This window comes from Muscardinus avellanarius, assembly GCF_963383645.1.
Source record: "Muscardinus avellanarius genome assembly, chromosome: 3".
In the NCBI taxonomy this organism is placed as follows: Eukaryota; Metazoa; Chordata; class Mammalia; order Rodentia; family Gliridae; genus Muscardinus; species Muscardinus avellanarius.
This window is the reverse complement of record NC_137788.1, coordinates 37,646,472-38,205,681: the sequence shown is the minus strand read 5'-3', so window position 1 is coordinate 38,205,681 and position 559,210 is coordinate 37,646,472. Positions and strand designations below refer to the sequence as shown.

Genomic DNA, 559,210 nt, shown 5'->3' with positions numbered 1-559,210 from the left:
TTAGGTCGAGGCCGGCCTCAGCAATTTAGCGAAACCCTTAGCAACTTTGTGAGATTCTGTTTCTTTTGTGTGTTTGAGTGTGTGGTAATGGTTAGGATTACACCCAGGGGCATTCTACCTCCAAGTGATCCCTACCTGATCCCTATTTTATTCTTTTTTTTTTTTTTTTTTTTTTTTGTGGTGGTGGTACTGGGGGTGGAACCCAGGGGCTTTCTACCTCCGTCTACACTCCCAGACCTATTTTATGCTTTATTTGGAAACAGGGTCTCACTAAGTTGCTGAGAGCCTCACTAAGTAGCCGAGGCTGGCTTCGAACCTATGCAATCCTCCTGTCTCAGCCTCCCAAGTGCTGGGATTACAAGTGCGCACGCCCGGCCCCTATTTTATTCTTTATTTTGAAACAAGGCCTCACTAAATTGTAAAGGGTCTCCCAAATTGCTGAGGCTGGCCGTGAACCTGCAATCTTCCCGTCTCAGCCTCCCAAGTACTGGACTTACAAGCGTGTACCACCACGCTCTGCGAAACCCTGTTTCAAACAAAAATAAAATAGAGCTGGGGTGTAGATTGGAGATAGAATGCCGCTAGTTCCAATCCCCAGTACAAAAAAAAAAAAAAGTGTTTTGCCGGAGCAGAGCATGGTGGCATATGCCTCTAATTCCAGTATTTAGGAGGCTAAGACCAAATAATTGCAGGTTGGAAGCCAACCTCAGCAATTTATTGAGACCGTTTCCAAATAAAACAAAATACATCTGGAGTGTGGCTCAGAGGTAGAGTGCCGCTGGGTTCAATCCCTACTACCCCTTCCCCAGAGTGTTTTGTCGGACGTGGCGGCACACTCCTGTAATCCCAGTACTTGGGAGGCTGAGCTAGGAGGACCACAGGTTTGAGACAAGTCTCAGCAACCTAGCAATAACCTGTTTGTTTCTTTCTCCCCCACCCCCTTTGGTACTAGAGATTGAACCCAGGGACATTCTACCTCTGAGCCATGCCTCCAGGCCCTCCCCCCCTTTATGGTACCGGGGATGGAACTCTGGGGCATTCCACCTCCAAGCTATATCTCCAGCCCTATTTTTAATTCTTTATTTTGATACAGGGTCTAACTAAATTGCAGAGAGCCTCAGGATAGCTGAGGCTGGCTGCAAATTTTTGATCTTCCTGTCTCAGCCTCCCAAGTACTTGGGATTACAAGTCTGTGCCAGCCCAGCTCCCAGCCCTTTTTATTTTTTGCTTTGGAACAGGGTCTTGCTGGGTTACTGAGAGTCTCACTATGTTGTTGAGGTTGTCCTCGAACCTGCAATCCTCCTGTCTTGTGGAACCACCAGGCAGGGCTCATAATGAAGGGTTTCAAAGACATACTTACTGTGTGTCTACCATTTGGTAGGCATAGTGCTAGACTGGGAATAGTAGCAATGAAAAGACTCAGAGTTTCTCTCCTGGGTCTAATGTTTCTGGTATGAACAGGGGACAAAAAGCAGTAACAAGTGTTCAATAAATCTTGCAAGAAGAGGCTATTGGTTTGGACTGAGCCCTTGCACTGGGCCCAGTTGGCTAAACAAAAATTGAGTCATTCACACTCTTTCCAGAAATCAGGAGAGTGAGGAATAATAGCCAAATCCTCAAAGGAGCGAGGTATAGCTGGCACCATGCGGGAGTTTCCTCTGCTTGGACCTTTACCAGGAAAGTAATCCTGAAACAGTGCACTTTTTGTTCAGTTTCTGATGTTCTCAGCCTTCTCTGTCTGGCTCCTCTGTTCAACTCATAGAACACCCATTCTATTTAGGATCAAGGAGGGAGGTGTTCCCTGATTCTAGAGTTGCAAATAAAAGCCAATTCAACACCCTCCCCCCAAAATTGGGTCTTGCTATGTTAAATAGGCTGGTCCCTAACCCCTGGGCTGAAGGGCTCTTCTCACTTCAGCCTCCCAAGTAGCTGGAATCATAGGTGCATGCCGCTTTGCCCAGCTCAATTAAAATCTTTAAGTTAAGCCGGGTGTGGTGGCACACGCTTGTAATCCCAGTATTTGAGAGGCTGAGACAGGAGGATCGTGCAGGTTTGAAGCCAGCCTCAGCTACTTAGTGAGGCTCTCAGCAACTTAGTGAGACCCTGTTTCCAAATAAAATATAAAAAAATAAGTCTGGGAGTGTAACTCGGAGGTATAAATCCCCTGGGTTCCGTCCTCAGTACCACACACACACACACACACACACACACACACACACACACACACACAAATTAAGTTAAAAACGTCATGATTTTGTCTTTTTTTTTTTGGCAGTATTGAGGAATGATCACAGGCCTCAGTTTGGGAAACTGAGGCAGGAGTATCACAGATGTAAGGCCAACTCAGCAAGACTATGTTTCAAAGTAAAAAGGGTTGGGGATATAACTCAGTGTTGGGAGTCCCTCTGGGTTCAGTCCCTATAGGAGAAAAAAAAAAAATGTATCCTTGCTGGACTTGGTGGCTCAAGCTTGTAACAGAAGGAAGGCAGCCTCATCTAATTAGTGCAGCCCTCTGTAACTTAGTGAGACCCTGTTTCAAAATAAAAAATAGGGATGAGGGTATAGCTCGGAAGTAGAATGCCCCAGGTTCAAACCCCAGTACTGCCAAAAAAAAAAAAAAGAAAAAGAAAAAAAGAAAGAAAAATGGGACTGGGTTTGAAGCTTGGAGGTAGAATTCCCCTGAGTTCAAACCCTACTACTACAAAAAAAGAATAAATGCCGGACATAGTGGCGCACGCTTGTAATCCCAGCGTTTGGGAGGCTGAGACAGGAGGATCGTATAGGGTTGAAACCAGCCTCAGCTACTTAGTGAGGCTCTCAGCAACTTAGTAAGACCCTGTTTCCAAATAAAATATAAAGAATAGGTCTGGGAGTATAACCCAGAGGTAGAAAAAGCCCCTGGGTTCCAACCCCAGTACCACAAAATAAAATAAATAAAATAGAGACTAAAAATTGGAATGAAAGTGTAGCTCGGAGGTATAATGCCCCTGGATTCCATCTCCAGTATCGAAAAAAAAAAACATATAAAAAATAGGCCTGGGGGTGTAGCTTAGAGGTGGGCTCAATCCCTAGCACTGGAAAAATAAAAAGATGCTTTTTGGGAGGTGGAGCGCATGGTCCATGTGATGTGCTGGATATGAAGGCGGAGGGTAATCGATGGCTTCTGGTTTCTGGCCACAGAGGGGATTACAGACTATTTCCTTAGATGAGGGAGTGGGGTTGTGGAGAGAATAAATTGGGGGTAAGTCAGGGGTTTTATTTTGTTCAAATGAGCCTGTGATGTCTAAAGACATCTGAATGAAGGTCTCAAGTGAATAATTGGATTTATAAACTAGGAACTCAGGGAGGGCCAAGGCCAGAGACTGAGGTTTGTAATTCAGCATTGTGCTGGTGGTGTAGATCAGAGGTAGAATGGCCCTGGATTCAACCTCAGTACACACACACACACACACACACACACACACACACACACACACACACTTAGGGGAATCCAGGCAGGGTGATGCACATGCCTGTAATCTCAGTTCTTGAGAGGCTGAGACAAGAGGATCAAAGATTCAAGGACAGTCTCAGCAACTTAGTGAGGCCCTCTGTAACTTAGTGAGACCCTATTCCAAAATAAAAGTATAAGCATGGTGGCGCACACTTGTAATCTCAGCATCTGGGAGGCTGAGACAGGAGGATAGTGGTTGGTGGTCAGCTTCAGCTATTTTGTGAGGCCCTTTGCAACTCAGTGAGACCGTTTCAAAAAAATAAAAGAATTGAGCCGGGCGTGGTGGCGCATGCTTGTAATCCCAGCACTTGGGAGGCTGAGACAGGAGGATCGCGCAGGTTCAAAACTAGCCTCAGCTACTTAGTGAGGCTCTCAGCAATTTAGTGCGACCCTGTTTCCAAATAAAGTATAAAATAGGTCTGGGAGTATAGCCCGGAGGTAAAAAGGCCTCTGGGTTCGACCCCCAGTACCACACACAAAAAATAAAAAAAATAAAAAAAAGAATAAAAACTAGGCCTGAGGGGTATAGATTGGAGGAAAAAATCCCCTGGGTTCAATCCCCAGTACCACACACACACACACACACAAAAAAAAAAAAAAAAAAAAAAAAAAAAAAAAATTAAAAAAACCCAAAAGAGCCAGGCATGGTGGGGCACACTTGTAATCCCAGCATTCAAGAGGCTGAGACTGGAGGATTGCAGTTCGTGGACAGCCTTAGCTAATTAGTGAGGCTCTTTGGAACTCAGCCCCTGTTTCAAAATAAAGAATAAGCCAAGTGTGGTGGCGCATGCTTGTAATCCCAGAGCTTGGGAGGCTGAGACAGGATTACACAGGTTCAAAGCCAGCCTCAGATACTTAGTGAGGCTCTCAGCAACTTAGTGAGACCCTGTTTCCAAATAAAATATAAAAAAATAGGTCTGGAGTATAGCCTGGAGGTAGAAAAGTCCTTGGGTTTCACCCCTAGTACCACACACACACACACACACACACACACACACACACACAATAAATAAATAAAATAAAGAATAAAAAATAGGGCTGGGGGTGTAGCTTGGAGGTAGAATACCCCTTGGTTCCATCCCCAGCACCACACACAAAACAAAATTTATAGAGGTTTATTTAGGAAAGTGGGAATACAGTATAACAGTACAAGAGACAGCCATAATAAAGGGTCCGGGCACAGTGGCACACACCTGTAATCCTAGTACTTTGGAGGGTAAGTCAGGAGGATCACAGATTTGAGGACAGTCTCAGCAAGTAATGTTTGTAAATATCATATGTTGGTAAATATTGGGATAAGGAGTGTACAGCTCGACAGCAGGAAGAGATTTATTTGGGGATATATCTAGAAGAGTCAGGGGCCCCTGACTTACAGATGAGGGCCTTTTTATGGGGCATTAGGAGGGAGAGATAGTTACACAGTCCTGGCTTTTCCCCAGTGGTGGTCTCAACGGGAGGGACAGGTAGGCGTATGGGCTGGGGCAGGGGATGGTCAGTGCTGTTATCTGGCCACTGCCGGGGTTCTTTGTTCTCCACCTCCTCCAGCCAGGCCTCACAGCCAGACCTCACAGTGCCCACAAGTAGTGAGACTCATCACACTAGCAGCATCCTGTTTCGAAGTAAAACTAAAATAGGGCTAGAGGTGTAGCTTGGAGGTAGAATGCACCTGGGTACCAAAATCCCTAGTACTATAATAAATATGTTCCAGAGAAAGGCTCAAAGATGGTTCATTTCCAGAAATGGGAAATGGCCTAGGATACATGCTTATGTAATAAAAGAATAAACGTAAGTGTGAGCTGGGTGTGCTGGCACACACCTGTGATCCAAGTACTTGAGAAGCTGAGATGGGAGGATCACAGGTTCGAGGCCAACCTCAGCAATTTAGTGAGGTCCTCATAAACTCAGAGAGATCCTGTTTCAAAGTAAAAAATAAGATAGGGCTGGGGCTGTAGCCCAGAAGTAGAATGCATTTGGGTTCTATCACCAGTCTCTCTCTCTCTCTTTCTCACACGTGTACACTCACATGTGCGCGCACGCACACACACAAGAACAGGGAGGGAGAGAGAGAGAAAAAAAAGGGAAGATGTGCTACTAGGGACCCAACCTAGGGAAATTTTACTACTGAGCTACACTCCTACCCCTATTTTATTTCTTAATAGGGTCTTCCTAAATTACCACGGTGCTGGCTTCTTGTCTCAGCCTACCAAGTACCAGGATTATAGGCATGCCCCACTGTGCCCAGCTCTGAATTTGTAATAGTTGAAATCCATACATGGATTGAATAGCAAAATGGTTACAGCCAAATTAAATGGTAAGCAATGAGATCAGGATGAGGATTCATCCAGAAGGCATCAGGAAGTGATAAAGAAAACAAGGAAGATTGAAAACAAACGATCCAGTTGTTTGTGACACACAGTTGATGGCTAACCCAGCAGCCATTCCCAACCCCCCTTCCTTATGTAATCATCTCCACTTTAGACATGGATAAAGCATTATACTTGCTTTCCCAGAATCCTATGCAATTAGAACTGCCACATGACACCAGTTTGGCCAATGAGATGTAAGCAGAAGTATCCTAGGGGTTTGCAGACAGAAGTTATTGTGTTGTATGTGTGGTACTTGGAGATTGAACTCTCCCACTGAACTACACTCCTAGCCCATTTATTTATATTTTTTATTCTTTATTTTGAAACAGGGTCTCACTAAGTTACGGAGTGGCTCACTAAATAGCTGAGGCTGTCGGTGAACCGCATCCTCCTGTCTCAGCCTCCCAAATGCTGGGATTACTGCCGGGCGTGGTGGCGCATGCTTGTAATCCCCGTGCTTGGGAGGTGGAGACAGGAGGATCGCGCTGGTTCGGAGCCAGCCTCGCTGGCTTAAGAGACCCTGTTTCCAAATAAAAAAATATAAAATAGATCTGGGAGGGTAGCCCAGGCATATAAGGGCTTCCAGGAACCCCAGTACCACCCAAACAAACAAACAAACAAATGCTGGGATTACAAGCATGTGCCACCATGCCCGGCTCAGGGGTCTTTTCTTATAGGGGACTTTGTGAAGAGTGGGCTAGAGGAGGTATGTGAGGATGATCTCAGTCCAGAGTCCTGAGGAGGTTCCTGGCGGTCTGGCCAACCATAGACTTCTCAGACTGATTAGGGTTTTCATTAGTTGATTGGCAGATAAGCTGGAGAGTGTCCTAAATTATAGGTTTCTCAAAATATCACACCTATCTTGTTATCAATGCACAGGGCAATTACAGTCTCTTTTAGTTAACTCTAGAATCCATAGATTCCCAGGAATTTGGGAGACTCAGGCCTGAAAAGATAACTGGTTCTTTTATTTTTTCTTTTGCAGTACTGGGGATGGAACCTAGGGGCATTATATCTCTGAACTACACCCCCAGCCCTATTTTTTATTCATTTATTTTGAAACAGGGTCTCACTGAGTTGCAAAGGGCCTCATTAAGTAGTAGCTGAGGCTGTCCTTGAACCACGATCCTCCTGTCTCAGCCTCCCAGATGCTGGAATTACAAGCGTGCGCCACCACACCTGGCTCAGGTTCTTATATTAAAGTTATATTTTACTTTTCCGTCCTCTCTGTCACCTTTCTACCTACTTATTTCTTCTATCCTATATCACTACTTCCGAGCTACACCACAGGACTGATTTTATTTTTTATTTGGAAACAGAGTCTCACTAAGTTGTGGAGGACCTCACTAAGTTGCTGAGGCTGGCCACAGACCTGTAACCCTATTGTCTCAGCCTCTCAAGTACTGGGATTACAGACATGTGCCACTGCGCCCAGCTAGCCGTGTGTGTGTGTGTGTGTGTGTGTGTGTGTGTGTGTGAGAGAGAGAGAGAGAGAGAGAGAGAGAGAGAGAGAGAAAGAAACAGCACTCTGTATGCAATCCCCAGTGCTGTTCTACCACTCAACTCCATCTCCAGACTTTTTTATTTTTTGTAATTCTAAAACAGGGTGTACCTACATTGTAGAGGCTAGCCTCAAACTTGCAGTCCTCTTGCCAAAGTCATATATGTGCATGCCATTGTGGCCCAGCTGGTGCTGTTGCCTTAAAACACTAATCTGAAGCCGGGCATGTTGACGCACACTTGTAATCCCAGCATTTGGGAGGCTGAGACCAGAGGATCGCGGTTCACAGACAGCCTCAGCTACTTAGTGAGGCCCTTTGCAACTCAGTGAGACCCATTTTCAAAATAAAGAATAAAAAATAGCTCAGGGGGTGTAGCTCAGAGGTCAAATGCCCTGGGTTCCATCCCCAGACCCGCAAAACAAACAAACAAACAAACAAACAAAACCCACTAATCTGGCCGGCATGGTGGCCCACACTTGTAATGCCAGTACTTGGGAGGCCGAGACAGAAGGATCTGGGTTTCAGGCCCTGTTTCAAAATTAGAGAATAAAAAATAGGACTGGGGTTGTAGCTTGGAGGTAGAATGCCCCTGTGTTCCATCCCCAGTACCTCAAAACAAAACAACAACAACAAAACCACTAATATGAAAAAAATCAAGCAATCAAACAAAAAAAACAAAAAAACACAGCTAATCTGATCCTTTTAACTTTAGAATGCCTTCATGGTAAATTTGCTTTTGAGGTAAATCTGAGTTTTTATCTTGGCTTGGAAGACTCATCAGGATTGGACCCTGGCTGGACAGGACGGCTCACACCTATCATCCCAGGTACTCAGAAGGTGAGGCAGGAGGACCCCAAACTCAAAGCCAGCCCGGGGAATTTACTGAAACCCTCTCTCAAAACACAAAATCCCAAACCAAACAAACAAAAATCTCCTGAGAAGATGCGCTTGCCCCTCCATGGCTGGGCTCACCACTTAGCTGCCTCTGCCTAGAACCCCCTTCCTTCTTTGGACCCTTAGTGCTCAACCTAGTAGCCTGCTGCTTCTAGTGCTCATCACCACACCTGACTCCTACAGCAGCACAGCTGGTGCTCTGGAAATTTTTGTTAAATGGATATATGAAGACAATAATTTTCAAATCATTTTTGCGCTGGGTGTGGCGGCCACGCTTGTAATCCCAGTACTTGGGAGGCTGAGACAAGAGGATTGAAGGTTCACAGCTGGCCTCAGCTACTTAGGGAGACCCTATTTCAAACTAAAGAATAAAAAATAGGGCTGGGAGCGCCAGGCGTGGTGGCACACGCTTGTAATCCCTGCGCTTGGGAGGCAGAGACAGGAGGATCGCGCTGGTTCGAAGCCAGCCGCGCTGGCTTAAGAGACCCTGTTTCCAAATTTTAAAAAAAGTATAAAATAGGTCTGGGACAAATAGCCCGGAGGTAGAAGGGCTTTCAGGAACCCCAGTGCATGCTTGTAATCTCAGCACTCGGGAGGCTGAGAAAGAAGGATCATGGTTCTGATCACAGCCTCAGTTATCTAGTGAGGTCCTTTGCAGGTCAGTGAGACCCTGTTTCAAAATAAAGATTAAAAAATAGGGCTGGAAGTGTAGCTTGGAGTTAGAATGTCCTTGGGTTCCATCCCCAGTACTGCCAAAAAAATAAATAAATAAAAATGGGGCTGGAGGTATAGCTCAGAGGTAGTATGTCCCTGGGTTCAATCCCCAGTACTGCAAAAACAAACAAAAATACAATCAAAACAAACAAACAAAAAACACTTTCTTTTTTTGGGGGGGTCTGGGACTGAAACCCAGGGACATTCGACCTCCGAGCCACACCCCCTGCCCTATTTTCATTATTTTGAAACCAGGTCTCACTAAGTTGCGGAGGGCCTCCCTAAGTAGCTGTCTGTGAACCGCGACCCTCCGGTTTCAGCCTCCGCAATGCTGGGATTACAAGCATGCTCCACCACGCCCTGCTAAAACCACTTTTTTTTTTTTTTTTTTTTTTTTGTGCGTGCGATGATGGGGATCAATCCAGGGCCTTGTGTATGCCAGGCAAACACTCTACTCCTGAGCTACAACTGTAGCCTTTTAAAAATTTTCTTCCATTTCCTTTTTTTTTTGGGGGGGGGCAGCAATTTTCTACCTCTGGGCTACACCCCCAGCCCTTTTCATTTTAAAATAGGGTTTCCCTAAATTGCTGAGGCTAGCCTTGAACTTGAAATCCTCCAGTTTCAGCTAACCCACATACTGGGATTACAGGAGTGCACTACCCGCACCTGACTTCTCCTTAATGCAAAAGAAATTTTACCTTAAGATTCAATTATAAAAGTCAGGCTTTCCGGTTGGACCAGCTTTGACGCTCGCGTACATCTGGCTTCCGCTCTGCCCCCTGGCGGCGGCCGCCTGCCTAGCGGGAAAGCGAACCCACTAAACCGAGAGCCGAAGGTTGGCGGCCCGGCCTCATTTACATACCCACAATGCACCGCACGCAAGACGCTTTCTACTTTAAAACTGGTAAACTTTTCTTTTTTTTCTATTCCTCCCTCTTAAAAATGAGAATCCTTTCACAGAATTGTCTGAGATAAAAGGAGAAATCATCCATTACCTTGGGTAACTGGTTACCATGGCTGATTTAGTATTTACAGTTACTGGAGCACTGTCGCGGCTGACACCCCACGTACTCTGGTTTCTCTTCAGATCGTACAAATCTTTCGCCTTTTACTAAAGATTTCCGTGGAGAGGAACAATTCTGAGTCTTAACCCAATTTTTTGAGGCCTTGCTTCTGCAAGGCTAATACTGTTTTGTCTAAAATCAGAACATTATCTGTTATGTTCATCTGCTGTTTCCAGCTGAGCGCCTCTCTGATGCGAGTGATAACGGCAGAGGCGACTGTTAGTCTCTGCCTCAGAGGGAGCCCAGACACCAAAGCTGAGCTCTGGCTCTCTGCTACACTCCGGTTCATTAAAATAAGAAGCCAGGTGTGGTGGTGCACGCCTGTGATCCCGGTATTCGGGATGGAGGATCGCGATCTGCAGACAGCCCTCAGTTAACTTATTGAGATCCTGTTTCAAAATAAAGAATAAAAAAACAGGGCAGGGAGTATAGCTTGGAGGTCAAATGCCCCTGGGTTCCATCCCCAGACCCACAAAATATTAAGTAAAAAATAAAAAAATAAAAAGCAAGCTACAACCCCCAAAAGGCTGAAACAAAAACCAAAAAGTTGAAATATAATTGGCTGCTTTAAATTTATTTATTTATTATTTATTTATTTATTTTGTGGTACTGGGGATGGAACTCAGGGGCATTCTACCTCTGAGCTACACCCTCAGCCCAATTTTTTTATTTTGGAAACAGGTTGAAGCTGTCCTTGAACCTGTGATCTTATTTCAGCAGTCCAGGTACTAGGATAACAGGCCCAGTTCAATTGGTTTTACACACACACACACACACACACACACACACACACACACACACACACACACACAGTGATGGGGATGGAACCTAGAGATCTCTTGCATGCTAGGCAAGTTCCCTACCTGTATTGTAGTAGGACACTTTTTCTCCATGTTTGTGTGTGTGGGAGGGGGCTTTTTTTTTGTGTGTGTGTGTGGTACTGGGGATGGAACCTAGGGACTTTCTACCTCCGGGGTACACTCCCAGAGCTATTTTATATTTTACCTGGAAACAGGGTCTCACAAAGTTGCTGAGAGCCTCACTAAGTAGCTGAGGCTGGCTTTAAACCTTCACAATCTTTCTATCTCAGGTCTCCCAAGTACAGGGATTACAGGCCTGCACCACCACACCTGGCTTTGTGTGTGTTTGTGTGTGTGTGTGTGTGTGTGTGTGTGTGTGTGTGTGTGGTATGGGTGGGGTGGAACCCAGGGGCTTTCTACCTCCGAGCTGCACCCCCAGCCCTATTTCTTATTCTTTTTTTTTTTTTTTTTTTTTTTTTTTGTGTGTGTAGGTTTGGAGATGGAACCCAGGTGCATTTGACCTCCGAGCTATACCCTCTGCCCTATTTTTTCTTCTTTATTTTGAAACAGGGTCTCACTGAGTTGCGGAGGGCCTAAGTAGCTGGGGCTGTCTGCAAACCGCGATCTTCTGATCTCAGCCTCCCAAATGCTGGGATTACAAGAATGTGTCACCATGCCCGGCTAACAAAACATTTTTTATTTTATTTTATTTTATTTTTTGGTGGAACTGGGGGTGGAACCCAGGGGCCTTCTACCTCCGGGCTATACTCCCAGACCTTTTTTATATTTTATTTGGAAACAGGGTCTCACTAAGTTGCTGAGAGCCTCACTAAGTAGCTGAGGCTGGCTTTGAACCTGCAGGATCCTCCTGTCTCCGCCTCCCAAGTATGGGGATTACAAGTGTGTGCCATCACACCCGGCTAACAAAACATTTTTTTAAAGTAAGAAATTGTGTGGTGGCCCATGCCTGTAATCCTGGTACTTGGGAAGTTGAGACAGTAGGACTGCTGGTTTAAGGACAGCCTTAGCAGCATGGCTGAGGTTCAATTCCCAGTAAACACACACACACACACACACTCTCTCTCTCTCTCTCTCTCTCTCTCGTAAAAAAGGGCTGGGCATATAGCTTAGTGATAGAATGCCCTTGAGTTCAATTCAAGTACAAAATAAAGAAGGAAGGAAAGAAAATAAAGGAAAGAAAAAGGAAATCCACTAGCCGGGCAAGGTGGCACGCGCTTGTAATCCCAGTACTTGGGAGGCTGAGACAGGAGGACTGCAGGTTTGAAATCAGCCTCAGCAATTTATGAGGCTCTCAGTAACTTAGCAAAGACCCAAAGAAATAAAAAAAACAGCTCTGGGGTGTAGTTCAGAGATAGAAGGCCTCTGGGTCCCATCCCCAGTACAAAGAGAGAGAGAGAGAGAGAGAGAGAGAAAAAAGAAATTTGCTCAGTCTTATGGAAAACCTAATTATTTTTTCCTTTTTCTCCAGGTCCAAATAGAGGCAAGTGGGAGTGCCTTAGACCAACAATATCAGGGTTGGTGGTGCCCTCTTGTGGCAGCCTGCAGAATCACAGCCATCTAAAGATTTTCTCTCACTTGGAGAGCCTTAATACTTCAGTCATTTGATGCATGCCAAGCATTGTCCTAATGTTTGGGATATATAAGTAAAACAAAAACACATATCCCTGCCCTAGTGGAGCTTAGGGCAAGGTGGAAAGATATAGAATAAGGAAAGATTAAGAAAATCTTACCCAGGTCTGGTGGCACAGGCCTGTAATCCCAGTACTTGGGAGGCTGAGACAGGAGAATTGTAGGTTTGTGGCCAGCCTCAGCAACTTAGAGAAGTCTTCCACATCACAGGTTCAAGGCCATCCTCTGCAACTTAGTGAGACTCTCAGCAATGTAATGAAACCCTGTTTCAAAAAAGGTAAGCCGGGCGTGGTGGCGCACACTTGTAATCCCCGTGCTTGGGAGGCTGAGACAGGAGGATCACACAGGTTCGAAGCCAGCCGCAGCTACTTAGTGAGGCTCTCAGCAACTTAGTGAGACCCTGTTTCCAAATAAAATAAAATAAAAAGGTCTGGGAGTGTAGCCTGGAAGTAGAAAGCCTCTGGGTTCCACCCCCAGTACCAGCGAAAAAAAATAAAAAATAATAAGTAAAATCTGGATGTGGTGGTGCACGCTTGTAATCCCAGCATTTGGGAGGCTGAGACAGGAGGATCGCAGTTTGAGGAGGGCCTCAGCTACTTAGGGAGGCCTTTTGCAACTCAGTGAGACCCTGTTTCAAAAGAAAAAATAAGCCAGGCATGGTGGGGCTCGCTCGTAATCCCCGCGCTTGGGAGGCTGAGACAGGAAGATCACACAGGTTCGAAGCCAGCCTCAGCTACTTAGTGAGGCTCTCAGCAACTCAACAACAAACGAACAAACAAACAGGCCTGGGGGTATAGCTCAGAGGCAGAATGCTCCTGAGTTCAATTCCTAGTACCACACACATATACACAAAAGAAAAAACAAGGGTTGTGGATGTAGCTTGGAGGTAGAATGCCCCTGGGATCAATTCCCAGTACCACATACACACACATATACACACAGACACACACACGCACATACTCTAAAAGCAGGGCCCAGCAATCCTACAGTAAGATGCACTGCCAGTGCTCGAGGACCAGCTTCTATTAGAGTATATAATTAGGTGGGATATACATAAACCAAAGAAGCTGGACTTCCCTTGCGATTGAGAATACTGAGAGGATCACGTGTCTCCTAATGGGGTCCAGTTTGGCATGTAGACTTCAGCTTACATCATCTCTGGCAGTCTGGTGGTCAATCTGATGACCAGGGGTCACGGTGCCATCGAATATTAGCTCCCCATTGGGCATGGTGGCACACACCTGTGATCTCCCTGTACTTGGGAGGCTGAGACAGGAGGATCACAGGTTCGAGGATAGTCTCAGCAAGTAGTGAGACTCTCATCAACCTAGCGAGCCCTTGTTTCCAAATAAAGTAGGGCTGGGGATATAGCTTGAAGGTAGAATGCTCCTGGGTTCAAACCCCAGGAACAAGGGGAAAGAAAAAGGGTTGAAGGTAGGTGAGGGAGAGCCATGTGGGTAGCTATCGGGTGAGGTCCTTGGCAGAGCAAGCGGCCATACAAAGGCCTGACGGCAAGCGCTTGTCAGACCCAGCCAGGGAGTGAAGGAGGGACAAGTTCAGAGAGGTACTGGGGGACCAGACCACCGTGGCCAAGTGGGCCATAGAAAGGGCTTTAGTTTTACTCACAGTGAAATGGAGCGCAGGGCAAGGCTTTGAGCAGAGTGACTGCAGATCTGAAGTTTCTTTTTGTGTGTGTGTGTGGGTCTGGGGATGGAAGCCAGGAGCAATTAACCTCCGAGCTACACCCCCTGCCCTATTTCTTATTCTTTATTTTGAAACCGGGTTTCACTGAGTTGCAGAGGGCCTCACTAAGTAACTAAGGCTGTCCGCGAACCGCGATCCTCCAGGTCTCAGCCTCCCGAATGCTGGGATTACCAGTGTGCGCCACCACGCCCGGCTCAGATCTGAAGTTTCAAAGGACCACTCTGGCTGCTGTACTGAGAAGAGAAAGGGTAGAGAAAGTAACAGAAGACTGGCCAGGGTCTCTGAGCCCAGGCACTAGCAGTGCAGGCGACGAGATGCAGCTGGGTTCCGGAGACACTTGCAACGTAGACTCAGCAGACGGCACAGACACTGACGTGATGGAGAGGAAGGGGCGGCCACTCTTCTGAGAGTTGCGAGCTGCTGAGCTGGGGGAGGTAGCCCAGGATCAGGCATCCAATCTTAGCCAGGGTGAGGTGGAAGGAGTGGCTGGAAGTAGAAGTGTGTGAGTCACAGGCACTCGGTGGGATTTAAGCTCTGATTGGATGAGATCACCAGGGTGCAGGATGGGGAAGGGGCTGAACGTCAGAGCCTGGCCTCATCCCAGCTTCAAGGAGAGGCTGAGTTGAGGAGGAGGAATCAGCCAAAGACAGTAAGAAAACCACAGAGGAGCTGGACGTGGTGGCACAAGTTTGTAATCCCAGTATTCGGGAGGCTGAGACCAGAGGATCACCATTTGCAGAGAGCCTCAGCTACTTAGGCCCTTCGCAACTTAGTGGGACCCTGTTTCAAAATAAAGAATAAGGCTGGGTATGGTGGCGCATGCTTGTAATCCCAGTACTTGGGGGAACTGCAGGAGGATTGCAGAGGTTCAAAGCCAGCCTCAGCTTAGTGAGACCCTGTTTCCAAATAAAATAGAAAATAGGTCTGGGAGTATAGCCCAAAGGTAGAAAGCTTCTGGGTTCTATCCCCAGCACCACACACACACAAAGAATATAAAATAGGGCAGGGGGTGTGGCTCAGAGGTCAAATGCCCCTGGGTTTCATCTCCAGACCCAAAAAACAAAAAAACAGAGAGGTAGGAGAAAAGCCAGGTGGAGATGACGTCCTGGAGGAAAGTGGGCACCACAGTGGGCCAAGGTGTCCTCACTGTTGAGGCTATGCCCTTCAACTTTTTTTTCTTTTTTTTTTTTTTGTGGTACTGGGGTGGAACCCAGGGGCTTTTCTACCTCCAGGCTATACTCCCAGACCTATTTTTTATACTTTATTGGGAAACAGGGTCTCACTAAGTTGCTGAGAGCCTCACTAAGTAGCTGAGGCTGGCTTCGAACCCGTGCAATCCTCCTGTCTCAGCCTTCCAAGCGCGGGGATTACAAGCATGCGCCACCACGCCCAACTTGCCCTTCAACTTTTGAGGGTGTTGGTGACCCTTCTCTCCACATCTGGTGCGTGTGTGTGTGTGTGTGTGTGTGTAGCTGGAGATTGAATCCAGAGCCTTTTGCCTGATAGGCATGCAGTCTACCACTGAGCTATACTCTTAGCCTTTTTATTTTGAAATAGGGTCTTGCTAGGTTGCTGAGAATCTCACTAACTGGCTGAGGCTGATCTTGACGCTGCAATCTTCCTGTCTCAGCCTCCAGAGTACTGAGATTACAGGTGTGTGCCACCACACCCGGCTCCAGCCCTTTTTAATGATTTTTATATTATTTTATTTTTTGGCAATACTGGAAATTAAACCCAGGGACATTCTACCTCCAATCTATGCCCTCAACCCTATTTTTTGTTTTTGTTTTTGCGATACTGGGGATAGAACCCAGGGGCATTCTACCTCTGAGCAACAACCCTAACCCTAATTTTTGAAACAGGGTCTCACTGAGTTGCAAAGGGCCTCACTAAGTAGCTGAGGCTGTCCGTGAATCATAATCCTCCGGTCTCTGCCTCCTGAATGCTGGGGTTACAAGTGTGCGCCACCACACCCGGCTTTTATTCTTTATTTTGAAACAAGGTCTCACTAAGTTGTGGAGGGCCTCACTCAATAGCTGAGGCTGGCCTCGAACCTGCGATCCTCCTGTCTTGGCCTACTAAGTACTGGGATTACAAGCGTGCACCACCATGCTCCACTTATGAATTTTATATTTGCGACAAAGTCTCCTCAGTTGCCCAGGCTGGCCTTGCACTTGCAAACCTGCTGCCTTGGCCTTCGCCTGGGCCAATGCACCCAGCCGGGATCTGCTTCTTAACTTCATCTCCTCCCAGCTCCACGCAAGCACAGAACAGGAAGACAGTAAGACTTTATTGGACTCTTCTGGTCAGCCCCCCCCCCCACACCCCTGCAGCACATCTGACCCGGCCTCCACACGGCCCGGCCGTGGGTTTGACCTGATCCCTGCGGCCAGGCTTCTCCGCGCAGGCCTCCTGCTTTGCCCAGATCTGTCACTCCATCGGGTCGGCATCCGCGTTCAGGAAGTGCGTGCTGTAGGCCATCTGACTAACTTCATCGGGGTTAAAGATGAAGCTCGTGTTCCTGCTGGTGCTGTTGGGCAGGTACAGAGCTGCGGGGGCAGGGGCGGTGTGAGCGGGCGGGGCGGGCTGCAGCCCGGTGCCCTGGTCCCCGCTCACCTTTGGTGACGTTGACCTCGTTGGCCGCCAGGATGTCCGCCTGGATGCTATCTATTTTCATGTACAAGTCCTCACCGTGTTTCTGCGGAGAGGACCGAGGTCCGGGCTGGGGTTTCAGGGCGGTGTGTCTCGGGCTAGGGCAAAGGGGAGCTGCAGGCGGAGTGGAGCCTGACGCGGTGGAGGACCCCACCCAGGACCTGGCGCCCGCCCGGGGGACCCCTCTGCTCCGGGCCGGGCGCACTCACCAGGAAGAGCTGGTAGAGCTCCTCCCCCATGGACTTGCGCACGTGCTCCTCCACCACCGGGAAGATCTGCACGAAGAACTGCGGCCGGGGCGCGGCGGTGACGCGTGTGCGGGGACCGCCGCCCCCCGCGCCCGCCGGCCGCTCACCTCCAGCGTGCAGCTGGCCAGCCGCTGGCTGTTGCTGTGGTCCGTGTTGCCCATGGCGGCCATCAGGCTGTGCACCACGCGCATGTGCAGCATCTCCTCCGCCGTGCTCAGGTCGCGGCGCGCCAGCACCCTGGGCGCGGGAACCAGGCTGCGGCACGCTGGGCCGTGCCGGGGGTCCTCGGGTGCCCAGGGGCGCCCCGGCCCGCCGCAGCCCCCACGCCCCTGCCCGCTTACCCTATGGCCTTGGCGGCCGCCGCCTGCTGCAGGAACACTGGCAGGTGGGCGGTGAGCTGGAGAACCCTGCAGTCTGCGGGAGCGAGCGGCAGTGAGGCCGGCGGCCGCCTCCCCCAGCCCGGCCGCCCCGCGCCGGCTCCTACCGGTGAGGATCTTGGGCTGCAGTTTGGAGGTCTCCTTGACCGACGGTATCAGCAGTGCCACGAGGCCCTTGAGCAGCTGCTTGCGCACGTCGTAGTTGGCCAGGTCCTTTATCAGCTCGATGGCTGGGGAAGGAAGAGGCGCTGGAGGGTACACCCGAACTAGTGGCTCCCTCCACTTGGCTCACGTCGGCCCGTCCTGTGCCTCTTCCTGCTCAGCGGCTGGAGGGCGAAGCCTCAGTCAGCCCCCTTGGAGCTGACCCTTAAAGAGGGGGAGGAGGCCAGGCGTGGTGGCGCACACTGGTGGCGCACACTGGTAATCCCGGTACGTGGGAGGCTGAGACAGGAAGATGCCAGCCTCAGCTCCATAGCTTAGTGAGACCCTGTTTCACAATAAAGAAAAAACCGGGCGTGGTGGCGCATGCTTGTAATCCCAGCCTTTGTAAGGCTGAAAGGATCCCGGTTCAAGGACAGCCTCAGCCTCAGCTACTTAGTGAGGCCCTTTGCAACTCAGTGAGTCCCTGTTTCAAAATAAAGAATAAAAAATAGGGCTAGGGGTGTAGCTCAGAGGTAGAATGCCCCTGGGTTCCATCCCTAGTACCACCACCAAAAAAATAAATAATAATACTAAATAAAAAATAGAGCTGGGGATGTAGCTCGCCCCTGGGCTCCATTCCCAGCACCCCCCAATAATAACATACACACACACACACACACACACACACACAGCTGGGAGGTGGCAGAAGCCAAAGAAGGGCAAGATATGGTTCAGAAGGAGGAGATGACTAGAATCTATCAAGGGGGCATTTCCTGCCATTCATTCATCCCAGCATGCCCCGGGCCTGCACTTGGATGCCCGTGGCGTGGGACGTTGGGAATACCAGGGTGAGTCCATTCACTCAACCAGTAGAGACAGGCAGGCGGTGATAATGTGGTGACTGCAGCAAAAGGGGTCAGTGGAGGGGACAGGACCTTTGGAAAGCCGGGGAAGGCTGGGCATTTTGGGGAGGAACAGAGAGGATCCAACTGGGCAGTTAGGAGGCGGGTGGGATGGCAGGCCATGGTCCACCAGGCGCTGGCTAGTGGAGGGAGGACTTGGACACGTGCTCGCCCAGCTCAGGGTCAGGTGCAGCGCCTCTCTCTCCATTTGTTGCTAGAGGAGAAGGAGTTCAGGGTTCTTGTTCCCTGCTTAGTTCATTTGCATCCTAAAATGCAGTGTAGTCACAGGAGAATTATAACCAGAGTCTGCGTGGTGATAATTAGCTTATTTCCTTGTCAGGGGATTTACTCAATAAGAATATGTTTGGGACAATTATCCACAATGGAAGAAAGGTTTGGGGCAGGTGCAAAGGCACCACAGGCCTGGGGACCAGCCAATACCTGGAAGACAGGGACAACAAAGACACACTCTTGTTCCTATTAAAAACGTTTCCTTGTGCTAGGCGTGGTGGTGCACGCCTTTAACATCAGTTCTTAGGAGAGTGAGGCAGGAGGCTCACAGGTTTGAGGACAGCCTCAGCAAGTACTGAGACTCTCAGCAACCTAGCAAGACCATGTTTCAAAATAGAAATAAAAAGGGCTGGGGCTGGGTATGGTGGCGCACGCTTGTAACCCCGGTACTTGGGATTTTTATGGCTGTCCGCAAACTGCGATCCTCCTGTCTCAGCCTCCGGATCTGGTACTATAGGCATGTGCCACCATGCCTGGCTCACCTTTGTCCTCCCTTTTTTTGAGGAACTGGGAATTGAAGCCAGAACATTTTACCTCTGAGCTACACCCCTACCTCCATTTTAAAAATTTTTATTTGGAAAGAGAGTCTCACTAGGTTGATGAGAGTCTCACCATTTGCTAAGGCTGTTCTCGAACCTGAACCTGTGATACTCTTGTTTTAGCCTCCCAACCACTGACATTACAAGTGTGCACCACTGTGCCTGACCTGTTTTCTCTACCTTTCTTTTCTTTCTTCCTAACTTTCTTTTTTGGTACTAGTGGCTGAACCCAGGGGCATTCTACCTTCAAACTAAATTCCAGCTCCGTTTTATTTTTTATTTTGAAACAGGGTCTCCCTAGGTTGCTAAGAGTTTCATTAACTTGCTGAGGTTGTCCTTGAACCCGTGATACCCCTGTTTCAGCCTCCCAAGTACTGGGATTATAGGTGTGCACCACCATACCCAGCTCTGTGTGTGTGTGTGTGTGTGTGTGTGTGTGTGTGTGGTACCGTGGCTTGAACTCAGGGGTGTTCTACCTCCAAAGTACACTCCCAACCCTATTTTATTTTTTATTTTGAAACAGGATCTAGGCCGGGCATGGTGGCGCACGCTTGTAATCCCCGCGCTTGGGAGGCTGAGACAGGAGGATCGCACAGGTTCAAAGCCAGCCTCAGCTTCTGAGGCTCTCAGCAACTTAGTGAGACCCTGTTTCCAACTAAAAAATATAAAATAGGTCTGGGGGGATAGCCCGGAAGTAGAAAGCCCCTGAATTCCACTCCTAGTACCACAAAAAAAAAAAAAAAAAAAAAAAAGAAAGAAAGAAAGAAAGAAACAGGATCTTACAGGATCTTACTAAATTGTGAAGGGCTTCAGTAAGTAACTGAGGCTGATGGTGAACCTGCAGTCCTCCTGTCTTAGCCTCCCAAGTACTAGGATTACAAGCATGTGCCAGTATGTCTGGCTTATTTTATTTATTTATTTTATTTTTTATTTATTATTTTTTATTTTTGTGGTAATGGGGATGGAACCCAAGGGCATTCTACCTCCAAGCTACACCCCTAACTATATTATTTATTCTTTATTTTGAAACAGGGTCTCACTGTGTTGCAAAGGGCCTCACTAAGTAGCTGAGGCTGGCCACGATCCTCCTGTCTCAGCCTTCCAAATACTGGGATTACAAGCGTGTGCCACCATGCCCGGCTCTTATTTTATTTTGAAACAGGGTCTTGCTATCTTGCTGAGGCTGGCCTTGAACCTGTGATCCTCTTGTCTCAGCCTCTGAAGTACTGGGATTACAGGCATGCACCACAAACTACAGTTACTCTTTGCTTCCAGAACCTTGAAAACTGGATTCCTACTTTTTATGCAGCACTTCCAGACAAGATTGCCACCTTCTGGTGACTTGTGAGAATTGCGCTTCCATAGAGGTTTGGGTTCTTTTCTAGTAAGACACCAGTAAGAGATGTGGCAAATTGCATGGTTCTAGGGAGGAGATCAGAATCAAGCATCTTCCTGACCGATTATATCCTATCTCTGATTCTTGTGCATCTGATCTACCTTTCGCCATATCCTGTTCAAAGACCATTGTTAAAACATTAAACACTTTTTTTTTTTAGTGGTACTGGGGGGTGGAACCCAGGAGCTTTTCTACCTCTGGGCTATACTCCCAGACCAATTTTATACTTTATTTGGAAACAGGGTCTCACTAAGTTGCTGAGAGCCTCACTAAGTAGCTGAGGCTGGCTTCACACCTGTGCGATCCTCCTGTCTCAGCCTCCCAAGCGCGGGGATTACAAGTGTGTGCCACCACGCCCGGCTAAACACATTTTTAAAACCAGGCATAGTAGCCTGGGCCTGTAATCCCGGGTTCTCTGGAGGCTGAGGTAGAGGATTGCTTGGGTCGGAGTTCAAGACCATCCTGGGAAACATAACAAGACCCTGTCTCAAAAACAAAACAAGTAGCTGGGCATGTTGCACGTACTTGTAATCCCAGAATTTGGGAGGTTGAGACAGGAGGATTGGGGTTCGCGGACAGACTCAGCTACTTAGCGAGGCCCTTTGCAACTCAGTGAGACCCTGTTTCAAAAATAAAAAGACTAAAAAATAGGGCTGGGGTGTAGGTCAGAGGTACAATCCCACATACCGAAAAAAAAAAAAAACCCAGGCAATAGCCTGGCGCATGCCAGGTGGCACATGATTGTAATCCTTGTACTTGAAAGGCTGAGATAGGAGGATTGCAGGTTTGCAGCCAAATTCAGCAGCATCTTTTTTTTTTTTTTTTCTTTAGGTACTGGAGATGGAACTCAGGGGCATTCTACCTCTGAGCTATACCACCAGCCCTATTTTTTTATTTTTTATTTTTTGGTGGTCCTGGGGGTGGAACCCAGGGGCTTTCTACCTCTGGGCCACACTTTCAGACATATATATATATATTTTTTTTTTGCAGGTCTGAGGATGGAACCCAGAGGCATTTGACCTCCGAGCTACACCCTGTGGCAGACTGGAAAAATACTAAGCCCACCTCCTGGAGGCCTACATGACCTTTCGAGAAGCGATATCGATCAACTATAACTGGAAGGAGCCTGCAGCTGTAACCATAGGAATTTTTACAACACTGTTACCTCCTCCCCTTCTCACTTACTTCCTTCTTCTACTCTCCATATAAACTACCGCTTATCACTGAAATAAACAGACCTTGATAGGAATTATCTACTTGGTCTCGTCTCTCTTTCTCGCCCATTTTTATTTGCAGATCGGGGTCCTCCTCGCCCCCCGAATTACTTGTCCCGCGGGACGGGACACGTGGCGCCCAACGTGGACTCGAGGAACGGACCCCCATCGAACGACCCCTCATCAGATGAACGCAGCTGCGCCCCATTCTCGTGGAAGACCGCCTCATCGCTCGTGGGACCGATATCTTCCTGGTAAGTCTTTTCGGTCGTTCCATTTATCAAAATGGGCCATACTTCGTCTAAAGAAGCAGTCTCTATCAGAGACTTAAAGTGTTCTCTCAGAGAAAGAGGGATAAGAGTTAAGAAAAAGGATACCATGCCACATGAGCATTAGAAAAAAAAATGTTGAATGTTGTTAACAGTTTTTATACAGAGATAAGTCATTTTGGATGATGACTTAAAATTTTATGAAAAATGTTCAGCACTTAAACATGCTTAGTGTGAAATTTAAATGTTTTTATGTTTTGCCTGCTTTGTGGATGCAAAATATTTCTGAGTGGTAGTTTTCTGACAGGTAGACCATGTCTTCTTATCTTGTTTCAAAATAAATATTTCTGATTTTGTAAAATGAAATATAAAATATGTCTCAGATCTTAAATTTTCATGCAAGTTTTTACTGTTAGAATGGTTAAGATGTATATAGGAGAAAATGTTAAAGTCTCTCCTATACCCACCTTTTTGTTGTTTCCTTGACTAGTAATAGTAGTAGATACTTCTTTTAAAAATGTTCTCTTAAGTTCCTAATTCTTGGAGATTATAAAATAATCTGACAAGTATATTTAGATTTTTTTAAAGAACTTGAATTCGAGAATCACTATGGGTAAACAATGGAAGTTTAAAAATGCTTCATAGAACATCCAGGATTTACACTAGAAGATTCTCATGACAGCTACTGTAGAGGGGAGTGAAACATTTTACTGCAGAGAACAGTTTGAGAATAAAACTATAAAAAACTATATTTTTGTTATATTTTCTAATAGAGAGTATTGTTATGTTCTCCTAACCTCTATTGACTACTTTGTAAGTGATACCCATTTAAAACATGGAAAATTTAAATGAGAATTTTACAAAGTAAATAATGATTGACCTATTTTCGTCTTATTATGTAAATCCTCATTTCCTCTCCTTTGCTCTGTGTTCCACTTCGGTTTGGTTATATGGCTATTAAGTTGAATTTGGTCTGAATTGTCTAAGTTTTACATTTAATTATACCTATCTCAATACATAAGGATAAAAAAAAAAGTGTTAGAGTTTTTAAAATATGGTTTCCTGGATAATTAAGCTCCAAGGCAGGTAGGTAATTTAGTCCAGTTGTTAGCCAGGGTGGGAAGTCTTTTCAGGCCAGCCCTGAGCCATCTGTTTACTCAGCCTGCAGAGGTGTTTAAAATGACCTTCCATTCTACGTTCTTAGCCACACTAGGAAATTCAGCTCCTCTGATAACAAAGTGTTTTTTTTTCTTTTGCTGGTTGCACTAAAGTTATTGCTCAAAGATATTTTATCTCAATTAGTCTTAGCTAAAATGGTTACTTCAGAAAAGTTGTCCAACTAGACTCCTGTGAGAAGTGATTAAATAAAGTTATTTTCTTTGACAAAAATCAATCTTTTAAGACACTAGGGATGCTTTTATGATGTCGTGAATTTCTGTGGTAATTTACAACAGTTTTAAGGTATGTGGTCAAATAGGATATACCTTGTCTTTAATATTACTCCTTTTGCAAAATTAAGGTTTTAAGGTGCTAATGATATCTATCTAATGTCTTAATTTTCCATATAATTTATAGTTCATTTATTAAAAATGCTAAATGCAATGCTTTAAAATGCTATTAACTTCATGAGGTTTAAAGTAACACTTAAGTCTTTTAAATGGTTCTTTTGATTACTGGTATGTGAACAACATTAAATGTATGCTCTTTTTGGGTTTGCTTATATGTAACAACAAAAGGCAGATTTAGAGAGACTATAGATGTATTTATTTATATGTTGGTAAATACAGAGAAAGGAGGTTTTGTGAGACCAAGAAAGCATGTTGTGAGGTTTGTCCTAAGGTTGTCCCTAAGGAAAACAAAGGACCATATAAAAAGTTAGAGGGTTAAAGCAAGGTATAAAGCATGGATGGAATTTGTTTGGTTGTAAGTTTTATCCCAAGATTGTCTAAAAGTAAGAAACAGGATAAAACAAGAAGGTTAAAGCACGTTGCAGAAGGTGTGTGATAAGTTGCAAAACAGTGTTTGTGATATGTTTTGGGTATGTGATGAAGATGGATTATTAAAAGGAAATACTAAAGTTCACCAGCAGGGATATACTATGGATATAAAGGCTAGAGGATTACTTTTTGCCATAAAATTGGGAGCCTCAGTTCATGGAAACTTTTCCTTTAAAACTTGTGTGTTTAGAGTTAAGTAAATTTAATGCATGAAGCTGAGGTGACTAACAAGTTTAAGAACTGTTTAGAAATGCTGTTGCTTCAGGTTCTTAAATCACTCAGCACTCCAACTTCTAATCAAAATTTGGAGACTTACCAGAGTTTGTCTGAATTCACACTACGAAAAAGCTTTAGATCCTTTCCATCTAATTGTGCAAAAATTTATCATTTACAAGGTTAATAATAACCAGATCCAAATCTCCACAGTTCTTACTATCCACATGTAGACAATTCCCTTGTGTGTAAGGTTCACTCTAGAATTTTTTGGGAAGTCACTCTATTTTATTACTTTTAGTCATGTGAAGATTAAAGTTATTTTGTAATAATTTGGTGTGCTGATGAAAAGCTTGGCTTCACCTTTAAGTAAGGAGCTTAGCATTTATAAAATTATAGTTTATTAATTAATGACTCCGAATTGCCTTCCCTACTAGATTTGGTTTTTCTCCCCTCCCTTTGATTAGGGACTGAGGTTGAGTGGGTGAGTGTATATGTGATTTGGCCATGTGCATTATGATATTTTGTTGTTTTATTGTTATATTATTTAAATTTGTTTATTTTCATTTTAGTAGATGGAATTTGTATTTTGAGCTCTCAAAATAGTTACTACCACCCTAACATTAGTGGCTTATATTGTTCCTTTTGGACCCAAATCATTATGTATAACTCTGAAAAACCTTCCCTTGAAAAGGCACAAGAAGCTCATGCCCTTCACCATCTTAATGCTAATACTCTACATCTAAAATTCGCCATCACTAGAGAACAAACACTGCAAGGGATGTTTAACATTTTTACCTGAACCACATTTAGGCATCAACCCTCGGGGACTAATACCTGGGGAATATTGGCAAATGGATGTTACACATTATCCGCCCTTTGGAAAATTAAAATACATACATGTATCCATAGATACTTTTAAGTGGCTTTCTTTGTGCCACCTTACAAACAGGAGAAGCAACAAAACATATAATTAATCATGTTCTTTCCTGCCTAGCTTATATTCCTCTCCCAAAAACTATTAAGACAGATAACAGACCCGGATATACTAGTCAAAAATTCAAACAATTTTGTGCCCAAATGAACATTAAACATATAACAGGTATTCCTTATAACCCACAAGGACAAGGCATTGTCGAACGTGCTCATCAAACCTTAAAAAATATGATTTATAAACTCCGCACCGGACATCAATCCATTTATATTTTCAATACAAATCCTAAACTATTATTAAATCATGCACTTTTTGTATTAAATTTTTTAACAGTAGACCAAAATAATAAATCGGCAGCAGATCGCTTTTAGCATCCTACCACTTCACAAACTTATGCACAAGCCTTATGGAAGGACCCTCTGTCACACAATTGGCAGGGACCCGATCCTGTGCTAATCTGGGGCAAAGGATATGCATGCATATATGACTCCAAAAATCAAAATGCCCGATGGCTCCCGGAAAGATTAATAAAACCATATAATTCGTCCAGAGACAACCATCCCTGAGAATTTCTGCATTTCCTCTCTTGAAAACGATGCCTCCTGCACAATGGCTAATAATTGTTATTCAGGTATGTATACCTCCTATTTTAGCAACATCTCCCCACCAAATATTTAATTATACATGGACTATTATCAATGAGGCAGGAGATATTGTTCTTGCCTCCTCCAGCATTGGTCCTTCTCCCTCTTGGAATCCATTAGAAGTGGACTTATGTAAACTAGTCCTCGGAGGCCATCCCGACTGGGGAACACCCAACACCTTTCTACCCTTATCATCTGCCCCCGAATTACAGGATAGTACCACCAATCTTGGGTGTAGTAATGCCTGAAGGAGAGCCACCCTTGCTGTTCTCTGTGATGGAATATATATATATATGTCCTGGACCCACCCACAGAGATCGTACTCTAAATCATAAATGCGGTTTCCAGGAAGCTTATTTTTGTGCCTCCTGGGGATGTGAGACTACTGGAGATACATACTGGAATCCTAGCTCCTCCTGGGACCTCATAACCGTTAAAAGAAAATATCCCCCTAAAAAAGTTTATTCTGCTGATGAACAGCCCTTAATCTCTCAATGTCCCTCAACAAGCTCCCGTCATGGCTGGTGTAACCCCTTGCTCATTTCATTTACATCAAAAGGCAAAAATTTTAATTGGGCTTCCCCCTGGGGAGCAGAATGGGGCCTTTGATTATATAAGGACAATAAAGACTTTGGCCTCACTTTTAAAATAAAACTTATTAAAGAAATTCCTCGTACACGACCTATCGCCATAGGACCTAATACTGCCTTACATCCATACCCTGATAAACCTAATAAAAATAAAAAGATGCCTCTTTTATCTACCATATCTCCTGAGGTCACTCCTATTTTCCAGCCAACCCTGCCCCAAGGATCCCCATCTTCTGCTCTTTTAATTATAGAAATGGTTAATGCCTCCATTCGAACTCTACATCAGTCCAATCTCTCCCAATTTACTACATGCTGGGTCTGCTATTCCTCCCAGCCACCCTTTTATGAAGGATTTGCACTTTTCGGAACCCCTAATAAAACCTCCAATGCTGATGATCTCAGATGGGCCCCTAGACAGCAAGGTATCACATTAAACAGGGTGACTGTTATAGGCACGTGCCTCCTAGGACCCAATATGCTCCCTCCAAAAGAATTAGTACCTATATGTAATGATACTATAATTGTAGAGACCAATTATACTTATTATACTACTCCTACAGGAACCTTTTTAGCCTGTACCAGTGGATTGACCACATATATTGTTTCTGCTACCTTCTTAGCCCATAAAGAATATTGTATCATAATACAATTGCTCCACAAACTTACTATACATCAACCTGAGGATCTCTTAGGATTCTGGGAAAAAGGCACCCTGTTACCCAGACATAAAAGAGAACCCCTTACCGCTATAACCTTAGCAGTGGTTCTCGGCCTAGGGGCTGCCGGAGCAGGAACAGGCATTGCCTCACTCACTACCTCTCAACAACAATACGCTCAACTCAGCCTAGCTATCGATAAAGACATCCAAGAATTACAAAAAGGGCTAGAAAATTTTAAAGATTCCCTCGTCTCTTCATCTTGAAGTAGTGCTACAAAATAGACAAGGCTTAGATTTACTTTTTTTACAAGAAGGCGGACTTTGCGCTGCTCTTAAAGAAGAATGCTGTTTCTATGCAGATAAAACAGGTTTAGTTCAAGATAGCATCGAAAAGGTTAAAGAAAGCCTAGAAAAAAGAAAAAGAGAACGCGAAAAACAAGAATCTTGGTACCAAAACTGGTTTTCTTCCTCTCATTGGCTTTCTACCTTGCTGCCCAGTCTTCTAGGTCCCCTCATGAGTATTTTTTTACTTTTATCATTTGGACCCTGGGCCTTCAATCGTCTAACACGCTTTGTCAAGTCACAGGTCGATTCCGCCTTCAAAAACACCGTCTCCGTGCATTATCACCAAATAGCCACCAAAGAAGAGGATCATACCTCGATCCCGGTCACGACTCACGGCCTACAATTTTCAAAACTTACCTCTGCCAGATCGCCCTTCTGGTCACGATGGGCTCACAATATAAAAACTGGAGGCCATAAGCTGTAAAGTTGCCAATGACGGGATTTTTGTGGTACCAAGGATCAGAGGCATGTCGCTAGGTGCTACAGAGTTACCCAATGACGGGAATAGAATGAGGCCGAGATCCAGAGTCCCACCGTTTATGGTGCTGGAATCGGGGGCACCTCATTTAGCCTAAGACAGGGGCTCTGTCACTAGTCGACACTGACCTTGGAGGCATACCACATAGCCTAAGACAGGCGCTTTACCGACCTCCCTTTCCCACCTTTCATTAATGAAAAAACTAAGGGGGAAATGTGGCAGACTGGAAAAATACTAAGCCCACCTCCTGGAGGCCTATGTGACCTTTCGAGAAGCGATATCGATCAACTATAACTGGAAGGAGCCTGCAGCTGTAACCATAGGAATTTTTACAACACTGTTACCTCCTCCCCTTCTCACTTACTTCCTTCTTCTACTCTCCATATAAACTACCGCTTATCACTGAAATAAACAGACCTTGATAGGAATTATCTACTTGGTCTCGTCTCTCTTTCTCGCCCATTTTTATTTGCAGATTGGGGTCCTCCTCGCCCCCCGAATTACTTGTCCCGCGGGACGGGACAACACCCCCTGCCCAATTTTTTTTTCTCTTTATTTTGAAACAGGGTTTCACTGAGTTGCACAGGGCCTCACTAAGTAGCTGAGGCTGTCTGCGAACTGTGATCCTCCGGTCTCAGCCTCCCAAATGCTGGGAATACAAGCGTGCACCACCATGCCCAGCTCCTTTTTATATTTTATTTGGAAACAGAGTCTCACTAAGTTGCTGAGAGCCTCACTAAGTAGCTGAGGCTGGCTTCGAACCTGTGTCTCAGCCTCTCAAGCGCGGGGATTACAAGTGTGCACCACCACGCCGGCTTTATTCTTTATTTTGAGACAGTGTCTCACTGAGACCCTATTTCAAAATAAAAGAAAGCTGAGGATCCAGGGTGGTGGTACACACCTGTAATCCCAGTATTTGGAAAGCTGAGACCAGAGGATTTCAGGTTTGAGGACAGCCTCAGGGAGTAGGAAGGCCCACAGCAATCTAGAAAGACCCTGTTTCAAAAAAAAAAAAAATAGAGCTGGGGGTGTAGCTCACAGGTATAATGCCCCTGGGTTCACCACCAGTACCAATAAATAAATATTACCAACTAAATAAATAAGTAGAAGGCAACAAAGTAATCAAAATTATGCACTGTGGTGACATGTTTTGTTGTCAAGAGTCACTATGATGCTTCTGCCCTGTTCCTTGCTCTTCTGGGCAAAGTTCACTCAATCCAACCAACCTGTGTGTTGGCACTCTGAGTCAACACTGTCTCCATTGTGGGAGACAGTACCGGGGAAGGGCTGTGAAATCAGAAACAAATGCCCCCTTGCCCAGGGGTTTTATACTTAAAAGATTCTCTTGGACCTGGGTATGGTGGCTGCCTATAATTCTAGCACTTGGGAGACTGACACAGGAGGATGGTAGGTTCAAAGCCAGCTTCAGCAATTTAGTGAGACCCTCTTTCAAAATAAAAAATAAGGGGTCGGATGTGGTGGTGCACCCTTGTAATTCCAGTACTTGGGAGGCTCAGATGGTAGGGTCACAGGTTGAAAGCCAGCCTGAGCTACTCAGTGAGGCCCTCTGCAACTTAATGAGACCCTGTTTCAAAATAGAGGATAAAAAATAGGTTTGGGAGCTGGGCGTAATGGTGTATGCTTGTAATCCCAGCATTCAGGAGGCTGAGACAGGAGGATCGCGTAGGTTTGAAGCCAGCCTCAGCTACTTAGTGAGGTTCTCAGCAACTTAGTGAGACCCTGTTTCCAAATAAAATATAAAATAGGTCTGGGAGTATAACCCGGAGGTAGAAAGCCTCTGGGTTCCACCCCCAGTACCACAAAAAAAAAAAAAAAAAAAAAAAAATAGGGCTGGGAATGGCTGGGAATGTAGCTCAGAGGTAGAATGCCCCTGAGTTCTGTCCCCAGTACCAAAAAAAAAAAAAAAAAAAAAAAAGGTTGGGGTGTAGCTCAGAGGTAGAATGCCCCTGGGTTCAATACTTAGTACTCCAATAAATAAATAAATAAATAAATAAATAAATAAATAAATAAGGCTGAGAGATAGGTCAGTGGTAGAACACTCCTGGGTTTAATTCCTAGTACCACCAAAACAAAACAAAACAAAACAAAATTAATAAAATACCCCCCTAAAATAAAAACAAAAATCTGGTAAAAATGAAGGTGTCCTGTTCTGCTGGCCCTGGAGGGACAGGGTGTTGTGGTGGTGAGATGTGCATGGAGGTCAGACTGCCTGGGCTGGACCCGCAATTTTCCCATTTCCCATTTCAAGTCTCTGGCTAGGTTGTTTAATTGCTCTGTGCCTCAGTTTACTCGTTTGTAAACTGGGGATGAAACAGCACCTACTCTACAGAGCGCAGGGGATGATTAGGGAGCTGGGCAGGGTGCCTGGCACGCGGCTGCTCTCCGTCTCTCGTGGCACTCACAGCGATGACTGCTGTTACTGCTGGTGTGAGCTGTAGGAGACGGGGCTGGCTGTACACTCAGTGCCCAGCCTGTGCCAACTCTTACTGGATAAATAAATGAATAAGCAAGCTGGGCGTAAACGAGCTGGGCGTGGTAGTGCTCTTCTGTAATCCTAGTAGTGGGAGGCTGAGACAAGAGGATTTTAGGTTCAAGGACAGCCTCGGCAACATAGTAAGACTCAGCAACCTAGGGAGACCCTGTTGTAAAAAATAAAAAAGAAAGAAAGAAAGAAAAAGAAAGGAAGGAAGAAAGAAAGAAAGAGCTGGGGTTGTAGCTCAGAGGTAGAATGCCCCTGGATTAAATCCCTAGTAATACACACACACACACACACACACACACACACACACACACGAGAAACTGAAATCTTTTTTTTTTTTGGTGGCACTGGAGGTGGAACCCAGAGGCCTTCTACCTCAGGGCTATACTCCCAGACCTATTTTATATTTTATTTGGAAACAGGGTCTCACTAAGTAGCTGAGGCTGGCTTTGAACCTGTGTGATCCTCCTGTCTCAGCCTCCCAAGCGCGGGAATTACAAGCGTGCGCCACCACGCCCGGCTTGAAATCATTTAAAAGTCAACCAACAGAAAACATTATCAAGTTATCAAGAAAGTGAAAAGATGGAGCCCGGACGGACGTGACTCGTGGGAGTGCCTGCCTAGCGTGAGAGCCTGGGTTCAATCCCCAGTGAGGGGTGGGGGTGAGAAGCCATCCTACAGCGAGGGAGGAACCCTATATCTAATAAGGGCCTAGAATCCAGAATATACAAAGAACTCTTACGATTCAACAACAACATAACAAGTTTTTAAAATGGATGAAAGCACTTGAATAGACATTTCTCTGAAGAAGACACATATAAGAGAAGAAAGCAAGCACGTGAAAAGCAATTCCACTGTCTTATTCATTAGGGGAAATGCAGTCCACACCCACTAGGATGGCTGCTATAATTTAAAACTCCCAGCCCAGCGTGGTGGCACAGCCTTGTGATACCAGTACTTGGGAGGCAGAGACTGGAGGATCACAGGTTCTCGGCCAGCCTCAGCCTTTGCCTCAGCAACTTTGTGAGGCCCCGTCTCAAAAAAAAAAAAAAAAAAAAAACAATAAGCTGGTAATGGTGGCACAATGCTTGTAATCCCAGCATACAGGAGGCTGAGACAGGAGGATCATGGTTCATAGACAGCCTCAGCTACTTAGTAAGGAGACCCTGCAACTCAGTGAGACCTTGTTTCAAAATAAAGAATAAAAAATAGGGCTGGGGTTGTAGCTCGGAGGTAGAATGCCCCTGGGTTTGGTCTCCAGTAACACACACACACACACACACACACACACACACACACACACACACACATATAAATAAAAATAAAAATCCTTAAATTGGGTATAGTGTACGTACATACCTATAGTCCCAGCACTTGGGAAACTGAGACAGGAGGATTACAGATTTGAGGCCAGCCTTAGCAATTTAGTGAAATCCTGAGTCAAAATGAAAAAATAAAACTAAGCCGGGCGTGGTGGCGCATGCTTGTAATTTCCGTGCTTGGGAGGTGGAGACCCGAGGATCGTGCTGGTTCGGAGCCAGCCGTGCTGGCTTAAGAGACCCTGTTTCCAAATAAAAAAAAAATATAAAATAGGTCTGGGAGTGTAGCCCGGAGGTAGAAGGGCTTCCAGGAACCCCAGTACCTCCAAAGAAAAAAAAAAGAAAAAAAAAAGAATACAGGTGAGCTCAGAGATAAAAGGCTACTAAGTTCAATCTCTGTTACCCTCAATTCCCCAAAATGGCTATTTTATGTTATGTTAATCTACTTCATTTTTTTTTGTGTGTGTGTGGTACTGGGGATTGAATTTAGGGGCTTTCTACCTTTGAGGCACGCCCCCAGTCCTATTTTTATTTTGAAACAGGGTCTTGCTAGCCTTGAACCTGTGATCCTCCTGTCTCATCCTCCCAAGTAGTGGGGTTACAGGTGTGTGCCACATGCCTGGTGAATCTGTGACTGATTTATAAATAAATTACCCTTCTTTGAGTTTATCACCTAAACAACTGCCAAAACCAAGAACCTAAGGAAAACCAGCAATGAGATTCCTGCCCACTGCCGGAGTCTCTTCAGGTCTTTAGAGGGTGAAGAGATGCCACACATTCAGACATGTCCTGTTTGGTGTTCTAGGGCCAACGCCCCCTTGCTAGTGCAGTAGCGTGTTCAGCCACTGTCGCCTGGGCCTGACAAGCGTGCTTTTCAACTTCACTACAAGAAACCTGATCTTTTTATTAGCAAGCCAAGTGAATTCCAGGCTCTAGGTCAACCAGGTTATTTCATTTTGCAAATAACCATTTTCCAAACGCACAAACAGTTCAGTTTTGTTGTTGTTGTTGTTGTTGTTTGGGGGGAAGTACTGGGAATTGAACCCAGGGCATTCTACCCCTAAGATACACCCCTAGCCTTATTTTTTCTTCTTTTTTTTTTTTTTTTTTTTGGTGGTGGTACTGGGGTTCCTGGAAACCCTTCTACCTCCGGGCAACACTCCCAGACCCATTTTTATATTTTTATTTGGAAATAGGGTCTCTTAAGCCAGCGAGGCTGGCTTCGAACCTGCGTGATCCTCCTGTCTCAGCCTCCCAAGCGCGAGGATTACAAGCGTGCGCCACCATGCCCGGCTTTTTTTTTTTTTTTTTTTAGTGATATTGGGGATGGAACCCTTCTACCACTGGGCTACACTCCCAGCCCTATTTTATATTTTATTTGGAAACGGTCTCTTAAGCCAGCAAGGCTGGCTTCAAACCTGCGTGATCCTCCTGTCTCCAAGTGCAGGGCGTGCGCCACCACGCCCGGCCTATTTTTTTGTTTTTGTGTGTGTGGTATTGGGGAGCTAACCCAGGGGTATTCTACCTCCCCTGAGCTACATCCCCAGACCTATATTTCACTTGGAAACAGGGTCTCTTAGTTGTAGAGGGCCGCACTGAGTTACTGAGGCTGGTCACGAACCTGCGATCCTCTTGCCTCAGTCTCAGCTTCCCGAGTACTGGCTTACAAACGTGGCCCATCACACCTGGCAACAATTCAGTTTTACCATAAACTTATTTCTTATACATACTTTCAGAAATTTTAAATTTTTAAATTTTATTTATTTTTTTGATGGTACTGGGGATGGAACCCTTCTACCTCCGGGCTACACTCCCAGACCTATTTTATATTTTATTTGGAAACAGGGTCTCTGAAGCCAGCAAGGCTGGCTTCAAACCTGCGCGATCCTCCTGTCTTCGCCTCCCAAGTGCAGGGATTACAAGTGTGTTCCTTGAAACAGGGTTTCACTAAGTTATGGAGGGCCCCACTAAGTAGCTGAGGCTGGCTGCAAACCTGCGATCCTCCTGTCTCAGCTTCCCAAATACTGGGATTACAAGCATGAGCCACCATCCCATGCCCAGCCATTTCATCTTTAGAGCAGCATTTTATTTTTTTAATTTTTATTTTTTTTTGGTGGTACTGGGGGTGGAACCCAGAGGCTTTCTACCTCCAGGCTATACTCCCAGACCATTTTTATATTTTATTTGGAAACAGGGTCTCACTAAGTTGCTGAAAGCCTCACTAAGTAGCTGAGGCTGGCTTCGAACCCGTGCGATCCTCCTGTCTCAGCCTCCCAAGCTCAGGGATTACAAGCGTGCACCACCATGCCTGGCTAGAGCAGTGGCCATTTGTCCCTGCCTAAGCACTCTGTAGTGGCAGGGAAGGGGACAGGGAGCAGGAACCTGGTGAGGGCACTTGCTGGAGTCACCATACTGCACGGTCTAGAGGCGATAGGGAGAGGGCCAGGCAGGGAGAGGGAGATGCGGGGCCAAGAAGCCCCTACATCTCAGAAGGTCTGGTTTTCCTGGGCTCTTTCAGGTCTCATACATTTTTTTTTTTTTTTTTTTTTTTGTGGTACTGGGGATGGAACCCAGGGGGTTCTACCTTTGAGCTATACCCCCAGCCCTATTTTTGATTCTTTATTTTGAAACAGGGTCTCACTGAGTTACAAAGGGCCTCACTAAGTAGCTGAGGCTGTCCGCCAACCACGATCCTCCTGTCTCAGCCTCCCAAGCGTGCGCCACCACGCTCAGCCCTAGGTCTCATTAATACAACAGACATAAACTACTCTAAACTTTACTAATATTTAAAGGAGACATATCTTCAGTAAGTTGGAAATTTGGTAAATTGGCCACTCAGCAAATTGACTATTTGGCCAATTGATTTTTGGCAAGCATGTATTTGGCAAATTAATTGACAGTAAATTAGTCTGCTTCTAATTAAATCATGGTGACTTTGTTGTTCCTAAGATAATAATTTATTTGTAAAAGATACTAATATGTTTTCATACGTACTTCCAATTCCCAATAGTATTCATTAATTTCTTCTTCCAAAAACGTTCTCTGGCTTTTGCGTTTCTCCTCTCTAGGGAGGGAGACAGTGAACAGCCGCCGCTGTGGCCAGGCTGCTGGCTCTGGCGAGGTCCCTGCCTGCCAGCACTTCCTGGAATGGAGATGCTCCTGGGGAGCAAATTGCCGTTCTTCACTTCAAAGCAATTATAAGTGGAGATGGGTTCTGAGTAAGACCGTTCTGGAGCCCGCCCCACTTAATTTCGATTTTGATTCATTCATATTAAATGGGATAAGCTGGGCATGGCGGTGCACGCTTGTAATCCCAGCATTTGGGAGGCTGAGACAGGAGGATCATGGTTTGCAGACAGCCTCAGCTGCTTAGGCTGTTTGCAACTCAGTGAGACCCTGTTTCAAAATAAAGAATAAAAAACAGGGCTGGGGGTGTAGCTCAGAGGCAGAATGCCCCTGGGTTCCATCCCCAGTACCGTCAAAAAAAAAAAAAAAGGTTGCCCTCTGCTGTGCCCTTTTGGAACCCAGCCACCAAACTGTGAGTAGCCAAGGCTTTGTAGAGAGGTCCAGTACAAGTGCCATAGGTGACAGTTCCAGCTGAGTCCTCCTTCCAAGCCCCAAATGATTCCAGACCCCTTGCACTGCTCAAGGCCAGGGCTTGACTCTGATGCATAATTCAAGAGGATGGAGACAAACTCAGAATCAATCAATCGATCAATATGTATGTATTAGAGGTACGGAGGTTTATGTAGGAAAGCAGAGGCGTATTCAAAGGATAATACGGACCATCTCCAGTGTACTAGAAGTAGCCTAATTCTATCTCTCTCTCTTTTTTTTTTTTTTTGAGGGTCTGGGGATGGAACCCAGGGGCATTCGACCTCTGAGCTACACCCCCTGCCCTGTTTTTTATTATTTATTTTGAAACAGGGTCTCGCTAAGTCGCGAAAGGCCTCACTAAATAGCTGAGGCTGTCCGTGACCGTGATCCCCCAGTCTCAGTCTCCCAAATACTGGGATTATAAGTGCGCACCACCACGCCCAGCTAATGCTATATTTTATAACATAAAAACTGAGCTAGATGTAGTGGTGCGTATTTGTAATTCTAGTACTTGGGAGTCTGAGACAGAAGAATCTCGTGTTTGAGGCTAGGATCAACAACTCAGTGAGACCCTGTTTCCAAATAAAAAATAAAAAGGGCTGGCAGTGGGTATAAATCAGAGGTAGAATGTCCCTGGGTTCAATCCCTAGTATAAATAAATATATATATGCATATATACACATATATATGCATACATATACATATATATGCATATATATGCATATACATGCACATGTACGCATACATATATATGCATACATATACATATACATATACACATACATATACATATACATATATCCCTCTCATGATGAAGACTACCTCCTAACATCAAGTGGAGACTGGACCAGTAGGAAAAGCAGGTACAACTCTTCTGGATCCTGATCACCAGGAGCTTCACTCCAGACCCAGCCCCATCTTGCCAGCTGAGGCTCCAGACACTGACCTACAGAATGTGTGAATGTCATAGGGTAGTGGTAGTTGTATTGCACCAAATTTGGGGTGTCCTGTTACAAGCAATAGGTAACTCTAAGTTTCAGCCTCTGCTCTAGAAGTCTTACCCTCTCTTGCCTTCCTCTAAGAACTTAAGAACTCTCAAAAGAAATAAAGGGTCACAAAGACATATGCCTGCCCTGGGCATGTGGGACTGTGGTTGGACAACTGGGCTGAAAAAACAGGTTGGGGGATATGACACAATGGAGAGAAGCCAAAGTGGGTGATGGGGGAAAGGGCCGCTTTGGAGATGGGCAGGGAAAGCCTCTCTCAGGGGTGATATCTGACCTTACACTTTCTGGGCTGCAGGTTCAAGGCCAGCCTCAGCAATTTAGCAAGACTCTCAACAACCTAGCAAGATGTTGTTTAAAAAAAAAAAAAAAGCTGGGCATGGTGGTGCACGCTTGTAATCTCAGCACTTGTGAAGCTGAGACAGGAGGACTGTGGTTTGTGGCCAGTCTCAGCTACTTAGTGAGGCCCTTTGCAACTCAGCAAGACCCTGTTTCAAAATAAAGAATAAAAATAAGGCCGGGCGTGGTGGCGCACGTTTGTAATCCCCGCGCTTGGGAGGCTGAGACAGGAGGATCGCGCGGGTTCGAAGCCAGCCTCGCTGGCTTAAGTGACCCTATTTCCAAATAAAAATATAAAAATAGGTCTGGGAGTGTAGACTGGAGGTAGAAGGGTTTCCAGGAACCCCAGTACCACGAAGAAAACAAAGAGAGAGAGAGAGAGAGAGAGCATAAAAATAAGGCTGGGGAGCCAGGCGTGGTGGCGCATGTTTGTAATCCCAGCATTCGGGAGGTTGAGACCAAAGGATCGCGGTTCGCGGACAACCTCAGCTACTCAGTAGTAAAGCCCTCTGCAACTTAGTGAGACCCTGTTTCAAAAGAATAAAAAATAGGCCAGGGGGTGTAGCTCAGAGGTCAAATGCCTCTGGGTTCCATCCCCAGACCCAGAAAAAAAAATAAGGCTGGGGGTGTATCTCAGAGGTAGAATGCTCCGGGGTTCTATCCCCAGCATTGCAAAATAATAATAATTAATACTAAAATAAAATAAATGAAAAGGAATCCGGGTGTGTTGGCACATGCTTATAATCCCAGTATTTGGGAGGCTGAGACAGGAGGATTGGAGTTTTGCAGCCAGCCTCAGCTACAGTTGCTGAGAGCCTCTCTAAGTTGCCAAGGCTGTCCTTGAACCCACCATCCTCCTGTCTCAGCCTCCCAACTGCTGGGATTACAAGCATGTGCTACCACACCTGGTTTATTCTTACATTTTTTTACCTGAGCAATTGGGTTGTTGGGTACTTTTGTTAGTGAGATAGAGGAAAACAAGAGAAAGAACAGGTTTGGGGATGCAAATGAGTTTTGCTGTGGCCATCCATTTGAGAGCTATTAGACATTCACATGGAGTCTTCAGAAGAGATCGGGGCCAGAGCTGTAAATTTATCTATCTCTATACTTATATCTGTGTATGGTATTTAAAGTCACAGAACTAGCCAAATCACTCAGGGAACAATGTAGATAGAAAGGGTAGATAAAGAGCTGGCATGAAAGCTGGGCATGGTGGCGCATGCTTGTAATCCCAGTGCTTGGGAGGCTGAGACAGGAGGATCACAGGTTTATGACCAGCCTCCGCAATTTAGTGAGACCCTTTCAAACTAAAAAATAAAACAGAGTTGTGGATGTAGCTCAGAGATAGAATTCCCCTGGGTTCAATCTGAAGTATCACACGCAGAAAGAAAGAAAGAAAAAGAAAGCAAGCAAGCAAGCAAGCAAGCAAGCAAGCATGGTGATGTATATCTGTAATCCTAGCTACTCCAGAGGCTGAGGCAGGAGGATCACAGATTAGAGGCTAGCCTGGGAAATAGAGTGAGACCCTGTTTCAAAAGGGTCTCAATAAATCACCCAGGCTGGCCTTGAGCCTACAATTCTCCTGAGCCTCCCAGTACTGGGATCACAGGTGCGCCACAGTGCCCAGCCAGCCTTACCCTTGGAGGCCAGTCATCCCACCTCTATCCACAGAGTCTCTCTGCTCTTATCCAGACTTCTCTTGGTCACAAACTTCTTTTTTTTGGATGGAACCCAGGGGCTACACTCCCTGCCTTATTTATTTATTTATTTAGGTACTGGGGGTGGAACCCAGAGGCTTTCTACCTCCGGGCTATACCCCCAGACCTATTTTATATTTTATTTGGAAACAGGGTCTCACTAAGTTGTTGAGAGCCTCACTAAGTAGCTGAGGCTGGCTTCGAACCTGTGCGGTCCTCCTGTCTCAGCCTCCCAAGCGCGGGGATTACAAGCATGCGCCACCACGCCCGGCTTATTCTTTATTTTGAAACCGGGTCTCACTGAGTTGCGGGGGGGCCTCACTAAGTAGCTGAGGCTGTCTGTGAACCGGGACCCTCAGGTCTCAGCCTCCTGAATGCTGGGATTACAAGCGCTCACCACCACGCCCGGCTCCACAAACTTCTCTACTCTGTGGCCATCATCCTGGGCCCCCAGGATTTGCAATTTGGTACTCTCAGTCTCCGAGAAACTTCTCAGACTTCTCTGGCCACCCACTGTTAGGACCCGGGTTTAGACCTCTCAGAGCCCCTCCCCTGCCGTGGGAGGAGTTTCCTATAAGCCGGCTCTCCCTTCCACTCTGCAAGATCAAGCGGAACAGTTCCCCCTAGTGGACAATCACTGCATAGACATTCTCTGTATTACACTATATTGAAATCACTGGTTTAAAAAAAAAACAAGATTAGTTCATTCCATCAGCAACTGTTATGGGTCTGGAAGCACATGAGGTTTTTTTTTTTTTTTTTTTTTTTTTTTTTTTTTGGTGGTACTGGGAGTGGAACACAGAGGCTTTCTACCTCCGGGCTATACTCCCAGACCTTTTTTATATTTTATTTGGAAACAGGGTCTCACTAAGTTGCTGAGAGCCTCACTAAGTAGCTGAGGCTGGCTTCGAACCCGTGCGATCCTCCTGTCTCAGCCTCCCAAGCGCGGGGATTACAAGCGTGCGCCACCACGCCCGGCTAAATGAGGTTATTTTGAGACACACAGCTTCACTGTTATCACACGAGGCTGACGTCAACCAAGCGCAGGGAGGGCCGCGCGCCACGCGTGGGCTTCGAGCGAGTGCGGACGGGCTGGAGGAGCTGGGCGCGGTCGTCTGGAGGTGCAGCGGCATGATGTAAGCTAAGCCGCTGCTTCTAAAAAGTGTGCAACGCGCCGGGCGTGGGGGCGCACGCTTGTAACCCCAGTACTTGGGAGGCTGGGATAAGTGGATCGCGGGTTCAAAGCCAGCCTTGGCAACCTAGCGACGCTCTCAACAACCTGGAGAGATCCTGCTTCCAGATGAGAAATAAAGTCGGGCTGGGACTGTAGCTTGGAGGTAGAATGCCTCTGGGTTCAATCTCCAGTATAAATAAATAAAAAATAATTTGTGCAACAAACTTTTACTGAGTACCCACTGTGTCCCAGACCCCGAGTTGGCAAAGCGACGGCTCAGTCCTCTTCCCTGCCCTGGGGTGGCTCGGTCGGGGGAGAAAAGCCTTCAGGCAGGTGTGCAGCATGGGTGTGCAGCGTCGCCGCTCACTCCACATGGCTAAAGACCCAGCACGCGCCTGGGGCCGCGCGGGGGCCCACGGGCTAAAGCCAGGGCAGCTGCAGGAATCCCACGTGTGCGCGGATAACAGCTCCTACGAGGGGGGCGCGACGGGCGGGTCAGCGTGCCAGGTGACGCGCGCGGGAAGGGCTGACCTGTGGGTGGGGCTCGGGGCGGGTCCAGGCCGCCGCGCAGAGGGCGAGTGGGCGTGGCCTGCCCCCGGGGCGGGCGCGAAGGCTTCGACAATCTAGACGGGGTGGGGGGTGTTGAAGCTTCCTAACAGGACTCACTGCCAGGTTACCCTCGTGCTCCAGTGCCAACAGCTGGGTCTGACCTTTACCTAGGTCCCTCTGCCATCCGCCATTCCACCTCCTCACTGGGGTATCTCCCCAGCTCCAGTGCTCTGCTCTAACAGGGAGTGAGGAGTGTGTGTGTGTGTGTGTGTGTGTGTGTGTGTGTGTGTGTGACTGGGGAGGGAGTCAGGAGATTGTGTGTGTGTGTGTGTGTGTGTGAGACTGGGGAGGGAGTCAGGAGATTGTGTGTGTGTGTGTGTGTGTGTGTGTGTGTGTGACTGGGGATTAAGCCCAGAGGCATTCTACCTCTGGGCTATACCCCCAGCCCTATTTTTATTTTTATTTAGAAACAGGTCTCACTAGGTTAATGCAATCTCACTACTTGCTGAGGCTGTCCTCAAACCTGTGATCCTCCTCTCTCAGCCTCCCAAGTACTGGAATTACAAGTGTATGCCACCATACCCGGCTAGTCAGTAGGTTGTTGTTGTTGTTTTCAGTACTGGGGATGGGACCCAGGGACATTCTACCTCCAAGCTACACCCCCAGCTCTATTTCCCATTCTTTATTTTGAAACATGATCTCACTGAGTTGCAAAGGGCCTAAGTAGCTGAGGCTGACCTTGAACCGGGATCCTCCTTTCTCAGTCTTCCAAATGTTGGGATTACAAGCATGCGCCACCACACCCAGCTTTATTTTTAATTAATTAATTAATTTATTTATTTTGGTGGTACTGGGGTTCCTGGAAGCCCTTCTACCTCCGGGCTACACTCCCAGACCTATTTTTACATTTTTTTATTTAGAAACAGGGTCTCCTAAGCCAGCGCGCGCAGCTGGCTTCAAACCTGCGCGATCCTCCTGTCTCTGCCTCCCAAGCGCGGGGATGACAAGCGTGTGCCACCACGCCCGGCTATTTTTAATTTTGAAATGGAGTCTCACTAAGTTGCAGAGGGCCTCACTCAGTAGCTGCGGCTGTCCACAAACTGCGATCCTTCTGTCTCAGCCTCCCAAGTACTGGGATTACAAGCGTGCACCGCCTGGCTGACGCAGGCGATTCTAAAAACTGTCAGGCATCATGTGGCTGATTCAAAGCACGGAGTGTGAGCCGGGCATGTGGTGCACGCTTGTAATCCCCGCGCTTGGGAGGGGAGACAGGAGGATCGCGCAGGTTCGAAGCCAGCCTCTCTGCCTTAAGAGACCCTGTTTCCAAATAAAAAAATAAAAAAAATAGGTCTGGGAGTGTAACCTGGAGGTAGAAGGGCTTCTAGGAACCCCAGTACCACCAAACACAAAAACAAAACAACAACAACAAAAGCACTTTTGTTGGGAGTGTGACTGTCATTTTCTGGGGAGCCTGCTGATTGGTATTGAACCAGCGTCTGCCATCTGTCAATCTGTCAAGGCTACCCAAGATGCTAAGCGACATGGCTCTTTGTGATTAAGGTTTTTGTTTTGTTTTGTTTTTGGCAATACTAGGGACTGAACCCAGGGACACTTTCCCACTGAGCTGCATTCCTAGCTCTTTTTAGTGTGTGTGTGTTGGGGGGGCACTGGGGAATTTACTCTGGGGTATTCTACCTCTGAGCTAGATCCCCCAGTCCTTTTTATTTTTTTATTTTGAAACAAGATGTCACCAAGTTGCTGAGGACCTCACTAAGTTGTTGAGACTGGCTTTGAATCTGTGATCCTCCTGCTCAGCCTCCCAAGTGCTGGGATTATGGGTGTGCGCCACCACGCCAGGTGCTTTCTATTTTTTGAGACAGGGTCTTGCTCAGGTGTCTGGGCTGGCCTCAAATTGCTTCCTGAGTAGCTGGGATTACAGGTGTGCAACCACACCTGGCTGGGACTTTCCGGAGTTGGCGGGCCTCGCTCTCACTGTCACCTCCGCCACCCGCAGGAGGATCCTACCTTCATACTGGACTTCCAGGTGCATGGTGCCCAGCAGCTTCAGGATGCAGTCCACGATGCTGGGGTGTGTGGCTCCGATGATGGACTGACAGGACAGACAACAAGACAAGGTGGTTCTTTTCTTTTCTTTTCTTTGCAGTACTGGGGATGGAACCTGAATCAAGGAACATTCTATCTCTGAGCTACACCCCAGCCCTATTTTTTATTCTTTATTTTGAAACAGGGTCTCACTGAGTTGCAGAGGGCCTCACTAAGTAGCTGAGGCTGTGCTCAAACCATGATCCTCCTGTCTCAGCCTCCCGAATGCTGGGATTACAAGCGTGCGCCACCACACCCGGCTTAAGGTAGTTGTTCTTTAGAGCTTGTACACCTGGGGGAAATGAAATGCCCACTTCCAAACAGCCAGTGCCAGGTGGGTGGCGGAGATGGAGGAGTGTGGTAGTGTGGCTGCGTATAACTGAGAACCTGCCTGCGGCGCCACTGGGCTCCCTAGCTCAGGCATTAGGCCTGGCCACCAGGGGAGGTACAGGGATAAGGTGCCTGGCCTTGGCTGGGGGAGGAGCACGCAGGGCAGGGAGGGGGACACACCCAAGATCCTGAAATCTTCTCTTCCCCAGGAACCTCGCCCACCAGTCCTCCCCTCTCTCCTGCCTCATCAAACGTTTCCCACGCTGCCTCTGTCAGGGACCGTGGAGACCAAGAGACGGCGCGGGCCAGCTCCCAGGGCAGCCCTGCATGTGGAGGCACTGAGTGGAGCCGGGAACTACTGATGCTAATCAGATGGCATCTTCCTCTCGCTCCTCCCGCCCAGATGTCCCTGCTCTTCTGCCTCTGCCTGGGGATCTTATTTCCATCCCTTTTAGTTATCACTTCTCTGCTTGTGAAATTCAAACTGATGTCTCCATCTTGGGCCTTTCTCTGGAGCTTCAGACTGTTATTTTTCACTGCCCAGTGGGCATCCCTCCTGGCCGTTCTGGACAGTGATTCCTCAATTGAGCTATGGATCAGAATCACTGGGGGAGTTTAAAGGGAACAGCATTACAAAGGGTCACCCGAGAGCTGTCAGATTCGACGGGAGAAAGGCTCCGGATTCAGTGTTCTTTAAAAAAGCGACCCAGTTCTGTCTTCTGCCACCAGCCGGACCCGCTCCTCGGATGGGCATTTGGGAATTGCACAGGCGCATCAAGGTTACTGGGTTAGAACCTGACTCTCCCCAAGCCAAACTGATTTCTCCGCTATACTCCAGCTCTGCCCTGCTGTCCAAGCCCAAAGCTGAGTGTCTATTGAATTCCTTTTCTTTTCCTGCCCTTAGTCTCACTCCCTGTACCTCAGAAATGCCTATCCAACCGGGTTGCCTCTATTCCCACCGCCACCGTCGGGCCTCTCTTTCATGGCCCCGCCGGCCCGTCTCCAGCCTGTCCTGCGGAGCGGTTTTGAGAGCTTTTGATGGTACATGTCAAAACCTCAGTCTCCTCCTCACCGGGCCCAATGTCTTCCCGTGGTCACGGTGCCCCAAACCTGACCTCACTCGCATCCCAGGGCACTGAGAGAGGGGCAGAAGCTAACAGGAAGAGCCTTTCCAAGCAGCAGAGACCTGGCCTCTTCTCTTAGATGCTGGCTACAAATGTGCCATGATGCTCTCCTTATCAAATTGACGCCTTTAATCTTTCCTGCAGTCCTTTCATCAGCCTTGTTGCTTGTCTCAACCATTTTGAAGTCTGCCAACATCTTTCTGATCCTTAAGTAAATAGGACAAATCACTCTGCTGGGAGACATGAACTCTGCCCGCCTTGGCTTCTGGAAGTGACACTGACTGAACAGCCGACATGCCGGGAGGCTGAGTCCTGTTGCTTTTGCGGGGGTTTGCGGGGAGAGCGCAGCTGCCAGGTAATTGTATCAGAACCGCAGGAGCTCGCAGCCTTGGCTCACCTGGGCAGTCCTGAGCGTCTGCAGGGACAGCTGCTGAGCCTTCGGGGACGCACAGGGCAGCAGAGCTATCAGACCTTTATACACTTGATTCTGGTACTTGGGATTACCATGGACCAACGAGTCCAACAGGACCTGCACTTCCTCCTGGGTCTCTTCTGACTCAGACTTTGCCAAAAATTCTGCTATGGATCGAACACCTGGGCAAAGAAGTGAAAATGTGATATTGGAATCCACTCGAGATTACATAATAAGGATAGAATTTAGGTCTTTTTATATAAGCCGGGTCAGTTGAAGAAAAGGTGAGGCTTGGTTTTTATGTTGCATCGTGTCTTGTTACCCTCTCGCTGTGTGGGGCCGAGGATTTGCTGCAGCACAGGCATGTAAAAAGCTGCGCTTTGTTCTTGTTTTGTTTTGATTTTGAGATGGGGGTCTCACTATGTTGTCCAGCTTAGTCTTGAACTCATGGGCTCAAGGGAACCTCCGGCCTTAGTCTCCCAAGTGCTGAAACTACAGGTGTGTGCCACCATGCCTGGATAAAATCTGTGTTTTAAAATTTAGCCGGGCGTGGTGGCGTACGCTTGTAATCCCAGCGCTTGGGAGGCTGAGACAGGAGGATTGCACTGGTTGAAAGCAACTTAGTGAGACCCTGTTTCCAAATAAAATATAAAATAGGTCTGGGAGTATAGCCCAGAGGTAGAAAAGCCCCTGGGTTCCACCCCCAGTACCACACACACACAAAAAAATTAAAATGGCACATGCCTGTAATCCCATTACTTGGGAGAACTCGACAGGAGGATTACAGGTTTGAGGCCAACCTCAGCAACTTTGTGAGATCCCTATTTATAGAGGAAAATAACAAAGTATGGCTAGAGGTATAGCTCAGGTAGAACGCTCCTGGGTTCAATCCCTAGTAACACACACATACACACACACAGAGACACATACACACACACACACACTTTTTTTTTTTTTTGGTGGTACTGGGGTTCCTGGAAGCCCTTCTTCCTCCGGGCTACACTCCCAGTCCTATTTTATATTTTTGAAACAGGGTCTCTTACGCCAGCACGGCTGGCTTCGAACCTGCGCGATCCTCCTGTCTCCGCCTCCCAAGCGCGGGGATTACAAGCGTGCGCCACCACGCCCGGCCACACACACACTTTTTTAATGGTTCTACAAAGTGTACAAATAAAACACTTATGTATGGTACTAGAAATGGTACCTCTGAGCTGCACTCCCAGCCCTGTTTGAAACAGCACCTTGCTGAATTGCTGAACATCTCACCAAGCTGCTGATGTTGGCATCAAACCCATGGTCCTCTTGTCTCAGCCTCCCAAGTACTGGGATCATGGGAGTTTGCTACCATACCTGGCTAAAACGCACAGCTTTACCGCTGGATGGTAATATTGTAGAGTGTCCAGTAATTTACAATTTTTTTTTGTAGTATTAGGGATGAAACCCAGGGGTATTATACCTCCGAGCTACACTCCCAGCCCAATTTTTTATTCTTTTTGTTTTTTGCGGTACTGAGGATGGAACCCAGGGGCATTTTATCTCTGGGCTACATTCTCAGACCTATTTTATACTTTATTTGGAAGCAGGGTCTCACTAAGTTGCTGAGAGCCTCACTAAGTAGCTGAGGCTGGCTTCGAACCTGTGTGATCCTCCTGTCTCAGCCTCCCAAGCGCTGGGATTACAAGTGTGTGCCACCACGCCCGGCCCAAATGTTTTGAAAAATATTACTTTATTTAATCCCAGAATGTGTTCATCCTATTGTATGGATAAAGACACAGCTCAGCAAGGCCATGGAGGAGAACAAAAGCAGGGCCATGGTCAAAGTGCAGAGTGGGGGAGCTTTGAAAGGAATGGGCGGCTGGTGTCTCCTCACAAGCCTCTTGCAGAGCACTGGATAGATTACTGACATTTCTGGATTGTTTCCTTTCTCACCAAACTGCAAGCTCTCTGAACACAAAAGACTGCATCTGAGTCATCTTTATATCCCTAGCACCTTTGCATATACCTAGCACATAGTAGCTATTGAAGAGTCTTATTTTAATTTTATTTCTGGAGTTACTCATAACTCCATTTCAACAGGATTTTAGACAACAGTTAACAAACCTTTGTTGAATGGATGTGTGAAAGTTTTTTTTTTTTTTTTTTTTTTTTTTACTTTTTTTGTGGTACTGGGAATTGAATCCAGGGGCATTCTACCTCCAAGCTATACCCCTAGCTCTATTTTTCATTCTTTATTTTTGAAACAGGGTCTAAGTTGCAGAGTTCCTCTCTAAGGAGTTGAGGCTGGCTGTAAACAGCTGACCCTCCTGTCTCAACCTCCCAAATATTAGGATTACAAATGTGCACCACCATGCCTAGTTGAAAGATTACATGCATATGTATTTTATTTTTTCACTGAGGTACATCCAGAGCCCTTTTGTATTTTTATGGTGCTGGGATTGAATTCAGAGGCCTTCTACTTCTTTTTTCCCTCCATCCCCCAAAGCCTTCTACTTCTGACCTATATCCCCGATCCTATTTATTATTTATTGTAAACAGAGTCTCATGCTGGGAATGGTGGCGCACACTTGTCATCCCAGTACTTGGGAGGCTGAGACAGGAGGATCGCGACTCACAGGCAGCCTCAGCTACTTAGACCCTTTGCAACTCAGTGAAACCCTGTTTCAAAATAAAAAATAAAATAGGGCTGGGGGTATAATTCAGATGTAGAATGCCCCTGAATTCAATCTCCAGCACCAAAACATAAAAATAAATAAATAAATGAACTAAGAAACAGGGTCTTGCTAAGTTGCTGATAGCCTTGCTAAAATTTATGAGGCCAGCTTTGAACCTGTCATCTTCCTGTTTCAGCCTTCCAAGTACTAGGATCACAGGTGTGCGCCACCATGCCTAGCTCATTTTTTATTTTGAGACAGGGTCTTGCTAAATTGTCCAGGCTGTCCTCAACCTTGTCATCCTCCTGCCTCAGCTTCCTGAGTGACTGGAATTACGGGCGTATACCACTGTGCCTGGCTAAATTAAGCAGTATTTCTAAAACCACTATTGAAAATTTTCAACAAATGATGAATCAAGAAAGTCACAGATCCTTTCTTCCAGAAGCTGCTTGAGTCCGCTGTCTGTGGTGCTTCCGTGGCCCTGGGCCATGATGGATCGCGTGGTGCCGCCCCGTTCCACCCCGGCCGGGGAGACCTGGGAGTCACCCGCGGTACCCACCGTAGCTTTCACAAATGAGCTCCTTGTACTTCCTGCCGGCGCTGGCAATGACCTGAAGCAGCTTGATGGACTCTTTCTTGTCCTCTTCCTTGATCTTCTCCAGCCCAAGTATTTCCAAGAGCGTCAGGACACCTCCAACCTCAAGGAATTCTCTCAGGTACCGATTACTGTCCAGGGGACAGAGGAGCCACAGTGAGACACTTGTCAAGCTCCTTGCACTGATCTTTCTAAGGGATCCCAAGGTACTTTCTCCATCTACTTTGCCTCCTATTCATCAAATGTCCAAAGGTAAAGGGGCACAACAGCCTGGAAATTCTTCCTTCTGGCAGGCAGAAAATGCTGGAATTAAATACAATGTACATTTCTTGTTTCTGGCTTTCCAGCCTGTCCACCTTTTTTTTTTTTTTTTTTTTTTTTTACAGTACTAAGGATTGAACCCATGGGCATTCTACCACCTAGATATACCTCCAACCCTGTTTTTAATTTTTTATTCTTTATTTTGAAACAGGGTCTCACTAAGTTGGGGAGGGCCTAAGTAGCTGAGGTTGTCCTTGAGCCTGTGATCCTCCTGTTTCAGCCTCCCAACTACTGCGATTGCAAGTGTGTGCCACCATGCCTGGCTTCCTGCTCCTTCTTGTAATGGCACCTAAATTGTCCCTGGGGAAACGGTGCCTCCTCCTCTCATGAGCCATGTGGGTTTGGTGGGGTAAACAGGTGAGGGGGCATGTCATCCTTCTGACTGTAGGCGCTAGTTCAGGACCAGGCAGGTGGTCTAAGTTGGTCCAATAAGGCTCAAAGCCAGGGTGTTCTTGGGACCCCATGGGAAAGATGTGCTCTCTTGTTAGTGTAGTTGAGATATAGAGATGCGTGCCTGGAGCTCCTGAGGACCCCAGCACATAGAGGTCTCTGAATACAGAGGAGAACAACTTGAGAAATGGAGGAAAAGAGAAAGAAAGAGACCAAGTATCGTGACACTGTTTGAACCCCTGGGTCTATTCAGGCCTGCAATAGGAATTTTCACCCTCTGAACTTTCAGTGAGCCAATACATAACCCCCACTTTTTTTGGTACTGGGTATTGAACCCAGGGGCATTACACCTCTGAGCTACACCCTGGCCTGACTTTATTTCTTCTTTGGAAACAAAGTACTCACTTGGTTTCTGAGAAGTTCCTAAATTGCTGAGGCTGGCTCTGAACCTGTGATCCTCCAGTCTCAGCCTCCCAAGTACTGAGGTCACAAGCATGCACCACCATGCCTGGCTCTAGTACATCCCCCTTTCCAGAGTCCAGTGTGAGATGGTTTTCTGTAATCCCCAACCACAAGGGAGCGGACGAGTAAAGGCCAACAGGACACTTGCGATGAGGGAGTGAGTGGGGCCATGGCAGGGGCAATGCCACCTCTGGGCCCATCCCACGGGCTCTGGATGCCTACTGATACCTAGAGTCATGGTCCCATGTGTCGTGAGTGCCAAGGGCACCATGAGCCTGATACATGACCAAGACTCCATGACCTCTGCAGAGTGGAACTCACCTGTTCACTGCCGACAAGAAGATGCCAATGGACTGCAGCAGCTTTTCCAAAGCTACCCCAGTCATGTAGCTGTATGACAAGTTAAAGAATGCATTTTGGGGTGCTCTCTCACACAGCACCCGGATCCTGTGTCTGACCCCTGGTACCACCTCAGGCCCAGGGTGACTGAGCAGCTGAACTGCATCCGCTAGCTGAAGGGGACGGGCAACACATGGCGTGTGTGGGGGACTAGGAGTGCTGGGTTGTTCCTTGTCCAGAAAGTTCCTCCAGGGTAATTCAGCCAACATGGCGCTGACAGGCTCCCGAGGGAGCGAGAAGACTGGCAGGAATCAGAGGTGCTTGAGAAAGCTGAGGGTCAGTTTCTCAAGCTCCTCTAAGCCGTGACCTTTGTATCCTTGAGTCCCAGCCTAGTTTCTTATTTAGGGCCCCATTCCTAGAATTCTCTAGAAACAATCAGCATCGCCATTAATTTTCAGTTTTTGCGCTTGCTCCAAGTTTTACATTGGCGGTTGCTATCCTTATGAAGGACTGCATGACATTCTAATAAGAATAACAGGAGATGGAGGAAAAATTAAACTCTGATTTAAAACAACCTCCGTATTTAATGTTATTTTTTAATGTGAGCCTTTGCAAAAAGCCTCTTTGTAATAAAGCACCCCGTGCACGCATCAGCCTGAATACAAGGTATGAAATCAAGCCGCAACAGAAAGGGAACCAGTCAACAATTACTAGGCTCATAACACATCACAGGCTCTTAGAACACTTAAGAAATTAGCTGGAATTATTGCAGCTCATGGAGGATGACTGAGCGCTTCCAACACTGATAAAGGCTAATGTAATGGGTTGGAGGTAATGGTGCTTTGTTGGGGGGAGGGTGGGGGCAGGAGGCAAATTATCTCTGCTGCACCCTGGTTCCCAGGATGCCAATAGAAGTGGAGACAGATTGGCTCATTAGGAAAGGCTCTTTGCTGCAAAAACTGTTCGCTCTGGAGCCAGGCTCCCCTGCCTGTTGCCGCCGTAGCTGGGCCAGGCCATCAGCCCGCATGGTAACTCTTTACTCCTGCCTAGTCCCCTCCCCATTCCCTCATCCCCTGTCCCCTTCCTCTCAGTGCATTCTCCCCCTTTTCTTCAGGGACCAGCTAGGATGACCAGCTTTTGTAATCTCCTTTCCTTCCAGGCTGGTCTTGTTTTTACAGTCTCTCACTATGCATATTTCTGCTCTATTGTTTCCATCAATTAGATTTGAAGGTTGCTACAGTATCAGTAGGAGCCAGCAAGTACCAGCATTTACTGTGTGCCAGCCACGGAGCTAGCAGCTTTGCTTGCACTGTAAATATGCATAATCCTCACTGTAGCCCTCTAGTGGGCACTGTTAGTATTTTCACTCACTCTGCTAGTAACTCCCTCTGCTAGGTAACCAAAGGCAACTGATGGAACTGGATTTGCACCTGGGGCCTGACTCAGAGCCTGAGCTCTTCCTGCCAGGCCTTTCTGCCTGCAGGCAAATGCAGGAGCAGGCCCACTCATGTGGCTGCTGTCCCTGTGCTGCGTTGCGGGTGGGGCTGCGGGGCCCCACTGGCCACTGGGGGTAGACTTTGATGTACAGTGAATGGCATATGGGCTTTGGGACAGATGGACCGTTTCAAGCCTTATCTCTGCCATTTACCAGTAAACCACTCAACCTTTTCAAGGTTGATTTTTAAATCTATAAAGCAACCACCTATTAAGCTGAGTGTTAGGCTCAAATGAGATAATATTTGTATAGTACAGAGTTCAGTGCCTACAGCATAAAAAGACTCAATGGACAGTAACTAATGAGTAGGGCACGGGGGTGCAGACCTGTGAACCCAGTATGTGGGAGGCTGAGATGGGAGGATCTCAGGCCTGAGACCAGGCTCAGCAAATTGATGAGAGTCTCAGCAACCTAGTGAGACCCTGTTTCAAAACGACAACAACAAAAAGGTGTAGCTTGGAGGTAGAATGCCCCCCGTGTTCAATCCCCAGTAACACACACACACACACACACACACACACACACACACACACACACACAGTAACTAATGATATTATCATTGCAACATATAAATCCTTAGTTGTAACTGATCTACTCTGGAAGTTCAAGATTAACAAAGTTTAGGATCATGTGGTAGTAAGTTTTGCAAAAGATAATGATGCTATATTGATTTGTTTTCTCCAAAATGTGATATAACTGGAGAGCTTGGGAGGCGGAGACAGGAGGATCGCGCAGATTCGAAGCCAGCCGCGCGCGCTGGCTTAGGAGACCCTGTTTCCAATAAAAATGTAAAAAATAGGTCTGGGAGTGTAGCCCGGAGGTAGGAGGGCTTCCAGGAACCCCAGTACCACCAAACAAACAAACAAACAAACAAACAAACAAAAAAAACTGATGAAAAAAAGTGGGTAATGAGGCAAAGGGGAAAGCTACAAGAGAGAAAAAAATAGGGTCCCTAAGGAGATGGGAAAGGACTCAAGTATAGAATATGATTTAGCCCTAAACAGAAGGAGTAGCTACTTTAACTCCAATGGGAGAAATAAAGGATGAGAGAAAAAAGAATAAGGACACACTTAATAGGTTGGGAAGACAAAAAGACGACAGGTTCTTGACTTGTGGCATACTTTTATCTTCAACTGCTTTGTTCTTAAATATTAGAATCAGGAGAGAATCTCCACCCCACCCCCACCCCTCTCTCTCGTGGTGCTGGGGATTGAACCCAGGGCCATTCCACCTCTAACTACACTTGAAATTGCCATCCTTCTGTCTCAGCTTCCTAAGTACTGGGATTACAGGCATGCACCACCACTTCTGGCTTCTTTTCCTCTTTTGAAGACTGTATATATATGTATATATATATTTTGGTGGTACTGGGGTTCCTGGAAGCCCTTCTACCTCCGGGCTACACTCCCAGACCTATTTTTACATTTTATATTTGGAAACAGGGTCTCCTAAGCCAGTGCGCGCGGCTGGCTTCGAACCTGCGCGATCCTCCTGTCTCTGCCTCCCAAGCGCGGGGATTTCAAGCGTGCGCCACCACGCCCGGCTTTTTTTTTTTTTTTTTAAAGCTTTTCCCTCTTCAGCAAAGGATACGTGATTCTAAGCCAGGTGGTCAGACGTATAAGAAACAAGCTGGCTCCCTGGGAAAACTCCTGCTCCAGTTCAGGGCCAGTCTTGCCTTGGTTGGTTTCAATGAAATTGCTGAGGATGTGACTCCTTGCACCTTTGCCAGCATTGTCCCACACTTGTAAAAAACTTAAGAGCCTGCTAATTGCTGCCTGCTCCTTTATAGAAGTCATGATCAATCAATCAGTCCTGAGGTTGGCTACAAAGAGAGGGAAAACAGACAGGTTATAGGATGTTTAGAACCATGCATAAGCCGGGCCTGGTGGCGCACGCTTGTAATCCCAGCATTTGGGAGGCTGAGACAGAGGATCGCGGTTCGACGACAGCCTCAGCTACTACTTAGTGAGGCCCTTTGCAACTCAGTGAGACCCAGTTTAAAATAAAGAATAAGCCGGGCGTGGTGGCGCACGCTTGTAATCCCCGCGCTTGGGAGGCTGAGACAGGAAGATCGCGCAGGTTCAAAGCCAGCCTCAGCTACTTAGTGAGGCTCTCAGCAACTTAGTGAGACCCTGTTTCCAAATAAAATATAAAATAGGTCTGGGAGTATAGCCCGGAGGTAGAAGGTCCCTGGGTTCCACCCCCAGTACCAACAAAAAATAAAATAAAATAAAATAAAGAATAAAAGATAGGGCTGGAGGTATAGCTCGGAGGTAGAATATCCCTGGGTTCCATCCCCAGTATTAAAAAAAAAACCATGCATAAGCTGGGCGTGGTGGTGCACGCTTGTAATCCTGGCATGTGGGAGGCTGAGACAGAAGAATCGCAGGTTTGTGGCCAACCTCACCTACTTAGTGAGGCCCTCTACAACTTAGTGAAACCCTGTTTCAAAAAAAAAAAAAAAAAGCCATGCAGACCCAGTGCTATAGTCACAAGGGACATCCACTCTAGGCTGCCACCAGCTACTTAGACAGGGAGACTCTAGCTGGGTTGTAATGGAATTATGAATATCAAGATAGTAAACATTTGGTCTCTTATATATTTTATAGTCTCACATCATAATGTAGATCATATTGACAATGCATATATTCACACAGTACTTGGTATCCTCTCCCCTTCCCTATGTCCCTCCCTCCCCATCCTGAGTGTCTAGGTTGACAATGTTATATTCACCTGTATCTACATAGGCGCATGTAGCTTATGTATATATAGTCGTGTGTAGCTTTCCCATGGATGAACCTCAGCCTTCTTCCTCCCCTCCCCTTCTTTCCTGGCTTTGCTGAGGAGCTAAAGCCTTCCCTGATGATGCCAGCACCTGAAAGACCACAGGAGGCCGCTGAGAATCAGGTGCTTGCAGAAAACCTGGGCCCCTCTACTGGCTGACACTGCATAAGGTCAGAGATTTGGGGTCTTTAGAGACCTCTCTCTTAGGTCAATCAGCTAAGGTAAAGTTCTCCTTAACCCTGTACTTGGGCTTTCATACTAACTCTTCAAAAGAACTTTTTTGTATCTGTTCTTAAATATTAGAGAAATACCCCTCAATATTTTCCTCTTTCTCTCCTTCGTTCTGTCTTTTTTTTCAGTACTGGGGATTGAACAACCCAGGGGCATTCTGCCTCTGAGCTATACCCCTAGCCCTATTTTTCTTAATTTTGAAACCAAGTTTTACTAAGTTGAGGAGAGTTTTGCTAAGTTCCTGAGGCTAGATGCAAACCTGTGATCCTCCTGTCTCAACCTCCCAAATACTGGGAGTACAAGCATGTGCCAGCATGCTCTGCTATTGAAACAGGGTCTCACTGGGTTACACACACTATCACTAAGTAGCTGAGGCTGTCCACATCTGTCTCAGCCTCCCAAATGCTGGAATTACTATAAGTGTGTGCCACCACGCCCAGCTCTAAAATTTTATTTTTTAAACATAATTTTTTCTTTTTGGAGTACTGGAAATTGAACCCAGGGGCACTCTACCATTGAACCAAACATTCAGCCAGATTTTATTTTTTATTTTGAAACAGCATCTTGCTAAGTTGATGAGGCTGGCTTTTATCGTGTGATCCTTTTTTCTCAGCCGCCCAAATACTAGGATTACAGGCATGTGCCACCATGCCCAACTTCAAAACAACTGTGTGTGTGTGTGTGTGTGTGTGTGTGTGTGTGTGTGTGTGTGTGTGTGTGTTACTGGGGATTGAACCAAGAGACATCCTACCACTGAGTTATAGCCCAGCCCTTTTTATTTTTAATTATTATTATTTTTTTTGGTGGTTCTGGGGGTGGAACCCAGAGGCTTTCTACCTCCGGGCTATACTCCCAGACCCATTTATATTTTATTTTGGAAACAGGGTCTCACTAAAAGCTGCCGAGAGCCTCACTAAGTAGCTGAGGCTGGTTTCGAACCTGCGCGATCCTCCTGTCTCAGCCTCCCAAGCGCGGGGATTACAAGCCTGCGCGACCACACCCGGCCTGCCCTATTGTTTTTTATTCTTTATTTTGAAACAGGGTCTCACTAAGTTGCAGAGGGCCTCACTAAGTAGCTGAGGCTGTCTGCGAACCGCGATCCTCCGGTCTCACCCTCCCGAATGCTGGGATTACAAGCGTGCGCCACCACGCCCGGCTCTATTTTTTATTTTGAGACAAGGTTTTGCTAACTTGCTGAAGCTGGCCTCAGATCTGCAATCCCAGTCCTTCACCTCTTGAGTACTGGGATTAGGCATGTGCCACTGTGTCTGTCTTCAAAACAACTTTAAAGATAAAGTTAGTGGGAAGAAGTTCCCATCCCATAGTGGATTAATGGGCTGTGGTTTGTAGGAGTCTGTGTCCTTGGGAGAGTGTTTTCAGTGGGGGAGGGAAGGTTTAAAATAAACCCGTTTTCCAAAAATAGTTGTGATTGAAAGTGTTATTATCCATAACAAATGTTAGTGCTGATGGGAGAGAGGCATGTGTGGTTCTTTTGTCTAACAGACAAGTGAAAGTCATATTTCACATTATCATGGGGTTTTCTGTGATTTACAGAATATTTGTGAAACATTACTTGCAGGGGCCATGATTGATATGGAGAGAACAGCTTGTGTGCAGGGGAGATGTGTATTTCACAAAGACTGTTCAACATGAAATTTACAGTCCCATAAAGTGCTTCTACATCTTCGCCAGAGATCTAGTTAAAAGGACTTTACAGTCTGAAACATCCTAAAATTGATTCTAAATTAACGTTTCCTCACATGTATTTGAGATATTGATGGGGCCCAGCTATCAGAATTTTATTAGGAAGCAATAATCTGAGGCATGCTGAGACAGACAGACGTACGCACCCACCTCTGCTGCTCCCAGAGGACGCTGGACGTGTGCCTCCAGGTAGGGCGCCCAAGGCGCGGTGCTGAGGAGGATGGCCACCAGAGCCCGTCAGCCTTAAGAGCCGGTGGACAACAGTGGACCGACCTAAACACAAACACGACCACAGTCCCTCAGGGATGATGCCACTGATGACTGAGTGCCATTACATCCCTGAGTCTGAGGATAACTTTCAGAGACTATGGCCACCTTTGACAGCCTGACTGGCTTCAAGACAATGGGGAGGATGGCTATTCGAAACCCCAGACAGGAGGGGCTGAGACACCGGCATTGGCTCACCAGGATGGACCGTTCTATGATCAAAACTCAAGTGCTAGTAGAGATGCACCTAGCAGCTGGGTGTGGTGGTGCACACTCGTCATCCCAGTATTTGGGAGGCTAAGACAGGAGGATGGCAGGGTCAAGGCCAGCTTCAGCAATTTATCAAGACCCTGTTTCTTTTGTTCTTTTTGGTACTGGGTATCGAACCTAGGGTTATTTTACCTTTGAGTTATACCTCCAATCCTATTTTATTTTCCTTTTGAAATAGGGTCTCACTAAATTGCTGAGGCTGGCTGTGAATCTGTGATTCTCTTGTCTTGGCCTTCCAAGTATTGAGATTACGGTGTGTGTCACCATGCCTAGACAGACCGTGTTTCAAAATTAAAAAATAAAATAGGACTGAGGGTATAGCTCAGAGGTAGAATGCTTAGTTAAACATACTTTCTGTTGTTTAAGCTACCAGTTTATAGTACTTTGTTATGGCAGCTCTAGCAAATACACTACCATTACTTGATTTATCAATTGTAGACAATATTTACTTGTCTACCATTCTGGAGGCTGAGGAATTAGTTCTCTTGTACTGCCCAATCCTCATTTTCACTCTTCCACCCTCACAATATAGTTTCTTAGAATTTAAGTTAAATCAATAGCATTTACATTATTGACTAAGTAAATTCTTCATTCAAGTAAAAAACACATTATTATTATTATTATTATTATTATTATTATTATTATTATTATTATTATTATTAGTGGTTTGGTGGTACTGGGGTTCCTGGAAACCCTTCTACCCCCGGCCACACTCCCAGACCTATTCTTATATTTTTATTTGGAAACAAGGTCTCTTAAGCCAGCGCGGCTGGCTTCGAACCTGTGCAATCCTCCTGTCTCCACCTCTCAAGCATGGGGATTACAAGCCTGTGCCACCACACCCGGCTACATTATTTTTTTTTACAACTTGGTTTTACCTAGAGTTAAATTTTATTTATTTATTTATTTATTTATTTATTTATTTATTTATTTATTGCAGTACTGGGCATGGAACCCAGGGACATTCTACCTCTGAGCTATAACCCCACCCCTAGTTTTTATTCTTTATTTTGAAACAGGGTCTCACTGAGTTGCTGAGGCTGGCCGTGAACTTGCAATTCCCCTGTCTTAGGCTTCTAAGTATTGGATTTACAAGCATGTGCCACCATGCCCGGCTCTCCATTTTTTAAAAAAGTTTATTTATTTTTACTTTTATTTTTTGTGGTGCTGGGAATTGAACCCAGAGGCATTCTATCTCTGAGCTACACCCTCACAGCCCGATTTTTTTTTTTTTTCCATTACCAGGGATGGAACCCAGGGGCATTATACCTCCAAGGTAAATCCCCAGCCCTATATTTTATTCTTTATTATTATTATTATTAATTTTTATTTTGTGGGTCTGGTTTGGAACCCAGGACCATTCGGCCTCTGAACTACATCCCTGTCTTTTTTTTTTTTTGGTGGTACTGGGGTTCCTGGAAGCCCTTCTACCTCCGGGCTATACTCCCAGACCTATTTTTTACATTTTTATTTGGAAACAGGGTCTCCTAAGCCAGTGCGCGTGGCTGGCTTCGAACCTGCGCGATTCTCCTGTCTCTGCCTCCCAAGCACGGGGGATTGCAAGCGTGCACCACCACGCCCGGCTCCCTGTCCTATTTTTTAATCTTTATTTTGAAACAGGGTCTCACTAAGTTGTGAAGGGCCTCACTAAGTAGCTGAAGCTGTCTGCAAACCGCAATCCTCCTTTCTCAGCCTCCTAAATGCTGGGATCACAAGCGTGCACCACCACACCCGGCTTTTATTTTTGATTTTGGAACAGGGTCTCACTAAGTTGCAGAGGGTCTCACTAAATAGCTGAGGCTGGCCTTGAACCTGCAATACTCCTGTCTCAGCCTCCCAAGTACTGAAAGTTTATTTTTGTATATAATATTGGTGATTGAGTCTAGAGCTGCTCTACCACTGAGGTACACCTTCTACTCCTTTTAAAATTGTTTATGTTGAAACAGGATCTAAGTTGCCGAGGCTGGCATTGAACCTGTAATCCCTCTGTCTCAGCCTCCAAGTACTGGGATTACAGAAATGTGTCACCACACCCAGCTTCCCCTTCATTCTTTTTTTTTTTTTTTGCGGATCTGGGGATGGAACCCAGAGGCATTTGACATCTGAGCTATACCCCCTGCCCAATTTTTTTATTCTTTATTTTGAAACGGTCTCACTGAGTTGTGGAGGGCCTCACTAAGTAGCTGAGGCTGTCTGCGAACTGTGATCCTCCTGTCTCAGCCTCTCAAGCGCGGGGATTACAAGTGTGCGCCACCACACCCGGCTCCCCCTTCATTCTTAATGTTACTATATCAACACTGAATTCTACCCCTCTATCTTCAATCTTCCTAGGTTACCTGTCCCTCAAGCTTCTGCACCTCCTCCCTTCTTCACCTCCAAATTTCTCCATTAGCTCTCTGTGGTTTACAGGATAAAGTCAAAGTTAAATATGGCATTTCAGGTCCCTCACGACTCAGCCTCAACCTCACCTCACCTCCAGTCACTTCCACATCACAACAGACCTTGACTTCTCAACATTCCAGGCCCTTCCGGGGACCTGTGCATCTCAGGGCTCTCTGTCATGGAGAATGGCCAGCTTCCCTGCGACAACAGGGGCCCTCAGCTCTGTGGTCCGATCTACAGCGCCTCTTCCTTAACGTGCGTGCGGCTTAACCTTCCTTCCCGCCAGAGTGTGGGTGCTGTAAGGGCAGTGGCTGCTCTTTCCTCTCTTTGTGTCTCCAGGGCCTGGCAGAAAATGGATGTTCAATAAATGCGGGCTGGTTGAACGAGTGGAGAAGCCAGCCAACTCCCATGGAGATGGCTCTATCTGAATGTCCATGATATGTAGGTCCATAAAACCAGCGACTCCCCAAAGCTTCCGTGTGCAGAGTGGCGGGATCTCCACCCAAGGCCGGAGCCAAGTCTATGAGGCATTTTACAGCTATGACAGAAAGAGCGGTGTCAGCAGCAGTGTCATCTTTGGACACTAAGGACGGGGATTCGGCGCCACGAACGGTCAGTTAAATTGTAATTGGAGTGAACTGTTCTTCTGCAAACCATAATGTTCTCTGGCTGCAGCCAAATGGCATTCAAGAAGGGAAGACAAAAATTTTTCTGAAACGTCAAGAAAATTATTTCCAATTTGGTGCTCACAACCAGAGACTCTAATGATCAGTGGAAATGAGAAGCAAACAAATTAGCACTAATGGAAAATGGCTTTTGGAAAAGAGGATTTAATTCATAGTCAACTGATTATGGCACACAGCACGCAGTAAAGTAGGCCTCACCAGCTTGACCATGAGAACTGGAACACACATGGAGTGCCAGAGGAAAATGCACGGATGCCATCCTGCTCACTGGAACTTCTCTGCAAGTGGCAGCCAATTAAAACAGTCGTTATTTTACCTTGGAGAGGAAATGGTGTGAAAAATCAGAGCGCATGAAATTAAAATCCAGATTAGGAACCTTGGTCCAAATTGGTTTGTTTGTGGCCTTCTAACCTTGGCAGGGTCTTCTGCAAGGACGACCAAACTACCCAGTCCTCAGCCCAGAGTAGACTCTCTGTTTTTAATTTCCTCTCCATCTTCAGAGGTGACTAATAAATCAGGACTCATCCATAAGTCACTTCTGTAGCAGCCAAAAGGTCTTCCTCATGCAAGGAAACGAACAGCACAAATCTCAACTCCCTACCCCACGTTAAGCCAAAGGTCCTCAGCAACAGGTGAGGGAAGGTATTAAAAATGAAGAGGCTGCGGGCGTGGTGGTGCATGCTGTAATCCCTGCGCTTGGGAGGCTGAGACAGGAGGATCGCGCAGGTTCAAAGCCAGCCTCAGCTACTTAGTGAGGCTCTCAGCAATTTAGTGAGACCCTGTTTCCAAATAAAGTATAAATTAGGTCTGGGAGGCCGGGCGTGGTGGCGCACGCTTGTAATCCCCGTGCTTGGGAGGCAGAGACAGGAGGATTACGCAGGTTCGAAGCCAGCTGTGCGCGCTGGCTTAGGAGATCCTGTTTCCAAATAAAATATATAAAAATAGGTCTGGGAGTGTAGCCCGGAGGTAGAAGGGCTTCCAGGAACCCCAGTACCACCAAAAAAAAAAAAAAATAATAATAATAATAATAAAAAAATAAAAAATAAAAAAATAAATAAAAAAATAAATTAGGTCTGGGAGTATAGCCCAGAGGTAGAAAAGCCCCCCAGTACCACCAAAAATAAATAAGTAAATAAATAAATAAATAAAAACAAATAAATACATAAAATAAAGGCCAAGCCTGCTATGGTGGTGCACTTCTATAATCCCAGTACTTGGGAGGCTGAGACAGGAGGATTGCAAATTCGTGGCCAGCCTCACCTACTTAGGCCCTCCGCAACTTAATGAGACCCTGTTTCAACATAAAGAAAATAAATAAATAAAGCCGGGCGTGGTTGTGCACCCTTGTAATCCCAGCATTTGGGAGGCTGAGACAGGAGGATCACAGTTCGTGGCCAGCCTCAGCTACTTAGTGAGGCCCTTTGCAACTCAGTGAGACCCTGTTTCAAAATAAAGAATAAAAATAGGGCTGGAGGTGTAGTGTGGAGGTAGAATGCCCCTGGGTTCCATCCCCAGTACCGCACACACACACACACACACACACAGGCTGGGGGTGTAGCTCAGAGGTAGTATGCTCCTGGATTCAATCTCTAGTGCTGCAAAAGCAACAACAACAAAAAAGAAACAACAGGTTTTGTTTGTTTCTTTTTTTTCTCTACAGATTCCACCTACCCCCATCTTTCCCCCACATCTGCCCTTTCCCTCCATCCCTCCCTACTGACGTCTTTTTCCTTATTTCCTTCCTGCAAAGCCTTCTACCTTCAGCCTCTCCCTAGTCTTACCCTCAGACTCTACCTCCCTCCCTCCCAGGCCCACTTCCACCCCAAGTCCACCACCCAGCCCTACCTCCATGCTCTCCCCACAGAGGGCACCCCCGGGCGGCCCTGGCCCACCTCTCCTCATCCCTGCTGCGCCATGTCTTATCTTTGCTCGCTGCCACCCTCCCTTCCCACCTCTTACTCCATCCTTGAAGGTCCTGCGATGAGTTAGGTCTCCTTCAGCCTCTGCACAGTCACTGTGCCTGTTTTAACTTGTGCATGAGGCTGGCTTGACACTGGGCTTTACCTCTGCACTCCCCTTCCTGCTGGAGGCTGCTTTTACTCTTACACCCCAAGGATCTCATGTTGGGACGGAGACTAGACTCTTCATCAAAGCCCAGCCAATCCCTTATTCCCTCTTTCCCTCCTTCTGCATTCTACCTCTGAGTTACATCCACAGCCTGTGTGTGTGTGTGTGTGTGTGTGTGTGTGTGCGTGTGTGTGTATGTGTGTGTGTGTTACTGGAGATGGCACCCAGGGACTTACTACCTCCAGACTTATTTTGTATTTTATTTGGAAACGGTCTCAGTAAGTTGCTGAGAACATCACTAAGTAGCTGAGGCTGGCTTTTTTTTTTTTTTTTTGTGGTACTGGGGTTCCTAGAAGCCCTTTTACCTCTGGGCTACGCTCCCAGACCTATTTTTATACTTTTTAATTTGGAAACAGGGTCTCTTAAGCCAGTGCAGCTGGCTTCGAACCTGCGCGATCCTCCTGTCTCAGCCTCCCAAGCACAGGGATTACAAGCGTGCGCCACCACGCCCGGTAGCCCTTTTTATTTTGAAACAGGGTTTTGCTAAGTTGCTGAGGCTGGCCTTCAACTTGAGATCCTCCTGCCTTAATTTTCCCAAGAATCGAGATTACAGTCATGTGCCACTGTGTCTGGCTTTAACCTCTTTCTTGTAAAAACTCTTGCTATGAGCCAGGCGTGGTGATTTACACTTGTATTACCAGTATTTGAGAGGCTGAGACAAGAGGATCACAGGTTCAAAGACAGCCTCAGCAAGTAGTGAGACTCTCATCAAACTAGTGAGACACTGTTTCAAAATAAAGACAAAAAATAGGGCTGGCATGTAGCTCAGAGATATAATGCCTCTGAGTTCAATTCCCAGTCCCCCCCCCAAAAAAAAAAAACCTCACAAAAAACAAACAAAAAAGCTTTGCCATTTCAAGGGTCAGGACTTTCAGCTGCACTGACCTTTGCTCCTCTGTATGTTGTCATCTAGAGACTCCAAAATTACCTGCTTTATTCCTCAGATGCTTCACTACCTAGCTCACAGCATCCCACCCTGAGTCCGCCATCATTTGGGGGACTGAAAAGCCAGGCCAGCATCCCGTTTTCTGTACTCCACTTTGGCTGTTCACTCCTATGGCACACAGTGGACACTGTCATCAACTGGAACCACTCAAACTTTATTACTGCCTTCGGTCCCACCGAAGTATTGCCAAGATATGGATTCTCTGGTTTATTTGGGACCTCCACTCTGTGGCGCGCTCTCTCCTATCTAGGTGCTAAGGCCTATCATTTCAACTATCATTTCTCTGGGATCTTCAACCTCTTTGTCTTTGGTCCTATTGCATCTATCTGATAAAACTCAAATCTGAATCAATTCAACTAACCTATCACGAGACGGCTGAATGTTGTTTGGGGAAAATACATTTAGCACAACTCTGAAGACTGGTGTTACCACAAATATACCATCGCCCACCTCAGAGGGGCCGTTGTCACTGTCCAGAAATCTCTGTGCTTCCCTAGTCGCCTTGCTCCCGTGCTCTACCACTGCGATTCCAATTTTTTTTTTTTAAGCGGGTCTGGGGATGGAACCCCGGGGTATTCGACCTCCAGGCTACATCCCCTGCCCTATTTTTTATTCTTTATTTTGAAATCGGGTCTCACTGAGTTGCAGAGGGCCTTACTAAGTAGCTGAGGCTGTCTGCGAACGGCGATCCTCTGGTCTCTGCCTCCCAAATGCTGGGATTACAAGCGTGCGCCACCACGCCCGGCTCTGCGATTCCAATCTTTCTCCTTTCTCTGCTCTTTTTCTTTTTTTGAGATCAGTCCGGGAAAATATAGTGAGACTGTCTCAAAGTAAAAAAAATTTTTTTTTTTTTTGGTGGTACTGGGGTTCCTGGAAGCCCTTCTACCTCCGGGCTACACTCCCAGACCTATTTTTACATTTTTATTTGGAAACAGGGTCTCCTAAGCCAGCGCACGCGGCCTGCTTCGAACCTGCGCGATCCTCCTGTCTCTGCCTCCCAAGCGCGGGGATTACAAGCGTGCGCCACCACGCCCGGCGTTCAAAGTAAAATTTAAAACGGTGGAGGGGATAAAAGAAGTTAGGGTAAGCCAGGCATGGTGGCGTACGCTTGTAATCCCAGCATTCGGGAGGCTGAGACAGGAGGATCGCGGTTCGTGGACAGCCTCAGCTACTTAGGCCTTCCGCAATTCAGCGAGACCTGGTTTCAAAATAAAGAATAAAAACTAGGGCAGAGGGTGTAGCTCGGAGGTCGAATGCCCCTGGGTTCCATCCCCAGACCCGCAAAAAAAAAAAAAAAAAAAAAAAGGCAAAAGTTTGATTAAAAAAAGTTAAGCCGGACGCCGGGCGTGGTGGCACACGCTTGTAATCCTCGCGCTTGGGAGGCGGAGACAGGAGGATCGCGCAGGTTCGAAGCCAGCCCTGCTGGCATAAGAGACCCTGTTTCCAAAAATAAAAATAGGTCTGGGAGTGTAGCCCGGAGGAAGAAGGGCTTCCAGGAACCCCAGTACCACCAAAAAAAAAAAAAAAAAAAAAAAAAAAGTTAAGCCGGGCGTGGTGGCTCACGGTTCAGAGCAGGATCGCAGTTCACGGCCAATCTCAGCTACTTAGTGAGGTCCTTTGCAACTCAGTAAGACCCTGTTTCAAAATAAAAAATAAAAAACAGGGTTGGAGCCGGGCGTGGTGGCGCACGCTTGTAATCCCCGCGCTTGGGAGGCTGAGACAGAAGGATCACAGAGGTTCGAAGCCAGCCTCAGCTACTGAGTGAGGCTCTCAGCAATTTAGTGAGACCCTGTTTCCAAATAAAATATAAAAAAAGTCTGGGAGTATAGCGCGGAGGTAGAAAGCCTCTGGGTTCCACCCCCGGTACCACCACCACCACCAAAAAAAAAAAGAGTCCAAGAAGCCTACTTGCCTACTTAGCCCACTCTCTTGAACACATAAGTGTTCAGTATTTGCTAAATGCGTGAATAAGTGCAAGAAAGTTGTACCCTCTGGCCCCTTGAAGTCCCCTACATATTGGGTATCTTCTAAAGTCATCAGCTGAAGACCACCTCCCACCCACCCACCCACACTGCCAGCCACAGTTGCCTCGACCCCACTGGGTGGAGGACGGGTCGGCTCACGCCGCCTCGGCGGTTGTGTACGGTTTTCTACCTCCAGCCCTCGGAGCTGCGGCTGGTAGAGGTGGCCAGACGAGGCAACTCCAAGGGCACTGTCTTCTGCCGGGCAGGATGAGACGCGGATCTGAGGAGAGACCTCGCGTTTCCAGAATACAGTAACTCTCCTCAGCCTCTTTCCAACGCTGCAGGTGGGGGAATCTTCCTGACTGGCGTCCCGACCGACCAATACCTGGTCCAGTTTAAGAGACTCAGCCAATGGCTGCAGGCCTGAGGTGGGGGCGGGGCAAGGTTGCTAGGGCTCTGCTAGAGAGGTGCGGTGAGAGGCTCTGCGGGTGACTCGGGTTGCTAGGGAGGGAGGTCACAGAGCGCGGCTCAGGGATTGGGCAGAGCGGGGAGGTGGGGAGTGGCCGGTGCCAGGGGGCGCCCGGGAGAGGCGCGGGCGCTTCGGCTGGAGTTCCGGCGGTAGGCCCGTGCCGACGGCCGGCACCTTCACCATGGCCTCGGCCGAGCTGGACTACACCATCGAGATCCCGGATCAGCCCTGCTGGAGCCAGAGTATGGAACGAGGGTCGGGTCCAGTCCTGGGGAGGTGACCTAACAAGTCGGAGGGTCGCGAGCGCAGCAGAAGCCCCGCCCTTGCGTCCCCGCCCTCGCGGCCCGCCCCCTTGATGGGTCCGGCGTGCCCAGGATTTGAGGGGTGCAGAGAGCCCCGCCCTTTTCTGGGCCCCGCCCCAGGGCTCTTCTGCTTCCGAGCCCCGCCCCTTTCTGTGTCAGCTGCCAGGTGGGGCCCCTCTTTCTGCTTTTGCAACCCTGAGTTCTCAGGCCCATGCCCTTTTTTCTTTCTTCCCTAGCTGGACACTACCTAGCGTTGAGAACCTCTTGATCCTTTTGTTTGGGATCGGCCTTCCCACGTCTGTGGTTAGAGTTCTAGGGTTCCCAAAGGAATGGGGTCCTCTCAGCGGACCTCTGGTCCTGGAAGAAGCCCCAGGACCCAGAACCTCTGGCCCTCCCTCTCCACTTTTCTTGGCAAGGGTTCACAGAACAGTCTTGGCTGTCAGGTAGAGCTCGGCTGAAATCCCGACGCTTCTGGATGACCTTTGGTTGCACAACTGAGATTGTGTAAAGGGCCCAGGATAGGGCCTGACACCGAGGGAGTTTAGTGGCTGGCGGTTAGGATAGCATCGTTTCTCCCCTTACAGTTTATCATTGAAGGAACGTGTGCCGGAGTAGCCTTTAAAACAGGCTTGGTCCTTGGCAGTGTAAGTTGCCGGACCCAGAGAATCGAAAGTTGTCCCAGTTTGGAATTAGATTAGCGGAGTCTTGAGAGCAGGTCAGCCTGAGCCCAGCATGCCTCTGGCCTGCAGTCCTCCAGCATTGCCTTCACCCTCCGGGCTCACTGCCCGCAGCTCAGCCTCTCATACTGCCACAACATCCCCATGCAAAGGTTTGATCTTATCACACTTTCCATAAAACCCTTCAGTGGCTCCTTATTGCCCTCAGGATAAATCAAGTCCAGGTTCCCCAGCATGGCAGTCGAAGGCCTTCATAATTTAGCAGCCCCTGTTCACCTCTGTGATCACTGTGTCCTTCCACAGCTCAGTGTAAATTTTATGCTCTGGCAATACCAGTTGGCTTGTGATTCTCTGCACTTCTGCTCTTTGTCTGCAATGCCTTCCCCCTCTGCTGCCTCCTTGTTTTCCCAGCTCATCGTGTAATGCTTCGTTTGCTCAGATGTTGCCTCCTTCAGGAGAGGCAGGAGATGCAGGACGGACTCCTTCCCAGACCCCCTTCCATAGACTCTTTTTTGTTTTGTTTTCTGCTAATTTTTAATTATTTGTGCATGCCTCCCATCGCATCTCTTCCTTAGTTGTAGTCTAGGTCGATAGGGGGCTCCTAGGTTTTCAAAGAACACATGGCTCTGACCAGCTGTTTTTCCCTAGGGCTGGATTTGTTGGCCTAGGGCTCTTGGGCTTTTATGGGTGTAAATAATACTTTTGAAAAGTTAAGTCAGAGCTGGGCGTGGTGGCGCACACTTGTAATCCCATTACTTGGGAGGCTGAGACAGGAAGATTGCAGGTTCAAAGCCAGCCTCAGCTACTAGTGAGGCCCTCCGCAACTTAGTGAGACTCTGTATCAAAATAAAGAATAAAGCCGGGGGTGGTAGTGCACGCTTGTAATCCCAGCTCTTGGGAGGCAGAGACAGGAGGATCGCGCAGGTTCGAAGCCAGCCGCGCTGGCCTAAGAGACCCTGTTTCAAAAATATAAAATAGGTCTGAGAGTGTAGCCTGGAGGTAGAAGGGCTTCCAGGAACCCCAGTACCACCAAAATAAATAAATAAATAAATAAATAAAAATAAAGAATAAAAATATATATATATAGGGTTGGAGCCAGGCATGGTGGTGCATGCTTGTAATCCCAGCATTTGGGAGGCTGAGACAAGAGGATCTGGGTTTGAGGACAATCTCAGCTACTATTTAGTGAGGGCCTTTGCAATTCAGTGAGACCCTTGTTTAAAAATAAGACTAAAGCTAGGGCTGGGGGTATAGCTCAGAGGTACAGGGCAGTGATTGGACACTTCATCCCCAGTACCATAAATACATAAGCAAGCTGGGTTTGGTGGCTCACATTTGTAATCTCAATTTGGGAGGCTAAGAGAGGATTACAGATTTGAAGCCAGCCTCAGCAGCTTAGTGAGACCCTGTTTCCAAGTAAAATATAAAATAGGAGTCAGGTGTGATGGTGCACGCTTGTAATTCCAGCATTCGGGAGGCTGAGACCATAGGTGCAGTTCGCGGATAGCCTCAGCTACTTAGTGAGGCCCTCCACAATTCAGTGAGACCATGTTTCAAAATAAAGAATAAAAAAATAGGGCAGGGGGTGTTGCTTGGAGGTCGAATGCCCCTGGGTCCCATCCCCAGACCCACAAAAATAAATAAATAAATAAATAAATAAAATATAGAGCTGGGGGTATAGCTCAGAGGTACAATGACCCTGGGTACACACACACACATACACACACACACACACACACACACACACAGAAAAAAGAAAAGAAATTAAGTCATCTGGATGTAGTGACACTACTGTAATCCCAGTACTTGAGAGGTAGAGATAGGAAGATTGCAGGTTGGCAACCAGCCTCAGCAACTTAGCAAGACCCTCCACAATTTAGTGAGATCCTGTTTCAAAACAAAAAATAAAATGGAACCAGGTGTGGTTGTGCACGCCTATAGTCTCAGTACTTGGGAGGCTGAGACAGGAGGGTCACAGGTTTGCGGCCAGTGTCAGCACGTGAAGCCCTCTACAACTTAGGGAGACCATGTTTCAAAAATAAAATAGGGCTGGGGGTGTAACTTAGAAGTAGAATTTCCTTGGGTTCAAATCCCAGAACCACCCAAAAAAAAAAAAAAAAAAGAAAATTTAAGTCAGTTAATACTATTACCCTTAGACCCTTAGAGAGCCTCCAGCTGCAAAGAGCTGGAGCTGCTTTCTGCATGGCCAGGAGAGCGGAATGTATCTCTCTGCCCAGGTGGGCAGCCTGGCAGTCTTGGTTCTCATTTCTGTTCTACCTGTTACTAGCTCCGGGGCTTAGCAAGCTTCCTGAGCCCAGTGGGGACGAGAATGCCGACTTCCCAGGAATGTGAGGGCTGCGGGGCAGTGACTGCACGTGTGGCCTGTGTGCAGCAGGTGCCGGGCGGTGCCTGCCCTCCTCTGGGCTTCCCTTGCTGCTCCAGGAGGCTGGGGCTCAGAACTGAGAGCTTCTTGGGATGATTGAGGGTATTCTGCTTACAGGCCCTTCCTCCCAAAGGTCCTGGCCCGCCAGAGGCACCTGGGGTTGTTAGAAAGCTCTTCCCTTTTTGGAACCACAATAGGCCTTCCTGTCACTTCCGCTCTCGGTTCAGCATTTGCTGTGTCCTGACTTTGGGTGAGTCGTCGGCACCTCAGGAGTGATTTGCGTCCTGGGGCCAGTCGAGTAAATGTGGCTTGCGGGAGGGAATGAGGGTTTATAAACAGCGGGTTTCAAAATGATGCCGTAAACTAGGTATGGTGGTGCACATTTGTAATCCCAGGACTTGGGAGCTGAGACCGGAGGATTGCAGGTTCCAGACCAGCCTCAGCAACTTAGTGACACCTTGTTTAAAAATAAAAATACAAGCCAGGCTGGTGGTGAACCCTAGTAATCCCAGTATTTGGGGGGCTGAGACCGGAGGATTGCGGTTTGCGGGCAGCCTCAGCTACTTAGTGAGCCCTCCGCAACTTAGTGAGACCCTGTTTCAAAATAAAGAAAAAAATAGGGCTGGGGGTGTAGCTTGGAGATAGAATGCCCTTACGTTCTATTCCCCAGACCTGCAAAAACACAAACAAACAAAAAACAAAACAAAAAACAAAAGGCTGGGGAATGATGTGGGAACTGCAGGGCTAAGGATTGCTGTGGTGGGTTTGACACAGAGCGACTAATTTTTCTCCCTCTCTTCAAGAGGCAGCTTCAGGCCTTTCTGGGATCTCTCATTTCTGAGGGAAAGATCCTTCAGGGGCTTAGTTTCTCCCTCTACCGGCTGTGCCACGTGACCAGCTTTAGTTCATCATGTCCTCTGTCTCTCAGAGCTGAGTGCAGGCCCCAGAGCTGAGCTGGGGTCTCAGATGTCTCAGGGGAGGTAAGGACAAGGAGCCCCCGAATTCATTGTTCCCCTAGCAGAACTTTCCCCTCCAGGCTGACAAGGCTGCACTGGCCTGCGGTCTTTGGGGGCCCCAGAGATTAGCTCTCTTTTGCAGATACTGTTTAGTAGTGGAGAAGTGTGTAGGACCATAATATTTGGTTTCTGTAATTGTTTTCACCCCAATTTTCAAGATCAGAACCACAGAACCAGCACTGCTAAGTTGACAGGTGAGCAGCTGAGGCTGGGGTCAAGGACTATAAGCCGGCTTCTTAACCTCAGGAAGCTTCCACTGGCAGCCGGGAACCGGGGCTGTGGGGGCTGTGGGGGCTGTGGTGGGGATGGGGCTTGAAGGAGGAAGTGCACAGATGAGGGCTGGGGGGCACTCCGAGTGGAGGGGCTGGGGGAGCCCGCAGGGCAGGGCGGGAGGCTGCAATGGGCTTGGGCAGTGGAGAGCAAGTGGAAATCCTCAAGAGCTGTCTCCAGGCAGGCCTCAAAGACCCTGAGGAAGCTGTGGTGGAGCACACTTATAATCCCAGTACTTGGGAGGCTGAGACGGGGGAATCACAGGTTCGAGGCCAGCCTCTGCAACTTAGTGAGCCCTGGCTTCAGAATAAAAAATAGGCCAGGTGTGGTGGTGCATGCCTGTAATCCTGGTACTTGAGAGGCCCAGACAGGAGGATCACAGGTGTGAAGCAGGACCTCAGCAATTTAGTGAAGCATTCGGCAGCTTAGTGAGATCCTGTTTCAAAATTAAAGAAAAATAAGCTGGTCCTGGTGGCGCACACTTGTAATCTCAGCGCTTGGGAGGCTGAGACAGGAGGACAGGTTCTAAAACACAGGTTGGAAGCCAGCCTCAGCTACTTAGTGAGGCTCTCAACAACTGAGAGCCTGTTTCCAAATAAAGTATAAAATAGGTCTGGGATAAAAAGCCCCTGGGTTCTACCCCCAGTACTACAAAAAAAAATTTTTAATAAATAAAATAGGGGTGGGTGTGTAGCTCAGAGATAGAATGCCTGTGGCTTCAACCTCCAGTAACCCTTCCATACATAAGGAAAAGACTCAGTGTGATCCTCTTGTCTGTGGGGACCCCAAAGGCTGTAGCCCTGCTGTTGCTTCTGCCATCTTTGCCTTTTCCTTATTCAAGAGAAGTTTCATTTATTTGTGAATCCTCGGTCTTTTCTTTCACCCGCTGATAAAAACCCTTTGCAGGTGCCTGCTCTGTGCAGGTGCCGTGAGGCCCTGCTCTTGCTGTCCAGACCTGTGTGTCCTTGCCTCCTTTCCTCTGGGCATCTGTTGCCTACACCATTGACTGTGCCCACGCACTGTCCATGCTGGCCCGCCTTTCACTGCTTTATTAATCCTTATGACCACCTTGTGCAGTAGGGCCTCGGTCCCATCTCACAGATGAGGAACAGATGCGTGGGGGAGGTGAAGTATCTTACCCAGATAACTCCAGATTTCAGCTCGAGAGCTGCGCCCCAAAGCTTGCACATGCAGAGATTTCAGATGCCTTTAGGAAGGACTGCCAGAATACAGTGCCATTTCCAGGAAACAGCGGGGGGGCATGCACAAAGAATGGGGTGTCCATTCAGGTATTTTTATTACAGCCCCAAATTGGAAACAACATTGTGTCCAATAATGGGAGATTGGTCACCATAAATTATGAAACATTCTGCTGCTGTTCTACAGCCACTAAAAATAATGGTGTAGAAATATATAAACTGACAGGGAGAGATGTTCACAATATATTGCTAAACAGAAGAAAGCAGATTACAAACAGTATGATTCCACTTTTATTAGGTATTCATTTTCTACTTTTTCTACATGAGCATGCATTACTCGTGAAGTAATAATCATTTCGATTTATTGAACTCTTTCTTTGCGCCAGGTTCCTTGCTAAGATATTATCTTATTGAATTTTCTGTATTATTATCCCCATTTTACAGATATGGAAATGAAAATTTAGAGAACTTGATCAAGGTCTGGCTTATAGTTATGTGTCAGAGCCAGAGATTGGAAGCCAGATACAGCTTTGTACAGTAGGTACTGGTAGATGCTACGCTATTTACATATGCTGTTATTTCAAAAAGTAAATTTCAAATAAGGTAATTAAGATTAAACATAGGAGCAGTAAGACTGGAAAGTATTTCTGGGGAGTAGAGAAAATTGAGGATCCTTTTAGCCTTTGCAATTTTAAAAACAAAACAGGTTCTGTGTATTTTGATTTTGGCTTACAAATAAAAAAGGGTCTATTGTAGCACAGACCCTTCTGCCCTGTCATCCCTCTCCTTTGTCTTCCCGGTACGCCCTTGGGGTATGCACAGTCTAATTTACACCACAGTTTTATGACTTGAACTGTTGTACAATATATGTACTTGTAATTCTTGTATTTTAGTGTCAGTGTTATTTGTTGAGGGATTGTAGATGACAGGCAGCCTGGAGAGTCAGTTGTTCTGTGGTGCGCTCAGCAGTGCCAAGGTGGGGCCAGGCCTGGTGGTGCCCACACGCCTGTGATCCCGTGACTTGGGAGCTTGAGGCAGGAGGATCACAGGTTTGAGACCATGGTGAGACCCTGTCTCAAAAATAGGGATAGAATGCCTCGGGTTCAGTTAATTCCTAGTACTGAAAGAAGAAAGGAAAGAAAGAAGGCAGGCAGGCAGGCAGGCAGGCAGGGCTTTTGGGAATCCTGGATCTCTTTGACTTGGACTGCTCTGATTGGTCCACCTACCCTTTTGTTGCTTTGAAATAATATTTTAACTCTCATTGCAAAAGTGATACATGTTGATTTTAAATCTGTGTGTATGTGTGTGGGTGGGAGGAGTACTGGGGATCAACCTGGGGCTCTACCATTGAACTATATTCCCAGCCCCATTACTGATTTTAGAAAGTGGGTACTGGAGCTAGGTGCATGCTTGTAATCCCATTATTTGGGAGGCTGAGATAGGAGCATCGCAGTTTCGTGGCCAGCATTAGGAACTTAGTGAGGACCTCTGCAACTTAGTGAGACCCTGTTTCAAAATAAAAAAGAAAATAGGGCTGGGGATGTCCCTCAGAGGTAGAGTATTCCTGGGTTCAATCTCCAGCACCACACACACTTATACACACACACGTACATACACACAAAGAAAAAGAGGAAGAAAGAAGAAGAAAATGGATGTTGGACACATACCTGTAATCCACCACGCCTGGCTTTTTTATCACTTTTTAAAATGGTGCCCATTTAAGAAGCACAAAGGCTTTTTATTTTGTTGAAATTCCAATTTTTCTGTGTTGTTTGCTTTTCCTTGTGCTTTTGGTGTCACATTCGAGAACTATTGCCTAATTCAGGGTCACAAAGATTTACTCTGAGCCTTTTTCCTATGGGGCTTATAGTTTTAGCTCTTTCATTTATGTCTCTGACCTGCTGCATGTATCCCTGAATATTGCGGTATGACTCAACATTTTTCTGTCTTAGAAGTGGAATCATCCAGTCAAAAGTCACATGCTTTTGAGACTTTTGATACATGTTCCAAAATGTTGTGGCTCTCATTTCTCCCTGCCATTTCCCTCCTGCTTCTTACCGTCTCCCCACCGCTCTGGTTCAGGCCTCACCAGCCCTTGCCCTGCTCACTACAGTGGTCTGTAGTGAGACAGGAGGATCGCACAGGTTCGAAGCCAGCCTCAGCTACTTAGTGAAGCTCTCAGCAACTTAGTGAGACCCTGTTTCCAAATAAAGTATAAAATAGGTCTGGGAGTATAGCCCGGAGGTAGAAAAGCCCCTGGGTTTCACCCCCAGTACCACCAAAAAAAAAAAAAAAAAAAATAGGGCTGGGCATAGAACTTGGACATAGAATGCACCTGGGTTCAATCCCCAGTATTGAAAAACAAAACAAAACCAGGAGGTTGGATTTTGTCGCTCTGGGGCCAGATGGAGTAGTGGGGTACATGCTGATTTTTAGAGTCAGATCATCTGGGCATGGATTCCAGCCTCAGGACTCAGTAATTATGAAACACTGAACATGTAACTTACTATCTGTCTCTTTTTTTTTTTTTTTTTTTGCGGGTCTGGAGATGGAACCCAGGGGCATTCTACCTCCAAGCTATACACCCAGTCCTGTTTTTTATTCTTTATTTTGAAACAGGGTCTCACCGAGTTGCAAAGGGCCTAAGTAGCTGAGGCTGGCTGAGAACCTGGATCCTCCTGTCTTCGGCTCCCAAATGATAGGATTATAAGTGTGCGCTGGCATCTGTCTCGGTTTTTATCTGTAAAACAAGAACAGCAGTTGTTGTGAAGATTAAATAAATTGATTCTTAAAGTGGTTAGAGCAGTGCCTGGTGCATAGTGTGTTCTGTGCCGGCTCTTTTTGTTGAGAGGTTTGTAATGGTTTAGGCACAAAAATGTCCTTGGCTGCCTGTGCAGGTTCGTGGCAAGTATTGGAATAGAGTGGGCAACTGAGAGGGGACATAGTCTTCAGTGGCCAGCGGGCGGGCGGTGGACAGGGACAGGGAGCCAGGAGCAGGAGCTGGACAGTGTGATAGCAGATAGCTGGTGGACCGAGCGAGAGCAGCTGGCCTGGGCTGGCCTGGTGACCACGCTTGTAATCCCAGCACTTGGGAGGCTGAGACTGGAGGATCGCGGTTCGCGGACAGCCTCAGCTACTTAGTGAGGCCTTCTGCAACTTAGTGAGACCCTGTTTCAAAATAAAGAGAATAAAAAAAAATAGGGCAGTGGGTGTAGCTTGGAGGTTGAATGCCCCTGGGTTTTATCTCCAGACCTGCAAAAAAAAAAAAAAAAAAAGAAGAGGGGCAGGGAGGGAGGAGCAGGGGTTTGTACGAGAGGGTGGGGGAGTCATGGTCTGGATGTGACGATAAATAACAATAGCCATAATAATTACTTTTATTACTCTGGGAAGGGCAGCTGGGAACAAGAAGAATGTCGGCTCTTTCTCTTTGGATCCATCCTTTCCCTTCCAACCACATGTTCGTTTTTTCAGCCCATAACTGCTGAGTCCGAGCATGGGCCAGCCATGGTGCTGCCACTGGAGATGTGACACGGAACAGAATAGATGCAGTTTCCTGCCTTCATGGAACCTGCTGGGGGGGGGGGGAGAGGGAGAGAGACATTAAGCAAACAGCTGTATCAGTCATTAATCAATATAGATGGATCATGCCACTTTCCCTGTTTCAGAATCTTTATTTGTTCTCTGCCACTCTGGAATGAAACACTGACTCCTAAGCAGAACCAAGCTGGGCCCTGCTCCTGGCACTCTCCTGCCCTGCTGCTCCCTCCCCCAGGCCTCCAGCCCCCCAGAATCTCTAGCTTCTCTCAAACAGACTGTAACATCTCCCCAGCCCCCTGCCCTCTTCATGGACCTTTAAGCACATCAGGGAAAACTTGAGCTCCCGGGGAAGGCAGAAAGTCTGTGGTGCCAGTATCCAGATGAGCATCCGGCAGAGACTCATTCCACCCAAGGGTACCCCAAGCCCTGAGCTGAGGCAGAGCGGGAGCACGGCAGAAGGGCAGTTCTGAGGCCCAGGAGAACCCGCTCCACCCTTCCAGTCGGGAGTGCCCATCTGCCCACGAGGCTGGCCTGGTTGCCCTGTCGCCACCAGTGGATTGACCTGAAGCTGCCTTCTCTGTATTTAAGTCCCAAGACCCTTTGCTGGTATCTAGTGTGGGACACTGAGGCAGGGTTGGGGAAGGCTGTTCTCAAACAGCTGCAGAGGTAAGGGAGCCGCCCGGGGCAGGGTATCGGCAACCCAGTGACCTGACGTCAGAGTCAGCAGATCCAGTGGTAGCTGTTGATTGCTACAAAGGGGGCCTGAGCTTAACGGCGGACACGGTAGGGCCGGCCCCACTGAGGCCCACGTGCAGGTGAGGAGCTGCCCTGCAGAAGCAGGCACACCAGCTTGAGAAAGGCAGCAGGAATATATAGAGTAAGTCTAGTCAGATCAGGGCCAAGGCTGGCACTGGCCAAGGATATGAAGGCTTGGCACAGGGCACGAGGGACCAAGACACTGGCCGTTTCTGCTCCAGGCTGAGTCGCCACCGGCCCGGGATCCCTGTGGTGCGGGCAGTTAATCTCCGAAGGCCAGAGTCACGGCTACTGGAGAGCAGGGACATTGAACTTCTCAATCACATTAATTTCCACAGGAAATTGTTGTCTTCCTTTTGTTCAAAGGTTAGTGATTTATATTTACCATCCTCTTAACTAGCCTTGAAATTTACTGTCGTCAGGTCACCACTGGCATCCATAAATTTCAGGGTGGCAGCTGAGCATAGCCAAGTGGCTTGGTCCTTGGAAGGGTACACACCAGCCCTTTCGGGAGGGCAGATATCGAGCCACAGCCCCCGTGCAGATATCTTCCTGAGGGGGCGGCATTCACTTCACAGGGGAAACGAGAACGAGGTCTGCTAGACAGGGCGCAGGGAGGCCTCTTCAAAAGCAGCCTGGGCTGGGCAGTGCACCCCTACAGTCCTAGTATTTGGGAGGCAGGTTCAAGAACAGCCTTAGCAAGTAGGGAGACTCTCGGCCACCTAGTGAGACTTTGTTTCCAAAACAAAAAATAAGCTGGGTGTGATGGTGCACGCTTGTAATCCCAGCACTTGGGAGGCTGAGACAGGAGAATCACACAAGTTCAAAGCCAGCCTCAGCTACTTAGTGAGGCTCTCAGCAACTTAGTGAGACCCTATTTCCTCATAAAACATAGAATAGGTCTGGGAGTGTAGCCCAAAGGTGGAAGGCCCCTGGGTTCTATCCCTAGCCCCCCCCCCCCGCAAAAAAATAAATAAAAATAAAAAGGTCTTGGAGTGTAGCCCAGAGGTGGAAGGCCCCTGGGTTCTATCCCTAGTCCCCCCCCAAAAAAAATAAATAAAAATAAAAAGGTCTGGGAGTGTAGCCCAGAGGTGGAAGGCCCCTGGGTTCTATCCCCAGTCCCCCTGCCCCGCAAAAAAATAAATAAAAATAAAAAAGGCTGGGGATGGAGCTTGGAGGCAGAATGTGCCTGAGTTCACTCTCCAGTACCACAACTCAAAACAGAGCAGTCATGGAGCCCTGAGGCTCTGCCTCAGCGCTCCGCGGATCTGCTGCTCAAGGACCCTAGTCATGGACCCGCTGTGGCAGTGGCCGGAGAGCTGCTGGAGGAGCTTCGGGGGGAGTGGGAGCCAGATTCCCGTTTCTGTACTTCCTGACTGTGCTTGGAAGCTGGCCTGATGCTTAGGCCTGGCCCCTGTTGACTTCCTGCCTGCAGCCACAGGGGTGTTGCTCTGGATCCTACCTCTGGTGTTGACGGTCCACATCTGTGTTTCAGAGAACAGCCCCAGCCAAAGTGGGAAGGAGGCAGGGACGCGACAGCCGGTGGTGATTCTCTTGGGCTGGGGTGGCTGCCTGGACAAGAACCTTGCCAAGTACAGCGCCATCTACCATAAAAGGGTGAGTACTGCAGGCACGTGGACACCCTGAGCGCTGGGCCACGGCCGGTGGCCACCTGTGGGGAATGGAGAGCCTCTGGCCCGCAGCCAAGGCTGACTGCTGACCATCACCCATGTGGCGGGAGTGACAGCCTGTGAAGAAGGCAGTGGGGACGGAGACTTTGACTTTGCTGCCAGTGGTGTCTTAGTCTGGTTTCTTCAGTCCCCTGCTCTGCATTCTCTTCCTCCCTCCCTGGATGCCATGGTGTGGCCTCAGTGTGCTCCCTGGTTTTGGGGTCTCTCAGGCCCAAGCCCTGTTGGCTGATGATGCCCCTCTAGGCGGTAGGAGCTGGGGCTGCAGGTTCTGGGCTTCCGGGCCTTTCTACTTTCTGGAGAAAGTTCTGTCTTTCTCCAGGAAAGGTTCTGTCTCAGACCTGACCATGGAACCTTTCACCAGCTCAGAGTCACAGGGCCTCGGAGGAGAAGAGTCAGATAGAGAGATGGCAAGTGGAGAGGCCCCAGCGGGCGCTGCTTATCTTTTGGAACCCCCTTTTAGGTCTTTGGGTTCCCGCTCTGCGTTGCCTTCCGTAGGCTGGATCTTCCCAAAGTAACCTTTGGCAGGGAACTGCCTGTACAGATGGCCCCGGCTGCCAGCCGGGGAGGGAGTCCTGGGAGGCCAGCTCTTCCTCAGCCTCCCTCGTGACCCACATCTGCACCCTGCCTGAGGGCTGTGGAGGCCCTGGCGTGGGAGAGGGATGGGGTAGAAGTGTAGTTTTGAGTTTGAAGCTTCCCCTCGGCCAACAAGCCTGGCTCTGTGGTATTGCCTCACTCCGCAGATAATCTCAGCTCCTAGATTTCAGCACCCTTTGGCTCGGCTTGTCGGCCCGCTTCTGCATTACACTAAGATCCACACGGGCAGGCAGAGGTGCAGGGCTGGCTGAGTGTGCCTAGCACGGAGAATGGAAGCACATTCTCCAGCCGTGAGGCCTGGCGAGGGAGGGGCCTCGAGATTTAAACAGGCGTGACGTTGGACTTGCCACTCAGAAAGTCCCTTGCTGCGCAGTGATTGGGCTAGGGATTGCAGGTGCTGGGAATGGAAGCCAGATGCACACTTGGAGGGTCACCGTGACCCAGGGCTTCAGGCTGGCGTGGGGGTGGGTGGGTGATAGGTCGCAGAGCTTGTCAGGAGGTAGAATGGCAGGTTAGTGAGAGAGCAGGCGTGGGCGCAGGGATGAGGAGGAGGGTCCTGGGCAGAGGAGTGTGTTTGAGACAGGAACACTAGAAGAGAAGCCATCTCTGGGGAATGTGGAGGGAAAGAGGGGCCAGGACAGCCCCGGGAAACCCAGACTACAAGGGGTGGAAGAGAGTTCAGCCAGGAAGGGAAAGTAGGCCGAGAAAACCCAGGAGGGTGAAAACACCCACAAAAAGAGAGCCTTTGGGAAGCAGGCTGCTTCAGGAGAGGGAAGGAAGATGTTCCTGGTGGAAGGGGAGGGAGGAAGTGGATGGGTGAGTTTCCGGGACAGGCAGAGGGGCTGAAGTTGCAGGGCTGGAGGAGGGGCAGCAAGGATGGGCTGCCCGTGCCCTGGTGGGAGGATAGAGGAACACTGAAAAAATGTGTTCCAATTCTAAATGCCAGTACTTCATTATTTGGAAGAAGCTAAAACCCGCATATTCTGTCACCTTGGGATGACCTCTGCTCACACTGGGTGCGCCCTTCCACCCTTCAGGTTGCTCTGTGCCTGTCTGCTCTTTGCCTGTGGGGACTGTTCTGTGGCCTGCTTTCTCCAGGCCATGCTCTCTGCCTTCTCATGTTGAAAAGTTTTTTTTTTTTTTATCACTTCTATTTCCCTGTTCATGTTCAGATGTCTGAATTGTCCCAAAGTGTCCTTTATAGCTGATTTGCCCAAACCAAGACCCAATCCAGAATCACATATCATATCTAGTTATTTTGTTCTTTAAGCTTCTATAGCTAGAATGGCCCCTTTCCTCATGATTAAGAATGTGTCTAGAGCCAGCCATGGTGGCACATTATCCCAGTACTTGGGAGGCTGAGACAGGAGGATTATAGGTTCAAGGACAGTCTCAGCAAGTAGTGAGACTCTCATCTACCTAGTGAGACATTGTTTCACTTGCATGCCTGTTAGAAAAGGTGGCTATTGAAAGGTAGCCTGTTAGAAAAGGGCACATTGTCTCTAGAACAGGTTAGCGAGAGAGGATTAAGACCCAGAAGGGGTAGCTGTGGCCACCTTTTCTAACAGGCATGCAAGGGGACCTGTCTGGAGGTCTGGTGACGCACTTGGCCCTGACAGTCAGGGGTATGGAAAGCCTAAAGGGAGTTTTGGCCTAAATTTCAGAATTTGAAGAACAATAGTATTGAGTACGTTTGGGATTTCAGGGTAAGCGTGAGGAACCAGACAAATTTGGGGGTTAGGCTCCTGAATCCAGGTAGTATGGACTCTGCTTTCAGGGTTCTGCAGAGAGGGTGACAGGTGACCAGAGGTGGACGTGAGGTGGACCTGGCTCGCCAGCGGCCTCTGGTGGTCAAGGCTGGGCCTGCAGGTTCTGTCTCAGGTGTTTGCTCATGGAGGTTCTTTTATCTGGGAGGTAGGGACAGTGCAGAGCAGAGTCGCTGCAGTAAGGTGTAGCCAAGCAGTGAGGCCTTAAATGTGCAAGGGCCAGGGTTAAGGGAAGGAAAGAGAGGGAATTGGATCAAAGAGACATTTTTTGGTCAGCTCAGATGTCTTAAAAACAGACTTCTGGCTGCAGCTCTCAAATACCATCCCAGGGGCATAGCCAACACAAAGAAGTGAGTCCCCAGAGGGGCCTTAAGCGTGCCTTCAGAGTGGTAGGTGAGCCAGGCATGGCAGTGTCTGCCTGGAACTCCAGTACTTGGGAGGCTGAGACACTACTTAGTGAGGCTCTCCATAACTCAGTGAGACCTTGTTTCAAAATAAAGGACTGGGTGTGTAGCTTGGAGGTAGAATGCCCCTGGGTTCAATCCCCAGTTCTGGAAAAATAAATAAATAAATAAATAAAATAAATAGAATAGGGTTGGGTGTGTAGCTCAGAGGTCAGATACCCTTGGGTTCAGTCCCCAGTACCACAAAAAAGAAAAAAAGAATGGTAGGTGCCCATGAGTAGTGAGCTGGCACCCAGGCTGAGGCAGGGAATTGGTGGGCTCCGTAGGCCCTGTGGAAGTGGGGTTGCTGGACCCGTCCACCTTAGCTAACGTCCACCATCCCCACCGCATCCGTGGGCATGACCAGGCCTCTCTCCTCTCTCCAGGGCTGCATCGTGATCCGATACACAGCCCCGTGGCACATGGTCTTCTTCTCAGAGTCCCTGGGCATCCCTTCCCTTCGCGCGTTGGCCCAGAAGCTGCTGGAGCTCCTCTTTGATTATGAGATCGAGAGGGAGCCCCTGCTGTTCCACGTCTTCAGCAACGCTGGCGTCATGCTGTACCGCTATGTGCTGGAGCTCCTGCAGACCCACCGGCGCTTCTGCCACCTGCGGGTGGTGGGGGCCGTCTTTGACAGTGGTCCTGGAGATAGCAACTTGGTGGGGGCCCTGCGGGCCCTGTCAACTGTGCTGAAGCACTGGCCTGCCCTGCTGCGCCTGCTGCTCTTGGTGGCCTTCGCCCTGGTGGTAGTTCTGGCCCACTACCTGCTCGCTCCCCTCACCGCCCTCTTCCATACTCACTTCTACGACCAGCTGCAGGATGCGGGCTCCCGCTGGCCTGAGCTCTACCTCTACTCCAGGGCCGATGATGTGGTGCTGGCCAGGGACGTGGAGCGCATGGTCGAGGCCCGCCTGGCCCAGCGGGTCCCTGTGCGCTCTGTGGACTTTGTGTCCTCTGCACATGTCAGCCACCTCCGCGACTACCCAACTTACTACACAAGCCTCTGTGTCGACTTCATGCACAGCTGTGTCCAGTGCTGAGGGCCGGCTCCAGCAATAAATACCTGACACCTCCCCACAACCCACATCTGTCCTGGGGAACACTGGTGTTCAGCTTATCCTAGAATCCCAGAGAGGGAGGGCCTGCAGGTTCCAGTGGGAGCCTTGCAGTTGATTGGAGGAGTGTAGCAGTCTGCAGATTCCTGTGGCATTAAGCTATAAAGGGTTAATAAAGCAGGGGAGAGGGGTTGAGGATGAGCCTCAGAGTTAGCTGTTTTAAAAAACTGTGGTAAGCCGGGTATGGTGGCGCATGCTTGTCATCCCAGTTCTTGGCGGGCTGAGGCAGGATTGCAGGTTCGCGGCCAGCGTCAGCTTAGTGAGGCCCTCTACAACTTAGTGAGGCCTGTTTCAAAATAAAGAGTAAAAATAGGGCTGGGGGTGTAGCTCAGAGGTAGAATGTTTCTGGGCTCAATCAAAATGGACAGTTAATTAGGCTGGGCGTGGGGTGCACTCTTATAATCCCAGCATTTGGGAGGCTGAGACAGGAGGATCAGTTTGTGGACAGCCTCAGCTACTTAGTGAGGCCCTTTGCAACTCAGTGAGACCCTGTTTAAAAAAAAAAAAAGCTGGGGGGTATAGCTTGGAGGTAGAATGCCCCTGGGTTCCATCCCCAGTTCCCCCCAAAAAAAGACATTTAATAAAACCTATTGTTAATTATAGATGCAGTGTTATGTAGGAGAACTTTAGAACTTAATCATCTTGCATAAATGAAACTAAACTCATCAGAGTCGGGTTGAGTTTTTGAACAGAAGGTGAGCTTTACAGGGAGGCACCAGAGGGCAGGGGCCAGCCGGAAGGCGCTGTGATCTGGTCTGGAAGGGTACAGGCTGTGTCCTTGTGACGCCCACCCACCTGTTCACTCACAGAGGCTTCGGTGACCCCACAGCCCGCAGGCTGAGGGAGCTGCAGGTGAGTGAGGACGAGCTGTCCCGGGCCTGCCCAGTGCCACCACACTGCAGAAAGCCAGTGGATGTGGGAAGTGCCGAGCTGTGCATATAAGGGGCAGATGGGGGGGCAGTGAGGCGGCTGTGCTGTAACGGGAACTGTGAGGCACCCCAAAGACCAGAACCAGGGTAAGGGGATTCTGGGTGAAATAGCAAACGCCTTCGTCTCTTTGAAGGGAGAGCCACTTGATACTCTCCAGTCAGAGCGGGGCTTCAGCCTTATTGTTCTGTACCATCCATCATTCTGTGAAGCACCGCTGTACAATGCTGGCCCATAGTAGGTATTCAGTAAATATTTGTTGCTTGAGTGAACTTATTGTAGTGATCAATAAGTTGGGGGGCAGGGAATGGGCTTTGAAATTTTGGTAGGCAGCAGAGGAGATGGCTAGAGAGCTCTGGGTGGGAGCTGACCTCTGGTATTCTTAGGCATGAGCTCTGTCTGCAGGGCCTCTGCTCTCTGGGGGGTCCCCATTACTGTGGCGGATTCCTTAGCTGCATGGCTGCATTCCCAGCCATGGCCAACAGGTGGCAGTGCTGCCTGTCCGTGAGGCCACAAGGCCGGAGCGCGGCTGGCCTCAGTGGAATTCTGGGTTAATGTGCCTCTTGGTGAGCACATGGCCCCAGGGTGGGGAAACCAGCCAAGGCAGGGAGAGGGTAGAAGAGACAAAAGGAGTCGGCCGCTGAACTGAGTGCTTAGTGCCCTCTTCACATTCACTGCAGCACCTCCTATGGGCCACCTCCAAACCTGTTTCTCTCCCGGCCGCTCAGCCACTACTGGGCTGCTCTACCTCACGAAGGCCACGTCCATTCCTGTGATCTCAGGCTCCGGGATCTGTGTTCAGAATTTTGGTGTGGCCAAACTGGACGTGGGGCTGCGAAAGGCCTTTGCTGGGCTCCAACCAAAGGCGGCTTGTCTTCTGTGCTTCCTCTTGGTACATAGGGAGGCAGGGCTGCCAATTAGGCCTGATTCTCTGTGGGCATCCCCAGGAGGTGGGAGAGATTTGGGAGGAGATAGGCCTGGCTCTGAGAACATGTCACTGAGCTTGAAACTCTGGTCCTTGAATTTTAGTGGAAAATATTTTTCTCAAGACATTTCCACTTTGTCAGGGAGTGACGTGCAGCCCTGAGTACCTGCCTGGGGGGCATCCAGGACGCTGACCTACCTCACTGACAGTTCCCCAACTTGAGGGTCCACCTTGGATAGCAGGGGTTTGTGTACAATTGAGGATCTAGGCAGTGGCTGTTGGGTACTAGAAAGAATAAAAGCCCAGAAGGCTGAGATGGTGACACCATTGTGATCCCTGGCACATTTCAGGGGACTACAACGGGGCTTATGTTTTTTACCCAAGCCTTTAGATGCTCCTGCCCGAGGTTGGGGGATTAGAGTTTGCGTCCCCTCTGTACCCCCAAGCTCTGACCTCTTCTGTGATTAATGAGCTGACGATTCTGCATCGATAAGGAATTAACCTGGAGCCCCTACCCGTCAATAGTCAGGAGCCCAGATCCCGAGTCCCACCCCCACCTCTTCTGAAATGTTCTAGCCCCTGCTCTAGCAGACCAACCCTGTATGACTTCATACATCTTATCTAAGTACTTTCCCCAATAGTGCTACCCAGAATTAACCCCACAACTGCTTCAGTCCACCCTGCCTGTCCTCAGCTCCACCTTCCCCTACAGACACACAGGCAGCAGCTGTTTATATTGGTTTAATCCATGTCAAATGTAGTTTACAAAGGGAAAGGACAAGTACCTTTGTATAGAATATACAGACACAGCATCACACCACAGGGCCCATAGGAGGGGCAGGGAGACAACTTCCCCTGGGAACAGGACCTCTACTCCCAGGAGTTCTTGGTAGAAAGCTGGGAAGCCAGGAGCGCCCTCAGCCAGCCTGACCTCAGCCTCAGCCTCAGCCTCAGCTCAGTCCTATTTCCTGCCCCACCCTCAACTCCTTATAAAGAGCCCCATGAGCTAAGACTAAGGAGAGGATCATGTCCCTCGGGGCATGTGCCCCATGTCTGGGAGAAGAAATATACACCACTGAACACCGAGCACATGGGAGAGGGAGGGACGCCACAGGAAAGGGAGAAGCAGGCACCCCAAGAGGTGGCTGGGCCGAGCCCCCAGACAGCCCTGAAGGAGGCACTGCTTCTTCCAAAGGTTCTTAAAAAAAAAGAAGAAAATCATACAACCAAAGGGGAGGGAGTGGAGGGCGAAGGAGTTGTCCCATTTATACACAACATTGTAAACATACACGGTCTATATTACATGTGCTTCAGTCTGGTGTTTGCATGTCTGTCTGTCTGGGAGCTGGATCTCAGGAGCCTTCCCCGACTACTCCCCACCCCCACCTCCCTGCCCGACCCTGAGAACAGAGGCTGGAACAGGGATGGTCTCAAGCTTGGTGGTAGCCAGTAGGCAGGGCCTGGGCCTCAGCCTCCACTCAGGCTCCAGAGTCCTTGTATGTGTATGTGTGTGTACATGTGTGTGCATGTATGTACATAGGGAACCTGTGTGCAAATATGTACAAGGGGCGGGGTCACTGTCACAGGCTGGGGCATGTAGGGCTGCTGGAGGCCAGCTGCCGAGGCACCAGCTCACAAGTAGATCCTGCGCAGGTCTCCAGGCGCTGTGATGGTGTTGCACTGAGGGCAGAGCTTCTTGGCACCCTGCAGGGAGAATGGCGGGGCTTTGCTTAGACACGGCACGCTGCATGTTCGTGCATGTGAGCACCTGGGCCTGCAGCCATGTCTGTCTGCACTAGCGTGTGCTGGGATCTTACTGTGTCAGCCAGGCTGGGGGTGCATGGGCGGCCTCTGTGCAGGCAGGCACGCTCCTGTGTTGGGGGGACGCCAGGATCAAACCGCCTGGCCAGCCCCGCAGCGGGAGCCCTGGTAATGAGAACAAGGCTGGGTCCAGCTGTGGCTGCCGCGGCCCTAACAAGATTACACGCGGCCTTTGATCAGGACACAGAGCCCACGTCCGGGCCTTTTATTGCTGTCTCCGGGCGACATTTTAATGGCTGCTCCTGAGCGAAGAACAGGGGCAGGAGCAGAAGGAGCTTAGTAATGGGAGGGGGAGGGCTGAGGCCCTGGTCCTGCTTACCCACCACCAGCCTCCTAGCGACCTGGGCCTCACCAGTGTGGGCAGCCAGCCTTTTGGGGGTGGGGGAGGGGAGTGCACTGGGATCTACTAAGCCTGGGGGGCCCCAGGGGGTGGGGGATGCCGTGAACTTGGAGGGGTTCATATCCCGGCTCTGGCTGCTCTGTGCCTCTCCTCTTCCTTCCCCCCAAGCCCCAAGCAGGCAAAAGCATAGGTGTGGACATCTGGGCAGTGCCCCAACAGCCACTGGCCTCCCAGTTTCCATGCCCCTCACCAGGGTCCGCAGCCAGCATTCTTCACAGTGCACGTGCCAACACTGAATCGACGTTAGGGGCATCGAGTACGAGTCCTGGGAGGAGGAGGCAGAGAAAGGGTCACTGAGGCAGTGCACCCGCCGGAGAGCCCAGACCAAAGTGCAGAGATCTCTCCAACCACTAAGGGGAAGTGACGCCTGACCAAAAGCACCCTAGGTTCCCCCTCACTCACCATGCAGATAAGACATTTGTATCGGTCTCCCCGAGACAGCTGCCGTTCAAGCTCCCTGACCCGAGCCTTCAGGGCCTCAAACGTGGTCACAGCGGAATCTTCGGTGATTCTATAAAGAAGATGCACAGCTGGGTAGCGGGCTGGCATCACCAATCTAACCTCCGGCCCACACCTCTCTCAGCTCCACAATCGCACACATAAATGTCTGCCAGACATCCAGCCTGCTCCTTTCCCAAGCCCTCCCAGAGCCACGCTTCTCACTGCTCCTCCGCCTCATGACTTTCTAAACCAGCTATCTGGGAACCATCCTCAGCCACTCCTCCTCAGGCACTGCTGATCTGTGATCACTCCTAATCTCTGGAATCTATTTCTTTCCATCCTCACCATGACTAGCGTGGGCCTCATTTCCTCTGTGGATCACTCCACTAACCTGAACAGCCTCTGCTCCAGCCCCTCATCTCTGCCCCATCCTCCTAGCACCTAGAGCTTAAATTCTCAAAGCAAAGCTGTTCATTTTCACTTCTAACATTCCATTGTTTCTCTCAGAGTAAAGCTCTACTGAACCCCTACTTGGTGGGGCCCTGCCAGCCCTACCCCTCCACACACGTAATGCCCCACCCACACAGAGCGCCTGCACACAAGCCGCCCTTTCCCATTCTCTCGGCCCCTCTCAAACCCCTCACTCACTAGCTGTCTTACCACCCAGGCTCCTTCCAGAAACCTTTTCCAGCCCTCTCAGACAGCACCATTGGGGGCTCACAGGGCAGCCTGTACTGAACTCCACCCCAGGAGGCCAACTGCAGAAGTCTTTGTCTCCTCTGCTAGACTGGGTTCCCTGCGGGCAGACAGCTCACTCGCCCAATATTTACTATGGATGTAAGCCCCACTTCAGGCCTGCGCGCGCAAGTAAACATTTGCTGAGTGAAGAACCAATCAACCCCCAGGGAGAGGGTGAGAGAGATGGGGTGGGAGGGGTTTCACGTCACCTAGGTCTCTTTGCCACAGGCCTGGCCCCTCTCAAGGGCTCCCTGTTATTTCTTCCTAGGCTCATCCAATGCCCTGGGAACCCTTGGCCTGCTGACCCTATACCACAAAGTCCCTTCAACCTTCCAAGACCAGTAGTACTGCTGAACAGGGGAAAGCTCAGGCGAGCCGGGCGCGGCGGCGCACACTTATAATCCCAGCACTTGGGAGGCTGAGACAGGAGGATCTCGCAGGTTGGAAGTCAGCCTCAGCTACTTAGTGAGGTCTTCCTCAACCTAGTGAGACCCTGTTTCAAAGTAAAGAATAAAAACAAAAGCCAGGCATGGTACTACATGCTTGTAATCCCAGCATTTGGGAGACTGAGACAGGAGGCCTGTGGTTCGTGGCCAGCCTCAGCTACTTAGTGAGACCGTTTCAAAAAAAAAGAAAAACAGGGCTGAGGTGCAGCTCAGAGGTAGGATGCCCCTGGGTTCAATCCCCAGTTCTGCAAAAAAAAAAAAAAAAAAAAAAATCAGACTACCTCAAGGATTCATCTAACCTCTTCTAAAGCAAATGGATGGATGCTCAAAGGGCAAAAAATGCCTCTGAAAGACAATGGTACTGGAATGAAATAGATCCGTAAAATTATGCAAAGTTGCCACTGCATCTTTCTGTTCATTCCTGTAAAGAACGTAGACTTCTAGGGGATGAGTCATTTTTTTCTGAGAAGGGGGTGGTAAGTCAAGTAAGTCTGGGAACCTTTACTTTAGATCAGTAGCACTGTCTTCCAGAAGGTACTTTCAGTGCTACTACAGATGGAGTAATGGTGTTAATACAAACAAAATAGCTAAAACCTATAAAGCACTTAATAAAGCCAGGGACACACACACACACGTAACATCCATACATATATATGGACGAACTCAGTGGCATTCTATCTCTGAGCTACACCCCAGCCTGATTTGATTTTTGAAACAGGGTCTCACTAAATTGCAGAGGGCCTGCTGAGGTTGCTGAGGCTGGCTGTGAACCTGCGATCCTCCTGTCTCAGCCTCTCAAATACTGTGATTACAAGCACACAAGGGTGCACCACCACGCCTGGCTGATTTTATTCTCTCATGTTGAAACAGAGCCTATGTTGCAGGCGGCCTCACTAAGCTGCTGAGGCTGGCCACGAACTCGCAATCCTCCCGTCTCCGCTTCCCAAGCACTGAGATTACAAGTATGTGCTACCACACTTGGCTTAGTATCTTACTCGCACCACACAAAAATCCTGTGAGAAGACTGAGGTTCCCATTTTGTGTGTATATATATATATATATATATATATGAAGAATCCAGCTAGGTAGGTGTGGTGGTGTACGCCTATAATCCCAGTACGTGGGAGGCTGAGACAGGAGGATTGCAGGTTTGAGACCAGCCTCAGCAATTTATCAAGACTCTTAGCAACCTAGCAAGATCCTTCCTTCCTTCCTTTTTTTTTTGTACTGAGAATTGAACCCAGGGGCATTCTACCTCCAAGCTACACCCCCAGCCCTATTTTGTATTCTTTGAAACATGGTCTCACTGATTTGCAAAGGGCCTCACTAAGTAGCTGAGGCTAGCCTCGAACCTGCGATCCTCCTGTCTGAGCCTCCCAAGTACTGGATTACAAGCCACCATGCCTGGCGACAAGATCCTCCTGTTTCTAAAACAAAAAATAAAACGGGCTGTGGGTGTAGCTCAGACACAGAATACCTTTGGATTCAATCCCAGTAAACACACACACACACACACACACACACACACACACACCCACCCACCCACCCCTGATTTTATCTATGAAAAAACTAAAGCAGGGAAGCCGGGAGTGGTGGCACATGCTTGTAATCTCAGCATTTGGGAGGTTGGCACGAAGGACTGCGGTTCAAGGCCAGCCTCAGCTACTTAGTTGAGGCCTTTTGCAACTCAGTGAGACCCTGTTTCAAAATAAAGAATCAAAAATAGGGATAGGGGTGTAGTAGAATGCGTTGGGTTCCATCTCCAGTACAGCAAAAAGACAAAAAAACCAACCAAACAAACAGCCAACAACAACAATAACAACAACAACAATAAAAAACCAAAAAACCCAACAAACTAAAGCAGGGAAAAATTAAGTAGCTTATCCAAGGTTCACAGATTTGGGAGATGGGATTTCAGTGTGGGAGACTGATTACATGATAAACTTTTAACTGCTTTTTTTTTTTGGTACTGGGGGTTGAACCCAGGGGCTTTCTACCTCCGGGCTATACCCCCAGACCTATTTTTATATTTTATTTGGAAACAGGGTCTCACTAAGTTGCTGAGAGCCTCACTAAGCTGCTGAGGCTGGCTTTGAACCTGTGTTCCTCCTGTCTCAGCCTCCCAAGTACTGGGATTACAAGCGTGAGCCACCACGTCCGTCCAGCAATAAACTTTTTTTGTGTGTGTGTGGTACTGGGAATAGAACTCAGGGGCATTCTACCTCTGAGCTACACTCCCAACTTGATTTTTTATTCTTTATTTTGAAACCAGGTCTCACTGAGTTGCAAAGGACCTTACTAAGTACTGAGGCTGGCCGCGAACCATGATCCTCCGGTCTCAGCCTCCCAAAATGCTGGGGTTACAAGCCACCACGACCAGCTCCCTATTTAATTTTTAATTTTTTTTTGGTGGTTTTTTTTTTTTTTTTTTTTGGTGGTACTGGGTTCCTAGAAACCCTTCTACCTCTGGCTACACTCCCAGACCTATTTTATAATATTTAAATTTGGAAACAGGGTCTCTTAAGCCAGTGCGGCTGGCTTCGAACCTGCGCGATCCTCCTGTCTCCGCCTCCCAAGCGCGGCGATTACAAGCGTGCGCCGCCGCGCCCAGCTTACTTTTTATTTGGAAATAGAGTCGAGGTAAGTTGCTGAGAGTATCACTAAGTTGCTGAGGCTGTCCTTGAACCTGCAATCCTTTTGTATCAGCCTCCCAAATACTAGGATTACAAGCCTGTGCCACCACGCCCGGGTTGGCAATAAACCTTTCACTGTGATGAACCATTACTCTAAACTGGCTATCAGGAGACAGGTCTTCAGGCCAGGGAAACAGGAGAAACAAAGTCTCAAGGGCCCAGTCTGGCTGGAAGGGTTAGGGTGCTAAGTAAGAAAAGACACTTGTCTGGCAGGATATCCAAAGTCACATTCAGGAACTGAAGTTTACCTCTTGGGCGATGGGAAACTGTTGAGGATGTCAGAAGAGGGTGTGACAAAACAGCTAAGGCTTAAAAGGTACATTCAATCAAGATGCAAAGACTGGCCTGTGGCAGGCCTGGAGGCCACAGCGAACCGCAGTGAGGTGTGGTGTGAGCATGGGGCGTATCCTAGGGGCTGCTCTGCCAGCGTAGGGAGGACGCTCGGTGAAGCTCAAGCACTTACAGGTGGCGGTTACTGTTAGATGCCAGTGCTCCTGGGGATGAGAGGAGTGTGGTAGTAACTTTTAATGGGCAACAACAAGCTTCAATCTCTGACCTTTTGCTTTTAGGGTATTAGAGGCAATACATAATGTAACTCCTAGGATAGGAGTGGAAGCACGCACCTGAACTCTCAATATGTGGGAGGCTGAAACAGGAGAATTGCAGGTTCAAGGCCAGTCTCGGCAACCTAGAGAGATCCTGTTTCAAAACAAACAATATTTGGGAGGCTGAGATATATCATGGTTTATGTACAGCCTCGGCTACTTAGTGAAAACTTCATTGTTTCAAAATAAAGAATAAAAAATAGGGCTGGGGGTGTATCTCAGAGATAGAATGCCCCTGGGTTCCATCCCCAGTACCACAAAAATAAATTAAAAAATGAAAGGGCTGGGAGTAGTACAGAGGTAGAATGCCCCTGGGTTCAACCCCCGGTACTGGGGGTGGGGGAGAATGTAATTCCTGAATGGTCTGCATTCCTGCACTGTGGATGCTCTAGGTCATGGATTCCCGAAGTAGGTGATACTGCCCCCACTCAGGGGGGTTTGGAGGGAGAGGGGACTGGATCAAAACAGATACATAAAAGGCCACAAATTTAGCTGAGAGCAGCAGCACATACTTATAATCCCAGAACTTGGGAGGCTGAGACAGGAGGAGCCCAGATTTGTGGCCAGCCTCAGCTACTTAGTAAGGCCCTCTGCAACTTGGTGAGACCGTGTTTAAAAAGAAATTTAAAAAATATCGGGCTGGGGGTTTAACTTAGCAGTAGAATGCCTCTGGGTTCAACCCCCAGCACCACAAAAACAAAAACAAAAACAAAACACAATTTTGTCACTGCATTTTTATTTTCATGAAGAAGGTAGATTTCTGGGGGCAGTGAGCCAGATAAGCTGGGGACCTCTGCGTGAGGTCAGACTCCTGGAGTCGGCAACACGCCTCTGGGGTGAGGGCCTGCTGGAACGACCCAGGGGCGCCACAGTGCCTCGGGTGCAAGTGGGGCTCAAAAGCATGCCAAGGAGGAGGCCCAATTTTATTTTTCCTAAAAAGGGGCAGTAAGCCATTAAGTCTGGGAATCTATGCTCTAGGTCCACCACCCCGCAGTCCCATGGTTCTTTAGGGCCTCTCCAAGAATGTTGGCAAGGTTCTGCCTCCAGTGTCTCCTAGCCCTGGCTGAGAACTGGAGCTCCCAGGCAGTCTCTGGCTCTGGGTGCCACTCTCTCCCTCTCATAAGCACCCACAGCTGATGCCTTCCCTGGCATTTTGCCCAATGCCATATGTACCATCCCCATCTGGCCTGCTGGTAAATTCCTGACAAGGATGGGTAGTTGTGTTCTCTTCCTCTTCAAGGACCATGCTGGGAATTCCAAAACATGGGGAAAGGAAGGCTGGATCCCTCTCTAAGAGACCCAAAGCCGCATCAAGGGCCAAGACAGAGCTCCACAGCCCACCTCCCCCGGACTTGCTCAGCACACACCTGGCCTCGAATCTTTGCTCTGGCCAAATACCCAATCCTCCAGCCCCTGACCCAGCTTGCTTGTGAGCTATTCCTGAGCCCCTCCAGGGCATGGGGTGGCCAGATTCCTGGAGGAAGCCAAGGCATCCTGCCCTGCCTTTCTCCTTCCCTGGGGTATGAAATAAATCAGAGCAGGAATCTATATTCTGTGGATGAGAAAGACAGAAGTCATGGGAATGGGAAGGCCTCCATCTTGGCCAGTCCAGACCCAACAGTGATTTCTGCAGGAGTGAGCCAGTTCCCACTCATCCCAGAGTGCCCTGCCTACGGAGCTGGCTCACACAGGTGGGACTTCCCCTAGCCTCGAGTGGGGAGTACCTCCATGGATGGCCACTGGCTCTGGCCCCCGCCTCCCCCTTGGGCGCTATCCCTGATTAATGATCTTGTCTTTCTGATTTATGAGCAGCCCCTCCAGATGAGGGTGGGTGCCCCTTATGGCCCCGCCCGCCCTGCTCAGCTGGAGTAGGAGAGAATTATTAAATAAACATCCATACGTCATTCCTCCCCCCCCCAAAGCTGGTTGCACCGAACCCGTACGGCCCGCTCCGGCGCTGACACGGAGCAGCTGCGGTGATTCATGGGCAGCCGGGCCCTGCGCCGCGGCCCATACATCATGCCAGCAGCACTCGCGGCCCCGGCCGAGATAAACTGATCAACCACAACGGGCTGGAATGAATTTATGACAACACAAAATGGAGGGAAACAAATGGGAGGTGACCCTGGGCCACCGACCCAGCCCCGCACTGGCCTGCAATCCACTCTCCTGGCAGGAGGCAAGATGGAACACTGGCCCTAGAATCAAGAGGCTGCCTTTTAACCCCAGGCAACCTGGCCTCTGGCTGGAGGGGGTGGGTGTAGGGAGATAAGCAAGCCCAGGACTGGCCTTGCCTGGGTCTCTGGAAAGGCAGTGAGATGCCCCGCTGATGTCAAGTGCTTGTGGCAACTAGGGATCCAGCTCGGGGCTACCTCCCAGCCCTAGGTAAAGTCCTAATGGATCCCCTTTTGCCCTACTGGAGAACTCTGGCCAAAAATTCCTACCACAAGTGATGAGACCCGATGCTCCTGCCTAAAACCCACTGTGAGTGCCACCCGGGACAAGAAAAATGAAACCAATTTAGCTCCCGATTAAGAAACAGAAACTGGAGATGAATCAAGTGCGCCGGCTGGGCTGGGCGGCCATACATCACATTCCCTGGGCGGAGGCCGCTGCAGCGGGCGGGCAGGCAGGCAGGCAGGCGGACTGCTCCTCCCTCCGCCAAGGCTCCCGGGGCTGTGGCCCAGCGATCAATTCACAGAGTCACGCTTAGCACCAGCTGGGCTCCACTGCGGGCTGCGCGCCCGGGCAGCAGGACTGAGCTGCACAGGAGGGCCAGAGCCCTGGCAGCAGGCTCCCGCCAGCAAAGGGCCCTCTGGCCAACCACACTCACTTCTCGATGTCGCTGTTCTTGCAGGTCTTCTGCATGGCCTCCTGCTTGCTGCTTTCCCCGTTGCTGGTGGACGGCATCTCTGCGGGGACAGAGGAGCAACTCACACTCTGGACAGACTGGGCAGTACAGATTAGGGCCTGAGCCGGCCACCACCATCTAGGAATGCCCTCTGCTCCCCATGACACCAACCAGGGTCAGGACTTACCGTCACTGGCCCATTTAGAGAACTCAGGTGTGATGCGGGTGCTGGGAGGACCCCCACTAGAGGAGAAAAAGGAGAACACACAGTGAGGCCTGAAAGCAGGCAGGGCAGCCCTGAGGGTGGGTGCGGGAGAACCCGGCCTGCAGGGCTTCCTATCCCTCCAGCCCACCACCCAGCTTGTGCCCACACTTGCTTTAGGACTGCGCCCCGGAGTGCCTCTCTCTCCTTCGCCTCACCAGGCTCCTCGCCTGTGCAGGGGATGACATCGGCCTCCGTGTATCTGGCATGCTGGTCAAGGACAATGGATCCTAGTTTGCCATTTGCCAGAGGCTGAACTCTTGGGAGGGTTTCCCCTGGCCAAAGCTCTGGGCCCAGGGGTGGTGTCAGGGAGCACAGAGGTGCCAGCTACTTTTCTCATTCCCACTGGCCGGCCAGCCCCGCCAGCCCCTCCTGGCCCATGCCATGGTGCCCCAAGGATACTGTGGCTTCCCATACTCCAGAGTGTCATCCCCATCGACATCCAAGTCAGCATCACTGTCCGGGTTCTCTTTGCCGCTGCACATGACGAAGCCAGAGCCTGTGGGAAGCATGGTGTGAGGAGGGACAGGGGCCGACAAGGACAGGCCAAGGGCGCTCCTTATGCTGCTGCTAGTGAGGGCTCGGCTTTGGGGCCAGACACGGCTTACACAGACAGTTGGGTCTGGGACGTAACAAACCAGATACTTAGGCGTCCTGACTGACATTTCAGTCCCCTCACCCTCTTGGCTACTGCGTGCTGCTCCAGGTGGTCTCTTCTCACAGACTGGCCCGTTTATCATAAACTACACAGGGCCTGTTGTCTGTCTGTCTGTCTTCCAGGACCAGGAAGAACAGAAAGAGGGCAGCAAAATTAAAGTTCAATAGGTCACCCCCAACCAGGGCCTGGGCCTCACTCTATTCAACTGTCCAGCCTGAAAAGTCCATCAGAGAGAACAGGCTGGCTTGAGCCAATCAGAGCCATAGAGCGGGACCCCCAGCCAAGATCCTGATTTTGGCCGCCAGGTCCTTGCTAGCAAAAACTCTAGGCAGCTGTTCAAATATTTGGTGTCTGAAGCGCCTGACATTAATTATTCATCTCTACCTCACGCAGCCCAGATTCCTGGACAAGTGTAGTTATAAAGGGATTAGGAAGGGACAGACGAGGGAGGATAGGCATGTACACCTGCCTCTCAAAGCCATCGTGAAGGCAACCAGGCTGGGCTGGGGCGGGCTAAGGGCCAGGCAGGCAGCTGACCCTGTGAGGTGCATTTGGCAAAGTCCCAGGCAGACCCTCGGTTAATGGGGAGGGATGAGCGGCTTGGCTACACCAGGCCCGGTCACCTGCCAGGTGGTGTGTCGTGCAGGGACAGGGACCACAGGGCATACCTCACTGGCCAGCACAACAGCCCTGCCACACTAGAGAAGCGAGGAAGCGGCGCAGGGCTCTGCCCATGGTCTCAAAGATGCTTTCTTGTTTGTTTTCTACCTTTGGGTCCTTATTCTCTCACTGAGGTTACAGTCTTGTAGTGGCTCTTCAGACCTCTTATCACACAGTTCTGACCCTCTGTTTCCCTGCTCCAAAACCATGTACAGCTCCCACTGCGGATACAACTCTACCCAGGCACTGAGCCAGAGCTGAGCTCTACATGCATCTACTTCTTGACACTGGCTCTCCTATCACTCCAGAAGCCCTGCTCACCGTACCCCAGACACACTTAGACCTTTGTTTACGCTATTCTTTATTTGGAATGTTCGCCATCTTTCACACGCTGAAAAGTACTTTCTTTGGGATCCTCCTCATCCCTTCCTTCCCTCTGGTCTCATAGATTTGACCCATCCCGAAGGTAAGCAGCACCAGGAAAAGAAAGGCTGGGCCCCGCCCTCCCGACAGTCCTCGTTTCTCTAGGGCTGGAGGCACTGACACACTTGAGCAGCAGACAGGTCAGCAGTGGGGCCATTAAGCCAAGAAAACACCAAGTTACAGCTCTGTCTCCTGTTCACGGCCAGGTGTCCTGACAAGCAATTCCCGCCTAGTGGGTGAGTGGCACCTCTATAAACCCTCTGACAGTTTAGGAGACAAACTCCGCCATCAATCAGAATGTAGCTATCAAGTTCACTTACAGCCTGCACCCCGAGCTCTGCCAACCCCCTCTCCCAAGTACTCGAAGCTCTGCAGCCTGTCTTGCGTCCTCTGCTCAGCCTGGCCCAGCCCTGCTCTGCCGGGAGAAAGCACCACTACTGAGACCAGTGGCTCCCTTTGCAAAGAAGAGAAAAGCGGGCAGCCAAAGCTACCAGGAAAAGCCCCAACAGGTTTTATTACTTATTTTTTTGTGGTACTGGGGATTGAGCCCAGGGGCATTCTACTTCTTGGCTACATTTCCAACTGTATTTTTATTTTGAAACAGACTCTCGCTAGGTTGATGAGAGTCTTACTACTTGTTGAGGCTGTCCTTGAACCTGGGATCCTCCTGTCTCAGCCTCCCAAGTACTGGGATTACAGGTGTGTGCCACCACACCCAGTTAGGTCCCAACATGTAAAGTGGTCTTGTGGCCTGAAATCCTTTTGCTGCCTGCCCTGCACAGACCAGGACTCATACTCCAGGGGAACAGAGCTACTGTGGTCTCTCCAATCCTATATGCTTTATGCTCCAGGCCTTTGTACCTCCTAGTCTGTTCAGCTAGAACCTCCTCTCCTCTGGTCTAAAAAATAAATGCAAGGTGGGTATGGTGGCTCATGGTTGTAATCCCAGGATTTGGGAGGCTGAGACAGGAAGATTGCGGTTCGAGGACAGCCTCAGCTACTTAGTGAGGCCCTTTGCAACTCAGTGAGACCCTGTTTCAAAATAAAAAATAAAAAGTAGAGCTGGGGGTGAAGCTCGGAGGTAGAATGCCCTTGGCTCCAACTCCAGTACCACAAAAAAATTAAATTAAAAAAATAAAAAAATAAATGCATGCTCAGCCGGGGATGGTAGTACACGCTTGTAATCCCAGCATTTGGGAGGCTGAGACAGGAGGATCATTTGGCAGGTCTATTCATGACAGGAACCATGCTCTCTATCACTAACTCATAGTGCCTACACAGAATAATCTATAAATCATCCTTGCTGGCTGGGTATGATAGACCACACCTGTAATCACAGTATTTGGGAGGCTGAGACAGGAGGATTGCCATGTTTGAGGCTAGCCGCAGCAATTTAGCAAGACCCTATTTCAAAATAAAAAGGGTTGGGGTTATAGTTTGGAGATAGAATGCCCCTAGGTTCAATTCCCAGTACCAACACCCCACCCCCACCCCCACCAAAATAAAAACCTTGCTGAAGGAATGATGACCTCTCATCTCCAACATTCTTTTAACCTTGATGGAGCTTATTCTCTACCTGGCTTGGTGTGGAGAACACAGTTTCAAGATCTGGCCTTCTGGCCAGATCTGGTGGGTATGAGTGATGTTTATACATAGGAGTCCCTTCCTTGGTGTCTACCCAAAGTCCTGTACAACTCTGGGATCACATTTATTACCATATATATTGTCACTGCCCATTACCAGATAAAAAACTACAAGGCTGTCAAGCCTGCCTCACTGCTGTTATCACAGCAGCATCCAGCAAAGACGGCCAAGCCCACAGCAGGTGCCACTCAACCTACTCCAGTGGTATTGGCTACACATTGCCAATACTGCTTTACGAGGTCCTGGCAGCCCTGTGCCAGAAAGAAGGCTGGGCCTGGAGAAAACTCAGAACTCAGCCTTCCCTATCAGACCCAGCTCCCAGCTGGGCAGCAACCTTCAGTTCCTCTGACCAGAGGAAGAGGGAGAGCATGACACAACTTATTCACTAAGGAAGAGGCCTCTCTGCCTCTGGTCTGAGCAGTCTGCTCTGACCCTGACCCCACTCCCCAGCCGAGACAGATGTTGGGAACCTCTCCCTACCCCCACAGGTGCTCAGAACAGGCTGCCATCGCCAATTTTACTCTGGTGCTGCCCCAGCCTGCTCCAACCTCCTTCCCAGCACATTAAACTTTATTTTCTTAATGAAATGTCACTTGCTGACTTCTGGCAGAATCATAATAAAAAGAAACGGCCATAAAGCCGTTTTATGCAGACAGCGCCTCTGCCAGCTTGCCCCCCCTCCTGCTTCTAGAGGGAGGCTCCATAGTCGTTTTATGTTCTCAGCTGCTAGAAGATCCCAAGCCAGTACTCAGAGGCAAGATGGCACGGACAGCTCCTTTCCAAGTCTTTGGCTCCTTTTCTATGTAGCTCTGGGAATAACAAGCAAGCTGCTACTCCTGCTGTTGCTGTCCAGGGAAAGAACTCCGTCCCTGGGACCTCCAAGAAGACCCAGGCATCACTCATCACCAGGGAGGCTCCCTTGCTACAGTTGTGCCCCCCACCCCAAGCAGCAGCAAAAAGGGCTAGACCCCCGCTCACAGGGCAATGAAGCCTCATGGCCAATCATGCCCAGCACATGGGAGCCAGAGCTGCCCAGTCCTGGGCAGGTTGGCAGTGCAAAAAGATCCCTTTCCTCTGGTGAATAACTGGCAAGAAAAGGAGAGGGTTAAGTGCAGAAATTACATATAAGTCTAAATTTTATGAAAACGACCCTTCTCCCATAAACTCATTTCTTCCTGGGTCATTGAGAAAGGGGGAAAAAAAATCAGTGTTAATTTAATCAATTGATCAAATGATCGATTGAGAAACTGGAGATGCCCGTTTACTGGGGGCAGTAACGTCCTGGAACCTGAAACCACAAAAAAGGAGCCATCGATTTCCTCACCTGCTACTCCCAACCAAACCCGAGCCCAGGGAGAAAGGGAAGTCTTGAGGTCCCCCAGAGCTTGGTGCTCACCAGCAGGGAGGGCAGGGCAGCTGCTTCCGGGGAGTTTTACACTGGAATTAGTTACAGATGCAGTTACGGTGTCTTGTGTAAACGCCATCGATTGGGGAGCTGACAGTCTGGGGAGCTGCGATGCGGGACAATCAATCGGCCTGCAGTGTCACCTGCCACCTCGCTGAACAGTTGACAATGCAATTATCCAGTGTGGAGGCAGGGAGTTGGCGTGTGTCAAACGCACTTAGCCACTTTCCGGGCCTCCTCGATAACGCGTTTCACTGCCTCACGTCAGGAGCGACGCTCAGAGACAGACGCCGCTTAAAACCATTGATACTTGCTACTCCTGCCTGCATTCCCTCCGTCCCATTTTGACAACTGTGTTCCAAAAGGCCATTAAGGCCTATTCATCGCCACAGGGGATGGAAGGTGCCTTGCTCCTTTCACCTCTCCTCACCCTCACAACAGGCGACAGTCGTAACTCAGGGTGGTGGGAAGTTAGAAGGCAACCAACCGCACCCTCTCCATTTCAAGCCTACCTCAGCGGTGTGCCACTGATGGACCAGGCAGCAGAGCTGCACTCAACATTTTTAGCCTCTGGGGCTCCCATATTTTGAGGACCAAACTGCTAAAGGAAGCAGCGGCTCAGATGAGGCCCATGTGCCTGTGCTTTTGGACTCCCAAAAACCTCTCAACCCCTTGCCCTGTAATCTGGTGCTGAAGTTTTATCAACAGACTGCTGGTTGAAAGCACTGTACCAAAGCTGCTGTGCTGATTTCCTCTTCAGGACTTCTTATTCCAGACTACTTGAAGCCAGGCTAAATCTAAGACAGCAACTCAAGATGCAGTCCTTAGGTAAGGATCTGGCAGGGCAGAAACCATGCACAGCCAAATGTCTTAGCTGTCTCCTCTACCTACTCCACCTGTTTGATTCAATAGGCCTTCCCTCCTGGGTTCTTGTGGTGCATTTACCTAGGGTTCAAAGATAGCTACAGATACCTTCCACTTCCTGTGCAGCCTCCTGGGAAATTCCTCCATATCACCATTCTTGTGTCCACATCACTACTACCTTACTTGAATCTAATTATTCCCATGTAATTCCCCCAGCCTGACTCTTCCAGACGTGACAAGCTGTGGATTTTCCAAATCCAGCGGGGTAACCCGACACTGGCAACCTGTGCAGGGGAGGGCCCGGAGCCCACCAGCATAGGTCTCTCCTCCAGGACCTATGAGTGGATGGAGGTAGGAAACGAAAGGCGAGATGTGCCATGACTCATTCATCACAAATCTCTTATGACTATGGGTACAGTGAGATTTGTCAAGGGATATATAATTAGCTTCTTCCCTGCGGCCTGCTTCTCTGGCTGAGAAGGACCCTACTCTGCCCAAAGTATCCCAGAAGAGCATCTTTTTCTCCTGCTGATCTTTTTTCAAGGGAACTGCTAATGTCTTATAGGTAAAGTACTGGGCTGCCTCCTTCTATGTGTAAATAGCACTAGCAGGTTAGAAAACGTCAGGTTCCTAAAGGAAAATGAGCAGCTTAGGCAAATAGCCTAAGATCTCTCCTAGAACTGTGAAGGTCAGATGTTTCCTCCAGGCCAAACATTTCTTTCAAATTACTCTTTTGATGCTAGTGTGGTGGTGCACGCTTGTAATCCCAGCATTCAGGAGGCTGAGACAGGATTGTGGGTTCGTAGACAGCCTCAGCTACTTAGTGAGACCCTTTGCAACTCAGTGAGATCCTGTTTCAAAATAAAGAATAAGAGAAAAAAAAAAAGAATAAAAATAGGGCTGGGGTGTCACTTGGATGTAGAATGCCCCTGGGTTTCATCCCCAGTACCCCCCCAAAAAAAATTACTCTCTTAAAATCTTTACCAGCCGGGCATGGTGGCGCACGCTTGTAATCCCAGCATTTTGGGAGGCTGAGACCAGAGGATCATGGTTCGCCGACAGCCTCAGCTACTACTTAGTGAGGCCCTCTGCAACTTAGTGAGACCTTGTTTCAAAATAAAGAATAAAAAATAGGGCAGGGGGTGTAGCTCGGAGGTCAAATGCCCCTGGGTTCCATCCCCAGACCCGCAAAAAAAAAAAAAAAAAAAAAACCCAAAAAACTTTTACCTATTTTCTTAGGGTCTTGCTCTCCTGTCTGGTCATCCTGGTCATCCATTTTGTCCTAAAATACTAATTCCAAGCACTCTTGGGCCCCCAAATACCTTGGCCTTCTCCTCCATAACCTTCAGGTTCCTATCCTGAAGACCTGCTCCCTCTCCTTGTCCAACTGTTTCCACTCAAACTCTCGCTTGTCCACTGCCTCCCACCCAGGTAACTGATCTCATCCATCAGTCCGGCTCCAGTGGGCCTGGTGGGAAGCTCTGCTAAGGATGATGACGAGGCCTTAGTCTGGGAGGAGGGACGGGATGATCGGATACAGGAACTTATCTGCAATTCTTCAATTCTTTCATATCTAACAAGGACAGCAATCTCTGTTCTGTCAGCGCACACAGTGCAGCTTAAATGGGCCTCGCTGTTCGCCTGCTCATCCTGCCTCTGCCTCCGTCTCTGAAGTCGCTGGGCAGCTTCTTCAGCTGGCGTTATCACTCCCTCTAACCGGTCTTGGCAGGCAATCTAATTCCTCCTGAAAAGGTCACCGCCATTTTAACTGCCTTTCAATCACATTAAGCACGCGCTGCCCGGCTTGCGGCCTGGCCCGCCCGGCGGGCGATCAATGCGCTGCACTGACACCAGCCCGCCTGGCGGGGCCACACCCAGCCCCCCAAGAATCGGGGCCTATTGGTCCTGGCCAGGGAGGGTAGGCTGACAGATGGCTAGCTTTTGCAGACAGGGTTTCAAGGGGCAGAGGCAGTCAGGATCAGCCAGGACCTCCCTTTGATAGCCCCCCCTACTGAGGAGGCTCAGCCTCCTCCGCTCCGCTGTGCCCCGCTCTCTGCCTCATGGCCCCCGCTGATCTTGCTGTAAAACAGCCTTTCAAGTCAGCCTGTCTTTTGACTGCACTAAGCTGTTTAAGAGGCGGCAGCAGCTTCTATCAGGAAAGCTGGAGCAATTCTCTGCAGATAAAGGCACCTCGCCCCGTTCCCTCTAAAGTCTCACTCTCATTCTCGCTCTCCAAATCACTCAAAGAAAAGCCCCCTTTGAACTCTCCTCAGGAATTCTTGAAAGAAACAACCTCACAGTGTAAACACTTAGGGAAAACTGACACCCGCCCAGGGCCTGGGAGCCCCTCACAGAGCTCTGCAGGCGTGATCAGTCCCAGTGCAGGCCAGACTTCCCGGAATCAGCAGGCCGGTGCAGCCCCCCCCCCCCCCCCAGCCTGACACCCAGGAGCCGTCAGGTCAAGTTCTGTGCCAAGAAACCGGGTTAAGAAGCTGCCACAGCAACGGAAAATAGGAAGAGTTGCAGCTGCCCAAAGAGCTAACTTAGGGCAGCATTCTGGAACAGACCCTGCACAGACCACCACCACACACCTGTGTGCACAATTTCTGGGATCCTGGGCTCTGCCATTTATTTCTCCAGGCTCTTAGACACAGTAGGGCTGCAGCTCAGAACCAGAGTGCAATGGCAACCAACACTGTCCAGCTCAGACGCAGGGAAATGGCTCGGTCTAAACCTCCTGGTTTATGCTTGGCTTGCTTTCAGACACGTGGGGAATATGAGAGAAGCCCAGAGGCATGATGTCCCATCTGGGCTCTTGGCCACTTCACACAGCCAGTCTGCACTGGGTGGCACTGCACTCCTTACCACAAGCCCAGGTAGCATGGTCCCAAAGAGGCGAGCCCCTCTTCCCAGCCGCTGCGGGATTCCCCAGGGACCATACATCGCGGCACTCTGAGGATGCTGCCCAGAGAACAGAAAGCAGACGGGAAGCAGCCTGGCTCCTTTAATGATCACAAGCTGCAGTGCCAGCTGTGCTCATGCACAGAATGAGGAAAGAGCTCGAGTCCAGGAGGCAGACAGCTCCCCCTTTCCCCTGCCCAGGCCAGGGGAGTCTGACAGGAGGACACTGACCTTGGGCACCCAACCATTTCTGCTGTCTGGCCTGATGGCAGTAGAAGAAAGCCATGTTCCTCCAAGCAGCTAGAAGGGCACTAGAGATGGGCAGGCCCCTGTAGACTACAGCATTGAGAGCCCATGGGAAGCAGGGAGCAGCTGGGCCCAGGCCCCTCTTGCTTCAGGGCAGAGGGCACCCAGAGAGAAGGGATGGGATCAGAGCTAAAATTAGATTCACCAATGAAGCTCATGGGAGGTCAAATTTTGCTATAACTCACTCTCTCCTCTGTAACTGATTTTCCTGACATAGGGCTGAGGAGGAGGAGGAAAATCCAATGTGTTTGCCTGGAAGCCCTCAGGGCCCCTAGTGCTGGAGGTGTACAGCAGGTTGCTGGATTCTCATTTATCAGCCTTAAGAGGGATGGAGTGATAAATGCATAACCGTCCCTTTAATATTTTATGCAGGTGCTAACGCGGCTTGGCTGTCACCTTCAATGCATCACCCGAGGCTGAGAGCCCCCCTCGTCACTTCTAGCTTGCAGCCTCACAATTCCATTTCCCCACCCAAATACATCCATTTTAATATGCACATCACAGGCAGGCAGCACGGTCACAAAGGAGCCCCACCAGCAGCAGCCCCACGTGGCAGAATGGATGACCAGCCACCAGCCCTGGCCTCGTGGCTCCTGACAGATGGATACCTAGGGGAGGCCTGGCCACCAAAGTGCCGCTGCCTAGGGGTCGGCTGTTTGTACCTCGGAAGCCACCTTCCAGGAGAGTGGTAGCCCGTATCCGCTTCTGCCCACACCACTCATACTCCTCAAAGCGGTTGCTGTTCTCATGCTCGATGTCCACGGTATCATCCTCAGCCATGCAGGAGCCTTCCCTCTGTGAAGAGCAGAGCAGGATCATGCAGGGCCAGGCTATCCTACCTGCTCCCCAGAGCCTGCGAGGAGGTGCAGCCCAGCCCTGCTGTAGTAGGCCAGCTGGCCCCCAGCTCCAGAGCTCCTTGGAAGAAAAAACAACCTAGAGGTCCAAGCTGGGCCTCTCCCCAGTGATTTTGCACAGGAGCCCAAAGGGGGAAAGAGTGAAAGCAAAGGAAGACAGCAAAGAACAGAGGGGAAGAAGCTGCAGACCACATGGAGACCCCGAGAGCCCACAGACTTGAGGGCAGCCAGCAGCTAGTATCAGGGGAGGGGAGGAAGGTGGGTGGCGACGGCCCCTCTACCTTAGAAAGGCACCGCTCCACATGCCTACTCATCTCCTGCTCCGATCCTGCCAGGGGGCGGTTGCACAGGGGACATACCTGCCCTTCATCTTGCTTCCTCCGTTTCATTTTCCCAATCCGAGCTGCACAGAGAAATCGAAAACAAAGCACAGAATAAGCAGACAGTCACTGTAGCTCAGAGTCCGAGTGGAGCTGACATATCCTGACCTGCTGCCAGCCACGAGCCCTTTTGTTCAGTGCCTGATCTGGCCCTCATCTTGCAATGTCTCCTGCTCCTCTGGGGACAGGGCCTTGCCAAGAACATCTGGGGAGGAGATCGTGCTGGGCCAGGGAGGTGTCTGCTCTTTAGCTACAGGTGGCTCAAGCTCAACCCACACCTTTCTATCTTCGGTCCTCAACGAGACTAATAGGCGAAGACACCCCCATGGGGCTAGGTAGTTCCTCTGAAAAGTGAGACCATCGGCTCTTTGGTGTGAGGAAATCTAACTCTAGGAGGACATTTCTTGGTTAGAACCCATGGTCCTTCCAGGGGCCTGATTTGGTGTACTGTTCAATCATCAGTTAGAACCCTATTTGTTCTGGGCCCAAGAAATATGGCCCCTAGAGTCCTACCTAAGCTCCTCCCAGGAGTTATTTCTCTGATGTCCACTGGTCCCATTTTACAGGAAAGGAGACTGAGGCCCAGTCAATAAAGGTATAAAGGATCTGGGTGAGACCCTGGGTGGCCAACTCAGAGGGCCTAGGGTACTTGAAAGGGCAGGCCTTGTTGTGCCTACCCAAACCTGTTCTATCATTTCTAATCAGTGAAGAGGGGCTGGCAGGCCCCAGAGGCAGAGGGCTGCCTGCCATGCTGTCCCGCAGGGGGCTCAGTTCCAAAGTGCACACTGCAAGCCCACAGCACTGCTAATTAATGCTGAGAGATGCAATCATTTCTAATTAGCTCACTAATCCCTCTCTGCAGCCCTCCTGTCACTGAAGCAGGAAGGGGTCAGAACAAGAGACTGTTCCCTCCAGCCCCTCCCAGGATCCAACAGCAGGATCAGAGCCGGCCACTCTTAGACCAGACTGATGGGCGAGGGAGAAGGAAGCCTACCAAGGAGGGAAAGATTCTCCACTGTAGAGCCAGGAAGAACTTTCTTAGGGGCGCTGGCCCCAGTGGAAAGCTCATGAATGCAGCAAGGGAGGGAACACGGTTGAGAGTTGATGTTACAAACTGGGATTTCTGTATGTCAGCTCCAAGCCAGGTACGTTACACAGTGAGGTTCATTTACATCTCTATTCTGAAGTTAAGTTGCATTCCTCCATTTTAACAGACGAAAAAACCCATAGTTTAAAGAGATCAAGGTTCTTGTCCAGGTAGCTATCAAGTGGCAAAGGCAAGACAGGAAACCAGCTTGAGTGCACTGCTTAGAATGCTTTCAGTCCCAACAGTACCTTCAACTGAGCAGCATCAACCAGGCTGTCTCCTTGAGTGTGCTAGGGCTCCAACTGCTGCCAGCTGAGGTCTGAGGCAGGGAGTTTATCCAACTCCAGAACAGAGTGGCCCTTGACAAGCTCAAACCAAAGGAAAACCACTTTTCCACCAGAACTGAGCATGGATCTGTGGCCTAGCCCATCTCTTCGAATACCTGTGTTTCCACTACAGTGATGTGACCATGTTCTGGGCCCCTTTTACTTTGTGGACAAAGATCCACATGGCTTTGGTGACTGACCTAACCACTGAAATCTCCTGCCCAGGTAACCTGGACATTCTGGAGCCAGGGCTGAGAATGAAGAAGGCATGCAAGACATCAGAAAGATATTGAGCAAGGTTCCCTGAGAATTCTAGAAGCCCAGTGTGAAGTAGTGTGCCAACATAAAAAGTCCTCACCAGCCAGGCGTGGTGAGATGCACACCTATAATCCCACTGCCTGGGAAGCGGAGACAGGAGGGTCATAGGTTCGAAGCCAGCCTCAGCAACTTAGCAAAACCTTGTTTCCAAATAAAAAATAAAATACGACTGGGGGTGCAGCTCAGAGGTAGAATGCGTCTGGGTTCAATCCCCAGCAACAAACATAGATACACATGTCCTCACCTACTCTGCCAAAAGTCTGAGGAAGTGCTCCCTGGGTAAGAAGGGACAGACGTTAACACTGTCCAATGACTGAATACAGAAATCAACCTCAGAACCACCAACAGCAGCATGCTACTGGACGCTCGCTCTCCTTGCCCAGGTCACCTAGGCCAGCGAATGTCCCTTCAGAAGGCCACCCTGGTGGACTGGACTGCCTTTGGGAATTCTCAGGTAAGCAGAGCGGGTTTAGTGTTTTCCTTGCCATTCATCACCTAAGTCCTGAATGGAGCTTACCACAGCGTGGCAGGGAGTTTTGTTCTCTACCTGAAGCTACCTCTGAGTTGGAAGAGCAGGTAGCATGGCATTTCAGAAGCACAGACTGTGGAGGCAAGAAAACTTCAGTTCAATCGTGGCTCGGCTACATCCCAGCTGTGTGGTTTTAAACAAATCACTCTTCCCTCTCAGAGCCTCAGTTTCCTTATTTATAAAACGTGTTTAACATTCTCCTCCCAAAAGTGTTGTGAGAACGGTGCTTAACAAGGCGCCAGCCCATAATGAATGCTATCCCTTTTCCAGGCTGAGCCTGGCAATAGCAACCAAGTGGCAAGAGCTGGGGATGGGATCTCGCAGGTCCAGGACTTCACTCACTCACATGCTGGCCCAGGGACCCTAAATGGCTTACAGCCAACCCCCACATACACCACACCCCATAAACGCTTACAGCCAACCCCCACATACACCACACCCCGGTCAGCACAAAAAGCGAGGATGGTTCAATTGTGTTCAGCAAACAGGAATGCTCCAGAGGTTTGAATCCAAAAAGGGGGCTGCCAGGTAGTGCATACATGGCCTGCTTTCAGAGAAGGCCTCTAAGAGCTGTCGAGCCCACGCTGATCACTTTTGTGAAATGTGGGCCGACTGATAACTCAAAGAGCCCCGGGATGAGTTAGTTCCTGTTGCCGTGGGAACTCCAGATCTCACTGCATTGTCAACTCTCAGCAGAGCGGCTGCATTCACACTACTGGGCACTGATTAAAAACTGGAAGAAAAACATTCTCAGCGCCCTGCCGGCTTGTATAGTGAGGTCCCAGCAGTTTGCAAATTCAAAGCTGAGCTCCCGAGTGGAATTGTGTAGCTTGTTCCTCATTCTCCGGCACTTATTGCCCCCCAGGGTTCTTCGTGGCCTTTTCAGAGAGGCTTGGGCAAGAGCTGGGGATCCATAACCTCCATTAGACAGACGGGGAAACTGAGGGCAGTAGCGTTGGTTTGCACATACTAAAGTGCTGTCTGTGCGAAGAAGCCAGTGGGCCCCAAAGTCAAAGAGACCCGGGCAAGCCTGGAGCTGCGGGCAGTGAGGGGGGAGGCGGCCGGAGGTGGGGCGGAGGGAGGGGCCGAGCAGGACTCACCATTCAGTCGGGTCTGCCGGTTGGCTCGCACTCGCAGGAAGGTCTGGGAGAAAATCCCCGGCAGATGCAAAAAAAGAGAAGAGAGCGTCAGGCGCGCCAGGGAGCCCTGGCCCCGGACCCAGCACCCGACCCCAGACCAGTCCTGCCCCGCCCCAAACAGCCCGTAAACAAACCTACTTCCTCCCTCCCGCCGGCCCCCCTGCTCCGCCGGCCGCTCCGGGCCCTCGGCATAGCCGCCGGGGCTGCTCTAACGGGACCCCGTGGCCGCCGCCCGGTGCCGCCCCAGCCTCGGCCTCCGGCGCTCCGGGCCCCGCGGCCGCCCGGCCGGCGAGGGCGGCGATGCGGGCGGATTCCCCCCGGCTGCCCGGCGGCGGCGGCACCTCAGCTCCCAGCAGCGGCGGCGGCCATGTTGGCCCTGATCACGTGACCCGCCGCCGTAGTGCGCTGGGGTGAAAGTTCACGGGGGTGTGTGGCCGCACTGGGACCAGGAAACCGCGCCCGCACTCGGGTGGCAGCCACCCGGGCGGCCGCCAGTCCCCGCCAGAGCCTTAGACCCACCTCCCCCAGCTCAGCGGCGGCGGGATTCCCCACGCCCCAGCATCGTGGGCTCCTTGCGCCCCACAGCCCCGGCCCCGCGCGGCTGTCCTAGGGCCGCGGATCCTGAGGGGTACTTGGCTGGGGAGGAGGCGTCGGGACTCCCGATCGCCCGTGGGCCATCTCACCACCAATTCCCAAAGTTACTTCTTGGCCCCAGACCTTCGCTGTCCTGTTCCTAGAGGATTCCCAACATTTCACCGCTGATGAACGTCCCCCCAGGCGCAGTATGCCCTTAGGCCCAACATTAAGCTCTCCCAAACTGGAGTCGTCCCCCTGGGTCCCAGATGATAGGGGACGCCACCATCTACTCAGGTGTGCCCACTGTCAACTTGAGAGTTGCCTTTCACCCTACCTGCACCTTTCTCCTTCACACTCAGTTCCCTACATTTCGGGAGTCTACCTTTAAAGATCTCTTGAATTTTCTCATCTTCACCTCTTGTGTTATCTCCTGTTCATCCTTTCTGGCCCGATCGAAAAAAGCTTTCCTTACCATAAGAGCACTGCTATTGCTGTGTCCTCATTATAGGTTGTACAAACTTCCTTTGGTGGGCTGACCACTCCAGGGTTAGGGCCATGTGTGAATCATGTGGGTGAACCCAGAGCCCAGCATGGTGCTTGGCATAGGCAAGCCATCCCTGAATTTCTTCAATGGCTGTGCCTACTCTGGCTGTCACTCTCTGGTTCATAATCTTAGGAGCTTTCTCAATTTGCAGCTGTCTCCCATCTCCTCTTTTGGTCTGCAGTTTCTCTCCCTACAATGCATCCTCCACACTTCACTCAGTGTGATCTCTCTTTTGTACAAAATTAACCCTCTTTCTCCTTCTTTAAATTCTTCAGCGGCTTTCCACCTAGAAGATCTGCAACATGACACAGGCCTGCCCTACCCTGCTCTGCCTGTTTCTCTAGACACTTCTTCCACATCTACTCCCTTCCTTTGCCCTCCTGACATTGAGCTTTCCAGAGCCATTTGCAGGTCCTTGATCACTCCAAGCTCTGGACCCTGGGTCAGATACCTCCGTGCGTCCCAAAAGCCCTTAATTGGTTAACTGTTGTTCCTCCTTCAGGATCTGGCAAAGCTTTGTTTTTCCCCTCCAGTCTGGGGAAACTGCATCCTTGGTTGTCCCAGTTCTTTGGCTTCCCCTCTGATCACATATACTTTAATTGTCTGTTTACATACCTGTCCCTTCATATTGTCTCTCTATCCAGTCACCCAGCACAGGGTGTATCATAAAGGAAGCTGGGTGCCATGGTGTACACCTATAATCCCAGTACTTGGGAAGCTGAGACAGGAGGATCACAGATTGAAGGCCAGACAGCAATTTAGCCAGAGCCTCAGCAATTTAGTGAGATACTGTTTTAAAACAACAACAACAAAATAAATAAATAAAGGTTGGGCATGGTGGCACACACACACTTGTAATCCCAGTACTTGGGAGGCTGAGACAGGAGGATCTTGCAGGTTGGAAGCCAGCCTTAGCTACTTAGGCTCTCAGCAACTTAGTGAGACACTGTTTCCAAATAAAAATATAAAATATGGCCGGGTGTGGTGGCACACACTTGTAATCCCAGCATTTGGGAGGCTGAGACTGGAGGATTGCGGTTCGCGGACAGCCTCAATTACTACTTAGTGAGGAGGCCCTCTGCAACTTAGTGAGACCCTGTTTCAAAATAAAGAATAGGAAATAGGGCAGGGGCTGTAGCTCAGAGGTCGAATACCCCTGGGTTCCATCCCCAGACACACACACACACACACACACACACACACACACACACAAAAAAAAAAAAATATATATATATATATATATATAGATAGTCTGGGAGTGTAGCCTGGAGGTAGAGGGGTATAGCTCTGCGGTAGACTACACCTTGGTTCAATCTCCAGTACCATAAATAAATAAATCTGAGCCAAAATAAACCTTTTGTCTTTCTCTCTTTTATTTTTTATTTTTTGGAGAGGGGTTTACTGGAGATTGAACCCAGGGATGCTATACCACTGAGCTTCATCCCCAGTCTCCCCCTCCCCCCTTTTAAAGTTTTGAAATAGCGCCTTTTTTTTTTTTTTTTTTTTTTTGCAGTACTGGGGATGGAACCCAGGGACATTCTACCTCGAGCTACACCCCCAGCCCTATTTTTATTCTTCATTTTGAAACAGGGTCTCACTGAGCTGCAGAGGGCCTCACTAGGTAGCTGAGGCTGTTTGGGAACCCTGATCCTTCCGTCTCAGCCTCCCAAAAGCGTGAACCACCATGCCCAGCCTGAGACAGTCTTTCTAAATTTCTCAGGCTGGCCTGGAACTTTCAGTCCTCTTGCCCACCCCCTCCCCTAAGCAACTGGGATCACACATGTGTGCCACCATGCCTGACCAACATTTTCTCTTTCTAAATTAATAACTTCAGGCATTTGTTACAGTAATGGAAAGCCAACACAAAAACAATCTAAGACTTAGGGCCAAACTCAGCCTCAAGTTTTGAGTTCTCATTATATTTTCTTAAAAAAAGACACAAACTGGGCGTGGTGGCGCACACTTGTAATCCCAGGACTTGGGAGGCTGAGACAGGAGGATCGCACAGGTTCAAAGCCAGCCTCGGCTACTTAGTGAGGCTCTCAGCAACTTAGTGAGACCCTGTTTCAAAATAAAATATAGGTTGGAGTTGGAGTGTAGCCCGAAGGTAGAGGCCCCTGGGTTCCATCTCCAGGACCACACACAAAAAAAAAAAAGAGGAAAAAAAGAAAAAGAAAAAAGAAAAGTCATTTACACTCTCTAGGACTATTTCCTTAGTAATAAGTTGGAGGCAATGATTTATGTAGTTACCATGAGGGTAAAGCAAGGTAATTGTTTAGACATTTAGGTACTTAGCAGAGACCAATGGGAATCTAAACTAGAAACCAGTACCCCTAGCTTTTAGGCCTAATTTGGTGATTTTAAATGATTTTCAAATCAAACATAACTGAGCAATTACTACTTGCCAGGCATTGTGTAGAGCAGGGAATAGCCAGCTAGTTCCTAGGATACATCCAGCTTCATCTCCCAACTCCCCTTTCAACAGCACACCCAGAGAGTGCTTAGCATTCAGTAAGCATTCTACTTTGCAACAAACATGAACAACTAACAGGTCTTCAAATACATCACTTTGCATTATACCTCTGTCTCCTTCATACACAATAATGGCTTTATTTTGAATACCCTTCCTTCCTTGTTCATCAAGTGAACTCCTACTCCTTCTCTGAAACCCTATTCAATTCAGCCATTACCTCCTCTATGAAGCTTGTTTTGATTTTCCCTTCCTTTCACTATGCTATCTAAGAAGCACATTTATATTCTCCCATAGCACCTAAAACAGGTCATAATTATCTATTTGCAAATCTAACCCCTGAAGGCAAGGACACAGGCTGAGCATGGGTGGTACTGGATAAACTTAAAGAAAGGATGAGAGAAGGTCTTTGCCTTGGAGGAACTCCAAGTCAGGTTCATTGTGATAGATTAAATGTGGCCACAATTTTTTGCAGCTTCTTCTCTTGAGAGCTGCATTTCCTCATCCCTTGATTAAGGGCTAGCCTTGTGGCTTGCTTTTCATTTGTAGCTTTGCCCAGCAGAAAGTGGTGGAAGGGATGTGTGCATTCCAGATTCTAGCTGCAAGCCTTCATCCTTTGCCCTCTTAGAGGGGGCACTTCCAAGGAGAGGCCACATAAGAGGCCACATGAGAGAGGCCAGGGCAACCCCCTCCCAGACACGTGTAAGGCCCTTTTGGACTTGCCAGCCCAGCCAGCCTTAGCTGAATGAGTGCATAAGTGAGGGAATGTCCAGTCAACCCACAGAAATCAGAAGAAATAATAATCAATTTTAGCCCAACACGTTTTACATCAGTAGATGACTGAGAGCCAAGCATGGTGGTGCATGCCTGTAACTCCAGTCCTAGGGAGGCTGAGACAGGAATATGGTAGATTCGTGGTCAGCCCCAGTAACTTAGCGAGGCCCTCTGCAACTTAAACCATATTTGCAAAAAGAAAAAGATATATAGAGAGATGGCTGGGGGCAGCTCAGAGGCAGAATGACTCCTAGGTTCAATCCCCAGTACCCCACACACAAGAGTAAGATAAATGAGACATACCTAAACAGTTGATCACACTACTGGGTGGCAGGGGCGATAATAGACCCCCCCCACACACACACATCATAGGAAAAGATAGCTAATCCAGAAAGGCTTCTTGGAGGGGATGGCATTCGGGTAGGATGTTGAAAGATAAATAGAATTGGGAGGCTGAGACAGGAGGTTCGTGGTTCGAAGACAGCTTCAGCTACTTAGTGAAGCCCTTTGCAACTCAGTGAGACCCCGTTTCAAAATAAAGAATAAAAAATAGGACTGGGGGTATAGCTTGGAGGTAGAATTGCCTCTGGGTTCCATCCCCAGTACTGTGAAAAGAAAAAAAAAAAGCAGCTTGTATAAAGATAACATAACGAAGCAAGAAAGGAAGCGAGTAGCATTAATTAATCCAGTGAGCGCAGGCCACGGGATTGATGGAGGGCAGCATCAGGAATGAGAGCTGGAAATCCAGGTTGACTACATCCCCGAAGGCCTTTTGCCATGCAAAGAGTTTGAACTTTATCTTATAGGAAGTCACCTGATTTGTCCTTTGAGAGGCATACTTAGAGTTTAGAATAGGGTTCTGGGTCCTAACCTTAGAGGCACCTAGACAGGTTCTAGAGATTTTCTCACCTCCCGAAGTCAGTTGCGTGTACAGTGCTGCACAGGAATGTGTGTGCACACCTGTGGTGCATGTGTATGGTCATATGTATATTTTTTCAGGCAACAGGCTCTCCTCATATTCTGTAGAGAATTAAAAAAACACCAGCATTTTGGAGGCAGAGATGGGGGTCAGGGAGTTCAGGCGTAACTCCAGATGGTTAAGCTTTTCCTGGCTCAGCGGATGGGGCAGGGTTGCGGCAGTGTGTGAAGGAGGGAGGCCTCTGAGGCAGGGCTCTGACTGTCCTTTGGAGTAGAATTCTTCAGGACAGGGCTTTGTCTCTGTCTCAGAGCAGAATTCCTGTGCGTTAGGTCTTTCTTTCCACCTCAAATCAGGGTTGTCTGGATTAGAAAAACTTCTTCCAAGGCCCAAGTGGGCTGCCATTGTCAAAACGGGATTTCTGAGGGCAGGGATCCTTCCACAGCACTGGTACTTTGGGCTGTTCAGTCTGAGTCTTTTACAAAGGCATTTATTGGAGGAGGTACCGTGGGGGTCGGGGTCTCTCCAGCTGGGAAGAAAGGGCACCCAGGAGGACAGCGTGCTCTGGGTCCAACTGAGGCCTCGTGTGTGCCAGCCGGGACCCTGGCTCTGGACCCCAACTCTCCCCCACTGTCAGATGAGGGCTGCCGTTTAGACAAGTGTTCCTCAGAGTAGGGTCTTGCTTTCTTCCTCTGACGGGGTTCCCAAAAGTGGGGCTTTACCTCTCCTCAGACTGAAGCCTGTGAGGGAAGTTCTTTTTCCTTCTTACCACAAAGAAAGGTCATCTATAGCTAAGCAGTTGCACTTAGGCTCCCTTCTAGCTCTGATCTTTTAGGTCTGTGAGATTACAGGCACCTGTAGGCAGTGTCTACCTGTTTCTCTGCCTGAGTCTGATTGGCAGGATTGAATGGCTATTTGCTCAAAGGATCCTGATTTTTTGTTGCTGTGTGTGTGTGTGTGTGTGTGTGTGTGTGTGTGTGTGTGTGTGTGTTGCTGCAATTGGAACCCAGGGGCTTTTCTACTCCTAGACCTATTTTATAATTTATTTGAAACAGGGTCTCACTAAGTTGCTGAGAGCCTCACTAAGTAGCTGAGTGATCCTCCTGTCTCAGCCTCTCAAGCGCTGGAATTACAAGCATGTGCCACCATACTCGGCGCTTGTTGCTTTTTTTAGTACTGAGAATTGAACCCAGGGGCATTCTACCTTTGAGCTATACCCCCAGCCATTTTTATTTTGAAATATGATCTTGTTAAGTTGCTGAGGCTGGCCTTGAACTTGCAATCCCCCTGTCTCAGCCCTCAGAGTTCTGGGATTATAGGTGGGTATCATCACATCTGGCTAAAGGATCTTGCTTTGAAGTCTAAAAATTTCAGTGATTCCGTACTATATCTCTGGGTCCCTCATGAAACAAAACCCCGTAGGCTATTTCTTATTGCATAGGATGCTTCAAAGGTGCTCTGAGCCCAGCAGAGCTCAGGGCAACTTGGCTTCTTTCCCTAAAGCCATCTATCTTATTTTCTGTGGCACTACGGATTTAACCAAGGGGCATTCTACCTCTGACTTATACCATCATCCCTTTTTATTTTTTATTTTAAGGCAGGGTCTGGCTAGGTTGCTGAGAGTCTCACTGAATTCCTGAGGCTGGTCTGGAACCTATGATCCTTTTTCCTCAGCCGCCTAGTACTAGGATTATAAGCCTATGCCTCTACGCCCAACCTAAATCCATCTTATCTTTAGGGCCCTTTCCCTGACACCTGAGCTTTCTGAGCTCACTTAGGAGCACTAGACATGGAGAAAAACAAATTCGGTTCAAGTCTTCCCCCTGGAGTCCGGAGGAGCCAGCACCACCCACCGGCTTGAGGCTCTCAAGATGAGCTTACCCTGAAAGCCACCTGTACGCCCTCTCACCTGGTATCTGTCTGAGTGGTGCAGGTCATCAGTGGCAGATGAGTGTGGTGATGCTGTAGGAGATTCTCCTTCTCTCTTGATGGAGGCAGACAACAGGAGGGACTGGAAGAAGAAAAAAGACATGTGGCCTCAGGCCAGTGAAATCTGCAGTCAGGCCCTGGAATTCCCAGCTCTCTGGTGCTTTGAGGAGTGAGGCAGAGAAGGGGAAGAGGGACAGGGGGCTACTCTCTAGAGTCTCAAGGCTTGGGCTCAGAGGCATGTGGGTTGTGGGAGAGGATGGTTGAATTTAGGGCTTGGTATAGACCTCCTGAAAGGGTCCAAACTGATTCCACCTCTGTTTTACCCACTCTCTGCCCCAGGGGAGTGAGACTCCCGGCCTAAACCCATTGGGCTGAACTAGACATGCTTTGTTTTCTTGTAGAAAGCAGACACAATGGAACCCTCATGAAGGGTTAGGAGCAAAGCCACATACCCACCACCCTGCCTGCCCCTAATACAGGATGATGGTAGCCCCGCTATGGAGACAGTAAATTAAATAGTATGTATGAGTTTCCCGTGTGCAGCTAGGGATGTACGCTGGGCCCATTTATCCTCACGCTGTGGTGGTGACCCCAACAAAAGCCCCAGTAAAACTAATCCCCCCATGTCAATCCTGCATGGCCTCTTCTACATACGCCTGCAGTTTAGATTAATAAACTGTCTGCTTTAAATTGTTTGCGAGCACCACAATTCTAAATACTGCATGGCACGCTCGGCCTGAGAGCCAGCTCTTGCCAAGGCCTGTTCAGCTGCAAATGGGGACCCAGAGGCCAGAAAGCAATCCACACGTCCTCCCCCACCTTCTCCAGCCTGCACGGCTCTGAGCCGGAAGCACACAATTCCCTAGGAGTTCTCCCCAGCCTAGAAAACCATGCCAAATCGCCAGTGACAGCCCAAAGAAAGCAATTTGGGAAAGATGGAGCAGCCATTTATCCTTCATCTCCGGCTGAGCCTTAGGATGTGACCCGCATGCGGTGGCCATGCTGCACATCCTCAGGCGAGGGCCCTGGGAAGGGAAGGGGCAGCTGCTGGTCTGGCAGGGCTCCCTGACTCGCCCACAGCCCAGGAGCTGGAGGAGAGAGGAGGCTGCAAAGGGCCTGCAGTGGGATTCCCTGCAATTGGGAGCTCCTTTTTCACCCACTCAAGCCCAGCAGGAGGCCTGGCGGGTGACCAAGCCCCAGCCGAGAAAGGAAGTGCTGTCAGGCAATGTCCATCGCCTCCTCTGGTCCCAGGGAAGATGCTGAGGAGGGGGATCAATGTGGGGCCCGCTGATGATGAGAAAGCCCATGCTTATGTTCATACTCATATTCTCTCTCTCTCTCTCGCTCTCTCGCTCTCTCGCTCTCTCATTCTCTCTAGGTTAGAAGCCCTGAGAGGCCTTAGCATTACACCTGGGGCAAGCAGAATAAAAAAAGGTCACTGGCGCTTTTTAAACATGGACCAAAAAGCAGTAAAATGTGTTTTGAAAAAAAAATCCCGGCATTAAATCATGACTTTTTGCCTGGCTCTTCGCCTCATTAAAAGTGGCCTTTTGGAAGGTAAAATTATCATTGTAAGCGATAAGATCTTTAAGAAAATAATTCACGGCTTCTTCACCCTTTAATATGATAGCCGCCACCGGCTAATTTTTTTCTTAATGGCAACGAGGCCATCAATCTTGTCTAAGGCCCCCTCGCCCTCTCCTCCTCCTCCCATCCCTCCTCCTTCCCATCCTCTCAGTCTCTCCCTTCAACCTTCTACCTCCTGCCTCTTCCCCCTGATCTGCTTCCCTAAAGCTGAGGTCAAGGCCAAGGGTAGGCAGGAACTGTTCAGCTGTGCAGGGCGAGCATATCTGTTAGTGGATGAGCAAGTGTCCCCTGTCTCTGCATCTGGGGATCACCGCCTGTATCTGTGGCCGTGGGAATGTGGCCGTAAGACTTCCTGTGTGTGCCTTCTGACCCGGCTGTATATACCAGCCGGTGTGTGCGAGGGGAGCTAGGTATGGATGCAGATTGTGACGTCAGGGTTGTTCTTAGAATACAGGCCTCGGTGTACAAGTTCTCAACCCTGCCAAACATGCTCAGGTGTCAGGTGTCACTGGCTGTAGTGGAGGTGTCAGGTGTCACTGGCTGTAGTGGCTGACCTGAGAGCTTGGTCTTGACCTTCCTTAACTACATCACTAAAGGCCGGCCAAGCTCTGCCCATGCAGCTACCTCTTTGAGTTCACAGCTGCCTGGCTTCCCCTCACCTTTTCTTTTTAGGGCTGAGAGGCTTTTGCCTTCTTGGCCAAGGCCTACACTGGTCCAAGGCTTGGCTAGGTTCTCCATTCTTCCTCCTTCCTTTTTTTTTTTTTTTTTTGGTGGTACTTGGGGTGGAACCCAAGAGTATTCTACTTCTGAGCTACACCCCCAGCCCAATTTTATTCTTTGTTTGAAACAGGGGCTCACTGAGTTGCAGAGGACCTCACTAAGTTGTGAGGCTGGCTGCGAACCTGCGATCCTCCCGAGCACTGGGATTATAGGTGTGCACCCCCTTAAAGACCTGAAGAGTAGTTGGGACAACTCCATGGAGGTGATCTCTGTCACTTTAGCTCCTTTCCCCAGAACTGCCCTCTCAGAGGCCACCAGTGACTTTGTATGTTTTTTGTTTTTGTTTTTGTTTTTTGGTACGGAGATTGAATCCAGGGGCATTCTACCTCTGACCTACACCCCCAGTCCTATTTATTTTTTCTTCTTTATTTTGAAACAGGGCCTCACTAAGTTGCAGAGGGTCTCACTAAGTAGCTGAGGCTGGCCATGAACCTTCGACCCTCCTGTCTCAGCCTCCCAAGTACTGGGATTACAAATCTGCATGACCACGTCTAGCCCCTATTTTATTTTATTTTATTTTATTTTATTTTATTGTGGTACTGGGGATGGAACCCAGGGGCATTCTACCTCCGAGCTACACCCCCAGCCCTATTTTTTATTCTTTATTTTGAAACAGGGTCTCACTGAGTTGCAGAAGACCTCACTAAATAGTTGAGGCTGTCCTGTCTCAGCCTCCCAAATGCTGGGATTACAAACATGTGCCACACGCCTGGCTTGAAATTCTCTTTTTTGTCATTTGCTCTCATCTCCATTTGCACTGACTTTACCCATTTTGCAAATTTCAACACCCATTCCTCACTCCCCCTAACGTGCTGGAGGGGGACTGCTGTGATAACTATATAAAAAGGGGGCACAGCCTTCTGCAGAGGAGTGGGGCAGGAGACTTAGCAAGTGAGGGTTTAGTCGGGCTCTCCAGGTCTCCATTCTTTCAAAACCATCACCTTTGGGGAAGCACATTGTATAAGCCTTCTCTGGCCTTGCTTTGAGCCAGACACTTGTCCTTCATGGTCCCTTTCTCCATTTGATGCTTCCAAGGTTCTCTCCCATGGCATCTGTTAAGAGGGATAGGCTATCTCCCTAGGGAGACCCAGCATCTTCTCTGGTTCCTCGTTGTATGTGTATGCATGCACATGCGCATGTACACACACACACACACACACACACACACACACACACACACTCACACATACCCTGTGGTCTGGCTTCTAAGGCCTTGCACTATCTTGACCTGCAATTCTACATTTTTCTTCACCTGCTGCAGCTCACCTTCCTCCTTTGAGCCTTCCAGCCCGAGTGCCTGGGTTGTCCACACCCCCAGGCCACCCTTGACTCCGATCTCTCTCCTAGCTGGAAGAGGAGGAAGGCAGATGAGCATTCCCTCACACACAGACCACATGCATGCAGACACACACAGAGACACACACACTCAAACACCCAGAGCAAGTTGACGATCAAGCCCTGGAGACAGTTGAGTGTCTAGAAAGAGTTCCTTTCTCTTAGAAGGAACCAGATCTGGGTAGGCCTAGGTTAGGATGGGCAGGAGGAAAAACATAATTGATCACATACCTTGGGGGTGCCTGGAGCCATGGCATCCTTCAGAAGGGAATTCTTGCTGCCAAGAAAGAAGAGAACAGGGTGACCATTCTAGCTGCTGCCCAGGGTATGTGAGGGTAGAGTAGCAAGAAGACCCCAAGAGAGAAGGCATAACTAGCCTTGCCTGGCCAGCTCAGCCAAGCTCTGTTCAACCCAGTGGCCTAGTCTGGCTCAGGCTCTACTGGGGCCAAGGGTTGTACTGGCCACTGGTAGTGGAGCACAGAAACTAGGCCTGGGAGACTCCCCCAGTGGAACTGGGAAAAGGGACTTTACCTGACTCCTGGGATCAGCCCTGAAGGATTCTGCCCTTCCCGGAGCTCCCTTCTCTCCACCCTTCTGTCCCCAGCCTGCTCTTAGCTCCTATGGGATTGGGGTGATGGAGCTGACATGGCTCTTGTCAATTCTCCCTCCAACACGCTGCAAACTGTGTTAGGCCAGGAATGATCTCCCCCTGATTCAATTTGTCAGCCCCAGGCCCTCCGGCATCGGGCGCGGCAGGCGGGCGGGAGCTGGGCCCTGAAATATGGTGGGCAGCTCAGAGCAGGCGGGGGCTGGGGTGGGAGGTGATGGATGGGCTGTGGGGGAGGCGAGGACTGTGTTTAATAACAAAATTGGTATGCAAGGCCACATCCTGCGCTAAGCATGAGTGAGCCAGAGCCACAAAGTATTACAAATCCCCGCTAAACAGATGCTGACAATGGAACAAGACGTATCAAATCAGATCCACTTCAGAAACATTAATATCCCTGTTCCTGTCCCTCCCTGCCTGCTGCCCCCACTACGCTCCTTACATCTGTGCTCACATTTGCGCAAGTAGACATACACACAAATGCACTCACGCGGCAGTGCAGGCTGAGCTGTGCATGGAGGTTTACACAGGCCATTTTCATAGGGTCCCCACACATACATGGTATACATGCAGAGTATATCCTTGGATACATCCAGAAGGCACAAAAGACAGGCACACATCCTAGCAGAATATGTGAAACACATATGGACTTCCCAAGTCCATATACATAGGAAACACTCACAGATGTTCTTAGGTTCTCACAGGGTCAGACATAGACGCACTCAATGTGCAAGCAAAGAATAGCAGATTTGGATAAAGAAGTGGCCCTCAGTGATGTTTGCCGACCCAGGGGGCATTTGGTAATGTCTGGATATGTATTGCAGCGCTGAGAATCAAATCTGAAGTCTCTTACATGCTTGGCAAGTGCTCTACCACTGAGTTACATCCTTTGCCCCTGGAGATTTTATATATATTTTATTTATTTATTTTCCAGGTCTGGGGATGGAACCCAGGGGCATTCAACCTCTGAGCTACACCCCCTACCCTATTTTTTATTCTTTATTTTGAAACAGGGTCTCACTAAGTTGCGGAGGGCCTCACTAAATAGCTGAGGCTGTCTGCAAACCACAATCCTCTGGTCTCAGACTCCTAAATGCTGAGATTACAAGCGTGTGCCACCATGCCCGGCTGGGGGTATTTTTTGATTGTTGAAACTCAGGTGGGGAGAGGGGGTGGTACTAGCATCTAGTGGGTAAAGGATGTTAAACATCCTGGACAGATCCTCACAATACAGAATTATCTGACCCAAAATGTCAATAGTGCTGAGGTTGGAAAGCCCTGGTCTAAAGGCAGACACACACGTATCCACAGACTATAATTCTGCCAAGAGGCAGGCAGCTAACATGCAGTCACACCTAGAGACCCAGACATGCATACAGATGCACCTAGCCACGGGTCATCTTCCCAGAGACAAATGCACAACAGGCACGGGGACTAGATGAGATCTGCTCAGGTCCACAGGTCTACCTAAGTCCATGCATCGATACAGACACCTAGACACAAGGGTTACACACCCTGACGCACATGCACCACAGATGGAGACCCCATGGACACACACTCACACAGATACACACGGAGCACAGCAGAGGCCACCAGGCTCAGCAGTAGGTTGGAGCCACGGTCTGAATGTAAGAACAAAGCTATCAACCAGTTCAATCACACAGTGGGGACATTGCAGGCTAAGAAAGACAGACAGAAAAAGTTCCATTTGGTTATATTTTGTTCATAAATGGCCCATACCTGGTCCTGACCTAGGCACTGGGGAGACAGAGGGGAAACTGAGCTACTCTGAGGAGCAATTAGTAGGTGAGTGCAGGGCTTCTATCATTCCTTCACTCCCGCATTCATTCAGTAAACAAGCGCTGACACCACCATTCTGCCTAGGAAGTGAGACATCTGCTGTTGATACAAGCTCGCCACGCCCTGCCCCCCACTGGACAGGACTAGTACCTAGTTGGATCAGGTAAGGACAACAGAAAAAGAAGGAAGGAATAATTACTGTACATTCACCGTATATGACAGACACAGGCCTTGTATATTTTACCTCACAGAATCTTAGCAAAAAGTTACAAAGTAGCATAACAGGTTAAATAACATCTTTATGGTTGCCAAGTCCATGGCCAGTTTGGGATTTGGGATTTGACTGAACCCAGAGTGCTGGGTTTTATTTATTTCCTCTTTGGGATGGAGGAGGGGGTCCCCCTGTGCTCTTAGGCCCATCTAGTTCCTGGGCTCAAGCCATCCTCCTGCCTCCACCTCCCGTGTGCTGGCACTTCAGGTGTGCTGCCCTGCCTGGCTCAAAGCGCTGGCTTTTAATTGCCCACTCTGCCTTTGTGAAGATTTGCAGGGCGCGGGCTCGAGGGCAGAATTCTGAGTTCTGCCTCTTCTCAGCTTGCTGTGTGACTTAGTGGAGGCCCTCACCGACCCCGGATTTGCTGCAGCCAAATGGAATGGGGCCGTTCAGGGTCAGGGTGTCCATCCTCTCGCTTGGCTAAGCCCATCTTCTGAATCTTTTCCTAGCAATGTTCTTTCTGTTCTTTGCACGGGGCTGGTAGAGCCTCAGACTCCTTCCCTTGCTCGGAACAAGGGCCCCTTCTGCCAACCCCATCACCTCCAAGTCTGCTTGTTCCCCCAGGCCCTGAGGAGCCTGCTTTGGAGAAGAGAGGTCTCAGCCCGGAGCTGTTGGCCGCCTGGCTCCCGCCCAGCCCATCGGCTCTGCCTTCCGTCCCTCCTTGTTTCCACAGCCCGCCCTCAACGATTTCCTCCCTTGCTCAGTCACTCGCTGCCTAGTGATCCATGGGTTTTAAATTATAACTGGGACCCAGGAAACGCGTTCCTAAGTACAATATTCATGGGCTGGGCTGACACTTTTAATTAAGGTGATTTACACTGAATTATCCTTGGAAATAAAGAAATGGTGCACTGCCCGGGAATAAACCATCATCGCCTTTGTAAGTTACACTTCGTTTTAATCTATTTGGGGAATTGTTTATCTAGTTCATTACCCAACCAAACACCGAGGCCGGCCTTAAATAAGGCTTAAGTGGGGGTGAGGGCACTGCCATCTCCACACCCCGCCTCTCCTGCAGGCACCAAGCCTCCCTTTGGCTTCTCTCGGCCCTTCAGAGCACTGCTCAGGGAGCTGGCCTCCCTGCCCAGATCTCCTGCAGGAGATCTCTGAGCTCAGCCCCAGGCCAGGCTCCACTCTGCTTCACGCAGACTCTCCAGCTCTTAGGCGGTTTCTTCTCTCTGGTGGAAACTAAGAGCCAGCCCCTGCCACCTGCCCTTGCATCTGTGACCCCGCCTGTCCCTCAGGGCACATCCAGCTCCTACCCCATCACACAGAGCTCTGCCTTTTGCCACCTCCTGCCTTCGGACACTTACTTCTGAGTGTACTTTCTGGTAAGTTTCCTGGCTGAGTCCTCCGGCTTCTTCTGCCCCAGGTCTCTCACTGCCTCCTCTGTCCCCATGGCTACTGCCATTGTCCTAGGGGCAGCTTCATCAATTCTTCTCCCTACCTTGCCCAGCCTCCCCCTCTGCCACCAGCCAGCACTCCCCAGAGCCACTCCCCTGCAGCACACCTTGCTCTGAGGGAGCTTCATTCTGGATCTCCATCATTCTCCTCCCACAATCTCCAGGACCCCTCCAGCATGGAAGGCCGTCTAGGATCTATCCTCCACTCAACTCTGCCCTCTTTGTTCTAATCGGCCAAGTCCTGGGGTGTAAGGGTGCCGTGCATGAGAGACGGGGCAGGGATGGGATGAGGTGAAGGAGGGCGTGGGGGGCACAGTCTCTGATCACAAATGTAAATATGCTTTGCTGACAGGAACTCGCCTGCCCCTCCTGTCAGGACCGAGCCCTTGTACCTGTGCCAGTGCACATCGGTGGGAAGTGTGTGAGCCCCCCTGTCTGTGGGAATAGGGGCGTGTGTCTATCTGTGCATCTGTGAAAACTAAGCCTCCATCCAGCTTAGGATCCGGCAAGTCTCCGCTTCTCTCAGTGAGGCCTGGGTATGTCCAGAAGAGTAGCTGGTTGCCAGGGGGCCTTCTCTGTGCTCTTGGGCAGAGGTGTAAGCGAAGCAGAAGGCACAAGAGGCCAGCCTCCAGCTCCTCCACCAGAACCTGAGGATGCAGGTAGCTTCTGTGCCCCCGGCAGGGCCTCCTGGCCACTTGCAGGCTCAGGGCAAAGGAGGACGGCAGAGCAAGGGGGAGGGGGCGCAGGAGAGCAGAGGGGAGGGCCCGGCACAGGGAAATGGGAGGCGGGCAGAGGAGAGGGAGTGTGGGGCACAGGAAGGAGAAGGTTGGGATGTAGGCATTGGACTCGGCCCTCCTGTGGGACTCAGTTTCCCTTTCTGTGAAACGGTCGCCTAAGGCACCTGTGTGTTCCGGGTGCTGCGGCGGGGGCGGGGAGGCACACGGACCTCAGCGGCCCGGGTGGTGCCGGCCCTTTTCCCAGCCCAGAGCTGGCAGGGCTGGGCAGGGGCAGGCAAGGCTGGGGCCTCCCTGCTCCCCGCCGCCTAGCCGTCAGCCCGGAGGGAGCTGACACGCTCCTAGGGAATTTATCACGCACCCAATTACAATGTTAATTGGCAAGTTCCTGAAATCAATTAATTCGCAAATTTTTTCCAATTAAAAATCCAGATAAATCACGAGGGCGCGGCGGGCCGGTCCAGCTGCAGTCCAGCGCTGCCAGGGGGAGGGGGCGCGGGCGCGGCTGCCCTTGAACGCCTTTGCCGGCCGGTCGGACTGTCAGCGCGCCGGGCGCGGCGGGGCCGAGACAGATAAAACCATCGACCCGTCGCCGCCAGCGCTTCGGCTTTATCGATCCGACGGGAATTTCACTTGCTGTGCAGATCCCGCTGTCCGGCTGTCAGACACCCGCTGGGGGGCGGGGGCGTGCCGGGGGCGCGGGGCGTGAGCGCGGGCGTGGGCAGGGCTGGGGGTACCCGCGAGAAGGGACTGTGCGGGGCCAGGGTGGGTGGGCCGGGAGGCTGAGGGCAGTGGGGATGCGGGAAGAGCAGGTCTCCAGACCCGAGTGGGGCAGGGCCTTCGGGAAGCTCTGGAGTCTCCCATCTCTGCCTCTGTTTCCTGTTTCTGCGGCTACGTCCTCCACTGGGAGGAAATTGCACAGAGCTCCCAGACCTCTGTCCAGGAGGCTTGGCGGTCAACTGCAGGATGTTTCTTTTACTTTCTAATGCCTCTGAGATGGTGTGCTTAAGGCGCTAGGGAAGTTTTCATGTTAAGAGAGAGTGCTGAGCCCTGTATACTGGTTTGTGCCTGTAATCCCAGCACTTGGGCGGCTAAAACAGCCTCAGCAGTTCAGTGAGACCCTCAGTAACTTTAGTGAGACCTCTTTCCAAAAATAAAAATTAAAAAGACTGGGAGGTAGAACGACATGGATTCAATCCCCAGTCCTGAAGGGGGAAATAAAAAGGCATGTGCGCTGGAGTCAGATTACTTGAGATTGAATATTATTATTATTTTTTGGTGGTACTGGGGGTGGAACCCAGGGGCTTTCTATCTCTGGCTATTTTAGATTTTATTTGGAAACAGGGTCTCACAGAGTTGCTGAGAGCCTCACTAAGTAGCTGAGGCTGGCTTCGAACCTGTGCGATACTCCTGTCTCAGCCTCCCAAGCAGGGGAATTACAAGTATGCGCCACCACACCCAGCAGTTTGAATATTATTGTGTGTGTGTGTGTGTGTGTGTGTGTGTGTGTGTGTGTGCACGCGTGCGCTCACGTGGTACTGGGGATGGAACCCAGGGGCATTCTAACTCCAAGACATACCACCAGCCCTATTTTTCATTCTTTATTTTGGAACAGGGTCTCACTGAATTGCAAAGGGCCTCACTAAGTGGCTGAGGCTGGCCATGAACCCAGATCCTCCTGTCTCAGCCTTCCAAATGCTGGGATTGCAAGCGTGCGCTCACCTCCAGCCCTTTTATTTTTTTGTTTTGAAACAGGGCCTCACTAAGTTGCTGAAGCTGGCTTCAAAACTGCAGTCTTCCTGTCTCAGTCTCTCAAGTACTGGGATGACAAGTGTGTGCCATCACACAGGCTGGCATCTTCGTTTGTGTAAGTACACTCTATGATGCCTGCATGACAAGATCACCCAGGGACATATTTCTTAGATGTTCTCCATCACTGAGTAACAGGTAACAGATGACTGTACCACTTATCTGAGAGGGTTGTTGTAAAGATTAAACAAATTAATGCAATGTAAACTACTTGGCACATAGTGAGTGTTCAACAAGACCTATTATTATTGTTAGTATAGTCTTCTGTAGGGGTTTTAAAGTATACCCAGAAATCCATCCATCCTTTCTTCTTTCTTTCTTTTTTTCTTTCTTTCTTTTCCTTCTTTCGTGTGTGATACTAGAGATTGAACTCAGGGACATTATTTCTTGTTTTGAAACAAGATCTACTAGGTTGCCTGGAGAGTCACTACATTGCTGAGGCTGTCCTCAAATCTGCAGTCCTGATGTCTCAGCTGCCCAAGCACTGGGATTACAGGTGAGCCAACAATGCTGGGCTCGATACTTCTTTCAAGAGGCAGAGCTTATAGAGCTTAATTCCCCTCCCTTGAGGGATGGGACTTGGTGACCTGCTTCTATCGAATAGAACAGGCTATAAAGGAAGCACTGGTGTAAGTCCTTCTAGGCTGGGAAAAGGCATCCTGGCGTCCTCCTCAGTCTCTCTCTTGGGTCACATGCTATGGACAATCTACTGCCACCGAGGGAAACCCAAGCAGCTCTTGGAGACATCCACATGAGGCCTCCTGCCAACAACCATGTGAGCAAGCCATCTTGGAAACAGATCCTGCACTCCCCTCAGTTCTTGATTGACACCTTGACTGCAGCCTCCTGGGAGACTCTGAGCCAGTCGCTGCAACCACCTACAGCTCTGCCGGGCTGTTTTGGAATTGATGACCCACAGAAACTGAGATAATAAATGTTTGTTGTTTTAAGCCACTAGGTTTGGGGGTAATTTGTAGCACAGCAATAGATGACTAGTCCTTCTTCCCAGAGCTGGCAGGGTGGCATACACCTGTAATCTGAGCTACTCGGGAGGCTGAGGCAAGAGGATCACAAGTTTGTAGGCCAGCTGAGGCAATTTTTTTTTGTACAAAAGATTGAACTCGGGCATTCTACCTCTGAGCTATGCTTCTAGCCCTTTTTAATTTTTATTTTGAAACAGGTTATTGCTAGGTTTCTGAAAGTCTCCTTATATTCCTGAGGTTACCTTGAATTGTGATGCTTCTGTCTCAGCCTGCTAAGTACTGGAATTACAGGTATGCACCACCATGCCTGGCTCCCTTTTATTTTTAACATAGTCTCACTAAGTTGCTGAGGATTTTTCTAAATTGTTGAGGCTAGCTGGGCGTGGTGGCACATGCTTGTAATCCCAGTACTTGGGAGGCTGAGACAGGAGGATCAGAGTTTCGAGGACAGCCTCAGCAAATTGTGAGACTTTCATCAACCTAGTGAGATTTTTGTTTCAAAATAAAATATTAAAATAAAACAGGCTGGGCGTGGTGGCACATGCTTGTAATCCCAGCGCTTGGGAGGCTGAGACAGGAGGATTGCACAGGTTCAAAGCCAGCCCCAGCTACTTAGTGAGGCTCTCAGCAACTGAGTGAGACCCTGCTTCCAAATAAAACATAAAATAGGTCTGGGAGTATAGCCTGGAGGTAGAAAAGCCCCTGGGTTCCACCCCCAGTAACACACACACACACACACACACACACACACACACACACACACAGAGAAAATTGCTGAGGATGGCCTTGAACCTGTGATCCTTCTCTCTCAGCCTCCTAAGTTCTGGGATTGATTACAGGTGTGCCCCCTTCTGCCTGGTTTAGCCCAGGCAACTTAACAACATCCTATCTCAAAATAAAAAATAAGAAGGGCTGAGGAGGTAGCTCAGTGGTAGCCCACCTCTGGGCTCAGTCCCAGCACTGCAGGAAGCCTCTGCTCTGTGCTGGGTTTGATGCCCATGACACCCCACAGCGCTAACTCTTCCCGTAGATCAGCGTCTTTACCTTGAGTTTGTATTGCCTGACTGCACTCTCCTGCTCTGAGCTTCCCAGGACAGCAATGGGGTGGGGGTGGGGCTAATTGAGAGGGTAGAAAGAAAGAGAGCCCTGAACTGAGCAAGGGTGGGTCAGGAGCAATGGGCAGGCTGGCCCTGTGGCCTGTGGTTCAGAGGACGGCTGCGGCCACATCTCCCTCCCACACTGCGCTCTTCTATAATGTGACCTCGCCGCTCCTGCTGTCACATTGGGGTTCTCCTCCCCTTGAATCTGGGTGGGGTAATGCTGCCTTGATCAATATGAGTACCGTGGAAGTGACAGTCTGTGGTGTCAGGTTGGAGAAGGGGATCCAGGTCCACCTCGTTGGCTGGAACCCTTGCTTTTGGAGCCCTGAACTGCTGTGTGTGCAGCCCAGCCACCTCAAGGCTATCAAGCTACGAGGAAGCCCCGGCTGCATGGAAAAGTCATGTGTAGATACTCTGGTCCCTGGCGCATCTCAGGTCCCAGCTGATAGCCAGCATCAACTACCAGACACGTGAATGAAGGAACTTCAGGGTGATCCAGGTTTCCATCCTGTGTCTTCCCAGCTGAGGCCCCAGATACCTGGAGCAGACACTCCCCTCTGTGCCTGTCTGAATTCCTGGCCCCACAGATTACACAGCATAGTGGAATGTTGGCTTTACACTGCTAGGTTTTGAGGTAATTTGTTACAACTCTCCTGTGCTCCGCATAACCTGGCTCCTCTCTAAGGAAGTGCAGCCCAGTTTCCCAGGCAGAAACAGGGGAGGGAGGGCTGGGGGTAAGTGGAGTAGAAATAAGATTGTCACTTTTCAGCCCTTGAGATTCATGGGGAAGGTTCTGCTCACTCTGCTGGATGGCAGGACCAGGGTGGACCTTTGCTGGGACTGCCAGTCCTCATACCAGCCTCTTTTCTCCTGCCCACATGGAAGTGCTGGGTCCGTGGCAGTGGCTAATCCCCCATCCAGCTCCCCTCACATGCTCTTTGAGGCTGGGGCCTGAGAGGTCACTCCTCCCACCCTCAAACATAAAGCAAGAGAAAGGCAGCACCATTCAGCTGGAGGATCTGTGAAGTTGAAAGCTGAAAGCGGAGAGGCTGGGGTGTGACCAGGTGCAGCTCCTGAGACCTGGGGGCTGGGAGTTCAGGTGCCGTTTAGCCGGTGGGTTTCCTGTGGGTGGCTTACCTGGTAGGCAGTTGGGCCAGCTGCTCCAGCTCCTGCTCCATATGTTCCTGCAACTCGCTGGGCCTCAGCAGGACCTGGCAGATTGGGCAGATCGGGGCCTGGCTGTCAAACAGCGCTGCTGCTTTCTTCTTACCTGGCAAGGGAAGGAGAATAGACAGCCATGAGCTGGGCTGATCCCTGAAGGGAAGCCCAGTGCCCAGGCCTCTGGTGTCTGGGGTTCTTCTTGACCTAGAGGAAGGCTGAGCCTGAGGATTTTGGAGCCCATGAGCATCACTCCTTTTTGTAGCTCCAGAGGCTGTGGCAGCCTTAGCCAGCTGCCCCTCTTGGGACACAACCAGTGCTCTGTGTAATCAAACCATGATCACGCCATTTTACATGTGTTTAATCATATCATCACCCAGAATGTGGAATGCCTCCCTGACTCTCCTGTCTCACAGCTTTCGCCTTCTCCAGATCCAGAGAAGAAAGACAAAAGAGGGGGAAAAAAGGGATTAATTCCTGCAGTCATTCAACAAACATCCCTTCATGCTTATTCTGAACTAGGCCTAGTGGAGATCAGTGGGTCCTAGAATGGAGTCAGACCTAGTCTCTGCGCTTGAAGACCTTGTAGTCAAGTGGGAAAGACCAAGGGGAGGGGCGGCGTCCAGGGTAGCACTCCTCCTTTCCTCCCTTCTTCCCAGGGCTCTGTCCTCAGCTCTGCTCTCTGCATTCTGCATGCCAGGTGATCTCGTCCACTCCTTGGCCATAACTCCCACCATGACCTGTTGACTGCACACACTGCATCTCTACTCAGATCCCTTCAGACCCTTCCATCCGAACGTCTGATGACATTGATGCCTGAATGTCCCATAAGCATCTAAAACTTAGCAATTCAAACTGAATTCTTCAATTTCTTCTTCACCTGCCTAGTGACCCAAGCCAGTACTGGCTTCACCATACCCCTTCCTGGCCTGTTTTTTTTTTTTTTTTTTTTTTTTGTGGTTCTGGGGATTGAACCCAGAGGCATTCTACCTCAGAGCTATACCCCCAGCCTGATTTTATTTCTTATTTGGAAACAGTCTCACTAGGTTGACAGAAGTCTTACTACTTGCTGACGCTGTCCTCAAACTTGTGACCCTCCTGTCTAAGCCTCCCAAATCCTGGGATTACAGGAGTGTGGCACCACACCCGGCTCCTTCCTGGCTTTTCTACCTCTCCCACATTTGACTACCAAGTTCTGTCCATTCTACTTCTTCAGTATTTCTGGGGCCTATGTTCTCCCTACTCAGGCGTCACCAACTCTCTCTTGGATACTTCATTGGCCTCTTTTTTTTTTTTTTTTTTTTTGGCAAGGCTGGGGATGGCACCCAGGGACATTCAACCTCCAAGCCACACCCCCGTCCTGTTTTTTTATTCTTTCTTTTGAAACAGGGTCTCACTAAGTTGCAGAGGGCCTAAGTAGCTGAGGCTGTCCGCGAACCGTGATCCTCCTGTCTCAGCCTCCCAAATGCTGGGATTACAAGCGTGCACCACCACACCCGGCTCTTCATTGGCCTCTTGAGAGTCTCACTGATTGTGACTTCTCTCCCTCCAAAACACCCTTGGAATTATGTATCCCCAGTACATGAGCACACGGGGGCTGCTGGGAGTCTGCACTCAACTCCCACTCTGTCTCTAATGCTAATTGATCCTGGAGGAAGAGCCTGCGGGTTGCCTGGTGCATCCCTCTTAGGATGCCTAAAACCCAGCCTCTGCTTACAGGTGGGAGGGTTGAGGAGACCTTGGTCTAGAACTATCTCTAGCTGTTCATGGATGCTCTGGCTGAGGAAAGGACTTCTTTAGCTTCAGCCCAGATCTTCCTTGCTTCTTGCCACTGGTGTTTGTAGAGGGTTGAAATCAGCTTCTGGGTAAAACCCACACTGGTGGTGACTAAGATGGCAACCTAAGTGGGGTTGCCAGATTAAATACAGGATGCCCAGTGACATTCAATTTCATAGAAATAACTACTAATTTTTAGTATGTCCCAAAATATTGCATGGGATATACTTATACTAAAAGTAATTCCTATTTTTCTAAAATCAAATTTACCCAGATGCCCTGCATATATATATATATATGTTTTTTTTTTTTTTGGTGGTACTGGGGGTAAAACCCAGGGACTTTTCTACCTCTGGGCTATACTCCAGCCTATTTTTCATATTTATTTAGAAACAGGGTCTCACTAAGTTGCTAAGAGCCTCACTAAGTAGCTAAGGCTGGCTTCGAACCTGTGCAATCCTTCTGTCTCAGCCTCCCAAGCGCTGGGATTACAAGTGTGTGCCACCATGACCAGCTTAATGCCCTGCATTTTTATTTACTAAATCTAGCACCCATCTACCTGAGGAAGCTCCTAGTTGAGGCTAGGCACAAGCACCCTCCTCCTTTTTTTTTTTTTTTTTTTTTTTGTGGTACTGGGGATGGAACCCAGGGCATTCTACTTCCAAGCTACAACCCTAGCCCTTTTTTTTATTCTTTATTTTTAAACAGGGTCTCACTAAGTTGCAAAGGGCCTCACTAAGTAGCTGAGGCTGGCCATGAACCCGGATCCTCCTGTCTCAGCCTCCCGAATGCTGGGATCACAACTGTGCACCACCACACCCGGCTGACCCTCCTCCTTTAACACAGATCAAGAAGGACTGTAGTTCTCTGGGATGCCAAGATTGAACCATGTGCTGGCTCAGAGGAAGGAACATTTCATTTTGGGGGTGTGTTTTGGGGAATAGAATAGAAAAAAAAACTATATTAGTCAGGCGTGGTAATGCACGTTTGTAATCTCAGCATTTGGGAGGCTGAGACTGGAGGATCTCAGTTTGCAGACAGCCTTAGCTACTTAGTGAGGCCCTCCACAACCTAGTGAAACCCTGTTTCAAAATAAAGAATTAAAAAAATAGAGCCGGGCGTGTTGGCGCACGCTTGTAATCCCTGCACTTGGGAGCCTGAGACAGGAGGATCGCGCAGGTTCAAAGCCAGCCTCAACTACTTAGTGAGGCTCTCAGCAACTTAGTGAGACCCTGTTTCCAAATAAAATATAAAATGGGTCTGGGAGTATAGCCCAGAGGTAGAAAGCCTCTGGGTTCTACCCCCAGTACCACAAATAAATAAATAAATAAATAAATAATTAAAATAAAAAAAATAGGGCTGGGGTGTAGCCTGGAGGTTGAATGCTCCTGGGTTCCATCCCCAGACACAGACACACACACACAAAATAACCCAACAACTATATTTATATATGTTTTGGTGGTACCAGGAATTGAACCCAGGGGCAGTCTACCTCTGAACTACACCCCCAGCCCTATTTTATTTTAATTTTGAAACAGGGTCTTGCTAGGTTGATGAGAGTCTCACTACTTTTCTGAGATTTTCCTCAAACCTGTGATCCTCCTATCTCAGCCTCCCAAAGACTGGGATTACAAGTGTGTGCCACCACACCTGGCTTCAAAAAAGCAACACTTAAGTTGCAGCTTAAAAGTATACCAGGCAGGGAATGGGAGCAAATGAATGATCTGATGGGTCCGTTGTCAGTTCCTTTGTGGACAGGGATCATTTTTTTCCCATCCATATTTGTACAGATAGTTTACAGAAGACTTGACGTAGTCTAGATGCTCAATGATGGAACAAAAGAGAGGAAGAGAGGAAAGGAAGAAGTTGGAAAGAATAAAGGTAAAGGAAACGTAACAGACTGTCTTGGAAGCGGACGGTCTTCAGAGACTAGACATCCTGCTGGAGGCTCACTGCTTGCCAGGGTGGGTAGGTGTGGCTCCTGGGGGGCAGCGGGGTCTTTGGGGAGGGAAGAGGTGCTGCTGTCATGCCTTGGTGGGCATGCCTCGGTGTGTTCAGGGGACAGCTGGGAGGCAGCTCTGAGTAGAAGTGGGTATGGCCTTCATCTGAGCGGTGAGAAATGAGGGTTCCAATCTCAGCTCTGCCCCTCAATTAATTCAGCCAGAGAATCATGGGGGTGAGTGAGACCCTAGGTATTCTCCAGGTCATTATCTTATCCTACAGGTGGGGAAACTGAGGCTCAGGACTGCAGAAGGACCCTTGAACTTGACTCTTGATCTCATGACTTAATTTTTGCATTCAGCAAACATTTATAAAACAGTCATTCTGTGTCAGCTATTAGGGAAACGGGCTCAGAGGTAAGTCAAACACATGTTTGGCGTCTAGGAGATGGAAAGTTGGTGGGAGCACCTCAGAGCTCTGACTCTCACTAACTGTAAGTCAGAGCTCTGAGGGAGGCAGGAGCTAGCGAGGTACTATGGACGGGCAGGAGGTTTGGTAGGACCCAGCAGGAAGGTGATGCTCAGTGGAGGTGTGAGGGAAGGTGTTGGGACAGATCGCTGAAGCAGGGTGTGGGTTCTGAAGGGAGAAATGGTGTGGGAGGAGGCTGGAGAAAGGAGAATCCAGGATTTGGGTCTCAGCCGAGGTGGGAACATCAGCAGTGTAGTTCATTCTGGGCCTGGGAGCCCAAGCCTGGCTCTTAGGTCTCCCTGGAACCTGGCTCCCTCTCTCCAGACTAGGGGGACAGCCATCAACATCCCCACAAAGCCATTCCCACTCCATTCACTTTGCTGCTGTGGGGATGTTCTGTTTCTCTGAGTTTGGCCTCAGTTCTCCTATTGGGACAACAGGCCCTCCTCTTCCAACCTCAGGAATAGCAGTGCCAAGGATCAGCAGAGGAATGCTACAGCCTCTGCGCTCCATCCCACCCCCATTTTCTTGGGGTTAGAGTGGCAGGTGTCCGTATGGCCATGGGTCCCTGCTTCCCCTCCCCCGCTGTGTTCCCTATAATTTTATATTGAGACCTGTGGTCATGACGTGGATTTTACTGCACTAACGACATGGCCTGCCCAGGTTTAATGACAAAATCCATACTCTGGCCCTGGGCCTGCTCCTCGTTTGCATAATTCCCAGAATACAGCTCCCTGAAGCTTTTGACCTGGGCCATTACAGTGGCCATAAAATGGGCCATAAAACTGCTGGGGATGGCCAAGAGGAGGGGGCTGTGGTCTTGCTGGGGTGGGAACGAAGCCCTCAACCCCCTACTCTTCCTAGGCCCGGGAAGAGGCATCCTCTGGCCCTTTCTTTCCACAGTTCTCCTGGTCTGGGAGGTCAACTCAGGCTGGCAAGCCCCCCTGAAATCCATAGTTCAGTCCCATCAGATGCAGGACTCCCTTCTCCAACCCCACCCCACAGCATCACAGGTAGACAGCAGGAGCCAGAGCCCACCAGAGTCAGGCTGTCAGAAAGCAGCCTCTCCTTGAGCCATTCCTCAGCCTGCCCTTGACAGTCCCCCCAACAGCTGGGCAAGCTGTGGCCACAGGTGGGCCTAGTTTGAATCCCATCCCTCTTGGAGATCTGGCTCCCTGGGGAGATCGGGAACCAGGCTGAGCAGCAGAGTGGGGATGGGGACAGGGACTGGGCCCGCTGTCAGTGCTAAAGATGATGAATGGGGGAGGTGAGGCGGGAGGCCCAGTGTTATCGGCAGTGGATGGCGGGCGCGGGCGCTCACCGCTCCTGCTAATCCCCGGGCGCTGCCTCAGCCCTTGCACTGATAACGAGGAAATGGGACTGACAACAATTTTTAGCTGAGAGATTCTTCACCAAAATGCCAGGCGGCCGGAGGTCTGACAGCGCCTGATTGAGTATGTGAGTGCGTGGGGGGAACGCCTGCAGCCCCCTCCCTCCCATGCAAAGATGGATCGCTCATTCCGCCTCCCGTCCACATTCATTACCGCCTCCCTCCCCACTGTCCCCTGCTGCTGCGGGGCCTGCCACCTCCACTTCTCTGCCTGCCTAGGTATCTCCAAAGCAGGAGGAGGGCAGGGAGGGTAGAGGAGGGGCCCACCCTATCCTCCGCTGAACCCAGGGCAACTACTTTTAGAGCGGGGCTGAGAGTTGGGACTGCCAGGTTGTAGTCAAGGCTCCCTAGTAGTGTGACCTCTAGGACGCAGGCCCTTAGCTACCTTCCTCTCCAGGATGTGGCAAGGCTTCTCAGGAAGGAGCTGCCTGCAGGCTCTAGAGACAGGTCAGCTGATTGAGTAGGGAGCAGAGGTCAATCAAGCCAAGGTAGCCCTCTTCCCAGTCTAGGCTCCAGCTCCTTCAGCCCACCATCCTGGAAACAAGGCCTCAGGTGCCTGGGGGCCTGGATCAGCCCTCTGCTGCCCTCCTCTGTTGGGAATTGCTGACCACTGGGAACCAGCAACTCAGGGCCCACACAGGCTGCTCCTCTGCCATCTTCCATAGTGAGGCCTGGTGAGACTGGACATATGAGGGGCGAGGGTCTCATTCAAAGGGAAAGCCTCCCCCCGACAGTACTAACCCATGTCCAGCCCACCATGGATTGCCTCTCAGGCTTGGCCTTTTGCTTTGTCCCAGTTCTGTTTGCTGGGGGTTTATTCTTGTCTCTCTACTTGTCCAAGCATGAATTCCCATCTCTCCTATCTCTGCTTTGCAGATCAAGGGCATGACTTGACTGCCTGGTGTCTTACTAGGGATGATGGCCTTAAAATGAGCGTGGGCGTGACTCTAGTGACAGATGGCAATGCAGGCTGGGCCTTGAAGACTGCGTACACATGTGTGTCCTGCTCCTGCCCTCCCTACTCTATCCCTAATAGAACGGCTTTCACTGGCCAATGACCAGGACACAGAAGAGAAACTCAACAGAGAATTCAACAGAGACGCAAGCAAAATTCAACAGAGTTGCCTCTTATAGCTGTGGGACCTCGGACAAGTCACAATTCTTAGCTTCATTTCTCCATGTGTGAAGTAAGAAGATAGCAATATTTAAATCCCAGGACTTCTGTGAAGATTCAGTTAAATTGGATCTGTGTGCAAGTGAGGAGTTACTGTTATTGTTTCTACTGAGACACTAGCACAGGTTGGATGTCTACGGATACCTACTCTGGGACTGCTGCAGTACAGATGCCAAGGAAATGATGAAGACAGTCACGGCCTTCAGAGAATACGGGACCTAACTATGGACAGAGACATTAACCGACTGTCCCAGAGCGGTCTTGAAAAAGGGAAATACATGGAATGGGAGAACATGTCATCTGGGTTGGCAGGTGGCAGAAGTGACATTTAAGCAGAGGCCTGACTGATGAGTGAAAACCAGTCAAGCAATGACCAGGGAAAGTTCTAGATAGAAAAAAGCATGTCCAGCTGGGCATGGTGGTGCATGCTTGTAATCCCAGCATCTGGGAGGCGGAGACTGGGAGGATCGTGGTTTGCAGTTCACTGACAGCCTTAGCTACTTAGGCCCTTCGCAACTCAGTGAAACCCTGTTTTAAAAATAATAAAAAGACTAAAAAATAGGGCTGGGGGTGTAGCTTGGAGGTAGAATGCCCCTGGTTTCATCCCTGGTACCACACATTACACACAAAAAATATCCAGTGTGGCTGGAACAGAGAGAGTAATGGCCGAGTGCTGAAGTATGATGGTCACAAGGCCACATCTTGGAGGACTTTTTATTATTATTATTAATGATTTTGGTGAGTATCAGTTTTAAACTTTTAAAACTTATTATAAGTTTTAAACATAATAATAATTACATTGTTATTAATGATTTTAGTGATTATCAGTTTTAAACTTACAACAAGAAGCCTTGGAAGAGTTTTAAGTAGGGAAATGACATTTTCAGGTGTGTGTGTGTGTGATATACATTTTTTTTTTTTTGCACTGGGGATAAAACCCAGGGAGAGTTTTACCTCTGAGCTATACCTTCATTTTATTTTTCACTTTGAAACAGGGTCTCACTAAGTTGCTGATGCTAACCTCAAACCTGTGATCTCCACAAATACTGGGATTACAGGCATGTGCCAAAATGCCCAGCTGTAAGATTCATATTTTTTTAATTTTTTTTTGATGGTACTGGGGTTCCTGGAAGCACTTCTACCTCCAGGCTATACTCCCAGACCTATTATATATATATATATATATATATATATATATATATATATATATATTTTTTTTTTTTTGGAAACAGGGTCCCTTAAGCCAGCGTGCTGGCTTCGAACCTGCACAATCCTCCTGTCTCTACCTCCCAAGTGCGGGGATTACAAGCGTGTGCCACCACGCCCGGCCCATATTTTATTTTAATTAATTAATTAATTAATTAATCTTTTTGCTGTACTGGGGATGGAACCCAAGGGCTTTCTACATGCGGGCTATACTCCCAGAACAATTTTATATATTTTATTTGGAAACAGAGTCTCACTACGTTGCTGAGAGCCTCACAAAGTAGCTGAGGCTGGCTTCGAACCTGGACAGTCCTCTTGTCCCAGTCTCCCAAGTACTGGGATTATAAGCATGTACTAGCATGCCCGCCTCCAGCCCTCTTTTTTATTATATATTTAGAAACAGGGTCTCACTAAGTTGCAGAGGGTGTTACTAAGTAGCTGAGGCTGAACATGGACCTGCAATCTTCCTGTGTCAGTCTTCCAAGTACTGGGATTACGGGCATGTGCTACCATGTCCAGCCAGATTCATATTTTAAAAAGATCATTCTTAAGCTGGACATGGTGGTGCGCAAGTTTATAATACTAGTATTTGGGAGGCTGAGATTGGAGGATTGCAGGTTTGTGACCAGCCTTAGCAACTCATGAGGCCCTCTACTACTTAGTGAGACCCTGTTTCAAAATAAAGAATAACAAATAGGGCTAGGGTGTAGCTCAGAGGTAGAATGCCCCTGGGTTCAATTCAATTCCCAGTAAAACACACACACACACACACACACACACACACACACACACTAATTGTACCTAGGGGCATTCTGCCTCCAAGCTATACCACCAGCCCTATTTTTTATTCTTTATTTTGAAACAGGGTCTCAAGTAGTGGAGGGCCTCACACGTTGCTTAGGCTGGCCACAAACCTAACCTGCAATCCTCCTCTCTCAGCTTCCTAAGTATTGGGATTACAGGAATGTGCCACCACGCCCAGCTTAAAAAGATTATTCTGTGTGTGTGTGTGTGTGTGTGTGTGTGTGTGTGTGTGTATGTATGTGTATGTGTGTGTATGTCTAGGGAGTACTGGAAGTGGAACCCAGAGAGATTCTACCTCTCGGCTACACCCCAGCCCTATTTTATTTTTGGGGGTAAACAGCGTCTCACTAGGTTGATGAGAATCAACCTGTGATTCTCCTGTCTCAGCCTCCCAAGTACTAGAATTACAAGCATGTGTCACCACACCCCACTTGAAAAGATCATTCTAATTGCAAAATGGTCCAAGGGGGCAAGAGCAAACACAGGAAGGCTGAGTAGATTACTAACTCAGATGAGAAACGACGGTGACATCGCTCTAGTGCATGAGTGATGGAGATGAACATGGATTCCACGTGGGGTTAAAGGACTGAAAGGAGCTAAGGATGACTATGAGATTTCTGCTTTGGACAACTGTGTGGCAGACCATTTACTAACGTACAGAACAGAAAGAGGAGTGGCAGATTTGGTAAAGAAGAAATTGAGTCCAGTTTTGAGTCTACTTAGTTTGAGGAAACATTGGGATATCCATGTGCTGAGTAGGTACACTGTGTAAGCCAGAATTATAGACCTGGGAGACACTCACATCAGATGGGGACTGAAGTTCACCACTGTATCCTCCGGGCCTAGAACAAAGTTTGACTTTTGGTAAATACTCAAGAAATTTGTATTCAATGAATAAGTGAACAGAGTAGGTGAGATCACTTTTCCAAGAGAATATGCTAAGAAGAGTCTGGAATAGAACCCCGACTCCTCTAAGAGGTGAAGGAGGGCTAAGTCATCGAGGACTCAGAAGGAGCAGTCGAAGGGTAGGATGAAGACAGGGGAGTGCGCAGTCACTAAAACCATGAAAGGGAGAGTTTCCAGGAGCCAAGGCACGGCATCGATAGAGTCCAATGCTGCCGAGCAGTCGAGAACTTCAGGCGTGGAAAGCGTCCCGTCCGCTCATCCCAGCCACAGTCCAACCATCTCCTCTCCACCTCATCCACCCACGTCCAGCCACACCCTCACTGTCATCCCTTCTCCCCTCGTTCCCTTCCTTCTCCTCTCTCCAGAAAACCATGATTGGCGCCTCTGCTGAGTGTGGGACAGGAAGAGTTAACGTGTTGACAGACGGCATTTTTTACCTTCAGTCAATATGAACAAGGCCCCAAGACTATGATTCCAAACATCTGGATCTCATCAATATGTGATCTGTCATCGTATATTGGCATTCCCCAGTCCCCGCGCCAGAGCAATGCGGCTGGTTTTATTAATACGTCAAATACATTATCCGTGTAATACACTTGTCTGGCTGGGGCCTCCCGCTGGGGCGGGGCGGCGGATTTGAATGTATGATGAATCAGTTTGCATTACATGTTCGTAAGTCATCATTTGTCAGGATTAATAGGCATCCCTGGTCGAGGAGGTGGGGGTAGGGCAGGCAGGAGGGAGATGTGTATTTAGCTGTAGCCCATGCTTATCTGCTGGTGCCCAGGGATGCACTAAAAACAGCTGTGCACCCCTTTGCCCAGACCCCAGGGTAGTGGCTAGCACTCAAGGGACAGAGGTGACATTTTCAGCAGTCCCAGGATCATTTGAAATCAAATAGGCATATTTGTCTATGCTTCGGGCTTGCCAGACAACCAAAAGGGATATGGCAGGGGCTGTTTGCACAAGCTGGCTAACTCTTACTCATCCTTTGGGACTCAACTTAGAATCCCTTCTTCCAGACGCCTTCCCTTGGCTCACCAGACTGTACTAGACGCCTCCTCTGTGTGTTTGTTTGTTTTTGTACTGGGGATTGAACCCAGGGGCATTCTACCTCTTTGCCACACCACCCAGTCCTATTTTCTCTTTTATTTTTTGTGCAGCTGGGGATTGAACCAAGGGGCATTCTACCTCCTAGCAATATCCCCAACCCTAATTTATTTTTCTTTTGAAACAGGGCCTCAGTAAGTTGCTGAGAGCCTTGCTAAGTTGCCGAGGCTGCCCTTGAACCTTTGATCCTCCTGTCTCAGCCTCCCAAGTACTGGGGTTACAGGTGTGCATCCCCACGCCTGGCTCTGCTCTGTTCTTACCGCCTCTGTGCTGCGGTGTCTTTCATAGCGTTTCTTGCCTATTATGTGTCTATCACCTTCTTTAGACTGTAAATTTCTTGAGGGCAAAAATTAACTTGTTCACTGCTATAGCCTTAGCATCTAGCCACGGGCATAGCCTAATGGAAGAGAACAGTAATAATAGTAGAAATCAGTAAATATTCCTTGAATTAATGACTAAATGATTATTGACCTTCCTAAGTCACCAAAGATGCAGACTTTGCCCTGGAGCCTGGGCTTTCTCTGACTCTGTGCCCCCACCCTGACTGGTCTAACCTGGTCATCTATCCTTCTACCTATGCTGTTCTTTATCTGCTCTCTCCTTTTCCTAAGAAACCCCTGCCCAGGGCATCAGGTTCCTTACATATGCCTTCCATATTCAGATTGGCACTGCCCATTCCAATGGTCTCCTGCCAGCTCCAAGTACAAGAGCCTGGCTGGGGTTCTGACCCCTGTTGTGAAGGATGCTATTTCTTGTCTTTTGCAGTAGAGGGGCCCAAATTGAAACAGACAGGGCTCCTGGTTGGTCAGTGGCAAACATGTGCAGGACAGCCAGGTGGAGGTCAGTCCATGGACAGGTTTATGCTCAGATTTAGGCTCAAGCTGGAGCCTAAGGCTCAGGAGGAGCAAGACACAATTAAGCTCACCAAGACATGGTCGTGGAACCTAAAGTCTTGGCCCCATGAGCCTTTGCGGCAACCAAGCTCACCAGCCAAATTGCTCGGAGGCTGGTTGGGCTTCAGGGGCCACAGCTATTTCACCTCTGACCTTGGGGGGAGTGGGAGTACTGGGGATTGAACCCAGGGTCATTCTACTTCCGAGCTACACCCCCAGCCCTTTAAAAATTTTTGAAACAGAGTCTCACTAAGTTGTGGAGGGCCTCACTAAGTTGCTGAGGCTACGAAGCTGTGTTCCTCCTGTCTCAGCCTCTCAAGTACTAGTATTACAAATGCACCACCCCGCCTGGCTTGACCTTGGCAATTCTATACATAACTGCATTCTCTTTTTTCTGGTGGAGCTACATTGGCTTCTCTCCTCCCAGAGCTAATAACTTCCAGACAGCTCCTGGGCCTGGGCTGGACCAGCATTGGGTGGAGCAGGTGGGGCCTCCCAGCATTCCCTGGGCTTAGGCTTTACAAACTGCAGTAAAGGGCCCCATTGGGGAAACGGTCCACACAAGGACATGCACATTCATCATCCCAAGTGTCTGGACACAAGGGTGGGCATTTTCCACCTTTGTATACACACACCTGAGTGTCTATGCCTGTATTCAAGCGCAGCCTGAGTGTACCTGTATACTCTCCACCATGCCCGTCCCTTCTCCCAGTGCCTTCTTTGCCAAAATGCTAAAACTGTACTGTTTAAAGTAAAGTAACTTCAAGTGTGCTTTACCCCCTGCTGGCTCTGACTATGGGCTTATAAAAATGAAGTGGGAACCTCTACAGCTGTGGGCAATAAATCCTGAACAGCCTAGGAGGGCAGCATTACCTGCTTTCTGGCGGATGGGTGGAGCTCGGCCCTGATGACAAGGGCCTGCAGGCCGGCTGGGCCAGCTGTCTTGGCCTCAGGCGCCTCCCACAGCCCAGCACGGTCAAAGAGCCTGAGCCCCCAGGAGGGAACAAGAAGGAGCGCAGCAGAGGGAGGAAGAGGAAGAGAAGGGCTGGGTGGGGAGCGTGAGCAAGACAGCCACGTGCTGCTAAGGCTGAGGGGAGCCCTCGCATCTGGAGATCAATTAGCATCAATTACTGACTTCATTTAATTGTCGTCCAAGATGAATTTGTCATTTTTAGCTGGGAATTAATGGGAGACCTTCACCTCTCCCTGGCAGCAGCGGCGGAGCCAACAACGGTCACCCCAGCCTCCTAGGAGCCCTGTACCCTGCTTGAGACAGGGGCAGGCAGCAAGCGGGGTTTCTGCTCCACGGGCAAGCTCTGGCCTGGCCCGCTGGAGCCTGGGGCCAAGGTGGCCGCTGTGGGTCCTAGGCAAAAGTCCTTTGCTGCCTCTGGCTTCAGCCAGAAATTAATTTGCTGGGCTGAGCATGTTTACCTTTTCCCAGCAAAGGCGAGACGGTAAACAGCGGCCGGCGGCTGAAATTGAATTGATAACTGCATCAACGTGCCAGATAACGCCTAAAATAATACGCCGATAAGGAAATTCGATTTGATTTGCTGCTGCGCATCAGATTGGCCCCATCTGTAGCTGCCTGTAATCATTTTCAATTGCGTTGGGAAACCTTATTTGTCCTTAAATATTTCTGTCATTTTTCATTGCTGGCGACAGATCCTTGGGCAGGTGGCAGGGGTGCGCTGCCTCTGTGGGCGCAGGGCGGCGGCCCAAGGAGGGTGGTGCGGACTCTGAGGAAAGGAGGCCGGGAGCAGGCAGCCGGGCGGTGACAGCTGTTCCTCCAATCAATCACGCTGTCGACAGGGAGGGACGACTGGCTGGCAGAAATTGAGTTTGCCTCACAGGGGACGATTGAGCAAATTAATAGCCCATTAGCCAAGCAGTGACCTGAGAAATGAAGGTGCAGGGGTTCCTGCTCGCTCAGGCCGGCTGGGGTGGGGCAGGGCAGGGGCAGGGTCCCTGTGCAGGAGGGCTGGGTGAAGGCTGGGATGGGGAACACGTGGGTGGGGTGGGGTGAGCAGGGCGGAGGAGGTGTAGGAGGAGGGACAGGAAGTTGGGGGAGGCTAGAGATGTGCAGGGTCCCAAGGCTGATGCTGTGGCCTGAGGGTTGGAGGTGGCTTTGGGTGTCTCTCTAGCATCTTCCCTTGAGCACCACGGCCTCCTCTGCAACCTTAGGATGCTCCCTTTACTTCCTGTCTTCCTGACCCAGGCCCTGGCTCCTCCCTGGAGACAGGGATTCTTTGCGTCCTCTCCCTGGTGGTCGTTATCCCCACCTCGGTGCTCTTCCTACCAGGAGTGGGGCCAGTGTCTCGGGATCTCTTCTCCACCCTCCAGCCTCCTGGAGGCCAGGTACCACCCTCCATCCCAGCCTACCTCTCAGCTTCCCTGTTCACCCAGGACTTTAACTCTCACGTCTCACCCCCAAGCCTGTCGCTGGCCTGACCGCCTGGGCTCCTATTATTTTGTCCCGTACTCCACTTCCTCCCGGAGGACCTTGCCAACCACCCAACTTGCTCTGTCGTAGAACTCCCCCTTCCCCAAGGCACTTCTCCACCCATCCGGCCAATCACTCCCAAAGCCACCGCTAACTCCTGGGCACTAGCCGGGACCCCACAGCGCATGATTTCAATGCCTTCTTGCCACACACTCGACCTCTTTTCTTCCTCTTTTCTCCATGGAATACTTTCTCCTTTTTGTCTCAGACACACAAGCGGCTGAGTGCAGCTGGGGAAAATCCCCAAACCACGCAGATCTGTGCCAATAAAAATTTCACGGGTTCCAATCTCAGCACTACTAAGCAATCCTTTTACACGCTCACGGTCGGCTCTGACTCCTTTTTCCCAGAGAGACAATTCCATGATATTTTACCATCTTGCGTCACCTCCCCTTCTTCTGTTAACTCTCTCTTCCTAGGTGGCCTGGCTTCCTACTTCACTCAGAAACTGGGAGTCCTAGCAGGGTGTGGTGGTTTGTAATCCCAGCATTCCGGAGGCTGAGAATGGAGGATCAAGGTTCGCAGACAGCCTCAGCTACTTAGTGAAGCTCTCTGCAACTTAGTGAGATCTTGTTTCAAAATAAAGAATAAAAAATAGTGCAAGGGGTGTAGCTCAGAGGTAGAATGCTCCTGAGTTCCGTCCCCAGTACCACCACCAAAAAATAAAAAATACAAAAAATAAAAAATAAAAAAGGGAGGAGTTCTGCTGGGCTTGGTGGCACATGCATGTAATCCCAGTACTTGGGAGGCTGAGACACAGGAGGACTGTAGGTGTGAGGACAGCCTCAGCAACTAGTGAGCCTCTCATCAACCTAGCGAGACCCTGTTTCAAAATAAAAATAAAATAGAGCTGGATGTGTAGCTTGGAGGTAGACTGTCCCTGGGTTCAATCTCTAGTGCCACAAAAAGAAAGAAAGAAAGAAAGAAAGAAAGAAAGAAAGAAAGAAAGAAAGAAAGAGAAACTGGAAATGGGAGTCCTTAGGCAGGAATTCTTTCAACTCTTGTCATCTCCCCTTTCTTCCCCTCTTCCCCTCATCCAGCTTCAGTAGGAGAGGCATTGCCTGTGTGTGTGGTACTGGGGGTTGAACCCAGGGGTATTGTACCTCTGAACCACACATCCCCAGTCCTATGTATGTATGTATGTATGTATTTATTTATTTTTGTAGTACTGGAGATGGAGCCCAGGGGCATTCTACCTCTACAACCCCAGCCTTATTTTTTTTCTTCCTTCCTTCCTTTCTTTCTTCCTTCCTTCCTCTCTACCTCTTCTCTTTCTTTCTTTCTTTCTTTCTTTCTTTCTTTCTTTCTTTCTTTCTTTCTTTCTTTTTTTTTTGTGGTACTGGGGATGGAATCCAGGGGCTTTTCTACCTCCAGGCTATATTCCCAGACCTATTTTATTCTTTGTTTGGAAACAAGGTATCACTAAGTTGCTGAGAGCCTCACTAAGTAGCTGAGGCTGGCTTCAAACTTGTGCGATCCTCATGTCTCAGCCTCCCAAGCGTGAGGATTACAAGCGTGTGCCACCACGCCCAGCAGGTATTCTTTATTTTGAAACAGGGTCTCACTGAGTTGCGGAGGGCCTGAGTAATAGCAGACTCCTGAATGCTGGGATTACAAGCATGCGCCACCACGCCCGGCTTTGTCTTCCTGTTTTAGCTTAATCGCTCCTGGGGTTTAGTACCACTCTTGCACCTGTTCCGTGGGGAAACTGTTGGTTCTCCTTCTCTACTGCATCCTCCCCTTTTCTTCTTCTTGCTTTCCTCCATGAGCCCATAAACTCTGCGTCTCTCCCTATCAGTGCTAGATCAACAAGCTTTCGATCCCTTTCTGTGACAATTGTTCTTTTCTCCTTCCCTTCTTACCTAAGATGCTCCAAAGACTCTCGCTTGTTGTCCACACTCATATGTCTGTATGTGTATATATGTATATATATTGCATTGCAATTATACATATATATATTTTTTGCGGTACGAGGGATTTAACCCAGCAGGATTTTACTTCCGAGTTACACCCCCAGCCCAATTTTTTATTCTTTATTTTGAAACAGGGTCTCACTAAGGAGTTGAGGCTGGCCTCACGTGAACCTGCAAGCCTCCTGTCTCAGCCTCCCAAGCACTGGGATTGCAAGTGTGCACCACCATGCCTGGCTGCAGTTATGGATCTTAGTGAGGCTCAAATTCAGACATGCGCATAGTCTACATTCTTTTTATCTCCTAACCCCTCCTTAGCTGGCTGAAGACTGATTTACAACCCCACCATTTTATGGAAACTGCTCTCAATTAGGTCCTTGACCTAAATATAATGGATACTCCTTTAATCAATTCATCTATTAATCTGATAAGCATTTGTTGAATGTCTCCCATGTGTGTTAAGCACCATACCAGGCTCCAGGCATACAAAGAGATCACTTCCTAATGGCGCTTACAGTCTAGTGATGGAATAAATGCAAATAATCATAAAATAGCACTTGTGCCAAAGACGGGTGAACAGTGCTAAGGAGCCCATAATATGGAGATTTGCCTCCTTGCGAAAATCTAGATGGGCTTTACTGAGGAAGAGGCACAGGTAAGATGTGACGGACAGGTAGGAGTTGAAGAGGCGATGAAGCAGGAAAGTCATAATACTGATCATTCTGTATGCTAACTCTCTGCATGTGCTGGGGACTAAACTCAGGGGCTTTCTTTCCAAGCTACACCCAGCCCTCCTGTGTGTGTATGTATGTGTGTGTGTGTGTGTGTGTGTGTGTGTGTGTGTGTATATATTTTTTTTTTTTTTTTGAAAGAGTCTTGAACCAGGTGTTGTGGCACACGCTTGCAATCCCAGTACTTGGGAAGCTGAGATAGGAGGATCACAGGTTCACAGGTTCGCAGCCAACCTTAGCTACTTAGTGAGGTCTTCCACAATTTAGGGAGATCCTGTTTCAAAAGAAAAAGGGCTGGAGGTGTAGCTTAGAGGTAGAATGTCCAAGGGCTGGAGGTGTAGCTTAGAGGTAGAATGTCCCTAGGTCCAATCTCCTGTATCACAAAAAATAAAAACAAACAACAACACAAAAACCCAAAGCCAAACCAAAACATAAAACGAAAAAACAGAGACATAGAGAAGTTCTGCAATTCCCCCAGGGCTGGGTGGTGTATGGATGTATGGATGTGTTGGGATTTATTTTTGGTGCTAGGGACTGAGCCCAGGGGCATTTTACTTCCAAGCTATACCCCCCAGCCCTTTTCATATTTTACTTTGAAAAAATTGCTGAGGGTCTTGCTAAATCTCTGAGGCTACAATCCTCCTGTCTCAGCCTCCCAAGTACTGGGGTTACGGCACTCACCACCGTGCTGGCTTCTGCTCTGGTTTGGTTCACTCAGTTCTAACCTCTGCTGCTGCGCCACATGTGACTTCGTGGAGTAAACTTCCAGGGGAGTTCTGTCACTACCCACGGCCTTCCCTAAATCAACAATTTTGACTTTCACTCTTTCCCCGGGCTCTATGTCCAGCAAAGAAACATCTGAGCTGTGTTTTCCTCCTAAGTACCCATCCGAATCATCTTCTCCATCACCCTACATCAAGCATTGTCACCTCCAGTCTTCACTGTTAAGTCTCCCAATGCATCTCTCTCCCCTCTAATCTATTCCCATCTTTACAGAGAGAAGGAGCTTCCTAAAAGGCCAATCAGGTTCTATCATCCAGCTACTTGAGGCCCTTCCTGGGCCCCAAAGGCCACAGTGTAAATTCTGAAATCCTTATCATACAAGCTTCTCTCCAGCCCCATATCCCCTGAGGTGATATTGTGTGCCATGGCTGGAAAAGACCCAGCTCTTCCCCTGTTATTCTCACTGCCAGTAATGCCCAGGGCATCTGTCTTCCCATGGGTAATTGTAACTCATACTTATTCTTTTTTTTTTTTTTTTTTTTTTTTTGTGGGTCTGGGGATGGAACCCAGGGGCATTTGACCACCGAGCCACATCCCCTGCCCTATTTTTATTCTTTATTTTGAAACAGGGTCTCATTAAGTTGCAGAGGGCCTCACTAAGTAGCTGAGGCTGTCTGTGAACCACGATCCTCTGCTTTCAGCCTCCCGAATGCTGGGATTACAAGCGTGTGCCACCACGCCTGGCGTAACTCATATTTATTTGTGTGTGTGTGTGTGTGTGTGTGTGTGTGTGTGTGTGTGTGTGTGTTACCAGAGATTCAACTGGGGAATTCTACCTTTGAGTTACACCCCCAGTTCTTTTATTTTTTGTTTTGAAACAGGGTCTTGCTAGGTGGCTGAGAGTTTCACTACATTGCTGAGGCTGTGCTCAAACCTGTGATCCTGACTCAGCCTCCCAAGTACTGATATTCCAAGTGTGTACCACCATGCCCAGCTCATATTTATTCTTTTTTTTTTTTCAATACTAGGAATGGAACCCAAGGGTATTCTACCTGCCCTATTTTTTATTCTTTATTTTAAAACAAGGTCTCACTAAGTAGCTGAGGCTGTCTGTGAACTGCAATCCTCCTGTCTCAGCCTCCCAAGTCCTGGGATTACAAGCATGCGCCACCACGCCTGGCTCATATTTATTCTGTAAGATCGCCCTCTGACAGCGCTTCCTCTTTGAAGCCTTCCCTGGTAAGCTCCTCTTTTCCATGCCAGGTCTACAGTTACAGTGCCTGTCCTCTTTCCCTCCCTGCTCTGAGCCCCTGAGGGCCGAGGTTACCTGATACATCCTGCTGCCCTTGAGACAAGCATGGAGTGTGGAGCAGGTGTTAATAACTGTTGAGTGACTCAGTGACCGTTAACGGGAGAGGCCTCAAAGGGCCTGTGGAGAACCTTCAGGGAGAGGCAGGGGTGGGAGAGGCAGGGGTCAGGTGAAGGAAGGCAGTGGAGATAATCGCGAAAACCCCTTTTGCTTAAATGAAGACTTAATCGTGGTCAGTGAGAGTGGGCCGTCCCAAGGATTTCAAAAGGTACAAGCCCTCCAAAGACAGACGCTCTCCAAGAGCTCCCCCAAACACCAAGTGTTCATGACCTGGTGGGAAATGCATGGCCAGTGGCCATTTGAATGTAGTCAGATCGTAAACTCCATACCTAAAGACAAACAGACGTAGGGTAGGCGCCAGCACAGGCAGAGGCTGCTGTGCCCCCGAGGGCCCTGGCGGCCTCCGTCACAGAGCCCTCTGTGGGCCCAGCCCACCGCCTCACCCGGAACCCCTGGGTTGCATGTGCACGCTCTCTCAGCAATTTCCCTACCCAAGAAAGCTCTAAGGGTTTCAATTACCGGCGCGTGGGATTTAGTGCCCTGGGCTTCTCTGACTGGAGGAGATTTATTTGAAGGTTTAGTGTCGTGGAGAATTCACGTCTTCACTCCCAGGAGCCCAGCTTCCGTCCTGAGCCCCTAAATCAGGAACCAAGATGGGCTATTGTCACTTACCGCATTAGCCTCGTTAGCGGACCAGGAGGGGTGATTAATAGCAATGCACACACAGCCATCCTGCTGCTGCCTGCTGCTCCTGACCTGGGAGGGGGCGGGGCGCGCCTAGCGGCTCCAGCGGAGGGCTCTGGGCTTAGCCCTTCCCCACCGCACCCCTCCCAGTGCCAGGCAGCGAAGTCCACACGGCCCTTTGCCATCTGGGGACAGTTTAAAGGTCATCAAGCCCAGCCAGAGAGTGTGCAGCTGGAGGCCTCTGGGACAGGACTCCTGGTGGGGGAGGAAAAACATCAGGGGTACATGAGGAGGCAGGTTTGGGTTTAAGGTCCAGAGTGCACGTCTGTGTGCAAGAGAGATGTGTGTGTGTGGAAGATGCTACTACTTGGGAGGCTGACAGGAGGACCGCAGGCTGGAGGCCAGCCTCAGCAACTTACTGAGATCTTGCTTCAAAATAAAGAATACCTGCCGGGCGTGGTGGCGCACGCTTGTAATCCCCGCGCTTGGGAGGCTGAGACAGGAGGATCACACAGGTTCAAAGCCAGCCTCAGCTACTTAGTGAGGCTCCCAGCAACTTAGTGAGACCCTGTTTCCAAATAAAGTATAAAAATAGGTCTGGGAGTATAGCTCGGAGGTAGAAAAGCTTCTGAGTTCCACCCCCAGTAACACACACGCGCGCGCACACACACACACACACACACACACACACAGAATAAAAATGGCTGGGGGTACCTCAGAGGTAGGATGCCCCTGTTTTCCATCACACAAAAAAGTAAATAAAGAGAAGGAGAGAGAGGGAGGGAGAGGTGTGTGTGCTGTAGGACGGAGCTTGCACTGGAGCTGGCAGGTGTATTTCCTTCTTTTCCTCTCTCTGAGCCTTTTCTGTGGGCCAGTGACATTCTAAGAACTGAAGACACAGCGCTGAGGGGGACCCGCAAGAGCACTGAACACGGCAGGCGTGCTCGTGAGGGACAGGCGCAGGCAGGTCAGGGTGTGACAAAGAGAAGTGTGCCTCAGAGGGAGGTGTGAGCGCGGGGGTGGGGGCTGTGAGTGTGCGGAGAGCAGAGGAAGGCTGTGTAAGGAGCCACTTGAAAGCTGTCTGTGTGAACCAGCGCGTGCCTGAGAGAGAGAGGGAGTGTGAGCTGGGACAAGAGGAAGGGGCGCGTGACAGATGTGTTGTGTGTGAAGGGCGTAGGCGTGTGGGGGAAGGGCACACCACCAGAGAGGTGTAAGTAGCCATGGTGTGGGTGGGTGTGGGTGAGAAGGGGGAGAGGGAGGGAGAGAGAGAGAGAATGAGAATGAGGATGAATGTCAGAAAGGGTGCGTGTTTCCTTTTTTCCCATCTCTTCAAATTCCCCCCTTCCTACCCCCTTTCCCCACAGGTTTTTGAAGTCAGGCCAGGGTGGGTTCGAATTTCTGTTCTGGCTACTTCGTTCATTTATTTGTCCATTCATCCAACAAACTGCTACTGAGCATCCAGTAGCTTTTACCCTCCTGCACTTCATTTTCTTACCTATAGGAAGATAGCGATTGTATTGCCTAACAGGCCTGTGGTGCTACCCTGTGGTGTCATTTATGCAGTGTCCTCCGATGCGCAGGCTTCAGCCAGGCACACCCTAGCATTCAGGTGTCGGTCTAGAAACGGTGGCTGAATAGCTGGGATTTGCCTGTCAATCCCCGTTTCCCTTTCTCTTATTTTCTCTTTCCCACCGCCCTCTCTCAATCGCCACTGAGCCATAGTATTAATTATTAGAACCAATTGACTGTTTAGACTCTGATGTTTTAACTAATCACCACTAATGGCAGTGCTGGGGGGCAATCACATTCATTTAGTTCTCAGGTAAACCCCTCTCTCACAGCTGAGAGCAGACTGGAGGGAGGGTGTCCAGCAGGAGTGGGATTTGGGAATGAGGGGGGATTGCTGCTGCCCAGAATGGAGCCCCTTTCTCCTTCCAGGTATCCCCGGCCAGCCAGCTCCCTCTGGGTTGGGTCGGCTTCTTTCTCTATATTTTTATTTCTCTTTGCTTCAGCCTCCTCTTTTGACTTAGGATTCTGTCAAGAATGTCTCTAGCTACCACCATTCTGGACTAAAAATATCCCCTTCCCTGAGTCCCTTCTAAAAGTCCACTTCCAGGAAGAGGCATTTACAGGTTCAATACCCACCCCCGGGGGGCATCAGTCTGACGCAGACTGGAACGGGCAGCTGCACCGCTCCATCTGGCTGAGGATTTGTGTTGAGAGTAGACAAACACGTGCCCATTGTGGCGGAGTCCGGAGAGAGGGCCAGGGCTGGGCTGTGAACCTGCATCGTATGCCTGAGAAACACCTGCTTACTCATCCTGTGTTTTTCCCATAGAGAGAGATCCTGTGTAAACACAGCTCTGCTCTGCACTGATCCGGGGTCACTCCAGTGTATAAGGGAGTGCCAGCTTCAGTTCAGGGTGCAGGCTACAAAGGGCTGGACCACAGGGACCAGGCGACCTGGAGGGGGCGGCCTCGGTGCCCATGGCCAGTAGGTGTCGCTGTGGCTCCAGCACTGGGAGGGGGAGTCAGGTAGGGGCCCCTGAGCAGGCCAAGGTACTGGGTGGCCCTTGACCTCCTGCCCCTACCTCAGGCCTTCCTCTTAGGAAGGCCTACCTTAGGGCTTCTCAAACTATAAGTGTACACACAAGGCTTGGGTGTCACATTTAGATGTAGATTCTGAGTCAGCAGCTCTGGAGTGGGTCCCAAGACCATATTTCTTTCAAGCTCCTAGGTGACACCCATGCTGCTGGTCTGTGGCCGTGCTTTGTATAGGAAGGTCCTAACTAAGCAGCTCCCAGTGTGTATGTGTGTGGGGGGCACTGACGCTACACTTTTCCAAAGCCAATCCTTGCTTTCACTCCTAGTTCTTGCAATAAAGTTCAAAATCAGAGGCCAAAGCCGTGAGAAATACCTGCTTTTTTGAAGACAGTCTTTGTTAGACCAGCATAAAGTTTCTAGAGAAGCTCTGAACCCAAACCTAGCCCCAGTCCTCTGAGTCAGCCCAGCCCTAGGCCAAGTCCTCAAAGGAAACCTGAACCTCAATCCAATCCTCGTTCCCCAGATGAGGCCTGGTTGCCAATGGGCCATCCATTGCCTTAGTCCTGTCCCAAGGCCAAATGCCCCCCTACCCTCTGTACTTTCCTCAGATGCCAGCCTTGGCTGGGATGTTGGAGCTGCAGGTTTTGGGGCCATGTGCCTAGCTCAAGCTCTTCTTGAGCTTAGCTCAGGAGAGCAGCCATTGCTGCAGGCAGAGGAAGACAGCAACCTGGCAGCCTGGTGGAAAACAGGGGAAAGGAGAGCCCTGGCGCAGACTCAGCCCAGGCTGTTCTCTGGCTACTAAGGGACCGGGAGGCAGGGAGGATGCCCACCAGCTCAGCCCTGGCTGCAGGTGCACAGGGAAGGTGTGTCTGTGGGGCACCAAGGCCTATACAGGGCTGTTCTTTCCAAACCACATTTTCTCTGAGGGACTTCTTTCTTCCATTCCTATTCACTGTCTAGCCCTTCTGGGCAGCAAAGAAGTAGATTTCTGTGGGGCCAATAGACTATATGAGCAGGGCTGTGAGAATTTATCTCTTTTAAATCTGAGAGTCAGCCGGGCATGGTGGCGCATGCTTGTAATCCCCGCGCTTGGGAGGCTGAGACAGGAGGATCGCACGGGTTCGAAGCCAGCCTCAGCTATTTAGTGAGGCTCTCAGCAATCTAGTGAGACCCTGTTTCCAAATAAAATACTAAAAAAAGGTCTGGGAGTATAGCCCGGAGGTAGAAAGCCTCTGGGTTCCACCCCCAGTACCACCAAAAAATAAAAAATAAAATAAAATAAAATAAATCTGAGAGTCAACCGGGCGTGGTGGAACACTCTTGTAATCCCAGCATTCTTGTAATCCCAGCATTCGGGAGGCTGAGACCAGAGGATCGCTGTTCGTGGACAGCCTCAGCTACTTAGTGAGGCCCTCTGCCATTAAGTAAGACCTGGTTTCAAAATAAAGAATAAAAAAAAAAAAATAGGGCAGGGGGTATAGCTCAGAAGTAGAATGCTCCTGGGTTCTATCCCCAGACCTGCAGGAAAAAAAAAATCTTAGAGTCTATGATTTTTTTTTTTTTTGGTGTGTGTGTGTGTGGTACTGAGGATAGAACCCAGAAGCATTCTACCTTAGAATTACACCACCAGCCCCATTTTCTTTCTTATTTGGAAACAATGTCTCACTAGATTGATGAGAGTCTCACTACTTCAAACCTGCGATTCTCCTGTCTCAGCCTCCCAAGTACTGGGATTACGGACGTGTGCCACTGGGCCCAGCAAGTGTGTGATTTTTTTTTTTTTTTTTTTTTTTAGGTAGGAATGCAATTTTAGCAATTATTTTTTTCATGCTGGGGATGGAACCCAGGGCCTCATGAGCAGGTACTCTACCACTGAGCTCTGCCCCCAGCCCAGGAATGCAATTTTAAATGGAAGTAATTTGGCCTTGCCCTGGAGGGGGCTACGCACTGTGACCACTCCTCAGGTGTGGGGTGAAGGAGTCAGGGAAGAGCCACCTCTCACACTAGGAGGTGCCACGTAATTAAAATATCTCTGCAGGTACCCAATTGCTGCTGCCTTTCAATAGCACCCCCCACTGCCATTTATAAACCCTTCCATTTGAGAACGCTAACTACCCCTGCATTCATAAAGCACCTCTGCAAACACCAGATAAATGTCTCTACACTTTTACAAACCACTTTCTCATTAACCATTGGGGTGGGGGGACAGCAACCTTTGAGCTGGGGCATAGTGGTATATACCTGTATCGCCAGTATTTGGGAGGCTGAGACAGGAGGATCACAGGTTCAAGACCAGCCTCAGCAACTTAGTAAGACCCCGTTTCAAAATAAAAAAAATCAAAGGGTTGGAGGTATAGTGGGGAAGTTGAATGCTCCTGGGTTCAATTCTTAGTATCCCCAATTCTTTTGGATACCTTAGAAAAGTTATGTAATTTCTTTTTACATCTGTAAAATATAAAGAATAAAAAGGACCTGTTTTACAAGATATATATATATATATATATATATATATATATTCATTTGAAAAGAATCTGGCACATTTCTAAGCCCTTCATGTTAGGTATATAACCAAGCATCTACTAATATTATTATTAATAATATACTGGGCTATGTATCTCTTTAGATAGGGAAAGTTTCTTTTTTTTCTTTTTAGCTAAATTGCTAAGGTTGGCCTTGAACCTGTGATCTTCTTGTCTCAACATCCCAAGTACAGGGATTACAGGTGTGTCTCTGACTGGGAAAGTTTCTTACGATAGGGAAGGGTTAAAAATCACAACTTGAAGCCCCTGAAGCTGAGTGGAGGCACATGCTTGTAATCCCAGTACATGGGAGGCTGAGACAGGAGTTTTGCAGGTTCCAGACAGCCTCAGCTACTCAGTGAGGCCCTTCACAATGTAGTGAGACCTTGTTTCAAAATAAAGAATAAAAAAATAGGGTTGGGGGTGTAGCTCAGAGGTGGTAATGCCCCTGGGTTCCATCCCCAGTACTGGAAAAAAAAAAAAAAACAGCAGCAGGATTAACTCTCTCCCCAGACTACGGGAGCGAACAGGGAATGAAGCCTCTCCTTCTACTTGGATCCAAGGCAAGTGATGGTCCCTGTGAGCTGGCCCCCACTGGGGGAGGGAGGCTCTACCCCCAGATCCCTTCTGGGGCTACAGGGTTTCAGTGACCTAGAGAGAGAGCAGGCGAGACGGTGCAGCTCTGCACCCAGCCCCCCAGCAAAGACATTCTCCTCTTCCCTCCAGCATGTTTTCTTGAATCTCTCTATATCATTCCCACTGGTCCCTCTCCCTGTGCCTGTACTTGTGCCTCAGTTGCATGCAGAACCGCAGGGCCAGGGCTGGGCTGGAACAGGGGGCAGGAGCCTGGGAGGGTGGATCATGGGTTTTGGAGTCAGATCTCTCTTTCCTCTTGCCTCTCCCCTCTCCCCTCCCTCCCTCACTCTCTCCTTCCCTCCCCCCCCCCTCTCTCCCAGGTACTAGGATTACAGGTGTGTATCACCACAGATTTTTTTTTTTTTTGATACTGGGGATGGAACCCTTCTGCCTCCAGGCTACACTCCCAGACTTATTTTATATTTTATTTGGAAACAGGGTTTCTTAAGCCAGCACGGCTGGCTTTGAACCTGTGCGATCCTCCTGTCTCCGCCTCCCAAGAGCGGGGATTACAAGCGTGAGCCACCACGCCGGGCACCACAGATCTCTTGAACCCCACTGTAATGTTCTAGGTAGAAGTCTAGGGTGGGATGGTGAGTGCAGTCGTCCATCCCAGCCTTTTCTTTTGGAGACTGAGGACAGCACTGGCCTTGCTGTCACCTCCAAGAGTGAATGATGAGCTGAGTGTCACCTGAAGCACAGGGGCTACACACACAGCCTGTCTTCGCAGGGAACAGGGCTGACAACCTGGGAGCCCTGGCAGCTCTGCCACAGACTCTCAAGTTTCTCCCCCCTCACAGGCCTGGCCCTTCCCCAGCATAGCGGTCAGTGGTCAACAGGACAACACAGGCCTGTGTCATGGGAAGGCAGCTGCAAGGGGGTTGGGCTGGAGGTTGTGTGAGAAAAGGGCCTGAGACGGAGGGGCAGCTGGGGGGCCCAGCCAGGCACAGCCTGTTACCAGCTGCGCAATGGGCCTCTCGGCCACTGCAGTGCCCAGAGCTGAAAGGCCCCAGCCACTCACAGAGCAAGGCCCAGGGGAAGGAACCATGGCTCCTGCTGGGTCTGCTCCAGGGAAGTCCTGCCTGCCAGCCTCTCTCTCTCTGTCTGTTGGTCCATCTGTCCTCTCCTTCCTCTTCTCTCTCTCTCTCTCTCTCTCTCTCTCTCTCTCTTTTCCTTCTTTCTCTCCTTTTTTTCTGTGGTACTAGGGATTGAACCCAGAGGCAGTCTACCTTTGAGCTACACCTCCAGCCCAATTTTATTTCTTATTTGGAAACAAGGTCTTGCTAGGCTGATGAGAGTCTCACAACTTGCTGAGGCTGTCCTTGAACCTGCAATCCTCATGTCTCAAGTGCTGGCATTAAAGGCATGTACTCCGTCATTTTTATCACGATCTACTCCATGTTTGAGAGGCAGTCCTCTGGGAAAGGGGCATGTGTGTGCGTGCGTGCGTGCGTGCGTGCGTGTGTGTGTGTGTGTGTGTGTGTGTGTGAGGGCCAGGCTCAGAAGTTCACAGGCTGGGCCCTAAGATACCATTGTGAGGCTGCTGAGAAAAGGCTAAGGAGGAGAAGGCGGTCTGGGCTCAGGGCAGAGGGCTTCCTGGAGGAGGCAGTGGCAGAAGTAAGGACAGCAAGAAAAGGAAGAGCAGAGATACAACCAAGACCACGGCTGAGAGGCGGCCCCGTGAGGCTGGAGTCCCTGCGCTGAGGGCCACGAGGCCTCCCCTGGGCCTTGGGTCTGCAGGCATTTCTGAGCTGGGCAGACATATGGACCACGTTGTTGGGTCCTCTCAATATTTAGACAGGCGATGGAGTCTTGTGACTAGAATAGTCCTTTGCAGAAGACATGCCCTGGCCATCTCTCTGGCGACACTCCAGCAAGCCCATCACAGGCCCAGTGCAGACCCAGCGCGGAGCAGCTCAGCACTTACTGGGGGAAGGTAACTAGAGTCGTCATCTCACTTTACCCAGGAGGAAGTCAAATGAGATGCCCTAAGTCCCACCACCAGCATATCTGTGGCTTGGACTAGAAAGGGACTGGGTCCCTCATCGGGGCCCTCGGGGGCGTTCCGTGTGGGTGGCTGCTGAGCTGGCCAGCCCTGGCGCTAACTGCGTCTCACCCTGCACACCACTGCTCTGGTCCCACCGAAATCCTTTGGTGTCTCAAATGGGCCATTTTCTCCCACTGTTGGGCTTTTCAATACGCTGATCCCTTGGCCTGAACAACTATCTCAGGGCTCAGCTTCCAGGCTTACCTTTCTAGAAGCCATCTATCTGAGACTTTCAGCTAGACCATGTGCCCTCGGGCCCTGGAGCCTTACCTAGTGGTAATTACATGTTTACTCACTATTTGTTCTACAGGGCCTGGCACAGCAAGTGATGTCAAGAGAATGAAGGACAAGCTGGGTGTGATGGCACATGCCTGTAACCCCAGCACTTAGGAGGCTGAGACTGGAGGATGCAGTTCAAGGACGGCCTCAGCAATGTAGCAAGAATCTCACCAACTTAGGGAGAGCCTATTTCATAACAAAACAAAACAAAACAGGCTAGGAGTGTAGCTCAGAGGTAGAATGCTTTGGGTTCAATCCTTGGTCACACACACACACACACACACACACACACACACACACACACACACACACACAAGCAGAGACTCAAGTTAAAGTTCATTGCAAGACCTGGCCTAAATCCAGAAGTATTCAGGGCACTGTGCGGAAGGCTGTCCTGAGGATTGGAGATGCTGAGCTTCATGGAGAGGTGAAGATGGACAAAGAAAGGAATTCTGCCCCTACACAGACTCTGCTACACAAAAGGGCCTCCTATGGTGAATGCCCGGTTCTCTAAGGATTGCACCTGGGCCAGCACTCCCACTGCCCCAGGGCCACTCATATCAGCCTCAGTGTGCTCTGCCTACTCTGTCCATCCCTGGTAGCACCTCTGTCCTCATATTGGGCCTTGGGCTCATGATCTTCACCCATTTCTCCTACAGTGTGTGTATGTATGTATGTATGTATGTATGTATGTATGTATGTATGTATGTAAAACCTATGGGCATTCTGCCCCTGAGCTACACCCCGAGTACTTTTTTATTTTGTTTGGAAACAGGGTCTTAATAAGTTGTTGAGAGTCTTGCTATGTTGCTAAGGCTGTCCTTGAACCTGTGGTACAGCTGTTTCAGCCTCTCAATTATTGGGATCCTAAAGCATTTTTGTGCATTAATTTGCACCAGGACCTGTAGCCTGTACATCTCCTATGGAGCCTTAACTTAAACCAACCAATGGTATTGACCCTTTTTCCTTGCCTTGTGCCCTCCAGCTCAGGGGTGCTGAGGACAGTATCCTGTTCTTGGAATTATCTTATTCCCAATGAAATGTTCCTTAGGTAGTTCCCAGCCTGGATTAACTTTTTTTTTTTTTTTTTTTTGATATTGGGATATTGGGGATTGAATCCAGAGGAATTCTACCTCCAAGATATATCCCAGCCTTTTTTATTTTATTTATTTTGAAACAGGGTCTTGCTAGTTTGCTGAGGGCCTCACTAAGTTGCTGAGGCTGACTAAGAAACTTCGATCCTCCTGTCTCATCCTCTGGGAGTACTGAGATTAACAGGCATGCACCACCACGCTGGGCTTAAATTTATTTATTTATTTATTTTTGTGGGGTGGTACTGGGGATAGAACCCAGGGGTTATTCTACCTCCAAGCTACACCCCAGCCCTATTTTTTATTCTTTATTTTGAAACAGAGTCTCACTGAGTTGCAAAGGTTCTCACTAAGTAGCTGGGCTATCTGAGGACCATGATCCTCCTGTCTCAGCCTCCCAAATGCTGGGATTACAAGTGTGTGCCACCACACCTGGATTTTAAGGCTTTTTTTTTTTGTATGTAAAATGAAGACAGAGATTCCTATAACTTTGGGCTCTTGGTGACATGTGAGGTTGACTGATGTTACTCCATCTTTAGGAGGTGAATATTGTTATCCCAGTTTTACAGAAGACCACATTGGAGCTCAGAGAAGCTTGATAACTAAAGCCACACAGCAGGGAAGCAGAGGGCTGGGATTCAGATGAATACTCCCTCTGGCACACCACTCCACAGCTCCTGGGGGAAGTGAAGTTCTGAGAAGCCATGTCTGGGAGACCCACAAAGGCTGTCCTCTGACTAACTGGGCTTACAGCTCAATTTAGATCACATAGCAGAGCAGGGCAAGTCAGGAAGAAGAGAGGGGGAGGCATAATCCAAAGCCAGAGCAATTTAGGGAGAAGACCCCCCCCTTGTCCCAGGAAGTAGGTTCTGGGGGAGGAGCCAGGCCTCAGGAACACAGGAGGCAGTGCATGGTGGTTGTGGTGGCACATGCCTGCAGTCCCAGAATTTAGGGGGCTGAGTCAGGAGGATTACAGGCTGGAGACCAGCCTTAGCAACTTTAGCGAGATCCTGTTTTCAAAGGCAAATATAAAATAGGGCTGAGGGTGAAGTTTGGAGGTAGAATGCACTGGGTTCAATCCCTAGCACTGTAAATAAATAAATAAATAAATAAATAATAAATAAATAAATAAATAAGTGCATGGTGGCAGGGGAGGCCTGAGGCCTTGGACACTGGTGGCAGCAAGGAGTCCACCCCAGCTGGGTAGCCCTGCCCTGATCTCCCAGGTAGAGAAGGGGATTGGCCACCTGCAGGGCTGGGGCCCTGCTCATAGGGAGCCCTGGCTCCAGCCACCTCTGCCCCCTGGCCCAGCAGCAGGCCCAGCTGGCTCACCTTCTCAATCAATACTCTGCTCTTAATGGGCCCAGCCACCAGCACCAACCAGGGGCATTAAATGTTAATTATATCTATTTGGATTTGAAAAATTTTATTACTAGAGTTAATTATGGCTAGAGTCATAAAAAGGTTTCAGAGTGAAAGGGCTGCCTTATTGGGGCCACTTTCTCCAGGACAGATTAGAAAGGCAAGGAGAAATAAAAGCATCGGGCTCAGAGGGCGGCTGTTCCACGTCCACCAGCCTGTGGGCTCTGGACTCAGAACCCACATCCTCCAAGAGAAAGGCCGACCATGTGGGTGCCCAGCGTACAGACACGCTTGTCCTGGGCAGACGGGCCACAGCTTCCAGAGGCTGGGATCGCAGACTCTGGTCAGGCTCCTCTCCAAGTGTTCTGAGTACTGGGGCCTCCTCCCTCCCAGCACCCTGGGCCCTGCCTGATTGCTTCCTGCCAGCCCCACTTATGATTCATGGGCCTGACCTTGGGCTATAAAGTGTTCACTCTAGCGGGCACAGAGGTAGGATTTACAGCCCCGGGGTCAGCTGTAGGCAATGACACACACAATAGCTGACTCACAGGGTGCCCCATTCCCAGCCCACACCATAACTCTGTTGCACACACAGGTAGACACACATGTCAAAGGAGATACTAATGCATGTTCAAGCCCACGAGCTGTCCCGCCTGTGCATCCAGTCAGGACAGTTCCATTTGTGGAGCTAGTGCTGTGTGTAAGGTGCTTTACAAGTGCCTGTCTAATCCTCAGTGCTGATCTGTGCGGTCAGCTGACGCCAGGGTAACTTATTTTACAGAAGAGGAAGTGGGCAGTTTAAGTTATTTGCACACAAGCACCACCCTTCAGGAGGACCCTAGAGTGCTGGCTCAGAAACGCCAACCCAAAGTCCTACTGCCCTATGGTTGAGAGGCCATGCCACCCTCCTTCCTCTTCTCTAGCAGGGGAGCCCAGGGTGAGGGAATGTTCTAAAGCAGACCTGCCCCCTCTCTCAGGTAATAGAGAAAAGGAGGAATAAGAGCCGGGTGTGGTGGGCCTTGCCTGTAATCCCAGTACTTGGGAGGCTTGAGACAGGAGGATCACAGGTTCAAGGACAGCCTCAGCAAGTAGCCGAATAGCGAGGAGACTGTCATCAACCTAGGAAGACAGAAAATAAAATAGGGCTGGGGTGTAACTCAGAGGTAGAATATCTCTGTGTTCAATCCCCAGCATCACACAAAAAAGGGGGGGACATCTTTAAACAGATGAAATTGGAATCTCAAATTGCATGAAATTTTAAAAATCAGAAGGAACTAGAATTGGGGGGAATTTGCCCATATGGTTAAAGGAAAGTTAAGGAATCACTTCCCATCCAAGAAAAGACACCAAATGTAGTTGGGAGAGGCTGGGAGGGGGATGTAGACTCCCACCTTCTAAATCAAGCTACTTTTTTTTGCAGTACTGGGGATGGTACCTGGGGGCATTCTACCTTCGCGCTATACCCCCAGCCCTATTTTTTTTTTCCTTCCTTCCTCCCTTCCTCCCTCCCTCCCTCCCTGGTGATACTGGGGTTCCTGGAAACCTTTCTACCTTTGGGCTACACTCCCAGTCCTATTTTTATATTTTTATTTGGAAACAGGGTCTCTTAAGCCAGCGAGGCTGGCTTTGAACCTGAGATCCTCCTGTCTCTGCCTCCCAAGCCTGGGGATTACGAGTGTGCGCCACCGCCCGGCTTATTCTTTATTTTGAAACAGGGTCTCACTGAGTTGCAAAGGGCCTCACTAAGTAGCTGAGGCCGTCTGTGAAGTGTGATCCTCCCGTCTCAGCCTCCCAAATGCTGGGATTACAAGCGTGTGCCACCTACGCCCAGCTCAAGCTACTTTTTATATGCTTATTGTCATTTTTGTCTGTCACTGAGCATACCAGGTAAAGGGATTCAGCTGGCCCTCTCTGCAGCTCAGGCACCATCTGCCTCTCCTTGGTGCCCTCCATTCTCAGTTTTCAGCATCTCTGCTTTCTTTCTTTCTTTCTTTCTTTCTTTCTTTCTTTCTTTCTTTCCTTCCTTCCTTCCTTCCTTCCTTCTTTCTTTCTTTTTGTAGTACTGGGGATAGAACTCAGTGACATTTTACCTCCGAGCTACACCTCCATCCCTATTTTTAATTCTTTATTTTGAAACAGGGTCTCACTGAGTTGCAAAGGGCCTAAGTAGTAGCCGAGGCTGTCTGCGAACCATGATCCTTCTGTCTCAGCCTCCCAAATGCTAGGATTACAAGCATGCGCCACCATGCTGGGCTTCCATCTTTGCCTTTTCTACAAAGCTGGTACCCACTGTTCTCCAGAGCCAGCTCATCCTCCCCAGCAGGGACCTCGCCTTCATTCCACAATCACCCCTTGAGCCCTCCACCACTGGCCACACCCACTTCCCTTGACCTTGCTACTTCCAGACACACACACACACACACACACACACACACACACACACACACACCCGCTCTGGTCAGGTCTTCAGATCGCTCCCTGGAACCAGAGCCTGGCCTGTCGTCCCATCTCCTTCTCACCCTCTGGATGCAGCTCTCACCACTGCTGGTATCACCCCAAAGGTGTTGTCCTCAGCAGCTTGGGGAACCGTGGAAGCCACGGCCTCCCGCTCCCCTGTGCAGCCTCATCCCTTATCTGTCCTCACCGCCCTTGGCTCCTCAGCTGTCCTCACGTGGGGACCCTGTCTCCACGTCCCAGTTGCTGACTCAAGGCTCGCTCCTATGCCCTCTGCTCCCAGAGAATTTATTTTCTTGCCTCCTCCAACTTCAACTTTCCATAATTCTCTCCTGAGTCCTAAGCCTGCCCCTAACTGGGCGTCTCTCCTGAACCCCCATCCTGATTTGTCGGCTTCCCAAAGGATGTAACCATTTAGATGCTCTACCATCCCCTCAAATGAAACATGCTGAAGCCGGAAACAGTGATCTCTTCTTCAACATGCCTTCCTTTCTGCCACCTCATTTCAGCCCATTAGACAATGATTATTCTGCGTGCCTGGCTGCCCCCAACACAGGGCCCTGATTAAATTAATATGTTGCACAACCATTTCCCAAGTAACCATAATTTCTTTTTTTGTAGTACTGGGGATAGAACCCAGGGGCATTATACCTCTGAGCTACACCCTCAGCCCTACTTTTTTTTTTTTTTTTTTTTGGTGGTACTGGGGATGGAACCTTTCTACCTCTGGGCTACACTCCCAGACCTATTTTATATTTTATTTGTTAACAGGGTCTCTTAAGCCAGCATGGCTGGCTTCAAATCAGTGCGATCCTCCTATCTCCACCTCCCAAGCACGGGGCTTACAAGCGTGTGCCACCACGCCCGGCCTCAGTCCTACTTTTTTATTCTTTATTTCGAATCAGGATCTCACTAAGTAGCTGAGGCTATCTGTGAACCGCGATCCTCCCGTCTCAGCCTCCCAAATGCTAGGATTACAGGCATGTGCCACCATGCCCTGCTATTTTTTCTTTATTTTCTCTTTTTACCTTCCTCTCTTTCTTTCTTTCTTTCTTTCTTTCTTTCTTTCTTTTTTTCTTTCTTTCTTTCTTTCTTTCTTTCTTTCTTTCTTTCTTTCTTTCTTTCTTTCTCTCTTTTCCTGGGGATGGAACCCAAGGACATTCTACATCCCAGCTACACCCCTAGCCCTATGTGTTATTTTTTATTTTGAAACAGGGTCTCACTGAGTTATAAAGAGCCTCACTAAGTAGCTGAGGCTGTCCATAAACTGCGATCCTCCCGTCTCAGCCTCCTGAATACTGGGATTACAGGAGTGTAACCCCACGCCTGGCCATAATTTCTTTTCATTTATTTATTAAATGTATTGGTACAATGAGTAACTACCATTTCTAAAGCCCAAAGAACCCAGGGCAGTGGGGGTGGGGTGGGAGGCAGGAGAGTAGGGAGCTAGCAGGCCCCTGGAGAGTGAAAGCTTGGGAGCAAGCTGGTTTGAGTCTCCAGCTGGGCTCCGCTGCTTGTCAGCCACATGATATGAGGCAAGTTATTGTAAATGTCGCCAGAGCACTTGCTAGGCGCCACACCATGACCTAAAGGGCTGACCTGGACGATTCATTTCACCCTCACTGCAGTCTTCACAACAGTACAATGATTATCTATTTTAGAGCTCAGAAAAAGCAGAGAGGGCCAGGAGCTTGCCCAAGCACACGCAACTTAAGGAGCCAAGGTGTGCACCCAGGTGGGCAGGTGTAGTTGTGCTGACCTCCCACTCAGGTGTCAGAGTTGGTCTGTTTTGCTTAATATGGTATTGCTGGCATCCAGGCACCCACAAGATCAGACAGGACTAAAAGGCACTCCTGGATTTGACAGTCTGCAGCAGTTACTGTCCCTGGCTGTAGCAGGGGCAAGGGAGGGGCTGGGACTCTGATAAAGCTGTGCTGGCTTAAGGAGTGAAGGGAAGGGAGGGGTGTGGGCAGGTGTCAATTGTGGAGGTTCATCTCAGAACCCAAAGAGAGAGGGCTGTGGCTGCCTGGGGAGCTCAGGATCTAGATAAGGATTATATGTGTGAGGGGGCTGGGGCTCCAGGAGAGAGGATGGAGAAATGGATCCCAAGCCCAGGAGAGGGGATAATTCCTGCCCTCTATTGGAGAGAGGGGTGGCTTACGCAGACAGTGGCAACCTTCCTAGGGGAGCCCTGAGCTGGAGAAAGAGCCCAGGGGTTGGGGGAGCCAGGACACAGGGCCACGCCCATCTCTAGACCGACTTTGCCAGGAGGGCCAGTGCCAGGATGCCCAGTGCCAGCTGCAGAGACCAGACGTGGTGACTGTATTGCAAATGTTTCTTCTAACCTGGGCAGGGTGGTGCAGGCCTGTAATCCCACTACTTTGGAGGCTGAAGACTGTAGGACTGCAGATCTGAGGCCAGACTGCACAATTTAGTGCGAACTGGTTTCAAAATAATAAATATAAACTGGTCGTGGTGGCACACACTTATAGTCCCAGTACCTGAGAGGCTGAGACAGGAGAATCTCACAGGTTCAAAGCCAGCCTTAGCAATTTAGTGAGGCTTTCAGCAACCTAGTGAGACCCTGTCTTCAAATAAGAAATAAAATTGGAGCCAGGCATGGTGGCACATGCTTGTAATCCCAGCATTTGGGAGGCTGAGACAGGAGGATCTCAGTTCACGAATAGCCTCAGCTACTTAGTGAGGCCCTTTGCAACTCAGTGAGATCCTGTTTTAAAATAAAGAACAAAAAATAGGGTTGGGGGTATAGCTCAGAGGTAGAATGCCCCTGGGTTCCATCCCCAGTACAGAAAAAAAAATTGGGCTGGGGGGGTCTAACTTGGTGATAGAATGCCTCTGGATACAACCCCTAGTATAAAATAAATAAATAAATAAATAAGTAAATAAGTAAATAAGGCTGAGGGGTGTAGGTCAGAGGTGGAATAACCCTGAGTCCAAACCTCAGCACCAAAAGAAGAAGAAGAAAAAAAGCTACTTCTGGCAGCTGAGGGGTGTAGGTCAGAGGTGGAATAACCCTGAGTCCAAACCTCAGCACCAAAAGAAGAAGAAGAAAAAAGCTACTTCTGGCAGGGGAGCGATTCTCAGACTACATATATCTGAGCGTGAGCCCTAGTCTGCCTATACCAGCAGCTACTAAGGGCCAGCGGGCTGGGATTTCCCCAGCATCCTGACAAGGCTTCAGGGGAGCCAACTCCTATTTCTAGAGCAGGAGCCAGCTAGGCTTTCCTTGAGTGAAGCAATAAAAGGGGAAAATCAACATCCCGATGATCTTGTTTATGGTGCTAAGTAAGCTGTACAGCTTAATCCCTACAAGGCTAATGAATTTACGACTTGCTTTGGAATTTGACAAGGGCTGTAAACGAGGAATGAACCACTCTGAGCTCCTTCCCTGGCTGCTGCTGGAGTTGGACCAGCCTGGCTTGGCTGGAAATGGAGGGGAGAGGATTTAAGTGATGGGTTCATGGCCAATTGTCTGGGTTCTGAACCAAGTGGGCTAAAGGAGGGACAGTCCCAGAGCCAAAGAACACTTCTTGTAGCCTTCTGGCCAGGTCAGAGTGAGTAGCTTGGACTGGTCAAACTGGAGCTCTTGACTCTAGGACCTTCAGGATTTTTGTGTCTTGGGCCAGCGACTGAACCCCTCTGAGCCTCCGCTGTCTCACTGGCCATGGACAGTGACATGTCTACCTCCTGGAGCAGCGGTGAGCAGGCTGCGAGATAACGCACGAAGAGAAATTAGCATCAGGTTTTGTATATAGTAAGTCCTCAATAAATGTTAGTGATGGTAATTATCATTTCATTTGGTCTTAAATCATAATTTGCTGTTGGCTTGTCTATGTCCCCTGCCATTTATCCATCCACTCAAAAATTCAATAAATCTTTACTGAGAAATTAGATTGTGTGCCAGGCCCTGTGAAGAGATACAATTTTGAGTGAGGCACACACCTGAAAATGCATTCCAAATAGAGGGAGATGAGTCCTGGGAAGGAGGGATGAATGAGTTAACCAGAAAGCACAAAGAAAAGGGGCTAAGCTACCTCTCGTCTAGAGGGTGTGTGTGTGTGTGTGTGTGTGTGTGTGTGTGCGCGCGCGCGCACGCACGCGTGTGTGCACCCAGGCACTCACCCATGTGCTACAGAGTTTGATTCCAGGGGCTTTCTATCTATACCACCAGCCCTTTTTATTTTGAAACAGGGTCTCACTAGCTGGGTGTGGTGGTGCATGCTTGTAATCCCAGTACTTGGGAGTGAGACAGGAGGATTGCAGGTTCAAAGCCAGCCTCAGCTACTTAGTGAGGTTATTATCAACTTAGTAAGACCTTATTTTCAAATAATAAAATAATAGCCGGGCGTGGTGGCGCACACTTTTAATCCCCGCGCTTGGGAGGCTGAGACAGTAGGATTGCGCAGGTTCGAAGCCAGCCTCAGCTACTTAGTGAGGCTCTCAGCAACTTAGTGAGACCCTGTTTCCAAATAAAATATAAAATGGGTCTGGGAGTATAGCCTGGAGGTAGAAAGCCTCTGGGTTCTACCCCCAGTGCCACACACACACACACAAATAAATAAATAAAAAATAAAAGGGCTGGGGATGTAGCTCGGAAGTAGAATATCCCTGTGTCCAATCCCCAGTATCACATGTACACACACACATACCAAAAAAAAAAAAAAAAAAAAAAAAAAGAAAGAAAAAAAGTAAAGAATCAGCTTCCCAAGTACAGGGATTATAGGTGTGTGCCACCATGTCTTGTAAGCCAGTTTTGAGCAATGCCCTGTCCTGATAGGGCACTCTCAAGTCACACAAGACTTTATGCACATTTGTCCTGGCAATGACCGTGTTTTCTAAATAAAAATCAGGTCAGGTGTGGTGATGCATGCCTGTAATCCCAGTACTTGGGAGGCTGGGACAGAAGGATCGAAGGTTGCCCCAGCAAGAGTGTGACTCTCATCGACCTAGTGAGGCCTTGTTTCAAAATAAAAATAAAATAGGGCTGGGGGTATAGCTTAGAGGTAAAATGTCCCCAGGTTCAATTCCCAGTACTACATTAAAAAAAAAAAAAAAAAGCTGGGTGTGGTGGCACACACTTGTAATCCCTGTACTTGGGAGGCTGAAACAGGAGGATCACGCAGATTGGAAGCCAGCCTCAGCTACTTAGCGATGCTCTCAGTAACTTAGTGGACCCTGCTTCCAAATAAAATATAAAATAGGTCTGGGAGTGTAGCCCGGAGGTAGAAGGCCCCTGGGTTTCACCCCCAGTACCACACACACATACACACACAAATCAGGACCCAGCATGACCACCTATGGTATGGCAACAGGTAAAAACATTTGGAACTGACATAGTTTAGAAAATTTGGGATGTTCTGAGTTCCATACAGAGAGAGGGCAGGGCTGTCTAATACTGTGGTCTGAACAGTTATGAAAATGAAACTCAGATTGTCAGTGGGAGAACTGAGGTTTCATCTCTTTTGTTCATCAGTCACTTGTGAGGCCCATGCCTCTTTCTTGGGGCATGCTGTGCCTGGGACAGAGCCTCCCCAAGGTAAGGGCCTCGACAGATGTTTCTTAAATGGATCTTTGTAAAAATGTATATATCTGCTCCCAGGAGCAAGACTCTAAAGAGACATCAATACTCATCATTTTCTCCTCCGTCCCTCCTCTCCTCTCTTTCTCTTTCTTTCTTTGGTACCAAGGATTGAACCCAGGGGCATTCTGCCTCCAAGCTAGACCTCCAGCCCTTTTTATCTTGAAACAGGGTCTCACTAAGTTGCCGAGAGCCTCATCATGTTGCTGAGGCTGGCCTCAAATCTTCAATCCTCCTGTCTCTGCGTCTCAAATAATGATATTACAGGCATGTACCACCATGTCCAGCTCTTATCTCACTTGGCTTCCGGCACATCACACTCTCAGTTTTCTTCTTGCCTCTCTGAATATCTGTTCTCCCTGATGGAGGCCCCTCCCTTTCCCACTGAGAAAAGAGACAAGTTAGAGGGAGGAAGTGTGTGGATGGATCAGCACCAAGCACCAGCGTGCGAGCCAGGAGCCCTCTGCACATGGAGGCTGCTTGCTTCTGAGACTTCCCCAGAAGGTGCGTCTCCTCCCTGTCCCCCCATGGAGCCCACCAGCTTTCAGGCCCCCAGCCCTAGTCTTTCCAGTGTCTTCTCTCTCACTCTGACTGCCCCCATTCTTGTACTCTGAAACCAGGGTTCCTTTGTGACCTATGATGACTCCCATCCAACAAGCTGAGAGTTGGAGGATCTGGAGAAGCAGCATCTGCTCAGCTGGTGAGGAGGGAGCTCCCCAAGGCAAGTGCTGGGTGGCTCCCCAAGGTCAGTGCTGGGTGGCTCCCCAAGGCAAGTGCTGGGTGTTCCACGCAGACGCCAGGGCCCGCGCAGGCCAGCACGGGGAGTTGAGGAGGCAGGGCCACTGCGCTGGATGACCCATCCCTTGGCCACACGGCCAGCGGCATTGACAGGTAATCCTGTTCCAGGGGCCTGGCTAGTGGGCACAGCTACTTCACACCTAGAGGTGAAATCCAAGGGCACAAGAAATGTAAGAATGAAGCAAGACGACAGGCCTGGGGCCCAGCTTTGCCAAAGACGGAGTAGAATAGCAGGAGAGCCCTTTTCTTGTTGGGTCCTCAGGGGCCGGCCCTACGGCAGCAGCACCCCAGGCCTGTGTTCCTGGGTCCTTGACTTCCCTGCAAAATCTGCCCAGGCCCTTCTGTGCTCTCTCCAAAATCCCACATCTTCCTCCCTCTGCCCAGAGGGAAGTTCCTAGGAGAAGCACCAGGTGCTGGTGCAGTTTTTCCCCTTCCCGTGCACCCCAAGCTCCAGGCCTCAAAGCTGGTCGCCAGGCAGGGGGCGGGCAGGGCCTTCACTTTCTCTGAGGCCACCCCTCCCTACTCCGCAGGCGTATGTGAGAGAGAGCTTGGCCCAAGCCGCCTCCCTGGCCAGCCCTGGGGAGGCCCCTTGCTCTCCAGGGAGGGTCCCTGTGGGCTCCACCTGTCCAGCTTGCCCCACTGTAGGGGACAGGCAGCTGGGACCCGTCCTGCAGGCGTAGAGGCTGAAACAGGCTAATGAATCCTGATGGGAGAAGTGACCTTTTCCAAATGCCACATGTCATTGGATTTTATATCACACAAGGACAATGTGCCATGGGTATTAAAATCGTTTTTCCAATAGTTATATATGTGTGTGAGTGTGGCGCACTCCAAATGATGAGAGGAAAATCCTAATGAAGATGTCATCAAATGAACCTTTGCACCTCAGCACAGACAGGCCTTCCTTCAGGACGTTCCCTTCCTCAGCCTGTCCCTACATCTCAGCTTGCCTTTCTCCCACGAGGTTCCCCAGGCCCAGAGCTGATCCCCACTCTATGTCCTGTCCCAGCAAAGTCTGCCAAACATCAACAGAAAAGTAGACCCGAAAAAGCCGGTCACCCCCAAATGGAGGTCCTGTTAGACACAGGCCCTAGACATGCTGATCTGTCTCCTGGCTCTTCTGGGGAAGCCGGAGGACACTTGGGAAGGAAGGACACAACCAGAGAGAGCAGGCCACTGGCAGGTGCAGTACTCAGAGGGTCCCCAGCTCTGAAGGCTGGGAGAGGCTGGCTTTGGAGCCCTCAACCCCAAGCTACCCTGCTGAAAGTCTGGAAAGGTCTCTTGGTCCAGTCTTGCTCCTCAGGAGGCCAGCCTAACCCCTCCATGGTCAGGAGACTCCAGACAGCCCCAGGTAGTGCTGCTGCTCTGGAGAGCTCGGGATGTGGAGAAAGTTCACACACAGCTGCTCGCAGCCTGCGGCCCCTGGAAGGCCCACCAGGGACCTGTGTTTAGCTGCCTGGGCTGACAGGAAAGGCGCGATCTCCGCCCCACACAACACACAGCCTTTGGGGAACCGGAGAACAAGAATGTTCCCCAGCGTCTTTTCTCTATGTTGACTATTTCTAGTTCATTCAGTGATTCCCAGGGTGACCTGATTTCAAGTATCCTGACCCACAGGCAGCCGGTTCTGGTCCACTGAGAACATCATACTGGTTTTCCACTGTCATGTTAGGAAAAGGGGGAAATGCACTCCCAGCCTCAATGTTTAATAGCAATGCGGAAAATGTAAATAATTTACTTTACTTCACTTTTTTTTTTTTTTGCAGGTCTGGGGATGGAACCCAGAGGCATTTAACCTCCGAGCTGCACCCCCTGCCCAATTTTTTATTCTTTATTTTGAAACAGGGTCTCACTGAATTGCGGAGGGCCTAAGTAGCTGAGGCTGTCTGCGAACCGTGATCCTCCTGTCTCAGCCTCCCGAATGCTGGGATTACAAGCGTGCGCCGCCACACCCGGCTTTACTTCACTTCTTTATTTTGGTAGTAGGATTGAACACAGGGGTATTGCACCTCAAGCTATGTTTTCAGCCCCTTTTAATTTTATCTTGAAAAATGGTTTCACTAAGTTCTCAAGGGTCTTGCTAAATTGCTGAGTCTGGCCTCCAGCCTGTGATCTTCTTGTCTCAGTCTCCCAACTACTGAAATTACAAGCACGTGCCACCACACTCAGATAACTTCACCTTTTTGAGATCTATTTTCTATGTCCTAATGCTATATGAAAGGACAACTTTGTCCTGGGGACAAGTTCTTTAGGATGTGGTCCAAGGCCAGGCCAGGACCTCCGTGGAGCCCTCCTGAAGTAGAGGAGGCCTGCAGATATCATGGCATTAATAAAGGGGCAGATGGAGTAAACGAAGCCCACAAAGAGCCTGTGTCCCTGGCAAGTGACTGGAGCTACTGAAGTTCAAGGAAATGGCTTTAAGTGTGTACACCGTTTGTCCCCATTCTCACCTGACAAGTAAGCCCATGTGAGAGAGGGTTTGTCTCCATGATGGAGCCACTCCCTCCTGAGGCCTCGTGGCACCAGCACTGAGGGATCTGAGCTCAGACCCCATCCACCAAGTCTAGGAAGGGAATAAGATCGATCTGGCAGTTCTTACTCAAACTTGCCAGTGGTCCAGGTCTGAATCTGTCCTACAGTGCAATAACTGTGTGATCTTATTCAAGTTCATTATGCCCTTGCACCTTTTTGTGTGTGTGTGTGGTACTGGGGATGGAACCCAAGGGCATCCTACCTCTGAGCTATACCCCAGCCCTATTTTTTAGTCTTTATTTTGAAACGGTCTCACTAAGTTGTGGAGGGCTTCACTAAGTAGCTGAGGCTGTCTGCGAACCTCGATCCTCCTGTCTCAGCCTCCCAAATGCTGAGATTACAAGTATGTACCACCACGCCTGGCTTGTTTCTTCTTTTATTTTAAATATGCAGATGATAAGCCAGGCATGGTGGTTCATACCTGTGATCCCAGTACTTGGGAGGCTGAGATAGGAGGATTGCGGGTTTAAGGCCAGCCTTGGCAATTTTGGAAGGCCCTCAGTAAGTTAGCGAGATTCTGTTTCAAAATAAAAAATAAAAGGGGTTAGGGGTGTATCTTGGAGGTCCAATGGCTCTGGGTTCAATCCCTAGTACCCTTGTACAAAAAGAAATATGCAGATAATTTACCTACCTCCCTATTATGCAGATTATATGGTGTGTGTGTGTGTGTGCGTGTGTGTGTGTGTGTGTGTGTGTGTGAGTGAGAGAGAGAGAGAGAGAGAGAGAGAGAGAGAGACAGAGAGAGAGAGAGAGACAGAGACAGAGACAGAGACTGACTGACTGAGGATTAAACCTAGGGGTATTCTACCTCTGAGCTACACTGTCAGCCCTATTTTTTTATTTTTATTTTTGCAGTACTGGGGATGGAACCCAGGGACATTCAACCTCTGAGCTATACCCCAGGTCCTATTTTTTTTTTTTTAGTCTCTATCTATCTATCTATACACACACACACACACACATATACACACACACACATATATACATATATATGTGTGTGTGTGTGTGCGTGTGTATATAATTTGTGATACTGGGGTTCCTCGAAGCCCTTCTACCTCCGGGCTACACTCCCAGACCTATTTTATATTTTGTATTTTTATTTGGAAACAGGGCCTCTTAAGCCAGTGCAGCTGGCTTTGAACCTGCGCTATCCTCCTGTGTCCGCCTCCCAAGCGCGGGCCTTACAAGTGTGCACCACCTTGCCCAGCTAGTCTTTACATTTTTTGAAACAGGGTCTCACTGAGTTGCAGATGGCCTCGCTAAGTAGCTGAGGCCGTCTGCAAATTGTGATCCTCAGGTCTCCGCCTCCCAAATGTGGGGATTACCAGCTTGTACCACCACGCCGAGCTGTCAGCCCTATTTTATTTTTATTTGGAAACAAGGTCTTGTTAGGTTAATAAGAGTCTCATTATTTGCTGAGGCTGTCCTCAAATTTGCAATCCTCCTGTCTCAGTCTCCCAAATACTGGGATTACAAGCGTGTACCACCACACCCGGCTCATTTACATGATTTTATATACATAAAACACTTAGATCAAAGGATGCTGGGCACACAGTAGCCACTCAATAAATATTAGTTATTATTATTACACCACTCGAAGGACAGTTGTGAAGGTCATGGATGTTAAGTAACAGGAATGTGTCATTCTTGGCAAATCATCAAGGTCCCTGTTTTATGGGAGCGATTAGAGTTGTTGGTCAGTGCCTATTTTTCCAAGATGGAACAGTCCTAGAGATGACTGATCACAGTCTGAGCAGAGCAGAGCAGAGCAGAGCAGAACTTATCCCCTCCATCGTCTCAATATTCAAATGACAGCAGTTGAATGAGGATAACTACACTGCTTGAGGGCTTCCTCTGAATTTACCATCAAATAGCCCCCAGACCTTTGTGTCGCTTCCTTCTGCAGGTACTTAGATTTGAGTATTTCTACCAGGTGCATGCATCTGGTTGGAAGATTCTACCCATTGTTTGAGCCAATTGAGATTTTTTTTTTTTTCAGTACTAGGGATGGAACCCGGGGGCATGCTACCTCTGAGCTATACCCTCAACCCTGTTTTTTTTTTTGTTTTTTAATTCTTTATTCTTGAAACAGGATCTCACTGAGTTGTAAAGGGCCCCACTAAGTAGATGAGGCTGTCAGCAAACTGAGATCCTTCTGTCTCAGCCAAATCCCTCCCAAATGTTGGGATTACAACCATGTGCCACCACACCCGGCTGAGATAATTTTAATATTGTGATTCTACCGTTTTTCTTGCTAGAACTGTATCTTCATTAGGTTTCATCAGCAAGGTTCTCAGTTGTTCTGAGTCAGCATGGAGAATACACATTCTCTGCCTGGCCACCAGCTGTCTTAGGTCTTCTTTGTTCAACTGGCCAATACATTCTTATCCTTTCAGGCCTAATTCCAATGTCAGTCTTCTGAGGACTGCTGTATTGATAGTTGTTTTTGTTTGTTTGTTTGTATTAGGAATTGAACCCAGGGGCATTCTATCTCTGAGCTACAGCACTTTTTATTTTTTATTTTGAAATAGGATCTCTTTAAGTTGTCCAGGCTGGCCTCAAACATATGATCCTCCTGTCTCAGCCTCCCAAGTACTGGGATTATAGGCGTCTACCACCCTGCCCAGCTAAGATTTAGTTTTTTTCCCCCCTCTGAGTTATATATAAGAGCAGCCCTATTTTTTATTCTTTATTTTGAAACAGGGTCTCACTGAGTTGCAAAGGGCCTAAGTAGCTGAGGCTAGCCTTTTGCAACTTAGTAAGACAGACCATGTTTCAAAATAAAGAATAAGGCCAGGCGTGGTGGTGCACGTTTATAATCCCTGCGCTTGGAAGGCGGAGACAGGAGGATCACGCAGGTTCAAAGCCAGCCGCGCTGGTTTAAGAGACCCTGTTTCCAAATAAAAAATATAAAAAGTAGGTGTCTGGGAGTGTAGCCCGGAGGTAGAAGGGTTTCCAGGAATGCCAGTATCAACAAGAAAAAAAAAAGAATAAAAAATAGTGCTGGGGGTGTAGCTCAGAGGTAGAATGCCCCTGGGTTTCATCCTCAGTACCACAAAAAGGGTTGGAAATGTAGCTCAGTGGTAGGATGTTCAGGGGTTCAATCCCCAGTTAAAAATATGTGTGTGTGTGTGTGTGTGTGTGTGTATGTACTCCATAGTTAGATTGCCAAGATCTGTGTCCTAACTCAGCCATTTACTTAGTGTGTGGCCTGGGAAGTTACTAGCTTCTCTGTGCCTCTAGCACAGTAAGTATAATAGAGTGTAGAGAAGTGCACTTATATGTGCTGTGGTGATGATGAAATGAATTAACAAACGTAAAGTGCTTAGAAGAGATAGATACCTGAGACAGGAGGATCGCGGTTCGCAGCCAGCTTCAGCTACTTAATGAGGCCCCTTGCAACTCAGTGAGACGCTGGACGCTGTTTCAAAATAAAGTAAGTAGCTGAGGCTGTCCACGAACCCGGATCCTCCTGTCTCAGCCTCCCAAATGCTGGGATTACAAGCATGCGCCATCATGCTCGGCTATTCTCTTTCTTTCTTTCCTTTCTTTCTTTCTTTCTTTCTTTCTTTCTTTCTTTCTTTCTTTCTCTCTTTCTTTCTTTCTTTCTTCTTTTGTAGTATTGGAGATGGAACCCAAGGCCCTTCTACCTCTGGGATACAATCGCAGACTTTTTTTTATATTTTACTTGGCAACAGGGTCTCACTAAATTGCTGAGGCTGGCTTTGAACCTGTGTGATTTTCCTGTCAGCCTCCCAAGTACTGGGATTATAAGGGTGTGCCACCACGTCCGGCTTTATTTTTTATTTTGAAAAAGGGTCTCACTAATTTGCTGAGAGTCTGGCTAAGTTGCTGAGGCTGACCACAAATCTGCCATCCTCCTGTCTCAGCCTCCCAAATACTGGGATTACAGGCATGTACCACTGCTCCTGGTAAACAAACAAACAAACAAACAAACAAACAACAAAAAATAACTTTCAGTAGCTTCCCACAAAGCTTAGAATACATCCAAACTTCTAGCCCTAGGCTCTGAGTGTGGGCACTGTGAGATCTGACTGTGAGGTCTGGCCATGAGATCATGCCGGAGGAGGACCAAGAACAAAGGGACAAAGAAGAGAAACGCCCCTGACCATCGCCCTGCCCGGGACGGCCTGGCCACTAGCACACAGACCACGGCTTATACAACTCCTGTGCTCCGCCCGCCCTGTCCTATAAAAGCCCCTCGCTGGAAGGAGCTGGGCTTTCTGACTCTAGCAGGCTCTCTCCCCAGTCCGATGCCTCCTCCCAGATTTTATTCTTAAATAAAGCCTGCTTTTGCAGTCCAGCCATGTTTTCTTTGCCCCCAGAGGCCCCAACACTCAGGCCTTGTCTCCTTGCTCTTTCGTGTCGCTCTGATTTCATACTACTATCCCCCTTACTACATTCTAAAATCTCTGGCCCCACCCCGCCCCATTAGAGATGCACTCTAACACTGAGCTACTTCCCCAGCCCTTTTTATTTTTTGAGATAGGATCTTGTTAAGTTGTGAAGGCTGGCCAGATTTGTGTGTGGAAGAGGGGGGGAGTACTGAGGAATTGATCCAGGGGTGCTGTACCACTAAGCTACACCCCCAGTTCTATTTATTTGTTTAAATTTTGAGAAAGGGGCTTGCTGAGGCTGGCCTCAAACCTGCAATTCTCCTGTCTCAGCCTCCCAAAAACTGGGGTTACAGGCATTCGCCATCCCACCAGGTTAGGCCCTTCTCTGTATGTCTGAGCCCATTTGTCTATGAGTTCTCCACTCACACATATTGTGGGGAGTGCTTTCCTGATTGCCCAGTGCAGATTGCCCACAGACCTTGCTATCTTTTTCTTCTTCTTCTACAACCACCACCACCATCACTACCACTTCTCCTTCTTCTCTTTCCCCCTTCCTCTTCCCCTTCTCCTTGAGGTACTGTGGAGGGAACCCAGGGGCTTTCTATCTTTGGGCTACACTCCCAGACCTTATTTGGAAACAGGGTCTCACTAAGTTGCTGAGAACCTAAGTAGCTGAGGCTGGCTTCGAACCTGCGCCATCCTCCTGTCTCAGCCTCCCAAGTGCGGGGATTACAAGTGTGCGCCACCATGCCTTGCTATCTTCTCATGCTGTTGATTCCCTTTCGGTTCCTGCCACTTGATTAGAGCATCATTGTTCACCTCCTGTCCTGTTGTCTTTCGGCTCTTGGTTGTTCCCCAATGTGTGTATCTACATCAGTCTCTACTTAATTTCCTTCCATCATCTTAGGGGACTCTGGGGCCCATGAGATGACTCTGGGGCCCATTCAGTTCCCTCTTGGCCATTTGATCTGTGCCATGTCCTCACAGAAGCACGGAGATGTCTGATGCCTCACCCTCCCATCAGCTCCTGGGAGGAGCCCTAACCCCACTGTCAGCAGTTCCCACCTTGACCCCATCCTGAAGTGAGCCTGGAGCAGAGGTGACCTGAGCAGCCAGGAGATGTGGTGGGGAAGGAAGATTGTGGAGACTTCGGCCCCTCTGGTTTAACCAAGCCAATCAGCCCAGCCCAATCCAGCCCACGGTCAGCACAGCAACTATCCGGCTGAAATAACAAATCAGAGACTAAAAAATTGGCCTGCCCCTTTGTTTACTCAGCTTTCTCCCCCACCCCCTTTTTTGCTTTGGACAATGCCCTGCTGGGCTGGGGCTGTCCTGCTGGGTTGTTGCTGGGGCTCCCCTGCCAAGATGGAGCCCAGCTGCTCAGCTGTTTACAAGGCAAATCCGGTTTACACTGGGGCCCATCCTGTCCTGGCTGGGCTTGGGAGCTCCAGGCAGAGCCCAGACAGCCCCTCCTGGCCCAGGGTTCCCCAATCTTAGACTGGGGGTCAATGGAACTCATGTGTTTCCAGAGGCCAGGGAAGGCACCTGTCTCAAGATGAAGTGAAAACAGTGCAGGACTTGCTGCCAAACCTCTGTCCTTAAGAGCCTCAGAGAAGGGAGGACTGCTGGAATCCCATGGCTCCCATCTCTTCTCTGCTCTTTCAAGTGGAGAATGTATCACAACAAAGATGGCAGCCCCCCACCCCCATTCTTCCTGGTAGCTAGGGTCTGGGAACTAATGTCTGCTTATCTAGCACCCCCTTCAAAACCACTGTGTGAAGATCAAAGGAAACTGTGTGTGCAAAGGCTTGAAAAGCAGCTGTTACTGGACGAAGCCATCTCTGCTAGCGCCAGAGTGTGGCGGCTGATCACCACAGATGAGGATTGAGTGGGCAGAGACCGTGTCCTGGTCACCTTGGTGGCCCCGGGACCCGTCCTGGAGCATGGCACACGGGACACAACTGTTTCACTTGTTAAACAAACGTTTCTCAAGAAGCTCAACCGACTAGTAGAAAGCAGGTAATAAAAACACAAAGCAGTGACCCCCCAGGGGCTGCCACAGGGGCCACAGCACAGGGGAGGCACCTCACCGGCCCCGGGGTCAGGGGAGGCTTCTTGGAGGCAGCTGACATCTGAGGTACAGCAAAAAGATGTGCTTGTTCAGTGAAGAGTGGACTTGTAGGATCCCTAGTGGCCCCGCAGGGGCAGGCTGCTCTGGGTACTCTCTCTTGTTCCTTAGTCTCCCATAGTGCTGAAGGGCCAGGCCTTTGGCTCTTGACCACGAGGGCCAGTGAACTTCCTAGTCTGGTTTCCTAAGCAAATTTATTAAGGAATCAGTAAAACCTGGGAGCCCGCCCTTCCTTCCCTCCTCCCTCCCTTCCTTCCTTCCTTCCTTCCTTCCTTCCTTCCTTCCTTCCTGTACTAGAGATTGAACTCCAGGGCATTCTACCTCTGAGCTACACCCTCAGCCCTTTTTAGTTTTTTTTTTTTTCTCTCACTATTTTTGAAACAGGGTCTCACTAGGTTGCCGAGGCCAGCCTTGAACCTGCAATCCTCCTGTCTTAGCCTTCTAAGTATTAGGATGACAGGCATGTGCCACTGTGCCTGGCCTAGTCGTTGGAGCCTTTTTTCCTATGCTTCTCAGTGTGTAAACTGCAGTGTGGAGGGGTGTGAGATGGAATACCCATAGGCTGCAGGAAGTGCATCGCAATGGCAAGCAATTTCAAGCTTGATATGTGTGTGTATTTGTGTGTGTGTGTGTGTGTGTGTGTGTGTGGTATGAGGGATGGAACCCATGGGTATTCTATGTCTGATCTACACCCAGCCCCATTTTATTTTTTATTTGGAAACAGAGTCTTACTAAGTTACTGATAGCCTAAGTTGCTGAGGCTGGCTTTGAACCTGTGATTCTCCTGTCTCAGCCTCCCAAGTACTGGGATTACAAGCATGTGTCATCATACTTGGTTTATTTTTTTATTTTTTTGATGGTACTGGGGATGGAACCCAGGGGCTTCCTACCTCTGGGCTACACTCCCAGACCTATTTTATATTTTATTTGGAAACAGAGTCTCTTAAACCAGCTGAGGCTGGCTTTGAACCTGCGTGATCCTCCTGTCTCAGCCTCCCAAGCATGGGGATTACAAGCGTGCGCCACCATGCCCAGCTTATCATACTTGGTTTTTAAATATGATCTGAAGGACAAGTGGGAGTCAGCCAAGTGAAGCGGGGTGGCAGAAAATTTTACATGGGGGTTGGGGGCAGGCAAAGGCCTGGAGCAGGAAGAGCATGGCCCTGCTGGGAAACACAAGTATTATCATCTGACGCGAGTAGAGAGCAGCTCAGAGGGCATGCCGAGGGAGGGCCCTGGAGAGGTGAGGGTTGGACAATGAAGAGCCCAAGGAGCCCGATTCTTTGTTCTGAATGGGATATATCCCCATGGAATCCACTGGCATCTCTGTTGATTCTAAATTTTTCCTCTACCTTGGAGCTCTCTTGGGAATATCAAAACCTTACATCCTGCATCGGTGGATGTAAACCTCCATTCCTGCTATCTACACTGAGCTCTCCTGCTCCTGCAGGCTTGCTCCTGATTCTGGCTCCACTGTGCCAGAATCTGCAATCCTCTGCTGGCTCCCCTTCAGCTTTCTTCTATGGGTTCTGGTCTCTTCTCTCCCCTGGCCAGGAGTCCTCAGAAACCTATAGCTCAGGAACACCCCCTTGGTTGTCCTGAGCCCCAGGCCTCCCTTCCCGGGTGTGGCATTCCCTGTGCAGCCCTAAGCAGACCATGCGGCTCTCCTCCTTCCAAGCCAGAAAGATGGAGCCTGGATCCACTGGAGATGCAGTTCAAATGCCCAACATGCAACTTGGGGTTCTAGTGAAGGGTAAATGGGATAAGGCATGGAAAGCAGTTGGAACATTGCCCAGGGCATTCAGTTAATAAGAGTCATTATTACACATTGTAATCATTATATAATTTATATCACATCATCTTGTAATTATATTATAAGCTCCCATGCTGTGTTCTAGTGCCTGTCTTTCTCTTCAGTGCCTGTTCTTACATGCTTCCTTCCTTGAGGCCAAGAAACTCTCCTTTTTGCATGTGTGGTACTGGGGATTGAACCCAGGGTCTTGTGCATGCAGGTAAGTACTCCACCACTGAACTACACCCTCCTCCCCCACCTACCCAACAACTCCTCTTTCAAGCCTTCACATCCTTATCCATTTCATCAGACATGACTTCCACCTGCAGGGCCCTTCCTTTCACTGCTTAACTCCCCAACCTCCTTCTCTATGGGCATCTCTCCCCAAGCAGAGTAACGGGACAAGATTCTGCAGAGAAACATGTTTCTTAAGACAGCACCATGCTCAGCATTGTAGAGGAGGGGAGGTAAGAATGACCCGAATTCTCAGGCACAGTAGCTGATGGCAGCAAGTCACAGACGCTAAGAGGGCTGAGAAGCGGTGGGGCCAGAGGAGGTCTGCCTGGGAGAGTGGCCAGTCTTGCTGCTGCAGAGGCCACAGGTCAGGAGGAGGTAGGAGGACCAGCATCCAGGATGTTAAAAATCAGAGAGAGATTCAGCTTCACACTTAGCTCACAAACTTTATTGCACCCCTACTTTGTGCTGATGATTTAGCTGCTATAAAAGGGGCTCGTTGTTTAGCTAGATGAGTAAGCAGGAATTATCGTACAATATTAATAAATATTATAATAGCAGTGGCAGAGTGCCACTGAGGCCTGGCTTTCAAAATCAGCCCTTCCTTAACGGACTTCAGGGTGCAATCACATGCAGTCAGTGTTCCCGAGCACCTGCTCGGCACCAGGCACGGTGCTGGGTCCAAGGACACAAGGAAGGAGATGATTTCTGCCACCTAGTGGGAGGAGACAGCTCTCTTATAAATGCCACAAAGGCAGTCAAATGTCACATGTCCCCTGACTACTTCCTCGTCCATTTAATGTGATAGGAGTCATTACCATCTAATTCCTCAAGCTAGAAGCCTGGATATTATCTGTGACGCAAAGATTTATGTTTTAGACAAACCATAAAACACCCTGTAGAGGATGGATTAGAGGGAAAGGAGACTGGAGGCAGGGAGACCAGCTGGAGGCCAAGGCAGTAATTGGCGAGACATGATGACAGTGGCCCGGAGAGGGGTGGATGGATCTGACAGCTGTATAGTGTGGAATTAGCAGAATTTAGAGATCGACCAGATGTGGGGATGAGAAAGAAAGAGGAGTCAAAAATAATCCCAGGCTTCTGGATCAGGCACCTAGGATTGCTGTGCCATTTAATGAAATAGGAACTAAAGAGGGAGACAAATGATGCCCATTCCATTTTGGATATATTGCATTTTAGGCGTCTTCATGCGATGATATACAGTGGATGGTTGCAAAGTGATTGGACGCTCAGGAGACTGATTTGGATTAAGTTAAGGTTTAGAAGCTATTGCATAGTGGAGGAGCATTTACACAGGAGAGGATGCAACGTGTACAGAAAAGGGCTGAGTCATTAATTAAACCACTCACTGAGCCCTTACTATGTTCTAAGTTCTATTCCAGGTGCTGGAAATATCAGTGGATGTGGAACTTACCTTCTCCTTCTGAAGGCAGACAGTCAACAGGTAAAAGGACAGGAGTGTGTGGTGCAGGGACAAGGGCAACGAAGGGAGGGAAGTCCTCCTGATGAGGCAGCGCTCCTGCAGGCGGCCCAGGGAAGGGAGGGGGAGTCGCGGGAATGAGGCGAGAGTGTCTCAGGCAGAGGAAGCGTGCTCCAAGGCCCTGCATCTCCAAGGCGCAGCAAGGTGGATGTGGCTGCAGTGGAGGGTGCGCAGGGGAAGGTGGCAGGAGGTGGGGTAAGCAGGGCTAGGAACCTTGCGACCAGACCGTGGAGCCCTGTAGGCCAAGATAAGGACACTGGGTTTTATTCTATGTGGAAAGGTGTGGAAAAGTTTGGATCAGAGGAGTCATAGAGCTTTCTCTCTCTCTCTTTGGTACTGGGGATTGATTCGGAGGCATTCTGTCTCTGAGCTACACCCCCACCCTTTCTATTATTTTTATTTATTTATTTATTTGTTTGTTTATTTATTTGGTGGTACTGGGGTTGCTGGAAACCTTTCTACCTCTGGGCTACACTCCCAGACCTATTTTTTTATACTTTTTATTTGGAAACAGGGTCTCTTAAGCCAGCACGGCTGGCTTCGAACCTTCGTGATCCTCCTGTCTCTGCCTCCCAAGCACGGGGATTACAAGCGTGCGCCACCACGCCCGGCCTATTTTTATTTTGAAACAGGGTTTTGCAAGGTTGCTGAGAGTCCTGCTATGTTGCCCAGGCTGGTCTTGAACTTGCAATCCTCCTGGCTTAGCCTTCCAAGTACTGGGATTACAGGCCAGCGCCACCAGCCCAGCTCTGCTTTATGTTTTAAAGGATTATTTTTATTTTATTTATTTTTTGTGGTACTGGGGATAGAACCCAGAGGCATTCTACCTCTGAGCTACATCCCCAGTCCTACTTTTTATTCTTCATTTGGAAACAGGGCCTCACTGAGTTGCAAAGGGCCTCACTAAGTAGTAGCTGAGGCTGTCCTCGAATAGCAGTCCTCCTGTCTCAGCCTCCCAAATGCTGGAATTACAAGTGTGCGCCACCACGCCCGGCCTTAAAGGATTATTTTGAAGAACAGATGGTATGAAGGCAAGAAAGGAAGCAGGAAGCCATGGTGACAGTACAGGGAGCGATGCTGCTGGCCTGTGTGTGCATGCAAGTGGCGAGGGTGGTGAGAAGTCTGAATGCCTCCCACGGGCTGACGTGTGGGTCAGCAAGGTAAACAGAGGTGCCTGGACTCAGAGTTAGAAAGGAGGCGAGGTTAGCTTAGTCTCTGTTCTACATAATTATGTGGTTTCAGGTACACTGTCTGACCACTCTGTCCACTTCTATTCATCCAGCTAATTGTCCTGGAATGGCCACTGTGCACAGGCCCTATTCTAGTGAGATGCTGGACATTTAGGGTAGAATGAGATTTAAAGAGAGCAATAGCAGGACAGGGAAAAATAAGCTTTTTTTTTGTGGCACTGGGGATCGGGGTATTCTACCTTTGAGCTATACCCCCAGCCCTATTTTATTTTGAAATAGGATCTTGCTAAGTTGCTGAGGCTGGCCTCAAACCCATAGTCCTCCTGTCTCAGCCTTCCAAGTCCTGAGATTACAAGTGTGCGCCGCTGCACCAGGCTAAAATAAGCATTTTTAAGAAGTGATAAATGTTATGGAAAAAAACCAAGCAAGGTACTGTCATAGAAAGTGATAAGTAGTTAATGCTAGACGGATGCGTAAGAAAAGCTCCCGTGAAGGTGACATTTGAGATGAGTCAGGATGGGGACCTGCGCCCTCACTAGGTCCACTGCGATGCTGGGTATCCGATGAGACAACGGATGGAAAAGCGCTCTGACTAAGGCAGTGACAAATGACTGTCCTAACTTTGCTCCACTCTCCTCCCTGTTACCCAAAATGTGGTCCATCATTTCCATTAGGATGCGGGAAAAAAAATAGTAACTCTTTCCTTTGTGCTAGGAAGGCCCTCAGGGACACCACCTTCTCCAGTGCCCATCTCCAGGGACCTCCACAGGATTTTCCCAAGGATCCAGGTCTTCATGGAGCACTTGGTATCTAGAGCCACCGCCAAGGTAATTTCATAAACCATCGTGGGTCTGCTGCCCCTGCTAGCTACGTACCCGCTGGGCGCCCAGGAAAATGCAGACAGAAGTAGTTAAGGGAGTACCAAAGTAGAGTCTAGAAGGGAAAGCCCTTTGGCTTCTTTCTCCTCATCTGCTCCTGGTCCCCCTTCTCCCTTTCTCTCAGAAGCTCCACACACCTTCCCAGCCTCAGCAGCTGCTTCCTTGTAGGCAGTGCAAAGATCCGGGGCCCCTGGGCTAGTCCAGGCTGCCCCAGGCCTAAATCAGCGGGTTTTGCCCACAGCCCCACCCGACAGGCGGTGCTTCTGGCAGCAAAGTCATGGCCCTGATTCCTCTGTCTCCACGTTTAAGAACATCTCTAACTGCTCCTTGGATAGCTCAATTAGTAAAGTGAATATATTATATAAAGTCTAAAAGATTAAACTATCATCGTCAGCCCATAATTTCATGAAGAAGTCAGGGGACCGTATCCCTCTTATTAACTCTATAACAAATGTGATGAAAATGTTCAAATAGAATGTTAATGCAATGTTACGTGTAATTTTCCCAGGCGATTTTCTGCTGAAATATTTCTTTATTAATAGTAATTGAGGGTATAAATTATGAATGAGGCGATTTTCTCCTTTCAGTAGGAAAGACGTACTAATGGCAATAATTCTTTATAATAATTTTTGGGGATCGTGGGGCAGGGAGACAGGCTAGTCTAAAAACAGACAAAAGCCCCTTTCCGGAGTCTCCCAAGGGGAGACGATGCCTTTACCATAACTAGCCTCCCTTAGCTCTGCACCTCACACTACCCACAAATGAAGTCTTTGTTCTTTACCAATTTTCTAGCAGCCTCAAGGTCTGTTTAGAGGACTGAAAGGAAGTTTTTGCCTCTAGTTCATGGACCAAGTTCTCAAGCCAAACTTTTCTGCCCAGAATGTGAACTGCTAACAAGACCAAAGCTAGGCCCCTCTGCTGAGCTTCCAGACCCCGTCAGACCCTAAGGGTCTTTTAGCATCCTAAAATATTCAAGTAGGATGGGTCTTAGAAATCTCACCTGGCTCTCACCTCATTCCATAAATAAAAGGGTGGGGGGAAGGGCAGAGAGCAAATGAGTTGTTCTGCTCATACAGCATGACCATGGGTGAGCTGGGACTTGGCCCTGGTCTTTCTCATGCCTTCAGGTTGGACTGTCTCCAGGTGTCTCTGCGCCAGGCCGCTGCACCATTCTCACTGGACCCCACTTGGAAATCCTCTTCATCTGTCAAATGTGGCTCAAATGCCCTGGCACTTACGAGTGGTGGGCACCTGGCCTTGGGTGCTTTCTGTCTAGACTTGTCATAGGTGCATTAGGAGGGCCAGAGCTGCAGAGGAACACCTTCTGAATTCTGCATAGCGGGCACTAGTGCATTTCTTCAGAGTCTCTCTTCACGTAGGGATACCCCGGTGGGCATCTGCCCACCCACTGATTCAACAGACATTAAACATCTACCATTTGCCAGGTACCGTGCTAGGCCCGGGGATTTACACAGATAAGTTCATACAACAAGGATGAAGATCAACTCCCTGCTCCCGAGACCACAGATGGGAACAATAAGAACAAGTGCATAAATACATATATGAAAGCATACATGTAAACGTGGTGTACATGTATTAAACGTGCCGAGTTCATGGCGCGTATTGTTACCGTTATTGGAACACCGAGGAACCGCCAGGAGGCCAGTGTGGCTGGAGCGGAGGGAGGGTGAGACAGAGAGAGGAGAGCAGAGAGGGCGAGGAGGCGCCAAGCAAGGCCTCCCCGCTGCCTGCAGGTCTCAGCGGGGCGTGACATGGTGTCACTTACTTGCTTGGAAGGGACTCTGATGGCTTGGTGGTGGGATGTGGAGGCTGCGGGCGAAGCGCCATTCCAGTGACATGATGCCAGTTCTCTGTGGTGTGGTTCACTGAGTCAGGGACACTGAAGGGGGACACATTTGGAGGCCGATGACACAGCTCAGATGTGGACGAGTGGAACCTGTGGAGTCCAAGGTGGTGCACCTGGGGGCACGGGTGGAGCCTGGGGGTGAGGGTGGGGCTGGACGCCCCATACTCGTTTTGGGCAGCCACCTCTGGGTTCCTCTGTGCCTCACACTCTAGTGAGTGTGTCTCCCATTCATGAGCCCGTTTCTCCTGACTGAAGTGAGCTCTGCGGGGGTGGGAACTGGACCTGGTCACTCTCCCAACCACCTGCACAAAGTAGGTCATGTGGTGGATGATGGCAGCCGACTAGTAATGAATGAACGGTATGGGGTGGGGAGCAACTGCTTCCGCTCCGTGAGGCCCTCCCTGGGTTTCGGTGGCTGCCTCAGAATCTCTCAGGATGGCTTCTAAGCAAAAGCTATTTCCCTAAAATCGCCCCACCCAGAAGAATATCCTGGAAGAGAGTCAAGAATTTGCAGATGGCCTCAGCAACCTCCAGGGTGGTGGGCATCCCAGTGGTTAACAGGGTTCTGTCACTGCTCAGTTCCTTCCCCAGAGCAGCAGGAAAGGTCTGTGTCAGTTCCAAGACTCTGGCTGGGGGCAGTATGGCTAAGTCTTGTCCCTGCCCCAGGACCCCACAGCCAAGAATGTCACTCACAGCCTGGAATGCCACCCACACCCTTCCCTGTACCTTCTTGCTAGGTCCCAATCCCCAAGAGCTGGTTAGAAAGGGGGTCGCTGTAAAATAAATATCTTGTTCTGCTCAAAATAATACCTTTTCAGAGCCGGGCATGGTGGTGCATTATTGTAATCCCTGTGCTTGGGAGGCTGAGACGGGAGGATCACACAGGTTCGAAGTCAGCCTCAGCTACTTAGTAAGGCTCTCAGCAACTTAGTGAGACCCTGTTTCCAAAATAAAAAAGGTTGCCGGGCGTGGTGGTGCACGCTTGTAATCCCCGCGCTTGGGAGGCAGAGACAGGAGGATCGCGTAGGTTCGAAGCCAGCCGCACAGGCTGGTTTAGGAGACCCTGTTTCCAAATAAAAATGTAAAAATAGGTCTGGGAGTGTAGCCCGGAGGTAGAAGGGCTTCCAGGAACCCCAGTACCACCAAATAATAATAATAATAATAATAATAATAATAATAATAATAATAATAATGGTATAGCCTGTTAAGTAAAACATACCACCTTCTGTACCTGGATAAGAACACTGAGCCCCCCTTTTCATCCATCCCAAGGACCCAGATCTCAGGAGAGAAGGCTGACAAGTGTTTTATGGACATATTTCAGGGATAATTTCCATCTGCCCTTCATGGTCTCTGGCTTTTTCTTCTCTTTAGACACAAGAACTTTAGTGAGGATATTCTAGAAGTCTTTAACAGGAGCAAGGGCTTGGTCTATGCAACTAGGCTGGGTGGCTCTGCTTTTCACCCTCTAAAAACAAAGGGGATGGAGATAGGAAGCAGGCCATGTTAGCGATGATCTCTGAGTGGCCACAGTGACCTCTTGACCAGAGAGGTCACTGGGGTGACCTCCAAGGGCATCTCTGTGTCTTCCCAAGCAAGGCCTAGCCTCCAGAGGTCTTTTCTCTCTCTCTCAGGGGAATCTATCCATTAGCAGCTGCCCTCTGAGTTAGGGTAACGTATGGGCTCTGGCATTGGACCCTGGATTCTAACAGCTGGCCCTGAGACTTCTCCAGCTTCTGTTTCAGATCCACACTGTTTGTGTCTAGAGAAAACCCATTCCAGTCTCAGACTCCGGTCCTCTTCTCAATAGTAGGTCATTTGTAGAAAAGGAACGCTAAAGGCTGGCCTGAGGCAGCCCAGATGGGGAGCGAGAGATGGACTCTGACGGCCAGGATAGAGATCCCCAAAGCCAGAGCCTCACTTCTGGTTCTTTCCATGCTCCAGATGCAGGGGACAGGCAGGCTTAGCCAGAGAGGGGCTGAGGACTTCGCTCCCCACTCCCCTCACACGTAGTCTGGGCTCCCCTGGGCGCACACCTCCCGCCTTGGCCTCTTCCTTATTGAGCCAACAGCTCGATCCTGATCTCTTGAACTGGAAGGTCGCTCCAGAGGGCCCTCCTCTGAAAGCCAATGCTAATCTGGTTAGGGGCCAGGCCTGGCTCTGCACGCCCTCTGTAGGACCAAGTGCAAGTGAAAAAATGCCAATTACCAGATGACAAAAAGGGTCCCTGCCCCTGGGGAAGGGCAAGCCAGGGGGAGGGACGGGAGGGGCAGAGTAACTGAACACCTTGCCGGAAATAGCTCCTATCAGTCCACTTAGGGAGCCATCAGCCACGGCAGATTTATGGGCAGCGTGCGCCCCTCTGATAGATCGGACTATTTAAAGGCAGCCTGAGCCTCCATTTATATCAATGTGGAGCAGAGAGGGAGGGTGAGCGGCCTCGAGGTGGGGAGTGGGGAGCAGCACCAGGGCCCAGCCCCAGGTAGACCTTGAGACTAGTAGACAGGCTTCAGAGAAGAGGTGAGGCTGCTGGCCAGGAGGATGGGGCCTCAGACCAAGGTCCATAGGCACCCAGGGAGAGCAGGGCACGGGGAACTTCACAGACCTCCTGGCAGCATCTTCACCCCAGCCCCAGCCCAGCCTCTCTGCAAGCCCCTCCAGCGGAAGCAGGCAGCTCAGGCTAATACCAAAGTGGGCTCCTCATTGGATTTCTAGCCAGGGCCCCCACCTCCCCAGCTGCGGGGCATGCTTGCCCTCCACGCAACCTCCCCCTTGCCTGGGCTGAGGGAGAAAGCAGGGGTAATCGTGTTAGGCTGGGGGCATTAGCCGCTGAGGAATGGGCCTGCTCCTCCTGCCTGTGTGTCCCCAGCCTGCACTTCCTGGGGGCAGATTAAGTGACTCCCATGGCTCTTTCTCGGGCTCCGCTGGGCCTTCCTCCCTAACTCCATTACTCCTGGGCTGAGGTGCTTGCCCGACCCATGGTGGTCCCTCTGATAATTCACCTCTCAGGAAACTCTGCCTTTCTGACCTCTCCCTGCCTCTGTCCCCGCTCCCTCCCTTCTACCCTGCCTTCTTCTCCGGGCTTCTAGATCTAGACCCACTTCTGGCCTTATTCTCTTGGTTCCATGACAAACTGCTATAATTTACCAACCACATTCCCAGGTACGGAGCTGGCGTCTGTCAGTCTGTGGGTTGCTGGGTGGTAAATCCAGTCACCCATCTGTTCCTTCTTGGAATGCTGACTGAACACTTTCTATAGGCCGGGCTCCGTGCTAGGTGCTGGGGACACAGAGTTAACTCACAGAAGTCCTCATTCTGGAGGAACTTATAATGCAAGGGGCAGATAAGCAAGGGAGCGACAGGGCCAAGCTGTCCCTTATGAGGCTCACCACAGCCAGGTACAGTGTGCAAAACAGACCAGTGGGGTGGGGGGTGAGAACAGAGGCAGGAACACAGAAGAGTTATTCTCCATCTCAGCTGCACAAGAGGAAGCTTTAAAATGCAGACGCACAGGCCACAGGGAGGTCAAATAAGCCAGAATACCTAGGCGGAGACCCAGTCATCAGGTGCTTTGGAAAGCCCTGCCCGACTTGGAGAGTCCACGGATTAGCCAAGGCCGAAACCCCTAGTGAGAAGCCTACTCTAACAGTCCAGGAAGAGATGAGTGGGCTGCACAAGGGTGGGACATATCTGTTCTCTAGCTATTTTTCATAGTTAACACCCTGGTCCCTCATTCATCCCCCTACTCCCCAAACTCTTAGCAGATGACCTCAATTATAACCTCATGGAAGAAACTGAGGCCAGTGGGTAGCAAGTCCTCAAGGCAGGTGTCGGTGCTGAATCCGCAGGGCTCCGCTGAGCTCCATTGGAAGAGTTTCTAATAAATGCTGAACTGGACTGAATCTACCGGATGTGAGACTTCAACCCAGCGAAGAGATTTGAAGATAAAGCGTTGGGTGCTATCAGCCCTGGGGACACTAAGGGGCTCACGGAAGAAAAGAAGCCCTATATCCAGGCTGGAGGGGGCAATCAGAGAAGGTGGGGGTGGAGGGGGAAAGGAACTAAGCAGTTAGCTTCACTTGACGCTGCCCCTCACCGGCCCCTCACCCGCAGTTGTCTCATTTGAGCTGCATAACGACCTTTGGAAGCTACTGTACTTTTCAGAGGGAGAAACAGGTCCGGAGAAAGTAACTTGCCGAAGGTGTCATTAGAGGACTCAAATCTGGGCTAGGATTTGAAACCGTGTCTGTCCAATCCTAACGTATCTTTGTATTATGTCATCCTACAAGAACAACAGTGTCTCAGAGACTGCCAAGAATGAGAGAGGAAGCCAGGTTGGGTTACTGGCCTATAATCCCAGTATTTGGGAGGTAGAGGCAGGAGGATTACAGGTTCAAGGCCAACTTCAACAACTTAGTGAGAAATTGTTTTAAAACTAAAAGGGCTGGGCCTATAGCTTGGAGGCAGAAGGCCCCTGGGTTCAATCCTTAGTACCAAGGAAAAAAGAAAAACAAGGGAGGACTTGGTGGTGTTGACCTCTTCCCATACCCTGGCCCCACTGCCCTGGACAGTCTTGAAACAGACGTCATCAGGACGAGGGAGCTCTGCACTAGCCTGACCTTAGCCCTGAGGACCCTGAACTTTGCCAGGAAAGAAGGGGCTGCCTTCCCTCTGCCCCAGCTCATAAAAATTCCTTCTTATTCAGTAAAATTCAAGTCACCGTCTCCTTCTTGGGGAAATACTCCCCAGCTTCTCTCAGGCCTCAGGAAGTGCTTCCCTCTCTGTTCCCACGGTAGCGCTTCATTTGTGCCTGCTAGCGCTTTGATCATCATGGTGTGTTTTGGTTACTTGGCAGGTGTCTGTTGTTTCAGCTCTCCAAGGGCAGGGAGCAAGTATGAATCTTCCATGGGTCCCCAGTGTTCCTCTGTGACGGCTTGGGTAAATACAGACTGAGCAAATGAACCAGGAAAGCAGCTCAGGACAAGGATGCTAGGGGATGAGTCGGGAGGTGGAAGAGAAGACAGGAGAAATTAGGCCTCTTTGGCTTTCTAATGGCTCAAGCAGTGAGGAGGCTCCAGGCGTCCCAGGGACAATTTCCAAGGAGCCCTTGGGGGCGTATGCGGGTCCTGTCTGCCTTTTTGGCTTCTCTGAGCTGTGTTCCAGGCTCCCTCCCACACTTAACCCCTGCGGTCTGGGACCTGCCGAGGCGAGATGAGCAGTGGCAGCAACATCATGGCCAGGAGAGACTGAGGCGCCCCTATATCTTTGCTCAGGAAATAGCCTCATAAAAGTGACAGGGAGACGCACCTATGGATGCTTGTTAAAGTTTTATTACTAATCACCTCCAAAGTCAGCAAGGCGGAGGGAGGGGGCTGGAAAATGGAGTCGTCAAAGCCGGGAGCAAGTGTCAGCAGCCTCAGCATGAGTGGCAGGGACCACCAGGGGGTTTAAGCAGCCGCCAGTCCCTGTGGGCCCCTGGCTTCCCACACTGCTCTGGGTCCACCAGAGAAGGCATTCCTCAGTCCTCCCCACCTGTGAGACGGGAGCTTCTTGTTTATTTCCTGTGTCTATCAGATCCCCAGGGTGACGTTCGCACCTCAGATTGTTGTGTTAGTCTGCTTTCTGTTGCTATACCAAAACGCCTGTGGCTGGGAGCTGAATTTTAAGAAGGGGCTTATTTGGGTCAGAATTCTGGTAACTGGAAGGGTTGAACAGCATGGGGTTGGCTCCCTGGCTGTCAACATGGTGGAGAAACTCAGAGGAAGATCACCATGAGCAGGAGGGGCCAAGTGCATGGGTGGGGCTACTTGATAACAACTCCCACTTGTGAGAATTTCAGCATTAATTCCTTAATACTCTCCAGTGATCTAATTCCTTTCCACAGGGCCTCTTAAAGGTGCCGCCACCTCTTTTTGTGTGGGGGTGATGCTGGAGATTGAATCCAGGAGCATTCTACCTCCAAGTTATATCTCACCCTCAGCCCTGTTTTACTTTTTATTTATTTACTTTTTTTTGCGGGTCTGGGGATGGAACCCAGGGGCATTCGACTTCCGAGCTACACCCCTTGCCCTATTTTTTATTCTTTATTTTGAAACAGGGTCTCACTAAGTTGCAGAGGGCCTCACTAAGTAGTTGAGGCTGTTCGCGAGCCGCGATCCCCTGGTCTCAGCCTCCTGAATGCTGGGATTACATGTGTGTGTCACCATACCCGGCTTTACTTTTTAATTTTGAAAAATAATTGAAACAGGGTCTCACTAAATTGCTGATGGTCTCACTACGTTTGCCAAGGCCGGGACTGACCTTGTGATCCTCCTTGTCTCAGCCTCCCAAGTACTGGAATTATAGGAATGCACCACCATGCCTGGATTATTGTCACCCATCTTAATATTGCTACCTCGGGGACCAAACTTCCAGCATGTGAAATTTAGGGGTTCAGCAGCCAGACGCGGCCCTCAAGTGAGTCTTGCATTTAGTTACCCCCTCTAGGTAATTCCTCTTCCACACTTCAGTGACCTCCCACTGCTTTCAGAGTTGGTCTAACTCCTTGACATGGCATGGAAATTCCTTCAGGCTTTGGGCCCTGGCTAGCTCTTTAACACACATTTCTACCATTCTCTTTCCAAGGCTGAACTATTTAAATTTGCCCTCAAATCTATGTCTCTTTGCCTAGAAATTCCTTCTCCCTGAATGTTCAGTCCTCACTGTCCTTTTTAAAATATGCACAAAAACGTGTGTGTGTGTGTGTGTGTGTGTGTGTGTGTGTTGTTACTGGGGATTGAGTCCAGGGACATTCTACCTCTGAGCTACACCCCAGACCTATTTTATTTTGAAACAGTCTTGCTAAGTTACTGCTCCCGGGCCTCGAACCTGTGATCCTTCTGTCCTGGCCTCCCAAGCACTTAGGATCGCGGATGTGCGCCATTGCGCCTGCTGCACTCCAATATCTTTGGGAAGGCTTCCCTGCCTCTTGGGCTAGGTTAGCTCAGTGCATGTCATACTGTTTTACAATCACCTATTTGCATGTACTTGTATCTCATTGACTGTAACCTCCTATAGAGCAGTGGCACGTGCTTGGAAGGCTGAGACAGGAGGACCACAAGTTTAAGGCCAGCCTCAGCAACTTAGCAAGATCTGTTTCAAATAAAAAAATAAAAAAGGGCTGGGGGTGTAGTTCAGAGTGCCTTCGGCTCGGGTTCAATCCTCAGTACCACAAAAAAAAAAAAAAAAAAAAAAGAGCAAGCCCACTCTGAAGCTCTGGGGCCACATGGACGGATGGACACTGAGGAGGACAGAGGCAGGGAGGCAGGGGGTGCTGGAAGAACCATGCTTGGCAAGCCTCAGCTCCCAGCCCAGGAGAAACCCTTCCTGGAGGGAGCTTGGGGCTCTTGGAGCTGTAGGCATGGGTCGGGGCTCTGCCAGATGGAAGACTCCCTGGGAGTGTCGCGGGTGGCTTGGCTGTACTAGGAGTACACAGGGCACCCTTTTGCCTTTATAGTGGCAAATGAACTGGATCACAGTCCTTCAGAAGTTGTGTTCCTAAAGCCAAGAGAGCTACGCCAATGCTGAGAGGTGGACCTTCTCTACAGCGGGCCAGGATGTCCCGACCCCGAAGGCCAAAGCCCCTCCACCAACGGCCCCACGAAGCCAGCAGCTTCCACTAGTGCAGGCGGTCCCCTTCCTCCTGCTCTCTCTTCCAGGAGTCAGAACCATGGCCCCTCTCCCCAGTAGGCTCTGCCCACCTGCTCCAGTGCCCTCCTTTCTCCCGGGCTTGCCTGAAACCTCCCCTGAGATACCCCTGCCTCGCCCGCTTGAGCTCGCGGGTCCTGTGGTGCAGCCGGCCCTCCCTCCCTCCTGCTCATCTCTATATATCTGTCTAATGAACATTTCAATAAGCCGAGCACAGCTCTTTCCACTTAATAAGCAGAGTGCTGACTTCATTGCGGGTTTGCTCTTCACTTATCTGTTCAGGGCCTTAAATCATTCCAGGAAAAAGCTTAGCAAAGGGAAACCTGGTACCCGGGCTATTGGCTGCTCCTGTCGCACCTGCCCTGCTGGGGATGAGGGGAATCACTGCTTCCACAAAACAGCATGGAAGTGCGAACAAAACTCCTGGGATAGTCAGGCGCAGTGGCACTCACCTGTAATCCCTCTACTGGGGAGGCCAAGGCAGGAGAATTGCAAGTTCAAGGCCAGCATGGACAGCTTAGAGAGACCTTGTTTCAAAATAGAAGAGCTGGGCTTGTAGCTCAGTGGTAGACACATGCCTAGCACAAGGTCCTGGGCTTGATTCCCAGCACCAAAAAACAAAATGAAGCGAAACTCCTGGGATAGCCAAGAGACTGGAAGCTGAGGACAGAGACTGGGGGGTGTTGGCACCATCACCACTGAAGAAGTTCTAGAGGCAAGGCAGACGTGGCAGGGGAGGGCTGGCTGGGGTGTCGTGCACCAAGCTGGGGAGTAGGGGAGGCTTGGAAAGCAAGTAAAGCCCCACAAGGAAGACATTCTAAGAAAGACAGGGTTAATGAGTGTATGTCGGGCACTGGGGACAAAACAGCGAACAAAAGGGTCACAGTCTCTCCCTGGACTTTCTTTCCAGCAGGAAGGGAAAACATTTACACAAACAGCTGCCTAGCTCACAGCTGCAAGGGACAAGGGTAGGTGTTATGGGAATAGGTAGCAGGAACTAGAGAAGGCTTCTCTTAGGAAATGAGGTTTAAGCTAAGGTATGAAAAGGTTAGGCTGACAGGTGACAGGTAACCAGGGAGAGACCAGAATGGTCCAATAACTGGCTGCTTTCACCAGGGTTACTGCACATTGTGTCAACTGTTATATGTTGAGATGATTTAATGTAGTGGCAAAGGACACCGGCTTTGGAGTAAGACACATGTGAAACTGAATTCTAACTTTGTGAATTTACAAGATTTGATGTAATGTTATTTGTGTGATAGTGGGGAGGTATTTACTCTGTGCCTTCATACTTTATCTGGAAGATGGGGTTAAAACACTCATCCAGCAGGATTGTTGTATAAAATTCTTTTTTTTTTTTTTTTGGTGGTACTGGGGATGGAAACCAGGGGCATTCTACCTCCGAGTGACACCCCCAGTCCTATTTTTTATTCTTTATTTTGAAACAAGGTCTCACTGAGTTGCAAAGGGCCTCACTAAGTTGCTAAGGCTGTCCTCAAACCGTGATCCTCCTGTCTCAGCCTCCCAAATGCTGGGATTACAAGCATGCGCCACCACATCTGGCTATAAAATTCTTTATATTGATACTCACTATAAAGAACATGTATCAAGTACTTGGCATATAGGACACATTTAATAAGCAGTAGATGTTATCAGTACTGGTGCTAACATTTGTGTCTAGTTTCTCCCCTAACCTCAAAGGCTTAGACAAAGTCATATACATTTTGTGTCCAGTTAAATGGGGAGAAATGGCAGAGACTGCTATTTCACATGGTGCAGAAAAGAGCCCAGGCACCCAGCCCAAGCATGGCCCTTGGTGTACAGACATCTCTATGGCAGGGGCTGGGCGGGCGAGGCTGTTCTCCAGCTTCCTGCTGGAGCTAGTTGGCAGGAAAATTTCAGGGCAAAAGGGTACAGACTCAATTAAATGTGGACGAGTGCAAGGTAATGCCTTTTGTGATAAACACATCAACCCCCTTCCCAGCGCTCAACTCTGCATGGTCAGCCGTGGTTCTGGCAAAGGACCTGAAATCCTTCTTCATTTAGACAGTTCCCTAAGGCTGTTGGCCAAGAGGCTAAGAGGACTGTGAATAAGATATCAAAGAAAAAGAAGCACATATTTCTCGAGATGTCCAGCTAGACAGTCCTCCCTGCAGGGCTCAGCTGTGTCGTAGTGCTCTGGCCTGGAGAAGGTCCAGGGTGTGTGAAACCCCCTTAGCAAGAGAGACTTAATGACTCACTCTCGAGCCTGGAAAAGGGAAGGCTGCTGGGGGGTAGAAGAAATCCCAAATGGTAACAGAGACTCATTCACAAAATCCCGAAACTGTAGGCAAAGTGGATTTGCTTGGAAACTTGAGCACCTTTGGGATGAATAAAGGTGCTTGCTATTTTATACAGTGGCCAGTGAAGTTAAGAAATTCATTATCCCAAGCAGAAAACATGAATGAATTGCAATGTATTTGAAGAAATCTGTGAAAGACACACTCATCTATATCCCTGAATTGGGGTTTGTTCAGTGACTGAATAAATGAATATGGATGATCCTGGTTTTCAAGGTATTTCAATTCAATCCAATAAATATTCATGGAGTGCCTACTGTGTGCACAGCATTGTGCAGGATGTAAAGCTGAACAGTTTCTTTCTAGAAGCTTACACTTTTATGAGGGGATTAGAAAGGACACTGTCAATACAGGGGCGATGCAGAGAGTGCTGTCAGAAAAATGCAGGTGACTACGGCAGCGGTTTTGTGAGGTTTGAAAAAGGGGATGCTTAAAACCAGCCTTGAAGAACAACTTGGTTTTTAACAGGTAGAAAAGGAAATAAAGGCATCCCAGAAAGAGAATGCTAAGTCCCAAGATTTTTTTTTTTTAGGGGAGTAGAAGAAAATAAAGAACATGTTCATTTTCAGGTAAAAGTAATAGTACAATGAAGAGAAGAGAAAGATAGAGAGAGAGAGAAAGAAAGAAAGAAAGAAAGAAAGAAAGAAAGAAAGAAAGAAAGAAAGAGAGAGCAAGCATGCAAACGCACCTGGGTGTGGTGGCACAACACTGTAATGTCAGTACTTGGAAGGCTACGGCACTATGATAGCAGATTAGAGGCCAGCCTTGGTAACTTATCAAGACCCTCAGCAACTTAGCAAGACACTGTTTTAAAAACAAAAACCAAAATAAAATAAAATAAAGTTGGGTGTGATGGCACACACATGTAATCCTAGTACTTGGGAAGCTGAGACAGGAGGATTACAGGTTCAAGGCCAGTCTCAGTAACTGAGCAGGACCTTGAGCAACTTAATAAGGACTTGTTTAAAAACAAAATAGGGCTGTGAGTCTATCTTAGAGGTAAAATGCCCTGGTGTTTAGCCCTCAGTACCAAAGTGGTAGTAGTAGTGGTAGTGGTAGTAGAAGTGGTGATGGTGATGATGGAAGGGCTGGCGTGGAGCTCAGGGGTAAAATGCCCCTGGTTCCAATCTCCAGTACCTAAAGAAGTAAATAACTGAAACAGCAGAGTGGCAGATGAGTGGTAGGTGAGGAATACAATCTACCCTATAGTGCAAGACCCTTATGATCCCATGACACTCAGCTCCTGAGAGGGAAAGGGGAGAGAGCTTCTACTAGATCTCAAATTTAAGACTCAAGATAATTGGTAGATTTATGAGCTAGGCTTAAAGGAGCTCCTTCAGCTCAGCCCCTGGAGAGATACAGAATGAGGCCTTAAGATGTTCCCCCACTAGCATGTGATTTCTTGGCCATTTCTGGCCTCCTGGGGTTCTCAGTGGTCAAGGCCATTCAGCTCCATCATGTAATCTCCTTGGATACCCACTTGGAGAGATGTGTCACTTGAGCTGGGCCTTGGAAGATGATCAGGAGTTCAACAGGTAGACGAAGGGACCCTGGACATTCCAAGCAGGGGGAAGCTATGTGCAAAGTGTTAATCACAAGTAGGCACTTTCCAAGGAAAAAATTCAGGATAGTTAGAATCCATGGGACGTCACGAGGAGCCATAGGAGCTGGGACTGGGGAGGTTAGCGGGGTTGGGTTATAAAGGACTTTGAATACTATACTAAGGAGTCTGGACTAGATCTACAGGCAAAAAGGAGCCACTGAGAGGAGTTAAGGAAGGGGTGAGACATGACTGGCTTTGCCATTTAGAAGTATCATTCTCAAACAATGTGGAGGAGGAATTAATAAATTAGAGTTCTTAGCAGAGAAATTAGCTAGGATGTTATTATAGAAATCTAAAAGAAAGGAGGTGGGCGGGTTTGATCTAGAACAAAGGAAGGAGTGGGGATAAAGAGGAAGAGACCAAAAGAGAGGAAAAGTGTGTAGGGAAGGTGAGCTGGTCGGGTCATGGCCACCTGCCCCCTTGCTGTGTGATTGCAGCTGGGACCTCGACTGGCTTCCTATCGACTGCATGCAAGGAACTGCTCTGTTGCAGGACACTGGGTCCCTCGCCCAGAGCTTTGCCTGGGAAAAAGGTGGATCTTCCTGCTTCTCCATTCTCTTTTTGGCTGATTTTAAGCCCCAGAACAATGGGGACTCCTTAGCCAGCCCTCTCCTGTCCTTGGGTCTGACATTGGAGCTGTTTCCTCTATACCTACCCAAGAAGCTATTGACAGATTCTCAGCTTTTTGGGACAGAGAGCTTTGTTGAATCTGAATAGGTCAGAAAGTACAATCTTGGAATACCTGCCAGGATTCTTTCTCTGTCTCCGTTTAGGGCCTGGCACTGAGCTAGAGGAGTGAGGGTGGATGAGGACACGCCCACATGGTCAGAGCTGCTCCATTTCTTGCCCAAGTCCCTCCTCCATGCTCATTGCCAGCTCCTCAAGTCCTGGGCTTTGCTTGGAGGCTCTTTTTTTTGGTCCTGGGTGAAGCCCAAGTGGACCAGGAAGAGTCCTGGCCCTCCTCATCTCCATCTTTCCTCCATTCTCAGGGGCAGGGGCTGGCTGGTGTCTCTCTTTGCCCTTCTGGATCCACACATCCCCCTGTTCCCTTGGGCTCCATGCTTCAGAGGCTGACTCCTATGGCCCACCTCACCCAGCTCCCTTGTGTGCCAAAGGAAGCCATTGCGCCCCTGGTGCTGGGGATATGCCATCCCAGCAGAGACAGCAGGTGACAGAAACAGCAAGCATGCGGGTGCATGGTGCCAGAATCCTTGCTTTCAGGATTCCTCTTGGGTTGACACATGGAGGACATGAGAGAGTAGGACGAGAGAAGAAGCCGGGGTAAATATTACCCTGGCACCTTCTTTGCCAGCCATGGATCACAAGGTCAAAGGTCACAGCTCCTGCTGCAGCCACGGTCATAGCCACTGTTCTTCTTGGGATCTAGTACATGCTCCTTGAGCTCCAGAGGTGCCGACAGCTTCTCTGCTGTTGCTAGCCCTGGGGTGCTTCATCTTCTCTTTATAAATAGTTTTGCAAAGTGAGCACCATCTCTATAATCCCAGTACTTGGGAGGCTGAAAACAGGAGGATCTTTCAAACCTGAAACAGGTTTGAGACCACCCTCAGCAATTTAGAGAGACCCGCAGCAACTTGGCAAGACCCTGTTCAAAATAAAAAATAAAAAGGGTTGGGAACTTAGCTCTGAGGCAAAATGCCCCTGAATTCAACTCCTAGTATCTCTCAAAACAGATTATTCAGGCTGGGCGTGGTGGCGCACGCTTGTAATCCCTGTGCTTGTGAGGCTGAGACAGGAGGATCTCATGGGTTCGAAGCCAGCCTCAGCTACTTAGTGAGGCTCTCAGTTTCCAAATAAAATAGAAAATAGGTCTGGGAGTATAGTCTGGAGGTAGAAAGCCTCTGGGTTCCACCCCCAGAAGCACAAAATAAATAAATAAATAAACAAACAAACAAACAGATTATTCATTTAACTTTTCTTGGTTTCCCCGTTTGTGGGTCTCTATTTCCTCCTAGAATTCTGAATAATATAGCAAGCAACCTCATAGAGGTGACACTCACAGGCACATATTTGTTCTAGAAAGTCCTCTGTGGTCCTGTCCTACTTTGTCTACCATGGGTCTCCTAGTATTGTGTTAATAAGTGCCTCTTACTGCTGGCTTGATGTGCAGAGTGTAGAGAAACTGAACAGAAATCTAATCCCATGCCTTGGGTCTAAGCAGCTTCTAAAAGCCCCACTTAGCTGCACAGGGAGTACAGTGACTAAGAAGTTATCTCATTTTTAGCAAGAGAGAAACTGAGATTCAGAGAATGACAGGACCAGGTAGCTGGATGTCTTGGAATATTCATTCATTCACTCTTAGAGTCTGCAAATATTTGTGAAACGCTTACCATGTTCAAGATCCTATGCTAATGGATACAACAAACAGTCAACAGATATAATCCTGGTCTCATTAAACACATGATTTTGTTGGAGAATCAGTTGATTAAGCAAGCACTTATAATTAAATAACCTTATTAGAAGGGTAATTATGGGGTGATGTGGAAATATAGAAAAGTAGTACCAGTCCTAACACTGGGAGGTGGGCAGACAGGGCTTCCCAGAGGAAGTGAGTCTATGCTAAGATCTGAAGATCTTGGAGTTGGTAGGAATGGAGGGTGAGGGGGAAAGATGGGGAGGAGGAGGAGGAGGAAACCGCAAAGGCGAGCAGTTGGAAACTGGCACGGGGCAGGGGGATGGAAGGCCTGGCGTTTAAGGGGGAGTGGTGAGAGATTGGGCTGGAAAAGCATGAGAGGCCACATCATAGATGGCCTCTGAGTCTGTATTCAGGAGTTTAGACTTTGTTCTGGGAGCAAAGGGCTGGCATTGGTGGTTTTTAAGTTGGGAAGGGATCTGGTCAAATGTGCGTTCAAGTATCTAGCGGTAGGGTGGAGAATGGGTTGGGGAGGCAGAGTGCTGGGAGAGGTTTTGGAGGCTGCACTGGGACAGGGCAGAGAGGCCTGATGGGTTATGGCCCGGTGAGTGGAGAGACTGGGGATAATGAAGGAGACAAAGGAGTCATTCCCACTTAGGTGACCAGGGAGATGAGGAACAAAGGAAGAAGAGGAGGAGCAGGTCTGGCAGGAAGCTGAAGATGAGGAGTTTATTTTCGTTCATGAGGACGTGATGAGGCTGACATGTCTGAGCTGAAATGAAGCCAGGTACAAGACCTGCAGTCTCCACGTTTACAAGTTCTGAGCCTACAACCAAGCTCTTTTCTCTAAGCACCCTAAATACTGGGGTGAGGTTTATCACCCCCTGAACCAACCACGCAGCCTCCATACTTCATGTGTCAGTTGCCTGCTGTCTCTGCCTGGATGGCATCTCCCCGGCACCAGAGAAGCAATGACTTCCACAGGCAGCCACCAGACTAGCCCCGGCTCCGAGCCTGGCCCTCAGAGCAGGTGAGGTTAGGATGGAGAACGTGTTAGGAGGCGACAAGACCCAAGGCTTGGCCTGTGCACGTGTCAGCATGCTAAGCAGAGAAGGAACATGGCAAAACTGTCATCTTAGGGTATGTAACGTGATGCCACATGCAAGGTGAAGTGGAGGTAGGAAGGCCGATGGGGAGGCTGCCGCAACAACGCAGAAGGTTTATTTTCTAATTAAATTAGTAAAGATTTAAAAATTGATAATGTAGATGATGCTTTAAAAAAGGAATATAATCATTCACTGCTGATGAGATTGTGAGTTGGTATAATGATAGAAGGCTGTCTATTAATTACTATGTATCAACAAGTTTTTTTGTTTGGTTTTGTTTGGTTTTGGGGGTACTGGGGATTGAACCCAGGGACCATTCTACCTCTGAGCTACACCTCCAACCCTTTTTATTTTATATTTTTATTTTGAAACAGGGTCTTGCCAAGTTGCTGGGGCTGACCTTGAACCTGTGATCTTCCTATCTCAGCCTCCTAAGTACTGGGATTATGGGTGAGTGTCACAGTGTCTGCCTAAATCAATAGTTTTCTACAAAATGTTTATACCTTTTGGCCCAATAATTTCTTTTCATGACTCTAACCTAAGGAAATGATGAAAAAATTTAAAAAAGCATGTTCAAAAATATCCACCGGTATGTTATTAATAGTAGCAAAAAAAAAGGAGAAAGAGAAAAAGAAACCATCTAAACATTCATCAAAGAGAGAATGGTTAGAATAGTTAAACATATTAAAGTACACATAATGAAATACTTTAACATCATTAGCAAAAGGATTTTGAAAAGCATATATAATGGAATTAGATTATTCTCACAATAAAATGATACATGGAAAAAACATGACAAAAATGGAATGTAGTGTATTGGAGTAGATTCTGGTATAGAAAAAGGACAGTGGGAAAAGCTGGGCGAATCTAAATACAATCTGTAGTTTGGTGAATCGTAGTTTAGTAAAATAATAATTCTGCATCAATATTGACTTCTTAGCTTTAATTAATGTACCATGGTGATATGAGATGTTCACAGTAGGGGAAACTGGGTGAGGAATATGTAGAAACTCTCTGTATGGTCTTCATGATTTTTTTATAAATCTACTGCTAATATTTATTTTCTTTTTTTTCTTTGGTACTGGGGGTTGAACCCAAGAGCATTCTAGCTCTGAGCCAATTTTTAAAGTTTTATTTATTTATTTATTTATTTATTTATTTATTTATTTTTGTGGCACTAGGGATTGAACACAGGGTGTTCATTCTATCTCTGAACCAGAGCTCTATTTTTTATTCTTTATTTTGAAACAGGGTCTCACTGAGTTGCAAAGGGACTCACTACTTAGTAGCTGAGGCTGTCCATGAACCATGATCCTCCTTTCTCAGCCTCCTAAATGCTGGGATTACAAGCGTGTGCCACCATACCTGGCTCCCGATTTTATTTCTTATTTGGAAAAAGAGTCTTGCTAAGTTGCTGAAGCTGGCTTTGAACCTGTGATCCTCCTGTCTCAGCCTCACAAGTACTAGGATTACAAGCATACACCACCACGACCAGCTTCATTTTTGAAACACGGATCTGCACATCTGTGCCAAGAGTCTCCCTAAGTGGCTGAGACTGGTCTCAAGCCTGTGATCTTCCTGTCTCAACCTCTCAAGTGCTGGAATTATAAGCAGGAACACCATGGCCAGCCTGTAGCTAATATGTCTTGACCCTTTCTACACATCAACCATTATACTAAGTACCTTCCTTACCATATCTCCTTGAATCCTCACTACTGCCCCATGAAGTAGACATCATGACAGCCCACTTCCCAGATGAGGAGACAAGCTCAGAGTCACATAGATTTTGAGTAGGAGAACTAGAATTCAAATTCGGGTCCCTAGACCCAATAGCTTCTCAGATCTGTGGGTGATTGTGGAAAGGGGAAAGGGTAAGGGAAAGGATGGATAGGACTTGCTGTCTGAGAAGATATGGGTGACAACGATAAGCATCGAAGATGACAGTAAGTTTGGCTGCTACTTCCAGAAACACAGAGGAGAGGAGAGGAGAGGAGAGGAGAGGAGAGGAGAGGAGAGGAGAGGAGAGGAGAGGAGAGGAGAGCACTTCTGACAGGGGTAGCAGTGGGGCTTGGGGCAGGGGAAACAGACCACAATTTTTTTTAGTTTCTGCTCTGCTGTGATGGAGGTACTGGGAATATCCAAATGTCATGAGCACTTGAGCCACAGGTCTGGGCTCAGGAGGGAGAGGCCTGCTGCAGAGTCCACAGAGCTCTGGGGATCATAGCTCGGGTAAAATGAGGAGAGCACACACATAGTGGGGAGGGAGGACACAGGGGACAGAGATGAGATGAACGGAGGTCCAGCCCGACCTCAGAGAAGCATGGTAGGAGCAGCTCAGGCCCCAGGACGCTATTCTGAGTTGTCACTGGAGCCACCTGTAGGCTGCAGTCTAAAGGGTAGAACAAGCCTGTCACTCAGCTCCTGGCTGGGCTATACTTTGGTACACCTCCTGGGGCCAGGCTGCTAAGCTGGGACAAGGTAAGGCATGAATCCTCAGCAGGTCCTGGGCTGCGGGATTTTGCTCTCTGGAAAGATCCTTACTCCTCAGGATGGGTGGAAAGCATCCTTTTTGCATCTCTTCAGACCATCTTGCTCTCCTGGGTTCCCCATTTCTTACTCCTCCCATTAAGTCCATCAGTGATGAGAAACCCTCTGAGTTTCCCATGAACCCAGGGGAGGAGCTTGCCCTGTCATCTGACCCAGAACTCTGCAAAACCATGGTTGCCTGCATGGCACTCAGGAACCTTCCAGCTGATGTGCATCCTACACTGGCACATGGTGGGCTCCTCAAAGGGATGTCTCCATCGCCCCAATACCTCTGCCCTCCTCCTGCCTCATTTAGCTGCAGTAAGAAGGCAAACATGGGTCCCCTGGGCTCTGCTGGGGAGCAGCCTCTGCCCACTTCCCCATGACTCTTCACCCCCAACCCCCAACCCCAGCCTCCTGCCTTCCCAAGGGGACTGTGGGGGACACCTAGCAGGGGTCAAGGGGGCTCAGGCCTGTGCCTGTGTTCTCTTCTTGGCCTATTCACTCTTTCTACCTCTCTGGGCAATTGAGCTATAAGGCTCCAGGCCCTCCCAGACTTGTACTCTGCAGGGGACCAACTCCAAACTTAGCTTGGTTCCAGGTCCTTGTAGAACTGTAGGCTGGGGACAGGATGCCTGTGGTGGAGCAGAGCCCCGGCTGCTTCTGTTTTTGGAGGTTGGACAGCTGGTGCCCAGGCGTAGGATAAATAAACCAATGAAATCTGAGAAAACAACACCCGCCACTTCCCTTCAGAGAGACTGCCCCTCCCTGCTCAGGGTAAGAGAGGTCTGTCTGCCAGCTAGGAGGCTGGCGTGGGGACGCTCCCCGTCCCTGGCTGCACACCCCACCTTCAGGCGCCCTGCAGCTTGGCATGTTTGCCCAACGTGGGGAACACATGCGTTCTGTGGAGCATCGTTGTTTTTCCTTTGAGGCCCTTCGGTCACACTGGAGTCCCCCGTTAAGAGACCAAGGGAGGAAGGGGAAGACAGGGTTGCGATATGGGGGAGCAGAACTGGGAGGGAAGAGACATCAGACTGGTTCAGAGAAGGAATTCTAGGACTATAGAAACTCATGGCTGGTACAAACCTCACATCCTCGGAAACACTCAGACTAGTCAAGATGGAACCATGTGCCGCAAGATAGTCACTACCACTCTCAGAATCCACTCTTTCCCCCACACTTTTTTTTTGCACTGGGGATTGAACCCAGGTACATTCTACACTGGCACTGCAGGCCTAGCCCTTTTTATTTTGAAACTGTCTCACGAGGTTAGAGTCTCACTAACTTGCTGAGGCTTGTCTTGAACCTGGAATCCTTCTGTCTCAGCCTCTGAAGACTGGGATTACAGGTGTGTGCCACCGCACCTGGCCACTTTTTAATTTTGAAATGGTCTTGTTAAGTTGCTGAGACTGGCCACAAATCTGCGATCTTTCTGTCTCTGAGATTACAAGTGTGCACCACGATGCTGGCAGAATCCATCACCATTTTTTTCTTTCCTTCTTCTTCTTATTTCTCTCTTTTTTTTTTTTTTTTTTTGTGGTCCTGGGGATTGAACCCAGGGGTATTCTATCTCTGGGATACACCCACAACCCTATTTAATTTTTTTAGTTTGAAACAGGGTCTTGCTAAGTTGCTGAGGGCCTAAGTTGCCATTTTAAAATTTTGAAACAGGATCTCGCTAAGTTGCTGAGGCTGGCCACAAATCTGCAATCTTTCTGTTTCAACTTCCCAAATACTGGGATTACAAGTGTGTACCACAATGCTGGCAGAATCCATCACCTTTTTCTTTTCTCTTCCTCCTCCTCCTCCTCCTCCTCCTCCTCTTCCTCCTTCTCCTCCTTCCTTTTTTTTGTGGTCCTGGGAATTGAACCCAGGGTTATTCTACCTCTGAGTTACCCCCCCCCCAGCCTTATTATTTTTTTTAGTTTGAAACAGGGTCTTGCTAAGTTGCTGAGGGCCTCACTAAATTGCTGAGGCTGACCTTGAACCTGCAATCCTCCTGTCTCAGCCTCCCAAACTCTGGGATTACCACCAAGTCCAGCTAGAAACCATTCCTTTTAAGAGGCCCAGAAAAGGTGGAGAAAGAAAACCATCCACTGTGCACGCTGTGCCTCATTCACTTAAATGTGACCTTCACCCAGCAACTTTCCAGAGAGCCTCCTACATGCAAGGCATTGTGCTAGGTGCCAGAGGTAGCAAAACCCGTAAGATACTGTATGGTTGGGAAAAATGCCCATCACAATGCCACATCCCGTCTGTTCTGACAGTGGCATAGACAAAGTGTGGGAGTGGCTTAGTGGAATGAAAAGGGGAGAATGGGGGGGAGACTTCCTAGAGGGCGGGGCTTCTGAGCTCATCTTAAAGCATGATGGGGAGAGGGTCAGATGGAGGCTGGATGCAGGGTCAGGGTGGAATGCTGGAGGGGCGGAGGGCAGTTTAGGTAAAGGGTGTGGATATAAATGCTAAGAGCCCTCATGAGCTTGGGTATCATGGCGGAAGCAGGGAAGAGCCACTGGAGGGCTTGGGCAGGTATCAGTGTGGTATTTTCACAAGATCATGGTAGTAGCAGGGGGATGAGTGAACAGTAAGAGACAGACCGGGTTAGACAATATAAACGAGATACACTGTATTGAGGACCCAAACTAAGTCAGAAATGGGCTAAGGAAGCTAAGGGATCTATAGGGTTTAGTGACGAGCAGGGCACTGGGGATGTGAGGCAAGAGGGTGCCTGGGCCTCTGGCTTAGGTGCCCAGGAGGATGGTGGTGCTGGCCATGCTAGCAAGGAAGTAGAGAAATAGAACAAGCCGTGTGTCCAGTGTGTGTGCGGGGTACTAATGGCTGCGCTGAGAGCTACTCGGTATGCAGTGGGTGTGAGTCCAGGGCACCTATACCAAAGACCACTTCAAGATTTCTTGACTGAGTAATTGTGAGAATGATAATGTCATCAACAGAAACAAGGCCCACCGAGGTGCATGCCATGAGGGTGGAGGCCAGAGGCCGGATCCAATTTTGAGATGTCTGTGGGACACAGCACTGAGGACGTTCAGAGGCAGGTGGAAAAAATGGGAGCAGAGCGGCGAGGGGTCAGATTTGGAGCTTTATATGCAGGAGTCCTCTAAGTAAAGATGATCGCTGGGCGCGGGAACAGATGAGCTCATCAGATTAAAGTGCACATGGAGGGAGGAGGGTCAAAGACAGAATACTGGGGAACACCTCCCTTTATTTAGGGTGGGTGGAGGGCGCTGAGTAAACACGAAGGATCTGTCTGCAAGGAGAACCAGAAGTGTGGTAGTGTGGTGGTGCAGGAGATACAGAGAAAGAGAGAGAATAAGAGAGGCGGGGAGGGAGGGAGGGGAGAGCAGAGAAGGATTTCAGGAAGGTGTGCCAGGCAGAGATGCTAAGGCCAGGACTAACACGGTTTTGGGGTTTTGGATTGGTGGCCTTCGAGAGGACAGATTCAATAAAGAATAAGGGAAAGGCAGAAATGAGCTGGTGGTGGGAAGTAGAAGTGGTTAAAGAGAAATAAACTTCTGAGCAAAGAGACAGGGAAGGTGGCAGACACCCAAGGAACGAGGAGGGTTTAAAGAATGTGCTTTATTACTGAGGAAACTTGGTCGGCTTGCATTCTTCCACATTTCCACTCTGGCCTCTCGTGCCCATAGGTTGCAGGGCCTCGTGTGCCAGCGATCTCGTGGATGGTTCCTTCTCAACCTGTGACACTCATGAATGCTTCGGTTCCGTCCTCATTTCTTTCGACCTTGTTTCCTTCTCTTCCCTTACTTATTGTGCACCTGCTGCGTGCACTCAGGCCTTAGGGCAGGCGAGAGAGGACTGCATTCAGGAGCCTGGAGCCAGGACCGTGGCAATGCAGCCACTGGAACAGAAGCAGGTGGGCTCGAGAGGACGGTGGATTTGGGAGATCTGTTTGAAATGGTGTCCCTCGGTGCTCTCAGACTCATTGCCAGGGGAAGGGAAAATGAAGGCAGAGGCTGGCTCAGAAGTACCAGCTTTGGGGTGTGAGGAAAGAGCCAGGCGTGATTCCCGCGGCCCCTATCGCCTGCCCAGAGCCAGGGCTTGGTGCATCATTGACTGTGAAGCGAGCACTCCATCTCGGGGTAACCTGATCCTGTAACGCAGGACTCCTCTGATGTGGGCTGCTTGCCTTTTACAGCATTAGGGGAGCAACATTTCATGGAAAATTCAATAAATCCCCCTGTACAGCCAGACGTCTGTAAACAATGGCTTCCAAATTCAATCAGGCTGGGGACCCGCAGCAGCATTTATGAGCTCTAACGTGGAATATTATATAGGGGAGTGAGTGGCAGGGGGCTGGGGGAAGGGACTTCCTGGAAAAAGAAAGCTCCTGTGTGGCTCCTGCTCTCTGAGCCCTGGGTGGAGGTGATTCTCCAGGTAGGAGGCCTGGCCACTGGAATTCTCACACCGGCCTGCGGGCCACTAGGCCAAGGCCCTGGGCTTGGGGAGGAGGACAGGGATTTGGCCCTTTGCCACTGGCTGAGAGGAGGCCGAGAGTGAGCTCCCCAGTTCCTCCTGCAGCCCACCTGGAGTGCCTGTCTCACCACCGATGAGTTTTCACGGTGTGCTTAGTATTGCCTTCATCGCAGGCAGAGTTATGATGCCTTTGAAGCCTCCTTTCTCTAAACCTCCCACCCCTTTGGTTCTGTGATCCAGCGAGGACCTTCAGGACTAGTCCCTGCCTCTCTCTTAGGGTCAAGTTGCCCCTCACTTCCTACAGAAGAATTTGCCATGAGACGGGGCTCACAACGGAAGTGTTCTGATGGAGAGGTGGTAGCACAGAGCTCTCATCCATCTTTGGCACACAATCCCTGCCCCACCCCACTTCTCTTCTCCTTTTGCCTCCTTTCTTTTGTTTTTTGTTTTCCTTTCTTCTTCTCTTAAAATTTTCTTTTTGGCCCTGTAACTGAACCCACAGGCATTCTACCTCCAAGCTACACTTCAGCCATTTTAGTTTTGAAACAGGTTCTAGACAAGTTGCTGAAGGTCTCACTAAGTTCCTGAGGCCGGCCTCAAACCTGTAATTCTCATGTCTCAGCCTCCCAAGTACTGGGATTACAGGTGTGTACCACCAATCTGGGCCTCCTCTGTCCTTTAAACACCTTTGTGTTCCAGCCACTCCTCAGCCTTTGTCTCCTCCTCCACTGTTACACCCTCTGCCAGGCGTGCTCCAGAAAACTGGTATGGGGGATTGTGGGCAGAGGAAAGAACAAAGGCTCTGGACTCAAACCTGGTTCCTGTAATTTCCCAGCTATGGAACTTGGGTAGGTCTCTTTCTCCTCTGAGCCTCAGAGTCTTTACCTGCACAGAAGGAGTAATATTAACTGCCTTGCAGAGTGCCTGAGAAGTCGAAACTAGTATCTATACAGTGCCTGATAGTTCCGGCATGGACAAAGCATGAAATACATGGTACACACTCATAATTCCAGTAGTTGGGAGGCTGAAAGAGGAGGATTTCAGGCTTAAGGCCAGCCTTAACAACTTAGCAAGACTCTCTTTCAAAATTAAAAAATAAAAAAAAGAAAGAGTTGGCTGGGGATGTGGCTTGGAGGTTCAATACTAGAACAAAAAGTAAAGAAAGAACGGCTTGTGGTTTCTTTCTCCACATCCTCCTCTCAAACCTTCCTCCAGTGGGGCCTCCAGGAATCGTCAGAAGCTGCCTTCCCTCTGGCCCTGCTCCACCAGCTCTTTTCTCTCATCCTGCCCACCTCCCAGGCCCCCTCTGTGATCACCTCTCTAGTGCAGTCCTTATTTGAGTCCAACAGTAGGCCATGGCCACACTGAGCAGAGCGTGCATGAGGCAGAGCCACGCTGAGGAACCCACTGCCTTCTTGGAGAACCAGTGTAAGTTCCACCAGGGCAGGGGCTTTCGCCTGCTTTGTTTAAGGCTTATTCTCAGGGCCCAGGGCTGGGTTGATATTTGGTACAAGTTCAGTAGTGTTTCTTAGACCAATTAATTAATAAAGCTTTTTCTCTCTATCTTCCTGTGGTTTTTCTGTTTCCAAAGAGAAAATGGACAGTTGTGTTTAAGAATACTTAACAAACATTCCTAAAAATCAGGAATCCTTTCCTCTCTCTAAACAATCTTGGAATACTGACCGGGTACGGTCAGGATCTGCTAGCAAGGAGGAAGGAAAGAGGTGGTTCCTGAAGGTGAAGCTTCCTGAGGGCTGTGGGCTAGTCCATGCCCAGCCCTGGGAGATGGCGGTGACCTCTGTGGAGGTGTGCTGGCTGGCTCTCCTTCCTCCCCCAGGGACAGTGCCGTAAGGGCCTCAGCCAATCTTAAAAACAGGGCAACAAGGAGGAGGAAGAGGCTGACTGCCTGCCCCACCTCCCGGAAGCACTAAGGGGCACCCACGAAGGTGGGTGTAGCTGGGTGTGGTGGCACATGCCTGGAATTCCAGTACTTGGGAAGCTGAGACAAGAGGACTGCAGGAAGAACAGTCTTAGCAACTTGATAAGACCCTGTTTCAAAATAAAAAATAAAAATAAAAAGAGTTGGGGGTATAGCTCAGAGGTAGAATGCCCCTGGATCCAATTCCCCAGTACCCAAAATAAACAAATAAAGAAGCTGTCAGGTGCCATACTCTACTCTCACCTACATTAACTTGTTTAAACCTCACAGTGGCCTAGACAGAAGGTACTAGTCTCATCCCCATCTCACCTAAAGGAAACTGAGCCTCAGAGAGGTTAAAGAGCATGCCACAAAGCACAAGCCAAGTAGAAGAGAAGCAGAACACTAGTTTAGGCCTATTGACCCCAGAGCACCAGCTATTGGCTGCCAGTCTTCTGCCTCAGAAGTGACTGGCCAGGGATTGTGGCGCACACCTGTTGTCTCAGAGGCTGAGACAGGAGGATCACAGGTTTTGAGGGCAGCCTCAGCAACCTAGACTCTCAGTAACTTAGCTCTACTCTGTCTCAATAAAAAATAAGAATAAAAAAAGGGCTGGGGATGCAGCTCAGAGGTAGAATGCCCCTGAGTTCAATCCCCAGTACCACCCCACCTCCCTGGCAAAACACACACACACACACACACACACACACACACACACACACACACACACATGGAAAAAAAAAGCAGCAGCAGAGGCAATGGCGAGCGGGTCTCTGCCTAACAGGTGCCAGGCCTGGCATGGATCAAGCCTTCTTCTGTCCCTTCTCCCACTCCAATCCAACGCACAGCTGCTGGGCACTCTCCCCAGGGTCAGGGGAGAGCTGCTGCTCCCACACCTGGCTACAGAGACAGGGGGAGGCACTGTTGTTGTAGGGGGCCAGGGCCTTGGTCCTGGCTCAGGCTTGAGCCCAGGCCGTCGCCCACCTGGAGGGAGGGGCCTTGAGGATGGAACCAGTGTCCACCTTTTGGTTTTCCATTTGGCAGAAGCAGGGAGGAGCCCAAGGTGACAGATCCCAGGGCATCTTTCCCCAGCCAGGTCCCCAGCTGCGGGGGCCTGGGATTTACTCCTGAGGCAGCCACACAGAAGGCTTGTTCTGCTTTTTTTTTAAGGGCCAAAATATGGTGCCACATTCCCTGGCCACCCCAGTCATGTACTCCTGCCCACACATACATGGTGTACCGTGGGCTTCTGTGACTGGCTGGGTCTGTGCTCTGGCTCCCTTTCTGTCTCTCTGACTCCCCCCTCCCTCTCTCTCTCTCTCTCTCATTCTCCCTGCTAGCTGCTGTAAGGATCAGTCCCCAAAGAAAAATGCCCAATTTGTCATGTCATGTCCAGCTGTTAACCTCCCGTCGGTAAGCCATGGGGAAGACTTACTTTCTCCTATTTATTTATTTGCCACTTGGACAATAGAAGGCCCCAGGCCTGCTGAGTTCTCCATAATAAAGCCACCAACGATCTCCCCCATCACCCCTCCCCTCCCCCCACCCCCATGTCAACAACACTAGCCAACCTGCAGGTGTCACTGGGCATTAACCCCGGGCTTAACTCTGGCTCTGCTGAACCGGAGGGAAGGGGGAGGGGGCCCGCCAGCGAAGGTGGGGGGTCTGATGGGGAGGTCTCCGCACAAAGGGGAAGGCCTGGGGATGGGCAGGCTCATAACCATCCCTCCGGAAAGCTCACTGTGCTGAGGCTGGGGGAGGGAGGGAAGGATCAACCAAATAATGCCGCTCCTTCTTCCCAGCCTCCCCACCGGTCTCCAGGCAGAGCCTCAGCCAGCCGGTGGCAGGCGCCCCGATCACCGCACCTAGCAACCCTGCCGAGAGACCAGCCCTCCAGGAATGAGGCCCAGCTCTGGCCCCTAGCTGGCCTGGGAGGGGTGGCCCCGGCTCTCCAGGCCTACTGGGGCACCCCCACCTCCCTCCAGTGCTCCTTTGCATCCCCCTGCAGGCTTTTTTGCCCCCAACCAATTTGCCAAAGAACTCAGGGGTTCCAGAGGCCCCTCTGGTCGGGATCCCCTTCCTCTTGTGGTTAGATGCCCAGAAGGGAGGGAGGACAGGCTGTTTCTTCCTCAGCAGCTCTTCCTTCTGTTCAGATATCAGAGTGAGTTACTGGTCACACTGAGGTGCAACCTGTAAGGCCTCTCACGGGGGACCTCGCCCCTTGTTGTCAATAACACCCTTTTTTTCTGGGGCCCTAGCTTTCCTTGGGGACAAGCCAGGAGAGGAAGGCACAGATCAGGGTGAACTGGGACTGAGCCATCTACTGCACTAGTTCCTTACTTCCTGGTGACCACCCCACCCCTGGTCCCACAGGACAACCTGCAGGGCGCTTTCCAAGGCTGGTCACTCAAGGTTCAGTTTGGGACCCTCCACACCCGTGCTCAGGAAGGCCACAACCTTAGACTAGTGGTACCTTGTCACAAGTGAAAAGCCTGTCAGCTCCCCTCTGCTGAGATTTCTTGTGCATCTTTGTTAACTGTCTGGCTGAGAGTAGGAGCCCATTGTGGAATCAGAATGGAACCACTTAGGGAAAAAATGGCAGTCACCGTAAAACTGAGGGTCCACAGGGGCCTGCTCCGGTGCCCACTCTGTTCCTGGCCAGTGCTGGCATCATGTGTGTGAGAAGCAGGTGGAGAGACTGGAGAGTCGAGAGAACCACGGTATGGGGACAGAGGTCTGCAAGCGTGGAGGCCAGGAGGGACCTGGACTGACCACTGTTTGCTGGGCCAACCCCAGGCTCCCCAGTAGCGCAGGTCCTGAATGCCCCAGTGAGGAAAGCAAAGGTCAGGCTCCGCCTGGGGGACTTCAAAAGCTAACATTTTTCTCAAGGGAAATCTCTCAAGATTTAACTATAAAAATTACCTATGCTCAGGGGATGCATGGTCAGAGGGGCACTAGCAGTTGCCATGTTCCCAAGCAAGATGAGCAGAATACAAACACACCTGACCAACCTGGAGATGCCCAGATCACTGTTCAGTGTGGAAGACATTTGGGCCCACCTAGAGCCTTCCAGGGACCTGGGCTGCCTCAAGATGCAGCACCTCCAGCGGGGGCGTGGCAGGGACTTCCTCAGAAGATGGGGCTATGAAACAGGTTTCTGAGGAACCTTCCAATTAGTGCTTAAGAACTTATGATTCTATCCCCGAACTTGGGAGGCTGAAATAGGAGGATCTCAGGTTTGAGGCCAGCTTCGGCAACTTAGTGAGGTCCTCAGCAACTTAATGAAAACCTGTTTCCAAATAAAAAATAAAACAGGACTAGAAGTTTAGCTTAGAGGTAGGATGCGCCTGAGTTCAATTCCCCAAATCATTATATGTTAATGTAAACATTAAAAGGGCTGGCAGTGAAGGTCAGTGGTAGAATGCTTCTGGGTTCCAGTCCAGTACCCAAAGAGAAGTTCTGACCCTAGAAGCATCATGATCCAAGCCCGGGGATGATGCAGAGACAGGAGGTCGTGCATGTGGGTCCGATCTCAGTCGGTTACTAGCTGTGCTACTTTGGATAAGTAACTCTCATTTCTGAGATTCAGTTTTCTCTTTCATAAAATGAGCATAAGGACACCTAACTCTAAGTCGTCAGGAAGATTAAGTGAAATAATCTAAGAGAAGCACCTAGAGTAATGCCTGGCATATTGCAGACAGCGTGATAAATGCCAATTGCCATCGCCTCTCCTTGCCTGAAAAGTGCTGGGTTCAGCCTCCACCTCAATAAGGAAACCAATTTGTGGTACCCGCCGGCTCCACGCAAGGGAGATAGGCAGGTGCCATTCACGGCGCCTGACTTGCCTCTCCAAGACTTTGGTCTTCCGCCTCCCCTCCTTCTGCACTCTCCTCAGTTCTGGACAGAGAAGCCGAGTGCTGGCTTGTGTGGGAGGCATTCACACATTTCTTGTCTGGCCTGAATAGCAGGCATTAAAATGCATTTTGGTTCACCCAGGACAATAAAGAAAAAAAAGGAAGCTTTAAGTCACTAATAAAAATCAAATGTAGGCAGTTTGCAGGAGTGATCAGCTCAGAGCTTTGCTGTTCTCTTGTTAAGGGTCTGGGGCCATAAATAACTTCCCCATAAGAAGGCAGAGGCGAGGGGGAGTGAGTGAGAGGGAACGCAACCACACAAAATTTTTCATTTTTCTCCATAAATCATTTCAGCGTGCGATAATATTTGTTTTTTCTAATGAGTCTCTTGTGATCCATTCCAGGAGCTAACATCAGGGCCTGTCAGGGGGTGATGTGTGGTACAGTTCAACGCTTTACAAAAACTGCCTGCTACACAGATTTTCCCCCCTCTTCCTTATGCTAAGTATTCATGAAGCCCATTATTCTGTGCTCAGGCTTTACAGATTCTTCCTTTCTGATCTCCTTTGGGCAGCAGCCTTCCTGTTCTCTGTCGGCCTGTGCTGCGGGGCTTTGCTGCAGCCTGGGAAGGGAGGTGGGCCGTGGGAGAGGCAGGCTGCTCAGAGGTATCCTTGAGAGACCTGCAGGTCCAGGCTTTGAGCTTGGCTGGTAGGAGGAGCAGTGTTCAAAGTTCAACTGAAGCTGGTGTAGGAGAATGTCTTCTCTATGCTGCTCATGGCCAATGGATGGACCCTATCACAGTGGGCAAGACCGCCTGCCAAGCATTAGAGACAGGTGTCCAGAGGTCAGATTAGTAAGACAAACGTGCACACCATGTTCAGGAGTTGGGAGTTTATCCTACAGGCAAAAGGAATAGTCAAGAGTTTTACAAAGAATCAGATTGGCAATTTGGACAGACTTTTCTGCATGCTCCTTATAGTGAACAGACTGGGGAGGGGAGGTTTGAGGAATCAAGGAGGGAGATGGGAATCAGAAAAATTTGTAAGAGTGTTGCAGTGATACAGGTAACCAATGATGCAGAAAGGAGAGATTTGGGGGAGAGTTTGGTAAAGTCTTACTCACCCCCTAAGGTTAATTTTAGTGCAGTCTACATCATCTCTTTCTCTCCAGGTCAGCTCACTCATTCCTCTGGGCTCCAATAACATCTTTTCCAAACCTCTCCTCCCTTGGGCTCTTGTCACATCACACTGTGACTTTCAGTCTGGGCTCCTTGACGGTGGGAACGCTGCTCCATGAATCCCTGTATCTTTCTATCACTGTGGTGAATGGCACTTAGAATTGCTCAGTGCTCCTTATTTTGAATAAACAAAGAGGCAAATGGATTAATATAAAGAGAAGACAGAACTACCAGTGGAAGGGCAGGAACAAGAACAGGAGCCACCTAAGGAGACTGAGCGGGAATGCTCAGAGTTGAGAAAGACCAAGTCCTGGGCTCATGGCGAGTCACGGGAGCAGAGCTCTTAAAGAAGGCGATGATTTCCAGTGTCAAATGCAGAAACAAAATTAAATAAGACAAAGGCAGAAAAGTGTCCATGGGGTTTGGCAGTTTTAAAGTCGTTACCGATGTCTGTGAGAGCGGTTTAATTGGAGTAATGGAGGCCAACGGCCAGATTCCTTGGATAAGGTGTGAGGAGTCCTTCACAAAATGCAGCTAAGAAGCAAATGAGAAAATGGGGGTAGCCGGGCATGGTGGCACACAACTGAAATCCCAGTACTTTGGAGGCTGACATAGGAGGATCACAGATTTGAGGACAGCCTCAGCTACTTAATGAGGTCCTCATCAACTTAATGAGACTGTTTCAAAATAAAATAGAGCTGAAGGTATAGCTCAGAGGTAGAACCCTCTGACTGAGCCCTTGTGTTCAATCCCTAGTACCATACATACAGACACACACGCAAAAAGAAAGAAAATGGGGGTAACTCAAAGGTCAAGAGATGATTAAAAAAAAAAAAAACATTTATTTCCCAGGCGTGGTGGCACACGCTTGTAATCCCAGCATTTGGGAGGCTGAGACAGGAGGACCGCAGTTTGTGGACATCTTCAGCTACTTAGGGAGGCCCTTTGCAACTGAGTGAGACCGTTTCAAAATAAAAAATAAAAAATAGGGCTGAGGGTGTAGCTCAGAGGTAGAATGCCCCTGGGTTCCATCCCCAGTGCTGAAAAAAAAAAAAAAAAACATTTATAGGGTAAATCAGACATAAAAAGAGAAGGTGGGAAAGAAGATATAGGAGAGAGAACTTAGGTAGATCCTGACCAGATAAGCATACCTAAAAGAATATCTATCGGTGTTTGCAAAATAGGTCTCCAGTGACTTATGACAGGTTTTTATCCTTTGCCCTGATCAGCAATTTTTATTTATAACCTAAACCATAAACAACAGGACTAATAATTTTTTTAATATACTGGGGATAGAACCCAGGGGCATTCTACCTGTAAACTACCCTCCCAGTTCGATTTTATTCTTTTTTATTTATTTTTATTTATTTATTTATTTATTTATTGCAGTACTGGGGATGAAACCCAGGGGTATTCTACCTCTGAGCTATACCCCCAGCCTTATTTTTTTATTCTTTCTTTCTTTCTTTCTTTCTTCCTTTTTTTGTGGTACTGGGGTTCCTGGAAGCCCTTCTACCTCCAGCTACACTCCCATTGGCTGCACTCCCAGACCTATTTTATACTTTTTTTTTATGTGGAAATAGGGTCTCTTAAACCAGTGCGGCTGGCTTCGAACCTGTGCGATCCTCCTCTCTCTGCCTCCCAAGTGCGGGGATTACAAGCCTGCGCCACCACGCCCGGCTTTATTCTTTATTTTGAAAAACAGGGTCTCACTGAGTTGCAAAGGGCCTCACTAAGTAGCTGAGGCTGTCCTCGAACCACGATCTTCCTGTCTCAGGCTCCCAAATGCTGGGATTACAAACGTGCGCCACCATGCCTAGCTATATTTTAAAATTTGAAACAGGGTCTAAGTTGCAGAGGACCTCACTTATTTGCTCTTACTGTCCTAGAAACTGTGATCCTCCTGTCTCAAGGGCTAACAAATTTACAGTGAGATAAGACTGGGGACAGCCAACGAGTGAAGTACAGAGTCAAGATTCAAAAATTCCTTCCACAAGTTGAACACAAGTGACATTTAACAAAAAGAAACAAGTGTTCTACATGTTGGCTAGAAAATACAAATTCTAGCCAGGTGTGGTGGCGCACGCTTGTAATCCCAGCATTCGGGAGGCTAAGACCTGGAGGACTGCGGATTGCGGTTCACAGACAGCCTCAGCTACTTAGTGAGGCCCTCTGCAACTCAGTGAGACTGGTTTCAAAATAAATAAAGAATAAAAAATAGGGCAGGGGCTGTAGCTCAGAGGTCAAATGCCCCTGGGTTCCATCCCCAGACCTGCAAAAAAAAAAAAAAAAAAAAAAAAAGAAAGAAAGAAAACACAAGTTCTGCGCTGGGTATATTGGTGCATGCTTGTAATCCCAGCATTCTGGAGGTGGAGACTGGAGGATCAAGGTTTGTGGACAGCCTCAGCTACTTAGTGAGACTCAAAGGGCAAAACTAGAATCCCAGGGTGAGAATTAAAGAAAGGTAAAATTTGCTCAATATGAGGTAAGAAGTCTATGGATCCCCTCTATGTATGAATTTAGGGCTCCTGAGACGGAATATAAAATGTTGTGTATGTGTGAATATGTATGTTGGTTTGCTGAAGGGGGCTTAGGACTTTCAACACATTCTTAAAGTGGTAGGGGGCACACACACATTAAGAACCACAGAAAAAGGGAGCATTTTCTTTCAGTCATGACAACTGAAATGGAACTCTGGCTTCTAGGAGCAGGCTTTCACCATTGGGTACGTTCATATAGCAGGAGGAAGACCTAGTGAACTCCTATTAAGTTGGAGGTGTCTGATACAGGAAAGGATAAGAAGGTGTGTGTGTGTGTGTGTAGGGGTAGAAGGGAGAGAGATAAAGGGGAAGGCAAGACAGAGGTAGCGAGATAAACACTGTCATGGGCCGTTTCCATCATGTACTCACAAGAGCATAATAAAGCCCTTGTAATATACTAGAACTTGTGTGGTCCCGGGGCCTAATTTGCATACTAATTACTGAGTGCAAATGGGACCGAGGGGTAGGGAGGGAGGGTGGGGGAGGCATGCAGGGAGCGAGGGGCCTGGACTGTTTGCTCTGCCATTTCATATCATGCTAACAAGCTAATCCGGCGTGCAGTTAGCTCCTGATATATAACTGCTCATTAGTATTATAATAAAGTACATGAAACAACCATAAAACGTTATATACTGCACAAGTGTTGTTTTCTTGCCAATTATCTGCAGGCGGATTTATCACCACAGTTGTTTCGAATTCCCCTTGGTGAGGTTTGGGCGGAATAAAGAAAGGTGTTGGTGGCGGCTGCAGCAGAGGGGGGCCTTTTCGAGGGGCAGACCATGTGTTTTCTTAAGTAGCACTTACTGATGCGCCATTTCATGAGAGTGAGTCGGCGAGATCCGAGATCCAGCGAGCCCCATCTCCATGGCTCCGCTTGGGAGAAAAGCAGCAGGGTGAGAGCCCAGGAAGGCTGAGGCCCACAGCTCCAGGGCTGGAGACACAAGGCCTCTGGGACAGCCCAGAAACCCCAGAACAGTGGCCTGCGTCCACCCCTCAGGCTGCGTAGTGAGGTCTTGTAAAGGAGCATCGCTCAAAGCAACGCCTCACCTGCAAGACCTCATCCCCAAAGTGCTTTGGGGTCAGCTCTAGTGAAGGCAGCCTGGCTTCAGGAAGACGTCTGGAGACCAGTGGTCTTGCAAAGACTGGCATTCCGCCTCTGTGCTTAGGGTTTTCCTTCTTCTTCTTCTCTTTCTTATTTTTAGGTATTGACAGTTGAACTCAGCTTGGAGGCATTCTACCTCCAAGCTCACTTTTTTATTTTGAAACAGGGTCTCACTAAGTTGCTGAGGGCCTTGCGATCTTCCTGTCTCAGCCTCCTGTGCTGAAATTGCAGGTGCACTTCTTGGCTCCCAGCCCCTCTGGGTTTGTTTAGAACTCATCTTCACTCGCAGTGCTCTGGAAAAGCTACCAGTGAGGGATGCCCTGATTTGCAAGGTCAGTATATTGGGCTCAGGTGATACCTCTTAAGGTCACCCAGCTCCACCATCACCAGGAAACACAGGACAGGCCCTGGGATGGGAAACTGAGAAGCCTCCCTCTTGGTTTTGTATGTTAGATTATGAGAGCACCCTCAGTAATAGAGCAGGAAGAAGCCTGGAGGCTCTGGCCTGCTCCTTTTCCTTCCTCACTCTAAAAGGGAGAGAGAATTTGTGTGGGGGGTAGGAGGGAAGTGGGGATATCAGGGACTGAACCCAGGGGTTTTCTCTCTCTGAGCTACACCCCCAGCACTATTATATTTTTTATTTGGAAACAGGGTCTCACTAAGTTGCTGAGGCTGCCTGTGATTCTTCTAGCTCAGCCTCCCAGGTACTGGGAGTACAGGTGTGCACCACCACACCCAGACTGAAGAGGATTTGCAGAGCGCTCACTGTGGTCTCCTAGGAAGGTCTCATGGAGTCTCACCAGCTCCCCATGGCTACACTGCCAGGTCACAGGATCGAAAAAGTCAATTCTTAAAAGGAAGCTCTCTGACCCGAAGCCTCAGCTAGGTCCGTGTGACCTCTCACACGGTAAGAGCATCAACTTGAACAGTCACCCAATAGCTGCGTCAGGACTGGAGCGAGTTCCTTCTGCTCTGTGCTGTGTTGGTGCGTCAAGGACGGGTGCGGGTACCAGGAAGTGGAGGTTAATTTTTAAAGGCTGGGGATGCATCTTAAACAGCTATCGTCCTGTTAGCTAGTGACCCAGAGTGGACCTGCTAATTCACAAATTAACTGAAACTTTGAACCCATCTGTCCTGGATTCTGGGCTCCTTCCAAATAACCCTAATAGCAAACAATCCCAGTAGGATTTCCTCCATATTTCCCAGAAGGTGCCTCTTAAGAGAGCGTGTATCAGAAGTCCCTCCTCACGCAGAAGGAAAGGTGACCATGCTGTTCCTCTAGGCTCCTGGCTTCCCATGGGAAGCGCTACTCCTGACAGGAGAGGCAGTAACCAGCTCCTGGCCTCATACAATCTGGAGGACCCAATAGCTCCTCTTTCTCCCCTTTGAATAATATTTCTACTCAAAGAGCTTAAAATATTTAAAATTGCTGGGTGCAATGGTACACGTCTATAATCCTAGTATGTGAGAGGCTGAGACAGGAGGATCTCAGGTTCAAGGGCAGCCTCAGCAATATTAAGGGCTGGGGTTGTAGCTCAGACCTAGAGTGCCCCTGGGTCCAATCCCCTGCACTGGAAAAAAAAAAAAATTATGACATTTCTGTTCCAGAAGTGTTCTTTGTTATCTTAATTCTCTACATCTTGTAACTCTCTGTCTGTAGCAGACTACAAATGGTGAGGAGTGACTACTTGACTGTTTCCTGATGCTGGGAGTGTGCTTTGATCTACCACAGACTTTGGGCTGATACTGCATTTCTCCATATAGATAATTCTAAGCTTGAGGGTTGGGTTGTCATGATGGCACCAGGATGACAACGCTGGCATTAATGATAAAAGAATGACCGACATGTGGCGAGTGCCAACCTGACGGACAGATAGTCAGCTGACAGCGATCACGTTTCTAAAGCAGGCTAGGTCCTAAAGCTCTGGCAGAGCCCAACAGTGGACAGAGGACCTTTGGGGCCTAGAGCAGTCATCTGAACTGATGATAGTGGGGTGCGAGCTCTTCAGCAGATCTTGGCGGATCTTCCTGGACCTGGCGCCCACCTCCCTCTTCAGTCCTCGCTCCTGGGTCCAGGCCCCAGTGCTGGTCCCTGCAGTGCCGCGTGGAGTCTAGTTCCTCCTAACAAGGGGTGCTTTCTCATCTCCCTCGGCCTGGGCTCATTCTCATCCCTCCGCCTGGAACCCCATCTGCTGTTCCCACTGTCTGCTCCTCTTCACCTGCTTTGCCATGATCTCCCATGGAGGCCTCTTCAGCCATCCACCCCAGGGGACCCTTTATGTGCTCAAAGCATCCTGTACTCACCTCTGTCTCAGCATCGGTCAGTAGCTTTGAGTCTTTTCAGGGCAGGGGCCTTATCCTTTGCAGTCTTAGCTGCTCAGGAGCCTGGCCTAGAGTAAGGCTGAATCCATGTCTTTACTTATTGCCTAGATTGGGGAACCCATGTGAACTGAGGCTGTGTGTGTGTGTGTGTGTACATGTGCATGCAATGCTGGGGGGGATTGAACCCAGGGGCTTTCTACTTCTGAGCTATAATACCCTCAGCTTTCTTTCTCTCTCTCTTTCTTTCTTTCTTTCTTTCTTTCTTTCTTTCTTTCTTTCTTTCTCCTTCCCTCCCTCCCTCCTTCCTTCCCTTCTTTATTATAGTACTGGGGATTGAACTCAGGAGCATCCTACCTCTGAGCTACACTTCCAGCCAAGTCTCACTAAGTTGCAGAGGGCCTCACTAAGTGGTTGAAGCTGGCTGTGAACCTGCAATCCTCCATCTCAGCCTCCTGAGTACTGGGATTACAAGCGTGTGCCACCATGCCCAGCTTATTCTTTATTTTGAAACAAGGTCTTACTAAATCGCTGAGGGTCTCACTAAGTTGCTGAGGCTGATCTTGAACCTGCAATCCTCCTGTCTCAGTCTCCCAGGTACTCAGATGACTGAAGCCTTTTAAAAGCTTGTGGTGACTAACTGGGAGAGTGAATGCCATGCTCCTAACACTGCTCCGTCATAGAGGCAGCACTCAAGTCTCAAGATTCTATTCCTTCTCCCCTCTGAAAGGCACATTGTTATAATTAAAGAAGAAAAGAAAAAGCTGGGCCTTTGAAGTCAGAAAACAACCTGCCTCTTATAAGCTATTCAACTTTGGGAAAATTGCTTACCTTTCTTAGCTTCAGCTTCCCTACCTGTAAAATAAAAATTATAATGCCCACCTGTGGTTTTAACAAGGAATAAAATATGCGATAAAAGATATCAATATGCACATGTATCTGGTGTCTGCCTCCAGCACATAGTAGGGACTCAGTAAATATTAGTAGAAGACGATAACAGTGAATGTACAGGTCTGAATTTGGATATCAAAACCCAACAGCCTAAGGACAAGAAGAGAGACTGCCTGGGCAGCGGGGTCAGGGTTTAGTTGGCCAGCGCTGTGCCAGCAGCTCAGGCCTGTTCAGTGGCCTTCCTGAGGCAGGGCAGGCTGGCCTGCTCCACCCTGGGTAGGCACCTCGGGTAGATTAGATCTAGGCTCCACCCTCTGAGAATCCAAAATAAGAATGTGTGGGAAGGCCTATTGTAAGGCAAGAACGTTCACGCATGTAAAGCACTGTTAAAAATCAGCAGCAGCCTCGTAATAACCGAGCTAAAGGTCATCTGTACTGACATCAGAGGAAGTGTCAGTACTGCCGCAGAGGGAGACTCGGTACCATAGAGAGAGAGGGAAATCATCACTTATAAAGATGGGGCTTACAAAGGGCCCATAAAGGCAGAGGGTATTGATTCCTTTATGGCTCTCATGAGAAAAACCAAGGACAGTTGGTAAAATTAAAGGCAATTTAAGCTGGGTGTAGTGGAACACACTTGTAATCCCAGTACTTGGGAGGCTGAGGCAGGAGGATCGCAGGTTTGCGGAAAGCCTCAGCTGCCTGGTGAGGCCCTCAGTAAATTAGTGAGACGCTGTTTCAAAATAAAAGAATAAAACATAGGGCTAGGGGTGTAGCTCGGAGGTAGAATGCCCCAGGTTCAATCCCCAGTACTGGTGGGGGGGCTAATTCAGACTCACTATAAGATTTTGACTGATTTTATGAATTTAATGATTTTATGTATTTTCTGATGATCAAAGGGTGGCCAAACAGGGACTGTTTTGAAGAGTAGTGAGCTCCCCCTCATAAGAGATCTTCAACCAAGACTAGATGATAATTGACCATAATGGGGGAAATTCAAGCGTGGAGGGCAAGATCCTCGGGGCATCCTGTTTTTCGGTGTTGGGGATTGAACCCAGGGACTCACACATGCTAGGCAGGCACACTACCACTGAGCTCCACCCTCAGACCCTGGGTAGTTTTTAGAGCTCTTCTGGTGCTGAAACGCCGCGGCCACGGCAGCTTTCTCCCTCCTGTTCTCTGTCATCATGCAGGAAGGGAAGAGTCAGAAATCCTCGATTTAATCACTCATCTGATATTCATCAGGCATCTGCTGCATGCCAGGCGTTGTGCTGCGTGCGGAGAAGATGAGCGCGAGAGAGAAGACTTTGGCCCGAGTTGTTGACCCACAGGATGGGGTCTGTCCAAGTGCTCAGACCACACCAGAGGGAAGAGCCAAGAGCAAGTCTCACCAGGGGGTGACCCTGAGGCTGGGCGTTGAAGAAATCAGAGGGGGGCACGTGCCAAGCCCTGGCGTCCGCAGAGCTGAGGGCGCTCCGCAGAGGAGGGGTGCCTGGGGAGCAAGCCTGAGGGATCCCTGCCCAGTGCAATTAGTTGGGGACCTCGAGACTCCCTCGAGGATTCCAGGAGCATGAGAGGAACTGAAGGAGGACGCAGTTACCTCTGTGTTTTCAAAAGGTCACTGGTGGGGGCGCTAAGAAAGGACTGAAGTGAGGGGCCAGGGAACTTGGAAACGCGGCACTGGAGGGCGACTGCGGCCGCAGGATCAGAATTTATTTCTCTAAATACTTCCTGATTTAAAAGTAATCTAGAGCCGGGCGTGGTGGCGCACGCTTGTAATCCCCGCGCTTGGGAGGCGGAGACGGGAGGGTCGCGCTGGTTCCGATCCAGCCTTGCTGGTTTAAGAGACCCTGTTTCCACATAAAAAAAAAATATATAAAATAGGTCTGGGAGTGTAGCCCGGAGGTAGAAGGGCTTCCAGGAACCCCAGTACCACCAAAAAAAAAAAAAAAAAAAAAAAAGTAATCTATACGCATGGTAGATAATTTAGAAAATCAAGAGAACTCTGAAGAAAATCCCAGCACCTACTATTAATATATTTGTATAATTTCTTTTGTTTCTTTCTTTCCTCTCTCCCTCCCTTCCTTCTTTCCTTCTTTTTTTTTTTTTTTTTGGTGGTACTGGGGACTGAATCTAGGGGCATTCTACCTTTCTACCTCCAAATTACATCCCCCATTCTTTTTATTTTTTGTTTTGAAACAGGGTCTCACTAAGTTGCTGAGTCTGTCCTCAAACCTACAATCCTCCTGTCTCAGCCTCCCAAGTACTGGAATTACAGGCATGTGCCATCATGCAGGGCCCTTTTTTTCATATGAGTATTTTTTTATTTTTTTGGGTACTGGTGATTGAATTGAGGGATGCTCTACCACTGAACTATATCCTCAACCTGTTTTTATTTTGAAACAGGGTCTCTCCAAGTTACTCAGGTTGAGCTCAAACTTGCAATTCTCCTGCCTCAGATTCCAGAGTCACTGATTATAGGCAGTGTCCACTGCACTCTGCTTGTGCGTAGTTTTTTCTTAACATTACTTTAGGATCTCTGCTAAAATATTCTTTAAAAGCATGATCTTTGGTGGTTACACAGTATAATTTATTTAGCTGTTTCTTTGTTGTTGAACATTTTGGCTGTTTTCAGATATTCCCCGCTATAAATAATGCTTTAGTGATTACTCTTCCACATAAATCTTGGACCACTTTTCCACTTTCTTGAGAACAGATTCTAAGAAGGAAATTAGTAAAATAAAGGACCTGTTAAACCTTTAGCTACATATTACAAAATTGCTGTTGAAAAGTTACACTAACATATGCTTTTACCAACAGTGTATAAGAATGCCTTCTAAGGAGGATCACAAGTTTGAGGCAAGCCTCAGCAACTTAGCAAAATAAAAAATGAAAAGGGCAGGGAGGTGGAGCTTGGAAATAGAATGCCCATGGGTTTCAATTGCCTGCAAATAAAAAGAGAAAAGAAGTAAAAGATTCCCAACTCTACACTGATTAACACTGAATTTGACAATTTTAAAAGTTGCCCATTGGAGTCTGGCATGGTGGCACATGCCTGTAATCACAGCACTTGGGAGATTGCGATAGAAGGATGGCAGGGTTGAAGCCAGTCTCAGCAACTTAGCAAGTTTTTCAACAACTTAAAAAAATCTTGTGTCCAAATAAAAAAGAAAATAGATCTGGAGGTTAGGTTGTAGGTAGACTGTCCCTGGCTTAAACCCCAGCACCACAAAACAAAACAAAATACCCCAAAGTTGCCAATTGGTATAAACAAAAACATTATCTCATTTATTTTATATTAACTATATTTAAAGAATTTCAAATTCCTTTTATGAACTGCTTGATCATACCTTTATCCATTTTATTTTATTTTATTCTATTCTATTCTATTCTAATTTTTGGTGGTACTAGGGGTGGAGTCCAGAGGCTTCCTACCTCCGGGCTATACTCCCAGACCCATTTTATATTTTATTTGGAAACAGGGTCTCACTAAGTTGCTGAGAGCCTCACTAAGTAGCTGAGACTGGCTTCGAACCTGTGTGATCCTCCTGTCTCAGCCTCCCAAGTGCGGGGATTACAAGCGTGCGCCACCACACCCGGCTCCTTTATCCATTTTATATTGCTACTAGTGCTCTTAATTGACTTATAAGTGCTCTTTACATATTAAGGATGAAAATATTCTGCTGTTTCCTGCAAATCTTTGTTTCTCAGGTGTCATTTGCCTTTTGTTTTTGCTTGTGGTGAGTTTCTATTGTGGTTGCATAGTAATTTAAAACTTTTGAGCCAGGCGTGGTGGCGCACGCTTGTAATCCCAGCGCTTGGGAGGCTGAGACAGGAGGATCACACAGGTTCGAAGCCAGCCTCAGCTACTGAGTGAGGCTTTCAGCAACTTAGTGAGACCCTGTTTCCAAATAAAATATAAAATATGTTTGGGAGTATAGCCTGGAGGTAGAAGAGTCTCTGGGTTCTACCCGTAGTACCACACAAAAAATAAAAAGTTAAAAAATTAAACTTTTTGTGACTTCTTCCATTGTGTTTTATGCTAAGAAAATCATTCTCTAATGAGATACATATCCATATCTAATACAGATATAGCTATGGCTTTATCCTTTGAATTTAACTTTTTAATTCATGTGGAATTCATTTTGATATACATATACAATAAGGTACTTTCTTTTTCCCTATCTCTCCAGATTTTTTTTTTTTTTTTTTGTGGGCATGGGGATGGAACCCAGGGCCATTTGACCTCTGAGTTACACCCCTGCCCTATTTTTTATTCTTTATTTTGAAACAGGGTCTCACTAAGTAGCTGAGGTTGTCCGCGAACCATGATCCTCTGGTCTCAACCTTCCGAATGCTGGGATTACAAGTGTGCGCCACTACGCCTGGCTTATCTCTCCATATTTACCTTTTTTTTTTTTTTTCAGTACTTGGGATGGAACCCAGGGACGTTCTACCTCCGAGCTACATCCCCAACACTCTTTTCTTTTCTTTCTTTTTTCTTTTTTGGTGGTATTGGGGGTGGAACCCAGGGGCTTTTCTACCTCTGGGCTATACTCCCAGATCTATTTTATACTTTATTTGCAAACAGGGTCTCACTAAGTTGCTGAGAGCCTCAATAAATAGTTGAGGCTGGCTTTGAACCTGTGCGATACGATCTTCTTGTCTCAGCCTCCCAAGCACCGGGATCACAAGCATGTGCCACCATGCCCAGCTTCCCCAGCCCTATTTTTTATTCTTTATTTTGAAACAGGGTCTCACTGCGTTGCAAAGGACCTCTTTAAGTAGCCAAGGCTGTCTGTGAACCACGATCCTCCCATCTCAGTCTCCTGCATGCTGGGATTACAAACTGTGCCACTGTGCCCAGCATTGACTTGATTTGAATTTTAGGTGAAAGAGGAGAGATATAGGGAAGGAGAGAGGGAACAATATAGGCTGAACACGTTTCTGCTTCCTGTCTGGTTGGATGGTGCATAGGGATCACTTATATCTCAGGCTTGGAAAAATACAGTGATGTCAGTTTTGCATATATTGAGTGTGAGGTGCCCTGCAGTGGCTCAGGGGGAGATGGAACATGTGAGCTGGGACATGGGCATGAAGCTCAGGAGACAGATCGGGGTTCGAGCGGTAGATGTGGTAGTCATCAGTCTCTAGACAGCACATGGACCACAGGCATGGACGAGCTCACCCCACGCAGGTGCAGAGATGTGAAGCCTGGCTTTCCAGGAAGCAGCAATACTGAAGGGAAGCCAGGCAGGGGAACGGAACGAGGAGACGACGACTCAAAAAGCTGAGTGGTAGAAGCTAAGGAAAAGAGCATCTGAAGAAGGCAAGGGTGACCATAATGTCACTGTAGTGAGACAGACACAGTCCATGACTGGGGAGGTGGAGGCAATCAGAGTGAGATGGCTTTAGGACAAGTTCATCAGAGCCTAGTGTGACGGTGCACACCTGTAAGCCCAGTATGTGGGAGGCTGAGTCAGGAGGACCACAGGTCTGAGGCTAACCTGAGAGATTTAGTGAGACTCTCAGCAACTTGGTGAAACCCTGCTTCAAAATAAAAAATAAAATGGAGCTGGGAGTATAACTCTGAGGTAGGATGCTTCTGGGTTCAATTCTAAGTACAAAAACAGAGGAAGATGGGGGTAATAATGGGCTCATGGGTTAGGATTAAAAGGAGGTGTGGAGAGGAGATCTGAGGATATTGAAGGCAAAGGGAAAGACTTTGATGGATACAGGGAAATTTAAAATTCAAGAGAGATGGTAGCATGGGTCTGAAGGAGTGATGGGTGTAGGTGGAAGGATTGGGCCGTCCCAGTCATAAATCAGTGAAATGTTGGGGAGGAGGGTAAAGAGTTGAGTCTACTGGCTTCTGTTTACTCCGAAATGCAGGAAATAAATTTGTCCATGGAGAATGTGGTAAACAGAGGCAGGAAAGAATTTTTTTTTTTTTTAAGAGAGGGAAAGGTTTAAAACGGCTCTTATAGGAAATGATTAGAGAGTAGATTATGGACCAAGGAAACGGGGAGCCATCCAGGCCTAGTGAATGGCTACCCGGCAGAGGGTGATGGGATTTTCCCAGTCAAGCCAGTGTAGAGGAGAAAGCAAAGGCTTACATGAGGTCTGGGGGCTGAGCAAGGCGAATAGGGAGGACAGAAAGGGGAAAGGGGAAGGAGATTTAGAGACAGATCAAAGGGTTAAGGCTGGGCAGGGGGGAGTAAAGCCCAGAGGCGAGGATGGGCTTGTTCAATCAGAACCGGTCCAGGAATGGGAGGTCTATGCGAGGTCAGAGACAGATTCGTGGGAGTGAGGAGGTAGAATGAATGTAAGGGTAGAAGATTCTGGTTAGAAAGTGGGTCTCCCCGGTCACGATGTCTAAGCTGAAGGTGAACCCGGAGATGGTCTGCCCGAGGGGGCAGAGCTGTGTCCCGTGCACCTTTGCCGTGGAGGGAAGGATCCCAGGACTCAGACAGTCCCTGTGGGCGCTGAAGCTCCCAGGTTGAAGGCAGGAATAGGACGGAACAGAGAGATAGATACTGACTGCTCAGTACTTGCGGGGCAGAGAGATGGCGTCAGCAGATGACCTGACAAGAAGGTAGAGAAGATCACATCGCCTCCAACAAGCGGGGCCACGTGCATGAGGGTGAAAGAGAGAGGTGTCCACAAAGGCCCCTTTCCACGCCACTAGGGGCATAAACAGGAACGGGGCACAGTCAGGCTTGCCAAAGCATGATGGCATTTTTGAGGCGCCGTTCATTTTTTTTCCCTTTCATTCGTTTGTTGGTTGGTTCAATCAACCGTTCATTCAAAAAGGATTTGATGAGAGGTGTCTGCACCGGAGCTGATTTCCAGAGGAATGCACCACAGCCGGCAGCCTCTCCCCCTTTTTGCCAAAGGTGGCCCCACTCCCTCTCAGCAAGCCCCCCACACCAAAGTCCTGGCACCAAAGCCAGGCAGGCCCTGACACAGGCTCACGAGCAGTGGGGGATCTTCTTGTTACAGCTTTTTCCCCAGAGATAAATAGGCCACAGTAAAAAAGATTGCTACATCCTTTCAATAAAGATTTTTTTTTTCTTTTCCAGACAGCTTGAGAAATGTTTTAAAAGCTTCTCACATTTCCAGTGAAACCCACAGAGAAGAATTTTGCTTGTTATCAGCCCTGGAAGCCTCTGATAGACGGGTGACATTTTTTTTCTTTTTCTTTCTCTTTTTCTCTTTTCCTTTTTTTCAGCAGCTGAAGAGAGAGTCACAGTGTGTTTTATAACTGGCTCTCTGCATTTCAAAAGCTCAACGAGGGCTCTCTGCTAACCCCGATAAGCCTTGGGCTCTTAGCGTCTTAAATACCTCTGACAAGCTATACATTACAGCGCTAATAATTTGCCAAATTTGCGCCCATAATATGATATCTGTAAAACGTCAAGGGCAGTAATGCGATTAGCGGTCTCAAATGAAATATCGAACATTCAGCGTTTAGGTCCTGAATAGGGGGAGAAAGGAAAGGAAATCAATTTCAAAAGCAGGAGGGGAAAAGGCGATAAGCGTGTAATAAAAATAGAGAGAGACAGAGGAGAGACGGAGGAAGAGACCCAGAGCAAGACATGGGAAGAGATACACCCAGCCCAAGCTTGTGTTTTCGGCAGGTAAGAGCCGTCCAAAAACTTCGACAAATCAGTTGGAACACGAAGCTGTGAAAGAACATTTGGCCACCACAGTGGGCTGGAGCCAAGGAAGGGGCGGCCCAGCCCAGGGACCGACCTTTCACTCTGCCCCCAACAGCCTGCTTCCATAAAACACAGGAAGTTGAATTACAAGGAGACTGAGGGTGGGCTCTCACCCTGCCCCCACCCACCCGAGGTGGGAGAGTCGTAATGGACTAATTATCTGGCCAGCAGAGGCGGAGGTGGCGGTTCGCAGGAGAGAGGGCCGAGCTGTCACATACCAGGCTCTAGACTAAATAACAACATCTCACACCTGCAGCTTTATGAGCCTTTGCCGAGAGCAGGGAGCGCAGGGAGTGCGAGCCTCCCCGCCCCTCGGGCTGCTCCCCATGCACTTTTGGGGCCCTCCCCGCAGCCAGGCTGCTGCTGGGGTACCAGCTGAGGGAGGGGTCTTGCCCTGGCCGAGGCCACAGCCCACTGCTCAGTATGGACAGCCTGCAGGTAGGTCTACAGCCCTGCTCCTTCCCCAGGCTATTCCCCAGGGCGGAGGGGACAGTGCCAATAAAATACCCCCTGCTGGCTGCACTGGTGACAGGTTTGTCTGCACCTGCAGTTGCCGCTCTCAGACTCATTCAGCGACTGTCTAGGATGGGGCTGCACCAGACTGTGAAGGCAGAAATGTCTAATGGGACCTCTCGGGCCTTGAGGGACATGGCGGGGGCAGGAGCTGTCACCACCCCTCAGTGCATATGGCTGCATTCTCATTTCTCGTGTCTCCCCAGTGCCAGGCTTCACGGGGCAAGGTGGTTCTTTGAAGACCAAGTACACCTGCCCTTTCTGCACTGCTTGGTCTTGGAAGTGACCCTTAAACCCTGAACCTCCTTTTGCAAAGAGATGAGACAGAACTGCCTGAGAAGAAGAAAGAGAACTGGTGGACGTGGGACCCAGAGCCTTGGCAAGGTGGCAGCGGTCAAGAAGCACAGGACCATGCCCCTTCCCCCCCCCCCCGCTCTAAAGGCCATCTTCCTCCAGTCCCATGCGCTACCCCCCACAGCTGCAAGCCGCTCACCTAAGCAAAGAGGGGTGAGAGGTGGTGAGCGGCCTTGGGCAGACTGAAAGCAAGCAGGCTGCCTGGGCCTGTGCTCGGCCCTTCCCCAGAGTGGCCTGGAATGGCCATTACAGGGCCACTTCTTGCGGCACCACGAGCCATTAAAGCGGGAGCGCTCAGGGAGCCATCAGCCCGGCACAGATGACTTCCCCAGATGTGGCAGTGGGCAGGATGTGGAAGCCCCCAGCCCCAACTGGACAGACAAAACATTCCCGCACTAACCATCCTCGGAAACCCCACAGCCCAGAGCCCCTCTTACAGATGCTTTCTAGACCATTTAGCAGGAGGCAGTGTTTATTTTTGAACATATGTTCCTCCCCATCTCTGGCCTTCCTGCTCCCTTCCTGGCCCTTCTGTACCCAAGGCCGCCCTCTCCATGGGCTGCTGCAGTTGTTACTGCCAAGTCCCAAGGCCAGCGTGGCCAGCATGCTTTGTTTTGGCTTTGCTGAGTGCTCAAGTGTGTGCATGTTGGCGTGCATGCACACACATACACACTCCCACTTGCTCAAACCTCCAGGAGTGGAGCACGTGTACCACACATGTGCCAACAGTCCAGTCTCACTTAGTTTGGGCACTAATTCTATACTAAGCTATAGGTTCTCTACTACTTTCCAAAATGGGTATATTTCCTAGGCATCTCATTCCTGCTGGGGAGATGAGATAGGCACAAAAGGTCCCTGCCCAGGAAGAATTAATTTTTCTTTCTTTCTTTCTCTTTCTTTCTTTCTTTCTTTCATTCATTCTTTCTTTCTTTCTTTCTTAGCACTAGGGATGGTACTCAGGGGCATTCTACCCCCGAACTACACCCCCAGCCCTATTTTTTTATTCTTTTTCTTAAAAACAGGGTCTCACATTGGGCGTGATGGCGCACACTTGTAATCCCCGTGCTTGGGAGGCTGAGACAGGAGGATCGCACAGGTTTGAAGCCAGCCTCAGCTACTTAGTGAGGCTCTCAGCAACTTAGTGAGACCTTGTTTCCAAATAAAATATAAAAAAGGTGTGCGAGTATAGCCCGGAGGTAGAAAGCCGCTGGGTTCCACCCCCAGTACCACCACAAACAAACAAACAAACAAACAAACAAATAAATAAATAACAGGGTCTCACTGAGTTGTAAAGCGCCTAAGTACCTGAGGCTGTCTGTGAACCGCAGTCCTCCCGTTTCAGCCTCCCAAATGCTGAGTTTACAAGCATGTGTCACCAGGCTCAGTTCTGCATATTATTTCATTTAACTTTCAGAACTCTGAATATTATTGTTTCTGTTTTATGGATTGAAACAGAGGCTCTGAGAAGTTAAGCAATTTGTCCAGTTTAGGAGGAAGTGGTAGAGCTGAAATTCAAACTCACGTCTATCTGACTCAAAAATCCCATGACCTTTCCATTGTGTGATGGAGTTTCCCACATGGAAGTGTTTGCATTTGCCACACTCCTTTCTAAAGTGTGACACCTGTGAAAGAAGGGGGACAGCATCCTAGTATTAGTCTGGCCAGGTTGAGTAGAGACAAGATTTCTCTTCCTGTATCCTGAGGTTGCAGCCATTTTACTGTGTTCATTCACACATAGCCAACAGTTAGGGGAACCCTCAGATTTTCTCAGAAGCTACGTCTCCCCCTTGCTGTTGCCAGGAATAGAGGTCTTTTGTGTTTGCTCCCTCTACCTGGAATGCTCACTCCCTCATTTATTCACTTGCTGATTCACTCACTTATTCATTTTTCTTCCATTTAGTAGACATTGAGAGACAACCACGTGCCAGGTACTTACTAGGCACTGGGAATCGGCTGATAGGCTGACAGGTTTCTTCCCTGTGCAAGCAGTAGTAGGGGTGCTGAGCACTCATCGAGTTAATGGCAGAAATAAATGTGAATGTGCAACAGAGGTAAGTCCTGCAAAAGCAATCCATGTTGCTATAGGAGGAGGCGCAGCTCCTCAGGAAGGTCAGGGATGGCTTACTGAAAAGAAAGTAAAAATGGATCTAAGAATCGCTGAAAACACTTCTCTGACCCCAACCCTCATCCAAGGGCTTTGCCTAGAAAACTCCAGGGGCTCTCAGGCCAGCTTATGGATCACTCCCTCTTCCCTGATGGTCCAGCCATTATACTCTCTAGTTTTCTCTAAAACATTTCCCTTCCATTTGGTTACTTGTTCAAAGTCTGGCAACCCAGTAAATTGCCAACTCCACAGGGCAAAGTATGTCTCTCCCTAGTTTCCTGCTTTATGTACAGTGTCAGGACAGATGTTTGCTGAAATGATCATCTTTTACTGGTACAGCTGAGGGTTTGAATCCAAGTGCAGCAATTTGCAGTTATTAAATTTCAGTTTAAGCTGGGCGTGGTGCACGCTTGTAATCCCCATGCTTGGGAGGTGGAGACAGGAGGATCGCGCAGTTTCAAAGCCAGCCGCGCTGGCTTAAGAGACCCCGTTTCCAAATAAAAAAGTATAAAAAAATATAGGTCTGGGAGTGTAGCCCGGAAGTAGAAGGGTCTCCAGGAACCCCAGTACCACACACACACAAAAAAAAATTCAGTTTATTAGTATTCTAATAAGTTGAGTGCCTACAGTTTACCATGACCCATATCTGATGTTGGATATACCAAAAAACTTGTGCATTCTCAGACTTTGAGGATTATATAGTCTAGTTTGGGAGAGAGATGAAAAAACAAACCAACAGTAATCTAAGGCAGTTGTTATGTCCAGAGTGATATGGCAACCAGAAAATGGAACTGGTAAATCTGCCTGCACGAAGAGGAGTAGGGAAGAAGGAAGGCTTGAATGTAAAGTTTTACTGCAAGATGAGCAAGTGCAGGGAGGACTTAATGTGTTGGCTCAAAGACACATGCGATCCACATGCAATCATGGCCAGGAGTTCAGGTGACCCAGGAAGGTCAGAACTGATTTCTTTGTAACAATTTCCTGCAAACACAAACACACACATGAGTTGGGCTTTGGTATTTCCTTACTATCCTACTTTTCAATCCAAAGAATGCCTACTTGATGAAAAATATGGTAGCCTTGCTGGGTGCGGTGGCATACACCTGTAATCCTAGGACTTGTGAGGCTGAAATGGGAAGATTGCAAGTTCAAGGCCAGCCTCAGCAATTTAGCAAGACTCTCAGCAATGTAGTGAGACCCTGCTTCAAAATTAAAAGTAAGTTGGGCATAGTGGCGCACACTCGCAATCCCAGTACTTGGGAGGCTGAGACAAGGGATTGTAGGTTCAAAGCCAGCCTCAGCAACTTAGTGAGACCCTCTGCAACTTAGTAAGAACCTGTTTCAAAATAAAGAATAAAAATAGGGCCAGGTGTGATGGCGCATGCTTGTAATCCCAGCATTTGGGAGGCTGAGAAAGGAGATTGCCATTCACAGACAGCTTCGGCTATTTAGTGAGGCCATTTGCAACTCAGTGAGACCCTATTTCAAAATAAAGAATAAAAAATAGGGCTCGAGGCATAGCTTGGAGGTAGAATGCCCCTGGGTTCCATCCCTAGTACCACATTAAAAAAAAAAAAATAGGCTGGGTGTGGTGGCACAGGCTTGTAATCCCAGTGCTTGGGAAGCTGAGACAGGAGGATTGCACAGGTTTGAAGCCAGCCTCGGCTACTTAGTGAGGCTGTCAGCAACTTAGTGAGACCCTGTTTTTAAATAAAGTATGAAATAGTTCTGGGAGTAGAAAAAGCCCCTGGGTTCTACCCCCAGTAACACATACACACACACAAATAGGGCTAGGAGTATAGCTCATAGGTAAAATGCCTTGGGGCTCAATCCCTAGTACCATGAAATAAAAATAAAAAATAAAAAGATATAGCTTGGAGGTAAAATACCCCTGGGTTCAATCATATATATATATATATATATATATATATATATATATATATACATACATATATATATACACACACACACATATGTGTATATATATATGTATATGTTAATATATTCATTATACATGCATGTACATATACTAATATATATATACTAATATGTGTAAATATAGGAATATGTATATATAAATACTAATATTTACTTATTTATTTTTTGTTGGTACTGGGAGTGGAACCCAGGTGGTTTCTAACTCCAGGATATACTCCCAGACCTATTTCATATTTTTATTTGGAAGCAGGGTCTCACTGAATTGCTGAGTCCTGACTTAGTACTTGAGGCTGGCTTTGAACCTGTGCGATCCTCTGTCTCAGCCTCCCAAGTGTGGGGATTACAAGCGTGCGCCACCAGGCCCGGCTACACATACTAATATATATATGTACCAATATATAAGGTAGCCTCTGGTTATGTCTACACTCACCCATTTTGACTCTAGCCATGAGTCATGTTTAGTGTGGGTCTGATCATGTCACCCCCACTTTGTGTGCTTAACAGTTGCCCCTAGAAGTCTTACTCTATTCTGGCAAACGCAGCTCTTAGGACTTTGGGCCACAGTTAGGATTCCAAGTCCTCCTCTCTCTTTGGTCCCCATCCCTGGCACCCGTGAGCCGTGGTGACTACTAACACTTGCGCATGGCTTTCACTCTCTCCATCCTTTCTGAATAGAGACAGAGGGGAGGGGTGTCCAGAGGCTGCTGCCTCTTGCTACTCTCCCTGGGGCACCCTGCTTCCAACGCTGGCATTTCCACCAGCCCGAACTATTTATAGTTATGTGAACACTCTTCTTCCTTTTTCTGCTAGGTGTTTGCACGCACTCCTGCCTCGGCCTGGAACATCCTTTTTCTGGCTTGCTGTCAGGCTAGCACCCACTTGCTTCGTTCCGCAGGATGCCTTGGATCGGATCAAGGTGTCGCTTTCTCCAGGATGCCTGCTGCCTCCACTGCTCAAGTCCCAGCGCTGGCGAATGGCAGGAACCACTCGGCACTTTGGTATCTGTTTTCTTACCCATTTCCCTCTCTTGCCTTTGTCTGATTTGTTTTCATATGCTCGGCGCCTAGCATAGTGCTTGACATAGACTATGCTTCAAATAGCTATTTGTTGATTAAATTAATGACTGAATAAATAAATAACTGAATGAACAAGCTTTTCATTGTTTATAAAACACAGCGGGCTTATTGATGGTTGCGCCTCTCTCTGCCTGTCATTCCAAGACTAAATCTTTCTTCATATCTCCCCGCCCTTCTTTCTCCATGCAGCCAGCGAAGCTGCTCTTCCTTTCCCGGGCCACCGCAGTAACTCCTGCCTCTGCCTGGCGGCTCGTGTTAGAACCCGAGCACTTCTCCTGGTTCATCTGTGCCCTCATTCATTACTGATTGGGCACCTACCCTGTGCCAGGCACTTGACTAAACAATGGGACACGGTCCCTCGCTTCAAAGAGTTCTCTTTCTAATCAGGATTAAGTTCCCAAAGGCTCTCTTTCCCTTCTCTGAAGCAAACTCCAGGCATGTCACAGGCTGCCTGATGGCCACGTTAGATTTTACCCACTGGAAGACACTGTGGAAGAGGAAACTAGTGGACTTTGACAGTGGGAAGAGGTGGGTTTACATCCAAACTCTTCTTTCCTGAATGCAGTTCAGTTGATACTCATTTTTAAACAGCAACAAAAAATAATATACTAAAATATAGCCAGGCGTGGTGGTACACACCTATCATCCCAGTACTTGGGAAGCTGAGACTGGAGGATCGCAGGTTCTTGGCCAGCCTCAGCAACTTGGTGAGGCTGTCTGCAATTTAAACCCTGTTTCCAAATAAAAAATAAAATAGGCTGGAGATGTATCTCAGAAGTAGAAGGCCTCTGGGTTTAATCCCTAGTACCACAAAACCAAAAAACTAAAATATAGCATATGAGTACCTACTCCATGCTCAGTAGGGAACAAGGGACAGTAGCCGTCCTGCGGCATCCTCAGGGAACTGGCACCAGGACCTCCGGAAGACACTGAGAACCGCAGACGCTCAAGTCCCTTATACAAAACAGCATAATATTTGCATATAACCAATGTACAGCCTTTAAATCATCTCTAGATTACTCATAATACATTGTAAATGCTATGTAAATAGTTGTTATATACTGTATTTTTAGGGAATGATGACAAGGAAAAAGTTCACTGGTTCAGAATAGATCCAGAGAGAGAGAAAGGAAGAGAGGGAGGGAGGGAAGAGAGAGAGAGAGAGAGAGAGAGAGAGAGAGAGAGAGAGTGTGTGTGTGTGTGTGTGTGTGTGTGTGTGTGTGTGTATTACTAAATGTGTTACTGAGGGTTGAATCCAGGGGGCATTTTACCACTGAGCTATATATACCCTGAGTCCCTTTAATTTTTATGTGTGTAGTCCTGGGGATTGAACCCAGGGGTACTCACCTCTGAGCTATACTTCCAGCTTTATGTTATGTTATGTTATTTTATTTTTTTGGGTCTGGGGATGGAACCCAGGGGCATTCGACCTCTGAGATAGAGCCCCTGCCCTATTTTTTATTCTTTATTTTGAAACTGGGTCTGAGTTACACAGGGACTCACTAAGTAGCTGAGGCTGTCCGTGAACCCCGATCCTCCTGTCTCAGTCTCCGGAATGCTGGGATTACAAGAATGTGCCACCACACCCAGCTCTTATTTTATTTTATATTTATTTATTTATTTATTATTTTTGGTGGTACTGGGGTTCCTGGAAGCCCTTCTACCTCTGGGCCACACTCCCAGACCTATTTTATACTTTTTAATTTGGAAACAGGGTCTCTTAAGCCAGCAAGGCTGGCTTCGAACCTGCGTGATCCTCCTGTCTCCGCCTCCCAAGCACGGGGATTACAAGCGTGCGCCACCACGCCCGGCTCTATTTTATTTTTATTTTGAAACAAGGTCTCACACGTTGATGAGGTGTCTTACTACTTGCTGAGGCTATCCTCAAACCTAAAATCCTCCTGTCTCAGTCTTCCATGTACTGGAATTATAAGTGTGTGCCACGACGGCTGACTTTACCATTTATACTTTAAAGATAAAATATAAGAAGTAGAAAAACAGGTAAAATATTTTTTAGACTAGGAAGATTCCTTCAAGAAAGTAGCATTTAAGCTAAGATCTGAAGGATGAGAAGATACCAGCCATATTGGGAGGTGGGGAGTGGGAACTGGCAGGATGCACAGATGCACAGATGCACAGGTGAGGGGAGGGCCAGGGTAAATAGGAGGCAGAGCTCTGCTGGATTAAGGATTATGGGCTTGACTCCAGAGGTTATATATCATTAATTAATTAATTAATCTACTTATTTTTGTAATAGTAGGAATTGATCCCAGGGGTGTTCTACCCTAGTCTTTTTTTTTTTTTTTTTTTTTTTTTGTGGTACTGGGGATGGAACCCAGAGGCATTCTACCTCTGAGCTACACTCCAGCCCTATTTTTTATTCTTTATTTGGAAACCGGGTCTCACTGAGTTGTAAAGGACCTCACTAAGTAGATGAGGTTGTTCACGAACTGCGATTCTCTGGTCTCAGCCTCCCAAATGCTGGGATTACAAGCGTGCGCCACCACGCCTGGCTACCCTAGTCTTTTTAAAAATTTGAAACAAGGTCTCATTAAGTTGGTGAGGGCCTTGCTAAATTGCTGAGACTGGCCTCAAACCTGTGATCCTCCTGTCCCAGCCTTCCAAGTGCTGGGTGTGTGCCACCATGTCCTGCTGAGGTCATATATCTTTTTTGTTTGTTTGTTTGAAACAGAGTCTCACTAAGTTGCTGAAGCTGGTCTCAAACCTGCAATCTTCCTGTTTCAGCCACCCAAGTCTAAGATTACAGGCGTGCACCACCAGGCTGGATTGAGATCACACATCTTTAAAAGATTTCTGGGCAGAAGAAAGAAATAAAATAGAAGACCATTCCAGCGCCAATGGGTGACAGGCGATGATGGCCCCGGTGGGGCGGTGCTGGAGAGGCTGGGCAGAAGCTAGCGCACCTGAGATTTGTTGGAGGGGCCGAGGAGGAAGGCAAGGTCAGAGAGGGGGCCCCCGCTTTCCAGCCTGAGCAAGTGGAGGGAAGCAGAGAAGCCACAAGCTTGTTGGAAAGTCTTAGTAGCATCTTGAGCTGGTTAGTGTGTGTTGGAGACTCGAGTGGGGATGGTAAGTTGGCATTGGTGGCTTCAAAGAGAGTTCTGGGGTAGAGTTAGAATGGGAATGGGGCACAGGAAAGGAGGACAAGGTGAAGTTAGGGGGAAGGAATCTGCTCATCTCTCTCAACCACGTTTTCTTAATTCACGAAGTGGGACCAATAGCATTCAATAAGATCATGTAAAACCATGTAGCACATAATAGGCACACGGTGAGTACTGGCTCCCTTTCCCTTCTCTTCTTCATTCCCATCTTCTCATAGAAACTCCTTAAGTTCTTTCTTCTTACTATCCTGACACAGTGCATATAGTCATCCCAAATGAGGAGGGTGATTTTTCTTAGAAGCTACTATTAAGGAATGAAGGGCCTGGATCAGTTGACTTAAAATTCATGCATCCAACAATCATGCAGTGCCCTCTGCTTGGAACACACTCCCTTTGTTCTTTTGCGGTTTAGCAAACTTCTCCCTACAGATTCATTTCAAGCTCTACCACCTCTGTGCAGCTTTCGCTGGGGTCTCCGGCCGGCTGAGGTGCCTGCTGCTCTCAGAAGGCATCTAAGTGCGCTCGCACCTCACATCTGTGGTGGCGCTCACCATAGCATACTGAAGTGATCTCGGCTGGCCCGCCTCCTCCGTAGACTATGAATTCCTTTAATGACGGAACTATTTTTAAACCTCTGTATTTCCAGCACTTAACTTAGACTAAACAGTCTATTTAAAAACATGTCGTACCACCTGAAAGGCTCTGAGATTCCTTTATTTAATTTTATATTTTGGGTACTGGGGATTGAACCCAGGAGCATTCTACCACTGAGCTACATCCCCTAGCCCTTTTTATCTGGAACCTGAGTCTCACTACGGTGCTCAGGTTCTCACTGAGTTGCTGAAACTGGCCTCAAATGATTCTCCTATCTCAGCCTCCCAAATACTGGGATTACAGGAATGTGACACTGCACCTAACTGTAATTTCTAATTTTAATATTTCTACACAGGGGTAATATATGAGGGCAAGGTTACCATGAGTATGTCAAAGGAGGGCAATTCTGTAAGCTGCAGTTATTTTTCTAGTCTCCTGAAGCATACAGAGCTGGGAGAACCCTGAGATTGCTTATCTCTTGGATGAAATGTCAGCCGTTGCCTTTTCTTTATGCACGTTCCCGATTCAGCATATAAAATAACAAATGTCTCAAACTAAGCAGGAGGTCTGAAGGGCTTTGAACAGCATGACACCTGGAATTAGAGGAGGTATTCCATACATGTTGGCACCAATAAGTGGTTCCTAAACCCCAAATGCCTTAGTTTTTCTTTGACGATCTGGCCATACATGACTACTTCTTCCTCTTCATTCCTAGAGGTGGCAATCCTATAAACCACTTACAAGTCTGCTGTCACTTTACCTAACACGGTACTTAGCACAGGAGTCATGCCCGTGTTACGCAAGAACCGCCCGCTGACTGTATCCAGCTCACCACTGGTTGGTTGATCTTAGCAACCTCCAAGTTCTGAGAGCATCATTTCCATCTGACTGTAGACATGTGAGCCTCTCCCACCCCAGACTTCTCCATTCCATGTCCTGTATTCCCCTGGTGGTCTTAGCACTGCCTGGTTTGGCTAGGCTGAGGATTTTCTTCAACACTGAGGCAAAATGGAAAAGATATAGACTATCTTGATCCCTGTTGCTAGTTTCTATATAGCCACATCTGACACCAACCTCTTGGACTTTCCTTTCAGAATTTAATTCTACCTCCACAGAAATGCCCTAGCAGGGTGCTTGCTAGGTCTTTCCTCTCGGTGCTCGTTCCTCATGGCTGATACCCGAGGACTGATTCTTCCCTAGTCCATTTACTAGCCCTCCATTTCTTTCTTTTCTTTTCTTCTTTTTTTTTTTTTTTGTGGTACTGAGGGTGGAACCCAGGGGCATTCTACCTCTGAGCTACACCCCCATTCCTATTTTTTATTCTTTATTTTGAAATGGGGTCTCATTGAGTTGCAAAGGGCCTCACTAATTAGCTGAGGCTCTCTGAGAACCGTGATTCTCCTGTCTCAGCCTCCTGAGTGCTGGGATTACAAGCGTGCGCCACCGTGCCTGGCTTCTATTTCTTGACTTTAAGCTATATCTCTCTTGCCAGATGGCCAGTCTCTGCAACTGGAGGTTACTGGAGAGGTGGTGCATGCATGTTGAAGGGTAGGCTTCAGAACCTCCAACGCCGCCCCGCGGTCTGAGCTTCTGTGACTCTGCTGCTTTCCTGTGCTCACTGGGAGAAGACATTCAATCTAATTTCATTCATCATGTTTGTCAAAGGGGATGTCTCTTTTAAAAATCTGAACAGGGTGCAGTGGCACGCATCTGGAACCCTACTACTTGGGAGGCTGAGGCAAGAGGATGGCAAATTCGAGGCCAGCATGGGCAACTTAGAGACCCTATTTCAAAGTGAAATAAAAGGGCTGGAGCTCTGTGGTAGAGTGCCCATAGGTTTGATCCTCAGTACTTCCAATAGATAGTAAATAAGTAAATCTGAAAAGGAGCTTGCTGGTTGGATAGTTCCCAGCTAAGTCCACACACGATGCCTAAATCCCAGGTAGAGAAGTAACTAACTGCAGTACCTCTGGCGGGTCCCGGATAGGACTGGTTTCTCCACTGGAAATGGCCATTGCTATTAAAGAGGACACTGGGATGCCGGGCGCGGTGGCGCACGCTTGTAATCCCTGCGCTTGGGAGGCAGAGACAGGAGGATCGTACCGGTTTGAAGCCAGCTGAGTGTCCTGGCTTAGGAGACCCTGTTTCCAAAATAAAATTAAAAAAAATGTAAAAATAGGTCTGGGAGTGTAGCCCGAAGGTAGAAGGGCTTCCAGGAACCCCAGTACCACCAAAAAAAAAAAAAAAAAAAAAAAAAAGAGGACACTGGGATGGACTCTAGAGCTCCTAGTACGGATCATGGGGAAGGTCTTCACCACTCAACCGGGGGAAACACCCACATATGCCACCCCTGAAGCGTTCCCATCAGCCATGTTCCAGTAAGTAGTGAAATAGTAATTATCTGGCCAGGTGGCACACACATATAATCCCAGCTCCATGAAGGCTGAGGCAGGAGGATTGCAAGTTCAAGGCCAGCCTGGGTAACTTTGTGAAACCTTGCCTTGCCTCAATACAATACAATACAATTCAATACAATACATAGGGCTGGGGATAGAGCTCTTGCCTAGCATGCACAAGGCTCTGTGTTCATGTTCCAGTATAACACACACACACACACACACACCAGAATCAATTATACTCTAGTACTTCAGACAAAAGTCTGATTAATCAGCATTTTATCCTCAGGAAGGCATGGTCTTCTAAGGCAGCTGCTGGCCCGACATGACTCCTTATTTTAGGCCACTCATCCAACAGACATGGAAAGCTGCCGTGTGCGAGGCCCTGGGTGAGGGGCTGTGATGATAGCATCGAGAGAGATGAACAGGGTCCTGCACCCAGAGGGCTCGGAGACCAGGGTGAGAGTCAGAGCGCTACAAGGATAAATACAAGACACCATGCAGCACACTGCGCCCCAACACGCTCTGCAGGGTGAAGCCATGAAGGGTGGCCTAATAAACGACACCAAGGTTCTTCCTCTCCTACTTATAGGCTCTACTTCCTAAAGAGAAACTTTCAAAGTTAACCAATGCCTCTATTCGAGGAAGGAAGAAAGCAGAGGGCCTTGACGGTACAGGTGTAGATACACATATACCTGGACAGACAGACTACTGGGGGATGTATGAATGCACATCTACACAAACACACAAGCACATGCGTGCCTGCATTCTTGCATGCACACGCGCTCTCACACACACACATGCACACGTATATGTGCGCGCGTACACGTGTACACACACACACACACACACGCACACACACACACACGCACACACACACAGAGCTGAGGATGACCCATGAAACATGCCCTAGGGGGAAGAAGAGGAAGAAAAAAAATGAAATCCAAACAGTCTTTTTCACCCCGAAAACATATAATTTTGTGTAAATTTTTACTTTAAACATCTCTCTTCTCCTGCGCTGTGATATGGGTCCTGTCAAAGCCAGGGCCAATTACTGCCATTAGGTTCCATCATGTCACCGCATCCCCCGTCTGGAAGGCCCTCGCCTCCCAGGCCTATAATCTGCACTCACTTTCACTCCATCACTTTCAGAAGGAACAAAATTGTTTTGTGTGTTTTTTTTAAAAGGGCCTTTATTTGGCCCCTGTCAACTCTGAAAAGAAGAGAGAGAAAGAGAGAGGGGGAGAGAGAAAAGAGGAGAAAGAAAGATTGTTTAAGTGTTTAACTGTGAGATTGCCAACAGGAAGTACCAGCGAGGCAGGCTTGTGACTCTGGATGCCAAACTGTGGGCCCTGCCTCTTGCTCCCCACTGAGGTCGGGGAGTTCTTTGCCCCTAGAAGAGTTCTTCTTGCAGATTCGGATCTCATAGACTTGGAAGAATCTGTCTGAAGACATCATCAAAGAACAGCCTGGCTACGAATTGCCCACCGAGGTACCAAGAATGTCTGTCACAGGCCAAAAAATGGGGTAACCTTTCTGGAGTCCAACCCACCTAAGGGACCAGCTGCGGTAGGGACAATGGGCCAGAGAGGACCCTCTGGAACACTGAAGATGCTGTCTGCAGAAGACCACCTGAAAGCTGACTTGTGGGGGCAGAGCCTGGGCCGTTCCCACCCCTTGGGCTCTCCTCCAGGTCACCTGGCTGCCTATAAGTGGCCTCCCACTGCTGAGGCTGAGGCTTCTGGGACAGCCGCTCACCTGAGACAGCCGCTCCTCTCTGCCGCCACAGTCACACCTTTGTGAAATCTGTAGACACTTATCACACCCCTGGCTCGGCCAAGCAGGCCCAGCATGCCTCTCCACTCCCGCCCCTCCATCATCACTTAGCCAAGCTAAACAGATTTAGCTCCTTTAATCTTTCCTCATTAGCTGGCAATCTGGAAAGGAAACAAATGCTCACCCCATACAGGTTCAAGCTGTTGCTTTAACCTTGTAAAAGTGTGTAGGGTGCTGGGGCTGTGGAGCCAGAGAGGATTGTTACCACGAGAAGCCCCTCCCCTCTGGCGAGCCCCCTTAGGGCCCTTTCCCTTATTTTCTGAAATCACCCCAGGGTGTCACCTCCTTTCTAGAACTCCCTGGGGGCTAAATTTTGTGCAAGCGGCCTCTGCAGCGAGGCAGCTCCAGGGCCTTTCTATGGCTCTTGTTGAGAAGCAGGGGGATTTTGCCCCCAGATGTGTTCATTTGTTCTAGCCTGCCCCCTGCCCTGTAATTGGGCACTTACGTCTGTGACTTCATTGGGTTTCCTATATCATTCCTCAGCCACACCTATCCATCAGCTTCTTCAGTTACATGTCGTTTTCTCCTCTTCCAAAAGGAGCCCTCGTTAATGCTCATCAACAGGGCATCCCTGTCCCTGGATGGCTTCCCAGCCATTGATTTTTCCTTTCAGTGTAGCTTTCATTTACATACCTACCACCAGGGAAACCCTGAACCTGTTTTAACAACAGCCACTTGTGGCACGCCCGTTACAACACATCTGTTTCTCTGTTTCCAATTTGATCACTTAGTGTTATTCTGTTTGGTGTGGTTTGGCCTTAGGCATACTTACACACACACACACACACACACACACACACACACACACACACACACACACACACACAGCTCACAATTTTATTTCCCTCCTCCCAGAGATGAGAGACCTACCCCATTATCCTCCCCCATTGCGTCTAGAACCAAACTGAATGAAGACAGGTAGGACGGTTGTAGCATTTTTTAGGAGACAAGGGTCACATCCGTTTTCACTCCCCCAGGCTCCTGATGGCTCCTTTTACTTTCTATGATTTTCCAGACATAATTCTAAGTGGCTCAATCAGCGCCCTGCTTCAAGTGTTCCCAGAACAGTAGCCTTAACACCTCATGATGGATGTTGTCCTGGCTTGCTGATTTGTGAAACCTTCACGTTTTCTGAGGATTCTCCTACCTGCTTTCTTTCTATCAGAAATGATTTTTGCACAGTCTGCATTTACTTCCTAATTAACCAAATTCCTTTTTGTCATTTTTCTTCTTAAAGACTGATCTAAAAAATGAGCGCAGGGTCTCTGCCCTGTAGGAGGTAAGATGGATCTCCCACGGTTCTTCATTTATTAGAGCTATCTGTGCTCACTGGTCTTCCCCATCTTTCCCTCCACCTCATCCTCAGTCTACAGCTGAACACATCTCTTCCCTTTAACCCTTCACTAGGTAAAAATTTCCCTCCATTTCCTTCGGCTTTTCTTGTCCACAGTCCCCAGGATCTGTCCTTCCCTAGGAAGCTGGGGTGTTGTCCCTGAAGCCATTCTGGCAGTCAAAGCCTCTTCCTTTCCCTTGCTCTGTAGCTCTCAGCACTCTTCTTTTATCTGTCTTCACGGGTTCAAAATAGCCTGGCATCTTTGTAATACAAGGACAAAGCTGAAGTTGACTGCCTGCTTCCTGGCATTTCTCCAGGGACCCCAACCCTAACCCCTCCCAGCCCTACCCTGAAAGTGTTCTCTGTATTGTTCAGATCTACTGACTTTCATTTTGAGGTCTTCAAGAAATTTCCTAGAGTGGGGTGTGGTGGCGCACACTTGTAATCCCAGCGCTTGGGAGGCTGAGACAGGAGGATCGCACAGGTTCAAAGCCAGCCTCAGCTACTGAGTGACGCTCTCAGCAACTTAGTGAGACCCTGTTTCCAAATAAAGTATAAAATAGGTCTGGGAGTATAACCTGGAGGTAGAAAAGTCCCTGGGTTCCACCCCCCAGTACCACAAAAAAAAAGAAAAAAAAAAGACAGTCCTCACCTTTACCTTTTGAAATCTGGGTTTTCGGGTTTTTTTTTGTTTTTTTTTTTAGGCACTGGAGATTGAATTTAAGGGTGCACTACCGCTGAGCTGTACCCAGCCTTTTTTATTTTTTTATTTTGAGACAGTGTTTCACTATTTGCCCAGGCTGGCCTCCAACCTGATCCTCCTTCCTCAGCCTCCTGAGTAGATGGAGCACACCCAGTCATGTGTCTCCTTTCCCCTTCTTCCCTTGTGTTCATTCATTTGGCAGGTGTTAAGTCCATAAGTGACTCCCACAAGCTCTCCCACACCCATAAGGGACTGGGTAGCAAGATACCTGTTCTCACAGTGCTTAAGCCCGGTAGAGGAAAACCCTTAACTAAATACTCTCCCGACTCTGTGCAGAACTACAAATCATGCTGTTACATCAAGGAAGTACGGAGTACTCTGAGAAGTACAACCAGAGAACAAAATTAATGTTGAGAGGACAGAAAGGCTTCTCTAAGCAGCACAATTCACTGAGACAGAGGTTGAGGATGAATCAGATAAAATGTATGCTAAAGTCCTGAAAGGGAAAGACTGGGCATTTGAGGTATAGAGGGGGAGAAGTTTGACTGAGCACAGCCTGGGGAGGGAGAGCCTCAAGCTGGGACTAGAGCAGTGTGTTTTTGTGAGCTGAAAAGGAGACAGGAGCGGGCTTGGAAAGGGAGAAACTCTACTGTGTCCCCAGAGCAGCTGAGGAACGGCTTCCTCCCCTGTCTGTTTCTCTCTCCTTCCCTTCCTTTGTTTTGTGTGTGTGTGTGTGGGTTACTGGGGATTGAACCAGGGGCATTCTACCTCGGAGTCCTTAGATCCTTGCTAAGGATCTTGCTAAGTTGCTAAGGCTGGCTGGTCTAGAACCTGAGGTATTCCTGCCTCAAGAGTCCCAAGTACTAGGCTTACAGGCATATGCCACGGTGCCCTGCTATTTTTATGACACTATTGAATTTATTTCCTCTTTTGCTTTAGTGAGTTCCAGTGGCCTTCCTGATCTTTTCACCCATTGAGTGAGACAGTTTGTACTTACCTAAAGTAAAGACACTATTTCTTTAAAGAACCCCGGTCTGGGGTAGAGGCAAGCTTAAGCAAGAGTAGGGAGAACTTTAGGTTTTCTGGGTAGGGATGGGCAATTGGAAACATGCCTCCTATGTGAGGCTGATGTGCCACCCAGGGGATGCACCATTTTGCAGAATCAGTCTCTCTGGAGTCTTAGTTTCCTAGTTATAAGAGGTTATTAATTTTCTCTATCCACATAGATTGAAAGAAGGCAGCAGTCAGTCCTTCTAAAACAATAGAGTGTTCTTCAGGTGAGAAGTCTTCCACCACTGGGGACCCAGGAGGAAGTGAGAGCCCTGAAGTTGCTATGTGGAGTGAAGAGGAAATCCGAAGAGCAGGAGGAGGCCTGCTCCCAGGCCCAGGGAAGATGGGAAGTTATGGCAGACAGCACTAGGGACAAACTGGCCTCCTCTCTGTGATTCCTGGCAGTGTTCTATTTTATTCATGTTGCCAATAGAACAGGGTTAAAAGGCCTTTAGAACCTGCCTAGGCCAAGCATCACCCAAGGCAGAGTCCCTCTCCCAAGTATTCTTCCGTGTGTGTGTGTGTGTGTGTGTGTGTGTGTGTGCGCGCGCGTGTGTGTGTGTGTGTGTTGAACTCAGTGCCATTCTGCCTCTGAACTACACCCCAACCCTTTTCATTTTGAAACAGGGCCTCTTTAAGTTACTGAGGCTGGCCTGGAATCTACGATCCTCCTGTCTCAGCCTCCCAAATCCTGGGATTACAGGTGTGTGCTACCATGCCCGGCTGTGTTCTTTCATCTTTAGGGGCACCCAGTTCAAGAGGGAGACTAAAAAGCAGAGTTTCTTGAAAAAAAGAAGAGAAGATACTTAGAGAAAAAGGGGTATCCATTAAAGGCAGGGTTAAAGGTTCTTAGCACTCATCTCAGGGCCTTTGCTCACCTGCGACCCCTGAAACTCTCTCTTGTGTAAACACCCTGGGGATTTCCCTGCACAGACCCAATGGCTCCCCATATGGGACATGGGCCAAAAACTAGGACTTCCAGGAATATTCTCCAGAGAGAGGGTCCCTGCTTAGCTGGAGGGAACAATTCCATGGGTCCCCATCCCCGCCCAGCCCTGCCTCAGGAAAAAAAGGTCATTCCCTCCTCCTCCTCTCCAAGGCAGCTTTTCAAAGGTTAAATTCAACCAGCCCACCCCACCCCCTCACGCCCACCCCAAACCAGAGAGGAAAAGTTAATTGAAAATGCTGTTTAATTTTTCAGCTCCAGTGGATCCTACCCCAGCACAGATGGCTCCCCCAGGACTGTCTGTCCCCAGCCCATCTCTACCGCGCCATCGCCCCTCCACCCCCCAGCGTGGGGGCCGAGGCACCGTCAGCAGTGGCTCAAAGGGAGAGAAAAAGAAGGGGGAGTGGGTGGGGGGCACCTCCACACAAAAGAGCATTCTGAGCCCTCGGTTCCCTGGCCCGGAGAACAATGCTCCAGACTCGATCCTTTCATAAAGAGAGTCTCTGGTGTCAGGAGACGGCCGCCCAGCGCCCAAGCCGCCCACACCGGCCACTTCACTGCCCACCGCCAACTGCTGCGCTGGCGGCCTCGGTCCGCGCCCCCCTCTGCGGCCAGCTGGAAGTGAGCGCAGTACCAGCCCCCGCCCACCCCAGCCTGCCCACTACTTGTTGCCCCTAAAGGCTGTGACAGGGCCCCAGAGAGGCCAGCCAGCTGAGATGAAAGGCTGGGACTCTAACTGGATTACCCCGACCAGCCCCAGGACTAAAGAGGCCAAGAAGCCCTAATTAAAGCCATCCCCCTTCCCCCGCGCCCCACCTCAATCACCCAGCGCTCCTCCTTTCATCCCGGGTTCTCCACTTTGTTCAAATTTCCGCTATTGATGAGTTACCAGACTCTGGAGAGGTGGGGTGAGGGGTACCAATCCCCTCAGCTCCTCCAGCTTTGAGCCACTAGTGGTCAACTGTCTTGGACTTTGTTGTCCCCTATGTTGTGACCAAGAGGGAGAGACCCTGAGCAGGAAGGGAAGGAAAGAGGAGGTGTTGGCTCCCTCTGGGCTGGGGCACAGCCTTCAACTCTCCCCAGAAGGGAAGGTGGCAGAGGCCGAAGTGCCTCTTTTCCCCAACTATCATCCACCCCACTTCCTCTCCTCCTTACCCAGAAATAGCCGCTTGCGACTCTACCAGCCACCAGCTGCATTTGCTTCTGCAGTTTGTATTCCCCCACGATGTCATAAGAATCACGCCAGGCAGGTATTTTTGCCTTCGTTTTGCAGATGAAGCAGAGGCAGGAAGTGTCCAAGGAACTTCCAAGGTTTGCAAGTTTCCTACACTGGGCAAGTGAGGGAGAAGAAAGACAAGAACCCAGGGTTCCCAATCCTCCCTTGCCTGGACCAAACTCCTGGGACTGCAGAGGAGCCCGGCCACAGAGCCCCTGCGCTGCGCCCCTGGCTGGCCCCACGCCTCCTTTTGTTGCTGTTTTGGTGCTGGAGATTGAAGTCTGGGGCGCTCTAGCTCTGGTCTTCGCCTCTAGCCCTCTTTTGTGTTTTAATATTGAAACAAAATTTAGCTGGGTGTGGTAGTGCACACTTAAAATCCCAGCATTCGGGAGGCCGAGACAGGAGGATCACAAGTTGGCGACCAGTCTCAGCTACTTAGTGAGGCCCTTTGCAACTCAGTGAGACCCTGTTTCAAAATAAAGAATAAAAAATAGGGCTGGGGGTGTAGCTCGGAGGTAGAATGCCCCTGGATTCAATCCCCAGTACCCCCCTCCCGCCACAAAAAAAAAAAAAAAAAAAAAAAGAATCTCGCTAAGTTGCTGAGGCAACCAACCTGAGATCCTCCTGTTTTAGCCTTCCATGGACTGGCAATTCTTGACCTGCTCTCTATGACTGGGGTGGGTTTCACTTTCCTTGGATTGTCTGGCCTGCAGGATATTGCTGGGAGCTGAGAGTGACTCCCAGAGGCAAGCAGTTGAGGGCCCCAGCACCCTACTGTGTCCTACCCTGTGGCTTTGATGACAGCCTTCCTCAACAGACAGGGCATGCCCGGGTGTGGCACATGGCAGGCAGTGCCTGCGGTCCCTTGCCTTGGTGTGATGGCACAGAGAAGAGGAAGCTCCAGTGACCCCTGGAGACCACGGCCTTCTCCCAAGGTCAGGGAGGAGCCGCAAACCCAGCCCTCTCTGGCCACAAAGAGGCTGGAAAGGAACATGAGGCTATGGCCTAGCTCATGCTGGCAGTAAGAAACTAGCCTCCAGTAAGAAGCTAAAGGGACAATAACCCCTGGGCTGGGATGCCTGGGTCCATGAGGAGGAAGGCTTTTTGGTGTGATTATTCTTTTGTTTTGTCTTGTTTGCTGTCCAGAGGAGAAGAAAGGAATAGGGTCACCCCGCTCTCCTAATTTTCAAAGTGAGGGGGTGAGGGGATACCTTGGTGAGGTGTCCAGGGTAGGGGAGAAGGATCCTGCCAACCAGAGTGGGGCGGAGACGGGCAGGGCCTGGGGGGAGGGGAGTGGAGAGGATTGGAGGGAGGTCAAGGGAGAAACGAAGAAAGAGGAAAAAAGAAAAACCCAGCAGTGCGCCATGTCGCATTGTTCATGCTCAGCCCTTCAATTTGCTCCCTGCATTCTCCTGCCGTGGGGAGAATGTTACGCTGGCTTAAAGGACAAATCAGACACAAAATAAAGACCAACACTCAGCAGTAAAGCAATTATCGCAACATTTTATGCCAGGACTGTTCCTTTTGAAGGCAGCCTGGTGCTACCCGCATGTACCTTAACCCGTTCCTAATAACCATAAAGTTACCATTATTTACGGTACAAGACATTAAATAAATAATGCAAACTCAGGCAAGCGGAGCCGTCGGCAGAGCCAGGCAAGAAGGCTTCCCAGTTGTGGGCGGCCGCAGGGGTTAACACTGGATGGAAGGGACACTCATAGCGACCTGTCCAGAGGCCTCGCTCCGCCCTCGCCCTCCCCAGAACCAGAGGTGGACGGTCGGCTGGCCAGGAGAAACCAGGTAAGGCCTGACCACCCTGACCCAGGGAGAATCCCCCAGGACCAGCAGCCATGAACTTAGCCAAAGGCCTGCTTCCTTGGTGTTGGCTGCGAGGGAGCCAGGTCCTAGAGGAGCCATCCTGAGACGGTGTGGCAAGGAAAAGCGACCTGTGATCTGAAGTCCGTCAGATTTAGGTGCAAATCAAAGTTCTGTGGACATGCGCACTGACACGCTCCCAACTCCAGCTCCCTTATAGATATACTGGGGGAAATAACAGTGTGTAGGGGGGCTAGGAGGGTGATACGGGGTGAATGAGGTGGATTGTGCAAGGCAGCCAGGACAGTGCTGGGCACTTCATACTAAGTTTTCTTTCCTTCTGGAAGGAATTCTTACTTTTCTGTTTGTTTGTTTTGCAGTACTGGGAATAGAACCCAGGAGCAGCTCTATTTTTTATTCTTTCTCTCCCTTCCTTCTCTTTCTTCTTTCTTTCTTTCTTTCTTTCTTTCTTTCTTCTTTCTTCCTTTCTTTCTTTCTACTGGGGGTGGAACCCAGGGGGCTTTTCTACCTCCAGGCTATACTCCCAGGCCTATTTTTTAATATTTTATTTGGAAACAGGGTCTGGGATTACAAAGCATGCTCCACCATGCCAGCTTTATTCTTTATTTTGAAACAGGGTTTCACTAAGTCATAGAGGGCCTTACTATGTAGCTGAGGCTGGCCTCAAACCTGTGATCCTCCTGTCTCAGCCTCCCAAGTATTGGGTTTATAGGCATGTACTACCACAACTGGCTTCATAGCCTTTCTTTTATAGTTCAAAACTGTGATTTGGTTACATCAATCTGAAACATCCTGGAAGACACACCTGAAGTTTCTGGCTGGACGTGAAGGGAAAACTGGGAGGGATAGAGAGGCCAGAGACAAAAATACAAAGGAAGGACAGATGCCAGCTCCTTGAGACAGAAATGGCCACATGGCCTTGGCAAAGGGATTTTTCTAGAAAGAAACTGTCAGTCTATCTCAAGAAAGATTCTAATGCCAATCAGACACAGGTGCCAGGGGTTTCTTGAGTCTTGTCCCTGAGGTATCAGATACCATCTGAAAAATCAAATATGGAAAAGGAGACTTGGCCCTCTCCTTCTTTGTCTTTCCAATTCTAATAAACCATTCATGGTACACATCCACCCAGAAATTCCAGAGACTCAAGTCATGTGATGTGTTATTACAAGCCTGGGTTCCCGAAGGGAATCTCAAAGGGACCAGCCATGTCAGATGATCACCGCCTTCCCAGCAGCCTCCTCACCTGCCAGGCCTTATCCTCTGAATGTGAGCACAGGAGGCCATGGGGATCTGAAGACTCTAGGACCCTGGACAATATGGTCCTAAAGCTTCTGTGTGTCAACCATTTGTGTCCACATTCTCAGGCAGGTTAGCTCAAGAACCAACCAAAAACTTTGGTGCTGGACTAGATTGGCCCCTACTCAGAACAATTACTACTACTACTACTACTACTATTATTATTATTATTATTATTATTATTATTATTATTATTTCAGTGCTGGGAATTAAACCCAGGGGCATTCTATCACCAAGCTAGCTACAACCCCAGTCCTGTATTATTTATTTGGAAACAGGGTCTAAGTTGCTGAGAACCTCGCTATGTTGCTAAGGCTGGCCTCAAACCAGAGATCCTCCTGTCTCAATCTCCCTCGTACTGAAATTATAGGCATGTTCCACCATGTCTGGTTTAGAACAAATTATTTTTGAGGAGCACCAGAATCATCTTTCCAAGAGAACCAACCCTGGTTCAGTAGCCTGGGTGGGGCCTGACTGAGGGTCAGGGTCTGCATCTCTAAGCTCCCAGAGGATGCTGATGCTATTGGTCCAGGGACCAGGCTTGGAGAACACTGGCCTTGGAATCTTCCTCTGAAAGATGAACAGAAAGGCCTGGGGTAGCTCCCTCTCTCTTGGTAGACTGGTGATGGTGGTAGTAGTGGTGATGGGGTTTAGGATTTTTTTTTTTTTTTTTTTTTGGCTATAGACCAAGTGGAAAATAAAAGCAGCAACATATTTCTATGCAGTAGTGAATGAAGGCAGCATAGGATGGACATCTTCCAGCACACGAATTCACGTACATGTGAAAATGTACACACACCTCTTTGGAGTCCAAGCCTCTTTCTTGCTTGGTGGGACAAGTTTTTACCTCTGAAAGCGACTTGGTAAACACTTCAAATGCACCAAAAATTAAAAACAAAAATGTGAATGTCATCTTAAAAGATGATTTGCACATTTTTTCTGTAGCATTCTCTTATCAAATAAAGTTAGGTATGATGTATGTAATGATGTATTTTATGGCCTGATGATATTATCATTATCTCATTAGATTATAATCTTTTGTGTTGTTTTTCTGGTTTAGAATGAGCTCCTTGAAGGCGTGGACAGTTTTTGTTCCTTTATCTCCTGGGCCTGGCCCAGTGTGTAATATGAGGAATGACTAACAAGTGTTTAATGAATGCATATTTGTTCCCTGAAGATAAGGCCTAACACTACACAGATGTTTATTAAATATAAGAGTAATCTCATTCTTGCTGGACACATTGGCATATGCCTATAATCCTAGTACTTGGGAGGCTGAGATAGGAGGTTTGCAGGTTTGAGGCCAACTTCAATAATTTAGTGAGACTCTCACCAATTTAGGGAGACCCTGTTTCAAAATAAACAAAAATGTTCTAAGAGTGTAGCTCAGAGGCAGAATGCCCCCTGGACTTAATCCTTAGTATGAAGGAAGAAAAAGCAGAAGAAGCAGAAGGAGAAGGAGAAAAAGGAGGAGGAGGAGGAGGAAGAGAGGAAGAAGAGGAGGATCATTCTCATATTATTTCTCTCTGATCCATTTCCTATCAAGTATTTCCAAGCTGGAGTTCAGACATTGGCCCCAATGTTCTCTATAGCAGGTCCAAAGCTCATGAAGCTAAGAACACATAGTGGTTCCACTTCAAGAACCAAAATCCTCAGTGGACTCCTTTTACCACACTACAGCCTCAGCCAGAGGCCACATAAAATGTGTGTGTGCATGTACATGTGTGCATGCGTGTGCATATACATGTGTGCGTGCGTGTGCATGTGTGTTTGTGACATTGAGGAAAGGGCTAGATCAGGGGCCTTGCATGGCTGGGAGGTGAGTGGGCCTGGGCTGCAGGCCAGGGCCCCGCAGCTGGACTGGGAACCGCGGAGCTCTAGCCTATTGTAGGTCGCAGCCCCTTCTGCATCCTTTCTTTTCTCCCAGCTTCAAGAAAGGATCAAGTTGCGGGTTCCAAAGTCTATAATAGCTCCACGCTCTTCTGCTTTTCCTCTGGAGGAGGCAGGGCACACGGGCAGCCTGAGCAAGAGCAGGAAAACAGCTGATCCTGAACCTGAGGGTCCCAGGTTCCCTGCAGCTCAAGCCAGCACTGGTCACAAGTCCGTCCTGGCAGATGCTCTGCCTTGTGATAGGGTGGAGAAGAAAGGAGGGGAGCGAGGGAGGGGACTTCAATCTTCCTTGGCTTAAAAAAGTCAAAGGCTCTGTAAACCATGGGAAGAAAGAAAGAAACCACTCCCCTTCCCGACAGGTTCCCTGCTCCCTCCCTCCCTCCCTCCCTCCTTCCCTCCCAGGGACTCAGCTTCTCTGGCCTGCCCTCCTCAATCTGGCCGGTCCAGGGAGATGGGAGCCCGCTTCTCCTCTGCTCTCCCACCCCCAGCCTCTCTGCCAGCCTGGGTGTCCCACAGCTGACCGCCTGCAAATGGGACTCTATCTTCAGAACCACCCCCTCCCCCTTAACTTTAGCATTAACCTTTTTTCTTTCTTTCAACAAAAGCCAAACTCTTTCAAAGCCAACCTGATTGAAATTCAAAAACTTTCCAGGGCCTCTGCATCACTCTCTACTCCTCCCCATATTGACAGCGTCTCACCCCCCCACTCTCCGGCCCCCCACCCTCTAGCAATGTATAAAATAGCAGGACAAAGGCCTCTCCCCACCCCCTTCCCGCAAGCACAAGACTCTGCCTTTGTATCATTGTATCACTTCAGGCTGGTGCAAAAGGAGGCTGGCTCTGCGCTGCCCATTGTCTCGGAGCCCCCACCCCTGCCTTGTGCAGCCAGTGCCCTGTCCTGCTTACTGGGCCCAACCAACAGAAGTTGGGGGCCTCTGCGCCCATCTTCTGACAAGAGACTTGAGAAGAGTCAAGTCAGTCTACCTGAAGGGTTCCTGGCCTCAAGGCTCCCTGGCCCCATATAGTGGACTCAAGGGTGGACAGGGGATGGGCGACCCCAGCCTGCTCCCTATCTTCCTGGACACCAGATGGAGCTCCTCCCTCCCTCCCTCTGCGGTGAGACCAATTAGAAAGGCCTGGCAGGCTCTGGGGAGGGGCCCAGGTGGTGGCCAGGAAGCTATTAGAAAATAGAGAAAGGAGGCCTGGGGTGCCTTCCCTGTACAGGGCTCCAGCCACCAGGGAAAGAAGACCACAAATGCTTTCGATTAATGAATTAATTCAACAAGTATTTATTGAGCATCAATCATATGCTCATTTGGGAAATAGTGATGAATAAAATAAAGTCCTCCTCAGAGAGCTTATATTCTAGTGTGTGAAATGGGCAATCAACAAACCAATATAGAACACTTAAGGCAAAAGTCTATGTTGAAGCCAGGCGTGGTGGCGCATGCTCGGGAGGCTGAGACAGGAGGATCGCAGATTCAAAGCTACCCTCAGGAACTTAGTGAGACCCTGTTTCAAAATCAAAAAGAAAAAGCAGTGGTAGTGTAGCTTGGAGATAGAATGCCCCTGGATTTAATCCTCCCGAAGTCTATATATTAAAAAAAAAAAAATAGAGCAAGCAAGAAAAAGGGCCAGAGAAAGCCAGCGGGTCTCCTGTTAGATGGGAGTGCGGGAGGGAGTGTGTCATGGAAGGCCTCCCAGATAGTGGGGATTTAGACAGAGATGGAGAGTGAGGGTCTGGGTGACAGAATTGTGCCAGAGAAGAGCCCGTGCAAAGGCTCAAAGTTGTTAGAAAGCTGAAAGGCTGAAGGCAGACCAGAGGGGAGGGTGGCCCATGACCCGATGGTCCTGTAGGTCTCTTGCGCCTTTCTAAGAGGTTTGGGTCAGCTCCAAAAGAGGGCAAGGCAGAGGAGCCAGAGTTGGTTTACTTACTGAAGAGCCCAGGGTCAGAGTAGAAGTGGGAAGACCTCACACAACTTGCAACTCTTTAGGCAAGAGAGAAGGGGGACTTGGCGCAGGTAATAGGTCAGCCTGTAGCACGCTGATGGTCAAAGCAGTGGGCTTGGCTAACAGGGTTGGATGGTGCCAACCCTGTCAAGGATGAATGCTTGTTTGGGGCTGTTTCAAAGGGAAGGTTGAAGCCGCTGATTAGTGACATGACAGAGATAAAGGAGATGCCTGTTTGGGCCTATGTGGTTAGAAGAAGCAGGAGTTTGGTTTGGGACTTAGAAATAGGAGCTGCCAACTCTGGAGGTGTCCTGCAAGCCACTGGGTAGGTGAGCCGGAAGTTCAGGGAGGACCCTGGGCTGGAGATACACATTTTGGAATGAGATCCCCTGGGGAGGGAGTAAATGGTGGATCAAGTCCAAGAGCACATCCAAGTTTAGAGGTCAGGGAGAGGAGGAGGACCCAGCAAAGGGAGCAAGCAGTGAGATGTGAGGATAACCAAGGGAGCAGTGTCTCAGACCCCGGAGGAGCCTTTCTAGGAGGGAATGACAGGTGGAGTGTGATCCGAAGGAGGATCTGGCCATGGGGAAGTCCCCAGCGGCCAGATGAGGGAGTCTGACTGGGGAGAGTTCAGTGTGAAAGGGAGGAGAGGAGGGCGACAGGGCGGAACAGGGAGGGGAGGAGGTGGCTGTGGGAAGTGGGACTGTGTGAGGACTCTTGAAAAGATGGTGAACATTTTTGCGTATTTGTGTGCCAAAAGGAATGAGCCATAGAAAGAGGAAATCTGATGATGAAGGAGAGGCAGGGACATCGCTGAGACAGCGGCTGTCCTGAAGGACGCAAGAGGGAATGGAACCCCTAGTGAGAAGTCACCCACAGTAATGGCAGAAAATGCTGACCTCGAATGAGCTGGCACATGGCATGGTTGGAGTGGGGAGAAGTTTTCTTTCTTTCTTTCTTTCTTTCCTTCCTTCCTTCTTTCCTTCTTTCTTTTTCTTTGTATCTTTCTTTTTTTCTTTTTTGTGGTAATAGGGATGGAACCCAGGGGCATTCTACCTCCAAGTTACAGCCCTAGCCCTATTTTTTATTCTTTATTTTGAAAGAATCTCACTAAGTACCAGAGGCTGGCCTTGAACCTGTGATCCTTCTGTCTTAGCCTCCCAAATACTGGGATTACAAGCAGGCACCACCACACCCAGCCAAGAAGTTATCTTTTAATTGCTTCTATTCACTCATTTATTTATTTATTTTTATTTATATACTTTTTTTTTTTGCGGTACTGGGGATGGAATCCAGGGGGTTTCTACCTCTGAGATACACTCCTAGCCCTATTTCTTAATCTTTTATTTTTTGAAACAGAATCTCACTGAGTTGTGAAGGGCCTCGCTAAGTAGCTGAGGCTGTCCACGAACCGTGATCCTCTGGCCTCTACCTCTGGAATGCTGGGACTATTCAATCATTTAAATGAGACACAGAAAGTAAACTTAATAGGGGCTAGACTTTTGCTAGGAGCATGTAACAAAAGAAAGAGGTGCAAGGGGAGTAGCTGGGGACAAACTGAGGTACAAAAATAACAGAGGGCCCTGGAGTCTAAGCTGGGTTGAGAGAGAAATGAGAGCATGATGGGGTGCGGAATGGTGAAGAGCAGGTTGGTCCAGGAGAGGGGGCTCTCTTTGGGTTTGGAATTGGGGCATGGCATAGGGTGAATCAGAAGCTGGAAGGCAGGATGCTTCAGATGGATTTCACAGAGGCGTACAACCATTGGTAATGATAAGGTTTGGGGATGAACGTCAGAGTCCCTGACCTAGGAAGGACAAATTTGTTAGAGAGAGGAAGTCAAGGAGCTAAGAGAGCAGGATATTGGAAATGGCCATCTCAGCTTGGTCCTTGGACCAGCAGCATCAGTAACACTTGAGAACTTGGTGGAAAAGCAGTGCTTGGGGACACTCCAGACATACAGAATCAGAAACGCTGGAAATGGGGCCCAGAAAGCGGAGTTTCAACAAGCCTTCTTAATCTTTTTATTTAGCACTGGGATTGAACCCAGGAGTGCTCTACCACTGATCTATATCCCCAGCCCTCTTTACGTTTTGAGACCGTCCTGCTAAGTTACTCAGGCTGGCCTCTAACCTGTGATCCTCCTGCCTCAGGCTCCTGAACAGTACTGGGGTGAACACCACCAGGCACAACCTGCCTAAGCCCTCTCGAGTGACTTGATGATGTTGAAGTTTGACAATCATGGGCATGGGGGACTCTGAGGGCATGCTGGAATTGAGGAGGAGTGAGAGATGGATCAAGTCAGAGCACCGCTTCTCCATCATGACCACACATTAGAATCAGAAGAACTTCAAAATCCCCTTGCTGAATCTAGGCTCTAGAATCAATTAAAATTGTGATCTGGAGCAGGGCACAGTGGCATACGTGTGTAATCCCAGAATTCAGGAGGCTGAGACAGGAGAACCGCGGTTTGCAGACAGCCTCAGCTACTTAGTGAGGTCCTTCACAACTCAGTGGGACCCTGTTTCAAAAATAAAGAGACTGCCGGGTGTGGTGGCGCATGCTTGTAATCCCCGCACTTAGGAGGCTGAGACAGGAGGATTGTACAGGTGCAAAGCCAGCCTCAGCTACTTAGTGAGGCTCTCAGCAACTTAGTGAAACCCTGTTTCCAAATAAAATATAAAAATAAGCCTGGGAGTATAGCCTGGAAGTAGAAAGCTCCTTGGTTCCACCCCCAGTACCACCAAAAAATAAATAAACAAATAAAAATAAGCCAGGCATGGTAGCTCATGCTTGTAATCCCAGCACTTGGGAGGCTGAGACAGGAAGCTCGCACAGGTTCGAAGCCAGCCTCAGCTACTTAGTGAGGCTCTCAGCAACTTGGTGAGACCCTGTTTTCAAATAAAGTATAAAATAGATCTGGAAGTATAGCCCAGAGGGAGGTACAACACCCCTAAGTTCTATTCCCCATACTGCAAAAAAAAAAAAAAATTGTGATCTGGCGGGGAGGGGACCTTAAGGATGTCAATATTTTTAAAAGTTTGTCCAGCAAGTCCAATATGCTGGCATGGCTGAGAATTACCATGGGGTATACAGAGCCCTGCAGAATGGCGGTACAAATGATGAGGGCTTCCTGCGGTCAAGCAGCTTCTGTGTTCTCAAGAATCAAGCAAACAGAGCACAAAGAGATTGGCTCCAGTAGACTGGGGCAGAATTTGGATACGACTATGTGTGTATATGTTATATATACATGTGTGTATGTGTGCGTGTGTATGCATACATGTATGTATTTAGTATTGAGGTTTGAACCCAGGGACATTCTACCTCTGAGCCACACCCCCCAGCCCTTTTATTTTCATTTTGAAGCAGAGTCTCATTAAGTTGCCGAAAGTCTCACAAAGTTGCTGAATCTGGCCTCCAGCCTGTGGTCCTGGATTTGACCATATTTTCAGGAGCATATGGACCTCTGAGGTTTCTACTTCACACATATCAATGGGGCTTCTCTTCTGGGAACCCAGAAAAATGCAACTTCGGAAGAACAGATCTGTACACTGGTTGTGGTGGCGCACACTTGTAATCCCAGTGGTTGGGAGGCTGAGACAGGAGGCTTGCAGGCTCTCAGCCAGCCTCAGCTACTTAGTGAGGCCCTCTGACCCTTAGTGAGATCTTCTTTCAAAATAAAGAATAAAAAATAGGGCTGGGGTGTAGCTCAGAGGTAGAATGTCCCTGGGGTTCCATTCCCAGTAGTGCAAAAAAACAAAAAAAGAAGAGATCTGTAAATGAAAGAAATAGGGATGTTTGCCACACATGAACTATATCCCATAGTAAATGTTGGTGTGTGTCTGGCAAGCCTGGGTCTAGGGAAGCGGCCACTGTGAGAACCACGTTAGGGCCGGGCGGCTGCAGACCCCTGCCCTCGGCCAGCACACTCCTTATTGTACAGGGCAGCACAAGCAGTTCTCCATGCATCACATCTCAGACTGTGGGGCCAGTCCAGAGTTCAGATAAGAAAGGACATGATTAATTTTGGAGAACTGTTTATTCTAAGAATTTAGGAGGCAACTTCTTTTTTTTTTTTTTTTTGGTGGTAGTGGGGTTCCTGGAAGCCCTTCTACCTCCAGGCTACACTCCCAGACACCTATTTTTTCTATTTTTATTTGGGCGCCACCACACCTAGCTTAGGAGGCAACTTCTAGCAGAAATAAGAGGGGCCTGAGAAAGGGAGGTATGGTTGCAGTATGGTAGGGGCTTTAAAAATGCAGATAGTAAGCCGGGCGTGGTGGCGCACGCTTGTAATCCCCGCGCTTGGGAGGCAGAGACAGGAGGATCGCGCAGGTTCGAAGCCAGCTGCGCGCTGGCTTAGGAGACCCTGTTTCCAAATAAAAATGTAAAGATAGGTCTGGGAGTGTAGCCCGGAGGTAGAAGGGCTTCCAGGAACCCCAGTACCACCAAAAAAAAAAAAAAAAAAAAATTGCCGGGCGTGGTGGTGCACGCTTGTAATCCCCGCACTTGGGAGGCAGAGACAGGAGGATCGCGCAGGTTCGAAGCCAGCTGCGCACTGGCTTAGGAGACCCTGTTTCCAAATAAAAATGTAAAGATAGGTCTGGGAGTGTAGCCCGGAGGTAGAAGGGCTTCCAGGAACCCCAGTACCACACACAAAAAAAAATCAGATAGTAAATCAACCTAGGAATGAGGGGAGCTGCTGAACTTGGGGAAATAGAGTGATTATCACGTGCTAAGGAAAGGGAGCATATGATCATAAACTCATTAGGTCTGGCTTTTATGCGGGAAGACTTGATTGGAGAAGATAATCTCATACAATAAAGCAACACTAGGGCCAATATCAAGGATTACCACATGGTAGTGGTGGGAACATAAGGGCTTGTCACACACAGGTGAGATAATGAGACCTGGCATTCACTCAAGGCTCTGAGCGGTCACTCATGCAGGCCAGGCAACTTCATACAGGGGGGCTTGGTCTTTAAGCATAGGGTAGAATACTTATGTGTGTGTGTGTGTAGGGAAATTAACATATACATATATGATAATTAATTTAAGCCAAGGACTAACAAAACCCTTAGGAAGGGATCTGGGCCATGGGAAAGCATCATTGCAATGGGGAAGGCAGATGTTTCAAATGTTTATCAGCATTGCTCTTGTGTGTGGTGCTGGGGGTTGAACCCAGGGCCTTGTGCCTGCCAGGCAAGAGCTCCACCTCCGAGCCACGCCTGCAGCCCAACAGCACTGGGTCAGTGGAACCCTCGGAGATGCTTTGGAGATTCTGAGCTCCAAGTTCTAGGTTTACTCAAAAATCACCTCAGTGGACCCCTTCCTCTGATTCCAGGGAAGAGGGCAAAACTGGTCAGAGGAGAAGTTGTCCCAGAGGTCCTGTCTCACTGTCAGGCCACAGAGGAGAAATCACTGGCCTGCACTCTTCACTTTTGAGGCACTAGCCATACCGAGGAGGCAGGCCACGCTGTCTTTCTGTCCGCCAGGAGGTGCAGAAGAACCCCAGGAAAATGGAGGTGCCTCTTGCAGATCTCATGCTGTAACTGTCTAGCCCAGCAGTTCCCTGCTCTCTGGGGTGGGCTGCAAAATTATTCAGCATCCCCAAGTGAGCATGCTTGATTAAGTTTTAATTTTAGCAACTTGCTAGGTGAACAGGGTTGGGGGGGGGGCTGTGTCACTGGTGGAGGGAGCGGAAGCAGTAGAGTAAGAGCTGTGCTCTGGACCATCACCCACACCACACAAACCTATTACCCAGCAGCAGCACGCTGCAGTGGAAAGCCATGCTCTTGTGGAGGTAGCAAAGGGTTTGGGTAAAAAGGAGCGATGTGGCAGGTCCCCTCAGCACTCCAGGCACATTCCCTGCCACCGCGCTCTGCAGGGGGACTGGGAGGGAGTCCCACTTCACTACCTCAAGTCTTCCCTTTTCCCCGTTTGTCATCCTGCGGGTTTCTAACCAAAGTTATTCAGAGCAGGTTTTTGCATTTTATTCACCTGTTCATTTGTTCATTCTCAAGCCTATATATATATATCTCTTCCAGAGATATCTCAGTTACTCCTATAGCTTAAGTTATCACATCAATATTAGTGACTCTAATCTCTACCACCAGCCCAGACCCCTCTTCTGATTTTCATCCTGGTAGAATTGTCTGTGTCCCAACTTCCACACCAGGATTTCCCCCGGGTACCTAAAAGTCCATATGTCAACAACTGAACTCATTCTCTCTCCCCTTCACATTAATTTGTCCTTCCGTGTCAGCGGATGGTCACTGTTCACCCTGTCTCCTGGGCTCTCCCTGAGCTACTCCTTATTCTCCACTTTGCAGCCACATGGCTCCTTCTAAAATACAAACCCCATCATGTTTCTACCTCTTTTCAAGTGGTTTCCCACTGTCATTAGGATTCAGCTCAAGCGTCTTAGCCCTTGCCTTCCTCTCTGCCACCACTTCTTGCACTGTCCCACCCATCCACCCATCCATCTATCCACTCATCCATCCATCCATCCATCCATCCATCCATCCATCCACCCATCCATCCATCCACTCATCTCATGATGAGTGGTAGAGATTAGAGTCACTAATATTGATGTGATAACTTAAGCTACAGGAGTAACTGAGATATCTCTGGAAGAGATCCATCCATCCATCCATCCATCCATCCATCCATCCATCCATCCATCCATCATCTGCACAGTAAACACAATGGGTGCTTACTACACAGTGGACACTATCTAAAGGCTGGACCCAGCAGTGGACAAAATGGGTCTCTGCAGTCCTGGAGCCCTAGGTATCCTGATCTACTTTCCATCCCTCTCACCTCTGGGCCAGGATATAGTTTATTCTGCTCAGAAAGCTCATTAGCCCCCCTCTACCAAATCTCCCCCTACCCTTGCCTAGCTAACTCCTACTCAGTGTTCATCTCCCTCACTCTCTAAACCAGGGAAGGTTCCCTTAGCTACTTACCACACACTTCAAAGCAACATGTAAGCTCATCAGAAAACTCATCAAAAACGACTTTGAAAGTAGTCGGTATTCCATTAGACTGTACAGCTTCTGGTTCTGTTTTGTTTTGGCGGTGCTGTGGATTGAACCCAGAGTCTTGCAGATGCTAGGCAAGTGTTTACTACTATGCCACACCCCAACTTCTTGCACTGTCCCATCTATCCACTTTTGAAGGCAGTCTTTGACATCATTCTGTTATATAGTGCTTAGCGCTACTAAGTTATATTATTGCTATTTATTTATTTATTTATTTATTTATTTATTTTTGCAGTACTGGGGATGGAACCCAGGGGCATTCTATCTTGGAGATACACCCCCAGCCCTATTTTGTATTCTTTATTTTGAAACAGGGTCTGAGTTGCAAAGAGCCTCACTAAGTAGCTGAGGCTGTCCATGAACCTGGATGCTCCTGTCTCAGCCTCCCAAATGCTAGGATTACAAGCATTTGCCACCATGCCCGGCTCTATTTAATTTTTTTTCTTTTTCTTTCTTTCTTTTTTTTTTTTTTTTAGTGTTGGGGATTGAACCCAAGGACTTTCTACTTCTGAGCTACACCCACAGACCTATTTTATTTTTAACTTTGAAACAGGGTCTCACTAAGTTTCTGAGGCTGGCTGTGAACCTCCCAAGTATTAGGATTACAGGTATGCACCACCATACCTGGCTTGTTATTTGTTATTTTTATTTTTTCCATGTTGAGGAGTGAGCCCGGGCCTCATGGATGCTCGGCAAGTGCTCTACCACTGAGCTTCATCTCATCCCTCATTAGATATTTAATTACCACCTGATCTGTGCCAAGCACTGTTACAGTCTGAAAATATTTATCTTGCCATCCAAGCTTATTCTCTGTTTCTCTTCATATTTCCTGCTTCTGTTAATGGCGTTATCCATTACTCCCAGGCACCTAACTTAGGAATTTCATCAAGAATTGATTTCTTCTTCTCATTTGTACATAAATAAAAATTTTAGCAAACTCCAGTAGATTCTCTAGCTCTGTAATCTTTCTTTATCCCCTTTTCTCCATCCTTGCTAATACTGTTCCAATTCAAGTCCTCACGATTTCTTTTCTTTTTCTTTTTGGTACTGAGGATGGAACCCAGGGGAATTCTATCTCCAAACTAAATCCCCAGCCCCCCCCCCCCTTTAGGGTTTTTTTTTTTTTTTGGTGGTATTGGGGATAGAACCTTTCTACCTCCAGGCTACACTCCCAGACCTATTTTACATTTTATTTGGAAACAGGGTCTCTTAAGCCAGCGAGTCTGGCTTCGAACCTGTGCAATCCTCCTGTCTTCACCTCCCAAGCGTGGGGATTACAAGTGTATGCCACCACGCCTGGCTCCCCCCTTTTTAATTTTGAACTGCGAAAGGCCTCAAGTTGCTGAGGTTGGCCACAAACCTGTGATCCTACTGTCCCGGCCTCCCAAGTACTGAGATTACAAGCATGGGTCACCACACTCGGCCTTCTTTTCTTTCCCTTTTTTTTTTTTCCTCTCTTTCTTTCTTTCTTTCTTTCTTTCTTTCTTTCTTTCTTTCTTTCTTCCTTTCTTTCTTTCATCTGTCTACCAGGGGTTGAACCTGGAAGTATTTTACCTCTGAGCTACATACTCCAGCCCTATTTTACTTTTATTTTGAAACAGGATCTCACTAGGTTGATGAAAGTTTCACTACTTGCTGAGGCTATCCTTAAACCTGTATGATCCTCTTGTCTCAGCCTCCCAAGTACTGGGATTACAGGTGTGTGCCACCATACCTAGCTTCTTTTCTTATTTTGTGGTATTAGGTATTGAACCCAGGGAATTCTACCTCTGAGCTATACTTCCAGCCTTATTTTATTATTATTATTATTATTGTTATTATTATTATTACTATTACTATTATTATTATTTTATTTATTTTTTTCGGTACTGGGGATGGAACCCAAGGGCATTCTACTGCCAAGCTACATCCCAACCCTATTTTTTTTGTGTGTGTGTGGTGGTACTGGGGTTCTTGGAAGCCCTTCTACCTCCGGGCTACACTCCCAGACCTATTTTTATACTTTGTATTTGGAAACAGGGTCTCTTAAGCCAGTGCGGCTGGCTTCGAACCGCGCGATCTTCCTGTCTCTGCCTCCCAAGCACGGGGATTACAAGCGTGTGCCACCAGGTCCAGCCTCCCAACCTTATTTTTTATTCTTTATTTTGAAACAAGATCTCATTGAGTTGCAAAGAACCTAAGTAGTAGCTGAGGCTGTCCTCGAACCACCATCCTCCCATCTCAGCCTTCCAAATGCTGGGATTACAAGTGTGTACCACCACACTTGTAATCTGGTGTACAAGTGTGTAATCAGTGTACAAGTGTGTACCACCACACTTGTACACTGGTTTTTATTATTTTATTTTATTTACTTATTTATTTATTTATTTTGCGGGTTTGGGGAAGAAACACGGGGATATTTGACCTCCGAGCTACACCCCCTGCCCTAGTTTTTATTCTTTAATTTGAAACAGGGTCTCACTATGTTGCAGAGGGCCTCACTAAGTAGCTGAGGCTGTCTGCAAACTGTGATCCTCCGGTCTCAGCCTCCCGAATGCTGGGATTACAAGCGTGTGCCACCACGCCCGGCTTTATTATTTTATTTTTGAAACAAGGTCTCATTAAATTGTGGAGGGCCTTACAAGTTGCTGAGGCTGGCTGTGAACCGGTGATCCTTTTGTCTTAACTTCCCAAGTACTGGGATTATAAGCAGGCACCACCATGCTCGACATAAATATTTCTTTTAAAAATGAAAAGAAGCTGAGAGAGGCTGAGACAGGAGGATTGCAGGTTCAAGACCTGCTTTAGTAAGCAAAGGAGGACTCTTAGCCATTCTCCCCCACTTCTTTCCCCCAGCCCTAGGCACCTACTTACTAATCTTTCTATCTCTATACATTTGCCTATTTTGGAATTTCTTGTCAATGGAATCACATAATACATGACCTTTGCTGGCTTGTATCTTTTAATTAGAATGACATATTCAAGGTTCACCCATGTTATTACATGTATCAGTAGTGTGTGTGTGTGAATACGCAGAGGCATTCTACCTCTGAGCTATATCTCCAGCCCTATTTTATCATTTTACCTTGAAATAGGTCTGGATATGTTGCTGAGGCTGTCCTCAAGCCTGTGATCCTCCCAAGTAGTGGAATTCTGGGCACCACCATGCCCAGCCTGTTCTATTCTGTTTTGGATAAAATATCTCACCGTATGGGCAAATCACATTTTGTTCATCAACCCATCCATCAACTGATGCATATTTGGATTGTTCCCACTTTTTGGCTTCTATCAATAATGCTGATATGGACATTGTGAAATTCTTTTTGTGGACATATGTGTTTGGAGGTACGCTTATCTGCAGTTCTGCTCTCTTCAGTTTCAGCTACTACGCTGACCGGCGCTGTCATGGGCCCGCGCTCCTCCTCCTCACGCCCTGTGTGTCCCGGCGTGCACGGCACTCACCTCGCCATATGGCGTCATGCAGGTGCTGTGCTGTCCCACATCATCACACGAAGAAAGGCAAGCACAGTACAAGAAGATATTGAGAGAGACCACGTTCACTTAAAATTTATTCTAATATGATTTATAATTGTCCTATTTCATCGTTGTTTTTAATCTCTTGCTGTGCCTAACTTATAAGTTAAACTTTATCATAAGTAGGTATGTATAGAAAAAACAGTACATATTAGGCCTGGTACTATCCACAGTTTCAGGCATCTTCGAGGGGTCTCGGAATGTATCCCCTGCCAATTCAGGAAGACCCCTCTGCCTAGGAGTAGAATTGCTGGGCCACGTGGTTGTGTTCACGGTAAGTAGCTGCACCATTTTACATTCCCACCAGCAGGGTGCTTGGTTTCAACTCCCTCACCTCCTTACCAATACTTTGTATTATCTGACTTTCTGATCATATCCATCCCAGAGGACGTAAAGTAGAATCTCACTGGATTTGATTTGCATTTGCCCGATGAGCTCAGGATGTTGGGCATCTCTTCATGTGCTTACTGAACGTTCACACAGTTTCTTTAGGAAAAAAAATCTCTTCGGATCCCTTGCCCATTTTAAAGTTGGGCCATTCTTTTTGTTACTGAGTTTTCTTCTTTCTTTACAATCTGACGCTCTTTATTTCATTTTCTTACTTGTATGAACCTCCACCATAATGCTGAATAGAAGTGGTGAGAGTGGACATCCTTGTCTTTTTCCTGAATCTGAGAAAGTCCAGTCTCTTCACCACTATGAAAGTCCCCTTTCCAGCCAGGTGTGGTGGTACATGTCTAAAAGCCCAGTACTTGGGAGGCTGAGACAGAAGTGTCACAGGTTTAAGGCCAACCTAGGGAATCTAAAAAGACTGTCTCAAAATGGAAAAAAAGAAAAAAAAAAAAAAAGGAAAAAAGGAGTACCCTTTTTTTCTTATTTTTTTGTGTTTTTATCATGAAGTACTACTGAATTTTGTCCAAAAAAATTTTAGCATGTATTGAGATAACCATATAGCTTTTTTCCCCTCTATTCCTTTTTTTTTGTGGTACTAGGGATGGAACCCAGGGACATTCTACCTCAGAACTACACCCCGAGCGCTATTTTTTTAAAATTCTTTATTTTGAAACGGGGTCCCACTGAGTTGCAAAGGGCCTCACTAAGTAGTAGCTGAGGCTGTCTATGAACTGAGATCCTCCCAAATGCTGGGATTACAAGCGTGCACCACCACTCCTGAGATACACCATCAGCCCTATCTTATTTTTTATTTTTAAATAGGATTTTGCTAAGTGACTGAGGGGCTTGCTAAATTACTGATGCTGTCCTCAAACCTGCAATCTTTCTGTCTCAGCCTCCCAAGTACTAGGATTACAAGTGTGCCAGGCTTATCCTTTCTTTTATTAATATAGTATACTATATTACATTGATTTGTTTTGCATTTCTGGAGTAAATCCCACTTGATCATTGTGCGTCATCTTCTTTATATGCTAGATTTTTGTAGAGAATTTTTGCATATATATTCATAAGGTTTATTGGCTGTAGTTTTATTTGTGATGTTTTTGCTGCTTTTGGTATCTAGTAACACTGGCTTCCTACAATGATTTGGGAAGGGCTCCCTCCTCTTTCATTTTTTTGAAAAGTCTGTGAAGGATTGGTATTAATTATCCTTTAGGTGTTTGGTAAAATTCACCAATAAGCCACCGGGTTTGGGATTTTCTTTGTGGGAAGATTTAAAATTATTAATTCAAATTCTTTGTTTAAAATCTGAATAAACCTATTCAGATTTTCTTTCTTCTTGAGTTAGTTCTTATAGACTGTCTTTTTCTAGAAATTGGTACACTTTATTTAAATGATCAATTTTAGCCGGGCGTGGTGGCGCACGATTGTAATCCCCGCGCTTGGGAGGCGGAGACAGGAGAATCACGCAGGTTCGAAGTCAGCCAGCCACTCTGGCTTAAGAGACCCTGTTTCCAAAAATAAAAAAAGTATAAAATAGGTCTGGGAGTGTAGCCCAGAGGTAGAAGGGCTTCCAGGAACCCCAGTACCACAAAAAAAAAATCAATTTTTTGGCATATAGTTGTTTTTATTTCCTTATAACGATTTTTTTCTTTCTATAGGAATGGTACTGATGTCTCCTCTCATTCTTGACTTTGATAATCTGAGTTCTCTCTCTTGATCAGTCTAGCTAAGGGTTTGTCTTTTTTTTTTTTTTGGTATTAGGGATTGAACCTAGGGGTGTTCTATCTCTGATATGCAACCCCAGTTTTTACTTTTTATTTAGAAACAGTCTCACTAAGTTGCTGAGGCTAGTCTTAAAGTCGACATTCTCCTGTTTCAGTCTCTCAAGTATTGAGAATACAGGAGTGTGCCCGGAGGGTTTGCCACTTGGTAAGTCTTTCAGAGAACCAACTTTTGGTTTTGTTGATTTTTCTCCTTTGTTTCTCTAGTCTATATTTTATTATTTGTGCTTTAATCTTTGTTGTTTCCTTCTTTCTGTTTGCACTGGGTTTAACTTGTTCTTTTTCTAGTTCTTTAAGTTGGAAGGTTAGGTTAGTAATTTGAAATCTTTCTTCTTAAGCAGGTATGGTATTGCACATGTATAATCACAGTTACTTAAGAGGCTAAGGAAGGAGGGTAGCATCTTCAAGGCCAGCATGACAACTTAGTGAGACACTCTCTAAAAATAAAACTTAAAAAAGGCTGTGATATAGTGCAGTTGTAGCATTTGCCTCACATGTTCAAAGTCCTGGGTTCTATCCCCAGTATAGAAAAAAGTATTTTTAAAATATAGGTGTTTATAGATATAAATGTCCCTTTGTGCACTATTTTATCTGTATTGTATAAGTATGGTGGTATGTTTTCATTTCTAGTTATTTAAAAGTAATACTTGTTATACTTGTTTTCCTTATTATTTCATCTTGATTTATTTCTTATCTTGAACTAGCCTTAGAAATCATATCTAGTATTTCCTTTTCTAGTTGTTAACAAATGTTGCTGTGCAACTAGTCTTATAAAGAATAGTTTGGTTTAGGTCTGGAGATAAAGTTCAGTGGCAGAGTGCTTGCCTAGCATGTACAAGGCCCTGGGTTCAATTCTCAGAAACACACACACACACACACACACACACACAGAGTTTAATAAACATTTGTTGTGTGCATACAAATACAAATCCCCTCACTGAAGTAATTCACAATGCAGCAGTGTAGATGACCCAGAAACACACAATTTAAGTGCATAGGTTGATACATTCAAATATACATTGTTTAAATTCAAATATTCAAACATATATTGAATGCATAAATTGATACCTTAGATGACAAACTTATGTTTAAAGTTCAAATGAATGTAGGAAAGAAAGTAACTAGTGCCAATGGAATAGATTTCACAATGGAAATAATTGCTGAGCAAGGTTTCTAAGGACAAATAGAACTCATCTGTGAGGCAAAGCAGTAAAAGACCATTTCCCAAGCAGCAGAGACAGCATGTATAAAGACTTGGAGTGCAGGACTCGGTGGTGCATGCCTGTAATTCTAGCGATTTGAGAGGCTGAGGAAGGAGGATCACTTCAAGGCTGGGGGTGTGGCTCAGTGGTAAAGCACCCCTGGGTTCAATCTCCAGGATGGAGGGGGAATGAAGGAAGGGAGAGAGAGACACTCACACAGACAGACAGACCGGCTTAAGAGTTATGAGACAAAATGTGTTATTCAGGACCATCCTTCTGACTCTACCCTTCTTGCGGGTAATGGGTAATGGATATAACTTAGGTATAAGACCTATGTTTCCCCATCCTCAATGACTGGTTCAGAAATGGGTACAAATCAAAGCCAAAGGGAGGCAGTGGGCCTTGACTGTTTTCTGAGAGAAGGACTTTTACTTTCATATGCTGGAAAGAGCTCAACAGGCAGATAAAAACCCAACTCATTCTCAAGTAGCTGGAACCAAGAGATGAAGGAGAGCCAGGGGCGAGCACCTGGTCTACAGTGGAAATTCAGTAGATAGCCACTGAATGGACGAAGGAGCCAACAATGTGCAGGACGGAATTGGAGGAATCCCAGGGGCTTTTGCCTGGAAGCAATCTCACCTTGTTCCTCACTCCCACAACTTGCCAGGGTCCTTTTTAAGCGTTTACTACGCTAGGTTTTAGAGTATGGTTTTCTACAGTCTGCATTATCTCATCTCTCGGTATCTACTCCTCATCTGACTTTACTATTTGTATTGGATGTAAGCTTTTATATCACGTGGCCCCTTGCCTCCCTCTTTGAGACCAACTTTTATGGCTACAGTAGTATTTTAAAACTTACTCTGCCCCCCAAACACGACATTTTCACATGTTCCTTCAATAGCCACCCTTTCCCCCATATATTCAACTCAACTCAGCAAGTAGCTTAGGGAGAACTAAGTGCCAGTCACTTGTGCCCATTTCTTTCCTGTGTCTAATCTAAATCTTAACACTGTTCTCAAAGCCCAAACTCAGAAGAAGAGTCACAGTAAGAAATGTCCTTATTTCTGTTGCAGCAACCATATCTATCTATCTATCTATCTATCTATCATTATCTATCTATCATCTACCTGTACTGGGGATTGAACCCAGGGGCTTTCTACCTCTGAGATATACCCCCAAGCTTTTAATTTTTAAAAACATTGAAATAGAGTCTCCTTAAGTTACTGAGGCTGGCCTCAAACCTGCAACCTCTTGTCTCAGACTCCCAAGCACTAGGATTAAAGGTGTATACCACAGCCAGGCATAGTGGCCCACACCTGTAATCCTAGTACTTGGGAAGCTGAGAACAGGAGGATTGCAGGTTTGAGGTCAGCCTCAGCAATTCAGTGAGGCCCTCTGCAACTTAATGAGACTCTGTTTCAAAATAAAAATAAAATAGAGCTGGGGGTGTAGCTCAGAGGTAGAATGCCACTGGGTTCCATCCCCAGTACCACAATAAATAAATAAATAAATAAATAAATAAATAAATAAATAAATAAATAATAAAAAATAAAGGTGTGCACCACACCCCCTCCCAACCTTCTTTTAAATCTAACCACACATTGGGCATGGTGGCACATGCTTATAATTCTAGTATTTGGGAAGCTGAGACAGGAGGATTGAAGGTTCACCACCATCAGCCTCAGCTACTTAATGAGGCCTTCCACAACTTGGTGAGACCTTGTTTCAAAATAAAGAATAAAAAAAATCAGGCTAGGGTGGGGCTTGGAGGCAGAATGTTCCTGGGTTCAATCCTCAATTCTATAAAAATAAATAAGTGAATAAACAAATAAATCTAAACATACAGCCTAACCCATAGCAGTTGGATGTTGCTAATTATTTTTCTTATAATTAGAATAATACTTATCACAGCCAGGGATGATGGCACATATCTGTACTCCCAGTACTTAGGACACTGAGACAGGAAGACTTCAGGTTTGAGGCCAGCCTCAGCAATTTAGTGAGATTTTCAGCAACCTAGTGAGACCATTTTAAAACAAAGCATAAAATAGGGCTGGGGATGTATCGCAGAAGGGGGAAAGAATAACAATTTTTGAGCACTTGCTATCTGCCAGGTCTTGTTCTAAATTCTTTGCATGGATTATCTAATTTATTCCTTGTAATAACCTCAGAGGTGGGTAATATGAGTGTATGAAGATAGAAACATTGAGATATTGACACCCAAAGCCACACAGCTAGCAGGTAGTGGTGCTAAGTGAATCCATGTACCCCCATACTTACCATAAAGACCTGAGGCTTCCTATGTGGGCTTTGCCATGGAGCCTATGGGTAGCTCAATTGGAATGGCTCCAAGTAGCTATATTGCCTGAAGACCATTCTCTACACTGTGGCTCCTGTCTTTCCTAACCATCCTTTTATTTGTTTATGTTTTCCAGTACTGGGGCTTGAACTCAGAAGCATTCTACCTCCAAGCTACACTGCCAGCATTATTATTATTATTATTATTATTATTATTATTATTATTATTATTGGCAGTACCAGGGATGGAACCCAGGGGAATTCTAACTCCGAGCTACACCCCCAGCCTTAACTTTTATTTATTTATTAATTATTATTATTATTATTATTATTATTATTATTATTATTTGGTACTGGTGGTGGAACCCAGAGGCTTTCTACCTCCGGGCTATACTCCCAGACCTATTTTATATTTTATTTGGAAACAGGGTCTCAATAAGTTGCTGAGAGCCTCACTAAGTAGCTGAGGCTGGCTTTGAACCGGTGTGATCCTCCTGTCTCAGCCTCCCAAGCACGCCTGACTTTTATTCTTTATTTCAAAACAGGGTCTGAGTTGCAAAGGGCCTCCCTAAATAGCTGAGGCTGTCCTGGAACCGTGATCCTCCTGTCTCAACCTCCCAAATGCTGGGATTACAAGTATGCGCCACCACACCCAGCTCCCTATTCTTTATTTTGAAACAGGGTCTCACTGAGTTGTAAAGGGGCTGAGTAGCTGAGACTGTCCACAAACCCGGATCCTCCTGTCTCAGCCTCTCAGATGCTGGGATTACAAGTGTGCATGCTCACCTTCTAACCATCCTTTTTTTTTTTTTTTTTTTTTAATCAAGAACAACCTAATTTATTTGGCCATCAGTCCATGGTTCAGTGGTTAATCTGCATGTTGGTTTAAACTCTCACTAGTTCCCTTGGCAGGAGAGAAAAGAAAGAAGGCAAATTGGGCCAAAATTCATTTCCATTTTTAAAGTTATTTTTAAAAAGAAAGATGATGGGGGCAGAGAGCATATGTCTGTCTCTTGAAAGGAATGATCCTGTGTCTCTTGCCCGTGATTTTCTCTGACTTTGAAGCTCTGCCTCCCGCCCGTGTCTCTGAGCTCTCCCGGCCTCTATGCTCTTGTTGAAGGTGATGAGGACAAAATTGGGACAGGTCGCACATAGGACCCCCCTTGCTTTGTTCTGAGCGAATGCTCTCTCTTTCCGAAAATTCTCAGCTTTAGCGAGGCAAGAGAGAGGGCAGCCTCTGTTTCATAAGAAGAAAGGTAGAGGGCCTGGGAGGCTGTTCCTGCCCCTGGTATTCAGCCAGTTGCTGAATAATAGGGAGAGAAGAGTCAGGGAGAGGACAAAAAAATAAAAAGAATAGAAAGAAATAAAAAATAAAATGACACAGCGCAGCTCTAAGCTCCTGTCCTATCAGGTTTTACAGAGGGGCCATAGATTTTCTTCATTGCCAGTCCTGACTTATCATGGCCTTGTTTTTAATGAGGTATAATAAGGGGAACATTTTGTAACAACACGGTTCCCCTATTTTATCCCGCAAACAGCTGTGTCATGCTTGTGGCTGGAAGAATGAATCATATCTCTGCCTGCATATGCTAACTCCCATGTAATTACCCCGGCATCTTAAATAAAGCAGGCCCTAAACCTGTCGCTCACATTACAAGCAAACGGCGCAGACCTCGTAACTGAGGCCTCTATCATTACAATTAATTTATCACAGAAGCGGCTGAGATTAGAGGCTAGAATTAAAACCCAGAGCATGGCGAGAGCCACCGTGGTGACACTGAAAAACAGGGTCTTGAGAGGCGGCAGGCTCCTGCAGCAGCCTGACTAATGCCTTTCCTGGGGCAAGCCGCCCGAGTTGGATTTTGTTTTCTTTACATTTTTCCCAGTCGAAGATTTTACTAAAGCGATCTCGGTGCCTCTCTTGATTCAAAATGATGTTGGAAAGATTCTGCCTGGTACTTAACCACAACTCTGAGTGAGAGTCACCATTTTCTCATTCTTAAGCGACCACTGTCTCTCCTCCGGAGCAGTCCCCCGGGACCACCCATTTGTTTCCGTTATTAGAATGGAATTTCTCATGACATCATTTGTTTCCTTTCAAGAGACAGAAGACTGGGGAGGGGGCATCCAGAGCATCTGCCTCAAATGTCCAAAGCTCTCTGCACCTCATCATGAGGTTTTCTCAGCGAGGGTTCCTCAAGTGGACCACAGAAAAATGTCCTGAGTGATGGTTTCCTTAGTTGTCCCAAGGGCAGTCCAGCTAGATGGTACATTCTAGACACACAGGAGAGAGGTTAATTCACGGTGTTGGAGACAGCCGAGGCAGGTCTTAGAGCATGTGCAGTCACCCTTGTTGAAAAAGGCTGAAGAGACATGAGGGGCTCAGTCCCAGCAACATTCAGAGATCACCAGGTCCTCTGCGGGCACTTACCGCTCCCTCTGGTTCCAAGAGTTGTCACCCATCCGCTACTGCACGGGCTCCTTCCATCATGAGGAGATAGTGCCCCTTCCAGCCACCCTCCCTGGAACTCTGTGTACATTATTCTGGATCTCCAGACCTGGATGCTGTCGTCCTCACTGGAGCACTGGTCTACCTCTTCTGCCAGTTCTGTCTACCTATCTGATCACCAAACCCATTTATTTTCTCTTCTTCCTGGGCACATAGCTAGACTGAATTTCCCAGCCTTCCTTGCTGAGGAACAGACATGACTGAGTTCTGGTCATTGAACTATAGGTAGAGGTGATGTTGCCATTTCGCTTGGCACAATAAATATCTCCTACTTGACCTCTCATATTCTTTTCTCTTTTATTGCCAGCTAGAACATAGCAAAGGATTCTGAATTCCAGAAGATAGCTAAGCCTGCATCCAGAATCACCACCTGAGGCTGCCTTCTGAATGCTTTGTTTTTTTTAATAGTGTAATTAGCTTACACTGGCTAATGGACAAACCTGAAGTGAGATGCCCGACTCCTCCCTCCAGCTTGTGAAGAACAGGAAAGGATGATCCCAGAGTGATGGCCTGGGAAAAATCACTGTGCCCAGATCTTGAAGCTGTTCCGCTGCCTGCAGATCTGCAAGGGCTCAGGGGAGCCGAGGCTCACCATGGACCAGGCCCATGAAAGGTAGGTGCTCACAGCTTTGAAGGGTTCCTCACAAACCTGACAATTTTTGTTTTTGGTGGGCATTGGGAAGCTCAAGGCAGAAAAGCCAGTAAGGGGGAAGAACTGTGAACATCTGATTCAAACAAAACGGCAACTGTGTATGTCAAAGCCAACTGAAAAAAGTCTTAAAGCAGGTGGCATGGCATGGCTGCCTCTACTCTGGGCCATCTCTGACCCTGTCCCTTCTCCACCTGCTGCTGCAGTGCTCCCATGGCTCCTTGGACAGACCTTCAGTGAATACCATTTTGGGGTGTAGCAGTCTGCTTGCCCACTAGCTCCAGAATTCTTCAAGATCAAAAGAACCTGGTCTATCTCTAAAGCCCTTCAGCCAGCTCAGGGCCGGGAGCCCAGTACTTAATATCTGATAAGTGAACAAGTACAAAGCACTGCTTGGATTAGTATGATGAATGCATTTTCTTTTCTCTCTCTCTTTGTGGTACTGAGGATTGAACCCAGGCGCACTGTACCACTGAGCTACATCCCCAGCCCTTTTTATTTTGAGACAGGATCTGGCTAAGTTGCCCAAGCTGGCTTCAAACTTGCAATCCTCTTGCCTCAGCCTCCCAAGTAGCAGGGATTATAGGTGTGTACCGCTGGCCCAGCAATGAGTGCATTTCTGATACAAGTCCACCTGCCTCTCCTTCCTCTGCACGTTGAGGTGCTTTCTTATCACAGTGTCCCGAGACAGGAGATGGAGCATGATTCCTCCACACACTGCCATTTGGCTTTTTTTCTGGTCAAGAGCAGGTATTTGAAAGCTGGGCTTCTGGCACTGAGCAGGGCAGAGCAGACCCAAATGGAAAGTATCCTCTGGACAAGTCGCATTAACACTTTGCTCGAATCAGCCATGGGCTAGGCCAAAGGCGAAAGTGAGGAATCCCATTTCAGATCCTAGGACTCAAATACCTCATGATGCTGGGCGTGGTGGTGCACGCTAGTAACCCCAGCCCTTGGGAGGCTGAGACAGGAGGATCGCACGGGTTCGAAGCCAGCCTCAGCTACTGAGTGAGGCTCTCAGCAATTTAGTGACACCTTGTTTCCAAACAAAATATAAAATAGGTAGAAGGTCCCTGGGTTCCATACTCAGCACCAAAAACAACAACAACAACAACAACAACAACAACAACAACAACAACACACACACACACACACACACACACACACACACACACACAGAGAAGAGCTCCTTTTCTTCCTGTTGAAAGAGTTCTAGCTCCATTTAAGCTCTTTATTATTCCCTGAGAGGACTACAAAAATGCTTTGAAAAGAGCATACAGGCTGTGTATTAAAGGGGAACAGGTCAGTGTGAGTGTTAATCTCATCCTCCTCCCTCTTTCCACTGTCTTTACTACAGTTCTCTCTCTGCTTCTCCACTCCCTTGAGAAGGATCTAGGCTGGACCGGTTCTGCTCTGCGTACACTGTACTCTTAATTTTGCTCTTTTTTTTTGTTTTTTTGTTTGTTTGTTACATTACTCCTCTATGGAAAAGTGGGTTGAATCATTTTAGAATAGAAGAGTGTGGATTCAGAGTCAGACTAATGGGGTTAAATCCCAACTCTGACCCTCAAAAGTTGAGAAGCCTTAGAAACAATACTCCACATCTTGAAGCCTCTGTTTTCTTATCTGTAAGATGGATGAAATAAAACCAGATTCCCAGGGATACGGCACTGCATGCAGACTGGACAATGTGTGACACATAATAGGCATGCTGGATGTTAGCTGTGCTTGTTTATTGTTTCCTGTCTCTGAATTAACATTTATCTTCTCTTCCTTCTCTCCTGTTGCAGCTGAGAAAATGGCTCTCTTCTTGTTAAGTCTAATCCTCCATCCATGCTCTGGATCCCACCTCTTCTTGTCTTTTTAAAGCTTCCTCCTTCATCATTCTGTGCCTTTCTTAAATATCAGTCTCTTTCTTTGCCTAAGTCACTTCTCTCAGCAAACACACATGCTCTAGTGCCTTCTATTTCTTTAAAAAAAAATCCCTCACTTGCTGGATATGGTGGTGCATGCCTGTAATCCCAGTACTTGGGAGGCTGAGACAGGAGGATCACAGGTTAGAGGTTAGAGGTCAGCCTCAGCAGTTTAGTGAGAACCTCAAGAACTTAGTGAGACCCTGTTTGAAAGTAAAAAGGGCTGGGGGTGTAGCTCAGAGTTAGAATGCCGCTGGGTTCCATCCCCAGAATCTCCTCCCCAGAGCTTGGGCCTATGCCCTTTCATTTTCTCTTTTGTACACGATGCACTTTGGTGATTTCATCATGCGCAGTCACTGTTTATTTATTATTTATCTCTTGGTACTGGGTCTCACTGTGTTGCTGAAGGTCTCACTAAACTGTTGAGGTTGGCCTTGGACCTGTGATTCTCCTGTCTTGGCTTCCCAAGTGCGGGGCTTACACGTGTGCGCTGCCCCTCCCGACCTTGCAATCACTTTAAATAGTGAGGTGCTAGCTGGGGCCTGGTGCACACGCTTGTAATCCCGGTACTTGGGAGGCTTAGTCAAGAGGATTGCAGGTTCATCACCAGTCTCGACAACTTAGTGAGACCCTCAGCACCACAGTGAGACTTTGTTTCAAAACAAAAAATAAAACAGGGCTGGGAGTATAGCTTGGAGGTAGAATGCTCCTGGGTTTAATCCCCAATACCAAAAGAAAAAAAAAGTGATGTGCTGTTGAAGCAAAACCAAGAAAACACCTAAAATATGTGACACTGGCTTTAGGACTAGGCAGTGGGCAGGAAGGAAGCTGGTACAGATGACTGAAATAATTACAACCTGCAGCCGGGCGCGGCGGCGCACGCTGGTAATCTCCGCGCTAGGGAGGTGGAGACGGGAGGATCGCGCAGGTTCGAAGCTAGCCACGCTGGCTTAAGAGACCCTGTTTCCAAATAAAAATATAAAATAGGTCTGGGAGTGTGGCCCGGAGGTAGAAGGGCTTCCAGGAACCCCAGTACCACCAAAAAAGGGGAAAAAATTACAACCTGTATTAATTGGTAGTAAACATTTGTTTAAGCTGCAATAATCTGAAAAGCAATGTATCTTGTGAATTAGCAGGGTTGGAGGAGGAAATCTAAGAGAAAATATTGAAAGCACATGCCAGCTGCTTTCGCTGTAGTATTTATGGCATTAGTAAGAAAGAAACAAACTTAGAAAAGAACAGGCTAGTTTGCAGACAGAATTAGTGGTAATATAAAGAATCCAGAACTTGCTGGGTTGAAAAATAAAACTCTTACTCCAATCTCTCCAGTAAGAGATTTTTAAATTAAGATTGATTTTAGGGCTAAAGAGCAAATCCAGGGTACTGGCAGAAAGACATAAATTCAGGGTAGAGTAAAATACCAAGAGTCTTCACTGGGCTCTGAAGGAATATGACGGCATCTAGTAGCCCTTTCAGCTGAAAAGGAGGCTCCTAGAAGGCTTATGAGTGCTTCCACAGCAGCTGGACATGCCCCGAGCACCAGCAATCAAGTGCGGGTACGGCTTGTCTTGGACCTACCCACACTCGATTAACTGTGGATGTAACATATGGCACATACAGTCAACTAGTATCGAATACTAGTTGCCCTAAACCTTTTATCCTAGGACTCAAATACCTCATGATGCTGGGCGTGGTGGTGCACGCTAGTAACCCCAGCCCTTGGGAGGCTGAGACAGGAGGATCGCACGGGTTCGAAGCCAGCCTCAGCTACTGAGTGAGGCTCTCAGCAATTTAGTGACACCTTGTTTCCAAACACAAAAACCTGCAAAATCTGTTAGAGATCTCTGTGTTAACAAAAGCACTTGCAGCTCCCTTAAAAGAGAAAGATTAAATGTGAGAATACCATTGTCTATCTCAATGCCCTCTATGGGGAAGGGACGGAATGAGGAGGGAGCTGGGGAAAGCCAGAAAGTGCTGTGCACATGTGTCACTGTCACTATGACTTCATTATGATGTGAGACTATAAGGCACCATCAAAGTATTAAAAGCAAACTTAACCTAGAGAAAGAGAGCATGTGCACGCATACACACACGCACGGGGGTATTTTTGGCTCAACAGTGTGGTTCTTTGGTCGATGGTACATTAGCATGGTCTTGAAAGGTGGCCATGCGGCTGGCCTCCCAGGGTGAAGAGCTCTCCGCAGGTAGCCCTTCTCTCTCCAGGCTACAGAATGAACAGCTGTGATAGGTCTAGAGCTCAACCTGCTACAAGGAGCAGAGATGCTGGGCCAAGCTAGGCTTAGAGCAGACACATGAGATGCCTGAGAAATGTGCCTACAAATGCATGAGAAATGCTGTTGTGTGCAACTGAGACTTGTGTGGTTGTGTGTTACAGAGCAACACCTTACTGGTTCTTTTTCATTCTTCAAGTGCAGCAAACAGTTTATGAACTCAAGATTGTTAAAATAACCTGTTCCTTCTTTCTGAACATGTCCATGCTCATTGCAGATCATAATTTGGATTTATTTATTTTAGTACTGGGGATTGAACTCAAGGATATTCTGCCTCTGAGCTACAGCCCAGCCCTATTTTTTTTTTTTTTTTTTAATTTTGAAACAAGGCCTCACTAAGTTGCTGAGGCTGGCCACAAACCTGTGATCCTCTTGTCTTAGCCTCCCAAGTACTGGGATTACAAGCATGTGCCACCATGCCCAGTTCAGATTTTAATATAAATGCATTACTTCAGAGACCACCCTTAGAAGATCACCTTACCATTTTATATAGTTTTCATAGGACTCATCTCCATTTGTAATAATCAGTAGCTTTTGTTGACCTGCTCATTTTCTCCACTGGACTAAACCTGATAAGAGAAGGGACTACGTTCATTTACTTATCAATGTATGCTCAAAGTGTGGGTTTAAGACTGGTGCATAGTAGTATTTACTGGATAGAAGAATTTTGAAGTGGATGAATGAGCCTAGCTATGTTGGTATGCCTGATTGCTTCTGGGTCAACATTATGACTCTGAGTCAAAGATGTACCTCTGGCCACCTGCTGCTCCTGCTAAGCCAAAGCAAAATTCTTTTCTTTAAGTCTGGTTGGTGTATTCAATCAACTCCAAAACCACAAGCATACCTACATGCATATGCACAGAGCTTGAGTCAAGGCTGTGGCAGAAACCTGAAGCCCGAGGACGTCTTCAACCCGATGGCTCCAAGCCCACGGATACCTTCAAGCTACATCTAGCTCTCTTCCTGTAACATCTGTTGTCCCAGCTACAATGTCCTAGTATCAGTCTTTGCAAAGTGTCTGAAATCACAGCCCACACACTGTGAGACAAAGAGGGTTTCAAGAGCATGGGGATCCTCTTCTAAGGGAGGGTAGAAAGAAAAATCAGGGCATGAATCCTGGTCTAAGCTAATTTTTTCTGGACATTTGGCTTTCTGGTTCTTCCAACTCCAAGTTTAAGTTAAGGTCTTTAACTTATATGGTTTTCTTTTTCTTCTTAAGATATTAAACTTTTACTAAATATTATATATGAGTTACATTAAAAAATCTAAATGAAAACAATAAATAAGTAAATAAAAGGCTAGGGCTGTAGCTTGGAGGTAGAATGTCCCTAGGTTTAATCCTCAGTACCAAAAGAAAAAAAGAAAAAGAAAAAAAAGGAGAGATAAAAGCCAAAAGAAAGAAGCAGAACAAGGCCCCTCGTGTTTGGTACTTCTACATGCTCCTTCTGGATCCTGGATCCTTACCTACTCATCCCACACATGTAACTCTGTCTCAAACTTTCATCCCTGAGGTCCTTACTTTTCTCTACAGTTTACCCAGTATGCACATTCTTACATAAAACATCGCTTAGTTTTGCTTGTTTGGGAACTTTGTAAGGGTGCATATGACTCTGTGTGTATTCTGCCACAACTGGCTCTTTCACCTGACAGTAGATCTCTACGAGTTCCTTGTGTTGGCTCCTATGGATATACTGTGCTCATTTTCACTGCTTTGTCGTATTTGAGTACATTAACATACCGCATTCTGTTTATCCATTCCCCAGTTTCATGGATGTTTGGACTATTTACATGCTTTGTGTTGTTGCCATTGTGAACATTCTTGTATACATATCTCTTGGAATATATGAGCAAGAGAATCTTTAGAGAATGTATCTAAGGATGGAACTGCTAAGTCATAGAATATATATAATATTGAGCCAGATGTGGTGTGCACACCTGTAATCCCAATATTTGGGAGACTGAGACAGGAGGATCACAGGTTCAAGGCTGCAACTTAGCAAACCCCTGAAAAACTTAGTGAGACCCTGTTTCAAAATAAATATAGAATAAAAAGAGCTGGGGGTATAGCTTGGAGATAGAGCAATCCTGCCTTCAATCCCCAGGAGAGAGAGAGAGAGGGAGAGGGAGAGGGAGAGGGAGAGGGAGAGGGAGAGGGAGAGGGAGAGGGAGAGGGAGAGGGAGAGGGAGAGGGAGAGAGAGAGAGAGAGAGAGAGAGAGAGAGAGAGAGCGCATACATACACAATCAGTGATACAAGAATCTAAGCTATGATGCATGAGGTCAGAGGTTTTTATCTATTTTGTTCATTGTCATATCCCCAGATTAGGTGATCAATAGTTAACTTGTTGAATACATGAAGACAATACATTTTTCTAAAATGATTATACCAATTTATAGTCTCAGCAATCTATCCAGTCCTACTTACTATTTTTACTTTTTTTGAACCCAGAATTTTCTACCTCTGAGCTACACCCCAGTCCTATTTTTTTTTTGTTTTGTTTTGAAACAGAGTCTCACTAAGTTACCTGCTCACTAAATTACCTCACTAAATTGCTGAGGCTGGCCTTGAACCTATGATCCTCCATATAGCCTATGCACCATCACGCCTGGCTACTTATTACTTTTAAAATCAAACACAAATACCTCTTCCCTACACCTTTGCTCATGTATTCACATTAAACTTTTCTTTTTGCTTCTATATCTAACAGATCCAGGATGGCCATTCTCTTTGTGCGCACCAGGACCAGTTCAGCCACCTTTTGCCTCAATTTCCTTACTTGTGAAATGGGGATAGCAAGGCCTTTCTCTGTAAAGATTTATAAGAACACCCAATAAATGATAAATCCTATTACAGAGAAACCTTCTTATTCAATGAATTGGTTAGTTAATCCAAAAAGTCCCATAAAGCAGAATATCATTAAAAAGAGATATATACTCACCTTGAACATTTTATTTTAACTTAAAATATATGAATAAGATTAATTCTCCAGTTTTTTGATAAAAAGCCAAGACATGTGTCTGCTGACTGGCTTTCCAGATCTTCCCTGCATAAATCACACCCATAATATGTGGTCTACAATTTTAACTTTTTAGTGGGACAAGAACTTAAAGCAATCAGAGTTATGTTCCTCAGTTGTGGAAATATTTTTCAATCAATCTTACATGTCTTTCAGTAACAGTTATTTTAGACATTCACTCTAGTGTTCGACTTGGCTTTCATAGAACAAATTCTTTCCAGTTTTACATTGCTAAGTTTATACAACACGTAATGAATTTAGGCAATCACAATAACAACTATTCCTAGCAAAGAGAGGCTTAAGAACAAGTACACTGAGTTATGGTCAGAATGCAAGTCACCTAGTGGGAGTAATGGACAGTGGCCATTCTGTGTAACAGCAGAATCAAGGGTGAGTGTCTTTCAGTGCTGGGTGTGGTGTTGCACACCTGTAATCCCAGTACCTGGGAGGCTAAGACAAGAGGATCGCAGGTTTAAAGACAGCCTCAGGGACTTAGTAAGGCTCTCAGAGACTTAGCAAGACACACATAAAAACTAAAATAAAATAGGGCTAAAGGTGTAGCTTGAAGGTAGAATTCCCCTGGGTTCAGTCCCCAGTCTCCCCCCCCCCCCCCCACACACTCACTATTGGCCACTCAAGAGTACAACATGGACATGAGTGTGTTTGATACAGAGCATGGGGAATGCTGGGCAGCCTGGCATTATCTTGTGGAAGTTGGGTAAGAGAATTACTGTTCAGGATTCTCTTTGATTCTACCATCAACATAGTTCCAGGGCCCCAGTCCCTCCCCAGCTCATCCCCTGAAGGAGAATCGTCTTTGACAAGCCTTGACTCTCTAAGTTTGCCCCTAGCCAGTTAGGGACAGAAGAAGCTATGAACTCCCCCCAAAACAAAAATTAATAACTTGGAAGAGATTTTAAAATAGGTAGCTATCCAAGGCTTACTCTTGATTTCTGAGAGTTGCTTGCCCCTGATAAGATGAGAACAGAAGCAGGGAGGAAAGTACCACCTTTGGACAATGTCCTCTGTTGGGGCATAGCACGTCGAAGAGGAGGAAAGCCTGGCTTTAATTAGTCAGCCCATCACCCTACTAAACTCCACTGAAACCAAAACAAACCAGGCAGTCCCATATGTCATAAGAATTAAAGGCATGGTTCCCACTTCCTAACGATGCTTTTACAGAAACCGTTCCACTGTAAAACTTTATGATTTGAATCTTTATAGCCGCCAGCAGAGCACATGTTCACTGCCTTAAATTATAACTTAATCACAATAGAAGCTGACTTTCCAGCCCTTTGCAGTAAGATGGGAGACGGAGGGGCCCAAGGACAAACGGCCTGCTATTCCTCTGCCACCTGCCTCCTCCCAGCCAAAAGCTCTGCATACTGTGGTCCCAGGACAACGGAAAGACTTGAGGAAACTCTCAGCTCGCAGCCTGGAAACCCCAAAGCAAGGGCCTCTCGGTGGGGTCTAAAGCCATGAAGTCCTGTCTCTGATGATGAGTGACGCTCGGTACAGCATGAGTGGTGCCAAGAAGCGAGGCCAGCAGACCAAGGAAAGCAGAAGCAGCGGGTACCACCCATCACTCCAACGGTCCAGAGACTGCTTTCCTTAACTTTGCTTCAGCATCTTCCTTGTTGGAGGTCAAGCTGACAAAAAATGAAACGTAAGTAAACCCTTCCTCCTCTCCTTGGTTCAAAACAGCTCAGACCCAGTGCTGGGAGAAGGCTGAGGCCAGATCCTAAGGGCCTCGTATGCCACAGGAAGACATTTTTACCTTATTATTTAGGCAGAACTCAAGATTCTGAGCTCTGAAGCAACATGATGAGATTGCTTTTTAAAAAGACTCTATGGGCCGGGCATGGTGGTGCATGCTTGTAATCCCAGCATTTGGGAGGCTGAGACAGGAGGGTTGCAGGAAAGAAGCCAGTCTCAGCTACTAGGTGAGGCCCTCTGCAACTTAGTGAGACCCTGTTTCCAAATAAAATATAAAATAGGTCTGGGAGTGTAACTTGGAGGTAAAAGGCCCCTGGGTTCCATCCCCAGTACCACACACACACAAAGTCTACATCAGCCGGTCATGGTGGTACATACCTATAATCCCAGGACTTGAGAGGCTGAAACAGAGGATCACAGGTTCAAAGCCAGTCTCAGAAACGTAATTAAAGAGATGTTGTTTAAAAAAAATTAAAAGGGCTGGTGGTATAGCTTGGAGGTAAAATGACTATGGGTTCAATCCCCAGTACCCATCCAAAAATGAAAATAAAAATGAATAAAAAGATTCTGTATTCAAGGAAGATATGCAGATGGTCAAAAATAGAAAAGATGCTCAAAATCTTTAATCTCTAGAGAATGGAAATCAAAGCCACAGTGAAATACCACTTCATACCCACTAGGATGATTATATAGATATTAAGAAACCCAAACAAAAACAAATGTGCCCCAGGATGTGGAGAAACATGGCTGATGGGAATAGTATAAATTATACACCATCTATGAAAAATAGTTTAACATTCAAAATGTTAGGCAGAGAGTTACCATGTGACTCAGCAATTCCACTTCTAGGTACACCCAAGAGAATTAAAGACATATGTCCATGCAAAAGCGTGTACACTAATGTTCATAGCAGCATTATTCATAATAGCCAAAAAGCAGAAACAACGTGGTCATGCATCAACTGATGAATGAGTAAACAAATTGTGATATATTCATATACTGGAATATTATTCAGCTGTGAAAAGAACAAAGTACTGAAACATACCACAAGGGTGGCAAAACTTGCAACATGCCGAGTGAAAGAAGCCAGACAGAAAAGGCCACCTGTCGCAGCATCCCACGTATGTGGCCCATCTAACACAGGCACGCCCACGGAGGGCCGCCGGGAGACGGGAAGCAGGGAGAACTGGGAGGGGAAAGTGATGAAAATGTCCTGGAACTAGAGAGTTGAGATGGTTGTACCACAAATATTACTGACTTCAGAATGATTAAAATGGTGAATTTTGTGTGACTTTTATCAGTTGTAAAAATGAAAGAATGAGAGGGAGCAAGATGAAAGGCTCGGGAGGCTGGTTCAGAATCCTGTTGAAATAATCAAGATGAGCTACGGTAAGGATGAGGAAGGAGGATCCTGCAAGGAGCTGTCGAGTGTCTGAACTAGGAGAGTGGGGTGGGGACAAGGAGGAGGAGACAAATGGGAGCATAGTTCAGGGGAAAAACACTGATATCTTGGTGTGTAATGTGGGTGACCAGATGGGTGGTGGTATTGCTGTTAATCAGGAGAAGAAATAGAATGTGAGAGGGAGGTTGGAAGGAAAAGAGGATGACTCTTAAAGATTTGATAACTGCCAGGTGCTAATAGGATTTTTATTCATTTAACAATTTTGTTTGCTCAACAATTATATTTTTATTTTTATATATTTATTTTTTGTAGTACTGGGGGTGGAACCCAGGGGCATTCTACCTCTGAGCCATACCCTCTGCTCTATTCTTTTATTCTTTTCTTTTGGAAAAGAGTCTCACTGAGACTCACTAAATAGCTGGGGCTGGCGCGAACCTGGATCCTCCTGTCTCAGCCTCCCAAATGCTAGGATTATAGCGTGCACCACCATGCTCGAGTTTCAACAACTATTTAAAGAATGAAGACCCACTATACTCCTGGTGGAAATGTCTATCAAGCAGCTGGAGACCTACTTTTGGAATCTGGTAGAGAGTTCTAAGCTGGACACAGATAATTATGGATCTGCAATGTGGAAAGCGGATGCGATCACTTAGGGACAATGTGTAGAAGTAGAGAAGGTGAAGACCCCCTGAGAGTTACAGCCCCTTGACAGGGCTAGGAAAAGTAGTCAGACAGAAAATCCAGAATTAGCCGGGCATGGTGGCACACGCTTGTAATCCCCGTGCTTGGGAGGCTGAGACAGGAGGATCACACAGGTTCAAAGCCAGCCTCAGCTACTTAGTGAGGCTCTCAGCAACTTAGTGAGACCCTGTTTCAAATTAAAAAATGTAAAATATGTCTGGGAGTATAGCCTGGAGGTAGAAAGTCCCTGGGTTCCACCCCCAGTACCACCAAAAAAAAAAAAAAAAGAAGAAAATCCAGAATTCAAGGAAGCAGAGAGTTTGAAAAGGAAGGAATACGCTGGGTGTGGTGGAACATGCCTGTAATTCCAGTACTTGGGAGGCTGAGACAGGAGGATCACATGTTGGAGGTCAGCCTCAGCAGCTTAATGAGGTCCTCAGCAACTTAGTAAGACCCTGTTTCAAAGTAAAAAATTAAAAATAGGGCTGGGGTATGTGTAGTTCAGAGGTAGAACTGGTTCTATCCCCAGTATTGGGGGGAGGGGGGAAAGAAAAGCAAGGAGTAGGCAGTAATGTCAGCAACATTGAAGGGAGGTTTGACAAAACATCTGAAATAGCCATTAGGTGTTTGTTTTTTTCCCAGTATTGGGGCTTGAACCCAGGAGCCTTTGATCTCTGAGCTATAGCCCCAGCCTAACTTTATTTTATTTTTTTACTTTAAAACAGGGTCTCTTGCCGGGCATGGTGGCTCACGCTTATAATCCCCGCGCTTGGGAGGCAGACAGGAGGATCGCGCAGGTTCGAAGCCAGGTGCGCGCGCTGGCTTAGGAGACCCTGTTTCCAAATAAAAATGTAAAATAGGTCTGGGAGTGTAGCCCGGAGGTAGAAGGGCTTCCAGGAACCCCAGTACCACCAAAAAAAAAAAAACCCAAAACAAACAAACAAACAAACAAAAAAACAAACCAGGGTCTCCCTAGCTGGGCGTGTTGGTGCATGCTTATAATCTCAGCAGTTGGTAGGCTGAGTCAGGAGGATCGCACAGGTTCAAAGCCAGCCTCAGCTACTTAGTGAGGCTCTCAACCTAGTGAGACCCTGTTTCCAAATAAAGTTAAAAAAAAATAGGTCTGGGAGTATAGCCCGGAGGTAGAAAAGCCCCTGGGTTCTACCCTCAGTAACACAAAATAAGTAAAAAAAATAAAATAGGCCTAGGAGTATAGCCCAGAAGTAGAAGTCCCCTGGATTCCATCCCCAGTAAAACACACACACACACACACACACACACACACACACACACACACACACACACAGTATTTATGGTCACTGAAAAGGTTGGCTACGATTCTCTTGTCTCAGCCTCCCAAGTACTGGGATTCCAGGTATGTGCCACAATGCCTGGCTGGAAAACAAATCCTTAGTTGATGTGGACAGAGCTGTCTTTTCTCCCCCTGTCTGGTTAAACTCCTACTCATACTCATCAGCCCCATTTGTCTGAAATTCCTGTATGGGTCACATCATCTTCCTGGGTGCTCAGAGAATAATCTACATACATCTTCTTCACAGTGCTGCCAGTTGTAATTTTATATTTGTTTGAAAAAATATTTGATTACTTTCTATTTCCAGGAGGACGAGCTGTACCTGACACACAGAAGGAACTCAGTAAATATTTACTGACTGAATGAATGACATATTAATAAACTTGCTCAGTATTGGTAAGTGGCCAATCTGGGACTGTGACCCAAGAGGGATGTGTTTGGTGGGAAGTCTGAAAACTGCACCCCAAGTTGTCTTTCATTTTTGAGGTCTGGAGCTTTCTAGGTGAACTTTCATTCTTCTCCCTCCCCTTCTTCTCTTAGGCTGGCCTGCTTGGCCTTATCAACACGCTTCCACTGGTCCCATAAAGAATTAAAGACCCTACGGATTGGATGGAATTAGTTCCTTCAGATGCCGAAAATCTTTCCTTTATCAGATGATTGAAAGAAACACCACATCAACCTTGATAATTGGTCATTTATTCTCTACTTAAACTCTCTTAATAACAGAATTCAATTAATCTCCAAAAGATTCCTTCTGATTTTTTTCTTTAACAATGTGTAAGTTACACACCTATTTCATGTGACTATTCAACATTTGTACTTACTCCCAAAACTAGGGTGTATATTTCTTTTTCTCCGCTATCTTAATCATCATTTTCTTTCTCCTTCCTTCCTTCCTCCTCCCTCCCTCCCTCTCTCTCTCTCCCTCTCTCTCTCTGGTGCTAGATATCATCAAACCCAGGGCACTGTATAAACCAGGCAAATGCTTTATAACCGAGCTATATCCCCAGCCCCTTCTCTTAATTTTTTAAACTGATTTATAAACTTTTTGTAGATTAAAGAAATTAGTCCTCTGCCATATTATGTTGCAAAGATGTTTTTCAGCTTGCTCCTGATCCTTTGGAATTGTTTCTGGTATCTAAATTCTATTCTAGCTGGGTGCTGTGCTGCATACCTGTAATCCCAGGACTTGGGAGGCTGAAAAAGGAGGATGACAGATTTGAGGTCAGCACACAGAAGCTTAGTGAGACCCTGCTTAGAAATAAAATATAAAAAGGGGTGGGGTGAGTCCAGCGTGGTGGCGCAGCTTGTAATACCCATGGTTGGAGGCTGAGACAGGAGGATCGTGCAGGTTCGAAGCCAGCCTCAGCTACTTAGTGAGGCTCTCAGAAACTTAGTGAGACCCTTTTTCCAAATAAAATATAAAAATAGGTTTGGAAGGGACATTTTCATTTGAATTGCCCCCCTGTGCCCCGCTCTGGCACAGGGCTGTAACTATCTCTATATTTCTATCTTTTTAATAAACTTCTTTTTTAAAAAAAATAGGTTTGGAAGATAGCCCGGAGGTAGAAAGCCTCTGGGGTCTGCCCCCAGTACCACACCCACACAAAAAAGGGTGGGGTGTAGGTCAGTGGTAGAACATCCTGGGTTCATCCTCAGTGTATTTGTGTCTCTCTCTCCTATGTGGAACAAAATTTTAAAAATACAAAAATATATCATGAAAAATAAATCTCCCTTTAACTTTGTTGTCCAGCTCAATTCTCTTCCCCAAAAGCAAGTGCTAGTGTGTGTGTGTGTGTGTGTGTGTGTGTGTGTGTGTGTGTGTGTACGAATGGTACTAGAAATTGAACCCAGGGGCATTCTATCTCTGAGCTACACCCCCAGCCCTATTTAATTTTTATTTTAAAACAATCTCACTAGGTAGATGAGTCTCACTAATTGCTGAAGCTGTCCTCTAACCTGGGATCCTCCTGTCTCAGCCTCCCACGTACTGGAATTACAGATGTGCACCTGGCTAGCAAGTGCTAGTTAGAGTTTCTCGTTTATCTTTGCAGAGCTTGTCTAAGCAGTAACAACAGATATGTATATGTGGTTTTCTTCCCTTGACACACACAAAAGGTAACACTGAACTTGGCTTGGGCCCCTTATCTTTCACTTCCAACACAAGACCCACTGGAAACTCTTCTCTATCAGTACAGAAAAGAACAGATCGCTACTGCCTAGTGCCCTCTGTGGAGGGTAAGCAGTGTCCACTCCTGTCAGCAGCGTGTGTGAGTGTCGCATGCCAGCCCCTTTGCCAGCACAATGTAAGAAACCTTTTTGCTCTCAATCAACCGTACAGGCAAAACAATGGCATATGCATTTTTCTAACAATAATGTTGAGCATCATGTCATAGCTTTAACGTGCTTATGGCCATTAACATTTTTTATGGCTTTTAGACTTTCCACTTTAGAAGAATGTGGATTAGGAAGGATTATTGCAATTATGAGAGAAAGAATCCTTTGGTTAATCTAGATCTAGTAACCTGTCTTCCCACTGGTGTAGCAGTGGGAGGGTTTGAGCTTTATCTTCATTTTTATCAGCCACACACCTGTGACTCAGGATATACCAGGGCAGGGAAGAAAGCATACGGGCTTTAATGTTACATGGACTTGAATTGGAATGCCAGCTTCCTTCTTTGCTTCTTTTTTTCATATTAACTTATTGAAGTTTTACTATGTGTCAGACTTAATACAGGATGCTACAGATTCAAATACGCGCGTGTACACACACACACACACACACACACACACACCAGTTCCTGGCATCCAGAAGTTCAGTATAATGAAGGAGCTGGCACACGAACCAGTAAGTGTAATGCAAAGTAGATAACAGTAATGATGATGTGGATGCTGATGAGCTCGTGATACCAGCTGGCAGCTCTGTGCGTGATGAATTGGGAAATGAGGAGACCAGAGACGCGGAGAGCAGTTAGCTCGCCGTCGCCGCAGTCCAGGCAAGTGGCTCAGAGAGAAGGAAGAAGAAGAATCAGATTCTAGACATAATGAGGCAAAAGCAGCGCAAGGGTGGTTTTGATAAGAGCGGGAAGTGAGGCTAGACTGCAGGGCGTTGGGAAGTGGGGAGAGGTGGAGAAGGCTGCCTTTCCCCACCTTTGATGTGACAGGCTTGTGGTTATCAGCTGGCCCCGAGCCACCCACTCCCTCCATTCTCCATCCCTCCATCTCCATCTTCACGTACTAGTGCTGTACCTGCCCGGGTGACTTATTTGTTTCCAAAGCACAATGCAGTGGCTTTTCTACTCTTTGCCTCTGGAAGCAGGCAGTGACATCCTTTAGCCAACAAAATGTGAGCAGGCGAAATGCAAGCAGAGGCTGGGGATGGGGAGAAGGGTACCTCTGGTAGCGGCTCATAGGACCAATGAGGCCGACTTGGACCTAGCCCATGGCCTGGAGCCACGCCCACCTGAAGCATCTCAGCTGATGCACAGATCTGATGTCTCTGCTTGCAAGAAGTAAATACCCACCACCTACTGGCACTAAATTTTGCAGCGTTGTCCTGGCAAGAGCTGCTGCTCCAGGTCTCCAGCAGTGATGTCTCTTCTCCGGGCTCAGTGCCCTGCCTCCTTCAACGCTCCTCACACGCCTTCTTTGTCATTCCTGCCAGATCGCTCTGCGAGGTATCCCAACTGAAACCAATTATGAGGCTCTCCCCCAAAGAATTAGAATTCTGCACACACGCGGCCCTCTTCCCTCCAGTGCTGCCTCCTTTCTAGAGGCACCAGATGGCAAAGGAAGGAAAGCTCTGTCCCTAGGGCCTGGCTCAGACTGACTCTAGAATTAGGAGAGTCACTAAGGTTAAAACTCAAGAGAGGGTTCTCAACTTCTAGAGAGTTCTGGAAACTCAACATATTTTAAACGCCAAAAAAGGAGGGCAGGAGACCTCTAAAATATCAATATAAAAACCAGTCATACACCAATTGTCTACAGCTGAGACTTGAAAGAAAAATATGTGTGTGTGTGTGTGTGTGTGTGTGTGTGTGTGTGTGTGTGTGTGTGTGTTACTGGGGATTAAATCCAGGGGCATTCTACCTCCAAGCTGCACACCCAGCCCTATTTTATTTTTTGTTCTGAAGTAGGGTCTTGCTTTGTGAGGTTCCCGTGAGTTGCTGCTTGCTAAGGCTGGCCTGCAGTCTGCGATCCTATCTCAGTCTTTCAAGTACCGGATTATAGGCATGCGTCACCACATCCAGTGTGAACAACAATTTTGAAATATTATATTCTATAAAGTAAGTAGACAATTTAGCCTTTCTTCTAACCATTGTTGGCCAAAATCTGTTTCTTATTGTTAGTTTAGAGAAGTTCTTTTAGCTTCAAAACTCCTTATTACTATTGTTACATAAATTTTTAAGATTATAGCCAGGCATGGTGGTCTATGCCTATAATCCCAGTACTTGGGAGGCTGAGACCAGAGGATCACAGGTTTGAAGCCAACAATTTAGTGGAGCCCTTAGCAACTTAGTGAGACCCTGTTTCAAAATAAAAAAATAGAAAGGACTGGGGGTGTCGCTCAAAGGTAGAATTTCCCTAGGTTCTATCCCTAGTAACACACACACACACCCAATTTTTTTTTAAGATTTCTATGAAGCCAGGTTGTGGTGGCACACACTTATAATCCCAGCATTTGGGAGGCCGAGACAGGAGGATCACAGTTCACAGACAGCCTTAACTATTTAGTGAGGCCCTTTGAAACTTAGTGACCTGTTAGGGCTTGGGGGTGTAGCTCAGAGGTAGAATGCCCCTGGGTTCCATCCCCAGTACTGAAAAAAAAAAAAAGATTTCTATGAAATTTGAGGAAATCTTTATCAAGCTTCCTTCATCTAGGAGTTGTAAGACTTCAGGTCATTTCAAGTTTTCCTGAGTACTTTCAGACTTTACCGATTCTCTTTTACTGGCCTATCATCGACGCCCTAGTTGTACCAGCATATTATGAATTTTATGTTATCTTTGGTGATATCAATATTTTGGAGATGCTTATAACTGCACTTAAGAATGCATTTGTTGCTAGTAGTATTGCTGCCGGTCTATGCCCTATATACAATGCAATTTTTTTGTAGTATTAGAGATGGAACCCAAGGACATCCTACCTCCGAGCTACACCCCTAGCCCTATTTTTTATTCTTTATTTTTGAAACAGGGACTCAGAGTTGCAAAGGGCCTCAGTAGCTGAGGCTGTCCACGAATCATGATCCTCCTGTCTCAGCCTCCCGAACACTGGGATTACAAGCGTGCACCACCATGACCAGCTAAAAAAAGGGATTTTTAAAAATTCTATTTCATATGATTCACTTAAAAAGAAACTCAAGAGAGTTGTGGTAGCTCACAACTAATACAGCTTCCCTGAACCAGATCCCAAACACTCACGACCACTGCAAAGAGGGGGAAAGGTGAAGTTAGAGTGAAGATGGTGGCATTAATTTCCATTGAGGTTATTTTATCTTTGTAAATTAAATTAAAAATGTGAGTTGGGCATGGTGGTACATACCTATAATTCCAGTACTTGGGAGACTGAGACAGGAGGATCACAGGTTGGAGGCTAGCCTCAGCAATTTACAGAGCCCCTCAGCAACTTAGTGAGACCTTGTATCAAAATTAAAAATTGCCGGGCATGGTGGTGCATGCTTGTAATCCCTGTGCTTGGGAGGCGGAGACAGGAGGATCGCGCAGGTTTGAAGCCAGCCTTGCTGGCTTAAGAGACCCTGTTTCCAAATTTAAAAAAGTATAAAATAGGTCTGGGAGTGTAGCCCAGAGGTAGAAGGGTTTCCAGGAACCTCAGTACCATCAAAAACAAACAAATAAATAAAATATAATAAAATAAATAGAGCCAGGCGTGGTGACACACACTTGTAATCCTAGTACTTGGGAGGCTGAGATAGGTGGATTGCAGGCTCAAAGCAAGCCTCAGCTACTTAGGCCCTCCACAACTTAGTGAGACCCTGTTTCAAAATAAAGAATAAAATAGGGTTGGGATGTAGTTCAGAGATAGAATGCCTCTGGGTTCAATCTTTAGTACTGCAAAAAATAAAAATAAATAGGACTAGGGGTGTAGCTTGGACGTAGAATGCCCCTGGGTTCAACTTCTAGTACCAAAAGAAAAAGAACGGTGACCACACAGAAACATTACTAAGGCCCCTCTCAGGGTCTTGAAAGGAATGCATCCAAGTAAGGAACTCCTAAGTTTAAATTAGCTTCCTCAAAGTCCACTTTTAAGTGGATAAAAATGCTACCTCCATCTTTCCTTGGTTTTAAGTACCATCAAAAGATAGCATTATCTGTCTTGGGTTTTATTCTCCCCCTCACATTAAGCAAATACTTGTTGAATAGTGACTAGGTGCCAGGCCCGAGTGAATACAGTCCCTGCCCTCATGCGCTTATGCCTCAGCTAAAAGACAGACATGCATCAAGTAAAGAGCCATGCGTTAGATGAAGGTCACAGGGAGGTTTTTAGGGTTATTCTTCTTAAGCCCAAATCAAACCAGTTATTGGGCTTTGCTGACATGCCGGGAAAGGACAGGGATGCAAGGAGCCACCGTGGAGGGCCCTGGATGCAGGCCTGCCCTGCGCTTCTCCTTGGGTTCAGCATCTCACTGTGCTCCGCACCTGCCCGGCCTGCTCTGCACGGCGCTCGGCTCCTCTGCCTCTGCAGACTTAGAATTGCGGGTGTACGGCCAGCTGAGCAGGGCTTCTTCAGCTGGTGGATCCAAAATGCAAAGGCCAGCAAAGAAGCCCTGGACGCTGGCCTGAGGCTGGAGAAGTAGTTAGTGCTGCTAACGACTCCTCACACTACCGAAAAACATGGAAAATGTTGTGAGGTTCTTCAATAAACGTCACTCGGAGGCTTGGATCTCCCATTATCATTATTATTGTTGTTGTTTTTGTTATTATTGGTACTGGTGACTGAACCCAGGGCATTGTACCTCTGAGCTACACCCCAGCCCTTTTTTATTTTTGTTTTGAAACAGGGTCTCAGTAGGTTGATGAATCTCACTACTTGCGGAGGCTGTCCTTGAATCTGGGATCCTCCTGTCTCAGACCTCCTAAGTATTGGAATTACAGATCATTCTTTATACCCTGCCCTTCTTTTTTACACTAAACAAAGTGAGGCAATTGGCATATTGCTAATTTTCCCCCTAATCATCTTGAAATAGTTGTTTACACTGTTTTTCTCCACTTCACATTCCCAATTTACTATCAATCCACAGCAGTCTGGCTTCTGCCCTGGAAACTGGGGACAGCGAATGTTATGGGTGCTGTGGCCGCCCTCACGACCTCAGAGAAGCACAGGTGCCCAGCGCCCACACCTGCATCCTTTTGCCTGAGGACTCGCAAGCGCTTTGCGGCCAGGGTCTTGCTGTCCAAGGGGGGATTGGAAGTGTCAGTGAATTCATGCCTTGGACCAGTGACCTGAAAGAAGTGGAGTATAAATACCCAGCCCCTCGGCCCTCGAGAGGACCCATGAGGTGATGCTCTCTACACTGAGATGCTCTCTACCCATGAGGTGATGCTCTCTACACTGAGATGCTCTCTACCCATGAGGTGATGCTCTCTACACTGAGATGCTCTCTACCCATGAGGTGATGCTCTCTACACTGGCTTTCAGAACTTTCCCAAAGGGCTAAAGCTCTGATGGTCCACAGTGGCTGCTGGCTTGACTCATTTTACTGCTGCTCCACCCTCCCAACAGATGCGCTCCACCTCCTGGACACATACCCTGGTGCCCTTTTATCTTTCAAAGAAATGAATCCTTGTCTGCTTTTAGGAAAATCCAAGCTCACCAATGATGTCTTCATTATTTGGGTCCTAATTAGCCAGTAAATAAATATTCACTGAGTACTTACTAGGTGCTAGGCACTGGTAGGCTCACCTGTTACATTTGATACTTGTAACCGCCTCCTCCCCCTCGTGTGTGTGTGTGTGTGTGTGTGTGTGTGTGTGTGTGTGTGTGTGAGAGAGAGAGAGAGAGAGAGAGAGAGAGAGAGAGAGAGAGAGAGAGATAATACTAGGAATTGGACCCATGGGTGTCTACCTCCAAGCTACACTCCCAGCCCTTTTTAAATTTGCAACAGGGTCTTGCTAGGTTGCTGAGGGTCTCACTAAGTTGCTGAGGCTGGTCTTTTTTTTTTTTTCTTTTGGTGGTACTGGGGGTGGAACTCAGAGGCTTTCTACCTCCGGGCTATACTCCCAGACCTATTTTACATTTTATTTGGAAACAGGGTCTCACTAAGTAGCTGAGGCTGGCTTCGAATCTGTGCGATCCTCCTGTCTCAGCCTCCCAAGCGCAGGGATTACAAGCGTGCGCCACCATGCCCAGCCTGAGGCTGGTCTTGAACCTGCCATCCTCCTGTCTCAGTCTCCTCCCAAGTGCTGGGATCATAGTTGCATGCCACTATACCCCACTATAACCACTCCTGAAGCTGTCCTTCCCGGGGTTTGGGCCTCCTTGTATGTGGGTGGCCCCTCCTCCATCAGCAGGTCCCACCCCCACCCCTCTGCCCCTTACACAACAGTGCTCTTCCCACCCCACAGGCCCCTCTTCTGTGAGGTGAACTTTTGCGCAGGACCAAATCCCACTTTCTTGTTGAAGATTCCTAAGTTTCCTTATCTACCCTTATATTGGTGGTACCAGGGATTGAACTCAAGGGCACTCTACCCCTGAGCTACACTCCCAGCCAGATGTTATTTTTTATTTTGAAACAAGGTCTCACTAAAGTGCTGAGGTTGGTCTCTAACCTGTGATCCTCCTGTTTCAGCCTCACAAGTACTGGATTACAGGCACACACACACACACCCAGTTCTACTTTTGTTTTGTTTCCTGGGTTTCAGATTTTGTGTCCAACTGCCTATTGGACATTTGTACTTGGAACCTACAACATTTATACCTTGAACTTCAAATTCAATCTATGCCATATGTGGCGGATTATTGGATGGGTTCTGTGAAAGGACATGTTTAAGAAAATGGGGTAGATGATACCAGCAAGAGATCAGTTAAAAGTAATGGGTGGTGAGCGCTAGCCTCCACGGGGAAGGAAGTAACTCTGGAGCTGTAGAGAGGATGGGAAATGCGAGAGTCAAGGCAGTGAGGGATTACTCCACAGGGCACGCGTCCTCGGGGGCCAGCAAAGTCAAGTGTGCCCCACTGCATCTTCTTAGAAAGAGTTTGGAATTTCTTGAAAAGCACCAAAATAATCACCATGGGAAAAGCCAGAACTTTATTGGACTTCCTTACACTTATTTTACAAGTTAATATTATTACTAAATTATGTAAGAAAACTTTCCCTTTTGTGGGGCTTAGAGAGATTAACGGCCTGGCCTGGGCCTAGAGGTTAATGAGATTTAAGCATATCTGTAGTGGGACTGAGGATGCTGGAAGAACAGAGGGAGTGATTCAAAGGAGGACTCTTGTTTTGAACTCAGAGGACATTCTACCTCCAAGCTACTCCACCAGCACTTTGTTTGGGTTTTGTTTTATTCTGAAGCAGGGTCTCACTATGCCCAGAGGAAAGACACTTTCCTAACTGACCTCTTCTGTCCTGGCCTACTGGGTGGCCCAAGCTTTCCATTCCCACCAAACACATACTTGAGTGGCCACAGCACCCAAGAGGTTCCTGGCTGGCAGGCCACTCTCTTGCACACCCTCTTCCTTCCGCTAAGTGAGTATAAGTCACTGTGATTGTTCCCAAATTTGTGTATTTCTATGGCAGTAGTTACTGCATTTACATAATTTAACTAAATATTATGTAAACCAACAGAGCAAAAAGACAATTGTTATTTCTAACGAAAATCAAACGCTTTGGGAAGAATTAATAAGGGTAAATTTCTTTCTAAAATGTGGTTGAATTGGGTCAACTGAAAACCAGTTAACACTTATTGAATGTTTAGTATGTGTCAGAGGCTACATTAAGCCTTTTGTATAAAGTATCTACTTGATCTGCATGATAACTCTCTGATTTGGGTCCTAAGGACACTGAGGCTCATGGAAGTCGAGCAGCTGGCCCAGGGTAGGAAATGATGTGCCCAGGATTTGAACCCAGGCAGTCTGGCTCAGACTGTGCTCTTAACCATTATGCTAGAATGTAAACAACTGAAAATGACACGGACAATGAAGTCCACACCAAAGACACTCCCCCTGTCTTTCTTTCATTCTTTATTTTTGTGGTACTGGGGATTGAACCCAGAGGCATTTTACTTCTGAGCTATACCCCCACCCCTATTTTATTTTTATTTTGAAATGGGGTCATGCTAGGTTGATGAGTCTCACTACTTGCTGAGGCTGTCTTTGAACCTGTGATCCTCCTGTCTCAGCCTCCCAAGTACTAGGATTACAAGCATGCATCATGATACCTGGCACAGCCTTTTAATTTTTTTATTTTTATTTTTTTGTGGTACTGGGGTGGAACCCAGGGGTTTTTCTACCTCTGGGCTATACTCCCAGACCTATTTTATACTTTATTTGGAAGAAGGGTCTTACTAAGTTGCTGAGAGCTCATTAAGTAGCTGAGGCTGGCTTCAAACCTATGCGATCCTCCTGTCTTAGCCTCCCAAGCACAGGGATTACAAGAGTGAACCACCATACCTGGCCAGCCTTTTAAATTTTGAAACAGGATCTTGCTAAATTTTTGAGAATCTTGCTAAATTATTGAGGGTGACCTTGAACCTGTGATCCTCCTGTCCTAGTCTCCCAAGTACTGGGATACAGGCATGTACCAGTGTGCCAGTAGTTTATTTCAAGAACAGTTAAGCTTCTAGCTCTATTTTAAAGATGTGAAAATCCAAAGACAACTGGATGTTGAGACAATTATTCAAGAATCCAGCATTCTACATAAAGGCTCTAGTCTTCTACCCAAAGATTAGCAAGTGGTTGTCCATTTAGAATAAAATGTTCACAGTATACATGTAATACTTCTTATGATGACTTCCGGCTTTAACTGACTTTGGGTGAACCAACCTAGCAGCAATACTGGATGAGTAAGACTTTCCCGCTTTAGAATTTAAAATCTTACAGATGAAATATCCATTAATGAAGAATAAGTTACCTTTTATATTAATGTTTTTGGTGTGTGTGGTACTGGGGATTGAGCCCAGGGGCATTCTACCTCTGAGCTATACCCTCAGCCCATTTTATTTTTATTTTGAAACAGGGTCTCACTAGGTTGATGAGAGTCTCACTACTTGCTGAGGCTGCCCTCAAACCTGCAATCCTCCTGTCTTAGTCTCCCAAGTACTGGGATTACAGGAGTGTGCCACCAACCTCAAAGAGAATGAATTATCTTTCTAAAACACAATCTGAATATAACATTCCTTTGTTTAAAAACCTTTGATTTCCACCACCTACCCCCACTGCCAACCAGAAAAAGCCTGAGATCATGAGTGGGAGCCTGCTTGCCTTTACAGCAGTCTCACTGTGAAGGCGCCAGCCCTCCTTAGCTCTTATTTCTAGTGATTCAACAATGGCCCATTGCCCTTCATGCTCTGTATCTTGGCTTGGAACATTTTCTTTGCATAGAATTCTCTTTACTTCCTCCTCCAACTGGAGAAATCTTATAATCTTTCTTCATTTATTTAACAAATAATTTTAGGCACATATGTGCCTAAAACAAACACATAGCTATACATATATGCATTATTATACCTAATATATTACATATAAGGACAGATTTGTTTTTCCCTTCTACAATACGTCCTGAGCTGTGCAGGGTAAACGGGCTTACCTGGGCACCTGGGTTGCGGTGGGGTCCTAGGGGCGAGGTTTCGGTGGGAGGTCATGTGTGGCAGATCAAGGGATAAGCAAGTATGAAGACACTGAGGCGGGGCACGCTTCAGGGACTCGCAGAAGGCCAGTTTGCAGGCTCCCCAGCCTGCTCCAGTGGGAGAGACTGATGAGGTGAGGGCAGAGAGAGATGAACTCGATTCTGCGGGCCACAGAGGCCATGAGAGTGCAGCTTTGATCAGATAAGCAAAGGGAACCAAGCTGAGACTTCAGCAAGGAATAGTGTTTTCAGGTGTGTGACTTAGTAACACCTTTCCACTGTGTGTATAGAACAGACTGGAGGTGTGCTGAGGGCCGCCCCTCTCTTAAGCCGTCTTGATTCCAGATGGAGTTGATGCTGTGTGCTCCATGGAAGTTCAACAAGCTCCTGAGGGCAGGATCTGGGTCTCTTTTGTTCACTATTCTGTCTGCAGTGTCGAAAACAGCTTCTGGCACTTAGCATGTTCCTAATAAATATACTTAGATAAGGCCCATTAGCATGTCATTTCTCACAGGACGCTAGTCACATTCCTATGGGGAATGTCAACCCGATGGCTCCCCTGTGCCAACAGATTATTTTTTCCCTTCTCCTACAATATGTAATAACCTTACCTCACTATAGAACATTGAGCCCTTGCTAACCAAATAATTCCACAAGTTCTGTAGTGGACAGAAATCCATTCTCTCCTAAATTAAACACCTCCAGAGACGATTGGTATTTGTCTTAACTTGAATCAACCAATAGTCTTTATATGTTCTTCCCCATTGGTATGTCTTCGACTCATTCCCCAAATCAAGAGAAACACTGAAATCATATGCTGGGATTATGACACTGGCAATATTTTGACTCAAAGCTAGAAAAACTCTTCAGCATCATTTAGCCTACCCTGACCCTGAGCCCAAAGCTTAGACTCCGTCAATAATGTTCCTCCCTCATCATTTGGCCGTCTGACCTCAAGGTGTCTTGAGGCAAGCTCGGTGACAGCCAGGGCAGGTGGCAGTGCCAGAACTAGAGGACTCGGGAGTGGCCTTGGTTCTTCACCAGGTTGCATGCTTATTCCAAAAAAGCATGTTTGTTTGTTTGTTTATTGGTACTGGGGATTGAACCCAGGGGCATTCTACCTTTGAGCTACACCCCCAGCCCTATTTTATTTTGAAACAGGGTCTCACTAAGCTGCAGAGGGCCTTGCTAAGTTGCTTTGGCTGGCCTCAAGCCTGTGATCCTTCTGTCTCAGCCTCCCATGTACTGGGCTTATATGTGCCACCACACCAGTATTTTGTGTCCTACTTATATAGTTATGTATATATCTGACTCATTGATGCTGCCTCCACTGCCGAGCCCTCTCCTTATCCCAGACCATTAACTTAGTTTTTGGGATTTCCTTTCCCTCCCAACTCACTCATCTTTCTGTATCATTTTCAATGTTTCCACTATCTCCAGTTCATACATTTGCAGTTCTAACAAACCTCTGTTTCTTGCTACCTACTCAAAATATCAAGTGCCTCAATTAATTAATCAATTAATCAAATATTTATTGAATCCCTATCACCTTTTTTTTTTTTCTCATCTCACAAATGTCTCTTTCCTTTGAGAGCACTGGGAGCCCCCAGAGTCTGGCAGGCAGACTCCGACAACAGTCTCTCCACAGCAGCCCCTCCGCCAGCCTGGCTCCTTTCCCCAGCCCTTTCCCATGGCTCAGCTACTAGAGCTGACACAGCTCACCTCTCTGCTCAGGCTGAACCTTGGAGCCAGCACCCTACCCTGCTGTCCTCTAGGACCCGCACTCTGACGTGACATCCTGGTGTTACAGGGCAGCACTCACCACTTTGGCAACATTCTATTTTCATTTCTTTTCTTCTCTCTTTCTCTCATTTATCTTCCCCATTTTTCTCTTCTCTCTTTTGTGCCCTCCATGGGGTCTCACTGAGAAACACTTTATTTATTTTTGTGGTACTGGGGATTGAATTCAGGGGCATTTCTATCTACCTCCCAGCTATACTCCCAACACTATTTTATTTTGAAACAGGGTCTCCCTAGGTTGTTGAAAGTCTCACTAAATTGCTGAGGCTGGCCAGGAACCTGTGCTTCTGTCTCAGCCTCCCCGGCACTTGGGAAACTTTGCAATAGCATTTTGCTCATGCATTTTTGTACCCTCACTAAGGTGAGTCACAGTGAGATTAAACCTATTCAGAAAGAGAGAGAGAGAGAGAGAGAGAGAGAGAGAGAGAGAGAGAGATTGAGATTTGACAGCAGTAAAGGAGAAAACAATGCAAATAAAAGTAGAAATCCTGTAAGCAGAGAACGACATGAAAGCAACATGGCAAGTTCTTATAAAGTCAAACATGTTCTTACTCACCATATGACCAGCAATTCCACACCTACTGGAGAAAAATGAAAATTTATGCTTGCAAAAAACTTGTTCTCAAATATTTACTTAAATGTCTTTCAACTAGTAAATGCATAAACAAACTGTGGTACATCCATACCATGGAATACTACTTACACATAAAAGGAAAAAAAACTACTAAAATAGGGAATGAGATGCCACGAATCAAGGGAAAGGCTGACTACAAAGTCAAGTGAGGGACCTTTTGGGTAGATAGAACTTGTCTATATCTTGATTGCAGGGGTGGTTCTGTAACTGTATGTATTGGTCAAAATGCACAGAAATGTACATTCTATCAAGGGTAAATTTTACTTATGTAATTATACCTTAATGCATCTGACTTAAAGATATAAATGAGTTAATAAGTTGGGCATAGAGGCACATACATCTCTGCACTTGGAAAACTGAGACCAGAGAATCACAGGTGTGAGGCCAGCCTCAGTAACTTAGACCCTGTTTCAAAATAAAAAATAAGCTGGGCATAGTGGTGCATACCTGTAATCTCAGTACTTAGGAAGCTGAGACAGGAGGATTACAGGTTCTAGGACAACCTCAGCAAGTAGTGAAACTCTCATCAACTTAGTGAGATTGTTTCAAAGTAAAAATAAAATATGACTGGGAGTGTAGCTCAGAGGTAGAATGCCTCTGGGTTCATCCCTAGTAACTAACACACACACACGCACATATTAAGATAGTTTTAGAAATAAACAATAATTTGAGAGACTTCCAGGAAGATGGCAACCGAGAAAATCAGGGCTTAAGAGCCCCGCTAACAACTAATCTCCATTACCACAAAATCAGCGCCTTTCATAGCCAGAAAACACCATCACCAGAGAAACAAAAAAATCACCAGGCTCCAGAGAGAAAGCGGACTGAGAACAGAGCTAAGAGCCACAGAGGAGATACACCGGCCTCACGCCCGAGGCCACGGCAGCAGCGCCATACTGCCGGCGGCAGCAGCGACTTCACCGGACAGCTACAGCAAGCCGAGGTGAGCCGCTGCGGAGCAGCCAGGCAGGATTTCTTGCCGCAGGTAAAATCTAAAGCTCCCAGTGGCTGAGCTCAGCACACGCTGCAGGGATTCAGAGTGGAAATCAAAACCAAGAAGAAATACGCCAGCCTCACGGCCGAGGGCATAGCAGCGGCGCCATATTGCCACCGGCGGCAGCAGCAGAGAATTCACCGAATCCAGTACAGCTACATCTGCGTACTCAAGAACAGTGAGTCAAATTGCGGGCCACAGAGGAGAAATCCCAGTACTGTACTCCCTGGGACTTGACCCAGTGGGGGAGGGGCGGTGGCAGAGATATCACACCATAGGAGAACTTGCAACCTGGCACCCCCCACAGTCTAAAGAAGCCTCTATTGACTCTCTGGGTCGGAGACTCTGTGATACAACCCAGTAAAGGAGTAGTGGGGTCTGAGATACTACAGACTCAAGATCCAGAACACCTTAAGTGAAGTCATAGTGACCCAAGGGAAGAACCCAGAGAAGGCACAAACTTATGAAATCATGGGAAAGAGGAATAATACTGGAGCAATGAATGCCCACAACCCCACAACATCAGAACCCGATAAAACAGAAAATCAGAGATTTCTAGAAGATCAAATCAGGAAAATAACTGTAGAAATAATAGAGGTGCTTCAAAAAGAACTCAGAGAGAGCCAAAAAGAGATAAAGGATGCAATTAATGAAGTAAAGGCCTCAATTCAAAGCACAAACAACCGATTAGACCACATGGAGAACAGAATCTCGCTCTTAGAAGATGATCACTCCAAAAATGAACGCATAGTTTCTAATCTAGGAAAAAAAATCCGACAGCAGGAATCTGATATTGAAGAAATATGGGCCCATTTTAAGAGAGCTAACCTAAGAATAATTGGAATAGAGGAGGGAAAAGAAAGTGAAACCAAAGGGATCAACAATCTCTTCAAGGAAGTAATAGCAGAAAATTTTCCAAACATAGAGCAAGAGGTCAATACACAGGTCCAGGAAACGTATAGAACTCCCTTTAGACAGGATCGGAGAAGAGGATCCCCACGCCACATAATTGTCAAAATGACCAATGTGGAAGCCAAGCAGAGAATCTTAAAGGCAACAAAAACAAAGGGCCAAGTGACATTCAGAGGCAAACCAATTAGAATCACTCCAGACTTCCCAAACCAAGTCATGAGAGCCAGAAGGGCTTGGAGTAACATATTCCAAACTCTGAAAGAAAACAACTTCCAGCCAAAAATTTCCTACCCAGCAAAACTTTCTATCAAATTAGATGGAGAAATAAGAAGCTTCCATGACAAACAGAAACTGAAGGAATTTATGTCTTCAAAACCAGCACTAGAGAAAATACTCAAAGAGATTAACTACAAAGAAGAAATAGGTAACACACACCAGAACCAGAGAAACAAGAGTTTCCATCCAACAGACAACTAAGATTGGTTATCTGTGGAGATTCATTATTTATGTTAGTCTTTTACCTATCTCTAAATGGTATTGTTTGCCTTTATTGCTGTTAATTTTTAGGATTTCTAGTTGGAATATTAATATACCTTCAGATATAGCATTTGGAAATATTTTATCCCATTCTATTAGTAACTGTTAACTCTGTTTACATTGTCTTTGGATATACAATATTTTTTTTTATTTTTTAGGGAGTTTGTATACTCTTCTGTTGCCTGTGCCACTGAAATCATATCCAAGAAATCACTGCCAATTTCAATGTTGTGAGGTTTTATGACCCAGATTTTCTCCTAAAAGTTTATAGTCTTAAGATTTATATTTAGGTCTTTTATCTATTTTGAGTTAATATTTGTATATGGGATTAGGTAAGGGTCCAACTTTATTCTTTTCCATGTAATTATTATGTTTCAACAATATTTAGTTAAAAGATTATTACTTCCACCACCAAATGTTCGTGGAAACCTTGTTAAAAATAACTTGACAATATAGGGAAGAATTTAGCTCTAGGCTTTTATTTAACTCCAATGGTTTATATATCTGCCTTTAGAATAGTACTATACTGTTTCAATTATTGTAGCTCTATATGGTTTGAAATCAGAAAATATATATCTTCTAGCTTTGTTCTTTTTCAAGATCGTTTTGGGTATCTAGAGTCCATTTTCCATATTAGGATAGATTTTTTTTCTGAAAAATAAATATATAAATATATGATAGTTTCACCTAAAAAAAAATAGAAAAAAAATATTCTCTGGTAAGAAAGAAAGTAAAAAGAAATATTGAAATGTTATCTTTAAGTCATCAAAAGCTTGGTATCAGACAAATGAAACTGTTATGTGAGATTATCATTTTTAATTTTGTATAAATTGCTATAATACTAGATGTCAACCACTAAGCCAAGCATGGGAGGGAGGGATGGGGAGAGAATGGGGTGGGGATCGGGTGGGGGCTGACTGGGCGATGTGTGCATGTATGTCTACAAAAGTTTGTATCCCACTATGATGTATGAATACAGTGCACCAATAAAAAAAAAGAAACAAACAATAATTTAATGAGATCCTGTTTCAAAATAAAGAATAAAAAATAGGGGCAGGGGTGTGGCTGAGAGGTAGAATGTCCCTGGATTCAATCCCTAGCACCACACATCGTCATCATTGCCGCCATCATCATCATCATCATCATCATCATCATCATCATCACCACCCCCACCACCACCATCATCATCATCATCATCATCATCACCATCATCATCATCATAATACAAAGGCTGGGGTATAGCCCCGGAGCCCAATCCCCAGTACCCCCCCCACAACCAATAAAGTTGGTTAATCATACAAAAAAGTTCTTTAAAATGTACCAACAAACAGCAATAAAGTAGATAAAGCTTCAGCAAACCCAAATGAGAATAGAAAATAATACATGTAAACAACATTGGAAATTAAGAAGGGGATTTAAATTTTGACAAAGAAAATGGAAAACTTATAAGTAGAATGTCATACTTTAAGGTGAAATCTATATGAAATTTCATGATTTTTTAGGGAGATATAAATTTACAAAGAGACCAAAGGCTGTGTACAGTGACCCACACCTGTGATCTGGCTACTCGGGCGGCCGAGGCAGGAGGTTCACTTGAGCCCACGAGTTCAAGATCAGCCTGGGCAACCTAGTGAGACTCCAGCTTAAAAACACAAAACTAAATAAACTGGCCTGAGAAGAGATCTAAAACTGAGTAGACCAATTACCCTAGGAGAAATTGTGGTGTTAGGCAAAGCTCTATCATTCCAAAAACCATCAGTTCCAAATAATTGACGGGTGAGTTCTACCTTCAAGGTATATGTAATTTTTATGGTACTTATATCGGTACTTAATAATAAAAAAAGAAAAATTGACAACTCATTCCACTAGGCCATCAGTTCTCAAAGTGTGGTCCGGGATCCCTAAGGATCTCTAAGACATTTCTGGGAGTCCACAAGGGCAAAACTATTTTGATAACAGTACTCTGATGTGTTTACTTTTTTATTCTTATTCTCTCTCGCTAGTGTACACTGGAATTTTCTAGAAACTAATGAAATGCTATGTGATGATGTCATTGCTCTGGAAACTAAAGATATGCGTGCTTGTTTTTAATTTTTTCTCCCGTTTAGTCTTTAGTATTGATAAATAACATGTATAAAACACATTCTTTAAGGTTCCTAAATTTTATTTTTTGGAGGGGGGAGATGCTGGAGATTAAACTCAGGGCGTTCTATGTTCAAGCTTCACTGCCAGCCCTATTTTATTTTTTACTTGGAAATAAGGTCTCACTAAGTTGGCTGAGAGCCTTGCTAAATTGCTGAGGCTGACTTTCAACCTGCAGCCCTCCCATCTCAGCCTCCCAGCATGCCCGGCTGGTCCTGAACAATATTTATTTATTTATTTATTTATTTAGGCACTGGGGATTGAACCAGGGGCATTCTACCTCTGAGCTACATCCCCAGCCCTATTTTATTTTTATTTGGAAACACAGTCTAATTTGTGGAGGACCTCATTAAGTAACAGGCTGGCCATGAACCTATCATCTTCCTATCTCAGCCTCCCAAATACTGAGATTTCAAGTATGCATTACCATGCCAGGCTCTGAACAAGTTTTAAGAGGACAAATGGGACCTAAACCAAAATGTCTAAGAACCAATGTATTACACTATTGTTGCTCCACTGTGATAAAATAGACAAGAATAGCTGCTATGGTTCGAGTATGACTCCAAAGTTGATGTGTTGGAAACTTACCACCTCAACGTGGCATTGTTGGAGGTGGGGCCTAATGGGAGGTGGCTGGGTGATGAGGTGGAGCCCTCATGAATGGACTGATGCCTTTGCTGTGTGAGTTCTCCTTCCTGCAGGAGTGGGCTAGTTGCTAGGAGAGTAGGTTGTTATAGAGCAAGTCCACTCCTTGCTTTTTCTCCACCTGCATATACCTGCTTCCTTCCACTTTCGACTATGAGTTAGAGCAGCAGGAGGCCCTCATCAGAGCCAGACAGGTGCTGGCACCTTTGCACTTCCCAGCCACCAGACCCAGGAGCCATAATAAACTTATTTTCTTTACAAACTACCCAGTCTCAATATTCTGTAATAGCAATAGAAAATGGACCAAGATAATAGCACAAATATAGAAAACTATGAGATCACTTAACATAAATCCTCATATCTTTGACTTAACTGTTCTTCAGAAAACAGTTTTCATGAGAAGATTTATTCAGAAAGATAGGGATGGTTATGTATTTGGAAGTTTTTTGTTTGTTTGTTTGTTTGTTTGAGGTCTGGGGATGGAACCCAGAGGCATTTGACCTCCAAGCTATACCCCCTGCCCTATTTTTTATTCTTTATTTTGAAACAGGGTCTCACTGAGTTGTGGAGGACCTCATTAAGTAGCTGAGGCTGTCCACAAACTGCGATTCTCTGGTTTCAGCCTCCAGAATGCTGGGATTACAATCATGCATCACCACGCCTGGCTATTTGGAAGTTTTTTTCTCTGTGTGTGGTACTGGGGGTTGAACCCAGAGGCATTATACCTCTGAGCTCCACCCCTAGCCCTATTTTTTAATTTTTTATTTTGAAACAGGGTCTCACTAAATTGCAAAGGGCTTCACAAGTTGCTGAGGCTGGCTGCAAACCTGAGATCCTCCTGTCCCAGCCTCCCAATTACTGCTATTATAAGCATGTGCCACCACACCCGGCTTGGAAGTTTATTAATTATTAATCATCAATTGATTAAAGGAGAAAAACTTCATGACCAAAAGATAAATTGTAATACCCATTCCTGGTTTTAAGAAGCAAGCAGGCAAACACATTTTTAAAAACCAAAAGTTTAAAAATTCTTAGCAAATCAGCAATAGGAAAAAATTTATTTAAAAGAAAGAGCATTCACTATTTCTATTAAAGTTAAGAACAAGACAAAGATGCTTGTTTTCATTATTATCATTGCAATTATTAAACATGGCACTGGAGGTCCTATCTAGTGCAATAAGATAATAAAAATAAATAGGAGTACTATAAAGGGGGACATAAGACCATCACTGTTTACAAGTGATTTAATTTTCAACTTAGACAATCTAAGAATCAACTGTGAAATCTCAAAACTAATACTACGTTTTATTAAAAGCTTGATAAAAGATCAACAAAAAAGTAATCTTTTTCTTATTCCCCAAACATAACCAAATAGAAAAAAATGTAATGGAAAATGTCTCATTGATAATAAGAAGAAAATACACGTGACGAAATTCATCCCCGTGTCCAAGACTTATATGAAGAAACTGAAAGACATTTTAAAAAGACAGAAATAAGCCAGGCTTGGAGGCGGAGACAGGAGTATCGCACAGGTTCGAAGCCAGCCTTGCTGGCTTAAGAGACCCTGTTTCCAAATAAAAATATAAAAATAGGTCTGAGAGTGTAGCCCAGAGGTAGAAGGGTTTCCAGGAACCCCAGTACCACCAAAAAGAAAAAAAAAAAAGACAGGAATAAATGAAGAATATATCATATTCCTGGATGAGACTCAAATAATAAATTAAGTAAAATTGTACTCAAAATAGTCTTACATTATTTTATGGGACTGGGAAATTTTATTCTAAAGTTCACCTGGGAGAAGAAATGTACAAAGCAGTCTAAAAAATTATGAAAAAGGAAAATAGTGTAACAAAGAAAAGAATGAAAGTAAAAAGGTAGAGTATAGAGAGATTTTGGCCCCAGAAGGTACAAAGATGTCCTATAATGCTGTAATAGTTGAAACATCCTTGTGTTTGCATACAAGTGGGCTCCAATCCCCAAAGAATCTAGGAAGCAGAGTTGAATACAGAAGCGGACTCCATGTATACACTGGCATTTCAAGTCAGTGTGGACCTCTAGATAAAAAAGAAAATCCTATAGAGGAGCAAACAAGACAACCTAAATGAGGGGATCAAGGGGGGAAGAAGGAAATTCTCTAAAACACTCAATGTACTTAAACATATCAGAGTCAACCACTAAGCCAAGCATGGGAAGCAGAGATGGGGAGGGATGGGGTGGGAATTGGGTAGGGGCTAAATGGGTGATGTGTACACGTATGTCCACACAAGTTTTTTACCCCAATATGATGCATGAATATAATGCACAAATAAAAAATTAAAAAAAGAAAAATGCACTATTTACTTGTGTTGGTACAATGGGAATTTCTGTTAGGGAAAAAAGTTATAAACTTAATTCACACTATAGATAAAAATACATTTTAATAGTGTATAGATAAAAAAATTTTTGGTGGTACTGGGGATGGAACCCTTCTACCTCCAGGCTACACTCCCAGACCTATTTTATATTTTATTTGGAAACAGGGTCTCTTAAGCCAGCGAGGCTGGCTTCAAATCTGCGCCATCCTACTGTCTCTGCCTCCCAAGCATGGGGATTACAAGCCTGCGTCACCATGCCTAGCTAAAATCAGTGTATTTAAAGGAAAAAAAATTAAATTTATAAAATCTCTTGGGGATTAGGCTGACTTTTCCTAAGCCAAGCACAAATTCCGAAAGTCATAAGAGAAGAGAGACTTTTTTTTGGTGGGTCTGGGGATGGAACTCAGGGGCATTCAAACTCCAAGCTACAACCTCTGCCCAATTTTTTTTTTTTTTTTTTTGTGGTACTGGGGATGGAACCCTTCTACCTCCAGGCTATACTCCCAGACCTATATTTATATTTTTAAAATTTGAAACAGGGTCTCTTAAGCCAGCGGAATCTGCTTGATCCTCCTGTCTCTGCCTCCCAAGTGCGGGGATTACAAACCTGCGCCACTACGCCCAGCTTTTTCTTTATTTTGAAACAGGGTCTCACTAAGTTGCAGAGGGCCTCACTCAGTAGCTGAGGCTGTCTGCAAACCATCATCCTCCAGTCTCAGCCTCCCGAATGCTGGGATTACAAGCGTGCGCCACCACGCCCGGCTAGGAAAGAGACAAATTTAATACACAGGAATGAAAACCTTCTGAATGATCCAAGCCAATTTGAATAAAAACATGCAATAGGCTAGAGAAACATATTCACAACACGTATAACAGAGAACGAATTAATGTCTAATGTAATGGAGAAAACCTTCAGCCAAAAAGAAAAAGACAATCTAATAGAGAAATAAGCAAAAACATAAACGGGCAATTCATGTAAGAAATACAAATGATCAATAAATAAGTGAAAGCATGCTTAATTTCACTCACAACCACAGAAATACAAATCCATAAAATAATAATATAGCACTTTTTTTGTATGTGGTACTAGGGGTGGAACCTAGGGGCTTTCTACCCCTGGGCTATACTTCCAGACCTATTTTATATTTTATCTGGAAACAGAGTCTCACTTGTGTAGTTGCTGAGAGCCTAACTAAGTAGCTGAGGCTGGCTTCGAACCTGTGCGATTCTCCTGTCTCATCCTCCCAAGCACAGGGATTACAAGTGTGCGCCACCACGCCTGGCTAGTATAGGATTTTTTAAACCATTAGATTTGCAAAAACTAGAGGATTGGTAAAATCCAGTGTTGGAGAGATGTGTAATGATTACATAAGTTAATATTCTCATTCATTGTTTAATAGGATTATAAATGTGTAGTCTTTTTGAAGGATAATTTAGCACAGTCCAACAAAATTTAAGTTCTTATACCTTTTGACCAAGTATTTTACTTCTAGAAACTTAGAAGAATAACTGCTTATGTCTATTAAAAGACATGCACTGGCAGGTACGATGGTGCAAGCCTGAGATCCCATACTGAGGATGTTGAGACAGAAGTATTGCAAGTCCCTGTTGCAAAACAAACAAAAAAAGTTCAGAGGTAGAATACCCTTGGACCTCTGGGATGTAATCTTAGCTAAAAAAAAAAAAAAAAAAAAGGAGGTGGTGGCGCACGCTTGTAATCCCAGCATTTGGGAGGTTGAGACGAGAGGATCGCGGTTCGCGGACAGCCTCAGCCATGCAGAGTGAGGTCCTCTGCAACTTAGTGAGACCCTGTTTCAAAATAAAGAATAAAAAATTGGGCAGGAATGTAGCTCAGAGGTCAAATGCCCCTGGGTTTCATCCCAGACCCACAAAAAAAAAAAAAAAAAAAAAAAAAAAAAAAATTAAAAGGAGCCTGGCGTGGTGGCGCACAGTTGTAATCCCAGCATTTAGGAGGCTGACACAGAAGGATCGCAATTTGAGGACAGCCTCAGCTACTTGGTGAGGCCCTCCATAACTTAGTGAGACCCTGTTTCAAAATAAAGAATAAAAAATCAGGCAGGGGGCTAGATCGGAGGCCAAATGTCCCTGGGTTTCATCCCCAGACCTGCAAAAAAAAAATAAATAAAGGAACTGGGCATGGTGGTGCACACTTGTAATCCCAGAATTCAGGAGGCTGAGACAGGAGGATAGCGGTTTGAGGACAGCCTCAGGTACTTATTGAGGCCCTCTGTAACTGAGTGAGACCTTGTTTCAAAATAAAGAATAAAAAATAGGGCAGGGGGTGTAGCTTGGAGGTTGAATGCCCCTGGGTTCCATTGCCAGACCTGCAAAAAAGAAAACAAAAAAAAAAAGGTAGAATATACAGTTTTGGGTAACTAACTAAATGAGATGGTGTGAAGGAGAGGGTTGGAGTGGATAGAGTGGACTCATTGCCAAATAAGGAAAACAGGACATTTGGGGTCAACTGTAGATGACAACAGCTACTACTTAATAATAACTGAGTACATGCAGGCTGAGTGTTCAGAATCCACTATTTGTTTTGAGTCCAAGAACAGCCTTATGTTTCCTCACGTAAAGAAAGAGCAGTGAGGAGACTTTGCCCATGGCTCTCAGCTAGAGCTGCGCCTCACACCATCGCCTTGGACCCCAGGCTCGTACCTCGAGGTCACACTGCCTCTCCAAAGATGGAAAGTTCATAAGACCCTTTGATATTTGGAGTCTGAAGTGCATTGAGATGAAGCTGACTGGTGGGCAGCAGAATATCAGGGGTTGCAGCTTCCTAGAGCGGCCAGCGCTGGAGACATGGCTGGAGAGCTGTCTGTGAGAGCATGGCATCCAGAAGGCGACCTTCCAGAACCATCCAACAGGTATTTATGGAACTCGCACATGAAAGCCGGGCACAAATTATATGAAACATTCACTTCAAACCCATGTGACTCCTAGCATGCTTACTATGTGAAAGTATTTGGTATTTTGAATTTTTGATTTTTTTTTCTATACCTAGTGCTAGTGTTCCTAGTTATACTAGTATCATCTTTAGGGCAAAATAATAAAAAAATGAGATTTTGTTTTGTTTTGGTTTGGGTTTTTTGGCACAGAAGGTTGAGCCCAAAGGCATTCTACCTCCAAGCTATATCCCCAGCCCTATTTTTTATTTTGAAACACGGTCTTGCTAAGTTGCTGAGGGAACTCACTAAGTTGCTGAAGCTGGCCTCGAACCTGTGATCCTCTTGTCTCAGCTTCCCAAGTACTGAGATTCCAGGCATATGCCACCACATCCAGCTACAAATTCTTTATATTCCTCTTGTTACAGGGCTTAAAACATGTTTGTTCATGGAATGCTTGAGAGAGCACAAAGATATGAACAACCATTCACAAAGCCCAGCCCAAATCTCAGGAAACCAAGCGTAGACAGCATCTTCATTTCTGCTACTATCTAAAAGTCTATAAAAGCAGCCAGGTTTCACACCAAATAAAAGATTTTTCATCACTGTCATCAAGATTAATTGTAGGCATCAGGAAGTTGTAGTTTGGAACAGCAAACTGCTGCCAGAGGCTCACACCAGGTAGCATTTCCCTAACATACCTGTCAAGGTCCAGTCTGGCCCAAGCCTTGCTGGTCCTGAAACGAATCGTGGCAGAGCTGAGCCAGGGCAGCTCTTGAATGCTCAGTAGGTCATGAAAGCAGAAGCATAAAGCTAGAACATCCGTGTGTTGGTAAACGCATGAAAAGAAATGTGACTATTGGGCACAGCATATTCTGGCATCTACCCTCATCTCCCTGTAACCAAGGTAGGTGCAAAGCAAAATTACTAGTAAACCATGTGGTAAGTCTGGAATCAGGATTCAGGCACTTAAAAGGATTAAAATGTTAAAAAGCTGCAACCTCTGATAATCAGATGTGCAGGGCAGCATGAGACAAGAGCGGAGCGTCATCTTGGGAACCAGACAGACCCAGATGCCCAGAACTCACCACATTCCAGCCCAGTGGCTGTGGGCAAGTTACTTGGCCTCTCCCAGCTCCAGTACTAAAGGTGAATGATGATACTGACTTCACAGGCTTATTTCAGGGATTAAGTGAGGTCGTGTATAGAATGCTAGCCCCGTCCCTGTCATAGGCTGGGCACTCAATAAACAGCTGCTACATCTCCATCATCAAACAGCAACATACCTATGAATGGTTCAAGTTAGCCTTAAGGAATATCCTTTGTTCTTAATGAAACTGGGCAAGCAAGATAGAAGGCTAAAGACCAGTTAGAAGGTTGCTGTGACTTAAAAGAAAGCTGGGGCAGGGGGCAGGGGGACAGAGGTACGTGTATAGATGATGATGATGATTTTGGTACTGGAGGTTGAACCCAGGAGTACTCTACCTCTAAACTACCTCTAGCCTTTTTTAAAGTTTAAGACAGGATCTTGCTAAGCTATTGAGGCAGGCCTTGAACCCGTGATCCTCCTGACTCAGCCTCCCAAGTACTGGGATTACAGGCATGTACCACCACATCCAGACGCACAGAGACTTCAAAGATATGTAGGAGGTATGTTCTACATTAGATATTTGTTTCGGTCAGCATTCTTGCTGCTGGGACCCAAAAGGCTGGCACTCAACTCAGAGGAAAGAAGATTTATTTGCTCACAATTCTTAGAGATTTCACAGGTTCAGGCCATGTCAAGCCAGGTTACGTTAATGGAGCTCAGGGGATGGCAGTGGGAGGCAGAGAGAGGGAGAGAGGAAATCTTCTGCTCTCACATCATGGGGTCAGGAAGCAAGAGTGAGCAAGAGGAGGCCACACTGACAGGGGCCCCTCCTCAGCAACCAAGCCCTGACTTCAACATGGCTGCCTCACCTTCCCTGAGGTCTAGGGAGGCATTCTAAATCCAAACGATAGCAGTGTTATACACAGTATTTAAAGTCCCAGCAGCAATTTGCAAAGTAGCTCTTTTTCAGATGAAAGAGACATTAAGCAACTTAATCAGGATCACAGAGCAAAGACTGAAGTGTGAGATGAATCACAACTGGTGTGACTCCAAAGCTTCTCTCCTTTCTACAAACACAACATAGTGTGGTTCTTATCTTGGTTCTCAACTAAAATGCCAATTGTAAAGCTGGGCATGGTGACGCACGCTTGTAATCTCAGTACTTGGGAGGCTGAGACAGAAGGATCATGGGTTCTCAGCCAGCCCCAGCTACTTAGTGAAGCCCTCCACAACTTAGTGAGACCTTATTTCAAATTAAAGGCTTAAAAATAGGACTGGGGGTAGCTTGGAGGTAGAATGCCCCAGGTTCAATCCCTTGTACTGCAAAAATAAATAAATAAATAAAATGCCAATTGTGAAGGATACAGAATTTGTTTTTTAATTTTCATATTTTTTAGGGATTGAAATTAATTACCAATAATAAAGTATTGAAGTTTAGAGAAATGATCTGCTTTTGAGAAAATAGAACAAGGTCATCACTGTCAAAAGCAGTCACTCTGGCTCACTTCTGTTATGCTATGCTTTTTCAAGGGGGAGAGAAAGAGGTGGAAATAGAGCTCATAGACCAGAAATTACTCATCACTGTAGGTCTGTCTATGAGAGTGTCTTTGCACACGAACTTCATCCATTGTGTTTTGTTGAAAACATTTTAGGAATGATTACTCCATTGAATGGGCCACTCTTTTCAAACAATGAAAGTCTTTGCTGGGTCATCTATAAGATTTCACTGTAACAGGGACAGGCTTTTCAGACATCAGTGCTACCAAAGGATCATCTTCTATCACTGCATTTGCTAGATTTTCTTTTCTTTTCCAGTCAAACTCACATTCAAATAACCCACTACAAAATTTTATTTTATTTTTTAATGAAGAGCAATCATTTGAGTTGTTTTTAGTTTTGTTTTGTTTTGTTTTGTTTTTGGTACTGGGGATTGAGTCCTGGGGCATTGTACCTCTGAGTGATACCCCCAGTCCTTTTTTTTTTTTTTTTTTTTTTTTTGAGACAGGGTCTCACTAAGTTTCTGAGTGTCCCATTAAGTTACTGCAGCTGGCCTCAAACTTGCAACCCTATCTCTGCCTCTCAAATACTGAGAATACTGGCATGTGGCATTGTGTCTAGCTGTATTTGAGCTTCTTTCCCATATGAACTGACAAGTTAGGCTTCTTCTACCTTTACTTCCACCTTTAACCCAAACAGAAAACTTTATATTTATTCTTTTAGATTTTTGTTTTGAATTAGTTTGAGTCAAAAATTTTATTCTCATGAGATGGATAAATGCCTGAATTCCCTGTACATGGGAGGCTGAAACAGGAGGATGGCAGGTTTTAAGTCAGCCTCAGTAACTTAGCAAGGCTCTCAGCAACTCAGTGAGACCCTTTTTTCCAGTTTTAAAAAAAAGGGGTTGGAAGTATAGCATAGAGGTAGAATACCCTGGGTTCAATTCCTAGCAACACACACACACACACACACACACACACACACACACACACACACACACACCATATACTTTAAGAAATGTTCCTACCCTCAGGGGCTTCCTGTGTCTTAGAAGGACTGATGTTCAATCTGATGACAGAGGCAGGCATATTAACCAGTCAATGCATTAGAGTACACAAGTGCCCTGCTAGAAATAATAATAGCATGTTTAGTAGAAAGACAAAAGATGGGAGTTTAATAGAGGAGGTAATCTTTGTACTGAGTTTAAAAAGATGAGTAGGTATTCTCTAAATTAAGGACAAAGCAAAAAGAAAGGATAATCCTGGCAAAAGCAGGTATATACAGTTTGATGTGTTTATGGAGTTACGTGCAGTTTGACAGAGATGGAGTTTATGGTATAAAGATGGGGAGGGGCTTGAGGAGGCCCCACAAGCCAAGGCAGGGAGCAGATGCTGGACCATCTTGCATCCTGTTGTCTGGGAGGCAATGGGGAGTTATTGAAGGATTTGGGGCATGGAAATTACAATGATAGGTGTTGCCTTAGAAACAGGACTCAAGTAGTCATGAAGAGGGCAGAATGAATGGGTTTGAGACCAGAGATATGGAGATCAGTTAGAATATAAAGAATGTATTTAGAAAAGATATTCACAAGGTCAACAATCAATTTGAAGGAGAAATACTAAACCTACCTGAAGAAATAATGGGAGAGACAAGCCAATGGGAAAATGAGCAAAACCCTGGACAAGAACTTCACAAAAGAGAAAATTCAAATGGCCAGTAAATACACAGAAAGGTGCTCTACCTTACTGATAACCTGGAATACGTAGTAAAAAACCACATTGAGAAATCAGAACATATTCACAAAGCTGGCAAAGATTAGGAGGTTTAACAATACCAAGGATTGGAGAGAATGTAGAACAACAAAATTTCTCATACACTGCTGGAAATAGAACTAATGTATAGAACCTACTGAATACATTAGCCAGTAAAATGGAAGAACCTGATCCTAGGGCCCAGTCCTGAAGGGACAAGTGCCTTGTACCTCAGGACACATACAAAAAATGTTTATGGCAGTATTTTTCCTGGGAACCCCAAAGTGTATCACCCTTAAATACACATGATTGGGTATAATTTTTTAAAATGGCCTAGTACACAAGCAAGAAAATGAATTACCTCTATACATGATACTGTGGATGAATACCACTAGCTTAGTGCTGAGCGGAAGAAATGAGAATACAAAACATGATTTTGTACATATAAATTTCTAAAGATGTTGAACTAAGCTACAATATTTAGAAGTGCATACATAAGTAATAAAATTATACAGAAGATAGCATAGTCTGAATGTATGCCATTTTCAATATGTTCCACATTAAAATAAAAAATAAAAATATTATACAGAAGAGCAAGAAAAGAGTTATCATAAAAATCAAGATAGTGATTACCCACGTAAGGGAGGGATAGCTTGTGGTCCAGTGGCAGCACACAAGGGGTTTGTCAGGCCTCAGGATGTTCTATTTCTTGGGCAGGGTGCAGTTTCACTGAATATTCACTATATAATTGTATTTTTGAATGTCTACATGTCTCATGTACCTTTCTGCATGTATATCTCTCAATATAAAAGAAAAAAATTAATGTACTTGGGGAAAACCCAAAAATACATTAGCAGCTATACACTGCTCTATGTGTTTATAAATGAAAGGTGATTAAATTTTTTTTTGGGGGGGCGGGTAATTTTTGTTGAAAACAAACAAATAAAGGCCGGGCGTGGTGGCGCATGCTTGTAATCCCAGCATTTGGAAGGCTGAAACCGGAGAATCGTCGTCTGTGGACAGCCTCAGCTACTTAGTGAGACCCTGTTTTAAAATAAAGAATAAGCCGGGCGTGGTGCCGCACGCTTGTAATCCCCGCGCTTGGGAGGCGGAGACAGGAGGATTGCGCAGGTTCGAAGCCAGCCGCGCGCGCTGGCTTAGGAGACCCTGTTTCCAAAAATGAAAATGTAAAAATAGGTCTGGGAGTGTAGCCCGGAGGTAGAAGGGCTTCCAGGAACCCCAGTACCACCAAAAATAAAATAAAATAAAATAAAATAAAATAAAGAATAAAAAAATAGGGCAGGGGGTGTAGCTCAGAGGTAGAATGCCCCTGGGTTCCATTCCTGGACCTGCCCCTCGATAAAAACAAATCAGAAGGCTTCACCTAGGACAGAGACATGAATTGAGCCATTGAAGATCAGTTAGCATTTGCCCAGCCAATATAGAAAAAAGGAAATTCTATAGAGAAAATCCAGTGTCCAAACCACAGAAGTCTGAGGAAACTCCATAAGCAGAGAGCAGCAATTAATCCAGCACAGCTAGGAGAGAAGGTAAGAGAATGGTGAGCTCAGAGCCTGGAAAGGGAGCCTGACGTCTCTGGGATATTTTACGACAGGAATGAGGCACATTAGGTGGGAGAGTGACACAAACAGCTCTGCACGCGGAAAGACCCGTAGCTGCAATGTATGGATTGCCAGTGATGTTAACACCAGAGAACAATGGCCACCTATTGGCATAAGAACATGGACTAGGGAGGAGGTCTTGGGGATAGATGGTGGTGTTTGTTTATATATTTACTATTTATTTCATGGTACTGGGGGTTGACCCCCCCGGGGTTATTCAACCACCAAGCTACACTCCCAGCCCTATTTTATTTTTTTATTTTGAGACAAGTCTCACTAAGTTGCTGGAAGTCTTGCTACATTGTTGAGGCTGTCCTCAAACCTGTGATCTTTCTGACTCAGCCTCTCAAGTGCTGAGATTACAGGTGTGCACTACCACGTCTGGCTTTCTTCCATACTCTTATCAAAGAAATTCATTATTTGTGAAATATATTTCAGATATCAAACTGGAGATACCCTATAGGCAACTGTATGCACCAGTGAAGTTTAGGGGACAAGGAGATATTTGGAGTTATAAATTGGGGTTTTATTAGTATAAATACAGTATGTAAGGATTCCCTGTCCTAATTCTAGGTTGGTTGCTACTCATGCAAACTACATTGTACACTCATTCCTCTTAAAACATATATCTCAGTATAATGTATTCATCTGTTTACATATCTGTTCCTGACAAAAACTATAAGCTGCTTGAAGATAAAAGTTGGGTATTGTTTATATTGAATTTTTTTTGTGTGTGTGGGTCTGGGGATGGAACCCAGGGGCATTTGACTTCCAAGCTATACCCCCTGCCCTATTTTTATTCTTTATTTTGAGACAGGGTCTCATTAAGTTGAAGAGGGCCTCACTAAGTAGCTGAGGCTGTCCACAAACCCTGATCCTCTGGTCTCAGCCTCCCAAATGCTGGGATTACAGGCATGTACCACCATGCCCAGCTTTATTCTTTATTTTGAAACAGGGTCTCTCTGAGTTGGAAAGGGCCTCACAAAGTAGCTGAGGCTTTCTGTGAACCACGATCCTCCTGTCTCAGCCTCCAAAATGCAAGGATTACAAGCATGTGCCACCATGTCTGGCCATATATTGAATTCTTATGAACTAATGATCCCTAACATTTGTGGAATGAATGAATGAATGAATGAATGAATGAGTGATGTAATGCTTACTCCTGTTTTGGAAAGTGGTACTTTTGGGGTTCGTACTAGGGATTGAATCCAGGGGTATTTTACCTCTAAGCTATATTCTCAGCCCTTTTTTCAAGCTAGGTTGTTGAGGCTGTCCTCAAACCTCAGATCTTCCTGTCTTGGCCTCCTTTGCACTGGGATTATGGCATGGGCCACCATGCTCGGCTGCTCCCTCCTCTTATGATCATGTCTTCATTGTTCCCTGCACTATAGTCAACAAAGTCACAAGCCTCCACATATTAAGCTTCCTTTGCTTCCCAGTTTTCCACAAAGTATCTTGCTTCCTATTTCAAAGATTGAGGCCAGTATCATCTTCCTCACTCTCCACTGAAAATATATTCTCTTTTTCACTCTTCTGGGAATTATTATTCATGTCCAAGGGTAATCCTTCTGCAGATCACCTTGACTATATTTCTTTTACTTTTTCAGATTTGTATTATTAGGGTTTGGGTATTAATTGTCCCCCAAAAGCCACTATTGAAGGCTTGGTCTCCAGTCTGTTACACTACTGGAGGTGGTAGAACCTTTAGGGGGTGGGACCTAGTGGGAGAAAGGTCACTGGGGGCATGTTTTTGAAAAGAAAAGTGGGATTCCAGCCCCTTCTTCTCTCTTTTGCTTCTCTGGCCGCCAGGAGGTGAGCAGTTTCCTCTAATATGTGCGTCTACTGTGGCATTTTGCCTCACCCAAAGCCCAAAAGTAACAGGGCCAAGCGACCATGGACTGAAATCACATGCCAAAATAAAACTTTCCTCTTTTAAAGTTGCTTAATCCAGGTTTTTTGTCACAGCGACAGAAAGACAACTAACACATGCATCTATTGTTATTCTTGTTCTGTATGATCATACATTTTATTTTTTCATTCACTGATGCCAGCTCAGAAAATGTGAAGGCACCATAGTCACCCTAGAAAATACTAAATCTTGGACCAAGGGAAACTGACTAATCCGGAATTCACATTCTGATGGTAATGTTCTTTTTAATATCCTGCCAGGCATGACTTTCACTGGCTCAGAAAATGCCTGGAGCTGTGACAGCAAACTCAAAGCCTCTGTCCCTGTGGCTGCTTAGGGCTGGGGCAGGCATGGCTTGAAACAACTCACTTGACTGCTGAACAAGACAGGGTTGTCTGAGGGCAAGGACTTTCACCTTCTACTGGGATCAGCATTCTCTTTCCAGTGTCACTATCTTGAAAATGGCCATTACAGTAGGTTCTTGGTCAGGGGACAAATCAAAACATACATCTGATACCTATGAGTCCCCTGACAGACTTCAGATGGGGTCCTCAAGCCAGCTGCTCTCCTTGGCAGTGCAGTCATGGTTCAGCATCTGTGCAGAGCTCTCCTTTGAATGTGGCGAATGGCAAGGTCTTGAGAGCACCTCTTTGCAACTTAGGGAACAGGCGGCCCACGGCTCTGCCTGTGTGCCTGCTCTCGTACATTCACACTGAGTGAAGCTCACCCTGGGATAACTCTCCCTCTATGGAAAAAGCGCCATTTGAGAAGCCTGTCCTACATCAGGATTCCTTCCATTCCACCCAAGGGATCAGTAAGTAGAGTATATGGGAGTGTACAAAAAGAAAAATACAAAGATGGGTGTGTACCCACCTGTAACCCTGGAACTTGGTTGGCTGAGACAGGAGGATTGCAAGTTCAAGGCCAATTTTAGCAAAGTAACAACACTCTCAGAAAACTATGGAGACCCTATTTCAAAACAAAACATAGCTGGGTGTGGTGGCGCATGCTTGTAATCCCAGCATTTGGGAGGCGGAGACAGGAGGATTGTGGTTTATTCATGGTTTATTAAGTGGTTTATTAAGTAGCTTTAGCCACTTAGTGAGGCCCTTGGCAATTCAGTGAGACCCTGTTTCAAAATAAAGAATAAAAAATAGGGCTGGGGATGTAGCTCAGAGGTAGAATGCCCTTGGGTTCCATCCCTAGTACCAAAAAAAAAAAAAAAGCATAAAAAGGGCTGGGGGTGTAGTTCGGAGGTAGAATGCCCCTGGGTTCAATCCCCAGTTACCCTCATCCAAAAAGCAGAGAGAAAGAGAAAAATACACCAGTTTTTGACATCAGACAGGTCTGCCTTTGAATCTAGTTCATGTTATATGTCTGAAATTCTCTTTAGTCTCAACTGCATTATCTGTAAAACACAGAAAATGTCTACCTGTAGGGTTGTTATGTAATAGATCTTAAATTTATTCCCTTCCATCTCTTTTCTAACTACAAATGTCTGGGAACATCAGCCCTAACCCCAAGGTCAGGGCTAACTAAATCCCTCTGTTCTGGGCTACATCCCCCTCGTCTTCTCCACTCTCATGCTCTAGCACGACACACCTGCTGGAGTGAGCCCCTTTCAGTTCTCTGAACACAACGAGCTCTTCCTGGACAGTGCTGTCCAGCATAACTTTTTGTGGTGATGAAGGTCTGTGCCTGGGCTATCCAGCAGAGCCACCACTAGTCACGTGTGCATAGACAGCACTTGAACCGTGGCTAGTGAGACTGGGGAGAAAATTATAGTATAATTTATAGCGTAGACCTACATGGCTAGTGGCTACCGTGACCTGTAGTTTTTGTACTGCTATTTACCTCCATAGAGTGTACTTCCCCACCACTCACTTAGCTAACTTCTACTCAGTCTTAAAATCCCCACATGACTTTTTTTCCGTCTAGAATGCATATCTTGAGCTCTAAGATCAACTGGGCTTCCTCTTTGCACCCTTCTCTGGTATCATCTATTCTGTCACTCAGTGCATTTTATATGAATGATGTCTGTCTGTATTTTCAACTAGGTTGTAAATTTCTTTCTTTCTTTCTTTCTTTCTTCCTATATTTATATATTTATTTTATTTTTTTTGCAGTACTGGGGATGGAACCCAGGGTCCTTCTACCTCCGAGGTACACCTCCAGCTCTATTTTTTATTATTTATTTTGAAACAGGGTCTCACTGAGTTGCCAAGGGCCTAAGTAGCTGAGGCTGTCCTCTAACCAGAATCCTCCTGTATCAGCCTCCCGGATGCTGGAATTACAAGCGTGTGCCAGGCCCAACTCACTCATTTCATCAGTTTTCTTGGGGCACTCTGGATTTCTTTCAGGTCTAGGTGCTTCTCATTTTGCGCTGTGTGTGTGTGTGTGTGTGTGTGTGTGTGTGTGTGTGTGTATTGAACCCAGGAACATTCTATCTCTAAGCAACACACCCAGCCCTGATTTATTTTTTTATTTTGAAACAGTCTCACTAAGTTGTGGAGGGCCTTGCTAAGTTGCTGAGGCCGGCCACAAATCTGCAATCTTCCTACCTCAGCCTCTAAGGACTGCAAGCATGAGCCACCACATCCAGTTCTCATCTTCCCTTTAAGTTTATGAACATCCATAGCAATTTAGGATTTAGATACTTTCCACATTGGGAACTAGTGTTGAGATAACTACAACACTTTTAAGTAGATTTAGGGAGTGATTAGGAGTGGCCTTATAACTTTCTTTTTCTTTTCTTTTCTTTTCTTTCTTTTTTTTTTTTTTTGCAGAACTGGGGATGGAACCCAGGGGCATTCTACCTCTGAGCTACACTTCCAGCCCTATTTTTTATTCTTGATTTTTTTGAAACAGGGTCTCACTGAGTTGCAAAGGGCCTAAGTAGCTGTGGCTGTCCTTGAACCACAATCCTCCTGTCTTAGCCTCCCAAATGCTGGGATTACAAGCTTACGCCACCATGCCCTGCTAAAAGAAACTTTTTGTTTGTTTGTTTGTTTGTTGAGGGGGAGAGCACTGGGGATTGAACCCAGGAGCATTCTACCTCTGAGCTACACTCCCTAGCCTTTTTATTTTGAAACAGGTTCTCCTCACTAAGTTGCTGAGAATGGCCTCAAATCTGAAATCCTGTCTCAGCTTCCTAAGTGCTAAAATTACATGCCTGTGCCACCATGTCTGGCAGGCATAAAAATTTTACTATACCTACCTTTTTACAATTCTACTTTGGGGACTATATCCTAGGAAAATGATCAGATACTTGACAAAGGTAAATTTACAAAGATGTTCTCTGCAGTATTGTTTATAATACTGGAGGACTAAAAACATACTAATTAGACCAGAAATAGGTTAAATACAACATGATACACGACTGCAATGGAATACTAAGTAGCGATTGAGAATGGTGATGTAGATCTATATGTATTGACATAGGAAAAAAAAGTGGGTTAAAAAAAGCCACACACTAGAATATTAGTGTGTTCCTACTTATGTAAAACTATGTCTACTACTTTATCTATCTATTCCTAAAAAGGAATCTGGAAGAATATATACCAAAATATTAATGATTTTATCTGTGTAGGTTTTTCATATTCTCTCTCTCTCTCTCTCTCTCTCTCTCTCTCTCTCTCTCTCTCTCTCTTTTGTGGCACTGGAGATGGAACCCTCAGCCCTATTTTTATTCTTTATTTCAAAACAGGGTCTCGCTAAGTTGTGGAGTGTCATTACTAAGTAGCTGAGGCTGGCTGTAAACCTGCAATCCTCCAGTCTCAGCCTCCCAAGTACTGGGATTACAAGCATGTGCCACCATGCCTGGCATTTCATTCTCTTTTTCCACTTAAAATCATAGCAGATAGCCTGTAGGAGGTCCTATACAGGATTCTCTGGTATAGGGTTTTTGTCCCCTAAAATGGGTCCTGGGGCCTATAAGACACATCCAATCCCAGCTCCCTGACTGATGCAGTGGTGGGCTTCCTGGGAACCCAGATCATACGTGCTCTGCTCTGTGCTGTTGCTTGGCACATAGTAAGAACTCAATATTTGTGAATTAACGCATCATATCAAAGCACCAGTCTTCCTTAATGATAAGCACATTTAAACATTATTTTGATAAAACCTCAAGCACAAAATTCACAAGAATTTAGGCTAACACAAGACTTCCAAATATTATATATTCTCTGTATATACCACTGCAAGGCAGAAGTTTATTTTCCTTTACCATTTGTGTCTTTTCCCAGAAGAGTCTGAGCAGCAGTGAACACTGTCTTTGTGTAAGGCCTTCCCACCCCTCCTGGGGCTAGGTACTACAATCTCTAACTCACAGATGAGAAAACGAATGTTCCGTGGTTGCTCAAGGTCACACGGTTACACAGGAGGGGAATCATGATTCAAATCCAGGCCTGTTTGTCTCCAAAACTCAAGGGTGGCTTTGAGAGGTTCAAAGCAAGACAATGAAAAGGACACGGCAGGACCATGACAGCTAATGTCTGCGCTTCTTAACAAGTTGCCATCCCTCAGCCCTGAGCTCCCAGGTCTAAGAGGTGCTTTTTCTTAACCCTTGGAGAATCCAGAGGACGATTTGTCACCAGGGTTATTAGCATTTCTCCCTGGATATCGACAGCTTGTCTTTCCTCCCTCCAACCAGTGACTGATTTCTTCAAATGCTCGCCAAATACAGCCCAAGTCACCATGGTAAACGTATTGACAGAATCATATTAACAGCTACTGAGCATTTAGAGGGTTGTAAGTTATGCAAGGGAGAAAAAGATAAGGAAAAAAAACCTACACACACACACACACACACACACACACACACACACACACAGAAATAAAACAAGTTCAATCAGCAGCAACAATTACTTATTTAGAAGCTGCTGGTTAGAACAGTTTTTTAAAAAATATATTTAATTGCTAATTATGGTTTCTAACAGCTGGGGGCCTCAATCAGAGTTGTTCCTTCTTAAAGCCGATCATTAATATTTTACCTGTTCACACTTACACCATTGACCCACCACAGCACAGTCGACTTCAGCTTTAGCTACCGGCATGGCAGAAGAGATCCTGCGTTAGCTGGCTGGCTCTGCCAAGCCCCAAGTTGGCTATTTCTTTTCCCATAGGCAGTAGTCACCTCATCCTCACTTTAAGACCCAGGCTAAGTTCAATAAGCAAAACTGTGCTTTAAGCCACCCAAACAATTGACAATTTTTCAAGGGAATGACCTATCTTTTCTAAGTTAATTTACACCTTTTATTGGGGGACATAAGTGTAGCCTTAGGCAAGACAGAGAAGACAGAAGAGTTTGTTTTCAGTTTCTAATCCCCTGGGTACTTCTGTGTGAACCTTTTGACAAACGAGGTCAGCCTCCAGGCCCAGTGAGGGACAGAGGGTACGAGGCAGGGCACACAGTGCTAGGGAGCTCTGGGGTCCCTGAGCTGAGCATGCGTTGGCGTAGCCCCATCTCCCGCATCGCCAACTTCACATGCTTCTTAAGGAGAATCTAATCCTCACGGGAGAATTTAATCTGTGCATTGGCACGCATCTCATCAGCACCCTGCTTTGTTGAGGACTGTTTGATGTCCCAAGGAAAAGACTCCAAAGTCTTTTAAAGCCTTTTTGATGTGAACCAGAAAATCACGTTTTGTCAAGAGTGCACTCAACTTGAACCTCAAAAGGTTCAGGACTCAGAAACCACACGGTTCAAGTGGGATTTAAACTGGGCAAAATCACTTCCTTCTCCTGCAAGTCCCTTTCCTGGCTTTTGTGCTAACAGTTTCTGCACATTGGTAGGCCCATTTGCTCTTTTTAGTTTTTCTCTTTTGCTCACATACACCCTAACTTGGCAAGAAAACGTAGGGTAAAAAGATGTCACCCCCAAACAAGTGGCTCTCCTTCACTAAGGATAAAAGCCATCTCTGGCTCCTCCCTGTCCTTGAAGATACTGATTGGTCATTGCCAGGGCCCCCAGGACCCCTGGCTGCACTACATGAGGGTCAAATGACTCACAGAGCCAAACAACTGTGATTATACTTGGAATCGAGACATTTAACTTGGTACAAGATGAGAGCTTCCTGGGCTCCAGGGAGCCACTACCTGTGTGTCAAGAAAGCACATACTTTAGGGTGCTACCCTTCAATTTGGAAATGAAGAAAGAGAAGATTTGACTTTTCTAAAAATCAGGTGGAAGAGCTAAGCTAAGATTCAAAACGCTTATCCTAACTTTCTGTTTAAAATACTGTCTTTTATGGGGCGTGGTAGTAAATGCCTATAATCCCTGTACTTGGGAGGCTGAGACTGGGGCAGGTTTGAAGTCAACCTCAGCAACTTAGCAAGGTCCCCTGCAACACAGTGAAACCATGAGTAATAAAATCAGGTTGGGGGTATAACTTGGAGGTAGAATGTCTCTGGGTTCCATCCCCAGTACCAAAATAAATAAATAAAAATGAAAATAAAAATACAATGCAACTGGGGGTGTAGCTCGGAGGTAGAATGCTTCTAGATTCAATCCCCAGTACAAAAAAAAAAAAAAAAAAAAAAAGCTTTTTTTCTACAATTTTTCCTTTTCTTTAAAAAAAAAAAAAAATCCCACTTGGAAAACAGTATGGAGAATCCTCAGAAGAATGGGAACAAATCTACCATTTGATCCAGCAATACCACTTCTGGGTATCTACCCAAAAGAAAAGAAACCAAACTACCAAACTAATGCATGTGTATCTATGTTCATAGCTGCACAATTCACCATAGCCAAACTATGGAACCAGCCAAGATATCCATCCACAGATGAATGGATTACAAAACTGTGGGATATGTACACAATGGAATTTTACTCAGCCATTAAAAAAACTCAATTACATCATTTTCAGGAAAATGGATGGAACTGGAGGACATTATGCTAGGCAAGATTAGTCAGTCACAAAAAATAAGAGATCAGATGCTTTCCCTAATATGTAAAAGCTAAGGAGAAATAGGAGGAACTCTAGATGAAAAATGAAATCCTATAGAGGAGCAAACACGACAACCTAAATGAGGAGATGGGAGGGGAGAAGAAGGAAATTCTCTAAAACACACAATGTACTTAAACATAATGAAGTCAACCACTAAGCCAAGCAAGGGAAGGAGGGATGGGGAGGGAATGGGGTGGGAATTGGGTAGGGGCTAAATGGGTGATGTGTACATGTAGGTACACACAAGTTTTTTACCCCAATATGATGTACGAATATAATGCACCAATATAAATAAATAAATAAAATCCAGTTACTCAACAATCAGCAACAGTTTAGATGCAGGGTTAGAATCCTAATTGTGAAAAGATCCAAAGTCATTCTCCTAGCCTAAGGAATTCTGACGCTTGTTCCCATGATGATAATCACACTAGAGCTTCACTGATCACAGTCTCAAGGGATCCTCATGTCCTACTAAACATAATAGTCACCATGTATTTGGAAGCTACCACGTGATAAATATATTCTCAAAAAAAAAAAAGCAACAAAGAGATGTGTCATCTTATTCCTATGGGGCAGGCCAGGGAAACCAGGATCAGAGAGCTCAGTGCCTGCCCCGCAGCCCCACAGATAAGAAGAGCTGGGGCTGCACTGAGAGCCTGTCCCAGGAACTCGTGGACCAACACCGAGCACTCAGTCTGTCACAGGTTTATTGTTGCTGTTGTTTTGTTGGAGGTTTTTCTTTGGGGGATACTTAGTGTTTTATATATTTATTCAGTATTATTGAGTACCTACTATGGGAAAGGTCCTGTGAATATTTCACAAAATGTAGGGTATTATTTCTTCCTCGTCTCTCACTGTGACTACTGTAATGGCCTTTTTACACGTCTTCTATTACCAACTTTCCCTATTGCAATTTCTATTTGACAGCAGCCAGAGTAATCTTTTTAAGTGATAAATCACAACACAGTACTTTTCTGTTTAAAACACTTTGTGATTTCCTGTGCATTTAGAATAAAATCTAAACTCTTGGTGGCCTAAAAGATTTATGGAGGTCTGGCCCCTTGCTACCTCATCTGCAGCCATAGCTCCCAAACTCACACTAATCCTTGCTCCTAAATGAGTCAAGATTCCCCATTCCCCAACCCTTACATAGTCATTTCCTTTTCCTTGTTCATGTTAAAATTCAAATGTCGTTTTCAAGGGCATACTGAGATTATTTGACACAGTGAACCATTTTTCTGTAACAAATAATCAAGTAATAATCAGTCATAATTATTTTCCTGATTAATTTTGAACAATAAATAATTTTATTTATTATTATTATTATCATCATCATCATCATCATCATCATCATCATCATCATTTGCAGTACTGGGGATAGAACCCAGGGGCAATCTACCTCCAACTGACCCTCCCAGCCCTATTTTTTTATTCTTTTGTTTGTTTTGTTTTGTTTTTGTGGCTCTGGGGATGGAACCCAGGAGCATTCAACCTCCGAGCTACACCCCCTGCCCTATTTTTTATTCTTTATTTTGAAGCTGGGTCTCACTGAGTTGCAGAGGGCCTCACTAAGTAGCTCAGGCTGTCCACAAACCGCGATCCTCTGGTCTCAGCCTCCCGAATGCTGGGATTACAAGTGTGCACCACCATGCCCAGCTTTATTCTTTATTTTGAAACAGGGTCTCACTGGGTTGCAAAGGGCCTAAGTAGCTGAGGCTGGCTTTGAACCTGGGCAATCCTTCTGTCTCAGCCTACCAAATGCTGGGATTACAAGCGTGCGCCACCACACCCGGCTAAAAACTTTAAAAGAGTAAGTTAAGTCAGGCATGGTGGCACACACCTATAACTCAGGAGGCTAAGACAAGAGGATCACAAGTTCAAGGACAGACTCAGCAAGTAGTAAGACTCTCATCAACCTAGCAAGACCCTATTGTTTTTGGTGTGTGTGTGTGTGTGTGTGTGTGTGTGTGTGTGTGTATTTTTGTGGAACTGGGGATGGAATCCAGGGGCATTTGACCTCTGAGCTACACCCCCAGCCGTGTGTGTGTGTGTGTGTGTGTGTGTGTGTGTGTGTGTAGGTCTGGAGATAGAACCCAGGGGCATTTGATATCTGAGCTATACCCCCTGTCCTATTTCTTATTCTTTATTTTGAAACAGGGTCTCACTAAGTTGAGGAGTACCTCACCTGTCTGCAAACCATGATCCTCTGGTCTTAGCCTCCTGAGTGCTGGGATTACAAGCATGTGCCACCACACCCAGACCCCAGCCCTATTTTTTATTTTTTATTTTGAAGCAGGTTCTAAGTTGCAAAGGGCTTCACTAAGTAGCTGAAACTAGCTATGAACCTGTATTCTGTTTCAGGCTCTCAAAGGCTGGGATTACAAGCATGCGCCACCACAACCAGCTAAGACCCTGTTTTAAAATAAAAATAAACCTGAAGGTGTAGCCCACGGGTCCAATCCCCAATGCCACAAAAAAATATTTATATTATTCTTTTTCTCTCTTCTTTCTTTCTTTCTTTCTTTCTTTCTTTCTTTCTTTTGTTCTTTCTTTCTTTCTCTTTCTTTCTTGGGGATTGAACCCAGGGTCCTTCTACCTTTCAGCTATATCTCAGTCTTTTTTTTTTTTTTTTTGGTGGTACTGGGGCAGAACCCAGAGGCTTTCTACCTCTGGGCTATACTCCCAGACCTATTTTATACCTTATTTGGTAACAGAGTCTCACTAAGTTGCTGAGAGCCTCATTAAGTAGCCGAGGATGGCTTCGAACCTGTGCGATCCTCCTGTCTCAGCCTTCCAAGCACTGGGATTCCAAGTGTGCGCCACCATACCTGGCCCAGTCCTATTTTTTATTCTTTATTTTGAAACATGTCTCACTAAGTTGTGAGAACCTCACTAAGTAGCTGAGGCTGGCTGCAAACCTGTGATCCTCCTGTCTCAGCTTCCCAAGTACTGTGATTACAAGTGTGTGCACCACACTTAGCAGAATAAGTTTTATTCGTAAAGATATTCAAGTGCAGTGAACTGTGAACTTTTTACTAAACAAGCTAAAGTTTGCACATACCAAACAAAAATATTACACTCTGAAGCTCACAGTTTATTTCACTGTTTTAAAATTTAAGCACAAGCTAGGCATAGTGACACATGCCTGTAACCCCAGCACTTGGGAGGCTGGAATAGGAGGATTGCAGGTTGTAGCCAGCCTCAGCAACTTATCAAGCCCTTGTTTCAAAATTAAAATTAAAATAAGGCTGGAGGTGTGGCTTTGAGGTAGAACACCCCTAGTTCAATCCCAGTACTGCAAAAAAAAAAAAAATTGTGGTCACAAAGAATAGCAGAATTGAAAAAACTAACTCAATTTTTTATTTTTCATCATTAAATGAAAGAACTGTTTATGTTGACTGTACTGTGCAAACGAGGGAATATGCAGAATCACAGGGGTTCAAGAGACAAACTGAGTCCTAAAAGAGCCAGCAGACTGAGCTCTCAAGTGAAACCGAGTCTGTAGGTGTCAGGGACACACGATATAACTGGACATTTTCCAAATAACTTCGGGAAAGTACATTAATTCAAGGAGAAAGTTTCCTATATTTGGTCTTAACTATGTCTTACTTCCACAAGTAAGAAGATATATGAGCACACACCATATTGAGCCAATGACAAGTCTGCAATCCCCTGCAAAGAACTCAGCTAGTGGCTGCCATCAGGGCCGATGGTGCATGAGAGACTACTCAGAAGGTGGCTAGGGCTGAAGTCTTCTGGCCTGCTCCTTCGTGGCTCCAGCACCAATTTGGGGGAAAAATGCCTCGTAAAAATGGTGCCACACAGGGTAGTTTCAGTGAGATTCCACTTACACCCCACATCTGCTCTCTGTCCACACCAACTTGCTGACTTAAAGAAAGCAACAAGCATTTGATCTTGCTTTTAAGTAAAAACAAAGAGACTTAAATGACTTTTTTCTTTTTTTGGTAGGTCTTGGGATGGAACCCAGTGGAATTCGACCTCCGAGCTATACCCCTACCCTATTTTTTATTCTTTATTTTGAAACAGGGTCTCACTGAGTTGTGGAGGGCCTCACTAAGAAGCTAAGGCTGTCCTTCAATGGGAACCTCCAGTCTCAGCCTCCCGAATGCTGGGTGCACCACCATGCCTGGCGTCAGTTAACCTTTTTACAAATAATTCAGAAAGAAAGCTAATTTTGTAAGTAAACAAACAAAAAAAGTCACCTTCCTAGCAGTTGTGACTATAATCCTATCAATTTGACCATTTGGAAGAAGTAGAACCATCTGGGCATGGTGGTGCACACCTGTAATCCCAGTACTTGGGAGGCTGAGACAGGAAGATTGCAGGTCTGAGATCAGACTCAGCAACTTAGTGAGATAGCATCTTGGAGAGATTCTATTTCAAAATAAAAAAATAAAAAGTGCTAGGGGGGGTCTAGATTGTAGGTAGAATGTCCCTGGATTCAATCCCAGTACCACAAAAATAAATAAATAAATAAATAAATAAATAAATAAAAAATAGAGCCAATTAGTAACTAGTTCTAGAACCAGAAAATGATTCATATCAATTCATCTTTTTAGGATTCAGTCTTTAAATGTTAGGTTATAGGCCTTTCCCATAATACTATCTTCCAAATTATCTTTGTAAAATAAACTTGAAAAAAATTACAAAAGCTGGGCATGGTGGTGCACACTTGGAATTCCTGCATTTGGGAGGCTGAGACAGGAGGATGGAGGTTCAAGGACAGCCTCAGCTAATTAGTGAGACCCTTGAAACTCAGTGAGACCCTGTTTCAAAATAAAGAATAAAAAATAGGGCTGGAAGCCAGGCATGGTGCTTGTAATCTCAGCATTCAGGAGACTGAAACCAGAGGATCGCAGTTTTGGACAGCCTCAGCTACTTAGTAAGGCCCTCCGGAACTTAGTGGGACCCTGTTTCAAAATAAAGAATGAAAAATAGGGCAGGGGGTATAGCTAGGAGGTCCAATGACCCTGGGTTCCATCCCCAGACCACGAAAAAAAAAAAAAAATAGGGCTGGAGGTATAGCTCGGAAGTAGAATGGCCCTGGGTTGCATCCCCACTACCTCAAAAAAAAAAAAAAGTAAATAAAATAAAATAAAATAAAATGAACTTGGAGCTGAGTGTGGTAGCACACACTTATATAATTCCAGTATTTGGGAGGCTGAAACAGGAAGATTGCGGGCTTGTGGCCAGCCTCAGCAACTTAGAGAGGCCTTCTGCAATTTAGTGAGATTCTGTTTCAAAATAAAAAAACAAAATAGGAGTGGAGCTATATCTTTGGGGGTAGAATACTTATGGGTTCTGTCCCCAGTACTGCTAAATAATAAAGAACTTGTAGTTTAGAATAGTTTTTAAATTTACAGAAAAAAAATGCAGACATAGTACAGAGTTCCCATACACCTCACACCCAGTTTATCCTAATAGTAACACCTGATATCAATAGGGTACATTTGTCACAATTAATGAGCCAGTTTTGACAACATTATGAACTAATGTCTATATTTTATTCAGATTTCTTTGGTTTTTACCTGATGCTCATTCTCTGACAAAGTCTTTAATTTTTTTTTTTTTTTTTTTAGGTACTGGGGTTCCTGGAAACCCTTCTTCCTCCGGGCTATACTCCCAGACCTATTTTATTCTTATATTTGGAAACAGGGTCTCTTAAGCCAGTGAGGCTGGCTTTAAACCTGCACAATCCTCCTGTCTCTGCCTCCCAAGAGTGGGGATTACAAGCGTGCGCCACCACGTCTGGCTTAAAGTCTTTAATATTTTTAAACTAGATTTTTAAATTTAAAAATAATACCTGCACATATATTTAAAATAGCATAAAATAAACAATATCACTCTCTTCTTTCTGTCCCAGTCATATTTCCTATAGGAAACTACTGCTAAGAGTTTCTCATGCATCCTTCTGAAAGTTTTATATGCATATATAAGAATAAATATGTATATATATTTTCTATACAAAGGGGTATTTTTTCCTCTGTAGTTGTTTACTGATAAGTACCTAGTGCCTTAACTCATTGTCCTATCTAGCTAGCTAGATCTAGCTAGATAGATAGATAGTACTGGAGATCGAATCCGAGAGCATTCTACCTCTGAGCTACATCTTTAGTCGTATTTTATTTTTTATCTTGAAACAAGGTCTCACTAAGTTGCAGAGGGTCTCACTAAGTAGCTGTGGCTGGCAGCAAACCTGTGATCCTTTTAGCCTCCCAAGTACTGAGATTACAAGCATCCGCCACCATCACTTATTGTTTTAAAATCACTACATACTTTTTTACATAGTATCATCATTTTTTTTACCAATTCCTTATAAATTTACATTTAGAAATTTATATATGTTTTGCATATAGAAAACAATATTATAAAGACTATACACTTTTATATACTTGACCAAATATACATATGATAAATTCCCATAATTGAATTCTACCAAATGATATGTGCATTTAAATTTTTCACAGATAGAAACTGTCAGACTTCCCTACAAAGAACTCTACTGCCTTAGACGCCTACTGGCTATGTGTACAGGGGCCTATTCCCCCATACCTTCATCAGCAAGTGTGCGCTATCAAGTTATTCAAATTTCCTTGGTATGCTTCCAATTTTTCATCTTCTTTTCCTCTCCAGCCTCAAGTTTTCTTTCCTTCTTTGTAGCTCCCTGGTCACTTTTGGTTTTCTTCCTTCCAGTACTTTTTTGCTACATGTACACTCTTGCCTCCTCTCCCCCTTCACTTCACCAACAATCTCATCTTTCCTGTTCACAGATTTCCCTTACAGTTTCTATGCAGTTCAGCATGATTGAATAAAAACCAGACACAGTTTCCTGGCTCTCCCAAACTGCTGCCCTCCTAAACCAAGACAGAATGTTAATGGGGGAACCTGAAAACCCTTAATCTGAGTCAAAATACGAAAAGGAATACATCCATCTTGGTGTAACTCTGAGGGGAAAAAAACAGCTAAAAATATTCTGCATTGTTCCCTTTGTTAAAACTTGAATCTGTTGTTTTCTACATTCCACACCTAGATAGGATTCCTCCCTTTGATTTAATAGTTCATAATTTTTATTCATCACTTTCTCTATGGATGGATGGATGGATGGATGGATGGTAGGCAAATTGACAGATGGATGAATGGATGGATGGATGGACAGATGATAGATAGACAGATACAATCAGATAGATAGAGTTGGAGTGGAGACAAAAGAAGGGATGGAAGAAAAAATCCAAAAGTGGCTGATTGAGAAATAGGAACAAATGGGCAGGAAGGGGAGCGTGAAAAGCAAAGGACAGCTGCTTAGGGCACAAAGCTGACTTCTTAAGTCCTCTAAGTTGTTTGCTTAGTTTTACCATCACTCCCTGAATTTCAGAGTTCTAAAAACAGAACTGTCAACAGGAATGGGTTGGAGGATGGGGCATGGCAGAAGGGAGAGTGAAAGTTTCTTATTCCTCTGATTTTGACCTCCCCCTACCCCAACTTCTTATCCAGCAAAGCTCCATCCACCACCAAGGATCAGCTTAATAGAATAAACCACTTAGGGCAAGGCTCAGGGCAAGTCAAAGACCCCACAATCTCCTTGCCTATTAAGCCTCTTAGGAGTTAGAATGCTGCTAAAGAAAGTGATATTATGGCCAGGCTACTTAGAAAGAACACAAGGATGTGACTTTGGGAAGAGGGAGGCCAGTTTGGGGGTTTATGAGCATCTTAACTAAGGATGATGGGGCGGGGCTGGCTGCACAAGGGGACAAGTGGCCGGCATGAGAATGGCGCCTCTTCTAAGTCTTCAAGCCAGGATTTAGGAGAAGAGTATTTGTAAAATGTACAGGTGGGGGGAGACCTAGTTGGGGCAAAAACATTTCCTCCCTTAAAATTAAGGGGAAAACAGTTTTAAGCTTTATATGAGTACAGTAATTTGAAAAAAATAAAAAAAACATAACAGTTCTTTCCTAGCTGAAGTTCCCATGCCCCAGGTCTCCTGTCACTTCCTTGTCCTTTTGCTCCAGATGACTGGGAAAGAGTAAACAGCTGTAGGCATGCTACCTGAGTGGCTGGCCAGGCAGAGGAGAAGAACAGACTTACCAAGTCCTTTTGCCCTAGAAAAAGTCCTTGCAGCTTACTGTCTCACCCCAGGTAGGAGTTTAGTGTAGAATGCTAGTCATTACCACTCTATGCCTTCTGGAAAAGCTCAAAGAAGAGGGCCATTGATTGAGCTCCAAAATCATCTTTGAGCTGAGTATCATGGTATACACCCATAATCCTAGTACTTGGGACCCTGGGACAGGATGACCACAGGTTTGAGGCCAGCTTCAGCAACATAATAAGGTCCTTTGCAACTTAGTGAGAGCCTGTTTTAAAAATAAAAAATAAAAAAAATAGGGCTGGGGGCGTGGCTCTGAGGTAGAATTTCCCTGGGTTCAATCCCCAGACACACACACTCGCACACACACATAAACACACACACACACACACACACACACACACACACACACACACACACACACACATCTTCCTTCCAGCCCCCATTTAACTGGAGCCAGGAAAGAAAGATTCCAAAAGTCTGTCCCAAACTGCATCAACTCATAAGGGAGCCGGGCGTGGTGGTGCACACTTGTGATCCCCGCACTTGGGAGGCTGAAACAGGAGGATTGTGTAGGTTCGAAGCCAGCCTCAGCTACTTAGTGAGGCTCTCAGCAACTTAGTGAAACCCTGTTTCCAAATAAAATACAAAACAGGTCTGGGAGAATAGCCCAAAGGTAGAAAGCTCCTGAGTTCCACCCCCAGTACCACCACACACACAAAAAAACCAAAACCAAACCAAAACAAAACAAAAAAAACCTCATAAGGGATCAGGGCTTGCCAGAGTTGCAGTCCTATAATGTGATCAAGAGAAGAGGTGAGCGTGGCGGGCGGGCAGCTGGTCCAACAGACTTCGAACCTGTAGCCATGCTCTTGTAAGAGCTAACATTTACTGAAGGCTTCATTTGTGCCAGGCACTGTTCCTAGGGCTATACTTGTATTTTATATTAATTCATTTAATCTTTATGACCCTGAAAGATTGGTACTAGCATTTGTTCCTCTCTACCCTGAGGAAACAGAGGCATAGAAAGAATAGGTGTGTCTGTCCCACCTCAGAAATTGCTCTCCTCGCCTTGTAGATCTGGGAGGTGCCTTGAATATCCCCAAGGCAGGTGCTGTAGCACTAAAGTGTTAGGAGTCAGCAGACACTAACTAAAGCCATGTCCCCCATCCCTGTCAAGACATTTAAGAAACTTTTTTGTTCTTTTTAGGTCATGCATTAGGCACTGAGAACAGTGATAGAGAAGACACAGTCCCTACCCCAAGGAACTCGCAAGTTTGTCGACAAAGGCCTGTGAGTACCCAAAACAGATCCTGCTTAAAGAATGACCCCTACAAAAGACTCCTGCAATTTCTTAAAGTACAGATACAGCCTGACTTATGGGCATGAAGAGCTTAGAGCAACATCCGGCACACAGTGGACAGCTTCAAGTACTCTTTTTTTTCTGCAGTGCTAGGGATTAAACCCTGAGCCTCCTGCATACTAGGCAAGTGCTCTACCTTCTCGCTACATCCCCAGGCCTCTTATTAACTCATGAATCTGACCCATGGCCTCTCTCTTCTGGGATTTTCTTCCTCCCCATTGATTCTGGAGCCAAATTCTCAGGGTTTGAATCTCAGCTCTGCTTCTTTTCATTTGTGTGACAATGGACATATTGCTAAAATGTTCTGTGCCCCAGTTTTCTCAATTTTTTGTTTTGATTTGCTTCTGGCGAGTGTTCTATTTCCAAGCTACACCCTTAGATCTTTTTAATTTTTATTTTGAAAAAGTGTCTCACTAAGTTGCTGAGGCTGGCCTGGAACTGGCGACCCTCCTGTTTCAGCCTCCCAAGTACTGGGATTATGAGTAGGTGCCATTGAGCCTAGCTCCTCATCTGTAAATAGAAACAAACAGTATCTATCTCTTACTGATTGTATGAAGATTAAATTAATCATTACCTGTAAAGTATTCAAAATAGTGCTTGATATACAGAAAGTACTCAAAAGGAGTTAGCTGAATGTGGTGGCACACACTTGTAATCTCAGCACTTGGGAGGCTGAGACAGGAGGATCACAGGTTCACAGCCAGTCTCAGATACTTATTGATGCTCTCTGCAATTTAGTGAGACCCTGTTTCAAAATAAAGAATAAAAAATAGGGATGGGAGTGTAGCACAAAGGTAGAATGCCCCTGGGTTCAATCCCAGTAACACACACACATACACACAGGAGTTAGCTCAGTGGTAGTGCACTTGCCTAGCATATGCAAGGCCCTAGGTTCAATTCCCAGTACCCCCCAAAATGGAGGGATTAACTATTAGGAGTAATCTTATGCTCCTGCCTTTGCCTGCAGTCATTTCACTAGCAATAAAAAAAAGACTGAATTTAAATGCATCTGGTACAGTTAGTTTAAGGAGGAGAGGAAGTCTCTAGGACTAAATAGGAGGAGAACAGTTCCCCTGGGATGTTGGAAGAATAACCCTGGAACTTGTTAATTAAGATCTTGTTAATGAATCTGCTTGTTAATGATCTATTAAATAATCACACAATGCAGTTTACCACACACGTGAAGCCTTTTTTCAAATGCTTGCTCTTTCCAATCCTCCTGGCCCAGCTCTGACTTCTACAGGTCCCCCGCCTAAGGGGCCAGCCCTTCCAAACCCTTCCCACCCGACCCTGCCCTCTGCATCGCTTCCTAATCCTGTAGCCTAAGCAAGGTCTCCAGGGCAGAAAGCAGCCTTTGCCTTGATTCTGCCCATCATTTTTCAAGCCAAGGCATTATGCATCTAAGCCAAACATTTCCCTCCACAAAATAAAAAGAGAGCCTTGGAAATAAAAAATAAAGGTCCTCAGCCAGGTGTGGTGGTGCACGCTTGTAACCCGAGCATTTGGGAGGCTGAGACAGGAGGATCACAGTCTGAGGACAGTCTCAGTTACTACTTAATGAGGCCCTTTGCAACTCAAAATGAAGAACAAAAAATAGGTGCTGGGAAGGTAGCTCGGTGGTAGAATGCCATAGGTTCCATCCCCAGTACCACAAAAATAAATAAATAAATAAATAAATAAATAAATAATAAAGTTCCTCAACTTTGCTGAGAAGAAAAGCTAAGGGTAAATTTCTTTCAGTGGGGATCTATCAAAATGAAACTTCAACTGAGGTGTCACAAATATGTACAGCAAGTGGCCTGCCAGCCTACCTTCACAAGAAGTCTATGACAGTTGGGGAACTTTTGTCCCAAACCACCTAAGACAAGAATAATGTGGCCAGTGCCAGGGAATGGACTCAGCCCAACTTCAAGGACAAACTGGCATGTAAGAGGGCTCCCTCTAGGTTGAGGACTAGGGCGTTTCATAAACTCTTCTAATTCCTTAAGATCATTTTGCTTTTTTGACAGATATTCTTAGAAGAGAAAGAGTATATGGGGTATATATGAGTATATTGAAGTGGTTAGATTACAGAGCACACCTGTGTTATCTTTTCTGATTCAGCAACCCTGTAAGGTGAGGTAAGGACTATTCACCACCTCCCATTTTATTATGAGTAACCAGGGCTCAGAGCAATGAAGCAAGTAATCAGCCCAGAGCTTCTAATTACGCCCCTGTCCTGTCACTGAACTGCTATTTCACTTCTCGCTCACTTCCCACATGCCAGGAGGGGCCCGGCCCTGCTCTGGACCCTGTGCTGTTCTTCAGTCTATGTCAAAGTGAGTAGAGCCAGCCTGCAGGCAGCCTTGGCAGAACTGGGCAGAGGAAACAGTGATCCTGGGTATATTTACTCTCACACCAGATGCTTCTAAGCCAGGTGCTACATGAGGAGAGGCACTGGAAGGAGTCACAAAGGACACAGACACGGGCCCACAGGAGAAGGACAGTTAAGCAGATAATTATAATATAGTGTGACGTGTGTCTAAAAAGGCAGAATTATGGTCTGTGGGAAGGGAGAACAGCACCTCCCACTCTAGAAGCAAAGTTGATGAGAACAACCCTCATGCACAGGTACCTGAAGCACCTGAGCTTTGGATGGAGCCCAGTTCACTGTCCATTTAACCTCCCACCCATTGGTAGCGGCCCCTAGAAGGTTTCAAGCTTGGAGCAGAAAGCCAATCTGCAGGTGGTGCTGACAACTTCTGCCACCGAGAGAGATTCCTTTCCTAGAACCCTCCAACCCTTTCTTACAAATGACCATTTGAAAGCTTAAGGGCTGGGGAAGAAGAGAGGAGGCTGGCCACAAAACAAAAAACAACAGCAGCAGCAGCAGCAGCGCCTCCACAGCCCCCTGAAGCCCTTCAGGCCGTGGAGGCACAATGAGGAGAGCAGCTGCTGGCTGGAGCCTGGGAGCATGGGGCGGGCTCTGGCCTCCCTCGCATCTGGCTAAGCACCTCCAGCCTCCGCTGGGCCACCTCATGATGACAATATTGCACCAAGAAGGGTAGGGCTGAGCCTACAACGTCAGCTGATCAGCAATAAGAGAGGAAAAGGGAGCCACCTGAGGAGCAGCTGAGGCAAAGTGGGGCTAGAGGCAGCTGGACAGAGGCCCCCAGGGCGGGAGCTGGGAAAACAAGGTTTTGCTTGTGCCGTTGCTCATCCTTCCTGACTCCTCGGCGAAATGGCGGAATGATATCCTGCCCTGTCCATTCCCCTCATCCTAACTCTCCTTCCTTCAAGGCCAGGCTTCTCTGCGAAACCTTCCCTCTACTCCTTTCACCCTGGATGAGCAGTTCAGGAGCCTTAAGTGGTGTGAGAATCACATGGGGATGCTGCCTGCTAAATACAGAGTTGGAGGGTCTAGCCTGGGCCCTGGGGATCTGCCCTGTCCACAGAACTCTCCACCCACACCAGCACAGGTGATCCGAATGAAGCAGGCAGCTGGTCCTTAGATCACATATGGGAATCACAGCCTTGGGGCCGACTCCCTCTCATGACTCCTCTAGCACTTATCAGCTGTTTATTTTACATTATCATTTCTTTCTCCTGTAGGAATTCTAACTACTCATCTTAACCGTGGGGCCCTCGAGAAAAGGAAGTGTGATCTCCTGCTTCTCTGGTTCCCCTGTGAACAGCACTGAGCCCAAGGCTCTGCACACAAGGACTCAGGAAATGTTCGTGGATGGAGAGAGATGGAGATAAGAGGCGGGGGAAGGGAAACCGCAGTGGGGATGGCAGGGGACCGAGGCCCTGCAGGAGGGAACTGTTTTTAGGATGCCTACGTGTGCCAGGCTGGAACAACGATTTGTTTTGCCTTCCTTTTTCCTTTCCTCAATACTCTTGGCACCATGTGTCCAACCTCCCTCGTGAAAGTCAAGCCTGAGTAATGCACCTCCTGTAGGAAACTTTGCCAAGAAGCCTTGCCAGGAATCCCCAGTGCTATGTGGCTTAGCTTAATGGCCAAGTGAGCATTCCAGGTCCTGAGACCTATCATGTCTCTGTACAGGGCAAAGAATAGAGCTGACCGTGAACTTCAGTAAAAGGCTGAGGGCCGTTATCTATCTCACTAAACATCAGCAGGGTAATGCCCTCCTTCACTCAGCAAAAGAGTCCTCTGGTGGTTAAGATATCATATGTCATCAGAAAGTATTTTATAGTGACTTTAAAGTTACTTTAAAATCAGGACCCTCTGTCCTGTTGGGCCTCAGAACCACATAAGCAGCGAATGGACATTCTCAAGAATGCCTGGCTATGGGACGAAGTGCCGTAGAGAGCTGAGGTCAGCTCTCAGATCCTGGCAGGGAGAATTCCATTCTCGCTTTATCATGAACCTCCCTTGGCATACACGCAGTTCTTTCTTCCACTCTCAGATGCTCCACTTTGTCCACAAGAGCAAACTGCCGTGCCTCACTCCTTTGAATAAATAACTCCTTTTTTAATTTTCAGACAACTTAGAGGTTGCTTGCTCCAGAAAGCTATCCCTGAGAGAGACAAGATCAGATGCTCCTGTTTCTAATCCCATGGCACTTTATACTTCCCTGTGATAGCACTTTTCACAACATCCTGCAGTTGCTAACTAAATTGAAGCTCCGGGAAGGTGGGGCTATAATCAGTCTCATGATTCTGTCCCCCATACTTAGCATGGTGCCCATAACAATGTAGGTATTCAGTAAATATGAGTATTAAATATGAATATGCAGAGCTGGGCGTGGTGATACATGTTGTAATCCCAGCATTTGAGAGGCTGAGATAGGAGGATCGCAGTTCGTGGACAGCCTCAGCTACCTAGTGAGGCCCTTTGCTACTCAGTGAGACCCTGTTTCAAAATGAAGAATAAAAAATAGGGCTGGGGATGTAGTAGGCCTCTGAGTTCTATCCCCAGTACTAAAAAAAAAAAAAAAAATGAAGATGTAGCTGGGCATGGTGGCACACTTGTAATGGGAGGCTGAGCCAGGAGGATTACAGGTTCACAGCCAGCCTCAGCTACTTAGTGAGACCCTGTCTTGAAATAAAGGAATAAAAAAATAAAAAACAGGGCTGGGGGCATAGCTTGGAGGTAGAATACAATGCCCCTGGGTTCCATCCCCAGTACTGCAAAAAACAAAAACAAACAAAAAACTAAATAAATATGAATATGTAAATATGAATGATTAAACGGATCAATGAGTGTATCTCATTCCCTTCCAGTGACAGCAGCTGAATTGTGCCTCGTGTACTTTGTCATAGTTTCATTCACTGCCACCAAAAAACAGCGGAGATGAGGTAGTACCATTCTTTCTGTAGTACCAGTATCTTATAGAGATAAAATCAGGGCTCACAGGATCACCCCAATACAGACTCCAGGAGGTACCTTCCATTATCAAAGATATATGCAATGCTCCCAGGGCAATATGCCATCACCAAGATATACCGGCCAGCAGCCCAGTGCCAGGCTTGATGGTACAGTCTCCTTCCAGTTACTCAACTTCTCATCAACTCACTTTTTCATGAAGATGGGACAGGCACACTCAGGAAAGAGCAAGGGCAACAGAGAGCTGTCCGTGCTGCGCCAGGAAGATGGAAGGAGGTGGCACTGCAGCCAGGCATCCCTGCGGTTAGGAAAGGGTTAAGCCTACATGTCTGGGCTTTTTTACCCATAAATCAGCCTTGACTGCTGCTCAGTCTGAATGAAGCCCCACCAGGTTGGCCTGTCAGGAAGGAAGCCCATGCGTCCAGACTTTTGTTGTTCTAAGGATTTTTTTTTTTTTTTTTTTAATTTTACTGCTCAGGAAGGAAGCTGAAGCCTAGGCTCTAACTGCAGTCCTGCTGATTCCTCCCCTAGCATGCCACTGCCCTTACCTCGCCACCTTAGACGCCCCTTCCTCTTCTAGAATTCCTTCTGAACTCTGATTTTGGAATTTGGGTCTAAATCACAGACTTTTCCCCTTCTTGGGTTTTTGTTTTTTACCTTGGTATTGAGAGTATTCTATCCCATATGCTAGGCAAATGCTCTACCACTAAGTCATTGTAAAATTTTATTTTAAGACAAGATCTTGCTAAATTGTCTAGGCTGGCGGAGTATGGTAGCACACACCTGTAATCGCAATACATGGGAGGCTGAGACAGGAGGATTGTCGGTTTAAAGACAGCCTTAGCAACTTAGCGAAACCCTCAAGCAACTTACTGAAACCCTGTCTCAAAATAAAAAAATAAAAGGGTCTGGGGTGTAGCTTAATGTCCCTGAATGTAATCCTTCTATCAAATAAAACAAACAAACAAACAAATTGTCCAGACTGGCCTCAAACTTACAATCCTCTTGCTTCAGCCTCTAGAGTTGCTCTCACTCCTTCTTTAAAAACCACAAATTAAGGAAATTCAGCATTTCCCTTCCTACCTCCCATATACCTTTGTGCTTACATGTGAGAAGGGGCTGGGGCCAGGGAAAGAGAACTGGGTGCTCCCTGGTCTGCAGAGACATTCTGGTCTGGCAGTGAGCGCTTCCCTTGAAGGGCATGAAGGAGCTGGTAAGAAACGGGCCTCCAGTGGCCACGGCTGCTCCATTCCTATGTGACCATGAGTTTTCAAACATAAGCCACTGTCTTGAAACAGAGACTTAAACCCAAGGTCCTCAGGCAGAGGGTCGTCCACTCCCCACCTCTCCCACTGACAAGCACATTCTCTGGTATTCCCAAACCCCACGGGGGCTTTTTTTCTCCAAAGAGAAAAACACTGAGTTTATTTGTGTGCTCAGGGCAATGACAGCCCTCTTTTACTCCTAAGAGAATGCACAGCGACACTGTGGGGAGAGGCTGGTCCCCGCCCACCCCTGCCCTCCCCCACCCCGCTAATCCCTCCCCAGCACCCCCATCACAGCCCCGCTGCTGTATTTCTCTCCTGACCTGCAAGGCCCCTTGGAGCCCCGTCCTAAGCCTCCCCCAAGCAGAGACAATCCATCATGCTGTGGGCCTGTGACACACACAGATGGGGGAAGGTTCTCAGATCTGTCTCACAGAGGCAAGAGGGTAAAAGTGTCTGTGTAACAAAATCTAAGGACATACTAGAAACTCCGGGACTTTGAATTCTAATTCTAGTCAAATACCATTACGGCAAATCTGATTATATATAGCCCAAATCTCTTTCCCTCTCATCTTCTAATAACCCATTTATTTCAAACCATATCTGATAATACAGAAGTCCAGAATGAGAAAATATCATGAGACTAGGACTATCTGACCTGGGCCACTGGCTAGATTTCTAACCTAGTCAAGTCCCTTCTGGACTCAGAGACTCTAACTCTAATATTAACTTGCTTCTAAATAAAACCAAGGGAGAAGGAGGTCAGAGGGACAGCAGGGCTAATCCTGGTGGATGGATGATAATGAAGGGAGGGGAAGCAGCTGGCCATCACGAAGGGGGTTTTTGTGCCTCTTCCCCCCCACTCCATGTTGCCATAGACATGAATGTATGTGAAAGGATGCTATATACATGCCAGGCGTTAATGACCCTGTGCTTGGCTCTATCAGTGCTAACAAGGGAGATTATACTGTCAGATTGTCCTGGGAATAATAACAGTCATTATGTATTGAGCACTCAGTATATGTGAGGAACTGTCTTAAGCATTATCTGTGTATTTAATCTCATTCAGCCCTTCACATCATCCCTTTAAGGTTATGTAATTCCCATTTTACAGATGAGAATACTGAGGCCCAGAGAGGTTAAATAAACTAGCCCAGTGTCATAAAGTGCTAAAGGGTCAAGATCTAACTACACAGACTGCACTCATAGCTACTATATTACACTGCCTCCCTTCACACTTTTAAGTTGAGGTTCGAAGGGGCAAACATAGTTTTTATTTCCCTAAACAGGTACTTATAATGGTAGGCCACTGACCTGGTTTAAATCAAATCCCAAAAAGAAAGGTCAAAGGGAAACAGTATAGTATTAGCTGGCAACTAAATGGGAATCATCTACCTGGAAATAAAGTGAATGCCTTTCCAGGCTCCCATGACTTTCTGACTGACTCTCTAAGATGGATGCAAAGCCCTAGTCTCACCTACAAATGAATTTCAGTGGAAAAAGACAAATCTCCTCTGGCACACCCTAGTCAGGCTTACTGGGCTTGATTTCTCATGAGACTACACCAAAGTGTCCCTTCTTCACCCCTTGTAGCTCCAGACTTGCCTAAAGCTATAGATGAGCTGAAGAGAATGCACTGGGCCCAGCATCACCTCTCTCCAACAACACAACTTTCATTTCCTCCAGGTCATCTGCAATCAGAATACAGTCCACAGAGAAACTTGACAGTCAAATATCTGAATTGCCAGATGGCTCCATGTGTCTGCTAACCCCCACATCACTTGACTGTTTCCAGCTTCAACCAGAAACTAGGCAGAAACTCTTTTCTAAATACACACCAAAAGCTAACTTGCATTTATGGGCTCCATGACAAGGGATGTAATGCTGCAGGGAAACATTTGGGAAAGGGATAGACTCCAGTCTCAAGTTTCTAGAGGGTTAGAAGAAAAACGCAAATTTGTTTTTGATTCTATAGTACTCCAACTGATCAATATAACTATATTTGAGAAAGAGGATTTCACATGTCTTTCGAAAAGCCTCTGCCTTGGTCATTATCAAGACTCAAGGCCTACCTGGGCATGGTGGCACATGCCTGTAATCCCAGCACTTGGGTTTAAGGACAGTCTCAGCAATTTAGCCAGGCTCTCAGAAACTTAGCAAGAACCTGTTTCAAATTTTTAAAAATTTTAAGAAAGGGCTAGGGGTATAGCTCAGAGGTGAGCTATCCCTGGATTCAATGTCCAACACCAAAAACAAACAAACAAACAACACAAGGCTTAAATCAATTCTTCCTTTCTTTCCTCAGGCCTCTATGCCAGATTCTGGTCAGTGTGGTACTGAAGACTGAATGGCAAATTGATAAAAACTTATGGTAAAAGCTAGATCATAACCGCACCATCATTGTACTCAACACTCGACTAAAAACTTACTAAACCCTTTGATGTGCCTAGCACCAAGGGGGGGGGGGAATTAACACTGTAAGTAAAATGTGACTAAGATAAAAAAAATCTAACCCACTGGGTAAGGCCAAGAGAGGGATGCTTCCCTCCTATATACTTTCAGCATCTCCCAGGTTTACTGGTTGATACCATAGACTGCCATTTTCTAGGCCTAAACCTCACAGTTCCAATACAGGACCTCTTTCCAGAAAAGGCATAAGAAAGTTATTTTGCAGAAAATTCTCCTTGTCCCAAAGAAAGGAAACGAATCCTTACCCTGTAACACACACTTTGAGGATAAAAACAGGTTTTGTTCAACCACAGATGCCAAATTCAAATGATACTTTAAAAAAAATTAAGGCTTTTTAGCTGTTACATAGCAATAAACTATTCTTAAGTCTGTACTTCATCTCTCTTTAAGAGATATAAAATGGCCTTTAGAAAAATGGTTAAACTGTTAGATGAGAATATTCAAGTCCAAAAATTGTTGTTATTTTGGTGTGAAAATGTCTGGATTTTTACAATGAAATGTACTATGACTCTAATTTTCAAGTGTTTATAATGAGCATGTTCCAAAGTGTGCTGATATTTATTAACCAGATGGATGTGGTTAATGAGCCAAAAACAAGAAAAACCACTATGAAAATATAACTCTATTAAATGTATTATCAGTCCAAATCCCGAGTATTTACAAAGAATATATTTCAACAACGTGTGCTAATATGTATTAACCAGATGGGGGTGTTCATAAGGGTTAAAAACAAGAAAACCCAATATAAAAATATATAGTTCTATTTTTCAGTTTCCTCTGCCCTGCCTAATGAGGAAAAGGAGTGGGGAAGGGGCAGCTTTTGTTATTTGGATACAGTGTGTGTGTGTGTTTTGTTTTGAAACAAAAAAGGGCCACCAAATAATCAACCTGGGGGCGCTGACCGGAAGGCAGCCCCGGAAAACTTCCCGTGGGAAGAGTTGCAGGAATCGCCGACTTCACCGAGCCCGCTGTGCGGCGCGGGCTGCGCGGGGCCGCCGAGGAGCGCGCTGGCCTCCCGGCTCCAGGACCCGGCGGGCGGGAAGCTCGTTCTGAGCCCAGAGGGGAAGGCGCCAAGTCCTCGGACAGACGGACAGACGGACGGCGAGGCAGGCGAGGCCGTCCTCCGCGCAGCCCCGCCCTCCGCCCACCTGCGCCCCCGCCTGCTCAGGGGGGTTTGGGGCGCCGGCTGCAGGGCGGGCGGCCCGGCGGGTGCGCGGAGTTCTCCCTCCGCCTCTAAGTACCGCAGCGGAGCACGGCGAGGTCGGCGACATTTCTAAAGCCACTCGGAGCCGCCTCTGGCGCAGACGGGGTCCTTGGCGGGCGAGCGAGCGCCCCCCGGGTGGCCCTCCGCGCCCTCCCCCGTGCGATCAATTACCAGCCACCCTTCTGCCGGGCAGGGGCGAGGGGCTGGCTGGCGGCGCGGGGAAACGCGGCCGATCACTCCTGCATGACAATTGACCGAGGGAGGGCGCGAGGCAGGAGGGAGGGCGGCCGGCGTCCGTTTTCTCACCATGGTGATTAGGCATTCTGGCCGTGCGAGGCGAGGAGGCGGCCGCCGAGCAGAGCAGCGGCGCGGCGCGGCGCGGAGCGAGGCCAGGCGAAGAGACCGGAGTACGGAGCCCCGCGCCCGCGAGCTGCGCCGCGCCGAGCCAAGCCGGGCCAGATGGCTCTGCGGCCATCAGGGACCGCTCCCGTCCAGCCCGGCCCCACTTTAGCTGTGCAAACATTTCTTTATCCCAACAAGACAATTAAACCCAGCAGCATGAAAAGGAGTCTCCATGACCGTGTTGGGAGTGAACAACTAGAAACCACCACACATCACAGGAGTTCCTGCCCCCTGGGAGGTAGGGAGGGGAAAGAGGCTCTGGAAGACCCCCCTCGGGAGCAGCTGAGCCAGAATCAGGAGGCCTGGGCAGTGGGGACAGAGGGAACCATCTGACCCCTGTGCTCCGGTGATTTGCTGACCCTTTCACACCGGTCATCTCCAGCTGCAATACAGAGGTGGAGCCTGGTGACCTTGAAACTGTCCCAGTCATTCTCCCCAACCCAGGCCAAATCTTGGCCCGCGCAGTCTCAGAGCCCTTGGGAAGTGCTCCAGCTAACGTGGCCCAAGACTCCAGGCTGCCCTCCACCCAAGTGGTTCAGCTGACTCTTAGGACACAGGGTATTCAATGACACTTGCCTTTATAAAGACACATCTTGGAGTATAAAATACCTTCTACTCAGGGCTTTGGGGACCTGAGAATGATTTTTCAAATACATCAAAGATGAGAGCAAGCCAGGCGTGCTGACACAGGCCTGTAATCCTAGTACTTGGGAGGCTAAGACAGGAGGATCACAGGTTCACCTCAGCAACTTAGCAGGATCCTTAGCAACTTAGGAGGGGCTGGGAGTATAGCTCAGAGGTAGAATACCCCTGGGCTCAAACCCCCCCCCCTAAAAAAAAGAGATGAGAGCAAAGCAAAATATCCAGGAGCTGCTGTGAGCCATCAGGTCTCCCGCCTGCCTGCGAAACTGCCTGAAAGCTGGGGAGGACGAGGGAAGAGAGCCACGCAAAGCCACTTATGGTCAGTGCCCAATGCCCATTCCTAGGGTGTGCCAGAAGGCAGGGCCAGTCAAAGCCCCACAGGAACAGCTCTGGGCCTTCTCAGCCAACTCCAGTGTGGGCTGAGTGCATAGACAGGCAGGCTGGCCAAAGACTGTCACCCAGGCAGGAGTCTGGACACAAGGGTGGCTTAAAGGGAGAGGCACGTGACACAGCAGAGTGCTGAGGGAATAATAAACGTATGGATTCTAGCACAAGGCAGCAGACAGTACTTACCTTCCCTTTTGTTGTAAAGTTTCCTTAATGAGGAATGTTTATTTTAAAGGCCCTGGGAAACATATCTGTAGACACTTCATATGTAAGACACAACGTGGACTACTCGTAATTGGTCCATAAATTTTAGCATCATTCCCCTGGACAAGGAGCCTTGGGGACTGATTCAGGGAGTGACAATAAACTGGAGTTACCTCGGTCCCCTTCTTGGGGAATTATGTATCCTCCACGAAGGGCTTCTCACAAAACACTTTTTCCATTTTTCAGTGCAAATAAGTCAGTCCTGTAGAGCAAAGACTTCCTTGTTCCATAAAGCCCAACACCTACCTCAGGATCACCTGTGATGCCAAGTGGACGGACAGGCAAGCAACTGGAATCATCTACTGGAGAGAGGATACTTTACCCAAATAGCTCTATTCCCATTTTCAAAAGAAAATGCATACTTAATCACAAAAGAAATTTTATTAGTACCCAGATTTAAGGAATGAACACTAGTGTATTACACCCTGCCTACCGGCCCCTCTTGCAAAGACGCTCACATGTGGATATATCTGCATATGGATACAGTCTATGAGCAAGGGGTGGCTCCAACAGTAAAAATGGTCAGTATTTCCATTATAAAAACTGATTTTTTTCAGTGACCTAAAACTCAGTCATAAAACTTCTACTGAGTAAGGGACACACACACACACACACACACACACACACACACACATCCAGGCTCACCCACCACACCCTACCAGCCAACAAAGCTCTAAAACTAAATGCTTACTTAGGAGTTTCAGTATGGTATTTAATTAAAACATTTTTTACATTTATGAAAAATATTTTATTTATATGAAAAGAACTGAAAAACGAGGCAGCCATATCAGAAATTAATTCTAGATTTTAATAATAAAAACCCTAAAATACACATGATTCATTTTGACAATCCAGGCAAAAGCACTCTATTCTATTCCTTGGCTCTTTTGAACATTTTCCCTCCTCTCTTCTTGCCTCCCCATCCCCCATCGCTGCCCCATCTGCCCCTGCAGCTCTCTCTCCCTCTGGACGCAGTCTTGTATACTGTCACTCGATTATCTGAGAAATATTACTTATTTCAAAACGGTTCTGTAGGGAGGACCTGAAAGGCATCTAGTGGGAATAATCAGGCCTTCTAACGGCCCTTAAATATGTATTTACATAAAACAGACCATAAATATTCCGGCACATGTCGGCGTATGACAAGAGCCAAGAAAGCTGCTACCGACTTTGTCGTGGTGCCTCTTCAACCCTTCCTTGCAGAAAATGTTTGTCCTGCCTTCCAAAAACTCAAAATCAAAAGCACAGATGTTGCCCAGCCCAATCCTGGGAAGGCTGCTACACTATCCGAGGCAAGGAAAGGAGAAAGGAGCACAAATCCAGGGCTGCCATGGGGTGACAGTCTCATCTTCACTTGGCACCTTTGTGTCTGACTAAAGATCAGTCACAAATGCAACTCTAACTAATAACATGGGTGTGTACAAACAGCCTGTGCTCACAGGCACTCCTCTAGGTCCAGTGTCTGTATACAAGAAAAGGAGAACACAGAGTCCTCCGTAAAGGAAGACTATTTTAAACAAATACAAGGGGAAAGGACTCCGATTTATAGAACATGACAATTTGAAATAAAGAAGTTTCCCCACCCTTCTGATCAGAATCTCATTAATTTCAAGGTCAGAATTCCATTTCACTTTGGGAGACAGACTCATTTAATTTTTCTCCACCCAGGCGTATTCCTGTGTGAGGGATCCATCTCCATGGGGGATGGCACTACCACAATGCAAACCAGGCAAACAGAAGAGTTATGGCTTTGACACTCAGAGGGGAATGGATATCCACGTCCATGAGTTCTGACTTGACTAACAAGCTTCTGCCTGCTCTGGGAGTCTCATACAGGTTTGGGCTAAAAAAAAAAAAAAAAAAAAAACCACAGCAAAATGGAGACAATCTAGATCTGTTAGGCGAGAAGAAAGGAGTCATGATCTCCAGATGTTACTCCTCTGTGGCATATTCGTTTTGAGAAGATTTCATTTTCAACTTGTACTTGGAAGGGAAAAGGGGCAGAACTGGCCACACCCTAACCCAAGGAGTTTTCACCAGAGGTCAGATTACAGCCAGCCTTGATCAATTACACATTCCTCAACAAATAAAAACTACAAATAAAAAGGGGGGAAAAAAAGGCAGGCCAATACAGTGCCAATACCCCAGCAGGTATAACCAAGAAGCAGGATCGTACATAACACACGGGAGTGGACAGAAAGTGAGAGGCGGCAGGGCGGGGAGCCAGAGTGTGAGAGGCACACTAGCAGTGGTGCTGTCACAGAGCAGCCTTCTCCTCCCTCAAGTGGGGAGGTCTCCAGCTTACAGACGCTGACATAAAGACACACTCGCAACATATTTCAAAACCAAAGAGCGATGGATTTACAAGGCAGGTTGATTTTATGATGACTTTTATTGAAAAGGTACGCTGGGTTTAGGCAGATGCCTTTTAGCGCAGGAAAGTTAACACAGTGCCTAATTCAAGGAGACAGCCTGAGGAAGCGGTGCCGACAGGGGAGAGAGCTGCAATGTCTCTATTACTCTCCTCGGCATCATAAAGAGAAGAGAAAAAAATGGTATTCGTGTTGGTGGTTAGAGAGAGGACGGGAGCACAAAAACATAGAGAAGAGGGGAAAGCAAATCTCAGATGTAGTTTTCTTAAGAAAATAAAATGGAGCAAATCTTAGAACAAAGGGTTGGGTGGAAAAACACCCTCAGTTCATAAATTCTCACCAGGCTTGAAGAAAACTGCTCTGTCTACCCACAGCCCAAAAGCTTGAAAACACAATTATTTTCTGATTATATCAGAGGGGAAGATTGCAAGGTTCAGCACTCCTAGTCTACGAGTTCCAAATAAAGCTTTAGTTCCAACCATATGAATGTAACCAGAGCCCAGTGAGGTACTTGGAGAACACGAGAAAAGCCATTTCATAAGCAGAAATTAATAATAGTGGTGAACATCAACTATGGAGCGGTCACACAGGCGAACCATGTCTAGTCCTAAAAGTGAGCCCCGGGATAAGCGTCCAGCAGACCTGTCAAATCCCAAGAGAAGTCGGCTTCCCAGCCTTTCGATCACAAGGAAAACACAGCTGTTTGAAATGCTTTATGGTGATTGACGACACCTTTGTCCTTCTCTGAAAAATAGCCTGATGTGGACAAGGGCTGAGAGTTGTGAAAATAAAATCACGTGGAGTCTGCTAGCTGAAATACAATGGAAACGCTAAAAAATAATCCCCCGATCAGAGAAACATGAGGACAGCAAAGAGAGCAGGAGGGACAAGTTTCTCCAGGCCTCCCTAGGAACCTGCAATTTCTCATGAAATGACCTTCACTCCAATGTATATATGGTACCTTCTTCACTCCACAGTCCCCAGGGAAGAAGCCAGCCTTGTTCAAGAGAGAAAAACATTGCAGAGGCCAACTTGCCTCTGGCTACTTTCAGAAAAACACTTCCTATAAGAACTATCAGCACTCATTGGTGAGAGACAAACGTTAGCACTCCAAAGCTCTCACAAGGGAGGCGACAGCCCTTCCCATTGCTTGAGTGTGCTCAGCCGACCTGTTGAACACTACTGCTGAACACTACTGTGAGGCTGGGCTTACTAGGGGTGAGGGAGGGCTCCAACCAAAGTACTTACATCTGTCATTCCGATCCTCTGGGCTAGATGAGGCTTCCCGATCAGAAATGAGGCCAGAGACCGCAAAGATCTTCTTCCCAGTGTCATCGACCTTAAGTGAACCGGGGGAGCTAGATGGCAGCTGGGTCCCAAAGTCATATTCCTTGCCATCAGCATCTGAGAAGCGCAGGTGGGGAGATTCAGTGTCGTGGCAGTTCTTAAGTCGCTTGGCCGGCGTAAAGGCTGACTGATAGCTCTCCCGGTCCTCGGTGGAAGCAAAGGGACGGAAGGCCCCCACACCACTATGATTCAGCATACTGATTGGGGTGCAATCTAGATTTGGGGGAGCAAACTGAGGGTGGAGATGTAGTAAGGAAGGGGGGAAATCACGGTTGGCAAAAGTGCCCGGCACCCCACCTTGCCGATGGTACATAGAGGCAAAGGTGTAGGAACCGTTGGTGAACGGAATATGCACGTCCTTGTCTACCGAGACCGGTACGCCAAAGGGTCGTGGCTGCTGACAAGGGATGGAAGCATCCCGGCTGGCCTCGGCGGTGGATGCCAGGACCATCAGTGCTGGGGATGCCAGAGGGTTGGGAAGGTAGGATGAGTTCTCCATCTTGAAGGCTGCCCGGTGTAAGTCCATCGGAGTCTCTCTCAATGGCCGGCGTCACACAAGAAGCAGTCTTCCCCAGAAGGGAGGCCAAGTGGCACCTTGGATCAGGGCGGGGAGTGTTACTGAGGAATCATGCCCTTCTAAGACCTGCGGAAACAGCAAAGAGGAAAAAAAAAGAGGGGGGAGGAAAGTCAGGGGGAGAAAAAAAGGGAAACCCCAAGTGATCGAAACACCATCCTTCTGGCTTACAGATGCTCGGGCAAGAGACACCACAGGCTTTAGGAGCCAGTGGGCAGCAGCAGCAGACCATTTTCATTCAGGAAAATCAATAGACAACTTACTGTGATGTACGCGTACGAGCTGACTTTGGTCCCTACACGTTCCGGGTGAAATGCGCCTGAGCCCAGCAAAGAAAAAAAAAATCATAAAACCTCCAAATACAATATTCCCTGAGCAAATGAGCTTTGGAAGGCCAAGTCACCCAGTAGATTAGGTATGTGCGTGGGGAGGGGGTCTATATTTTAAAGGGCTTCCACCTGCATACACTACTCATGCCAGGGCTGATGTTCAGAGGCCAGGTTCTACCTCTCTGATGATTCCCCACATTTACATCCTCTCCATCTCCCCTAACAATGCTCCCATGCTGAAATACCCCTATATCAAGTACATCTAGACCAGGAACGTCTGAACATATTAGTCGATAAGAACTGTACACATGGCTTAATTATATGCATTGGCACATACATAAAGATGTATCATCTAAGACTGTTTCCAGAAAGAAGAACCATGTGAACAGGCAACAGCAACATTATTTTTGCTCTACTTCCCTTTCTAATCAAACAAGCTTCTCATTTCTCTTTTCTGAGGAAGAACAAAACCTTCATCAATAAAATGCCTGGCGTCTCTGACAATATTTAAAAACATAATGGGTGTCTTTGGCGTAAGCTCTCCAGGAGGGTACGTCTTCCAGGGGCAGCATAGAGCAGATTGGTAATTTTAGTTACTAATGCACTCACTCTTAAATAGATTTGTAAACTGCCTTGGAGTTGCCATTAACATTTAGAGCAAAACGTTAACAAAATTTCTGACTTATTTTGCTCTCCTTACAGTCAGAGTTGATGTCCAACCAAGGGCCTCCACAACACAGTGGAGTTCGAGAGACTTCTTTCAGTTTCCCTTGGAATTTAGGTGTACATTTTCATAGCCACTGATTCAGTTTCAAAATTCATAATGAGTAAGGGTTGGGGGAAAAAGGGTTATATATCAAAAGCCAGGACAGGATGACTCTTAGGACTGCTTAACTTCAAACATATACACCCCAAATAGAAACTGAATGAAACTCGTAAGTGTAACCCCAAATGGCCATCCACTGCAAATGATAATCGTGAGTCAGGTCAGAAATGAAAGGATCCTCTCCCTTTAAAAACCCACTTCCATAACGGAGTATCTTTGGTATTCCCTCAAACAGAGAATCCTCCGTTAAACTGCAGAAGGAGCCTCCCCTCTTAATGCAGTGCAAAGAGAGTATTTCCTTCTCCCATCCTGGAGCAGACATGTCAATGACTGTTATTAATTGGGAAGATGAGTGGACACCATCAGACTGCTTCCTCATTTGGCATCTTTCCTTATAGACATCATTGCTAAATTACCAGATTATGTATCTCACATTAACGGATTTTTCTCTCTTCCAAATTTTAAATAACTTTCCTGTCAAGTTATAGCAGTGCAGGGAACGATCTGCCAAGGACAGCCAGTCAGCCTGACAAGTCTGGGAATCCTGTTCTTGGCTGTTTTCAAGTCAGATTAATGGTCACACAACATGGATGCTCTGAAAGTGGGTCCAGGGCTGTTCCAAGAGTTCTAAGCAGCTCTTCACAGCAGAAAGAAAGAACTACACGTCTATCAACAAGCCAGAGTATTTGAGGCCAGCTGGGGGAAAAAGACAAACTTAATATACTGGGGGCCAGGGGAGGAATGTCCCCCCCCCCAAGTAACTTCCCCCAGGATTCACTTTCTATTTTTACTTCCTAGATCACCTCATTATGTTAAATGAGTTTCATAAATTACTAATCTGGCGACAGCACCGGACACTCCAGCAGAACACGGTGAATCACTCAAACCTGCTTATTCATTTGAAAACTTCATTATACTGAAAATAAATCAACAATATTTTCCCAGCCACCTCTTTTATTGCCCTGTGTGGGCGTTGGTCTCTGAGAGGGAGGAGGGGCGCTTTTTTCTTTTCCTTTTCTTTCTGCCCCCTCCTCACATTAACAACTTGTATAGATGAGGCTTCAGCAGACCACAGTCATTATGAAAATCTATAGTTAATACACTCCTAATGTCAAAATGTCATGGGTTTAAACACAGAACCCAAAATAAGAAAACTAACTGACCCTCTTAATTAAAAAAATATGGATTGTAAGATAATCAGCTTGATGGAGCATTTGGGTGACTGTAAAGAACCGGGCAAAGGGAAAGTAAGTAACTGCTACTTTTCTGCTTCTATGCTGATTTTTTTTAATTTAGCACTTCGTGCAAATCCAGATTAAAATAACTCCAGCTATTGATCCGAGCAGTGGAATTGACATTAATTTTAGTTCACTTCTCACTTTGCAAAGGGATCAATAGGAAGTAATAACAGCTGACATCCCCGCTGAAAGGAGGAGAAAGAAGGGCTGGAGACAGAAATCGAAAAGCAACCAAATAAATCATCAGCTACTTTTCCCCGGCATCAGACAAACTCCAAACAGATTGCAAAAAGTCTTTGTTGAATTAACTAAACAAGGAGGAGGGATCAATCCACGAAGCTAAATAAATTGTCTGGCAGGCAGTGAGGTTGGACAGAGGGACCCACAAATATTGAGTTTTTAAATTTTCAAGTCCTTGGCGTGATGGGGTTTGGTTCGGTTCGGTAGGTGTGCGAGTTTGTTTCTTAAATCACACACCCGACCCCGGTTTACAGTGATTACGAAACGCCAGCTAACTGATTAATTAGTGAGATTACTAACTGCGTGGTTAAACACGCCGGAGTCAAGACAAATGGAACGAAGAAGCCGGCGTTCGGAACGTGAAAATGTCTGAGGCTGGGCTGGCGCGCAGCGCTCCGCGCTCTCCGGCGCAAACTCGCCTCTTTCGCTCAGAAAAACCGAAAGCCGGAGAGAAAGTCGTGGAGAGTGGCCTGTGCCCGCGCCCGTCCAGGGTCTGGGCTTCCGGACCCGCGCCCGGGATCCGCGGAGGAGGAAGCGGGGCGCCGCCGCTGCGGTCGGGAGCCAAGCCCACTTGCAAATGACGGCCACAAAGCAGGCTGCAAAGGGCCGCTTCCCGGAGCCGGGCTCAGGGCGCCCACCAAACTACGACTCTGCTGGCAATTAAAATGCACACACAACACTCCTCTGCTTATAACAACAGGTGACATTTTTGTGGTCTCTGAACCGTTTCCAAAAGCCAGGGCTTAAAATAATAGAACAAATTAAACGATATTTTTCCTTTGCATAAATAAACTTTTAAAAAATTAACAGGCAACTTAAAAAGCAAAGAACAATGGGAAATGAGGCCAGAGTGGTGGGGGGTTGTGAAGAACGCAGGAAATAATTTTTTTTTAAGTTCACAGACTCCGCTTCAAGAGAATTCCCGCACACCGAATGCCCAGGGGGTATTTGGAAACACCGCCCCAAACAGAATTTTACTACCACAGGCGAGAACTCGGCGGGCGCAGGCTCCGAGATCCCCAGGCCGTGGCCGACGTCTGCGGTTCAGACATGGCCGGTGTCGGCTCCACATTTGGACCCGGACCCAGGCCCTGCGTGGCCGGCGGGGGCGAACCTGCGACGCCCCGGCGGGGCCCGGAGCGGGGCGCGGGGTCCGGCCCGCGGAGGGTCTCGACCCGCAAAAACCAAGGGTTCAGAGAAAAGGCGGGCAGCGGGGACGAAGGCGAAACCTACAGAAACTCAGGGCCGCCGTCCCGCCGGACGCCCTCCGGCCCTCGGCGGCCCCCGACAACGAGGGCCGGGTCCCCGCACCCTCCGCGGGCGCCGCCCGCCTGGACTCCGCAGGCCCGGGCGCGGGGCCGGCGGCCCGACGGGAGGCGGGGGCCCGGGCGGGCGGGCGGCCCGGGTGCGGGGCCCGAGCGAGGGCCGCGGAACAGGTGTGCGCCGGGCCGCCCGCCCGGCCTCGGCTCGCCCTGCCCCGGGCGCCGCGGGCCGGCTCTCTCCGCTCGGGCCGCTCCGCCGGCCGGGAGGGACGCGAACCCGCGGCGCCCGAGCGCTTTTCCTCGACGCTCGCGCTGCCTTTGCCCTTCGCGGGAAAAGCCGGAGAGACGCCCCGCGGAGGCGGCCCGGCCCCGCCGCCCGCCCTTCTCTATTTTCCCCGTCTCTCCGCTTCGCCCCTCAGGCCGAGTGCGGGCGGAGGCCCGAGGCCGGCCGGGCAGCTCGGCACCCGGGCACCGCGCGCGGCGTCCCTCCGCGGCCGGGCGGGCGGGGGCGCGGGCGGAGACGCCGCTCGGGGCCGGGCCTCCTCCTCCTCCGCCGCCGCCGCGCCGCGACCCCGAGCAGCGGCGCCTCCTGGGTGCGGCGCGAGGCGCCCGCGGCCTCCCGGCAGCCCGGCCCCGCCACCCCGGGCTCCGGGGGCTCGGGCGCCCCTCCGCGGACCGCGCCGCCCGGCGGCCTCGCCCGGGGGCCACGCGGAAGCTCCCCGCCCAAGTTTGCAGCGCCCCGAAGAGAAGGCTTGCTCCCGCGAAGCACAAAGGCGAGGCCGGCCGAGCCCCGCGAAGCCCCGCGAAGCCCCGCGGGGTGGGGGCCGCGGCGGCGGCGGCTCCGCGCCGAGGGGCGCCCGGCCCCGGCGGACCAGCGCGGCGGCGGCCGCGGGACGGCGGCGACCGGCGTGCTCGCTGAAAAGTTTTGTTCTCAAGTCGGAGGAAGAGAAATTGTTACTCAGCGCCGGGCCGGTCTAGGGTGAAAACAACAGGAGGAGAAGCGCGACGCGCCCGTCCGCGGGGCCGTCTCCCGCCTCGCTCCGCACCTCCTCTGCGAGAGGGTCCCGACCCCAACCCCCGGGAGACCCCACGGCCGGCCCCGGCGGAGCGCGGACTTCACCGCGGCGTCCGCGCACGGCCCGCCTCGCCGCCACCTGCCTCCGCCCGGGTCGAGGACCCCACCCCGCCCGGCCCCTCCGGGAGGAAGCAGGCAGCACCTCGGGGGGCCCGGGCTCCCCGCCCGGCAGGCGGCGTGTCGTGCGGGGCGGCCGGGGTCGCTCCTCCACCGGCCGCCCCTTCCCCATCCCGCCGCAGCCTCGCTCGGGACAGCGCCGCGCCGGCCGGGGGCTCCGTGCGGCCCCCAGACCCAGTGGGCACGGGGCTACCGGAAGGTGGAGAAAGGACCCGCTCCGTTCGCCGCGCTGCCCCCTCACCCTCTCTACTTGTCCAATTCCCGCGTCTGGTCCCTCCCCCTGACACCCCCCAAATAAAACACGTTAAAGAAAACTCGAGGCGGAAAGTTTGAGCGCGGCGCGCGAGGCTCGGGCGAAGCCCGGCGGCGGGCCGGCCCCGCGTCCCGGGCGGCCGCCTGCAAAGTTGGCCGGGGGCCCCGCCGCCCCGCACCCCGCCGGGGACGCACGCACCCACCCCTCTCGGACCTCCGTACTTGCCGTGCAAATTCCCCGGGAGAACGGCCGCACTCCTCAGGACGCCGACGGGAGAGGCGGGGAGTGCGGGGCATGAAGCGTCCCGGGCGCGCGGGGCCGGCGGCGGCGGCGGGCGGCGGCCCCGGGTCTGCGCTCGCGGGCTGCCCGGGGTTGCATGTACAGACCAGGAGCCCGCCGCCGCGTCGGAGGAGCGGTGCTGCCTCTCAGCGCTGGCTCTAATCAGTGAATGAGCCTCCACGCTCCCAGGGACTCGGAGCGCACACGCGCGCGCGCACACTCGCACACACGCACTCACACTCACACACATACAGGCACTCTGAGCACTGAATACATTAGGGCACTAAGGGACTCTGGGAAATGGAGTCCAGACCCATGGCACTCCTGGAGAACAGACCTGCTGGCCCTCGCAGAAGGGCTCCGAGAAGGTCTTGGCATGGCCGGGCGAGCGGAGTGGAAACCACAGAGCTGGGCTTTTGTTTACGCCCCCCCTCCCCGCCCCGCCCCGCACAGGTCTCCACGACTGAACCCGAAGTAAGCAGGAGTGGATCTCTAAGACACCCAGCCGGGTTAACTGCCCCCGAGTCCTGGCTTCCTCGTAAACTCTGCCTTTTCCAGAAAGATCTTACCTGCTGTTTCCTTCTGGGAATGCTTCTCTGGGTCTTTGCCTGTACGAATAAAATAATAAACGAACATGAATAAAGCTATTAACTTTTAGAGGGAGTGAAAAGGGCCTAGTTAACACCCAGATTCGAGAGCAAGTTTTTTCACTGGTAGTTTATTGATTTTTATATTTTGGTCCTTTCTCTTCAAACCATTTAATGCATCAAGTACTGAAAGATGAATAGGGGAAAGAGGTGAAGAACTAATATTGGTGAGAACCTCTACGAGCCAGGTTATGGAACTAAGTGCCTTTTTATAATCTCGTTTAATCCTTAGATTAATTCTGGAGATAGTGTTATCACGAGTTTAAAAGAGGAAACTGAGGTTGAAAGGGTTTTGTAATTTATCCATGGGGACATGGTTAACAAGCCTAGGAGAGCAGGTAGTCCTAGCTCTGAGAGCAAAGCCCAACCAAAATCTAAGCCTGGTTTAAGAAGACATTCCTTTGCTTTGTGGCTCAGTTTCTAAAACCTCAGGTTTCTCATCTGGAAAGAAAGTTTTCTTCTCCAGGATAATCCACTCTGTAAAGGACCTAATAGGTTTACAATTGTTGGAAACAAAATGAGAACCAGGCACAGTGGCCCACACCTGGAATCCCAGTACTTGGGAGGCTGAGACAGAAGGATTGCAGGTTTGAGGACAGCCTCAACAATTTAGTGAGGCCTTCTGCAACTTAGTGACACCCAGTTTCAAAATTAAAAATAATAATAATAGGGCTGGGGATGTAGCTCAGAGGTAGAATGCACCTGGATTCAATCCTCAATACCACCAATAAGTAAATATATAAAATATGCCAGGTCTGATGGTGCATGCTTGTAATTCCAGTACTTTGGGAGGCTGAGACAGGAGGATCTCAGGTTTGAAGCCAGTCTCAGCTACTTAGTGAGGCCCTGTTTTGAAATAAAGAATAAAAAATAGGACAGGGATATAACTGAGAGGTAGAATGCCCTTGGGTTCAATCCCCAGTACCACACACACACAAAAAGAATGAGACCCAAAGTTTCATTTTTGATATTATTTCATCATCCTTATTAATACGTTAATATTAACATAACATCTGTATATTAGGCCTGCTTAAGTATGTCTGTGCTATTGGTGTTCAAACTTAATTAGGGCCAGGTGTGGTTATGCATGCCTGTAATCCCAGTATTTGGGAGACTGAGTCAGGAGAATCAAAGGTTCAAGGACAGCTTCAGCAACTTAGGCTCTCAGCAATTTAGTAAAACCCTGTTTCCAATTTAAAAAATTAAATAGGGCTGAGGGTATAGCCCAGAGGTAGAATGCTCCTAGGTTCAATCTGAAGTACCACCACCACCACCACCAACACCACCACCACAACAACAACAACAAATGCTATAGGCTCACTTAGAGTTCTATATGACTATTTCTATCTCTACTATGTGTGTGTGGGGGGGGGTATCAGAGATTGAACCCAGGGGCAGTCTACCTCCGAGCTACACCCCAACCCCTAATTTAATTTGTGTTTTGAAACGGTTACAGAGGGCCTCACAAGGTTGCTGAGGCTGGCATTGGACCTGTGATCCTCATGTCTCAGCCTCCCAAGTACTGGGGTTACAAGCGTGCACCACCAAGCCCAGTTTACAATTTTTTTAAGGAACTTCTGTGTTTAGTTGTTCACTCATACACCAACTTTTATTACATTAGGCACTCTTCTTTTTACTAGCTTGTTCTTTCCTGCTGAATTGTATATTTTATGTGGGTAAGAACTATGTTTCACTCAACATTATATCCTCAGTACCTAACAATGTCAATCTCTTGGTCGAATAAACAAATGAAGATATAAAAAAATGAACAAACAAAATCCCTGTCCCTAAAGAGATCACCACCTAGTAGAGGAGACAGAGAAAGAGTTAGAAATCAATTTGATGGCTGTTCTGCTATAATTAGGGTGACCATATAATTTATTGCCTCGCTGAGACAAATTTGATCATAAAAAGGTCACTATTAATAATTATGCTAAAATGACAGGTATGAACAGAGATCATCCTGGGCCAGGGAGGCTGAATGGTCGCCCGCTGTGCATAAGGTGTTTCATTCATTCATATAATAAGCATTTATTGAGCACTTCCATGTGAGCTGTTGAAAGAACTACAAACCACATGATTTCCCTAGAAATTGAAGTATGAGGTACGGAGCCTCAAGAAATAGATGGTTTAGCTGGGCGTGGTAATCCCAGTATTTGTAATCCCAGTACTTGGGAGGCTGATCCCAGGCTTGTAATCCCAGTACTTGGGGAGGCTGAGACAGGAGGATCACAGGTTTACGGCCAGTTTTAGCAATTTAGTGAGGCCATCTTTCAAAACCAAAAAATAAAATGAGGTTGAGGGTATAGCTCAGAGGTAGAATTCCCCTGGGTTCAATCCCCAGTACTGCATGTGCACGCTTGTGCACACACACAAACACACTCACACACACACACACACACACACACACATACACACACATATACACACAAACAAAACAGAGGGGTAAGGTGGCACACACTTATAATCCCAGGATTTGAGAGGCTGAGACAGGACCACTGCAAGATCAAAACCAGTCTCAGCAATTTTATTTCACAATAAAAAAAATAAAAAGGGTTAGAGGTAGAGTTAAAGGGTAGAATGCGCCGGGTGTGGCAGCTTATGCTTGTAATCCCAGCATTTGGGAGACTGAGACAGGAGGATCGTAGTTTGCAGACAGCCTCAGCTACTGAGTGAGGCCCTTTGCAACTCAGTGAGACCCTGTTTCAAAATAAAGAATAAAAAATAGGGCTGGGGGTGACTCAGTGAGACCCTGTTTCAAAATAAAGAATAAAAAATAGGGCTGGGGATGGGTGTAATTCAGAGGTAGAATGCTCCTGGGTTCAATTCTCAGTGCCAAAAAAGAAAGTAGGCAGAAGTTGGCTAAATCACAAAATAGCTTTGTATTTTTTTTAACCCAATGGCATTCTACCTCTGAGCTATACCCCCAGCCCTCCTTTTTATTCTTTATTTTGAAACAAGGTCTTACTGAGTTGCAAAGGGCCTCACTAGGTAGCTGAGGCTGTCTGCGAACCGCAATCCTCCTGTCTCAGCCTCCCAAATCCTGGGATTACAAGTGTGCGCCACCACACCCTGCTAAAGGCTTTATATTTTTCTTTTTTTCTTTTTGGTGGTACTGGGGGTGGAACCCAGGGGCTTTTCTACCTCTGGACTATACTCCCAGACCGATTTTATATTTTATTTGGAAACAGGGTCTCACTAAGTTGCTGAGATCCTCACTCAGTAGCTGAGGCTGGCTTCCAACCTGTGCGATCCTCCTGTCTCAGCCTTCCAAGCGCAGGGATTACAAGCATGCACCACCACGCCAGGCTGGCTTTGTATTCTAAGGTAAGGAAAGTGGACTTTATTCTAGAGATGATGAGAAACCCCTAGAGGACTTCTAGGGGTATGGCATGGTAGAATTTTGGTTTTAAAATAAACACTAGTTGTTGGGTGGGCAGGGTGGCAGAGAGACAAGAGGCAGGGAAGCCAGGTACTTGGGAGGCTGAGACAGGTGGATGACAGGTTCAAGACCAGTCTCAGCAGTTTAGCAAGACTCTTAGCAACCTAGTGAGATCTTGTTTTGAAACAAAAATTAATAAAGGCCTGGAGATGTAACTCAGAGGTAGAATCCTCAGTACCACAAACACACACACACAAAGTCTGTTACAGGTAATTCAGTTGAAAAATGGTAGGCCCTAAACCAAGGCAGTGAGGTCAGTAGGAATGGAGAGGAGGGGTACATTACAGTGATATCTAAAAGGTAAAAGCAACCAGATTTAGGTAAAGACAGAAGACCCCATATAAACCCCAAATAGGATTTTATACTTTCCAGATGTTTCTGTTTTAATGTTCATCAGTAGTAAAAGGCTTCTTCAGATAAACTATAGAGTTCCTATTAGGCTAGTGCCCATTCTCACAGCTAGATGACATCAATAAGAAGCCCTCTAAACCAAGCATGATGGCGCACACTTGCAATCCCAGTACCTGGGAGGCGGAGACAGGAGGATCACAGTTTTGCAGCCTCAGTAACTTGTGAGGCCCTCAAAACTTAATAAAAATAAGAAATATAATGAAGCCGGGCGTGGTGGCACACGCTTGTAATCCCAGCATTCAGGAGGTCGAGACTGGAGGATCACGGTTCACAGCCAGCCTCAGCTACTTAGTGAGGCCATCTGCAACTTAGTGAGACCCTGTTTCAAAATAAAGAATAATGCCGGGTGCAGTGGTGCATGCTTGCAATCCCAGCATTTGGGAGGCTAAGACAGGAGGATTGGGGTTCACAAATAGCCTCAGTTACTACTTAGTGAGGCCCTTTGGAACTCAGTGAGACCCTGTTTCAAAATAAGAATAAAAATTAGGGCTGTGGGGTATAGCTCGGAGGTAGAATGCCCCTGGGTTCCATTCCCAGTACCACAAATAATAATAATAATTAATAATAATAATAATAATAATAATAATTTGAAAAGAAATGTAATGAGTAAGAATAAAATAGGGCTGGGGGTGTGGCTCAGAGGTATAATGTCCCTGCATTCCATCCTCAGTACCACAATAGAAAAAAAAAAAAAAAAAAAAAGAGCTGGGCTTGGTGGCCCATGCTCTTAATCCCAGCATTTGGGAGGCTGAGACAGGAGGATCGTGGTTCACAGACAGCCTCAGCTACTTAGTGAGGCCTCTGCAACTTAGTGAGACCCTGTTTCAAAATAAAGAATAAAACATAGGGCTGGGGGTATAGCTCGGAGGTAGAATGCCCCTGACTTCCATTCCCTATACCACACACACACACAAAGAGGAATTAAAAAAAGAAAGAAAGAAAGAAAGAAGCCCTATGTCAGTCACCAAGTCAGATATTTTTAACTGCTACCATATGTGGTGGACCTCGGTAAGACTCAAGTACTTAGAAACTAGAAGAAATAATCATTGTCTATAAGAACGATCTAATTGAAAAAAAAAAAACACAGCAAAATTACATAATGCAAAACTGAATATGTAATACCTCACTAATTCACAAGTCACATGTCCAACAACCTCAGCTATCCAAAACACAATGAAGCAGGAAATCAGCAAAAGGAGTCCCAGAATAGCCAAAATAAACATCACAAAGTCCATGCACTAAAGTTAACACATTTTACTCCTAGGAGAATTCCACAAGCCTTCACTCAGCTGATTTACTCTTTCTTAGGTACAATTCTAATAAGCTTGATTATTTGGCTTTCCCATTTACAGCTGATTAAGATTGTCAAATTAAAAGGGGGCAGCCATTAAAAAGAATGAGATAGACTTGAATGTACTGCCGTGGAAGGATGCCTATTATATACTGTCAAGTGGGAAGAAAAGCAAGTCAAAGAGCAGCGGGTATAAGATGATTCGATATGTGTATATACACACACATTGGCGGGAAAAGGCCTGTGGAGAGACACAGGAACCTCAACAGTGGTCATGCCTAGGAGACGGCCGTGTAGATGCAGTGAGCGGCAGAAGCAGGAATGAAAGGAGGGCTTTTTATTTCATACATTTCTGCTTGTTTTCAAAGAACATATATTAGGTTAGTGATTTTAATATCTATTATAAAGTATATAAAGCTGGGCGTGGTGGCGCACGCTTGTAATCCCCGCGCTTGGGAGACTGGGACAGGAGGATCTCGCAGGTTGGAAGCCAGCCACGCGCGCTGGCTTAGGAGACCCTGTTTCCAAATAAAAATATAAAAATATGTCTGGGAGTGTAGCCCGGAGATAGAAGGGCTTCCAGGAACCCCAGTACCACCAAAAATAAAATAAAATAAAGTACATAAAAGGGTAGTGTCAGATCAAGCTCACTGACAGCGAGAAATGGTAACCAAACTATAAGAAGCAAGCACAAGAACTCAAAACTCAGGGCTGAATGCTGGGCGCCATGGCGCCGGTCTGTGATCCCAGTACTTGGGAGGCTGAGACAGGAGGATCACGGGTTCGAGGATAGCCTCAGCAAGGTAGAAAAATTATCAGCAACCTAGTGAGACCTTGTTTCAAAAAAAAAAATAAAAAGGTTTGGGGGTGTAGCTCTGAGGTAAAATGCCCCTAGGTTTAATCTTCAGCACCACCCAACCAAACAAGCAAAACGCAGGGCAGAGGTAAGTCAGTAGTAGAACACTTCCCTAGCATGTGCAAAATTCTGGCTTCCATCTCCAGCACGCAAAGTATAAACAAACAGAAGAATGGAGTTATTTAGTGTAGAGGCCCAAAGCTCTATCCCATCAGTGGCCTAGAGGATGTCAAAATTCCAACCCAACCTAACCTGAAATTTTCAGGGATAAGTCACCAAGGAACACGTTATATTTAGTATAATTGACTTATGAGAGTGAGTAAATGTGTAAAAAACTTAAAATAAGAAGTTTTTACAAAAATGTTGATTTATGCCGAGCATGGTGGTGCACACTTGTAATCCCGGTGCTTGGGAGGCTGAGAGAGGAGGATCACACAGGTTTGAAGCCGGCCTCAGCTACTTAGTGAGACCCTGTTTCCAAATAAAAAATAAAAATAGGTCTGGGAGTATAGCCCGGAGGTAGAATGCTTCTGGGCTCCACCCCCAGTACCACCAAAAAAAAAAAAAAAATGTTGATGTGTGTGTGTGTGTGTGTGTGTGTGTGTGTGTGTGTGTGTGTGTTACCAGGATTGAACCCAGGGAGATTCTACTTCTGAGCTACACCCCCAGCCCTCCTTTTTTTTAATTCTTTATTTTGAAACAAGGGCTCACTAAGTTGCAGAAGGCCTCAGTAGGAAGCTGAAGCTGTCTGCGAACTGAGATACTCCTGTCTCAGCCTCCCAAGTACTGGTATTACAAAATGGCACCACCACACTCAGCTCCCAGTCCTATTTTTTTTTTTTTTTTTTTTTTCAGTACTGGGAATGGAACCTGGGGACCTTCTACCTCTGAGCTACACTCTCAGCTTTTTTTTTTTTTTTTTTTTTCTCACGGTACTGGGGATAGAACCCAGGGGCACTGGACCATGGAGCTATAGCCCCAGCCCTATTGTTTTAGTCTTTTTATTTTTTATTTTTGCAGCACTGGGGATGGAACCCAGGAACATTCTACCTCTGATCTACACCCCTAGTCCTATTTTTTAGTCTTTTTTAAAAGTTTTGGAAACAGGGTCTCACTGAGTTGTGAAGGACCTCACTAAGTAGCTGAGACTGGCCACGAACCTGCGGTTCCTCTGTCTAAGCCTCCCAAATACTGGGATTACAAGTGTGCACCACCATACCCAGACCTATTTTTAATTCTTTATTATGAAACAGTCTCACTGAGTTGCAGAGGGCCTCATTAAGTAGCTGAGGTTGGCTGTGAACCTGAGACCCTCCTGTCTCAGCCTTCCAAGTTACTGGAAGTAACTTGGAAGGATTACAAGTATGGGCTACCACATCCAGCAAAAGTGATTATTTAAACAGCAGATTTGGCAGGGCATGATAGCACAACTTGTAATCCCAGTATTCAAGAGGCTGAGACAAGAGAGTCGTGGTTCGTGGCCAGCCTCAGCTACTTAGGCCCTTTGCAACTCAGTGAGACCCTGTTTCAAAAATAAAGAATAAAAAATAGGGCTGGGGGTGCAGCTTGGAGGTAGAATGCATCTGGGTTTCACCCCCAGTACCACACACACAAAAGTAAATGTCAGTTGTCTGAAAACTGTACTTTTGTGAGACACATCAGTCCTTGAAGGTGAGAAGTGAGGTAAATCTTACTTTATACGGGAGTGAGAGTGGTACTAAGCAAGGAGTGGCCATAAATTTGATATCTAACATTTATTGTCTACCAAGTGCCAGTCATTAAGTATACAAAGATAAATTTAAAAATAGTCCTGGCCCAGGTGTAGCTCAGAAGTAGAATGCCCCTGGGCTCCATAAATATAGTCCCGAACGGGCGTGGTGGCACACACCTGTAATCCCAGGGCTTGGAAGATAGAGACAGGGGGTTCAAAGCCAGCCTCAGCTACTTAGTGAGGCTCTCAGCAACTTAGTGAGACCCTGTTTCCATATAAAGTATAAAATAGGTCTGGGAGTATAGCCCGGCAGTAGAAAATCCCCTGGGTTCCAACCCCAGTACCACACACACACAATATATACATACATACATACATACATACGGTCCCGGCCCTAGACCAGCTTACCATCAAGAAAGAAAGAAAGAAAGAACCCAAGTACCTCTGCCACTATGTGAACAGTACTACCATAGAAATTCTGAGCAAAAAATAGCAGAAACGGAAGAGAGGGAGTCACTAACTCTGCCTGGAGCTATTGGGAAAAGAGGCCACAGACAAGTGGGTGTTCAAAAAATAACTATTATATGGGATGACATTTATGCTTGGTTAAAAATGACCCTTAGAGCCGGGCATGGTGGCACACGCTTGTAATCCCAGCATTTGGGAGGCTGAGACAGGAGGATCGCACAGGTTGGAAGCCAGCCTCAGCTACTGAGTGAGGCCCTTTGCAACTCAGTGAGACCCTGTTTCAAAATTAAGAATAAAAAATAGGGTTGGCGGGGGAGTGTCGCATGGTGATATAATGCCCCCGGGTTCCATCCCCAGTAACGCCAGAAAAAAAAAAAAAGAAAAAAAATGACCATTATATAGGGTGACACTTGAGTTGGGCTTTGAAGGACAAAAAGTGTTTACCAAAGGATTGAAATGAGTAGAGTACTCCAAGATGAGAGAGGACAGATGTAAAGGCTCAGAGACATGAAATCTCTTGGCACTTTTCTTTTTTTGGTGGTACTGGGGGTGGACCCAGGGGCTTTTCTACCTCTGGGCTACACTCCCAGACCTATTTTATATTTTATTTGGAAACAGGGTCTCATTAAATTGCTGAGAGCTTCACTAAGTAGCTGAGGCCAGCTTCAAACCTGTGAGATCCTCCTGTCTCAGCCTCCCAAGCCCTGGGATTACAAGTGTGTGCCACCACACCTGGCTTCTTGGCAGATTTTTTTTTCTTTTTTTTTTTTTTCGGGTCTGGGGATGGAACCCAGGGCATTCGACCTCCAAGCTACAGCCCTGCCCTATTTTTTATTTTTTAGTTTGAAACCGGGTCTCACTGAGTTGCAGAGGGCCTCACTAAGTAGCTGAGGCTGTCTGCGAACCGCGATCCTCGGGTCTCAGCCTCCCAAATGCTGGGATTACAAGCGTGCACCACCACGCCCGGCTCTTCTTGGCACATTTTGATAGTACATCCCAAACTTTTCTATCAGAAAGGGGTGATGGCCATTGAGCATGGTGGTGGTGAATGCCTGTAATCTCAGTACTTGGGAGGCTGAGACAGGAAGATCCCAGGTTCAAAGACAGCCTCAGCAAGTAGTGAAACTTTGTTTCAAAATAAAAATAAAATAGGGCTGGGAGTGTAGCTTGGATGTAGAAGGCCCCTTAGTTCAACCCAAAGTGCCAAAAATAAATAAATACATGAATAAATAAGTAAATAAATATAAAAAATTAAAATAGGTATGAGGTATAGCTCAGAGGTATAATGCTTCTGGGTTCAATCCCTAGTACCACACATACACTCACAAAAAAAGGGTGATGGTGATGGTGGTTGGTGGTATCTAAGCCATTTCAGATATGCCACTAGCTTGGAATTTATTTATTTGTTATTTATTTATTTGTTTATTTATTTTGCAGTACTGGGGATGGAACCCAGGGGCATTCTACCTCCAAGCTACACCCCCCAGCCCTATTTTATTTTTGTTTATTATTATTATTTTTGGGGGGGGATGGTACTGGGGTTCCTGGAAGCCCTTCTACCTCCGGGCTACACTCCCAGACCTCTTTTTTTATATTTTTTTTATATTTGGAAACAGGGTCTCCTAAGCCAGCGCGCGCGGGTGGCTTTGAACCTGCGCGATCCTCCTCTCTCTGCCTCCCAAGCGCGGGGATTACAAGAGTGCGCCACCACGCCCGGCTTGTTTATTATTTTGAAACAGGGTCTCACTGAGTTGCAAAGAGCCTCACTAAGTAGCTGAGGCTGGCTGTGAACCTGGATCCTCCCGTCTCAGTCTCCCAAATGCTGGGATTATAGCTTGGAATTTATGTAACTTGTTTTATCTTGAAACTTTTACCTTTGACTCCATAAATATATTATGCTTTAATCTAAAATCATTTAAATTACTTATAATTTGGTAGGAGCACCAGGCTCCAGAGAGGAGGGGAACTCATAACGGAGCTCAGAACCAGAGAGGAGATACGCCGGCCTCACACCTGAGGACGTGACAGCAGTGCCTTACTGCCGGCGGCCGCGGCGAGCACACCGGACGGCACCAGACCAACGCACTCAACAGCCCACCAGGCTCCAGAGAGGAGCGGCAGACAGCAAGCTGAGGTGAGCCACTGCAGATCAGCCGGGAGGAATTCGGCAGATTTCTCGGTGCAGGGAACATCTTAAGCTCCCAGAGGCTGGCCTCAGCACACCCTGCAGAAACTCAGAGTGGAGCTCAAAACCAGAGAAGAAATACACCAGCCTCACGGCCGAGGGCGTGGCAGCGGTGCCATATTGCCACCGACGGCAGCAGCAGCGAATTCACCGAGTCGAATCAACTACAGCTCCATCTGCGCACTCAACAACAGTGAGTCAAATTGTGGCCCCTGGAAGAGAAATCCCAGTACTGTACTCCCTGGGACTTGACACAGTTGGGGAGTGGTGGTGGCAGAGATATCACACCATAGGAGAACGCCCAACCTGGCACCCCCCATAGTCTAAAGCAGCCTCGATTGACTCCCAGGGTCTGAGACTCTGTGAAACAACCCAGTAAAGGAGTAGTGGTGACTGAGATACCACAGACTCGAGATCCAGAGCACCTTAAGTGAAGTCATAGTGACCCAAGGGAAGAACCCAGAGAAGGCACAAACTTATGAAATCATGGGAAAGAGGAATAACAATGGAGCAATGAATGTCCACAACCCCACAACATCAGAACCTGATAAAACAGAAATTCAGAGATTTCTAGAAGATCAAATCAGGAAAATAACTGTAGAAATAATAGAGGTGTTTCAAAAAGAATTCAGAGAGAGCCAAAAAGAGATAAAGGATGCAATTAATGAAGTAAAGGCCTCAATTCAAAGTACAAACAACCGATTAGACCACATGGAGAATAGAATCTCACTCTTAGAAGATGATCACTCCAAAAATGAACGCATAGTTTCTAATTTAGGAAAAAAAAATCCGACAGCAGGAATCTGACATTGAAGAAATATGGGCCCATTTTAAGAGAGCTAACCTAAGAATAATTGGAATAGAGGAGGGAAAAGAAGGTGAAATCAAAGGGATCAACAATATCTTCAAGGAAGTAATAGCAGAAAATTTTCCAAACATAGAGCAAGAGGTCGATACACAGGTCCAGGAAACTTATAGAACTCCCTTTAGACAGGATCGGAGAAGAGGATCCCCACGCCACATAATTGTCAAATTGACCAATGTGGAAGCCAAGCAGAGAATCTTAAAGGCAACAAAAACAAAGGGCCAAGTGACATTCAGAGGCAAACCAATTAGAATCACTCCAGACTTCCCAAACCAAGTCATGAGAGCCAGAAGGGTTTGGAGTAACATATTCTAAACTCTGAAAGAAAACAACTTCCAGCCAAAAATTTCCTACCCAGCAAAACTTTCTATCAAATTAGATGGGGAAATAAGAAGCTTCCATGACAAACAGAAACTGAAGGAATTTATGTCTTCAAAACCAGCGCTAGAGAAAATAATCAAAGAGATTAACTACAAAGAAGAAATAGGTAACACACACCAGAATCAGAGAAACAAGAGTTTCCATCCAACAGACAACTAAGACTGGTTATCTGTGGAGATTCATTATTTATGCTAGTCTTTTACCTATCTCTAAATGGTATTGTTTGCTTTTATTGTTGCTAATTTTTAGGATGTCTAGTTGGAATATTAATACACCTTCAGATATAGCATTTGGAAATATTTTATTCCATTCTATCAGTAACTTTTAACTCTGTTTACATTGTCTTTGGATATACAATATTTTTTATTTTTTAGGGAGTTTGTTTACCCTTTTGTTGCCTGTGCCACTGAAATCATATCCAAGAAATCACTGCCAATTTCAATGTTGTGAGGTTTTATGACCCAGATTTTCTTCTAAAAGTTTATAGTATTAAGATTTATATTTAGGTCTTTTATCTATTTTGAGTTAATATTTGTATATGGTGTTAGGTAATGGTCCAATTTTATTCTTTTTCATGTAATTATTATTTTTCAACAATATTTAGTTAAAAGATTAGTATTTCCTCCACCAAATGTTTGTGAAAACCTGTCAAAAATAACTTGACAATATATGGAAGAATTTATCTCTAGGCTTTTATTTAACTCCAGTGGTTTATATATCTGCCTTTAGAACAGTACTATACTGTTTCAATTATTGTAGCTTTATATGGTTTGAAATCAGAAAATATACATCTTCTAGCTTAGTCTTTCTTCGAAATTGTTTTGGGTATCTAGAGTCCATATTCTATATGAGGATAGATTTTTTTCTGAAAAATAAATAAATAAACATATGATAGTTTCACCTAAAAAAAAAAAAAAGAAAAAAATATTATCTGGTAAGAAAGAAAGCAAAAAGAAATATTGAAATGTTATCTTTAAGTCATCAAAAGCTTGGTATCAGACAAATGAAACTGTAATGTGAGATTGTCACCATTAATATTGGATAAATTGCTATAAAACTAGATGTCAACCACTAAGCCAAGCATGGGAAGGAGGGATGGGGAGGGAACGGGGTGGGGATTGGGTAGGGGCTAACTGGGTGATGTTTGCATGTATGTCTACAAAAGTATTTTCTTTATACCATTATGATGTATGAATACAGTGCACCAATAAAAATAAAAAATTTTTAAAAAAGAAAACAGTTCAAAAAAATAATAATAATTTGGTAGAACCACTGTTCCAGAAAGATGTACCACATTTATCTAGTATTTTCTCATACCCCATGTGGAGCATTAAATAATCAGGGGCACTTGCTCCTAATTTGAAAAACAAATGCATAGAAGATATAAAGGTAGACTGGAAAGTAGGTCATGGGTTTGTGAAAGTTCTTGTCCATTGAGGAACGGGACAACCAAGTCCGGCTCACTGCTATTCATACTTTGGGACTGCTCAGGCATGATCCCTTCCAGGAAGCTGCCGGGCCAGCAGCCCTCTCTTCTCTTCAGCCTAAATCATGGCAGTCAATGCTTTATTGCCCCACTTAGCACATAGGGTTGGAATGGCAGATTAAGCTTTTGGATTCCTTCACTAACTTTGGATCTGCTTAAAAGTAGAATACTGTCATAGTTGTTTTGCATGAAATAAACTTAGCACCTTAGATACTGCTATCTGTTGGGATGAGCTGATTTAAATAAAAGGACAAAGCTGGGGGTGGTGGCGCACGCTTGTAATCCCAGCATTTGGGAGGCTGAGACAGGAGGATCCAGGTTTGCAGCCAGCCTCAGCAACTTAGTGAAGCCCTTTGCAACTCAGTGAGACCTTGTTTCAAAATAAAGAATAAAAAATAGGGCTGGAGGTGTAGCTCAGAGGTAAAATGCCCCTAGGTTCCATCCCCAGTACCACCAAAAAAAAAAAAAAAAAAAAGGACAAGATTCAGGACGTATTACCCAGTCTCCATCTAGACACTAAGCTCCTTCTAGGGAGGGACTACCTGTTTTCCACTGCTCCCTCCTCAAACATTAAACAGACTTTGGAAACATCACAGTAGGTGAGTGAGAAATATGTAAAATGAACAAGGAAGAGGCCATTAAAATTCTCAGGACAGAGCCAAGTACGGTGGTGGACGTTTGTAATCCCAAGACTTGGGAGGCTGAGACAGGAAGATGGCAGGTTTCTTGTCAGCCTCAGCAACTTAGTGAGACCCTGTTTCAAAATCAAACAAACAAATAAAACAGGTCTGGGGTATAGCTCAGAGTTAGAATGCCCCTAGATTCAATCTCCAGTATAAAAAAAAAAAAGTCTCAGGACAGAAATGACATGATTGGATCAGGGAGAAAAATAACACTGGAAGCAATGTTAAATGTAGACCAAAGAGGGGAAAAAAACTGGAGACAAAAAAATTAGAAAAACAGGTGGGGCACTTCTGCAATAAATCCAGGGTGCTTAGGAGGCTGAGGCAGGAGGATCAAAGGTGCAGGGTGAGCCTGGGCAATGCAGCAAGCCCCTATCTCAAATTAAGAAATTAAAAAGGGCTGAAGATGTAACTCAAAGGTAGAAAGCTCCTGGATCCAATCCCAACTACCCTCCAAAAAAATTTACCAAAGAAACATGATAAACATGGGTAAGAGAGTATCCTCTCCTAATAAGTGTATTTCTAATTGGCTAATGTTATTAGGTATTTATATTTATCTTACAAGGCTGGTCCTTTCATTTTCGTAGAATTCCCTGCTGGATGGAGGATATTCAGTTACCTCGTTCAGGAGGCCTTCCCTGACCCCAGCCCCCGCCAAGCGGAAGCCTCAGCGCACATCTGGAGGTCACTGAGGGCAGCGACTACGTCTTATTCATCTTCGTATCTCCAATGCCTAGGACATGCCTGCTCAATAAATGTTTGCTGAATGAATGAACACATAAATTGATCTATTAGTATACTGTACTCAAGCTCCGACCAAGACACAGAGGACCTAATGATCCCCAGTGTGCGGGTTTCTGGATACAGGAAACAGAACAAATAAAGCAAGACTGGATCCGGAGGTACACCTATCCCACAGGTAACACAGGGTAAATTTCTTTCTCTGACCCCTCCATCCTCATTCTAAAGAATAACTCTCATTGAGTGAAAATCAATAAAAGTCATTTTAAGGGAAGTAGGTTTAGAAAAAGCCTCTGAAGGAGGAGAAAGGAGGAGGGGAACTTCAAGTTCGACCAATTTGGACTTTTTTTTTTTTTTTTTTTTTTTTACGAGAACTTGTAAGCTTCGAAAGATCTTTAACAAAATAAAAGGCCTGCTTTTTAACACTCTTTCCAAAGGAATCATTCACGCACACACATGAATGAACCTATAATCTTTTTGAGATTTTCAGCTTTATAATCCACAATGAAAAAAATACAGTTAAAATAGAAATAATAGCTGAGCATGGTGGTGCATGCTTGTAATCCCAGCATTCGGGAGGCTGAAACAGGAGGATCACGGTTCACAGACAGCCTCAGCTACTTAGTGAGGCCCTCTGCAACTTAGTGAGACCCTGTTTCAAAATAAAGAATAAGCTGGGTGTGGTGGCGCATGCTTGTAATCCCCGCGCTTGGGAGGCTGAGACAGGAGGATCACACAGGCTCGAAGCCAGCCTCAGCTACTTAGTGAGGCTCTTAGCAACTTAGTGAGACCCTGTTTCCATATAAAATATAAAATAGGTCTAGGAGTATAGCCCAGAAGTAGAAAGCCTCTGGGTTCCACCCCCAGTACCACCAAAAAAAAAAGAATAAAAAATAGGGCAGGGGTGTAGCTTGGACGTCAAATACCCCTGGGTTCCATACCCAGACCCGCAAGAAAATAAAAAATAAAAATAATAAAAAATAAAATAAAATAGAAATAATAAATCCTCCTTTACCAAGTTGACATCAACAAGAAACTTTCCCAAGTAGTTGCAGACAACTCTCAGAGACATGCCACTAATATAAATGCTGAAATTCACTATCCAGTAATCAAGCAACCAGTATTGTTACTAATTTCAAACTATAAACAAGGTATTAGGAAGAAGCTGTGTAAAATGCACACCCTATCCCAAACAAGGTGCAAGGTGTACTTCTTGTCCTCTAAGAAGCTTGTGGGTTTGTAGGGTTAACTCATAATCAGAGGAAAAGTTGAATAACATTCCAACCAATTATAATGCAGTTAAAATGTACCAGTGACATTTCAACTTGTTAATTAAAGAATTTCAAAGGCCAGAGACACCATCATGGTTTGAGGTGCCCAACTGTTTTGGGACAAGGTGAGCTTTAAGTAGCACTCATAAGATTGAGCCTGTTATACCTGTAATCCCAGGATTTGGGAGACTGAGACTGGAGGATTGCAGGTTCCAGACCAGCCTCAGACACTTAGTTATATACTCGTAGCAACCTAGTGGGACAGTGTTTCAAAACAAAAATAAAGGGTTCAGGATTGTAGCTCAGTGGCAGACTGCTTACCTAACATGTATGAGGCCCTGGGTTTAATCCCGAGCACCACAAAAATAAATAAATAAATAAGGCTGGGGGTGGGAGAGCTTGCAGGTAGAATGACTCTGGGCTCAGTCTTCAGTACCAAAAAAAAAAAAAAAGAAGAAGAAGAAGCCAGGTGTGTTAGTGCACGTTTGTAATCCCAGCACGTGGGAGGCTGAGACCTGAGGATCGCAGTTCGCGGACAGCCTCAGCTGCTTACTGAGGCCCTTTGCAACTTAGTAAGACCCTGTTTCAAAATAAAAATAAAAAATAGGGCTGGGGGTGTAGCTCAGAGGTAGAATGTCCCTGAGTTTCGTCCCCAGTCACACACACACACACACACACACACACACACACACACACACCAACTGAAGGCAGAACTGAGTTTCAATCCTATTTCTACTACTGATTAAGTGATTTCTTGCAGCACTAGGGATTGAACTCAGAGGGCATTCTATCTCCAAGTTACACCCCAGCCCCACTTTTTATTCTTAATTTTGAAACAGGGTTTCACTAAGTTGTGGAGGTGCTCACTAAGTAGCTGAGGCTGGCCAGGAACCTGTGATCCTTCAGTCTCAAGCCTCCCAAATACTGGCATTACAAGTGTGCTCCAACACTCTTGGCTTGATTAAGTGATCTGGACGCATTTATTTTCTCTGAAGCTCAGTTTCCACAGCCTTAAGCTGGACATATATTTAATATGCTCAATTCATAAAAATGATATGAGGATTAAATGAAAGTTATTCACCATGGTTCTTGGCAAATAATAAACATCATTCCATAGGTGGTAGGTCTATGATCTTGCTTCCAAGTTCAAGTTTGTAGCTTAAAACTTCTAGGGATTAAAAAAGAATTGTTTTGCCGGGCGTGGTGGCACACGCTTGTAATCCCCATACTTGGGAGGCGGAGACAGGAGGATCTCGCAGGTTCGAAGCCAGCCACGCTGGCTTAAGAGACCCTGTTTCCAAACAAAAAAGTGTAAAATAGGTCTGGGAGTGGAGCCTGGAGGTAAAAGGGCTTCCAGGAACCCCAGTACCACCAAAAAAAAAAAAAAAAAAAAGAATTGTTTTATTTGTAAACTATAGAACATAGCAGGCATGGTGGAGCATGCTTGCAATCCCATTACTTGGAGGGCTGAGACAAGAGGATCGCAGGTTGGACAACACCCTCAGCAACTTAGTGAGACCCTCCACAACTTAGTGAGACCCTGTTTCAAAATAAAAAATAAAATGGGGCTGGGGCTGTAGCTTAGAGGTAGAATACCCTGGATTCAATCCCCAGTAAACCCTCCCTCCAAAGTAAGTGTAGAACAGATCAGGCCTACATAGGCTAGGCAGCCGGCCCTTTTGCTTTTAGTCCATCCAGCAAAGCAGTGGATTCCCTGCTGACCTCCACTTGGAGCAAGATTTTACCATCCTTTTTGTTCGATCTTAAATCATCCCTCTTCCTCTTTCTAAAGTACTCTGAACCCCTCACCTCCACTACCATCCTCAAGCTTTCTCTGGACAATAGAATGCATCTGGGAGAAAACAGGATACCATACAAATTTCAGATCTGTATTACTTACATTTATTCATTCATTGATTCAATATTTATTGAGCACCTATTTTGGAAAGATTAATAACTATTACGTGAGCTGATCTTGGTGGCGCATGTTTGTAATCCCGGTACTTGGGAGGCTGAGACAGGCTGGCTCAAAGCCAGCCTTGGCAGTGTAGCAAGGCTCTTAGAAACCTAGTGCGATTCTGTTTTCAAATAAAGAAATAAAAAAAAGGAACCTAATGGGTTCCTTTCTGGCTGGAGGTGTAGCTTGGAGGTAGAATGCCTCTGGGTTCAATTCCCAGTGCAAAAAAAAAAAAAAAAATTATCACATGGAAACTACTTCATCGACACACTCCTGACTTGGACCCTTACCTCTCTCTTTCCTTGTGCTCTCCTGTTGCAGAGAAGGAAGAAGCCTTCCTCTTAGAAAAGGCTGAATCCTCTACCTGTGCTTTGGAGCCCTGGTGTTCCCTGGGGGCCTCTGCACTCAACCTGTCCTCCTCCTCCTCCTCCTCCTCCTCCTCCTCCTCCTCCTCCTCCTCCTCCTCCTCCTCCTCCTCCTCTTTCTCCTCCTTTTCCTCCTCCTTCTCTTCCTCTTTTGGTATTGGGGATGGAATCCAAAAACATCCTATCTCTGAGCTATTTTATTCTACCTTCAGCCCAGTTTATTTTTGAAACAGAGTCTCACTAAGTTGCTGAAACTGGCCATGAACCTGCCATCCTCCTGTCTCAGCCTTTGGGATTGCAATTGGGATTGCAATTGGGATTGCAATCTGCACCACCATGCCTAGCTTCCAACTTCTTTAATGATTCCTTTTATTTAACATTTAAATATACTCAAGTATCTCTCAGGAGGGAGAAGAAAAGAAAGAAGGGAAGGGAAGGGAAGCCTGCCTGGTTCTTTATTCATGCTCTCATCCAATCCTAATGCTCTCTGGGCCTTCTCTTTCCCCCATCAAGTTGTAGTGAGTGGTGCTGGTAGCCCTGTATGTATTCTCACCTCTCCCTTTTCAACCACATCAAGCTAAATTTTGTACCTGCTGTTTTTCAAAAACTGCTCTGAGGTCATTTTTTTTTTTTTTAATTTGGCAATTGAACCCAAGGTCATTCTACTCCCACCTGTTTCATTTTTCACTTTGAAACAGGATCTCCCTAAGTTTCTGAGGGTCTCGCTGCACTGCTGAGACTGGCCTCTCACCTGCGATCCTCCTGCCTCAGTCTCCTAAGTACTAGAATTACAGGCATGTGCCACCACACCTGGTTATACATTTCCTTTCTTATTTTCACTTGGCCATTCCCTTTTTGAGATGCTTTCTTCTCTTGACTGATGTGATGTCACATTGTCCTGGCTCTCTTTTTTCTTTGAGGTCCCTCCTTCTTTCCCATCTCTTCATGAAGCCATTAAGTGTTTTTCCAGCCGGGCATGGTGGCACATGCTTATAATCCCTTAGGAGGCCGAGACAGGAGGATCACTGGTGGGTGGCCAGTCTCAGCTACTTGATGAAGCCTTCTGCGACTTAGTGAGACTCTGTTTCAAAATAAGCAATTTTAAAAAATAGGGCTAAGCTGGGCGTGGTAGTGCACGTTTGTAATCCTAGTGCTTAGGAGGCTGAGACAGGAGGATCGCACAGGTTCGAAGCCAGCCTCAGCTACTTAGTGAGGCTCTCAGCAACTTAGACCCTGTTTTCAAATAAAATATAAAAAAATGTGTCTGGGAGGATAGCCCGGAGATAGAAAAGCCCCTAGGTTCCACCCCCAGTACCCGCCCCACACACACATACACAAATAGGGCTGGGGTGTAGCTCAGAGGTAGAATGCCCTGAGTTCAATCTCCAGTATTAAAAAAAAAATGTTCTTCAGAACTCTGTGTGTGTGTGTGGGTGGGGGGTACTGGGGTGGAACCCAGGGGCTATTTTATAATATATTTGGAAACAGGGTCTAAGTTACTGAGAGCCTCACTAAGTAGCTGAGGCTGGTTCGAACCTGTGTGATCCTCCCGTCTCAGCAGAACTCTGCTTTAATACATACTTCTCTTCAACCTTTGGCTTTTTACTAAGTAAATACATTCACTCCCTTGACTTTCTTTTTTTTTTTTTTTTTTGCGGGTCTGGGGATGGAACCCAGGGACATTCAACCTCCGAGCTACACCCCCTGCCCTATTTTTTATTCTTTATTTTGAAACCGGGTCTCACTGAGTTACAGAGGGCCTCGCTAAGTAGCTGAGGCTGTTCGCGAACCGTGATCCTCCAGGTCTCAGCCTACCGAATGCTGGGATTACAAGCGTGCGCCACCACGCCCGGCTGACTTTCTTTATATTTTTATCTTTTTTTTTTTTTTTTTTGCGGTACTAGGGATGGAACCCAGGGGTATTCTATCTCCGAGTGACACCCCCAGCCCTATTTTTATTCTTTATTTTAAAACGGGCTCACTGAGTTGCAAAGGGCCTCTCAAAATAGCTGAGGCTGGCTTCAAACCTATGCAATCCTCTTGTCCCAGCCTCCCAAATGCTGGGATTACAAGTATGCACCACCATGTCCGGCCCACGATTTTATTTCAATTGGCATACCAAAAACTTTCATCTATGGCTCCAGACCCATCTATGGAAATGCCTGCACTAGCTTTCCACGAGAAGATTTCATTGTATAGTCGGGTGTGATGATACACGCCTGTAGGTTTGGGACAGCCTCAGCAACTCAGTGAGACCTTTAGCAACTTAGAGAAACCCTGTTTTAAAATTTTATAAGTGGAGGGCTGGGGATGTAGCTTACAGGTAGAACACTCCTGTGTTTAATACCCAGCACCAAAAAAGGAAAAAGAAAAAAAGATTCTGTTGGTATCTCAAATTCCACATACCCACATCTGGATTCATCATCTTTATCCCCAAACCTTGTTCCTCCTCTGGTGTTCCTTAACTCAGTAAGTAATAGCACCGCCTAATCTGTGGCTCAAGACAGAAATTTGAGAGTCATCCTCAACCATTCCATCTTCACCATCCATGACAAATAAATTACAATTTTTGTCATATTGCCCAGATATTTCTTTAAATCATCTTTTTCTCTTTTTCTGTCAATATCCTCTGTCTAAGCAATTGAAGCAGCCTCCTTTTAAAAAGAGCAAATCTGTTTACATAATTCTCAGTGCTTGACTCATGGTCATCTACTGACCTTGGGACAGACGCCCAAACCTTTAGCACGGTCTCCAAGATCTTGTTGTTCTGACCCTGTCTACATTTCCAGCTCATCCATGCCCTCCCCGTGTCTCCTTCCTCTCCAGCCACCTCGTCTCCTCTCAGTGCTTCAGTGTGTCTCATCCTCTTCCCACCTCAAGACCTTGCTCTGTCCCTCTCCTGTCAATCTCTTCCCATCACCTAGCTACTCCTATTCATCTTTGGGGGGTTCAGGAAGTGTATTCACCCCCGTGGCTTTCTTGCCATTGATCTCCTGAAAGTTGTTCTGGAACAGAAAGCAGAGTTGATTAGTTCTCCATTTATATGATCACATAATGCCTCATTCTTTCTTTTCTTTCATAACACTCCTTGCTTTTATATAGTCTGCCTTCCCTAATACTCTATAAACTCGAAGAGGACAGGGGCCGTGCCTGTCTTGCTAATCATTTGCATTCCTAGTACATAGGCTAGTGTCTAGCAAATAGTAGGTAATAAGATATTTTTAAAATTAATTCATATAATCAGCTACAGGCTAACTTTATCTTTTTTTTTTCCTGCAAAGTTTTCCTTGAACTACTTACAAAGCTGACAACTCCCATTTCATGTCACCACTATACCAAAGTGTCCAAATAAGTTACATGGTCAGCCTACCAGAAGATTACATGAATTTGGAAAAAATAAGTGACTTAAGGGCAAGCATATTTAGGACAAGAGTATGTGGCAGGGACTTAGGGTGGTGCGCTGGACTGAATAATAGTTCATGAAGAGCTAACTGAAATCAAACAAACATTCCCCTAGCCACGTAAGTAAGTGGGATCACTTAATTGTTACCAAAATCTCTGAGAGGCAGGTACTTTCATTCATATTTTACAGGTAGAATAAATGAAGCTCAGATGCAGAAAACTGCTCAAAGAATTAACAAAGCTTAAAAAACAAAACTAAGCCAGGTGTGGCGGTTCATACCTGTAATACTTGGGAGGCTGAGACAGGAGGATTGCAAGTCCAAGACAGGCCTCTGCGATTTAGTGAGATTGTCAGCAACCAAGTGAGAACCAAGTGAGACCCTGATTCAAATTAACAAAGGAAAAAGGGCTGGGGGTGTAGCTCAGTGATAGAATGTCTCTGAGTTCAATCCCTAGTACCATAATCAAACAAGCCACAAATAAAAAAAAAGGCTGGGAGTGTAGCTCAGCAGTAGAAGGCTCCTGACTTCAATCTTCAGAATTAAAAAAAAAAAGTAAAACTAACGAAATATATATATAAACAATTGAAAAAAGAAGCCAAAGGTGGGAGAGCATTTGAAAGTTACTGAAAGGTCCCTTTTCTGATGCTTACAAGCGAGAGAGAAAAAAAAGGTACCAGTATGGCTCCTTCTCCTTAACACAAGCAGCCACCCCTACATCAATCCTTCACTGTAGCTTGTAAAATCAGGGCCCACTATTTTCTGGAGCAATAAGCTTCATTGTGAGCCACCCTGCTTTTTCCCAAGAGAGAAGTAATTTCAGGAAGCAACTTTAGCAAAATGAAAAATAGATACTTCCATATCAGGACATATTTGGCTTCAAAACAAGCTAACAGTAGAGAAACATCAAATATTCAGGGGCAAAAGGAAGTCAATCTTGACTAAAATGGATGCCAGGCAAGATATCATTGCCATAAAAGAAGAGCTAGGAAAGGGCTAACCTGAGGAAAGTCCCAAGTCTCTAGGTGGACCTGAAAATGACTCCCAAAGTTGAGTGAGCATGAAGCCGGGAACCACGCCACGCCACGGAGGCAGAAGGAGCGGAAGACAAAGGGCTGGGGCATTCCGTGAGAACGGCTTGAAGGGTCTAAGATGGAAAACAGGTTGCCTCTTGTGATGACTCCTTCAAAGTGAGTGAAAATTGCATTTTAGCAGTAAATATCCTTCAATCTTTCCCAAGAGCTAAATAAGGTCTCTTTACTATGCAATATTAGTAGTTTTGCCTTTTACTGCCTCCCTCATTGAACGAGGCCTAATAAGCAATTATACCTTAGCTCTGCTGCGTCTTTCCCTCCCTTTCTTTTGAAGACTAGAAAGAGATGAATACAGCAGCACATATGCAGTTGGAGTTGCACTTCATGGCAACCAGTTTTTAAGAAGCACTTTGCAAAAATGGGCCACATTTAAGAATGCATTTGGTACATCTGTCTTGCCATGGGACAATGTAGCCCAATAAAAAGAATAAGCTCTGTAAGCAGGAGACCAAGACATTAACTAGTTGTGGGATTTAAGCAAACCAAACACTTTACTGTCCTCGTAGTCATTTCCTAACCTATATTATATTATACTTTTTTTTGTGGTACTGGGGATGGACCCCAGGGGCATTTACCTCTGAGGTTCATTTCCAGCCCTATTTTTTATTCTTTATTTTGAAACAGGGTCTCACTGAGTTGTAAAGGGCCTCACTAAGTAGCTGAGGCTGGCCACGAACCACGATCCTCCTGTCTCAGCCTCCCAATTGCTGGGATTACAAGCATGCAATATACCTCTGGGCCTATTTTTTATTCTTTATTCTATAACAGATCTCACTAAATTCCAGAGGGCCTCACAAGGTGGCTGAGGCTGGCCACAAACCTGTAATCGTCCTGTCTCAGCCTCCCAGGTACTGGGATTACAAGGGTGCGCCATCACGGCCGGCTCAGCTGACTTTCTTAAAGCTCTTGTGTTCACTGATCTCCAAGGGTCAGTTGGAATTGAATGCACCAAGCTTCAGTCTCAGTTTTGTACATCAAAGCCCTAAATACAAACACTTTCTCTCTTCCCAGATCTGTCCTGTATGGAACTCTTTTCCAAAATGTTCCATACTTCCCTAAACTTACTTCAGACCCTGTCTTCTCTCTGCCAAACCCTCCTTTTGCCTTTTTGGAATACCAACCCCTTTCTTCCCTCAAACACCTCCCTGAAGGTCCCTTCTACCTCTTGCTGTATCTAAGCCTGGATCCTTGCCCTGCAGCTCCCCAAGGAAGTCTGCTCAGATTCTTACACCTACGTGGTGTCAGGAGCTGAGGCTACGCCCCGTATCTGACCCCACTCCTTCTCCACCCTTTTGGAGGACTCCTACTTCCCTCTCCCTGGCTGGATCCTGCACTCCACCTTCCCTTTGCCATTATTCTCAAAGAAGACACTGGCATTTGGCTCACCATGTTCTCTTGTACCTCGAGTCTTGCCATATCCTGAATTTCTGCAGAGTGGCACGGACACCTCACCTCCAGTGACCTCTCCCTATGTCACTCAGCCACCTGCCCCCAGAGTCCCGCAGAGCCTTGTCTTCATGCCCTCCGACTCCTGCACTGTCTCTACTCCTGAAGCACTAATTCAGAGTTCACCCTCCGACCTCAGTCCCTGCCCTCCCAGCTGGCTTGATGAGCTGGCCCACCACAGCCCTTCTTCCTTTTCATTTCACTATCAGTTTATTGACCCCTTTGCATTCTCTCTATTACCTTCTTCCAGTCTTCATTTCCCTATTTATCCAGCTTAGAGTTCATGGTCCATCATTTACCCTCTTAGAATTACTCTGAACTCTGTCTTTGAATACTCCCTTTCCAGCTCAAACAACAACAACAACAAAAACACACCCTTTCCTGTCTTCTAAAGTTCTGCTCTCCACGCTCCTCTCACTTCCCTGGCAGCCCAGTTGTACACATTCTTCCCACTCCTCCTTCCTCTCCCACTAACCTTGAACTATCAGAGTTTGCAGGGCTCTTGTCTTCTCACCCAATAGCTTTTCTTTCATTGCACTTGACTTCACCTCTCCTCATGGCTTCAATGACTATCAGTACCCATGAGCCCCTCAAATGTATACTTCGCTGTTGTGTGTGTGTATCTGGTACTGAATATTGAACCCAGGGCATTCTACCTCTGAGCTACACCCCTAGCCCCATTTCATTTTTTTTTTTTTTTGTTTTTTGGTGGTACTGGGGTTCCTGGAAACCCTTCTATCTCCGGGCTACACTCCCAGACCTATTTTATATTTTATTTGGAAACAGGGTCTCTTAAACCAGCAAGGCTGGCTTTGAACCTGTGGTTCCTCCTGTCTCTGCCTCCCAAGCACGGGGATTACAAGTGTGCACCACCACACCCGGCCCCATTTTATTTCTTATGTGAAAAAAGGGTCTGCTAAGTTGCTGAGGCTGGTTGTGAACCTGCGATTCTCCTGCCTCAGCCTCCCAAGTACTGGGATTACAAGCATAAGCTACCACGCCTGACTATACCTTGTTTCTGAAATTCATCTAACTGCTTACCTGACATCTCCAAATGGTTATCTCTAAGATACCTTCAGCTCAGCATGTTGAAAAGCAAACTCAGTACTTGCTCATTAAATCTCTTCCTTCCAGAAATCTGAGCTATCTTGACATTTGCCCCTCTCACATCTCCTTGTATTGATTTTATTTTTAGTGGTACTGGGGATGGAAACCAGGGGCATTCTACCTCCAAACTACACCCCCAGCCCTATTTTTTAGTCTTTTCCTTTCTTTTCTCTTCTTCTTTTTTCTTTATCTCTTTTTTCTTTTCTTTCTTTTTTTCTTTTTTTTTTTTTTGTGGTACTGGGGGTGGAACCCAGGGGCTTTCTACCTCCGGGCTATACTCCCAGACCTATTTTTATATTTTATTTGGAAACAGGGTCTCACTAAGTTGCTGAGAGCCTCACTAAGTAGCTGAGGCTGGCTTTGAACCTGTGTGATCCTCCTGTCTCAGCCTCCCAAGCGCTGGGATTACAAGTGTGCACCATCACGCCCGGCTTTATTTTTTATTTTGAAACAGGCTCTCACTGAGTTGCGAAGAGCCTAAGTAGCTGAGGCTGTCTGCGAACTGTGAACCTGTCTCAGCCTCCCAAACGGTGGCATCACACGCTTCCTTATATTTAAATAATCACAAAATCCTGTTAATTGTCTCTCCAAACTCTTTCTCAGATTTTTTTCTTCTTCACTTTTCTCCATCTTTACTGCCACCTCTGGTCCATGTTATTATCGTCTTTGTTCAACAAGTTCCATTCAACTTCTCAGTCCAAGTCAGAAGTGTTTTTCATTTTGCCCAATACCTGTCACAAACCATGAACTGTAAGATTCTAGAATACAGAGCTTCAGAGGAGCCACTTTCCTGGATCACTGAAATAGCTGGCTTCCCTGCAATCATTCTTTCCTTCTGACTAAATTATATATCAGCCTGACTGGCCTACAGGATGCTCAGAGAGCAGGTAAAACATTTTTTTTTTCTAGGTGTTATCTGTTTATTTAGTAAACTGAGTAAGGAAGATCCACCCTCAACAAAGTAGGTGGGTATCCTGTAATCTACTGAAGGCCTCTGTGGGACAAAAAGGTGAAGGGAGGGAGAATTTTCTTTCTTGCTTTTTTTTGGGGGGGGTCTGGGGTGGGTTGGAGGGGCATTCTACCTCTGAGCTATACTCCAGCACTGTTTTTTTTAAATTTGGAAACAGGGTCTTGCTAGGTTGTTGGCTTCCCTAAATTGCTGAAGTTGACCCTGAATCTGAGATCCTATTGCTCAGTCTCCTAAATACTGGGATTACAGGTAGATGTCACCCCACTGAATTTGAAGAAGGCCTTTCAAAACATATCCCCAAAGCAAGAAGACATAAAGAAAAAATATAAACTATATAGAAATATAAACATCCTATCTGGTTAAAAGGCCAAAAACAAGACTGTAAGACAACAAATACAGAAAATCTTCCAAATACTTAATTTCAAGCAGTTAATAACAAATATCTAATTAGCTCTTATAAGTGAACAAGAAAAATTAACACTCCAATAGAAAAAAAATCAAATAACATGACTAGATAATGGCTAGTAGAAAACACACACACACACACACACACACACACACACACACACACACACACACAAAGAGGTCTGGGATGTAGCTCAGTGATTGAGCACTTACCTAACATGCATGAGGCCCTGGGTTCAGTTCCCAGTACCACAAAAAAGTAAATTAATTAAATAAATGCAAATAAAATAATGAGTTGTTAAATTTTACTTATAAAATTAGGCAGGTTGACTAAACTCGCTGTGGAAAGGAAAGTGGACATTCGTCCTGCACTTTTTATGGTAGTTTAAATTTCGATCACCTTTCTGGAAACAGTTTGGTGATGGATAATGTAATATAAAGCGTGTGTGCCTCTAGGCTGGGTGCAGCGGTGTAATTTCTGTTACCAATAGGCTGAGGAAGGGAGGCCAGCCTAGGCAATTTAGTGAGGACCTGTCTCAAAACAAACAAAAATTTAAAGGGCTGAAGTTATAGCTCAGGTGTAGAGTAACAAACAATTAAACTAAGACATTTCCTGATTAAGTTGTTCAACATTAAGTATGAAGAAGGACTTTCTCAATCATCCAGGCCAAAAAAAAAAAAAAAAAAAAAGAAAGAAAGAAAGAATGAAAGAAACGGAAGAAAGAAAAAGCAAGCTACCTAGAAGAAGGAAGAGTCAGCTGGCCTCAGATTTCCCCTCAGACCATTCAAAACTGAATTTTGGGGGAACTGGAATGAGCCCAAGAATATTATATCTGGTCAAATTTCCATTTATATTTATAAGCCAAAGACAGACATTCTCATGCAAGCAAGAATTGGGAGGATAAATAACAGGAACCAGTCGGCTGTGGTGGTGCACGCTTGTAATCCCAGTACTTGGGAGGCTCACAGGTTCAAAGCCAGTCTCAGCTACTCAGTGAAGCCCTCTGTAACTTAGTGAAACCCTGTTTCAAAATAAAGAATAAAAAAATAGGGCTGGGGGTATAGCTTAGAGGTAGAATGCTCTAGAGTTTCATTCCCAGGACCACAAAAACAAACAAACAAACAAACAAACAAACCCTTGCTGGGGGGGGGGTGTGATAATTAAGATGGAATCAAACCAACCAAGAAATGAGTGAAGAGATTTAAGTTAAAGAACTAAACCAAAACTCAGCATCGGAGAAGCAAGGGAACAATGACTTCAAAGTTCTAAGGGAAGAAAATGAAACTCATGAACTTTATTCTTGTCCAAGTTATCCTTCGAGTACATTTGGATAAACACTTACAAATAAGCCTCCAAAAGAAGAATACCAGTGCATATCCCATTAGCAGTTGTATTAGAGACACTATCAATTTTTCAGTTAAATAGCAGTAACATACCATTCTGCTAGGACTGAAAGCTAGTGCTCTTTTTCATCCCCATTCATATGTTGAAATTCAACCCCACAACGTGATGGTATTAGGAGGTGGGGTCTTTAGGAGGTAATTAGGTCATTCACAAAAGAGAGTCTAGAGAGCTCCCCCTGCCCTTTTCCCACCCAGTGAGGATACAATGAGAAGACTGCTTTCTGCAAGCTGGAAGAACTGGCCTTCTGCAACGCTGTTCTCTGCAGGCCCTTTGCAGACACCCCCCCCCCCCCCCCCCGCAAGCTGGCACCTTCATCTCAGACTTTCGGCCTCCAGAACTGTGAGAAATAAAGTCCTGTTGTTTATGAGCCACTCAGTCTTTTGTGCTTTGCTATATGAGTCCAAACTTAGACGAACTCTCATATACCTCTTTGTTTTTTTGTTTTTTGGGTTTTTTTTTGGTGGTACTGGGGGTGGAACCCAGAGGCTTTCTACCTCCGGGACTATACTCTCAGACCTTTTTTTATATTTTATTTGGAAACAGGGTCTCACTAAGTTGCTGAAAGCCTCACTAAGCAGCTGAGGCTGGCTTCGAACCCGTGCGATCCTCCTGTCTCAGCCTCCCAAGCACGGGGATTACAAGCGTGCGCCACCACGCCCAGCCTCATATACCTCTTAAAAGTTATATTAATCGCCGGGCGTGGTGGCGCACGCTTGTAATCCCCGCGCTTGGGAGGTGGAGACAGGAGGATCGCGCAGGTTCGAAGCCAGCCGCGCTGGCGTAAGAGACCCTGTTTCAAAAATATAAAATAGGTCTGGGAGTGTAGCCCGGAGGAAGAAGGGCTTCCAGGAACCCCAGTACCACAAAAAAAAAAAAAAAAAGTTATATTAATCTTATGGAAGAGGTATTCCACTGCTTATTTTAATCTTATTTTCTTGGTTAAAAAAGAACTTGGAACCAGGCATGGTGGCTCCAAATACTGTAATCCCAGTACTTGGGAGGCTGAGACAGAAGAATTGCTGGTTTGAGGACAGCCTCAGCAATTTAGCAAGATACTATGTCAAAATAAAATGAGACACTGTGTCAAAATAAAAAATAAAAAGGGGTAGGCCAGGGCATGGTGGTGCATGCTTGTAATTCTAGCTTTAGGGAGGCTGAGACAGGAGGATAGCAGTTCCTCTGCAACTTAGTGTGACCCTGTTTCAAAATGAAGAATAAAAAATAGGGCAGGAGGTATAGCTCGGAGGTAGAACAACCCTGAGTTCAATTTCCCATACCTACCAAAAAAAAAAAAAAAGGAAGAAAAATGAATTTGGGGACCAGGCATGGTAGCACAGCCTGTATCCCCAGTACTTAGGAGACTGAGACAGGAGGACTGTATGTTCAAGACCAGCCTCAGCAACTTACTTAGACCCTGTTTCCAAATAAAAAATTAAAAAGGATAGGGATGTAGCTCTGAGGGAGAATGCCCCTGGGCTCAATCCTTGGTACCATCACTAAGGGAAAAAAAATTAAAAACTTGGACTCCATCAAATGTTTATTGGTAATATATTGCTATTGAACATATTTTCTGTGACCTTCTTTATTTATATCTTTTTCCTTTTTGGGGGAGGTACCATTTTCTTATTCATTATTAGATTGTTATATACTATAGCTATTGATTATTTGTATTACAAATGTGTGATTGCAATTTATTATTTCTTTAAAAATTTCTTGAATTTTTCATTCTATAGTTCAATATTTAAAATTTTTGCTTTATAGCTTCTAGATTTTATGTTCTAACTAAAAGTATTTCAACATCAAGTTTTTTTAATATCCTATATTTTCTCCTGTTTTGTAATTTTATCTTTTTTACTTAGAACTTTACATCATTATAAGATTTATTTTAACTAAGATTATAAAATTTAGGTTATGAAACTCACAAAGTGCAAGTCCAAAAGTATAAACCAGAATGCCAGGTGAATTAAATACAATGGGAATATGACATTCCATTGACCAATGCTTCGGACCTTGTCAAAGGCGCCCATCTCAGTCTGTAGGGATCTGGAAAGCAGAGTTAGTAAACTTGTATCCTAAGGATGTTCCCAGAGCTAGTAATAAAAAGAGGAGGCTATTTCATCCAGGAGATCAGAAACGCAAAGAATGCTGGGTTTCTTAACTAGAGATTATAGCCTATGTGGGGCAGGGCGTCATTAGTCAGGGGAAAGATTTAAGAAGACTAAAGACTACAGAAGACTTAAGGGACCATGAAGATTTCTTCCTGCATCTTTGTGGTCCTTTAATTCCAATCTTTCTCCCGTGGCCATGCTAGGTGTATTCAGCTAAGGTTGAGAACTTGAGCTTTCCTCTGTTCCAAGCTGCACTGCAGACCATACTGAGGCTCTCTTAGTCATGTTAAGTGCACTGATTGGTAGTCAATCAGTAGTAGTAGTTCCCAAGGACCTGGAAGACAGTGGGCTCCCCCTTTAGAGATTACAACAGGTTTGTTTGTTTGTTTGTTGGTTGGTTGGTTGGTTGGTTCTGGGGTTCCTGGAAACCCTTCTACTTCCAGGCTACACTCCCAGACCTATTTTATACTTTTTATTTGGAAACAGGGCCTCCTAAGCCAGCCAGGCTGGCTTCGAACCTGCGTGATCCTCCTGTCTCTGCCTCCCAAGTGCGGGGATTACAAGTGTGCGCCACCACGCCCGGTGAGATTACAACAGTTTTAGCTGGGAAAACAAAAGAACAAAAGAACAAAAAAATTACTGAACAATACAAGACAGATAAAAAATTGACAGTACAAGAGAGTTATTGCAGGCTTTCTGGTTTGAGAACAAGGATGCAAGTGAGGAAGAAGACTCAGTCGAATGCCCTGGGAACAGTAGGGGAGAGTGAAGGCAGGGAGACGCGTTCAACCAGACAAGGTCTGTTCCTGGTTCTAGACTGCAGGGTCTATGACAGTCATCTCTCTATCATCAGCACTTAGTCTAAAGCCTGGTATAAAGGTGTTCAATGAGTGTTTAAAGCCGGGCGTGGTGGTGTGCGCCTGTATTCCCAGTACTTGGGAGGCTGAGACAAGAGGATTGCATGTTCAAGACCAGTCTTAGCAACTTAGACTCTTAGCAACCTAGAGAGACCCTGTTTCAAAACAGAAAAATAAAAAGGACTGGGGGTATGTAACTCAGAGGTAGAATGCCCTGGGTTCAGCAAATTGGACTTTAGACTTAGAAAATTGGTGTGCCAAAATATTGTTTGTCCTATTAATTCATTAATCCTAATTTGGTTTAGCAATATTTTTATGTATAATAACACAACTGTTTGTTGGGCCTACTATGTGGGCAAATATTTAAATGTTTTTATATGATCCTTATAACAAACCTATAATGACCTATAGATAAGCAAAGCAAGGTTCAGAGAGTTTTTTGTTTGTCTTCAGAGATGATGTCGTGTTTTGTTGCCCAGGCTGGCCTTGACCTTCCAGGCTCAAGAAATTTTGCCTCAGTCTCCTAGTAGCCAATAGTCAGTATTATAGACAGGTGTATGCCATTGTGCGTCTCAGAAAGGTTCTTGTTTTGTGTGTGTGGTACTGGGGATTGAACCTACCTCTGAGCTATACCCTCAGCCCTATTCTATTTTTACTTTGAAGCAGGGTCTTACTAGGTTGATGAGAATCTTGCTATTTGCTGAGGCTGACTTCCAACCTGCAATTTTCCTGTCTCAGACTCCCAAGTACTGGGATTATAAGCATGATGAGCATGTCCTACCATGTGGCTCAGAGTTTTAAGAAACTTGTACAGGTTTTTTTTTTGTTGTTGTTGTTTTTTTTAATTGCAGTACTGGGGATGGAACCTAGGTGCATTCTAGCTCTGAACTACACCCCCAGCCATATTATTTATTCTCTGTTTTAAAACAGGGTCTTATTGAGTTGCAAAGGGCCTCACTAAGTAGCCGAGGCTGTCTGCGAACCACAATTCTCCTGTCTCAGCCTCCCAAATGCTAGGATTATAAGTGTGCACCACCACACCCAGCTTTTTTACAAGTTTAATAGGTTATACAATGACAGTCCAGACACTACACAATATATCACAAATGATCAGAAGTGAAGTTTTATCTTATCTCAAAAACAATAATCATGTTTATTTTGTGATAATAAAACCTGGGCCACAGATAAGCTAAAATAGTGGACTCAGATTTCTTGGTCATGCACATGTATCAGTAAAAACAAAAGAAGGAACAAAACTGCACATTTCCTTCATGTACCTTATTTTTTTTTAAATAAATTACCACCATCAAGTAGTCTTCTGCATCCTTGTTCTCACACCAGAAAGCCTGCAATAACTCTCTTGTATTGAAGGGTAGACAGATGGTTTAAAAACTCGTTACTATAATCAGCAGATCACTTCATAGGGCATGCGTTAGCTGCAATGCATCATAAGCACCACTGTCAACCCTTATGTGGTTGAGATGCTTTGGGGACTCAGAAAAGAAAAAACACTCCAAAATATGTTGGTGGAGAGGCTTTCAGGAAGCCTGTGAGAGTCTTTTGTTTCACTGAAGTGTGGGTTTGGGGCCTGGAACTTCCTGAGACACAACGAAGACCCAGATTTCTTCCCAGGCCAGACTCTTCCCCACCCATTCCCCCTTAGGGTCAGGGCTAGGATCCTAAATGCTCCTGCTCCTGCTGTTAGGAGCCTTGGAGAGTCTGAGGGAGGGAAGGAGGAGGCTGGCCCCTTCAGCCCAGGGTGGGGGCCAGCTAATTTGCCTAAGGAGTGTCCTGGCCCAGGAGAGTGCTGCTGAAGCCTTATGCCCAAGTGGGTGCAGGGCTGCAGGGCCACCTCCCCACCTTACTGACAGCCTGCCCTTCTCATACCTCATTCTGGACTGCCTTCCAGAGGTACCCAGACTATGCTAGTGAGGAGATAGAAAGGAAATAGGCAGATAGGGAAAAGGCCTTGGTAGAAAAAAGCTAATTTCCTGAGTTTCCTGAGGGGCGACAAATGCCTGAAACTCCAAAGGCTCAGAGATAAGAAGGATCAGAGCTTCACAAAGCCATCCTGAGTTTCCTAATCAACAAACCCACCCCACCGAGCAAGTCTGGCATTCCTGAAAGGAGACCCTTCAAAGAACTTGCAAATGTCCTATGCAAATTCTCCTTGGAGTCACCCTAACCACAAACGGACTTGCAAGTGGTCAGGCATCGGCCAGTCAGATGGCAAAAAAGGGGACTTCCTGCTCAGGATCCCCTCCCCTTTTGGGGAGCTGTTCTCTCTCTCGCAGGACAGGTCGTGTTGGCCCTGAGAGAAGGCAGAGTGCATCTGAGGGCGACTCTTGAGTAGTGACCTGAAGGCCTCTGCTGGACATCATGGCTGACCAGGCCCCTAGGGGTGACCTGTACCTCTTTTCTGGCAGATCGCGTGGACTCTGGGAGAAAGTAGTTTGCACTTGGCTTGGGCGACACTCGGGTAGTGACCCTGAAGGCAGCTACTGGACCCCGGAGTTTGCAGACAGCCTCAGCTACTTAGTGAGGCTCTTTGCAACTCAGTGAGACCCTGTTTCAAAATAAAGACTAAAAAATAGAGCTGGGGGTGTAGCTCAGAGGTAGAATGCCCCTGGGATGAAGCTGTGTTCCCTAGTATTCTTTTTTTCTTTTTTAGTACTGGAGATGGAACCCAAGGGCTTTCTACCTCCGGGCTATACTCCCAGACCTATTTTATATTTTATTTGGAAACAGGGTCTCACTAAGTAGCTGAGGCTGGCTTCGAAACTGTGCGATCCTCCTGTCTCAGCCTCCCAAGCGCAGGGATTACAAGCGTGCGCCACCACGCCTGGTTATTCCCTACTATTCTTAGGTGTAATGTCTGGTGCAGTCTAAGGGGGGTGTTGGGCAGCTTCCATCTCTAACTTAATGCACATCAAGAAGCTGAGGGTCTTTGATCACCTAGGACTCAGCCCTTTCCCCCCTTTAGAGGTAGAATTCTGTGGACTTTACTAGAAATCTCAGTACCACCCTATATCTACTACTCCTAGTTTACATCTTGAATTCCTTTCCTATCTTCTTTCTTTCTTTCTTTCTTTCTTTCTTTATTTATTTATTTATTTATTTATTTTTTGGGGGGTGGTACGGGGGGTGGAACCCAGAGGCTTTCTACCTCCGGGCTATACTCCCAGACCCATTTTTATATTTTATTTGGAAACAGGGTCTCAATAAGTTGCTGAGAGCCTCACTAAGTAGCTGAGGCTGGCTTCGAACCTGCGCGATCCTCCTATCTCAGCCTCCCAAGCGCGGGGATTACAAGCATGCGCCACCACGCCTGGCCCCATCTTCTTTATTTAGAACAACTTAGAAATTTACTCCCAAATGCACAGTGTAGGTACCATATGCAGCCCTCAGGCCCTTCCAAGTTCTTTCCAATGAGTAGCAGTAGCTAACACTTAATGAGAACCCACTATATGCTAAGTGTGTTACATGGATTAACTAACTTAATCCTTACAGCAACTCTATGAGGTAAATACTACAGTTATCCACGTATTTCTTATTTATTTATTTATTTAGTGGTACTGGGGATGGAGCCCAGGGGCATTGTACCTCCAAGCTATATCCCCACCCCTAGTTTTTAGTCTTTTGTATTTTCTTATTTCATTTATTTATTTATTTATTTATTTATTTATTTATTTATTTATTGTGGTGCCAGGGATTGAACCCAGGGACATTCAACATCTAAGCTACATCCTCAGCCCTATTTTTTATTCTTTATTTTGAAATAGGGTCTCATTAAGTTGTGGAGGGCCTCACTAACTGAGGCTGGCTGTGAACCTGATCCTCCTGTCTCAGCCTCCCAAGTTCTGGGATTACACGCATGTGCCACCATGCCAGGCTAGTCTTTTTTATTTTATTTTATTTATTTATTTATCTATTTTTCAGATCTGGGGATGGAACCCAGGAACATTCGACCTCTGAGCTACAACCTCTACCAGATTTTTTATTCTTTATTTTTGAAACAGGGTTTCACTGAGTTGCCTCACTGAGGGCCTCACTAAGTAGCTGAGGCTGTCCGAGAACTGCAATCCTCCGGTCTCAGCCTCCTGAATGCTGGGATTACACGTGTGCTCCACCACACCCGTCTATCCACATCTTATAGACAAGAAAAATGAGTCATGAAGAAGCTAAAGCCCTTGCCTAAGGTTACTCCATTGGTTAATGGTGAAGCTGGCATTTGGACTCACATAATGCCACCGCAGAGTTCTGCTCTTAGCCACTACACTAGGTGCCATGGTGAACTTCATACAGAAAGCGGGTGCTCCTCAACTCTCATCAAGTATGACTAAAGGCATGTTGGAAAACCTTGTTGATCTGTATCCTACAAGCTATACAAATACAGCTTCAAGGTAAGTCTCCTCACCTGCCTTCCAACCAAATTGCTGCTGCCCCAAAGACCTTTCTGCATAGACAATCTGGAGCTGCTGCAGCAGATGCCCTCATGTGGACCCTTCCCTTGGATCCAATGGAGGCCCCGGGATCCCCACGGACTCCTTCATTGGTGGTCTTGCCCCCTTTCAATGATATTCCTTCACACTCCTTAAGGGAACACCTGCCGCGCTCCCTAGCTGAATGTTTACTCCTCTTTCTGGAAGGAAGATGAAAGCAAGCAAGGAAATCTGGGTACACAGACATCCATCAACTGAGCTTTTGATCTCCCTGCCCGCCCGGGTAGCAGATTTCACACCCAAGCCTACTGCAGCAAGTTTTACTAGTGAGGCTTCCTACACCATCCCGTCCGTCTGGAGTGGAATCAGCACAGGGGTGGCCCTCCTCAATGCCATGCTCCTAAGGGGCCAGGGCTTGCTCTCTGTGGGCTCAGCGAACCTTCAGCAAGTATTTACTCAGGACATGTAGTCGGCTCCCGTGGAGTTTGAGCAGCAGCAGGCCCCAAACTCGAAGCTCCTTCTCTGCGTAGAGCCCACCATGTGTCCATATCGGGACTCACGGCCCGCAGAAGAGGAGAGAGACTTGTTGGGCACCATGGCCAGCCCCAGCCAGGGGCTGCCCTCCAGGCCTTGGATTCAGGTGCGGGATTGGGTAGAAAACCTGGGCACATGACTCTCTGAAATAAAAGGAATTCAGTGAATGGGTGAGGGGACTTCCAGAAGGAGATGGCAGGCAGCAGCTGAAACAGAAGAAAGTGCAGGCAAAAAGAAAAGAGGGCCAGCTGTGGCCCGGGCCACACGGCTGGCCAGAAAAAACCCTTTAGGATGTCATTCAGGGCCTGGAACGCGCCCTCAGCAGGGTAAGTTATTGCAACGCCCTTGCAAATATAAAGTGCTGTACAAACACTAAATCTAGAATGGCTAATAATTTTGTTATGTTAAAGCATTCGTGTCAGGTAATTAATGTACTCATTGTGATCATTTAATTTTATGGCAGGTAGTGTAGGGCTGGACAGAAATAGGGCTCTTTGGCCCAGTCCTCTCATTTCTCGTTAGCTAAGCCAGCAGCACAGTCTCCCAGGTCTGCTGTGCCCAGGCCTCACCGGGGGAGCTGCTGCAGGGGATTCAGCACCAGGACCTGGGGCTTCCATGCTGAGGGACTTCACTTTTCCTTGGCCCCTGGTGCCTAGAGGCCCTGGCGCCCCCTGGTGGTGCCTGAGGCACTATTATTTTCTCAAAGAAAATCCACGGCCAAATTAGTGGGGAAAGAAAGAGAAGATTGGTCTCCTAGATAAAAATGTCACCCTTGACAAGTGTGCCTCAAAGCCACCAAGTGCTGTGCACTATAAGGAGAAGCTGGTGTTGCCCGTAACTCAGCAAGCAGATAACTTGATCCTCTCTAAGCCTCACTTGTAGCTGTGCAGCACCCAGAAGGAGCCCAGCCATATTGTTTCAGAAAGCCCCAAAGGGTTGCTGTTAAGGTCTCTGTCCACAGTGCAGACTGCCACGGGGTCTCTGTATTCTTGCCCCATCTGATGAGGACCCAACTACAGCAGGGGCAGCATCTTCCCTCGGCTTTTTCTTTTCCTTCTCCCTGTCCGTCACCCCTCTGCTCCTCAACATACCCCAAGCCAAGGCAGCCACTCTCATTCCTTTTCCCAAACTGCCTCCTCACTGGGAGCCCTTCCTACTTAGGTAGGTTCCAAAGAACAGCCTTACTTTGTCTCTGTCCTGGGTTCTAGTCTGTCTGCTTACCTTGAGAGGGGCTCAAGAGGAAGTAGGGCTGGGCCTTGCCCTGCTCTGAATGAGCGGCCAACCTCATACAAGTTTGCATCACACAGATGCACAGACATCCATCTCCATCTCGACCTTCTGACTGATCCCTGTGTAACTAGGTGTGGTGACCATTCAGCTTTTTCACACTGAAAATATTGATTGGCTTCAATACATACTGAGTTTTAACTTACAGAATCCTTGACTATGGTCCATGTGTCTCTCTCTCTCTCTCTCTCTCTCTCTCTCTCTCTCTCTCTCTCTCTCTCTAGCTCTCTCTCTTGTAATTTGCCTGGACAACCCCTCACTTCAGGAGATAGGGGTATAGTAGCCTGCTTGCCTCCAAATTAATATATTTATTTATATATTTGTTTATTTTTTGTGGGTCTAGAGATGGAACCCAGGGGCATTTGACCTCCAAGCTACAGCCCCTGCCCTATTTTTATTCTTTATCTTTTGAAACTGGGTTTCACTAAGTTGCAGAGGGCATCACTGAGTAACTGAGGCTGTCCACAAACTGCGATCCTCTGGTCTCAGTCTCCCGAATGCTGGGATTACAAGCGTGTGCCACCATGCCCGGCTCAAAATTAATATGTTTATTACTCACCCAGAAAGGTTTTTAGGGTGCACCCTCATGGTGGCTTTCTTTGCTCAAGTCATCAGCAGTTGCCTGGATGACCCATAAACTCTAGCCCAGGAAAGAGAAGGGGCCCAGCCAGCTGATCACAGCCCTGCCAGCCTTAGAACTGGTGTGTGCTTAGGGACCTCTTGCATGGTGGGACTTTCCTTCACTCAGCTGAAGGTGAGACATGACTGTCTTCCAGACCGAATTTGCTCCATATTCTTTAGCATGAGTCTCACGAAGGAAAATAACATTACTGTCTATTGAGAGATCACCATGTGCTAGGAACTGTAGGAAATTACTTTATGTATACTGTCTCATTTAATGCACCCGACACTGCTATGACATTGAGGCCACTTACGGCCTCATTTTACAGATGCAAGAACCAAGACTCACATAGGTTAAATAGCTTGCTTGAGGTCATATGGTTGCTAGGTAGCAGAGCTGGAATTTGAACTCAAGCAGTCTATGCCAAGAATCCACATGCACAGCCACTACACTACACCATTTCTTTCGGTGCTATGCTGCTGGACGCACTGGTTTTCTATTTCAAAATAATTGTTATTTCCTGCTCTGTGCCACACACTGTGCTGGAACCTTGGGAAGGGTAGACTTACACAAGATTGACTGATTTATTGATATTTCCTACTTTCCAACCACTGTACTAAAATGTACTAAAGTTATACTTACTTAAAAAGGAATCTATTATTCCCAGAATAACAGCCACATCGACAGCCAAGAGAAAGGGGCCCTGGGTGCTCTTTCTTACGCACAGGTGGCCATGTTTGGTATTGAGCAGTCTTACTACCCTGGTTAACCCTGCCTTACTATACTCACAGCCAAGGCAGTCAATCTAGTAGCTTGACCAGGATGCTTATATGTTACAAAAGGAAAGACCAACCACCAAGTGATTACACTGGCCAAACACAGAGATAAATGAATGCCCAATGCAAAGGAAGCAACGGAACCACTAATTTCTAGAACTGAGCTATATCCTGACCAATGTCCCAAAGTTGATTATGATTTCCGTGAAGTCTCACTGTGTGGCTATATGTCTTGATTTCCTTATTTCTGTGTCCTCAGTGATCCCCTATTATCGAGACAATTGCAGCATAGCCTCATGGAGCTCATATTTATTTATTTATTAATTATTTATTTATATTTTTTGTGGCACTAGAGATGGAACCCAGGGGATTTTCTACCTCCGGGCTATATTCCTAGACCTATTTTATAATTTATTTGGAAACAGGGTCTCACTAAGTTGCTGAGAGCCTCACTAAGTAGCTGAGGTTGGCTTTGAACCTGCGTGATCCTCCTGTCTCAGCCTCCTAAGCGCGGGGATTACGAGCGTGTGCCACCACACCCGGCCTTGGAGCTCACATTCAAAGGGTATTAGAGACAGACAACGCGGCAATTGCGGCAGACTATAAGTGCACCACAGAGGCAGCCCAAGAGGCTCTGAGGGCACAGAAGAGGTGCCAAATTGAACCAGAGTTAGGGAGGGCTTCCTGGAGGTAAGATATAGTTCCTGTTCTACTCAAAGCAAAAGCCATCGTCCTTAAAATGGCCCACAGTGTCCTCCATAATCCGACCTCTCCATCCCTATATTCTCTCTTCCGTTTCTATTCCTCCTATGTATTCCCCCCTTGCTCACTCCACTCTGGCCTCACTGGCCTCCCAGTGCTCTTGAAACACACTGGCTTGTGCGTTAGGACGTGTCTCTTGCTATCCCCTTTAACTGTACTGTCCTCAGATATACATTTGTTTAAGGCTATGCTATCTTCTCAATGCGGCCTCCTTGATACCCGATTTAACACTGCATCCTGTCGGTCACCTCCCACACAGAGGCACGAGTGACCTCCTTGCCCTGCTCTACTTTTTTTTTCTCAGAACTTTCCTTCTTCCAACATACTTAATGATTTATCTGATTATCATGTTTACTGCTTTTGGCCTGTTACCTGACTAGGAGGTAAGTAAGCTCAACATGGATAGAAATTGTCGTAGTCCATTGGGCTGCTGTTAGCAGAACACCATAGACTGGGTGGCCTTTGAACAATAGAAACTTCTCATGGTTTTGGAACCTGGGAAATTGAGTTATCCAGGCATTGGCAGATTCAGTACTTGGCCAGGGCCCATTTCTTGGTCATTTTTCTTGCTGCTTCCTCACATGGTGGAAAGGAGAAAGAGAGCTCTCTGAGGCCTCTTTTATAGGGAACTAATCCCAGAACTAGAACCCTCAATATCTTGTCACCTCCCAAGGAACCCAGCTCCAAAAGTCCTCACACGGGGATTAAATTTCAACATGTGGCACATGCGTGTAATCCCAGGACTTGGGAGGCAGAGACAGGAGGATTGCAGGTTTACAGCCAGCCTCAGAAATTTAGTGAGACCCTGTTTCAAAATAAAAAATAGAGTAGGGCTGGGGATGTAGCTCAGAGGTAGAACGCCCCTGGGTTCAATCCCAGCACCAAAAATAAATAATAAATAAATTAATTAATTTTGGGGGGACAACAATCATTAGGCTATAGCAATGATTTTATTTTGTTTATTGTGTTCTCTGAAGAAGGTTCTGAGGAAAAGATTAGTGTACATGACGGGTTTTAGAGGGTGTTCTGGGGGTCAGCACTCTCTCCTGGTGCTCTATGAGGGAAGCAGGATTGGTTCAAAGGGATCAGTGGATTTGTGTGCAGTACAGCCTAGAACTGGGATAAGGGGCCTGGATCTTCGGAGCCGGGTCTCGACCAGTCACTGAATATGGACAGCCCCCGGAGGAGACGACCTTGGCCAAAGAAATTTTTCTTCGGCAGCAGCAATTCCCTCCACAAGGCTAAACTATCCTCAAACAGAGCTCCTACAAGTAGATAGAAGGCCCCTGAATAATTCAACCCCTAACAAGACACACACACACACACACACACACACACACACACACACACACACACCATGTAGATACAGGGAGAGTTTAGGCTCATAGAGAATGTTTGAAGGACACAGTAGAAAATAGGGGAGAATTAAAATGCCATAATTGATTGAGTCCTGCTTGAGCTATATAACAGTTACTTTCTGCATGTTAGGCACTATTCTAAGCCCTTTTCATGTACTAGTAACTTAATCCACACCACCTACTTAAGTAGGCATTATATTGTACCCATTTTACAGAGGAGGAAACTGGCACTTGGGAAGGTTATAGGTAACATCTGTAGGAGCATGAAGTGGTAAGTTGTGAAACAAAGTCTGAATCCCAGGATCGTCTGACTCCAAGGTCAATTCTGTGTGTGTGTGTGTGTGTGTGTGTGTGTGTGTGTGTGTGTGTGGTGCTAGGGATTGAACCCAGGGGTGTTCTATCTCCAAGTTACCCCCAACCCTATTTTATTTATTTATTTATTTTTGGTGTGGCACTGGGGGTGGAACCCAGGGGCTTTTCTACCTCTGGGCTATACTCCCAGACCTATTTTATATTTTATTTGGAAACAGGGTCTCACTAAGTTGCTGAGAGCCTCACTAAGAAGCTGAGGCTGGCTTCGAACATGTGCAATCCTCCTGTCTCAGCCTCCCAAGTGCTGGGATTACAAGCATGTGCCACCACGCCCGGTTACCCCCTATTTTATTTTTATTTGGAAATAGGGTCTCGCTAAGTTGCTGAGAGCCTTGTTAAGTGGCTGAGGTTGGCCTCAAACCTGTGATCTTCCTGTCTCAGCCTCCCAAGTACTAGCATTACAGCCATACACCACCATGCCCAACCAAGGTCTGTTCTTTAAATAGTCATGCTATTGTTCATTTTCTTATGCCAGATGCTGTGCACTAGAATGAGGAAAGAACCGAGTATATGATGGGGACAAGGGAAGCCTTTTCTGGCTATGGCTGTGCTGTGCTGAAGAGCTTCAGGACTCTTATTAGTTCATTCAGTCCTTTGTTCAATAAACACTCACTAAATACGTAGTAATATAAAGTAAAAAGAAGTATGTCTCACCACTTAACCCTTGCTGCTTCCCTTGGAGAAGGCTTCCCTGGGGCTGCTGCTCACATTGAGTAAAAGAGAAGCCCTCTACAGGGAAGGATGTCTGTCTGCCTATGTCTGCCCAGGCTAACTCTAGGGCTGGAGGAGGATGAGGTGATTTGGCCAGCAGGCCCTGACATTCTAACTGCTCTCCTTCTGTGCTTTTTATTTTTATTTTCCTTCTTTCCTTTTTTCCTTTTCTTTCTTTCTTTCTTTTTTTCTTTCTTCTTTTTTCTTTCTTTCTTTCTGTACTAGGATTGAACCCAGGGGCATTCTACCTCTGAGCTATACCCCCAGACCTATTTTTTATTCTTTGTTTTCTGAAACAGGGTCTTACTAAGTTGCAGAGGGCCTCACTAAGTAGCTGAGGCTGGCTATGAACCTGCTATTCTCCTCTCTCAGCCTCCCAAGTACTGGGATTATAAGCATGCGCCACCAAGCCCGGCTATTCTTTATTTTGAAACAGGGTCTCACTAAGCTGTGGAGGGACTCACTAAGTAGCTGAGGCTGCATGGGAACCTGTGATCCTCCTGTCTCAGCCTCCCAAGTCCTGAGATTACAAGGGTGTGCCATCATGCTGGGTATTAAACCCAGGGGCATTTTACCTCCAAGCTAACCCTCCAGCCCTTTTTATTTTTTATTTTGGTACAGAACCTCATTAAGTTACTGAGGCTGTCCTTAAACCTATGCTACTCTTGTCCTAGTCTCCCAAGTACTGGATTTATAAGCATGTGCCACCATGACTTCTCCATCCTTCTCTGCTTTCAAAAACTGCCCTATGGGGTTTGGGCAGCTTGGTCCTTCTGAGGTAGGATAGAAAAAAAAAAAAGGTAGAAACGAGATAAACTGGAAAGGTAAACTATAGTTTTAAAATCTACTGTGGGAAGCCGGGTGTGGTAGTGCACATTTGTAATCCCAGTACTTGGGAGGCTGAGACAGGAGGATTGCAGATTCACCGGCAGCCTCAGTTACTTAATGAGGCCCTCTGCAACTTAGTGAGACTCTGTTTAAAAATAAAGAATAAAAATGGTCTGGGAGCCAGGCGTAGTGGCACACGCTTGTAATCCCAGCATTCAGGAGGCTGAGATAGGAGGATCGCGGTTCACGGACAGCCTCAGCTACTTAGTGAGGCCCTCCACAACTTAGTGAGACCCTGTTTCAAAATAAAGATTGAAAAATAGGGCAGGGGTGTAGCTCGGAGGTCAAATGCCCCTGGGTTCTATCCCCAGATCCGCCCCCCCTCCCCAAATAGGGCTGGGATGTAGCTGGGAGGTAGAATGTCCTGAGTCAATCCCCAGTACTGGAAAAAAAAAAAAATCTTGAAACTTCATAATCCTAATTTTCACCCTACAAAATCCCCACCCCACCTGAAATTCCTGAAATGCTTGGTAAAAAAAGAATGTTTTTCTTTTTCTCAAATGTCTGACTATTGGTCAAGCCCAGGCATCACTCAGCATCCACCAATGAAGTGGTAAAACCTGAGCATTCAAAAACAGGGGACTGGACCCCCATCCCTGCCACGCACCCTTCCTATAAAAGAAAGACTGTAAAGATCCCAAAGGCCTTTCTCATAAGGTGGCTCATGTTCTCCCTTGAATGTGTACCCCCACTTTCCCAAACACACCTCTGTCTTTCACTTGTGCATACTGAAATTCTTTTCTGTCATGGAAGTCAAGGACTCCGAGGTCCTGAGGTGAGTCTCCCTTCCCCAGACCTGGAGACTCCTCAGGACTCTCCACACAACGGTTGTGATTCCCGTGATACCTTGATAGGAATGTCTTCTGTGTCATTCTTCCATTTCTCAGAGGTCTCTGGTCCTGATGACTCAGCAGCACCCTGTGCCGCGTTATTATTAGAGCTACTGATTCCTTTCTGCCTGTTGGGGCCCAAGTTTCTACTTATTAAGTAGCCACTTGTTCGCTTCATCCCTTGCTGTTAATTCCTTGGCTACATTTGGATCTGCATCCAAATTTTTGGTCCAGGACTTTTAGTTCATCCCGGAAAATTAGCAACCATGATGGTAACAGCTTACATTTAGCAAGCACTTGCCTTATGCAAACCCTGCACAGAGCTGATTTTCTTTTATCCTCATGGCAACCCTCAAATGGAGGCCCGGGTCCACTGTTGGAGGTAGGGGATGCAGTGGGCCTGCAGAAGCAGCTTTTTGGGGCAGGACTCGGCTGCCTCCCCTTCCTGTCTTACACATCCAGTTCACTGCAGGACCTGCCTCCCGCTCTGGGCTGCTTCCCCTTGCCTCCGGCCTCCCCTGGACGGGCATCCCCACTAGCTCAGCTCCCAATCCTTCAGCTTCCTTTGAGCTTTTTCTGGCCTTAGCTCATGTCATTCCGTCTTCCCAGAATCCCTGTTTCCCCTTTTCTGCCTGGTAAAATCCTTATTTTTCAAGACTTGCTTTAATGCCATCATGACCTCCCTGCCCTCCCTTGTCAGAATTAATTGCTCCCTTCTTTGTGTTGCTCAACAGCACTTATTACAGAGAACTGTACTTACTTGTTTGGCTGCTCATTCTGGGAGAAGGGACAGAGGCCTGGTCTTTTTGCCTCTTTGTCTCGGGACCTCAGGGGCTGCCCAGTGTTTGAGGAAGCCCATTGGATTTGGAACAGGGAGCTGTGAAGTTTGACCGGGGATATTCTGAGACAGGGCCTTGGTTCTCCATACATCCCTGCTGTCTAGCCTCCTTCTCTTTGGCTCGCCCAAACTGGATTTCAGAGACTAAGAGAGGATTTCCCCTCAGATGGAATAGGTCAATCTCCTCTCTAGCTGAATCTTTCTTCAGTGGCCAACCTGCCACCTGCCTCCTGCCTCCTGCCTGGTATCCCCTCCAGACTCGGTGCTCCCAGTTCTCCCCCATTTAGCAGCATCTGTGGATTTCATTAACTCGCTACTTAACCCCTCTTGCTCAGATCAGCTCTGAAGATGATAAATCAGGCCCTGGGCTCATCCCCGTAGTGTCCGTCCTCTCCACATCCCCTCTAACGAGGCTCTGGCTGCCCTTATTCATCACTGGCTGCCCGCTCCTCCTGCGGTTTCATTCCTGCACCCCATCCCCCTCATGCAGACTGGGTCAGTTTTATAATAGCCTGACCACTTTGGGTTTTTTTGTGAGTGTGTGGGGGGGGTGCTGGGATTGAGCCCAGGGGCATTCTACCACCAAGCTACACCCTCAGCTTGTTTTTTTTTTTTTTTTTTTAATTCTTTATTTTGAAACAGGCTCTCACTAAGTTGGGGAGGGCCTCACTAAGTAGCTAAGGCTACTTAGTGATTCTTAGATCCTTAGATCCTCCTGTCTCAGCCTCCCAAATGCTGGGATTACAAGTGTGTGCCACCACCTGGCTAGCCTGACCACTTTGGACTGAATCCTGGAAGCAGACTTGGGGATAGCCTCTGGAGCTGATGAGTTTCCTGGTCCACACAACCTCTGTCCCTGGGGGACTGTGGGCATCTGTTTCCCTGAACAGTGGGTTAGCCCAAAGTGGGCCCTGGCCTGGGAAAGGATGGGGAGGGGACCAGGGAGCACAGGATCCTTGTGAGTCACAGGGTCGGGTCCATTTGTTCACTTATGGCATGGGTAGATTGGGACTGATTTCTCCCTCCTTTACTGTCTTTCCCAAGGCCTCTCTAAAGCTGTTCTTCGCTCCTTGGGTGGGTCCTCTGGGCCTCAGAGGAGTCCAGAGCAGACAGTGTGGCATTGCCTGACTTTGCATATGGCCCTTTTCCTCCCACCTCCATCCAGCTCCTTTCCTAAGCCCTTCCTAAGTATCATTAATTTTTTTTCTTCCATATTTTCCTTCTTCCCTGTCCTCCCCTCCTATAGGTCTCAGGCCCCCCCTGACCTTTTTCTCTTTCCCTTTCATATCTCTCCTATTCCCCCCTTTTCCCCCTATGCATAAACTAAAAGGAAACACTCTAAATATGTCAGAAACATAGGCTTTTTGTAGTTCTGAGTGGGACTTCTGCTGCTCCCCTTTCCTGTCTGTACCACAGCCCAATTTAATTTTTAAATTTTTTTTTTGCAGTAATGGGGATGGAACCCAGGGGCATTCTACCTCTGAACTACACCCTAAGGCCTATTTTTTATTCTTCATTTTGAAACAGGGTCTCACTGAGTTGCAAAGGGCCTCACTAAGTAGCTGAGGTTGTCCGAGAACTGCAATTCTCCCATCTCAGCCTCCCAAATGCTGGGATTACAAGCTTGCACCACAATGCCTGGCTTGATTTTATTTTTAATTCTAAAACGATCTTTCACTAAGTTGCCAAGCTGGCTTTGAACCTACAATCCTGTCAGACTCCCAAATACTGGGATCAGAGGTGCCAGTTCTGGTTCTCCTTTATCCTTCCCCATCCCCAGCCTTCACAGGAGACAATGGAGAAGGTGGAGCATCCTGCCTGGCTCAGTAAAGGTTCTCAAAAAACATCAGTTAGGCCCAAGTTGGAATCTCCCCACCTTGCTCCTTCCTGGGCCCTGCATGGTCCTCCACTCTCCCTGCTTGTCACAGGAGCTCCTCCATTGGCGCCCTCCTTCTTCTGTGTGTGTGTGGGTGGGGGGAGTGTTCAAGGCCATTGGATGTTCATTCAGCCCTATGTGTGCTTTTTGTCAGGTGCTATTTCTACAGTGTCTTCATTACCTCCTAATTGGGCAAATCTCGTTTCTTTATTTTTCTTGTTAAAGACAGATTTAAAGAACGAGTTCAGTAGCTCAGCCATTTTCAGACCATCATTAATTTCCCACCTTCTTATTTATTAATGGGGCAACTTCCTCGCTGGTATTTCTTGTTCCCTGGATATCTGTGTAAAAGCCTGCCTTGCTCATGCAGCCCCAGGGAGCAGTGCTAACTCACTCTGACTTTGTGCGTTCTCTCCACGGCCCTGTTCTCACCGCCCTCTTGGTCAAGGCCCCTCCAACCCATGGCCTGTGGGGAGAAGAGGAGGACATGCCCCTGTGGTTTAGGCACAGAGGCTTCCTTCCCATGCGTGGAGTGGGCTGAGACTCCCAGCGCTCTCCTCCAGCCTGTCTCTCCTTCTGCTGTGCCCCAGGTCCTACACTAAGCTGACATGTGCAGTCACTCCTTGAGATTTTTTTTTTTTTCATTACTGGAAATGGAACCCAGGGGTGTTCTACCTCTGAACTACACCCCTAGCCCTATTTTTAAATTCTTTATTTTAAAACAGGGTCTCACTGAGTTGCAAAGAGCCTAAGTAGCTGAGGCTGTCCTCGAACAGCGATCCTCCTGTCTCAGCCTTCCAAATCCTGGGATTACAAACGTGGGTCACCATACCCAACTACTCCTTGAGATCTTGAGGCCAGCCTCAGCAACTTAGGAGACTCTCAGTAACTTAGTGAGATCCTGTTTAAAAAAAAAAAATAGAAGACAGGTGTGGTGGTGCACACTTGTAATCCCAGCATTCGGGAGGCTGAGACAGGAGGATGGTGGTTTGAGGACAGCCTCAGCTTCTTAGTGAGGCCCTTTGCGACTCAATGAAACCCTGTTTCAAAATAAAGAATAAAAAATAGGGCTGGGGGCATAGGTTGGAGGTAGAATGCCTCTGGGTTCCATTTCCAGTACTGAAAAAAATAAAAGATAACCTTAAAAAATAAAAAATAGAAAGGGCTAGGGGTGTAGCTCGGAGGTAGAATGCCCCTAGGTTTACTCCCTAGTACAAAAAGAAGGGGAGGAGAAGGAGGAGGAGGAGCAGGAAAAGGATGGAGGAAAGTGAAGGTCAGAGAGCACCAATGACTTGTCCAGGGTCATTTTACATCGTGTAGAGCCGGGATGTGAGCCCATTGGCCTGGCTCCACAGCGTCAGCATTTCCTCAATGCCAGCTCACATTATGGAGTAAGTTAGGGTTAAGATAAGTTGATACAGAGGGAGAAACCAGGTCCAGAGACAGCGGCAGCACAGTAGGAAGCAGAACTCAGTAACCTGAGGAGTCAGAAGGCTGTGGCCAACACACTGTTGGTGACCTGTCCTCCCCTCTGTACCTGTACTTCTGTGTTCTATATTCTTATTCTCCCATGCCAGTTAGTTGAAGGACTCATGTTCTGACATGACTGATGTTTGAACATAGTTCTCTGGGGATGCTTTCCATGCCTCTGAAGGTGAGCCTGTGTACATGGCTCTTTTGAGGTCTTCCAAACGTGTTCTGGGTCATTGCCTTTTGGTTCTGGATCTCCAGGAGCCTCAGCCCATCTCTGCAGGTTGGGGGGCTGGGCCTGCTGCTTCCCACATACCTCACCATGTAGGGATGCAGGTGAGCATCCATAAGCGCGTTCCTTGAGCCAAGAGCTACCACTCTAGAGGCTAGGCCTAGTTCCAAACATGTGCCGACTCCACCAATGGCCTAAGACCTTCTCTATTATGAGTGATGGGGACTTGTGGTATGGTCTCATTAGGATTTCTCATTGACTCTTTCTATAACCAGAAATATTCTTGCTACCCCCCCCATGGCCCCCCAGTAGCCAAGGCTGTAATTGATTCCAAATTGCTGATGGAGGCGAGATGGTGGTGAGCATAGTGACTCCAAGTCGGGGTGCTAGAGACAGGGCCGCTGCCAAATGCCAAGTTGTGGCTCTTCTTACTGGAAATTAAAGCTAAGGGGAAGGCCCTTAGAAGAAATGAGGGAAGAAAGCAAGAGCACTCTGGGCAGAATCGTCCCACCAGATCTGGAGCCTCCGTGCCCCCGGCAGCTGTAGCCCTGGAGTCAGCAGCCTTGCTGAGGAGGAGTCCCCTGGGGCTGAGCCCTGGGAGCCGTGTTTTTACACTAAAAGACCTTGTTTCTTGTCTCGTCCTGGTCATAACCCTGTTTAATAGAGACATTAAGATGAATGATTGAGGCTGCCTCTCACTGCAGCCAGAAGGAGGGGCAGCCTGGGTGACCCTGGACAGAGGGGACACAGTGGGGATGGGGTTGAGGTGGGAGGGGATTGGTGAAGCATCCCCCTCCAACACTGAGCCTCAGCCTCGTGGGTTCAGAAGCTCCTGTCCTGAAGGCGGCCAAGAGCTTCCTGAAGGCGGCCTCCTCAGCAGCGCTTCTCTGTGCTGAGCAGCTCCACTTTGCTCAGGGAGCCAGTGTGGGGAGGAGATGACGCAAGCAGGAAAGCGGCAGGTGTGTAAGGGATAAGGGTAACTTACTTCTACAGGTTTTCAAAGGGCTTCGGTAAGACACTATAGGCACAGCTTTTCATATTTATAGAACCTGAAGGTAACAATTATGGGCTACTCAAATGTTTGAAAGACTGTGTTTTAGACTATATGTATCATCACATCAGATTCTCACAATGGCCCCAAGATACAGGTCAAGGTATCATCCCCAATTTACAGATGAGAAAACTGAAGCTTAAAGAAGATAAACCACTAGCAAAAGGCCACCTGACTAATGAGTCATGAGTCAGATCATGAACCCAGGCAGTCTGATTGCAGGGCCTGTGCTTACAGCACTGTCACAGTTTGCTACCTCCAATTTTATAAACTGATGTCTGCAATTGGGAGGAGGGTAGGGCCGGACTGAGGCTTTGAATCAGGGAATTGATTTAGAGGTCAGAGACAACAGTTAGGGATAAACAAGCTCATCTCTGGATGGGGCTGCAGAAGCGGTAGGGCCCCAGGGAGCACCACTGAGACAGGATTCATTTAGCATGTTTATGACAGGTCTAGCCAAGGGCAGCCCAGTGAAAGCTGCCCCGTTAGATGACACTGAATACTTTTGGGCAAATAATGTCTTGCTTTCATCTTTCTCTAGGCCCCCATCCCCACCTCTTACATGGAGCTTTGCTGGGCATGGAACAGGAACAGATATGCAATCAACAACTTCTAAACAGCCTCAGTTTCCAATACACACACACACACACACACACACACACACACACACGCACGTGCGCGCACCTAAATATGTGTTCTGGAAGGCTTTCCATACTGTGCTAGATACCATATCTTCAAACTCTCATTTCAAGTCATCTTTGTAATCACAGCCTTCACTCTGAATACCCATGATTTCTTTACCATTAGAGCTCCCTCATCAGAATGTAAGCTCTAAGCCGGGCATGGTGGCGCACGCTTGTAATCCCAGCATTTGGGAGGTTGAGACCGGAGGATCCCGGTTCGCTGGGCAGCCTCAGCTACTTAGTGAGGCCCTCCGCAATTTAGTAAGACCTTGTTTCAAAATAAAGAATAAAAAATAGGGCAGGGGGTGTAGCTCGGAGGTTAAATGCCCTTGGGTTCCATCCCCAGACCTGCAAAAAAAAAAAAAAAAAAAAAAAAAAAAAGAATGTGAGCTGAGAGTGTTCCCATGCTTTCAAGGAGCCCAATACTTAAGTAGTTAAATAGGTGTTCAAATAATGTTTGTTAAATCTTGAAAATGAATACACTTAAGAGTATATACTTAATTGTATAAGAACAATAAGAACTGGGGTTTCTGAAGCTGGGCGTGGTAGTGCACGTTTGTAATCTCAACACTTGGGAGGCTAAGACAGGAAGATCGCAGGTTATTGGCCAGCCTCAGCTACTTAGTGAGACCCTGTTTCCAAATAATGAGTTAAAAATAGGGCTGGGGGTGTACCACCTCGGAGGTAGAATGCCCCTGGGTTCAATCCCCAGTACTGCAAAAATAAAAACAAAAAACCAAACCTGGGGTTTCTGGAGGAGATGCTGAAAGGCTTTGGAGGCCTTCTTAAATCCCCTCCAGGGTTCTCAGGTCTGGTTCTTTGTGGTCAGATGCTGTGAGATAAGACTGCCAAACAAGCTGGGCACAGAGGAACATGCCTATATCCCCAATATTTGGGGCGCTGAGACAGGAGGATGGTAGGTTCAAGGCCAGTTCTCAGTAACGTAGCCAGATCCTATTTAAAAAAAAATAATAATAATAATAAGAAGAAAAAGGGCTGGGAGTATAGCTCAGTGTTAGAACAGCCCTGGGTTCATTCCCCACCATGGAAAAGAAGATTGCTAAGTAATCCGTGGCAGGATCCTATCTTGGCCATTGGTGGTAGTAGATGTGCACAGTCAGAAGGAAGGGGTTGTTTGAGTAAGTGGAAACAGCTCAACACACAACTGCTGTGGGCTCCATGCCCCTTAGCCCAATGCAATCTGGAGGAAGTCATCCTCTCACCTGGGAAGAGGCTACCACACTGTTGTCACAGGACTGTGAGAAGCAAGCATATCAGGCCGAGGCACTGAAGCTCAGCTCCACTGTGGGCAGGCTAACAGGAGCCAGTGGAGCACAACTGATTGGGCACAACTGAAGCTTTTGGAGGGAACATTGCTAGGGACTGGCATTTCTACAAGAGCAAGTGGGAACTGAAATTAGCAAGACTATCCCAATAGTTAGGAGGCTGAGACAGGAGGATCGAGGTTCGCAGACAGCCTCAGATACTTATACCCTTTGCAACTCAGTAAGACCCTGTTTCAAAATAAAGAATAAAAAAATAGAGTTAGGGGTGTAGCTCAGAAGTAGAATGTCCCTGGGTCCAATTCCCAGCATGAGAAAAAAAAAAAATTACAGGAGAGACCCAGAGGCAAATTACCTTATTACAGAGTGCTGTTTAGACAAGAGTAGATGCAAGGCCCAAGGTTCAGTGAAACCACAGAGAGGTTCCCCAAGTCAAAAGAGGTTCTCCAAGAAGGTGACAGAGGAAGGACTCAAAATCCTGGACTGTGTGGGTGCAGATCTCAGTATTTTCCACCACTCGAGCTGCACTGTGATAGCTGTTGGTACTCTTAGTCATAGTTATAGTTCCAAGGAAGGGCTGTAGTTTATGATGCTAGCAGGAAATGTGTGATAGCAAGGAGAAGACACTGGGAATTGGGATGTGGCATGGTGACCCAGCAGGACCTCAGACCTGAAAGACATGGTGGTGTCCTCAAGTTGACCAGGCCATGGAGACTCCCCTGGAACAGAACTGATTCTAGGGCCTAGAGGTGGCAGTGAGTGGTTCTAATTGGGGAGCCACTGGGACACTGGAGGTAGGAAGCCAGGCCGGACAGCGGAGAAACATACTGAAGACCGAAAGCGAGGAGTGTAGTGTCTCAAAAATTAATCTGGGATTGAGAGCAAGGGACACTTTGAGAGTGGCAGAGGGGAAATAAGAACGAAAGCCCACAATTCTTGTGGTGGTAGGAAAACTTGCCTACCCTATCATCGTCTCCTGTTGGCTTCTTCTGAGTGCAACAGAGCCTGACGGGAGTGCAGGCCTTTTGAAAGACACTCATTTTCTTTCAAATGTTGCTCTTTTCCCCCTTCTGATCGAGAAGCAGCCTGGAGCCCCAATCTTTCCTAGGGATGCTTTGCCTCTGACTAGTGGCTGGGTAGTCCAGGCAGGCCCTGTATGGAGAGGACAGGGTGTGGGATTCATGATGTTTGTGAGCCACACCTGTGAATCACAATTCTCTCTGGACCAAAGGGCCAGGTGGGGTGAAGTCGGAGGACTTGAGGCAAGGAGGCCAGGGCTGCGACAGAGGGTAGATGGGGAGTAGAACAGCTTGGGAGAAGACAGCCTCCCTGGGCAGGTGGCTCCATTTGATTTCCGATTTAAAGGGGAGGCTTAGATAGCCAAGAAGAAAAAGGCTAATAAGAAAAATATTAAACTGCAGTGTGTGTGTCCCCGGGGACTTCCTGTTGCCATGACTGACCTCCCGGAGAGCGCCATTCGTCCCCGAGCATGGCAGCTTTATAGGCACTTGTAGGCCTGCAAAGAACACCAATTTGCTGCTGCAGTTTGTTTTGATAACTGAAACTTTCAATAAATCTATATTAAAATCAAAGGGAAAATTAACTAGGCCCCAGTGAGGGGCACGAAGATAAGGGAGCACATTACCACCCCGGCCTCCGCCACCCCATATCCGTCTCTTGGTTCAGATTCAGGTCACCAGGGAGATGAATGGCTCAGGCTCATGGGGAACAGCCCTGGGGAGAGCAGGGAGAAGAAAGTGTGGCCAGGTCCAGCCCCCACTGCTCCATGAGCAGGGAAAGACTGCTCAAGGAAGAGGGGTGGGTGGCGGGGAGAAGATGGGGGCAGGTGTCATGGTAGAGGAGATGGAGAGAGGGGTAGGGAAGGGTGAGAATGATAGTAATAACAGCCACTATTTACTGACCTCTATGCCAGGCATTGTGCAAAATACTTCTGTATTTAATTCTAATAACAGGTAGGTGCTAGCATTATCTCCACGCTAGAAATGAAGAAACTGAAACGTATACAGGGTCACTGTTAGAGCCAGGACTCAATCCTGAACAGGCTTTCTGAGCCCACACTCCACATAACTTAGTTTACAGGAGCTACAATGATGGCAGCAGTTTTTCCAGTTTCCAGATAAAATGATTTAAGACCCAGCCTGGGTTTTCCCAGCTGTGCCAAGTTTGGAGTGTGCCATGCACTGTCCTTGGGTCTTACGTTCCATGATCTTCAACTGCTTGTGAAGGTCCAAGCTTTGATGGCCACCTTGCTATTTTTCCTGGTGGCTTGAAGGGTAGCCGAACCAATTTGGTCCTGTCTTTGGTTCCTGCTCTCAGTGTTCAGTTACTTAGTCCAGAAGGCAAGAGGCCGCCCAAGGTATGTGTGAGTCTGTGTATTGGATTTAGATGCTTCCCCAAATTTATTTGCCTCATCTGTACTTTGGGGGGGAGGCTGCCTCTTGCTTACTGGACAGCCTAGCTAGCTGCCATTGTCACCTCACCTGGCTATTTTTTCGTCTCCCCTGAGAGAAAGGGTTAAGTTTTTTTTTTTTTTTTTTTTTTTGGTGGTACTGGGGATGGAACCCAGGAGCATTCTACCTCTGAGCTACACTTCCAGCCTTATTTTTTATTCTTTATTTTGAAACAGGGTCTCACTGAGTTGCAAAGAGCCTCACTAAGTAGTAACTGAGGCTGTCCTTGAACCGCGATCCTCCTGTCTCAGCCTTCCAAATGCTGGGATTACAAACGTGGCCATCATGCTGGGCTGGAAGGGTTAAGTTTGACCTCACCTCCAGTGAGCCCACTGTGGGGGGTTATTGCTGCCGGCCCAGTTTGACCAAACCAGAGGCTTTGACTCCTTCCACCATTTCTAGTCTCAGGTGAACCACACTGTGCTTTAGGGTATGGAATCTGACGCCCCCTGTGGCTACCAGAATGGTGGGGTAAGTAACCCTTCCTTTTTCTGAGAGTGATTGTTTCACATGACCTGTTTAGAACAGTGGGCATGGCAGAGCAACTAGCTGCATCATTGAAACGCTAGCTGACTTAGTAGTATACTGCCGTGTATTTCCATTTCCTCCTTCTGAGCCTCACTTCTTTTCCTCACCTTACTTTTGCTGCTGTAGGCCTAAACCTCCTAATTAAGTCTAAGCATACAAGTTTTGGTAAAGGCTCTATTTTCTAGGGAACCAAATAGCGCACCGCAGGACCAAGGCTTGAGGGAGTCAAATGCTGGGCTAGGCAGCAATGCAAGGCATGGAGTATACAGTGAGCTCTAAAACTGGTTTATTATTTGGATGCATTTGGCTTGTCTTTATCCAATGAGCTTACAGCCTGGTGAGGTCGTGGAACCTGTACGCTCGAGTCCTGGAGCACCAAAAAGGACAGAACACATTATGGATGCTAGGCTGGGCCTTGACAAAGGCATCCACTCCAGATAGATGAATTTACTGCATTCTTATGGTCAAGAAGGATGCATGTGTCCTATTCTCAGGCTAAAAACTTGGGATATAACAAAACCAGAGAAAGGTGAGGTCATTTATTTATCTTGATTTTATACATAATTGTGTGCTGTCTGTTCTTTCTCCTTCTCATCTTCGGTCCCTGCTGCTATTTATTCCTTCATTTGTTCAGAAACATTTATTGCATGCTTGCTTTATGCTTGGCACTGTACTGGGCATTACTGGTGATACATGAACAATATAGAAATAATACCTATCCTACTGGAGCTTAATATCCTGGAAGAGAGATGACAAGGAAATACACAATTATAAAACAACATGGTCAATTCTGTAGGTTCCCAGTAGAACACCTAACCCATTAAGTGGATGAGATTAAGGAAGGTATTCCCTGATATGGGGATTACCAGGCATTTCCAGCATGGGAAGGAACCATTATTTCCAGCTCCGGCAGGATCACAGAGGTGGTAGGGTCCAGAAATGACATTATTGTCTTAAGTGAAAATATGCAGATGGCAGACAGAGGAGACTGGTAACTAAAGCTGGCTCATAAATGTATGCTGACTGGGAGGCTGTCAAAGTCATGTCGGCTCGGTGAAGATGAGGTTTCCCAGCTCATAACCTGGTACCCATAGCCTCCAAGAGGAGCATAACCAAGATGGAGAAACACTTGAAACACCTCTGGCTTTGTCGAGAGTTCTCCCCATCTGATTAGAGAGACTGCGGAAGCTTCCCAATGCTGCAGCCACAACCCTTTTAACCCTGAAGTTTCCTCTAAAGGGACCCAAACAAGTCAGTTCTCACTTCCTAGGCTCTTCAGAATATAAGCATTTTCTTTTAATTCACCTCCCCTCCTCCCAGATCTCCCCTTTTCCCACCCGGACCACATCACAGAGATGATAACAATTACTTGTTGAATGAATGAATCAGGAGAAAGTGTCACCTAAACAGAACATGTCACTTTATGAGCCTATACTCACCTTATGCATATATTGAAAGGTGGAAAAAAGGACCTGGGCCATTCTAGGCCTGAGGACGTTTTCGTTTTTAAAACAAAATTCCTTTCACTGCTCAGAAGTGACCCTCCCCTTCTCTTCTGAGTACGTGCAACCTCAAAACTACAAGTCCCATAAGGCCGACCACAGGCAGTCACCATCTTGACACACCTCAGCGCGCATGTCGGCGGGAGAGCGAGCGTTCGGGGAGAAGAAGCCCCGCCCCACTTCAGCCCATTGGTCGAAGGGGCCGGCGACGGGCTCAGTGGTTGGCCACTGCGCCCGCCCGTCCACCGCGTCGGTCGGGGTCAGAGTGCGCGGAGGTGAGTCGGTGTGTTGTGGACTCGTGGTGCTGGCTGCCGCTGCTGAGGCGGCCGAGAACGGGCGGTGGGGAGCGGGCGGAGCTGGCCCTGCCTCTGCCAGGCCTGCGCCGCAGTCGGCACGGGGCGCGCCGGCCGCCGTCAACTGCCTTGAGCGCCCGCTGAGGCCGAGGGAGCCGTCGGGGCCTGCACCTGAAGGGAGCCTGCCGCGCTGGCCCCGAGGAGGGGGCGTTGCCATGGCGACAGCCTCTCCTGCAGCTGATGGGGGGCGGGGGCGGCCCTGGGAAGGAGGGCTGGTCTCCTGGCCCCCTGCCCCTCCCCTTACGCTTCCCTGGACTTGGATGGGCCCTAGTTGGGGGCAACACCCTGGGGTGGGTGATGCCGTGAGGCCCCCGAGCCTGGGCCCTGGTTAATGCATGCGGGTGTGGGTCGTGGCTGGTATAGTTGATGCAGCCTGGGGTGCTGGCCTGTGTGCTCACCCTGCATGCTTGTGCTAAAGGGGACCGGGTCAGGGTTTTGTGATATGGGCTGGGTGAGTTGATTAAGAGTGTTGACTGCTTACTTGGGATTACTAGAGACGTTTGATTAGCGAGAGCGACACCCCCTCCCCCATTAGTAGCTTACCTCTTTGTAAATCTGAAGTAGTGGGAGTGGTAGTAATGGTGGATGGAATGACTAAGGGCCTAATGTGGCCAGCTTACCTCTTTGTAGATCTGATGGTGGGAGTAGTGATGGGGGAAGGAGTGACTAAGGGCCTAACATGGCCAACTTACTGTTTGCCTTTCCTGCAAATGATTCAGCAACAGGTGTTTTCTTGAGATAAAACCAGTATGAACTTGGACTGAGGTTTGATTACAAGTTCTTGGAAAAGATTGCTCGTTGTTGACTTGGAAGATGCTGGATGTGGAAGCCCTCATTGGGATTGTGGAGTTTTTACTTAGGGCTGAATTTTGTAAAGAGTAGTGCCTATCTCTGCTAGAGTTGTCTAGCCACTTCTGTGGCATTTGTTTTTGTCTGATGTTTCATCGGTTTCCAGAAGTATGGAGAGCAAAACACGAATCCCATTAGCTAAAGATGATACTCTATTTTAATTATCTAATTGGTTGTAATAGGCTGAATTATTATTTGGTTGTACTAAAACTTGAACCTAGATCTTTGCACTTGCTAGGCAAATGCTCTATCACTGATCTTACATTCCAAACCCTTTTAAAAGTTTATTTTGGAATAGAGTTTGAATAAGTTGCCTATCTTGTCATCTTGCTAGACACCATATCCAGATTCTTATCAAAAATATTTTTATTTATTTTGAGATAGGATCTGATTAAGTTGTCTGGCAAGTTGAATTTACCTCCTTTCTGCCTCAGCCTCTTGTTTAGCCTGTGTCTTGGGCCACAGGGCTTAGCCTGAGTTTTGATTGTAGAGTTTCTACCAGAAATTGGCTTCATCAAATTCTGCTTTATTCTGACTTTATTATATACAGCATACCTTGTTTTAGTGGGCTCGTTCTTGGAGCTTAAGTATATTATACCTGAATCCCCTACCATTTAAAAGCCAATTTATAAACAGGGACTTGGAGTGTGACTCCACTAATGTGTGTCTGTGATCTTGGTTAGAAACCCACTTGGCTGCCTTTCATCAGGAGGTGCAGAATGGGGGAAGGGAGCTGCCGGGAAGTGATTGATAAGGTTTCCTTTATGGATTCTGTGGTGCTTCACTGGAGCTCAGAGCACTTTGGCAACTTAAGCACTCCAAATTAAAAGCTCATTAACAATTCCTGCCCAAAGATCCTGTAAATAATCAGCTTGCTAGGTCATAGAGCTTGGCTAAGAGCTATCCCTCCAACCTGAAATTTCCAAATAAAAATGCTTTTATTTCCTTTCACTTTGAAAAGTGTTTTCTTTGTGTTGGAATATGTTGGTGAGTGGCCCTTTCCAAGATGGATTTGAGTAGAACAAAGTCTTAGATGTGTAGAGTGGTAGACAGAAACATACTGGTTTTAATTGTAGGTGTTTCTTTGTATCACTATAAGGTCATGTCTGTAACTTCTGGTCCCTTGAAAACCTGAATTAGATGATAAATATGATAGCCATTGATATTTTGACTGGGGGGGTGGGGTGGGGTGTGGTGGGGTGGGTTTGGTTACTTAGAACTTGAGGTAGACTTGGAAGTATCCCGAAAATGTTTCCTGGTGTGGCCATTGGAGCATGGTCTATGGGTTTGTGGCAACCAATCCTGGCCTCAGTCAGTCTGAGTTTGGAATATTGTTAGCTTTATTAGTGTCTCCTTGGATTTACTAGTGTCTCCTTTAGGGTTCTCAAATTATCCAGTGAACCACCACTTTATGGCATCTTTCTCAGTCCAGGCTCAAATACTGTAAATATTTGGTGTTTCTAGGAGGTGAATCTCCTTAGGAAAAAAGTCTACTATTAGGAAATATGAAAGCCATCATTCCAAAAACAAATATAGTACTAATAGCTTCTGAAATCTCTGTAGGGGCACTGCCTTTCTGCATAAATAGCTGTTATCCCAAAGTCTGAGTTTAGGAGTTTGAGGTGTAGTATGACTCTTAATGGGAATTTGAACCTTTGCATTGAAATAGACTTGTTGCAGAGATGTGTGTTTGTCCACAGCATTGGGGCTTTCCAGCGCTCACAGAACCTTCAGCATCCCCAGCTGCCAGTCTTGGCATCTTTGAAGTAAGAAGAGGTGAGAATCCTGTTGCATGGTCAAATTTGGCTTGACTTCTTCCTTCTGAGTTTATGGGATTGGTGGGCATGGGGACTGGTGAAGATTGTACTTTTCTGTAGCTTCTTCTGATAAGGTAGCATATGCCCCTACTGAAACTTACCTAAAGTTTTTAGAATGAGAGTTGGAGGGGTGTGTGTGTGTAGGGGAAGGGGACCTAGGCTCTTGAGTTCTCTCTCATCATGTGAAGGTTTAGTATGCATGAATAGAGTCAGAATTGTCCTTTATTCTAAGAAATATATATCATAATACAATAGGAAGAAACATTTATTTGATATTTTATACTATTTTTGACTAAAGCCTTTGGATCTTGGTTTAATTTGTGTTGTATGTCATATTTAAGTGAATTATTAGTCCTGTCCTATCTCCATTTTGCCGGGATTAGGGGTTGGCTAAAAAAGGCCAGCTCTGATGATTGATATCCAGGGACTAGAGGCTGTTTAACAACTAAGGGCTAGGCACTTTGCTAGTTCCTGGGATTGTGATGGAGAGCAAGACAGCCACTGTCCCTGATACCAGTGAGTGAACAAATTCATGGGAGAGACATATAGTAAAGAGGCAATTAGATTACACCCAAGAGGTCTATAGTAAAGGAAGTATAGGTTCTAGGGTAGTACAGACCTGTGGACTCAGGGATGGCATCTTGGAGGAAGTTACCTCATCATGTAGAGTTAGATGAAGACACGAAGAATTAAGTACTAGAGCATTATTACTGAGTTTTGTTTGTTTGTTTTTCCTGTGGTGCTGGGGATGGAAGCCAGGAGCATTCTACCTCTGAGCTACATCCCCAAGCCTTACTTTTATTCTTTTTTAAAAAATTTTTGGTGGTACTGGGGTTCCTGGAAACCCTTCTACCTCTGGGTTACACTCCCAGGCCTATTTTATATTTTTATTTGGAAACATAGTCTCTTAAGCCAGCAAGGCTGGCTGGCTTCGAACCTGTGTGATCCTCCTGTCTCCACCTCCCAAGTGTGTGGATTACATGCGTGTGCCACCACGCCCGCTTATTCTTTATTTTGAAACAAGGTCTCATTGAGTTAGTTGCAAAGGGCCTCTCTAAGTAGTAGTTGAGGCTGGCCGGGAACTGCCATCCTCCTGTCTCAGCCTCCCAAATGCTGGGATTACAAGTGTACGCCACCATACCTGGCTGATTGTTGAGTTTGTTGAAGTTTAGTGTGATTGAAATAGAGTGCTTAAGAGGCAAGAGCGGGAGAATATGGTGAGAAATGAAGCAGGAAAGGTAAGCAGGGGTCAGGTCCTTATAAGCTCTTAGGATCATGCATGGGGTGAGTGAATGGAGGACAGACAGAAAAAAAGATTAGAAGTTGGCAGATTTTTCTGTAAAGGACAAGTTAGTAAATGCAGAAGCTTTGTGAGTCTCTGTCACAACTATTGTGTTTATGTTACTGAGGATTGAACCCAGGGGCATTCCACCTCCAAGCTACATCCCCAGTCCTTTTTTTTTTTTTTTTTTTTTTTTTTTTGTGGTACTGGGGTGGAACCCAGAGGCTTTCTACTTCCGGGCTATACTCCCAGACCTATTTTATACTTTATTTGGAAACAGGGTCTCACTAAGTAGCTGAGGCTGGCTTTGAACTTGTGTGATCCTCCTGTCTCAGCCTCCTAAGTGCGGGGATTACAGGTGTGCGCCACCACACCCGGCTTTTTTTTTTTCTTTCTTTTTCCCAGTCCTATTTTTTTTTATTCTTTATTTTGAAACAGGGTCTCACTAAGTTACGGAAGACCTCACTAGATTGCTGAGACTGACTTTGAACCAGTTAGCTGAGGCTGACTTTGAACTTGTTCTCCTCCTGTCTCAGCCTCTCCAGTACTGGGATTACAAGCTTTCACCACCACACCCAGCTTCTCACGACTATTGTATACAACTCTGTGGTTATATATGAAAGCTGTCATAGACAGCATGAAAATGAATGAACAAGGCTGTATTTCAGTAAAACTATAAAAACAGGAGCAGCTGGATTTGCCCCATTGACTATCATTTGCTATCCCTTGGATCAGATTTAAGAAAAGTAAGACACCCTTAAAAAATTTTAAGCAATAGACTGACATTGGATTTGTGTTGTAGAAAATTTGCTCTGATGTCAGTGTGAAGAATGGATTGAAGGAATCAGATAATACTGAATACAGACCAGTAAGGAAGCTCTGACAGTTCCATGGGTAGCATCCCCTTTTATGGCAGTATTTTGTTTCTTCTTTTTTTTTTCTTGTGTCGTTGAACCCAAGGGCATTTTACCTCTAAGCTACAACCACAACCCTTATTTATTTATTTTTTTGGAAATAGGGTCTTGCTAGGTTGCTGGGTGCCTCATTAAATTGCTGAGGCTGTCCTTTATCCTGCAGTCCTTCTGGGATTACAGGTGTGCACTATCATACTCGGTAGTATTTTGGTTCTTAAAAACTAAGTATAGCTGGCATAGTGGTACATGCTTGTAATCTCAGTTTTTGGGAGACTGAGACAGGATTGCAGGTTCACGGCCAACCTCAGCTATTTACTGAGGTCTTCTGCAGTTTAGTGAGACCTTATTTCAAAGGTCATAGAACTGGTTCCATCCCCAGTACCACACATACACACAAAATTAAGTATAACTGAATCTTTGCATACATGGTTCTCTTTGCATATTGGATCTCTTCAATAACTTCTTGGCCACCTACTAGAGCTTAAAGGATGTCTACCAAAGAATGTGTTGGAAGTACGAGTTATTTCACAGACTGGAAAAAACATAGGGAAAGTTGGTGTAGAATGAATTTGAAGGCTTGGGAACTAGGTATAAATAGAAATAAATATAAAAAATATATATATTATTGACATACTGAAGTATAGAATAAATGGATCCCTGGAAGGAATATTAGTTTTAGGACTCATGGCTTAATGTTAGTTGCTTTGAACTTCTTGAACTATACACATGGAAGCTGACTCATTTCCTAGCTTTCTAGGGAATTGTCCTCATTCTGTGTCCTATTCAGTCTGTCCTTTCATTGGTTGTGGCAGACTGATGATGATCTTTTCCCGACTTTGGAAGTGTCTTCTAGTTTAGGTATGATGGTGTATGTCAGGCACAGGGACCACATAAAGTGTTGAGTATCTAATGAGTAGGTTAGAGCCCAGAGTCCTGTGTCTGTCTTTCCCCTGTCCTCCTTTTCCTATGAGTTCCAGTTTACTTGCATTGCTGGAGGAAACGCTACAGGTTTCTTTCTTTTTGCAGTACTTGGGATTGAATTCAGTATCTTGCACATACCAGGCACACACTTTACTGCTGAGCTGTACCCTCAGCCCCAGGTCTGTAGGTTTCTGATATTGTGTATATATGACCTTGGACAAGTGATTTACCTCTCTGAGTAAGTCATTACTTACTCTCATTTTCTTACCTGTAAAATGGAGATAATGGGGCTTAATAGGCTTGGTTAAAGGTCTTAATAATGTATATGTAAAACTGTTAGTATAGTGTCTTGATTCATTTTATTGCTAATAGTATTTTATACAATAATTTTTAAAAAGCAAGAAATAGTTGGGTGACTTGGTCTTTGGCCTTGTATGCCTTGGGTCTGCATCATGTTCATACTATACATTTGTTGATACGATAGAAGCATAGTCCCTGCTACTGGGGGCCAGCAGACAGGAGAAGCTAACTAAAGCAAGGCATTGCTCTCCATAATGGAAAATTTGTACATAGCAGGAGTTCCATTTAGAATCTCAGAGTTTTTTTCAGGGTGGACCTTAGTCCTGCCACCATCAGTAAAGAGAATTGAGGGAGCAGATTCCCAAAAGAAACTCACCAAAGTGTGACTACTCATTCCTCCCTGTCTGTCTGAAGTCATTTGTTAGTGTTGCCACCCTGTGGCACTACATCTTTGTAAAGTGCTTCAAATGTTTTTTATTACTGTTCACCACCACTCTGGGAAGTGGGTTAGGTCATCAGCATTTATTTCTTTTGCTAGCACTTGAGGAAACTGAGGCCCAAGAAGGTTAAGTGAGTTGCCCAAGGTCATGCTATATGATACTATCAAACCTAGTGTAGATCGGCCTCAAGATGAAATTTTATTAATTTATTGCTGTGATTTCCCCTTTCCTTGAATGAGGAATGTGTAGTCATTGTAGAACTGTAGTCTGATACATGTCTTGTCCACATCTGCTAGGTTTGATTTGAGTCCTACTTTATCCTTTTGGTTCTTTTGGTTTTAATTGATGACTGCAAGGACCAGACCTGTTGGGAAGCAGAATCCCTTTGGGTTGTTGTTTTTAGCCTTTCCTCCTTTGGGGACATTCCTTGGGAGCCTTGGGTTACAAGGGATTGCTTTGATATGTTCAAAATTGTGCCTCATGCCCCACAGCTACAGGTAAAATCAAAAGGCAGATAATTTATGGGAGTGTCAAAGCTGGCCGCTGGCACCTCAGGAGGCCATTAGTATGCCTGTTCAGACCCTCTGTGTCCTTGCAATTGATTCCTTTTTGCATGAGTCTGATTTGGGAAGCTGTAGATCTGTGGGTAGTGATTGGATGTGACAGTCCAAACACCGGTCCCTAAATTAATCCTTTTAATAGTATTCCAGCACCAAGGCAATTTCTCTCTCTCTCTCTGGAGGACAGAATGGGGTGGGCTGAAAGAAGGATAGGAAGAAAAAAGAAAAGAAGCTTTGTTTGGTGCTTGGGTTGTGCTGTGTTCTGGCATGCTCTAATTCCAGAGCAGTGGATGACTTTGGTCATATTTATTCAGCAAACTCACTGTGAACTTTGTGCCTGGCACTGTGCTTGGTACGTGGGAATACAGAAATGAAAAAATGTCGTCCTTACCCTTAAGGATCAAACTCAGTGTTTCTTAGGCTTTTAAAACTCATGTACTGTTTAGATTAAAAACTAATGTCATGTTATTTTTTAAGGCTATATGCAGATTGAACCCAGGGACATTCTACCTCCAAGCTATACTGCCAGTTCTTTTTCTTTTTCTTTTTTTTTTTTTTTGCAGTACTGGGGATAGAACCTAGGGGCATTCTACCTTGGAGCTACACCCCAGCACTATTTTTTATTCTTCATTTTGAACCAGGATCTCACTGAGTTGCAAAGGGCCTCACTAAGTAGCTGATTCTCTTGTCTCAGTCTCCCAAATGCTGGGATTACAAGTGTGCACCACCACAACTGGCTGCCAGGTTTTTTTTTTTTTTTTTTTTTTTTTTTTTTTTTTTTTTTTTTTTTTGTGGTACTGGGGATGGAACCCAGCGGTATTGTACCTCCGAGCTACACCCCAGCTCTATTTTTTAGTCTTTTTATATTTTTGTTTTTTATTTTTATATTTTTGTGGTACTGGAGGTGGAACCCAGGGGCTTTCTACCCCTGGGCTACACTCCCAGACTTAATTTCTTTTATATTTTATTTAGAAACAGGGTCTCACTAAGTTGCTGAGAGCATCACTAAGTAGCTGAGGCTGGCTTCAAACCTGCACAATCCTCCTGTCTTAGCCTCCCAAATGCTGGGATTACAAGTGTGCGCCACCACACACAGCTTTTTCTTTTTAAAATATGAAAAATTATTATTATGAAATTTGGATACTTTAGACAGACTTAATCATTGCCTAAGTTTCAGTTACTTTTGGTTGAAACCTTTAAGAAAAATTGAAGTTGATATGCATTGTTTTTCCTGTGGCTGATGGAGGAATCAGACATGGAAAATGTGCACCATCACACGAAGTAGAGCGAAACAGGTGCCAAAGAGTTGAGTTTCCTACGTATAAAATGGAAATACTGCCGGGCTTGGTGGCACACGCTTGTAATCCCCGCGCTTGGGAGGCTGAGGCAGGAGGATCGCGCAGGTTTTAAGCCAATCTCAGCTGGTTTAAGAGACCCTGTTTCCAAATAAAATATAAAATAAGTCTGGGAGTGTAGCCCGGAGGTAGAAGGCCCATGGGTTCCACCCTAGTACCACCAAAAATAAATAAATAAATAAATAAATAAATAAATAAATAAATAAAAAGGAAATACTATTAACCCATTTTGCTTGATAGTTGGGAGGATTAAATGAGATAAAATATATAAATCACCTGCACAGTTCCTGACTTATAGTAGCTTTCCAGAAAATGGTATTTCCTTTTCCTTTTTCTCTGTTAACAATAGCTTTTTTTTATTGACACTTGCTATAGTGAGGAGCATTTTATATTCATTATCTGACTGAATTTAACTCAAATATATATATAATCACAAAGCATATGCAGGGGAGTCATGATTTATTTATTTATTTTTGTGGTACTGGGGATGGAACCCAGGGGCATTCTACCTCTGAGCTAAACCCTCGGTCCTATTTTTTAGTCTTTTTATTTTTTGAAATGGTCTCATTGAGTTGTGAGGGACCTTGCTAAGTAGATGAGGCTGTCCATCAATTGCGATCCTCCAGTCTCTGCCTCCCAGATGCTGGGATTACAAGCGTGCACCACCATGCCTGGCCTTTATTCATTTATTTATTTTTTGTGGTACTGGGGATTGAACCCAGAGGCATTCTGCCTCTGAGCTACACCCACCCTGTTGTTGTTGTTGTTGTTGTTGTTGTTATTATTATTATTATTATTATTATTATTATTATTTTGTAGTATTGGGGATTGAACCCAGGAACATTCTACCTCTGAGCTACACCCTCAGTTCTATTTTATTCTTTATTTTAAAGCAGGGTCTCACTTAGTTGCAGAGGGCCTTACAAGGTGCTGATGCTAGCTGCGAATCCATGATCCTCCGTCTCAGACTCCCAAGTACTGGGATTACAAACGTGTTACCAGGTCCAGCTTATTCTTTATTTTGAAACTGTCTCACTAAATTGTGGAAGGCCTAAGTAGCTAAGGCCTAAGTAGCAAATCTGCAGTCCTTCTGTCTCAGCCTCCCAAGTCCTGGGATTACAAGCATGCAGCCACCACACCTGCTTCATATCAGTATTTTAACAACTAGATTAATCTAGCATGATTCTGCTTCAATACCAGTTTTCCATCTTGGAAGCAGGAGTGTAAAAGGTATTTGAACAGTCAAGATACTGCTCTTCTGTAGATGCTGTCTACAAGTGAGGGAGGTGCTCAAAGGGATTGTTGTACTCTGCTCCCTTCATCTCGAGCTTACTCATGGAGTGTTAGGAAACAAGGCGTTATGCCTTCTTGTGTGTGAGGGAGTGGTGACTGACTTGTGGAACTTTGCAGAGAGATGTTTTCCAGCTTTGGCCTTTGGAAGAAGTTTGCCCAAGTCAGTGAGCATGACTGATGGTTTAACAAACAGCAGGCACATCATAAATGATTGTCACTTTTTATGTGCTACTTTGAGCTGTTGAGATGGATCAGTTGAGGAGGAGAGCTAGTGCATTGTGGCCTATGATGTTGCCATCAGAATTTGGTGTTCTGATGATCTTTGGTGAAGGCACTACCACTAGTTTGGGATTAATAGCTGCTTCTGATGTGCGGGAGCTCTCCCTAGACCTGCCTTGGAGGAGAAACAGCTATAGCTATAGGCCAAGGCAGTGACAGGTGCAGTAAGGAGGAGAGTGCTTTGTTGAGGTAAGAAACCCATTCTGCCTCTTTTTCACCTTGGGACCATCAGAAAGTCATGTAGAGTTTGCAGGGCACGTCATGCTTTGTCTCCAACCTGTAGCCTTCCAGTGGCCAGACAGAGTCCTCAGATGCCTGCCTATTCTGAGACTGCAGGGAAGCTTGGGGGAGAGGGAGTGGAGAGGGCCTGCTCCTTCACACTAGAGCAGTGGCTGGGACCCTGTCCTTGAATTCAAGAGCCCTGGCTTCTGTTTGTTCGTTCTGTTTCTCTCTCTCTTTCTTTCTTCCTTTCTTTCTTTCTTTCTTTCTTTCTTTCTCTTTCTTTCTTTCTTTCTTTTGTGTGTGTGTGTGTGTGTGTGTGTGTGTGTGTGTGTGGTACTGGGGATGGAACCCAGGGACATTCTATCTCTGAGCTACACTTCCAGCCCTATTTTTTTATTCTTTATTGTGAAACAGGGTCTCACAGAGTTGCAAAGGGCCTCACTAAGTAGCTGAGGCTGTCTGTGAACCTGAATCCTCCTGTCTCAGCCTCTCAAATGTTGGGATTACAAGTGTGTGCCACCACGCCTGGCTTGTGCTTTCTCTTTTTACTTGTGACTGTGGTCACTTTTTCTTCCTGGGCTTGCTTTTTCCCAGGTGACTAGACTATACTGTCTCTTATGTTTTCTTTTACTTTGACAGTCTGATTATCACAGGAAGTTTTTTTGGCAGTCAGGATGCATTTATCAGATTGATGACTTTTGAACATACGTGGTTTATTTATGTTTTTCCCAGATTATGTGTGTAGGGGGGTGGAGTGGGAGTAGACCACATGTTTCCTGATGGTTCCTCTTGTCCCATCCCCAAGGCTCCCCTGGCCTGGGTATATGGATGCTGAAGGATGACCCCTCCCTCCGCCCTCCCTTTCCCCTCCAGTAATGGAAGCTATAAAATGTCTATTTACCCAAGGCACCAGAACGACTCCTTTGTGGTTCCACTAATCTGGTGATTTGGTGCTTCTTTGGTCTCTCAGGTAAATACAGATTGAGTCTTTTTATAAAGGCATATTATTTCCCTCATTAAATGTGTGTCTTGGCACATGTGTTATTTACCTGATAGACAGTAATGGCTGCAGAGGAGCCATTGGTGTCTGTTGTGTAAATACTCTGTATCGAAAGTTCTCCAGGGGATGTGGCGCAGGCCTGTTTCTCCAAACGGGGCTGGCCCCAGGGCAGTCCCTGTTTACCTGCCTCTGTCCCCATTGGGGGACTGATCCCTTCGTTTTGAGGACAGAATCATTCACTTTCTTTTTTGCCATAGGCTGCTTACTACCATTAATTTACTAGCAGAAGGAAAAAGATGTCTGAGGATAAATGTGCATAAACATTGTTTTCTGATAAAGGATAGTTTGTAGAAATACAGAGAATCATAAACGGTTTCTTTTGAGTTCTGTCCCTCAACTACATACTGATAGTGCCAGTTGATGTTATAAGCCATAGACCTGCATATTCTGCAAACTTGTAACTAAGGTTTGAAGACATCAGTAGGAAAGAGAAGTCGCTAGGCTTTGCATTAGTGTAAGAGCAGGTGGGATGCTGCTGCCAGGCTTGTGGGCTGCTTCCTGAGGAGGCCAGGCATGGGCTGGAGTACCAGTGTGTGGGGCACTGAGTAGGAGCTCTTCTGACAAAGACTCAAGACTCTTCTGATGACACTCTTGGGGTTGAAGGATGCTTCATGGTTCATGGGCTGGCTTTTGCCAGCCTTGCTGCTAGAGGAGAGCATGCAGCCTACCTTCTATGGGCATTATATGCATCTCTCTCTCTCTCTCTCTCTCTCTCTTATGTTTTCTGTTTTTTCTTTTTCTTTATAGTACTGGTGATGGAACCCAGGGGCAGTCTACCTCCGGGCTATACCCTCTCCCCTATTTTTAGTGTCTCTGTCTCTCTCTCTCTCTACATATATATATATATATATATATATATATATATATTTTTTTTTTTTTTTTTTTTTTTTCTTCCGGGCTGGGCTTGGGGATGGAACCCAGGGGCATTCCACCTCTGAGCTATACTCTCTGCCCTATTTTTATTCTTTATTTTGAAACAGGGTCTCACTAAGTTAGGGAGGGCCTCAGTAAGTAGCTGAGGCTGTCTGCAAACCGTGATCCTCCGGTCTCAATCTCCCAAATGTTGGGATTACATAGGCTTATGTTACCACGCCTGGTCATGTTTTCTGTTTTTTAAAATCACACTGCACATTGAAGTCGCCTGGTACTTGGGAAGCTGAGACAGGAGGATCACAGGTTCAAGGACAGCCTCAGGAGTTAGTAAGATTCTCGGCCCAGTGAGATCCTGTTTCTAAACAAAAAATAGGGCTGAAGGTATAACTCAGAGGTAGAATCCCTCTGGGTTCAATCTCCAGTAATGTATGTTCACGCATGTGTGCACACAGGTCACAGTTAGTTTAGAAACTTTAGGTGTGTCTTCCAGGATGTTTCAGGTTGATGTAACCAAATTACAGTTTTGAATTGTAAAAAGAAGGCTAAGAAGCCAGGTATGGTAGTGCATGCGTGTAATCTCAGTACTTAGTACTGAGACAGGAGGATTGCAGGTTTGAAGCTAGCCTCAGCAACTTTATAAGGCCCTTTGCAACTGAGTGAGACTGTGTTTCAAAATAAAAATAAAACAGGGGTGAGGTATAGCTAGGAGGTAGAATGTCCCTGGGTTCAATTCCCAGTAACCCCCCCCCCCCCAATACAAATCACATCTTTGTAGACTTTATTATTATTTATTTATTTTGCAGGACTAGGGATTGAATTCAGGACCTACGCATGCTAGGCAAGTGTGCTGCCACTGAGCTATGCCATCATTTTGTGTATGGATTAAAATAATTTTTTTTTTTTTTTTTTTGGTGGTACTGGGGTTCCTGGAAGCCCTTCTACCTCCGGGCTACACTCCCAGACCTATTTTTACATTTTCATTTTGGAAACAGGGTCTCCTAAGCCAGTGCGCGTGGCTGGCTTTGAACCTGCACGATCCTCCTGTCTCCGCCTCCCAAGCCGGGGATTACAAGCGTGCGCCACCACGCCCGGCTGGATTAAAATAATTTTTAAAAAGTTTGAAACAGCCGGGCGTGGTGGCGCACGTTTGTAATCCCTGCGCTTGGGAGGCTGAGACAGGAGGATCACACAGGTTCAAAGCCAGCCTCAGCTATTTAGTGAGGCTTTCAGCTACTTAGTGAGACCCTGTTTCCAAATAAAATATAAAATGGATCTGGGAGTATAGCCCGGAGGTAGAAAGCCTCTGGGTTCCACCCCCAGTACCACCAAAAAAAAAAAAAAAAAAAAAAAAAGTTTGAAACAGCTCAAATTTATATAAAAGTTGGAAATATAAAGAATATTCTTTTAAACCATTTGAGGATTAAGTTCCTGAACTAATGCCCATCACCATGAATACTTTGTGTGTATTTCTTACCAGCAAGGACATTTTCTTACTTAACCACAATACAACCATCAAAATCAGGAAATTAACATTGATATGTTGCCTCCATCTGATCAACAAATTCCATTCAAGTTTGTCCAGTTGTCTCAGGAATGTTCTTTGTATGGTTCAGAATCGTGGGTTGCATTTCGTTATCAAGTCCTTTTAGTCTCCTTTAGACTTTCCTTAGTAAACTTTCTTTGTTGTTCATGACCTTGATAGTTTTGAAGATTACAGGATGGTTATTGTATAGATTGACCCTCAATAGAGTTTGGCTGGTATTTTCTTATGATTAGATTCAGGTTATGCTTCCTTGACAGGAATGTTGCTGCAATGATGCTTTGTTTTTTTCATTGCATCTTTTCAAATGGCACATGAAAAAAATTGTTTTTGGTACTGGGGATTAAACCCACAGGCATTCTACGTCCAAGCTACACCCCAGCCCTTTTTGTTTTACCTGCCATCCTTCTTTCTCAGCCTTCCAAGTACTGGGATTATAGCCTTATGTCACCACGCCTAGCGGGCATGGGACTTTGATCTCATTATCAATGATATTTATTCTTTATTCTTTTTTCTTTTGCAGGTCTGGGGATGGAGCCCAGGGGCATTCGACCTCTGAGCTATAGCCCCTGCCCTATTTTTTGTTCTTTATTTTGAAACCGGGTCTCACGGAGTTGCAGAGGGCTTCACTAAGTAGCTGAGGCTGTCCACGAACCACAAGCCTCCGGTCTCAGCCTCCCGAATACTGGAATTACAAGCATGCTCCACCATGCCCAGCTCAATGATATTTATTCTTGATCAGTTGATTAGGGTGATATCTGTCAGGCTTCTCCATAATAAAATTATTTTTTTGTTGTAACTAATGAGCAGTTTGTGGGGGGAAACATTGATACTGTATAAACATAACTCAATAAGCATCAGTTGTATTTGTTTGCTTATATCTTTATGGACTCATGTTTTCCTGAGTTTATTCAGTACATTATAATCCATTACTATCATCATCATTATGTGGTGCTGGGGATTGAACACAGGGGCCTTCTACCTCCAGGCTACATCCCACCCCTTTTTATTTTTTATTTGAAACAGTACTTGGCTAAGTTGCTGAGGCTGACCTTGAATCTGTGATCTCAGCCTCTCCAAGTACTGGGATTATAGAGATGCAACCACTGTACCCAGCTCATTACTGTCATTGTTTATTGGCCAGTGGAAGTTCCTTCAAGGTGGCTTTTGTGTCTTTCTCATTATTTTTTTGAGCATTTCCTTGCTTTTTGGTACACAGGATGTTCCGGCTAATCTTATATTTTACCTGCCACAGCAGGAATCATATTTCTCCAAGGACCTGGTTCTTTTAGTGGAGAATGGTATTTAGGAAGCAACTGAGTGGTAGGTGTGTGTTCATTGCTATTGAGTATTGCTGCTTACTGGCCTTTCCTTAGATGGAACTAGAAGTTATATATGCATGTGTATGTATATATACATATATATCTATTGTGTATATACATGTATTATACACACTCATGCTCATATTTACATCTGTATCTGTATATCCATATCTATGTGTGAAATCATGAGTTTTTACTCTTAATGCCAATTCTATTCTGAAACCACAGATTTTCTTCTTTTTCTGTATTTTAACTTTCTTTAATAGTGAGAAACCTGGCTCCCATTATCCTTAATGCATGCATTTCTTTGCTTAGTTTCTCTGTAGGGTAACTGATCTCCCATTGCTGGCCACTGCCCTTCACTACTCCGGAGTGCCTCTTTTATCCCGCCATGATTCCCCACATTTGACTGCCCTCGATGTGAATGCCCTCTCCCCTGCCCTTGGCTCTGACGTGCTGCACACCTTCCCATCACTGCATGGATGCCCTCACCCTGCTTGGATTCTGACTCTTCCCCCAGACCCCTGGCTTCCCCCAACTCCAGCTAGTACAGATATTTTCTTTGCAGCATTTAATGGCTTTAGAATTTGACTTTTTTAGGAAAAGGAGAGGAAGAGCTTTGCTGTTTCTTGACATGAGCTGCAGATGGTTATTAGAAATAAGAGAAGTATGGAACCCAGTGTCTGTTGACATGTGGAGGCCAGGTCTCCTACTGTCTTTCTTTTTTTTTTTTAATGTGGTATTCGGTATTGAACCTAGGGGCATTCTATCTTTGAGCTATTCCCTCAGTCCTATTTTATTTTTATTTTGGAACAGGGTTTTACTAAGTTACTGAAGGCCTCACTAAGTTGCTGAGGCTGGCCTTGAACTTTCTTTTCTTTTTTCCTCCATACTGGGGATTGAACACAGGGACATTCTACCTCCGAGCTAAACCTCCAGCCCTATTTCTTATTCTTTATTTTGAAACTGGGTTTCACTGAGTTACAGAGGGCCTAATTAGCTGAGGTTGGTCATGAACCTGTGATCCTCCTGTCTCAGTCTCCCAAGTACTGGGATTAAAAGGATGTGCCACTATGCCTGCCTGGTCTCGAACTTTCATTCTTCCTCTCAAGTATTGGGATTACAGATGTATGCTCAGCTTTCTAATGTGTGTGTGTGTGTGTGTGTGTGTGTGTGTGTGTGTGTGTCTGGGGATGGAACCCAGGGGCATTTAACCTCTAAGCTTCACCCCTGCCCTATTTTTTATTCTTTATTTTGAAACAGGGTCTCACTAAGTTACAGAGGGCCTCACTAAGTAGCTGAGGCTGTCCGCAAACCATGATCCTCCAGTCTCAGCCTCCTGAATGCTGGGATTACAAGTGTTTTCCACCACACCCAGCTCCTAATGTCTATTTTTTTTTTTTTTTATGGTACTGGGGTTCCTGGAAGCCCTTCTACCTCCGGGCTATGCTCCCAGACTTATTTTTATACTTTTTAAATTTGGAAACAGGGTCTCTTTAACAGCCAGTGTGGCTGGCTTCGAACCTGCGCGATCCTCCTGTCTCTGCCTCCCAAGCGCGGGGATTACAAGCATGTGCCACCACGCCCGGCCCTAATGTCTATTTTTAAGACTTCCTATAAGAGACACTTTTTTATATGGGTGCAATCAGGTGAAAAAACAAGGACCTCCAGCCATCAATGTTTTGTCCATGGGAGGGGATAGTATGCTCTGTGGAAGGTCTAGAATATTCTGGGGATGCAGGAGACATTAACGTAACTCCTAAATAAGAAATCAGATGCTTTCCCTAATGTGCGAGAACTAGGGAGAAATGGGTAATAGGAGGAACTCAGGATGAAGAAGGGATCCTATAGAGGAGCAATTAAGGTGACTTATCTGAGGTGATTGGAGGGGGGAAGAGGGAAACTCTTTAAAGCACATGATGTACTTAAACATATCAACGTCAATCAGGAAGCCAAGCATGGGTAGGAGGGAGGAGGAGGAAAGGGGCTAGGGATTGGTTAAGGGCTGATTGGGTGATGTGTACGTGTATATCTCCACAAATTTTTTTTTATCCCACTAAGATGTATGACTACAATGCACCAATATAAATTTATTAAAAAAAAAACAACCATAACTCCTGAGACTGCCTTATGCATGAATTGGACTTAGAGACCCAGAATATGGGGATTCAGGCTTGGCCAGGTAGACATAGCCACTTGGGTAGTAGTAGTAATAATAGTAAGCAATTATTTGTTGAGCCATTATGTGCCAGGTACTGTTATTAGTGCTTTTCAGAAATGTAAAGTGTCATCTTACAGGTGAGGAATTGAAGAACAGTAACTTTTTAACTGTGCCATGGCTAATAATGATGTCAGGACTCAAAACTGGAAGCCCTTTTTAATCACAAGGCTTAATTACACGTAGTATTTGGCAAAGTCTATGTGCACTCTAGACATATTGGAAAACATCAAGGATTTCAAAAGTTCTTATGCATGGCCTGACTTTAAGGGGTTAGAGAAGAGTTTTAAGCCCCTGAAGGACTTTGGATCCAAATTAGAATGGTTATTGAGCAGACTGGTGTCTCCTATCTCAGAATGGTTTCCTAGTGCTCTTCAGGAGTAAGTGATATGATAAGTTATTTGGATTCTGTCTCTCAAGGGGATGCTGGCCTCTTTGTCTTTTCAAGAGATTACACAGTGAAACTCAAGCCAGCTTCTGTCTACCTGGGTGGAGAAGTTTGGGCTACATTTTTGGGATGAGGCTATAAAGCTACGGTAGAAACAGTGTTGTGCTACTGCAGGATCCACAAAGAACTTAAAATCCTTTTGGTCTTTATTCAGTCCCCATGCCATCTCAGTCTAGGAATAAGGAAATTAAAGACCACATATCCTAATATGCAGCTCATTCAGTGAGTCAGGAGGGAGCTGGAAGAGAGGGGATAGTTGGCATTGGCCTTTTCCCCCAGGCAGTAGTGACGTCACTGCCTTTGAGTATGCTTTGGACTTCACAGGGTGCTCTCCCCCTACCTGGTGTGGAGAGAGCCAGGTGTCCACTTATAGCCATTCTGAGGCAAGCCTTTGGTTGTTTTGGAATAGGGCCTTGGGAAGCATAAGCTATGGTCATATCGCTATTGAGTGGTGAGATTTCTTGTTTGAGGAATAAAGTTGAGAGAAATTTGCGTAGTAGATATAAAAGGGGGAAAGACAAAATTTCAGCTTTGTTCCTTTATTTAAAAACATTTTTTTGAAATAAGTTAAACTTAAGTGAGTGAAACTTGGGCTTTGATTTTTATATTTAGTCATCTCTCTAAGGAGCAGGCATTCTGCAAATTTAAAGAAAAAATGTAAAGGAAAAGTCATTCTAATTTTTTTTTTTTGCACATGTTCACTCAGAAAACTTTACTAGACTTTTAGCAATGCTCCCATTACTGCCACATCTGGGTTTTCTCTTTTTCCTTTCCCATTTAAAAAGTCCCACAGTCATTCAGGCCTCTAGGAGAGAGTGAGTCTGAAAGGCAGCAAATGAGGAGGCCTGAGGCTGTTGCCAGCTGTGCTCTCCAGGCCCCTCCATTCCCCCAGGGTGCCACTTACCAGTGTGGGGGTGGGGAATCGCCTGAAGGTCCCACGCAAACTCCTGGGTTGTCTTTGTTCCCTTTCACACATTGGAGCATGGAGATGTCAAGATATAGGCTGGAGAACTGGGGCAAAGGGCATGAAGCTAAGGAGAGAGCCTTGGGCACTTCCCGCCTAGTCTACCTAGCTCCTAGGGCTGGGTGTGCAACTGGGTCACCTCATGTTACGTTGGGACCCTTAGCTTTAAAGTTAACTATTGCCACCTGGGAAGTGACCAGAGAACTTTTCTTTCTGCTGTCTTTTGAACTAGAGCTCAGTTTAAAGATGAAGGCCAGTGCTACATGTTGTTTTGAGAATGATCTGGGAGACTCAGAGCTGTAATAATGCTGCAGGTGCTGGTGTTAGGGTCTTGAACTTTAGTAACAAATACTGTGATTTAGAAAAGGGGCTCAGAAACACTGGGGAGTGGCTCATGTTGCATGGATATTTCTGAAGACTAGATGGGACAGGGCCATGGTGGGAGGGGAGTAACCCAGGCTCTCTGTCTTTTTTTTTTTTTTTTTTAAACTTTCCTCCCCTAAGTTTTAGATGCTTCTGGATGTTCAATGCTAGCGCCTTTACAGACTGGAGCAGCTCGTTTTTCTTCGTATTTACTTTCAAGAGCAAGAAAAGTGCTGGGCTCCCACTTATTTTCTCCCTGTGGTGTTCCGGAGTTCTGCTCCATATCCACCAGAAAGCTGGCGGCCCACGGCTTTGGCGCATCCATGGCGGCAATGGTGTCCTTCCCTCCCCAGAGGTATCACTACTTTTTAGTGCTGGACTTTGAGGCCACGTGTGACAAGCCACAGATTCATCCTCAGGTAACTGTTGTATCATTGCTTCAGAAAAGGTGGGGTGGTGGGGGAGGGGAGCCTTGCTTCCTGGGATCTCTGGAGGCATTTTCTCACGTCTTCCTGCCTTTCAGCTCCTCACCTGGAGTTCCTGCCTAGGAAGCAGGACTTGGCCCAGATATGCTGAGAAGTGTATGGGAAGAACTAGGCACATTCTTTCTCTCTGGTCTCCGCTTTTGAGAATCAAAACATTTCCTTCTCCCATCCTTCCTCTTTTCTTTCCCTTCCTTCCTCCCTTCTGCCTCTGCAGCTTGTTCTTTTTAGGAATACTGTGGTAGCCAGCCTCTAAGATGACCCCTAGTGATTCTTACCTCCACCATTGAAAGTTCTGTTCCTGCACTGAATTGGAGGTAGCCCTGTCTACATAGTAGATTATAGTGGAAGAGAGAATATGTGACTTCTGAAGTCATTATTAAATAGAAAAAAGAAAAACACTACAGTTGGCTTTGCTCTTTTGAATCCTTGTAGTATGGTGGCTGGCTTCAGACAAGGATACTCAGCAGTCTTGTGAAGAGGCACATGTGTGTAGGAACTGAGACTCTAATCCAGAGTCAGTATCAACTTGCCAGTCGTGTGAGTGAGCGATCTTGGAAATGAGTCCACCAGCCTCCGTTAAGTCTTCAGATGACTGTAGTCTCAATGGATATTTGACTTCAAACTCGGGAGACCCTCAGCCAGCTCACACTCCCAAATTCCTAACTCATAAGAACTGTGAGAAATAGCAAGTGATTGTTGATGCTTTAAACCACAAGTATTGGTATGGTTTGCTATGCAGTGTTAGATAACCTGAAAAAGTACCATTGTTGGTCTGTGGGAAAGGAAAATTTATTTTTCTTTCTTTTTGTGGAACTGGGGATTGAACCCAGGGGCCTTCCATCTCCAAGCTACACCCTCATCCCTGTTATGTTCTCGTTCTCTCTCTCTCTCTCTCTCTCTCTCTCTCTCTCTCTCTCTCTCTCTCTCTCTCTCTCTCTATTTTTGGTAGTACTGGGGTTCCTAGAAACCCTTCTACCTCCGGGTTACACTCCCAGACACCTATTTTTTTATATTTTTATGTGGAAACAGGGTCTCTTAAGCCAGTGCAATCCTCCTGTCTGCCTCCCAAGTGCGGGGATTATAGCGTGTGCCACCATGCCGGCTATTTTTTTTTTTTTTTTTTTGGTGGTCTGGGGGGTGGAACCCAGGGGCTTTTCTACCTCTGGGCTATACTCCCTGACCTATTTTATACTTTGTTTCGAAACAGGGTCTCACTAAGTTTCTGAGAGCTTCACTAAGTAGCTGAGGCTGGCTTCAAACTTGTGCAATTCTCCTATCTCAGCCTCCCAAGCCCTGGAATTACAAACGTGTACCACCACACCTGGCATTTATTTTTTATTTTGAAACAGGATCTCACTAACTTTTTGAGGGCCTCATTAAATAGCTGAGGCTGGCTGCAAACCAGTCTTCCTGTTTTAGCCTCCCAGGTCCTGGGATTACAGGTGTGCACCACCCCAGCTGGCAGCTGGCTGGAAAGGAAAATTTCTTTTGCTTGCTTTTTTGGTATAGAGATGTTGGGAATCAGAGACCCATATTTTAATACTCCCTCATATTTCCTTTACTGATTAGGTTTCAGTCACAAGTAAGTCCTAGTAGGACATGAGACTAAAATCAAGACACCTCTCATATGATTCATCCCTCTTCTGAAACTTCATAATTGCTTAGTACCTCCATTATGGCATATGATGCTTTCTGCTTCCTGGAACATGCACACATATTTATGCGTGTGTGTGTGTGTGTGTGTGTGTGTGTTTCTTACCTTTTGGGTTAGATTATGAACTCACATAATTATGTTTCTCTGTTCTAATGTCCTTCAGAGGGTCCTACTAGTGTTCCTGAAGGTGGATCCTTATTCTGTTAGTGTCACCTTTCATCTCTCAAGGGCATCTTCCATTCATTCATTCATTCATTCATTCATTCATTCATTCATTCACTTATTTGCTGCAACCCTGAAGGCATAATGTAGTACAGATTTAAATCACTTGTATCACTAACTTCTTTCCTTGATGTGGGCACCAAGGCTTTCCATACCCAGGCTGAGTTAGGAATTCATGCTCTTTACCAGGATCTGAGCCTGATTAAAGATTATTTCCATAATCAATGAACCCTGATGATGTGATTCCAAGGGCACTTAAGGAATTGGCTGCCTTGGTTCATTATTAGAAAAGCATTAGCTGTTGCTTTAGAGAACTCAGAAAGAAGCATTTGCTGTCTTGCTTATCTTTAAAAGAGGAATACGAATGATCTTGGAAATTATAGACCTGTTAGTTTACTGTGATTCCAGAGAAGATACTTGACCTGATCGTCAGATAATCAATCAGCAAACAGCTAGGAGAGCATGTGGTACTGAGTAATAACTTACATAGGTTTGTGAAGAAGAGCAAATCCTGTCAGATCAATCTAACTTCTTGGTGTGACATAGTGATGGATTTGAGTGGATCTAGGGCAAGTGATAAATGTAATGCGTCTCGACTTCATTAAGCTTCTCCAGTGCTGTGATCAACAGGTGGGAAGGTGAGTTTAGGGCCACACATCTAGGTTGGACTGCCCCTTGGACCACCTTCAAGAAAGGGATTGATGGCTTAACCCCTGTTGTTAGTGGCAATATAAAGCCTCCCTAACCCCCTATTTTGTGGTGGGTCTTCTTTAGAGTTTTCAGATAGGATTCAGAGAGAGAGCGTGCGTGCATGCTTGGGAGATTGACTAGAGAAGTTTTTGGATCCAGGTAGGACAGTATCCTCCTGGTGAGGTCACCATAGGTTAGGTTCTTCTGAGAGCCTCTGTGCCATTTAGGTCTTCTGGTCAGCAAGGGAAGTAGGGAAATAGGAAAAACTTGGGATAAGAGAAACGAAAATCATTATAGGCAAAAAAGTAGGATTTAGTAAGAAAGAAAAGGAATTATGGGGTTTTTTTGGTGTGTGTGTGTGTGTGTGTGTGCATTGGGGATTGAGCCCAGGGGTGTTCTACCTCTGAGCTACACCTCTAGCTCTATTTTTTTTTTTTTTTTTTTTTGGTGATACTGGGGTTCTGGAAGCCCTTCTACCTCCGGTCTACACTCCCAGACCTCTTTTATACTTTTTATTTGGAAACAGTGTCTCTTAAGCAAGCGCGACTGGCTTTGAACCTGCGCAATCCTCCTGTCTCCGCCTCCCAAGTGCGGGGATTGTAAGCGTGCGCCACCACACCCGGCCCTCTAGCTCTGTTTTATTTTTATTTTGAAACAGGGTCTCACTAAATTGATGAGAGTCTCACTACTTGCTGAGGCTGTTCCAGAACAGAATCTCCTGTCTTAGCCTCTCAAGTACTGGGATTACAGGTGTGCACCACCATGCTCAGCTAGGAATATAATTTTGACAGCTGTTTTCTTGTCTGTACTTAATAACTTCATCATGTGGAGAGTAGTTGTACCAAAGAGGATAATAATAACTCGCTCTTCATTTTAATAGGAACAAAAAAGAAATGAATTTAAATGGAAACAACAAAGATTAAGATTTGAGATGGGGAGGAACTTCCTGAAGAGATAGTAAAAACACTAGACTTGTGTTATACAAGTTAGATCAGCCTTCCTTAATGCTCACTCAGAATGGTTTGATGGCTATTATTACCATTTATGGGTAAAATCTGCATGCCTCCTGTGGGTGGAGCTGGAATTTTGAATGAGGACCATCCCAGCTCCTCTCCTGACCAGTTCCATGGAGTTCCCAATACCTACCATCTCTGCATAGTACACTTCTGATTCTTCTAGAACATGTCATACCTCTGGATGTGCAGAAGGCAGAAACAGGCTTTAGGCCAGGGCCCACTTGGAGGCTGGGTGTGAGGCTCATTTCTCTCTCTCATGTGTCTGGTTTTCAGAAGTCCCTGAGTCAGCTTATTGGGACTATCCTAAAGGAATGCCATCATGAAAAACTAACAGGTGTAAGCTCTGTTGTACTTGGGTGAGTAACAGTGTTGGTTATAAATATGGTAAAACACCTGATATTTTCCATTTGTCATCATTTTTGCTGTTTATTTTTGTACTTTGTTCAGCTAGGTGAAACTGGAGTGGTTGGTTTCCCGGTAATAGGCTTTCATGTTCTGGTTGTTGCTCTCATTTTATTTGTTTTACATGTTTCGATTCAGATTAACATGATAGGTATTCATTGAATATGAGACTGTTTTTCACTGGAAAGTATTTTTTCACTTAAATATTAATTTAGATGGCTAAATGTTTTAGAGGCTCTAAATTTCAGGAATGTGATTTCTTTCTTGTTTTGGAATTGTTCCTGATACTGAAGTAGATTTTATCTGGTTTAGGAGCAGCGTGGTTCCTTTGTCCTTAGTAGCGGGAGTTCACGTTGCTCATTTTGGTCTGGATGTGCATGGATGATGCTTGTTCTGACCCTGAGGCCCAGGGAGCAGCCTGAAAGCTTTGGTGGGATCTTTAATTGTGCATCTTTAACCTCGGGGCAAGTTCTCTCACCACCTCACTGTTCAGAAGAGACCAAAGTAAATGTAAGTGAGGAAAATGAGGTATAGGCCACAGCTGTGGGGAGGAGGAAGTACCCTCGGCTGTCTGGATGGCTGGGGAGGGAGGGGCAGCCCAGCTCTCCCCATCTGGGAGCTGACATCCCATCCCCGCTGCCCCCTGTGCACTGCCTCCTGGCTGCTGCCTTATCCCCCCCTCATCCTCTCTTTCCTCATCCTCTCTCACTGTCCATCAGGCTCCTAGAGCCTTTTTCTCACTGTTATGCAGCAGCTCTGCCTACTGTTTTCCTTCCCATCTGTATGCAAGTGCCCATAACTTTGGAGAAAAATGACCTTGGGGGTTGAGGTTTTCTAGGGTTTAGTCTTTGTCTACGGGGCTTTTTCCACCTTTGTTTTACAAAAACCTTGAAGGGACTCCGTCTGCATTTTGAGTTAGAACTATGAGTAAAGGAGTTTCTCTTTTATAGAAAATTGTCCAGATGCTGGGTTATTTTTGGAGGAGAGAGTGGGGGAAGGGTTGACGGTGAAGAGGAGAAGGAATAGTATAGAAGAGAGGCATTTGGAGGGTTTCAGTGTGACCTACAGCTGGCACCTCATTACTAGTCTTTTGTGAAAAAGACATTTTGGAAAACTTTACAGGAAATTGGTTAAGATTCCTACAAATCAAACTTTATTGATTCCTTTTCTCCTCCATTTATAGCTAAAAGGCAGGAATTCTCCCCCCTCCAATACAAATATTCTCTTTGCTCCATATTTAGCTTCTTTCCTTCCCTATGTTCTTGGTTTCTGCTGTTTCCAAGTGGACAGAAAGGCAGTGCCCTAGAAGGACCCCACCCTTCCTTCTCATTAGCTTGTTCTGGTTGTAGCTTCTCCAAGTGGAAGGGTTGAGTTAAGCCTTTTAGCCAGAAAGCCCAGCTGTTGGATTTTGGTCCCTTTGCCTGCAGCCCCAGTCAGCCTGCACTTTTTTTCTGTACAAACAGGCAAAGGCGCTGACACTATTCTTCTAAACTGGGAAATGAAATGCAAAACCGACGTTAATGTAACATTATGGTTGAGATTAAATGCACCAAAATCAGGAAATTCAAAGTTATGCTTCCCACAGCAACTATAACTCAGCCTCATCTGGCGTGTGTAGTATTTTGTGTTAGTGTGGATGGTGTTATATGTTAAGACATTAAAGTTAACACCATAAGCAGAGCACAAAATGCTTGAGGGGGCTGAGTTATGACGACTATGTGAGCCGTAAGTGTTCTTGCACAGGCTCCTGACTCCTGGAATAATTTTTCCCCTGCCCATCAGACCAATTATTGCCTTTCTTTTTAGTTATATCTCTGCTGCAATACATCTCTTCTTCCAGGGTCACTGTAAATGAATTACTCTATTGGTGGCCAGTGGTGGTGGTGGGAATGGGGCAGCCCACTCATCCCTTTTGTCCTTTTCATCATGGCCTGCGTAAGCGCGGCACTTCCCCCTTCCCCCCAGCAGGGTGCTGTTTCCTGGTGGTCCCCACAGGGAAGGGCCTCTCCAGGCTCTCACTAGTCCATGTGAATGGGAACAAGCATGTGCTGTGTCCTGGTCTTGGCCCTGTTGTAGCTCCGTGTGAAAACCAAAGGGCTCTTCTTTATTTGGAGCAGACATAGCAATGTAGAAGTAAAATATACACCTCGGGGATGGAGCACTGATGCATGGTGTGCTGCCTTGTGTGTTTGGCATAGCAGGGGCAGGATGGAATTGGGTTTATTTGCTCTGTTCTCCACCTTCCCCAGGGTTTATACCTTTGAGCTGTCATTGTGTGTAGTTAGGCTGTGGAGTTGCCTGGGGGTGGGGCCAGGAATTTTCCTTGGAGAGCACTGGGTCACTGGTAACAAAATCACCACATAATTTAGTGCAAATCAGGAAATATTCCCCCTAGCCTCTTATTATCCTGGTGGTCTCCCTAAGGCTGAGACAGCTGTTGGAATGCAGATTTTGTTAGGTACTGTGCTAAGCTTGGTAATAAAGAAGAGCTCTCCAGAAGAGGACCATTGATAAATTGGTGAATGAAATCAGGGACTGTAAAATAACAGTGACACTGAGCAGTTTTCTAAATTTTTTGTTGAACATTACAAAACCAACTAAGCAGAGAAGTGGGGAGGACCTCACTGTAAGCACCTTAGAGACAATAAAAAAGGCCCCTTTTTGCTCCGTGGATAGAAACCACTGGGGTGTAGAGGTGAGTAGGAAGTAGTCCTCCCTCAAGGAGCTCAGAGAGGGAGGACAGGCTTCACATACAGATGACCACCATCAGGCAGGTGGTGACCATCTGTGTTGACTGTCTTCACACAGGGAAGTGTTGGTGCAGGGGCACAGAGAGAGAGTGAGCAGCCCTGTACCCTGTGTGCAGGAGGGGGCTCACAGGCTGTGTGTCATAGGAGAGACAGGAGACCCAGGAAGGCCGTGTAGGCCTGAGGCCTCTCTCAGCTCTTACAGTAGAAATAAGAGAAGGGACTCACAAGAATAAAGTGGATGAATTGGCCTAGGTCTGAAAAAAACTAGCTTTGATTGCAGGCTTGTTTGTAGGAATGTTTGAAATGAGGGAGAAGGAGATGACTTTGGACCTATTGAATATTTTGCTGTCGAGTTAGTTAGATTATCTGTATCAGTTATTTGGTATTTTTCAGATTCAAGTTAACAAGGTATTATGATGCTCTAAGATAGTAGGATAGAATGGCAGAAGAGAATTTGAGCCAATCAAACCTGGGCAAAATGGAAATATGGATCAAAGCGGAAATATGTGAACTGAGGCATGCCGAGGGAGGCTAAGCTGATGCCTCAGCTGTCACTGAAGGTGACAGGAAGGTAGCAGCTGGGTGGACTGGTGGCCTCTAGGGAGAGGCAGTGACTGGACCCTCCCCAGAAGCATTGGGAATTTGGATTTGGGTCTGCTAGGACCCACTTTATCCATAGGAGACTAGAGGGTGTGGAGGTGGAGCCCCAGCTCCAGGTACTCAGCCATAGAAAGCAAACCAGCAGGCCCAGCAAAGGTGGGATGGGGAGTGAAATCCAAAGGAATGAGTGGTTGAGGAGAATTCATGGACTCCACTTTTCCCTGCTCCCTCCTGTCTTTTCCCTCTCCCTTGTATTGATTACATTTCTTTTAAAGACCAATCTTGGTTGTTTGACACGAGGAAACTAATACTAGGAGAATGCTTTTTCCATCTCTGTGTCTTGTTGGGAAGAAGGATCCTGTATCATTTAGATTTAGATGCCATTGGGATGATTATTTTTCATCCTCTTGTCCTGGGCATTCACAGTACTTAAAAAGCTCCCATAGCATTGCATTTATGTGATGAGTTTTGAGTTTTACCTGTGAGAATTGAGCCATAGGCTAAAAGCCTGAGACAAGAATGTCCCCAGATGGACACTGTTCCCTCCCCCAGCAGGAGGGTGAGCAGGCCAGCACAAGCGGGTTTGTTTGCCTAAGTACAGCCATGAGCAGAGCCCTATTAGGTCAGAGCTGAGATAGTCAGAAAGGAGGCAGTCAGGAAGGAGGCTTGGGAAGGAAAGACAGACATCAGGGAAGCTTTTATTCTGAAGTAAGGTTCCTTGGAATGGGCTACTGCTTGGGTTCTGGTCCTGCGTGTAGTTGGCCAGTGGAGATGATGAAGGTCTGTGGGCAGCAGAGTGGTTCTTTTATATGAGTAGCCCCACTTCTCCTCTACTGCTGTGGGCAGTGTCCAGTCCTGGGGAGCCATTGCAGCTGACCTGAGGGCTAAGTTAGTGGGTTGGACTAAGGTTGTGATGGTGGGAATGGAGAGAAGTTATATGTCTTAGTCCTTAGGTGTCCTGGGAAAGAAAGAAGTGTGAGAAGTTTGTTCTTTCCTAGCTTTCAACATCCTTGATTCTAGTGGGCTGCTGGCCGGAGTCATGGGTGCAAAGAGACAGGTAAGGCATGGAATGTGGAATCCATAGTTATAAAAAATGGGATGCTCTGAGTTGAAGATGCACATCAAAAAGAACATACAGGGAAAGCTATTTTTTTTTTTTATTTTTTTTGCGGATCTAGGAATGGAACCCAGGGGCATTCTACCTCCAAGCTACACCCCTTGCCCTATTTTTTATTCTCTATTTTGAAAGAGGGTCCCACTAAGTTGCGGAGGGCCTCATTAAGTAGCTGAGGCTATTCGCGAGCTGTGATCCTCCAGTTTCAGCCTCCCAAATCCCAGCATTACAAGCGTGAGCCACCACGCCCAGCTAAAGGGACAGCTATATTAGTTGAGTTCCTTAATGGTAATGTAGGATCAGTCTGAAGTGCTCTTTGGCCACTGGCCTACGGGAGATGGGTAGTGATGCTTAGGTGGATAAGAAAGTGGCTAGAAAGTTTGGAATCTTGCTTTCCAAAAGTGTGATAAAATGGAGAGCCCTGACTGCAGTGTTTAGAAAAGGAGTCTGAGGATGATGTTTGATTGTTCACAGGTGCTTTCCCCAGTACTGGCAGCATTGAAAGCCAACTGATCAATTGAAAGGATTGATAGTTGAGTCTGGGGGAGGTAAGAGTTCATGAACGAAATGAAAAATATCATTTTGATAGGTCTGCTTTCACTGGAAAGGTAACATGACTAGAGTATCAGTGTCAAGGGCAGGCCCCAAATGCAGTTCATGCTTATGCTGTAGAACAGGGTGGTTGATGGCATTGGAAAGTACTCTTGTTCCAGGTTTGTGGCCAGTGCTAGAGAAGCTTTTCTTGGGACTAGAGGCAGTAAGTCAGACTAGATAAGCTCCTGACTTGAGGTATCAAAACCTCCTTTAGGAACCATTTGGACATGAGGAATTGTGTTTCTGGAGGGTTCAGAGAATAGAGTGCAGACCACCCTGGTGGCAGCTGATGCTTTGATGCTATTTTTCAGGTGCAGGGATATGCTATGGCGAGGTGACTTTTTGCCAGCTCCTTGACCAGAGACATTGTCAGCATACTCTATTACATTCTGAAGGGGATGTGCTGGTTTTTCTTGCTAAGCTGTTGGCATCAAGGAGGATGAAATCTGATGGCAAGAGCTAGGAGTGGTGGGTGGATCTAACGGGCTTGCCCTGAAGTTTAAAAGTGGGCTGAATAGGGGTTTGTTCTAAGAAAAGCTCAAGCCTTGAGTTCTGATTCTCACTTGGTCAGTGAATCTGTGATAAGAAATTTTCACCCAGATGTTGTAGACTCTTTCTACCTTTGTTATTCAAAGTGTGGTCTGAGAACTAGCAGCATCTACTTCCCTGGGAGTCTGTCAGAAACGTAGACTATCAGTTCCTATGCCAGAGCTAAATAGAATCTTCAGTTTGACAAGAGCTTCAGGTAATTTGGTGCCTGAGAAATGTTCTAAACTGGATCAGTGGTTCTCAAACTTCAGTGAGCATCAGAATGACCTGGAGAGCTGGTTAAAATCAGTGTCTGGGCACATTCCCAGGGCTTCTGATTCAGGAAGTCTGGGGGAAGAGGAGGTCAGGAATTTGCATTTCTAACAAATGATGGCTGCTGCCTGTGAGGCACTGTGGTTTTAGAGCTGCTGACAACCTTAGCTTTCTTATCTATAAAAGAGAGGAGTAATTCCTGCCAGCTAATGGAGATGTGAGATCACAGAAGCTAATATGTGGGAAAAGGGTTCAGTGTACTTGGCAAGGATGTCAGACGCTTAGTGGTCTGATTTCTTAAAAATCTGTTATGCCAGCACATCTCCTGTCCTAGATTCTGGGCATCAGATGTGTACAGAGAGCAGTAATCTATGAACTATGCTATGCTATTCAAGTCATCTGGGGAGTCATCAGCAGCTACTGTGGCTGTGAATGGGGATTATTGAACAAGTCTTCTTGAAGCCTAGTCAGCTTCTCTAGGCTTCTAGGCAAGTTGCCTGACCAGAACTCTGTGTGCCTGTGTGGACCTGTTTCTGTCTCCATCACCTGCTACCTGCCCCATCTCTTTATCTCCAACTAGTGAATCTTAGTATTTGGATTAATTAGAAAAAGTCTTTTTGTCTAACCAAGCCTTTGATTCATCTTGTGATCCTGAGCAAGCTACATCATGACTTTCCCCATCTCACTAAGTGATTAATTGAATAGGTTTTGGCTATATGTGCCCAAGTCCAAGAGTGGGGACTTTGAGCCTCTACAGTGAGGGGAGCTGAGACAGAGGCTGTTCTTTTTTTTTTTTTTTTTGTGGTACTGAAGGTGGAACCCAGAGGCTCTCTACCTCCGGGCTATACTCCCAGACCTATTTTTATATTTTTTTTAATTTGGAAACAGGGTCTCACTAAGTTGTTGAGAGCCTCACTAAGTAGCTGAGGCTGGCTTCGAACCTGTGTGATCCTCCTGTCTCAGCCTCCCAAGCGCAGGGATTACAAGCGTGTGCCACCATGCCCGGCATCAGAGGCTGTTCTGATGAGAGGCAGTATAGCATAGAGCTTAAGAGCAGGAACTCCAGAACGATTGTCTCCTAGCAGTATGACCTTGGTCAAGTTACCTGTACTTTATGCCACCTTGGGCTGGCTACCCTGTTCTACTTCCATGTTTTCCCCTAGTGCTGCCTCCAGGGACCTGTCCTGCATAGCACAACCTGAGATTTGCTTAAATTAATCACATGATGAATATATGTATATAGGTAGCTATAAAGAAGTCATTTGGCTATTTGCTGCCCTGAAGGATCAGCTTCACCAAGGCCACTGATGTCTGAAGTAATTTACAGTTGAGTCTATAAAAATGTTTGAACCTAGGCTGTTTCAGAGTCATGTGCATGTTAGAGGGAGAAGCAGGTGTGTGCATCCCTGGGTGAGGACATGGTTTCTAAGACTTTTTTATTTTTTATTTTTTTGCGGGTCTGGGGATGGAACTCAGAGGCATTTGACCTCCGAGCTACACCACCTGCCCAATTTTTTATTCTTTATTTTGAAACAGGGTCTCACTGAGTTACAGAGGGCCTCACTAAGGAGCTGAGGCTGTCTGTGAACTGTGATCCTCCAGTCTCAGTCTCCCAGATGCTGGGATTACAAGCGTGCGCCACCACACCTGGCTGTTTCTAAGACTTTTGATCTCCTTCACTTATTAATATTATGTTTTCTTGAACAATTCAGATTTCAGTAAAATTATAAGTCACTCTATACCTTTACCCCCTCCAATAAAGAATAGCAGTGTCGTATTTTCAGCATTCTTCTACATTTTAGTTGCTTTGGGGTTTATGGGGATGGATGGAGGGGGACATATAGGTGAAAAATCAGCCTTTTAAAGCTCTGGTTTTTACTATTCCTTGTCCTGAAACTTCGAGCATCAGCTCTCATCTGTCAAAGTGTAAATCAGCAATTAAAACCCAAACAGCCAAATGCCAAAGATGACCCGAAGCACAAAGCAACTGACAAACAAGTCCGGACAAATCGACGGGTAATTTATAAGCTTTGCCCTAAAATCTAATTATTTGGCAATTCGAATTTGCAGCCAGCCAGGGCTCGGCAATAAATTTAACCCGCCATAAATTATTTAGGAGCAGGCTGTGGTGTAAATCAAAACCACGAGTGTTTGTTTAAGAAATAAGCTCCTTGTGCATAAAATGTCTTTTTTTTTTTCTCCAAGAGAGAAACTGGTAAGCAAATCATGCTCCATTGCCCAACACAGCCCCCAGTTCTCCCATTCTACTTCCCTTCTTCTTTGTGGCCAGGAGGCCTCTGGATCCTTTGGAGAAAGGGCTCACCTTTGTATGGAACTTTTACTCGAAATCAAGTATTTGGATAAAATCCACATGTTTGCCAGGTACTGCTTTTTCTACCTTGTGGTGTAATATGACTTTTGGATTTTATCAAACTTTATAGTACAGGGATAGGTTCACACTTTTGGAATTTTTTCCAGAGGGTGAAAGGAAGGAATAGATTAGTTGTTACTGTCTTTAAATTGAAAGAATGCCAGTTGCTTCTCCTTACATTAAGAGGGGCAAGCCATGAAAAATGATCTTCTCATTCCTTTATTTTAGATGGGACCTTAGAAGGATCAGCTCCTGCAGAATCTATGCTTTGGAAAATAGGCTAGAATGCTATGTTGTTAACCATTGTCACAAATTCCAGCAGTCTAACTTAAGTCCTTTCTGCTTAAAATCCTTTTGTTGTTCTACTTCAAACATAATCTTATCGCTGCAGATAGTTTAGTTGAAGGGAGTTTGAATATCCTGGAAACAGCCTGCAAATACACATGTATTTCTTGTAATCTGCTGATGGTGCCTGTGAAATTTCATTTGAAATGCCATTGCAGTTTTGTCTTCAGTCCTGGAACCCTCACTGGGGTTCCTAGTTGACCAGTTTGAAAGCAACGGGGTTGAAAACCTCTGCTCCAACTCACTTAAAAAGGCAAAGATGAATGAATGTTTGCTTGGTACTTCCTTTTTGTTGTTGTCACTGTTGGTACTGGGGATCAAACCCAAGGGTATTCTACCTCCAAGCCACATCTCCAATTTTTTGTAATAGTCTTGCTAAGTTGCTGAGGGTCTCTCTAAGTTGTTGAGGCTGGGCTTGAACCTGCAATCCTCCTGTCTTGAGGCTTCCCAAATGTGCCATCATATCTGGCTTTTTTCTTTTTTTTTTTTTTTTTTTGCGAGTCTGGGGATTTGACCAGGACATTTGACCTTTGAGCTACACCCCCTGCACATTTTTTATTCTTTATTTTGAAACAGGGTCTTGCTAAGTTTTGCAGGGCCTCATTAAGTAGCTGAGGCTGTCTGCAAACTGCGATCCTTCTGTCTCAGCCTCTCAAATGCTGGGATTACAAGCGTGAGCTACCATGCCCAGCTCTGGCCCTTTCTTTCTTTCTTTCTTTCTTTCTTTCTTTCTTTCTTTCTTTCTTGTATTAGGTACTGAACTCAGGAGCATTCTACCTCTGAGCCACACCCCCAGTCCTTTTTTGCTTTTTATTTTGAAACAGGGTCTCACTATGTTGCTGAGGCTGATCCTTGAACCTGTGATCCTCTTGTCTGTACCTCTTAAGTACAGGGATTACAGGTGTGCACCACAGCACTCAACCATGCCTGGCTTTTGGTGCTTCCTTTTTATTTCTCTGTCTTCTCTGCTCTCAAAGGGGAAAAACAAGATTTTCAGTTGTTGTTTTATTTATTTATTTTTTTGTGGGTCTGGGGATGGAACCCAGGGGCATTTGACCTCCGAGCTACATCCGCTGCTCTATATTTTTTATTCTTTATTTTGAAACAGGGTCTCACTAAGTTGTGGAGGGCCTCACTAAGTAGCTGAGGTTGTCGGCAAAATGCGACTGGTCGCAGCCTTCTGAATGCTGGGATTACAAGTGTGCGCCACCATGCCTGGCGACATTTTATTTATTTAAAAATTTTTAGCTGGCATTTTATTTAGAGAGAGAATAGGATAATTACAATAGGTTTGGAAGTACAGACTTTGACAAACCCAAATTCTGAGGCTTTTGTCCTTAGTTCTCAAGTATATCCAATTGCCATCTACCATCCCTGGGCCAGCATTTTGGCTTTATTTTGCTTTGCCCTTAGACAACCTAATGGTGCACATAGTAGATGTTGTAGGGTGACCAGGTGTCCCTATTTTGGCACTGGAAGTCCTGTGTTCTCTGAAATCCTTGGTACCAGGCAAACTGGGATTTAGTGGTTTGTAGCAGTTGAGAGAGGAAACCACTTAGGGATGAGAGAGTGGATGGATCTGATAGAAGGTGCTTTGGGGTGTTATATATCTGGGATTGAATTCTGTCTCTACCACCTACCATCTTTATCTTCTTAGGTAGATCACATCTGTGACCTGTGCAAAGTCTACCAAAGGCAGAGTGTTTTCTCTTAGAGCCCTTCACTGGGCCCTTATCTTCCACTTGTTAGTTCCTTCATGTGTTTGTTCAACAACATTGAGAGAGTGAGGACTGTGCTGTAACAGGAGATAGATGTGGAGATAGGCACTGGAGTTGCAAGGTTTTTGCCCTCCCTTAGCTCACTGCCTAGTGCTTTCTGTGCTGCTTTGACTATAGCAGGGGCTTCTCAGTAGCAGTCTTCTAGGACTTTCTGCCTGGGGAGTCCACAGTCATTGCTGTTATAACCTGAGAGCAGCCTCTCTTTCTAGGAGAAGTAGACTGAGTTCCCTATAGACTTTAGCCTTTCAGACTAAAAGAATCAGACTTTCTTGCCCCTTCAGCTTTGAAAGCTGATAGTCCTACTCTCTTTAAGTGTCTTTTTCCCCATTTGGGGTCCTAGCTTTATCTCACAATAGCAGTGTAGTTGTAAGCAAGTGACTTACCTTCGTTGTTTTTTAGTTTGTGAAATAGGGATAGTAATGGTTCCCACTCATGAGTTGTTCAGAAGTTTGAGATCATTTCTCTTAGCACTTAGCATGATGGTTGCAACAGAGGAAATAATAAATGGAAGAAGTGAGATGACTGCACTCTTCACATGTTTTGGAGAGTGTTGGAGGCCAACTCCTCTGCACCTTTTATTCACACTGAGCATCTCAGGAAGAAGTGTCACATCTCACTGTGTTCATTTCTGTGTCTACACCTAACCTCTGCCTGGTAAATAGTAGTTGCTTAATGGCACTGGCTTATTTCTATCGATGGTGATCATGACCTATTTCCCAGTATTAATAAGGGTAAAATAAGAAAATGTGTGTGAAGCACACTTCTGTTATAAGTAGAAAAGCATATAGCACTGTGTATGTCCCTCCACTGAGGTATTTATTATGGTATACTATTCATTATTCACATCTTTTTTTTTTTTTTGCAGGTACTGGGGAGGAACCCGGGGCATTCTATCACTGAGCTACACCCCCAGTCCTATTTTTTATTCTTTATTTTGAAACAGGGCTTCACTAAGTAGCTGAGGCTGTCAGCAAACCGCAATCCTCCTGTCTCAGCCTCCGAAATGCTGGGATTATAAGCGTGTGTCACCAAGCCCAGCTTATTCACATATTTTTTCATTATTACTTCATGCATTTCTCCAAAATAGAGACTACCTCTTATCTCTAAATTGCACTCCCACACTTTATGATATCCTACACAAAGTAGACTCTCAGGTTGCTTAATTGGGCACAGTGGCATATTGGGTGAAGGATTGTGAGGCTGTTAGGGACAGAGAGCTTGTAAATACAAACTGGTTCTTCCTTTCGGGGGCTCCCATTGCTCAAGCACTCAGTTGTTCCTGAAGAATGATGAAAGGAGGGAAAAAGAGAAGGATGGGGATAATAGTTTCATTATCTGAGTATGTGGACCTAGAAGCTGGCATGTGGCACATCTTCACAGATGCTTGATTGGAATTAATGCCATTGGCCTGTAGTTATATCTCTGGTCTCTGGGATTATGTCTCTGAACATTACTATTTAAATACTGTCAAGGAAGTTTTGGTGTGACTCAGGTATTCTTGTAGAGTTGCGTTACGTTGGTGTAGAGTAGGGCTCCTCTCCCATGATTAGACTGTTGGGGGCCAGTATTTTGAGGTCTGGGCTTACTGGACAGTATGGTCCTTTCTGCTTTGACTCCTCAGAAATCTTCTGTCAAGAGCTCCTTTTTTTGTACCCTCAGCAGTTCAAATGAATATGTCAGTGTGTGGGCTCATTGTTAACAACAGCTCCTGAGACTGTGAGGAAGGGCTCCTGTAAACTCATGTTTTGAGACTAGCTTTTGAAAGTCTCTCCTCTTGTTCTTAGGAAGTAGGCCTGGCCAGTGAGCTAGCAGCATCAGAAAGCTATGTTTATGATGAGCCCAATCTGATGTGTCCTGGGCCATGGGTGTATGCATGCATCACAGGTAGCTGTGCCTTTTTTTCATGGAGCTGAGGGTTTTTTGTTTTTTTTTTTTTTTTGTCTCTGGGAGGGTGGCACTGGGTTTGAGAACTTAGGTTGGCTCCATTTCTAGCCCACCACAGGAAACTGAATACTGAGCTGCAGTGGGAAAACCCAAAGGCTAGGTTTTCAGAGTCCGGTGGGAATGCTGACTTTGTGTTGTTCAGAGCGGGAGCTGAAGCGCATACTATTTTATAATAAATACTAATGAAATTCCAGATCTATAATAGCATTTCAGATATCTAAAACAAACCATGTGCTTGTAAAAAAGTGGAAAGAGATCAACTTTAAGCCATAAATTCTTGGTAATAGAGGGTTTTTTTCTATTTATGTTTGATAGATATTTTTGTTTCCAGAGGAATGTCAACTCCTAATTTCATAATGTATCATGGGCTTAAGAAAATTGAATTTAATAAAAGCCAAAGATGAATGGCATCCTTAAAGGTCCCAACACTTGTCTTTATTAGCAGGACAAACTGTAGGTCTCCAAACACTGCTTCTTTCCAAATGAAAGTTTAAATGAAAAGTACAGTTGTGTCACAGGTTAAATTTCATTGCATGCCCAGCTAGCATGGTTAGTGAGGGAGCTGGCTGTATTTGTTTCCTTAGACACAAGGACAGCCAAATTCACAGGCTGTGGGGCTCTTTCTTTTGGGGAAGGTGCTCCTCCTACTTAGTGAGAAAGGAAGGATTTGTCAGAAATTTGAGGGTCAGATGGGTCAGATTCAGATGAGTAGTACTTCGAAGTTGGCTCTTGGAAATCTTGACTATCTGACTTTTCAGGGAGCCCAATGTACATGTTGTATGTGCACATGCTCAGATTTGTTTTTTGGAGCAAAACTCCCCTCTCCTTGGTCTGCTCTGTGGTGCTTTGTGAAGAATAAAAGGTCCAGTGAATTGGGTACTAATTGTCCTCCTCTCTTTGTGTTGGGAGGAAAGTTATCACCCAGTCTAAGCAGCACCTGGGCATCCTCCCTGTCTTCCCTCTGCCATCTTGCCCTTCGTGGTTTGGCAATAAGCTTCTGTCAGCATCCCATCTTTGAGGATCAGCTCGGAAAGACCAGGCAACCAGAACCTGTGAATTTCTCTGGCATGAAATCTGACTGCCTTGATTTGGTTTTCAGTCCTGCTGCTGAGTGTTGGATTGAAATCGATGCTTTAAGAACAAGCCCAATATTAGTGGGTATGTTTTGGGGGAAGATGTGTGGCTTCCCTGGGACATCAAGGAGATTGACGACATCTTCTTTTGTCTTCTCATCCATTCATTTCCTCAGTGAAGCCAGGTGTCATCAGCTGCTGTGTTACTTCTTCAGTCTGTTTCTGCAGAGAATGATTTGTCTTGATTTTTGGAGTACCAAAAAGGTCCCCTCCGGGATGGGGGTCTAGGTAGGGATGCCCTTGTGCTATCAGGGGCAACGGAATGAACAAGGCCCCCCTTCTTTCTACAGTGGAGGCTTTTTCCACATGCTAATTTTACTTGGAGGATTTTGCTTTTATTTATTTTTTTTATTATTTCCTATTTGTCTCTTCCAGATGTTTTCAGGGCAGTTTTTTTGTGTTGTAAACTAATTCTATTCATGTTTTAAAAATTTATGAAAGCGCTAATAAAAATGTCAAAGTGGTAAAAATGTTAGCTTTTCCTCTGCTTTGATTAAATTTTGCAAACTGTTTTTGAATATTAAAAAGCAATATTTTTTTTTATTCTCTCTCCTGTTTCCCTCTTCTCTCTGGTGCGTGTACTCTCTACTGCTATCTCCCCCCTCTGGTGTTTCCCTCCCTTCCTAGGAGCGATGTATGAGGCGTGCTGCACAGCCGGTGTTCTGCAAGCCTGTTTGCACACCAGGACCTTGGTGCTGTGCATCTCTATTAAATAACGGAGACAAATTAATCTTAGAGACACCAAACAAATTGTCACTCCTCCCTCTCTTCCATTACGTTCCAGTGGACTGGGAAGGGCTGGCTAAGCGATTGGGCGGGGAGGGGGAATGCAAGGTGGGGAGTGTGTACTGCCTGAAAGAAAGGTGGGAGGCGCTAGCTCCCATTGCTTGTGTTCAATTTCCTCCTCCTCTTTGGCTTTATTTTTATCTTTTTTTTTTTTTTTCCATAAAAACTAAAGAAACTCACCAGCTCTGTTTAAACTTCATGCAAGGAAATCTATGTACTGCCTGATGGCTGGTTGTCTACATATGGCTGGAGATCCAGACTCATTCTAGGACAGGGATCTGGGCAAGAGCAAGGAAAGCCTCATTTTTTAGGGGCTCAAGTGAAAAGGACTCTGCCAGAGAGCCTGCTGTGGAAGCGAGCAGATCATTGCTGTCTTCCTTCCCTTTCCAGAAACAATGGGGATGGGGGGCATTTGTCTAATTCCTGGAGCTTGTGAGACAATCAGCAGTGGGAGTGTTAGGATCCTAACTGTGCTGGCACCATCTAACTAGTCTTGGGTTTGGCTTGGCTAATAGAGTAATGGACCCCAAACATTCATTATTTCTTCACTTAGAGTTGCTATTTAAATGGTTGATTAAAATAACTTCCTATTCTATCTTGCCATTCTAGGAAATCATCGAGTTCCCCATCCTGAAGCTAAATGGCCGGACCATGGAGATTGAGTCTACCTTTCACATGTATGTCCAGCCTGTAGTCCATCCACAGCTTACCCCCTTCTGTACAGAGGTAAGGGCCTAGGAGGTGGGCAGCAAAGGCTGCTGGGAGAACTCTGGGATTATTGGTGCTTTATGCAGGACGTTTAGGGAAAGGTTAGGTATGATCAGCAGTTAAGGCAAGTGTGCTTTCTGAGCCTAGTAATTGGCTTTGCACTTGGGCCACTGTGGTCACTGGGGACCCAGGAAGAGCGCTAGCACAGTCTTCTCCAGCTTCCCAACATTTTCCCTTTCTTCTTATCCCTACCTTTCCTGGTGACTGGGCAGTTTGAATCTGGGAACAGGATGATGCCTCTGGGACTCAGGTTCTTTCTAATTTCATTTTATTTAGGTGGTTGTCAAGAAGTAAAGATTTTAGTCACATGGAAGAAAGTGGGTGTTCAGATTTTCTTAGTTTTTTGGTTATCACCTTGTTCCTCCATAAAGTGGCTCTGTATGGAGCAAAGGCTGGGTTCATGGGAAGCATAGTCTATAACCAAGGAAAGATAAGACAGACTGGCTGAGGCTGAAATTTCCTTACTTAGGCTAGTTTGTAGTTGGCCACCTTGTCAGCAGGTTAGTACTGACCCCATTTTACAGATTGTACAACTGGGAATAACCGAGGTTTTGATGTTTGGTAGAGGCTCAGAAGAGCCTTTGGCAGAGGGGGGAAACTGCGAGCTCTGACTTCTGGGACAGTGTGGATAAGCTTTTTATGACCGCTTTCCCCTGTGATGTGTCACAATTTACATCCATGGTAGAATTATGGCCAAGCATATGTAGTAGCAGAGGTGATGGGAAAACATGAGTGTTTCTGGAGTCCTTTAAGAGTTTGGGCTGAGGTACATTAGGGATTTTGTGCCTTCCTTTAGAGATCTGCTTTCTGTGTGTAAATGGAGCAGGAGGAGAGATGTTCTTGAGTAATCCCCAGTATCTTGGTGTGGAGTAGGTAGGGGAAGGGCTGCCTGATACAGGTAGTCAGCTCAGTGAGCTCTAGGCTGACTTGGCCCAGATGCAAGGTCTCAGGGTTGCTCCTGTACTTGGTGCCAGTGTTTGCCACCTGTACCAGGTGGGCCTTTTTTTGTAGACATCTATCTGCTCAGGGGTCTAGTCTCTTAAACTTTTTTTTGTTGTTTTGTTTCAGCACTGGGAATTGAACCCAGGGGCATTCTACCTCCAAGCTATACCCCCAGCTCCTTTATTATTCTTTATTTTGAAACAGGGTCTCACTAAATAGCTGAGGGCCTCACTAAGTAGCTGAGGGCCTCACTAAATAGCTGAGGCTGGCCACGAACTTGCGATCCTCCTGTCTCAGCCTTCCAAGTACTGGGATTACAAGATTTCGCCGTCATACCGGGCTCTCTTAAGCCTTTTGTTTCAACTGATGATGAGGTTGTTTTTCTCTTTCTCTCTCCTGGAAATTACCTATGCCACCAGGGGGTGCTAATCTGTCCTTTTCACCCCTTTTGAAAATAAAATCACCCTTTTAATGATAACAAAAATCCTCTTTCTTTTGGGAAAGGAAGGAAAGTCTTCCCTTGAAGCAGCCGGTCACCTGAGCCCTCCACTGGCCTGGAAATCTAGTGTCTTCTTGTCCTGTTCTTTGTCTTCTGTGTGTGGCCTGCACCTTGGGGGCTCCAGCCCTCTGGGCTAGGTGGTCTGGCAGGCGGGCTTATGTGTGGAAAGGTTTTTGCCTGTGTAAGGCTAGAGTGCCGCTGAAGCACCACTCAAGACCGGATGGGTACGCCAGAGGATCCAGAGTATTGGGCAAGAGGATTTTCTCCTGAGCAAGGCTGCTGCTGCTACTGCTTTTTGGAAGGAAGAATTGTGAGACTGAAGAAGAGCAGGTTTCTTTTACTAGACATTTTCACCCAAGGACATACATATATAATCTGGAGGGGAATAAGAGTGGTGGTCTGGATCCTTGCTATGAAGCATGTTCTGAAAATAAGGATATGATGCAGGCACTGGCTCACCCATTTTGTCTCAGGCTTCCAGAGCTCAAATTCTCCATGACCTGGTCCAGCCTCATGTCCCATCTCCCACAGGTTCCCCTCACCCAGAGCCTATGCTTTCATAGTCTGTCTTTGCATGTGGTGGTTCCTCTGCCTGTGTACCATACCTCCTCTTCTTCTCCTAACTTGTACTTGTCCTCCATGACACTACTTAGGGTCACCTTCCTTGGGAAGCCTGCCCTGATCCCCCTCCTGTGTAGTGCTTACTCCAGCATTGCAGTGACCACATATTGTTTTCCCACTGGACTGTGAATTTCTTGAAGGCAGAAACTAGACCTGACCGATCTCTGCTCCATCATTAGGGTCTAGTACCAAATAAACACTTGATGCTTGCCCTGTTAATAAATTAATAAATTTCCATCTCTCCCAAAAGCAGATGTACTGCCCACTTGCTCTTTTGAGTAAGTAAAGTCTCTTCAGAAAACTTCAGATTACCTAAATACTGCCTTGTCTTCACATCAGATGGAACTCTTTTTGTGTGTGTGTGGGGTGGGGGTTGGGGATGGAACCCAGGGGCATTTGACCTCTGAGCTACACCCCCTGCCCTATTTTTTTTTTTTTTTGGTGGTATTGGGGTTCCTGGAAACCCTTCTACCTCTGGGCTACAGTCCCAGACCTATTTTTTATACATTTTTATTTGAAAACAGGGTCTTTTAAGCCAGTGCGGCTGGGTTCGAACCTGCGTAATCCTCCTGTCTCCGCCTCCCAAGTGTGGGGATTACAAGCATGCGCCACCACGCCCAACTATTCTTTATTTTGAAACAGGGCCTCACTAAGTAGCTGAGGCTATCCAAGAACCATGATCCTCTGTTCTCAGCCTCCTGAATGCTGAGATTACAAGCGTGCGCCACCATGCCCAGCTTTAGATGGGAACTCAGAGAAGCGTGGTCACAGGATGGATGCTGTTGTTCTGAGCCCTCACACCCTTGACAGTAGTTGCCTTTGGGGGCTGGGGCAGAGGTCATTTCACCCAGAGAGAACCTTTGGTTAGTAAGTGTGAGTAACAGCTCCAAGCTCCTCCAGACTGTAGCCAAGCTGCTTCTCTGGCAGGGTTTTCTCTGCTGTGCACAAGAGGTTCTTAAGAACCCTGACCTTTGTGTACGTATGTGTGTGTGCATGTGCACATGGCACATGTACACAGACGAGCACACGTTTGTGGGGAGAGACAGGTGCAGTGCTGGACAAAAAAAAAAAAGAAAGGTTCTGCCTTGAGTGAGCTTTGCCCCACGTGCAGGCATTCTGGCTTTTACTGCTCTCTGTGAGGGTATGCTATTAACCTTCTTGAGGTCCTTTCTTAGTTCCACTTGATAGTCTGCCTGGAGACATGATTCTAACAGGGATAGGAGGAGATGTGTTTAATTCCCTCCCAAGGCCTTTCCTTACTACCTCCAGAATCAGCCCCAGCCCGCCCATCAGATCTGTCCCTAGCAGCTGGGCTGCTGCACAGCCCTTGACCATGTGCAGTCTTTTTTTGCTGTTGTTGTCATGAAAAAACTAGAAAAATAAATACCCATCATGCTAAATGCCAGTAAAGGGCTTTGTCTTGCACCTGTACTTATAAAGGGTGAGATTTATTGGTTCCTTTGTCTGAGGAGAAAGAGTGGGTCTGATTATCAGATTGCACACCAGAGACAAGTGCTTATGTAATCAACAAACTGTCTTGGTGTCAGAATACGATTGTGTTGGAGATAAACGGTGAAAGGAGAAAGCGCTGGATGCTGACATGCTCTTGGCACAGAGTTTCCTGGGCTGCTTCCTGTATTCGCTGGTGTTTATGAAGCCAGCTCATCCTGGACAAAGCCCTCGTGTGGGTGGGGGATCTCAGGAACCAGCCACGCTATCAGTTAGGGTCAAAAGCCCTTCGCTTGTGGTTTCCGAGTCTGGAGAAGTGGGAGTTAATCTGTAATCCCTCAGTGAAAGGAGCCACAGAACACACATTAATTCTTCCTCTCACCTCTCCTGCTTTAAGTGGTTAAGGTCTCTGAGCTCTGTTTAGCCTGTGAGCCCTTGTTCTCAGCTTAATAATACTTGGCTTTGCTCTAGTACCTTTCATTGTAAGGATATGAAAGCTTATTACAAACATATATTAACCCAAGTGGGAATGGGCTTAAACTGCAGCATGAAGGGTTTCAATTAGGCCTAAGATAGAACTTCCCAGTATTTATTTTATAAAATTGTTTCTCAGTCAGGAATGGTAGTACACACCTATAAGACTCTCAGAAGTTTAGTGACCAGCCTTGGCAACTTAGAGAGGCTTTCAGCATCTCCAAATTAAAAAATAAAGTAGGACTGAGGGTGTAACTTAGAGATAGAATGCCCCTGGATTCAGTCCCCTGCAGATCACATGCACAAATCAGTTGCCTGCACACACATGCATGCGTGTGCACACACACAACACAGTCTCTCTCTCTAACAGCTTATTATATAAATCTTACAGGTTGACAGTGTCAGGTATAAGGACTAACTTTCTTAAATTTATCCCCTGTTTATCCAGTGCCATGGCAGAGCTGATAAGAGGTGGTTTATTCTCGGAGGGGTTAATATAGAGAGGCCTTCTAAGGGCTAACCCAATGCTCAAGTCCTTGTATCTTCGAGGGCCAAGTTCAGATCCTTTAGGAAGTCAGCTGTAGGCTATGCCTGGGTGGGCCACAGTGAAAACACACTTTCTGAGAAGTATAGAGAGAGCAGGAGCTGGATTCCCTGGGCTTCTCCCAGGCTGAGGATGCCCTGGTCACTGCCATGGAGTGAAGTTTGTGAACACCCCAAGATACTGGAGCCCCTCCCCTGGGGTGGGAGGAGATGGGTCTCCTCTGCAGTGAGTTGTACAACAGGACATCTGCATAGCCCCTCAGTTTTCCTCTTTGGTGTAGTGAGTTTGCCACTCCACACCTGTGATTTTCCTGCGGCCCAGGGCAGGTGCTGGTAAGGTATGTAGGTACAGAGCAGACCTGAGCCCTGTGGCTAAAGAAGGACGAATCTTGGCATTGGTGCCATTGGTTCCATGTGTGTGAGAGAGCTTCTGGAAGCCCTTCAGGTTTGTTTATCTGAGTTATTCTTGGTGGGAGCCAAGAGGAGTGGATGGAACCTTGCCCCAGGAAATTCAGACAAGGCACAGGCTGATGTTTGAACCTGGGGTTCTCCACGAAGTGGGAGTGGCTGTGGATCTTTTTGTCCATCGTAGTCCTGACCCTCTACCCCAACTCTAAGCTCTGGAAGAACTTAGCAGAAGAGAAGCTGGGCCATAATGGGCAGAGGTTGTATGTGGGTGTTAGTCAGTAGTCTGGATGTTGGGCATGGAGTTGGGAACAAGCCTACTTCTGCTTGGTCCCCACATGCCTGACATCAGACACAGGGCAGCTGCCTGCCTGCTCAGTGTGTGGCTGTAGAAGGTGGACAGGCACTAGGTTCTACTGGGCTGGATGTAAGAGGGAGCTGCCAGGAAGAACACATTCCAGGAAGGCAGGGTTTTGTGTTTTTCTTAGCTACTGGATCCCTGGTTCCTAGAGGCTTTCCGAGAATAGTTGGTGACTAAATAAAAGGAGTCTTTCACCCTCCAAGATTAAAGCTGCTGACCAGGGTGCTCCCCCTTTTCCCTTCCAGCCCTCAGCAGACCAACCTTTTCTTCTCCTGACTCAGGCCCTCCCTCTGCTGGGCAGTTCTTTGGTCTCCTAAGCAAGGAAAGGGTGTGGAGGTGCCAGCCGGGTGGGCATGCTGTGGGTTAAAGCCTTGCAAAACAACAGTGTAGTTAATCTTTCTAATTTATTTTCCTTTTAGACCATGGGAAGTCTGTAGGCAGCAGCTGTTACCCAATTAAAATACAGATTAATATAAAAACAGTTTCTGGAATATAAAATAGAGTGGCTGTGTCCTTACACTTCCTTAAAATACCACCTAATAATGACTTGATGAACTACAGAAACCCACCTAGAGGAACTCAGCATTCTTAAAATGAAAATTTCTTCCCTAAAAGGTGTGTATTACCATTCCATGTAAGTCACTATGAGAAAATAACCTTCCCTCTTAGAGCTGGCAGTTTCTACGAGTTGGGTATTTGGTATTCATTAAATGTAATTATAGTTTAATTGGAGTTTTAAACCCCTTCCTCCCATTAAAAAAAAAAAGTTGTTTCCCAGCAAGCCTGAGATACTCCTCTTTCAGGAAGTAGCCAGTGGCATGTTGGGCACTGTGATTTCTAATACATATCCAGGATGAGGATCCTCATGCCTCAGGTCCTTGTAGGTAGTCTGGCCCTAGTCCATGCTTGAGGGATATTTTTACTTAAAATCAAAACAAAGCAAAGCAAAATAACAAGCTTGTTTGAACATAGGCCTGGCCTAGGAGGAGCTTAGGCCTGTGGGTCAGAGGTTCTCTAGGACAGATTCTGTGCATTAGGCAGTTTGGGTAGCCCTTTCCTGCCTGTCTAGTTGGTATTAGGTGTGCAGGGTGAAGGATAACTGTGCGGCTTCATGGCTGTTATGGAGAATGTGATGGGGGAAGAACTGGGCATCGAGGCTCAGAGAAGGGGGGACTTGAACCCAGGTCTGCCCATCTTTTATTTGCACTACCAAGTTTCCAGGAACGTCTCTGAAGCTTGGAGTTGAATTTACTTTAGACTGTAATTTTGGGGAAGTTATTGAACCTGTTGCATTCAAAAGACTTGCACATCAAATTATTTTTAATTTGTAATTCTTTTGCAAAATGAAAGCTGAAACATTTGTAAGATATACCCTATGGTTAGCATGTGCGTGCCACCATGTCAGGGCAGGCTTTTGTGAAGAAGCTCACATGGTGTCCTGGGACTTTATACCCCAGGCTCCTAGCCAGGTTCTGAGCCTGAGGCAGTGCCAGCCCAGAGCACTTTATAGCAGAAGGAAAGAAAGAGAAAGGAAAAAAGCTAGTCCAGCTTTGAGTTCCTGCATCCTGGTTTTTTTCCCTGAAGGCTGTTTCTCTTTCCTTTCAGCTCACCGGGATTATTCAAGCCATGGTTGATGGTCAGCCAAGCCTGCAGCAAGTGCTGGAGGTAGGTTGAATGACCTTTAATTCTTGACCTCTGACCCCTTCCTGCTGCCTTTCTCTCCCTCCCCTCCTGAGAATGTGGCCGTGTAATTTGACTATGATTATGGCTTGATTAGAATAACATTTGCTGTCACATCAGTGACATGCTGTTGAGAGTATTGAACCATTGATCTGTCATCTCCAGCTGTTCCCGTCAGGGTTACTGACAAGATGTCCGAGTGCTGCCAGGAGTCAGGGGCGGGCCCCCACCCTGCCTGGCTCATGGCCCTGTGCCAGTGACTCTGGGGCAGTCTGCTCTGGGTGGGTGGGGTGCAGGGGAGCTGAGCCAGGCGCTGTAGGACCAGCCCTGGGGACTGAAGGTGTTTTTGTTTAGCTTTGGTGTTGGCTTCCTGTGGCATGTGAGCACTTCATTAACTCACCCAGAACTCCCCATCGATGGCTTTTGTTTGCTGTCAGCTCCTCCAGGAGCTGCGGCAGGGCCTGCTCGCCCCGCTGCAGCTTGCCTCTGGATGCATTGTGCCTGTCAGGGGTGCAGAGGCTGCGCTGGGTAATGATTCCTAATCAGAATAATTACAACAATTGCCTATGTGAGGGAAATCAAATTAAAGACTTTAGAACCCTTGGCAGAGACCACACTTCTAGGATATTCTCCTCCGGGAGCTGGAAAAGGTTAAGATGCTGCCTGTGCTTCAGCCCAAGGGAATGAGGAAGAGCTGTGCTTGTGCTTGGCTTTAGTTGGCCTGCTATAGCTTCTAGCCTGGGGGTTTTCAGAAGGGAAGAAAGTCCCCCTTCCAACCCTCTGTATGGGGAGGGAAGAAGAGAAAAAGCCTGTGGATCTCATTAGGTACTTTATTCATTTTTAAGACCAATAAAGAAGTAGGGCATGGTGGCTCATGCTTGTAATCCCAGTACTTGGGAGGCTGAGACAGAAAGATTGGTTCACAGCCAGCCTCAGCTCCTTGTGAGGCCCTCCACAAATTAGTGAGACCCTGTTTGAAAATAAAGAATAAAAAATAGGACTAGGGGTGAAACTTAGAGGTAGAATACCCCTGAGTTCAATTTCAATCCTAGTACTGCAAAGAAAAAAAAAACCCCAACAACAACAACAACAAATATGTATAAACCCAAAGTTTGGACTTTATCAGTGCATAGGAGAAAGCCAAGGATCTGGAGGAATAGCAGGGCACATCTGCAGGTATGCATACGGTAGCACACGGAAAGGGGGCAGATAGCTCTCTTTGGCCAAGAATCCTGTCCCATGGGAAGAGAGATGCAGGCTGAGTTTTCTGGGTCCCTTCAGGATGGAGCAGAATCCAAGAGGCAAGTGTAAGCTCACCACAGAGGGGACATGTGGAAGGGGAGGTGTGGAAGGCCAGACTCTGTCCTCCTCTGGTTGGGTCAGTGTTTAGGTACCTGCAGTAGGTTGGGAGCCTCCTGGCCCCATTGCCTCTCTTTTTTTAAGGGGATTGCTGCTCTGACTGAGGGAGCTTGTCAGCATGGGCTGTGCTCTAGAAGACCAGCCTCAAGGACCTATCTTCCCCAGGTCCTAGCCAGTAGCATCTCCAGCCAGGGCCTGGCCCCTGCGGGAGGTCAGAGGACAGGCAGCTTTTCCTGGGAGCGTCTGTGGCTGGCATCGTGTCAGGAGAATTCTTGCTTTGGGTCAGCACCAATCCAGGGCTGTTGAGATATTGGGTGCTTTCTCTGTAGTCCCACTTGATGGGGTGACATGATCTTCAGGAGCCAACCTGCTAATTCCAGGCCAGCCTTGGAGCAGGGTGCTCAGAGAGTCTTACCCAGGAAGCTACTTTTTGCTACTTCTGTATGCTTTGTGGGTGAGGAGGAGGATTCTTAGCATCAGCTTGAATAAAGGAGTTTCTGGCAGGACAAGGAGACCAGACTGGTTCCATTAACCCTGAGTTGGCTCTACAGCTAAGGAGCCAATTTCTTATCACAACCAAGGCCCTGAGCAGCCCTCCAGCAAGACACTTGCCTGACTTATTTATTCTAAGTAGAGTTTAGGCTGGACCCCACTAAGCTGTTAGTAACTGGAAGGGTTGACCTTAGAGTTGTCTTGGTGGTTCTTCTAACTCTTTATTCATTGAGGCATAGAAGGGAAGAAGAATAAGCCTAAGTTCAAATGTAGCGTTACTTCCCTGGACAGGCTCCTAGTAAAAGTTGCTCACTGACTATCTGCTGCATGAGTGAGTGTTAAGTACTTTCCATGGTGAAGGCCTGGTCTTCCTAGGCATGGCCTCCTGACTGTCCTGTTCTGTCCTGCTCTCTGTTCCCACTGTGCAGGAGTTGGGGCATCAGGGAGCCCCTCTAGCTAATGGGACACCTTCTTCAGGAATGGAGAGGTAGTAGGTTCATCTTATCTCTTTCCTTTTCCCCTCCTCTCCTCTCCTCTCCTCTCCTCTCCTCTCCTCTCCTCTCCTCTCCTCTCCCTTCTCTTTCCCTCCCCTCTCTTTTTTTTCTTTTCTTTTTTGTGGTACAGGGGATGGAACCCAGGAGCAGTCTACCTCCTAGCTACACCCCCAGTCCTATTTTATTCTTTTTAAATTGTTTAAAAAAGTTTTTTGGTACTGGGGATTGAACCCGTGGACATTCTACGTCTGGAGCATTCACCCCCACCCCAGCCCTATTTTATTTTTATAAACAGGGTCTCACTAGGTTGATGAGAGTCCAGTACTTGCTGAAGCTGCCCTCAAGCCTGCAATCCTCTTGTCCTCATCCTCCCAAGTACTGGGATTACAAACATGTGCCACCACATCTAGCTGGCCTTACCTTTTTTCTTGTTTTAAGTGTCTTGCTTTCTTTAGGCAACCCAAGGAAAGGATGTGATTGTGTGTGTCTTCATGTGTAAGGGGTTGGGCTGAAGTGACTGGGAGACATCATTCAGCCTTGGAAGGCCCAGACACACTGTTGAGTTTCTCAGGCTGAGGAGTATACAAATGGTGAAGAGGGTTTAGAAACCACATGGTCTGCATGGTCTGACACTAGGAGCAGCTCTGACATTCTGGGTGTTGGATTACTGTAGCCATTAAGCTAGATGGGCTCCTTGGCCTTACTTAGGACTGCTTTGAAACCAGGTGCAGTGGTACATGCCTGTAATTCCAGTTAATTCTGGAGGCTGAGGCAGGAAGAGTTTAAGGCCAGCACAGGCAACTTGGCAAGATCCTGTCTCAAAATACAATACAGAATGCTGGGGTTGTAGCTTAGTGGTAGAGCACCCCTAGGTTCAATCTCCTGTTTTGGCATGGGCCAGGCCTCCAGCATCTCGAGGTATCTGGGGAGCCAGTCTGCACTTGCCAGAAGTAATCTTAAAGATGCCCATGGGCTCTCCATTACCCATTACCTGCTGAGCACACAGAGCCACATTTTCTGTCCTTCCTTTCCATGTGCTGTGGATTTTGCTCACACCAAACTTGTGCCTACTCATGTTTTCAGTCAGTCAGCCAGCAAATATCTATTAAATAGATACTTTGCACTGGCTTCAGGAGGCAGAGACCAGAAGATCGTGGTTCATGGACAGTCTCTACTACTTAGTGAGGCTCTTCGCAATTCAGTGAGATCCTGTTTCAAGAAATAAAAAAAAAAAGACTAAAAAATAGGGCTGTGGGTATAGCTCAGAGGTAGAATGTCCCCAGGTTCAATCCCCAGTACTACCAAAAAAAAAAAAAAAAGATACTTTGCTGCCCTAGAGATTAAGGCAGTATGTGAGGCAGAGCCCCTTGCATTCCTGATTCCTACAGTCCTATAGGGGAGGCAGACATTAAACAGATAATCCTCAAATATAAAATGTAGCCTATGCTTTTTTTTTTTTTTTTTTTTTTTTGGTGGTACTAGCATGCGCCACCATGCCCGGCTAGCCTATACTTTTGTTCCTGCCAGTAGTGGCCACTTTCTCCTCGTGGTCCTGTCGCACTCTGGTTTCTTTTCCATTGCTATATCTGCTGTATTGTTTTATGGCAGTCTGCCTTTTCCCCCTTCCCAGCCTACTGTCTTATTTTATGTCAGGCACTTAACACATTATCACATTTAATTCTTAGAACAACTGTAAGGTTAATCATCCTACCCAGCTTCATAGGTGAAGGAAACTGAGGTTCAGAGAGGCTAAGTGACTTCCCATCAGTGACACAGCCAGGATGTGGAATAGCTGAGGGTTGGATCCCAGATGTGTCTGATTTTCAGGCATGCATTTGTCACCACTATGTGATAGAACCTTAAAAAGTAGTCCTCCTGTGTGAGCAAAAGCAGTGGTGTGATCTGCTGCCCTCCCCCTTGCCTGGGATCTTCTGAAAAAAAAAAAAAAAAAAAAAAAAAAAAAACCAGGCAGTATTTCAGGAGGTCTTTATGATAATTTTCTCCTTATATACTCGTTTTGGTATTTGATTTATTTTTTTTATTTTTTTATTTTTGGTGGTACTAGAGGTGGAACCCAGAGGCTTTCTACCTCTGGGCTATACTACCAGACCCATTTTATATTTTATTTGGAAACAGGGTCTCACTAAGTTGCTGAGAGCCTCACTAAGTAGCTGAGGCTGGCTTCGAACCTGCACAATCCTCCTGTCTCAGCCTCCCAAGCACGGGGATTACAAGTGTGCACCACCACGCCTGGCTTTCGTTTTGGTATTTGTACTTCCAATGTGAGTGCAAACAATAAAATCGATAAGAGGGATGAAGGGAACTTAAAATGAGCCAGGTGCAGTGGCGCTTGCTTGTAATTCCAGTACTTGGGAGGCTGAGACAGGAAGATCACAGATTCAAGACCAGCCATAGCAACTTAGGGAGGCCTTGTTTAAAAATAAAATGCTGGGCGTGGTGGCGCACGCTTGTAATCCCTGCGCTTGGGAGGCGGAGACAGGAGGATTGCACAGGTTCGAAGCCAGCCGCGCTGGCTTAGGAGACCCTGTTTCCAAATTAAAAAATATAAAATAGGTCTGGGAGTGTAGCCCGGAGGTAGAAGGGTTTCCCGGAACCCCAGTACCACCAGAAAAAAAAAAATTAAATAGGGCTGGCGGGGGGTATAGCTCAGAGGTAGAATGCCCCTGGATTCAACCCCCAGTTCCACAATAAAGAAAAAAGAAAGAAAGAAAAAAAAGACTTAAAATATGTTGTTTAGGAGCAGATTCTTTTCCTGTATAGGAATTGAGCCCAGCCTTCAAAATAGTCTATTGCATTTGAATTCTAAATCAGGGAAAGGAGAACCATGAAGTTGGAAGCCAGTGCATAAGCTTTTAGTAACTGGAACAGGTAATGCTGTCCAGGTGCCAGGAAGGGGCTCAGCCCTCAAAGGGGCCACTTCTAAAAATGAAAATTTTCTTAATTTCTTTTGTGTGTGTGTGGTATGAGGGATAGAATCTCGAGACATTCTAACTCCAGGATATATCTCAGCCTTGGTTTTTATTTTTTGTTTGGAAACAGGGTCTCGCTAGGTTGATGAGAGTCTCACTACTTGCTGAGGCTGTCCTTGAACCTTCAATTTTCCTGTCTTAGCCTTCCAAGGACTGGGATTACAGGCATGCACCAACAAGCTTGGCTTGATGGAATTTTTCTTCACTTTCACTTGGTGAATAAACTAGATTCACAAATTTTGCTAGTAAACATTTGGTGAGAGGCTAAAATAAGATGAATGGACCAAACAATGGATTGGAATCCCTCCTTAGGGCCGCCTCCTTGCTTCTTCTCGTGGCCCAGGACAGCCTGTGTGTGTGCTGGGCTATGCCGTGGTTCGAGGACCAATAGGAGGAAGAGCTAGTCAGGGCAGGGTGTCTGGACTGGCCTGCTAGGATCTGGGGCAGGCTGCCATGCAGTCAGGGGTGGAGGGGCTCCACCTCCCAGTGCCTTTGTAGTTCTGAGCTAAGGCTGAGAGTCCAGAGCAGAACCATGCTGGATAAGATTACAGTGTCTCCTGTTCTGATTACAAGCAGTTTATCTGCATTTCACCACTGGGGCTCTTCATAGGTTCAGGTTAAAAAAAAAAAAAAAAGGAAAATCTCATCTGTTTTTGTGTGCTTTTCAGAGGGTTGATGAGTGGATGGCGAAAGAAGGCCTCTTAGATCCAAACGTCAAGTCAATTTTTGTCACCTGTGGAGACTGGGACTTAAAAGTCATGTGAGTATCAGAAGGGCTATTTTGGTGCCCGGGCTTGAGATCTGCAGGACCAGGTGTTGCCTTTCGGAGGCAAATATGTTCCATCCCACAGGGCAGCTGGAGCAGAAATCCAGCCCATCCCTTGGGCTGCAGGAGGGCTGGGAGGCTGCTTCTGCCACTGGAGCAGGTGGGGCAAGTCAAGAGCCCTGCCTGGGCTGCTGCTACATGTAGGGCCTTCCTGCCTTTGCCAGGGCTTGTTCCTCGAGACAGCCTTTCCAATTGCTGGGCTGCATACTATTTCCTTCAAAAGAAGACTTAGTTAAAAGAGGGTTTTGCAGGACACGGGGGTACGTACCTGTAATTCCAGCTACTCAGGAGGCAGAGGCAGAAGGATCTCAAGTTTGAGGCTAGCCTTGACAATTTAGTGAACGCTATCTCAACATGAAAAAGTTAAAAAGGGCTGGAATGTAGTTCACTGATAGAGCACTTGCCTAGCATGTGCAAGGCCGGTTCACTCTCCAGTATCATTCACACACAAAGAGGGTCTAGAAAAAGTAAACAGTATTGACTGTTCTGAGTGCTCTAGAAATAGTAACTGTAATAGTAACACATTTACCAATTCTATGAAGTAGATACTATTCTTATTTCTGTTTTATAGGTGAGGAAATTAAGTTCAGAGAGGTTAAATAACTTGCCCATGAACACACAGAGCCAGGATTTAAACCCAAGTGACTTGGCTCTAGGATCTTTTCCCTCAACTCTTGTATTATGCTAGCCTTTTATTTGGCATGGAAGACCCTGGCGATCCAATTGAGAGTTAGTGGTGGGATAAGAGAAGACTGCTTCTAGGAAACTGCCTAAAACACCGGACTCCTCTCCTCTCCTCCCCCACCCCATTGCTTTTTCTCCTTTGTCTCCTGATCCTGCTCTGGTTGTGGAAGACAGAACTGGTTCCTTTGTTGGGTTGACACTTCTGTATCTCATCTGTCCTCATGGATACCTGGCTTTAGACAGCCTCCAGGGAGCTAATGTGGGGGGGAGTGGGGGGGCACTGTTTGCCGAGGATTGATAGAATCGATATCTCTATGTTCTTTGTCATTGAGGACAGCAGCAAACAGTGTGTGTGTGTGTGTGTGTGTGTGTGTGTGTGTGTGTGTTGTGTGAGCTCTTGAGCATAGGAGGTTGTTGGTGGGGGGTGGGGAGTAGTGGCTCTGGCATGGCATTTTCTACCAAAATCAGGCATTATTTTCTCAGCAACAGTCCCTTTTATGCCTTTTGTACATGAGCATCAAGGTGAGGTTATATACCCTGGTAGTCACATACCCTGATGTCAGGCATCCTGTTGGACCCTAACTTGGGAGAGGAATCAGGAAGAGGAACAGCCCTAGAACACATAAGCACACACACCTCAGCTGCCACCCACTTCAGGTTGTATTCACAGCCTGACTTTACACCTAGGGTTGCTCCAGAGGGTCTCAGTTCTCCCTGGTGGCACTCATCTGCCAGGGAGTTATACAGGTTGGGCCTGGAGCAGAAAGCCTGCTGTTTCTGGTGCTGTCTTGGGCAGCATTGAGCCCTTGAATCTGGGACAGGTTTTACGTGGGACTCTGTAGCCCAAGAGAAGCTATTTGCAGGGTAAGGATTCACACTGCTCCCTAGCATTCTAGAGCTTTACGTTGGCCAGGAGGAAGTGCTTTGGCCAGTGCAGAGGTCCACTTCCTCCAGTTAGCTTCCCCAGAACTTCTACTCTTCCAGTGTTTTCTCTCTTCAGCCTGTTTATTTTCCAAATGCATTTTATTTATTTATTTATTTATTTATTTATTTATTTATTGTGTGTGTGTGAGACTGGGAATTAAACCCAGGGGCATTCTACCTCTGAGCTATACCCCCAGCCTTATTTTTTATTCTTTATTTTGAAACAGGGTCTCACTAAGTTGTGGAGGGCCTCACTAAGTTGTTGAGGTTGGCTGTGAATCTGCAATCCTCCTGTCTCAGCCTCCCAAGTACTGGGATTATAAACATGCGCTACCATGCCCGGTTATAATTGTGCTCATTTCAGAATATTCTGCTCTGTGAATGGTATGTGCATGTGTGTGTGTGTGTGTGTGTGTGTGTGTGTGTGTGTGTAAAATATTTGTGTGCATGAGGCTGGAGACAGCTGGCGAAGCCTCCTATGCTGGGAGTCTGTCTCCCCATGAGATATGGAGAGGCTGTTTGTGAGAGTGTTGTCAACTCTGGATCTGGCATGTTCCAGCCTTCAGGCCCTGTAAGGCACTGCAGCACAGTGGGCCCTGGACAGATGTAGTTGACTCAGACACTGCTCTTCATCTTCATGAGAAATGAAGATGAATAATAAAGAAAGATGAGTTGGGTTTGGAATCCAAATATAGATGAAAGGAAACCAAGTTAGAACGATCACATACCTTCCCTCATTTAGTCTTCTTAACCACCATCTGGGCTAGGAAGTAGTGTCTCCCTTTTATAAGTGAAACAAACAAGAAACAACAAAACCTCTGAGTCTCAGAGAGGTAAAGCCTTGTAGCTAAAAAGGCCTAAATTCTAAGACCAGGCAGCCTCCAAAAGAGATGGGTGGGGTGGGCTTTGGCGGCTGGTTGGGTGGGGAAGGCCAGCGAGGCTCCGGAAGGAAAGGGGTTGTAGGAGGAAGCAGCTGTCAGGTGCTAGGGTGGGGGAGGAGGGCTCTGTGACTGCCTTCCAGAAGCAAGACCCGGCATAACTGCTGGGAAGGCTCTTAATTAAATGTGTAACAAAATAAAAACAGCTAGAGAGGAAACCTAAGTAGTGTGACGTGACAGTGCACAGCTTACCGGTGTTCCTGGAACCTCTTGTCAGAGGCGCTCGGCAGAGCCATCACCTTTTTTGTTTGCCCGGTAAAGGCTGCTGATGAGCTTGACAAGGGTGGTGTTAAATTGACACTCACAACTTGTTAGTGTGTGGCTTGTTTCTTATTTTGACATCCATTTCCAGATTTAACCAGGTCTAAGGAATTCAAGTATTTTCATTCACAGTCTAGTTCCTGGAAGCCATGGCTCTTTCTCATTGCTGCCTTTGCTCCCATCCCCTCGAAGCTTCACATCACTTTTGTTGGAAAGGGCCTGATTAGTGCACTACTGAGAAATGGGAACTGAAATCCCACTGGGGAAAAGAAATCTGCTCCTGTCCTGACAAAATCATGTTGTGTCCATCTTTTGTCAAAGCCCAAGGAGTTGATATTGCAGGTTTATGGGGCTTTGATCTCACTGGGTGGTTTTTTTTTTTTGTGTGTGTGTGTGTGGTACTGGGGTTCCTGGAAGCCCTTCTACCTCTGGGCTACACTCCCATGAGCTACACTCCCAGACCTATTTTTTAACTTTCTTATGTGGAAACAGGGTCTCTTAAGCCAGAAAGGCTGGCTCCGAACCAGGGCGATCCTCCTGTCTCCGCCTCCCAAGCGCTGGGATTACAAGCATGCGCCACCACGCCCGGCGTCACTGGGTGGGTTTTATTTAGTGGGTGCAGATCTCATTTTACCTCCAAACTTTCTTAAGGAATCGCACAATATGAGTTTGGCCCGTGATCACCTTCCCTACCTGGCCCACCTTTCTTTCACCTTACCTGGTGTTTCTTGAAGCTTCCTCATGGGGATTAGTGTTTTTTTTCCTGCTTGTCCAGGGAGGGAATGTCCCTTTCAAGATGTGGTGGGCGGGTCGGGTTAGTAGAGAGTGGGGAGCCGGAGCCACTTGAGGAATATTGGCATTAGCCTGTAGTTGACAAGATCAGGTTCACCAGTTAAATAGCATGGTGTGGCTGAGAAGATAGACCAGAGATTTTTCTGGGTGGGCTGTGGATCTGAGAAGAGGGCAGATCTGGATGAGGGCAAGATCCAGGTCAGGCTGGCTGGAGGGAGGCCCTGGCTCTGGGTGTAGTCTGGGAAGAGGCCCCTTTGGAGAGATTGGGGTAATCTGATGCTGCACTCCAGTGGAGGAAGGGCCAGGACTTGCTCACAAGTGGTTCAGAAGGTCCTCTAGGCTAAGCCTAGCTTTGGAACAGGAAATTCTTCCATGTGTAGGTGCAGGGCTGGCGTTTGGCCTCAGTTCTCTGCAGAAATGGACCTGGGGCACTTCAGATGTTAGAATGTTTAGAGATCAAATGGTACTTACCCAGAGTATGCTACTTGCTGCTGGTGTGGGGAGCATACACCTGACAGGAATGACTGCAGGTTCCCTTGGGGCTGAGGCCTCACAGCCCAGACTGTTGAAGAGCAAGACAGCGATAGAACCACACACCTGGAGAGTACTGTGGGGTAGACTGCCTGGCTGGTGGTGCAGAATGGCTCACCTGCTGTCTGCAGGTCAGCCTGGGTCCTCTTGGCATCATTCAGCAAGTTGACTACTTCATCTTTATCTTTATGTTTTCTGATTCACTGGGTTCTATTTCTCAGTCGATTTTTGCAGTTATCTCTTTCCTTACTTTTTCTCAAGTTTTGATGTTTCTTAAGTATTGGTCTGATCTCTGTCCTAGGTATCTTTTTCTTTCATGCTACACATTTGCATCTATCTTTTGCTGTAACTTCAGCCATCTTCTGTATCCTGAGGTCTTCTAATCTTTTTCCCACTTGAACTCCGAGCCACATATGCCTTTCCTAGGTCTCTACCTCGATGGCCACAGGTCCTTCAAATCTCTATTGCTACCTACCTTTCTCCTATAGCCTGTCATCCAAGATTTCCTCAGTAGTGACCAGTACTATCTACTCAGCTGCCTTGTCAGAAGCCCGAGCATTGACCTTCCTTTAGCCATAACTAGTTAATTGCCAAAGCCTGATTGTGCCTCCCAGAGGCTTCTCAAATGCATCCCATCCATCTGCACCACTACTGCCATAGTTAAAACAATCAGATTCTTCTTGGATTACCACAGAAGTCGTCTTTTTTTATTTATTTTTGTTGGGGGTACTGGGGATTGAACCCAGGGGGTACTCTACCTCTGAGCTATACCCCTAGTCCTATTTTTTATTTTTTGAAACAGGGTCTCATTAAGTTGCAGAGGGTCTCACAAGTTGCTGAGATTGGCCACGAACCTGTGATCCTCTGTCTCGTAAGTACAAGTGTGCACCACCATGCCCGGCTCGCTACTTCTAACTTGTCTCTTTGACTGTAGTCTTGCTGCTTCTATTCATTTCTCACAGTTGTAGCTCATTATTGTCACATGTCTGCTTCACCCCTGTCCAGGCTCAGGCTCAACGCTTTGTCTTCAAAGTCAGTCCACACTCTGTTAAACCGTCAAAACTCTTGCTTACTGCTCTAGCCTCATCCTTCAGTACTTTCTCTGCATCTCCCTGCCCCATTCAGATGCTGCACCAGCTGGCCACTTCTCTTTTCTTTGGCACCTTCTTTTGTGTTCCTAGAGATTGTGTATTTATTTATTAATGCATACAGTTATATTGTAGCTGTCCCTATTCATCTGCTTCTCTCACTAGATTGTGAGCACTATAATCCCAGGGCAGGGCTTGATTGGTTGTTCAATACAAATTTGTTCAGTGATTTTTTGGGGTGTGCCGGGGGTTGTATCCAGGGCGTTGTGTATGCTAAGCACATAACTACCACATAACTACACATACCATCTCTAATATTTGTTGGAAGAAGGATAACTGGGTAATAGAAAGTCCTGTGGAAACTGTGCTTAGGAAGAATGACAGAGAATTGTTACATAGGTTGATTAAGGAAACATTAGTTGCCAGTATATGGGACAAACTGAAGAAAAGGGGACATCTCGGGCCTTGCTGGCCTGGCCTGAGTGTGAGATAGAGAACTAAGCTGCGGATATCAGGAAGCCTCTGGAGCTTTCTTTTTGCCAGCTCTGTGTTTGGTCCTTCATAGAGGATGCCGAGTGAGATGGCCCACAGGCCTAGACCAGGGAGGAGGAGCCTGGTCCTGGGTATAGTGTGAAGTGCTACTAGAGGCTGGGACTCATCTAAGAGTTAATATAAGCAAACAAGAGTTTATTGAGCACCTTTTATATACCAGGAGCCCTATGGTGCTATTTTTGCGTGCTCTGTCATTTAGTTCTTACCACAGTTCTCTGAAATCAGTTCTTTTTGTAACACTTTAACAAATGAGGAAAGGTAGGCCTAGAAAGGTAAGTCACGTGTCAAAGGTGCACAGGCACACCCATTCCTGGCAGGGCAGGGGTTTGAACCTGACTCTAGGGCCATGTGCTTAACCACGGTGCTGTCTGCCTGTCTCCTCTGTCCCCCTCCCAGGCTCAAAGCTTTGTGGTCTGGTGGGCATGCCTGGAGTGCTCTCCGACACACTAGATCTTGGTTTCTGGTCTGGTGCTGGAGGTCTGTTCTGTTCATTTTGTTATGCGGATGTGGCCAGCCAGCCAAATGTGGTGGGGATTACTTGGGGGCTGCCTGGGCTACAAATTAGTGAATCCTCAGACATCCAGTGGTTTTAAGGAAACCACTCCATCATCACTTTGGTCACCTCTATCCTGTGTTTCTGTTGGAAGCACATGGGGCACCTCATCAGGCCTCTAAGTGTATGAAGCCTTGCCCCTTGTCCATGGGCATGCCAGTTGGTCCCAGCACTGAATGCAGCACCTTTGATTAGCAGCCTGCTGGGGGAAGGAGCTGGTGTAAGAACTCCCTGCTAATCCTGACTTGTCTCATTTTCCATTACTTTTATCTGTCACTGCAAGCGCTTGGGCTCCCCTCCTGAACTAATTAAGTTTGCATGTGTTTAGACACATTGCCAAATAGGGCTTAGCAAAGCGGAACTGAGCTACATCTCTTTCTGAGTAGGGAAGGAAGGATGTATGAACGCTCTTCCACAAGGACCGGGGAGAAGCATGGGTGACATGCATTGAGCGTGCATGATAGACACTTGCCCTGGCCTCCTAGGGATAAAGCAGGCATGTGGAATCAACCTTCTGATTGGCTGTCAGGGGTATTCTCCAGCGCTCTTAGTGAGTTGGGTATTACAAAGGTGCTGAGAATGGAAAGGGGGTTTCAGGTTTGCTTGTGCAAACCTGAAAGTAAAGTTTAGTTGATCTGCATAGGAGTGGGTGGTGCTTGTTGCCACCCTGAATCCCCTAGATCCTAGACCTATAACCACCTACTTGGAGAGTAGAGTACAGGGTTGCCTTCTTTCTGTGAGAAGTACACTGGACACTGGGACAGTTACAGGCTCAACTTCCCCTGCTTAGTCTCCTGTGATCCCTTTAAGATGGCACCCGAGATAGGGAAGGAGAGTAGTATTGCCCAGCTTTTTCCTACCCTGCGCGTGGGTTCAGCCCAGCAGTTCACCAGAGCAAAGTGACAGCTGATGCCATGTTTCCATGACAGATTGGTGCCTGCCTTTTCCCTAGTGCCAGCTGGCCTGAGGTCTGAGATGCCCTGTGGCAGAATGGACTTGAGTCCTATCCAGAGCAGCAGTTCTGGGGGCAAGCCGTGTTGTGGACCTGTTCACTGAGGTAGGAGCTGAGGGTACTGCTTGCTTCAGAGGCAAAAGAGCCAGCTGAAGGCCATGGTCAGAGTCTTAATCCTTTAGATATGAGGCCATGGGGTCATTTTCTTGGCCATGAAAAGGCTCCTAAGGGCAAGATGGCTCAGAGTCAGCCAGGCTCCCATGCACGCAGCGTGTGCGTGCACATGCTAGAGGTGTATAGGAATTCTGGGCCTCAGCGTTGTAGTCTAAGCTCATAGTGAACGGGAGCCAGACCTTCTGCCCTCCCTTCAGTCTCCCTAGAGCCCTCTCGTCAGCAGAGGTGCATTGGGTTCGCCCCAAGAAGGCAGCTTGAGTTGATGGGGTCATGTTTCAGCTGCAGCTAATCCAAGTCACTCGATATAAATCTCCCTGCTGCCTCTTCCTCCCTCCCATCCCCAACCCACAGACAGAGAAATGAATCCTGGCCCTCACCCTGAATACATCATGGCAAGCTTTCCTCTAATGAGAGAGGGCCATTCATTGTGGGGTGAAGCTCCCTGCAGAGCCTGGGATGCCATTAATTAAAGAAGAGCCACCTGAAGCCAGTCGTGCGGTGCAGCCTGCCACGCTCAGATGGAGTGGTGGTGGGGTAGCCTCGTTAGCCTGACAGCTCCTTGGGCTGAGAGTTCCTGGGCTTGGGGAGTGAGGGGCGCCTCCCCCCCCCCACCCCATGAGCTCAGATGCCCCTGGGGCCAGCCTACTCACAAACATCTGAAAGCCCTGCCTGTGTGTCCTGGGGCCTAGAACTGGCAATAAAGGGGCTCCTGTTGGTGGGCCTGGCTGGGGATTATCCATTTTCTATTTGAGGGCTCTAGGGGAGGAGCAGGTTTCTGTGGAGCCAAGTAGCTTCCTGGTTCCCAGCTTTGCTACCTTCACGCTCTTCCCTGTAGTACTGGTATTGCAAGTTAACAGGCACCTCACCTGTGACCATCCTACAGAGCTTTTGTTTGGGGGAGTTGGCCTGCTTGGAAAGACTTGGAGCAGCACTGTGGGAGAAGCTCTACTCTCTGGTCAGCAAACTTATCTGCTGCAGACAGAGCCTCTGGTCTTCTCCTTTCTGGGCACTTGTAGGCTGAAGGGTTTAATTCCAGTGGCAGCCTGATTTCCCTGCACCCCTGGGAATGTGCAGAGGGTCTAAATCATTGTAGTGATTTTAGGAAACCTGAATGGAAGTTTAAAACTGGTTAAAGATAAAGATAGAGCAGTATGCAGTGGCATATCCCTGTATTCCCAGTACTTAGGAGGCTGAGACAGAATCACAGGTTCAAGACCAGCCTCAGCAGTTTAGTGATACTCTTAGCAACCTAGAAAGACTGTGTTTCAAAACAAAAAATAAAGCCAGGCGTGGTGGCGGATGTTTATGATCCCAGCATTTGGGAGGCTAAGACAAAAGGATCACGGTTCGCGGACAGCCTCAGCTACTTAGTGAGGCCCTCTGCAACTCAGTGAGACCCTGTTTCCAAGTAAAAAATAAAAAATAGGGCTAGGGGTGTAGCTCGGAGGTAGAATGCACCTGGGTTCCATCCCCAGACCTGCAATAAACAAATAAATAAATAGACCTGAGGGTGTATTTCAGAAGTGGAACACTTTTGGATTCAATCCCCAGTCACCCCCTTCTTCCCACAAAGATATTTACTGTTTGGTCAGACTGTGAGATATTTAAGGCAGTGACTGCCTCATCCTTTGGCTTGCTGCAGAACTGGTGACTAAGTGTTTCTTTACTGCTCAGTTTGTCCACAAGCAAGTGTTGCTGCTAGGTTCTGGCCTCAGGATTTGATATGTGGAGTTCCCCGTGACTATCTGTGAGGGTCTCAGTGCCTCTTCACTGGCAGGAGGGGCTGGATGCCCTGGGACCTTTGCCTTAGCCCAGAGCTGGGCCACTTCAGCCAGTCTCTGCCTGGCTTGTCAGGAAGACAAATTGGATCCTGTCCATGGCTCTTCAGAGCAGTCCCTGGAAGTCTGGTTGTGTGCTCTGTGGCAGAATCTGACGGTTGTTTCAGAGGGCCTTTGAACCAAATGGGGCCATGACTGGATGTATGCTCCATCTCTGCCTCCTTAGAACTCACCTTGCAGGGAATGGAGCCTCTCTTGCAGCTTCCCCCCAGGCCACCACCACTTAGGCGTAGGGCTCAGATTGCACTCTCAGGTGGTGGTGGTGGGGCTGTTTGTTGTTTTGTTTTTGAGACAGGGTCTAACTATGTTGCCCAGGCTGGTCTTGAGCTTGAGGGCTCGAGTAGCGGGGACTATAGCATGCTCCTGCACTCAGTTGACTACTTGGTATTTTGAACTTTATTTATTTATTTTTGTGGTCCTGGGGATTGAACCCAGGGTCTTGTGCATGCTAGGCATGAGACCTGAGCTACATCCCCAGCTTACTTTGAACATTTTAATCTCCCTAGGTCTTAGCCATTTGCTTTGGCCTATCTGTCCTCTGTCAGATAGAGAAGGTCTTTTCTCCTAAGCTCCATTTGAACCAAATGGGGCCATGACTGGATGTGTGCTCCATCTCTGCCTCCTTAGAACTCACCTTGCAGGGAATGGAGCCTCTCTTGCAGCTTCCCCCCAGGCCACCACCACTTAGGCGTAGGTTATGCTGAACCCAGGGTCTTGTGCATGCTTGGCATGAGACCTGAGCTACATCCCCAGCTTACTTTGAACATTTTAATCTCCCTAGGTCTTAGCCATTTGCTTCGGCCTATCTGTCCTCTGTCAGATAGAGAAGGTCTTTTCTCCTAAGCTCCAAGGAGAAAGTATCTCTGATGCTCCTGGAAAATATTTTTATTTCTGTGAGATATTTTTTAGATCAGTTTTTAAAAACTCTTCTTTTACTCTTGAATATCAACTTCTGTTTTGGTTTTGGTCTTTAAAAAAATCTTAATATGAAATAGTTAACAGTTTGGTATATCATATACATTTAATACCATTATACCATATACCATATATTTGGTTCCATTATACATTTGTAAAAAATGTATAGTGTGGTAAATTTATATATATAAGTGTACATTTTTCTCACCATTGCCCAGATCAAGATGAAGAACCTTTTCCATCATTCCATAAAGTTCTCTTGTGCCCCTTCCTAGTCAGCAACATCTTCCCTCCCCAGGTTCTAACTTCTGTTACTTATGCTTAGGTTGGTTTTGCTTTTTTTCTTCTTCAGTACTGGGGATTGACCCCAGAGGCACTCCACCGCTGAGCCACACCTCAGCCCTTTTCACTTTGTATTTTGAAACAGGGTCTTGCTAAGTTGCTGAGGGTCTCACTGAGCTGCAGAGGCTGGCCTTGAACCTGTGATCCTCTTGTCTCAGTCTCCCAAGTACTGGAATTAGTTTTGCCTATTCTTGACTTCATAGAAATGGAATCATACAAGATAATCTCTCGGTTTGATTTCTTTTGCACAAAATAATATGCCTTGATGAAATTAATTCATGTGGTTGTATATCTCCATAGCTTAGCCCTTTTATTGCTGTGAAGCATTCCATTACATTATCATACTGTGCTTTGTTTTCCTTTTGTTGAAACATCTATCTTCTTTAGTTGTTCAGAAGCACATATTCATTGAATGAGTCCATGAATGTTCAGGTTGATAAGGGACTCTCCCTAGTTCTGTCGGCTTGTCTCTACTCCTCTCATCCTTTTATTCCGATCCTTGTCTATCCTGGAACCTGCACAGGCCTGTGGAAGAGGCCTTTCAGCTCTACTGGCTCATTTATGCATTATGTCCCCTGCACGGTTTTAGGTATTGAGGATACAGCAGCGAACAAAGAGGGAAAACTTCTCAGACGTCCTATCTCTATGGGGTTTGCATTCCAGTGTATGCAGCTGATACTGTTCTCTGCCTCTTGGTCCCTGATGCCGGAAGAAGCTTGGGCTTGCCCAGGCTCTTCTGTCCAGTAGCCCTTGCCGCCTTGGCAGGGCTTCTCTAAGGCTTACAGCTTTTTCATCTTCCTTTTCTGCTCACCCGGTGGTGGCACTGGCTGCTGGTGCTTGGCAGTGAAAGGGTTTCTTAGTATTGGTGCTTCCCTTCCACTATCCTGGAGTCTGATTCCCTCTGTGAGAGGAGAGAATTAATCTCCAACTTCCCATGCCTGTAAGGTGAGTGACCTCTGTTTTGTCAGTGCTTGCCAATCTGTCCTCTAATTCCCAGCCAGGGTAATGAAGACATTACTTTGTACTAAAGCAAACCAGCAGTTCTCCTGTGCTGATACTGTGCTGATCCAGGCTCTGGGAAAGACAGGTCAACTCTGGGCAGCTCCTTGCGGATGCACAGGCACATGGAGCCTACGAAGGTGTTGGTACCTGAGCCACTTCTTTCCAGAACAGTGGTTTGTGGATTCAGGAAGGGAAGATGCCCTCCTATTATATTCTCCTTAAACCTGTGCCAAAAGGGGGAGCTTTGGTTTGGTCTGAATTAGGTTCTTTTTGTCAGGTTCCTAAGAGCACATGAGAGGCTGTAAAAACCCCGGAAAGGAAGAAGAGTCAGGGAGTCTTGGAAGTTGAAGGCCAGTGAACTCAAGAATTCAGCTGTTATGGTGGCCTAAGTGATTTGTGAACTCTGGGGCTTATCTTTGTAGGCCTTTGGGAAGGGTGGCTGTGTGTAGGTAGGATAAATTCTTGGTGTCCCTGGCTAAAGGGTGACACGACTCAGACTTGATAGTTCTGTAAAACTGTTTCCTCCAAAGCTTGTGAGGATGTTGGTTTGGGGAAGAAAGCCAGCCAGCCCAGAGAATCCCGGGAGCCTGACAGGCCTTTTTCTCTGCAATCCTTTCTTGCAGGCAGCCCGAGGCAGCCTGTCTCTTTGTTAACAGAGTGACAGCAATGTGACACCATGGAAATAATTACTAACAAATCACGGTGCTGACTGCAAACAGCTCTCTGTCTTCAGAGGCATGTCAGGGTGCATTAGAGCAGGACTGGAGGAGCGGCACATGGAGCGCTGAGGCACAGCCTGCACTCAGACGCTCTCTTCTCTTCCCCCGCCCTGACCCCTTTCTGTGATGTCTGACTTCCTTGCTCTTGGCCTTCTCCCATCAGGTCGGCTAAAGGCCAGCTGGAGCCAGTAAGTGGCATGTGGCTGGTCTGGCTTCCTCTGGGCAGGTGGCCAGGGCTCTCATCTTTGCTAAAGAGCACCTGGGTAGTGATGAGATCCAGGAATTTTCATTGTGGGGCCCCCAAAAGGTGGAACGATGCTCCATTACCTAGGTTTATTCTTTGCCAGTTGAGACAGGCATCACCTGCCAGTGGTGTGGGGTTTGAGGGTGACACTATCTGCTTCAGCATCCCCCGAGTGTGAGCCTTGCATCTATGTTGTCTCAGCTCCCTTCCCCCACTAGCCCTGATTTCTTCTTCAATTGCCATAGTCAATTTTTGGTAAGTCGACTTTGTCCATTCCCTCTTGGTTAGCAGAGTGATTGCTCTGACTGTCAGGGCTGTAAATAATGTTCCTGGTGTGTGTGGCTGGAGGCAGCCGTGTGGGGTAGGGGAAGGAGGAGTGTGTGCTGCGATGGCTCCCTCACCCGCCCCCTCCCCTCTCATACAATATTTATCCAGGGATGGGAGTCAGATGCAGCGACCTCAGGGGTCACCCAGTTAAATAGCTTCTGAACCTCCCTGCATTCTAATTGCTGCAGTTGTCCTTTGCTCTGGAGACTTCTCCTCCCCATTGTCTGCGGAGGCACACACTAATGGCTGTCCTCCCTGGCCCTGCTGGGAGGCATGCGGAGGGGGAGGGCTCATTGCTACCTTCCTTTCCCCAGGGATAAAGGAATCTAGGGCCTATTAACAAGTGGCTTTAGCTAGGGGAGCACTCCCCTTCTTCCCCCTATGTCCTCCCAAACCAGGCTGGAGAAGGAGCCCCCGGCAGTGGGCCTGGTTGTTGGGGGCAAGGGGCTTCACCCATTTCCAGTCCTCTATCTAGAATTGTGGGACTTATAACTCCTCTAGAGTACAGGGGACAGACCCTTGAGTACTCAGCTGATGAGCATCATCCTGTGTTCTTGTGGTCTAACATTTAGGTTGTGGAAGCTTCTGAGTAATGTTTCTTCTTGGAATATGCTGCATTTTGCCCAGTGATTGGTCAATATGTAAAGTCTGTTGTCCCTTGGAGATAGAGTTAAATGATTGATCTTGGTAGCAGGTGTGCCTCATTTGTTGATTTAAAAGTGGCACATGCCACAGATCTTCACTAGGACCTTTTTGTAAATGTCAGTTACCCTTATACCGCAGCTATCTATCCCAAGGAATACTGTTGGAAACCACCACTGAAGGTACAAAGCCCATGTATCCTGGAGATGCCGGCATTCAGCAGTGGCCTAAGGTCAGCCTCTGTTGAGAGCTGCTCTGGGCTCAGTGAGTACTGTTCTGGGGATTATAAAGACTACCAAGTGATCAGGACAGAAGAACAGCACATGTATAAGTAGTAATAGGCTAAGGCAGAATATGAAAACACTATAAAGACACAACAGAAGTGTATGAAAACCCAGAAGAGCACCTTAGAGTGCCAGAATCTTTTAGATTAGAGAGTCAGTATCTTAGCAATAGACTTAAACCCAGAATATTAAAGAACGTCCAATATTAAGATGAGCTATTCTATTAGGAGTTGAGGCAAAGCCTTTTTCTTCTGTTTGTGAAGAACAGGAGAATCCTAATGTCTCCGGAGAACCTTAGCGTTCCATGGAGCACAATTTAAGACAACAACAACATTGGTTTGTTCCAGTGTTAGTAGTGCCAGGAGTATATGACTCTGCACAGACTGAAAGCCTACACAACTTGAAGGAGTCAGAGGAGCTGGAATTAGGGCCAGGAAGACCAGCCAGAGGGTTAAGGGCAACAGCTATGTCTTTGAACGCCTGTATTGGGGCAGGGGTCAGACTGCATCTCAGATTCTGAGCAGGAAGAGGATGCCTCTCTGTGGCGCCTCCAGAGGGCATCGTAGGCCACACAAAAGCAGCGCAGGCTTAGGGTCAAGGTGGCCACAGGCCAAGGTGGAGACTGTAGTAGGACAAAAGGTATCTTGGAGACAGCTCTAACTGCTACGATGCTCCTGCTTTCTCTGGCCAGAAAGAGAATAGCTCATCAGCTGAGGCACTGGCCAAAGTGCCCTGGAAACTTCCATCACCTGCTCAGCCTCCTCTTCCTCCCCTATTCCTTACTGGGGCTTCTGCTGTTCCATCTGGGAAAAAGTTCTGGCTAGGTCCTGGTGGCAGCTCCAGCACTTCTCACGTAACAAGTGGACATTGTGCCCTTCCCTGGAAATGCTGCCATTGGAAGGAGACTGGAGAAGTGCTTGTCTTACTGTTTCCTCAGACAAGGGCTGCAAAATATAACTTATAGGATTTCATGGTGTGTTTGTGGCACTGGGGAGATGCATGCTATACTTTTTCACCGGGTGATTATGGCACTTGGATGCTTCATGTGGGCACTGTGGAAAGAATGGGAGTAGAGGTAGTTGGCAGGTGGGTTAAAAAGCCACGGAGCAGGAAGGCACTGTACACTGTTCCTATTTTAGAGGCTTTGAGCAACTGTTTGGCACTAGGGACTTGAGGTTGCTTTTCCTTGGAAGGACCAGCAGCCTGGCCTAAGGGGCATCTCTCTGCATCCACTTGCATTCTGGTTTCTATTGGGAACTCTCCAGAGCAGCATGTCTGGGAACACTTCCAGCTGTGCCGCCAGACCCAGACGCAGGTGACGGCCTTTCGTCTGTACCATAGGGAAACCAAGAGGAAATTAAATGTCATTTGCCCCCTGCACAGCAGGTCGCTGCCAGATCAGACACTGCTGATCAGTGTGGTGCAGAGGGCACCCGAGGGAAGGCTTATGCCACATCCATGTCCTGTGAGCTGTGGAGACTCCCAGGTGATGGCCTGGCTCACTCCCAGGGCTTTCTTTGCCCGGCTGGGTTCATCCTGGCCTGGAGCCCAGCTCAGTACCACATGGCAGCTGTGGCCCATGCCAGGCCAGAGAAGCATGTGTATCAGTGGAAGGAAATGGAGCAGCAGTAGAGGAACACAGGAGACAGTGAGGTGACCAGCCCTCCCTCAGAGAAGCCGTGTGGGACTATGGAAAGAGCAGGACCTTTTAAATTAAAAGAGACCTGAGTTCAAGTCCTGGCTCTGCTACTTAACTTAGTTGTAGGGTCTTGCAAAAGTCACGTTACTGCCCTTGACCTCCATTTCCTTATCTGTAAAATTATAAGCATCTCTGTGTGCTGACATTGGTGGGGAAGTAGCTTCCCATTGAGACTGGTGCTAGAGGCTTTCTCATCCCACCTCCCCAGTTCCAGAATGATGGCCTATAACTCCTCACCATGGGGCCTCCTAGTGGGGTTAGCTGAAACTGCTGTGAAATGGGGTGCGTGGTATGTCTTGCCAGAAAGATAAAACTGGTCACCTCTTGCTGGCTGAGGTCCTACCTTGTCCTTGTAACCAAGCATCCCCAGGCCTTTATGAGGCAAGTGCAGGTTGATGGTGGTAAGGCAAGGTGCCAGAGCTCACCCATCCTGATCTGGGACCCAGCAGCTCCCTCCAGCCTCTCCTGTTTAAGAGGACAACGGGGCTTGCTCCCACATTCCCTTCCCTTGAAGTCCTAGGTGGCCATAGTTCTCAGCTCTACAATGACATATTTTAACAGGGCTTTGGGAAAAGATGTTTTAATACTTTGAGAGTCCTCCCTGGAAAACTCCCCACCCCCGCCTCACCCCCAACTGAAGCATGGCTGTTGGTGGTGAAATTCATTAGTGTTCCCTGACAGGCAGTGGCGACAGAGGCGCTCGCTGTCTGCTTCCCGCTCCCTCGCTCTCGTGCTCCTGCTTCACGCACACTGATATTTAAAGCTGATGGGCTGCTTATAGACTTCTTGTACCATGACAAGTTTGGGGAGGGGGGTGGGGGAGGAAGAGACAGACAGGGAGCCAGCTGTCACGCTGATATTTCAAACAGTACTCTCTCCTGACCCTTTGCAGGCTCCAGCAAGTGTATCATCTTTCTGAAGCCTGTGGTTGGAATTGTAACCTGCAGCTGTCCCAAAGGATGAGGGCAAGTGTGGGGGCAAAGTGGGCTGAGAAGTCGGCAACATTTTCCCAGGCTGTGGGCAGGCGGAGGAGAGTGGAGGGACAGAGTGTGTGTGTGCGGGCATGAGTGCTTGCTTGAGCAGAGGGGATCGAAGCTGTCTTGTAAGTGCTTTAGGACATTGCCCTCCCATCACAGAAATGAGATGGCTCTTTCTCAGTAGTCTCTCCTAGGATGATCATTATGCTTATGCTGTGGTTATCTTCTGGATGGGCCTGGAAGCCTCTGAATGTAGGAAGGAATAAAGTTTGATTAGCCTCTACCTTGAGGATTTTGGGTCTCCATGATATTCAAGAGTATGTGGTCAGTTAAGGTAGAAAGGTCTCCCATTTTTTGTCTAGAATGGGGTCTTAGCTTTTGGTATTTGTGTGTTGATTCTTTGGAAATGGATAATGAGTCCCTAGGTACCTCCTATGTCCATAATTTCTCCCCTTAGCCCAGGATTCTGGGAATTCATTTTTATAGCTGTGAATGATCCTGGAACCTTTTATCCCCAGCAAGGTTTTTTCAGTAGCCTTTACGTGATGAAGGCACTGTCTTCTCAAAGCAGGTGGCCTGGAAGCATCTCCAAAGGCAGCTGCAGGTTTGGCCTCAACTCATCTCCTTCTAACCAGAATCTCTCCCGGGTGCCTCTTTATGAAGCATGTTTCCCGTAGCTAGCTCCTTTATTTTTTTTAATTAAAATTTTTTTTTTATTGGTGCACGGTATTCATACATCATAATGGGATAAAAACAAACTTTTTTGTAGCCATACATGCACACATCGCCCAGTTAGCCCCTACCTGATCCCCACCCCGTTCCCTCCCCATCCCTCCTTCCCATGCTTGGCTTAGTGGTTGACATCTAGTATTATAGCAATTTATCCAGAATTAACAATGATAATCTCACATAACAGTTTAATTTGTCCAGCTGGCTCCTTTAATACTCACAGAGCAGGACGTAGAGGTGATGTTGCTTGTTAAAGGACCAGGATCACTTGACCAGTTGTCTCCTGAATTGCACTCCACCCCTCCCACAGTGGGGAGATAACAGGGGAACAGGCCTGGTTCTCCCTCCCTGCTCTTCTAGCCAACAGTCCTGCCATCTAGACAGAAGAGAGCATGTCTATCTGTCTGACTGTCAGAGAGGGGTTACTTCTTTTTTTTATTTTTATTGGTACATTGTAATCATATATCACATTGGAATATAAGACTTGAGAGGCTATACAAGCACACATCATCCAATTAGCCCTCATCCAGCCCCCATCCCATTCCCTCCCCCTCCCTTGATCTCATGCTTGTTTGGTGATTAACTTTGATACATTTGTTTATGTACCTCCTGCATTTTAAAGAGGCTCCATCCTCCCCTGTTCCATACCCTCTGATTGGTCACCTTAGTTGCTTCACTATAGGGCCCTTTCTATAGCTTGACCTCTTCCTGTTGCCCCTTTCCTCCCCTAGTTATTGCTGATTAGGGGAAGCATCTGGTTTTTATTTTTGCGATATTTTTCTGTGCCAGCCGCGTTGCAAGTACAGATCCCACTCTTGATGGCCCCAGTAGTGGCCTGGCTACCCGGTGGAGTGATCCAGACCTCGCTAGCTCAAGCAGCGGCCTTGCCTCATGGGAGGCCCCAGTTCTGGTCTTGCTGGCCCCGACACCGGCCTAACCCCTCAGCTGGCTTTGATCCCGGCCTCGGTGGCCCCAGCACCGGCCTAGCCTCAAGGCAGGTTCCGATAACGGCCTCAGAGGCCTCAGTAGCGGCCTTGCCTCACGGAAGGCTCCGATGTTGGCCGCTGGCCCCTGCACCGGCCTAACCGAGAGGGGTTACTTCTAAAATGCCCTGGACACCTGTTGGCCGATGGAGTGAGAATACTCTTCAGTCTGCAGACTGAAGTGTTTTTTTTTTTTTTTTTTTTTTTTTTTGGTGGCACTGAGGGTGGAACCCAGAGGTTTTCTACCTCTGGGCTATACTCCCAGATCTATTTTATATTTTATTAGAAATAGGGTCTCACTAAGTTGCTGAGAGCCTCACTAAGTAGCTGAGGCTGGCTTCGAACCTGTGCGATCCTCCTGTCTCAGACTCCCAAGCACAGGGATTACAAGCGTGTGCCACCACGCCCGGCTATTTTTCTTTTTTTTATAGTACTGGGGATGAAACCCAGGGCTTCACACATGCTAGGCAAGTGCTCTACCATGGAGCTATTTCCCCAGCCCTAAAACAGGTTGTTGCCAGTTGCCCAGACTGGCCTCGAACTCATGATCCTCCTGCCTCAGCCTCTCAAGTAGCTAGGATTTACAAATATGTACCACCAAGCCCAGTAACTCGGGTGTACTCTTGACCAACTTTGATGTGATCAGCAGCTAGAACCCCTCCAGCCTTCCCTCCCCCACCCACTGCTCCCCTGCACTCGCCCTATGGGCTTCTCGCAAGACTTTTCTGACTTGGGCTGTCTTTGGGTGGTGCCTTTTCTCCCTCCCCATTCTCACTGATTCCTACATTAGCTAAAAGCACTGAGTGCTAGGCCCACCTGGGGTAGGTTGGTGCTATCTTCCTTCTAACATGGTAAATCTTGCAGGTGAGGTGGACACTAACCAGCTTTGATAAGCAGGAGGCTTGAGCATTAATTTTTTATACATCAGCAGTGGCCAAGTGAGTGAATTCAATTATGAGTTGCTTTCTCTCTCCCCTCCTCCCCACAATGTGGTGGTTCAGAGCCAAGACTAAGGAACCTGTTGAAATGAGAAGCCCCTATTTCCTAGCTTGACCCCCTCACTAATTCGGGTTAAATTGCTGCACGATTGCAGTGGTGACACATTGTGTCTGCCTCTGTTTGTATAAGAGGATGCAGTGGGGGAGGAAGGACCAATTTGTGCAGAGATAAAAGGTGTCACGGGCAGATAACTAACGTCCCAGTCTCGTGCCTGCTCTCATTGTTGCTCAATTTACTCCGTGTGTAAGCCCAGCCTTCCCTTCTTTCTTCCTTCCCTCCCCTTGCTCATATTTTACCTCGATGCCACAGTGTAATGATGCCCTGCGTAGTGGGGGAGGAGATAGGCACCTCTGGCTGACAGCCCTTCCTGATAACCAAATTCCAGCCCATCCATCACCAGCTACTCTCCTCAACTTGAGGAAAAGTGATCGTGAAAGGCGGGCCGTTCATCACCCGGGGTCTGTTTATCTCTTCTGGGTGGGGAATGGAAACAGGAGAGACAAAGAGCTACATTCCCAGCTAAGTGCTGCCCAGGCAGGGGTAGCTTGTATGAGCTGGATACAGACTCATGTTGCTAGACTGTGGCACTCTGACTGGAGGGGACTCCCCGTCTGGGTTTCAGGGGGAATGGGCCTTCCCCGAGGCTTAGCCATACTTGGAGGAACATAGGAAATTGTGGCAGTTCTGCGGTACAGGACAGCTGGTGACAACATTCTTTGAGAGTGTTGGTGCTAGAACGAGCCAGTGTGGAAACTGCATGGAACTACGCCCCGTGTACGTCAGAGGTGCCTGCCTTCAGGACCTTTCTCTGGTTTCTCTGGGCCCATGCCCGGGGAGAGGCCTTCTGTGCCTCCATGGTCCACTCCTGACTTGTGGGAAGACAGTGCCCCCTGCTCTTTACCTTTGCTCCTCAGCACCCCTCGTCTGTGTGCCAATGGGATGTGGTGGTTTGTTCCTGTCAGTGAGCAGTGTTGAGCACCAAGACGGACAGCCCACATCATTCCAAGATCCAGGCCCCATAGCCTTTCTCGAGAGGTGGAGAGGGGTCGAGGGTGGCTTCAGAGTCTGCGGGCCCCTCCGCTACGGGCTTGAATCTGCTGAAAGTGAGACTGACATGAATCTCCCTGAGTTGGGTTTGTTTCCAGGTCTTGAGAAGATAAAAGCACAGAAGGAATAATGTCCCGGACCTTTCCCAGTGCGGGAGCCTGTTCTCTTTTCTGGACTTGACTGTTGGTGTCTCATTGCTAGTCTGTCTGTCAGACCTGCATAGATGCTGCTGGTTTCCTCCAGGCAGGCCTAGCACCTCTCCCCCAGCTCTAATCTTGCCAGTGAGATCACCTAATCTTCAAAGCTGAGCTCCTGCTCACAATGGCTCCATCTTGGCCATAACCATTAGCAAGGGGGTGTTCCCTTAATGAGCTGCTCCCCTGCCTTGGCTGGCGCTGAGCTAGCCACACCTGTTTGCCATCAGGGGCCGTCTGGGCCCAGCCAGAGTGGCTCGACTGCAGGTGGTAGGGCTGAACCAGGGAGGGGTTGGGGTGGGGAAGGCTGGGTTCCTTTTGCTTTGTGCCATATGCTTGTGGCGAAGGAGTAATTTCTTATACCTTTGTTCCCCTCATATTGTTCTCTTCTTTCCAATCAGGGGAGGGCTCTCTGCTTTTCTTTTTGTTATTCAAAAGGAATAGTATGGGAACTTGAGGAAATACCCCATCTTTCCTAACTTCCCCCGATGAAATGAGAAGCCAGTCAGGTGTCTGATGATAGGAATTGATGGTCTCTTCTGATGATCTTGAGGGGCCAGTGTGATATGAGCAGGGCCACATGGTAAATGCCAAGGGCAGAGCCCCTTTCTGGCCCTAGGCCCTAGAGCATTTGAAAAGCAATCATATCCCTTGGTTTAGAGCCCACAGGCAGTACTGGGGTGGAGGACTTCCTTAAAGGGGCCCCTTGCATTCATGAAGCTGAAGGAAGTTTTGATTTGGTGGAAAAAAAATCCCATTCCTTTTTATGGCCTGGACATAATTGGGTCTTTTCTATTGGCCATCAGTGATGTCATTCCGACCCTCATAAAGAAGGGGAAATCACACCTGTGGACTTGGTGCATAAAATTTCATTGGGCAACAGTAATAAGCATGACCAGATGATGTTTGGGCAGTTGGGGAGCTTTGTGCCCATGAATTCAGCTGCACAGAGACCTGGGCACCATAAACTTGCCTGCATGTTCATGCCCGCAGGCTAGTCCAGGGCCCACTGCCAGTGGCTCTTTTCTTGGGATCAGTATCTGGAAGGAACTTATAGCATTCAAACCCTTTGCACTAAAGGTCTTTCACCCTTTTCTTTTCCAAATTGATGGAACACTCTGTCCACTGATATTCTGGCTCTAGTCTTAGGTGCCCAAAGACCTGAGTGAAGATTCGATCTGAGCAGAGACCACCATTCTTCCTGCCTCTCTTAGACCCTGGCTTTGCCTTCCCAGGGACTGTTAGGAGCTCCAGATGGATCTGTACAACTTTTGTGTAATCAGATGTCTTAAGAGTCCCTTTTTAGTTCTATTCTTGGCTTGTTGTATGTGTGATCAACTCCTTTTCTTCTCTGAGATTAGTTTTCCACTTTAGTGTAGGGATGATGACCACTGTAACCCACCTTGCTCACAGAGTTAGTCTCTCAGTGCTGTCAAATCTCATGTAGGGTTATGTGATAGAGATGTGTAGCCATCTTTCCACGAGGCACCTGGAAATTCAACTTGTGGTATTTGGTTTTCTGTCTCTTATGAAGATGAAGCTGGGCCCTGCTACATTTGTACTGCTTTGTGTCTTTGTGTCACAAGGCTGGAAACACTCAGAACCACTCAGCAACCTGAATGCCACTCAGGGAACCTGCAAACGACCAATATACCTGACAGTGACAAAAGCCCCAACACGCCTGTGCTTGAGTCAGACATGGGGTACAAAATGGCACTCAGGATGGCTGCTGAGCCATGTCCAGATAGGAATGAGTATCCAGCCTGATACCTGCCTTGTTTTCAGTGTGGCCCCTCTGCTGTAGGTCCTCCTCTGAGAGGAGGAGGCAGGGTCCTACTGAGGAGACCCTTCCTAACTAGGTGGGATGTCTATAGGCTGTTGTCTACTCCTGAAGTCCCGCTGAAGAGGGAGTCCCTGCTACCACCACCCCCTGGGTCAGCCAGAGTCAGACTCCTTTTTAATTCTAGGCTCCTAACCTTGTTAGCCATCAGGGGTGTTTGTTTGAATCAGGTTATGAGGTAAGTTGTTAGAGGGGGAAACACTGGGTAAATTACAATGTAAAGAAACACCAAAAACAAGAACAGACCATTAGTTTAAATTCTGTCTTCTTCCTGTCCTAATTCATGGTCCCTTCTCTATCTGAAATAAGCATATATCTAGAATGCTGAAAGGTAAGCTTAGCCCCCACCCATCTGTCTACATCATATGCTCTCACAGCCCCTCTCCCTCCTCCTGTCTTGCATCTCTGCCTTTGTGCCATAACAAAACAAGAGACTGGGATATTGGAAGGATTATTGGTTTTGGAGTCAGATGGAGCTGAGTTTATTCTTGGCACTATTACTTTTTTAGCTGTGGGACTTTGTGTAGCCTCTTTGGATCTCATCTTCATTTCTCTAAGATGTAGACAGCAGTACCTACCTCACAGCATCCTTTTGAAGATTAAGTGTCAAAATTGTAAATAAGCTACTTAGTTTACTGTAGGTGATTAGAAAACCAAATAGCTTCTCCGTGCACTTGAGGTAGGGTCCCTTCCTTTGGTGGGTGGGGTGGGACCCGCTGCTAATGGGTTAACCTTTGAGGTCTATTGGTCCCATGTACTTTATTGGATGTCCTAGTTTAAGACTCCATACCTGAGATGTGTGTGTGCAACTTGTTCTCTCTTCCCTTTCTTGTAGGCTCCCAGGCCAGTGCCAGTACTTGGGCTTGCCAGTCGCGGATTACTTCAAGCAGTGGATTAATCTGAAAAAGGTACTATCTGAGCCCCACCCAGGGCATCCTCTGGTCCTCCTGTGCCTCAGAGCTCCCCTCTCATCTCTGTTGTCCCTTTATTTTTGTTCTCTTTTCTCCTTTTTCCTCTTCACTAGCTAATATATATTGAAATGTTATTGTTTTTTCTGGGAATGGGGAGCTACGTGGGGCTAGGCTGCTAGGTGGAGTATGATACTGCTCTGGCTGGTATCACACAGACATGCACAGCAGTCCCAGTTAAGGGGACTTTCCAGGGTTCTCAGAGCAGAATTTCTGAGCTGAGCTGCAATGGCACGAAGAGAGATGTGGGGCTAGCTGAGCCTTCAAGAAAGTAATCTCTTTTGATGTCCTCAAGACTGTGGCCTCAGGCCGGGCGTGGTGGTGCAGGCTTGTAATCCCAGTACTTGGGAGGCTGAGATGGGAGGATCATGGTTCGTGGACTGCCTTAGCTACTTAGGCCCTTTGCAACTCAGTGAGACCCTGTTTAAAAATTAAGAATAAAAAATAGGGTTGGGGGTATAGCTCAGAGGTAGAATGCCCCTAGGTTCAATCTCCAGTACTGAAAAAAAAAAAGAAAAAAAAAAAAAAAGACTGTGGCCTCTGAGCCTCCTGACTGGCCCTTTGGGAGTAGGAGTTAATTCAAGCTGGCTTTTGTCTCACTTAGGCCCAGCAGAGCCTTGCCTATGTGAAGAAGGGCCATAGAAACTAAAGCCTCATTCCCTTTGTATGCGAGGGTAGAGACTGGGACTAATGCAGCACTAAGGGCTTGGAGAATTGGCACTGAACCTGTGGGTGAAGAGGACCCTCTTTAGCTAGGATAGTGGCTCTTTTAGGGGATGAATGACTCAGACCATTGTACTTTCCTCGTGTGTGCTGCACTTCCTAGGTAAGCAAAAGAAAGGATGTATAGGTATAGAACCCCCAGATCCCTGCTCTGGAGGGATCCTCACTTTGGGAGGCCCAGTCCACTAGGAGACTGGCCCCTATAAATCATTCTGACCTAAGCACAGTAGCCCTGGAGCAGCCTCAGGAATCTCATGCCACTGGTCAGCTTAGTGGCTTTCAGGAAATTCTGAGAAGGGAGAATACACCAGGAGGTTCAGAAAGAAGAGGCCATTGCAGGGATCAGGCTAAGTACTGTGAGGGTTTGGCTCCTGGCCTGGGCAGTTGAGAAGGCAGGATATGGTTACCATAGAGAGATACTTTCTAGGCAGGGGAGAGGTATGCTTTGGTGTTTGTGGATGGAGCCAAGCAAGCATGTGGAAGAGAAAGTTCTGTAAGTATTTGCTCCACACTGAGAATGACTGTGGACTCAGTCCCGTACTTTGTGGCAGCTTGTGTGTGCTCCTTTGCTTTCTCCTGCTGTACAGGTCCTGCTTACTCTAGCTGTTTTGCACTTTGATCCCTACCCATTGCCGATTCCCCTCTCAGCTCAGCCGCAGCCACTTACTGCCTCTTGCCCTTGGCTGAGGAGGCTAGGCTGTGTCTTACCCTGGGGCCCTGACCTGTGACCTTGCATCTTCCTGACATGCCCCTGAGTCATCACCAGGCATATTCCCTCAACCCAGGTAGCGCTTATGCTGCGTCTTTCTTGCCGTTTGAGGTTCTTTGGCACCTTTGGATTGTTAGTTAACTCAGTTGAAACTGAGTCCATGTGTGTTTTCTTTCTGGATGTGTTCATCCAGAGCACAGAGATCAAGTCTGGTTCCTCTCAGTCCTCAGTGGCCACACCAGGGCTGGGAACAGTGAGTGTGCTCAATGAATAACTGCTGGCAGCCTGGTTCATCTTTGAGAGCTAGCTCCATAGAGGCCGTCCCAGGCGGGGCTTGGTGGGACTAGGCGTGCCCGTGTGGCTAGGCATGCACACTTGGAAGACAGTGTCAGAGCTGTCAGAGCTCATCTGAGGCTATTTGCCAGCCTCAGCAAATGAAATGTGAAGGCCCGGCCAGGCGAGGCAGGCGTTGACCATGAACAATTACTCTGTGAAGTTCACTAGACTTTTTTGTTATGTGGACAGTTCCCTGCCTCTAGGTCCCCTGGCATAAGAACAGGAGAGTAGCTGACCCATGTGGTAACATTGCCACGCAGGGCCACCTTGGTGCCACTGGGCCCAAAGGGTGGGGGTGAAGGCAGAGTGTTCTGGGCCTCTGCAGCTTGGCTCTCCACACACTGTTGGGCTGCAGTGGGAGGGCTGGGTGCAAGAGGAAACTCAGGACTCTCTTCCCAGTTGGCCTTGTGACTTCTCTCAAGATAAACCAAGCTGCAGTTCTGGGAAAAACAAAACAAAACAAACAAACAAATAAAAACAGGTCTAGTCCTAGTTTCTTTGCTCTCCGGTCACATCATGTTCCAGGTGTGCATGGAACATGCACCTAAGTGAGCAGCCGGATCTGAACTCACCATCCTTGCTTCCTAAGGCTTCTGATCTGAGAAGAGGCAGATGTTGTCTCTCAGATGCCCTCTCTTCATAAATGGCATGCACTACGTCAGGGAGAGCAGTTTGTCAATAGCCAGGTTTCCACATCTCCCTCCTCCACCTACTTACCCTGTAGCAGAGTGGAGCCAGCCAGTGTTTGCTGACATTTGGAATGTCATTGAATGATCTTAGATTTATATTGAGCTGTCAGCTTAGAGAAGACTAGGGGCCCTTCTCCCATCTCCCTCCAGGTTAGAGCTGTCACTGAGGGGCCAGGAGAATACATACACACTCACACATGCACGTATATATACACACAGGTGCTCTTGTGAATGAATATACCAATATACCCAAGTAAGTATACTAAAAATTATGCGTATCCTTACATGCATTCAAATATTCACACAACTATAATCACCTGCAGAAATATTTAGAAATATGTACAGATAGTTAGCGTGGTGGCACACACCTGTGATCCCAGTACTTGGGAAACTGAAACAGGAGAATAGCAGGTTCAAGGGCAATCTTAGGAATTTAGTGAGACCCTGTCTCAAAATAAAAATAAAATAGGGCTGGAAGTGTGGCTCAGAGTTAGAATGCTCCTGGCTTCAAGCTCTAGTACCAAAAGAATATACTCAGACATGATTATGTTTGTACAAATATATAAAGATGTGTGCATGTATATAAATACATACATCGTTAATAAACATATTTCTGAGGTGGTTCCGTGTGCCAGGTACTGGTGCTAGCCCCTGGGGATTAACAGAAAAGATAGATATTGAACAGTAATTTCAATTGCATTAAGTAACACTAAACAGTTCAGATTTGAGGATCACATAATAAGGAACCTGACTCAGAGGGTAGAATCAGAGAAGTTTCCTGAGGAAGAAGGTCTAAGCTAAAATCTTTTTTTTTTTTTTTTTTTTTTGCGGGTCTGGGGATCGAACTCGGGGGCATTCAACCTCCAAGCTATATACCCCCTGCCCTATTTTTTTTATTCTTTTTTTTGAAACAGGGTCTCACTAAGTTATGGAGTGCCTCACTTAAGTAGCTGAGGCTGTTTGCGAACTGTGATCCTCCAGTCTCAGCATCCCAAATGCTGGGATTACAAGCATGCGCCACCATGCCCGGCTCTAAGCTAAAATCTGATGGAGGAATTGGCTAAACACAGGGCATGGCATGTGGATAAGGCCCTAAGGTGAGAATATTTGTCTCTTGTTTTGTCACCATCACTTTGAGTGGTTTGTGGCACACAGATATTTAGTCATTATTTGTTCAGAAAATGCCTCCCTAAAGCACAGTGACTGTGGGAAGAGAGGAATGGCATGAGATGAAGCTGGAGGGGAAGGCAGGAACTTGTAGACCACACTTTGATTTTGACCTTTATCTTTAGAGTAAGGGGAAACTATTAAAGAGTATTAAACATAAGAGAGGCATCATCTGATATGCATTTTATAAAAGCTCTCTGAGGCAACAATGTTGAGAGAGCTAAGAGCAGACACAGAAAAGTTGTTACTGGTTTTTCTTATTGGAGCTGCATCTGTCATTTTGGGGTGGAACAAATCTTGTGTGATTGACTTTGCTGAACCTATAGCATCCTAGGTCCCTGTTCATTGAATACCAGTAGTGTCCCTCTTCAAATCATTGTATAACAAAAAATGCCTCTCCCTACCCCCCACACGCATCTATTTCTAGTGCCTGGACAGATGGGGGATCACAGAATTAGACCATTTGCTGTGAAGTCCAGGTGGAAGATGATAGCTACTGGGATTGAATTGATAGTAGTGGGAAGGTGAGAAATGGACGGATTGTAGAATGTAAGTGGTGTGTTCCCTTCTGTAATGCAGCATGTGGGTTCCTATGAATCCCCATGCTGCGGAAAGTCATCCGACAAAAGATGTAGCTAGGAGTATGACACGCAGAACTTCATCAGTGACATGTTTAATTAAAATGATAGCATAGTTTTATACATTAAATAGCTAAGTAACACATAAACACTATAACAAATATGGCACTTTATCTTGAAAAAGACCCAAAGTTTCCTTGTAGAAATGGGTAGAGTCACAAGAAGATTGCCTGATATTGGATGGAAAATTGTAACCGGATGGGTGTGGCCTGTAACCCGTGGTAGTTTTTGTGGCTGGTAGGTGTTACAGGTGTGGGTAGGTGCGCATTTTGTATATTCTAACACAGCTCTGTTCAGCTGGGTGTAGTTTCCTATGTTTTTCTAGAGCATCTTGTAAACAAGATGACACATAAGCAAATGCAAAATTTGTATTATGCAAAATTATTCCCTAATACATCAATTATATTACAATAAATTTGCCCTTTCAAAACATGTGGTATAGCTGGGCGTGGTGGCACATGCTTGTAATCCCCACGCTTGGGAGGCTGAGACAGGAGGATTGCACAGGTTCGAAGCCAGCTTCTGCTACTTAGTGAGGCTCTCAGCAACTTAGTGAGACCCTATTTCTAAATAAAATATAAAATAGGTCTGGGAGTATAGCCTGGAGGTAGAAAGCCTCTGGGTTCCACCCCCAGTACCACACACACACACACACACACACACACACACACACAATAAATAAATAATAAATTAAAAAAACATGTGTTATAGCAGCACTGACTGTAATAGATAGGAAATGGTGAATGATTGGTCATGAGGGTTGAGGATGAAGGAGGAGACCATGATGACCTCAGGGTTTATGATTTGAGCAAGTGAGTGAATTGGAATGAATTTACTGAGATTGTGGAAGAAGGTGAAGCTTTAGGATTGAAAGAGAAGATGAATTCTATGTGGGGTATGTTAAGTTTACATGGCTTTGAGACATTCTTATGTAGCTATTAGGAAGCAGTTGAAGATGTAGGTGTGGGGCTCAGGGATGAAGTCTGGATAAGAGATATAGATTTGGAGGTCTTACTGGTATATGAATAACAATGAAAGCATGGGAGTGAGTGGGATTGCCAAAGAAGAGCATGTAGGATAAGAGGAAAAGAAAACCTAGAACTGGCACTGAGAAATGCCAACATTTAACAGAGGAGAAAAAAATCAGAAATAGAGTAGTCGTCACTAATAAGTGTGTGTGTGTCCACACGCGTACGTGTTTGTTATTGGAGGTTAAACTCAGGGGCATTTCACCTCTGAGCTACACCTCTAGCCCTTTTTATGGTTTTGTTTATTTTGAAACAGGGTCTCACTAGGTTTCTGAGAGTCTCACTAAGTTGCCAATGCTGTCCTCAAACCTGTGATCCCCGTCTCAACCTCCCAAGTACTGGGATTACAGGCATGCCCAGCTAATAGTTGTTATTTATTGATTACATACTGTGTGCTAGAACTGTTTTCTTGGTTCATTTTCTGCTGCTGTAGCAGAATACTACAGTTTGGGTACATTATAAACAATCATTTATTTGGCTCACAGTTCTGGAGGCTAGAATGTTCAAAACCAGGGGCCACATTTGACCAGAGCCACGCTGCATGTAACATGTGGGAAGGCTTTGCATGGCAGAGGAGCACACGAGACAAAGAAGAAAAGAGGGCCAGACCTCATTCTTTCATAATGAACTCGCTCTTGAAAGAGTGCCTCTAATCCATTCACAAGGACAATGCCTCTTTTCCCCAGCACCTCTTAAAGGTCTTACCTTTCAATATTGTTACAGTGGCAGTTGAATTTCCATATGAAGTTGGGGGTGTACAAATAATTCAAACCATAGCACCTGTATTGTCCAATGAGTTTCCAATAGTACATGTGGCAGTGGATTATTTGAAATGTAGCTAATATGTTTGAGGGACAAATTTTAAAATTTCTGCCTCTCTACCCCCTTCTTCCCTTTCTGTGGCACTGGGCCTCAAACATGTTAGGTAAGTGCTCTACCGTTGAGCTATACCCCCAATATTTTATTTTTCATTTTGAGACAGGATCTTGCTAAGTTGCTCAGGCTGGCCTCGAAATTTCACTCTTCCTGCTTTGGTCTCCCAAGTAGTTGGGATTCTAGGCTCCACCATGCCCAGCTTCTAATTTTTTTGTTTGTATTGATTACATGTTGAATAATATTTGGATGAGCTGGGAATGGTGGCGCATGTGAACTTATTAACACCAGTACTTGGGAGGCTGAGAGAGGGGGATTGCAGGTTTGAGGACTGCCTCAGCAAGTAGTGCAACTCTGGTTAACCTAGTGAGACTGTCTTTCAAAATAAAAATAAAGTAGGACTGGAGGTATAACTTGGAGGTAGAATTCCCCTTGGTTCAATCCTCGGTATCACAAAATAAAAAAAGAAGAAAAATAAATAATATTTGGATATATTGAGTAAAAAATATTTTTAAATAATTTACTGATTCATTTTACCTTTTAATAGTTGGCCACTGCAGAATTTTAAATTTCACGTGTAGCTTGCCTTATATTTGTCTTAGATAACACTGTGTTAATGAATGAACCTACACTGTGGGATCCTCACAACAATTCTGTGTGGTGATCACTGTTGTTTTACACTTTTTTTTTTTGGTACTGGAAATTAAACCTAGGGACATTCTACCCCTGAACCACACCCAGCCTTTTTTTTTTTTTTTTTTTTAGTTTTGAAACAGTGTCTAAGTTGCTAAAGGCTTCACTAAGTTGCTAAAGCTGTCCAAAAATCTGTGATCATCCTGTCTCGTCCTGCATTGGGATTTTAGGCATGCACAACCAACCACACCTGGCTATTTTTCACATTTTAAGGTTGAGAGGCCAAGGCATATAGAGTGACCATTAAATCTTCTCAATGTTTTCACACTAGTATGTGGTAGAACCAGAACTTAAATTTTATTTTGCCTGACTCTTCATGATAAAGAGACAGAGAAGGAGACTAACAGAATGGTAGAAGAGACCATGAGAATGTGCTATTCCAGAAACAGAGGAAAGAAAATGTTTTCAGAAGAAGAAGAGTGGTCAGTTCAGAAAGGACCATGCAATGTAAAGACTAAAATCCAGCCACAAGGACTATTTTGACCTTAGAGAAAGCTTTTGAGTGCATAAGGTTAGGAGCCAAATGAAACATAGTTGGTGAGTAAATGAGAAATGAAGAAATAGAGAAATTTTAACTTTTTCAGAAATGTGATTTGAAGGGCAAGAGTTGTGGCAGAGGGCTGAGAAGGGTTTGTTTTGTTGTTTGTTTTTTCTGGTACTGGGGATTGAACCCAGGAGTATTCTGCCCCTGAGCTACATCTCAGCGTTTTTTTTTTTTTTTTTTTTTTTTTTTTTTTTTTTTTTTTTTTTTTTTTTGGCTAAAATCTTTGCTGAAATAAAAAGCAACATGGGACAAAAGAAGTATAAAAAGGAAATTTAAGTGACCCTAAATTATTAATGCTAGTTACTTGTTGAAATAACACATTACTTGTTGAAATAAAATTAAGCAGGTCTTTAACTTGAAAAGCATCCTTAAAAGTGTCTCAGTAAGGCAGGCGTGGTGGTGCACGCGTGTAATCCCGCACTTGGGAGGCAGAGACAGGAGGATTGCGCTGGCTTAGGAGACCCTGTTTCCAAATAAAAATGTAAAAATAGGTCTGGGAGTGTAGCCCGAAGTAGAAGGGCTTCCAGGAACCCCAGTACCACCAAAAAAAAAAAAAAAAAAAGTGTCCCAGTAACAGTTTACATTTTCAAAGCAAACTGTGAAGAGAGAGATGGCAAGACAGAGTGGTTTTCCTCTAAACACTGTGGACTAACTTAGGCACGTCAGGCCATCCTCGGCCTTTTTAATTTTCTTTGAGGCAGAGTCTCAGTCTCCCCACGTTGCCCTGGGTTTTGTTTTTTGAGGTTGAAGACTTACATGCTTAGGGCTGGGGTTGGTTATTTGTAGGACCTATTGGAGAAGGAAGGGTGAAAGATACGGGAGTAAGAAGGAGTAAGGGAAGTCTCTGAGAAGGTGTGAAGATGGGAAGGAGAAGCCAGATTCTTGAAATTGTCTCTCTTTGGGAGGAAGTCCTCTTCCATTGTGACAGTAGGGAAGAAGATAGACGCCCATCAATGGAGGCAGGCTGGTACATTTGGTGATCGCAAGTTAAGGTGGTAATGAAACAGAAGGTGAGTCCTAAAAAGGGAGCTGGAAAGGTTTGCAGAAGGTAGAATGGGATTGCTGTAGTTTTAGTCAAAATAAATGTGTGAGCTGATAAGAAATATAAGAAGTGTAGAGATCAGTGTCCAATTAGGCTGATGGAATTAAGTCATAGGGGAGTCTGTTCAGTTGAATGACTTTTGTTTAGCAGAGCTTACCTGACTGGCTGTGGGCATGGAGAAAGTAGGGTTTTCAATTCATCCAGGGTAGGTATTTTCTTCAAGGAGCTGTCATGAAAGGAATGGTGGAGTTGAAGATACTGTCAAGACAATAGTTGATAGGATGTACTGTGGATGAGGAATTAGGGGTACTGGGTATGTTGCCAGATGGAAGAATTACAGATTATAGTTAAAAAAAAAAAAAAAAGGATGCCTGAGCTGGGCATATAACTATAATCCCTGTGCTTGAGAGGCTGATACAGGAAGATCACAGGTTTAAGGCCAGTGCATGGTAATTTATTGGGCCTCTGTTTCAAATTAAAAGATAAAACAGGTTAAGAGTGTAGCTCAGAGGTAAAATGTTCCTGGGTTCAATCCCCATTACAGGGGGTGGAGGAAGAACTGAATATATGAATTAGTGATTTAATTTCAGAGATGAATTGATTCTAGATATTGTCAGGTTCCAAGGGGCAGCCATGGAAGTGGGTAGCTAAGGTTGGGTGGGAAAGAATGTTTTTATAAGTAAGGAATCAATAAACAGAAAGGTTGGATAAGACCTCCATAAGTCTAAGTATGTGAATATACACATGCATACATAAAATTACCCACTGCATATGCATGTAGGTGTATGTATAAATGTATGTATAAGTGCATGCCTACACATATAGACCAAGCCTTCCGACCAAACCTGCAAGTGTGTGACGCACACTTACAAATGATCAGGAATTCCCTCTGATGCCTCAGCCTGGTTGGGAAGGCTTTAGGGGAAACAAGCAGGCAGTATTAGGTGGCTTCTGAGTTAGACATGCCCAGCAGTGGTAGGGATAGAGGCTGCCTCAAATTTAACAGTCCCAGGATATGAAAATTGCTGCTTCACTTTTCTCTTGCCATCTGTACTCTTCACTCTGCTCTGAAAGGTCTGAGATTGGGGCCAGCTGTTAAAGAGAGTAAGGAGGAGGAGACCTTTTTGGGTGCCTCCAGGAAACATTCTGTTGCTCTCCCTCCCCTGGGAGGGGACATCAGGAGAAATGCTGAAGGGAGCTTTGGTGCCTACGATTGAGTACGATTTTTCCTGACCTTGGAGCATTCAGAGTCCCAATCAGCACAGTAATAAATTAAGGGCTTATGGAGGAATAAATTTTCGGCCTTAATGAAGTTCTTTGCTGGGGGCCATAGACAGGTCAGCAGGTCGGGATGATACAGATTGGAGGTTTCAGCAAGTGGGCTGAGGTAGCTTGGAAGCCATCAGGCATGAGAGGATCCCAAACTCATTTAGTCTGGTCACTTTTTGGAGATATGGGGATAAAAATGCTCAAGTGATAGCAAACAGATAAAAACTAGGGATCTATATAGAATGGTGGCTGCATGGTGCCAGCCACAGTGCCCCTCTACTAGGGCTATTCAGAAGACAATTTGGGGGGAAAAAAGAACAAAACAAAAATGAAAGTCAAAAGAGGCATGACTATCTAGAACACGGCCAGGTGTTTGTTTTGGAAGGGAGAGGTTTGCACATAAAGCAGAAACTTCTGGGCCACTTAGAGGTTAGAACCAGACGGGGCTGGGGTCCAGGTCTTTGGCATCATCTAAAGTACAGAGCCTTATCTGGGGGGTAGTGGGCAATTGTGGACTGGAATTGTGGTAGGAGCTGGCTCAGTGGGCCAGGTAGATCAGGGCCTCTACCTGTCTTTGGAAAGAAACATGGACAAACAGTGCGGGACATAGAGTACTAGGTCTAAATGAGGGAGAGGTGAGGACATAGGTATTAGGCACCGGATAAGGACAGGGTGAGTTAGAGCAGCCCAGGGTGCTTGCTACCTGGCTTGATGCTAGCACTCTGGGAAGGGCTAGTCTTGGGAGCTGGAGGCCATTGAATTGTAAGCTGAAACTAGAACCCAGGCCTCAAGATTCCAGTTCTTCCTCTCTCATCATACCCTCTGCAGTGTCTGCTCTTGGAATGAGCTCTTGAGGTAGAGTGCAGAGGTAGAGGACAGGGCTGTGTTTGGAGTCAGGGGCTGCTAGAGGTAGAGGGAATGTCTTTTTTCTTCTCCTCTCCCTGCCCCCCTGGTGTAGTGCCCAGCCTGGGCTTTTCCTTTAAATATGTCTTACAGCTGTCTGAACTCTGAAATTTCTTTCACTCCTTCCCTCGCCTTGTTAACATGTGTTGCCTTTGGGGTAATCAGGGAAAAAATATTATGTCCTTTTACAATTACCGGGTTTTGGAATATTAAAATGTCTCGCTGCATCGGCACTGTTATTTTGATTGGTATTCTAACCTTTGACTAGCCCATAAAGCGCGCCGCTCCTGAAGCCAATATTGCAGGACTGAAATTTAATTCCGAAATGATTCCAGATAATAGGGAGACAGATAATATATGCATGAAGGATATTATGTTTGGACTAACTGCAGCAGGGCCAGGGTTGGGGAGCTGAATAATAGCCCAGAGTGAGTTATAATCTGTGGGACAAAAATGCCTTACTGTCAGGGCCAGGAGAGGAACTCTTAAATCAAAGGCACTGGAAAGGGTGTGATTGCAGGGTGCTCCTTTTGACAGGAAGAGCACTGGAGCCAGGAGGGTAGGTGCTAAAGGTTATGCCCATCCTTTCTCTTGAGCAAGATACCAAGGCTCTGGATGATCCAGCTTACCAAGGCGTCCCTATCTCCATATTCCCTGTCCCTCGTCCCCATAACATTCGAGCCATATCAAACTTACTGATTTTCAAATATATGACTCTTTCACCTCCATTTGTTTCTGCTTTTTCCTTAGCTTACATTGCGTTTCCCCTCTTAGTGTGCTGGGGAAACTCCTGTTCATCCTTCAGAACCCTTTTGTGTGAATCATTCTCTGACATCCCTCACCTCTGGTAGAAAGAGTCGATCATCTCCTCCTTTGCACGGCTTCAGAACTCTGTACCACGCGTATGACATGCTTGTACATTTGTTTTCCTAGTGACTATGAGCCCCTTGAGTTTCTGTATACTGCTCACCTCTGCATTTCTAGTGCCCAGCACTGAACCTGGCACATACTAACATTGACAACATTAACTGAAGCCACAGTGAGTCTAGGGCTGGACTAATGAGCTCCAGAGCCCAGATGCCTGTTCCTCTGCTGGATTTCCCAGGCAAATAGATTTAGGGAAGTTAAGTAACTTGCCTAAGGGCACATAGCCAGAAAGAGGTGAAGCTTGGATTTGAACCCAAATTCAAGTGTCCTTCTCCCAGCTGTGTATCTTACATGGACAGGGAAGGAGCTAGAGGTGAGGACTAGGGAAGGCAGAAACACCCACCAACCCCATCCTTGCTTAGCCCATGACTTGAGTCCTGTTGGCTGAAGATCACCATGGTCCTTAGCATTTGTGGGACTGGGGTCATGGAAGGCATTGTGCCTCCTGTTGCTGCTAGACTCTTCTCTATTGTAAGCTTGTAACCAAGGGCCAGGAAAGTACCTTGGGGGAGGTGATTTGTGTGCTTTGGGAGAGCTCTTAGGTAGGCAGACAGAGTCCTAGAAACTCTTAGTGATGGCAGAAAACTTCACAGACAGCCCTCTCCTTCTTCAGGACTTGGTGATGTTTGTGTTGAGGGACTATAGTGATAGAGAAGTACATAAAGAAAACCAAATCAAGTGACTTTGCCTGGATTTGTGTTTTGTTAATTAGAATATTATCTTCATAAACCTGGATAGTATTGCAGCTATATGCAAGACTTCATTTAGTATTCAGGTGGTACCTGGTATATATGGGACCTTGGGCATATGGGTAAGGATGTGGCTCACAGGCCAGAAACCACCTGGGTAACAAAGAGAGCTTTGGAGCCAGATGAGTTGAGTTCAGTGTTGTTACCAACTAGCTGTGTGACTGGAACAGAACTGAGGCGCTGCAGCTCAGGAGGCCATAGCATCTTGGCTCAACTCCTACTAGTTGTGGGATTTGAGGAGAGTCACTTAACTTCTTCGAGCTTTAGTCTCTTCTGTACAACAAGAAAAATGATACCCACCTCCTAGAGTTGGCCTGAGGATGAAGTGAGAGCACTGTACCCCTGCCCTTCCCTTCCCTTGTCCTGACACTGATTGCCAGAATGGGATGACCAGGCTTCAAGGAGAAGAGGAATCAAGGAGCTAGGGTCAAGGTCAGCAGGTAGGACTCTGTGGACAGGAGCTAGAAAAAGAGCTCCCCAGCAGAGTTCAGGGGAGCTGAACGCTGGCCTTGGACTGGTGCACCCTCAGCGCAACAGAGGAACAGTTTGCAGTCTCGTGTGATGCCAGCGTGCCTGGCTCTTCAGTGGAGTACAGGGTCCCAGTCACCTTAGGTCAGTTCCTGGCTCCGTCACCTACTCGTGACCTTGGACAGGATATTCACTTTCTCTGAACCTAAGTTTCCTCTTTTATAAAGTAAGATATAATAATAGATGCTGCTCAAAAAATTTTTTTAATTTTTTTTGGTGGTAATGGGGATGGAACCCAGGGGCCTTCTACCTCCTGGCTACACTCCCAGACCTATTTTATATTTTTATTTGGAAACAGGGTCTCTTCAGCCAGCGAGGCTGACTTTGAACCTTCGCGATCTTCCTGTCTCCGCCTTCCAATAGCGGGGATTACAAGCGTGCGCCATCAAGCCCGGCTGCCGCTCAAAATATTTTATATGGACTAAATTAATTGGTACTAGTCCAAACAACTTACTTATTTTATTTTGGTGCTGAGGATTGAACCTAGGGACATTCTACCTCTGAGCTATACCCCTGATCCTATTTTGAAAATTAATTTTTTTTTTTGTTTTGTTTTTTGGTGCTGAGGGTTGAACACAGGGGCATTCCACCTCTGTGCTATACCCCCAGCCCTATTTTATTTTTTAATTTGAAACAGAGTCTCACTAAGTTGGAGAGGGCCTCATTAAGTAGCTGAGGCTGGCTGCAGTCCTCTTGTCTCAGCCTCCCAAGTACTGAGATTACAAGCGTGTGCCACCATGCCCAGTTTATTCATTCATTCATTCATTCATTCATTCATTTTATTTTATTTTATTTTTTGGAAACAGGGTCCCTTAAGCTAGCGTGGCTGGCTTCGAACCTGCGCGATCCTCCTGTCTCTGCCTTTCAAGTGCTGGGATTACAAGCGTGCGCCACCACGCCTGGCTCATTCATTTATTTTTGTGGTCCTAGAGATTGAACTCAGGGGCATTCTACCTCTGAGCTATATCCCTAACCCTTTTTATTATTTGGAAACAGGATCTCACTAAATTGCACAAGATCTCACCTTACTGAGGTTGGCTACGTACCTGCAGTTCTCTTGTTTGAGCCTCCAAGTACTGAGATTGCAAGCCTGCACCACCAAGCCCTGCTTAATTTTTTAGTTTGAAATAGGGTCTCACTAAGTTACCGAGGACCTTACTAAGTTGCTGAGGCTGGCCATGAACCTGTAATCCTCCTATCTCTTCCAAGTACTGGGATTACAAGCATGTGCCACCACTTCCAGCTCCAAACAATTCTTTAAGTAGTATTATCAATCACTGTATGGATGAGAAGACTACAGCACAGATAGTTGTGTGCCATCCACAAGTGGTAGTAAGTGATGGAGTAGGTCTTGGAATCTAGGCAGTGGACTCCGGAGTTCATGCTCTTAACTACTTTGCTGTGTTGCCTCCGGAGCAAAGGAGGGTAGAGTCCTTTTTTGGGGGTGCAGAAGAGAGAGTCAAAAGAAGTTTCAGTGAGGAGACATGTGCCTTGAGTCCTGAGCGATGAGTGAGTTTTTGGGAGACAGGGTGGAAGGGGACATGTGGGCAGAGGGAGCTGTGTGAATAGAGGCCTGCAAGAGTGGGACAGCTTGCTGGATTGGGGAGCTACCAACAGTAGCTTTCAGGCCTTTTAAGCTACTGATGTGGGCCGTCTATGTGTGTCTTCTGCCAGAGAGTGTGAGGGGAGTGAGGAACTGCTGCCCGGTCTGGAGTGGAGCCAGCCCAAGCTGCCTTCTAAGAGAGTGCAGTAGCTCCAAGGAAGTGCCATGTTTATGACAGTGCAGGGGAGATAGAGCCTGTGGGCATCGAGGGAAGAGGCTGCCCTGCCATGTAGCATTAGCTGTGGACAGCCTGGGACTGCTAGGTGGAAGACCTCTGTGTCCTTATGGCAGCATGTGGGTGTTACCGTGGGAGGAACTCATCAGAGCATGCTTGTAAATCTCTTAGAGTAGCGCTGGTGCGACCTACCTTGGTCTACACCCCGGTTGGTGTGCACACAGAGGGAAGAACAGGTGAGGGAATCAGCTCAGGGAGGCGGGGATTCTTTCTCTGAGGTTCCCTGTAGCTGCTACAGTTGCCCTCTCCCTGTAGTTCTTAAACCACCCTCTGTAAAAGAGCTTTATACCCCAACCTGCCCACCTCTTGCTGGCTGCTGCTCAGGTGGAGTAGCCTGCTAGTCCTGATTCCACTGTGAGCTGTCTCTCTTCCTCTTGTGTCCTTGAAGTGCACTCTGGGCTTGCTCGGGAACACCTCAGAGTGGGGAGCTCTCCTGTGCCTACTTGGGGCCTGGATTTAATACCTGGGCAGTTTGGACGCCTTTAGTTATTGGGCTCAGCATGGCCCAGAGTCCAAAACTCTTGTGTGTGATCTGGTCTGCCCCTGTGCAGGACCACGAGCCACTTGAGGAAAGAGACTAGATCTGCATCTTCTTTGAATCCACAGAGCTGGGGGAAAGGGTCACAGAGGGGACCTCAGTAACTACTAGATGGGGGCATGCCTGGAAGGGCTAAGGACGGGCTGGGACAGATGGGGTGTGGTGGCAGATGCTTCAGTGCTCTATTAAGTCTTAGAGAGCGAAGGGAGCACTAGTTACTCTGCTTTCTCCCCGAGGGCTTTGTTTTGTTGTTGCCACTCTAGACCCTTGGAGGCTGGAGGAGTTACAGAAAAGGAGAAGAGAGGAGGAAGATTTTCTTGATGGCAGGAAGCACAGCCTGCCTCTCCTTTCCTACACTGCCCTGCAAGCCACTCTGCCAAGGCAAGCTTAAGTGATCTGTCAGCATCAGTAATAATAGAGCACTGGTACATTGAGCCCTGGTCGGGGCCAGGCTCGGCACTGGACATTTTGCACATTCTTGCATTGAATCCTCACAGCTACTTAGCAAGGAAAGGTCTTGTCCCTATTTTATAAGTGCTGAAGTAGAAACTCCAAGATTAAGCCTGCTCAGAGCCACAGGACCAGAAGGGTGTAAATCTAGGTGTTCTCCTTCTATAATTTGCTTCTTGTCCCCTGTTCTATAGTAGATTCTACCTGAGGCAGCTCTTCTTCTCTGGCCTGGTCTGAGCTGAAGGCAAACACACAGCAGTCATCACTAGCTTCATGTATGTTCAGAGAAAGCACAAGTCAGCGATTGGGGAAGGATAAGGATTGACCTTATATCTCTAGATGTGGCATGTATTCAATGGGGATCTGTGTGGGCAAGAGGATGTCCCCATGTGTACATAGGTGTCTGTATGTGTTTAAAGTGTAGCTCCTCATGTAGGGAAATTTGTATAGGTCTGAGTACCCCTGGTTGTGCGCACATGTCCACACATAGAAATATGGAAGAGGCTATTGGTATGGGACTTGTAGTCTACCTCTAGGAACTGGAGGTGGGCAGATAGGGCCCTTGTCTCTAGAGGGAAGCCAAGTGGAATACAAAGAATCCTGGACCAAACTTGAAGCTAGAAAATAAAGATATGAGTCAGGTGTGGTCGAGCATACCTATACTCCCAGTTCTTGGGAGGCTGAGACAGGAGGAGTGCAGGTTCAAGACCAGCCTCAGCAACTTGGACTCTATTTCAAGATAAAAAACAAAAAGGGCTGGGGTCTGGTTTGGAGGTAGAATGCCCCTGAGTTCAGTTCCTAGTACCAAAAAATAAGATAAAAGAAAGACATAGACCCTAGTGTTGGGTCACTTGCCCTTTCTGGAGTCCTTATTTTCCTAGTACAATAAGTAAAAAGAGCTGAAGTCATTTCTTCTATCCTTGTCATTATGAAATCATTCATGGCACCTTAAGTTTCCCCTTATGCTCCCAGCTAAAAATGAGACAGATGCAAGGAAGGCGAGAGAAGTCACTCTGTTTACCCTTACCGCCTGTGATCTCCACCCTTGGGACTGCTCCACGATCCCATGGGAAAAGTTGAGGATTCAGAGTAGGCAGAGCATTGCCCAGCATTAAGTTAGGAGAGCTGGGGACAAAGGTAGCATGGAGGGGTTTGCATAGCTGACATCATTACAGTTTGGGGTGCTTGGACTGGAGCCAAATCCATTGACTGGCTGACTCTCTAGAGAAGGAACAGGCAGTGTGTGGCCTCACAATAGAGTGCCTTCAGCCTGCTTGGTTGGGTTTAGATTGGCCTGGACCTAAGCCTTAGGGCTTAGGGACAGCAATATTTGCATCCAGCACCAGTCACTCGTGAAAGCTCTGTGTCAGGGTAGCTGGACTCCAAGTGAATCTGGCCTGGTCTCCCCCTGTACAGAGCTTCTGGTCTAGTGGAAAGGTGAGTGTGGATCAACATGCGTATGGCGGGTGGGATGCAATACAAGTGGCAAGTAGAGTGATAGGAATATGTATGTGGAGTATACAGCATCTGTGGGTTTTTTTGTTTGTGTTTGTGGTACTGGGGATTGAACTTAGGGACATTCTACTTCCAAGCTACACCTCAGCCCTATTTTTTTTTCTTCCTTCCTTCCTTCCTTCCTTCCTTCCTTCCTTCCCTCCCTCCCTCCCTCCCTCCCTCCCTCCCTCTCTTTCTTTCTTTCTTTCTTTCTTTCTTTCTTTCTTTCTTTCTTTCTTTCTTTCTTTCTTTCTTTCTTCTTTCTGGTACTGGGGTTCCTGGAAACCCTTCTACCTCCAGGCTACACTCTCAGACCTATTTTATACTTTTTTAAATTTGGAAACAGGGTCTCTTAAGTCAGCGCGGCTGGCTTCGAACCAGCGTGATCCTCCTGTCTCTGCCTCCCAAGTGCGGGGATTACAAGTGTGCACCACCACGCCTGGCGCTTAATTCTTTATTTTTAAACAGGGTCTCACTAAATTGTGAAGGGCCTCATTAAGTAGATGAAAATGGCCGTGAACTTGTGATCCTCCTGTCTCAGCCTCCCAAGTACTGGGATTACAGGCATGCACCACCACACCCAGAATCTACGTTTTTAAAATTTATTTATTTATTTATTTATTTATTTATTTATTTATTTTTGCGGGTCTGGGGATGGAACCCAGGGGCATTTGACCTCCGAGCTACACCCCCTGCCCTTTTTTTTTTTTTTAAATTCTTTATTTTGAAACCGGTCTCACTGAGTTGCAGAGGGCCTCACTAAGTAGCTGAGGCTGTCCGCGAACCATGATCCTCCAGGTCTCAGCCTCCCGAATGCTGGGATTACAAGCGTGCACCACCATGCCCAGCAGATGTTTTAAAAAACTAATTTATTTTGAATTCAGTCCTGTGCCAAGTCAAAATTTACAAGAGACAGAATGTCCATGTCTGCATGCTCATGTGTCCCCCTGCCTGTGTCACTTGATAAGCTGAGAATGAAATAGCCCCTGCTTGTGTCTGCTGTGACTTCTTCAAAGGCCTTAAAGTAAGACCCTCCTGAGACCCTGGGTAGTTCTACTTGGAAAAGAGAAATGGCCCTCCTGGGGAGATGAATTCCAGGCTGGCTCTTCAGGAATGCCAGTGTAGGTGTGAACAGGTATGCTTGTGAGCGTGCACAGATACTAGCCTTGGTATGCATATGGCAACTGTCAGTGATCCATTGCTAGCACCGTGACCAGGTCTTATGGTGCAAGGCCTGGGTTTGGCACCTACTTGGTTGCAAGCAGGCAGGCAGGCTGCAGGCAGATCCCAGGGCAAGTCTGAGGCCTCCCCAGTGGTGTGTTTGCTGTGCCTAATTACCCGGCAGTTGTTTAACTATGCAAGCTGCATGCCTGCCTTTATTGCGCTGTGATTGCCGAGCTGCCTATGGGGAGTGTCATAAAAAGATATAAAATGCCCATTATCTGTCTGACGCCCTCCTCCTGGACTGTGGGTGTTTGTGTTTTATTTTATTTTTATGGCTCGAGGGAAGCTCTGCAAGAAGAAAAGGGAGGGAAAGACAGGAGGGAGGAGGAAGCCTTATAGGAATTGGGGGCTGGGAGACTGAGGAGTCCCTTCATACTGTTGTCTGAAGGGCTCTCCTGACCAGAGGGAAGATACCAAGTGGAGAGCTCCAGGGTCAAGACAGAGCGCTTGGGAAATAAGGCCCAGATCTTCCCTTCCCCATCTACCTGCAAGTCTTGCTGCTTACCAATGCTAGCTTCCCCCTGCAGGTAGGCTGGGGCACCTGGCAGTCACAGAGGCTCTGTGAATGGACTGTGGGGATGATCTGGCAATCCCACCCTGCTCTTCCCCAGTGATGAATTGCCTGCTGGCCTCCTAGAACCACAGCTTGCCTGGGGGCAAATACCATGGGCACTGCCACCTGCTCCTGTTCTTCTGACGAAGCCTTTTATCCCATGAAGGCAGCTTCAGCTTCCCCTCTCCTGCCAGCCACAGTTGATGTTTCAGGCCAAGACTACCCAGAAACCCACTGGGTCTTTAAAGAAATCTCCTAGACTGGGAGAAGAAAGGGAATTACTACAGATTGATCACCAGCCCGTGCCAGACAGAGCCTGTGTGAGACGCTAAGGCCAGAGAGCAGACCCCCCCCCACCTTGCCTTGAAGAGCTCACGCTATATAACTAGAGTGCCAAGTTCATAAGGTTCATGAAAGATGTTCAGTATTGTTCAAAATTATTTCCAGCAATTATGAAAATTTCTTTTATCTGACCTTTTTTGTTTGGTATCGAACCCAGGGGCATTCTACTTCTGAGCTACTATTTTTTATTCTTTATTTTGAAACATAGTCTTATTAAGTTGCAAAGGACCTAAGTAGCTGAGGCTGGCTGTGAACCTGTGATCCTCATGTCTCAGCCTCTCAAGTACTGGGATGACCAGCGTGCGCCACCACGCCTGGCTATTATATCTGCCCTTTTTGACTAATTTCTTTCATGTAGCATGATTTTCAAGGCTCATCCATGTCCTTGCATGTATCAGTGAGTACTTCATTTCTTTTTATTGCTGAGGACTTCTGTACCACCTGGATGAGCACACCTGGGCCTTTTCTTTGTTCCCTCTGTTGATGCACCATTTGGGTTTTCACTTTTTGCTCTTATGAGTAGTGCTGCTAAGAATATTCATGTACAAGTTCACTTTATTGATTTTGATTTTCTTTTCCCATTTGTCCATCTTTCCTGGTAGATTGTGAGCTTCATGAGAGTAGCAATCACTTTGATATCATTCACTGCAGTGTCCCCACCATTTAGTTTGTGAACCTCACTTGGAAAAGGTCAGTGAATAAACACGCATGCATCGGGCATGGAGACACACCCCTGTAATCCCAGCACTTGGGAGACTGAGACAGGAGGATCACAGGTTTGAGGCCAGTCTCAGCAACTTAGCAAGACCTCAGCAACTCAGTGAGATCCTGTTTTAAGATTCAATAGGGCAGGGGGTCTAGCTCAGAGGTAGAACACCCTGGGAAAAATCCCCAGTACAAAACAACAACAACAAACAAACAAAAAATATATATATATGCTTTTTAATTAACTTTCTCGAACACTAGGATGTGATAGCAAATTATTAGGGCCTGTTTAAATCCCATATTCCACTCTGCTTTCAGCATAATCATATGCAGACCTGTCACCCATGGTGGAGCTTAAGTTCATTCATCAGTTCATTCCACTGTTGGCTTCTCAAGATTAAGTCCTTACTCAACAACTGGCCATTTGAGAAACTTCTCTGATTTGCCTCCAGGGTGGCCTCTAGATAGCTGGGCACTGACTCCACTGTTCTCTCTCTGGGGATTGCTTTATGGCATGAAGGATTGGCTCTGCAGAAGGGACCATGGAGGAAGGCCTCCTGGCTCAGAGCCAGACTGGCTTTGTGATAGCTCCAGATTCCTGAGTATCTGAGGAAGCAAAAGAATCTGCCCCTGCCAATCCAGTCAGCAGCCAGTGTGAACCAGCTCCATAGGAGAAAAGGATTTCTAGGACCAGTAGTTTTGAAGAGATTAGTAAAACTAATGTTTCTCTCTCTCTTTTTTTTTTGTGCTTCTTCCCCCCTAATTGTTTGAGTCTATAATTAGAATTGGGCTTTATTTGGATAATTAGGATGTAGGAATGATGGTAGAAGGGTGTGTGGAGAGGCATCAGGGTTGTGGATAGTAAATCCAGTGTTTTAATAGGTTTGCTCCATAATCAGGTGGTTTGGAAGGCTGACTGGGTGGCTGGACCCCTCCCCTTCCTTCTGCTCCCTCCACTCCTTGAAGTGGCCTTCACACTTTGCCGTCCTTGTCCTCCATGCTGGCAGTGGTGCTGGGATATAGGGGCTCAAGAAGGGAGGGAGGAAACCCCACCCGAGCTTCATTGCCTATGCATGCGCCGTCCAGCCTGGCGGCATGATTACCTTGCTGAGAAATCCGTCCAGGCGCAGGGCTGCTGATAGCAATCATTGATTAAGAGGGTAATTGTCCTGAAAATTCAGATTGATCAGAAGGCAGAAATGATAACTTGTGTAACTGTGTTTAAAGCCACGTCCTGTCAATAGAAGAGACTGAGATGTATCATGCCGAGAGGGGGCAGAACAGATGGGTGTGCGCAGGCAGGCGGGTGCTGCCGTCCTTCTCTCAGGGCTGAGCAGGATGTTTCTTGTCAGTAACCTGGACTATTGGAGATTCAATCACTTTTATCTCCCCCTCTCTCTCAATCCAAATGCCTTTTCATATTAGGAAATTAGAATCAGCCCTGCTCATGCAAGATTTATTAGCTCTGCTGAACAGTCGCAACCAAAGAGTAAATGATTTTGCTTTGCTGGAGCTTTTTACACATTAGGACCCAAATTCCTCCCTGCACTGGCTGCCTGGAGGAGTGAGCTCTAGAAGCAGGTACTTAGGGAGTAAGGGGAAAGCATCACTGATCTCCAGAGACAATTTGTGTCCGACTGATTTCCTTCTATCTGATCTCTAACAGGTCCCTTATTGGGGTCTAGGGTTGTCTCTGTAACTCAGAGGCAAAGCCACCTGGGGAAGGAGGTCATCCTTCAGACTCATATGACCTGTGGTGGCCGACCTTGGTAGGAAAGGCTCAGAGAGACCTAGAGGAGTTGGAGGAAGCAAGGGAGGAATAGAGTGTGTGGTGGTTACGGATTGGAAGTAGAAGGAGAGGACAGAGGGGCGGCCATGATCTTTCTTCTCATAGTCTTGGCCTGTCTGCCTGTTAGAGGCAGGTCTGCAAGGTATGGAGCATCTTTCCAGTCCCTGAGAGCAGTCCTGAAAATCACCTGGTTACTTAGCACGTGGCAGCTTTAGGTACAGGCAGGCAGCAGGGTTGACTCGGGCTGAAGCTATCTCTTAAGGAATGAAGGGCCTGGGATCCATGTTCTGGAACCCTACTGTGACCCTGAACTTGGAGGCAGTGTGGACTTGTATAGGCAGTTGGAGCTAGCCTGTCCTGAAGACCAGGACACCAGGCAGCTCTGTTGGTTATAGGAAAGACTAGTCCCTGACATTGAGACTGTATTATTCTTTTTTCTCCTTGCTCCTTCTCTTCAGCACCCTCAACCACCACCACCTCCTTGGGTCATGTGGAGGAACATCGGTCAGTCATTCTTTCACCCTCCCTACTACAGGTGCCCAATCCTGGAGGCCTGGTAGAACAAAAGAAAGTGTGGAAAGTCTTTCTGTTGTGGAGACTGAGGGGGAAGGTCAATGGAACTGTTGAGTTTTTTTGTGAAGGGCTCCCAAGGACTACCCCTGCACATCTCATCCTCCCCTCCCCTTATGGTTCACTGTTCTACTGGGCTCTGTGAAGCCTCCTGTTCTGAGTTTCCACCTTATTTCCTTAGGTGGAGGTGTAACTGGACAAACTTGAGAATTGAGGCTGAAAGTGATGAGATCCTCAGGAATGAATAGTGGGTGAGGGAAGTAGCTATTTGGGCCCCAAAGGAGAACTGTGTTTTGGAGGAGAGAGAAGGAAGAGGAGGCTTTATGGAGGATAGAATCAGGAAAGTATCTGCAAGAGATTCCCCAGATAAGACCTGTCTCTAAACAGACCACTAGGTTACTGGCTTTCTGTCAAGGGTCTGCATTAGGGAATTCCTGTTTACCACCAGGCTTTGTCCTTGGAGAAGCCTTGAATTTTCTGGAAGGCTCCTCCTGTGAGGCTGGATTGGGCAGGGTATGCATGCACCACTCCGTACTCATGCCCACTCTGTCATGAGTGCGGAGATGAAGTGGTCCAGTTCTGAGCAACTGTGAGGGCAACAAGTGCACAGGACCCTCCGAGCTTCCTCGCATGATGTGCTTTAGCTCCTGCCTCTGAACAAGGCCTCCCAGCAGCCTGGGAATACCTTAGAGTCCAGAGGTAGGGCCAAGCTGTGCTCCACTAAGGCTAGTTTGAACAAAGGCAAAAGGTGTGGAAGCACCATGGGCAACATGGAGTAGGAATAGAGAAGTCAGAAATCAGATTCCCAGTGGAGCGAAGGAAAGAGTCACCACTGGGGATGTAAACGGTGTTGCAAACGGTGTTGCTTTCCAGGGACCAGAGAAGGAAGCACTCAGACAGTTCAGAAAGGGCCCTTGAACTGGATCTGTGTACAGTGCGGGGAGTGTGCTATGGAGACAAGTGTGGGTTAGCTTTTGGACAGACGAGTAAAGGTGCCAAAGATCAGTTGTGTTGGGGTGAGACGAGGGCCCAGTAGGTTTATTGTCCCTGTCACACTTCATAATTTAGAGGATGTGGCCAGTACCTCCACTTTAGCAAGCCTGAAGGGTATCTACTTGAACCAACTGGCCGGGCTGTTAGGAGTTATGGACCCTAGATTGGACCATCTAGAGCCTTAGGGTGGCAAGATATGTAGGGCAGTGCCCTAGGGATTACACACCAGGCCCTCCACAGTTCTTTTCTTTCCCCTTCTGCCCAAAGAACAGGGAAGGGGTGAGGATTCAGGTTAGGGGAACAGCTGGGGACACTTTAGACAAGCCTGTCCACCCTTGCTAACCCCTTCTCAGCCTAGCATCTACTCAGACCTAGCCCTCTTCCAAGGGCCAGGTTGGTCCTCTGGGCTTGGTCGGCAGGCAGGGAGGAGACCAGAAAGCCAGGAGACTCATTTTCACTGGAATTTGACCTAAAGTAGGATTGGAAGGGAAGAAAAGAATTTGAACAAAAGTGCAGGCAGGAAGGAGCTGTTAACGAGCCTTTCTTTCTCTTTGGGGACAGAGCGGAGCGCATAGCGGGGCGCAGCCGCCAGCTCTCCTCAGAGCGGCTCTCTGAGGTAGCTGCAGTCTCTGGCCGCTGCCTGCTCTCGCCCGCTCTCCTTTTTTCCCTCTCCTTTCTCGGCTCTCTCTATTATGGGGACTTGCTCCAGCTCTTTCTCTCTCTTCTGTCTCTCCTTTTGTTCTCTCTTTGTCTATTTATCACACTGTGAAGGTTGAAAGAGATGTTATTAATCTGGGAGAATGAAGGCAGGATTAGTGGTATGAATCGGATTTTGAGAGGTGTAATGATAGAAAGACTCGCTCGGCTGGCGGCCTGCGTGAGCTTGATAAATGGGGAGCACTCCAGACTGACTCGCGCCTTCCTCCGCGCTGTGCGCCCTGCCCGCTGGGGCGTGCCGCGCTCTCAGATCTGCCAGCCGGCCCACCCCGCTCCTACCTGAACCGGAGCAAAAAGCCAAGGGTAAAGCAGACACAAATATCTCCCATCACACTTGGAGACATCATTGCTTTTAGCACCCTTTTCAAGTGGAGGCCTGTCGAGTTCTCAAAGGACTGTGGGCAGAGGGAAGGGGACCTAGACTTCAGGCTGGAACATCATCTACCTGCTTCTGGCGCCTGTGGAGTAGAGCTTCCCTCCTGCCTCTGAAAGGGAAGTCAGAGGTCAGAGAGTGATAAGACAGTCCCTGGACCAACCAAGCAAGAGTTCTAGACTGAACGTGCTGTGCGATTAAGCAAAGCGCTGTTGGGAGAACTGGATGTGGGGGTCAGGGTGGGATGTGGAGGAAGAGGAAGGGCTTCCTGAAGGTTGTGTCCAGGTAGACAGGTGGATTTTTGGAGAGGGTGGAAGATGAGTGTTCTGAGTGGGGAAATAGCAGAAGTAAACCTGACTTCTTGTGGAGGTCAAAATGCCTCAGTTGTGGTGAATTTCATATCAGAAAGGAATTTAAGAAATCCAATAACTAAGCCCCTCATTTCCAGTAAGGAAACTGAGGCCTGGGAACTGGAATTGCTATTTCCTGAGGTAATTTTTAAATTTAAGTCCTATTGTTTGTTTGCTTGTTTGGAATGGGGTCTAAGTTGCCCAGGTTGGCTTCAAAATCATAACCCTCCTCCCTATGTCTCCCAGATAGCTACGATTGTAGGCTTAACTCTTTGACCATTCTTAAGATGCCCCCTCCAGTCATCCTAGGACTGTACTGACTCTTTATTTCTTCTCTCTCCTGTGGCTTTGGGCACATCCTTTCAATCTTCAGTGTTGTAACCAGAAGATCCTGACTTGGGTTCACTGCTACTTGGTTTCTAGCTCCTTCCCAGGAGCCTTGGCTCAGGGTCCTCCTCACACTCCTGCCCCTGCTCAGTCTGCAGTCCATGTGGGACTTGCTGTCCAGCCCATCACCTGCTGCTTGTGTGGCAAGACAGGGACCCATCTGGGCTCCAGAGGCCTCTGGGCCTGAGCGCTTTCCTCCTCTGTATCCCTAACTATGGTTTTATCTAGTCTTTTATTACCACAGCGATTGGGCAGCTCTGGGGTTCTATCATTTCCCCTCAAAGGACTGTGGGTTTTGTGATGGCAGGGTCTACATGTGACTCCCTTTCAGTCACATGAAGACTGGCACATTCAGGGTCTGGCATGCCTTCCGTGAGTGTGTGACTGTTCAGTGAATGAATGCTTGTGCAGGTTCTTCCTCTTCTATATAGAGAATGGTCTTGGCTCTTTGTGGAGAGCACCCAGGATTGCATAGCAGGATAGCAGGAGGCTCTTAGATGGCATTAGGAATGAATACAAAATCCCTACTGTGCCCCTGCCTCCACACGCACATTTCCACCTTGCTTTTTGGGCTCCAGGGACACTGACCTTGATCTGATTCCTTCCAGGTACTGGGGCACAGTTCACCTACAGACCTTAGCATGCCCACAAATAACCATTCCTCGCCTTGCACTCAGCCAATTTCTGCTTACTTGCCCTCAGGGAAGCATTGCTCAACGAGGTCAAGCTCCCCTCTTCTGTACCATTACAATAGCTTATTTTTCTTTTTTGGGCTCTTATTATATAGCTGTAACTTCATGATGATTTATGTTGCTATTTATTAAACATCTGCATTAATGAACTATCAGCTTTTTGAGGACATTATGAGTCCCTCTTGTTATCTAGGCTCTCAGGAAATGCTGTGAATGACTCAGCATGATCCCAAAGCTTGGGTACTTCCCATTTACACCTGGGTGGGTGAGGACTGACTTGATAAAGGTACCAGGGGCCAGGATATTGGGTGTGCCCCAGAGAGAAGGTCCTTTGGGCCTTAGCTCTGAGGGCCTGAGTGTTTAATCTTCTCATCTCTCAGCTTTCCTTTCCTTAAACATTAGAGAAGAGGGGGCTTCTTCTGACTCTCGAGGCTTTCGCTGTTCCTGGGCGGCGTTTCAAGCGCCACTCATCTGCTGCCTTTGCACTTTCTGTGTCCGTCTGCTCAGACTGCTGAACTGCGTTCCTTGCCTAGATGGCGCCCTACCTAATTTGTCCCACCAAAAGCCACCCGTGTCCTTCAGGGTAATTTCTCTCCAGGCCTCATTTCTCCCCTGGCATTTTGCAGTGTTTTGGTGCTTGCTGCGTTGTTTTCCAAGTGTGTTTACGGATCTTCTTGTAGCTTGGGAGCTCCTTGAGGATACTGGCCTGATCTACTTGATCAGTGTATCTCCAGCATAGGACTTGGCACAAGGCAGTTGCTTAAAAAAAAAAAAAAAATGTGTGTGTGTGTGTGTGCTATGTGAACAATCCAGTTAGAGGAAGGAGGATCTGGGAGGAATATTTTGAGCGTCTTTCTCCTTTTTCCCAGGGAGAAAGATAATGAAGGTGTATGTTCTGTTTGCAAGCATTCGCATACCTTCGTGTATGAGGGGTGGGCAGATAGTGGTATCACATGCTCAATAAAGGATTATATTTTAATTTAGAAAGCACTTTAGAAACTTAAAGTGCTTTGCCTAAGTGCTGACTGCTATTAGTGTCTCCTTTTTATTAGGAAAAAGGACATGATTTTTCTCTTTTATCTTCAGGCCTGTCCAACTTCTGAGAGTCAAACTTAGCAAAATGCCTGCCCCTCACTGAGGACTAGTTACATGCCAGGTTCAAAGCTTTGGACTTGAAACACAGAATTCTGCTTTGCAGACTGGTTCTGACACCCCTGAGGGGATTAGCCCTAACAGCTCAGTATCAGGAAGGGGGTGGGAAAGACAGGGTCATTTGACATAGTTCAAGCTGCAGTCTCCAGCCTCTCCTCTCTCCATCTAGGTTTGGGTGGGAAGACATAAGAACATAGACTGTTTGGGAGATTGGGGGAACAACTGGGTGGTTATCACAAATCTACTTGTTATGTAACACGAAGGGCCAGACTTCAGAGGGAGAGAGCTAAGGAGAAATGGCCCCAGGAAAAGTTGGATTTCTTTAGCTATTATCAGGCTTTTGGGACCAAGAGACAGAGACATCACAGCTACTGGGCCTGGTTCTGTAAAGAATGGTCAGAAGGCCAGCTCAGAGGGAGGCAGTGTGTGGAACAGCGCAGGAGGAGTTCTGGTGCAGAAGGCAGGACCTTGCCCTGTGTCTTACATGTATCCTTGAAGGCCTTGGTGAGAAGGGTAGACAGTGCCCTTCCCTGTGGAGACGATTTGGTGCTGCAGTGGCAGGAGGAGATCTGAAAGACCCAGCTGAGCCTTGTGGTTGGGCCTCTCTGTGTGGCCTCTACCCCAGACTTCTCTGAGCAGCCACGAGCTAGGCATCCTAGTCTCAGTCTAGACCATCTCTGACAGTCCTGGATGCTGGAGGGTCTGCCCTTGGCGAAGGCACTGCAAGGTAAGGGCTTTGGCCCAGCTTGCTAGTGCCCTCAGTCCCTGTCTCCAAACCTTGTCCTAATCTGGGGAAGCTAAAATGGAGGTTGGGGGGGATATCGAGCCTACTGCCTTAACTGAATTTCCATACCTCCTGTTGTTAATTATAGAGATGTAATAATGCGATTAGTGCACGATTAAAAAAAATCCCTGATATGATTACCATGGATTTAATATCACATGATATATCATTATATCGTTATGCAGTGACAGATGTAATTGAAATACACTTATTGGAGCCGGGGGTGGTGTTTCATTCAATCCCCAGCACCCCGGGGAGGAAAGGGCTGGCTAAAAAGAAGCAGTGGAAGAGGAAATTGTAATGAAAACAAAGAAAACTCACAATATAGCTCTGACCCTGGGCAGTTGGCTTAGACTGACCTGCTGCCTTAGACGCTGGCAGTGCATGTGGAGCCCCAGACAGGCTGGCCTCCTCTGTGGGAGGGTGGGCAGGGGGCTCAGGAGCTTCTTACCTGTTTCTTCCCAGTAACCTCAGTGTCCCCAAGTCCCCTCTGACTCAGCAGTGAAGCCAAGAGTTCTGGGGACAGGAAGGAGATTCTTCCACCTGGAAATACTAATGGGGTCTTAATGGGATCAAACTGAGCTGGCAGCTCTCCTTCCTTCCTGGGGCTCTCAGTACCAAATGCCACAGAACCTGCACCTATGGTACAGCCAGCCCCTGCCTTCACTGTGGTGGTCCAGCACACTAGAGGCAGCAGTCCTGTCGTAGGCAGTGAGCAGTAAGGTTAAGTACACAGAGAAGATAATTATCCCACTCAAGTTCTGTTGATGGACAGCAACAGCAGTAGTGCTGGGGCCCGGAAGTCTATTGGTAACCAGAGAACATTGTGCACACCATAGGATCACCATCCAGAGCCGGAGAGGGTGGGCTCCTGTCACCTGAGGCAAGGGCCCATCCTTTGCTGCTGTAACTCTGCTAGCCAAGCCTCTTCAGGGCCTGGGGAGTGTGCTAGAAGCTTCCCACAAGCTAAAGAGCTCAGAAAAGAAGGGGAACAGAAGTTCTTTCTTATACATGTCGCTGAGCCCCCAGTTCCAAAAATGGCTCTGGGAGATTTCTGTTCTGCTGAGCAATAACAGCAGTGGTTCCCGAAGGGCTCTGGGTGGGATCTGCAGGAGCCCTAGCTCTGGAAACCAGACCCTCCTGCTTGGAAGTAGTACACCCAGAGAGATATTTTCTCTTCTTTTTCTCTTCTTCCTGCCCCTTCCCCTTCCCTTTCCTTCATGGAGATCATCAGAGGCAGCAGATTCAATCCAGGTCCTTAGGAATCTCCCAGCAAAATGGATAACACATTTGTAAACAAATTTTATAGGCTCTGTTCAAACTATAGGTGGGTTTAAAGTTGGACAAATCAGGACAACTGTAAAGCAAGGTACTTTAAAGTTGAGTGTATGTGTTCAGATGGATGAAAAGCGGGAGAAGGCAGAGGGCATTCTATGCAGGCTGGAGGAATTGTGTGGAGGCATAAAACAAACTCAGAACTTGGTTCCAATAAGGACAAGGATGAGTCGAGGTTGCCCCCACATTTCTGGCTTAGTAGTGCAGTTCAGTGGTAGCAGCATGCACTGAAATTTGGAAACCCAGGAAAAGGATCAGTTTGAAGATGGGATATTGAGATGGATTGTGTGAATGTATGTGTGTATGTACATATGTATGTATGTATGTATGTATGTATGTATGTACTAGGCATTGAACCTAGAAGCATTCTACCTCTGTGCTAGACCCCCTCATCTTATTTTGTTTTTTATTTTGAAATAGGATCTCACTACATTGTTGGGTCTTGCTAAATTGCTGAGATTAGCCTCTAAATTTCGACCCTCCTGTCCTAGCCTCCCACTACTGATATTATAGGTGGGTGTCACTGTACTCAGCTTGAGATGGGTTTTAAATGTATCAACAACCAAGTGCTAGTGAAATCCAGATGAAAATACCAGGTTAGCAATAGAATATATATGTTTGACACTTAAGTAGCAGTATGAAATAAAGATTTGAAAGTCGGAGAGGCTGAAGACAAGGGAGTTGAGGAAATCACCCAAGGGGATTGCAGAAAAGAGAGTTCAGAGTGTGTGAGTCGCACATAAGATGACCAAATGCAGAGGGGACTGACTGTAGAGGAGCTTGTGAGGAACGTGAAAGAGAGCTAGGAAAACCCAAAGAGGAGAATGTCAAGAAAACCAAAGGGAGAAGGGTTTCAAAGAAGAAGTAGGCTACAGTGTGGCAAAGTCAGATAAGAACCTAAAACTGTCCAGAGGTGCCTGCATGGCCAGGATTGTTGGCCTTAGCAGGAGCTAAGTGGCATGACAGAAATGAAAATGACTGCAGTTTGTTAAGGAGCCATGGGGGAGATGAGTGACAGGGAGTGGAGACAAGCTTGAGAAGGTTAGTTGTGAGTAGGAGAACAGGCAATGGCTAGTGGGGATATGGGGAGAATGGAGAACTTAAAAAAAAAATCTAATACTTATAGAGCTTTTAAAGAGCCAGACATCATTTTAAATACTCTACATGCTAGGTGTGGAATCATGGTGCGTGGGGGGCTGAGCAAGAGGATCACAAGTTCAGGCCAGCTTCAGCAACTTAGTGAGATACTGTTTCAAAATAAGAAATAAAATTGGGCTGAGAGTGTAGGTTAAGGGTAGAATGCTCCTGGGTTCAATCTCTAGTAAAAAAAAAAAAGAAAAGCCAAACTATACTTAACAATAATTGTTATAATCCTCATATCAACTCTGTGGGAGTTGGAACTATTGCTGTCTTCATTTTTCAGAGGAAATTGAGGCACTGATAACTTATATGACAGTGGTAGAAATTCAAGCATATGCTTCAATGCTAAGGGGAAGGAGTCAGCAGAGAAGATGAGATTAAGGATTTGGAAAGAAAGGAGAAAGGGCCTGAAAGGGGTGACCTGTAAAGTACAAGTATGGGATTGATGTTCAGTGAGAAGTGAGGTGCCCCTGTTAGAGCAGGTGAAGGGAAGATACAGATGCCTTTACAAGTGCAGGACATGCAATTGGAAGAGTTCTGCCTAGTGGCTTTTATTATCTTTGTGAAAATACAAGAAGAGTGGGATTGTTGGGTTCCATTGAGGGTTGCCAAGGTTGTAATCTTGGATCTGTAGTAATTATTTCTTACATATAAATGTGATACTTTGTGGCATTGCTTAGCTCAGCTACAGTGAAGTAAAATGGAATCATGGTTGGGATTTTTCAGGGAAGGTGTACAGGATAAGTGGGTAGAGAAGTTGAAGACAGGGGAGTGGGTGGTGGTTGAAACTATCTAGGTGTCCAGGATTACTAGAAAAGAGATTGAGGCCAGAAGGGATGGACAGACTGGAGAAGAGAGCAAGAGGAAAGGGAGAAAGCATACAAAAGCTGGAAGAAGGCTGGGGTTGGAGTGGCATGTGTCATTGAGGGAAAGCAGTTCTGGGTGATAACAGGGCCCAGGGCATTGCCATGGGGAAAGATAGCTGAAGTAGGTAGAAGAGAAGAGAAGGTTATGAATGAGCAACAGGAGTAGAGAAATTGAGAGGCAGGTTTCCTGGTAGGGGTTATTCCATAGACATTAAGGTTACTAAGAGTTGATGCTGATTTGGAATGAAGTCCTAGAGGGAGAAGAATAGTCTAGAAGCATCAGGAAAGAAGAAATTGGAGATATCTATATTGAGAAGTGAGTAGCTGTTACTTTTCTAGTTAATATTGCTATATCACTAAACACTACCCAAACTTAGTGACATAAAAAATCCCTTAGTATCTCTCAGGTTTCTGTGAGTCAGAAACTCAAGAAGGGCTCAGTTATGTGATTCTGGCTCGGGCTCTCTGATGGTATTATAGTCAGTGACTGGACCTGGCATGCTGTGTGGTTGGAGCTGCTGGGGGCTGGCTGGGCATTTTTCTTTCTCACCTAGGCTCATAACTTCTCTGTGTGATCTCTCTGCTTTGGGTTGCTTTGGGCTTCCTCACAGTATGGCTGCCTCAGGATAGTCTGGCTACACAGCGACCTAGGCCTCTGGAGCAAGTATTTCAGTGATTTAGGTAGAAGCTGCCTAAGCATTTTTTTAGTAGCCTTCATGTCACATTCTTTATGCATTATTCTCTCTGTTGAAATAGTCACAAAAGCCCACCCTATTTTCAGGACAGGGCAGGGTACATATACTCCCTCTCTTGATGACAGGTATGTTAGTCGCACTGTAAGTCTGTGGAGTGGAAGATAGTGCCACCATCACTAGAAAATACAGTCTGCTGCAACTGGTGTTAGGCTGTACCTGGAAAAGGGAGAGGGCGTAGTGTACTCGAAGGCAGAGTGGATTTGGGGTGATAGCACAAGGAGTGTCTTCAGATGGATATTCTCTTGGATGACTGCAGGTCACCTGGGGGAAATTACTCTCTTCCCATTTTACAGTACAAAAAACTGGGGCTCAATCAGAAAGGTTTAATAACTCACCCAAGGTTACAGTGCTAATAACCAAAAGGACTGGGAATCAAAGGCAGGTCTGCCTGACTCCTGAGCTCTGAACGTACTCTTTTTCTGTGAGGCCTGGGCTGCTGGGTATGCCCTAAGTACACATGACCTACTGCATCCCAGTGTTTGCCTGTGGCCTAGGTTCATCAGCTATACAAGTGTTGGTTAGTTGGATGAAAATCATGTTTGATGGATTTCTCCCCATCCTCTAGAGCATCACCTTCATGGCTTCCTCTGGTGGACGTTAGAGGGACCACAAGTGGTTAGATTTGGTTCCTCGCCTTAGGTCCAGAGGTGTGGCAAAAGGCCTGCCCTGCCCTCCCCTACCTCCCAAGGAAGCTGCATATGCCCGTGCCAGCTTGGGCGCTCTGGGTTTTGGGGAAGTTGTAGAACAGTCAGTGTTGTCTGTAGTCTGAACGAGATTCCAGCCCTCTACCTAACCACTCTGCCCGTTCCGTGTGCACCCACCTTCAGGACCCTCAGAGGCAGTACACGGGTGGGCAGAGGCAGCAGAGCAGCTGGTGATACCTCTTCTTTCCTCTTTGAAGGATCTGGTGCTGCTGCCGATGAGGGCTACTTCATCTATTAAACCCAATACACTTGTCGCAGCTGCTAAGCCCCCGTAAGCCGCCGGGCGCCGTGTTTGTGATGGGACTGACAGTGCATGGAGGAGGCTGATTATACACGATTCCATTTCGCGGGCCCAGCAATGTAATTTCACAGGGCGATCAGCGTTTGCATGTAATAGCAGGCTGTGCTGAGGTGTCAGAATATTAAAGGCGCTAATGGCAAAGCTCCCTGTTACACAGGGGGCCACCCGCCGCGCCTACAGCAGGGCTGTGTGGCAGGCCCGTCGCAGATGGCTGGCCACTAAGCTAATGGGGCAGCAGCCAAGGCGGGCAGAGCCACAAGAGGGGAAAGCCAGCCGGGAGCAGCTCGGCACCTGCTTCCCTGTGCATGGAAATTACAGCAGCCCAGGGGAAGGGCGGTGTGCGTGCCTGCCTGGCACAGGGCTGGGGTGGGTGGGTTTGGTAGACCCAGCATCTTTTACTCTACCTCCACCTGTCCTCATGGCTCAGCATCACTGCCTACTGTGGACAAGACTCAGGAGCTACTTGGTCATCTTTCCTCCCACCCCAGGCTCCGGTCAGGAACCCCAGGAGTTAGGTGCTGACTGTGCAGCTGGGCAGGAGGACCCTGCGGGCTGAGGGAGGTGCAGCTGGATATTTTGCACCAGAGAGAATGGAACCAGCACTAGGGAAGGGGCACAGCACAAGGTCCTGGGGAGCTCTTAGAACAGACTGATGCCTACACTGGCCAAGGTCATGGAGCTTTCGGGCCCCTTGTCCCCAACTCCCCAGAGGCTGGCGGGAGAGGGGGAGGGGAGAAGGTGGATGTGCAGGGCTGGGCGGAGGCCCTTGTGCCAGCTTGTTGCTGGCACATGTCACGGCAGCAATTGGTTATCACGCCTTATCTGGGAATATGAAACTGTGTGGCATGACACTGTGGCTGCAGCGGAGACGCCAATTCATCTCGCCCTCGCTCTGACAAGCTAGGCTGCCCTTCTTGAAAGGCATCCATCAGTCAGCTGGCCAGCCACACCCAAGTCCTTGTTGCACTTGTTTCAGCCACTCTGCTTTGTCCTCCTCTGCCTGGAATGCTGTATTTCCTGCCATCTGTACTCTAGCCCTCCAGTACCACTCCCTCCAGGAAGCTTTCCTAGCTTCCTCCAACCCCACATGGACCTGCTTATCTTCATTGTCCCTTGTGGGCATTCACACAGGGCTCAGGCTCCCCCATCCCCATGCTCAGATGAGTCCCTGGCCAGAATCCCTGAGGCATAGGCCATACATATCACCTTGCCTGGAGCAGGACTCCCAGCGGGATCTGCTGAGATTTGTAGACAGAGGATATCTGTAGGGAACAAGGAATGGCAGGGTGTGCAGAGTCACCTGAGGGAGTTTCTGAGGCACCTGTGGGTGTGTGAGCATGTCTGTGGTTGGGTCACTCCATGGCGTCTATATCTGGGGGAGGGAGAGAGGGAGGGCTTTAGAAGTAAATATGGGGGTGTGTGGTGAGCAGCAGCAGGCGCAAGGGTCCAGAGCACAGTGGCAGGACTGCAGGTTGCTGTTGGACTCTTTGTGTTCTCTGGGTGGTAACCTGGCTGCTGACTGTGTCCCAGGGGCACCCTGGATGGCAGGAGCTATGAGGAGGACCAAGGTGTTGGGCCTCGTTCTGGACCTAGGGTGGTTCTGTAAGGCCAGTGGTTATATCCAAAGGTTAAGCTCCACAGGGGTGTGTGCCAGCACCCGGAGAGACGTGCTTTAGTTCTCAGCAGGAACAGCAAGGAAGAGAGCCCAGGCTGAAGGAGAGCAGTTTTAATTAACCGTTTTTAATATCATTTTGGGCTTTGGCTGGTATGCGAAGGCCCCGCTGGAAGCAGCATTTGTAAAAATTAAATCCTTCTTATTAGGAGCTTGGCAGACCCATGTGCACATACCACCCCCTCTCCCCACCCCGTGTCCCCCTGAGGAAGTGCTGGATGAGGCCATGTCACGGCAGCAATTGGTTATCACGCCTTATCTGGGAATATGAAACTGTGTGGCATGACACCGTGGCCGCAGCGGAGACGCCAATTCATCTCGCCCTCGCTCTGACAAGCTAGGCTGCCCTTCCTGAAAGGCATCCATCAGGCGGGACTGGTGACCATCTCGCCTGGTACCTCTGTTCCCCTGCCAGGGGCTCTAGGTTGCTTTGGTCCACCTGGCCCCCTGGGCTTTGCTTTCTTCTACCCTCTCTTCTGTACATCTCAGTGTTTTGGAAGATCTTGGGGAGTCATAATTATAATAATAACCTAATCGTGGTGACGCGACAGGGCAAGCATCTAATGTTATCTGAAGTGGTCTTCCCGCTTAGCTCTGATAAGACTCAGGATGACGTGCAGATAACGTTGAGCTGCCCTGTCCCTGAGCCGAGAGCGGAGCGGAGGGGCCTCAGCAGCCCTGCTGCCCGCCCGCCGCTCTAAGCCGGGAAGCGGCAGCACCTGCTAATGCAAGTGTTTAATATTTGATGGGCTGGGATAAAGCAGGATCACCTTCGAATTGAATTGAGTGTCAGCCGAGAATCTATTACTGAAATTCGGGTGTGATTTGACAGCAAAGTAGACGATGTTATTCTTCACTAGTTACTGCAATCTTCTCTCCGACATCACTTAAATATTTTTTTCTTTGCTTGAGTAAACACACATTATCCTTCTTTTTTCCCCCCTTCCTTCCCTTTTTCCTTTTTAGAGGGGAAAAAAACCCATCCAGCTCGCCTTCGCCAGGCTGATAGAGTAGATTGTTATTTCTTTATTTGTCCTATTAAATGGAATTTCTGATCGTTTAATCCGGCCTTTGTAAGTGATTTTAAAGTACTTGAAAGGCAGCCGCCACTGCTCTCTGGCCCACTGAGCTCCAGCCTTAGCCCGGCCACGCTCAGCAGCTCCTTCAGCTCTGCCCCGCCCACTGGCTGTGTCCCCTCGCTCTGCCCTGGCTCTAGGCCAGCATCCCAGGGCTGTCCTGGAGTCCCACACTCAGTCCCTGATTTGTGGGTACAGTTGTGGCCTGATAGAAGGTGGAGGAGGGTTGGTTGGGAAGTTAGGCTATGGCTAGTTCCTCTGTGGCCAAAGAAAATGGGCTTTGGAAGGTGGTACAGCTTAAGTGTAATGGCTCCTAGCTGCCTAGTACCCATGGGGCTGGAGGGTTGGTTTGTGCAGCTGGGAAAGAAGAGAGCTGGTTTCTGCCCTGCCCCTAGGCCCTCACATGGCTGGCTACCAGACTCCTGTCTTTTGTTGCTGACTCTGTGTTGGGCCCTCTCCTCTTTATGTTGTGGGATGGGACCTCCTGGGGCCTGGCAGTGGACAAGGGCACGGCAGTGCCTGTCTGAGCATGGCTGGCTGTCACTTGAGTTCCATCATTGGACCCACCATCCAACCTAAGGGCAGCCTGGTGTTTGGGTTTTGTGAAGTAAGGATCTGGGTAATGTCTGAAGGGTCAGCTAGCTACCAGCCCTTTGCCAGAAGCCCAGAACTTTGTTGGCAGGCCATGCAGGAATTAAATCCCACCTGGCTTCGGTATAGTGTTCTAACTATGTAAGCCTCTTCTTTCTGGGCCTTGGTTTCCTCGTCTGTGACCTCAGATGAGTTGTGCCTGTAAAGGAAGGTGCTCTCTTTCTTCCATCCTGCCATGTGTTCCCCCCAGATGGAGGTTGCTGGCAGCCAGGTGGAGCGGTTGGGATGGAGGGGGGCAGTGGAGTGCTGGGGGCCTGAGCGGATCGATGCCCCCAGCACTTCCTTCCCCAACCCCAGGAAAACAATTAAGTACAGATCGATGGGTGGCCGCTTTGAATATGCATAAGTGAGCACTTGACCTTCAACAGAGCATCTGCTTCCCCAACACACACACACACACACACACACACACACACACACACACACACACACACACTACTCGCCTGAGTCAACCAGGTGCCCTTACCCCCTCCTCGGCTGAAGCCCCACGTGGCGCATAGAGCCTTCCACACCCTTGCCTGCTTGGAGTCAAAGCACCTTGACCATGGCAAGCCGTTGGCTGCTCTCGCTTCAGTGTTACTATCTGTGGAGTGAAATTTGGATGCACTGGTCTCTCAGGTTTGTCCTGAGGCAGTTTTTGTGACCTGTAATATTGGAGAGGGGAAGCCCAGCAAAGTTCTGGGGGCTCTAGCAAGGAGGAGGGGTGCACAGTGAAGGGAGTGCCTGGGGAAGGTATTAGTAAACGGGACCTCTGTAAAGAGGAGCCCTTGTGGGGGTACCCAGCTGGGGGACTCAATGGGGAGAAGCCCAGTAGAAAGGGGACTCTGGAGAAGGAAAGGGTTTTCTGTGGAAGGTCCTTGGTGAAAAGAGCACCCAATGAGGGCGCTCTCATGCGGTGGCACTCTCATGAGACTAAGCTTTTGGTGGGAAGATTCAGGGGCAGGGAAGACTTGGGGAGTGGGGTTGGTTCAGGTCAGGCCTCTGTTAACCACTCTTGCCTCCTGTCTTCCAGGCTTACAGCTTCGCCATGGGCTGCTGGCCCAAGAATGGACTTCTAGACATGAACAAGGGCCTCAGCCTGCAGCACATAGGCCGGCCCCACAGCGGCATTGGTCAGTCCCTCTGCAAACCCCCCTGGCAGCTCGGTCAGTCTCCTGCCCGCATGCCCCAGTCCCCCGGCACACAGAGGGTTTCCATGGCTCATTCAGTGTCCCTACAGGGTTCTCTCCATAGCTGGGGGAAGGAGGGAATGGAATATGGAGTGAGGGAATTACATAATGGGACTATTGCAAAGAACTGCTCCAAACATTCCAGAGGAGACTGGAGTCTGGGCTTGGGGTGAGTTGCATGTGGCCATGGGTTCAGGCCCAGGTTCCCCAGCCCCACTGCCCACATCCCTAATGGGCAACCTCCTTTGGGAGATGGACACTTGTCAGCTTACCCGTGGAGCTGGAGGAGGCCGTTTAATATTGTTTCAAGTCTGTGGCTACTAAACTAGACGATCAATGGGAGTTAAGGAGATGAATTATTTAAACCTCACCAGCTTTTAATTAGTCGAGGTCCTTCTGACCGATGGCTTCGTCCACAGGGTATCGACTCCCCCATAGGAGCAGCAGCCTCTGTTGAGTGGTGCCTGGGTTGGGAGGGGACAGTTGGGGTACCAGGTGGTGGGGCTACACCCTCGGGGGATTCCTGCTGGGGAGGAGACTGGACGGCTGTTGATTCTGGGCCACGGGAGGCTCTGTGAACTCTTGATACATCAGCATGAATATGTCTCTCTGTGTGAGTACCATTGTGTCTGCCTGTCAGTGACACCTCTAGCTGCATGTCTCCGTGTGTCTGTCTAGGTGTAGACTGTGGCCGTGATTGTGCATATCTTTCTGAGAGGTGTGTATGTAACAACACATCTGTATGTTTCTGAAGCCATGTGTCTTTGTGGAACCAGCCACCAGCCTATGTGTGTATCCAGTCATTCCTATGTGTCCTGTTTTGTGTGCATATGCATATGTGTACATGCAAATGCTCTCAAGCACTTGCTCGATCAGGCATAGGCTTTCTTCCAAGTGAGGAGGATCCAGGCTGTTCCTGGATGGTGCTATGACTTTGTCATAACCTGATTATTTGGGGGAAGGTATCATTGGTGGGCGCTAGAGAGATAGATCAGAAGCTCTGATAGGAGGTCCCAGGTACCTGCAACAGATCAGCCTCTTTATCCATTCTAGAGACTGGAGTAGAAAATTTGGGTTGGGTGTGGTGGTAATGCCTGTAATCCCAGTACTTGGGAGGCTGAGACAGGAGGATCACAGGTTCAGCAACTTAGCAAGGCCCTCAGCAATTTAAACCCTATTTCAAAATAAAAAATAGAATAGCGCCAAGGATTTAGCTCCGAGTTAGACACCCCTGGGTTCAGGAAGGAGGGATGGAAGAAAGAGAGGGAGGGAGAAGGGAGGGGGAGGATATGAGAGGGAAGGGAAGGGAGAAAGGTTGGTTGGTTTGGGTTAGGAAATAGAGAAATAAACAGCTTGGAGAGGGTGATTTCCCCCTGAGGAGACACGGCCTGTGAGTGAAAGAATGGTGTGATCAGCACTCCGACTCAGAGCCAGTGAGGCAGTTTGTGCTACACAAAACTAGTTTTCCGTAGGTGCTCAAGGAGTGCTTATAGATGGATGAATGAAAAGCTGGATGAGTAAATGGTCAGTGGAAGAGAGGACCAGTGAGAAAGCTGGTGTTGGTCTGGGGAGGAGGAGCTGGACGCCTCCAGGAGAGGAGCAGCAAGACAGGGCCACTCATCCTGCACTGCCTTGAGCCAGGTGTCCTGCTTGTGTGTATCTGTCCCAGGGTATGTTTGTGAGGAGAAGCAGCCTCCCGAGGCCCAGTGATGGGCCTCTTGTATGTGTGCTCTTGTTGGTCCTGAGTGTTCCTCCATCTGGGTGGACCCTGGGGGACGGCCCAGGGCTTTGCGTGACCGCGCAGTATAGACGTTGAAGCTGAAGCCAGCAGTAGCCTGCTTTATGTCTGCTTTACCATGCAGAGCTTGAGACCTTAGGTGAGGTCCTGTGCCACCTGCCAGGAGGGGCTGGTGAGTAGCCTGTGTGAAGGCATGGGCCATGCCTGGCCTGCAGTAGTTCCTCAGGGAGCTCCCTCTCTACCAAATACCAGGGCTCCCTGGGCACTGGCAGTTCTTGGCACTTGGTCTTTGTAGTCTTTGAATGAAGAGGGCTGCCCTGCCAGCTCCTGGCTGGCTCTGAGGTGTGGGTGAGGGTGTTTGGAAGGGAGGGAGGATGCAGGGCATTAATTGGGCCAGGAGAGGCGGGGAGGGGAGGCGTGGGTTTTGAGCAGTGAGGTTAATGGCCCTCGCGCCAAAGAGACAGCTTTAATGAGCTTCAGCTGGTGGTGCCCCGAGTTACTGTGCGTGCTAAAAGGGTCGCGCTGTAAGAGTTTGATGTGGACTGCTTCTCAGCCCTGGGGTCAGGGGTCAGCTCCTGTCACTGGCCACTCAGGCTGGTCCTCAGTGACATAGCGCTAATTAACTGTGTGAGGAGCTGCCAGCCTAGAGTGGGGAGTGGTGTGTCCATCGGTGGGGTGATGCTGGGCAAGGGTTCTGCAGAGCCCAGTTCTTAGCCGCCTCCAGGGTCTGCTTGGTTCTCCCATGTTTCTTGGGGATCTGGCCCTGGTGGCAAGAAGGTGCCAAGATAGCAAAGAGGCAGGCTTGCTGGAATGGTAGGTGACGGATGGGGTGGGATAAGGAGAGGGCCAGCCAGGAGAGGTGCACATCCTGCGGTGCTTGAGGGGGAGCACGGGGAGCACAGGAGTGTCTGGAGCAAGGGAGTGACTTGGTTGGAGTTAGAGTTGCACTTCAGCCAGGGGAGTCTGATAGTCTGTGCAGGAAGGACCAGTGGAGAGTCTGCAGACAGGGAGGCCACAGGGAAAGGACAGCAAGGTAAGCAAGGGGTGAGGGGTGACTCAGAGCCTGGGGAGAAGCCATGAGGAGGGGGTGGGGCAGGCGCAGCGTTCATTCATTCACTTAACATTTGCCCTGTCCTGGTGTATGTCAGCAGCTGTGACGAGGCCAGAAATGAAATGGTAAAGATGACAGACACCATGCCCTGTCCCACATAGCTCACAGGTAGAGTTGCAGGCTTGGGCCTGAGGATAAGGGTGAGGATGGGTTCAGACATGGCTAAGAGGGGTCTGCAGGTGTTAGAGCACTGCGCCAAGAGGTAAATAGAGGATTGTGACCATGACGTCTTAGCAGAGAGAGGATACTTCCTCCTGGGGCCGGGGGCTTGGCCTTGGGCGCATAGTGAACAAGATGGTGTTGGGGAGGGGTGTGCATAAGGAGGGGCTCCACCATATAGAAAGGCCAGGCTGGCAGTGCACACTTGTAATTCCCATATTTGGGAGGCTAAGACAGGAGGATCCAGGTTCATGAACAGCCTCAGCTACTTAGTGAGGCCCTTTGCAACTCAGTGAGACCCTGTTTCAAAATAAAGAATTTAAAAAATTTAAAGAATTTAAAAATTTAAAGAATTTTAAAAAAGGGCTGGGGATGTAACTCTCAGGAGGTAGAATACCTGGGTTCTATCCCTAGTACCAAAAAAAAAGAAGAAGAAGAAAGGAAAGAAAGAAAAAGAAAGAAAGAAAGGCTAACTTTCAAGGTCACAGTTCAAGGCAGTGTCAGCACCCTGCAGAAGGCTCTGGGGTGGGGCAGCCTCTAAGAAAGATTGCTGATCAGTCCTTCTTTCATCTCAGCAATAGGTTAGCACTTTAGGGGCACTTATATTGACTAATTTAATTTTCACAACAGTCTTGTGAAGGCAGGCATCATCGTTCCCATCTGTTTTGTTTGTTTTAAAACAGGGTCTCACTTGGTTGCTGAAAGTTTGAGTTGCTGAGGTTGTCCTCACACCTGTGTTCCTCCCATCACAGCCTCCCAAGTGTTGAGATCACAAGTGTGTGCTACCATACCTGGCTCATCATTTTTACCTTTTAGATGAGAAAACTGAGGCTCAGTTAAGTGATTTGCCTAAGGTCACACAGCTATTTGAGGAGCCAGAATTCAAACCCAGCTCATCCAAATGCAAAGACTGTGTTCTTGTCCTGGTGCAGACCAATGAGGTACCTTTTTGTTGTTGGGCCTTGTACTGTGAACAAGACTGTGTGCAAGAAAACAAGCCCACCCCCTCATTTCCCTCGGTGTCATGTGAAACACATGGTCTTGCCAGCACCTGGGTGGAAGCAGCTGAGGAGGGAGGAAAAGAGGCATTGCCGTCCCTCAGCCTCTGCAGTCGCTCTCAGGCCTAGGCCCTGCACCTGCTGGCTGCTGGCCTCCAGCCTCCTCTTGCCCTGCCTGCCCAGCGATTGCAGTTTGTTCTCAACCTCTTGACCCAGGAGAGTCCTGCCCATCTTTCAGGGACCATCTCCTCTGGGACCTTTGCCTGGCCCTCCCAGTGTGAGTGCATAGAAGATGTGCTTGGCTTGATTTAATTTGTCAGGCAATAACTGGCCCTTCATACCTGGGCTCTCTGAGGCAGGGCCTGGGCTCCTTCCCTCGTTCATTTTGTAAATCTTCACAGAATATCAGTAAAATCTCACCTGCTATTGTGACAGGGAGACCCCACAGACTGCTAGTTTCAGCTGACTAGAAGAATAACTGGAACCTTCTCTGATGCCCAGGTGGGTGGTCTTGCCCCGGGAGCTTTGCCCCTCTCTCCTTGGCCTGGGAGGATTGCTCTGAGGCTCATGGCCGCGGACCAGGTGGACTCTTTGGCGCTTGCTGTCCAGCACAGTTTGGCAAGAGACCAGGCCAGCAGGTGGCGGGGGCCTGGCCTTGGGGGCAGCACTGGCCTGTGGTCTCCCCTGAAGGAGTGGGGTGTCTATCAGAGTCCAGTCAGGACACATTAGCTTTGTGACATGGATCTCATTAGTGCCCATGAGAGGTGTCACTGCGGGAGAATTGTCGGCTCAGGGAGACGCTTGTACCAAAAGGAAGAAAGGACAGTGACAGCCTTTTCTGCGCTGCCTCTGCCGCCCGCTCACTGGGCTGCCCGCCCTCCTCCTCGTTGGGGAGGGGGGTGTTGGCTAATGAGCTCGTCTGCAGTACAGCTTTGCCTCCCCTCCTTGAAGTTTCCCAGGTCCCTCTGAAGACCTCGGGCCTGGGATTAGCACACACCAAACGCCAGCCTCCCTCTTGCCCAGCAGGGAGTTCCTTCTGATCACCCTGCTCCTGCAGCCATAGGCTAGGGAAAAGAGGTGGTGCCAAGACAGAGGCTTCGAGAAGGGGGCCCCAGACCCCTGGGAATGCTCAAGCCCCTCTGCATCCCTTGGTAGAGACGTGGCCTCTCTACAGAGGGCTCTTGCTTCCAAGTTGCAGTCTCCCCTCCCCTTGCCCCATGGCATCTCCTGGCCTAGCAGTGTTCCCATTCCTATGGCACCTTCCTCCCTCCACAAAGCAAGAAAGAAATAGGGACTCTGCCTTGAGGGCTGAGCAGGTGGCACTTAGACCTGATCTAGCACCATGTGGCTCAGCCAAGGAGCCTCAGAATCAGCAAGAGCCCAGCGTCTGGATCTCTGCTGGTCTGAGGGTGGTGAAGTATTGATACAAAGCCCCTGTAGACCTTGGTGTTCCTCTCCCAGTCTGTCCCAGAGAGGTGCCTCACCACCACCACCACCCCAGCTTTGGCACCTTCAGGGCCGGGAAGAGGAGGAGCCAGCCCAGATGCCACAGGGGAAAGGACTGAGAACATTGCCAGAGTGTCATCCCGCAGACCACCCACTCCCATTGTGTGCTTTCTAGTTTGGCCGCGGGGATGGATGAGCATGAGAAGGGGTAATTACCCAGATACCAACAGGTTTTCCACAGGCCTGCCTGCACAGCGCTTGGGGAGGGGTGCACTGGCTCCTTCCTCCCTGAGCTGACCCCCTTGGAGCCCTAGTGATGTCAGAAATTGGTTCTTGCCAAATACCAGGCCCTAATCTTCAGTAGCAACCACAAATGGAAGAAAAGCTAGATGGATGGGTGAGGTGACAGACAGATGGGGAGGAAGGTTCTGGTCTATGTATGTATGCATTCTGTGTGGGTGGTGCATTGGGAAGTACAATCTTTGTTTCCCTACCTTCCTAGCCCCGGGTCGGCATGGCCTCCCCTTGTCTCTCTCTGTATCTCCTGTCAAACCATCGCAGAGGTAAATGACAAAGAAATCAGAAAGACAGATCAATGCCGGCCAAATTAGCACTTGCAGATAGACTGTGCGGGGATGTCAGCGCCCTGACCCCTGGTGATCTTGCAGCCTCCGCTGCTGATATTATGCAAATTGCATCCATCTGGCAGGACCCGCGTGCTGGCTGCTCCTACTCAGAGGAGTAATGGGCTGGGGGTGGGCGGCCGTGTTGGAGCAAGAGTCAGTGGAGTGAGTGTGTGCGTGTGAGCATGTGTGCGGTGCCCACTGAGCACTGGGCGGTGATTGAGTGATTGACAGGGCAGATAAGGGGCTGCATTGGATTCCTTTGGGCTGCAGGATTAGGAGCAGCTACAGATGGGAGATAACTGGACTTCATTTCAGTTTATTTTCCTCCTTATCCCCTCTCCCCACCTTCACTTCCCGAAAAACACAATCTCTGTAGTTTGCGTTTTCATCAATATTTGCAAGTCATTACCACTGGTTTAAGGTGAGAGACAATGTCAGGGCTCAGACCAGTCCAAGCCCCTCCCCCAGTCCTGGACAGGCCTTGTACCCTAAGAATCGCTAGAGCAGTCCAGGACGCCTTTTCTCCAGTGGTGCACGGAACAGTCCCTCCTCCTAGACCGTGATACTCACGGGACAGAGGCCTGCTGACCTGCCTCATCAGGCCTAATGCCACTCTGCCTCTCAACCTGAAGCTACTGTGTGACTCCTCTGCCCCCTGTTTAAGTGCCAGCATAGGTGCCTCTGGCCTGGCATCAGCCGGGCCCTCCTGGACCACAGCTGCTCAGTACAGGGTTCTGGACCTTCCTCACAGTGCTTCTCATTCTGGATACTGCTGGGCAAAGTGGAGCCTGTTGCCTATGGAGATGCATTTAGTCTGTCTGCATCACACAGTGTCATTCATTCCACACCATTTGTGGAGTGCCAGGCAGAGTACAGAGGGCTTAGTATGTGTTATTTCACTGAATTCTCAAGCCCTGTGATAAGGGCTATCATCTCTACTATTTGTGAGGAAACTGAGGCTCAAGAAGGTTGTCAGTCACCCCAGACTGCATGGCAAGGAAGTAAGAACCAGGATTTAAATCAGATCTCTCCTGGGGCCCTCCGACTTCATCCTAACTCGCTATGTCACCGTGCCTGGATCCACTGAAGCCAGCCATTCTGGACAGTAGGCAGACTGTCAGCTGCCAGTCTGTGGACTCATCCCCTGACCCAGACCCTCTGCAGCTAACACAGCCCATGCCAAGCTGAACCAGGTCCTGCCCGCAGAGGCTGTGTCTGAGACTACAGCAAAGAAGGACACACAGAGGACAGAACGTACCCAGCAGCTGAGCCAGCCCAGGAATATGTCGCAGCATGTAGTGCCAGGCCCTGTCGCCCAAAGAGAAGGACTGATGCAGCTCAGGCCAGCCAGTTGTGGTGACAGGGCACAGCTGCCCCGGGGGCCCCTCCAAAACGGGTTCCCCACCATACCTTCCCACCAGGCAGGCTTGGGAGCCGAGAGTGCTGGGGACATGTCCGGGGACACGTGTGCAAGGGGAGCTTGTCCTAATGAGGAGAACATGGCTGCTAGTTAGGCAAGGGGCGGGCGGGAGCCGCAGAGCTGATTGAAGGCAGGGGCAGGGGTCAGACAATTAGGCCCAGATCCGGCCGTTTGAAGTGAGTTCTGAGGCCTCAAAGCCTCCCTTCAGCCGGCTCCCTCCACTCCCTCCTCTCCCTCCTCTTTCCTTTCTTCTTCTGCCCAAAGGCAGGAAGGATGGAAACGCTTACACTCACTGTTACTATTATTAAACCCTGTGGCAGGCCAGCCAGACCCCAGGACTCCTGCCCACAGGGGGCACTCCAAGCCCCCAGGAGGCTCCTTAGGCCCCCGTGGGGGCATCTGGCCAGAGGCCTCAGCCAGTCCAGCTGAGCCCCAGGCAGAGCAGTCCTGCGTCTCTCACTTCAGTGGCAAGAGAGTGAATGGGGCACCAGCAGGAATTTGGTTCTGGGCTGCTAGGGCCACATCCAGGCCTACTTTGACCATCACCTCCTACAGCCACTTAGTTCTTTTCTGTCCTGTCCTGGGGATGGCGGGGAGGGTGTGGTTCATTCATATAGCCATCTGCAGCAGTCACACCAAAACCTTGCCTAAGAGAAAGATCCCTAGAGCCACATAGCCCTGCAGTACAGTCACAAAGCAGAATGCAGTCCCCAGATGTCTTGCCCAAACCTACCATCACAGGATCTTGGACAAAAACCCTACCTAATCCATTCTTTCACCCCCGCCCTACCTCTGGGTTCTAAACGCCACCCCTGAAATACCTGGGGCCTGTAGTTGGATCTTGGGGGAGGGGGATTACTAGCCCTTCAGCCCCCATCCTAGGACACAAACAGAGAGAGCTGATACTGACCAGAGTGTGAGGAAGCCAGATGGGGGGGGGGCAGTGGGGAGAGGGAGGTGGGAGCAGAGATAAATGTTAGCTCATTTCTTCCGTAATTAGTTACTCCCTCATCCCCGCGTTGTAATTGTGAACAAGCTGTAATGTTTAATTAGTCTGTAAATGAAACCCCAATTTCATAATGGCCTGGCTGACAGGGCTAAGTGAGCAGGGGAGGAGGTGGAGGGGAGGTGACAGGGAGGGCCTGCAGTGGGGACAGGCAGTAGGATCACCTCCTTTTCTCTGCAGCCCCAGTGGGGCCCCTGTGGAAGACCTGGACTAGGTCTTGTCCTGCACTCCACCTGCCTGCAGCAGCATCTCCCTGAGGACTGGAAGGCAGGGAGGCTCCCATTGCACCCATCTCCCTGCCTCCCCTCAATTCTTGGGTCAGGTTACACAATCCATCCCAATCCAGGTGCTTCTGGTTGGAAATTCAGGGTGATGCTTCCCCCCAGGGCTAACCTCTCCTTCCCAAGCCAGCCTACAAAGAGACTTTTGCTTGGCACCTGGGCCTCAAGATCTGGACCTCTGCTCCTAGAGGAGCCAGGGCTTGGCTTGGACCCTTCCCCTCCAGTCCACTGCTGGCAAAATCCCGCATCCGTGCTGCTCAGACACCGCACACTCGACCTCGATTTCCCGAGGAGTCATCCTCGCAGCCTGCGATGAGCCTGAGCTGCCGCAGGGGGGAGCCCCTGGCCCCACCGCTGCCTGTTGGTCTCTCCCGCCTCCTGCACAACATCCTCACTGCCTGCACACGCCCCCGCCCCGCCTGCCGCAGCCATAAATCTCAATTTACGAGGGCGGCTCTGGTGGGGGAGGGAGGCAGCACCGCTAATGATGGCTCCTCAGCCGGATTTTTCATGTTGCACAGTCATAAATTTTTAAGAACAGCATGGGCAGCACGTTAGCAAGTTATCGAGGCTGCCTCCATGCTGGCTGCCTGGCTCCAAGAGAGGATAGCAGAGGTGGGAGGGCCCTGGAGGCTTCTGGGGCGGGGCAGCCGGCCCAGCCTGAAGGCGCCAAGGGACGGCTTGAGCTGGGGAGGAGCCCTTGCACCTGGTGTGGGGGTGGTGCTACCAGAGCCTGGGAGCCAAGCAGGCGCACACGGCGGACTGGGTGTGGGCAAGCGAACCGGTGGCATTTGGAAGCTGCTGATGGATGCCTCTGCTCCACCACTTGACACCATGATGTACGGGGAGCCTGAAGACATATGGATTTTCAAAGTGGCCACTTTGAATAGAATTAGAAACCCTGAGCATGTGCTCAGGGCCTCAGGTGAGGCCTCTGTCCTGGCAGAGCTGCACTTGCTTCATAAACTGGGGGCGTTTTAGTATCGCTGTCTGGCACTAGGGCCCCTGGAGTCACCGAGGGAGACTCCTAGGGGAATGCCCACAGAGGAAGCCTGGCTGTGTGCGGCCTGGCTGGCCACCTCCTGGCTGAGGCCTGCCCCTTCTAGGTGAGTGGTCCTGGGTAAGTGTTCCTCCAGCTAGGCCTGTTTCCTCCTCTTTAAGATGGGTTGCTGCTGATATTTCCTAACCCTGAAGCTTACTGAAAGTGCATACTGTAAAGCTCTGGGCACACGTTCGCTCCTTCCTTATTTAATCTCTCGAAAGGTTTCTGAGGAAGTGTCTGGGGAAAAGATCTTAGTAGGAGATGGTGGGGCCTTCACTTTGTTCAGTTATTTATTCAGAAGATGTTTGCTGAAGGCTTCTGGGTTTCCAGACCTGACTGCGCCTTGGAGGCAAGGAAAGTTCCTTCCTGGGAGCCTGTCCAGCTGGGACAGGTCAGTGTTCCCAGCCTTGTCCCTCCAAGGGGACACCTAAACCTTCAGGGTGCTGAGAGGCCCACACAGGCCACTTTGCAAGCCCCGGGCCCAGTGCTCACCCAAGTTCCTGATGTGGGCCGTTGAGGGTTAACAAATGTAACCACCCAAGGGGACACAAGAAGCAGCAAGTAGGGACCTAATGTTCCTTGGAGGAGGTGGCCTAGCACCAGGGACAGGCCTCAGAAGGCCATAAGCAGAAGTTTCTCAAGTCAGCAGAGGCAGTGTGTGTTTATATCAGTATCATATGGGACAATCCTGTGTTCAGGATGACTCTGGCCCATCAGGACAAAGGCTGGTCATCTAGACAGAAGAGCCTCCAGGCTGGGCCTTATTGGCTTAGGCTCAACCTTGCCCACCTAGGCTCAGACAGCCTCTGTCCCTGGCGGCTTCTTCAGCCCCCTAATGCAATAGCCCTCTCCTCACCTTCTGGAACCTGCACTGCCTTTTCCTGTCTCAGGGCCTTTCTTGTGGCTTTCTTCCCCCGTCCAGGCTCCATATTCCCACCCTTTGCCTTGCCTAACTCTGGCTCATCCTTCAGAGCTTAGCTCAGTTTCCTTCCTAGCAAGGCCTCCTTGATGCCTGGACTTGGCCAGATACCTTAAGTACCTTTTATTAATTTATTTTTTGATGTGTATGTGGGGGGTGATAGAGATGGAACCCAGGGGCATTCTACCTTTGAGCTATACCCCAGCCCTATTTTATTTTACTTTATTTTAAAACAGGGTCTCACTAAGTTGCAGAGGGCCTCGCAAGTTACTGAGGCTGGCCTCAAGCCTGCAATCCTTCTGTCTTAGCTTCCCAAGTACTGGGATTACAAGTATACACCACCATGCCCAGCTCTCCTGTACCTTTTCACAGTACCTTGTGACTCCCCCCCTCCCCAGCACACACAGCATTTAATCAGTAGATGTAATTAAGAAACTCCTTGCTTGAAAATTGTTTAATGTCTCTCCCCCGCTAGATTGTAAGTTCCCTGAGGGCCAGAACGTACGCCTGTTTTGTTCTCCTTGTATCCCTGCAGCACAGCACAGTGTCTGACAGTGTAGGCAGATAATAAATAAAATGTGCTGTTTTGAATTGAGTTAAATTGAGTTGAGGTGGCCTTGGCCCACCTCTGGGTGCCAGGGCAGGGGAGGTGGCTAGGGCAGTGCCTGGAGCTGAGGTGGTTCCCATTAGTCCTCATGATTAATTCACAGCCACACAGTGATGGAGTGGGCTTGTCCCCAGTCAGCGCCTCCGCTGGGGCCCACCTGTTAGCGACAAACAAACAAAGGGGATAAATAATGCATTGGGAGCTGAGCCAGGCAAGGCGGCTGTATTGAAATTAATAGGGATTAGCTGAGCAGCTTGAGGATGAAATATTTACCAGGTGGGACTGGGCTTAGGAAGGGCAGCCCCCCTTCCCAGAGCCCCCAGACCTAGCCAGGCCCTTCTCCAGGACACCCTGACTGGTTTGGGGACCCACCACTGCCACCCCTGCAGCACAGGCTGGCCGACTCCTGGGAAACCGAGTGGCCGGGATGGGGTGGAGGTGGGAAGACTGCAGCTTTGGCACTGACGCTGGTGGCAAGGACCAAGACAGATCTCAGATCTTGGGTGAGTAGAGGCTTTGGGGTGTGTCGGGAGGAGGTTCACCTGCGATCTGGCCCCACTGCCCTCCCTCTTTCTTTTCCACAGGGCATTCTTTCTTCCTCTCCATTCGTATTTCTGAGAACCTGTTTGTAGGTACCCCCTCAAGGGGCTGTCGCCTAGCAGGAGGTGACGGTGAGGCAGCCACAGTAGGGCACGTTGGCTGCTGTGGGGACCCACCAAGGCAGACTGAAGTACGATACCACGGGGGCAGAGCAGGCCTGGATGGGGCTGGGTTGAGCAGTTGGGAGGTCTCTGGGCACACGGAAGGGCCAAGATGCCAAAAGGTCGACCGTGCTATATGGCAGGAGAGGGGAGGGCCAGGCCAGAGAAGTAAACAGAGCTGGGCCCCCCAACTATAGAAAGGTGTTTGGGTGCTTTCCTGGGAGCAGGGAGGAGTCAGATGTGGTTTTCACTCTTAAATCTTCATCATCTTACCTTGAACTAAATTTGATACTTGCAAGGAGGTTTCTGTTTATCAATTACCCAGCTTTCCTAAGAGTAACATTTTGCACAGTTATAGTACAGTTGTCAGCGCCAGGATATGAACATCAGTCCTGTGGTGTAGATGGAACTAAAGGCCTTGTTTGAAGTTTACTGTGCTTTCCATAGTGTCCTTCTGTTGTAGGTTCATTGAAGGGATTTAAGATGGGATGTGGAATGACCAGATTCATGGCTTAAAAGGACACTCATGGCCTGGTGTGGTGGCGCACGCTTGTAATCCCAGTACCTGGAAGGCTAAGACAGGATGATCATAGGTTCAAGGCCAGCCTCAGCTACTTAGTGAGGCCGTTTGCAACTTAGTGAGTTTCTATTTCAAAATAAAGAATAAAAATAGGGCTGGGGGTGTAGCTCGGAGGTAGAATGCCCCTGGGTTCCATCCCCAGTACTGCAACAAAAAAAGAAAAAAGAAAAAAAAAAGAGATACTTAGAGCAGTGGGAGCACTGTCGTCAGCTTGATGAGGGATGGCGAGGCATGGGCCACAAGGGTGCTTGTGGGAATATAGCGTTAGAAATCATTGGAAAAAGCCAGGCGTGGTGGCGCATGCTTGTAATCCCCACACTTGGGAGGCGGAGACAGGAGGATCACGCTGGTTCAAATGGCTTAAGAGACCCTGTTTCCAAATATAAAAAAGTATAAAATAGGTCTGGGAGTGTAGCCCAGAGTTAGAAGGGCTTCCAGGAACCCCAGTACCACAAAAAAAAAAAAAAAAAAAAAAGAAAGAAAAGAAAGAAAAGAAATCATTGGAAAATTTATGGCAACTAAAGCCCCAGGTATGGATAAGGCTTCCCAGGAGAAAGAGTGGACAAGGGGAGAGGGTGAGTGGCAACTGTGATTACATGAGGGGTGGTTAGAAGAAAAGGAGTGTTCACAGGAACCAGGAGGGTGGGATGCAAAGAGGGTGGTTCACCAAAGCCAAAGAGTGAGGGTCTGCCATGCTTGTCAGCCCTGAGGCCCACCCTGTGGAGCCACAGGGCTGAGAGAAGGTGGCTTTGGTAAGGCAAAGATGGCAGGGCAGGAGATGAGGGAAGGAGACTCTTGAGTGTCTTTGGCTCAGAGAGGGGGAGAGGTTGGGTACTAGCCAAATGGAAAGTGAGTTGAAGGAGCCAAGATGGGCGAGATGCGATATATCCAGGCACTCGGGTGAAAGAGCAGGCGCAGGAGAATACGGGCTGTGCCAAAGGGAAGGGCTTGGTGGCATCGACCCCTGGAAGCCAGCCTGGGTGTTGAGGTGGGTGGATGGGCTTCCATATACCTCGTGATAGCATGTCCCTTCTCGTGGTGAGGTGTGAGGAGGGACTGGTGCCAGTGCAGGAGAGCAGCGTCTGGTGGCCCCTATGCAGCAGGAGATAGGCTGTCTGCGTGGCAAGGGGCTGGGGTGTTGACAGGTAGGGGCTTTGAGGTGCCAAGAGAGGAGTGCGACTTGAAATCTTCCCAAAGGAAGCAGGGCGAGAACGCTGGAGGAGCAGTGGCTGAGGTGCTGGTCTCGCATGTGGCTCTGCCTGGGACAGGTGTGTTGTATCTGGCCACACTTGGCCCAGATGCAGGCCTAGTGAAGAGAGTTCGGTTTTTCCACACAAAGGTGACTGAGGGAAAAGGGGCAAGAGAATCGAGGATATTGGCAAGAAAAAGTTTGAAATGTTAGACCCGAGAATCCAAGCTCTGAAGGGAGATGTGGTTTTTATTTTGCTAGGATGGAAACAATTTGGTACATACACAATATCCATTTTCTCAATAAATGGGACCCCTCTGTAATTAGGGGTGTCAGTGTGTACCTAGTTAAAAGACTACTCTGTAGCTTCTCATTCAGCTAGGCATGGCCGTGTCTCTAAGCTCTGCCGGTGAGATAAAAATGTGGTATGTGGGGAACTTCCAGAAATTATACTTAAAGGAACAACTCATCGGGAAGTGCACTGTTGTTGCCCTTTCTGTCTTCTTTTTTCCTGGAATGTGGATGTGATAGTTGGAGCTACAGCCATTATTTTAGACTCTGGCTTAGTCTGGGGGTTGGAAGCCAGATACTGCGGATGGTAAGGAAGGAAGGAAGGAAGGAAGGAAGGAAGAAGCCTGAGTCTGATGACTGGGGCTGTGGGGCTGTGGTCAGTTGACATTGTAAGCTACAGACATAAAGCACCTCCCTCACTAAAGTTTCATATTCTCTCTCCTCACATGAGCCTCAGTCTAGACTGGACCCTGTGAGCCTTTTTAGGAACATGGCCTAGTATCTGGAGAGTACAGTCAGAAACAGTTTGGTCAGATGCGTCAACACAGCATATTACGGCTTGCCAGCTTTCCAGTCTCTAGTCACAACATCCTCTTCACCCTCCCTCCTCCATTCAGCCAGCTGTACGTTGTGCACCACTCCTATGTCATTTCTCCTTCCTCCTCCACTTTCCATTATTAGTAAGTATACTTTCAGCTGTAAGAAAAAACTGGCTGTGGGCTGTCCAGTTTAAAATACCTTAAATAATAAGGCAATTTATTGCCTTACACACAAAAAATGTGGAGATAGGTGATTGAGGGCTGGTTGATTCAACAGCTTATCAACCCAGATTTTTCTGGTCTTTTATCTTCAGGATAGTCTTTGCAGGTTAACTCCCTTGCAGGTTGCAAGATGGCTTCTATCGGCTCAGCATTATGAGCAGACATGGAAACACCCAGCACAGTGTAAAGGTCAAATTTTCCTCAATTTTCTCTTCATGAATGTGAAGAAAATTCCTTGAAGGCCCTCAGTGAACTAGCCCTCAAAATAGAGCCCTTGCCCACCCCTAACTTCCCAGTAACTGGAAAGGGGGTATGGTCACCACAAATGCTCAGGCCATAGAGTTTACCTGAGGCTGGGTGAGGGAGACGTGGGCTTTGCCGGCATGGCACAAGGGGTGTGCGCAGTCCAGAGTGGGCAAGGAAGAGTGCGAAGACAGGAGGGCAGGTGCATACAGAGAGAAGGGGTGAAAATGGTTTCCAGGTTCTCGAGAGGGAGAGAAAAGCATACTTGTCAGAGGCTAGAGTTGTCAGAGGCTAGAGATATTTTAATTTAGTATATCAAAAGCAACAACGTAGGCTGTTTAAAAGGTTGAGGCTGTTGCAGTAGAAATGACTAGAAAAGCGTCAAGAAGTGGTGAGGCTGGCAGCAGGTCCTCAGAGTCAGGGTGCGCGGGCCGGGACCAGGTCACAGGCCCTGAGGCCCTCCCAGAGCCAGGCCACTTCGTATCTTAGTGTCCTCCTTTTGTAAAGAATCTGTGTCCGGGTGTTCAGGCCACTGTGGACGGGGGTGAGGAAGCACTGAAGGCCCCCGAAGGCTGTCCGTGGAAGACCCTAGGAACAGGGTCATGTGGAAGCTTGGTCGGGCAGGTGTGGCAGATGTGTTGGGCTGCTCTCGGGGCCACCTCTTCCCCTCACACCTCCTGGCCAGGCGCCTTTGCTCAGCTGTGGGCTGCCGCCTCTCCCCTGGCACTTGTGGTCTCGTGGTTGTGGCATCCCAGCATCGGGAGGCAGGTGAGGCTTCCTGGCCCCTCCACCTGGCTGGGGCCTGGCTGGGAAGGGGTTGGGGGAGGCAGGCATCTGTCGTAATGGCCAGAGCAGCCGCCCTGTTACTACGGCGTATTTCACTTTTAATTCTGACATATAATGTAATGATCTTTTTTAAGGCCCGATGATATTATCTGCCTGACTAGATTATTGAGTCTTCATCATCTCCAGATAAATTTATGGCCAGGACGAGGCTCAGGATTTATCATCAGTCAATAGAGCTCGATACTCTAACAAGGCGTGTAATAAGATATACATATTTAATGATCCAAGGGGAGGAGCGCTAATGGGAGCCCAGTGTTAGTGGTTCAGGGGGCTGGGGCTCTGCCCTAGAGCTGCCATGGCTTAGAGGGACATGGACGTAGTCTTTGCCTGTTGCCCCAACTCTCATCTTTCTCAGGACTGCCTCAGTCTCCTTCCCACCCTGCCAAGGGGAGAGCGCTACCCAGGCCAGTGCCTCAACTGGGGCCGAGGTGGAGGCCGCTCCACCCAAAGGGCTTATGTGCCCCCTGGGGCCTCCTCTTTCACTTACAGGCCTTGGAAAGGTTGGGGCGTCCCTACACCCAGTGGCCCAGGCCTCTGAGCTTCAGGGCGGGCCCACAGGGAGGGAGTGCCGGCGCTGCGTGCCCCAGCCGTGCTGATGGTGACGGATGGTTTTTCATTATAGCCTCTCAGGTCCTGCCCGCGCCCTGTGTGGAAATTCTATTTATTCCTTAATTTGTAAAAATTCCCTCTTTATCTGATCCCAATCAGGGCGGGGTAATTGGCTCTCTGGGGCAGCGGCTGGGCCCTTGATGAAGAGCTATGTGGGTGTACCCAGCCCGGCCCCCACCCGGCCTGCCACCAGGGCCCACAATTAATAATGATTTGCAAATGGCAGACAAGCAATAACACAGAAAGATGTGGCGTCCGCGCGCCTCTTCATTTCCTTCCCTCGCAGATATAAATGGCCACGGAACAAAAACCCAGCACTATAAATTCTGGAATTAGTTATTCACCGGGATAAATGGGGCCTGGAGCCACCCTGCTTGCCTGTTTTCCTGAACCAGGTCCTGCCCTAGGTATGTTCCTGCACCTGGCCCCTGGCTTCTCTGCCTCTTTGGCTCTGGGCTTAGCTTCCTCTCACCACTCCAGTGACCCCCTTCTTGTGTGGCCCAGACTTGGGAGTGGTTACCTGGTCTGGGTTGGTAGCTTCCTTGGCAGTGACCTGAGCTAGCAAGTGAGACTCACCCTCTCTCTTCTCACTGACTCGCTGGCTGCCTGGCCTGGGTTTGATTGCAATTGACATGTCTCCCAGGCCTGAGAGTCTGGGTCGGGATTGGTCTTGGTGTCTCCTTAGGTGCCCGGGACCACTCTAGTCATGTGGACTTGCAGTCCAAGTCTGAGCTGGGGCTGCTGGTAGCCAGATGTGGTGTGAGGGACTTCAGGGGTTTGGTACTGTGCTCATTGGTCCTGCGCTCTAGGGTGTTGGCACAGGCATTTCCGGGCACCATGCCCTCCCGGCCAGGCGCATCCTTCCCCCTCCCGTCCCCCAAGTGGCTGTGAGCTGGCGGGTAATGGGCGTGTAATGGCCTCATTTCCATGCCCGGCCTCCAGGAGCGGCGGTAAGTGTTTGATTGCCTTAATTTCCAAACACATCATTATCCCAGCTTTACCAGCGCTTAATAAACACTTTATGAGGATTTTTTTAAAAACATCTTTGGTCCGCATACTTCTCTGAAGTGATAAACTCTAATTAAGTCTAATATTTAAAAATATGGTAATGGTGAGTTGTTTGAATAAGTGGACTGCATTTCTGTAATTTCATTATTACGTAAAACACGCTAATTATTTGGAGCACGCTTATTACGGAGAGAGAAATCGCCTGCTAATCAAGATGAAATTGCCTTTTCCCCTTATTGTGGAACCACCGTCATCCTTCACCATCAGCCCCGTGGCACCTCCAGGCACCTCAGCTGGGTGGAGGGGGAGGGGGCTTCACGGAGGGGCTGAAAGAAGGGTCACTTGAGAGTCGAGGCTGTAAGGACCTGTCCAGGGGAGGCACAGGAAGCTACAGGAGCTGCCTGTTGGGAGAGGGAGTGGCATCTAGGAAATGTGTTGCTTGGGCCAAGGTGGCTATGAACGGGGCCTAGAGGACTCTGAGCCTCACTTATCAGGGTTGAGGGACAGGGCGATGGGGGATATTGGGATATTATTTTTGGAATAACAGTGTTATTGGAATAACAACATTAATGATAACTAACACAGATACTGTTTTTAAGCACTTCACAAATAAAAACTCATTTCATCTTTCTAACAATCCTTTGAGGGAAATAGTTGCTATCATTATCATTATTCCATTTTGAGAGAAGAAACCAAAACAAAAAGTTAAAGTTTAAAGCTGGGCGTGGTGGCACACACTTGTAATCCCAGCATTCGGGAGGCTGAGACAGGAGGATCGTGGTTTGCAGCCAGCCTCAGCTACTTTAGTGAGGACCTTTGCAACTCAGTGAGACCCTGTTTCAAAATAAAGAATAAAAAATAGGCCTGGGGGTGTAGCTCAGAGGTAGAATGCCCCTGGATTCCATCCCCAGTATTGCAAAAGAAAAAAACAAGTTAGGAACTTGCCCAAGTTTACACAATTACTAAAGGGTGGGGTTTACATTCAAACGCAGAATATGAAGATAGATGGGGCCCCTGCTGCTTCAGTTCTGTGTTCGCTGTCTGGGCCCCCACCTTTCATTAGAGCCACCATTTGTTGCTGAACCCCAAGCTGGAGCCAGCTGTCACTTGGGATGTTGGCTCTCATCATAGAGTTGCCAAATTTAGCAAACAAAAATTAGGACACCATGTAAATTTGAATTTCAGATAAGCAGCAAATAACTGTAGTGTATGTCCCTTGCGGGCTTAGAACAGCATTTAATTTGGTGGTCCTGTCAAGCAACCCCAGGGTGAGTCCATGGTACTTTGCTCTCCAGGTGTGACTGCTGCCAAGATGTCCAGACAGGCAGGTGGGCAGGAAGATGTGACAAAATGAGGTCTAGGACATTGATGTGCCCAGGGTTCATGCCATCTCATCCTCACCATGCATGGTTCCTGCTCTTCACTCTTCTCCCCACCATCCCTTACCAGTTCTTGACAGTCACTGGTGAGGTATATTACAGGCAGTGAGTTCTAGGCAGGAGGCCTATGGGTACTGTACTGGGCCTCAGGATGCGACTATGTTCCTTTAAGCCATACTGCTTCTTGCCCGTAGGGTCAGCAGTCCATCATCTTGCTGCCCCTCTGCTTTCCCCAACTTGACTTACTTACCACTTGATCATTCCATGTTCATTCTTCTTTCTAGCCCCAACAGACTCATACTTGAGCATTTGTATATACCATAGCAATGTCATTTCAAAAGGTTGCAGAAAATGCGGATATTTCAGTCTATGGTAATAGGGCAATTGTCTATCCATCAAGGAAAAAATAAAAATAGAACTCCTTTTCTAATCACTGAATAAAATCCAGCCAGATTCAAAAGTTGAATATAAAAAATAGCTGAAAGTATTAGAAGAAAATATAGGATAATGTCTTCTTAGGACACTAGGAGAAGGGAGGCCTTGAAGTCTTGAGGAAATCCTACGGGAATCTTACTTAGCTCATCCAAAGCTGGGCTCACAGCTGTGCCCAAACCGCAGCACATCTGAGATTCCTTCTGTATTAATTCTTCTCCCAGGCCCCTCATTAAGGCTTACTCCATGTCCTAAAAATTCTCCTGCCTCCATCTACTTCCCCACCCCATCAGTGTGTCTCCAACACCAGTGGCCTAGTTCCCAGCCAATCTTCTGACCTGGACCATGGTACAATCTGCTAATTGATCTCTTTGCCTTTAGGTTAGTTAAGCCCTCCAATTCTGTCTTCATATCCCAGGATGATAATTCTGACACACAGATCTGGTTCCATCTTTCCCCTCCTTAAACATGTTAGTGTCCAGCATCATTGTCAGAATAATAAAACCTTGAGCTCTTTAGCTGAGCATTTGGGTCCCTCCAGTTTTGTTTTGTTTTGTTGGTACTGGGTGTGGAACCCAGGGGTTTTCTACCTCCGGGCTATACTCCCGGCCCTATTTTATACTTCATTTGGAAATAGGGTCACTAAGTTGCTGAGAGCCTCACTAAGTAGCTGAGGCTGGCTTCGAACTTGTACGATCCTGTCTCAGCCTCCCAAGCGCTGGGATTACAAGCATGTGCCACCACGCCCAGCTTTTCTCCAGGTTTCTACTCTAGCCAGTCACTGCTGACCTTCCCAGCTTCTTACCTTGTCATTTCCTTGCTGCGGCTTCATCACCCCCACCCCCACTTGCTAAACTTAATTTTTTGGGCACTCCCTTTTCACCTCTAGAAATATGCCCATGCTGTGCATTATTGCCAAGAATACCTTCTTTACTTTATTTATTTATTTATTTATTTATTTATTTATTTTTTGGTGGTACTGGGGTTCCTGGAAGCCCTTCTACCTCCGGGCTACACTCCCAGACCTATTTTTACATTTTTATTTGGAAACAGGGTCTCCTAAGCCAGCGCGCACGGCTGGCTTCGAACCTGCGCGATCCTCCTGTCTCTGCCTCCCAAGCGCGGGGATTACAAGCGTGCGCCACCACGCCGGGCTATCTTCTTTACTTTAACCCCATCTTGCCAAGCCAGCTCCGTCCACATCCCCTAAAACTTTTGCTTAGTTTGTTCTTCCAGAAGTCTGCCCAAGCAGAGCTCGGTGACTTTTCCGTACTCCCTTTCTCATAGCACTGCACCTCTCTCAGGGCTGTCTCTGAGCTCCTTGAGGACGCAGGATGGCCCATGTGCACCAGCATGCAGATGTCAGTACATGTTTGCTGAATGAATTGAGTGTGTGATGAAGGACTTCCTGAGAGTTTCTTGGATCCCATTCTTCCCATGGGTCTTAACCTGCCTCAGGCCCTGCTTCCTGTCCTCTTCATTTCCCAGACAAATGCAGGTGTTACCTGGAGCCCTCCAGCTTGAGGTTATCTGCTCTCTGAATTCTCACTGGGTGTTTTAAGGGGTCCAAGCCACCTTCCACTAGCAGCTTCTCTACCAAACAGACATTTGACTACCCTTGTGCCTGGCCAATAAGTTTATCCTTCCTTGTTAGATGCCTGAATCATCTCTCTGAAGGATTTATATAGCTGCACACCACCCTCCTTGTCTTGTAAAATATAAAAATTATTTCCAACATGAAGACTATTAATGACTATTAATGAGCATGGCGCAGTGGCACATGCCTGTAATCTTAGCAGATCAGGAGACTGAGGTAGGAGAATTGCAGTTCAAGGCCAGCTTGGACAACTTAGTGAGACCCTGTCTCAAAATAAAAAATTAAAAGAGCTGGGGGATAGAGAGCCCCTGGTTTCAATCCCCAGTACTAAAAAAAGAAAAAAGAAAAGAAAAAATTTCCTCAAAAAAGAAGAATCATCTTGTTTCATGTTGACTCTACAAGAACATAAAAACAGGTGAATCTTCTAGAATTCTGAGGAACTCTTAAGAGTCCTCCACGGTAGGCATAGTTTCCCCCACTCTCACCCCATGCATGGCAGCTCCAGGCTGGCTTTGAACTTGTAAATGAATGCTAGGAGGCAAGGCTGCTCAGGTGGCCCCAGAGCTCCAAGCCAAGGTCCCCACGGGTCGTGCTGTCACTGGCCCGTGGTTCTGGCTCCCTGCTGCTGTCACTTTCTCAATGTTCAGCCCATTAAAAAGCCCAGGGCTGCTGGGCTTCGTGCACGTCTCTAATCCCGGTATTTAGAAGGCTGAGATAGAAAGATCGCAGGTTTAAGGACAGTCTTAGCAAGTAATGAGACCCTGTTTCAAAATAGAGAAACTAAAATAGGGAGGTAGAATGTCCTTGAGTTCAATCCCCAGTACCACCACCAAAAAAAGTCTGTCTTTAGTGCTTCTTCTGCCAAGTTTCTTTATCTTTTGTGTTATTGACTTCTATTTTTTAACTGATCTGTAGTTTGTACTGACTCTTATCAAGGCTCCTAGTGGGAAAGAGAGCCCTGGGCTGACAGACTATAGTAGCCATTCCACTGGCTTGAGAGGTGAATTCAATAAGTGTCCTCCTCTCTCCCAACCTCTTTTGTTGTGGACCAATTTGCAACAAATTAAGACTCCAGCAACCCCAGTAAGCCATCAGTAGTCAGTTTGGAATGAATGGCAGTTGATTTCATCAAGTGTGTCAGCCAGCCCCTCCATGGTCATCCATGCCTCAGATTGTACACTGTATGCCTCCTCACCACTGGGTCACCCAGAAAACTAGCATCCTGGCCTTTTCAGGAAGAGAGCAGGTATTCCCAGCATAAAGAACACCTAGTGCAGGACATGAGGCACAGCAGTGATGCCGAGGCCATTGTCATCCCTTGCAAACACGCTGCCTTCACCTGAAGCTTAGGGAAATGAAGCACTGGCTGCATGTCATGAAGCCAGTGGGTAAAGCTGGGGCTGGCAGGCTCGCCTGACTTCAGAGCCCACTCTGTCATTTCAGCAAATAGTAAGTTGTTCCTTGAGGTTGGAGCACAGGAATCGGGGGCGGAGAGTGGCAGAGGTGAGACAAGAGGTGGCAGGGATCAATTTTTACAGAGGCTCTGAATCAAGTTAGAGTGTATACTTTAAACAGTGGGGTGGGAAAACCACGGAAAGGACTTACAGAGGGAAGGACCTAGTCAGATTTGTATAAGAAAGATCACTGGCTACCAGGGCATGGATTGCATCAGGCAAGAGACAGAGGACAGGCTGTTGTAATCCAAGCGAAAGGTGATGGGGTCTGGACTCATGGGCAGCTGCTGCTGGGAGGAAGGGAAGTAGATGACTAGAGAATAAGATCAAATCTGGAAGCCGGGCGTGGTGGCGCACACTTGTAATCCCCGCACTTGGGAGGCTGAGACAGGAGGATTGCACAGGTTCGAAGCCAGCCTCAGCTACTTAGGCTCTCAGCAACTTAGTGAGACCCTGTTTCCAAATAAAGTATAAAATATGTCTGGGAGTACAGCCCAGAGGTAGAAAGCCTCTGTGTTCCACCCCAGTACCACACACACACACACACACACACACACACACACACACACACACACAATCGAATCTGCAGAGGTTCATACTTGGTTAGATTTGGAGAGCAAGGAGAGGGCAAAATGTGGAGTCTGATTCTCAGGTTTCTTCTTAGGGCATTTTGAGTCGATTCTGGTGTTGTTCACTCATGTAGAAAAGAGAGTAAGAGGAAGCTTGGGAAGAAAATTTGCTCATTCCTGGAGACATTCTGATTCTGTTTATCTAGGAAGAGATATTTGGGGTTTTTGTTGCTTTTTGTTTTTTTTTGGGGGGGTAGTGGTACTGGGGTTCCTGGAAGCCCTTCTATCTCTGGGCTACACTCCCAGACCTATTTTATATTTTTTTTTAATTTGGAAATGGTCTCTTAAGCCAGCGAGGCTGGCTCCGAACCAGTGCGATCCTCCTGTCTCCAACCTCCCAAGTGCGGGGATTACAAGCGTGTGCCACCACACCTGGCTTAGGAAGAGATATGAGAGGCATTTGAATTTATGGTGTGGAACTCAGGAGAGGACCAAACTGGAGAGGCCGGCCTTTCAGGCAGTGAAGCTTAGGGTTTGGGTGAAGTCGTCCAATGTGTAGTGCTGGCAGAGGTCAAGGACAGAGACTGAGGTTTGGGGCCCCTTCCCAGCGCACTTGCTCAGTGCTTGCCCACTGATGACTGGTTGCCTGGGGGTCTGGGCTGGGACATTCACTTGGGCTGGGGGAAGCAGATTGAGTGATTAGTCCAGCAATGAGGGAGGAGCCAGATGAAGTCAATAGAAAACTAATTTTCTTTTCTGCTGGAAGAAATGAGGTGTGTGGCCGCTGGGTAATTGCAGATAACGAGGGGACTTATTCTTAATATGCACAGAACCCATGGTCCCCAGAGTGTAGGAGACAGGGAGGACTGGGGGTGTCTATACAGACCCAGGCTCATTTGGGAAGAAAGTCACCCTCTGGTAGCCCCTCCAAGGGACACCAGGGACCGGAGGTCCCATCTTGCCCCTCCCCCCAGACCCCTTCCATGCTGTTCTCCCATCAACTGCTTCACTCTTCCAGTCGCAGCCCCTCCCTCCTCCACCCCCAACAGCACAGGCGTATGCACTAAGGGAGACAAATGACAGGGCCTCAGCTGAGCGGGGCGCGTGTCCGGCCCATAAACCACGGGGATGGGTCACGTCTGGAGTTGCCATGGCCGCCACTACCTACCCATCTGTCTTCCCACCATTCTGCCTCAGATCGGCCCTCATGGCTTTCTGAGTCCCTGGGGGACAAGGTGTCACCTCTGTACACCCACAGCCTCCACAGACATACATGTTGATTCTGCAAGGGAGGACCCTGTCTTGCCTGTCTGAACTGAAATCTAAAGCTGCTATCCAAGCTTGAGGGTTGGGGGTCCCTTTCCTAGGCCCAGGTCCTGGCAAGGGCAAGCCTTGACAGATGCACAGGCCTCCTGACCCCACCTTGACCTTACCAACCCCCCCCCACACACTTGATTATGACATCGATGTACAATATTTCTGCAATCACAGCATCGATCCCATGAGGGCTGGTGGTGGTAAGGCCCTCGTCATGGCCCAGGAGCATGAAGGAGGCGGGAGGGGAGTGGAGGAGAGGCAGGTGAGGGGATAGTGAGTTGTTTGCTGCTCCAGGCAGCTGGACAGAAAAGCCCAGGCATGTAGAACCCCTGTGCTAAGCTCACTCTGGGACAGCTCTGGGCAGCTGCCCTTCCTGGTGATGGGCCAAGTCCTGGCCTATGTCCACCATCCTCAGGCCCCAATGTGCCTGCCGCCTCCAGAATGCCAGGTGGCTGAGAGACTTCAGCACAGGAACCCATGCTGGAAAAGCCACTTGCGACAGGGTCTGGTACCTCCAGATGTGGGGTAGGAGTGGAGACAGCGCTCAAGTGACCACCCAGCTCTGATCTCAGAGGGACAGAGGCAAGCCCTGGGCAGACACACACAGCTGTGTCCAGTGGAGTGCTGGTGGCCAGGCCTGTGCGAGGCTGTAAATCTGAGCATTCCCCAGACTATTGGGACCACCCAGAAACAGGTGCCCAGAGCAGGTGATGCCCGGGGCCCTGGCCTAGGAGTGCAGAGCCTTGTGCCTTGTCACCAGTGATTACGGCCTGGGCCACATCCCCATACATGCACGTGCCGGCAAAGTCACCCTGGCCGTGGGCGTGATGAATGGCCACACAGTAATGAAATGGAGACATCAAGGCGGGTGGCGGGAAGACGGAGTGTGGCGGACGGGCCGTCCCCACGCGGCGGCAACAAGAAGGATCGCCCAGCGGCCGGGGGCCGTCAAGGGAGAAATTACACATTTACTCTGCCTTTTTCTTACTGCGACGGCGCCCATACATCACCGCTGGGGCCGGGACAGGACACGCCGGCCAATTTCCAGCATGAATTATGGGACTGAGAAGCATCAAGACCAGGCTTCTTGTTGGCCCAGCTTCAACCAGCCAAACTTGAAACTGGGGATGCAGTTGCCAGGGTCGGGGACCCCCCTGTCTGGGGCCTGTGTACCTGAACCTGCATCCTACCACACCCTTGTAAGAGCACCTATGGGCACGGGGAAGGAGCTGAGGCCCATCTAAATGTTTTCTCTTTTTCCCTGTAGATGACTGTAAGAATATTGCCAACATCATGAAGACGCTGGCATATCGAGGCTTCATCTTCAAGCAGACATCAAAGCCATTCTGATTGGCCGAGGACGGGACGGGGCAGGAAAGGAGAGCTGCTTGGCTCAGCCCAGAATCCTCTCCCTCACCAGAGGGGACAAGGGGGAGTGGCACAGCCCTGCGCCCAGAGTGTCCCCAACTGCCCCGTGGGCTGGTGCCCTGGGCGAGCGCTTGGCCACATGGCCCCTCTGGAGCAGACACTTTGTGCCCCTTACCCCACCCCTCAATCTCAGCCCAGTATCAGCCTCTCCCGTTGTGGGCCTGGGCTAGGGGGACCCAGGCACTTGCCGCCTCCTCCCTGGTACACAGGCTTCTGCTGGGGCTACCCAGCCCCCCTGTGCCCCCTCCCATCCATAGTGCATGGTGTGTGGTGCCCCCAGGGCTCCAGGACAGATCAGGCCCCACCTTGTGTCTACCCCTATCCCTGCTGTGAACGTGCCACTGAATAAAGTCGGGGAAACAAGGCGCTGGGTGTGCGTGCAGAGCCATCTTCATGTAAGGCTGTGGCCAGGCTAACGCTGTCAGGACCTGAAGGTGGTCAGAGCACACTGCAGGCTGCCTCCAGGCATGAAGCCAACAGTGTGTGGCTGGCTGTCACCGTAGCGTGTGCCCTGATGCCCTCCCTGAAGACGCACAGGGCTGGGGTGTCGGGACTGTGAGCACAAGGCTCTGCTTGAGGCTGCTGGCATCTGAGCCACTGCTGTGTGCCAGAGCACCTGGCGTAGAAGACCACGGTGTTCAAGGTGCAGGGCTGTGGGCAACACTGGTAGCAAGTGGTCAGGGTTAGAGGCCACTAAGGGCCAGAACACAGGCAAGCCCCAATGGCCACCTGCAGGCAGTGGTTGTGCCGACCCCACCTGGCCCACCCTCCCAGCCGGGCCGCCGAGGTGCAGAGAAGGAAGCAGCAGAGCCTGGTCTGAGTCACCGCTCTATTTGCACCACAGCACCACCCGACTGCTGGCCTCTCACGGCTTCTTGGCCTTCTTCACAGAAGACGAGCTGGAGGCCGATTCCCGTCGCTTCCTCTGAGGAGACACAGGAGGTGTGGAGGTCAGTGGTGCCCGCGGCCTGACTCAGGCTTGGTGTGTGTGTTTCACACTCACAGAAAGACGGCGTCTATTGTCAACCCACTCTGGCCCTGGGAGATCATTCCCACTGCAGGCACTAGAGGGCATGAGGCCAGTATGCACACGTGCTTGCTCACAAGGCCACGGCATGCTCTTACCGAATTGGGTGTGAGGGGTGCGCCCACTACATCGATGATGGTGTCCTTGGTGGGGTCAGGGCCAAGTCCAGGTTCAGACACTGCTGGTTCAACAGAGGCTGGGGCCGGGCCCGCTGCTGGCGTCGCGGGGCCCCCTAGCACGCCCGCTCGGGCGAGTGCCTCATGCCGGTGACGCAGCATCTGGAGCTCATACTCGCAGTTGGCGCAGGCCTGCTTGAGCTCGTAGAGCAACACCAGGTCACTGCGGAGCTCGTTGAACATGTGCACCAGTTCCTCTGTTGGAGTCGGGCTCAGCTCTGCAGGCAAGGCAAAACCAGAGTCTGGTCAAGGGCCTGCAAGGGGACTGCCCTCCCCCGCCCAGCCTTCACCCACGGCCCCCCACACTCACCCACACCAAGCTCCAGCAGCATCTGCTCCAGGGCCTTGATCTTCTTCTGACCCACAGAGCTGGGCAGCTTCATCTGCAATGACCCAGCAGCTAAGCTCTATCTCCCACAGGAGGCTTAGGGGATAAAAGGGGCTAAAGGCAGCTGGGGCTGGGGGAGGGGGATAACCCTTGGAGGTAGCAATGGGCCAGAAAAGGAAATATCCAGGAAGTGGATATAGTGAAATATAGTGAAAGCTGTGACCTCAGCCCAGCCACGTCCGCCTGAGAGCCTGGCAAGCCCCCCCCCCCCCCCTTACAGTGCTTTGCCTATTGCTTCAGTCCCCCTTGGCTGCAGCACTCAAGCCAGCTAGAACCCAGGGCCCAAACAACGTACCCGCTGGCTCCGCAACGTGACCCCTGCAGACTTGAAGTCTGGAAACTTGATGCCTGCAGTCTCAGGAACAGCCTGCAGAGAGTTATGGAGACCGAGATGTCACAGGGAGTGGACGCAGGGTCAGTTCTAGCCCCCCACGGGCTCTAGGTACTGTCAGAATTTCCCGCTCAGGGTGGGGCCCTAGCCGGCAACCCCCTCCACCCTCAACTGGGCTGATCCAGCCTCTGCACCGGCTTCTCAGCTTCCTTCTTCTGGGGCAACTTCTTCTTGGGGGCCTTGCGTTCCGTGCGCCGCTGTTCTGCAGTGGTGTCTGCCGCTGTGATCAGCTTCTGCAGGTCCTGGCTGCGCTTCTCCCGCTCCTTCTTCCGGGCCTCGATCTTGCGCAGCTCCTGTAGCAGGTACTCCTCCTCTGCCACCTGAAAAGCAAGAGATGCTAAGAAGCATGTGAGGGCAGCTCAGGGGAGATGGGCAGGGAGGTGAAGAGTGCTATGCTGTCTGTAAGGGGAGCTCAGCGGGGAGACAGGAGGGAGGCGAAGGAGAGCAGGGATGGGCAGGGAGAGATGGGAAGTAAGGAACAGGCAGGTGAGGAGATGGAGGATAGAGACAAATGCACAAGATTCTGGGGCTTCTAGCATTGCTGTGTGGGCTCGGGGCTGACCTGCTCTGGGGTCCGGTTGTAGAGACGTTCCAGCTGTTCCTTCCGCCGTCGCTCATGCCCAGCATCAAATACTGGTATCTTGAGGTCTGTGCCTGGCACGGCCCGTACATTGGCAAGCTTAGCACAGATGTGGTAATACCGCTCCTTCAGGTCCTCCACAGAACGCTTCTATGGATCAAGACATGCAGGGAATAACCACTTGGGCATTCGGAAGGGACAGCATGGAGATAGGGCCACCAGGGCTGCACACACCTTGAACTGCTGGTGGTCATACCGGTCATGGATAACTACAAAACGCAGGTCAAAGCGGCGGCTGAGGTCAAAGAGGTGGTCAGTTTCTGCCTTAGTCCAAGCATCATCATGGAGATAGAGCTGGTACTCCTGCTCCGAATACACGGGCACCTGCACAGTCTACTGGCACAGAAGACACAGTGGGATGTGCCCAGGTCAGGTCACATCCAGTAGGCTCTGGTCCCATGACCCCCCTCCTGTTTATTGTCAATCCCCAAGTTGAACAAAAGCAGATCCTCTGCCTGTACCCTGCAGAGGGCATCCTGGGGTGACAAAAAGCACCTTTCTGTTTGACTCAAGGCCCAAGCACTCTTTGGGCTGTAGCCTGCCTGACTACTCCAAGAGCAACTTCTCCCTCTCTTCAGCTTCAGAGCCTGTGAACAGGCCACAAGCCCCATGCCCCCATGGTAAAGGTGAGGGTGCACTTGTAAGCACTTCTGTGGAGTCCAAAGGTCAATTCTGGAGTCTTTAGAAGGCTAAATACACCAGTCACTCTCCATGCAACTTTTGCCTGGAGCACTGATGCCACCAAGTGGTGACAGTGGGATTTGCCACTCCCACAGAGCACTCTAAGATCAAGCAATCTTGGAGACAGTGCCTGAATTCTGGTCCCAACATGAGCAACCCTGCCAACACCCCTTCCCTGATGCCTCCCCTACAGATAAGGAGCACCATCACAGCTGGGCCTGTCGGTCAGCCAGGTCAGTGCTAAACTGGACCAGGGAACACCATACCAACTCTTTCTAGCCACCTCTTGAACACCTATCGGAGATCCCAAACTATCCCTGGGGACTCAATATGCTTAGTACTAAGCTTATCACACGCCCTCAAGCTTCCATCTCCAATCCAGGCCTCAGTCAATCTCCCCATCACCCAATCCAGCTGCCCAAGAAACTGGGACATACCCATCCATCCTCTCCTCTCTCTCTTTCTTCTCCTCCCTCCTCCCATGTGTGTATGGGTGGGTGGGGTACTGGAGATTGAACCCAGGGGTACTCTACCTTTCTACACACATCTAGCCCTTTTTTTGTTTTGAAACAGGGTCTAAGCTGGCCTCAAACCTGTGATCCTCCCATTTCAGCTTCCAAAGTACTAGGAATGCAAGCATGTGCCACCATGCCCAGCATCTTTTAACTTCTACCTCACACCAAATCTGTGACTTTATCTCCAAAATCCCTCTCTTCTCTACTGCCACATACAGGAACAGACCAGCCTCATCACTTGCCTGGATAGGAGAAACAGCCTCCTCTGGCCTCTCTGCCTCCATTCAATCCTCCCATCAGTCCTCCACCTGCAGCCAAAATCTGACCTCTGAGTGGTGCTACTTAAAAGGGCAGAGCGTAGGCCAGTGCTATTGGCACACTGTCATCACTGGTTTGTGCTCAGAATGGAAATTTGAGAGAAGCCACTGTAAGCCTTTTACACAGTAACTATGTGATGCTGAATAATATGAAATGTCGTCTTGTTTTATCTTTTCTTACAATTTTATTATCTTTATTATCTTTATCAGTCTCTGATGGGTTGGAAATATATATATATATATATATATATATATATATATATATATATCCTCAGCAGCTGGGTATGGTGGTGCACACTTATAATCCTAGTACTTGGGAGGCTGAGACAAAGAGGACTGCAGGTTCAAAGACAGCCTCAGCATGTAGTGAGACGCTCATCAACCTAGTGAGACCCTGTTTCCAAATAAAATAGGGCTGGAGATGTTGCTTGGAAGTAGAGAGCCCCTATGTTAAATCCCTAGTAAAACACACACACACACACACACACACACACACACACACACCCTTCCTTCAGCATAAGTAATATGAGATGCATGGTTCTAGAACATTTATCTTTTGTGGGGGGACTGAACCCGGGGGCATTCTACCTCTCAGCTATACTTTCAGCCCTTTTCCCTCCCTCCCTCCCTCCCTTCCTTCCTTCCTTCCTTCCTTCCTTCCTTCCTTCCTTCCTCTCTTTCTTGATGGTACTGAAGGTGGAACCCAGGGGCTTTCTACCTCCGGGCTACACTCCCAGACCTATTTTATATTTTATTTGGAAACAGGGTCTCACTAAGTTGCTGAGAGCCTCACTAAGTAGCTGAGGCTGGCTTAGAACCCATGTGATCCTCCTGTCTCAGCCTCCCAAGCACGGGGATTACAAGCATGTGCTACTATGCCCAGCTACTTCCAGCCCTTTCTAATTTTACTTCTTTTTGTGTGTGTGGTGCTGGAGATGGAACCTAGGGGCATTCTACCTCTGAGCTACACCCCCAGCCCTATTTTTTTGTGTGTGGTACTGGGGTTCCTGGAAGCCCTTCTACCTCTGGGCTACACTCCCAGACCTATTTTTATATTTTTGAAACAGGGTCTCTTACACCAGCGCGGCTGGCTTTGAACCTGTGCGATCCTCCTGTCTCCACCTCTCAGGTGCGGGGATTACAAGCGTGGGCCACCACGCCCAGCATATTCTTTACTTTGAAACAGGGTCTCACTGAGTTGCAAAGGTCCTCACTAAGTAGTAGCCAAGGCTGTCCACGAACCGCGATCCTCCTGTCTCAGCCTCCCAGATGCTGAGATTACAAGTGTGTGCCACCACACCCGGCTTAATTTTACTTTTATTTTGAAATAGGGTCTTACTAGGTTGCTGAGTCTCCTGACATTGCTAAGGCTGTTCTTGAACCTGCAGTCCTTGGGTCTCAACCCCTAAGTACTGGGATTATAGGCGTGCACCGTGTCATCCATAAACCCTCAAAGTCTCTCATCTCCAAGATAAAATGCTTTCTAGATAGCTCACAAACTCCTGGAGAGCAAGGGTATCTAGTTCATTTCCTACATTCAGATACCAGTGAATGTCCCCTGGATTGTCTGTGAACACAAGAGGGACCAGCCTCCTTCCGCAGCCTTTGTCCCTCACGGCCCTCACTTCCAGCCAGTGGCTCGCAGTTTCTGGAGCTTACCAGGCTCTACCCTTCATCTCTGTTCTTGCTGGAAATGCTCTCCACGTCCACATTCCTTCTGCCTAGTAACCTTCACGTCCCTTTGATCTCCCAGGCACTCTCTCACTGGAGAGTCTCTCTGACTTCCCAGGCTTGGTTACATATCCCTCCTATGCATTTAATTCCATTCAATTTAGAAAAGCCCCAAACTCAACAACATTAGAGCCAATCTCAAGGCGCTCACAGTCAAGTGAGGAGGCCCCCATCCTTTCATTCAACATTACCATGGGCCTGCTACACCCAAGCTGGGGACATAGTGCTAAGTACAACAGAGTGGTCCTCACCTCTCAAAGCTCTCAGTCCAGCTGAAAAAAAAAAATACTAATCTTAATGCAAGTCTGATGACAAAGGTATGCCCAGGGTGTTAACAAGTGACCAGGTCCAGCCTGGGGACAAGAGTCAGTCAGAAAAGAGGTAAATGATGCCTGGTTCATTCTAAGATCACATAGAAGTGAGCTAATGAAGGGAGTTAAGAGAGAAAATCCTAGGCAGAGGGGCAATATGAACAGCCATGAGTGAACACCAGCCTGTGTGTGGGCCAGGCAGAGGGACACGCAGGTCAGCAGAAGCCAGCTCTCCAGGCCTGTGTGCCCACTGTGGACGGACACCGGAATTCATCCTCAGAATGACAGAAGCCAGGAAGGGTAGTTTTAGAAGAGTACGGCTCATGTTTCTTGTATCATTGACCACCTGGCATCATGAGGACAGGGGTAAAGCAAAGGCCCGGAGGCCAGCTGGCTGATTTTAGCAGTAAGCAGGTGGGAGTGTAAAGGCTGAACCAAAATAGCACCAGTGGAAGACAGTGGGAAGGGCAGAGGCTGAGGCTTCAGGCAATAGAAACCACAGGGCCTGGGTGTACAGGGCGAGGAGGGATGCTACACACGACTCCTGGGTTTCTGCCTGAGCAAGGGAGTGGATGGGAGCCACTGACCGAGAGTGGCCCCCCACCCCGAGGAGCAGTATTGGAGAGGAAGAGCATTAACTCATTTAACTCTGACTTCACTGGTGGCCCCAGTCTCCCAGATCTTCCTAAACATGATGCTACTCTGCTTAAAACACGTCAGTGCCCAGGTGAGGTGGTGCAAGCTTATAATCCCAGTACTTGGGAGGCTGAGACAGGAGGATCGCAGGTTTGTAGCCAGCCTCAGCAGCTTAGACCATGTTTTAGAATAAAAAGAGTAAAATAGGGCTGGGGGTATAGCTTGGAGGTAGACAGTCGGACAGTACCATACACACACACATGCACACGCACATACAAAACCATCAGTGGCTTCCCAAAACCCAGCTGCCAAGGCGACACCCAATCTGGGCCCTGTTCACCGCTCAGGCCCCATGCCCACCAACACTCCCTCCCCTTGCTGGAATTTATCAGTGTGGAAATACCCAAAGCATACACAGGGCCCACACACAGGACCCTTTCCTTTTTACTTATGCCTTTCCTCATGCTGTTCCCTCTGCCATCGCACCGCCTTTCCACCTGGCAACAATTTTCAGCACAGCTCAGCCCTAACTACTCTAAGAAGCTTCCATGACTTTCAGGTTTTCCCAACACAGTGTGTACCCCACCAAACTAATTGCCTCTGCCTCCCCCCCAAATGTGGAGCTTTTGAGGGGAGACACTTTCTGATTCATTTACATGCCCTTGGTGCTCAGGCCTAACTGGGCACAGAGCAGTGTTTACTAAATACACAACATTTTTCTATCTTTGCCTCAACCTGTCTCATCTGGCTTCCTTCCCACTGCCTCCGTGCCTCACCTCTTGGCTGCCCCTTCTCGATACTGTGTCTCCAGCTTCTCCCTTCACTGGACCTGAGGGCCTTGGTAACAAAAACCCGGCCTGGGATGTGGGGAGTGATGGATTCACATGTGCCCATCCTCAGGCTGAGAACCATTCAGCGGAAGGTGTCGAGGTACAGCTGGATACTTGGGGCTGAGAGAAGTCAGGACTTGCACTCCTGGGTTTTAGGCCCTAGTGCTTTTAGGTTCAAACTCTAGGCTGTTCCAAGCTGTGGCACTGTGAGGCTGCGCTCGACAGTGGCTTCAGGCATGAGCTAGGGAATCCTGGCTGGGTTAGTCTGGGTAAGGCCCCACTCTGGCTGAACTTCAATAATGCAGACCAAAGATAATTCAGCTTGGACTTGGATGCTGGCACAGAGGACGAAGAATAGAGCCAGAGATGTGACTTATTATCACAGAGAATCAAGAGGGCTTGATGCATCAAACACCTCCTCAGAGAGGCCCTCCCTGACCACCTATCTAAAGCAGGCTTCGCCTATACCTACAAGTTCACTATCTCATTTCATATCCATTTATATCTTGGTCTCATTTTATTGGCTTTTATCTGAAAGAATCCAACTTATTTTATTTCCTTACATGTTCGTTACTTGTCTTCCCCTACATTTTTGTTTTGCTTTTTTTTTTTTTTGTTTTTGGTACTGGGGATGGAACTCAGGGGCATTCTACACCCCAGCCCTATTTTATTTTTTTATTTTGAAACAAGGCCTCAGTTAGTTGCAAAGTGCCTCACTAAGTTGCTGAAGTTGGCTGCAAACCTGAAATCCTCCTGTCTTAGCCTCCCAGGCACTGAGATTACAAGCATGTGGGACCACAGCCAGTTTTCCCCTACCTTCTATTTATTTTTTATTTATTTTTGTGTGTGTGTGGTGCTGGGGATTGAACTGAGGGGCATTCTAGTACCATGCTACATTCCCAGCCTTATTTTATTTTTATTTAGAAACAGGTTCTCATTAAGTTGCTGAGGCTGGTTTCAAATCTGGGATCCTCCTGTCTCATCCTCCCAAGTACTAGGATTAAAGGCATGTGCCGGCACACCCAATTTCCCCTACCTTCTTTGTCTATTGTTGAGTGCTAAGGCTAAATCAAGGGCAACCTGTAGGGTACTGGTGCCACTCACTGAGATGGGGAAAAAGTTTGGAGCAGGTGATAGAGGAAAGATTATAAGTTCTGTATGTGAGATGCCTGTGGAGCATTCAGAAAGAGATGTCAGAAAATGACAAGATACGGGAATCTTTGCTCTGGGGTCACTGGATAAATCACGGGCAAATGAGACAGAGGAGAAAGCAGAGAATGAGAAAAGTAAAATACCTAGGATAGAGCTCTGAGGAACAGCAGTATCTGAAAAGCCAAGAGAAGCCATCAAAACCCAGAGTAAGTTCAGGGAACAGGATTTCACAGACAGACCCACAGATTCCTACTGTGCATATATCTGACATGTGGATTGAGTGGGTAACCATGATTGGGCCTTAGCATGCCTGTGGAGCCAACCCTAGGAGGCTGGAAAGCTCGTACAAGTGGCTCAGAGCAGGTGGGCAGCATTGGCCTGTGTAGATAGTGATAGCTCACCTTATTGAACCTGGCGAAGGGGTAGTCCTTGCCCTCCTCTGCAGCCCGTCGCCAGTGGAAGAACATAGCTCCATCCTTGCGGGCTGGGTTGGTGAATGGCATCCACTTCCAGGGCCGCACCTTCTTGGAACCCAACTTGGCCTTCACTGTGCGGTAGCCCTGACCAGTGTCACTGGGTAGCAGTGGGGGTGCATCCCTGGCAGTGGGGTTTAGGGAGGTGGAAAGTTAGAATCAGGAAATGTAGAGAGCTGCTGGGCCCAAGGAGTGGATCTACCCTTGAGCAAGGAAGTCATGTCTGAAGCAAAACATCTGGGCTCCTCTTGTATCCTGCTCAGCAAGCAGGAGCCCAGGATGGGGAGGGGAGATGGGGGGGAGAACTGGAAGAGAAATCCAGGAGTTAGGGACGTGGCAAGTGGGTCAGAGGACAGGGGACCTGGGATTCTGATACTTGCTTCTTGTCAGAGTAGAGCAGTGCATAGACTTCGCGGTGCATGCCCTCAGGCCTCTTGAAGGTCAGTGTTTCAGAGGACTTTTTGGACTTTTTCTGAGGAAGGAAACCACAGAGAAAAAACTAGAGCTTAGACCCCTTTTCCAGAGAATTCTTTAGCCCAGCACAATGACACACAGACACACACTATAAATGGAAAGAAACCCACTCACAAGTGCATTCCCAGTCTGGCCAGGTCATTCCCCTTCCCACCATGACATCATCTAGGTACACCTTTCACCTGTAGGAGTAGAAAATCCTTTCCCTACCTCTCAGACTGTCACAATGGCTTCGTCTTCCCCCACCCAATAACTTAAAAGTATCTCACTCTCTTGGTCCCCATAATCCCCCCCCCCAGTGTCCCACCTCCTCCACCATCTCTCCAAGGATGGCACATATTCTCTTCCACTGAGGCACACCTTATTATCATACATCTCACTAGAATAGCACTCCATAACTTGCCCCATCTCTCCTCCTTCACCCTTTCATTCCCCCTATTCGATGCTCTGGTGCCCCCCTTACCTTGTCGGGGTTGATAATGTCCTTCTTGCTGATAGTCCCGGAGGCTGCATCCCCCTCTGGACCCCCGAGTTCTAAAATGTCCCGTACATCCGCGCCCGTAGCCATCGCGCCAGAGACGGGGGCGCACCCCGAGGTTAAGGGTCAGTGCCTGAAGGGGGACCAGGCTCAGGTCAGGGGGCGGGGCCCCTCCAGACCAAGTGGGGGCGGGGTGAAGAGGCGGGCCGCGAGGAGGGTGGTCTCGGTCAGGTCGGTGTTCTGCCTGTGTCCCGCAGCTTGGGTGTCTCCGGCGGCCCTATCAGTCTTTGTGCCCTTACGTCCTGTGTGCCTGTGCACCTGGGTATCCCGGCTGCGGTCCCTCTGGGGATCCCCTATTCCTGCAAAGCCAGGGGCAGAAACTTCCGG

General features: G+C 47.3%; 5 protein-coding genes across 10 annotated transcripts; 2 read left to right on the top strand and 3 right to left on the bottom strand.

Moving 5' to 3' along the window:
• Positions 1 to 16,617: 16,617 nt before the first annotated feature.
• On the bottom strand, positions 16,618 to 52,272 carry ARMH1 (armadillo like helical domain containing 1; the record flags this gene model as incomplete). The annotated part of the gene is made up of 11 exons (XM_080691400.1): positions 16,618 to 16,736; positions 16,804 to 16,885; positions 17,049 to 17,126; positions 17,195 to 17,324; positions 17,429 to 17,501; positions 17,572 to 17,694; positions 42,280 to 42,364; positions 44,209 to 44,405; positions 47,434 to 47,600; positions 48,964 to 49,032; positions 52,067 to 52,272. The coding sequence occupies 11 exons, from the start codon at positions 52,270 to 52,272 to the stop codon at positions 16,618 to 16,620; spliced, it is 1,329 nt and encodes a 442-aa protein (XP_080547526.1).
• Positions 52,273 to 64,412: 12,140 nt separating this feature from the next.
• TMEM53 (transmembrane protein 53) lies at positions 64,413 to 79,980 on the top strand (the record flags this gene model as incomplete). Of its 4 annotated transcripts, none has more annotated exons than XM_080692357.1 (3): positions 64,413 to 64,548; positions 75,942 to 76,063; positions 79,327 to 79,980. In XM_080692357.1, 3 exons carry the CDS (start codon positions 64,488 to 64,490, stop codon positions 79,978 to 79,980), a joined length of 837 nt encoding a protein of 278 aa, XP_080548483.1. The 4 variants fall into 4 exon arrangements, with proteins under 4 accessions (XP_080548483.1, XP_080548482.1, XP_080548481.1 ...); XM_080692356.1 differs by having other exon boundaries at positions 64,488 to 64,548; positions 79,420 to 79,980; XM_080692355.1 differs by having other exon boundaries at positions 64,488 to 64,548; positions 79,417 to 79,980.
• Positions 79,981 to 83,475: 3,495 nt separating this feature from the next.
• Positions 83,476 to 348,513, bottom strand: RNF220 (ring finger protein 220; the record flags this gene model as incomplete). 3 transcript variants are annotated; one of them, XM_080692424.1, is made up of 14 exons in its annotated part: positions 83,476 to 83,611; positions 84,319 to 84,393; positions 84,531 to 84,639; positions 91,885 to 91,963; positions 92,090 to 92,145; positions 92,274 to 92,366; positions 92,567 to 92,663; positions 101,688 to 101,820; positions 102,161 to 102,282; positions 105,620 to 105,662; positions 112,848 to 112,949; positions 116,801 to 116,846; positions 126,414 to 126,546; positions 347,889 to 348,513. In XM_080692424.1, 14 exons carry the CDS (start codon positions 348,511 to 348,513, stop codon positions 83,540 to 83,542), a joined length of 1,785 nt encoding a protein of 594 aa, XP_080548550.1. In that variant the 3' UTR covers positions 83,476 to 83,539. The 3 variants fall into 3 exon arrangements, with proteins under 3 accessions (XP_080548550.1, XP_080548551.1, XP_080548552.1); XM_080692425.1 differs by having other exon boundaries at positions 102,239 to 102,282; XM_080692426.1 differs by lacking the exons at positions 112,848 to 112,949; positions 116,801 to 116,846; positions 126,414 to 126,546; positions 347,889 to 348,513 and adding an exon at positions 105,797 to 105,850.
• A 62,244-nt stretch (positions 348,514 to 410,757) lies between these two features.
• Positions 410,758 to 548,525, top strand: ERI3 (ERI1 exoribonuclease family member 3; the record flags this gene model as incomplete). Its single annotated transcript, XM_080692427.1, is given in 11 exon segments — positions 410,758 to 410,892; positions 413,152 to 413,227; positions 429,764 to 430,041; positions 430,146 to 430,196; positions 430,199 to 430,201; positions 448,917 to 449,033; positions 455,975 to 456,034; positions 462,053 to 462,144; positions 485,276 to 485,348; positions 522,690 to 522,789; positions 548,443 to 548,525. Coding segments are annotated over 11 exon segments (1,068 nt in total).
• A 943-nt stretch (positions 548,526 to 549,468) lies between these two features.
• Positions 549,469 to 558,913, bottom strand: DMAP1 (DNA methyltransferase 1 associated protein 1; the record flags this gene model as incomplete). The annotated part of the gene is made up of 10 exons (XM_080692876.1): positions 549,469 to 549,528; positions 549,729 to 550,024; positions 550,117 to 550,189; positions 550,490 to 550,561; positions 550,720 to 550,905; positions 551,148 to 551,315; positions 551,400 to 551,558; positions 557,800 to 557,995; positions 558,252 to 558,343; positions 558,809 to 558,913. The coding sequence occupies 10 exons, from the start codon at positions 558,911 to 558,913 to the stop codon at positions 549,469 to 549,471; spliced, it is 1,407 nt and encodes a 468-aa protein (XP_080549002.1).
• Positions 558,914 to 559,210: the final 297 nt, after the last annotated feature.